The sequence below is a fragment of the Sarcophilus harrisii genome, chromosome 2, assembly GCF_902635505.1.
Source record: "Sarcophilus harrisii chromosome 2, mSarHar1.11, whole genome shotgun sequence".
In the NCBI taxonomy this organism is placed as follows: Eukaryota; Metazoa; Chordata; class Mammalia; order Dasyuromorphia; family Dasyuridae; genus Sarcophilus; species Sarcophilus harrisii.
In genome coordinates, this window is record NC_045427.1 from 275,703,728 (window position 1) to 276,280,443 (window position 576,716).

Here is a 576,716-nt window from a genome sequence, read left to right on the forward strand (position 1 = left end):
AGGTGGGTCAGACCAAATTGCCACCCTCATTCAGTATTTTTTCCAGGATTCAATATGTACCACTCAATTTGGCACTTAAAACATTTTCATAATGTGGTCCTTTCCCACATTTCTTGTTTTCTTAAATTCTATTCTTTGTAAACTGTATCTTCTTTTGTTTACACTCTAATTTCTAACTATATTAACCTATTTGTATTTTCTGGAATTTGAACATTCTGTCTCTCATCTCTGTGACTTTGAACAGGTCGTATTGCATGCTTGGAGTATTTTGAAATATCACCCTATACTTATTCACATATCAGGTGAAGTTCTATATTTTATAAGAAACCTTTCCTACTTTTCCTATTTGCTAATGTCCTCCCATCTCAGACTAATTTCCATCTCTTCTGAATTTAACCTTTATCTATCTTTTTCTTTACTTGCTTTCACTTAGAGTAGAAGCGATGCTCTTGCGTTTATTTGCCTTTCTTAGTACCTCCGGACATAGCAAAGTACTTAAGTACCTGATAGGATGTGCTTAACAAATACGTGTTCAGTGAAGCAATAATATGATGAATTTTGCAGTGTCTGTCTTATGATCTCTATGATCCCTTCTTACAATGATCAGAAAACTATGATTGGTTTTAAGGACTCTATCTCTAAAACATCTTTTCTCATTCTGAAACAATGAATTACTATAAAGTTATACATGCATAGATATTAGTATGATCATATTGATGTGTGGTAATTTCTATATAATATGGTCTAGTTTCTTTCCCGTAAAAAATATTGAAACTGTCCCTAAGGCTTGACTAACTCAGACTATTAAAGTTTAATCTGTGGATATTAGTTCCTAGTTCCTCCTAGAGGATGAAGAACTTGCTTTCCCACAGGTTTAACCACAGCAACAACACACTTAAAATAGAGGCAGGAAAATTTTATTCAATGGAATCAATGTCATATTCTTGCTGAGTAAACTGTTAGATGTTATACAAGTGTTTCATTTGTTTTCAATTTCAAACATAAAGCATCAGACCAGCTTGAATTACCTACTTATCAGACTGAGCCTATATCAATAAGGAAGGGCCTTTCCCTGTCATTTAATGTATCTTTTTGCAAAAGAAGATTATTCCTCTGTTCCAAAGCTAATTTTAGTATTTTACATTTGGAATATCAAGGAAGAAAGACATTGATTTCTCCATTTATAAAAATAATTATATTAATTACATTCCTGTCTATGTGAATGCTTAATAAAGGCAAATAAATACAATTGGATAATTTTCTTTACCAAAGACTTTTCTAGTGTCCATTTATATATTACATAATATGTGAGTGTATGTTTATACATAAAGATCTATATCGATGAGAGGACTAAAGATAAATATCATGTTGCAGGCACAGAACTAGGAAGAGAAAAGCAAGGGGGATAGTACCATATGAAGATTAATTGAAGGAATTAAGAAGAGAAGACAAAAATACCATGAGGAATGGAGACAGATTAATAACTATTTACAATTATTGTTTCAGAATAAAGTTTAGATTTTTTGTGTCCTTGGCTTTCAGAGGGTTGCATTAGGAAACAACTAGAATAAGATAATTTGACACTGCACACAAGATCCTCTAAGAATGAAACTTCCAAAAAGATCTAACTAAAAGTGTACAAGCAGAATCTGCATGATAACTTGTTATAGATATTATACAATGAATTATTTTTGCATGTCTTTTTAAATAGTAAATACAACAATAACAATAGTTATACAATATTATATAATATTTTATAAAATAATAACCATATGCAAAGAGTTTTCAACATTCACCCTTGCAAAGACTAGAGTTATAAATTTTTCTTTCCCTTCTCCCCACTCCTTCCCCTACAGAGCAAGAAATGCAGTATACGTTAAAAATGTACAATTCTTCAATACCTATTTCCACATTTATAATGCTGTACAAGAAAAATCAGATCTAAAAGGGGGGGGAGTATGAGAAAAAATAAAAAAGCAAGCAAACAATAACAACAAAGTGAATATGCTATGTTGTTATCCACTTTCAGTCCCCACAAACCTCTCTCTGCATGCACATGGCTCTCTCTCCATCATAAGTTTATTGGAATTGGCCCGGATCACCTCATTGTTGAAAAGAGCCAAGTCCATCAGAATTCATCATCATATAAAGTTTTTGTTGCTGTGTACAATGTTCTCTTGCTTCTACTCATGTCACTTAGCATCAGTTCATATAATTCTCTCTAGGCCTTTCTAAAATCATCCTGCTGATCATTTTTATACAAAAATAATATTGCACAACATTCATATATCATAGCTTATTCAGCCATTCTCCAACTGACAAGCATCCCACTGAGTTTCTAGTTCCTTACCACTTCAAAAAGGGCTGCTACAAACATTTTTGCACATGTGGGTCCTTTTCCCTTTTTGATGATCTCTTTGAGATATAGTCCCAGTGGAGACATTGCTGGATCAAAAGTGTACAAGGGATTTTTATTTAAGGTGACTCATTTTAATTTGCTTCTTAAGTACCTGTTAATTATCAAATGGCATGTTTTCTAGAACCTCTTGGTTCTAGTTTGTGGGCTAAACACAGTGGGCACAAGGACAAAAATGAAAAAGAAAAGACTTTGCCCTAAGGAGATTACTCTCTCTCTCTCGGAGAGACAACATATATGCATACAGATCAATAATGCAGCTACAAAATGAATACAAGGTATTTGGGGAAAGCAAGAACTAGAAGAGTAGGCATCAAGAAAAGTCTCATGTAGGATATTGAATCTGAGTTTAATTTTCAAGAAAACTAAGGATTCTGAGAAATGGATGAAGAAAGGAAATCTATTCTAAGCATGGGTTCAGCTTACAGAAAACTGTAAATGTAGATTCTGGGCAAATAGAGCTGAAAAATAAAAGGGACAAGTCCTTGGTAAGGGAAATGACTCAGTTTTGTTCATTTGCTTTTGTTAAACATTTATATAACCAGCAATGTCATCAACATCATATATTTTTAAATGATTTGAAATATAAAAGTATATTTGAATATAGTTATGAAAAAACACACTTATTCAATCAAAACTATCATATAAGTTTTTCTGACAAGTAAAAGAAGTACTAACATTTGGATAGAGAATCCTAAGGAAATTCTGAATTTCAGAAAATATTTATTGTTTCATATATGTAAACCATTTTAATCAGCTTTCTTCCTTCTGTTTGAATATAGAATGGGCTCCTTTGGGAAGCAATGGAAACATTTTCATTGTAATCACTTAAAAATGCTTGAGAAATAGCAAGAGACTTTGTCAGTGGAATCCAGCTCCCTGGTGCAAGAGGATGGACCCCATGGTCTGTTAAGTCTTTTGCATCTCTTGTTGCTTTGAGTCTATGATTAATGAATACCTGGTATTGTTTTGCTTACAGAGAGCATCTGCTGCTTCAACAGGCTTGATTTTAATTTATTGCTCTGTGGTACATTTACTTTTCTTTTCCTGAATTTTAATGCCATATTTTGGCACTTTTAAATAAGTGTCCCAAGTTTATACATTCCTTGCTTCATGGGAAAAAAATCATTAAAAAAAATCTGTTTTACCAACAAATGATGTGCCTGTGTAATTTCCAACTTTTATAGTATGTTTCAAATGATTGCTACTGAAACCTTCTTTCCCTAGGACAGCTGTTCTACTATCAGTAAGAGAGAATGATTGGCACAGCCATGATTTCAATTCACTATTTACCATTTTATCTGGATGGAATGAACATTTTACTCGAATGGTTGGCAAACCTTATGCCCATTAATTTACTACAATGCAGTAAAGGACATCAGAGGGCAGTAGGAAAAGGTCTGTCAGGCCTGCTGTTTTCTTCTCCTCTACCTCCCACATGCTGAAAAAATAAAATAAAATAAAGTAAAATAAAATCTAGTTTCTGTTATGAGGCAGAAATTTTTTTTTTCTCCAAAGATGGTCTTCACACATGGATGGAACATAAAGTTTAGCACATTGTTTTAGTAGTATGAACAGCCAGACTGTGTGTCCAATCCAGAACACCTTCATTAACCTTTAATATTCTTTCTCTAGGAATGGCTGGTCTTGCTATTAAATATTACATAAACCTAACCACCAGACAATCACCTTACCTGACAGAACGCTGAGGATTGGAGAGGTTTAGTCTGTTTTTTCCTCTGATACATTTCACTGTGAAATTCATAGAAATGTGAAAGATACATATTAGAAATTCTTGGAAGTGTTTAAATTGGGCGTAAACAGATAAAGTGGAATCAGAATAAGTTTTCCCATGTTTTCTTGGATTTATGTTGCTCAAGTATCAGTCCAATGGTAAATGTCAATGTATAAATTTAGGATGAATCACTAAAGAAACTGATATTCTATGTGTAGCTGGAAGCCCACTCTGAAGAATTATAATGAGGTGGTAAACCTAAAACTCATCAACAGAATGATTTGGATTTTGAGACTACACATTCATATCTACCAAATTTCAGGAATGCCAATGAAATCATGAAGTCAAAGATTATATGGGTCTTTCCCACCCCCAACTATTGTATGTAATTCTATCCAATCACCCATCCTTTTTTGTTTTCTTTAGCCTCCTAATGGGATTAGTATGGATGATACTGTTTCTCTGACAAGATAGATAAATGCAGGAACTAAAGTAGTAACTTCAAGGAAAACAAGGTTTGAATAGCTAGAAAATTAGAAAACGGGACTTGGAAAAACACATGAAATTATACTACCCAGGTTGGTGCTTAAAGGAGAAGGACAAATAAAGACTCAAAGAGAGTGAAAAGCCAGTGTGGAATTTGATAGTTCTTAATTATTTGAATAATTTTTGTGGGAATGATCACTTGTTTCCTGAGGGAAGAGGCATATCCTTTTGAAGAGTAGGTATTAGACATAATCTAAAAGTTTATAAGCATATAAAATATGTTACTGTCATACATAAAAATAACAAATACAAAAATGCAAATACAAATAAATAATTGTTGTCAGAATATTTTAACTAAATAAAATGTAATATGTCACAAAAATTTTTAAAAAATCATGAGAATATAAAGCATTTTTAAAAGAGGACCAAATAGTGCATGGCTTTGAGACCTGGTAGTCCAAAATCATCAAGGCAATTTATCTTTTGTCAGTATTTAAATATAATTCTATATGAAATTCAGCATAAATAAGGGAGTGAGGAATGAAGGACTAAAATTTTTGAAATTCCTTTATGCTCTACGTGATGATTTTGATCAACTAACATACAAATCTTCCCTATTTTTAAATCAAATATAAATTTTTCTGCCCACTTATTTACCCTTAACACCATCACTATGAACTTTAATTTTAAAAAAATAATAATTATTTATTTTATTAAAACTTTTTGATTTTCGAAAGATAGACATAATGTTTCAACACACCCTTGCAAAACCCTGTGTTCCAATTCCCCCCTTTCTCCCCATCCCTTTCCCTAGAAAGCAAGTAATTCTATATATGTTATACATGGTAAAATATGTTGTCCAATATATGCATACATATTTATACAATTATCTTGCTGCACAAGAAAAATTAAATCAAAAAATGAAAATAAATGAGAAAAAAACAAAAGCAAACAAAGAATAACAAAAAAAGTAAGAATACTATGTTTTAGGGACACTAATACACTGTTGGTGGAATTGTGAATACATCCAACCATTCTGGAGAGCAATTTGGAACTATGCTCAAAACGTTATCAAACTGTGCATACCCTTTGATCCAGCAGTGTTACTACTAGACTTATATCCCAAAGAGATTATAAAGAAGGGAAAGGGACCTGTATGTGCAAGAATGTTTGTGGCATCCCTCTTTGTAGTGGCCAGAAACTAGAAACTGAGTAGATGCCCATCAGTTGGAAAATGGCTGAATAAATTGTGGCATATGAAGGTTATAGAATAGTATTGTTCAGTAAGAAATGACCAACAGGATGATTTCAGAAAGACCTGGAGAGACTTACATGAACTGATGCTGAGTGAAACGAGCAGGGCCAGGAGATCATTATATACTTCAACAACAATACTATATGATGATCAATTCTGATGGACCTGGCCATCTTCAGCAATGAGGTGAACCAAATCAGTTCCAATGGAGCAGTAATGAACTGAACCAGCTACACCCAGCAAAAGAACTCTGGTAGATGACTAAGAATCATTACATAGAATTCCCAATTTCTATATTTTTGTCCGCCTGCATTTTTTATTTCTTTCACAGGCTAATTGTATAATATTTCAGAGTCCAATTCTTTTTGTACAGCAAAATAATGGTTTGGACATGTATACTTATTTTATATTCAATTTATACTTTAACATATTTAACATGTATCGGTTATCCTGCCATCTGGGAGACAGGGTGGAGGGAAGGAGGGGAAAAATTGGAACGAAAGGTTTGGCAATTGTCACTGCTGTAAAATTACCCATGCATATAACTTGTAAATAAAAAGCTATTAAAGTTAAAAAAAATACTGTTTTGATTCATACTCAATTCCCACAGTCCTCTCTCTGGGTGTAGTTCGCTCTCTTCATCACAAAGTCATTGGAACTGCTTTGAATGGAGTCATTGTTGAAAGTGCCACATCCATCAGAATTGATCACTGAATAATGTTGTTGTTGCCATGTACCATGATGTCCTGGTTCTGCTCATTTCATTTAGCATCAGTTCATGTAAGTCTCTCCAAGCCTCTTTTAGAATCATCCTGCTGATCATTTCTCATAAAATAATAATATTCCATAACATTCATATACCATAACTTATTCAGTCATTCTCTAATTGATAGGCAGCCACTCAGTTTCCAGTTTCTTTCTACTATAAAAAGGCTTATACACATATTTTTGCACTTGTACCATATTATGGTTTCTTAATTATAAGTATACTAACTCTGAACCTCTATGTACATCATCTCACATTCTAAACTTTTTTTTTAATAAGTAAAAAAGGAAAAAGAACTCTGACTATAGTTTTTATGGTGAAGGAGAAAAAAAATTTTCAAAATCTGAGGAAGCTATAATCAGATCATCTCCAGATGAAGTCGCAAAGGATGATATAAATTGGTCCCCATCACACAAGGCTCTCCTAGAAGAAATTAAAAAGGATCTTAAAAGAGAGCTAGAAAATGGCAAAAGGAAATGAAAACTTTGCAAGAGGGTTTGAAAAAGGAAGCACACAATTTATCTGAAGAAAATGCAGTACAAAATTGACTTAAGGAAATGGAAAAAAAAAACATAAAACCCCTTAAAATAGATTTTACAAAATGGAAAAAGAAAACAACTCCCTGAAAAACAAAATTTGTGAAATGGAAAAAAATAACACCTTAAAAAACAGAATTTGTAAAAAAAAAAAAAAAAAAGAAAAAAGAAAAAAGAAGAAAGGAAAAACAGAATTTGTGAAATGGAAAAAAAATCATAGAACAAAATAACTATTTAAAAATTTAATTGGGCAAATACAAAAATGACTAGCAAAGTAAATGAAGAAAATAATTCACTAAAAATCAGAACTGAACAAGTGGAAATGAATGACTCAATAAGACATCATGAATCAGTCAGGCAAAATAAAAAAAAAAAAAGTAAAAAAATAAAAGAAAATGTAAAATACCAACTTGGGAAAACAACTGACCTGGAAAATAGATCTAGGAGAGACAATCTAAGGATTATTAGACTTCCTGAAAACCATAATAAAAAAATAGTTTAGGAAATCATCAAAAATAACTGCCCTGAACTCCTTGAATCGGAAGGTAAAATAGCCATTGAAAGAATTCACAAAACACGCCTTAAAAGAGACCCTAAAATTAAACCTACAAAAAACATTGTGGCTAAATTTTAGAAATATTGGAAAAAGGAAAAATATTGCAAGCAGCCAGAAAAGAAGTAATTCCAATATTGTGAAGGCATAGTTAGGATAACACAAGATTCAGCAGCTTCTGACTTTAAGGATCAGAGAGCTTGGAATACGATATTCCAGAGGACAATGGTGCTAGGGTTATAATCAAGAGTCACCTATGCAACAAAACTGAGCATAATCCTTCAAGGGAAAATGTAAATTCAATTAAATAAATGAATTTCAAGCATTCTTGATGAAAAGATCATAATTGAATGAAACATTTGACTTCCAAATACAAAACTATAATGAAGCTTAAAAAGGTAAACAAGAAAGGAAAATCAAAAAAGTACTTAATAAGCTCAAAGGATTGACATTCCTACATGGCACGATGAATGTGTAACTCATAAGAAGTTTTTTTTTTTCATTATGAAATTTTCAGATGAATTAATCATTGTTATATATAGCCACATGACAAAAATACTCCCACTATTGATTGGAGAAATGCAAATTAAGATAATTCTGAACTTCTTTCCTTCACCTATTAGATTGGCTAACAGGGCAGAAAAAGAAAATGACAAATATTGGAGTATATATCAGAAAAATGCATACCCATTGATCAAGCAATACCACTACTAGGTCTATATCTCAAAAGAGATTTTTTTTTAAAGGAAAAAAAAAAGACATATGTGTACAAAAATGTTTATAGCAGCTTTTTTTGGTAAGGAATTGGAAATTGAGGGAATTTTCATCAGTTGGAAAATATCTGAACAACTTGTGGCATGTTATAATAAAACACTGTTCTACTATAAGAAATGAGCAGAATTCTCTCAGGAAAAAACAAAACAAAACAAAAAAAACTTATAAATACTTCCATGAGGTGAAGCAAAATAATATGTTTTGTGTACAAAGTAACAGTGATAGGATTCTGATAATTGACCCTTGTCCAGCCCAGAATAGATCAAATCTTCCACCCAGACCAGAGTCCCAAAGAAATCATTAATCATATATCTCACTAAAACAATGATCAGACAGCGTATGATGTAAATGTATCACCAAGTTACTACAAAACATAACACAGAAATAAGCCCATAAGAAAGTAACACAAACAGGATGCAGGATAGGACATTGGACTTTAAAGCTCAACAAATCTTTCCCCTGACATGATACCTGCATAGTTCTTTGCTATCTATGCTAGTTCTATAACTATAACTATATCTATGCTAGTTATAGTATCATTACCGTATGTTAATATACCCCCAAATAGGTCTTTTTGTATGCATTCTAGATAACCTTATACATGATTCTATCAAGACTTTAGGACCTCTCCATGTTAGCAAACTCCCCTATAATATCAAAATTGGCATATTTTGTGAAGTAATCTGCACCATTTACTCTATTTAAATCCTTGTCTTTCTTTGCTAGACTGTGTTGATTCCTTCAGGACTGCCCACTGGGTGCATAAATCTCATTAAAATGCCTTTCCTTTGGATAGAGATTATCTGAACCTGAATTCTTTCAGAGGCAACACAGCACATATTTGATCCCTCAACAACACCAATATTGTTACAATGATCAACTGTGAATTACATAACTATTCTCAGCAATACAATGATCCATAACAATTCTACAGGAGATGTTATGAAAAATGTTATTCTTATAAAAGAAAGACCTGATAGTGTCTAAATGCGGATTGAATTATACTTTTTAAAATGTCCTTTATTTATCTAGATTTTTTTTTGGCTTTTTTTTGCCTATGTTTTCTTTTACTATATGACTGTTATGTAAATATTTGGATGACCACACATGTATAACTTATATTGAATCGAATGCTAAGGTTAGGGGAGGAAGAGAGAGAGTCTGGAAATCAAAACTTCAGAAATGAATGTTAATTTATTTTATTTTTAGAGTATCTAGATGACAGGATAGATAGAGCACTGGCCCTGAATTTAGGAAGAGCTGAGTTCAAATGTGGCCTCAGACACTTAGGACTCCCTAATTGTGTGATCCTGAACAAGTCAGTTAACTCCAATTGCCTTTTTACATGTAACTGGGGAAAAACAAAATATTAAATTAAAAGAAACAAAGAATGCTTAACAGTCCTATATTTCATTGAATGACCATTCCCCCCATCCCTGAAAGATTATGCTCAATTTTGCTGTGATTCTTAATTGTTATCAAAGCTTTTTACCTTCTGGAATATTGTACCTCAAGCTCTCTTATCTTTTAATGTAAAAGCTGCTAAGTTCTGTCTGTAACATTTAATATTTGAATTGTTATTTTCTGGAGGCTTAGTGTATTTTTATCTTAATCTGATTATTCTGAATTTTGTTTAATATCCCTGGGAGTGTTTATTTTGGGATCTAATTCAGGTGGTAATCAATGAATTCTTTCAATGCCTATTTTACCTTCTTGTTCTAAGTCATTAGATGTTCTTGATAATTTCTAGAAATATGCTATCCAGCTGATAATGGTTTCCATTGAGTTCAATAATTTTTTAATTATCTCTCCTGGGTCTATTTTCTAGAAGAGGTATTTCAAATAAAATATCTTAAATTTTTCTCTATTTTTTTCATTCTTTTGATTTTATTGGACTTATTTTTGATGTCTTAAATAGGCCCATTAGCTTCTACTTGCTTAATTCTAACTTTTAAGGATTTCCCTCAGTTAGCTTTTGTGCTTCTTTTTCCATTTGATTCATCTTACTTCTTAAAAAGTTGTTTTCTTCAATGGATTTTCTCCCTATGTCACCAATTTTATATTTTAGGAATTGTTTTCTTCAATTATTTTTTATTGGTCTTTTTCTAAGATGTAGATTCTGTCTTGCATAGCTCTCATTTCTTTTCCCAATGTTTCTTTTATCTCTCTTATTTGACTTTTGGAATCCTTCTTGAGTTTTTCCAAGAAATATTTTTAATTTGAGACCAATTCATCTTCCCTTTTGAAGCTTCGCATGTAGGTATTTTGCCATTGTTTCCCTCTTCTGAGTTTCTATTTTGATCTTCCCTGTTACCATAGTAGTTTTCTATGCTCAGGGTTCTTTTCTGTTTTTGTAGTCATTTTTTAGCTTAATTCATGACTTCTGCTTTTGTAGTCATTTTTTAAACCTATGTCATGACACTTAAAGTTAAGCTCTGCTCTCAGGGTTCTTAAAGCACTGTCCCAAGCTTCTCATATTAGGCACTAGAGACTTAGTAATTGGCTTCTGTGGTGGGACTTTAGGTGCTGACAGTTGACCCCTTGCACTAGGGTGGTTAGGATTAGTGCACCAGTTGTGTTGGGCTTCCAGGATTAGCAGTTTGCTTTCTATGCTGGTGCTGGATGCCTCACAGCTGGCTTGCTCTGCAACTAGCTTGTTGAGCCAGAACTGAATAATTTCCTTTGCTGTTGTCTGCTATGACTAAGAGCCTGCAGATTCGCCATCTGCATTGGGTTGTGCTACCCTTTAATTCAAGTAAGACAAATCTTTCCTGAATTTTTTTGAAGTTATTCTTAACTGGAAAAATATTTTACTCTATCTTTTTGTGGGTTCTGTCACTTCAGAATGCATTTAGGGTCTTGATTTAAGTTATTTCTGAGGAAAACTGGGGAGCCCAGTCAGAACTCAGGCAGCTATTTGGCTAATTTTTGCCATCTTGTTTCCACCACTGCATTAGATTTCTTGCAGTAAACTTGGAATCTCAGATATCCCCTTTGTAACCCTTTGTAGGAAAGTCAATATGCATCATAAAGAAACAGTTTCACATTTTTTTTAAATGAAGGGGATCATTTAGATGATTACTAAGGAAACTTTCTTTTACAAATTTATTTTATCTATGTCTATTAGGCAAAGCCTGGCACTCACAAATTTAATATCTTAAGCAAGACTTTTCCTTGTTCAGGCTGTTCTGTGGAACTTCATTTACTCTAAATCATAGCTCCCATTGCTGTGTTTCCCATTAATGGAAAGAAACTATTAATTAAAGTGAAGGATTTTAACTAAACAGCCTAACCACTACCCCTTTTCTACTCTCCACTGCCCCCAAAAAGTAGTACACTTTTTTCTGCTTCTTAAGGCTTGGGCATACTATCCTTAAATATGTATGTCCTTTGGGGAAAGTTATGTCTGTATCTCCCATTTGATTAGAATGAATGGTTTTTTTTTTTTTTTTTTTATCTTCATCATTGATAATAAACTTGTTGAAACATAAGTGCCTTCCCCCACCCTACTCTCAGTCTTTAACATTTACTTCTTGCTGACAAATGACACTTTTGAGTTGGAAATTCTTAATGGCTCCCTGCCATGATGAATTGTTGGAAGTACTTCCCAGTCAGCATATCTATTTACAAGCCACCTTTCCTTGTGAATAACTAAAGGATTTCTAGGTTCTATCTTCCTCAAGTTTCAAACCTAAAATTCTTTTGCACTCACATGAAAATGAATTGAAAGGACAAAAGGCTCAAGAATACAATTGCTAATTTCAAGCCATTAACTACCTTCCTTGGGTACATCTGTGCCTTTATTTTGTATTTGCAATTAACCAAATACTTCCCAGCTTGGAGCTAATGAGTTAGGCATTTTTTTTTCTTTTAAAAACATACTATGTTTCAAGCACTGTGCTAAAAACTGGAACAACTAGAAAAAAAGGTAGAAGATGATAACTGTCCTCAAGGAGCTAAAATACAGCAATCAAATAACTATAAACAAACTATTTTGGGGGCATACATTGAAAATCATCATCAGAGGGGTGACATGAGTACCTAAGGATGCAAAATTTTTTGTTCAGCCATTTTAAAGTCATGTTTGATTTTTCTGACCCAATTTCATAGTTTTGTTGGCAAAAATACTGGAGTGGTTTGCCATTTCTTTCTCTGGTTTATTGATATAATGAGGAAATAAGGTAAACATAATTATTACTTTCTCAGGATCATACACCTACCTAGTAAGCATCTGAGGCAGGAGTTGAATTCAGTAAACTGATTTTTCCTTGACTTCTGGTTCCAGACTTACTGTGCCACCTAATTATCTGATATAAAATGTACCCCCACATGAGGGGAACTACACAGTTCATTAGATGCCCAAATTAGAAGCAAGAAGAACTATATTCAAATTCAGCCTCAGAAGCTATGTGACTGGGAAAAATAGTTAATCATTTTTTTCATCAGTTTCCTTATTTGTGAAATGAACTGGAGAAGGAAATGGAAAACGATTCAAGTACATTTTCCAAGAAAACTCCATATGAGATGATCAAAATTTTGGCATTGTTGAAATGATAGAACAACATCATTCTCACATTAAAATCATTGTCTTTGGTTCTCCCTCACCTCTCCCTTCCCCCCCCCCCCCCAGATTTCATGATATGCTGTATAGGAAATTGTAGCTTTTCAAAGTTGTTGCTGTTTTCTTTTTCCCCTTCATCTTTGGAGCACACAGCTCGTACATTCCATATAACAAACTTCCTGCATGGGGAAAATAAAAGAAGCTTTTATTTTACTTTCTTTTCACAGTTCTATTTCTGAACTACTCTCAGCAGCTTTGAAGAGACAAGGGAGCAGAAGTCAGGTATCCTAGAGAGCAAGTCATACACATTTCCCCACCCACACACATAGCCTTTAAGCTACTATACAAATGTTCAAAATCATCTTTAAGTTGGAACACTGTATTGTAGTCAGGTACATTGAATCAATTTTGTAGGCTCATTTCCCCTAACCCTCCCCACCTTCTCATTTCTGGCAGGACTCCCAAGAAGAAAACTCTAAACAAAGTCCTTGAAAAACTCATTTCCCAAAGGCCTTAGAAAATCTACAATACTTCCAATACTCAGTTATTCACTCAATATTTTGTTTGCCTTTACAACCAAGTCAGAGCTAGGCGACAAATTGTAAAATCAAGAGGGAAGTGGGGCAAAGATAAATGTGAATAGTACTATACTATGTCAGCTTTCTTTATTTTTATGATAGTTCCTGAGTTCTAATGTTAAACAGGAATGTTTTCTGTGTTGATGGTTATTTGGTTTAGATGATCAAGGACATTTGAAATGAGAGGATCGTAGTTCTAGAGTCAGAAATGTTCTTAGAAGCCATGTAGTTCAATTGCCCTCTTTTATAATCAAGAAAACTGATGTGAAGATTAATGTCATACAGATAATAAGGGACAAAAACTAGGCTTTGAACACAAATCTTCTCATTCCAGGGCCTTCCATTGTATTGCATTACATTTGAAAAATATAAATGAAATGTAAATATGCAATCAAATTGTTAGAAAGCTAGAAAAAAAGATTCTACATCAGGAAATCTCTTGCTAACAAGAAAACACCCAGAAACTTGTGGAGCTCTGTTTTGTAAATTCAGCAATGATAATTATATTTATAACAGAATATTTGGCAGTCATATTCAACCCAAAAGAATCCCATATCACAAGCTGATAATATCACTTTATGGAAACAATTCCCTTAAGGTTTTACTTCTGAATCCCTTAATTGACATTTTCTATCCTGACAGAGAAACTTCCTAACCCTGGAAGTTCATTCTATCCCTGAATTTCACACACAGAAAATATTATGTACCCTACTGATTCCTTCTTCTGACTGTTTTATCCCAGAACGTTTATTTGAAAGAAAATGAAGGCAGTCCTGTCTTTATTTCTCTCTAGGTTTCCATCTTCACTTTCCTAGTTTTCTTTCCCATGCCTCTGCCTAAATATTTTCTCATTACCTCAGTTGCCTGCCTCCTACTTTTTAGCTTCCTTCTATAAGATTAGATCTCACATGAAAAAAAAAAAGGTTCCCATATGGAGAGGACATTTCCCTCTTATGGATAGACAGAACTAGTTTCTGATTTGGGGGTCTTGTGCTTTAGTCAAACATTACTTTGATACTTCTGGATAATTTGGAAAGCCTTGCTTTGTCCGGGAATGATGGCTGACTAAACTCCATCTTCTGCACAAGATTTTGTCTTACTTTCTGTTAATGTTCAGACCCAATTTTTCTAGATGCTGGGATTGGGAAAAACTCCTAGACACTTATTCTGATACTGGTTGCCAAAATGCTGCTTCAGATATCACTCATGCCTCAACTTTATGTTTGTATTATTTGGAGTTATGTTTGAGATTTCTCTTACTTGGGTCTTGAGGACAATTTTCAGAATTGTCTCCTATTATGTTTTTCACTGTATCTCCTACCATCTCTTTTATTTCTAGGGCTTCAAAAGTCTTTTTGTACTCATTTTGTGCAGTTCTGGACTAGACTGAGGAATTTCTCTCTCTCTTTCTCTTTGTTTCTCTGTCTGTCTCTTTCTGGCTCTTTATTGCTTTGTCTCTCTCTTTGTCTCTCTCCCTCTCCTGCCTCTTCTCTGATCCATTTTTGGAATTTACTGGCATATTTGTGAGGGAATTTGATCCCATCAAAGTCTAAACACATTCTCATTATTTTCAAATCTTCAACTAAATTTTATTTATATAAGATAGTGTTCATTGTGTATCATAAATATCCATATTTTTGTCTAAGAAAAATGCTGAGACATTTGTGAACAAGATCATAGGATAATTAGACAATTGGCTATAATGATTAAATTGAAAGAATTTTCATGAATAGCTCAATTTCAAGTAGGAAAATATTTCTTAAAGCAGAACCTTAAGAATCTGTATTAATCTTTTAATATTTAGCTTCTTTTTGTTAAGGTAGTGGATACAGGCATAGATTACATTTACACAAGGTATTTTTGATAAATTACTGAACACAATTAGTAAGACATGATTTCAAATTCTGCCTGAGACACTAGCTATGTGACCCTGGTCAAGTCATTTGCCCTCTCTCAGCCTCAGTTACATTATTTGTAAAATAGAGAAAATAATATCCTCTACCTCACAGAGTTGTGGAGATCAAATAATACAGTGTGTGTGTGTATATGTGTGTATAATATTTTTTAAGCAATAAAGCAAGATATAAATTATAACTATTATTTTATTTATTATCACATAACATGAAGTTGAAGCTACTGGAAAAGAATCTGATTTATATATATATATGACTATATATAGCAATAATTATTAATATTTCTGTAATTATATGCATAAATATTGTTATTATATTGGATTGAATAAAATAGCATGAAATATAATAGGGATAAATGTAAAATTGTACACTTTGCTTAAAAAGTATGCTAGTAAAAAGACAGAATGGTAGGCATGGTCAATTAGCAGTTTCTCTAGAGTAAAACTGGTCTTTTTTGTTGACTGAAAATTCAATTTGAGTTGATGATGTGGTTCAGCAATAAAAAAAAAGCTAATGTGAATTTAAACTCTATAAAGCAAGACATTTCAGGAATAAGAAGGTGATTATTTCATTGTTTCCTAAGGTAGTTGTATTAAATTTGAAATAATGAGGTTCAATTTTTGGCATGGCATTTTAGGGCATATATTAATAAATTGGAGAGCATCCAGAGATAGGTAATTAAGATTAGTTCAGACTTTGAGTTCATGCCAAGATCTGACCATATTTAGCCTAATAAAATGACTCGGGGGTTTAAAGTATGAGGGTAGTAGTGACTTTCTCTATTTGAAGAACTGTCAGGTTAAAGGTGGATTATAGTTATTCAATTTGAATCAATATAAGAGTATTAAAAGCAATAGAGAAAGCTGCAGAGAAGGTAATTTAGATTGCAGTTTGGAAAACATAATTGTGAATATAGCTCTCCCAAAGTAGAATAAGCTTCTTTAGAATATGTTCACTTCTCTTCAATTTTAAGTTGAATGACTACTCCCTGAATATATTTGGAAGGAATTTGTATTTCCTGATATTGCTTGAAGTAGATTAAAATAGTTAAAATTTGCAATTTGGTAATTCCTGGAAACATTAATTGGGAACTAGATGCCCATAGCAGACAATTCAAGATAGCTGATACTAGGTATACCTAGATTTAGACTTCACATATCAAATAGCTATTGAGCAATGAGTCGCTTGGGATATTAGGAGAGATTAGAACTAGGTTTTAGTATTCTGGAAATATTCATGAGTCCCCAATTCAGCTTTACACTACTCATGTTACTATGATGGGTAAAGACACTGAGTTTTTATGAGTAACCACTCCTTGCTGCATCTAGTGGCTGTTCAAAGGGAAATTGAGTGGGATTACCAACTAAGAACAATGTCAACATTTTAGGCATCAATTTGGATGTCACACTCAGTGAGTATGTTTCTGGACAGTTGATTGCTATCAGGTTTAAGATTCACCTCTCTAGTTTAACATTCATACAAATGGATATAGGCTGACATCACATGCACAAGAATGTTATGCTAGAGTAAATTCTGAGAGTAAATCATGATGTTGCAAAGATGCATGATAATGTGCTCATTTGGAAATTCTATTCGGGTTATATTTTATAAGCCAAAGAGCATCAACTGTTTAAAAATTAAATCACAGGATATCTATAATTATCAGAAATGAACATATTGCATTGGAATACAGTCATTCACTTTTTATTTTCTGAGTTTACTCAGGTGGTATAATACTCAGAGTTCCAGTTTGACATAAACTAGAGCATTCCTAGATTCCAGGATATCTTTCTTTTGATATATAGCTTTTATATTTTTATTTATTTTTATTTTTTTAATATAATAACTTTTTATTGACAGAACCCATGCCAGGAAAATTTTTACAACATTATCCCTTGCACTCACTTCTGTTCCGATTTTCCCCTCTCTCCCTCCACCCCCTCCCCTAGATGGCAAGCAGATGTTGGAATATGTCACAGTATATCCTAGATATAATATATGTGTGCAAAACCAAACAGTTCTCTTGTTGCACAGGGAGATAGGATTCAGAAGGTAAAAATAACTGGGAAGAAAAACAAAAATGCAAACAATTTACATTCATTTCCCAGTGTTCTTTCTTTGGGTGTAGTTGCTTCTGTCCATCATTGATCAACTGAAACAGAATTAGGTCTCCTTGTAAAAGAAATCCACTTCCATCAGAATACATGTTCATACAGTATCATTGTTGAAGTATATAATGATCTCCTGGTTCTGCTCATTTCACTCAGCATCAGTTCATGTAAATCTCTCTAAGCCTTTCTGTATTCATCCTGCTGGTCATTTGTTACATAACAATAATATTCCATAACACTCATATACCACAATTTACACAACAATTCTCCAATTGAAGAGCATCTATTCATTTTCCAGTTTCTAGCCACTACAGACAGGGCTGCCACAAACATTTTTTGCACATACACATCCCTTTCCCTTCTTTAGTATCTCCTTGGGGTATAAACCCAGTAGAAGGACTGCTGGGTTAAAGGGTATGCACAGTTTGATAACTTTTTGGGCATAATTCTAGATTGCTCTCCAGAATAGTTGGATTCGTTCACAACTCCACCAACGATGCATCAGTGTCCCAGTTTTCCCACATCCCCTCCAACATTCGTCATTATTTTTTCCTGTCATCTTAGCCAATCTGACAGGTATGTAGTAGTATCTCAGAGTTGTCTTAATTTGCATTTCTCTGATTAATAGTGACTTGGAACACTCTTTCATATGAGTGGTAATAGTTTCAATTTCATCATCTGAAAATTGTCTGTTCATATCCTTTGACCATTTATCAATTGGAGAATGGCTTGGTTTCTTATAAATTAGAGTCAATTCTCTATATATTTTGGAAATGAGGCCTTTATCAGAACCTTTAACTGTGAAGATGTTTCAGGATATCTTTCTTTCTTTCTTTCTTTTTTTAATAGCCTTTTATTTACAGGTTATATGCATGGGTAACTTTACAGCATTAACAATTGCCAAACCTCTTGTTCCAATTTTTCACCTCTTACCCCTCCATCCCCTCCCCCAGATGGCAGGATGACCAGTAGATGTTAAATATATTAAAATATAAATTAGATACACAATAAGTATACATGACCAAACCGTTATTTTGCTGTACAAAAAGAATCAGACTCTGAAATATTGTACAATTAGCTTGTGAAGGAAATCAAAAATGCAGGTGGGCATAAATATAGGGATTGGGAATTCAATGTAATGGTTTTTAGTCATCACCCAGAGTTCTTTCTCTGGGTGTAGCCGGTTCAGTTCATTACTGCTCCATTGGAAATGATTTGGTTGATCTCGTTGCTGAGGATGGCCAGGTCCATCAGAACTGGTCATCATATAATATTGTTGTTGAAGTATATAATGATCTCCTGGTCCTGCTCATTTCACTCAGCATCAGTTTGTGTGTAAGTCTCTCCAGGCCTTTCTGAAATCATCCTGTTGTTCTTTTCTTACAGAACAGTAATATTCCATAATATTCATATACCACAATTTATTCAGCCATTCTCCAACTGATGGGCATCCATTCAGTTTCCAGTTTCTAGACACTACAAAAAGGGCTGCCACAAACATTCGTGAACATACAGGTCCCTTTCCCTTCTTTATAGCAGGATATCTTTCTTAGTGGTGATTTTATAGAAGCTTAAATAACATCTCTTCCTATTCACTCTGAGAGATTTTTTTATATAAAATGATTAGATAACTTTTTGGAGAAAATAAAGCAAAATAATAGTCACAGAGTACTTTAGTGGTTGCAAAAATATCTTCTAAAATATTATTTCATTTTATCTTCACAATAACTCTATGATATGTGGTGTTATTAACCCAATTTTATACATGAGAAAACTAAATCAGGAAGAGATTAATTGACGTTACCAGGGATACTAAGCTTGTAAGTGCCTGAGAAGAGATTTGAACTCATCTTCCTGACTATATGGAGTCTATCTATCCACTGAATATATATCCATTCTATCCACTGAATGACTTACATTGATGAATTCTTAGCACTTAGCACATAGGTTTGGCACTTAGCAGTTTATTGATTGATTAATTGATGCGTTGACTGCAGCAAGCAGAAGCAGTATGTGCTGGAGAGATTATATTTTATCTTTTTGCCTATGTGTGTATGCATGTATATGTATACTCTATATCTATATTTATAATTTTGTGGAGAACTCACACAGGCAAACACTCACAAGATGGTCAGAAAAACTAATACAATACTCTCATTATTACTTTTAAAAACTTTAAAATCAATTATATGATATGGAAAAAATGCACAGAACTGCCTAGCATAGCGTGCCCTCATCAGAGAGTGCTCTCTGGATAAAATCTAACTGAATTAATCCAAAGGAAACAAGATACATGAAATTAGAGTTGTTGGTGATGTATAAAAATGCTGAGGATTTCTGTGGATTTATTTTGTATCCTGCAATTTTGCTAAATTTATGAATTATTTCTAATAGCTTTTTAGTAGAATCTCTGGGGTTCCCCAAGTATACCATCATACCATCTGCAAAGAGTGATAGTTTGGTTTCCTCATTACCTATTATAATTCCTTTAATCTCTTTCTCAACTTTTATTGCCCAGGCTAGCATTCCTATTACAATATCGAATAATAACGGTGATAATGGGCAATCTTGCTTCACTCCAGATCTTACTGGGAAAGGTTAAAATTTTTCCCCATTGCATAGGATGCTTACTGACAGTTTTAAATATATGCTCCTGACTATTTCCGGGAAAAGTCCATTTATTGCTATCCTCTCAAGTGTTTTTATTAGGAATGGATGTTGGATTTTATCAAATGCTTTTTCTGCATCTATTGAGATGATGATATGGTTTTTGTTACTTTGGTCACTGATATAGTCAATTGTGCTAATGGTTTTCCTAATACTGAACCAGGCTTTCATTCCTGGTATAAATCCTAGTTGGTCATAGTGTATTATTCTGAAGATGATTTTTTGTAAACTTTTTGCTAATATTTAAGCATTTTAAGATTTTATTTAAGATTTTAGCATCAATATTCATTAGGGAGATGGGTCTAAATTTTCTTTCTCTGTTTTCAATCTACCTGGTTTAGGTATCAATACTATGTCTGTGTCATAAAAAGAATTTGGTAGGACTTCTTCAAACCCTATTATTTCAAATAATTTATATAGCATTGGAGTTAATTTTTCTTTAAATGTTTGCTAGAATTTACATGTAAATCCATCTGGTCCTGGGGATTGTTTATTAGGGAGTTGGTTAATAGTTTGTTCTATTTCTTTTTCTTATTGGCATACAGTTGGGAAAAGTAACTCCTCATTATTGCTCTAATTTATTCTTCACTTGCCACTTGTTCTTATCACTAAGTTCTCTTTGTTCATTTTTAAGACTAACGATTTGATTTTCCTCTTTCCTTTTTTAAATCAGATTTACTAAGGGTTTGTCTATTTTGTTGGTTTTTGCATATAACCAACTCTTAGTTTTATTAATTAATTCAATAATTTATTTTTTACTTTCAATTTTATTGAGCTGTCCTTTTATTTTTAGAATTTCAAGTTTAGTGTTTGACTAGGGGTTTTTAATTTGTTCCTTTTCTAGCATTTTTAGTTGCAAGCCCAATTCAATGACCTTCTCTTTCTCTGTTTTATGCAAGTAGGCCTCTTGAGATATGAAATTTCCCCTTATTACCACTTTGGCTGCATCCCACACATTTTGGTATAAGTGTCATTATTGTCATTTTCTTGGTTTGAAGTTATTAATTATGTCTATGATTTGCTGTTTCACCCAATCATTCTTTAGTATGAGATTATTTAGCTTCCAATTATTTTTGGTCTATTTTCCCCTGGCTTTTTGTTGAATGTAATTTTCATTGCATCATGGTCTGAAAAGTATGCATTTACTATTTCTGCCTTACTGCATTGGAGTTTGAGGTTTTTATGTCCTAATATATAGGTTCCATGAACTGCTGAGAAGAAAGTGTTCTCCTTTCTGTCTCCATTTAGTTTTCTCCAGAGATTTATCATATCTAATTTTTCTATTATTCTATTTACCTCTCTGACTTCTTCCTTATTTATTTTGTGGTTTGATTTATCTAATTCTGAGAGTGCAAGGTTGAAATCTCCCACTATTATAGTTTTGCTGTCTATTTCTTCTTGCAACTCTTTTAATTTCTATTTTAAGAATTTAGATGCTGCACCACTTGGTGCATATATGTTTACTATTAATAATGCTTCATTATCTATGCTACCGTTTAGGAAGTTATAGTACCCTTCCTTTTCTCTTTTAATTGGATCAATTTTTGGTTTTGCTTGATCTGAGATCAGGATGGCTACCCCTGCTTTTTTGACTTCACCTGAAGCATAGTAGATTTTGCTCCACCCTTGTATCTTTACTCTGTATGTATCTCCCTGCTTCAGGTGTCTTTCCTGTAAACAACATATTGTAGGATTCTGGCTTTTAATCCATTTAGCTAACTGCTTCCTCTTTATGGGGGAGTTTATCCCATTCACATTTATGGTTAAAATTACCTATTCTGTATTACTTGCCATCTTGTTAACTCCTGTTTATGCTTTTCTCCCTTCTTTCCCCCTTACTCCCCTCCCCAGTATTAAATTTGTGAGCACCACTTGCTTCTCACATCCCTCTCTTTTTAGTATCCCTCCCCCCACCTTCAAGTTCCTCCCCCTGTCTCAGTCCTTTTCTTCACAGTTTCTATATTCCCTTCTTTGGTCTCAGAGCTCCTCCAAACTACTGATATGGCTGACTTTAACTGACTCTTCACATGTACTTTAGGCTAATCCTCATCTCAGTATCATAGATATCTCTTACGGACCTCCTAAATTATTTTAGGCTGGGAAAATTGTCCTGCCCTGACCTTTTGTTGTCTCCTCCACTCTGAAATTTGACTTGACGCATTATTTTAAAGGTTTTTGGAGGATAATATTGGGAGAGTTTCACTGGGTTGCTGCTTCTACCCTGTCATCTTAGTTCCACTAGAAATGTGTATTGAACATGGTCAATGGTGTACATAGTCCATTGACACTGTTGTAGATTTATTTTACTATAAATTTTTGTTGCAAGGTGGAAGGGGGTGGAGTTAAGGATCTCAGCAGAGAGGCATGAAGGGGAATGCTATGGTGAGAAGAAAATGCATAGAAAATCAGTCACATGGACCATAAGAGAGGAATCAACTTTATAGGAGTAGTAGAATTATGTTAACTTAGTGAAGGCACATTTGAGATTTTTGAGGATAAAATTCTAATAAGTATATTTAATACAATTTAGTGTTACCTTCCATTTTCATTCAATAATGCCAAGTAGGAACAAAGGAGATATGTTGTATGAAAAAACTCATGGTTAAGATTCAGTAAGTCATAATGTGAGATAGAAAAAGTGAACAAAAGATTAAAGATTAAAAAGCAATGTTTAGTTGATTTGTTTTGTCAACTCATCAAAATCGGCAAAGAAAGTCAGAGTAGATAGAGCATGTTGGAAGAGTTGGGAGAATAAAAGGGACAGAGAAATAGAAATTTATAATATTGACATAAAGTAGATTAGGAGGAGTGTGACAATGGGAGAGAGAGAGAGATTTTTAAATGTTGTATAATTTTTTCTTCTTGTTTGTAGTACTTAACTTTTTGTGTTTAGAGTTGAGGCATAGGAATGTATGGGTTAAAGAGTACAGATATTTTAGACATTTTATTTACATAATTGGAAATTGTATTCCAGAATAGTTGGGTTCTTAATGAGCTGATTCATGTTAAAGTCAGCAAGGAGTTTCCCTGGAGCTTTGATATAGATAAAAGATATGAAACATATTTTTAAAAGAAGAAAACATGAATTAATTATATATATATATATATATATGTATGTATGTATTATGTATGTATGTATGCATATATACACAACTTACTTAAATGAACTGAGAAGAGAGAGTATGTCAGAGAAGGCCAATATACAAAAATTCTTGTCAACAAACACTACATCTGCCTCACTTGTTTTTTATTACAGATCTCCTTGAGCATTCCTTCTCCCTCACTCAGTCCTGCATGTCCCTGACATAAGTGGGTGTTCAGTTTTATTGATTCCAGTAGTTTTTGTTTTGCCTAGAGGCTACATCAATGTTTTTCATCATTCAGGTAGTATCAAAACTTAGCACAGCTGACAAATTAGAATTTGTATGCTAGTTACAGAAGGAACAAAAGATAGTTGCTAAAATCTTGTTCTGCTACTGAATGTTGCCTCTGAATAATATAATCTTATAAACAAATAATTTTCCTCTAGAACTTTTAGGATCTTTTAATATAAACTGCCTCTCTATTTGCAATCCTGTTGAGTCAGCTCTGCCCAATCCAAAGACCCATTAGAGAATATTTGAGAAATATTTCAAGACATGTCTAACATTCTAGTTAATAGTGATGAAAAAAGTGAATCTAGAAAAACCAAATGCAGTTTTAATTTATACAAAGCTATTACCACCAGGGACAATGGCATATGTTTGTAATCCCTGCTTCTAGGGAAACAGGCAGATTTTTTGAGTTTGGTAGTTCTGAAATACAATAGACTCAGCCAATTAAGTGTCCACACTAAGTTTAGCATTAATTTCTTGACCTCTAATGAGTGGAGAGGGCATCAAGTACCCTAAGTATGATCAAATCTGGTCTAAATTTAAAAAAATAAATAAACAAGATCCAAATTCCAGGAATAATTAAAATAAAACTGGGCACATGAGTAGTTTTTCCTAGCATCAGAAAGAAAGGGAGACCCAGTTGTAAAAAAAAAAAAAAAGTTGATTTGTGAAAAAAAAAAATATTTTCAGATAGATCATGTTCTTCAGAATCCATATAGATATTTGAAGGTAGATCATTCACAAAGAAGATTTTTGAATACACCATACATTCCTCACATTTACAGTTACATAGTATTTCCCAGTTACAAAGAACTTTATAGGCATTATTTAATTTTCTTCTAACTTCCGGCCAAGATGGCAGAGAGGAGGCACACAGCTGTGTAAGCTCCGTGTTTTCTCTCGGAATTTATTTTATGACAAGCCTCTGAATCAATGCTTGACTGAAAAAAAAACACAAATAATTACCAAGAGAAGACATCCTTGAAATTTGCCAGGAAAGGTGGGGACAGTTTTAGATCAGGCACAGGCTAAGGGCAGGCAGCGGCAGTGGGAGCTTGCCTGGCAGCTCACAGCCCAGCAGACCTGAAGGGGTTGGGGTGTGATCTCAACTGTCTCTGTGGGAGAGCTTTGCTACAAGATTGGATACTTTGTCCTGGCAGCAAGTCAGTAGCCCAGCAGAGAAGCTAAAAACTGGGGGTGAAGAATTCAACCCCAAAAAGCTGGAGTCTCTCAGGACCTGGCCACCTCTCCCCCACAGTGTCTCAGCACACTCTCAGAGTCTCAGAGCACAGGCGCATCACAGCCATCACTGTCCTGTTAGGGCCTCACTGCTGCCCGCCCCCACCCCCCCCCCCACCCCCCCCGCAGTCGGTAGAGGAAGCTCGGTCAGGGCCAAAAGATCATTATATACTTCAACAACAATACTATATGGTATCCAATTCTGATGGACCTGGCCATTCTCAGCAATGAGATGAACCAAATCAGTTCCAATGGAGCAGTAATGAACTGAACCAGCTATGCCCAGCGAAAGAACTCTGGGAGATGACTAAGAACCATTACATTGAATTCCCAATCCCTATATTTTTTCCTGCCTGAATTTTTGATTTTCTTCACAGGCTAATTGTAAAATATTCCAGAGTCCGATTCTTTTTATACAGCAAAATAATGCTTTGGTCATGTATACTTATTGTGTATCTAATTTATATTTTCATATATTTAACATCTACTGGTCATCTACTGGTCATCTTGCTATCTGGGGGAGGGGGTGGGAGGGAGGAGGGGAAAAATTGGAACAAGACATTTGGCAATTGTCAATGCTGTAAAGTTACCCATACCTATAATCTGTAAATAAAAGGCTATTAAAATTTATTTTTTTAAAAAATCTTAAAGATCTTTTTTTTTTAATTTTTTTTATTTAATAGCCTTTTATTTACAGGTTATATGCATGGGTAACTTTACAAGGCTATTAAAATTAAAAAAAAAAAAAAAAAGGAAGCTCAGTAACACCACCCAGCCCCTCCCCCAAACAAAGCAAACTCCATTTGTTTTTGTTTTTGTTTTTTTTTTCCTTTGCTAGTTTGTCTTCTTATCTCAGATCAAGCAAATGCAAAAATTGATCTAATCAAAAGAGATAAGGAAGGAAACTATATCTTGCTAAAGGGTAACATAGACAATGAAGCAATATCAATATTAAACATATATGTACTAAGTGGTACAGCATCTGACTTCCTAAAGGAGAAATTAAGAGAGTTCCAAGAAGAAATAGACAGCAAAACTGTAATAGTGGGAGATCTCAAACTTGCACTCTCAGAATTAGACAATTCAAAACACAAAACAAATACGAATGAAATTAAAGAGGTCAATATAATATTAGAAAAATTAGGTATGATAGATCTTTGGAGAAAACTGAATGGAGACAGAAAGGAATATACTTTCTTCTCAGCAGTTCATGAAATCTATTCAAAAATTGACCATATTTAGAACATAAAGACCTCAAAATTAAATGCAAGAAGGCAGAAAGAGTAAATGCTTTCTTTTCAGACCACAATGCAATAAAAACTATTCAACAAAAAGTTAATGGTAAATAGACCAAAAAGTAATTGGAAACTAAACAATCTCATCTTAAAGAATGATTGGGTGAAACAGCAAATTATAGACATAAGTAAGAATTTCACTCAAGATAATCACAACTGTGAGATATCATACCAAAATTTGTGGAATACAGTCAAAGTGGCAATAAGAGGAAATTTTATATCCTTAGAGCCTGACATGAATAAAATAGAGAAAGAGAACATCAATGAATTGGGCATGCAACTAAAAAAGCCAGAAAAAGACCAAATTAAAAACCCCCAATAAAACACTAAATTTGAAATTCTAAAATTATTATTATTATTTTTTTTATTTAATAGCCTTTTATTTACAGGATATATACATGGTAACTTTACATCATTAACAATTGCCAAACCTCTTGTTCCAATTTTTCACCTCTTCCCCCCAACCCCTCCCTAAATGGCAGGATGACCAGTGATTTAAATATATTAAAATATAACTTAGATACACAATAAAGTATACATGACCAAAACATTATTTTGCTGTACAAAAGTCAGACTCTAATTATTGTACGTTAAACTTGGAAGGAAATCAAAAATGCAGGTGAGCATAAATAAGGGTTGGGAAATTCAATTAATGGTTTTTATCATCTCCCAGAGTTCTTTTTCTGGGTATGCTAGTTCATTCATTCTGCTCCATTAAAATGTTTGGTTGATCTCGTTGCTGAGGATGGCCTGATCCATCAGAACTGGTCATCATCTGATTTTATTAAAGTATAATGATCTCCTGGTCCACTCTTTCCTCACATCAGTTGGTAAGTCTCTCCAGGCCTTTCTGAAATCATCCTGTTGGTCTTTTTAAGCAGTAAATTTCATAATTTTCATATACCACAATTTTTCAGCCATTCTGGGAAATGATGGACATCATTCAGTTTCCAGTTTCTAGCCCTACAAAAGGGCTGCCACAAACACTCTCACAAGTCCCCTTCTTTATAATCTTTTGGGAATTAATCCCAGTAGTAACACTCTGGATCAAAGGTATCACAGTTTGTCTTTTGACATAGTCAAACTACTCTCCAAAATGGGGATTCGTTCACAACTCCAAACAATGAATCAATGTCCCGTTTTCCCACATCCTCAACAATCATCATTATTTTTCCCTGTTTTAAATCGCAGGTGTTATTTCTTAGATTTCTTAATTTGCATTTCTCTGATTAATAATGACGGGCATCTTTTCCCAAATTGACTAGAAATAGTTTCAGTTTCTTCATCGAAATTTCTGTTCATATCCTTTGACCATTTTTTCAATTGGAGAATGGCGATTTTTATAAATTAAGGTTAATTCTCTATATATTTTGGAAATGAGTTTATCAGAACCTTTATTGTAAAAATATTTTCCCATTTTTCCCTTCTAATCTTGTCTGCATTGTTTTGTTTGAAAACTTTCAGTTTGGTATAATCGAAATTTTCTTTTTTGATCAGTAATACTCTGGTGCTTTTCTAAAGACCCCCCTTCCACAGGTCTGAGGTAAACTATCCTATTTCCCTCTAATTTATTAATAATTTCATTCTTTATCCTAGGTAAAGCCCATTTTGACCTTATCTTGGTTACGGCTTAAGTATGGATCAATCTAGTTTCTGCCATATTAGTTTCAATTTTTAGGAATTTTATCAAGTAAGTTCTTTCCCAAAAGCTGGGATCTTTGGGTTTTCAAAGACTAGGTTGCTATATTTGTTGTGTTTTTCTTTGAACCTAATCTATTCCACTGATCAACAATCTATTCCCTTGTTCCCAAATAGTTTTGGTAATGCTGCTCTTTATAATTTTTAGATCTTACTAAGCCACCATCTTTGATTTTTTTCATTAATTCCCCTTGAAATTCTTGACCTTTTGTTTTCCAATGAACTTTGTTTTTTTTTCTAGGTCATTAAAATAGTTTTTAAGTCTGATTGGTATAGGCTAAATATATAGTTAGTTTTGGGTAATATTGTCATCTTTATTTTACTCGCTATAAGGCATTTAATATTTTTCCAAAGTTAGATCGACTTAATTTGTGTGAAAATTCTTAATTTTTTTATAAATTTTGATTTTCCCTTGAATGTTCCTAAATATTTTTATAATAGTAGTTACTTTAAATGGAATTTCTCAAACTCGACTGTTGGATTTTTGTTTGATATATAAGAATGCTATGACTTATTTGGGTTTATTTATTGCCTTTTAAAGTTGTGGATTATTTCTAATAACTTTTTTAAAAGAATCTTTGGGGTTCTCTAAGTTTATCATGTCATCGGCAAAGGTATAATTTGGCTTCCCATTGCCTATTCTTATTCCTTTAATCTTTTCTCAGCTCTTATTCTATAGCTGTGTTTCTAATACAATATTAAATAGTAACGGTGATAGTGGGGCCCTTGTTTCCTCCAGTTCTTATTGGGAATGGTTTGGGTTTGTCCCATTACATATGATGTTTACGTGGTTTAAATAATGCCTGTTATTTTAAGGAAAAGTCCATTTTATTCCTATACTCTCAAGTGTTTTTAATGGAATGGATGTTGGATTTTATCAAATGCTTTTCTGCATCTATTGGTATCTTGGTTTTTGTTAATTTGGTTATTAACATGGCCAATTATATTGATAGTTTTTTTTAATAAACCACCCTGCTTCCGGTATACATCCTACTTGATCATAATGTATTATCTTGGAATGTTTCTTAGTCTTTTTGCTAATATCTTTTAAAAGATTTTATAATTCATTAGAGATTGGCTATAATTTTTCTTTCTCTGTTTTCATCCCCTGGTTTGGTATAATCCATGTCTGTGTATAAAGAGGAATTTGGTAGGACTGTTCATTCCCTATTTTATCAAATTTTTATACATTGGCCAATTGTTCTTTAAATGTTTGGTAAATTCAATATATCCATCTGGTCCTGGGATTTTTTTAGGGGTTTTAACCTGTTCTATTTCTTTTTTCTGAAATGGGACTATTCAAGCAATTTACTTCTTCCTCTTAGTCTGGGAAGTCTGTATTTTAGGTGTCATCCATTTCAAAGGTTATCAAATTTATTGGCATAAGTTGAACAAAATAATTTATTATTTTCTAATTTCCTCTTCATTGGTGGGAAAGTTCCCCATTTTTTGTCTAATTTCTTTCCTCCCCTTTTTTTCGTTTACCAAAGGCATATCTATTTTATAGGCTTTTATAGAACGAACTCTTAGTTTTATTAATTAGTTGAATATTTTTATTTAATATTTTTAATTTCTCCTTTTAATTTTAAATTTCCAATTTGTATTTGGGGGTTTTAATTTGGTCTTTTTTTTAGTTTTTTATTGAAGCCCAATTCATTAATCTTTTCTTTCTCTTTTTATTCAAGTAAGCCTCAAGGATATAAAAATTCCCCTCTTATTACCGCTTTGGCTGCCCCACAAAATTTTGGTTGATGTCTCATCATTGTCATTATCTTGGTGTTTTTGTATCTATAATTTCCTTCAAATCATTTTTAAGATGGATTGTTTTGTTTCTAATTAATTTTTGGTCTATTTCCCCTAACTTTTGTTGAATTAGTTTTATTGCATCATGATCTGAAAAAAAGATTTACTATTTCTGCTTTCTTGCATTTAATTTTAGGGTCTTTTGTCCCAATATAGGTAATTTTTGAATAGGTTCCATGAACTCTGGGAAAATTTCCCTTTCCATTCAATTTTTCCAAAAGATCCCAAATACCTAATTTTCTAATATTCTATTTCTTCTTTAATTTCTTTCTTATTTGTTTGTGGTTTGTTTTCAATTCTGAGGTGCAGGTTGGATTCTACTATTACAGTTTTGTTGTCTATTTCTTCTTGCCTCCCCCTCCTTTGGGAAGTTGGGTGCCAAACCCTGAAAGTATTGCCGTTGTTTTATCTACCTTTAGCAGGATGCAGATACCTTCCTTATTCTTTAATTGATAATTTTTACTTTTGCGATCGAGATAAGGATGGCTACCCTACTTTTGACTTCACCTGAAGCATAATGTTTTCTCCAGCCTTTTACTTTTTACTCATACATCCCCTCTTTAAATTGTTTCTTGTAACCATTTAGTGTTCTGACTTTTTGATCCAGTCTCTATCTGCCTCCTCTTTATGGGAGTTCATCCCATTTACATTTACGGTTAGAATTTAAATCTGTTTTCCATCCTTAACCCCAGTTTGTTTTTTTCCCCAACCCCTTTCCCCTTCCCTTGTATCTTGTTCAAACTTTCCCTTTTTCCCCTCCCTCCCCCCCCTTTGATCTTTCCCCCCTTCCCTTATTACTTTTTTTTTTTTCCTCCCCCTTTTAATGAGGCGGGAGAATTTTCTCTAAAAAAGTCAATTATTTTTTTCTTTGGGAACTCTGGGGTAAGATTCACCAATGTTCCTCCCCTCTCAAATTCCTCAGAATTATTATTTCCTTGCCTCTTTGTGGGATTGGTTTCCCTTTTTTCCCTCCTTCCACCTTATTCTGATCATCCCTTTTATATCTCTTCCTTTTTATGTTATATCAGTACAATCAAATTATACATGTGTTCTTTTGTATATCCCAACAAAAAATTCTCAAAGGTTATTTTTTATTTTTGTCTCTTCAGTTCTATCGAGTCAAATTTTTGTTTAGTTCTGGTATTTTCTTCAAAACAAATGGAATTCATTTGTTTCATTAAATTCCATCTTCTTCCTGGAAAATGCTCAACAGCTGGGTCGTTTATTCTTGGTGCATCTCCAAGTTCTTGTGCCTTTCGGAATATCATATTCAGGCCCTTCTTTCCTTTAATGTGAGGCAGCCAGATCTTGGGTGATCCTTATTTGGCCCTGGTTTTAAATGTTTTTTTTTTTTGCTCTTTTAAAATTTTTCCTTAATCTTATAGTTCTGAAATTTTTACAATATTCCTTGGGGTTTTTTTTTAGGGTTTCTTTAGAAGGTGTTCATGAATTCTTTCAATGCCTATTTTACCTTCTGATTTAACATCTGGGCAGTTCTCTTTTGATTTCTTTAGTATCTAGGCTCTTTTTTCATCATAGTTTTTCAGAAAGGTCAATAATCCTCAGATTATCTCTCCTAATCTATTTTATTTTCATTTTTAATAGAAAATTCGTGGTTTTTCAGTTTGTCATTTTTTTGTTTTTTTGTTTGACTGATTCTTGCTTCTAAGATTTGTTTAATTTGTTCAGTTCTAATTTTAAAATTATTTTTTCTTCAATAGCTTTTTTACTTTTTCTGTATATGTCCAATTGAGTTTTTGATTATTGTTTTGGTCTTTTGAATTTTTTTCCATTTCACTAATTTTTTTTTAGTGAATTATTTTCTTTTTCAATTCACAGATCCTACTTTCTTGCGTTTCTTTGTCTTTTCCTTGGATCCTACTTTCTTGCCAGTTCTTTGTCTTTTCAATTCACAAATTCTTTGATGAATTCTTTATTTTTTCCCAATTCGTATTTCAGGAAGTTGTTGCTCTCCTGTAAAGGCTTCCCCTTTCCCCCATTTTTTCTTCTCTTTTGGACTTTTAATGTTTTCTATGGGACATTATTAAAGGAGGACAGTCTGATGCATTTTGCTGTTTGGGCTCTTGGTTTGCTATTCTTTTTTCTGCATGAAGCTGTGGATTTTCTTTCTTTTTTTCATGTTTTAAAGCCTTTTTAAGGGTCTCCTAGGCAGGGGTTTCCACTTCCTCTGGGCAGGAAGATGTAAACCGATTTCGCTCCAAGGATGGGATTCCTGGGTGAGGTTTTTCCCTTCCCCAACAGGAAGTGGATTCAGTCGGCAGATATTGAAGTGCCCAGTGGGGGCTGGTGGGTTAGCAGCCCTGGGCTGAGTTAATGGTGACAGTGTCACTGCCCCAGGCCAGGGCCTTGTGGGACTGGAGTATTGGCGCCGGACCCCAGACCACAAACTCTGCCCAGTGTCTCTGCCTGATGCAAATCGGCCTCGGAAAAGCTCTATGGCCCCAAGCCAAGCTCCCCACTGTGCAGATTGGAGGCTAACCCGGGCTTCGTCCTCCTGCTGTGCAGGATCACAACTGCCCCAAGGAAAAGCCCCTACTGCGGGTTGGGGCTGCGCGCTTCTTGCTGAGATCTGTGCATTCACCCTCGGTTTGAGAGTCTCCTCGGAACCTAATTTCTCTCCCAGTCTGCGCCAATCTCCCCCCTGGCCCCGGAACCCACCTTTTTTGGTGAGACTGCAGATTTTCTTCGGCCGGTGAGTTGTTCATTCTTATCTTTACAATTTTGATCAAGACTATTTTTGAGGCTCGATATAATATTGATAAAGAGGGTAAGAGAAGAGCTTAGAAAGCCGCATGTGTCTTCTCCGCCATCTTGGCTCCGCCCCCAAAATTCTAAAATTAAAAGGAGAAATTAATAATATTGAAAGTAAAAAAAAACTATTGAACTAATAAATAAAACTAAGATTTAGTTGTATGAAAAAAACAATAAAATCAATAAGCCTTTAGTAAATCTGATTAGAAAAAGAAGGGAGGAAAATCAAATTAGTTGTCTTAAAAATGAAAAGGGAGAACTTTCTACCAAATGAAGAGGAAATTAGAGAAATAATAAAGAGTTACTTTGCCCAATTTTATGCCAACAAATTTGATAACCTACGTGAAATGGATGACTACCTCGAAAAATATTGGCTTCCCAGATTAACAGAGGAGGGAGTAAATTGCTTGAACAGTCCCATTTCAGAAAAAGAAATAGAACAAGATATTAATCAACACGCTAAGAAAAAATCCCCAGGACCAGATGGATTTACATGTGAATTTTACCAAACATTTAAAGAACAATTGGCCCCAATGCTATATAAATTATTTGATAAAATAGGGAATGAAGGAGTCCTACCAAATTCCTTCTATGACACAGACATGGTACTGATACCTAAACCAGGTAGGCTGAAACGAGAAAGAAAATTATAGACCAATCTCCCTAATGAATATTGATGCTAAAATCTTAAATAAGATATTAGCAAAAAGACTACAGAAAATCATCTCCAAGATAATACACTATGATCAAGTAGGATGTATACCAGGAATGCAGGGCTGGTTCAATATTAGAAAAAACTATCAATATAATTGGCCATGTTAATAACCAAATTAACAAAAACCATATGATCATCTCAATAGATGCAGAAAAAGCATTGATAAAATCCAACATCCATTCCTATTAAAAATACTTGAGAGTATAGGAATAAATGGATTTTTCCTTAAAATAACCAGCAGCATCTATTTAAAACCATCAGTAAGATCATATGTAATGAGACAAACCAAACCATTCCAATAAGATCTAGGAAACAAGGTTCCCACTATCACCATTACTATTTAATATTGTATTAGAAATGCTAGCTATAGCAATAAGAGCTGAAGAAAGAGATTAAAGGAATAAGAATAGGCAATGGAAGCCAAATTATCACTCTTTGCCGATGACATGATGTATCTTAGAGAACCCCAGAATTCTGCAAAAAGTTATTAGAAATAATCCACAACTTTAGAAAGTTGCTGGTTATAAAATAAACCCACAAAAGTCATCAGAATTCTTATATATCACTAACAAAATCCAACAAATAGAGTTACAAAGAGAAATTCTATTTAAAGTAACTACTGGATAATAAAAATATTTAGGAATCTATCTGCCAAGGGAAAATCAGAAACTTTATGAGCAAAAATTACAGACCACTTTTCACACAAAATTAAGTCTGATCTAACCAATTGGAAAATATTAAATGCTCTTGGATAGGGCAATTATAATAAAGATGACAATATTACCTAAACTAATCTATTTATTTAGCCTAAACCAATCAGACTCCAAAAACTATTTTAATGACCTAGAAAAATAACAACAAAGTTCATATGGAAAAACAAAAGGTCCAAGAATTTCAAGGAAATAATGAAAAAAAATCAAATGATGGTAGCTTAGCTGTACCAGATCTAAAATTATATTATAGAGCAGCAGTTACCAAAACTATTTGGTATTGGCTAAGGAATAGATTAGTTGATCAGTGGAATAGATTAGGTTCAAGGGATAAAACAGTCAACAAATATAGCAACCTAGTCTTTGACAAACCCAAAGATCCCAGCTTTTGGGATAAGAACATACTGTTTGATAAAAATTGCTGGGAAAAATGAAACTAATATGGCAGAACAGGCATTGATCCATACTTAACGCCGTACCAAGATAAGGTCAAATGGTTCATGACTAGGCATAAAGAATGAAATTATTAATAAATTAAAATAGGATAGTTACCCTCAGACCTGTGGAAGAGGAAGTCTTTATGACCAAAGAAGAACTAGAGATAATTCCTGATCACAAAATAGAAAATTTCGATTAACCAAACTGAATAGTTTTGACAAACAAAACTAATGCAGACAAGATTAGAAGGAAGCAATAAACTGGAAAATATTTTCGTCAGAGGTTCTGATAAAGGCCTCATTTCCAAAATATATAGAAATTAACTCTAATTTATAAAAAAATCACATTCTCCAATTGAAAAATGGTCAAAGGATATGAACAGACAATTCCTCAGATGAAGAAATTGAAACTATTTCTAGTCTATGAAAAGATGCTGCAAGTCATTATTAATCAGAGAAATGCAAATTAAGACAACTCTAAGATACCACTACACACCTGCAGATTGGCTAAGATGACAGGAAAAAATAATGATGATTGTTGGAGGGATGGGAAAACTGGAACATTGATGTATTGTTGATGGGGGAAGGTCCAACCATTTTGGAAGTAGTTTGGAAGTATGTCAAAAGTTATCAAACTGTGCATACCCTTGATCCACAGTGTTACTACTGGGATTATATCCCAAAGAGATTATAAAAGAAGGGAAAGGGACCTGTATGTGCACGAATGTTTGTGGCAGCCCTTTTTGTAGTGGCTAAAAACTGGAAACTGAATGGATGTCCATCAGTTGGAGAATCGTTGAATAAATTGTGGTATATGAAAATTATGGAATATTACTGTTCTGTAAGAAATGACCAACAGGATGATTTCAGAAAGGCCTGGAGAGACTTACACGAACTGATGCTGAGTGAAATGAGCAGGACCAGGAGATCATTATATACTTCAACAACAATACTAGATGATGACCAGTTCTGATGGATCAGGCCATCCTCAGCAACGAGATCAACCAAATCATTTCTAATGGAGCAGTAATGAACTGAACTAGCTATGCCCAGAAAAAGAACTCTGGGAGATGACTAAAAACCATTACATTGAATTCCCAATCCCTATATTTTATGCACACCTGCATTTTTGATTTCCTTCATAATCTAATTGTACAATAATTCAGAGTCTGATTCTTTTCCTCCAGCAAAATAACGTTTTGGTCAGGTATACTTATTGTGTATCTAATTTATATTTTAATATATTTAACATCTACTGGTCATCCTGCCATCTAGGGGAAGTGGTGGGGGGGTAAGAGGTGAAAAATTGGAACAAGAGCTTTGGCAAGTGTTAATGCTGTAAAGTTACCCATGTATATATCCTGTAAATAAAAGGCTATTAAATAAAAAAAAATAAATAATTAAATAAAAAATAAATGTACTGAGGACAAAAAAAAAGAAAAAAAAATAGAAAATAATAGACCAATCTCCCTAATGAATACCGATGCTAAAATCTTAAATAACATATTAGCAAAAAGACTACAGAAAGTCATCCCCAGGATAATACATTATGATCAAGTAGGATTAATACCAGGAATGCAGGGCTGATTCAATATTAGGAAAACTATCAATATAATTGGCCATATTAATAACCAAATTACCAAAAACATATGATCATCTCAATAGATGCAGAAAAAGCATTTGATAAAATCCAACATCCATTCCTAATAAAAACACTTGAGACTATAGGAATAAATGGACTTTTCTTTAAAATAATCATCAGCATGTATTTAAAACTATCAGTAAGCATCATATGTAATGGGGCAAAATTTCAACCATTCCCAATAAGATCAGGAGTGAAACAAGGTTGCCCAGTATCACTGTTACTATTCAATATGGTATTAGAAATGCTACCTTTGGCAAAAAGAGTTGAGAAAGAGATTAAAAGAATTAGAGTAGCCAATGAAGAAAACAAATTATCACTCTTAGCTGATGATAAGAGGGTATACTTAGCAAACCCCAGAGATTCTACCAAAAAGTTATTAGAAATAATCCAAAATTTTAGCAAAGTTGCACGATACAAAATAAAACTACATAATTCATCAGCATTCTTATATATCAGTAATAAAATCCAACAGTCAGAGTTACAAAGAGACATTCCATTTAATGTGATTATTAATAGTATAAAATTCTTAGGAATCTATCTGCTAAGGGAAAATCAAAAACTTTATGAGCAAAACTACAAAACACTTTCCACACAAATGAAGTCTGATCTAATCAACTGGAAAAATATTAAATGTTCTTGGATTGGACTAGCAAATATACTAAAGATGACAATACTACCTAAAGTAATTTATTTGTTTAGCTCTATACCAATCAGACTCCCAAAAACTATTTTAATGACCTGGAAAAAATAACAACAAAGTTCGTATGGAAAAACAAAAGGTCAAGAATTTCAAGGGAATTAATGGAAAAAAAATCAAGTTTAGGTGGCTTAGCATTACCAGATCTAAAATTATATTATAAAGCAGCAGTTACCAAAACCATTTTGATATTGGCTAAGAAATAGATTAGTTGATCAGTGGAATAAGTTAGGTTCAAAGGACAAAACAGTCAATGACTATAGCAATCTAGTGTTTGACAAACCAGAGACCCCAGGATTTGATAAAAATTGCTGGGAAAATTGGAAACTAATATAGCAGAAACTAGGCATTGACCCACACTTAACACCGTACACCATATAAATAAATTAGAGGAACACAGGATACTTTAACCTCTTAGACCTGTGGAAGAGGAAGGAATTTATGACCAAAGAAGAACTAGAGATCATTACTGATCACAAAATAGAAAATTTTTATTACATCAAATTGAAAAGTTTTAGAACATAAAAAAACAATTCAGACAAGATAAGAAGGGAAATAAGATAACAAGATAAGAAACTGGGAAAATATTTTTACAGTTAAAGGTTCTGATAAAGGCCTCATTTTCAAAATATATAGAGAATTGGCTCTAATTTATAGGAAATCAAGCCAATTCTCCAACTGATAAATTGTCAAAGGATATGAACAGACAATTCTCAGACGACGAAATTGAAACTATTTCTAGCCATGTGAAAAGATGCTCCAAGTCATTATTAATCAGAGAAATGCAAATTAAGACAACTCTGAGGTATCAATACCCACCTGTCAGACTGGCTAGAAAGACAATGAAAGATAATGCAGAATGTTGGAAGGGATGTGGGAAAACAGGGACAGTAGCACATTGTTGGTGGAATTGTGAGTACATCCAACCATTCTGGAGAGTAATTTGGAACTATGTCGAAAAGTTATGAAACTGTGCATATCCTTTGATCCAGCAGTATTACTACTGGGCTTATATCCCAAAGAGATCATAAATAAGGTAAAGGGATCTGTATGTTCACGAATGTTTGTGGCAGCCCTCTTTGTAGTGGCCAGAAACTGGAAATTGAATAGATAGATGCCCATCAATTGGAGAATGGCTGAATAAATTGTGGTATATGAACATTATGGAACATTATTGTTCGGTAAGAAATGACCAACTGGATGATTTCAGTAAGGCCTGGAGAGACTTACAAGAACTGATGGTGAGAGAAATGAGCAGGGCCAGGAGATCCTTATATACTTCAACAACAACACTATATGATGATTAATTCTGATGGACTTGGCCATCTTCAGCAATGAGATGAACCAAATCAGTTCCAATGGAGCAGTAATGAACTAAACCAGCTACACCCAGTGAAATAACTCTGGGAAATGACTAAGAACCATTACATTGAATACCCAATCCCTATATTTTTGCCTGCCTGCATTTTGGATTTCCTTCACAGGCTAATTATACAATATTTCAGAGTCCGATTCTTTTTGTACAGCAACATAACGGTTTGGTCATGTATACTTATTGTGTATCTAATTTATACTTTAATATATTTAACATCTATCCTGCCATCTAGGGGAGGGTGTGGGGAGAAAGAGGGTAAAAATTGGAACAAAACGTTTGGCAATTGTCAATGCTGTAATATTGCCCTTATATATAACTTGTAAATAAAAAGCTTTAGAAAAAAAAGAGAGAGAGAAAACTCCCTACAAATAACTATCACATTACTCAATCTTAGAGAGCTGAATAAATTTCTAAGTTATTAAGTGACTTACTTAGGGTCATACCATTTATGCCAGAGGTAGGGTTTTATCAGGGACAAATATGTGTCTATTGCACAGTTTCACTTTTTCTTCTTACCTTGTTTTTTTTCTTTGCAAACAATAGTTTATCTGAAAATAAGTCTGTGTGATGACTGTGTTAGTGCCCTGGATACTTTAGAATCAGATGGAGTCAGAATAAGCAATCTTTTTCTTTTTCAAAGCCAGAGGAGTGAGCATGGACACAGGAATCTCTTCTTTTTTCTGGGGCTCCTAACTACCTCCTCATCCTACTCCACCTTCTAAATCCTTCCTCAGTCTCTCTATAAGCCAAACAGATCAAATCAGCACAGAGAAATGGGCAGGGCCATTCTTTCTCCAAGCATATGCTAATAGAGTGTTGTCCAATAGGTAATTAGCCTTAAGTGCTCAGACCTCAGTGCATCAACTCAGTTTCAGCCCATTACAAGTGTGTGTGTGGGGGGGTAATTTGTGGACCATGAGTTTATTGTAGTTTTATTGTAGTTAGGGTTATCAAACTGAAGGAGTTGCTTTGAAAGACAGTGGGTTTCTTATGATTGGAAGTCCTAAAGAAAAAAAAAAAAAACATTTGGTGAAAATTTCATGTGTGTTTCAGAGAAAGAATGTAGAATTCTTCAATCATAATTTATTTAATATAAATGCTGAGGTCACTTCTGATTCTAAAATTATGTGATTATAGGCCTTGAAGAAAAGTATCTCTCTTGTACATAACAAATCAGAAATTTGAGCCCATGTTTTCTAACATCAAGACCAAGAATCTTTATTTTATTCCACATTTCTTTTATAGCTTATACTATATAGTTATATATAACAGTTTGGCCTTTCTTGACATTTTCTTTTCATGTTTTATCTATTATTCTTATCTTCTCTTATTGATTATGGACTACTTGAGGGGAGATGAAATGTTTTAGATCTATATTTCCCCACAGTATTTAAGACAGCACTATATTAGGAAGCTTTCAACAACAGATCCATCCATCATCCATCCATCCACCCATTCATTTGATTGAACTTCCTAGTCTTATATAGTTTCAATAAGGATCCTTCTGTTTTATTTTTCTCCACAGTGAATCCAATTGACTTAGTAAAAAGTTATAGGCATTCTTTTACACATAATTCCCTTGATGGGACTTTCTGGAGACATGAAATATTAGAACAGTCATTAGAATAGTCACTTGAACATTTTGTCCTAACAAACTACAGATACCCACTAACTACATTTCTACATTTTCATTCTGAAAAAGTTGGCAGGTGGATAAGGATTAGAGAAAAAATTACTTAAAAGAGAAATTAAAATTCATCTAGTGAATACTATTTTCTTTTGAGTGACTCATCTCTCGTCCATGAGTAAATGCCTGAAGATTTGCTTAGAGAAGTGGGAAAATGGTAAGTTAGAGGAATATTTGTCTATTGCATAGCATTATTTTTTCCCTTTTTGAATTTATTTTTCTTTGCTCCTCTCAAGTATTTATCCCCATCCCCTCTGCAATGCCAATTATTCATCAAATCTCATTAAAGCTGAACTGTGAAACTTCAGTCAATCACCAGTAAGTGACAGGTTTTGTTTGGATTTTGAAATGAAGCAAATTACATGGAAGATATAGATTTACATAAGAAATATCTTATCCATGTTATCTTTAAATCATATCATGAGTTTTTAGGTGGCATGGAACTGGTTCATTCTAAGAGTAGGTCTAAAATGTACTATGATGTCTATTATGTTTTAGTTAAAAACTCCCTTATTACTTTAAATAATTATTCAGTTGTCTAGACTCCTTTGTCTGTTCTGGATTGAGATCTGTCCTCAGGCAAAGGACAAAATCATTCTCAATAAAGGGAGAGATTGTGGAACATTTCTGCCCATCTCCATTTTACCCTAACATTGCAATCATGAGAGATTTTGAGATGGCTCCTCTATTCTTTTGTGGAAAGCTCTAAGCTATGTGATATGCTATCCAAGAAGGCAATAATCATTGAAAGGGTAGCCTGAGAAGTTTCTTAGCCTTTTGCTCAACAGCAGGGAAAAGATCACCATTCCATTTGGAAGACTTCCAGTCACCAAAAAACAAAAAACAAGCAAAATAAAACAAAACAAAAACAAAAACAAAAAACACTGGAATATGTATTTATATGTACTGAGATGAGGAATAAGAGGGTTAGCTTAGCTTGGGATCCATATGGAGAATTATATGTTGATTGAGTGAAAACAAATATCTTCTAAATATTTCACTCTCTGAAATTAAGGGCTTGCTATCACTCTTTCTTCCATGTCATGCCCTTTGTTCTTTTTGTTTTCACTTTTCAAGTTTATGCCTGGTTCTGGGATCTAGAAATCAGCAATGATTCCCCTAATTTCCTTTCCATAACTTACATCTTCAAGAAGATGTTCAATGATATGAGGAGGTAAAGAATCCATGGAAACCTACTGACACCTTATTTTGTAATGTTTAATATGTTTAATAATTTGTATGGCTATTGAATGATATTTGTGAATATAGGGGATGGTCAATAAATAGGAGACAAATTCTCAGAGAGAGGATGGGTTCTACTGCCATAGATTCTAAATGATGACAATGAAGATTATGATATTAGTGCAACATATAGTGTTCATCTTTCAGCATAAATTCTGAATCTAATAGGCCAAGGTTTCTCATTATTCAGTTTTTTGTAGTTAGTTATTACATAGGCTTGAAACACCTTGAATGCACACAGACACAATTACATAGTAATGTGTGAAAGCTACTCAAGGACAGAATTATAAAACACACTATTTCTAATTGATAAAGTGACTTCCTGTCTTTAATCTAATCTAATGGGATTCAGGAAAAAAGCTAGTACAGCTTGTTATTACTACTGTTTCTACTATATCATATCAAGTATCACTTGAATAACTCCATTTATAAAGAAGGACACAACATCCTTTTGATAAAGATGATATGAACATATCAAAGTTAGAAAAACTTCATCAGTGCAACTTCTTTTTTAGGGACTGTCATGAAAGAATTGAAGAGAGCCTCTTTTTCAGATTGAGCAGACCCATGTTTACTATTGTTTATTTTGAAGAGTTTTGCCACTCCTCCATTTAAGTCATACTCTGATGATTCAGCAAAGAAGATATTGCATTCTTAAAAATCTATGTATATCATTAGAATACAAATCTTGACAGGTTGGAACAGGCAAGAAGAGCCTTGAATTTTCACAATCAAATAATTGTTTTCCATGCTTACATTAGATCAGTAAAAGTAAAGAGATATTCCAGACCAATAAAATCATAAGTCCTAGAATAATATATGTGTGTGCTTGTATATATATGTATAAATACATATACACAAATATAAACTAATCACTCCACTATATATATATATATATATATATATATATATATATATGTACATACACACATACACACACATGCTTGCACACATATATACTTACATATGTGTGTATGTGTTGGCACAGGGGAGAGATGAGCAGTTGTATAATTAGGAGAACTGGGTCCTAATTCTGTTTCAGACCTCAGACAAATCACTTAACTCCTCATCTGTAAAGTGGAGATAAAAGCACAAACTTTTTAGTTTTATTGTAAATACTAAAGGAAAACAATGTATGTGAAACACTTTTTCAAAACTTTAAAGGATTATATAGATGTTACTTATTATTACGGTTTAATGTCATTTTGGTCCACTTTGAGAATGAAAGATAACAGTCAACAACATAATCATCATCATTTTAGTATTCCAAAAATAATGAATTCATGTTTTTTTTGTTCTGTATCAATTATTATTAGTCCCATGTTTTTCAGCTTTTATTCAATTACACAAAGCAAAAAAAAAAAGTACATGAATTTTATGTGTGTATGTGCTTGATAACTTTTGTTTAACTTTCTTGCCATAATTTTTTTTCTTTAAGAATAACAAAATTTTGATTGTTTTCTGCCTCCTCCTGGTATGGAAGTAAAGGAAACTCTGTAATATTGTACACAAAGTGTTTTGTACATTTTAAATATTTTAAGCAATAATACCAGTTCCAAACATCATTTAAATATTCTGGTATTTCATATATACAAATCTTCTGTTTAAGGGGAAACTGGAAAAGCTTCTCTTGCCTCACACTAACTTACAGTAAATCATGCAAATCTTCAGGCATTTATTCATGGACCAGAGATGAGTCACTCAAAAGAAAATAGTATTCACTAGATGAATTTTAATTTCTCTTTTAAGTAACTTTTTCTCTAATCCTTATGTAACAAACAGTAAATCAATACAGTAGAAAATTGGTAATAATCTTCTTGACATTATAAACAAGAGAGGAAGGGGAAAACCACCCAAGAGGACTATTTTTTGGCAATGTAATTATATAAACTGGCAGACACAGAACAATGTAACCATAAACCTGCCCCGTTATAATCATCCTTCTTCATCACTAATCAGCCTGCATTGCAGTTTGTTTACAAGAAAGAGAATTATCATAGTCCTTGGTCCAAACATCTTGCCTAGAGAACAGAATCTGTTTCATCAATTATTTTTTAAGGGTAGGTGGGGAGAAGGGCATTCTAGAAAAACTTATTAGAGATAGTTAAGTTTATTTTTTGGGGGGAGGGTTACTTTGTTCTCTGGATTCACTATTCTATCATGAACTTAGAATAAATTTCTTATCTACATTAGGTCTTTTGTTTTGCGAAGTAAAAAAAAAACAATTCTAGTTTTGTATTTAATTTTATAAATGTCTAATCCTACATAATTGACAGATGTTTAACAAACAGATAAAACACAAAAAGATATATAACATGACAATTTAAAACTAAGTCAATATGTAAATCACAGGGATATTTATGTTGTGATTACTAGTGGGTGGAGCCAAGATGGTGGAGAGGACACACTTCTTTCTGAGCTCTCCAACTACTCACATTAATTATGAAAGTCAGCCTCTGAAATAGGGCTTGACTGGTAGAATCCAAGAATATTGGTAGTGCATCAAATTACCAGCAGAAGATAATTTCGAAGATCACCAGAAAAGGTTTGTTTTGATCAGAAATGAGCTTGGGAGGAGGCCAGTACAGGCTGGGAGGCAGAGCATACAGGCCAGCACATAGTGAGGAGAGCAGGGGTAGGGTGCGGTCTCCACTGGACAGAGTATCTACGGGGAAAACTATCACATTATTGGCTACTCTGCCCTGGTTGCAAGACAGTAGATCAGCGAGAAGCTATAAAACAACAAAAATGCAAAAGTAAAGAGTGTACCCCAAAGTGTTAGAGTCTCATGGGACCTGGCCACACCCACCCAGCACCACCAGTGATTCAATCTGAGCCCAACACAGCCTCTGTCACTTCCTAGTCTAGAGAAGAAGCTTGGAACTTCCTTACCATAAAAGCAGATCCCAATTTTTTTTTTAATGAGTAAAAAGGCAAAGTGAGTTCTATCAATAGACAGTTTCTATAGTGAAAGAGAACAGATTTCAAACCCTGAGGAGACTAAAAGCAGATTGTTTCTGGATGAAGCCCTAAAGGGAGATATGACCTAGGCGTCACCACACAAGGCTCTCTAAGAAAAAAAATTAAAAAAAGGATATTTAAAGAGAGCTAGAAGAAAAATGGGGAAAGGAAAGAAAAACTCTGCAAAAGGGTATGGAAAGGCATATAACTCATTAAAAGAAAGATTTGATAAAGTGGAAAAATAAAAAAATCCTGAAATGTGAAATGGGAAAGGTAAAGAACTCCCAGGAAAACAGAATTTGTGAAACTGAAAAAAAAAATGTCATTTTAAAAATATTGTGAAATGGAAAAAAAAAAATCCATAGAACAAAACAACCCATTTAAAAACTCAATTGGACAAATATCAAAAGAAGTAAAAAAAAGTAAATGAAGTAAATAATTCATTAAAAATAATAACTAAACAAAAGGAAATGAATAACTTAGTGAGATATCAACAATTAGTCAACCAAAACCAAAAAATTAAAAACAAAAAGAAAAAAAAAACTTAAATACCTACTTGGGAAAACAACAGACCTGGAAAACAGATCTAGGAGACTTAATCTTTGGATTATTGGACTCCCTGAAAATCATGATGAAAAAAGAGCCCAGACACTATTTTTCAAGAAATCATCAAAGAGAACTGTCCAGTTGACTTTTCATGTCATACATAGAATCAGAAGGTAAAATAGCCTTTGAAAAAATTCATCAGAATTTCATCTCCTGAAAGAGACTCCAAAATTAAAATTGCAAGGCGTTTTAGGTAAATTTCAGAACTATTTGCCCAAGGAAAAATACTACAAGGAGCCAGAAAAAAAATCAAATACCGATGAGCCACAATAAGGATTACTTAAGACCTAGCAGCTTCCTCCTTAAAGACTGAAGGGCCTAGAAGCTGATGTACTGAAAGGCAAAGGAACTTGGAATGTAGCCAAAAACAAACCACCCAGCTAAACTGAGCATTTTCTTCCTGAGAAGAAGATGGACAATCAATGAAATAGGTGAATTCCATTTATTTCTGATGAAAAAAAAAAAAGAGCTAAACAAAAAATTTAACCTCCAAATATAGGACTCAAGAGAAGCATAAAAAGGTAAATAGAAGGCTTAAGAACAGTATTTCTGTTATGGGCATACATAGAGAGTGCATGTATAATTTGATTTTACTGTTATAACATAAAAAGGTAGTGGTGGGAAGGAACTTATACAAGAAAAATGGAAAAGTGGAGATAAAAAGAGGGAAATTGCATCTCACAATGAGACAAAGGAAACCTATTGTATCTGAGGGAAAGAAAGGGAGGGGGATAAAAATTGTGTGAATCTTACTCTCATCAGATTTGGTTCAAAGAGAAAAATATTAGACATATTTGGTTTACTGAGAAACTTCTCTCACCTCATTGAAAAGTAAGAGGGAAAAGATGATGAAGAAGGCACACGCAACTTTCTAAGCTCCTCTCATGGCCTCATGACCAGCTATTAAATTCAGCCTCAAAAATAGTGCTTGACTGCTAAAATTCATGAAGATTAGAAGTATAACAACTTACCAGTCAAAAATATTCTGGAAGATCATCAGAGCAGGTTTGTCCTGTGAGGGGTGGGAACTTACCATCATGGGAGTTAGGGCAGGGAGTTAGGAAATACTAGCGTTCAGCGAAGACCAGGGGTGGGGGAGACCTCTGTGGCTAGAGAAGACTCTCCCTTAGGCTAACTGTTCTACCTTAATTATAAAGCAGTAAACCAGCAGAGAAATTAAAGCCAAAGACAGAGGGTACTCTCTAAAAAATGCCAGAACCTAACAAGATCTGGCTACAACCACACAAAACTGGAAGTGATTCAATGCAGACCATAACACAGCCCTGTAGCCACATTCTGCAGTACAGGGTTTTTGTGTGGGGGAGTTACAAATCTGCATGGCAGGGGGGCACAGCCCAGGGCAGCCTCTAATCTGCACAGTGGGGGGCTTGGACTGGGGCAATAGAGCATTTGCAGCATGACCGTGCTTCCCTGGGCAGGGACAATTCTGGTCTATGCAAGACTATGCACTGGTCAGCTGCTAATACCCACAGCCCCACGGTGGGCTTTGGCCTTAGGTAGGGACACTTTCACTGCTCAGCTTCTAGCCCCAGGACAGCTATTAACCCACACAGCAGTGTTCTTTGCTGGGCACTTGAGCCTGAGTGACTTCTGATGGGGAACTCTTTCCCAGAGCACTCCAGTATTTCACTGCTCTTTGTAGCCAGTTGGCAGGACAGCTACCATCCATACACCTGAAGAGGAAACTGGTAACCTCCTGGCCCTGAAGACAGAACCTACAGGCTTTAAAAATATGAGTAAAAAAAATTAAAAGGATAATCCATAGCATTTATACAGAAAGAGAACAGGTTTCCAACCTCAAGGAGACAAATAGCAGACAGTATTCAGAAAATTGTTGGTCCCCAAAACAAAAGGCTCTCTTAGAAGAGAGAATTAAAAACCTTAAAAGAGAACTAGAAGAAGAATGGTGAGAGGAAAGTGAAGCTATGCAAGAGAGCAACAAACTTCCTGAAATGTGAATTGGAAAAGGTAAAAATAAACTCCCAAGAAGTACAGGGAAACAAGTTTTTATGAATTGGAAAAAGGAAAAACTCACTTAAAAAAAAAACAAAACTTTGAGAAATGGAAAAAAAAATCCATAGAGCAAAACAACTCATTTAAAAACTCAATAGGACATATACAAAAAGAAGTAAAAAAAAAAAGCTAATGAAGAAAATTACTCACTAAAAATCAGAACTGAACAAATAGACATGACTGTTTCATTGAGACAATAAGAATCAGTCAAGCAAAACCAAAATAAATAAATAAATAAATAAAAGTCAAATATTTCCTTGGAAAAACAAAAAACCTGGAAAATAGATCTAAGAGAGAGAACCTAAGGATCATTGGACTTCCTGGAAATTATGATGAAAAAAGAGCCTAGATACTATTTTTCAGGAAATCATCAAAGAGAACTGCCCAGCTGTAATAAAATCAAAGTTAAAATAGGCATTAGAAGAATTCATTGAACATCTTCTGAAAAAAGACGCTAAAATAAGAGCTCCAAGGAATATTGTGGCCAAATTTCAGAACTATAAGACTAAGGAAAAAATATTACAAGCAACCAGGGAAAAACAATTCACATACCAAGGTGCCATAATAAGGGTCACTCAAGATCTAGTTGCCTCAACATTAAAGGATTGAAGGGCCTGAAATCTGATATTCTGAAAAGAATTTGGGGGGGGCGGAGCCAAGATGGCAGAGAAGACACACGCGAATTTCTAAGCTCTTCTCTTACCCTCTTTATCAATATTATATCGCCTCAAAAATAGTCTTGACTGCTACAATTCGTAAAGATAAGAAGTAGAACAACTCACTGGCCGAAGAAAATCTGCAGTCTCGCCAAAAAAGGTTGGTTCCGGGGCCAGGGGGGAGATCGGCACAGACAGGGAGAGAAATTAGGTTCCGAGGAGAGTCTCAAACCGAGGGTGAAGGCACAGATCTCAGCACAACCGTGCAGCCCCAACCCGCAGTACGGGCTTTTCCTTGGGGCAGTTGTGATCCTGCACAGCAGGAGGACGCAGCCTGGGTTAGCCTCCAATCTGAGCAGTGGGGAGCTTGGCTTGGGGCCATAGAGCTTTTCCAGGGCCGATTTGCATCAGGTAGAGACACTGGGCAGAGTTTGTGGCTCTCTGTATTCTGTGGTCAGCTGCTAATACTCACAGTCCCACAAGAGGCTCCGGCCTGGGGCAGTGACACTTTCACCACTTAGTCTCTAGCCAAGGGCAATTGATAATCCACTCAGCCCTACTAAGCAGTTTGATAGCTCAGCCAGTGCTGAATCCACTTCCTGTTGGGGTAAGGGAAAACTCTCACCCTGAGCACTCCCATACCTCAGAGCCAGAAATCGGTTTACATCTTTCCCTGCTCTGCAGAGGAAGCTGGTAACCCCCTTGCCTAGGAGACCTACCCTAAAGGCTTTAAAACATGAATAAAAAGATGAAAAGAACAATCCACAGCTCTATGCAGAAAAGAGCAGGTCAGCAAACCTGAAGAGACCTCAAACAACAAAAATGCATCAGACTGTCCTCCTTTACATAATGCTCTCATGAAGAGACCATTAAAAGTCTCAAAAGAGAGTTAGAAGATAAATGGGAAAGGAAAGAGAAGCCTTACAAGAGAGCAACAACTTCCTGAAATATGAATTGGAAAAGTTAAAAAATTCCCAGGAAGTGCAGGGAAACAAAATTGGTGAATTGGAAAAAATAAAAAAATCTCAGGAAAGTAAGAATTGTGAATTGGAAAAAATAAAGAATTCACTAGAAAGTAGGATTTGTGAATTGGAAAAGACAAAGAACTCGCAAGAAAGTAGGATCTGTGAATTGGAAAAAGAAAATAATTCACTAAAAAAAAAATTAGTGAAATGGAAAAAAATTCCACAGACCAAAACAATACATTCAAAAACTCAATTGACATTATACAGAAAGAAGTAAAAAAGCTATTGAAGAAAATAATTCTTTAAAAATTAGAACTGAACAAATTGAAACTAATGATTCATTGAGACAGCAAGAATCAGTCAAGCAAAAACAAAAAAATGACAAACTGGAAAAAACCACGAATTTTCTACTTGCAAAAACGACAGACTTGGAAAATAGATCTAGGAGAGATAATCTGAGGATTATTGGACTTTCTGAAAGCTATGATGAAAAAAAGAGCCTAGATACTATTTTACAAGAAATCATCAAAGAGAACTGCCCAGATGTAATAGAATCTGAACGTAAAATAGGCATTGAAAGAATTCATCGAACACCTTCTGAAAGAAACCCTAAAATAAAAACCCCAAGGAATATTGTGGCAAAATTTCAGAACTATCAGATTAAGGAAAAAATTTTACAAGCAGCAAAAAAAAAACATTTAAATACCGAGGTGCCACAATAAGGATCACCCAAGATCTGGCTGCCTCTACATTAAAGGAAAGAAGGGCCTGGAATATGATATTCCGAAAGGCACAAGAACTTGAGATGCAGCCAAGAATAAACTACCAGCTAAGCTGAGCATTTTCTTCAGGGAAGAAGATGGACATTTAATGAAACAAATGAATTCCATTTGTTTCTGAAGAAAAAACCAGAACTAAACAAAAAATTTGATCTCCAAGAATAGAACTCAAGAGATGCAGAAAAGGTAAAAATAACTCTTGAGAATTGTATTTCTGTTGTGGATATACAAAAAGAATACATGTATAATTTGATTGTACTGATATAACATAAAAAGGGAAGTAGATATGGAAAAGGGATGATGGCAGAACAAGGTGGGAAGGAGGGATAAAAAGAGGGAAACCACATCCCACAAAGAGGCAAAGGAAACTTATCATATCTGAGGGAATTTAGAGAGGGGGAGGAACATTGTGTGAATCTTACTCTCATCAGAGTTGGCTCAAAGAAAAAATAATTGACATTTGTTTTAGAGAAAATTCTCTCTCGCCTCATTAAAACGGGGAGAGGAAAGGAAAGAAAGAGGTAATAAGGGAAGGAAGGGGAAAAGAATCAAAGGGGAGGGAGGGATTATAAAGAGGATAAGTATCGTGATACAGGAGGGGTACATAAGTTTAAAAGGGGAAGAGGGTTGGGGAGGCAAGAATAAGTAAAGCACAATCTGGGGTTATTAGGATGGCAGGAAATACAGATTTAGTAATTCTAACCGTAAATGTAAATGGGATGAACTCCCCCATAAAGAGGAGGCAGATAGCAGACTGGATCAAAAGTCAGAACCCTACAATATGTTGTTTACAAGAAACACATTTAAATCAGGGGGATGCATATAGAGTAAAAGTAAAAGGCTGGAGCAAAATCTATTATGCTTCAGGTGAAGTCAAAAAAGCAGGGGTAGCCATCCTTATCTCAGATCAAGCAAAAGTAAAAATTGATCTAATTAAGAGATAGGAAGGTAACTACATCCTGCTAAAGGGTAGCATAAACGAAGCAATATCAATATTAAACATATATGCACCAAGTGGTATGGCACTCAACTTCCTAAAGGAGAAGGTAAGAGAGTTGCAAGAAGAAATAGACAACAAAACTGTAATAGTAGGAGATCTCAACCTTGCACTCTCAGAATTAGACAAATCAAACCACAAAACAAATAAGAAAGAAATTAAAGAAGTAAATAGAATATTAGAAAAATTAGGTATGTTGGATCTTTGGAGAAATTGAATGGAGATAGAAGGAATATACTTACTTCTCAGCAGTTCATGGAACCTATTCAAAATTGACCATATATAGGACATAAAGACCTCAAAATTAAATGCAAGAAAGCAGAAATAGTAAATGCTTTCTTTTCAGATCATGATGCAATCAAAACTACATTCAACAAAAGTTAGGAAATAGACCAAAAAGTAATTGAAACTAAACAATCTCATCTTCAAAATGATTGGGTGAAGCAGCAAATTATAGATACAATTAATAATTTCACTCAAGATAATGACAATGAGACATCATCTACCAAAATTTGTGGGATGCAGCCAAAGCGGTAATAGAGGAATTTTATATCCTTAGAGGCTTACTTGAATAAAACAGAGAAAGAAAAGATTAATGAATTGGGCTTGCAACTAAAAACATAAAAGACCAAATTAAAGCCCCAATCAAATACTAAATTGGAAATTCTAAAATAAAAGGAGAAATTAAAAATATTGAAAGTAAAAACTATTGAACTAATTAATAAAACTAAGAGTTGGTTCTATGAAAAGCCAATAAAATAGATAAGCCTTTGGTAAATCTGATTAGAAAAGGAGGAGGAAAATGAAATTAGATCTTAAAAATGAAAGGGAGAACTTTCCACCAATGAAGAGTTGTAAATAATAAGGAGTTATTTTGCTCAACTTTATGCCAATAAATTTGATAACCTAAGTGAAATGGATGACTACCCCAAAAATACAGATTCCCAGACTAACAAGGAAGAAGTAAATTGCTTGAATATCCCATTTCAGAAAAAGAAATAGAACAGGCAATTAAACAACTCCCAAGAAAAAATCCCAGGACCAGATGGATTTACATGTGAATTTTACCAAACATTTAAGACAATTGGCCCAATGCTATTAAATTATTGATAAAAGGGAATGAAGGAGTCCTACCAAATTCCTTCTATGACACAGACATGGTACTGATACCTAAACCAGGTAGCTGAAACAGAGAAAGAAAATTATGACCAATCTCCTAATGAATATTATGCTAAAATCTAAATAAGATATTAGCAAAAGACTACAGAAAATCATCCCAAGATAATACCTATGATCGTAGGATTTATACCAGGAATGCAGGGCTGGTTCAATATTAGGAAAACTATCAATATAATTGGTATTAATAACTAAATTAACAAAAACCATATGATCATCTCAATAGATGCAGAAAAGCATTTGATAAAATCCAACATCCATTCCTATTAAAACACTTGAGATTATAGAATAAATGGACTTTTCCTTAAAATAATCAGCAGCATCTATTTAAACCATCAGTAAGCATCATGTAATGGAGACAAACTGCAACCATTCCCAATAGATCTGAGTGAAACAAGGTTGCCACTACACTTTACTATTTAATATGTATTAGAAAGCATAGCTATAGCAATAAGAGCTGAGAAAGAGATTAAAGGAATAAGAATAGGCAATGAGAAGCCAAATTATCACTCTTGCGATGACATGATGGTATACTTAGAGAATCCCAGAGTTCTGCTAAAAGTTATTAGAAATAATCCACAACTTTGGCAAAGTTGCTGTTATAAAATAAACCCACATAAGTCATCAACAGCATTCTTATATATCACTAACAAAATCAACAGTCAGAATTACAGAAAATTCATTTAAAGTAACTACTGATAATATAAAATATTTGGAATCTATCTGCAAGGAAAATGAAACTTTATGAGCAAAATTACAGACCGCTTTTCACACAAATTAAGTCTGATCTAACAATTGGAAAAATATTAAATCTCTTGGATAGGGCGAGCAAATATAGTAACGATGACAATATTACTAAACTAATCTATTTATTTAGCGCTATACCAATCAGACTCCCAAAAACTATTTAATGACCTAGAAAAATAACAACAAAGTTCATATGGAAAACAAAAGGTCAAGAATTTCAAGGGAATTAATGAAAAAAATCAAATGATGGTGGCTTAGCTGTACAGATCTAAAATTATATTACAGAGCAGCAGTTACCAAAACTATTTGGTATTGGCTAAGGAATAGATTAGTTGATCAGTGAATAGATTGGGTTCAAGGGATAAAACAGTCAACAAAATAGCAACCTAGTCTTTGACAAACCAAAGATCCAGCTTTTGGGATAAGAACTTACTGTTTGATAAAATGCTGGGAAAATTGGAAACTAATATGGCAGAAACTAGGCATTGATCCATACTTACACGCCGTACACCAAAGATAAGGTCAAAATGGGTTCATGACCCTAGGCATAAAGAATGAAATTATTAATAAATTAGAGGAACATAGGATGTTTACCTCTCAGACCTGTGGAAGGGAAGGTCTTTATGACCAAAGCAGAACTAGAGATCATTACTGATCACAAAATAGAAAATTTCGATTATACCAAACTGAAAAGTTTTGTACAAACAAAACTAATGCAGACAAGATTAGAAGGAAGCAATAAACTGGGAAAATATTTTACAGTCAAGGTTCTGATAAGGCCTCATTTCCAAAATATATAGAGAATTAACTCTAATTTATAAAAATCAAGCCATTCTCCAATTGAAAATGGTCAAAGGATATGAACAGACAATTCTCAGATGAAGAAATTGAACTATTTCTAGTCATATGAAAAGATGCTCCAAGTCATTTAATCAGAGAAATGTAAATTAAGACAACTCTAAGATACCACTACACACCTGCCAGATTGGCTAAGATGACAGGAAAAATAATGATGATTGTTGGAGGGATGCGGAAAACTGGGACATTGATTCATTGTTGGTGGAGTTGTGAACGAATCCAACCATTTTGAGAGTAGTTTGGAACTATGCTCAAAAGTTATCAAACTGTATCCTTTGATCCAGCAGTGTTACTACTGATTATATCCCAAAGAGATTATAAAGAAGGAAAGGGACCTGTATGTGCACGAATGTTTGTGGCAGCCCTTTTTGTAGTGGCTAGAAACTGGAAACTGAATGGATGTCCATCAGTTGGAGAATGGCTGAATAAATTGTGGTATATGAAAATTATGGAATATTACTGTTTTGTAAGAAATGGCCAACAGGATGATTTCAGAAGGCCTGGAGAGACTTACACGAACTGATGCTGAGTGAAATGAGCAGGACCAGGAGATCATTATATACTTCACAACAATACTAGATGATGACCAGTTCTGATGGGTCAGGCCATCCTCAACAACGAGATCAACCAAATCATTTCTAATGGAGCAGTAATGAAATGAACGTATACCCAGAAAAGAACTCTGGAGATGACTAAAAACCATTACATTGAATTCCCAATCCCTATATTTATGCACACCTGCATTTTGATTTCCTTCACAAGCTAATTGTACAATAATTCAGAGTCTGATTCTTTTGTACAACAAATAATTTGGTCATGTATACTTATTGTGTATCTAAGCTATATTTTAATATATTTAACATCTACTAATCATCCTGCCATTTAGGGGAGGGTGGGGGTAAGAGGTGAAAAATTGGAACAAGAGGTTTGGCAATTGTTAATGCTGTAAAGTTACCCATGTATATATTCTGTAAATAAAAGGCTATTAAATAAAAAAAAAAAAAAGAAAAGAATTTGGAATGCAGCCAAGAATAAACTACCAAGTTAAGCTGAGCATTTTCTTCCATGGAAGAAGGTGGAAATTTATTGAAATAGAGGAATTCCATTTGTTTCTAAGGAAAAAAGCCGATCTAAACAAAAAATTTGATCTCCAACCATAGGACTCAAGACAAGCAGAAAAAAGGTAAAAGGAACTCTTGAGAACTGTATTTCTGTTGTGGATATACATAAAGACTACATGTATAATTTGATTTTACTAATATAACATAAAAAAGGGAAGTAGAAATGGAAAGGGGTTAGTGTCAAAAAAAAAAAAAAGGGAAAAGGGGAGATAAAAAAAGGGAAACTACACCCTATGATGAGGCAAAGGAAACCTACCATATCTGAGGGAATGTAGAGAGGGGGAGGTACATTGTGTGAATCTTACTCTCATCAGAGTTGACTCCAAGAGAAAATAATTGACATATTTGTTTTACAGAGACTCTTCTCTTACTTCATTAAAAAGTGGGAGAGGACAAGGGAAAAGAAAATAGAGTAATAAGGGAAGGGTACAAGAAAAGGGAAGGGATTCAAAGGGAGGAGGGAGGAATCCTAAAGAGGAAGAGCTTTGGGACACAAAAGGGGCCTATAAGTTTAATACTAGGGAAGGGGGTTGGGGGGGGAAAGAAAGGCATAATCCGGGGATATTATGATGGCAGGAAATGCAGTATTAGTAATTTTAACTATAAATGTGAATGGGATGAACTCTCCCATAAAGCAGAGGCAGATAGCAAACTGGATCAAAAGTCAGAACCCTACAATAAGTTGTTTACAGGAAACACATTTAAAACAGGGATAAACATACAGAGTAAAGGTAAAAGGCTAGAGCAGAATCTATTATACTTCAGGTTAAGTCAAAAAAGCAGAGGTAGCCATCCTTATCTCAGATCAAGCAAAAGCAAAATTTGATCTAATTAAAAGAGATAGGGAAGGAAACTATGTCTTGCTAAAGGGTACTATAGACAATGAAGCAATATCAATATTAAACATGTATGCACCAAGTCATATACCAACTACCTTCCTAAAGGAGAAGTTAAGAGAGTTGCAAGAAGAAATAGACAGCAAAACTATAATACTGAGAGATCTCAATATTGCACACTCAGAATTAGATAAATCAAATCACAAAACAAATAAGAAAAAAATTAAAGAGGTAAATGAAATATTAGAAAAATTATATATGATAGATGTTTGGAGAAAACTGAATGGTGACAGAAGAGAGTGTACTTTCTTCTCAGCAGTTCATGGGACCTATATAAAAATTGACCATATATTAGGACATAAAGACCTCAAAATTAAATGCAGGAAGGCTGAAATAGGAAATTTTTTTTTCAGATCATGAGTCAATAAAAATTACATTCAACAAAAAGTTAGGGGTAAATATACTAAAAAGTAATTAGAAACTAAATAATCTCATCTAAAAGAATGATTACATAAAACAGCAAATTGTAGATACAATTAATAATTTCCCTCACAATAATTACAATGAAGAGACATTATACCAAAATTTGTGAGATGCAGCCAAAGCAGTAATAAGGGGAAATTTTATATCTTTAGAGGCTTACTAGAATAAAATAGAGAAAGAGAAGATCAATGGACTTGCAAAAAAAAAAAAAAACAAATAAAAACCCCCAATCAAATACTAAAGTTGAAATTCCATACTAAAAAGGAGAAATTAATTTAATATCAAAAGTAAAAAACCTTTTGAATTAATAAAATAAAACTAAGAGTTGGTTTTGTGATAAAAACAATAAAATAGATAAACATCTGCTAAATCGGATTGGGAAAAAAGGGAGCAAAATCATATTGTTAGTCTTTAAAATGTAAAGGGGACCTCTCCACTAATGAAGAGGAATCTAGAGCAATAAGATTGAGTTACTCTGCCCAATATCATGCCAATAAATTTGGTAACTTAAGTGAAATCGATCACTACCTCACAAAATATAGGATTCCCAGATTAACAGAGGAGGAAATAAATTGTTTAAATCGCCCCATCTCAGAAAAAGAATTGGAACAAGCTATTAATCAACTCCCTAAGAAAAAATCCCCAGGAGTAAATGAATTTACATGTGAATTCTACCAGACATTTAAAGAATAATTAGCCCCAATACTATATAAACTATTCAAAAAAATAGGGAATGAAAGAGTCCTACCAAATTCATTTTACGATACAGACATGGTACTGATACCTAAACCAGGTAGATTGAAAACAGAAAAAGAAAATTATAGACCAATCTCCCTAATGAATATTAATGCATAAATATTAAACAAGATATTAGCAAAAAACCCAGAAAATCATCCTCAGCATAATACACTATGATTAAGTACGATTTATAGTACAAATGCAAGGCTGGTTCAATATTAGTAAAACTATTAGTATAATTGACCATATTAATAACCAACTTAACCAAAAAAAATGATCATCTCAATAGATGCAGAAAAAGCATTTGATAAAATCCAACATCCATTCCTATTAAAAACTCTTGGGAGTATAGGAATAAGTGGACTTTTCCTTAAAATAATCAGTAACATCTATTTATAAACATCATTAAGCATCATATGTAATGGGGACAAACTGCAACCATTCCCAATCAGGAGTGAAACAAGGTTGCCCACTATCACCATTACTATTCAATATTGTATTAGAAATGCTAGCTTTGGCAATAAGAACTGAGAAAGAAATTAAAGGAATTAAAATTCATAAGGAAACCAAATTATCACTCTTTGCTGATGATATGATGGTATACTTAGAGAACCCTGGAGATTCTACTAAAGAGCTATTAGAAATAATCCACACCTTTAACAAAGTTGCAGGATACAAAATATACCCACATAAGCCATCAGCATCCTTATATATCACTAACAAAACCCAATAGTTGAATTACAAATAGATAAATTTCATTTAAGGTAACTACTGACAGTATAAAATATTTAGGAATCTATCTGCCAAGGGAAAAACAGAAACTATATGAGTAAAACTACAAAACTCTTTCCAGAGAAATAAAGTCAGATCTAAGCAATTGGAAAAATATATTAAATGCTCTTGGATTGGGAGGAGCAAATATAATAAAGATGACAATACCATCTAAACTGATCTATTTATTTAGCACTATACAAATCAGATTCCCCCCAAAAACCATTTTAATGACCTAAAAAAATAACAACAAAGTTCATATTGAAAAACAAAAGGTCAATAATTTCAAGGGAATTAATGAAAATTAATGAAGTTTTTGGTGTGTTTCTGCTTTTCCAATGGTGACTAAGGAAAAAAAATATATATATATATATGCATATGCCATATACCAAACTACCAACCATCTTCCAAAAGCACAGGAGAGGTAAGATAGTGCGAAAAATTTGAACTCAAAATTTTGTAAAAATGAAAACTAAATCTTTTCTTAACATATAGTTCAGAAAAATCTATCTAAAATAATGGAGTTATAATTATTATAATCAGATTTACATAATGTTTCAAGGTTTTCAAAATAATTTATATCTATTATCTCATTTATTCTTCATGACATCCTTCACTTGTTGAACATAACTCCTTTTTGAGAGTTCCATACAATATCAAAAAAGACACTTTTTCAACTAATCTAACTGATGAATCTATGATTAGAATGAATAACTGCTTTTCTTCAAATATTTTTTTTCTCATCATTGTGGAAGGAAATATATTTTTTTCTTTTCAACACCTCAGTTCCTACTGATTTTCAGGGTGCATGCTTAAACAAAACAAGGAGAAAAGGGGGAAAAAAGCCAACAGAATTAAATAGCAAAATTGTTTTGCTTGTCTATTTCCAGTCTTACACTTTTAATGAAGGTTAATAATTTACTATGGACCATCTGCTAACAGGAGAGTTGACTAAATTATTATTCAATACCATGATCCTATAATATGCATGGGCTTGAGAATGATAAGACTACTTCATGACAACCAACAGAGGAAAAGGAATTCCTACAGAAGTTGATGATAATAACAAAAATAATATAAATAACAATAATAATATTCATGATTAATTTTCACTTTCTTCAAATTAAATTTGTATTTTTCATCAGCATCATCAATAACATCATCATCAATGACTCTGATTTTACTGGTATGAAGAATACCTGGTAAGATTTCTTATTATAAATACAACTTTTATATTTATTTAGAGACTTAATAGTATTACCCGGAACACTTAGAGGAGAAGTGATTTAGTATAGCTTATCACAGTTAGAATTTGAATCCAGGTTTTTCTGGCTTCATTTCTTATCACATACACACACACAAACACCCATGCGCACCCCCCCCACACACACACAAATTCCACTTTAATAGTTCTGTTGTAATGCTTACTTGGGGTATGCTCATCAGGCTCATGGAAATTCATGGAAGTCTGAGTTAAATCTACTTCTAAGAACAAGTGATGGAAAAATACACCCCTTTCCCTCTTTAATTTGAGAACATGCCCATATATATTCTCAATTCGTCCTTTAGATCATGATGATTCAGGGGTTCATAATGGGAGGTAATAAAAAGATTTTTAACTTCAAGTTGAACCAGAATTCAGTTGTTACACTCAGAAAATTATTTCTAACCCAAATACACTTGTGTGTATTGAGGGATGGATGCTATTCTACATCTTATTTTTTTAATTTGGTACTTCCTAAGTGTATTTTAATCTAAAATTGGTTATATTTCTCAGACATTCAACATGAATTGGGGTGCTGAGGCACCTATTTTTCTTCTTGGGAAAATAGACAATGCTGAGCAAAAATTCTAGGTCAAATGACAGGTGTAAGTTGGATGAAGTGAACCTGGCTTAGGCCAATCCCCTAATACTTTAGGTGCCAAACTAAAATAAAATAAAATATTCATAATCCATCTAACAACAAATAGAATGAGGTATATTTCAGCATACTGAAAGGAGAGTATTAGAATAATGAAGATGAACATAAAAAAGTGGGGATAAAAAATTGATCCCCCTGAGAACATCTTCCTAATGTTGTTTATGACAGTGATCATATCTACAATTTCAAGACAAGAGCTCCAGCTTTTTTTCTGGTTTTCCTTTCCAGAAGGCAATGCCAATAGTCAACCTTAGTGCCCTGCACCAATAAAATCTCAAGGACAATTTCAAAACCTTTCAAGGAAAAGTTGATCAACTTTAAAAATTCAACATTGACTTAGGGTACTTTTTCTTCCACTGCTGGTAAAGGATAGGGATGAATACAAACTTTTAGTCCCTGTGGCCTCAACATAAATATGTTTGGTTACTTACTGTACTAGCTTACCACATTACATCTTTTTATCCTCCTAACATACTTAGGAATATATAGGGAAAGTTGATCTCTATTGCAGAAATGTAAGCACAGAATATTGATATTTTCTTGGATTGTTTTTTGTTCCTCTTTTGGTAAGATGATCATTCATCTCTTTCAAAACTTGGCTATAGGATACTAAAGGGAATGGAATTTGGTTAATCCTATGAGCCACAATAAAATAAGTTGAATCTTTATAACACCACTTCTGTCCCCCCCAAAAAGCAAACTCAAAATGTTTTCACATTTTTCATCTTGTTGACCCTCCAAAATTTAAATTAAAAAAAATCTGAAGTAGCACATAGGTACTATATATTTTTAAATTTTTGAAATATATGCAAGCTCAATTCCTTGTATTAGCAGTTTGAACACATTATATTTCTGACTAGTTATCCTGTATTTTATCTTCTAAACCTCAAATTTCAGAACTGTAGTATAAAAATTTCCTCTAAAATTAAGTTACCCCCTTTTCAATTTCTCTGGCACCTATCCTTCTTCCATTTCCCATTGGTAAGTGTTACCTTGTTTATATCCTTAATAGTCATTTTATATTTATTTGGTTCTTTGTGGCAAATCATACACAGTATCAATTTGGTTTCTAAATATTCCCACTTGCAGCAATCTCTCAGTGTCAGCCTTATTCTATCTATCCTCTTCTTTACGTAACCCTTCTCTGTTATTTTATCTCCCAGTCTTTTTGTATCCCACTTAGGTTTAAAAAGAAAACACTTTTTAAAATAAATTATTTGATTGTTTTCGAGAATTTTATTTTTTTTAATTTGAAACCACTGGATGTTTTAGATTTTAATATCTCAGTGTATCCCAGTCCCTTCAGTGTTCTGTTAGGCAAAACCATTACAAGAGCATTCCATGAAATTAAAATATTTCAATATTTCTTTTATTTCAATGCTCCCACATTCATATTTGCACAAAAAACCAGTTTAAAGGTCCTATTGGTATTCAATTATTCAGCTTTTGTTCCTTTGTCATCAAACTTGATTATCATTTATTTTACATATTTTACCCTCTCTAACTTATTTTTCTTTGCAAGAACAGTGTCAATTTCATAAACCCAAGAAGTAATTTGTTTTCCAAAATTGTAGCAGGCAAAATTAATTTAATGGTAATCTCAGAATTTATTGATTTTTATATTGCTTTTTAAAGGACAGTGTCCTTATTGCTGTTGCTAAGTGTTTGAAATACCTTAATCTGAAGGACTTCCATCTTATTTCTGAATGGTATTTTTCTCTTATCTCAAATCCCTTAATGGAGAAATTTGGGAATATATATTTATTTGTAAGACCAATAGGCCAGGAATAGTTCCCCAATTTTAAGTCAAATAGCCAAAAATACATCAGAAATGAGTTTTATTAAATAAACAATGAAATCAATAACTTTTTATTATAATAAGGAAAGTAGTACAAATTAAAATTTCCCCTAAAATTCCCACCTCTCCATTTCTTACTATGTACATTCCCCTGTGCTATTATAGTCCTTGACTGAAGAATGTTTTCATTTTGATATTTTTCAACATCTTCTACTGAATAACACTAGTGACAGTTTAACACATTAGTGAATAGAAATTCAGTCCTCAAATTAGAAAAAAAATTAGATTAAATCCTGTCTTTTTTGTTCTATGACTTTGGACAAGTTCCTTAATCTCTTTTAAGATTCAATTTCCTTATGTATAAAATACAGATAGTGTTATTACTGTTTTTCAAAGGGTTGTTGTGATATTCATATGAAATAAATAGCATGTATTACTTTGAAAGCTTTAATGTGCTGTGTAAGTGTTGGCCAATATATTATATTCATAGTATAATAAAATTAATATTAATAATATAACTATTAATTAGGTAACATTTATATAGTGCTTACTGTATTACAGGCACTATGCTAAACACTTTAGAGATATCTCATTTGATCTTCTCAACAGCCCAGGGGGTCAGTGCTTTCATTGTCTCTATTACTGAGTTGGGGATTAAGTGCTTTGCTCAGGGTCACACAAATATTTAAAAAAAAGAATGTGATTTGAATTTAGCACCTTCTGACCCTGGGATTTAGGCATCTAGATGTCTCAGTGAATATAGGGCTAGGTCTGGTATAAGGAAAAGTTCAAATCAATCATCAGACACTTACTTTTATTATTTAGTCCCCTAGATCATTCTCTGTTGACATGACCTGTTCACCACTATTAGCTTTTATTGCCATTGTATTGGAATAATCATTTGGTCTTATCAAGTCTTGTTTTTTAAACTAACTAAGCTCTTTCTTAATATCTAGAATGCACACAATTTTCCTTTAATAATCTGTATATAAGAAGATGAAGAATAAATGACTGCAGTGCTTTTAATGGAATTTATTGCTCTAGCACTGAGATAACAAGATGCTGAATCAGAGATGCTTTCTTTCTCCAGACTTAGTTCTTCTTTCTAACTGGACTGACACCATGTGCAGAGAAACTCCAATTCACTTTTTTTGAAATTCAACTCCTCTTTCTTTAAAATAGAGATAATAATAATTTGACTACCTATTATAAAGAGTTGTAAGGAAAGTATTTTTAAAACTTATGGATCTATATAAAAGTGAAATATAATTAGAGCCTCTGTGACTCTCTGTATCAAGTAACACATCTAAGTTTTTAAAACAGTATTACATTAGCACAAATAGCACTTCCTTTCAACTCCCTCTGACCCTGCTGACTGCCCTTTACATCAATGAACAAATAAGTCTGTTTTAAGTTCCTGTTATATACTGGGCTCTGTGTTAGGTGCTGATGATACAAGATAAACATGAAACAATTTCTTCTTTCAGAGAACAGAGATTATATGGAGGACAATATGCACACACATAAGAATATACACAATAAATATAAAGTATTAGTAAATAGCTTAGGAAGGAAAGAATTAGCAATTGGTGGGGAATGGAATTTGGAAAGGACTCAGGTCAAAGGTAGTGTTTCTAAGCTTACTGAAATAACAAAGCTTCAGAAATCCCTTTTTACTTTTCTCCTTTTGAAGTAGCAATTAATCACCTAAAGTTCTTAGTTACTAGGTACAAGCTAGTAATAGCTCTAATTTACTTGGAAATGTTTTCAAAGTATGATTTTTCCTTTGTTGACCAAATATATTGAAAATATTTTCTGCAGCACGTTTTAATCTCCTTACAATTTATTTGTGTATTAGGTATATATTTTTTAGCTTTCTACTACAATATTTAGATTATTCTGTCAAATCATTTTCCTAATTGTAAAATTCAATCTCCTTTCTCCAGTTCTCTTTTAAATCTTTGTAGTCACTGTTAAGTCTTCTTTTATTTTTATTTCAAGCTGTATTAGTTCATACATCTTCCAATATTATCTGAATTTTTATTTCCTATAGCACAATAATATTTCATTACATAGACTACAATTTGTTCTATTCCTCTAAGTAAGCATACATTTTTCTTCAAGGTCTTTGGTACTACAAAAAGTATTGCTTATAAAACATATGTAAATATGAGGCCTTTGGATTTCCTAAAACTATATTTAAAATAAACTGCTTTCCAATTTTCTCAATGGATTTTTTGTTGTTGTTGCTTTTTGTTTGTTTGTTTGTTGTTGTCGTTAGTAATGTATCTTGGGATAGGGACAATTAAGTTGCACAGGAATACATCTTCCTGAATTCAAATCTAGCCCTCAGATATTTACTAGTTGCTTGACTCCAGGCAAGTCAGCTGGAGAAAAAAAAATGCAAACAACTCCAGTTTTTTTTTTTTGTGTTTGTTTGTTTGTTTTTCTTTTTCTTTTTGTTTTTGTTTTTTGCCAGGGAAACCTCAGATACAGTCATGAACAACATCATATCATATATATATCATATATAATAGCAGAAGTTTTACAATTTAAAGATTATTTTTGTTTATTTTATGAATCTTTTTGGTAGCTTTTTCTATTCTCACAAGACATTTTAAGAATAATAGTTTAGATATATGAGATAAAATGGATAGAACTATAAAGCAAATCATTTATATTAAAATTTATTTTTCAAAATATATTGGGGATGGTGGAGCCAAGATGGCAGAGAAGGAAGACGAGACTTTCTAAACTCCTCTCATTCCCTTCATAACCAACTATTAAATTCAGCCTCAAAAAGAGCTCTTCACTGCTTAAATTCATGAAGATTAGAAGCACTACAATTTACCAGCCCAAGATAATCTTGAAGATCGCCAGGAAAGGTTTGTCCTGAGGGGCCAGGAACAGACTAGCACAGGCACCAAAAGACTAGCATCCTAAGCAGACCAGGGGTGGGGTGATCTCTGTGTCTAGAGAAGTTATAGAGATGACTCTGCTATAGGCTAACTGCTCTGCCTTGATTACAAAACAGTAAACTGGCAGAGAAATTAAAACCTAAAACAGAGGGTACTCTAAAAAAACCCAAGAACCTAACAAGATCTGGCTGTAACCACCCAAACATGGAAGTGACTCAAGCAGACCGTAATACATCCCTGCAGCCATATCCTACAATTCAGGGCTTTTGCTGGGGCAGTTAAAAATCTGCATGGTTAGGGGGCACAGCCTAGGCAGCCTCTAATCTGCACAGTGGTGGGCTCGGCCTGGGGGAATAGAAGTTCCCCAGCAGACTGTGCTTCCTGGGGCAGAGACACTTCCGGTCCATGCAGGGCCATTCATTGTTCAGCTGCTAATACCCACAACCCCAGGGCAGGCTTTGGCTTGGGGTAGTGAAACTCTCACTGCTCAGCATCAGGGCAGTTGTTATCCCACACAGCTGGGGTTCTTTGAAGGGCACTTTTCCAGCTCGGCCCTGAAGGCCTGAGTTACTTCCAGGTGGGGAACTTTTTCCCAGAGCAGTCCAGTACCTGACTGCTTTTTGCAGCCAGCTGGCAAGACAGCTACCTGTCCATACACCTATCTCTGCTCTGCAGAGGAAGCTAGTAATCTCCTGGCTCTGAAGGCAGACCCTACGGGCTTTAACAAAATGAGTAAAAAAATCAAAAGGATGATTGATACTTTCTATACAGAAAGAGAGCAGCTTTTCAACCCTGAATAGACCAATAGCAGACAGTCTCCAGACAATTGTTGGTCCCTAATATAAAAGGTTCTCCTAGAAGAGACTATTAAAAACCTTAAAAGAGAACTAGAAGAAAAATGGGGAAGGGAAAGAGAAGCTATGCAAGAGAGCAACAACTTCTTGAAATGTGAATTGGAAAAGGTAAAAAACTCCCAAGAAGTGCAGGGAAACAGAATTTATGAAATGGAAAAGGTTAAGAATTCCCAAGAAAGTATGTTTTGTGAATTGGAAAAAAAATATCTCACTTAAAAAAAATTAGTGAAATTGGACAAAAAAATTCCATAGTGCAAAAAAAACTCATTTAAAAACTCAATGGGACATACACATAAAGAAGCAAAAAAAGCTAATTAAGAAAATAACTCATTAAAAATCAGAAAGGAACAAATAGAAATAGCTGATTCATTGAGACATCAAGAATCAGTCAAGCAAAACCAAAAAAATGAAAGATTGGGAAAAAAATGTCAAATATATACTTGGAAAAGCAACAGACCTAGAAAATAGATGCAGGAGAGATAACCTAAGGATCATTGGACTACCCAAAAATTATGAGGAAAAAAGCCTAGATACTATTTGCAGGAAATCACCAAAGAGAACTGCCCAGAAGTAATAAAACTGGAAGGTAAAATAGCCATTGAAAAAATTCATTGAACACCTTCTGAAAAAGATCATAAAATAAAGACTCTGAGGAATATTGTGGCCGAATTTCAGAATTTTCAGACTAAAGAAAAAATATTACAAGCAGTCAGGATAAAACAATTCAAATACTAAAGTGCCACAATAAGGGTCACACAAGATCTGGCAGCCTCAACATCAAAGGATCAAAGGGCCTGGAATCTGATATTCCAAAAGGCAAAAGAACTTGGAATTCAGCCAAGAATAAACTACCCAGGTAAGCTGAGCATTTTTTTTTCCATGGAAGAAGATGGGCATTTAATGAAACAGAGGAATTCCATTTGTTTCTAATGAAAAAACCATGTTAACAAAAAAAATTGATCTCCAATAACAGGACTCAAGAGAAGTACAAAAAGGTAAAAGGAATTCTTGAGAACTGTATTGCTGTTGTGGATATAAATAAAACCACATGTATAATTTTATTTTACTGGTAGAACATAAAAAAAGGGAAGTAGAAATGGAAAGGGGATAGGGTCAGAAAAAGGGAAAAGGAGAGATAAAAAGAGAGAAACTACATGCAACGTTGAGGCAAAGGAAACCTATCACATCTAAGGGAACTTAGAGAAGGGGATGAACATTGTGTGAGTTCTGCTCTCATCAGACTTGGCTTAAAAAGGAAATAATTGACATCTTTGTTGTACAAAGAATCTTCTCTCACCTCATTAAAAAGTGGGAGAGGAAAGGAAAAAGAATAAGGAAGGGCACAAAGAAGAAAAGGGAAGGGATTCAAAGGGAGGAGGGAGGGATCCTAAAGAGGGAGAGCTTCCTGAAACACGTGGGACCAATAAGTTTAATACTAGGGAAGGGGGGAAGGGGGCAAGGGGGAAAAAAAGCATAACCTGGGGATATTACAGTGGAAAGAAATACAGAATTAGTAACTTTTTTTTTATTTAATAGCCTTTTATTTACAGGATATATACATGGGTAACTTTACAGCATTAACAATTGCCAAACCTCTTGTTCCAATTTTTCACCTCTTACCCCCCCACCCCCACCCTAGATGGCAGGATGACCAGTAGATGTTAAAATATATTAAAATATAAATTAGATACACAATAAGTCATACATGACTAAAATGTTATTTTGCTGTGACAAAAAGAATCAGACTCTGAAATATTGGTACAATTAAGCTTTTTTTTTTTTTTTTTTTTAATAGCCTCTTTATTTACAGGATATATACATGTGGTAACTTTACAGCATTAACAATTGCCAAACCTCTTGTTCAAATTTTCACCTCTGTTACCCCCCCACCCTCCCTTAAAATGGCAAGATGACCAGTAGATGTTAAATATATTAAATATAACTTAGATAAACAAAGTATACTGACCAAAACGTTATTTTGTGGAGGAAAAGAATCAGACTCTGAATTATTGTGACAATTAGATTATGAAGGAAATCAAAAATGCAGGTACGTATATAAAATATAGATTGAATTAATGTAATGTTTTAGTCATCTCCCGTTCTTTTCTACAGGCATTAATAGTTCAGTTCATTACTGCTCCATTAGAAATGATTTGCAATTATCTCGTTGCTGAGGATGGCCTGATCCATCAGAGACTGTCATCATCATAGTATTATTGTTAAGTATATAATAGATCTCCTGGTCCTACTCATTTCACTCAGCATCAGTTCGTGATAAGTCTCTCAGGCCTTTCTGAAATCATCCTGTTGGTCATTTCTTACAGAACAGTAATATTCCATAATTTTCATATACCACAATTTATTCAGCCATTTCTCCAACTAATGGACATCCATTCAGTTTCCAGTTTCTAGACACTACAAAAAGGGCTGCCACAAAACATTCAGTGCACATACAGGTCCCTTTCCTCTTTATAATCTCTTTGGGATATAATCCCAGTAGTAACACTAGTTGGATCAAAAGGTATGCACAGTTTGATAACTTTTGAGCATAGGTTCAAACTACTCTCCAAAATGGTTGGATTCGTCTCACAACTCCACAACAATGAATCAATGTCCCAGTTTCTCCACATCCCTCAACAATCATTTTTTTTCCTGTCATCTAGCCAATCTGAACAGGTGTGTAGTGGTATCTTAGAGTTGTCTAATTTGCATTTCTCTGATTAATAATGACTTGGAGCATCTTTTCATATGACTAGAAATAGTTTTAATTTCTTCATCTGAGAATTGTCTGTTCATATCCTTTGACCATTTTTCCAATTGGAGATATAAGCGATTTTTTCATAAATTAGAGTTAATTTCAATATATTTTGGAAATAAAGGAGGCCTTTATCAGAACCTTTGACTGTAAAACTATTTTCCCAGTTTATTGCTTCCCTTCTAATCTTGTCTGCATTAGTTTTGTTTTGTACAAAAACTTTTCAGTTTGGTGTTAATCAAAAATTTTCTATTTTGTGATCCAGTAACTGATCTCTAGTTCTGCTTTGGTCTAAAGACCTCCCTTCCAAAGGTACTGAGAGTGTAACACTATCCTATGTTCCTCTAATTTATTAATAATTTCATTCTTTATGACTAGAAGTCAATTGAACCATTTTCACCTTTATCTTGGTGAATGAGCGTTATATTGGATCAAATCCTAGTTATCTGCATTATTTGATTGCAACTTTTCCAGCAATTTTATCAAAAATCAAGTCTTATCTCCCAAAAGCTGAGATCTTTTGAGGTTTGTCAAAGACTGAGTTGCTATATTTGTTACAAATGTTTTATCCCTTGAACCCTAATCTATTCCATCTGATTGTACAATTAGCTTGCAAGGAAATCAAAATGTCAACGTATGCATAAGATATAGGGATTAGAATTAATTATTGGTTATTAGTCATCTCCCAGAGTTCTTTTCTAGGGCATAGCTAGTTCAGTTCATCATCCATTACTACAATGATTTGGTTCAACTTGCAAAAGTTTTATACAACAGAATCTAATGCAAACAGATCTATGAAGGAAGCAATAAACTAGGAAAAATATTTTTACGTCAATTAGGTTCTGATAAAGGCCTCATTTCCAAAATATATGAGAATTAACTTCGTAATGGAATAAAAATCAAGCCATAATCTCCAATTAGAATAAAATGGTCAAAGTTGATACTTGAGCATACATCTCATGATGATTAGAAATGAAACTATTTCTAGTCATATGAAAAATGCTCCAAGTCATTATTAATCAGAGAAATGCAAATTAAACACTCTAAGATCACTACAAGCACCTGTCAGATTAGGCTAAGAATACAGGAAAAAATAATGATGATTGTTGGGGATGTGGAAAACTGGGACATTGATTCATTGTTGGTGAGTGAACGAATCCAACCATTTTGGAGAAGTAAGTTTGAAGTATCTAAAGAGATATGCAAATTAGGCATACCCTATGATCCACACAGTGTGTACTACGTGGATTATCCCAAGAGATTAAAGAAGTGGAAAAGGACCATGTATGCACGAATGTTTGAAATGGCACCTTTTGTAAGTGAAGTAGAAACTCGGAAACTGAATGTGATGTCCATCAGTTGGAGATATGGCCTGAATAAATTGTGGTATATAAAATTATGGAATATTACGTTCTGTAATAAATGGCCAACAGGATGAGTTTCCAGTAAAGGCCTGGAGAGACTTATACGAACTGATGCTGAGTGAAATGAGCAGGACAGGAAGATCATTATACTTTCAACAAAATACTAGATGATGACAGTTTTGAGGATAAGGCCAATCCTCAGCAACGTAGATCAACCAAATCATTTCTAATGGAGCAGTAATGAACTGAACTAGCTATACCCAGAAAAAAGTAACTCTGGGAGATGACTAAGAACCATTACATTGAATCTCAATCCCTATATTTATGCACACTGCATTTTTGATTTCCTTCACAAAGCTAATTGTACAATAATTCAAAGTCTGATTCTTTTTGTAGCAAAAATAATGTTTTGGTCATGTATACTATTGCTGTATCTAAGTTATATTTTAATATATTTAACATCTACTGTCATCCTGCCATTTAGGGAGGAGGATGGAGGTAATAGGAAAAATTGGAACAAGAGGTTTGGCAATTGTTAATGCTGTAAAGTTACCCATGTATATATCCTGTAAATAAAAGGCTATTAAATAAAAAAAAAAAAAAAAAAAGAAATGATTTGGTTGATCTCGTTGCTGAGGATGGCCTGGTCCATCAGAACTGGTCATCATACAGTATTGTTGTTGAAGTATATAATGATCTCCTGGTCCTGCTCATTTCACTCAGCATCAGTTCATGTAAGTCTCTCCAGGCCTTTCTGAAATTATCCTGTTGGTCATTTCTTACAGAACAGTAATATTCCATAATATTCATATACCACAATTTATTCAGCCATTCTCCAACTGATGGACATCCATTCAGTTTCCAGTTTTTACCCACTACGAAAAGGGCTGACACAAACATTCGTGCACATACAGGTCCCTTTCCCTTCTTTATAATCTCTTTGGGATATAATCCCAGTAGTAACACTGCTGGATCAAAGGGTATGCACAGTTTGATAACTTTTTGAGCATACTTCCAAACTACTCTCCAAAATGGTTGGATTCGTTCACACTCCATCAACAATGCATCAATGTTCCAGTTTTCCCGCATCCCCTCCAACAATCATCATTATTTTTTCCTGTCATCTTAGCCAATCTGACAGGTGTGTAGTGGTATCTTAGAGTTGTCTTAATTTGCATTTCTCTGATTAATAATGACTTGCAGCATCTTTTCATATGACTAGAAATAGTTTCAATTTCTTCATCTGAGAATTGTCTGTTCATATCCTTTGACCATTTTTCAATTGGAGAATGGCTCGATTTTTTATAAATTAGAGTTAATTCTCTATATATTTTGGAAATGAGGCCTTTATCAGAACCTTTGACTGTAAAAATATTTTCCCAGTTTATTGCTTCCCTTCTAATCTTGTCTGCATTAGTTTTGTTTGTACAAAAACTTTTCAGTTTGGTATAATCAAAATTTTCTATTTTGTGATCAGTAATGATCTCTAGTTCTGCTTTGGTCATAAAGACCTTCCCCTTCCACAGGTCTGAGAGGTAAACTATCCTGTGTTCCTCTAATTTATTAATAATTTCATTCTTTATGCCTAGGTCATGAACCCATTTTGACCTTATCTTGGTGTACAGTGTTAAGTATGGATCAATGCCTAGTTTCTGCCATATTAGTTTCCAATTTTCCCAGCAATTTTTATCAAACAGTAAGTTCTTATCCCAAAAGCTGGGATCGTTGGGTTTGTCAAAGACTAGGTTGCTATATTTGTTAACTGTTTTATCCCTTGAACCTAATCTATTCCACTGATCAACTAATCTATTCCTTAGCCAATACCAAATGGTTTTGGTAACTGCTGCTCTATAATATAATTTTAGGTCTGGTACAGCTAAGCCACCTTCATTTGATTTTTTTTTCATTAATGCCCTTGAAATTCTTGACCTTTTGTTTTTCCATATGAACTTTGTTGTTATTTTTTCTAGGTCATTAAAATAGTTTTTTGGGACTCTGATTGGTATAGCGCTAAATAGATAGATTAGTTTAGGTAATATTGTCATCGTTATTATATTTGCTCGCCCTATCCAAGAGCATTTAATATTTTTCCAATTGGTTAGATCAGACTTAATTTTTGTGAAAAGTGGTCTGTAATTTTGCTCATAAAGTTTCTGATTTTCCCTTGGCAGATAGATTCCTAAATATTTTATATTATCAGTAGTTACTTTAAATGGAATTTCTCTTTGTAATTCTGACTGTTGGATTTTGTTAGTGATATATAAGAATGCTGATGACTTATGTGGGTTTATTTTATAACCAGCAACTTTGCTAAAGTTGTGGATTATTTCTATTAATTTTTTAGCAGAATCTCTGGGATTCTCTAAGTATACCATCATGTCATCAGCAAAGAGTGATAATTTGGTTTCCTCATTGCCTATTCTTATTCCTTTAATCCCTTTCTCAGCTCTTATTGCTATAGCTACTATTTCTAATACAATATTAAATAGTAACGGTGATAGTGGGCAACCTTGTTTCACTCCAGATCTTATTGGGAATGGTTGCAGTTTGTCTCCATTACATATGATGCTTACTGATGGTTTTAAATAGATGCTGCTCATTATTTTAAGGAAAAGTCCATTTATTCCTATACTCTCAAGTGTTTTTAATAGGAATGGATGTTGGATTTTATCAAATGCTTTTTCTGCATCTATTGAGATGATCATATGGTTTTTGTTAATTTGTTATTAACATGTGCCAATTATCTTGATAGTTTTCCTAATATTGAACCAGCCCTGCATTCCTGGTATAAATCCTACTTGATCATAGTGTATTATCTTGGAGATGATTTTCTGTAGTCTTTTTGCTAATATCTTATTTAAGATTTTAGCATCAATATTCATTAGGGAGATTGGTCTATAATTTTCTTTCTCTTGTTTTCAGCCTACCTGGTTTAGGTATCAGTACCATGTCTGTGTCATAGAAGGAATTTGGTAGGACTCCTTCATTCCCTATTTTATCAAATAATTTATATAGCATTGGGGCCAATTGTTCTTTAAATGTTTGGTAAAATTCACATGTAAATCCATCTGGTCCTAGGGATTTTTCTTAGGGAGTTGTTTAATTGCCTGTTCTATTTCTTTTTTTTCTGAAATGGGACTATTCAAGCAATTACTTCCTCCTCTATTAGTCTGGGAAGTCTATTTTTGGAGGTAGTCATCCATTTCACTTAGGTTATCAAATTTATTGGCATAAAGTTGAGCAAAATAACTCCTTATTATTTCTCAATTTCCTCTTCATTGGTGGAAAGTTCTCCCTTTTCATTTTTAAGACTACTAATTTCATTTTCCTCCTCCTTTTTCTAATCAGATTTACCAAAGGCTTATCTATTTTATTGGCTTTTCATAGAACCAACTCTTAGTTTTATTAATTAGTTCAATAGTTTTTTTACTTTCAATATTTTTAATTTCTCCTTTTAATTTTTAGAATTTCCAATTTAGTATTTGATTGGGGGTTTTAATTTGGTCTTTTTAGTTTTTTTAGTTGCAAGCCCAATTCATTAATCTTTTCTTTCTCTGTTTTATTCAAGTAAGCTTCCAAGGATATAAAATTCCCCCTTATTGCCGCTTTGGCTGCATCCCACAAATTTTGGTATGATGTCTCATCATTGTCATTATCTTGAGTGAAATTATTAATTGTATCTATAATTTGCTGCTTCACCCAATCATTCTTTAAGATGAGATTGTTTAGTTTCCAATTACTTTTTGGTCTATTTCCCCCTAATTTTTTGTTGAATGTAGTTTTTATTGCATCATGATCTGAAAAGAAAACATTTACTATTTCTACTTTCTTGCATTTAATTTTAAGGTCTTTATGTCCTAATATATGGTCAATTTTTGAATAGGTTCCATGAACTGCTGAGAAGAAAGCATATTCCTTTCTATCTCCATTCAATTTTCTCCAAAGATCCAACATACCTATTTTTTCTAATATTCTATTTACTTCTTTAATTTCTTTCTTATTTGTTTTGTGGTTTGATTTGTCTAATTCTGAGAGTGTAAGGATGAGATCTCCTACTATTACAGTTTTGTTGTCTATTTCTTCTTGCAATTCTATTAACTTCTCCTTTAGGAAGTTGGATGCCATACTACTTGGTGCATATATGTTTAATATTGATATTGCTTCGTTGTTTATGCTACCCTTTAGCAGGATGTACTTTCCTTCCTTATCTCTTTTAATTAGATCAATTTTTACTTTTGCTTGATCTGAGATAAGGATGGCTACCCCTGCTTTTTTGACTTCACCTGAAGCATTATAGATATTGCTCCAGCCTTTTACCTTTACTCTATATGTATCTCCCTGCTTTAAATGTGTTTCTTGTAAACAACATATTGTAGGGTTCTGACTTTTGATCTAGTCTGCTATCTGCCTCCTCTTTATGGGGGAATTCATCCCATTCACATTTACGGTTAGAATTACTAAATCTGTATTTCCTACCATCCTAATAACCCCAGATTGTGCTTTACTTATTCTTGCCTCCCCAACCCTCTTTCCCCTTTTAAACTTATGTACCCCTCTTGTAACACGATGCTTACGTCTTTATAATCCCTCCCTCCCCTTTGAGTCTTTTCCGCTTCCTTCCTTATTCTCTTTTCTTTTCCTTTTCCTCTCCCTGTTTTTTAATGAGGCGAGAGAGAATTTTCTCTAAAACAAATGTCAATTATTTTTTCTTTGAGCCAACTCTGATGAGAGTAAGATTCACACAATGTTCCTCCCCCTCTCTAAATTCCCTCAGATATTATAAGTTTCCTTTGTCTCTTTGTGGGATGTGGTTTCCCTCTTTTTATCCCTCCTTCCCACCTTATTCTGCCATCATCCCTTTTCCATATCTACTTCCCTTTTTTATGTTATATCAGTACAATCAAATTATACATGTATTCTTTTTGTATATCCATTACAGAAATACAATTCTCAAGAGTTATTTTTTACCTTTTCTGCAACTCTTGAGTTTTATGGTTAGAGATCCAATTTTTTGTTTAGTTCTGGTTTTTTCTTCAGAAACAAATGGAATCCATTTGTTTCATTAAATGTCCATCTTCTTCCCTGGAAGAAAATGCTCAGCTTAGCTGGATAGTTTATTCTTGGCTGCATCCCAAGTTCTTGTGCCTTTCGGAATATCATATTCCAGGCCCTTCTTTTCCTTTAATGTAGAGGCGGCCAGATCTTGGGTGATCCTTATTGTGGCACCTCGGTATTTAAATGTTTTTTTTTTGCTGCTTGTAAAATTTTTTCCTTAATCTGATAGTTCTGAAATTTTGCCACAATATTCCTTGGGGTTTTTATTTTAGGGTTTCTTTCAGAAGGTGTTCGATGAATTCTTTCAATGCCTATTTTACCTTCTGATTCTATTACATATGGGCAGTTCTCTTTGATGATTTCTTGTAAAATAGTATCTAGGCTCTTTTTTTTCATCATAGTTTTCAGAAAGTCCAATAATCCTCAGATTATCTCTCCTAGATCTATTTTCCAAGTCTGTCGTTTTTGCAAGTAGATAATTCATGTTTTTTTCCAGTTTGTCAATTTTTTGGTTTTGCTTGACTGATTCTTGTTGTCTCAATGAATCATTAGTTTCTATTTGTTCCGTTCTAATTTTTAAAGAATTATTTTCTTCATTAGCTTTTTTTACTTCTTTCTGTATATGTGCAATTGAGTTTTTAAATGTATTGTTTTGGTCTGTGGAATTTTTTTCCATTTCACTATTTTTTTTTTTTTAGTGAATTATTTTCTTTTTCCAATTCACAGATCCTACTTTCTTGCGTGTTCTTTGTCTTTTCCAATTCACAGATCCTACTTTCTAGAGTGTTCTTTGTCTTTTCCAATTCACAGATCCTACTTTCTAGTGAATTCTTTATTTTTTCCAATTCACAATTCTTACTTTCCTGAGATTTTTTTTTACTTTTTCCAATTCTTATTTCAGGAAGTTGTTGCTCTCTTGTAAGGCTTCTCTTTCCTTTCCCCATTTATCTTCTAACTCTCTTTTGAGACTTTTAATGGTCTCTTCTATGAGAGCATCATGTAAAGGAGGACAGTCTGATGCATTTTTGCTGTTTGAGGTCTCTTCAGGTGTGCTGACCTGCTCTTTTTCTGCATAGAAGCTGTCCATCATTCTTTTCATCTTTTTATTCATGTTTTAAAGCCTTTAGGGTAGGTCTCCTAGGCAAGGGGGTTACCAGCTTCCTCTGCAGAGCAGGGAGAGATGTAAACCGATTTCCGGCTCTGAGGTATGGGAGTGCTCTGAGTGAGAGTTTTCCCTTCCCCCAACAGGAAGTGGATTCAGCACTGGCTGAGCTATCAAACTGCTTAGTAGGGCTGAGTGGGTTAGCAATTGCCCTCGGCTAGAGACTAAGGGGTGAAAGTGTCACTGCCCCAGGCCGGAGTCTCTTGTGGGACTGTGAGTATTAGCAGCTGACTGCAGACTACAGACCGCAGACCACAGACCGCCACAAACTCTGCCCAGCGTCTCTGCCTGATGCAAATCGGCCCTGGAAAAGCTCTATGACCCCAAGCCGAGCTCCCCACTGGGCAGATTGGAGGCTAACCTGGGCTGTGTCCTCATGCGGTGCAGGATCACAACTGCTCCAAGGAAAAGCCCCGTACTGCGGGTTGGGGCTGGGCGCTTGTGCTGAGATCTGTGCTTTCACTTTCGGTTTGAGACTCTCCTGGGAACCTAATTTCTCTCCCAGTCTGAGCTGATCTCCCCCCTGGCCCCGGAACCAACCTTTTTTGGCGAGACTGCAGGTTTTCTTCGGCCGGTGAGTTGTTCTACTTCTTATCTTTACGAATTGTAGCAGTCAAGACTATTTTTGAGGCTCGATATAATATTGATAAAGAGGGTAAGAGAAGAGCTTAGAAAGTCGCGTGTGTCTTCTCCGCAATCTTGGCTCTGCCTCCAGAATTAGTAATTTTAACAGTAAATGTGAATGGGATGAAATCTCCCAAAAAAAAAGAGGCAGATAACAGACTGGATCAAAAGTCAGAACCCTATAATACGTTGTTTACAGGAAACACATTTAAAACAGGGAGATACATACAGAGTAAAGGTAAAAGGCTGGAGCAGAATCTATTATGCTTCAGGTGAAGTAAAAAAATCAGGAGTAGCCATCTTTATCTCAGAACAAGCAAAAGCAAAAATTGATCTAATTAAAATAGATAAAGAAGGAAACTATATCTTGCTAAAGGGTACTATAGACAATGAATCAATATCAGTATTAAACATATATGCACCAAGTGGTAGAGCATCTATCTTCCTAAAGTAGAAGTTAAGTGAGTTGCAAGAAGAAATAGATAGCAAAACTATAATAGTGGGAGATCTCAAACTTGCACTCTCAGATTTAGATAAATCAAATCACAAAACAAATAAGAAAGAAATTAAAGAGGTAAATAGAATATTAGAAAAAATAGGTATAATAGATCTCTGGAGAAAACTGAATAGTGACAGAAAGGAGAATACTTTCTTCTCATCAATTCAGGGAACCTACACAAAAATTGATGATCTATTAGGACATAACGACCTCAAAATTAAATGCAGGAAGGCAGAAATAGTAAATGCTTTCTTTTCAGATCACCATGCAATAAAAACTACATTTAACAAAAAGTTAGATGTAAATAGACCAAAAAAGTAATTAGAAACTAAATAATCTCATCTTAAGGAATGATTGGGTGAAACAGCAAATTATAGACACAATTAACAATTTCACTCAAGATAATGACAACGATGAGACATAATACCAAAATTTGTGGGATGCAGCCAAAGCGGTAATAAGGGGAAATTTTATGTCCTTAAAGGCTTAGTTGAATAAAATAGAGAAAGAGAATATCAATGAATTGGATTTGCAACATAAAAAACTTGAAAAAGACCAAATTAAAACCCCCAATCAATCACAAAACTTGAAATTCTAAAATTAAAAAGAGAAATTAATAATATTTAAAGTAAAAAAAAAACTAGTGAACTAATAAATAAAATTAAGAGTTGATAAACCATTGGTAAATCTGATTAGAAAAAGGAGAGAGGAAAATCGAATTAATAGTCTTAAAAATGAAAAGGGAGAACTTTCCACCAATGAAGAGGAAATTAGAGCAATAATAAGGAGTTACTTTCCCCAACTTTATGCCAATAAATTTGATAACCTAAGTGAAATGGATGACTACTTCCAAAAATATAGGCTTCCCAGATTAACAGAGGAGGAAGTAAATTTCTTAAATAGTCCCATTTCGGAAAAAGAAATAGAACATAATATTGATCAACTCCCTAAAAAAAAAATCTCCAGGACCAGATGGATTTACATGTGAATTCTACCAAACATTCAAAGAACAATTAGCCCCAATGCTTTATAAACTATTTCAAAAAATAGGTAATGAAGGAGTCCTAGCAAATTCCTTTTATGACACAGACATGATACTGATACCTAAACCAGGTAGGTTGAAAACAGAGAAAGAAAATTATAGACCAATCTCCCTAATGAATATTGATGCTAAAATCTTAAATAAGATATTAGCAAAAAGACTACAGAAAATCATCCCCAGGATAATACACCACAATCAAGTAGGATTTATACCAGAAAGGCAGGGCTGGTTCAATATTATCGGTATAATTTGCCATATTAATAATGAAATTAGCAAAAACCATATGATCATTTCAATAGGTCCTGAAAGTGTTTGATAAAAGCCAACATCCATTCCTATTAAAAACACTTGAAAGTAAAGGAATAAATGGACTTTTCCTTAAAATAATCAGTAGCATCTATTTAAAACCAGCAGTAAGCATCATATGTAATGGGGACAAACTGCAACCATTCCCAATAAGATCAGGAGTGAAACAAAGTTGCCCACTATCACCGTTAGTGTTTAATATTGTATTAGAAATGCTAGTTTTGGCAATAAGTGTTGAGAAAGAGATTAAAGGAATAAGAATAGGTAATGAGGAAACCAAATTATTACTCTTTGCTGATGATATGATGGTATACTTGGATGGATAGGAACAGGTGGAGTTTTGGCAGACCTTCAACAGCAGCCACATGTAAAAAACAGAGGTACTCATTTTTAATCCTAATTGTTGTAAAATGTCTATTCCCCACAGATTGATGGGGATTTTTTCAATTATAATAGGAATAAAAAACCCCTGTTTCACCTTCAAATATCTATCTCAAACGGGTATCACTAACTTTAGCTGCTATTGAATCCCCTATGCAAGACACATAGGTGTCTGCCTTAATCTTTGGCCAGTGACTGGGCCAGTTGGCACCTCTAATGACTACAATCTGCACCTGTGTCTACCAATCCTTCTAATTTTATGCCATTCATATAGATAGTGAGCATAGGTCGGTCAGCTGTCACAGCTGCTGTCCAGTATATTCCTGGATTTTGTTGCCTGGAGTCAGAATCTGGGCAACTATTGCCAGATTGCTTATTAGGAGTCTGTATCAGTAAACTTGATGCTACTACTTCTCCTGGGTGATTAGTCACACATTGTCTACCTTATTATTAGTGACTGGGATATTATCTACACATTCCCCAGTTTCCCACATCAGTGTATGGATAGATACTGTTTTGTATGTGCTCTCATGAGGTGAAATGGTCAAGCCTACTGTGCCTGGAGGCAAGGGATACATAGGCTAGAGAGGAGCAGATTTCACCTCTCCAGGGGGTATCTTAATTGTCCCAGCTGAATACAACTTTATTCTCCCCAATTCTAAACCCTTTCTTCCATTAGATTGCTTTCTGGCTAGCTGATTGTGGATTGAATGGGATTCCTTTCTCTCATCATATGGCTTCCTGGCTGATTGGCAATGTCTGTGTGTAGGCACTCTCTGGGTATAGCATCGGCTGCCATCATGCCCCAAGTGTTTTTTGTCTTGGGCCCTAGGGCTAGCCTCCTCATCCTGTTTCCCTAAATCAGTCTACATTCTGATGCCCAGTGGAAGCCTCTGTGGCATTTTGGACATGGGGTATTGGGTCTTGTTCTCCCACCCTGTTTTCTCTTTCTGTCTCTTGCCAACACTGAGCTTTGAGATGTCCTACTTTACCACATTGAAAGCATTGACGAGAACCCTTGGAAGTCCCTTGCCAAAAATGACCCTGCTTTCCCATATTTGGATTTTGGGAAGTCTGCATCATAGCCTGGCTATAAAAGGCTTTTGTGCCCACTGTGGCACAGAGTCTTATGATCTCCTCTAAAGGAGCATCCTTGTGCAGCCCCATTACAATTCTTCTACAAGCCTCATTATCATTTTTTACCAAGTTGCCTTATCATAATGTCTGTTAGTGCATTTTCATCATTAGTTTGTACAATAGCAGTCTGCAGATGTCCCACAAAATCAGCAAAGGGTTCATTTGGCCTTTGTGTTATTTTTGTGAAGGCTTCACCTTTATCGTTTTTATTGGGGAGCAAAGTCCATGCTTTGATAGCAGCAGCAGAAATTTGCTCATATGCTGCTAAGGGGTAATTAATCTGTACTGAAATTTCTGCATAAGAACCTACACCTGTTAGTTGGTCACAGGTGATTGGAGGATTAACTCCACTATGACTATTTTGTTGGGTTTGTATCCTATAGAGTTCACTATATTCAGAAAGCCACAACAAGTTTTGTCCAGGTTCTAAGCATGTCCTTGCTATAGATTTTCAGTCCCTAGGGGTTAAGACTTCATAAGCCAAATTCTTAACATAAGCTGATGTAGCCCCATACAGAGTCCAAGCCTTTTTTCAGGTCTTTGAGTATTTCTGTATCAAAAGGAGAATATCTTCTACTTTCTTGACCTGAAGAGTCAAACTGTTGAATCACTGGATGTATTTCCAGTTGCAAATCACTTAAATTTTGGCCTTCTTCGGTGGATTTAAGTACTTCCTTTTGCAAACTAGTCATAGGAGGGGGTGATTTTGGGGGGAGAAGTTCTGGTGGTGTCACTATCCCTCCCATTACCCCTCCCCCCTCTATCCCAAAAGGTGAAGTAGATAGGGGCTTGTCAAGAACCAGTTCTGGTTTAGGCGGGGTTAAAGCTGCTTTGTGAGAGCAAGAATCATCAGGCCCTTCACCATGCCCTTCATCTTCACTTAACTCCCCATGCCCTCTGGTGATATCACTTTTAATCCCTCCTTTGTCCTCTTCATTTTCCCCACATTTCCTCATCTGGCCTTTCTTAGAATTTTTCTTTTTTCTATAACTTGCAGGATTAGTTAAGGCCAATTATATTATGTTGTATGTATAGAATGTCTCCTTGGAAATTGAACAAGGACTTTTATCATTGTAGTATTTGCATAATTGCTCTCCTACCAGCTTCTAATTATCTAGTCCTATCTCCTCTTCCTTTAAGAACCAAGAGGACAGGTGTTCTAAAGTACCCAGCAGTCTAGCAATCTGCAACCAAGTTACGATTAAGCCTTGTCCCTTAATCAAGTTAAGCATGCTTTCTATAGCGCCCGCTCAGGGCTAGGGTGAGCATGGGGCTGGGGCTGAGGGAGAAACTTTTACCAATATCTGCCCCACTGCAGCTAGAAAAGGTTTAGCCCTTAAGAAAGTAAGTTCCCTATTTGTCTATTTAAATACTCATCCTTATTTCCTTGTCACCAGAGACGTCTTCAATGAAGTTAGGTTCCTTGGGTTTCACTCTCAAGCACCAAATGAGATGACCCAAATCAGCCAGAGTCAGGATAAGCAAAAGTCCTCTGTCTTATTCTTGGTCTTTAGATGCAGAATTGAACAGGATGGAAGCAGAATCTCTGCAACCCATTTCTCTCTTGTCTACCACCAAAGAGTGACCCTGGCTCACCTTATTCCACCCCCTAGTTGCTCTTACAATCCTCTGTATACACCAATCATTGAGCCATCACAGGATAGGGGGAAGGACAATTTTCCAAGCATATTCCCATAGAATATTGTCCAATTGGTAGTTAGCCTCAAGTGCTCGGCAGTCATGACCTCAGTGCATCAACTCAATAGTTTCAGCCCTCTACAACTCATGATCTGAAACAAAAGCTTTTTCTATTTCTGCCTTCCTGCATTTAATTTTGAGGTCTTTATGTCCTAATACATGGTCAATTTTTGTCTAGGTTCCATGAACTGCTAAGAAGAAAGACCGCCCCTGGTCTGCTCCAGAAGCTAGTCTATCCTTTCTCCCTGCCTGTGCTGGTCTGTTCCCACCCCTCAGGACAAACCTACTCTGATGATCTTCCAGACTATCTTTCTTCTTAGCAGTTCATGCTAAGAAGGCATGGTGACTTTCTGTCACCATTCAGTTTTCTCCAAAGATCTATCATATTTATTTTTTCTAATATTCTATTTACCTCTTTAATTTCTTTCTTATTTGTTTGTGGTTTGATTTATTTAATTCTGAGAGTGCAAGAATGAGATCTCCCACTATTATAGTTTTGCTGTCTATTTCTTCTTGCAACTCTCTTAACTTCTCCTTTACGAAGTTAGATGCTCTACCACTTGGTGCATATATATTTAATACTGATATTGCTTCATTGTCTATAGTACACTTTAGCAAGATAGAATTTCCTTCCTTATCTCTTTTAATTAGATCAGTCTTTGCTTTTGTTGGATCTGAGATAAGGATGGCTACCCCTGCTTTTTGACATCACCTGAAACATAATAGATTCTGCTCCAGCCTTTTACCTTTACTCTGTATGTATCTTCCTGCTTTAAATGTGTTTCCTGTAAATAACAAATTGTAGGGTTCTGACTTTTGATCCAGTCTGCTATCTGCCTCCACTTTATGGGAGAGTTCATCCCATTCACCTTTGTGGTTGAAATTACTAATTCTGTATTTCCTGCCATCATAATATCACTAGATTATGTTTTTCTTTTTCTTGCCTCCTCTTACCCCCTTCCCTAGTATTAAACTCATGGGACCCACTTGCATGACACAACTCTCCCTCTTTAGGATCCTTTCCTCCTCCCTTTGAATCCCTTCCCCTTTCTTTTACCCTTCCCTGATTACTCTTTTTCCTTTTCCTCTCCCACTTTTTAATGAGGTGAGAGAAGATTCTATGTAAAACAAATATGTCAATTATTTTCTCTTTGAATCAACTCCGATGAGAGTAAGATTCACACAATATACCTCCCCCTCTCTAAGTTCCCTCAGATATGATAGGTTTCCTTTGCCTCTCTGTGGGTAGTAATTTCCCTTTTTATCTCCCCTTTTCACTTTTTCTGACACTAGCCTCTTTCCATTTCTACTTACTTTTTTATGTTATATTAGCAAAATCAAATTATACATGTGGTCTTATGTATATCCATAACAGAAATGCAGTTCTCAAGAGTTCCTTTTAACTCTTTCTGCTTCTCTTGAGTCCTATGGTTGGAGATCAAATTTTTTGTTTAGATCTGTTTTTTTTTTTTTTTTCTTTAGAAACAAATGGAATTCCTCTATTTCATTAATTATCCATCTTCTTCCATGGAAGAAAATACTCACCTTAAGCTGGGTAGCTTATTTTTGGCTGCATTCCAAGTTCTTTTGCCTTTCAGAATATCAGATTCAAGCCCTTCGAGCCTTTAATGATGAGGCAGCCAGATCCTGAATGACCCTTATCTTGCCACCTCAGTATTTGAATTGATTTTTTCCTGGCTTCTCGTAATATTTTTTTTTTTAGTCTGATAGTTCTGAAATTTGGTGTCGATATTCCTTGGAGTTTTTTATTTTAGGGTCTTTTTTAGAAGGTGTTCAATGAATTCTTTCAATGCCTATTTTACCTTCCAGTTCTATTACTTCTGGGCAGTTCTCTTTGATGATTTCCTGGAAAATAGTATTTAGCCTCTTTTTTTCATCATAATTTTAAGGAAGTCCAATGATCCTCAGGTTATCTCTCCTAGATCTATTTTCCAGGTCTGTTGTTTTTCCAAGTAAGTATTTAATTTTTTTTCTAATCTTTCATTTTTTTTTTTTTTTGGTTTTACTTGACTGATTTTTCATGTCTTAAGGAATCATTCATTTCTATTTGTTTAGGTCTGATTTTTTGCGAGTTATGTTCTTCATTAGCTTTTTTTGTTGTTGTTGTTTTTACTTCTTTTTGTATATGTCCAATTGAATTTTTAAAATAGTTGTTTTACTCTATGGAGATTTTTTCCATTTCACTATTTTTTAGTGAGTTATTTTCTTTTTCCAATTCACAAATCCTACTTTCTTTGGAATTCTTTACCTTTTCCAATTCATAAATTCTGTTTTGCTGGACTTCTGGGGAGGTTTTTACCTTTTCTAATTCACATTTCACAAGTTGTTGCTCTCTTGAATAGCCTCTCTTTCCTTTCCCCATTTTTCTTCTAGTTCTCTTTAAAGATTGTCAATAGTCTCTTCCAGGAGAGCCTTTTGTGTTGGGGACCAACAATTGCCTGGAGACTTTCTGATGTTAGTCTCCTTGGCATTGAAAAGCTGTTCTCTTTCTGTATAGAAGCTATTGATTGTCCTTTTGATTTTTTTCTTCATTTTTTTTAAAGCCTGTAGGATCTGCTTTCAGGGCTAGGAGTTTACCACCTTCCTTTGTAGACCAGAAATAGGTATATGGATGGGTAGCTGTCCTGCCATCTGACTACAAAGAGCAGCGAGGTACTGGAGTGCTCTGGGAACAAATTCCCCACCATATGTAACTCAGGCTCAAGTGTCCTGCAAGGAACCCTGCTGTGTGGGTTAACAACTTTCCGGGGGCTAGAAGCCAAGTAGTGAAAGTGTCACTACCCCAGGTCAAAGCCCACTGTGGGGCTGTGGATATTAGCAGCTGACCAGTCAATAGTCCTGCATGGACTGGAATTATCCCTGCCCAGGAAAGTACAATTGGCTGCAAAAGTTCTATTGCCCCAGGCCAAGCCCCATACTGGGCAGATTAGAGGCTGCCCTGGACTGTTCCCCTCTGCCCTGCAGATTTGTAACTGCCTCCACAAAAGCCCTATACTGCAGAATGTGGCTGCAGGGCTGTCTCATGGTCTATGCTGAGTCACTTCTGGTTTTGGATGGTTATAGCTAGATCTTCTTTGGTTCTGGCATTTTTTAGAGAGTACTCTCTGTCTTTGGCTTTAATTTCTCTGCCGGTTTACTGCTTTATAATTAAGGCAGATCAGTTAGCCTATGGGAGAGGGATCTCTAGCCACAGAGGTCACCACCGCCCCTGTTCTGCTCCAGAAGCTGGTCTCTCCTTACTCCCTGCCTGTGCTGGTCTGTTCCCGACCTCAGGACAAACCGACTCTGATGATCTTCCAGACTATCTTTGGCTGTTAAATTGTTATGCTTCTAATATTTGTGAATTTTAGCAGTCATCCACTATTTTTGAGGTTGAATTTAATAGTTGGTCCTGAGGGCATGAGAGGAGCTTAGAAAATCACCTGTGCCTTATCCTCCATCTTGGCTCCACCCCTGTCTCGTGGATGCAAATATCTTAAATAAAATATTAGCAATGAGATTACAGAAAGTCATGCCTAGGATAATACACCATGATATGAACAGACAATTCTCAGATGAAGAAATTAAAACTTTTTGTAGCCATATGAAAAGATGCTCCAAGTCATTATTAATCAGAGAAATGCAAATTAAGACAACTCTAAGATACCACTACACACCTGTCAGATTGGCTAAGATGACAGGAAAAAATAATGATGATTGTTGGAGGGGATGTGGGAAAACTGGGACATTGATGCATTGTTGGTGGAGTTGTGAACGAATCCAACCATTTTGGAGAGTAGTTTGGAACTATGCTCAAAAAGTTATCAAACTGTGCATACCCTTTGATCCAGCAGTGTTACTACTGGGCTTATATCCCAAGGAGATTAAAGAAGGGAAAGGGACCTGTATGTGCACGAATGTTTGTGGCAGCCCTTTTTGTAGTGGCTAGAAACTGGAAACTGAATGGATGTCCATCAGTTGGAGAATGGCTGAATAAATTGTGGTATATGAAAATTATGGAATATTACTGTTCTGTAAGAAATGACCAACAGGATGATTTCAGAAAGGCCTGGAGAGACTTACACGAACTGATGCTAAATGAAATGAGCAGAACCAGGAGATCATTATATATTTCAACAACAATACTATATGATGACCAATTCTGATGGACCTGGCCATCCTCAGCAATGAGATGAACCAAATCAGTTCCAATGGAGCAGTAATGAACTGAACCAGCTATGCCCAGAGAAAGAACTCTGGGAAATGACTAAAAACCATTACATTGAATTCCCACCTGTATTTTTGATTTCCTTCACAAGCTAATTGTACAATATTTCAGAGTCTGATTCTTTTTGTACAGCAAAATAATGGTTTGGTCATGTATACTTATTGTGTATCTAATTTATAATTTAATATATTTACCATCTACTGGTCATCCTGCCATCTGGGGTAGGGGGTAGGGGGAAAGAGGAGAAAAATTGGAACAAGAGGTTTGGCAATTGTCAATGCTGTAAAGTTACCCATACATATAACCTTTAAATAAAAGGTTATTAAGTTAAAAAAAGGATAATACACTATGATCAAGTAGGATTTTTACCAGGAATGGAGGGCTAGTTCAATATTAGGAAAAAAATATTAGCTTAATTGACTACAACTACAACCAAACTAACAAAAAATATATGATTTTCTAAGTATATGCAGAAAAAGCATTTGATAAAATCAGACATCCATTCCTATTAAAAACACTACAAATTATAAGAATAAATGTAGTTTCTCTTAAAATGATTAGTAGCATCTATTTAAAACAATCATCAAACATCATATTGTAAGGGGGAGAGACTAGAATCATTCCCAATAAGAGCAGGAGTGAAACACACCTGCCCACTATCACCATTTCTATTAAATATTGTATTAGAAATGTTAGCTTTGGCAATAAGAGAAGAAAAGGAGATTGAAGGAATTAGAGCAGGTCATGAGAAAACCAAATTATCACTCTTTGCAGATGATGTGATGGTATACTTAGAGAAACCTAAAGAATCAACTAAAACACTAGTAGAAACAATTTACAATTTCAGGAAAGTTGCAGCATACAAATTCACATAAATCATCATAATTTTTATATATTATCCACAAAGTCCATCAGCAAGAGACAGAAAAAGAAATTCCATTTAAAATAACTGTCAATAGTATAAAATACTTGGGAATCTCTCTGCCATGAGAAAGTCTGAAATTATATGAGCAAAACTACAAAACACTTTCTACACAAATAAATCGGATCTAATCAGTTAGAAAAATATCAAGTGTTCATGGATAGGCTGAGTGAATATAATAAAAATGACAATATTACCTAAATTAATCTTATTTAGTGCCATACCAATCAAACACCCAAGAGATTATTTTACAGATCTAGAAAAATTAGTACTAAAGTTCATCTGGAAGAAAAAAAAAGGTCAAGAATTTGAAAGGAATTAATGAAAAAACCTGCTAATGAAGGTGGCCTAGCTGTACCATAATACAATTTTAGATAAATAAAATTGTATAATAACACAATGGTCATCAAAACCATTCAGTATTGGAATCTAGTGTTTGACAAACCAAATACCCCAGGTTTTAAGATAAGAACTCACCATTTGACAAAAACTAATGGGAAAATTGGAAACTAGAATGAAAAAAAAAATTAGGGCTCAACCAATATCTAACATTACAAACCAAGATAAGATCTAAACGGGTTCATGATTTGGACATAAATAATGATATTATATCCAAATTAGAAGAATATAGCATAGTTTACATCTCAGATCTGTGGAGAAGAAAATAATTAGTGTTTAAAGAAGAACTGGAACTCATAATTGAACACCAGAAAGATAATTTTGATTATATTAAGTTATAAAGTTTTTGTATAAAGAAAACTAATGCAGACAACATCAGAGGGGAAGCAATAAGTTGGGAAATGGTGATGACTGCCTTAGCATCCTGGATACCTTAGAGTCAGCTGGAATCAGGATAAGCAAAAATCCTTGGTTTTTATTCTTGGTCTTTAGAGGTAGGATTGAATTGGATGGAAGCAGAATCTCCACAACCTTCCTTCTTTTTCTCTTGCCCAGAAATGACTCTCACTAATCTTACTCCATCCCCTAGTCCCTCCTACAATTCTCTGTATACACTAATTATCGAGACAGCACAGGATAGTAGGAAGGACATATATATATATGTGTGTGTATATATATATATATATACATTTAAGGGTTTTGATAAAGGCCTTATTTCTAAAATATATAGAGAATGGACTCAAGTTTATAAGAATTCAAGCCATTCTTCAATTCATAAATGCTCAAAGAATATGAACAATTTTCAGATGAAGAAATTAAAACTATTCCTAATCATATGAAAAAGTGCTCTAAATAACTATTCATTAGAGAAATGCAAATTAAGTCAAGTCTGACATATCACTATACACCTCTCAGATTGTCTAGGATGACATGAAAGACAGGGACAAATGTTGGAGGTATATGGGAAAATTGGATACTTATCCATTGTCAGTGGAACTGTGAATGGATCCAACCATTTTGGAGAGCAATTTGGGACTATGCTCAAACAGTTATCAAACTATGCATACCCTTTGATCCAGTAGTATTTTTACTGGGTTTGTATCCCAAAGAGTTCTTAAAGGAGAGGAATTGACACACATGTGCAAAACATGTTTGTGGCAGCCTTTTTCATAGTGACAAGAAACTGTAAACTTAGTGGATGCCCATCAGTTAGAAAATAGCTGAATAAATTATGATATAAGAATGCTATGGAATATTATTGTTCTGTAAGAAACTATAAAAGATGATTTTAGAGATGCCTGGAGAGACTTACATGAACTGATGGTAAGTGAAATGAACAACCAGGAGATCATTGATCCTGGAAACATCATTATTATGGTATTATCAATTTCAACAAATGTGACTCTTTCCAATAATGAGATGATTGATGCCAATTCCAATGATCTTCTGATGAAGAGAGCCATCTGCACTTAGAGGACTGTGGGAACTGAATTTGAATCATAACATAACATTTTCACCTTTTTTGTTGTTGGCTTGCATTTTGTTTTCTTACCCATTTACTTCCTTTTTTGATTGATTTTTCTTGTGCAGCAAGAAAATTATATAAACATGTTTATATATATTGCATGTCACATATTTTAACATGTTTAACATATATTGGTTTGCTTACCACTTAGAGAAGGTTGTGGGGCAAGGAGGAGAAAATTTAAAACACAAGACTTTGCAAGGGTCCTTGCTGACAAATTATCCTTGCATATGTTTTGAAAATAAAAGGCTTTATTTGAAAAGGAAATTATCTTATTGTACATTTGGAAAAATAAAATATTATTGAGAAAAATTGATTTCATAAAAATTTAGTTATGTTATTTTCCTCTCTGCCTCCCCTCCTATCTGTTTAAGAAGATAAGCAATTTGAAATAGGTTATACATATATGTATACATGTATAATGCAAAATTTCCATATTAATCATTTTGCAAAACGAAACAGACAAAAACACAAAATAAAATTTTAAAAGCATGCTTTGATCCTTATTCAAGACATCAATTCTCTCTCTGGAAGTGGATATCTTTTATTTTCTTCCATAAGAGTGTTTCATAATGATCTTGGATTTTTGCTTTGGTGAGAATAGATAATTCATTCACCATTTTTTTCTGATGTATTAACACAATTATTCTCTTTATTGCTTTCCTGATTCTCCTCAATTCACTTTGCATCAATTAAGTCTTTACAGGTTTTTATTCTGAAAGGATTCTACTCATCATTTTTTACAGTACAGTAGTGGTATTCCATCACAACTTTACAGCATAACCTGTTTAATTGTTCCCTAACTGATGAACATCACCCTAGATTTCTAATTCTTTGCCATCATGAAAAGAGTTGTTATAAATAATTTTATACAGATTGCCCCTTTTCCTTTTTTTCTAAATCTCTTTTTGATATACTCCTAGTAGAAGCTTGCTTGATCAATGTTCGAGGCAAAATTTTAATGCCTTTTGGATATAGTTTCAAATTTTTTTCTAGAATGGTTGAATGAGTTTACAACTCCACCAAAAGTACATGAGTATCTCAGTTTTCCTACATCCCCTTCAAGATTTGTCATTTTCCTTTTTTGTCATGGCAACCAAAGTTATAAGTGTGTAATTCATATAGTCTAAGAGTATAATTCCTTAACTGTCCCAAAAACACCTCACAGAGGGCTTTGCAAAGCAATACTAATTCAGATTTCATCTGAGGTAGTCCTAAAGATTGACGTGCACTTGGACAATTAGGAACAAGAGAAATTTGTGGGGCACAGATGTTTTGACAACTTGGTATGAGTAATATTAATCACCTGAAGATCCTCCATAATTAATTTGACTTTAGCCACAAATAATGTCTACTGAATATTTTTTTTAATTCAATATGAGCAGATAACCTACTTTAGCACAATCTGTGTGACAAGGAAATAAGAATCTGTCACAGACTTCTCTGGATAATGAATGCAATTCATTTTTAGAATTTCTAAAGCAATATGTGTGTGTATGTGTGTGTGTGTGTGTGTCCTTAAATCTTAATGATAATATATTGAGGCAGGATAGGTAGAAACTATAATTTTTATTTGTATAGGAATCACACAGATAAGGAAATTATCTCCATCAATATAGATTAGTAGTATGATGAAATTAGTGTTTGTCAGTATCTAAATATGAACCAAATTCTTCTTGGTTTTGAGACTACATCTCTCTCTACTATAACCCACTATCCCTGATAATAAAGAAAGGGAAGAAAATACATAAAATACTACACAGGAAACTCATCAGTTCAAATTTTACAAGAAAAGGATAAAAAATAAAAGCCAGGAGAGGTATAACTAGTAATTTTTCAATGGAGGCAAACTGATTAAAAGATATTTTCAATAAATCATATGCAGCTTATGTCAGCCTACTGCCATTTTCTTTTTGAAATGTGCAAAAGAATGAATTATAAATTCATGGTAATAACATATGAAAATTTAAATCTAATTCTACACCTACATCTTAATGTCTTTGCTCTGAATAGCATGCTTTATCAGTCTTTTGAAGTAGGAATTAGACATTACATTAATCAATACCTTTAAATCTTTCAAAGTTATTGTCAATTATAGTAGGATAGTCCATGGCTTTCTGTTTAACATACTCTTTATAGTCTCCCTAGGTTGTTTTTTTTAAATTCATCCTTTTTATGTTGCAGATTATGGACACAAATTATGAATACAGTACAGTGGAATATTATATTAGTATTTTATAACTTCAGCCATTTACTAATTGATGGGCACTGTTTTTGTTTCTTCATTCAATTAAATATAATTGCTGCTAAAAATCTTTTTTGTACATATTTATCCCTTTCCTTCTTTGAAATATAAGCCTAGTAGCAGTTTGATTAAGTTTGATTAAGTCAAAAGGATGGAAATGTTTTAAAGTCATTGTATACATCCTGTTTTTTCCAAAAGAATTGGGCCAGATACCATCTCTACTGATGGCATATCATTGTGCGTTTTTAAACAGTCTGTAACAATCATAATTTTCTTTTTCTTTTGGGTCAGCTTTGCCAACATGATATATGTGGTGTACAACTTATGAGTTACTTCATTTTGTATCTCCTATTATTAGTTATTTGGACCATTTATTTGCATATGGTTATGGATATCTTGTTTGTATTTTCATGTAAACTACCTGTGGATATCTTTTGAGCAAATAATCCTTTAGGGGAAATGACTCTTGTTTTTTATATATTTGAAATCATTATGCATGTGTCTCAGATATTATAACTCATAAGAGAAATGTTTTACAAAGATTTTCCTTTCCTAGAAACTTTTACTCCTAAATTTAGTTACAATTAATTTATACAAAATCTTTTCAGTTTCTTTCAATCAATAGTGTTCATTTTTTCATTTATTATTATCTTTATTCTTTTCTTGGTAATAAACTTGCTCCTACTCACATATTGTTTTTTTCTTTTTGTTTATTTATTATATGATCTTTTGTATTTTAAACTATTTTTTTAATTTGGAAATTTGTGAAATGTTTCTTTAATAATTTCACTCAGATTGCTTTCAAATGTACTCAAAACTGATTCAATAATGTCTTTGAATATTTTCCTAGCATTTTCCAAACATAGTATTATGATGTTCATTTGCCTTTGTTTCTTGTGCATCTAAAATGTAGTTATTAGTTTAAAAAGATGAGTAGCATAAAACAATTTTGATTCTTTTTTCCCTCACCAACCTTCTCTCTCTGCAGAGAAGGTAAGGAATAAAATAGCAATCATACCTGTGAAATCATACAAAACATATTTAAATATTAGACATTTTATAATAAACAAGGAAAGTTTTGAAAGTGAGACAATTATACTTCAATTTGCAATCAGAGTTCATCTGTTCTCTCCATGGAGGTGGATAGCATTTTACATCATGAATGCTTTGAAAATGTCTTGATAATTATTGATCAGAACATGCAAGTCTTTCATAATTATCAACATTACAACATTGCTATTAAGTACATAATAATCTCCCACTACTTCTCACTTCATTTTGCATCAGTTCATATGTCTTCTCATATAATTTTTTTTCTGAAATCATCTTCCTTGTCATTTCTTAAATATGTTTACCCATTCCGTATTTCATGAGAATCCTAAAAAGCTGTTACAAATATTTTTGTACATATAGGTCCTTTATCTTTATTGGGTTACTGACTTAATAGTGGCATAGTTTTTTTGAACAAATTTCACTAATAATATGATTCAAACAGTATTCACAATATCACCTTCCCTTCCTTTATTGTAAAAGTTCTTCCCTGTATTGCTCTCTTATATGAGAAAAATATTCCCCATTCTGTCTCTTCCTTTGCCATTCTATCCACCCCTTTCCTGTTCTTTCAGTGTATTCCTCTTTGTCACTCTATGCTTACATCTCTGTCCTCTATGTAATCTACTTTTAACCACACCAATAATGCTAAAGTTTTTGTGGTTTACATGAATCATTTTCCTATATAGGAATGCAAAGAGTTCAACTTTATTGAGATCTTTGTGATTACTGTTTCATTTTTACTTTTTTATGTTTCTCTTAAATCTTGCCTTTGAATGTCAAATTTTCTGTTTGATTCTAGTGTTTTTCATCATGCTATAATGTTCTGGCATTCAAAAAATGTTTAATTCTCTGTCTCTGACTATGTCTCTGTCTCGGTTTCTCTGCCTCTGTCTCTCTGTCTCTCTGTCTCTCTCTATCTCTCTTTCCTTCTCTCTCAGTCACACACACACACACACACCCACACACACACACACACACACACACACATACACGCACATCCTTATACACATCATCATCATCATGATCAATCTAATGCTGTTACTGGAGTTTAATAATTAGCAGTTGCAATCATAATAATTGTTTTTCTAGTTTTACACCATTGTTATCAATTCTTACAGGGTGCTTTAAGAAGGTTAACTAACTCATATAATGATTGCATTCTCAATGGCTGAATAAATTGTGGTGTATGAATATTATGAAATATTATCGTTCTCTAAGAAATGACCAACAGGATGATTTCAGAAAGGGCTGGAGAGACTTACATGAACCGATGCTGAGTGAAATGAGCAGGGCCAAGAGATCATTATATACTTCAACAACAATACTATATGATGACCAGTTCTGATGGACCTGGCCATCCTCAGCAATGAGATGAACCAAATCAGTTCCAATGGAGCAGTAATGAACTGAACCAGCTATGCCCAGTGAAAGAATTCTGGGAGATGACTGAAAACCATTATATTGAATTCCCAATCCCTATATTTTTGCCCACCTGTATTTTGGTTTTCCTTCACAGGCTAATTGTACAATATTTCAGAGTCTGATTCTTTTTGTACAGCAAAATAATGGTTTGGTCATGTATACTTATTGTGTATCTAATTTATATTTTAATATATTTAACATCTACTGGTCATCCTGCCATCTGGGGGAGAGAGTGGGGGGAAGGAGGGGAAAAATTAGAACAAGAGGTTTGGCAAATGTCAATGCTGTAAAGTTACCCATACATATAACCTATAAATAAAAGGCTATTAAAAAAATAATTGCCTTCTCAGTCTGGTTCTTTTTGCATACCCTTGCCCTAAGAATTCTATTTTCCAATTCAGAAAGTTTTGGGGACTCAAAAATAAATCATTAATTCCTCTTTTTAATAAGAAGTTTTCAATCTTTTTTAAAGCACAGATCCCACTTTTCTTAAGTCCTAATCTTTTATTTTCTTCTCTAAACATCTCCAGTATTTAATGAAGTTTTATCTGATATGACCCGTATTTATTTATTAGTTTATTTTGATGAATGTGTAAGTTTATTGGGATCATGAATCTTAAGGCTTAAGATGCAATGTAATATATTGGCTAAAACATTTATTTATTTATTGGAGTCTGTATTTGCTAGTAGAATCTTGGACCTTCAACATTATTTAGGTATGAGAAAATAATTCTCCATTCATCACCCACTGATTTTATAGTCTGTATTCTCTCCTAAACTTTCTTCCCCTCTAATATCAACCATGTAATGTTGAAAACTTTTTGCTCTTCCCAAAGAGATTTAGTTTCAATTGTTCTTATTTTTTTCGATATTTAAAATGTTATTTTAGGATCAGAAAGTGTCTGGTACTTTCTATACAGAATTCCTTCAGAACAGAAAAATGAATTCTGTTGTACAAAAGAAAGCCTGAAACATTTCTTTCTATATAGATAAGACATCAGTGAAGGAGGACCCTGGTAAATTTTTCTTTAGGTAATTAAAAGTGCAGTGAAGAGGAAAGGTAGGAATTTGGTGGAAAAATTAAAGGGATTGAGTCCTATAGCATCATTTCTCCTTCCTTCTCAATATGTTGCAAATAATGTTCTTTTATATTGATTACCATCTCTACTATACTTTATTATTATTTTTATTATAGCTTTTTATTTATAAGGTATATGCATGGGTAATTTTTCAGCATTGACAATTCAAAACCTTTTGTTCCAATTTTCCCCTCTGTCCTCCCACCCCTTTCCCCAGATAGCAGGTAGACCAATACATGTTAAATACGTTATCTACTTACTTTCCAGAACCTCTTTATTACACACTCCAACTTGACAATGGCTTTCTTAAAATATGATTTTCAGAAGTGGACTCCATTTGTGTAATGACCAAAGTAGAATATAGTGTTTATCACTGCTATTATTCTGACACCATGTTCTTTTAATGCAGTAAAAGATCCCTAGACAGCTAAAGAGCACAGTGGACAGAATGTTGGATCTAGAGTTAGAAAAACTTACCTTCCCAAGTTAAAATCTCACTTTTCAATACTTACTAGCTTGTATAACTCTGACCAAGTCATTTAACCCTGTTTTTCTCATTGTTCTTATCTGTAAAATAAGTTGGAAGGAAACACAAATTGCTTGAGTATCTGCCAAAAATACTCCAAACTGGATCATGAAGAGTTGAATCTGATTGAAAAATAACAAGATCATTGTGATATAATAGATTAAAAAGATCACCTCAGAGTATCTTCATAGTGCTTTAAATCCTATCTACAACATTTCCTGACTAGATTATTTTTAGTAAACTTTCAGTACCTTTGATAAATTACTAAGATTATAAATTTAATAATAGTTCCCAACCTTCATTGGCCAGAGGAAATTTCCTCATCATAAGTTCTCAGCACCAAATGTATTACAGACCCACATTTTGAGAAAATAAATCTAAAACATTATTGTTATGAATAAAAATAAGGAAACGAGGTTCACTTTATCATGGCTTGTTCTTAGGGAACCCATGTTGTTTCATAGTAATCATCATTTCACTATATAACATTTTAAATATTCACAAAACACCTTTTTAATAATGCAGCATATAATTTTATCAAGACAATGTCATTTTCATTTGTTCTATAGTTTGAGACCTCTATCATTTATAAATCCCCATTCACTTTTTCTTTTTGGAGTACACTGAGTACAAAACAAATTGATTGATAGATTGGATTTAATATTTTGGTCTTATTCATTATTTTTCTCAACCAGGGAAATAGAGAGCTCTTTTAAACTCTGAAACTGCCTTACTTATTAAGTCTTTGGGAATTATTTTTTTGTCCAATAAGAGAGTAATCGTAAAGCACACAGTGTCTGACTCATATAAGTAAGCAATGTGTAAATATTGCTATTGTTGGCTCATAGGTTTTGGTTCAAAGTATAATTAGGTTTTAGATAGACTTCATTTGTCCTTGGAGTATATGACTTAGAGGTACCCATACATGTTCTTTAAAAGTAGCAATATGGAAAGCAGTAGAAGGATTTTTGGAGGAGCAAGGGGAAGCAGGGTAATCTGTAAAAATATAGGTAGGGCCAATGTTAATCTAGGTAAATCAAATACTTTTCAGCTTCATCAGTTTTGATCACTGTTACCACTATACAATGACCCCTACTCATATAAAACTTTCAAAACTGGATTCAGCCTGAAATCTGAACTTGTTTAAGAAATAATTGCTTTCTATTTCATATCAAAGCTGCATAATGCCATGTTAACACAATGTATTAATGACAAAATATCTACCAATGCATGTTGATTAGCTCCGATATCTGCTGTCTATTCAAATGTGTTAGTTCTGAAGGGACATTGCTGTACCTAATTTGATTTTCCCCTGAGCACTACATGATGTGTTATTTGATGCCCTTCAAAGGACACTATTAGCCAAGCTATAAAGTGTCTGATTTTATTAGCTTTGCTGGATTTTATCAGTTTGTAAATGTGTTATTTTCTCCATTTATTGTGCCTATGGGATGCAGAGATAGAGTGAGCTTCAAGTTAATATGTTTTGGGAAGGCAGCAATGGTCATACTTTAACACTTATGCTCTGTTGTGATGACATTGAAGGTGGAGTCGTGCAAACTCTAATGTCAAGGCCATTTATCAAAGCAATTCCTCGATGCTATAAAACTTGGTTGTGACATCGAATTCAATACTAGGCAAAAGCCTTAAATATAACCAAGTGTTTCTGGGCTAGAGTGATAACAATCCTCAGTAACTGAATAACAAGTAGTCAATAAGAACAAAATAGGTCAGGCAATGATCAGAAAAGAAGGGAAGGCCTTGACTTGGGCTTCAATGTTTGATGGATCTGCTATGAAAGAAGGAGTTTTATTTTAAGCATTTACATCCAAAACGGTTATTCCATATGAATATAAAAATAATACAAGTCATTTGCTTTTAAATGACAAAGTGAACACTAGCTGAGTTGGATGATATTGAATGGGACAAGTTCAATGTCATGTATTCAAATAGTGACAAGACTAAGGGCATAATTAGTTTCCGAGATACTTGTGGTAGTCATCAGTTGCTTATGGCTTAAAGTTCTTTTGCTTCTGTTCAGGTTTTCTTCTTGTTAACACAAAGAGTACTTAGTCAAAGACACTTGTCAAGGGTCTAAATTTGAGGAAGCTTAGTTTCCATATTGAATGGATTCATTCCTTATATTTAAACAATTACTTCATCAAAATAATCGTTGTCCACATTTTTCTTATTTTCCCCACATCTCTAATTAAGAAAATTTTTGTGGTTTTTATTTTTAATTAAAGCTTTTTATTTACAAAACATATGCATCAGTAATTTTTCAGCACTGACCCTTGAATAACCTTCTGTTCCAAATTATTCCCTTCTTACCCCACCCCCTTGCCTAGATGTCAAGTAGTGCAATACAAGTTAAATATGTTAAAATATATGTTAAATCCAATATTTGTATACACATTTATACAGTTATCTTGCTGCACACACAAAAATATCAGATCCAGAAAGAAAAAAAACTGGAAAAGAAAACAAAATACAAGCAAATAACAACAGAAAAAGTGAGAATGCTATGTTGTGGTCCACACTTAGCTCCCATGGTATAGATGGGTGTAGATGGCTCTCTTCATCACTGAACAGTTGGAATTGGTTTGAATCATATCATTGTTGAAAAGAGCCACATACATCAGAATTGATCATTATATAGTCTTGTTGTTGCATTAAATAAGGAACTCTTGGTTCTGCTCATTTCACTTAAAATCAGTTGATGGAAGTCTCTCCAAGACTCTCTGACACCATCCTGCTGGTTGTTTCTTGCAAAACAATAATATTCCATAACATTCATATACTATAACTTATTGAGCCATTCTCCAGTTGATGGGCATCCATTCAGTTTCCAGTTTCTTGTCAATACAAAAAGAGCTGCCACAAACATTTTTGCACATGTGGACACCTTTTACTACTTTAAGAACTCTTTGGGATATAGGCCCAGGAGAAACACTGCTGAGTCAAAGAGTATGCACAGTTTGACAGTTTTTTGATCATAGTTTCACATTGCTCTCCAAAATGATTGGATCCATTCACAGATACACCAGCAATGTATCAGTGTACCAATTGTTCCACATTCCCTCCAACATTCATCATTATCTTTTCCTGACATTTTAACCAATCTGAGAGGTGTATAGTGATATCTCAGTTATCTTAATTTGCATTTATCTGATAAATAGAAATGCAGAGCACCTGCTCATAGGACTTGAAATAGTTTCAATATTTTTTCATCTGAAAATTGTTCATATCCTTTGACAATTTATCAACTGAAGAATGCTTTGAATTCTTATAAAGTTGAGTCAATTCATTATATATTTTGGAAATGAGACCTTTATAAAAACCTTTGAAGGCAAAAACGTTTTCCTAGTTTATTGCTTCCCTTTTAATGTTGTCTGCATTAGTTTTGTTTGTACTAAAACTTTTTAACTTAATATAATAAAAATTATCTATTTTGTGATCAATAATGATCTCTAGTTCTTCTGTGGTCACAAACTCCTTCTTCTTCCATAAATCTGACAGGTAAAGTATCTCATGTTCTTCTAATTTGTTTATAATATAATTTTTAATGTCTAGATCATGACCCCTTTTCAGTCTTATCTTGGTATAAGGTGTTATGTGTGAGTCAATGCCTAGTATCTGCTATACTAGTTTCCAAGTTTTCCAGTACTTTTTGTCAAATATGAATTCATTTTTTTTATTGAAGCTTTTTATTTACAAGGCATATATGCATGGGTGATTTTTCCAACATTGACCCTTGCATAACCTTTTGTTGGAAATTTTCCCTGACTTCCCCCACCACCTCCCTGAGCTGGAAGGTAGTGCAATATACATTAAATATGTTGAAATACATGTTGGATCTAATATATGTATACATATTTATACAGATATTCTATTACAAAGAAAAAATAAGATCAAGAAGGAAGAAAAAGAAAAACTGAAAAAGAAAACATATTGCAAGCAAATAACAATAGAGAGAGTAAGAATGCTATGTTGTATTCTATACTTTGTTCCCACAGTTCTTTCTTTGGGTGTAGCTGGTTCTCTTTGTCACTGCACAAGTGGAACTGGTTTGAGTCATCTCAATATTGAAGAGAGTCACTTCCATCAGAATTTAACTACGTATAGTCTTGTTGCTGTGTATAATGATGTCCTGGTTCTGTTCATTTCACTTAGCATCAGTTCATGTAGGTCTCTCCAGGCCTCTCTAAAAAACATTCTGCTGGTTGTTTCTTACAAAACAATAATATTCCAAAGCATTCTTATACCACAATTTATTCAGCCATCCTCCAATTGATGGACGTCCAATCAGTTTCTAGTTCCTTGCCACTACAAAGAGGGCTACTACAAACATTTTTACACATGTTAATCCCTTTTCCTTATTTAGGAGGATCTCTTTGAGATATAATCCCAAGAGTAACATTGCTGGATCAAAGGGTATGCATAGTTTGATAATTTTTTTGACCATAGTTCCAAATTGTTCTCCAGAAGGGTTGGCTCTGTTGACAGTTCCACCAATAATTCAGTGTCACAGTTTTCTCACATCCCCTTCAACATTCATCATTACTTTTTCTTGTCATCTTAGCCAATCTGACAGGTATGTAGTGGTATCTCAGAATTGTCTTAATTTGCATTTCTCTGATCAATAGTGATATGGAGCACCTTTTCATATGACTTGAAATAATTTCAATTTCTTCATCTGAAAATTGTCTGTTCATATCCTTTGACCATTTATCAACTGGAAAATGGCTTGAACTATTATAAATTTGAGTCAATTCTCTATATATTTCAGAAATGAGGCCTTTATCAGATCCTTTGGATATAAAAATGTTTTTCCAGTTTATTGCTTCCCTTGTAATCTTGTCTGCATTAGTTTTGTTTGTACAAAAACTTTTTAACATGATATAATCAAAATTATCTCTTTTATGATCAATAATGATTTCTAGTTCTTTGTTCACAAATTCCTTCCTCCTCCACAAATCTGAGAGGTAAACTATCCTATGTTCTTCTAATTTGTTTATAGTATCATTCTTTATGTCTACATCATGAACCCATTTCAACCTTATCTTAGTATGTGTTGTTAGGTGTGAGTCTATGACTACTTTCTACCATACTAGTTTCCAATTTTTCCTGCATTTTTTGTTAAATAGTGAATTCTTATCTTAAAAGGTGGGGCTTGGGGTTTGTCAAGTACTAGATTGTTATAGTTACTGGATATTTTCTTCTGTGAACCTAACCTATTCCACTGATCAACTTCTCTATAATGTCCAGACTAGCTTTCTGGAGGATCTCTTAACAGGCCTTTGTCTTGGTAGAGAAATGTTGAAGGCAGAAGATCCATCATGAGGATGGTCCAAGATAGAGTCTGGAGTCTGGAGTCTGTGAATCTGAGTTCAAGCTCAAGCATACACTCACTCCTCTCCAGTCCTCTCAGCTCTTAAATACCTTCGTACAATTACATCACTACAGCACACTGAGCATGTGCCAACTGTAGAACCATTACATCACCATATCACACTAAATACTTAGTATATGCAAACTAGAGAACCATTATCTCATCAATCACACTGAGTAAACACCCTGCTGTAAGTATCTTTGTTTTAAGTATACTTTTCTCAGAGTTCTTAAATATCAGTAGAGTTCGACACTTCACATGGTTTTGATGACTGCTGCTTTATAATGTAGTTTTAGATCTAGTGCAGCTAGGCCACCTTCATTTGCTTTTGTCTTCATTAATTCCTTAGAAATTCTTGACCTTTTGCTCTTCCAGATGAATTTTGTTGTTATTTTTTTCTAGTTCAGTAAGATAGTTTCTTGGGAGGCTGATTGGTATAGCACTAAATAAATAGATTAGTTTAGGGAGTAATATCTTTATTATATTTACTCAACCTATCCAGAAGAAGTTGATATTTTTTTTCCAATTGCTTAGATCTGGCTTTATTTGTGTGGAAAGTGTTTTGTAGTTTTGCTTATATAGTTATATAATTCAATTATATAGTTGAATTTCACTTGGCAGATAAATATACAAATATTTTATATTATCAACATTTATTTTTCCACTTTTCTTTTTTATTATACCACTTTATTTTTCCAATTCCATGAAGATAGAGTTTTCAATATTAAGTTTTGTAAAACCTTGTGTTCCATTTTTTTCCCCTTTCTCTCACTTTCCTCGCCTCTTGCACCAAGACAGTAAGCAATGCAGTAAAGGTTAAACATGTGCAATTATTCTAAATATATTTTGATATTTATCATGCTGCGCAAGAATAATCACATCAAAAGAATGGAAAAACAAGAGAAAGAAAAAATAATAATAACCAAGAAAAGATAAAAGTACTATGCTGCTTAGTTCTATCTCTAGATGTGGATGGCTCTTTCCATCATGTCTATTGGAATTGCCAGGAATCATCTTATTGTTAAAAAAAAAAAAAGCCATGTCATAACCGTTGATCATTGCATGATCTTCTTGTTACTGTTACATATCTTTCTATATGTTAAATACAGTATATGTATACATATCCATACAGTTATTTTGCTGCACAAGAAAAACTGGATTTAGAAATAAGGTACAAAGACTTCCAGCCAAGATGACGGAGAGGACACACATATCTACTTAAGCTCTGTCTTTTCTCAGAATAATTTATATCATGACAAGTGCTTGACTTGTCAAGCTTGCAATTAGTGCTTGACTGAAAAAAAAAAGCACAAATAATTACCAAGAGAAGATATCCTCAAAATTTGCCAGAAAAAGTCTGTTTTTGCTCATGGGTAGGGATGGTTAGATTGGGCACAATCTGAAGGCAGGTAGCGGCAGCACAGCAGATAGAGTAAGGCAGACAGCTCACAGCTGAGCAGACTTGAGGGGGGTGGGGTGTGATCTCAGCCATTTCTGTGGGGAGAGCTTTAGCAGTGTTGGCTACTTTGCCCTGGCAGCAAGCCGATAGACAAGCAGAGAAGCTGTAAACACAGGAGGTAAAGAGTATAATCCCACAAAGCTAGGGTCTCAGCATTTATTAAGACTACATAGGACGAGGGTGGAGCCAAGATGGTGCAGAAGGCATACCCAACTTCCTAAACTCCTCTCATGCCCTAATGACCAATTATGAAATCCAGCCTCAAAAATAATGCTTGACATTAATTTATACTTTAACATATTTAACATGTATTGGTCAACCTACCATCTGGGGGAGGGAGTTGGGGGAAGGAGGGAAAAAATTGGAACAAAAGTTTTAGCAATTGTCAGTACTGTAAAATTACCCAAGCATATAACTTGTAAATAAAAAAGCTATAATAAAAAAAATCAAATCAAAAATAGTGCTTGACTGCTAAAATTCATGAAGATTAGAAGCATAACAATTTACCAGCAGAAGATAATCTGGAAGCTCACCAGAGCAGGTTTTTCTTGAGGGGTGGGAACAGACCAGAGCAGGCAGGGAGATAGGAGAGACGCATCTGGTGCAGACCAGGGGTGGAGGAGACCTCTGTAGCTAGAAAAATTATAGAAACAACTCTGCCATAAACTGACTGCTCTGCCTTGATTACAAATCATTAAAATGGCAGAGAAATTAAAGCCAAAAGCAGAGGGTATTAAAAAAAACACTAGAACCTAACAAGATCTGACTATAACCCCCCAAAACGGGGAAGTGACTCAGCACAGACCACAGCACAACTGTGTAGCTGCATTCTGAAAGCATTACAAATCTGCACAAGGGAGCATAGCCCAGGGCAGCCTCTAATCTGCACAGTGGAAGCTCAGCCTAGGACAATAGAACTTTCTCAGTGGGACTATGCTTCCTTGGGATGGGACACTTCTGGTCCCTGTGGGGCTATTCCCTGGTCAGCTGCTAAAACCCATGGCAGGCTTTGGCCTGGGATAGTGACACTTTCACATCTCAGCCTCTAGCCCCAGGGAAGTCATTAAACTTCACAGCAGAGTTTTTTGAAGGGTACTTCCTCAGCTCAGCAGTGAAGGCCTGAATTACTTCCAGTGGGAAAGAGTTTCCCAGAGCACTCCTGTAACTCACTGCTCTTTGTAGCTGGTTTGGCAGGACAGGTATCCCTCCATACACCTATCCCTGTTCTGTAGAGGAAGCTGGTAACCTCTTGGCCCTGAAGGCAGACACTACGGATTTTTAAAAAATGAATAAAAAAAGTCAAAAGGAATATCAATAGTTTCTATATAGAAAGAGAGCAGGTTTTCAACCCCTAAGAGACTAATAGCAGACAGTCACCAAACAATTGTTGGTCTGCAAAACAAAAGGCTCTCCTAGAAGAGACTAAAAATCTTAAAAGAGAACTAGAAGAAAATGGAGAAAGGAAAGAGAAGCTATGCAAGAGAGTAACAACTTCCTGATATGTGAACTAGAAAAGGTAAAAAATAAACTCCCAAGAAGTGCATGGAAAAAGAATTTGTCGATTGGAAAAGGTAAAGAATTTAATTAGCACTCTATAAATGGAAATTTTAAATACAAAGAATTTATGTAAAGCATCATAAAAGCAAAAAGTTTTGTTTTGATCATAATAGAAGTGCATTGTGACAGTGCTGCTTTCTCAGGTCTCAACTAGTCAGCCCATTAGTATGTACACTTTATCTGATTTAATTAGAATTTTTTTTAAAATAATTATACCTTTTTATTAACAGAACCCATGCCAGGGTGATTTTTTGCAACATTATCCCTTGCACTCACTTCTGTTTCGGCTTTTCCCCTCCCTCCGTCTACTCCTTCCCCAGATGGTAAGCAGTCCTATACATGTTAAATATGTCACAGTATATCTTAGATAAAATATATGTGAGTGGAACCAAACACTTCTCTTGTTGCACAGGAAGAATTGCATAAAAAAGGTAAAAATAACCCAGGAAGAAAAACAAAAATGCAAACAGTTTACATGCATTTCCCAGTGTTCTTTCTTTGGGTGTAGCTGCTTCTGTCCACCATTGATCAACTGGAAATGAAATACATCTCTTTGTTGAAGAAATCCACTTCCATCAGAACACATCCTCATACAGTATGATTGTTGAAGTATATAATGATCTCTTGGTTCTGCTCATTTAATTTAGCATCAGTTCATGTATGTCTTTGCAAGCTTCTCTGTATTCATCCTGCTGGTCATTTCTTACAGAACAATAATATTCCATGACATTCATATACGACAATTTACGCACCCATTCTCCATTTGATGGGGATCCATTCATTTTCCAGTTTCTAGCCACTACAAAAAAGGGCTGCTACAAATATTTTGGCACATATTGGTCCCTTTCCCTTCTTTAGTATTTCTTTGGGATATAAGTCCAGGAATAACACTGCTGGATCAAAGAGTGTGAACAGTTTGAAAACTTTTTGGGCATAATACCAGTTTGCTCTCCAGAATGATTAGATCAATTCACAACTCTACCAACAATGCATCAATGTCCCAGTTTTCCAGCATCCACTCCAACATCCATCATTATTTTTTCCTGTCATTTTATCCAATCTGAAGGTGTGTAGTGGTATCTCAAAGTTGTTTTAATTTGCATTTCTCTGATCAATAGTGATTTGGAACACTTTCATATGAGAAGAAATAGTTTCAGTTTTATCATCTGAAAATTGTCTGTTCATTTCCTTTAAACATTTATCAATTGGAGAATGGCTTGATTTCTCATAAATTCCAGTCAAATTCTCTCTGTATTTTGGAAATGAGATAATTATCAGAACCTTTAACTGGGAAACTGTCTTCCCAGTTTGTTGCTTTCCTTTTAATCTTGTTTGAATTAGTTTTGTTTGTACAAAGGCTTTTTAATTTGATATAATCAAAATTTTCTATTTTGTGATCAATAATGATTTCATGTTCATCTTTGGTCACAAATTTCTTCCTCCTCCACAAGTCTCAGAGGTAAACTATCTTATGTTCCTCTAATTTATTTATAATCTCATTCTTTATGACTAAATCATGGACCCATTTTGATCTTATCTTGGAATATGATGTTAAATATGGGTCCATGACTAATTTCTGCCATACTTATTTCCAGTATCTCTGTAGTTTTTGTCACATAATGAATTCTTATCCTAAAAGTTAGGATCTTTGGGTTTGTTAAACACTAGATTGATATAATTGACTATTTTGTCTTGTGAACCTAACCTATTCCACAAACAAACCGACAAACTCATCTATGTCTTAGCCAATATAAATGGTTTCGGTGACTGCTGCTTTATAATATACTTTTAGATCAGGTAGAGCTATGCCACCTTCATTTGATTTTTTTCATTATTTCTCTTGAGACTCTCTACCATTTATTCTTCCATTTGAATTTTGTTGTATTTTTTCTAGATCATGAAAATATTTTCTTGGGAGTCTGATTGGTGTAACACTAAATAAATAGATTAGTTTAGGGAGTATTGTCAACTTTATTATATTCACTTGGCCTATCCAAGAGCACTTACTATTTTTCCAATTATTTAAATCTGATTTTATTTGTGTGGAAAGTTTTTTTTTTGTAATTTTGCTCATGTAATTCTTCACTTTCCTTTGGTAAATATATTCATAAATAATTTACGCTATCAACAGTTATTTTGAATGGCATTTCTCTTTGTATCTTTTGCTGTTGGATTTTGTTGGTGATTTATAAAAATGCAAAGGATTTCTGTGGATTTATTTTGTATCCTGCAACTTTGCTAAAATTATGAATTATTTCTAATAGCTTTTTGGTAGAATCTCTGGGGTTCTCTAAGTATAACATCATATCATCTGCAAAGAGTGATTGTTTGGTTTCCTCATTATCTACTTTAATTCCTTTAATCTCTTTCTCCACTCTTATTGCCAAGGCTAGCGTCTCTAATACAATCTAGAATAATAAGGGCGATACAGGGCAACGTTGTTTCACTCCTGATCTTATTGGAAAAGGTTCCAATTTTTCCCCATTGCATATTATGCTTACTAATGGTTTTAAATAGATACTTCTGACTATTTTTGTAAAAAGTCCATTTGTTTCTATCCTCTCAAGTGTTTTTATTAGGAATTGATGTTTGATTTTATCAAATGCTTTTTCTGCATCTATTGAGATGATCATATGGTTTTTGTTAATTTGGTTATTGATATAGTCAATTATGCTAATAGTTTTCCTAATATTGAACCAGCCCTGCATTCCTGGCATAAATTCTACTTGGTGATAGTGTATTATTCTGAGGATGCTTTTCTGTAATTTTTTGCTAATTTTTTATTTAAGATTTTAACATCAATATTCATTAGGGAGATTGGCCTATAATTTTCTTTCTCTGTTTTCGACCTATCTGGCTTAGGTATCATGACTATGTCAGTATCATAAAAGGAATTTGGTAGCACTCCTTCAATCCCTATTTTTTCAAATAGTTTATATAGCATTGGAGTTAATTGTTCTTTAAATGTTTGGTAGAATTCACATGTAAATCCATCTGGTCCTGGGGAATTTTTCTTAGGGAATTGGTTAATAGCTTGTTCCATTTCTTTTTCTAAAATAGGACTGTTTAGTCTATTTACGTTTTCTTCTGATAATCTGGGCAAGCTATATTTTTGAAGGTTTTCTTTCATTTCATTTGTCGATATTGGCATAAAGTTGGGCAAAGTAACTCCTCATCATTGTTCTAATTTCCTCTTCATTAGTGGCAAGTTCTCCCTTTTCATTTTTAAGAGTAACAATTTGATTTTCCTCTTTCCTTTTTTTAATCAGATTTACTAAGGATTTGTCTATTTTGTTGCTTTTTTCATAGAACCAACTCTTAGTTTTATTAATTAATTCAATAGGTTTTTTTTTACTTTCAATTTTATTGATTTCTCCTTTTATTTTTATACTTTCAAGTTTAGTGTTTGACTGGGGGGTTATTAATTTGTTCACCTTCTAGCATCTTTAGCTGCAAGCCCAAATCATTGACCTTATCTTTCTCTATTTTATGCAAGTAGGCTTCTAGAGATGTGGAATTTGTAGGCCTCTAGAGATATGGAATTTCTCCTTATTACTGCTTTGGCTGGATCCCACACATTTTGGTATGACATCTTATTATTGTAATTTTCTTGGGTGAAGTTATTAATTATGTTTATGATTTGCTGTTTCACCCAATCATTCTTTAGTATGAGATTATTTAGTTTCCCATTATTTTTTGCTCTATTTTCCCCTTCCTTTTTATTGAATGTAATTTTCAATGCATCATGTTCTGAAAAGGATGCATTAATATTTCTGCCTTGGGGGGAGCCAAGATGGCAGAGAAGGCATATGAGACTCTCTAAGCCCCTCTCCTACCCTCACTATCAATATTATATCCAGCATCAAAAATAGATCTGACTGCTACTACTCATAAAAATTAGAAGCAAATCAATTCAGCAGCGGAAGATAATTTGGAGTCTTGCCAGAAAAGGTATGTCTTTGGGACAGGGAGAAGATCAGAAGGGGCAGGGAGAGAACTAGAAGCTCTGAGTGGAGCCCCAAACCAGAAGTAAGAGCACAGATCGCAGCACAAGCTCGCAGCCCCAACCCACAATACCGGGCTTTTCCTTGGGGTAGTTGCAAACCTGCATGGCAGGGGGGCACAGTCCAGGGTAGCCTCTAATGTGCACAGTGCGGGGACTTGGCTTGGGGCAATAGAACTTTGGCAGGGCTAATTGCTCCAGGCAGAGACTTCCAGGCAGAGAATTCCGGTCCCAAAATGACAAGGATGATAGATAGTTTCTACACAGAAAAATAACAGGTCTGCAATCCAGAAGAGACTCATAGAAAACAGCCACCAGACAATAACCCTAAGGGAAATGTTATCTGTTCCCTCTTACATAAAGTTCTTATAGAAGAGACCATTAAAGGTCTCAAAAGAGAGTTAGAAGAAAAACGAGGAAAGGAAAGAGAAGTGATGCAAGAAAGTAACAACTTGCTGAAATATGAATTTTAAAAGGTAAAAAAATTCCCAGGAAGTACAGGAAACAAAATTTGTGAATTGGAAAAAGTAAAAAAATCTCTGGAAAGTAAGATTTGTGAATTGGAAAAGACAAAGAATTCGCAAGAAAGTATTGTCTGTGAATTGGAAAAAGAAAATAATTCACTAAAAAAAATTAGTGAAATGGAAAAAAAGTTCCATAGAGCAAAAAAAATTCATTTAAAAACTCAATTGGACATATACAGAAAGAAGTAAAAAAAGCTAATGGAGAAAATAATTCATTAAAAATCAGAACTGAACAAATAGTAACTAATGATTCATTGAGACAACAAAAATCAGTCAAGCAAAACCAAAAAAGAAAGTGATAAATTGGGAAAAAAACATGAAATATCTACTTGGGAAAATGACAAACCAGGAAAATAGATCTAGGAGAGATAACTTAAGGATTATTGGACTTTCCAAAAATTATGATGGAAAAAAAAAAGAGTCTAGATACTATTTTACAAGAAATCATCAAGGGAGAACTGTCCAGAGGTATTAGAATCAGAGGGTATAATAGGCATTGAAAGAATTCATCGAAAACCTTCTGAAAAAGACCCTAAAATAAAAACTCCAAGAAATATAATGGCCAAATTTCAGAACTATCAGATTAAGGAAAAAAAAATTACAAGCAGCTAGGAAAAAAACAAACAAACAAACAAACAAACAAAAAAAACAATTCAAATACCAAGGTGCCAAATAAGGGTCACACAAGATCTGGCTGTCTCCACATTAAAGGATCGAAGGGCCTGAAATTTGATATTCCAAAAGGCAAAAGAACTTGGAATGCAGCCAAGAATAAACTACCCAGCTAAGCTGAGCATTTTCTTCCAGGGAAGAAGATGGACATTTAATGAAACAAAGGAATTCCATTTGTTTCTAAGGAAAAAACTAGAACTAAACAAAAAATTTGATCTCCATCCATAGGACTCAAGAGATGCAGAAAAGGTAAAAGGGACTCTTGAGAATTGTGTTTCAGTTGTGAATATACAAAAAGAATATATGTATAATTTGATTTTACTGATATAACCTAAAAAAAAGGAAAGTAGAAATGGAAAAGGGATAATTTCAGAAAAGGGGAAAAGGAGGAATAAAAAGAGGGAAACTACATCCCACAAAGAGGCAAAGGAAACTTATCATATCTAAGGGAACTGAGAGAGGGAGAGGAACATTATTTGAATCTTACTCTCATCAGAGTTGGCTCAAAGAGAAAATAAATAACATACTTGCTTTACAGAAAAATCTCTCGTCTCATTAAAATGGGGAGAGGAAAAGGGAAAAGAAAAAGAATAATAAGGCAAGGGTAAAAGGAAGGAGACGAGATTCAAAGGGGAGAGGGGTGATTTTAAAGAGGGTGAGCGTTGTGATACATGTGGAGCACATAAGTTTAAAACTGGGAAAGAAGGTTAGGGGGACAAGAAAAAATAAAAGCATAATCTGGGGATATTAGGATGGCAGAAAATACAGAATTAGAAATTTTAGTTATAAATGTGAAAGGGATGAACTCTTCCATAAAGAGGAGGCAGATAGAAGACTGGATCAAAAGTCAGAACTCTACAATATGTTGTTTACAGGAAACACATTTAAAGCAGGGAGATATATACAGAGTAAAGATAAAAGGCTGGAGCAGAATCTATTATGCTTCAGGTGAAGTCAAAACAGCAGGGGTAGCCATCCTTATCTAAGATCAAGCAAATGAAAAAATTGATCTAATCAAAAGAGATAAGGAAGGAAACTACATCCTGCTAAAGGGTAGCATAAACAACGAAGCAATATCAATACTAAACATATATGCACCAAGTGGTATAGCATATAACTTCCTAAAGGAGAAGCTAAGAGAGTTGCATGAAGAAATGGCTGGCAAAACAGTAATAGTGGGAGATCGCAACCTTGTGCTCTCAGAATTAGACAAATTAAACCACAAAACAAATAAGAAAGAAATTAAAGAGGTAAATAGAATATTAGAAAAAATAGGTATGTTAGATCTTTTGAGAAAACTGGAGACAGAAAGGAATATACTTTTTTCTCAGCAGTTCATGGAACCTATTCAAAAATTGACCGCATAACTGGACTTTAAGACCTCAAAATTAAATGCAAGAAGGCAGAAATTGTAAATGCTTTCTTTTCAGATGACAATGCAATAAAAACTACATTCAACAAAAAGTTAGGGATAAATAGACCAAAAAGTAATTGGAAACTAAAGAATCTCATCTAAAAAATGATTGGGTGAAACAGCAAATCATAGACACAATAATTTCCCTCAAGATAATGACAATGATGAGACATTATACCAAAATTTGTGGGATGCAGCCAAAGCAGTAATAAGAGGAAATTTTATATCCTTAGAGGCTTACTTGAATAAAATAGAGAAAGAGAAGATCAATGAATTGGGATTGCAACTAAAAAAACTAGAAAAAGACCAAATTAAAAACCCCTAATCGAACACTAAATTTGAAATTCTAAAATTAAAAGGAGAAATTAATAATATTAAAAGTAAAAAAAACTATTGAATTAATTAATAATACTAAGAGTTGGTTCTATGAAAAAAAACAATAAAATAGATAAGCTTTTGGTAAATCTGTTTAGAAAAAGGAGGGAGGAAAATCAAATTAGTAATCTTTAAAATTAAAAGAGAGAACTTTCCACCAATGAAGAGGAAACTAGAGCAATAATAAGGAGTAACTTTGGCCAACTTTATGCCAATAAATTTGATACCCTAAGTGAAATGGATGATGACCTCCAAAAATATAGACTTCTCAGATTAACAGAGGAGGAAGTAAATTTCTTGAATAGTCCCATTTCAGAAAAAGACATAGAACAAGCTATTAATTCACTCCCTAAGAAACAATCCCCAGGACTAGATGGATTTACAGGTGAATCCTTCCAAACATTTAAAGAACAATTGGGCACAATGCTCTATAAATTATTTGATAAAATAGGTAATGAAGGAGTCCTACCAAATTCCTTTTATGACACAGACATGGTACTGATACCTAAACCAGGTAGGTTGAAAACAGAGAAAGAAAATTATAGATCAATCTCCCTAATGAATATTGATGCTAAAATCTTAAATAAAATATTAGCAAAAAGACTACAGAAAATCATCCCCAGGATAATACACTATGATCAAGTAGGATTTATACCAGGAATGCAGGGCTGGTTCAATATTAAGAAAACTATCAATATAATTGGCCATATTAATAACCAAATTAACAAGACACCATATGATCACTTCAACAGTTGCAGAAAAGGCATTTGATAAAATTCAATATCCATTCCTATTAAAAACACTTGAGAGTATAGGAATAAAGGGACTTTTCCTTTAAATAACCAGCAGCATCTATTTAAAACCATCAGTAAGCATCATGTGTAATGGGGAAAAACTGCAACCATTCCCAATAAGATCAGGAGTGAAATGAGGTTGTCCACTATCCCTGTTATTATTCAATATTGTATTAGAAATGGTAGCTTTGGCAATAAGAGTTGAGAAAGAGATTAAAGATATTAAAGTAGGCAATGAGCAAACCAAATTATCACTTGTTGCTGATGATATGATGGTATACTTAGAGGACCTCAGACATTCTACTAAAAAGTTATTAGAAATAATCCCCAATTTTAACAAAGTTGCACGATACAAAATAAACCCATATAAATCATCAGCATTCTTATATATCACTAACAAAATCCAACAGTCAGAGTTACAAAGAGAAATTCCATTTAAAGTAACTACTGATAGTATAAAAAAATCTGCCAAGGGAAAATCAGAAACTTTATGAGCAAAACTACAAAACACTTTCCACACAAATTAAGTCTGTTCTAACCAATGGGAAAAATATTAAATGCTCTTGGATAGGGCAAGCTAATATAATAAACATGACAATACTACCTAAACTAATCTATTTGTTTTTCACTATACCAATCAGAGTCCCAAAAAAGTATTTCAATTATCTAGAAATAATAACAACAAAGTTCATATGGAAAAATAAAAGGTCAAGAATTTCAAGGGAATTAATGAAAAAAAATCAAATGAAGGTGGCTTAGCTGTAGTAGATCTAAAATTATATTATAGAGTAGCAGTTACCAAAATCATTTGGTATTGGCTAAGGAATAGATTAGTTGATCAGTGGAAAAGATTATGTTCAAAGGACAATATAGTGTATAACTATAGCAACCTAGAGTTTGCCAAACCCAAAGACCCCAGCTTTTGGGATAAGAACTTATTGTTTGACAAAAATTGGTGGGAAAATTGGAAACTAATATGGTAGAAACTAGGCATCTACCCACACTTAACACCGTACACCAAGATAAGGTCAAAATGGGTTCATGACCTAGGCATAAATAATGAAATTATAAATAAATTAGAGGAACACAGGATACTTTAGCCTCTCAGACCTGTGGAAGAGGAAGGAATTTATGACCAAAGAAGAACTAGAGATCATTACTGATCACAAAATACAAAATTTTTATTACATCAAATTGAAAAGTTTTAAAACATAAAAAACCAATTCAGACAAGATTAGAAGGGAAGTAATAAACTGGGAAAATATTTTTACAGTCAGAGGTTCTGATAAAGGCCTCATTTTCAAAATATATAGAGAATTGGCTCTAATTTATAGGAAATCAAGCGAATTCTTCAATTGATAAGTGGTCAAAGGATATGAACAGACAATTCTCAGATGAAGAAATTGAAGCTAATTCTAGCCATATGAAAAGATGCTCCAAGTCATTATCAATCAGAAAAATGCAAATTAACACAATTCTGACATACACACCTGTCAGGTTGGCCAGAATGACAGGGAAAGGTCATGCAGAATGTTGGAGTGGGAAAACAGGGACACTAATACTTTCTTGGTGGAATTGTGAATACATCAAACCATTCTGGAGAGCAATCTGGAACTATGCTCAAAAAGTTATCAAACTGTGCATACCCTTTGATCCAACAGTGTTAGTACTGGGCTTATATCCCAACGAGATCATAAAGAAGTTTAAGGGATCTTATTGTGCACGAATATTTGTGGCAGCCCTCTTTGTAGTGGCCAGAAACTGGAAACTGAGTAGATGCCCATCAATTGAAGAATAGCTGAATAAATTGTGATATATGAATATTATTGAATATTATTGTTCAGTAAGAAATGACCAACAGGATGATTTCAGAAAGGCCTAGAGACACTTACACAAAGTGATTTTGAGTGAAATGAGCAGGGCCAGGAGATCATTATATACTTCATCAACAATAATATATGATGACCAATTCTGATAGACCTGGCCATCCTCAGCAATGAGATGAACCAAACCAGTTCCAATGGAGCAATAATGAACTGAACCAGCTATGCCCAGTGAAAGAACTCTGGGAGATGACTAAGAACCATTACATTTAATTCCCAATCCCTATATTTTTGCCTGCCAGCATTTTGGATTTCCTTCACAGGGTAATTGTACAATATTTCAGAATTAGATTCTTTTTGTACAGCAAAATAATGGTTTGATCATATATATTTATTGTGTATCTAATATATATGTTAATATGTTTAACATCAACTGATCATCCTGTCATCTAGGGGAGGGGCTTGGGGGAAGGAGGGGAAAAATTGGAACAAAAGGTTTGGCAATTGTCAATGCTGTAAAATTACCCATATGTATATCTTGTAAATAAAAGGCTATTAAAAATAAAATTAAAAAAAAATATCCCTTATTGCATTTGAGTTTGAGGTTTTTATGTCCTAATATATCATCAGTTTTTGTATAGGTTCCATGAACTGCTGAGAAGAAGGTGTTATCCTTTCTGTCTCCATTTAGTTTTCTCAACAGATCTATCATATCTAACTTTTCTAGTATTCTATTTAACTCTGACTTCTTTCTTTTTTATTTTGTGGTTTGATTTATCTAATTCTGAGAGTGCAAGGTTGGGATCTCCCACTATTATAGTTTTGCTGTCTATTTGTTCTTTCAGCTCTCTTAATTCTCTTTTAAGAATTTAGATGCTACACCACTTGGTGCATATATGTTTAATTATTGATACTATTTCATTATCTATGCTACCCTTTATCAAGTTATAATGCCCTTCTTTGTCTCTTTTATTTAGATCAATTTTTGCTTTTGCTTGATCTGAGATAAGGATGGCAACCCTGCTTTTTTGACTTCATCTGAAGCATAGTGAATTCTGCTCCAACTTTTTACCTTTACTCTGTATGATTCTCCCTGCTTCAGGTGTTTTTCCTGTAAACAACGTATTGTAGAATTCTGTCTTTTAATCCATTCTGCTAACTACTTCGTGTTTATGGGGGAGTTTACCCCATTCACATTTATGGTTAAAATTCCTAATTCTGTATTACTTGCCCTCTCATTAACCCCTGTTTATGCTTTTTTCCCTTACTTCCCTCTTACCCCTCTCCCCAGTATTAAACTTGTGAGCACCACTTGCTTCTCACAGCCTTCCCTTTTTAGTATTTCTCCCTCCACCATAGAGTTTTTCCCCCATCTTACTCCTTTTACTCACGATTTCTGTATTCCCTTTCATTTAGCTTATTCCTTCCCTTTTCATGTTCCCCTTCCCATTTTTCAATGAGGTTGGTGAAGTTTCACTATAAATCGAATATGTCTAAATTTATTCTCCTTAATCCAACTCTGATGGCAGTAAGATACACACTATATCCATCCCCTTCCATTCTTTCTCTCAGATATATCCTTTTCCCCTTCGTGAGATGTAGTACCCCCACTTTACCCTTTTTCTGGTACAATTTCCTTTCCACCTCTAGTTTCCAGAACAAGGTATAGATGTATTCTTTATATAACTTTGTAGCAGAAATATAGTTCCCAAGATTTATTTTTACCTTTTTAGGTTTCTCTTAAGTTCTATATTTGTAGATCAAACTTTTTGTTACATTTTGGATTTTTCAGTAAAAATAGGTCAAATTCACTTATTTTGTTGAATGTCCATTTTCTTCTCTGGAAAAAGATGGTCATTTTGGCTGGGTCACTTAGTTTTGGTTGCATACCAAGTTCCTTAGACTTTCAGAATATCATATTATAGGCCCTTCGATCCTTTAATATGGATGCTGCTAGATCCTGGATAATTCTTATTGTGGCTCCTCTATATTTCAATTGGATTTTTTCTAGCTGCTTGCAGTATTTTTTTCCTTTGTCTGATCCTTCTGGCATTTGGCCACTATATTTCTTAGTGTTTTGATTTTAGGATCCCTTTCAGTAGGTGACTGATGAACTCTTTCAATGCCTATTTTACCCTCTGTTTCTATGACTTCTGGGCAGTTCTCTTTGATAATGTCCTAGAAAATAGTGTCCATGCCCTTTTTTCCCTCATATTTTTCAGGGAATCCATTAATTCTCATATTGTCTATCCTGGATCTATTTTCCAGGTCTGTTGTTTTCCCAAGAAGGTATTTGACATTTTTTTCCATTGTTTCATTTTTTGGGGTTTTGCTTGACTGCCGAATAATTTCATTCCATTTGTTTGATTCTGATTTTCAATGAAGTATTTTCTTCATCCACTTTTTTATTTCTTTTTCTAATTGTCCAATTTAGCTTTTTAGCGAGTTGTTTTGTTCTATGGATTTTTTTTTCCATTTCGCCAATTTTATTTTTTATACAGCTATTTTTTTCCAGTACACTACTTGTGTTTTTCAAGGATTTGATTTCTTTATCCACTCTGTCTTCAGATGAGTGAGATGACTTATCAAGACTCTCTTGCCAAGCTTCTGTTTCCTTTTCTCATTTTTCTTCTACCTCTCTTGTGAGGGCCTTTTGAATTTCTTCTATGAGTTTCATCTGTGTTGAGGACCAGATGATATCTTCCTTTTGGGATTCATCTGGAGACAGTCTGATTTTTACTCTCCTCAGCGTTTAGAGTCTGCTCTCTATCCATATAGAAGCTATCAATGGTTAAAGTCCGTTTAAATGTTTTCCTCATTTTGTCAGAGAAGAATCAAAGAAGACAAACTAGAAAAAATAAAAAACAAAAACAAAAAAAAATGGAATCTGCTTTTTTTTGGGGGGTGGGCCATTGGGTGATGTTACCAAGCTTCTTCTACAGACTGTGCGGGGCAACTGCGGGGGTGTGGGAGAAGCAGTGATGCACTTGCAGGACAGCAATGGTGTGCTGTGCATGTGCTCTGAGACTCTGAGAGTGTGCTGAGACACTATGAGAGGGTGGCCAGGTCCTGACAGACCATAACTGTTGGGGTTGTATTCTTCACCCCCTGTGATTTTAGCTTCTCTGCTTGTCTACTGGCTTGCTGATGAAGCAAAATATCCAATATTGTAATAAAGTTTTCCCTGCAGAGACAACTGATATCACATCCCTCCTTTTCAGGTCTGCTCAGCTGTAAGCTGCCTGCTGTGCTCTCAATGCTGCTGTCTGCCCTCAGCCTGTGACAGATCTAAAACCACCCCTGCCCTCGAGCAAAACCTTTTTTGGTGAATTTCAAAAATGTCTTCTCTTGGTAATTATTTGTGGTTTTTTTTTCAGTCAAGCACTAATTCTGAGGCTTGTCATGAATTAAATTCTGAGAAAAAATGTGGAGCTTAAGCAGATGTGTGCCTCCTCTCAGCCATCTTGGCAGGAAGTCTATTTGAAATTATTAATACACAAAAATTTTCTTTTGAAAAGTCAAACTTTCAAAGCACTGTTTGAACATTAATGATTCTATCATTTTTTTTTGAGTGAATGAATACCAGTCTTTTAACTACCAAGAGTTATTAAATAAAGATTAGTATCCTTTTTAAAAAAAATGAGGGAAAAATTTCTGTTTTCAAGCTTTTTGGTCTAATGGGGTGAAAACGTGAAAACACATATATTTAGATGAATTATACACAGGATAACTTGGGGATAATCAAAAGACAGAAAGCACTATCATTGAAAGGAAAGATTTATTCTCTTTTTTTTTATGTAATAGCCTTTTGTTTACATGATATATACATGGGTAATTTTACACCATTAACAATTGCCAAACCTCTTGTTCCAATTTTTCACCACTTACCCCCCCACCCCCTTCCCTAGATGGCAGGAAGACCAGTAGATGTTAAATATATTAAAATATAAATTAGATACACAATAAGTATACCCGACCAAAACGTTATTTTGCTGTAGAAAAAGAATCAGACTCTGAAATATTGTACAATTAGCTTGTGAAGGAAATCAAAAATGCAGGTGTGCATAAATATAGGTATTGGGAATTCAATGTAATGGTTTTTAGTCATCTCCCAGAGTTCTTTTTCTGGGCATAGCTAGTTCAGTTCATTACTGCTCCATTAGAAATGATTTGGTTGATCTCGTTGCTGAAGATGGCCTGATCCATCAGAACTGGTCATCATATAGTATTGTTGTTGAAGTATATAATGATCTCCTGGTCCTGCTCATTTCACTCAGCATCAGTTCATGTAAGTCTCTCCAGGCCTTTCTGAAATTATCCTGTTGGTCATTTCTTACAGAACAGTAATATTCCATAATTTTCCTATACCACAATTTATTCAACCATTCTCAAACTGATGGACATCCATTCAGTTTCAGTTTACCACTACAAAAAGGGCTGCCACAAACATTCGTGCACATCCAGGCCCTTTCCCTTCTTTATAATCTCTTTGGGATATAATCCCAGTAGTAACACTGCTGGATCAAAGGGTATGCACAGTTTGATAACTTTTTGAGCATAGTTCCAAACTACTCTCCAAAATGGTTGGATTCATTCACAACTCCACCAACAATGCATCAATGTCCCAGTTTTCCCGCATCCCCTCAAAAAATCATCATTATTTTTTCCTGTCATCTTAGCCAATCTGACAGGTGTGTAGTGGTATCTTAGAGTTGTCTTAATTTGCATTTCTCTGATTAATAATGACTTGCAGCATCTTTTCATATGACTAGAAAGAGTTTCAATTTCTTCATCTGAGAATTGTCTGTTCATATCCTTTGACCATTTTTCAATTGGAGAGTGGCTTGATTTTTTATAAATTAGAGTTAATTCTCTATATATTTTGGAAATGAGGCCTTTATCAGAACCTTTGACTGTAAAAATATTTTCCCAGTTTATTGCTTCCCTTCTAATCTTGTCTGCATTAGTTTTGTTTGTACAAAAACTTTTCAGTTTGGTATAATCGAAATTTTCTATTTTGTGATCAGTAATGATCTCTAGTTCTGCTTTGGTCATAAGACCTTCCCCTTCCACAGGTCTGAGAGGTAAACTATCCTGTGTTCCTCTAATTTATTAATAATTTCATTCTTTATGCCTAGGTCATGAACCCATTTTGACCTTATCTTGGTGTACGGCGTTAAGTATGGATCAATGCCTAGTTTCTGCCATATTAGTTTCCAATTTTCCCAGCAATTTTTATCAAACAGTAAGTTCTTATCCCAAAAGGTGGGATCTTTGGGTTTTTTTTTATTTTTTTATTTTTTTATTTAATAGCCTTTTATTTACAGGATATATACATGGGTAACTTTACAGCATTAACAATTGCCAAACCTCTTGTTCACATTTTTCACCTCTTACCCCCCTCACCCCTTCCCTAAATGGCAGGATGACCAGTAGGTGTTAAATATATTAAAATATAACTTAGATACAATAAGTATACATGACTCAAAACATTATTTTGCTGTACAAAAAGAATCAGACTCTGAATTATTGTACAATTAGCTTGTGAAGGAAATCAAAAATGCAGGTGTGCATAAATATAGGGATTAGGGAATTCAATGTAATGGTTTTAGTCATCTCCCAGAGTTCTTTTTTGGGTATAGCTAGTTCAGTTCATTCTGCTCCATTAGAAATGATTTGGTTGATCTCGTTGCTGAGGATGGCCTGATCCATCAGAACTGGTCATCATCTAGTATATTATTGAAGTATATAATGATCTCCTGGTCCTGCTCATTTCACTCAGCATCAGTTCATGTAAGTCTCTCAGGCCTTTCTGAAATCATCCTGTTGGTCATTTCTTACAGAACAGTAATATTCCATAATTTTCATATACCACAATTTATTCAGCCATTCTCCAACTGATGGACATCCATTCAGTTTCCAGTTTCTAGCCACTACAAAAGGGATGCCACAAACATTCGTACACATACAGGTCCCTTTCCTTCTTTATAATCTCTTTGGGATATAATCCCAGTAGTAACACTCTGGATCAAAGGGTATGCACAGTTTGATAACTTTTTGAGCATAGTTCAAACTACTCTCCAAAATGGTTGGATTCGTTCACAACTCCACCAACAATGAATCAATGTCCCAGTTTTCCCACATCCCCTCCAACAATCATCATTATTTTTCCTGTCATCTTAGCCAATCTGACAGGTGTGTGAGTAGGTATCTTAGAGTTGTCTTAATTTGCATTTTCTCTGATTAATAATGACTTGGAGCATCTTTTCATATGACTAGAAATAGTTTCAATTTCTTCATCTGAGAATTGTCTGTTCATATCCTTTGACCATTTTCAATTGGAGAATCAGCTGATTTTTATAAATTAGAGTTAATTATCTATATATTTTGGAAATGAGGCCTTTATCAGAACCTTTGACTGTAAAAATATTTTTCCCAGTTTATTGCTTCCCTTCTAATCTTGTCTGCATTAGTTTTGTTTGTACAAAAACTTTTCAGTTTGGTATAATCGAAATTTTCTATTTTGTGATCAGTAATGATCTCTAGTTCTGCTTTGGTCATAAAGACCTTCCCCTTCCACAGGTCTGAGAGGTAAACTATCCTAAGTTCCCCTAATTTATTAATAATTTCATTCTTTATGCCTAGGTCATGAACCCATTTTGACCTTATCTTGGTGTATGGCGTTAAGTATGGATCAATGCCTAGTTTCTGCCATATTAGTTTCCAATTTTCCCAGCAATTTTTATCAAACAGTAAGTTCTTATCCCAAAAGCTGGGATCTTTGGGTTTGTCAAAGACTAGGTTGCTATATTTGTTGACTGTTTTATCCCTTGAACCTAATCTATTCCACTGATCAACTAATCTATTCCTTAGCCAATACCAAATAGTTTTGGTAACTGCTGCTCTATAATATAATATTAGATCTGGTACAGCTAAGCCACTATCATTTGATTTTTTTTTCATTAATTCCCTTGAAATTCTTGACCTTTTGTTTTTCCATATGAACTTTGTTGTTATTTTTTCTAGGTCATTAAAATAGTTTTTTGGGAAGTCTGATTGGTATAGCGCTAAATAAATAGATTAGTTTAGGTAATATTGTCATCTTTATTATATTTGCTCGCCCTATCCAAGAGCATTTAATATTTTTGCAATTGGTTAGATCAGACTTAATTTGTGTGAAAAGTGGTCTGTAATTTTGCTCATAAAGTTTCTGATTTTCCCTTGGCAAATAGATTCCTAAATATTTTATATTATCAGTAGTTACTTTAAATGGAATTTCTCTTTGTAACTCTGACTGTTGGATTTTGTGAGTGATATATAAGAATGCTGATGACTTATGTGGGTTTATTTTATAACCAGCAACTTTGCTAAATTTGTGGATTATTTCTTATAACTTTTTAGTAGAATCTCTGGGGTTCTCTAAGTATACCATCATGTCATCAGCAAAGAGTGATAATTTGGCTTCCTCATTGCCTATTCTTATTCCTTTAATCTCTTTCTCAGCTCTTATTGCTATAGCTAGCCTTTCTAATACAATATTAAATAGTAACGGTGATAGTGGGCAACCTTGTTTCACTCCAGATCTTATTGGGAATGGTTGCAGTTTTTCTCCATTACATATGATGCTTACTGATAGTTTTAAATAGATGCTGCTGATTATTTTAAGGAAAAGTCCATTTATTCCTATACTCTCAAGTGTTTTTAATAGGAATGGATGTTGGATTTTATCAAATGCTTTTTCTGCATCTATTGAGATGATCATATGGTTTTTGTTAATTTGGTTATTTACATGGCCAATTATATTGATAGTTTTCCTAATATTGAACCAGCCCTGCATTCCTGGTATAAATCCTACTTGATCATAGTGTATTATCTTGGAGATGATTTTCTGTAGTCTTTTTGCTAATATCTTATTTAATATTTTAGCATCAATATTCATTAGGGAGATTGGTCTATAATTTCCTTTCTCTGTTTAAATCTGTATTTCCTGCCATCCTAATAACCCCAGATTGTGCTTTACTTATTCTTGCCTCCCCCAACCCTCTTTCCCCCTTTTAAACTTATGTATCCCTCTTGTATCACGATACTTATCCTCTTTATAATCCCTCCCTCCCCCCCTTTGAGTCTTTCCCCCTTCCTTCCCTTATTACTCTTTTTCTTTTCCTTTTCCTCTCCCCGTTTTTAATGAGGCGAGAGAGAAATTTTCTCTAAAACAAATGTCAATTATTTTTCTTTTGAGCCAACTCTGATGAGAGTAAGATTCACACAATGTTCCTCCCCTCTCTAAATTCCCTCAGATATGATAAGTTTCCTTAGCCTCTTTGTGGGATGTGGTTTCCCTCTTTTATCCCTCCTTCCCACCTTATTCTGCCATCATCCCTTTTCCATATCTACTTCCCTTTTTTATGTTATATCAGTACAATCAAATTTTACATGTATTCTTTTTGTATATCCACAACAGAAATACAATTCTCAAGAGTTATTTTTACCTTTTCTGCATCTCTTGAGTTCTATGCTTGGAGATCAAATTTTTTGTTTAGTTCTGGTTTTTTCTTCAGAAACAAATGGAATTCATTTGTTTCATTAAATGTCCATCTTCTTCCCTGGAAGAAAATGCTCAGCTTAGCTGGGTAATTTATTCTTGGCTGCATCTCAAGTTCTTGTGCCTTTCGGAATATCATATTCCAGGCCCTTCTTTCCTTTAATGTAGAGGCAGCCAGATCTTGGGTGATCCTTATTGTGGCACCTCGGTATTTAAATGTTTTTTTTTTTGGCTGCTTGTAAAATTTTTTCCTTAATCTGATAGTTTTGAAATTTTGCCACAATATTCCTTGGGGTTTTTATTTTAGGGTTTCTTTCAGAAGGTATTCGATGAATTCTGTCAATGCGTATTTTACCTTCTCATTCTATTACATCTGGGCAGTTCTCTTTGATGATTTCTTGTAAAATAGTATCTAGGCTCTTTTTTTCATCATAGTTTTCAGAAAGTCCAATAATCCTCAGATTATCTCTCCTAGATCTATTTTCCAAGTCTGTCGTTTTTGCAAGTAGATAATTCATGGTTTTTCAGTTTGTCATTTTTTGTTTTTGCTTGACTGATTCTTGCTGTCTCAATGAATCATTAGTTTCTATTTGTTTTAGTTCTAATTTTTAAAAATTATTTTCTTCATTAGCTTTTTTTACTTCTTTCTGTATATGTCAATTGAGTTTTTGAATGTATTGTTTTGGTCTGTGGAATTTTTTTCCATTTCACTAATTTTTTTTTTAGTGAATTATTTTCTTTTCAATTCACAGATCCTCTTTCTTGCGTGTTCTTTGTCTTTTCAATTCACGGATCCTACTTTCTTGCGAGTTCTTGGTCTTTTCCAATTCACAAATCCTACTTTCTAGTGAATTCTTTATTTTTTCAAATTCACAATTCTTACTTTCCTGAGATTTCTTTATTTTTTCCAATTCACCAATTTTGTTTCCCTGCACTTCCTGGGAATTTTTTAACTTTTCCAATTCATATTTCAGGAAGTTGTTGCTCTCTTGTAAGGCTTCTCTTTCCTTTCCCCATTTATCTTCTAACTCTCTTTTGAGACTTTTAATGGTCTCTTCTATGAGAGCATCATGTAAAGGAGGACAACCTGATGCATTTTTGCTGTTTGAGGTCTCTTCAGGTTTGCTGACCTGCTCTTTTTCTGCATAGAAGCTGTAGATCGTTCTTTTCATCTTTTTATTCATGTTTTAAAGCCTTTAGGGTAGGTCTCTTAGGCAAGGGGGTTACCAGCTTCCTCAGCAGAGCAGGGAAAGATGTAAACCAATTTCCGGCTCCGAGGTATGGGAGTGCTCTGAGTGAGAGTTTTCCCTTCCCCCAACAGGAAGTGGATTCAGCACTGGCCGAGCTATCAAACTGCTTAGTAGGGCTGAGTGGGTTAGCGATTGCCCTGGGCTAGAGACTAAGGGGTGAAAGTGTCATTGCCCCAGGAAGGAGCCTCTTGTGGGACTGTGAGTATTAGCAGCTGACTGCAGACCTCCGCAAACTCTGCCCAGCATCTCTGCCTGATGCAAATCGGCCCTGGAAAAGCTCTATGGCCCCAAGCCGAGCTCCCCACTGCGCAGATTGGAGGCTAACCTGGGCTGCGTCCTCCTGCCGTGCAGGATCACAGCTGCCCCAAGGAAAAGCCCGTACTGAGTGTTTGGGCTGCGCGCTTGTGCTGAGATCTGTGCCTTCACCCTCGGTTTGAGACTCTCCTCGGAACCTAATTTCTCTCCCCGTCTGCACTGATCTCCCCCCTGGCCCCGGAACCAACCTTTTTTGGCAAGACTGCAGATTTTCTTTGGCTGGTGAGTTGTTCTACTTCTTATCTTTACGAATTGTAGCAGTCAAGACTATTTTTGAGGCTCGATATAATATTGATAAAAAGGGTAAGAGAAGAGCTTAGAAAGTCGTGTGTGTCTTCTCCGCCATCTTGGCTCCGCCCCCCTCCATCACCTTTTCTACTCCACTATGTTGCCTCTACATGTGGTTATTGAAAAAAATATATAAAAATATAATAATCACTTGAGTTAACAAGACAAAAATTGCATATCTCCTATTAAACATCATTCTTAATGGTATTTGTAAAATAAAAACATGAGGTTTTTTTTTTGGTTTCATTTATCTAATTTTATACACACATATTTATTTATTATTTGGTATTTATTTATCTGTTTCTGTATATATCTATTCATTAATTTGCATACTGATTCATTTAGTAATCATTGTGTTTTATTCATTTGTGTATTTGTTCATTTATTAATTATCTCACCATTTATTCATTTATCGATCTATTCATTTATGTGCTTCATTTATTCATTTATCTATCCATTCATTGACTTATTCATTTGTTTGTCTACATATTATTTATCTATACATCTATTAATTTATTTATTTTTTATTTGCCTTGACATTGCTATAGAGTTCCTTTTATAGAAGTCTTAAATGTAGCTTTTCTTTTTCTTTTTTTCTTTTTGATACAAGATTTCATTTTCTAGCATTTCTGAACTGCAAAAATCTTTCAGCATATCTGAACTCCTTTTGAATTAAATGGCAAAGAACTTGTAGGTTTAAACCTTAAGCCAAGTCACAAAAATGAAAAGTAACAAATTTCAATTCTTTAAGGAGTTTTCAAAGAACATATGCTTGGAACTTTACAATGGCCTTACAATTTCCATCAAAAAAAAAAAAAAAAAAAAAAAAACAATGAGAAGAATATAGATTTACAGAATGTACATTATTAAATTTCTTATTTAGTTCCCTCAATGACTGGTTCCTATTCATTTCTGTTATTTTCTATAAGACTCAGAATAATTATAAAGTGATATTTTGTTTTGTAACTGAAATAATGGTTGTGAGTTTATCTTTATGGTTACAACTGTGTCATGGTATTGCAGATAAATGGCTTGACACTAAATCTATTTTTTTTCTCTTTTTTTCTTTTTTCTTTTTTTATATTTCTTTTTTTTAATAGCCTTTTATTTACAGGTTATATGCATGGGTAACTTTACAGCATTAACAATTGCCAAACCTCTTGTTTCAATTTTTCACCTCTTACCCCCCACCCCCCCCCCCAGATGGCAGGATGACCAGTAGATGTTAAGTACATTAAAATATAAATTAGATATACAATAGACACTAAATCTAAAAGATATGTGTTTGAATTGTGTTTCAGATCATTCTATGAACTTCAGTCTTTCTAACATGAAGTTAGTGATCAAATATACTTCACATGATAATTATCATACTAAAATCAGAGACCACATGTGAACTGCTCTATACTCATTAAAATGCTATGTAAAAGTTAACTACTATTATTTAATTATATATATATATATATATATATATATATATATATATATATATATATATAAACTTTACCTTATTCTTTAAACTTCATTTGTTTTTAATGGAATTGTAATTTTTCCCCAACTACATGTCAAGACAATTTTTAGCACTTCACTTTTACAAAATTTTGAGTTCCAAATTTTTCTCCACTCACTTCTCCCCTCATCTGTCCTGAAAATGGAGGGCAATTTGATATAGATTATATACGTGCAATTATATGAAACTTATTCTCATATGATTCCCAGTTGTAGATGAAAAAACACATCAAAGGGGGGGAAACAATAAAAAAAGAATAAAATAAGTGGAAAACGGTTTCCTTTTTGGCTGCTTACAGCATTTTCTCCTTGACCTGATAATACTGGAATTCAGCTACATTATTCCTCAGAGTTTTAATTTGAGGATGTCTTTCAGGAGATGACCAGTGATTTGAATGACTCTCTTATCCTTTCATTCTTGGATATCAGGATACTTTTACTTGATGATTTCCTTAATGATGCTGCCTGAGCTTTTTTTGAGTATTGTTTTCAGGTATTCCAATAATTCTTAAATTATTTTTTGTAAATTAATTTTTCATGTAGGTTGTTTTTCCAATGAGTTATTTTATATTCTTCTGTTTTTTTTCATTCCTTTCAATTTTTGAAGTCATTCTTGATGTTTTGTAGAGTCATTAGCTTCCACTTGCTCAATTCTAATTTTTAAGATATGATTTTCTTTAGTTACCTTTTGATTTATTCTATTTCTGATTTCTATTTTCTATTTGAGTAATTACATTTGATTAATTCTATTTTTAAATTTGTTTTCTTCAGTGGATTTTTTTTTTAATTTGGACAACTCCCCTCCTTTAAAATTGCTTTCTTCCATCAATTTTTATCCTTCCTTTTACAAGATTTTGACTCTTTCTTGAATATCTCCCATTTCTTTTTCAGTTTTTCTTCAACCTCTCTTATTTGATTTTAAAATACCTTTTGACATTCTCCATTTGATAAACAGTCAAAGGATATAAACAGACAATTTTAGATGAAGAAACAAATTAATTCTAGTCATATGAAAAGGTGCTCCAAATCATTATTGATCAGAGAAATGCAAATTAAGACAACTCTGAGATCCCACTACACACCTCACAGATCGATTAAGACGACCAAAAAAGATAATGATGAATGTTAGAGGGGATTTGAGAGAACTGGGACACTGATACATTCTTGGTGGAACTGTGAACAAAATCCAACCATTCTGGAGAGTGATTTGGAACTATGCTCAAAAACTTATCAAGATATGCATAATCTTTTTTAAAATAACATTTTATTGACAGTACATATGCATGGGTAATTTTTTACAACATTATCCCTTGCACTCACTTCTGTTTCGACTTTTCCCTTCCCTTTCTCCACCCCTTCCTCTAGATGGCAGGTAGTCTTTTACATACTAAATATGTTATAGTTTATCCTAGACACAATATATGTGTGTAGAACGTAACAGTTCTCTTGTTGCACAGGAAGAATTGGATTCAGAAGGTAAAAATAACCTGAGAAGAAAAACAGAAATGCAAATAGTTTACACTCATTTTCCAGTGTTCCTTCTCTGGGTATAGCTGATTTTGTCCTTCACTGATCAATTGGAACTGAATTAGATCTCTTTGTCCAAGACATCCACTTCCATCAGAATACATCCTCATATAGTATTGTTGTTGAAATGTATAATGATCTGGTTCTGCTCATGTCATTCAGCATTAGTTCATGTAAGTCTTTCCAAGTCTCTCTGTATTCATCCTGCAGGCCATTTCTTACAGAACAACAATATTCCTTAACATTCATATACCACAATTTACCCAGTCATTTTCCAATTGATGAGCATTCATTAATTTTCCAGTTTCTAGCCACTACAAACAGGGTCTGTTCCTGCTACTCAGGACAAACCTTTTTCTGGCGATCTTCCAGATTATCTTCAGCTGGTAAATTGTTGCACTTCCAATCTTCATGAATTTTACTAGTCAAGCACAATTTTTGAGGCTGAAGTTAATAATTGGTAGTGAGGGTATAAGAGAGACTCAGAAAGTTGTGAGTGCCTTCTCTGCCATCTTGGCCCTGCCTCCCCCTGTGTTCTTTTAAAGTTGCAGTTGCTATGTCCTGTGAAATCCTTTTTTCAGCTCCCTGATATTTGAAGTGCTTCTTTTTGGCTACTTGCAGTATTTTTTCCTTAACCTAATACTTTTGAATTTGGGTTATAATGTTCCTTGGAGTTTTCATTTGGGATCTCTTCCCTGAGATTGTATTCTTCCAATGCTTATTTTTCCTCTAGTTGCAGGATCTTAAGGAAATTTTCCTTGATAATTTCTTGAAAGATGTTTTCCAGATACTCTTTTTGATTATGGTATTCAGGTAGTCCAATCTTTCTGTCATTGTTTCTTCTGGGTCTATTCTCCAGGTGACTAGTTTTTTTCCAATGAGATATTTCACATTTTCTTCTTCTTCTCCCCCCCCCATATTTTTGAATTGGTTTAAATGATTCTTGATATCTTAGAGAGTCGTTAGTTTCTACTTGCACAATTATAACTTTAAGGAGTGATTTCTTTAGGTAGGTTTTGTACTTTCTTTTCTACTAGTCTCATCATAGTTTTGAAGTGTTGTTTTCTTCAGTGAATTTTTGTATCTCCTTTTCCATTTTGCCAATTCTAGTTTCTAACCAGTTGTTTTTTTGCAGTTTTTCCCAAAATTTTCTTCTACATCTCTTGAGTTTGAAAGTTTACAGAGAGAGAAAAAGTTTATTTCCAGTGAATTGCTCTCTGCATTGAATTATTTCCTTACTTTGTTTTGTGGGCATTCACCACATAAAAGTACATTGATCTTATTCATTTAAAAAACATACTTGTTTTTCACCTTTAATCCAAGCGGTGATGAATGCAGGATTAGGCAACTTTGAAGGTGTAGTACCATAGGGAGGCATGGGCATTTAAAGGAACTCATATATTTCAGACAAATGTCACATTAAAAAAAAAATCAGTGCCACATTTTTAAGTCTTCAAAACATTCAGTTGACTTGGGAAGGGAGAACCCTAGGCATATGCAAAATTAAATAGCTTTGAAAGACTCTGATAAAGGATATCATTGTTGCAATTCCCACAGAGAGATTAGCAGCCAAGACCTCAAATTGTCATTTAGTAGACTTTCACTACGTTTAGACTAAATGGTAGGATCACAGTATTAGTACCACTTACTATATTCCTTTTTGAGAAAGGAATTTTTGAAAAGAGAAAATTTAAACTAGAAGAGTGATTCTCAAAGGAGGGTCATCACCCTGGAGAGATGGTTAGGAACTGCAAAACTATGGGCCTTTGAGCATCTATTTGATATTGAACTTCTGAACACCAGTTTGATGGAAACAAAACCTCCTTTTTTTGTATTAACTACTATGCCACTTACCAAACTTACCTCCTTTTAGAAGTCATACAACTACATTTATTTAACACTCACTATGGTTCTATTGTCATTTTCAACATGATTCTTACCTTTCTTTTAACTTCCCCACTATTTGGCTAATCAAAGCAAGGTTGTAACCACGGATGCAGAAATTTAACACTGTATGGAACCTTGCAGATGATTCAAATTTCCAATTTAAATAATTTATCTAAGTTTATAAAATTTGTAGCAGAGCCTGACCTCAAGATTCTTTTCCTTTTGGAAGTGAAATGACTAAATTATTCATGAACATATTTTGAACAAGTAACTTTTCTTTCTTTTGTTTAGCTTTTTCTTTTCAAAATATATGCTTAGTTTTCAACATTCACCCCTGAAAAACCTTTAATTGCAATTTTACTCCCTTCCTTCTCTCCATCCCCTCCCCTAGACAGGAAGCAATCGAATATATATTAAACATGTACAATTTTCTGCACATATTTCCACATTTATCATGCTACATAAAAAAGCATATCAAAAGGGAAAGGAAATGAGAAGAAAAACAAAAGCAAGAAAAGAATAACAAAAAAGATGAAAATATTATGTCTTGATCTATATTCAGTCTCCATTGTCCTTTTTCTGTATGCAGATGGATCTTCAGAATGCTTGCATCAATTCATATCACCAGGCGCAATGTATTTGTGTCTATTTTTCCACATTCCAACATATATCATTATCTTCTTCTATTATATTAGTTAATTTGAGACATGTGTAGTGGTATATCAGATTTGTCTTCATTGTTAAAATTCATTTTATAATACTTATAGAAAATTTTATTGCAGTTATTTTTGTGGTTTGAAAGAATATAAAAAAAGGATATTTTACATATATCTTCCACCTATTAAAACCCCTAGCAAGTCTACAACTAGACCAACACATTGCTACCATACTCATTGATCTAGGATGATATGAAAAAACAGGGCCAAAAGGCCAAGCTAACTTACATAGTTCTGTATCTTCTGCCACTACTTCTGCCCAAAAGGGACTTATTAAATCTTACTTCCTCTTCTTCATAATTTCCATAACATTAATTCTCCTAACCATATAATTAAAGACCTCGAGTAACTTCCAAAACTACTAAGATGGTAATAAATAAAATCCAACCTAACAATACCATTGCCCAACCCCTACAACCATACAATAAAGATACCCCATTTCAATACTGACCTACACAATAATTACCCAACAAATCAAATAACTCTATAGCTGTGATTACCTCTACCTCACCTCTATAGTGGTGACACTATAAATCAAATGATTTCCATCAACAAAGTAAGCAACAACATACTAAAAGCCACCATATTACCCACCCAACTCTCAGGGTACTCCTCAGTAGCCATAGCAGCAGTATAACCAAACACTACTAATATTCCCCCCAAATAGATCAAAAACACAATTAACCCCAAAAATGTACTATTTAAACTCACAACAATAGCACAACCCAGACCCCCACTGACTACAAGACTTAGACCCCCATATACAGGAGAAGGCTTAGAAGCAAAAGCAACAAACCCAAAAATCAATAACAAAGACAATATAAAAACAAACATCATTTCCATATTAGTTTTAGTATGGACTCTAACCATAGCCTATGGCATGAAAAACCATTGTTGTAATTCAACTACAAAAACTAATGACCAATCTATGTAAAACCCATCCCCTTTTAAAAATTATTAAGCACTCATTCATCGACCTCCCTGCACCATCTAACATCTCAGCCTGATGGAACTTTGGATCTCTATTAGGCCCCATCATTTGGGGAATGGTTATACAAATCATGATATATGAGTGTAGTATTAAGGTAAAAGAAGTGATGAACAGGGTGATTTTGGAAAATTCTGGAAAGCCTTACATGAACAGATATGAAGTGAGAAGAAATAAGAGAACATTGAATATAACAGCAATATTGTAAAAATAAAAAATAAAACAAAACAAACAACAAGTAACAAAAAATGTGAATAATTTATCTATTCTCATAAATAACAATGATCCAAGGCAGTTTCAAAGGACTCATGATGAACAAACAATTCCACATCCAAAGAAACAACTGATGGAATCTGAATGCAAATTTAAGTATAATATTTTTCAATTTGTGTTTCCCTCCTCCTTTGGATTGTGTCTTTATTCACAACAAAACTGATATAATAGAAATATGTTTTGCATGATAGCACATGTATAATATATCAAATTTCTTACAGTGTTGGTGGAGAGGGAAAAGAGAGAGGGGGGCAGGGAAAAATTGGTACTCAAAGTTTATTTGTTTTTAATAAATGTTAGACAATGAGGTGATTTAGGGCAGTTCCAAAGATCTTGTGAGAACAGAGTCATCTACCTTCAGAGAGAGGACTGTGGGAACTGAGTGTGGATCACAACATAGCATTTTCACTCTTTTAGTTGTTGTTTGCATACATGCTATTTTCTTTTCTCATTTTGTTCTTTTTTGATTTGCTTTTTCCTGTGCATAAATATAATTGTATAAATATGGATGCATATATTGAATTTAACATACAATTTACATGCTTAACATATATTGAATTACTTGCCATCTAGAAGAAGGAATATGGAAGATGCGTGAAATTAGAATTCAAAGTTTTGCAAGGGTTAATACTGAAAAATTATGCATGCATACGTTTTGAAAATTAAACATTTTAATAAAAATAAATGTTAGAAAATTTTAATATATAATTGAGAAAAAATAAAAAAAAATTTAAAATTTCCTAATGCAGGTTAGCATCTGTGATCCAATTTAGTTTTAAAGACCTGTCTGTAGACTTATCCAGAATCATTTCGTCCATATGCATCAATGGCAATACTGATTCAAGGAGTTCAAACATTGACACTGAAGCATATGCATAATTTGGAGCTATGTCAAAAGTGTGCATACTTTTTGACCATGTAATACTGCTACTAATAGTGTAATATATATTACACTGTATACCAAGTATATAGTGTATATATACCAAGTCTATATAACATGGTCTATATACCAAGAAAACCAAGGAAAAATGGGAAATCACATAATATATACAAACATAAAGATAACATACTAGTTCTGACTATTGGGGGGAAAAAAAGGCTGTGCATTAATTGAGAATTTTGGAAAAAGTTATGGTCTATAATTGTGATAGAATTGTACTCTAAAAATTATGAAGGGACTCTTTCAGAAACACCTGGAAAGATATATGTGAAGTGAAGAAAAATGAGGTAAACAGAATCATTTTTTTTAGATAATTATAAATTTTTATTGAACGAACCCATGCCTGGGTAATTTTTTACAAAATTATCCTTTGCACTCACTTCTCTTCCAACTTTTCTCCTCCCTCCCTCCAGCCCTCCCCCAGATGGCAAGCTGTCCTATACGTGGTAAATATGTCACAGTATATACTAGATACAATATATGTGTGCAGAACCGAATAGTTCTCTTGTTGCACAGGAAGAATTGAATTCAGAAGGTAAAAATAACCCAGGAAGAAAATCCAAAATGCAAACAGTTTACATTCATTTCCCATGTTCTTTCTTTGGGTGTAGCTGCTTCTGTCCATCATTGATCAATTTAAACTGAATTAGATCTTCTCTTTGTCAAAGAAATCCTTTTCCATCAGAATACATCCTCATATAGTATTGTTGTTGAAGTATATAATGATCTCCTGGTTCTGCTCATTTCACTTAGCATCAGTTCATGTAAATCTCTCCAAGCCTCTCTGTATTCATCCTGCTGGCCATTTCTTACAGAAAAATAATATTCCATAGCATTCATATACCACAATTTACCCAACCGTTCTCCAATTGATGGGCATCCATTCATTTTCCAGTTTCAAGCCACTACAAACAGGGCTGCCACAAACATTTTGCACATACAGGTCCCTTTCCCTTCTTTAGTATGTCGTTGGGGTATAAGCCCAGTAGTAGCACTGCTGGATCAGAGGATATGCACACTTCGATAACTTTTTGGGAATAATTCCAGATTGCTTTCCAGAATGGTTGGATTCATCACAACTCCACAAACAAAGCATCAGTGTCCCAGTTTTCCTGCATATCCTCTAATATTCATCATTATTTATTCCTGTCATCTTAGTTTTGTTTATCCAAACATTTTTAATTTGATATAATCAACATTTTTTATTTTTTGATGAATAATGATCTCTAGTTCATATTTGGTTACAAATTTCTTCCTCCTCCACAAGTCTGAGAGGTAAACTATGCTATGTTCCTCTAATTTAATTATAATCTCATTCTAAGGGAGAGAAGAAAATCAAATTACTAGTTTTAAAAATGAAAAGGGAGAACTTTCCATCAATGTGGAGGAAATTAAAGAAAGAATAAGGGGTTACTTTGCCCAACTTTATGCCAACAAATTTGATAACCTAAGTGAAATGGATAACTACGTCCAAAAAATATAGGCCTCCCGGAATAACAGAGGAGGAAGTAAATTGGTTAAATAGTCCCATTTCAGAAAAAGAAATAGAACAAGCTATTAATCAACTTCCTAAAAAAATCCCCAGTACCAGATGGATTTACATGTGAATTCTACCAAACTTAAAAAATAATTAGCCCCAATGCTATACAAACTATTTGAAAAAAATAGGGAATGAAGGAATCCTACCAAATTCCTTTTATGACACAGACATGATACAGATACCTAAACCAGGTAGGTTGAAAACAGAGAAAGAAAATTATAGACCAATCTTCCTAATGAATATTGATGCTAAAATCTTAAATGAGATATTAGCAAAAAGACTACAGAAAATCATCCCCTGGATAATACACCATGATCAAGTAGGATGCAGGACTAGTTCAATATTAGGAAAAGTCTAAGTATATTTGATCATATTAATAACCAAATTAACAAAAAAATGATCATCTCAATAGATGCAGAAAAAGCATTTAAGAAAATCCAACATCCATTCCTATTGAAAACACTTGAGAGTATTTGAATACATGGACTTTTCCTTAAAATAATCAGTAGCATCTATTTAACACCATCAGTAAGCATCACATGTAATGGGGAAAAAATGCAACCATTCCCAATAAGATCAGGAGTGAAACAAGGTTGCCCACTATCACCATTACTATTCATTATTGTATTAGAAATGCTACCTTTGGCAATAAGAGTTGAGAAAGAGATTAAAGAAATTAGAGTAGGGAATGAGGAAACTAAATTATTACTCTCTGCTGATGAGATGATGGTATACTTAGAGAACCCCAAAGATTCTACTCAAAAGTTATTAGAAATAATCCATACCTTTGGCAAAGTTGCAGGATTCAAAATAAACCCACCTAAGTCATCAGGATTCTTATATATCACTAACAAAATCCAACAGTTATAGCTATAAAGAGAAATTGCATTTAAAGTAACTACTGATAGTATAAAATATTTAGCAATGTATCTGCCAAGGGAAAATCAGAAACTTTATGAACAAAATTACAAAACGCTTTCCACACAAATTAAGTCTCATCTAACCAACTGGAAAAATATTAAATGCTCTTTGATAGGGTGAGCAAATATTATACAGATAATAATATTACCCAAACTAATCTATTTATTTAGCACTATACCAATCAGACTCCCAAAAAACTATTTTAATGACATAGAAAAAATAACAACAAAGTTCATATGAAAAAATAAAAGGGCAAGAATTTCAAGGGCTTTAATGAAAAAAAAATCAAATTTATGTGGCCTAGCTGTACCAGATATAAATTATATTATAAAGCAGTGGTTACCAAAACCATTTGGTGTTGGTTAAGAAATAGATTAGTTGATCAATGGAATTATGTTCAAATTATGTTCAAAGGCTGAAACAGCCAATAACTTTAATAATCTAGTCTTTGACAAACCCAACGGCCCCAGTTTTTGGGATAAGAACTCACTATTTGACAAAAATTTCTGGGAAAATTGGAAATTAGTATGGCAGAAACTAGAAACTGACCCACACTTAACAGTGTACACCAAGATGAGGTCAAAATGTGTTCATGATGTAGGCATAAATAATGAGATTATAAATAAATTCGAAGAGCATAGTAGAGTTTACCTCTCAGATCAGTGGAAGAGGAAGGAATTTATGACTAAAGAAGAAGTAGAGATTATTATTGATCACAAAATATAAAATTTCGATTATATCAATTTGAAAAGTTTTTGTACAAACAAAACTAATGCAGACAAGATTAAAAGTGAAGCAATAAACTGGGAATATATTTTTACAATCAAAGGTTCTGAAAAAGGCTTCATTTATGAAATATATAGAGAATTGACTCTAATTTATAAGAAATCAAGCCATTCTCCAATTGATAAATAGTCAAAGAATATGAACAAACAATTCTTAGACAAAGAAATTGAAACAATTTCCAGCCATATGAAAAGATGCTCCAAGTCATTACTAATCAGAGAAATGCAAATTAAGACAACTGAGATACCACTACATACCTTTCAAATTGCCTAGAATGACAGGGAAAGATAATGCGGAATGTTGCAGAGGATGTGGGATAACAGAGACATTGATACATTGTTGGTGGAATTGTGAATACATCTAGTCATTCTGGAGAGCAATTTGGAACTATGCTCAAAGAGTTATCAATCTGCGCATATCATTTGATCCAGCAGTATTTCTACTGGTATATCCCTAAGAAATCTTTTTTTTTTTTTTTAGTTTTTTTTTTTTTTAATACCCTTTTATTTACAGGATATATACATGGGTAACTTTACAGCATTAACAATTGCCAAACCTCTTGTTCCAATTTTTCACCTCTTACCCCCCCACCCCCTCCCCTAGATGGCAGGATGACCAGTAGATGTTAAATATATTAAAATATAACTTAGATACACAATAAGTATACATGACCAAAACATTATTTTGCTGTACAAAAAGAATCAGACTCTGAATTATTGTACAATTAGCTTGTGAAGGAAATCAAAAATGCAGGTGTGCATAAATATAGGGATTGGGAATTCAATGTAATGGTTTTTAGTCATCTCCCAGAGTTCTTTTTCTGGGCATAGCTAGTTCAGTTCATTACTGCTCCATTAGAAATGATTTGGTTGACCTCATTGCTGAGGATGGCCTGGTCCATCAGAACTGGTCATCATATAGTATTGTTGTTGAAGTATATAATGATCTCCTGGTCCTGCTCATTTCACTCAGCATCAGTTCGTGTAAGTCTCTCCAGGCCTTTCTGAAATCATCCTGTTGGTCATTTCTTACAGAACAGTAATATTCCATAATATTCATATACCACAATTTATTCAGCCATTCTCCAACTGATGGACATCCATTCAGTTTCCAGTTTCTAGCCACTACAAAAAGGGCTGCCACAAACATTCGTGCACATACAGGTCCCTTTCCCTTCTTTATAATATCTTTGGGATATAATCCCAGTACTAACACTGGTGGATCAAAGGGTATGCACAGTTTGATAACTTTTTGAGCATAGTTCCAAACTACTCTCCAAAATGGTTGGATTCGTTCACATCTAACACTGGTGGATCAAAGGGTATGCAGAGTTTGATAACTTTTTGAGCATAGTTCCAAACTACTCTCCAAAATGGTTGGATTCGTTCACAACTCCACCAACAATGCATCAATGTCCCAGTTTTCCCGCATCCCCTCCAACAATCATCATTATTTTTTCCTGTCATCTTAGCCAATCTGACAGGTGTGTAGTGGTATCTTAGAGTTGTCTTAATTTGCATTTCTCTGATTAATAATGACTTGGAGCATCTTTTCATATGACTAGACATAGTTTCAATTTCTTCATCTGAGAATTGTCTGTTCATATCCTTTGAAGATTTTTCAATTGGAAAATGGCTTGATGTTTTATAAATTAGATTTAATTCTCTATATATTTTGGAAATGAGGCATTTATCAGAACCTTTGACTGTAAAAATATTTTCCCAGTTTATTGTTTCCCTTCTAATCTTGTCTGCATTAGTTTTGTTTGTACAAAAACTTTTCAGTTTGGTATAATCGAAATTTTCTATTTTGTGATCAGTAATGATCTCTAGTTCTGCTTTGGTCATAAAGACCTTCCCCTTCCACAGGTCTGAGAGGTAAACTATCCTATGTTCCTCTAATTTATTAATAATTTCATTCTTTATGCCTAGGTCATGAACCCATTTTGACCTTATCTTGGTGTACGGCGTTAAGTATGGATCAATGCCTAGTTTCTGCCATATTAGTTTCCAATTTTCCCAGCAATTTTTATCAAACAGTAAGTTCTTATCCCAAAAGCTGGGATCTTTGGGTTTGTCAAAGACTAGGTTGCTATATTTGTTGACTGTTTTATCCCTTGAACCTAATCTATTCCACTGATCAACTAATCTATTCCTTAGCCAATACCAAATAGTTTTGGTAACTGCTGCTCTATAATATAATTTTAGATCTGGTACAGCTAAGCCACCATCATTTGATTTTTTTTTCATTAATTCCCTTGAAATTCTTGACCTTTTGTTTTTCCATATGAACTTTGTTGTTATTTTTTCTAGGTCATTAAAATAGTTTTTTGGGAGTCTGATTGGTATAGCGCTAAATAAATAGATTAGTTTAGGTAATATTGTCATCTTTATTATATTTGCTCGCCCTATCCAAGAGCATTTAATATTTTTCCAATTGGTTAGATCAGACTTAATTTGTGTGAAAAGTGGTCTGTAATTTTGCTCATAAAGTTTCTGATTTTCCCTTGGCAGATAGATTCCTAAATATTTTATATTATCAGTAGTTACTTTAAATGGAATTTCTCTTTGTAACTCTGACTGTTGGATTTTGTTAGTGATATATAAGAATGCTGATGACTTATGTGGGTTTATTTTATAACCAGCAACTTTGCTAAAGTTGTGGATTATTTCTAATAACTTTTTAGCAGAATCTCTGGGGTTCTCTAAGTATACCATCATGTCATCGGCAAAGAGTGATAATTTGGCTTCCTCATTGCCTATTCTTATTCCTTTAATCTCTTTCTCAGCTCTTATTGCTATAGCTAGCGTTTCTAATACAATATTAAATAGTAACGGTGATAGTGGGCAACCTTGTTTCACTCCAGATCTTATTGGGAATGGTTGCAGTTTGTCTCCATTACATATGATGCTTACTGATGGTTTTAAATAGATGCTGCTGATTATTTTAAGGAAAAGTCCATTTATTCCTATACTCTCAAGTGTTTTTAATAGGAATGGATGTTGGATTTTATCAAATGCTTTTTCTGCATCTATTGAGATGATCATATGGTTTTTGTTAATTTGGTTATTAACATGGCCAATTATATTGATAGTTTTCCTAATATTGAACCAGCCCTGCATTCCTGGTATAAATCCTACTTGATCATAGTGTATTATCTTGGAGATGATTTTCTGTAGTCTTTTTGCTAATATCTTATTTAAGATTTTAGCATCAATATTCATTAGGGAGATTGGTCTATAATTTTCTTTCTCTGTTTTCAGCCTACCTGGTTTAGGTATCAGTACCATGTCTGTGTCATAGAAGGAATTTGGTAGGACTCCTTCATTCCCTATTTTATCAAATAATTTATATAGCATTGGGGCCAATTGTTCTTTAAATGTTTGGTAAAATTCACATGTAAATCCATCTGGTCCTGGGGATTTTTTCTTAGGGAGTTGTTTAATTGCCTGTTCTATTTCTTTTTCTGAAATGGGACTATTCAAGCAATTTACTTCCTCCTCTGTTAGTCTGGGAAGTCTATATTTTTGGAGGTAGTCATCCATTTCAATTAGGCTATCAAATTTATTTGCATAAAGTTGAGCAAAATAACTCCTTATTATTTCTCTAATTTCTTCTTCATTGGTGGAAACTACTCCCTTTTCGTTTTTAAGACTACTAATTTCATTTTCCTCCCTCCTTTTTCTACTCAGATTTACCAAAGGCTTATCTATTTTATTGGCTTTTTCATAGAACCAACTCTTAGTTTTATTAATTAGTTCAATAGTTTTTTTACTTTCAATATTTTTAATTTCTCCTTTTAATTTTAGAATTTCCAATTTAGTATTTGATTGGGGGTTTTTAATTTGGTCTTTTTTTAGTTTTTTTAGTTGCAAGCCCAATTCATTAATCTTTTCTTTCTCTGTTTTATTCAAGTAAGCCTCTAAGGATATAAAATTCCCTCTTATTACCGCTTTGGCTGCATCCCACAAATTTTGGTATGATGTCTCATCATTGTCATTATCTTGAGTGAAATTATTAATTGTATCTATAATTTGCTGCTTCACCCAATCATTCTTTAAGATGAGATTGTTTAGTTTCCAATTACTTTTTGGTCTATTTCCCCCTAACTTTTTGTTGAATGTAGTTTTTATTGCATCATGATCTGAAAAGAAAGCATTTACTATTTCTGCTTTCTTGCATTTAATTTTGAGGTCTTTATGTCCTAATATATGGTCAATTTTTGAATAGGTTCCATGAACTGCTGAGAAGAAAGTATATTCCCTTCTATCTCCATTCAATTTTCTCCAAAGATCCAACATACCTAATTTTTCTAATATTCTATTTACTTCTTTAATTTCTTTCTTATTTGTTTTGTGGTTTGATTTGTCTAATTCTGAGAGTGCAAGGTTGAGATCTCCTACTATTACAGTTTTGTTGTCTATTTCTTCTTGCAACTCTCTTAACTTCTCCTTTAGGAAGTTGAGTGCCATACCACTTGGTGCATATATGTTTAATATTGATATTGCTTCGTTGTTTATGCTACCCTTTAGCAGGATGTAGTTTCCTTCCTTATCTCTTTTAATTAGATCAATTTTTACTTTTGCTTGATCTGAGATAAGGATGGCTACCCCTGCTTTTTTGACTTCACCTGAAGCATAATAGATTTTGCTCCAGCCTTTTACCTTTACTCTATATGTATCCCCCTGCTTTAAATGTGTTTCTTGTAAACAACATATTGTAGGGTTCTGACTTTTGATCCAGTCTGCTATCTGCCTCCTCTTTATGGGGGAGTTCATCCCATTCACATTTACGGTTAGAATTACTAAATCTGTATTTCCTGCCATCCTAATAACCCCAGATTGTGCTTTACTTATTCTTGCCTCCCCCAACCCTCTTTCCCCCTTTTAAACTTATGTACCCCTCTTGTATCACGATACTTATCCTCTTTATAATCCCTCCCTCCCCCCCTTTGAGTCTTTCCCCCTTCCTTCCCTTATTACTCTTTTTCTTTTCCCTTTTCCTCTCCCCCGTTTTTAATGAGGCGAGAGAGAATTTTCTCTAAAACAAATGTCAATTATTTTTTCTTTGAGCCAACTCTGATGAGAGTAAGATTCACACAATGTTCCTCCCCCTCTCTAAATTCTGTCAGATGTGATAAGTTTCCTTAGCCTCTTTGTGGGATGTGGTTTCCCTGTTTTTATCCCTCCTTCCCACCTTATTCTGCCATCATCCCTTTTCCATATCTACTTCCCTTTTTTATGTTATATCAGTACAATCAAATTATACATGTATTCTTTTTGTATATCCACAACAGAAATACAATTCTCAAGAGTTATTTTTACCTTTTCTGCATCTCTTGAGTTCTAAGGTTGGAGATCAAATTTTTTGTTTAGTTCTGGTTTTTTCTTCAGAAACAAATGGAATTCATTTGTTTCATTAAATGTCCATCTTCTTCCCTGGAAGAAAATGCTCAGCTTAGCTGGGTAGTTTATTCTTGGCTGCATCTCAAGTTCTTGTGCCTTTCGGAATATCATATTCCAGGCCCTTCTTTCCTTTAATGTAGAGGCAGCCAGATCTTGGGTGATCCTTATTGTGGCATCTCGGTATTTAAATGTTTTTTTTTTGCTGCTTGTAAAAATTTTTCCTTAATCTGATAGATCTGAAATTTGGCCACAATATTCCTTGGGGTTTTTATTTTAGGGTTTCTTTCAGAAGGTGTTCGATGAATTCTTTCAATGCCTATTTTACCTTCTGATTCTATTACATCTGGGCAGTTCTCTTTGATGATTTCTTGTAAAATAGTATCTAGGCTCTTTTTTTCATCATAGTTTTCGGCAAGTCCAATAATCCTCTGATTATCTCTCCTAGATCTATTTTCCAAGTCTGTCGTTTTTGCAAATAGATAATTTATAATTTTTTTCCAGTTTGTCATTTTTTTTGTTTTTGCTTGACTGATTCTTGCTGTCTCAATGAATCATTAGTTTCTATTTGTTCAGTTCTAATTTTTAAAGAATTATTTTCTTCATTAGCTTTTTTTACTTCTTTCTGTATATGTCCAATTGAGTTTTTGAATGTATTGTTTTGGTCTGTGGAATTTTTTTCCATTTCACTAATTTTTTTTTTTAGTGAATTATTTTCTTTTTCCAATTCACAGATCCTACTTTCTTGAGAGTTCTTTGTCTTTTCCAATTCACAAATCCTACTTTCTAGTGAATTCTTTATTTTTTCCAATTCACAATTCTTACTTTCCTGAGATTTTTTTATTTTTTCCAATTCACCAATTTTGTTTCCCTGCACTTCCTGGGAATTTTTTAACTTTTCCAATTCGTATTTCAGGAAGTTGTTGCTCTCTTGTAAGGCTTCTCTTTCCTTTCCCCATTTATCTTCTAACTCTCTTTTGAGACTTTTAATGGTCTCTTCTATGAGAGCATTATGTAAAGGAGGACAGTCTGATTCATGTTTGCTGTTTGAGGTCTCTTCAGGTTTGCTGACCTGCTCTTTTTCTGCATAGAAGCTGTGGATCGTTCTTTTCCTCTTTTTATTCATGTTTTAAAGCCTTTAGGGTATGTCTCCTAGGCAAGTGGGTTACCAGCTTCCTCTGCAGAGCAGGGAGAAATGTAAACCGATTTCCTGCTTGGAAGTTTAGGAGTGCTCTGAGTGAGAGTTTTCCCTTCCCCAAACAGGAAGTGGATTCAGCACTGGCTGAGCTATAGAAGTGCCCAGTTGGGCTGTGTGGCTTAGCGATTGCCCTGGGCTAGAGACTAAGGGGTGAAAGTGTCACTGCCCCAGGAAGGAGCCTCTTGTGGGACTGTGAGTATTAGCAGCTGACCACAGACCGCTGCAAACTCTGCCCAGTGGCTCTGCCTGATGCAAATAGGCCCTGGAAAAGCTCTATGGCCCCAAGCCGAGCTCCCCACTGCGCAGATTGGAGGCCAACCCGGGCTGTGTCCTCCTGCCGTGCAGGATCCCAACTGCCCCAAGGAAAAGCCCTGTACTGCGGGTTGGGGCTGCAAGCTTGTGCTGAGATCTGTGCTTTCACTTTCGGTTTGAGGCTCTCCTCAGAACCTAATTTCTCTCCCTGTCTGGCCTGATCTCCTCCCTGGCCCCGGAACCAACCTTTTTTTGGCGAGACTGCAGATTTTCTTCCGCCGTGAGTTGTTCTACTTCTTATCTTTACGAATTGTAGCAGTCAAGACTATTTTTGAGACTCGATATAATATTGATAAAGAAGGTAAGAGAAGAGCTTAGAAAGTTGCGTGTGTCTTCTCCATCATCTTGGCTCCGCCCCCCAATGAATGTTATTTTTAAAAGTTGCTTGAGAAGAAAGTAAAATAAGATATCAATATACATTTTTAAATGAATTTAGTCATTTAAACTTTATTTAAAAGTTCATATTTTCTTTAAAGATATTTAATTTTCCACTGTCCTTTGGCTGAAACAGGAAATGAGCAGAGGAATGGGAGAGCGAGAAATAATTAAAATAAGTGACAGAAACAAAGAATAAAAAGAAAAACAAAATCTATATGGCAATTAGGGGCCATTTAGTGCAGGAACAGACATATATTGAGAGAATAATCACTTGATATCCTAGCAATAAAACTGATATTCATAATTATTGTGCTGAGTAAGGAAGAAGGCTACTTAAATATACTCAGTCTCTAGTTTTCTGAAAAGCAGCTTACTAAATAAAGCCTATTAAATACATTTCCAAAAAAAAAGATTACTTAAAAATTCAAAATAAATGGAATATTTTCCAGGTATCTGAAAAAAAAATTCACTTTAACAGAAAATCTTATTTCCCATGAGGGGAGGGTAATAGGCATTATTAATTTATCTGGAAAATGTCAGGACACAGAGGTTAATGTTAACTTACTGTTCCAACTAAAGCTATTTCAATTCCAATGACTGTACACACTGATTTTGAAATTGCTATACAGTTAAAATTTTATTGGGGAGGAAAGAAATTCATACACATAAATGTACACATATGGAAACTGATAAAAAGGGATAAAAGAGTGAATACATGAAGAAAGGTATAGGAATTATATATTTCTTAACATATTCTTAACTTAATGTATCAGTTCAAAGAAACATCAACCTGGAAAGTCAAAAGTTATGAACATAGCAATATACAACAACTCTGAAAACATTCTAAAATATTATGGTATTAAAATGAATTTAAATACCTTTTGAACATGTGTTATCAAGAAGCACACATCTGCATAGTAGAAAAGGGACTGGTCTTGGAGTCAGAAGATATGAGTTTATATCTTGGATCTTATATATCCTGGCTATGTGGTTAAAGACAAATAAATCATATAACCTCTTAATGTTTCTCTCCAAAGCAGCTCTCCATTATTATAAGTTATAGGTGAGTTGCTTATCTACATTAATAACTAGTACTTTCATACATGAACTTCACTATAAAAAAGAAAAGTGAGCCCCAAATATAAAGAAAAAATAAAGGCTCCATCTTTCCCTGATCCGTCAACATCTTAAATCTGAAATTTTGAAAATAACATGGACCCAAAATTAAAACATATTCCTGTGATACTAACACAGAGTAATGGTGAAAATTTTATTTTACATTATATGATTTTCTTTAATTTTAAGTATAGAATTAAAATCATTTATTCAAAAAATAACAAAAAGAAGTAGTCTTTATAGAATGTTAAATATTTGTTTGATAAACAGGCCCTACATGTTCTTTCCTTGGCTTATGGAATCCAAAGAGTCTCTTAGTTTAAAATATTTGACCTGAAAAAAAAATCAACAACTTAAAATAATAATTTATTATTTTTATGTACTGAAGAGGGAAATATTGAGATCTCTTTGCAGGCTTGACTTATAATTTCTGAGAATAAGAACTATCCACCACAACTTGTATTCAGTGAATAAGCTGTTTGAGCTATTCCAGTCAAGTCATGATGTTGAAGTTTGTGTGTATTTCAAATTTTAAAATGAGAGCCATCACCAGGAACTATTTGCATTTGATATATGAACATTAACCATTTTTAATGAAACTACAGTGTACTACAATTTTTATTAACTGCATAAAATGCCAAATGCTTATAAATATCATTTATATTGCTCTGGTAATCTTAATAAAACATGATTTGCATTAAAGTATCAGCACTTTTGGAGAATATAAGGAATCTGCAGAGCTCTTCATCTTTTTAGAAAAATATTGCAAAATTATATAGGCATTTAAAAAAATATATATGAAACCTTGATTTGAAGACACATGGCAGGGGAAGAGGGAAAGTAGTTAGGTGGCACAGTGAAAAGAGCACCAACTCTGGAGTCAGGGGGACCTGTGTTTAAATCTGGCATTTGCTTGATGTATGACCCTAAGCAAGTCATGTAACTCTGATTACCTCACAAAAACAAGTAAATAATAATAATAATAATAAACAATGCAAAAACAAAATAAAACAAAAAAATAACTTGTAAAAAACAGTATTTGAATAGGTATTAGTGACTTCTTTTTTCATTCAGAATTCTCATGTCCTAAAAGTTAGCTTCAAAGTAATTAGGAACTTTACAAGAGGTAAGCATCATAGAACAATAAAGCTATGGGACAATACAAACAAAATTAATAGAAAATAGAATAAAACCAAAAAGAAGACCATCGTTCCTCTTCACATTAGTCACTTTTAAGTTTATACTTCCTTGAAGTTCTAGATACATATTTAAATGTACCCAAGCAAGAGTTGAAAGTGTTTACCTTTATATTTTTCTAATTTGCATATTCAATTAATATCTCTATTTTCTACCTGTCTATCTTTCCACTCTCACCTCCTTCTCTCTTTCTTTCTTCCATAGAGCCCAATCTCCAGGAAATAATTCTGAACTTTTAAAATAAAATACACTTTTTTTCTGGGTAAGAGTCATATAACATGATAGTGAAAATTTGAATTTATAGACCATTTATTATAACTTTGAATTATAATTTGAATGTTGTTTACTCTAGACCATTAATTTCACATCACATTAGTATTAGTTTATCAGGTAGTCAGCATAAATTAAAGACTGGCAAGATACTTATTAAATTCGGTTATTTTGTTCATGGTGATGTAGTGGATAGGTGTTAGATCTGGTGTTAGGTAAACGTGGGTACTAATTTCAATCTATATTTCCTAGCTGAGTGGCTCTGGAGAAATCAATTAAACATTTGACTACTTAGGTCTAGGATTTAACTATTTAGAGTCAGATACAATTATTTAATCTCTATGACTGGAAACAACACCCACACTTGAAACTCCCCCATTGATAAAATCAGAATTCTTTCATTAAAATTGTTAACATAGTTTTACTATTTTTATGTATAAAAGTGAACAACAAAAGATAGTAGTTGATCACATTTTTTTACATCACATATTAGAACTGGAACAGTTTTTAGAATTCATGTCATCTAACCACATCTTTTCAGTTTTAGTTCAATCAACCAACTTTTATTAAGCACTTAATATGTGACAATCATTCTGTTAAGCATGGGAGATACCAAAAAAAAAAAAAAAAAAGAAAGAAAAGAAAAAAGAAAAGAAAAGAAAAAGAATTAGTCCCAGACCTTAAGGAACTTTCAGTCTGCTTTTGGAATCAACAGCTACAGAAATAAATAAATATGAAATATTTACAAAGTTATACAGAATTTTCTCAGGAGATTTTCTCAGGAGACTGATCAATAGGATCAGTCAAAGACATCAGCAAGAGGTGGTATTAAAACTACACATAAAAAGTAGGTACAGACTACATATAGCCAGATCTAAACTAGTATAGCATTGTTTGTTATAAAATAAGGAAATATTGATCACGTTTCCAAGTTTGTTGACTATTTCTAAGGCATTAAATTATTGTTGTCTCTTAAAATAAAGAAGAATGAATTTATTCAAAATATACAGAGAACTATTTAAAACACAATGTCAAAAAGGTCTCCCAGCAGATTTAAATCATTAAAGCTTAAATCTATTGAAAGATCTTTGGGAAACTGTAAGCCAAACCAATTGTCATTCCTAGTGGATAAATGATCAAAGTATATAAATGCACATTTCTTGTAAAAAAAAAATGACAAATCACATAACTATATAAAAATATGCTTCAAATTACTAAGAAAAATATAAATTAAAATAACTGTTTAAACAGCTTTACAGTTTGTACTTTACACTTAACAGCTAGTCAATTGGAAAAGATGACAAACAATGGGAATGAACAGTGAATGTTGAAAGAATTGTGGAAAGATTATATTTGTTGACACTTTGAATGAAGTCCAAACATTCTGGAAAACAACTAGGACTTGTATGAAGATTCTTAAATTTAGATATCACACTTTTAGACAGGGAGGATTCATATATGTACAGAATTTACCATAGTAATTTTTTCATCATAGCAAAGAATTACAAACATAGCAATTGTATAATGATTGAGGACTGGCTAATAGACTTTGGTACACAAATGTAATGAAATATGATTATTCCTTCAGTAACTTTGAATATGAAGAATGCAAAGAATATGAGAAAATATAGGAACTGAAGTCAATTGAAGCAGATAACAATTGACTATAATAATGTAAACGGATAATATAGTCACCAAAATAAGCAAACCAAATGAAGTGAAAACTGTATAATCATAGCTATCAAGAATTATTTTGGTGAAGAGAATGTATACCTCCCTCCTTTCTTTGCAAAGAAATGTTTTGAGTATGAAATAGTGTATATGTTCTCAGACATATCTGGTGTGCCATTTTTGTTGACTGCTTTAATTTTTATTTGTATTAGGGATTTAACTAATTCCTAGATGACCTAAATTGAAGGCCATTATGTGGGAGATAACAGAGACCAGTTTCTGAGAAACAAGAGAATTGCAAAGCAAAGATATTTGTCCTATACATTTAAGTAGGAGTAGAAAGAGTCCTTTTTATTTTAATGTGTAATTTGAATTGTCTTCTACTGACTAAGGCGACTATTTGAAGTGGGTCAAGGTAAAAGACTCTTCCACTTCCATTTACTGAGTGATATTAAGAACTATGTGGGAATGACCTGAGGGCCACTACTTGCTCAGGCCATATTACTTGGGGGAAAATGTTTTCCCAGTTTATTGCTTCCTTTCTAATCTTGTCTGTATTCATTTTGTTTGTACAAAAACTCTTTTAGGCTAATATAATGTTAATTTTGCATTCCACTATGTACTCTAGTTCTTCTTTGGATACAAATTCCTACCTTCTCCACAGTTCTGAGAGGTAGACTCTCCTTTGTATTTCTCATTTGCTTGTAACATCATCCTTTATGTCTAAATCATAAACACATTTTGATTTAATCTTGGAATAGTGTGTTAGGTGTGGATCAATGCCTAGCTTCTGTCATACAAATTTTCAATTTTTCCCAACAATTTTTGTCAAAAAGTAAGTTCTTATCACATAACCTGGAATCTTTGGGTTTATCAAACAGATAACAATAGTCATTGACCATTGTGTCTTGTGAATCTAACCTATTCCACTAATCAAATATTCTATTTTATAATCAGATTGAAATGGTTTTGGTGACTGATGTTTTATAATATAGTTTTAGGACTGCTACAGCTCAACCAGTTTCATTAGCATTTTTTTTCATCAATTCTCTTGAAATTTTTGACCTTTTGTTCTTCCATATGAACTTTGTTATTAATATTTTTGGTGGAGTTTAATTGGTAAGGCACTGAAAAAGTAGATTAATTTAGGTAGTATTGTTATTTTTATTATATTAGCTCAGCCTACCTATGAGCATTTGATATTTTTTCAATTAATTAGATTGAAATTTATTTGTATGGAAAGTGTTTTGTAATTGTGTTCATATAGTTCCTGACTTTGCCTTGGCAGTTAGACTCCCAAATTTTAATATTATCTACAGTTATTTAAATGGAATTTCCCTTTTATCTTTTTGTTCTGGATGATTTATGTAGATTTATTTTGAATCCTACAACTTTCTAAAGTTGTGAATTTTGAATTTTGAAAAGTAATGGTGAGAGTAGGAAACCTTATTTCACTCCTGATCTGATTGGGAAAGATTCTAGTTTATCCCTGAATTTGATTCTTGCTGACAGTTTTAAATGAATGCTACTGATCATTTTAAGAAGAAATTCCATTTATTCTTATACTTTCCAGGGTTTTCAAAAGGAATAGAAGTTGAATTTTGCCTAATGATTTTCTGAACCTATTGAGATAATTATGCTTTTTGTTAGCTTGATTATAGATACAATCAATTATGTTAATAGATTTCCTGAAATTGAACCAGCCCTGCATTACTGATATAACTCCTTCTTGGTTATGGTATATGATCCTGAGGAGAAACCATTATAATCTCTTTCATAGTATATTATTTAAGATTTCTGAATCAATACTTACCAGGGAATGTGTTCTATATTTTTTGTTCTATGTTTAGATCCTACTTGGTTTAGGTATCAGCACCATAGTTGTGTCATAAAAGGAATTTAGGAGGAAATCTTCATTATCCATTTTTCTAAATAGTTTTGAGTAGTATTAGAATTAATTGTTCTTTAAATGTTTGGTAAAATTCACATGTAGATTGATCTTGGCCTGGAGAAATTTTCTTAGGGACTTGGTTAATTGCTTGTTCAATTTCTTTTTCTAACATGGGACTATTTAAGTAATTTATTTCCTCTTCTGTTAATTGGGGTAATCTATATTTTTGTAAATATTCATCTACTTCACTTAGACTATCAGATATCTTGGCATGCAATTGGACAAAATAGCTCCTATTAATTGTCTCATTTCCTCTTCATTGTTGAAAAGTTCACCTTTGTTTTTTATTTTTTTATACTAGCAACTTCATTTTCTTCTTTCCTTTTTCTAATCAAATCACCTAAATCTGTATCTATTTTGTTGTTTTTTCATTAGTTTTGTTTATTAGTGCAATAGTTTTCTTACTTCAGTTTTATTAATTTCCCCTTTTATTTTCAGAATTTCAAATACAGTATTTAATTGGGAGTTTTTAATTTGCTCTTTTTCTAGATGTTTTAATTGTATGTCCAATTCATTAATCTTTTTTCTATTTTATGCAAGTGAGCATCTAGAGATATAAAACTTCCCATAAAAACTGCTTTTACTGCATTCCATAAATGTTGGTATGTTTTCTTGGTTTGTCATTCTCTTGGATTAAATTATCAATCATATTTTTGATTTTTTTATTTCATCCACTCATTATTTAAGATCAGATTATTTACATATTACATATCATCTTTGTTTACAGTGATGTGAAATTTTTAACTTTTAAAAGAAAGTATTTTTTCTTTCTTTTTTTATCTTTCAATGCTTCTCTTGAATTAGATATTTGAAGATCAAATTTTCTGTTCAACTCTGGTCTTTTCATCAGAAATATGTAAGATTTACTTGTTTCTTTGAATGTCCATCTTTTCCCTGAAAGAAAGTGCTTAATTTTGTAGCATAGATGATTTTTGGCTATAATCCAAATTCCATTACCCTTTGAAATATAACATCCTAGTTCCTTTGATCCTTTAAAGTAAAAGCTGCTAGGTTCTGGATAATCCTTATTGTGGGTTCTCAAAATTTGATTTTTTCTTCTGACTGCTTTCAATATCTTTTCCTTGATTTGATGCTTCTGAAATTTAGCTATATTATTGCTTGGAGGTTTCATTTTGGTATCTCTTTTTTGGAGGTAATCTGTGAATTCTTTCAATGACTAATTTACCCTCTGGTTCTAAGATATCAGGGCAGTTTTCCTTGATGACTTCCTGAAAGATGTTTGTAATGGGCTGAGGTTTGAGTTGATGCACTGAGGTCCCAAGTATGTGAGGCTAAATAGTAATTGAGCTATTCTCTATTAATATACATGATTGGATAAAGAATGGTCCCTGCCCACTCTCTGTGCAAGTCCTGATGTGTTGTATAGGAAATGACGATTTTGGTGGGTGGAGGCAAAGAGAGAGGGAGGAAGAGAAGCTGGGAGAGATTGGGCCTGTGGCTGCTGGTCAAGCTAGCTTCTTGACTCAGCTGCACACATTGCTATTGCCGATTCTCTTCCACCTCCGATCCTTCTTCACTGAGAATAAAGACTGACGGTTTTCCCCTAACCTGAATTCCTGACTCCTGTTGATTTAAAAATACACGATCTTCACAGATGTTGTACAGGTTCTTTCATCTTGGTTTTCAGGTAGTGTGATAATTCTTAGACTGTCTCTCTAAGATCTGTTTTCTGGATCAATTGTTTTTCCAATTAGATATTTTACATTTTCGTCTTTGTTTTTCATTTTTTCTGGTTTTGTTGGACTGATTATCAAATTCTCATTGAATCATTCACTTCCATTTGTTCAATTCTAATTTTTGTGAATTATTTTCTTCAGTTAACATTTTTTTTCTTCTTTTGCATTTCGTCAAATGAACTTTTAAATTAATTGTTTTGTTCATTTTTTTTTTTTTTCATTTCACAAAATGTTTCTCAACAAGTTGATTTCCTTTTCTATTTCATCATACCTATTTTTCAAGGAGCATTTTCATTTTCTATTTTGTCAACTCTATTGTGTAAGGAGTTATATGATTTTTCCATTTCTTTCTATATATTTATTTTTAAATGAGTTTTTGTCAGATAATTCCTGTTTTTTCCCAAACTTTCCTTTAAAGTTCTCATTTCCTTTCCCCATTTTCTTCCAATTCTTTTTTTAAGATCCTTTTTGAATTCATCCAAGAGAGCCTTGTGAGTTGGAGATCAACTCATATTACTCTTTGAGGCTTCATCTGGAGATGATTTGCCTTTAGCATCCTCAGGGTTTTAGGTGTGTTCTTCCTTAACTCCATAAAAGCTATCTATGATCACCTCTTTTTTGTTTGTTTGTTTTTTGCTTAATTTTCAAGATTGAGTTCTGCTCTTATAGCAAAGAGAAGTTTGTCCCAAAATTCCTCTATGGACAGCAGCAGCTTGATGCTGCCTTAGGGCTGGTACTGCTTACTTCCTTCCCATAATGGGTGAGTTTGGACAATCCTCATGCTGTTCTGGGGTCCTGGGACTCACTATTTTTATTTTGTAGCTGTGTGAACCTGTGAACCAGGACAGAGTAGCTAATGCTGCTGTATTTTGGGGTGTGTGTGTGTGTGTGTGTGTGTGTATTCATCTAGGTAAATTCATCCAGTGCATGAAGCCCCACTACCCTGGGTCCTTGCATTGTACCTGCAGTAGACCACTTCTGTGCCTAAATGAAAAAGACCTTTCCTAAAGTTCTTCCAAAATATCTTCTGCTTGAAATGTGATACAAACCAAATATTTGTGTGTACTGTCACTTCAAAACCTGTTCAGAGGCTTGATTTGGTGTTGATCTGAGAAAGTTAGGAAGAGATCAGACAAAGAACTGTCTACTCTCCATCATCTTGACTCTGCCCTACAATTAGGTAGATTTTAAAGACTCAGGCAATTCAAGATATACAGATCAGGAAAAGAGTTTGCCTACCTAAGTTTGCCTAGGCAAGTGCTGAATATTCATATCTTAAGTAGTCCTCTGGTCCTGGAGAATTAGGTCCCTGGTGATTTTTGTTCCTCCCTCCCTCTTCTTTACCTCTCATACATGTTTCTCATAAAGAATGCATCTGTTGGGAATGCAGTGAGAAAGAATATATTTGAAAATGAATGTGATTCAAAAGCAAATAAATCAATAAAATTTTAAAATGAAAAACAATGGATTAATCATGCTTTCCATATAGCCATCTATACTGATAGAATGAATTCCCAAGCTGGGAATTCTGTAATAAATAGAATTACAGATGTAGACCTTACCTTCATTCCCAGAGTAAAATATTAAAATCTGCATAACATTTCTATTATTACCATCAATATCACTGGATATTTTGCCAACAAATTAAATAATATTCTTTTAGAGATTTAAGATACTGGTATTTTCAAAAAATACAAAAAAATTAAGTATCATAGCAGAGAAATACTTCAAGTTTCAAATTTGAGTCTGATGTTTTAATATATGGAATAAAATGCTATTACAAAATCTCATGTGGTGGGTAGAAATTATTACTAACTTTTGTGTTGATGCATAAGCACACAGATTACTGAGGCCAAACCACATGGCAGATTCTTGGATTGTTTGTTTATTCTGAAAAGACCTGGGATGGGAAGATGCTAATAATGTTTGTACACACACACACACACACACACACACACACACACATATATGTATACATGTCCATGCTATAAGCAAATAAATAAGTATGCTTTTTCTGGTAGGAGTAGAGTGGCAAAAGAATGTATATACATATATCTAAAAGCATAAACTACATATACATGCACACAGTTATGTGTGTATATTTGTTTTTTCTTTTGTTATTTTATTTACAAAAGAAAATTTAACATATAGATTGTGTTCATATTTATCTTTGTATCTCCAGAACATGGTAAATGATTAATAAAATATAGAATTAAACTGAGCTGATTTTGAAAGGCTCCCTCACTGGTTTCCATGACTAAAGTGATGCATGGAATCTACTAACATATTCTTATTTAATTAGACTTAAAAATAAGCTTTGATTTAGTTACATAAAGTAAAATTTAAATAAGAAAAATTATTTGTTTTAATTTTTAGAAAATTGGTCAAATCACTGTCTACTGTGCTTATCTCAAATCAACACTGATGTTGGTGGTGGAATAAAATAAACTACAATATGAATGAGACTCAAAAAAGAAAGTGTACCATGGAAACAAATCAGTGAAAGAAAAGAAGTGGCATCAGTAGCAGTAATAAATAACACTATTATTACCTTTTGTTATTTAAGTTTGTCAAAGCTTATTTTTGTTCCTGATATCAGACTGGTCTTGAAATCTCCAAAATATTTATTAGGGAAAAAATACTGTATTGTAGTGACACCAGTTGGGCCAAGATTGGTTACTTTTTATTTTCATATATAGAATTAATAAAAATAGCCAACCTCTTTTCTTTCTCCTCTTTCTCCAACAGAATCTGCAAAATGCAATTATCCCTTTATAGATCAGAGATTCAAAACAAACCGCTTCTCTAAAAAGTGTATTTTAATCTGAATTATTTTTTCCTCTTCAATAGCTTTTAATGTATGTCATTTTACTCACCCAAAGTAAATTTATAGATATTTTTAACTAGGGAGAGTAGAACAGAACAATTAAATCATAATTAGTAAGGAACTCATAGACCTTGATCCAGGGCAATGACTTGGGAAAGAAGCCTATTTCAAAGTATAAAGGCATGTGTTGGGTCAGAGGTGGGGGGGATACCTATTTCTTCCTCAGAATAAATTTTTCCATAGAGAATAATAATTTCTCTATTTATTTTGAGGCTTCACTGGTCAGATCTGCTTCAATGAAATCCTTCTTGGTGCCTACTATCTAAGTGTTTCAGGAAGAAAATTTGAGTGACACAACGGCATGAAAAAATTCAAATTTTCTGTGCAATGAAATCCATTTTCTCTAGGAATTTGATTCCTTTTTCTATTTTGTTTTGTTACTGTTTTGTTCAAATGTTTATAATTTTTAAAAAATCTATTATCTATTTATCTTTCTGTCTATCTAAAAGGAATCTGAGTTTTCTGTCTAGAATAATAGACTCTGAAACCTAATTCATTTCTGGTTGACTAAAACATGTTTGACATATTCATTTTTTTCTTCAGCAACATATTTGCCTTAACAAATGCATGTATAGATGTATGGAATAAGTGCTTTTAAGTATAAATGTTAAGACTGATAGATTTTTCTCAATTACTTCTGTAAAAACCAAATCAATAATCTGCCAATTCAGATAACTCATAACTTTAAAACTTGCTTTTTCATTAACTAAAGTGTTTAGAGTCTAAACTATATAAACCCTATATTTCCCTGGGCAAGTCACTTACCCCAGTTGCCTCAGCAAATAAAAAAAAAATTATGTAAACCATTGCTTCCATTCTCCACTTCATTTTGCTTTTCAGAACTTTTTTCTCATACTTCCCAGAGTTTTCTTCCCACTCTTGCATCTTTGTTAAAATATTATCATCTAAGGGAGAGGAATCCATACTATTGTCCAACTCCATTTACTCCAAAATTGCCTAAATCCTTAATATTGTTGAGTAGAAATAATGAAACTTATATGTGAGCCCCATCAGCATCACTGAAAAAAAATGATAGAATCTATTTGGAGTAAAAGGGAAAAAAAAAGCTTAACCAATTTGAGGTAGCTTTCCTAGGAGATAGTAAAGCACTGGCAAGTCCATTTTAGTGTTTTGCCCATACTCCCAAAATCCAGCCACTGGCTGACTGCCTTAAAGTCTGTCTTCTGTCTTCTGGTTTTGATCTCTTCTCCATTATTGTACAAAATAGATCAAAACCAGGCAACATGCCATTTGGAGTCACCAGGGTCAGCATTATTCTATATGGAAAAGAGAATAAAAGACACTTGCCAATAAATTGGGGAAAATGTGCAAGGTTTTACATCCTTGATTGGATTCTAGCCATAGCAGCATACCACTTCCACCACAGTGTTATAAAATTTGGAAACAGATATCTAACAGAAGGCAAACTGAGATTATGAAGAGACAACTGTTTGGCTCATTACAAAGTCAGATGTGTTCTTTGGCATTTGAGTGGACAGCGGAGACGTTGACATTAACACATGGCTCATTAGGAGTGAATTTGAGCTTGGCCTTTTGATGCACTTAAAACAAAATACCTAATATACAAAAGCATCTCCTTGAAAATGCCGATAAGATCTCTTAAACATACAGACTAGTGATTGAAAATGAAATCACTATACCTTTAGGCCATTAAAAGCTTAGTGCCTGTCTTAAAACTTATAGAGGAAACAATGAAATAGCGAAAGAGAATGTTGATTTTGTCTTTTTTGTTCCTGGAAACAAATATGCTGACTTTTCTGGTCTCAGCTCGTTCTAGGGCAGGCAGCCTTATAATATTCTTTTTGCGTCATATTTAGAGTCTTCTATAGAAGTGAAGGTTTAGTTACCATTTCTATTGTAAATCTAGATTGTAAAACTCAGTTGTTTCCATTTTCATCGCAATGAAAGGAGACATTAGGCAGTCACTATATTGAGCATGTGCAATAGAACCATCTTTGATATTTAAAGCAGCTTGTCAATGTCTACTGAAAGACACAGTAAGCAATGACCAACTATTAGGAAAATGGCTTATATCACTTTGAGTTTAAATCTCCTTTTCATTAAACCTAGAAGTGGCCATAGAGGTCACTTAGGGCATTTTGTTTATTTATGGGGAAAGTGTAATTTTTGGCATCCTGATTGATAACTAATTGGATATGTATATGTCATTTCAGCTTCAACAGGAAATTGAGGCTCACAAAATTTAAATGATTTCAACAAAATCACAGAAGTGTTTAGTTGTCAAAGCAAAATTTGAACCCAATCCTCCTGATTCTACATTGCATATTCAATATTTTTCTGCTATGCCAAGATGAATTATTTTCATTAGCTTTAAATATTTTCTATTTAGCACAACTGAAATCAAAGCATTTAATTGCAAAAAGTCAAGACATTATGGACAATTCATTTGATTGTTATTTAACTCTACCTTATTTTGGGGCTACTGTGCAGTGGAAATGCATAAACAAGGACTGGTTCATAATTTGTTATATCACAAAGACATAACTTTTTACAAAGTCAACATACAGAAATTTTTTTTAGCGGTCTTGACATTTTCAATAAAATTATTTATTCTATATGTTTGGAAGTTTATTTGTTAAGGCAGATAGATTTTGAAGCAATCAAGGCATTTCACAGTCAACTAGAAACTAAATAAATCTCAGTAATCCCTGAATGATTATCCCAGAGTCACCTTTTAAAATCTTATTTTTTTTTAACTTTAGGATAATTACAAAAAAAAAAAAACTTGCCAAACTAACCATTTGAACAAAGCAACAACAGAATAACAGAGAAAATAAATTTCTAGAAGCCAGGGGAATTAGTGTTAAATTTGAAATGACATCCTTAATTCCCTTAATTCTCAACACACTAGGTGTTTCTGAACAAGGAGTGATATTACATACTGTGTATAATGCAGCACTAGGTCAAAGGAAGGTTATCCAAGTTCAGGATGACCTTTTTACTTCTTAAGTCACACAGTTAATAGAGAACAATTTAAAACTTAGGCTAAATTTTCTTATTATTTTATTATATTTCAGTATCTACAGCTAAGAGCTTTTTTAAAATTGTTTTATATATAAAAATTGTTTTATATATATAATTATTATTATTTACATATATTATATATACAATATATATAATAATTCCAAATTCCAAATTTATATGTGTATATATACTAATAATGTTGAATTCCAAATTTCAAATTCCAAAGCAAAAACAGTCCCCAATTTATTCAGAAGAGATTTGCATATATATATATATATATATATATATATATATATATATATTAATAATGTGGAATTCCAAATTTGTTTTCCACTATAAATAACATTAGAGATTGTGGTTACAGTACCAGGTCAGCACATAAAACTAATAGTGTACTTCTACTTAAGATCCATTCTTTTGCCTCAGTATGGCAAGATGTCCTTCTTTTCAATGACTGCAAGAAAATGCAAGATCTGCCAGGTCTTACCCATGCTGGAAAGGGTTCAAGCATTGGCCTAGCAACCAACTGTGTATCTGTTATAGGAGGAATAGTCTAGCAGAGTTCCAAGGGGATTATCACCAAAAGGTTGGCTACCAGGTCACAATTTATTTCTGCCACAACTCATGAGGATTGTAGAAGTGTTGTAATCTATGTCTAGGGAAGAAATATCCAGATGGTGTTTCAGTTTGTCAATGTTTATTTTGGTTCCTAGAATCAAAAGGCATAAACACACTTGTCTTAAAATTCTCAAAACATTTATTAGAGATAATGCAGACATGCATATGTGTATAATATCACTAATACAAGTTGGCATGTAATATTTAAACACATGATATATATTATATATAAAATCAATATAATTTATTAGAAGTATATTAATATATACACATATTTATAAATAAATGTATATATAATATACCAAATGTTTTCTGTATCAGATGTATATAAGTATATGCATACATGCACACATTTCCCTATAAATGCATTCATGCATGTTCATAAAAATATGGCACATAGAGAAGTATTCAGTTTCTATGTATTCTGAGTTTTGTAATATGACTTTATTGGATCAATAAAGAAATTGCATATTGACTTTTTGTTTTTGTTTTTGTTTTTTTAAAGGACTCAGCTCTACTGCTGAAAATTCAGTGCATCAACTGATTTTGCCCTCAGGTATAAAAACTGTCAGAATTTGTTATTTATTTATAACAATAAAAATTGCTACTTTCTTTGCAATTACAGAGTTAAAGAGCTCCACAGAGTGCTAAGAATTAAAATAATTTATATACATTCGCAGAGTCACTGTATGTATCATCTTGGACCTAAGTCATTTTAGCTCCAAAGATAGCTCTGTACCCATCACAACACATAACTTCTCCACAGTAAAGTATGAATTTTGTCAACAAAGGTTTATGGATAAAACACAAGGTTTTAAAAGAATAATTCAGTATTACCAATGACCTCCAGGAAGATTACTGGAATTTAGTTTCACAATTGTCTGGCAAAAGTGGGGAAATAGATTCTTTAGATTTACTGATATTAAACTAAATATGCCACTAGAGACAAAAATGAAAATACGAGGAATTTGCAAAAGATTTTTGCTGAGCAATACCTGAGGGACCCCTTACTATAGATGGAAGATGCAAGAACATCACTTTTACCATATCATATAAGCAGAATAATTTGAATGCCATGAAAGCTTCTTTATGCTGAGTGAAAAATCTGAGACTTTTTATTTAATCAATTAAAGATTTTATTAAGAGCCTATTATATGTTAGTCATTGTGCCAGGCTTTGGGTTTAAAAATATTTAAAAAAAAAATAAAACAATCCATAAACTCCTTAATATAATAGATCCCATTATCAATTATCAATTTAAGGCAGCAGTCCCCTCACCCCCCCCCCCATTAATGGTCTTAATATCTAGACTACAAAGAAGTTAAATTACTTAGTTAGGATCACATGGACAGTATAAATGAGACAGAACTTGAACCTAAGTCATCTTTATTTTTATGTTTCTACTTAACAAATATGTGCATACATATATAAACATAAATGTATATATACATGCAGAAAATAAGTTTGTGTGTAGACAGATAGATAGAGACACACATAGAAATAGTGAAATAGAAAGACACAGGGAGTATAAACATAAATAAAAATAAACACAAAGAAGTTAAAGATAAAACAGTTTGTAAGATAGGGTAACAGATGTTGGAACATCAGGGATATCTTTACATAGAAAATGGTTCTGGGAGGAAGAAAAGAGTTATCTATGACTGACTCAGGTGGGCAGTGAATAAATTCCAAGAATGAGGGAAATAGCATTTACATTGATAAAGATAAAAGGAGATAGAGTATGCAGTGTAACACTATGTGCAAAGAAAAACAACCTGGCTTGTCCTACATGGAGAATAGGTAAATAATGTACAATAATACTAGAAACATATGTTAAGACTATATTGTAAAGAACTTTAAAACCAAAACAGAAGAATAAATATTTTATCTTAAAAGGAAGACACCAGAGTAATTCGGTGGTGAAATGGAAAGGTCAGGTTTTTGCTTAAGGAAAATCAACATAGCAATAGCGTGACGTTGTTCTTGAGTAGGCGAAAGAAGAGATATGGAAAATAATTTTGAAGCCTGATGCAATAACTTAATTTTGAGATGATAAAGACATGAATTTTGGAAGTGGCTGTAGCAGAAGAGTAAAATGATTATATGTAAGAGATGGTGTGGATGAAAAATTGGCAACTAATTTGATATGTGGGATGAGAGGAAATTAGGAGTTAATGTAAGAACAAAAGTTTAACATGAAGGATTGGAAGGAAGCTGGTGTTCGCCCAAAATAAGGAAGTTTGAGGATGCATATTCAGGGAAAAAATATTTTTCTTTTTCTTTTGAACATCTAAACTTTGAGAAATTACTCTTGGTTATCCAGTTTTACACAGTTGATAGAGCACTGGATCTGGAGTCAGGAAGAAGGGAGTTGAAATCCAACTTAACTTACTCACTGAGTGACCCTAAGCAAGTCACTTTTTTTTTAATCTCTTTTTCCTAATCTGTAAAATGAGCTGGAAAAAGAAATGGCAAAGCAGTTTAGTGTCTTTGCAAAAAAAAAAAATAATAATAATGCAATATTCAGACATAACTAAAACAATTAAATAAGAGCAAACTTAAATAATTGATAAGATAGGATTCAAACTCAGAGAAAAGTCTTGGACTAGATTTATAGATCTATGAATAGAGATAGTAATTAGAATAAAATCCAAAAGAGTTACCAAGATAGTAACCATCAAGAGAGAAACAGATAAATGTTGATAACTTTTTTTGATATTATAGTCCTACATTTGTGTTTGGATTGATGCATGAAAATATTATCAACAAGGGATTTAATGTTTCATATTTGTCCCCCACATGTGATAATGGGGTGTCATTTGATCAGAGGGAAGTAGAACAGAAATCCTTATTTTTCTCCCATCTTTCTTCAAATGAGATTATTTCCTAGCAGGAGAGGGAGCAAGAAATAGGGGCCAGAAGTTTGATCCCTTTTGTTCTCCCAAGAAAAAAAAGGGGGCACTGGGATAGAATTATATCTATCAGTTTCCTTGAATATTGTTAATTTGTGCTAAATCTCTGATTATTAGTTATTAGTAGGGCAAAAAGGGTCCCTGGGTTTTATATTCAAGTATTTATATTCAGGTATTGACTCTCTTTCCACTGAATACTCGTTCCACATTGAATACTCATAGGAATAGTAAAAAAAGACATTTATCCATTTCACTAATAAAACAGAAATCAGAGGAAGTCTACATAGGATAATATATAACAGCAACACAGAGAATTCTCTCAGGGGAAGGAAAGTTACTCAACTTAATCAAGGGAAAGGGTTCTAGATCCCACATAAAGTACAATTCCCCAAGTTTTCTAATATTTAAATTGGGGATAGAGACTTGATAGAGCCTGCAAGTTCTTTTCATAGTGGTTTCTTTCAAAAAAGAACATCCATCTTCTGTCTGGATTTGTAAATTAGAAGCTCCCAAAGAGATCACAGATCCCAAAGAGACTGAAGACTTGAAGAAACTGAAGATCTTAAAGAAACCAGAACAGTCCTCTTTCCATTTCCTGCAAACTCTGCCCCAGTTCTCATGAAGGCACAGGGAAGTAATCTCTATCAGTGGAAATAGAATCACATTGCAAAAAAGATTTTTCAGACTTGGGTTGAGAGTATATATGTGTATATGTGTGTGTGTATGTGTGTGTGTGTGTGTATACATATATATATATACATACCTAAATATTTATATATGTGTATATTATAAATATATATATGTGTGTATACGTATATATATACACACATAAATATTTATATATGTGTATATTATATATATGTGTGTGTGTGTGTGTGTGTGTGTGTGAATGTGTATGAATGTATGTGTTCATATATGTTAGTAGGAGTGTCTTGGAAAAGTCTTCCAAAACTGGTAAATCATTTGGTATATAAGTCCTATAGATTTATCTGAGTCAAACTAAGGTTGTATATTATCTAATATCCCACTATTAAAATACATTAGAAAAAAATATTTGAATCAAATTCTTCTTGGACAAAAACTCCAGGTTACACTGCTTCCCTAAAAAATAACAGATATAAAAAATTCATATATTCATTTTCATCTTGGCTTCCTATAAATATTTTTAAATTTTAAGTCAAAACCATTATAGAAATGAGAGATAATCTATTTATTTCATTTATATAACATTGTCAAAATGAAAACATTCTAATAATCACTAAATTTGTTTTCAGTCATTTCATATGTCACAGATTTTTATGTTTACTAAAATCACAACATTATTTAAGATTATGTAATATTTCATGACAATGGACATTATTACTTGAATACATATGAAATCATTTCCCTGTGTCACATTTCATTTTACAGTCAGTTCAATGATTCACAGATTTCAGATTTTTAAAAGGGAAGATGGGGGGGGGGGCAGGATAATACAGGCATGCCCCATATGTGTCTGGCTTATTTATATTTTTCAGCCTTTAGTCTTATGATTTAACCACATGCTTTTCTTTGTACAATGGCATTATATGATTATCATTTTGTAAAATAAAAAAAAATTGAGCTGATATTCATTGGTAAAAATGTACACTCTGCCATTTTTACTCAATAAACAAACAGGATTTTTTTAAAATTGTATTAACTTCTCTCTGTATCTCTGTCTCTGTTTTTCTCTCTTTCTTTGCATGCACTAATTATCACACACTTTGCTGAAGAAATGGAAAACAAAAACTCTTTAAGAACTTTGCAGTTTAATGGGCAAGCCAACATGTTAATAATCAAATAGATACATATTACTTAACAGAGTTGATGGAAATTCATAAAGTCAGTCAGCTAAAAAGTATTTTAAGGAAGCCAAATATTCTGAAAGGTATAAAGAAAGAGAGAGAACATTTAACTATGAAATGCAGACAGTGTAAAGGTAATGCACTATGAGACAGAGTATGGTACATAATCAATAATCAGTAAGGGGTTATGGAGAGATTATACAGGGCATATACAGGAATCAGATTATAAAGGACTTTATAAAAGTGCAACAAAGATTCTTTATTTAACTTTGGGGGATATAGCAATTGCTGTTAATGAATAAGGAGATAACAGAATCAGACCTATGTGTTAGGAGATTCACTTTGGCAGTTGTGTGAAAAATTGATTTGAGGTTGTGAGAGCTTTTCGGCAAGGAGACCAATTAAAAGACAAATGATGGCCTAGATGAGAGGAAATGGCCTAAAATAAGGAGGTCTTATTAGGATAGAAACAAATTTGCTTACTGGTTATATATGAAGGGAATGTGTTAATGAAGACTTGAAGTTTACCAAAATACCAACCTAAGTGACTAACAGAATACTTGACACTAAAAGGGAAAGTTAGATGCTAGAAAAACATATGAGCATTCTTTTCTTTTGAGTCAAAGGGATTTCAGCATTATAAAATTCACATTCAATTTCTGTACTTCATAGATGTATACAGTAATTCTCCTAACTATTTTTAGACTTCAATTCAAACATTTGTTAATAATTATCTGCTATGTTCAAGGTCCTCTATTGTTGATAGTAAAGACAAAAAAAAAAAAAAAAAAAAAAAGCATAGGCCTTTGTTTCAAAGAAGGTGCATTCCTGTAGGAGGAATAAAATAGACAAATATATTTATAAAGACTTTATTGTAATTTAAAAAAGGGATTTGAAGTCATACCTATGAAAATTGTCATCTTTCGAAATTGAAATCCCCCCTATTGACTTGAGTGTGTTGACAAGAGTTCATTTTATGTTTTTTTAAACAATAGAAAGCATTAAAACTTCATAGTTCAATAAACTTTGTTTTCCTTTATCTCGATTAAATAAAAATGGGTTTAGACTAAGAGAATGTATAAACATTTTTAAAATTTTTAATCAGAACAAACCATCAAATTTTCCTAGGTTATTATTTTCTATTTCTATAAATAATGTAGTAACTAATAGTAGAAAGACATTGAAATATGTACATTTGAGTGCTTTTGTTTATGTTATTCACTCACATTAATCTATTCTCTAAACATTTTAGATGAAATCTACTTAGAAGGAGGCTTTAAGTTTCACAAAATCAATGTTATAAGTGTGAGATTAATATTGTCTATAGATCAATCAACAAGTATTAATTAATTTCACAATATATGACAGGTATTTTGATAGTGCTGGAGATGCAAGAAAAACAATGAAAAAATCAGTTAATTCACTCAAGATAACAACAATGATGAGACATCATACCAAAATTTGTAGAATGCAGCCAAAGCAGTAAGAAGAGGACATTTTATATCCTTAGAGGCTTACTTGAATAAAATAAAGAGAAGACCAGTTAATAGGGCTTGCAACTTAAAAAGCTTGACAAAAACTAAATTAAAGACCTCCAAAAAACTTGAAATTCTAAAATTAAAAGGAAAAATTAATAATATTGAAAGTAAAAAATCTATTGAAGTGAAAAATAAAATTAAGATTTGGTTTTATGAAAAAAAAATAAAATACATAAGTCTTTGGTAAATCTGATTAGAAAAAGGAAAGAGGAAAATCAAATTAGTAGTCTTAAGAATTAAAAGGGAGAACTTTCCGCCAATGAAGAAAAATTAGAGCAATAATAAGGACTTGCTTTGCACAACTTTATGCCAATAAATTTGATAACCTAAGTGAAATGGATGACTACCTCCAAAAATACAGGCTTTCCAGATTAACAGAGGAGGAAATAAATTGCTTAAATAGTCCCATCTAAGAAAAAAAAAAAGAACAAGCTATTAAACAACTCCCTAAGAAAAAATCCCCAGATAGATTTACATATGAATTATACCAAACATTTAAAGAACAATTAGCCCCAATGCTATATAAATTATTTGAAAAAATAGGGATGAAGAAGTTTTACCAAATTTCTTTTATGACACAGACATAATACTGATACATAAATCAAGTAGGTTGAAAACAGAGAAAGAAAATTGCAAAGCAATCTGCCTAATGAATATTGATGCTAAAATCTTAAATATTAGCAAAAAGACTACAAAAAATCACCCCCAGGATAATACACCATGAACAAGTAGGATTTATAACAGGAATGCAAGGTTGGTTCAATATTAGGAAAACTATGAGTATAATTGGCCATATTAATAACCAAATTAACAAAAACTATATGATCATCTCAATGGATGCAGAAAAAGCATTTGATAAAATCCAACATCCACTCCTATTAAAAACACTTGAGAGTATAGGAATAAATTAACTTTTCCTTAAAATAATCAGTAGCATCTATTTAAAACCAACACTACGTATCTTATGCAATGGGGACAAATCGGAAGCATTCCCAATAAGATCAGGAGTGAAACAAGGTTGCCCACTATCACCATTACTATTCAATATTGTATTAGAAAAGCTAGTTTGGCAATAAGAGTTGAGAAAGAGATTAAAGGAATTAGAGTAGGTAATGAAGAAACCAAATTATCCCTCTTTGCTGATGATATGTTGGTATGCTTAGAGAACCCCAGAGATTCTATTAAAAAGTTATTAGAAATAATCCACACCTTTAGCAAAGTTGCAGGATACAAAATGAACCCACATAAGTCATCAGCATTCCTATATATCCCTAATAAAGTCCAACAATTTGAGTTACAGAGACAAATTCCATTTAAAATAACTACTGATAGTATAAAATACTTAGGAGTCTCTCTGCCAAGGGAAAATCAGAAACTTTATGAGCAAAATTACAAAACACTTTCAACACAAATTAAGTCTGACCTAACCAATTGGAAAAATATTAAATGCTTTTGGATAGGGTGAGCAAATATAATAAAGATGGCAATACTTCCTAAACTAATCTATTTAATGCTATACCAATCAGACTCCCAAAAGACTATAATAATTACCTAGAAAAAATAACAACAGAGTTCATATGGAAAAATAGAAGGTCAAGAATTTCAAGGGAATTAATGAAAAAAAAATCAAATGAAGGTGGCCTAGCTGTACCAGATCTAAAATTATATTACAAAGCAACAGTTACCAAAACTATTTGGTATTGGCTAAAAAATAGACTAGTTGATCAGTGGAATACGTTAGTTCAAAGGACAAAACAATCAATAACCTTAATACTCTAGTGTTTTACAAACACAAAGACCACAGATTTTGTGATAAGCACTCAATGTTTGATAAAATTGCTGGGACAATTGGAAATTAGTGTGGCAGAAACTAGGCATTCACCCACACTTAACACCATAACAAAGATAAGGTCAAAATGGGTTCATGACCTAAGCATAAAGAATGAGATTATAAATAAATTAGAGGAAAATATGATAGTTTACCTCTCAGACCTATGGAAGAGGAAGGAATTTATGACTAAAGACAAACTAGAGATCATTACTGAACACTATTTTGAAAATTTTGATTATATCAAATTGAAAGGTTTTTGTACAAAAAAAAAAAAAAAAAAACTAATGCAGACAAGATTAGAAGGGAAGCAATAAACTGGGAAAATATTTTTATAGTCACAGGTTCTAATAAAGGCCCCATTTCCAAAATATATAGAGAATTGATTCTAACTTATAAGAAATCAAGCCATTCTCCAATTGATAAATGGTCAAAAGATATGAATAGACAATTCTCAGATGAAGAAATTGAAACTATTACTAAACATATGAAAAGATACTCTAAGTCATAATTAATCAGAGAAATGCAAATTAAGACAACTCTGAGAACCACTCCACACCTATCAGATTAGCTAGGATGACAGGGAAAGATAACATGGAATGTTGGAGGAGATGAGGGAAAACAGGGACACTGATACATTGTTGGTGGAATTATGAATATATCCAGCCATTCTGGAGAACAATTTGGTAGTATGCTCAAAAAGTTATCAAACTATGCATACCTTTTGAACCAGCGGTATTACTACTGAGCTTATATCCCAAGGTTGACAGTGGGCAACCTTGTTTCTTTCCTGATCTTACTGGGAATGGTTCCAGTTTATCCCCATTACATATGGGGCTTACTGATTGTTTTGAAATAGATGCTAGTGATTATTTTAAGGAAAACTACATTTATTCCTATACTCTCAAGTGTTTTTAATAGGCATGATTGTTGCTTTTTATCAAAATTTTTTTTTTGTTTCTATTGAGATGATCATAGGGATTTTAAAGGAGGGAAAGGGTCCTGCATGTGGAAGAATGTTTGTGGCAGCCCTCCTTGTAGTGGTCATAAACTGGAAACTGAGTGAATGTCTATCAATTGGAGAATGACTGAATAAATTGTGGTATATGAATATTATGGAATATTATTTTTTGGTCAGAAATGATCAACAGGATGATTTCAGAAAGGCCTGGAGAGACTTACATGAACTGATGCTGAGTGAAATGAGCAGGACCAGGTGATCATTATATACTTCAACAACAATGCTATATGATGATCAATTCTGATGGACTTGGCCATCTTCAGCAATGAGATGAACTAAATCAGTTGCAAGGGAGCAGGAATGAATTCAACCAGCTGTACCCAGTGAAACAACTCTGGGAGATGACTAAGAACAATTACATAGACTTCCAAATCCCTCCATTTTTTAAACCTACATTTTTGATTTCTTTCACAGGCTAATTGTCCACTATCAGGGGATCATTGTATACCTCAACAACGATACTGTATGAGGATATATGCATCTCTAGTCCTTCTTTAATCATAAATTCCTTCCTCCTCCACAGTACTGAGAGGTAAACTACTCTATGTTCCTCTAATTTATTTATAATCTCATTTTTTATAACTACGTCCTGAACCCATTTTGATCTCATCTTGGTGTACAGTGTTAGGTGTGGTTCAATGCCTAGTTTCTGCCATACTAAATTCCAATTTTCGAAGCAGTTTTTGTAAAACGGTAAATTCTTATTCCAAAAGCTGGTGTCTTTGGGTTTGCCATGCACAAGATTACTAAAATTATTGACTATTTTGTCCTTTGAATCTAATCGCTGCTTTATAATATAATTTTAGATCTGGCACAGCAAAGCCACCTTTATTTATTTATTTTTTCATTAGTCCTATTGAAATTCTTGATGTTTTTTTTTCTTTCAGATGAATTTTGTTGTTAGTTTTTCTAGGTCATTAAAATATTTTTTGAGAGTCTGATTGGTATAGCACTGAAAAAGTAGATTAGTTTAGATAGTATTGTCAAATTTATTATATTTGCTTTCCCTATCGAAGAGTATTTAATATTTTTCCAGTTGGTTAGATCTGACTTTATTTGTGTGGAAAGTGGTTTATAATTTTAGTTATATAGTTCCCCATTTTCTCTTGTCAGATAGATTCCCAAATATTTTGTACTATCAGTAGTTACTTTAAATGGAATTTCTCTTTGTAACTCTGTTGGATTTTGTTAGTGATATATAAGGATGCTGATGACTTATGTGGGTTTATTTTTTTATCCTGTAACTTTTCTAAAGGTGTGGATTATTTCTAATACCTTTTTAGTAGAATCTCTAGGGTTCTCTAAGTATATCATCATATCATCAGCAAAGAGTGATAATTTGGTTTCCTCATTACCTACTCCAATTCCTTTAATCTGTTTTTCAACTCTTATTGCCAAAGCTAGCATTTCTAATACATTATAGAATGGTAATTGAGACAGTGGGCAACCTTGTTTCATTCTTGATCTTACTGGGAATGGTTCCTGTTTATCCCCATTACATATGGTGTTTACTGATTGTTTTGAAATAGATGCTAGTGATTATTTTAAGGAAAAGTGCATTTATTCCTATATTCTCAAGTGCTTTTAATAGGCATGGATGTTGCTTTTTATCAAATACATTTTTTGGTACCTATTGAGATGATCATAGGTTTTTTGTCAATTTGGTTATTAATATACTCAATTACATTAATAGTCTTTCCAATATTGAATCAGCCCTGCATCCCTGGTATAAACCCTACTTGTTCATAGTGTATTATCCTGAGGATGATTTTCTGTAGTCTTTTTAATAATATTTTATTTAAGATCTTAGCATAAATATCCATTACGGAGATTGGTCTGTAATTTTCCTTCTCTGTTTTCAACCTATGTGGTTTAGATATCAGTGTTATGTCTGTGTCACAAAAGGGATTTGGTAGGACTCCTTCACTCCCTATTTTTCAAATAATTTATATAGCATTGGGGTTAATTGTTCTTTAAATGTTTGGTAAAATTCACATGTAAATCCATCTGGTCTCGGAGATTTTTTCTAAGGGAGCTGATTAATAGCTTGTTTTATTTCTTTTTTCTGAAATGGGACTACTGAAACAATTTACTTCCACCTCTGTTAATCTGGAAAGCCTATATTTTTGGAGGTAGTAATCCATTTTACTTATGTTATCAAACTTATTGGCATAAAGTAAAGCAAAGAAACTACTTATATTTTTTTTTAATTTTTATTTTTTTATTATAATTTTTTATTGACAGAACCCATGCAAGGGTAATTTTTTACAACATTATTCCTTGCACTCACTTCTATTCCGATTTTTCTCCTCTCTCCCTCCACCCCCTACCCTAGATGGCAAGCAGTCCTATATATGTTGAATATGTCGCAGTATATGCTATATACAATGTATGAGTGCAGATCTAAACAGTTCTCTTCATGCACAGGGGGAACTGGATTCAGAAGGTAAAAATAACCTGGGAAGAAAAACAAAAATGCAAACAGTTTACATTAATTTCCAAGTGTTTTTTCTTTGGGTGTAGCTGCTTCTGTCCATCATTAATAAATTGAAACTGAATTAGGTCTCTTTGTCAAAGAAATCCACTTCCATCAGAATACATCTTCATATAGTATTGGTGTTGAAGTGTATAACGATCTCCTGGATCTCATTTCACTTAGCATCAGTTCATGTAAGTCTCTCAAAGCCTCTCTGTATTCATCCAGCTGGTCATTTCTTACAAAACAATTATATTCCTTAACGTTCATATACCACAATTTACCCAACCATTCTCCAATTGATGGGCATCCATTCATTTTCCAGTTTCTAGCCACTACAAACAGGGCTGCTACAAACATTTTGACACATGCAAGTCCCTTTCCCTTCTTTTGTTATTCCTTCAGGTATAAGCCCAGTAGTAGCACTGCTAGGTTGAAGGGTATGCACAGTTTGATAACTTTTTGGGCATAATTCCGGATGCCTCTTCAGAATGATTGGATTCATTCACAACTCCACCAACAATGCACCAGTGTCCCAGTTTTCCCTCATCCCCTTCAACATTCATTGTTATTTTTTCTTGTCATCTTAGCCAATCTGACAGGTATGTAGGGGTATTTCAGAGTTGTCTTAATTTGCATTTCTCTGATCAATAGCTATTTGGAACACTCTTTCATATGAGTGGTAATGGTTTCAATTTCCTCATCTGAAAATTGTCTGTTCATAACCTTTGACCATTTATTAATTGCAGAATGGCTTGGTTTCTTATAAATTAGTCAATTCTCTATATATTTTGTAAATGAGGTTTTTATCAGAACCTTTAACTGTGAAGATATTTTCCCAGTTTATTGCTTCCCTTCCAATCTTGTTTGCATTAGTTTTGTTTGTACAAAAGCTTTTTAATTTGATGTAATCAAAATATTCTATTTTGTGATCAATAATGGTCTCTAGTTCATCTTTTGTGACAAATTTCTTCCTTCTCCACAGGTCTGACAGATAAATTATCCTATGTTCCTCTAATATATTTATAATCTTGTCCTTTATGCCTAAATCATGGACCCATTATGATCTTGTCTTGGTATATGGTGTTAAGTGTGGGTCCATGCCTAATTTCTGCCATACTAATTTCCAGTTATCCCAGCAGTTTGGTCAAATAATGAATTCTTATCCCAAAAGTTAGGATCTTTAGGTTTGTCAAACACTAGATTGCTATAGTTGACTATTCTGTCTTGTGAGCCAAACATATTCCACTGATCAACTAATCTATTTCTTAACCAGTATCAAATGGTTTTGGTGACTGCTGCTTTATAATATAGTTTTAGATCAGGTACAGCTAGGTCACCTTCATTTGAATTTTTTTTCATTAATTCCCTTGAGATTGTCGACCATTTATTATTCCATATGAATTTTGTTGTTATTTTTTCTAGATCATTAAAGTATTTTCTTGGAAGACTGATTAGCATAGCACTAAATAAATAGATTAGTTTAGGGAGTATTGTCATCTTTATTATATTTGCTCGGCCTATCCAAGAGCACGTAATATTTTTCCAATTATTTAAATCTGATTTTATTTGAGTGAAAGTTTTTGTAATTTTGCTCATATAATTCCTGACTTTCCTTTGGTAGACAGATTCCCAAGTATTTTATGCTGTCGACAGTTATTTTGAATGGAATTTCTCTTTCTATCTCTTGCTGTTGGATTTTGTTGCTGATGGATAAAAATGCTGAGGATTTATGGGGATTTAGTTTATAATCCGCAACTTTGCTAAAGTTATGAATTATTTCTAATAGCTTTTTAGTAGAATCTTTGGGGTTCTCTAAGTATACCATCCTATCACCTGCAAAGAATGATAATTTGGTTTCCTCATTGCCTATTCTGATTCCTTTAATCTCTTTCTCTACTCTTATTGCTCAGGCTAGTGTATCTAATACAATATGGAATAATAGTGATAGTGGGCAACCTTGCTTCACTACAGATCTTACTGGGAAAGGTTCCAGTTTTTGCCCATTGCATATGATGTTTACTGACAGTTTGAAATATGTGCTCCTGACTATTTTAAGAAAAAGTCCATTTATTCCTATACTCTCAAGTGTTTTTAATAGGAATGGATGTTGGATTTTATCAAATGCTTTTTCTGCATCTATTGAGATGATCATATGGTTTTTGTTAGTTTGGTTATTGATATAGTTGATTATGCTAATAGTTTTCCTAATATTGAACCAGCCGTGCATTCCTGGTATAAATCCTACTTGGCATAGTGTATTTTCCTGGGGATGATTTTAGGTAATCTTTTTGATAATATTTTGTTTAAGATTTTAGCATCAATATTCATTAGGTAGATTGGTCTATAATTTTCTTTCTCTGTTTTCAGCCAACATGGTTTAGGTATCAGTACGATGTCTGTGTCGTAAAAGGAGTTTGGTAGGACTCCTTCAATCCCTATTTTTTCAAATAGTTTATATAGCATTGGGGTTAATTGTTCTTTAAATGTTTGGTAGAATTCACATGTAAATCTGTCTGGTACTGGGCATTTTTTCTTAGGGAGTTGGTTAATAGTTTGATCTATTTCTTTTTCTAAGATGGGACTGTTTAGGATTTTATTTATTCCTCTGTTAATCTGGGCAAGCTATATTTTTGAAGGTATTCTTCCATTTCATTTAAGTTGTCGAATGTATTGGCATAAAGTTGGGCAAAGTAATTCCTAATTATTGCTCTAATTTCCTCTTCATTAGTCGTGAGTGTTCCCTTTTCATTTTTAAGACTAACAATTTGATTTTCCTCTTTCCTTTTTTTAATCAGATTTACTAAGGGTTTGTCTATTTTGTTGATATTTTCATGGAACCAACTCTTAGTTTTATTAATTAATTCAATAGTTTTTTTTTTTACTTTTAATTTTATTGATCTCTCCTTTTATTTTTACAATTTCAAGTTTAGTGTTTGACTCGGGGGGGTTAATTTGTTCCTTTTCTAGCATTTTTAGTTGCAAGACCAATTCATTGACCTTCTCTTTCTCTATTTTATGTAGGCCTCCAGAAATATGAAATTTCCCCTTATTACTGCTTTGGCTTGATCCCACACATTTTGGTATGATGTCTCATTATTGTCATTTTCTTGGATGAAGTTACTAAGTATGTCTATGATTTGCCATTTCACCCAATCATTCTTTAGTATGAGATTATTTAGTTTCCAATTATTTTTTGGTCTACTTCCCTTGGCTTTTTGTTGAATGTAATTTTATTGCATCGTGGTCTGAAAAGGATGTATTTACTATTTCTGCCTTACTGCATTTGAGTTTGAGGTTTTTATTTCCTAATATATGATCTATATTTGTATCGGTTCCATAAACTGCTGAGAAGAAAGTGTACTCTTTTCTGTCTCCTTTTCATTTTCTCCAGAGATCTATCATATTGAACTTTTCTAGTATTCTATTTACCTCTTTGACTTCTTTCTTATTTATTTTGTCATTTGATTTTTAATTTGGATAAAAGTTGGATCTCTCACTAATATCTTTTTTGCTGTCCTTTTTTTCTTGAGCTCTTTAATTTCTCTTTTAAGAATTTAGATGCTATTCCACTTGGTATATATGTTTAATATTGATAATGCTTCATTGTCTATGCTACCCTTTAGCAAGATATAGTCCTTCCTTATCTCTTTATTTATTTATTTATTTTTTCAAGCTTTCTTACTTCACTTTTTTTTTTTATTTAATAGCCTTTTATTTACAGGATATATGCATGGGTAACGTTACAGCATTAACAACTGCCAAACCTCTTGTTCAATTTTTCACCTCTTACCCCCCCCCTAGATGGCAGGATGAAAGTAGATGTTAAGTATATTAAAATATAAATTAGATACAATATTACAGCCAAAACGTTTTTTGTGTACAAAAAAGAATCAGACTCTGAAATATTGTACAATTAGCTTGTGAAGGAAATCAAAAATGCAGGTGTGCATAAATTAGGTTGGGAATTCAATGTAATGGTTTTTAGTCATCTCCCAGGTTCTTTCTTCGTGCTGGTTCAGTTATTCTTCCCATTGGAAAATATTTGGTTGATCTTTTGTGAGGGGGCCTCGTCCTAGAACTGGTATCAATAGTATTGTTGTTGGAAGTAAAATGATCTCCTGGTCCCCATTTCACTCAGCTGTTCGTAAGTCTCTCAGGCCTTTCTGAAATCATCCTGATGGTCATTTCTTACAGAAAGTAATTTCCATAATTTTAAACAATTTATTCAATTTCCAACTGTGGATATCCATTCAGTTTAGTTTTACCACTAAAAAGGGCTGACAATATTCGTGCAATCAGGTCCCTTTCCTTCTTATTATCTCTTTGGATATGCCAGTAGTAATACTGCTGGATCAAAAGGGTATGCACAGTTTGATAACTTTTTGACATATTCCAAAGTACTCTCAAAATGGTTGGTTTTTCACAACTCCACCAACAACATCAAGTCCCAGGTTTCCACATCCCCTCCAATCATCATTGTTTTTCCGTCATCTTAGTCAACTAAGGTGTGTAGTATCTTAGAGTTGTCTTAATTTGATTTCTCATTAATAATGACTTGCAGCATCTTTTCATATGACTAGAAATAGTTTCAATTTCTTCATCTGAGAATTGTCTTTATATCCTTTGACCATTTTCAATTGGAGAATGGCTTGATTTTTTTATAAATTAGAGTTAATTCTCTATATTTTTGGAAAAGGGGCCTTTATCAGAACCTTTGATTGAAAAAATATTTTCCCAGTTTTTGCTTCCCTTCTAATCTTTTCTGCATTAGTTTTGTTTTACAAAAACTTTTCAATTTGGATTCAAATTTTCTATTTTGTGATCAGTAAGATCTCTAGTTCTTCTTTGGTCATAAAGACCATCCCCTTCCACAGGTCTGACAGGTAAACTATCCTGTGTTCCTCTTTTATTAATAATTTCATTCTTTTGCCTAGGTCATGAACCCATTTTGAACTTATCTTGGTGTACGTGTTAAGTATGGATCAATTTTCGCCATAAAAGTTTCCAATTTTCCCAAAATTTTATCAAACAGTAAGTTCTTATCCCACAAGCTGGGATCTTTGGGTTTAACAAAGCTAGGTTGCTATATTTGTTATTTGTTTTATCCGAACCTAATCTACCCTGAACAAAATCTATTCTTAGCCAATACCAAATAGTTTTGGTCATGGCCTATAATAATTTTAGATCTAGTACAGTAACCCACCTTCATTTGAATTTTTTCATTAATTCCCTTGAAATTCATGACCTTTTTTTTCCATATGAACTTTGTTTTATTTTTTCTAGGTCATTAAAATAGTTTTTTGGGACTCTGATTGGTATAGCGCTAAATAAATAATTAGTTTAAGTAATATTGTCATCTTTATTATATTTGTGCCCTATCCCAGAGAATTTAATATTTTTCCAATTGGTTAGATCAGACTTAATTTGTGTGAAAAGTGGTCTGTAATTTTCTCATAAAGTTTATTTTCCCTTGGCAGATAGATTCTAAATATTTTATATTATAGTAATTCCTTTAAATGGAATTTCTTTTGTAACTCTGACTTTGGATTTTGAATGATATATAAGAATCTGATGACTTATGTGGGTTTATTTTATAACCAGCAACTTTGCTAAAGTTGTGGATTATTCTAATAACTTTTAGTAAAATCCAGGGTTCTCTAAGAATATAGTCATCGGCAAGAGTGATAATTTTTTCCTCATTGCCATTCTTACCTTTAATCTTTTCTCAGCTCTTTTGCTAAAGCTAGCGTTTTAATACAAATTTAAATAGTAACGGTATAGTGGCAACCTTGTTTCACTCCAGTCTTTTGGGAATGGGTTGGTTTGTCTCCATTACATAGATGTGATTGATGGTGTTAAAAGATGCTGCTGATTATTTTGGGAAAAGTCCATTTATTCCTATACCTCAAGTGTTTTTTAGGAATGGATGTTGGATTTTTTCAAATGCTTTTTCTGCATCTATTGAGATGATCTATAGTTTTTTGTTAATTTGGTTTTCCCTTTGTTGATAGTTTCCCAATATTAACCAGCCCTGCATTCTGGTATAAATCCTACTTGATCTAGTGTATTTCTTGGGATATTTTCTGTAGTCTTTTTTGCTAATATCTTATTTAAGATTTTACTCAATTTCATTAGGGAGATTTCACAATTTTCATTCTCTGTTTTCAGCCTACCTGGTTTAGGTATCAGTATCATTTTGCAAAGAAGGAATTTGGTAGGCTCCTTATTCCCATTTTATCAAATAATTTATGCACAAGGGCAATTGTTCTTTAAATGTTTGGTAAAATTCAATTAAATCCCCTCTGGTCCTGGGGTTTTTTTCTTAGGGAGTTGTTTACTTGCCGTTCTATTTTTTTTCTGAAATGGGACTAATCAAGCCCTTTACTTCCTCTGTTAGTCTGGGAAGTCTATATTTTTGGGTAGTCATCCATTTCATTAGGTTATCAAATTTATTGGCATAAAGTTGAGCAAAATAACCCTTATTATTTTTAATTTCCTTTCATTGGTGGAAAGTTCTCCCATTTTGAAGACTATAATTTCTTTTCCTCCGTCCTTTTTTCTAATCAGATTTACCAAAGGCTTATCTGTTTTTTGGCTTTTTCATAAACCAACTCTTAGTTTTATTAATTAGTTCAATGTTTTTTCTTTAATTTTTAATTTCTCCTTTTAATTTTAAATTTCCAATTTAGTATTTGATTGGGGTTTTAATTTGATCTTTTTTTTAGTTTTTTAGTTAAGACATTAATCTTTTTCTTTCTTGTTTTATTAAGTAAGCCTAAAGGATAAAAATTCCCTCTTATTATCTTTGGCTGCATCCCCACAAATTTTGGTATGACGTCCATCATTGTCATTATCTTGATGAAATTATTAATTGTATCTATAATTTGTCTTCACCCAATCATTCTTTAAGATGAGATTTTTAGTTTAATAATTTTTGGTCTATTTCCCCTAACTTTTTTGTTGAATATAGTTTTATTGCATCATGATTGAAAAGAAAGCATTTTCTTTCTTTTCTTGTTTTAATTTTGGGTTTTTTATGTCCTAATATTGGCAATTTTTGAATAGGTTCCATGAACTGCTGAGAAGAAAGTATATTCCTTTCTATCTCCATTCAATTTTCTCCAAAGTCCAACATACCTAATTTTTCTAATATTCTATTTACTTTTTAATTTCTTTCTTATTTGTTTTTGGGTTCAATTTGTCTAATTCGAGTGCTGGTTGAGACTCCCACTATTACAGTTTTTTGTCTTTTCTTCTTAACCTCTTTAACTTCTCCTTTAAAGTTGGAGCCATACCACTTGGTCATATATGTTTTAATATTGATATTGCTTCGTTGTTTATACTACCCCTTTAAAGATTTTGTTTCCTTCCTTATCTATTTTAATTAGATCAATTTTTGTTTTCTTGATCTAGATAAGGATGGCTACCCCTTTTTGACTTCACCTTGAAGCATAATAGATTTTTGCTCCAGCCTTTTACCTTTACCTTGGTATCTCCAGTTTAAATGTGTTTCTTGTAAACAAATTTGTAGGGTTCTCCTTTTGATCCAGTTCATCTGCCTCCTTTTTGGGGGGTTCATCCCATTCAATTTAGGTTGATTACTAAATCTGTTTTCCTGCCATCCTAATAACCAGTTATGCTTTCTTATTTTGCCTCCCAATCTTCTTTCCCCTTTTAAACTTTATTTGTTCACGTGTTTACCCTCTCTAAATCCTCCCCCCTTTGGTCTTTTCCCTTCCTTCCCTTTATTTTTTTTCCTTTTCCTCTCCCCGTTTTTAAAGGCGAGGAGAGAATTTTCTCTAAAACAAATGTCAATTATTTTTTTTCGAGCCAACGCTGATGGGTGATTCACCAAATGTTCCTCCCCTCTCTAAATTCCCCAAATATGATGTTTCCTTTTCTCTTTTGGGAGTGGTTTTTCTTTTTATCCCTCCTTCCCACCTTATTCTGCCATCATCCTTTTCCTATCTCTTCCCTTTTTTATGTTATATCAAATTTCAATCAAATTATACATGTATTCTTTTTTTTATCCACAACAGAAATACAATTCTTTTTTTTTTTAATAGCCTTTTTATTTAAGGATATATACATGGGTAACTTTAAAGGTTAATTCCAAACCTCTTGTTCCAATTTTTTCACCTTTACCCCCCGCACCCCTCCCTAGATGGCAGGATGACCAGTAGATGTTAAATAATTAAAAAATAACTTAGAAACAAATAAGATACATGTCAAAACATTTTTTGCTGTACAAAAAAGAATGACTCTGAATTATTGTACAATTAGCTTGTGAAGGAAACTGCGGGTGCTAAATATAGGGATTGGGAATTCAAGTAATGGTTTTTAGTCATCTCCAAGTTCTTTTTCTGATATATTCAGTTCATTACTGCTCCATTAGAAATTTTTGGTTGATCGTTGCTGGGATGGCCTGATCCATCGAACTGGTCATCAAAGTATTGTTGTTGAAATATAATTGATCTCCGGTCCTGCTCATTTCCTCAGCTAGTTTTGTGCCTCCAGGCCTTTAAAACCTGTTGGTCATTTCTTTAAGAACAGTAATATTCCATAATTTTCAATACCACAATTTATTCAGCCATTCTCCAAATGTGGACATCCATTCAGTTCCCAGTTTTCTAGCCACTACAAAAGGCTCCACAAACTTCGTGCACATGGTCCCTTTCCCTTCTTTATAATCTCGGGAATAATCCCAGTAGTAACACTGCTGGATCAAAGGGTACACAGTTTGATAACTTTTTTGAGCATAGTTAAAGTCCTCAAAATGGTTGGATTCGTTCCCCTCCACCAACAATCATCATCCGACCTTTTTCAATTGGAAGGCGATTTTTATAAATTGAGTTAATTTTTATATTTTTTGGAAATAGGCCTTTATCAGAACCTTTGAATGTAAAATATTTTCCCCAGTTTATTGCTTCCCTTCTAATCTTGTTGTCTGCATTAGTTTTGTTTGTGCAAAAACTTTTCAGTTTGGTATAATCGAAATTTTCTCTTTTGTGATCAGTAATGATCTCTATCATATTCCAGGCCCTTCATTCCTTTAATTCCTTTAATGTAGAGGCAGCCAAATCTTGGGTGATCCTTATTTTGGCACCTCGGTATTTAAATGTTTTTTTTTTTTTTTGGCTGCTTGTAAAATTTTTCCTTTCTGATAGGTCTGAAATTTGGACAATATTCCCTTGGGGTTTTATTTTGGGTTTCTTTCGAATGTTCAATGAATTCTTTCAATGCCTATTTTACCTTCTGATTCTATTACATCGGTTGTTCTCTTTGATGATTTCTTGTAAAATCGTATCGGGCTCTTTTTTCATCATAGTTTTCGGAAAGTCAATAACCTCAGATTATCTCTCCTAGATCTATTTTTCCAAGTCTGTCGTTTTTCAAGTAGATAATTCATTGTTTTTCCCGTTTTTTTTTTTTGTTTTTACTTGACTGATTCTTGCTGTCTCAATGAATCATTAGTTTCTATTTGTTCAGTTCTAATTTTTAAAGAATCATTTTCTTCATTAGCTTTTTTTACTTCTTTCTGTATATATATATATATATATATATATATATATATATGTCCAATTGAGTTTTTAAATGTATTGTTTTGGTCTGTGGGATTTTTTTCCATTTCACTAATTTTCTTTTTAGTGAATTATTTTCTTTTTCCAATTCACAGATGCTACTTTCTTCAAGTTCTTTGTCTTTTTTCAATTCCAAATCCTACTTTCTAGTGAATTCTTTTTTTTTTCCAATTCACCAGTTTGTTTCCTTCCTTCCTGGGACTTTTTAACTTTTAATTGTATTTAAAGTTTTTCTCTTGTAAGGCTTCTCTTTCCTTTCCCATTTATCTTCTAATTCTTTTGGATTTTTAATGGTTCTTCTTGAGGCATCATGTAAGGAGGACAGTTGATGCATTTTGCTGTTTGAGGTCTCTTCAGGTTTGCTGACCGTTTTTCGATAAAGCTGTTGATCGTTCTTTTCATCTTTTTATTCATGTTTTAATGCCTTTGGGGTAGGTCTCCAGGCAAGGGGTTACCAGCTTCCTCTGCAGAGCAGGGAGTGTAAACTGATTTCCAGTCGGGGTAGGGGTGCCTGGTGAGGTTTTTCCTTCCCCAACAGGGGTGGATTCCAGCACGGCAGAGCTATCAAGTGCCCAGTAGGGCTGTGTGGAGTTAGTGATTGTCCGGGCTGAAACCAAAGGGGGGAACTGTCACTGCCCCAGGCCGGAGCTTCTTGTGGGATTGATTTAACAGCTGACCACGACTGCAGACCACAGACCCCAGACCGCAGACCGCCCAGAACCTTCCCAGTTCTGCCTGTCAAATCGGCCCTGGGAAGCTCTTGGCCCCAACCGAGCTCCCCACTGTCAGATTGGAGGCTGGGCCTCCCTGGTGGGATCCCGGGCAAAACCCCTCGGGGTTGGGGCTCCTCCTTTCAGACCTTTCATTTCTTTCTCCCCAGCCTTTTCCTATCTCCCCCCCTGGCCCCAGAAGCAAACTTTTTGGCGAGACTGCAGATTTTCTTCGGCTGGTGGTTGTTCACTTCTTATCTTTCAAATTTAGTCAAGACTATTTTTGAGGCTCAATATAATATTATAAAGAGGGTAAGAGAAGGTTAGAAAGGGGTGTCTTCTCCGCCATATTGGCTTTCCCCCCTTATCTCTTTTAATTAGACAATTTTTGCTTTTGCTGGATCTGGATCAGAATGGCTACCCTGTTTTTTGCTTACCTGAAGCATAGGAGATTTTGTCAACCTTTTACCTTTACTCTGCGGGTTTCTCCCTCGTCAGGTGTTTTCCTATAAACAATATATTGTAGGATTCTGGCTTTTTAATCTTTCTCACCACTTCCTCTTTTGGGGAATCTACCCCATTACATTTATTTTAAAATTACCAGTTCATTTCGCCCATCTTGTTAACCCTGTTATGTTTTCCCTTTTCTTTCTCCTTCCCCCCCCCCAATTTAAACTTTTGGCCTTTCTTCTCACAGCCCTCCTTTTTAGTTCCCTCCCCCTCTGCCTTAGGCCTCCCTTCTTATTCCTTTCCCTCCACTTTCCATTCCTTCTCTTGTTATTCCCCTTTTCACTTTTCCCTTCTCACTTTTCAATGAAGTGGGGAAAATTTCACCATAAATTGAATAAATTTTTTTTCTCTTAAAGCCAGTTCTGATGCCAATAAGATACCCATTATATTCATCCCCCTCCATTCTTTCTCTCAGATATAATACATTTCCTTTGGTTCTTTGTGAGATATACTACCCCCACTTTACATTTTTTCTGGTACAATGTCCTTTCCACCTCTAGTTTCTAGAACAAGGTATACATGTATTCTGTATACATCTTTATAGCAGAAATATAGTTCTCAAGATTTATTTTTACCTTTTTAGGTTTCTCTTGCGTTCTATATTTGTAGATCAAACTTTTTGTTAAGTTCTGGTTTTTTCATCAAAAATAGGTGAAATCCACTTATTTCATTGAATGACCATCTTCTTCCCTGAAAAAATATGGTCAATCCAGATGGGTAAGTTATTCTTGATTGCATACCAAGTTCCTTAGCCTTTTGGAATATCATATTCCAGGCCCTTTGATCTTTTTTTTTTCAAGGTAACTTCTTTTTTTATTATAATAACTTTTTTATTGATAGAACCCATGCTAGGGTCGTTTTTACAACATTATCCCTTGCACTCACTTCTGTTCCAGTTTTTCCCCTCTCTCCCTCCACCCCCTCCCCTAGATGGCAAGCAGTCCTATATATGTTGAATATGTCCTAGATACAATATATGTGTGCAGAACCAAACAGTTCTCTTGTTGCACAGGGAGAATTGGACTTAGAAGGTAAAAATAACCTGGGAAGAAAAACAAAAATGCAAACAGTTTACATTCATTTCCCAGCATTCTTTCTTTGGGTGTAGCTACTTCTGTCCATCATTGATCAATTGAAACGAATTAGGTCCCTTTGTCAAATAAATCCACTTCCATCCTTCAGTCTTCTAATGTGGATGCTGCTAGATCCTGGGTGATCCTTATTGTGGCTCCTCTATATTTGAATTGGGTTTTTGTAGCCACTTGGAGTATTTTTTTCCTTCATTTGAAGGTCCTGGCATTTGGCCTCTATATTTCTTGGTGTTTTGATTTTAGGATCCCTTTCAGTAGGTGATCAATGAATTCTTTCAATGTCTATTTTGCCCTCTTTTTCTATGACTTCTGGTCAGTTGTCTTTGATAATTTCCTGGAAAATAGTGTCCAGGCTCTTTTTTTCATCATATTTTTCTGGGAGTCCAATAATTCTCAGGTTGTCTCTCCTGGACCTGTTTTTCAGGTCTGTTGTTTTCCCAAGAAGGTATTTCACATTTTTCTCCATTGTTTGAGTTTTTTGGTTTTGCTTGACTGATTCTTGTTGTCTCCTCGAGTCTTTCAATTCCCTTTCTTCGATTGTGATTTCCAATAAAGCATTTTCTTCATTCACTTTTTTAATATCTTTTTCTAATTGTCCAATTGAGTTGTTTTATTGTATGGAATTTTTTTTCCATTTTGCCAATTTTAGTTTTTAGAGAGCTATTTTCTGTTTCCAGTTCACTAATCCTATTTTTCAAGGATTTGATTGCTTTATCCACTCTGTCTTTAAATGAGTGGTTGACTTCTCCAGACTCTCTTGTCAAGCCTCCCTCTCCTTTTCCCATTTTTCTTCTAGGTCTCTTGTGAGAGCCTTTTTAATTTCTTCTATGAGATTCATCTGTGCTGAGGAACAGATGATCTCCTCCTTTGGGGATTCACCTGGAGACAGTCTGTTTTTAGTCTCCTCAGGGTTTAGAATCTACTCTCTATCCATATAGAAGCTGTCAGTGTTAACGTCCTTTTCAATTTTTTGCTTATTTTGTGAGAGAAGAATCAGAGACAAACTAGCAATTCAAAAAAGAAAAAAAACCCAAATGTAATCTCCTTTTTTGGGGGAGGGGCTGGGTGGTGTTACCGAGCTTCCTCTATTGATGTGGGGGGCAGCAGTGAGGCACTAGTAGTACTGTGCTTTGCCTGCACTCTGAGACTCTGAGAGCATGTTGAGATGCTGTGGGGGAGGGGCCCGGTCCCAAGAAATTCCAGCTGTTTGGGGTTGTATTCTTCACCCCTGGTGTTTTTAGCTTCTATGCTGGGCTACTGACTTGCTGACAGGGCAAAGTTTCCAATTCTGTAACAAATCTTTGAGTGAGATCACACCCCATCCCTCTGATCTGATTGGCTGTGAGCTGCCTCCCATGCTCTTGCTGCTGCTGCCCTCAGCCTGAACCTGATCTAAAACCATCCCGCCCTTGAGCAAAAACAGACCTTTTCTGAGGAATCTCAAGGATGTCTTCTCTTGGTAACTATTTGTGGGTTTTTTTTTTCAGTCAAGGATTAATTCAGAGGCTTGTAATGAAGTGAATTCTGAGAGAAAACACGGAGCTTACACAGCTGTGTGCCTCCTTTCCGCCATCTTGGCCAGAAGTCCCAAAGTAACTCCTTATTATTGCTCTAATTTCCTCTTCATTGCTGGAAGGTTCTCCCTTTTCATTTTTAAGACTAACAATTTGCTTTTCCTCTTTCCTTTTTCTAATCATATTTACCAAAGGTTTATCTATCTTATTGTTTTTTTCCTAAAGTCAACTCTTAGTTTTGTTTATTAATTCACATTTTTTTTACTTTTAATATTGTTAATATCTCCTTTTAATTTTAGAATTTCAAGTTTAGTATTTGATTGGGGTTTTTTAATTTGGTCTTTTTCTACCTTTTTCAGTTGCAAGCCCAATTTATTGATCTTCTCTTTCTCTATTTTATTCAAGGAAGCCTCTAAAAATATAAAATTTCCCTTTATTACCACTTTGACTGCATCCCACAAATTTTGGTATGATGTCTCATTGTTGTCATTATCTTGAGTGAAGCTTGGTCTATGATTTCCTGTTTTACCCATTCATTCTTTAGGATGAGATTATTTAGTTTCTAAGTCCTTTCATTCTATTTACCCCTAACTTTTTGTTGAATGTAGTTTTTATTGCATCATGATCTGAAAAAATTCATTTATTATTTCTGCCTTCCTACATTTAATTTTGAGGTCTTTATATCCTAATATATGATCAATTTTTGCATAGGTTCCATGAACTGCTGAGAAGAAAGTATACTCCTTTCTGTCTCCATTCAATTTTCTACAAATATCTATCATACCTAATTTTTTCTAATACCTTATTTACCTCTTTTATTTCTTTCTTATTTGTTTTGTGGTTTAATTTATCTAAATCTCAGAGTGCAAAGTTGAGATCTCCCACTATTATAGTTTTGCTGTCTATTTCTTCTTGCAACTCTCATTGATAATATCTTTTTAGCCAGGAAAGATTCCCCCACCAAGAGTGGGCAAATGATTAAGCCTATTTACTTAATGATTTTGCATTATTTTAAAGGTTGAAGCAACATGTCTTTCATAAATAGGGACACCGGGAGGACTTCTCCAGATAAATTTGTGTTGGAATTCATAAAGAACTTAACAGAATTGAATTTTTATTGTCTTATAGAAAAGAAGATAATCCTAATCCTCCAGAACTTTTTAATCACCACTGATGATATAGGAAATATAAATAATTCAGAGGGGCTAGGTGTGATTTTGTTTTATTTAGATGAAAATGGGTTGGTAGAGGGGAGAAGAGAGAAGAAGTGTGGAGCCAATCTCACATAAATGGAGTGCAGAATGAGGAATTTATAGAACAAGGAGGAGTCAGTAGAGGAACCTGACTATGCTTAAACATTACTCTCATATGAACTGATTAATAGTCCAAATACTACACATATACACAATTGTGTTTGGGAATAAATCTTATGGCTGGGATGGAGCCAAGATTGCAGAGAGCAGACAGCACATTCTCTGACTTCCTCTTATCTTTCTCTGAAACCAAGAGCAGATTAAGCCTCAAAATTGGTTTTGAAGAGACAGAACCTACAGTTATTTGGAGTATACCACATTTCTAGAAGAAGCTACTTTGGAAGAACTTCTGAGCAGGTCTGTTTCAATCAAGGAGGGGGACAATGATGATCCCAGAAAACAGTCCAGGGAGCCCAGGGAAAGGTGCTAGGGCAGGGAGCTAGAGCATTGCTACATCATTTGACCAGGGAAACTTTTGTGAGTTTCTTAGGCTACTCTGTCCTACTTGAAGGTGGGAGGCTTATTAGATTTGCTGCAAGGCACCCAAAAGCTATTACAAAAGGCAAATTGTAAGCCACAGAGACCCAAAACAACTCAGCACCTGAACACAATTACTCAGCATCAGAAGTCAGTCAGAAACACCAACCCCAGGACAAACTAAAGCAGCTGTCAGGTTTTTGTACTAAGAGTAGATTTTAAAACTTAAAAATGACCAAAAAAGTGAAAAGAACTCTGACCATAGACACCTTTTATGGAAAGAAAGAGATCAGACCTCAAACTCCGAGGTTTCCAAAGGCAAATCAACTCTAAAAGAAGGGCCAAATGAAGATATAACCTGGTCCCCATTTCACAAGGCTTTTTTTCAATGTCTCAAAAAGAATATTTAAAAAGAGTTAGAAGGAAAATGAGGAAAAGAAATAAGATGTTTGCAAGAGGGTATGGAAAAGGAAAAAAAAACAGAAATTATCTGAAGGAAACTCTTTATAATATAGATTCAATGAAATGGGAAAAGCATATATCTCCCAAGCAAATAGATCACATGAAATAGAAAAAGCATGTAACTCCTTACACAAAAAATAGATAAAATACAAAAATTCATTTAAAAATAGAATTTGTTAAATGGGAAAAAATGCAATGAATAAAACCACTCAATTGGCCAAAATCAAAAGGAGCTAAAAAAAGTTAACTGAAAAAAACAATTTACCAAAATTAAAATTGAACAAATGGAAGTGAAAGACTGAATAAGACTTCAAGAATCTGTCAAAGAAAAACAAAAAATGAAAAAAATAGAAGAAAATATGAAATACCTCTTAGGAAAAACAACTGACCTGAAAATAAATCTAAGAGAGACAATTAAGGATTATTGGACTTCCTGAAAGACATAATGAATAAAAGTTCTAAACATTATCCTTTGGGAAATCATAAAACAAAACTGTCCTGATGTCCTAGAATCAGAAGGCAAAACAGTCATTGAAAAACTTCACTGACCACCTCCTGAAAGAGACCCAAAATTAAAAACTCAAAAAAATATTGTGCCTGAATTTCACAATTATTGGACCAAGGAAAAATACTGTAGGCATCAAAAAAAATTCAAATACCAAAATGCCACAATCAAGATTGCCAAGGACCTTGCAACTTCAATTTTAAAAGATCAAAAGTGCTGGTATCAGATATTCTGAAAGGTAAAGCAACTCAAATTACAGCAAGAATGAGCCATATAGCTTAAAAGAGTGTTATTTTTTCGGGGGAAAAAAAGATGAACATTCAATGATACAGGTGAATTTCATCTATTTCTGATGAAAAGACCTGAGCTGAACAAAAAAATCCATTTCCAAAAACAGAAGTGAAGCATAAAAATGTAAAAAGGAAAGAACTCTTGAGAACTATATTTCTGTTATATTTAGGGAGTACAGTATAATTTGACTTTATTGTGATAATATGAAAAGGAACTAGAGGTGGAAAAGTGATTACTGGAAAAAGAGGAAAAAAGAGGTAAAATGAGGGAAATTATATCTCACAAATAGGCAAAGAAGACCTATTATAATTGAGGGAAAGAATGGAAGTGGGTAAGCATTGTGTGAAATTTACTCTCATCAGATTTAGCTCAAAGAGAGAATATCAGACACATTTGGTTTCACAGGGAAATTCATCTCACTATATATGGAAGTGGGAGAGAAAAGGGGAAAGGAATGAGAAAGGTAATAGAAGGGGAAAACCAAAATAGAAGTGTAAAGGCATAAGAAAGGGGAAGGGATTCTAAAAGAGGAGGGCTGTATAGTGGTCAGAATCAAAATACTGAGGAAGAGAGAACGGGAAAGAGAAAGAGAAATGCATAACTTGGAGTGAATAAGATGACAGTAAATACATAATTTATCATTTTAACTGTGAATGTGAATGGGATGAATTCTCTCATAAAGTGGAAAGAGATAACGGATTGGATTAAAAAGAGAGAATCCCACAATATGTTGCTTACAGGAAACACATTTAAAGCAGACTGATGCATAGACATTGAAAGTAAAAGGCTGGAGCAGAATTTATTATGCTTCAGGTGATTAAAAAAAAGCAGGGATAGTGATCCTAATCTCAAATCAAGCAAAAGCAAAAATAGATATACTTAAAGGAGATAAGGACAGAAATTATATTTTGATAAAAAGTACCATAAATAATGAGGCAATATCAATACTAAACATATGCACCAAATGGAATAGCATCCAAATTCCTAGATGAGAAATTAAAAGAACTTAAAGAAGAAATAGACAGCAAAACTATAGTAGTGTGGATCTTAACCTTGCTCTCTTAAAACCAGATAAATTGAGTCACAAAAATAAATAGAAAGATGTTAAGGGGGGTAAACAGAATTTCAGAAAATTTAGATATGATAGATCTTTGGAGAAAATTGAATGGAGACAGAAAAGAGTACACTTGCTTCCCGGCATATTAACACATAAAGATCTCAAAATCAAATATAGACAGGCAAAAAAGTAAATACATTTTTTCAGATAATGATGAATTAAAACCACATACAATAAAGGGTCAAGGGGAAATAGACCAAAAATTAATTGGAAACTAAATAACCTAATTCTGAAAAAAATGAATGGGGTGTAACAGAAAATCATAGACACAATCAAGAACTTCATCAAAGAGAATGATATTAATGAGAAAACATACCAGAATTTGGGGGGTGCAACCAAAGTGATAATAAGGGGAAATTGTATATATCTAAATGATTGCTTGCATAAAATAGAGAAAGAAAGGATGAATGAATCGGGCTTACAACTGAAAAAGCTAGAAAAAGAACAACCTAAAAACTCTCAATTAAATATCAAATTTGAAATGCTGAAAATAAAAGGGGAAATTAATAAAATTGAAAATAAGAAGACTATTGAATTAATAAATAAAATTGAGTTGATTTTATGGAAAAAAACAAAATAGATAAGCTTTAGTTAATTTGATTAGAAAAAGGAAAGAAAAAAGATCAAGTTGTTAGACTCAAAAACAAAAAGGGAGAATTTTCCACCAATGAAGAGGAAATTAGAGCAATAGTTAGGAGATATTTTGCTCAATTATATGTCAATAAATTTGATAACCTAAGTGAAATGAAGGAATATCTACAAAAATATAGATTGCCCAGGTTAACAGTAGAGGAAATAAATTATTTATATTGACTCATTTTAGAAAAAAGTAATAGAACAAGCTATTAATTAATGCCCTAAGAAAACAGCTCCAGGATCAGGTGGGATTTTACATGGGGGATTACATGGGGATTTTGCCAAATATTTAAAGAACAATTAATTCCAATAATAAATAAACTACTTGAAAAATAGCAAAAGAAGGACTCCTACCAAATCCTTTTTATGACACAGATATGTTGCCGATACCTAAACCAAGTAGAATGAAAACAGAGAAAGAAGATTATAGGCCAATCTCCCCAATGAATATTGTTGCAAAAATCTTAAATAAAATAAATAGGAATGAGATTACAGAAAGTCATTCACAGCATAATATACTATGATCAAGTAGTATTTATACAAGGAATGTAGGGCTGGTTCAATATTTGGAAAATAATTAGCATAAATAAGGAGTGACTTATATGAATTGATGTTAAGTGAAATGAGGAGAACCAGATCATTTTACACGACATAAATATCATACAACGATCAGTTCTGAGGAACATGACTCTTTCTAATAATGAGATTATTGATACTATTTCCAATGGTCTTGTGATGAAGCATAAACTATATCAATAACCAAACTGACAAAAATCATGATTATCTCAAAAGATTCAGGAAAAAAGCTCTGTAAAATCCAACAACTATTCTTATTAAAAACACTAGAGAGTATAAGAATAAATGGACTTTTCCTTAAAATGATCAATAATATCTCTTTAAAACCATCAGCAAACATCATATGTATTGGGGACACACTAGACCATTTCCAATAAGACCAGGAATGAAACAAGGTTGCCCACTATCACCATTACTATTCAATATAGTATTAGAAATGTTGGATTTGGCAATAAGAGAAGAAAAAAGACATTAAACTAACTAGAGTAGATCATGAGAAAACTAAATTATTACTTTTTGCAGATGATATGATGGTATTCTTAGATAACCCTAGAGAATCAACTAAAAAAACTACTAGAAAAAATTCACAACTTTAGCAAAGTTGCAGGATACAAAATAAATCCACAGAAATCATCAGCATTTTTGTATATTACCAACAAAGTCTAACAGCAAGAGATACAAAAAGAAATACCATTCAAAACAGCTGTTGATAATACGAAATATTTGGGAATTTATCTGCCAAGGGAAAGTCAAGAAGTAAATGATCACAACTACAAAACATGTTCCACACAAATAAAGTCAGATCTAATTACTTGGAAATATTATCAAGTGCTTGTGTGTAGGCAGAGCAAATATAATAATTAATCTAAATTAATCTTCTTATTTAGTACCATAACAATCAAACTCTCAAGAGATTATTTTACAAATCTAGAAAAAAATAATAACAAAGTTCATCTGAAAGAAGAAAAAGTCAAGAATTTAAAGGGAATTGATTTTAAAAATGCTAATGAAGGCAGTCTAGCTGTGCCAGACCCAAAACTATATTATAAAGCAGCAGTCATCAAAACCATTTGGTACTGGCTAATAAATAGTCAAACAGTGGGAAAGGTTAGGATCACAGGACAAAATAGTCAACAACTATAGCAATCTACTGTTTGACAAATGCTTTTGGGATAAGAACTCACTATTTGACAAAAAATGCTGTGAAAATTAGAAACTAGTATGGAAGAAATTAGAGCTTGACCCACACCTAACACCATATAAGATATAAGATATAAGATAAGATATAAATGAGTTCATGATTTAGACATAAAGAATGATATTATAAGCAAATTAGAGGAACATAGGATAGATTACTTCTCAAATCTCCAGAAAAGGAAGGAATTTGTGTCCAAAGAAGAACCAAAACTCATAATTGAGCATCAGAAAATTTTTTATTATATTGTTAAAAAGTTTTTGTAAAACTAATGCAGAAAAAGAATAAATTGTGAAATCATTTTTTTACATTTAAAAGTTATGATAAAGGCTTTATTTCTAAAATATATAGAGAATTCACTCAAATTTATAAGAATTCAAGCCATTCTCCAATTGATAAATGTTCAAAGGATATGAACAATTTTCAGATTAAGAAATTGAAACTTTTTCTAATCATATGGGAAGGTGCTCTAAATCACTATTGATCAGAAAAATGCAAATTAAGACAACTCTGGGATACCACTATATACCTCTCATATTGCCCAAGATGACAAGAAAAGTCTAGCATGAATGTTGGAGGGGATATGAGAAAACTGGAACACTAAAACATGGTTGATGCAGTTGTGAATGGATCCAATCATTCTGGAGAGCAATTTGGAACTATTTTGAAAAAATTATTAAAGTGTGTATACCTTTTGGCTCAGCAATGTTTCTATTGGGTCTATATCCCAAAGAGATCTTAAGCAATGGAAAGGGACTCATATGTGAAAAAATGTTTATGACAGCCCTTTTCATACTGTCAAGAAATTGGAAACTGAATGAATGCCCATCAGTTGGAGAATGGCTGAATAAGTTATGGTATATGAAAGTTATGGAATATTATTGTTCTATAAGAAATGATCAGGAGGATGACTTTAGAGAGGCCTGGAGTGACTTATATGAATTGATGTTAAGTGAAATGAGCAGAACCAGAAGATCATTTTACACGACAACATCTATATCATACAGTGATCAATTCTGATGAACATGACTCTTTCTAATAATGAGATTATTGATACTATTTCCAATGGTCTTGTGATGAAGAGAGGCATCTACACCCAGAGACAGGATTGTAGAGACTGAATGTGTATCACTACATAGCATTCTCACTCTTTTCATTGTTATTCACTTGCATTTTGTTTTCTTACTCATTTACTTGATTTTTTTTAATCTTATTTTTCTTGTGCAGGAAGAGAATTGTATAAATATGTTTAGATAGATAGATAGATAGATAGATATGTATGTGTGTGTGTGTGTGATTTAACATATATTTTAACATTTTTAACATAATGGATGATTTACCATATAGGGGAGGCAGTGGGGGGAAGGAGGAGAAAATCTGAAACACAAGCTATGTAAGGGTCAATGTTGTCGAATTATCCTTGTATATGTTTTGAAAATAAAAAGCTTTATTTAAAAAAATAAAAAAAAATAAAGCAGTGGTCATCAAAACAATTTGGTACTGTTTAAGAAACAGTGTATGTAGTCAATCAGTGAAATATGCTAATTTCACAAGACACAATAGTCAATGACTGTGGTAATCACCAGTTTCTGAGATAAGAATTCTATTTGGTAAAAATTGCAGAAAGAATTGGAAAACAGTATGACAGAAATTAGCCACTGACCAACACCTAACACCCTACATCAAGATAAACTCAAAATATGCTCATGATTTAGGCATAAAAGTGATACTCTTAAGTAAATTAGAAGAACAAAGGGTAGTATACTTTTTGGAGAAGGAAGAAATTTGTGGCCAAAGAACTAGAGTACATTATGAAATGCAAAGTGGAAAATTTTGATTATATTAAGTTTAAAAAATTATGTAAACAAAGCCAAGGCAAACAAGATTAAGGGAGACAAAAAACTGGGGGGAAATTATATCCAAGGTCTTGATAAAGACCTTATTTTTAAAATATTTAGAGAATTGACTCCAGTTAATAAGAATTCAAGTCATTATTCAATTAAATGGTCAAAGGATATGAACAATTTTCAGTTGAAGAAATTAAATTCATTTCTAGTCATCTGGAAAGTCATTATTGATTAGAGAAATGCAAATTAAGACAACTCTGAGTTATCATGAGACATGTCACAGTTTGGCTGAGATGAGTGGAAAAGATATTGATGAATGTTGGAGAGGTTGTGAGAATACTCCCACATTAATGCATTGTTGATGGCATTGTGAACTGATGCAACCATTATACAGTGTTATTTGGAAATATACCCAGTGGGCTATTAAACTGTGCCTACCTTTTTATCTAGTAGTGTCTCTACTGGAGCTGTACCTCAAAGGGATCATGAAAAATGGAAAAGACATTTTTGGCAGCCCTTTTTGTAGTGGCAAGAAATTGGAAACTGAGTGGATGCCCATCAGTTGGAAAATGACTGAATAAGATGTGGTATATGAATATTATGGAATATTATTGTTCTATAAGAAATAATCAGCAGGATGATTTCAGAAAGACTTGGAGAGACTTAAATGAACTGGTGCTTAATGAAGTGAGTAGAACCAAGTGAACATTGTACACAGTAACACCTGAACTTCCAAGTTGTGGTGTCTCAGAGATGAGAAATCTAGAATAGGCAAAAAACAATCATTTAGTAAATTTCTTTAAGAAAGATGTCATGATGGTAAAACCCATGGAGACTAGAAGCACAACTCACCAGCCAAAGATAATCTGGAAGATTGCCAGGAAAGGTTTGTCCTGAGGGGCTAGGAGCAGACTAGCACAGGCAGACCAGAGGCGGGGGTGACCTCTGCCGCTAGAGGCAACTCTCCCATAGGCTAACTGCTCTGCCTTAATTATAAAGCAGTAAACAGGCATAGAAATTAAAGGCAAAAACAGAGGATACTCTCTGAAAAACACCAGAACCTAACAAGATCTGGCTATAACCACCCAAAACTGGAAGTGGCTCAGGCAGACCTGTAGCACAGCCCTACAGCCACATTCTACAGTTAGGGGCATTTGTGGGGGCAGTTACAAAACTGCACAGCAGGGAGGCACAGCCCAGGGCAGCCTCTAATCTTCACGGGGGGGGGGGGGGGGGGGGGGGGGAAGCTCAGCCTGGGGCAATAGAACTTCCCCAGCATGACTGTGCTTCCTGGGGCAGAGGCACTTCCAGTCTCTGCAGGTCTATTCACTGGTCAGCCACTAATACCCGCAGTCTCAGGGCGGGCTTTGGCTTGGGTTAGTGAAACTTTCAATGCACAGCGTCTATCCCCAGGGCAGTTCTTAACTAGCACAGCAGGATTCTTTAAAGGGCACTTCCCCAGCTCCTAAGTGCAAGCCTGAGTTATTTCTGGGAGGAACCCTTTCCCAGAGCACTCCTGTACCTCCCTGCTCTTTGTAGCCAGTTGGCAGGACAGCTAACCGGTCCATACACCTATCACTTCTCTGTAGAGGAAGCTGGTAACTTTCTGGCCCTGAAGGCAGACCCTACAGGCTTTAACGAAATGAGAACAAAAAAATCAAAAGGACAATGAATAGCTTCTATACAGAAAAAAAGCAGGTTTTCAACCCCGAGGAGACTAATAGCAGACAGAATCCAGAGGATTGTTGGTCCCCAACACCAAAAGCACTCCTAGAAAAGAGTATTAAAAACCTTAAAAGAGAACTACAAGAAAAATGGGGAAAAGAAAGAGAAGCGATGCAAGAGAGCAACAACGTCCTGAAATGTGAATTGAAAAAGGTAAAAATCTCCCAAGAAGTGCAGGGAAACAGAATTTATGAATCGGAAAAGGTAAAGAATTCCCAAGAAAGTAGGATTTGTGAATTGGAAAAAGAAAATAGCTCACTAAAAAAAATAGTGAAATGGAAAAAAATCCCATAGAGCAAAACAACTCATTTAAAAACTCAATTGGACATATACAAAAAGAAGTAAAAAAAAAAAAGCTAATGAACAAAATAACTCACTAAAAATCAGAATTGAACAAATAGAAATGATTGATTCATTGAGATATCAAGAATCAGTCAAGCAAAACCAGAAAAATGAGAGATTAGAAAAAATATCAATTTTTTTTTTTTTTTGGAAAAACAACAGACCTGGAAAATAGATCTAGGAGAGATAACCTGAGGATTATTGGACTACCCAAAAATTATGATGAAAAAAGAGCCTAGATACTATTTTACAAGAAATCATCAAAGAGAACAGCCCAGAAGTAATAGAACCAGAAGGTAAAATAGGTGTTGAAAGAATTCATCGAACATCTTCTGAAAAAGACTCTAAAATAAAAACTTCAAGGAATATTGTGGCCAAATTTCAGAACTACCAGACTGAAGAAAAAATATTACAAGCAGCCAGGAAAAAAAAATTCAAAAACCGAGGTCCCACAGTAAGGGTCACTGAAGTTCTGGCTGCCTCAACATTAAAGCACTGAAGGATCTGGAATCTGAAAGGCAAAAGAACTTGAAATGCAGCCAAGAATAAACTATCCAGCTAAGCTGACCATGTTTTTTCCCATGGAAGAAGATGAACATTTAATGAAACAGAGGAATTCATTTGTTTCTGAGGAAAAAGCCAGAGTTAAACAAAAAATCTCCAGCCATAGGACTCAAGAGAAGCAGAAAAAGGTAAAAGGAACGCTTGAGAACTGTATTTCTGTTGTGGATATACATAAAAACCACATGGATAATTTGATTTTACTGATATAACATAAAAAAGGGAAGTAGAAATGGAAAGGGGATAGTTTCAGAAAAAGTGAAAAGGAGAGATAAAAAGAGGGAAATTATATCCCACGATGAGGCAAAGGAAACCTATCATATCTGAGGGAACTTAGAGAGGTGGAGGAACATTGCGTGAATCTCACTCTCATCAGAGTTGGCTCAAAGAGAAAATAATTGACATATTTTTACAGAAAATCTTTTCTAACCTATTAAAAAGTGAGAGAATAAAAGGGAAAAAGAAAAAGAGTAATAAGGGAAGGGTATAAGAAAGGGGAAGGGATTCAAAGGGAGGAGGGAGGGATCCTAAAGAGGGAAAGCTGCATGATGCAAGTGGGGCCCATAAGTTTAATACTAGGGAAGGAGTATGGGAGGAAAAAAAGAAAAGCACAATCCTGGGATATTATGATGGCAGGAAATACAGAATTAGTAATTTAACCCTAAATGTGAATAGGATGAATTGTCCCATAAAGCGAAGGCAGATAGCAGACTGGATCAAAAGTGGGAACCCTACAATATGTTGTTTACAAGAAACACATTTAAAGCAGGGAGACACATACAGAATAAAGGTAAAAGGCTGGAGCAGAATCTATTATGCTTCAGGTGAAGTCAAAAAAGCAGGGGTAGCCATCCTTATCTCAGATCAAGCAAAAGCAAAAATCGATCTAATTAAAAGAGATAAAGAAGGAAACTATATCTTGCTAAAGGATACTATAGACAATGAAGCAATATCAATACTAAACATATATGCACCAAGTGGTATAGCATCTAACTTCCTAAAGAAGAAGTTAAGAGAATTGCAAGAAGAAATATATGGCAAAACTATAATAATGGGAGACCTCAATCTTGCACTGTCAGAATTAGATAAATCAAGCCACAAAATAAATAAGAAAGAAATTAAAGAGGTAAATAGAATATTAGAAAAATTAGGTATGATAGATCTTTGGAGAAAACTGAATGGTGTCAGAAAGGATTATACTTTCTACTCAACAGTTCATGGAACTTACACAAAAAATTGACCATATATTAGGACATAAAGACCTAAGAATTAAATACAGGAAGGCAGAAATAGTAAATGGTTTCTTTTCAGATCATGATGTAATAAAAACTACACTTAACAAAAAGTTAGGGGTAAATAGACCAAAAAGTAATTGGAAACTAAATAATCTCATCTTAAAGAATGATTGGGTGAAACAACAAATTATACACACAATTAATGATTTCACTCAAGATAATGACAATGATGACACATCATACCAAAATTTGTGGTTTGCAGCCAAAGTGGTAATAAGGAGAAATTTTATATCCTTAGAGGCTTCCTTGAATAAAATAGAGAAAGAGAAGATCACTAAATCCGGCTTGCAGTTTAAAAAGACCACATTAAAAAATCCCAATCAATTACTAAACTTGAAATTCTAAAATTAAAAGGAGAAATTAATAATATTGAAAGTAAAAAACTATTGAACTCATAAATAAAACTAAGAGTTGGTTTTATGAAAAAAAACAATAAAAATTGATAAGCCTTTGGCAAATCTGATTAGAAAAAGGAGAGAGGAAAATCAAATTATTAGTCTTTAAAATGAAAAGGGAGAACTTTCCACCAATGAAGAGGAAATTAAAGAAATAATAAGGGGTTACTTCGCCCAACTTTATGTCAATAAATTTGATAACCTAAGTGAGATGAATGACTATCTCCAATAATATAGGCTTCCCAGGTTAACAGAGGAGTAAGTAAATTGCTTAAATAGTCCCGTTCCAGAAAAAGAAATAGAACAAGCTATTAATCAACTCCCTAAAAAAAAATCCCCAGGACCAGATGGATTTACATATGAATTATTTCTATATCATTAATAATTTGAGAACTCAAATTTTAAATAAGTTTAATGAACCATGTCACATCCATCAGATTACTAACTTGACAAAACAAAAAGGAAAATTATAAATACTATTATTGAACTAGCCCAACCATTTAGCTCTAGCTAAAACAAGCTAGAACTACGACACAAAAGCAATTATCATGTCCATACCTTTTGATTAAGGGGCCTTACAACCATGTATAAACTACTCAAAATATAAAAAAGATGAAATATACATACATATGTACAATGATGTATGTGTTTTTGTGTGTGAATGTTAACAAAGTATAGAACATGTAAAAGAAGGCCATCAAATGGGGAATAATTGAGCAACTTATGGTAAATGAGTGTGATGGAATACAGTAGTGCTACCAAAATTAACAAAAAGAATTGTTGGAATAAAAAATAGAAAGATTTGTATGAAATGATTTAGAGTTAAGTGCCAACAATAGCAGGAACATTTCAAACATAATTAGTTCTAAAGGATTTATGAACTCTAATAAACATAATGATGAACCAAAATTTCAAATGTTCATGATGAAACATGTTGTCCAATTCTACATTGAGAGAATGTACTTAGAATGCAAATTGAAGAATATTTTTAATCTTTCTTTTTTGTGTGTACTTTCAGGGTTGCTAGGTGGTACAGTGGATTATGTAAGACATGTAGTCAGGAAGACTTGAGTAGACATGTGGCATAATTCGTTTACTAATTGTGTTTCTTTAGGCAAGTCATTTAACCTATGTTTACCTCACTTTCTTCATCTGAAAAATCGGGATACAACAAAACCTACCTTTCAGGGTAGATCAATGAGATTATGAAATGCTTAATACAGCATTTGTCTTATTACATTTTGTTATATATATATAGTTATCTATTAATAATATATATATTAATGTTATATTACATATAACATTAATATATATATTATGTAATATCATAAATGTTATATATAAATGTTAGTTATTAATAATAGTAGTATTAATTTTGTAGACAGGGATAAGGCAAGAATTTGTTTTGTATAATTATGATACATGTACATAATAGATTTTTATGTTTTTGACTGCTCAAGGGAAAGGAGAAAGAATGTGGAAATGAAAAATAAAACAAAATTGAATTTGCGTTAAATTAAGAAAAGAGTCCTTCTATCCATAATATGTATATTTGGGTTAATGAAAAGCTGGACTGCTATTGTCTCTTTCTGTTCTCTAGACTTTGTTCCAGTAATTTATTCTTCTGTTAGACCAATAAAAATATTTCTGATGATTACTGCAATAACTTTCTTTTTGGCAGCTAATTACCATCGATAGAGTATTGTACTTGTAATCTAGAAGAACAATGCTTAAATCCTGACTCCCATTACACTAGTTATATAATCCTATGAGCCTGAATAAATCACTTAATCTGTTCCAGTTTCAGTTTTCCCATCTGTAAAATTTGGATCTTAATAGCATTTACATCCCCAGAATTTTGTGTGGAATAAAAAGCCTAGAAATATAAAGTATTGTACAATTGTAGAGACCTAGCTATTTTTTACTGATTAGTTACGACATATTTTGATTTTTTCCTCATTAATCATATTTTTACCTCTATGTAGCATTAAATGTTATTGATCAACCACTTCTCTTAGATTTCCTTTTCTCTCTGAATGTTAGTCATATTCCTACTTAGATTCAAAATAATGTCATTATTATTGTTATCATTGTCACTGTCATGATGATTACATAATCACTCCCAAATTTGTCTGCCACATGAATGACCCTTTATTCTCATTCTGTGGATCATTGTTCTTGCTTTTTTCTTCATAATTAGTATCCTTTCAACCTCTCTTATTTCTCTTTGTCTTTCTATAATCCAATATAAATCACAGTTAGTCCAATTTACAACTAACTGTGTGTGATTCCCAGATGTTTATTTCTAACCCTACTCTTTCTTCGGAACCCCAATCAAACATTATCAATTCTCTGCCAGGCATATTAGATTTCCTATCGCCTACCAAATTTTAGTATCTAAAACAGGACTTAGTGTCTTCCCTGAGAAACTCATTTTTCTCATCTAAATTTCTCTGTTTTTGTTAAGGACATTCTTAAAATCACCTTGGATGGAACTCCAATCTTCCATCTTCTCCATCTCTTATATTTTATCAGTCACTATGTTTTTTTTTTCATTCTATTTCTATGATATTTAGTAGTATCATATAGTTTTATATATAGTTTTGTATATTTAGATATTTAATACTAATATATATATATATATGTATATATGTAGTTTTGTATATTTATATTATTTAAGCCACAGGCTCAATGAGATTAATCAATAGAATAGATTGAGCCAATGGAGTTATACCTTCTGAAGGTGATTTCATAGTAGCTTCTAATCAGGTCATATCTTTCTAACGTATGAGTAATAATTGACATTGCCATAAATTTGGGAAACATAGTATTAAATGTGTCATGTCATCAGTTATATTTTTTTTAATTAGAGTTTTGTGGATATAAGTTCTATTTTTTTTTTTTTTTGCAATTTTTATTTTCAGCTGAGAAGAATGGAGAACGATTTAATCTTTTTTATTTGTTTTCCTTAGTTGTTTACATATAAATAGGGTAATTAATTAAATCATGCCTGCTAAGAACTTTGAGATTCTAGAATGAAAGGAGATATTTAAGGCAGTCTAAGTACTAGATATTATTTTGATTATACTTTTAAAAGTGTTACTTTGTTCTCCATTTTTTTTTCTATAGAACCAATAGTTTGCATGATCTACATTACTTTCTCCACAAAATTACTGGAATTGCCGTTCTTCATGGTAGCTATGCTATTACCTTTATCCACTTCAAACACTCTCATGTTTCATGTATCCAAACTTGAGAAAAATCTCTCTTAAATCTTATAGCTATTTTACAACCTTTTCTCCCCTAAAGTTGGCATAATTAGAACCCAAAAATTTAGGATTCCATTATTTGAAACACATATATGAGTTGAATGCTTTAGTTTTTTTTTTTTAAGTCTACCCCCAATATTAAGATATTTCTTGTCCATTTTTGTTAACATATTGTCAGAAGTTTAATTCGGATTAAATTTTAAATTCCATTGTCTTGATTTTATGAAATTTGTAAGTGATTTCACAGCTTTTAGATAATTAATTCTAGCATTGTTCTTTGATCTTTAATCAACATCTCACATTTTGCTGTTTGTTTTTAATAATACCCTGCTGCTTTTGAATTTATTATGTTCCCACCTTATTTTCAAGGCACAGAAACAAAGCCAGTAGTATCCTAGGCTAAACAACAGGAGAAAACACATTTTTAAAAATTTTATCAACAAAAATTTTCCTAATTCTTGGGAAATGAAGAAACAGTGTAGTATTTCATTTATTTTTCAAACTAGAGAATACATATGTACATATTGAAAGTATGACAATAAAACTAGAAAGTAATCAAATATTTTTTCAAATAATAGTTTGAAATGCATTTAAACAACACAAAATAACAAGTAATTTGTAAGTACTAATAAACATTAAGTGACTACAAACTTGGCTCTATCTCTGACCAGTAAACTCTGAAAAAAGGAACTAAATTCAATGGATAGAGAACTTAACCAGAACGTTCATGGTTCAAATCCTACCTCAGATACACTATCTCTCTTAGAATATATAAATTAATCAGTCAGTTAATTACTCAGTGTTTGCCCCTCTTTTTTCATTTGCAAAATTAAGGTGGTTAACTAGAAGATTTCTAAAGGCATTTTTTAGACATCAAAAATTTATTAATTGAATTTGTATGAATTCTATCCAATGTAAAATTTTATTTCTTCTCTTTTTACATGGAATTTTTGTATAAAGATACCAAAGTTTCTAAATATTAATTAAATTAATTTCATTTCCAATTTAGTTATCAAAATATATCATTACCTTTCATTTTAAAATAAAGAAAACCTGAAAGTGATAGATCTTGTACAAAAAGTAGTTTCAGAGTTGTTAAATCACTAATTTATAAAATCTAGGTCAATCTATATTTTTATGGTGCATTTCATCATCATAGGTTAAAAAATATCAAGAAATGAAAGAAATGTAATTTCAAGATCACAAAGACCAAGTGAAATATATTACAAAAATAAAAATTGACTAGTTAGGTACATGGATATGATTTAAAGACTCTAATGGTAAGAGAAATAAGTTGTAGCTTATTTCAACTACTGTGTTATACATAAATTCAAGTGACAATGATGGAAGGGAAATATCAAAGAGAAACCGCTGAGCTGATAAGCATGACACATAAGAAGAAAGAATGGGACTTTTTGTCTAAAATTACAGCTGCTTTGACATAGCATAATATTTAATATAAACTTGAAGGTGGAAAAGGAAATGGTTGATACAATATATTATGCATGTTCAAGACTTGGCCTTCTTTTTCACCACCCCCCCCTCCTAGTAAGCTCTATCAAAAGATAACCTCATTTGGTTGATAGTATTAGACTTTTGGTCTAGTAGACCTTGCAGCAAAACTTTTCTCTAACACATATTAGTTGCATGACTCTAGGCAAGTAAATTTAGCATTTACATTCCTCTACAAACTTGACAAGTCTTCTGCCAACACATGAACTAAATGAGTCTAGGTTGATGGAGGCCATTTACAAACTAGGTGTTTTCCACACAGACAAAAATGCATACACCTTAGGAAGTCACATGTAGACTCTTCCTAGGAAAGTTCCAGTGCTTCTTTTAAGATTCCATTGACATCTAAAGCATGAAATATGCACTGTGATAGTTAAATACATAGTTAGCTCCACCATTAAGCCTGACCCAAAAAGAGGGAAATAGAATTGATTGAATTAAACAAAAGACAATGTAATGGTTTAGCAATTGCCATGCAAACATCTTAACACTACTGCATGAATATGTGATTGCCTCTTTCTTACCAATGGAAAATGCAGTTTATATGGTATGTATTTTGGAAATTATTGAGTGTAATTATAAGATATCCTTCAGGAGGATGGAAATGCAATGAAATTTGATTTTGAGGGTATTTGTGCCCTTAAAATCAGCAGTTACTTTCCAAAATTCATTCACTGAAGTGAAAAATTTGCATTTGAAATCTTGACAATTATACCAGATACAGATTTTAAGAAGATTAAATGACATTTTTTTACCACATACCACATACAACAAAATTTAAAGATCTTCATTATATGTATTAATAAACACTATTAAAAAGTCCTTTTTAATGAACTACAATAATTGAAAAATTTTTATAACCAAATATTTCCATGAATTGTGACTCATTGTACCAATATATTATATGAATTCACCTGTTGTTTATTATATAACAGCAATAATACATGAAAAAATAGACGATTGGCTTAAAATTCAACTAATTTCTGGTACAATGCCTACCTCTGATATATGCTATAATAACTATGGAACAAATGATGTAAGTTTTCATTGTTCCCAGGCAATTCTATAAGATTACAAGTAACAGGGGGCGGAGCCAAGATGTCAGAGAAGACACACACGACTTTCTAAGCTCTTCTCTTTACCCTCTTTATCAATATTATATCGAGCCTCAAAAATAGTCTTGACTGCTACAGTTCAGAAAGATAAGAAGTAGAACAACTCAACAGCCTAAGAAAATCTGCAGTCTCGCCAAAAAAACGTTGGTTCCAGGGCCAGGGGGCGAGATCAGCGCAGACTAGGAGAGAAATTAGGTTCTGAGGAGAGACTCAAACCGAAAGTGAAAGCACAGATCTCAGCACAAGAGTGCAGCCCCAACCCGAAGTACAGGGCTTTTCCTTGGGGCAGCTGTGATCCTGCAATGCAGGAGGACACAGCCCTGGTTAGCCTCCAATCTGTGCAGTGGGGGCCTCGGCTTGGGGCCACAGAGCTTTTCCAAGGCCGATTTGCATCAGGCAGAGACACTGGGGCAGAGTTCGCTAAAATCGGCAGTCTGTGGTCAGCTGCTATCCAAGCCCACAAGAGGCCCGGCCTGGGGGCAGTGAACTTTCACCCCTTAGATCTGCCTAGGGCAAATCACTAACCCACACAGCCCTACTACCAAACTCCAGTACTGAATCCACTTCCTGTTGGGGAAGGGAAAAACTCACCAGAGCACCCCATACCCCGAGCCGAAATCGTTTACATCTCCCCTGCTCTGGAGGAAGCTGGTAACCCCCTTGCCAGGAGACATACCCCAAAGGCTTTAAAACATGAATAAAAAAGATGAAAAGAACGATCGATGGACAGTTTATGGAAAAAGAGCAGGTCACAAACCTGAAGAGACCTCAAACAGCAAAATGCATCAGACTGTCCTCCTTTACATGATGCTCCCAAGAAGAGACCATTAAAAGTCCAAAAGAGAGTTGAAGATAAATGGGGAAAAGGAAAGAGAAGCTTTCAAGAGACAACAACTTCCTGAAATATGAATTGGAAAAGTTAAAAAAATTTCCAGGAAGTAGGGAAACAAAATTTGGGAATTGGAAAAATAAAGAATTCCTAGAAAGTAGGATTTATAATTGGAAAAGACAAAAGAACAAAGAAAGAGGATCTTGAATTGAAAAAGAAAAATAATTCATAGAAAAAAATTAGTGAAATGGAAAAAATCCCGACCAAAACAATACATTTAAAAACCAATTGGACATATAAGAAAGAAGAAAAAAAGCTAATAGAAAAATAATTTTAAAAAAATTGAACTGAACAAAGAAACTAATGATTCATTGAGACAACAAGAATCATCACAAAACAAAAAAATGACAAACTGAAAAACCAGAATTATCTATTGCAAAACGAAGACTTGAAAATAGATCTAGGAAGAAATCTGGGTTATTGGACTTGAAAACTATGATGAAAAAAAAGAGCCTAGATACTATTTTTACAAGAAATCAAAAGAGAATTGCCCAGATGTAATAGAATCAGAAGGAAAATAGGCATGAAAGAATTCATCAACACCTTCTGAAAGAAACCCTAAAATAAAACCCCAAGGAATAATTTGTGGCCAAATTTAAACATCAGATTAAGGAAAAATTTTTAAACAGCCAAAAAACATCATTTAAATACCGAGGTGCCAAAAGGACCCAAACATCCGCGCTCCACATTAAAGGAACGAAGGGCCTGGAAGATGATATCCCGAAAGGCACAAGAACTTGGGATGCAGCCAAGAATAAACTACCCAGCTAAGTGAGGTTTTCTTCCAGGGAAGAAGATGGAATTTAATGAAACAAATGAATTCCATTTGTTTCAAAGAAAACCAGAACTAAACAAAAAATTTACTAAGAATAGAACCAAAGATGCAGAAAAGGTAAAAAAACCTTTGAGAATTGATTTGTTGTGGATATACAAAAAAGAAACATGAAATTTGATTGTTTGATATGACATAAAAAGGGAAATAGATATGGAAAAAAAGGATGATGGCAGAATTTAAAGGGAAAGGAGGGGGGAATTTAAAGAGGGGAAAAATAAACATTTTTTTCCTTTAAAAAAAAGGGAAGGAAAAGGGAAAAAAAAGGAATGGAAGGAAGGGGAAAAGTTAAGGGGGAAGGGAGGGAAAGAAAAGGGAAACATAAAAAGGGGAAAAGGGAAAAAGGAAAGGGGGGGGAGGGAAAAGGTTTGGGGAAGGAAAGGAAATGATTTTTTTGAAATGGAATGGATGAAAAATAAAGAGGGGAAAGAGACTGGATCAAAAGTCAGAACCCTACAATATGTTGTTTACAAGAAAACATTTAAAGCAGGGAGATACCTATAGAGTAAAGGTAAAAGGTGGAGCAAAATCTATTATGCTTCAGGGAAGTCAAAAGGGTAGCCATCCATCTCAGACAAGAAAGCAAAATTGATCTAATAAAAGAGATAAGGAAGGAAACACATCCTGCTACAGGGAGATAAACAAAAGCAATGTCAATATTACACATATTGCACCAAGTGATATGGCATCCAACTCCAAAGGAGAAGTTAAGAGAAAAGAAGAAATAAAACAAAACTGTAATGGTGGGAATCTCAACCTTGACCTCAATTAGAAAATCAAACCAAAAACAAATAAGAAAGAAATTAAAGAAGAAAAGAATATTAGAAAAATTAGCATGTTGGATCTTTGGAGAAAATTGAATGAAGATAGAAAGGAATATATTTTCTTCTCAGGTTCATGGAACCTATTTAAAAAATTGACCATATTTAGGACATAAAGACCCTAAAATTAAATGCAAGAAAGCAGAAATAAATGCTTTTCAGATAGATGCAATAAAACTACATTCAACAAAAAGTTAGGGGTATAAAAAAGTAATTGGAAACTAAAAATCTCATCTTAAAGAATGATTGGGGTGAAGCAGAAATTATAGACACAATTAATTTTCACTCAAGATAATGACAATGATGACGTCATACCAAAATTTGTGGGATGGACAAAGCGGTAATAAGAGGGTTTTTATATCCTTAGAGGCTTACTTGAATAAAAACAGAGAAAGAAAAAGATTAATGAATTGGGCTTGAACTAAAAAAAACAAAAAGACCAAATTAAAACCCCAATCAAATACAAATTGGAAATTTAAAATTAAAAGGAGAAATTAAAAATATTGAAAGTGGGAAAACTATTGAACAATAAAAAAACTAAGAGTTGGTTTTATGAAAACCAATAAAATAGAAAGCCTTTAGTAAATCTAATTAGAAAAGGACGGAGGAAAATGAAATTTGTAGTCCAAAAATGAAAAGGAGAACTTTCCACCAATGAAGAGGAAATTAGAGAAATAATAAGGAGTTATTTTGCTAACTTTATGCCAATAAATTTGATAACCTAAGGAAATGGATGACTACCTCCAAAAAGACTTCCCAGACTAACAGAGGAGGAAGTAATTGTTTGAAACCCATTTCAGAAAAAAAAAAGAACAGGCAATTAAACAACTCCCAAGAAAAAATCCCCAGGACCAGATGGAACATTGAATTCTACCAAACATTTAAAGAAAATTGGCCCCAATGCTATATAAATTATTTGATAAAAATAGGGGAATGAAGGAGTCCCAAATTCCTTCTATGGCAAGAATTAATAGACCAAACCAGGTAGGTGGAAAACAGAGAAAGAAAATTAAGAACAATTCCCTATAATATTGATTAAAACTAAATAAGATATTAGCAAAAAGACACAGAAAATCATCCCAAGATAATACACTATGGTCAAGAGGTTTATACCAGGAATGGGGTTTCAATATTAGAAAACTATCAATATAATTGGCCATGTTAATAACCAAATTAAAAAACCAAATGATCATCCCAATATTGCAGAAAAGCATTTGATAAAATCCAAATCCTTAAAAAACGCGTGAGAGTATAGGAATAAATGGACTTTTCCTTAAAAATAATCCAGCATCTATTTAAAACCATCATAAGATCATATGTAAGGAGACAAACCAACCATTCCCAATAAGATCTGGAGGAAACAAGGTTGCCCACATCCCGTTACTATTTAATATTGTATTAGAAATGCTAGCTTTGCAATAAGAGCTGAGAAAAGATTAAAGGAATAAGAATAGGCAATGAGGAAACCAAATTATATTTTGCGATGACATGATGGTAACTTAGAGAACCCCGAGATTTATAAAAGTTATGAGAAATAACCACAACTTTAAAAGTTGCTGGTTATAAAAAAACCCACATTATCAGCATTCTTTATATCACTAAAAACCAAAGTCAGAGTTACAAAGAGAAATTACATTTAAAGTAACTACTGATAATATAAAATATTTAGGAACACTGCCAAGGGAAAAAAATTTAAGAACAAAATTACAGACCACTTTTCACACAAATTAAGTCTGATCAACCAATTAGAAAATATTAAATGCTTTTGATAGGGTGAGCAAAATAAAAAGATGAAAAACCTAAACAATCTATTTATTTACCTATACCAATAGAGTCCCAAAAATGACCTAGAAAAAAAAAAAAAAATTCATATGGAAAACAAAAGGTCAAGGATTTAAGGAATTAATGAAAAATCAAATGATAGTTTTAGCAAGATCTAAAAATTATATTATAGAGCAGCAGTTACTAAAACATTTGGTATTTAAGATATAGATTAGTTGGATCAGTGGAATAGATTAGGTTAAGGGATAAAACAGTCAACAAATATAGCAACTTAGTTTTGACAAAACCCAAAGACCCCAGCTTTGGGATAAGAACTTATGTTTGATAAAATTTCCGGAAAATTGAAACTAATATGGAGAAACTAGGTTATCCATACTTAATATTGCACCAAATAAGGTCAAAATGGGTTCAGACCAGCAAAGAATAAAATTATTAATAAATTAGAGGAACACAGATATTTACCCCTCAGACCTGTGGAAGGGGAAGGTCTTTATGACCAAAAAGAACTAGACATCATTATGATCACAAAAAGAAAATTCGATTATACAAACAAAAAGTTTTTGAAACAAAACTAATGCAGACAAGATTAGAAGGGAAGCAATATACTGGGAAAATATTTTTACAGTCAAAGGTTCTGATAAATCATTTCCAAAATATATAGAGAATTAACTTAATTTATAAAAATCGCCATTCTCCAATTGAAAATGGTCAAAGGATATGAACAGACAATTTCAGATGAAGAAATTGAAACTATTTCTAGTCATATGAAAAGATGCCCAAGTCTTATTAATCAAGAAACAAATTAAGACAACCTAAGATACCCACTACACACCCGTCGATTGGCTGATGACAGGAAAATAATGTGATTGTTGAGGGGATGGGGAAAACTGGGAAGATTCATTGTTGGTGGAGTTGTGAACGAATCCAACCATTTTGGAGAGTTTGAACTATGCTCAAAAGTTATCAAACTGTAACCCCTTTGATCCAGCAGTGTTATACTGGCTTATATCCCAAAGAGATACTAAAAGGAAAGGGACCTTATGTACGAATGTTTGTGGCAGCCCTTTTGTAGTGGTAGAAACTGAAACTGAATGGATGTCCACAGTTGGAGAATGGCTGAAAAATTGTGGTATATAAATTATGGAATATTACTGTTCTGTAAGAAATGCCCAACAGGATGATTTCAAAAGGACTGGAGAGATTTCAGAACTGATGCTGAGGAAAAGAGGACCAGGAGATCATTTATAATTACCAACAATTATATGATGACCATTTGATGGACCAGGCCATCCCTCACTAACGAGATCAACCAAATCATTTCTAATGGAGCAGAATGAATGATAGCTATGCCCAGAAAAATAACCTGGGAGATGAGTAAAACCATTACATTAAATTCTAATCCCATATTTATAAATCTTTTTGATTTCCAGCATTGAATAATAGAGCTGATTCTTTTTGTAACAAAAATGTTTTGGTCATGTATACTTATTGTGTATCTAATTTATATTTTAATATATTTAACATCTACTGGTCATCCTGCCATCTAGGGGAGGGGGTGGGGGGGTAAGAGGTGAAAAATTGGAACAAGAGGTTTGGCAGTTGTTAATGCTGTAAAGTTACCCATGTATAAATCCTGTAAATAAAAGGCTGTTAAAAAAAATTTTTTGTACAGCAAAATAACGTTTTGGTCATGTATACTTATTGTGTATCTAATTTATATTTTAATGTATTTAACATCTACTGGTCATCCTGCCATCTAGGGGAGGGGTGGGGGGGTAAGAGGTGAAAAATTGGAACAAGAGGTTTGGCAATTGTTAATGCTGTAACGTTACCCATGCATATATCCTGTAAATAAAAGGCTATTAAAAATGTTTACAAGTAACAGACTTTTGACTTATATAGGCAAGTGAATAGGCAGTTTCTTCATGGAGGGATTCTTTGTAGAGGAAGCTTGATGGCAAAGTGAATAGAGCAGTAAACATCGAGTCAGGAACATGAGTTCAAATCATACTTCAAACACATTAGTTGAGTGACCCTGGCCAAGTCATTTAATCCCTGTTGGCCTCATGTTGCTCAATTATGCTTGCCTCCCAAGGCTGCTATGAAAATCAAATAAAATATCTGTAAAGATCTTAGAGTAACATATAGTAGGTGTTCAAAAACTGTTTTTTTCCCTTCTTTCTTTTCTATAATATAGAATAATGTCTCTTTCCAACCAAAAATATATATATAATCATTAGAAGAAAGGTCCCCATTATAGGGACCTAAGGTTTAAACTGCAATTCTTATAGTGTCAGTATGACCAAATATGAATATTTGAGATTCTTTCCAATAAAAAATAGAAGTAGCATATATAGTCGATACTATCATGAAGTTTGTCAAATTGCATGGAGTTATAATTTGACTTTGCAGATTCATGTCCAAATACATATACTTTATTTGTTGTAAGTCTCATGTTTCTATGATGTCTAAAGATTCAAGACCAAGGGCAAGGTTATGATTTACCTTAAGGGAATTGGATCCCATCACTCAACTTTGTTGTTGATTGAATGAATGATCAATACTTTGACAGTCTGATTACTGGCCATTTTGCTTTCAATATAACAGGTAAACCATTTAGTCCATCCATACTACTTTTGAGGTTTCCCACTTCTTATGTTCAGCATGTTTCCAGTACTCGGTTTCCTTCCTTGAGTTAGTCAGTCATAGAAATAAGGAAGTGTGCTTCTCAGAAGATGACCTTATTGGTCCCCTTTAACCATCTAGCCAGTCACAATGACAGTCTATGGTAGAATCCATTCCTCTAATGAATGTACCAGGGATTGTTACTATTTTACAGTAAATGGTTCCAAATTCTAAAACTTTGTCTAGGCAGTGGTCAGAAGGGAAGGATTCTAGTAAAATTAATAGCCTATTTTTCCTTTTTTTTTCCCAATGTATTATTGAAATGGTGTTCTTTCAAGGTTACACAGCTGGTTTAATGCTGATTATGTTTTAAGCCAGGCTGGATAATTAAATGGGATAGAAACTACTATAGGGTTATTCATGACAGCAAAGTTGCCAAGAACAGTATAACAAAGGCCACTTACTGATAACAGGAAAGTAGTAAAGATAAATGTAATGGAAAACTATTAGTTGTAGACTTTACTCATTTGGCATTGGAAATTAGTTTTGCTATATCTCATTCTTCCTTTTTCTGTTTTACATATTAAAATAAATATTGATTCACATTCTGATGCTATGGTTGTCATATTGGGTATACAGTAAGTAAGGAGGAAAAGCCTAACTATTATTTTTGTTTTAGTTTTATGAGCTTCTTCCCATATGTGTTAATTGGGATAATATCTTTCTAGATATCCCTTAACCCAGATTGGACCACATTCAAGAAAATGTCCTTCCCCCACTCAAGAAACTTTTGTGTTTCTATATTCCAATTCCTCCTTATGATATTAAATTTCCTTTATATATTAGTTTCATCCTTTTGTCCAAATTGTTTGTTGTTGCTACCATCCATGCATTCTTTTCTCCCCCCAGTAAATCTGGTCTACTTGTTTGCAGACATGACATTCATCTCTTGACTACAAAATTTTGCACAGAATCTAACTCATGATAAGAATGCACTTTGTCACTTTCTTTACCTTTTAGAGTCTCTAGCTTTCAAAGCTTCATTTAAACCTTGTGTCGAGTACAACTAAATCCTATAGTCTTTCCTGATCATCCCACTTTTCAGCTTTCTTATTTCTATTTCCTGTATTATTTTATAAATACTTTTTAAATGATTAATTACATATCTCTCCTCTTCAGAATATAAGTTCCTTCTTGGTAAAGACTGTTGCTATTTTTTCATCCTTAAACACAACACAAATAATAAAATAGCAGGTGCTTAATAAGATACTTGAATTAATGAACAAATGAAATAAAAAATCTTTGAGATCACAAATAAATAAGAAAATAACAAAAGACTAAGGGAAAATCCAAGTACAATAATATTAGTGGATATTTCCTTAAAATATATTGAACCATTACTTCTTTGAATAGCTTTGAATTTACTTTTTAGAATGTTTTCGAATTTTATTAGCATTTGATTACTTTATCATGCTTTGCTGTCGATGCTATTGTAATATTAATCAATTAAATATTATTTATTTAAATATGTAAAATTATAAAAATTTACTATATTCTCCAAAAATTCTTCTTCAGAAAATAATAATAAATGAATTTTATGTTTTTCTTTGGCCTTTCTTTCTTAATTTACATGACTATTTATTTATTTATATTATTATAGCTTTTTATTTACAAGATATATGCATAGGTAATTTTTCATCATTGACAGTTGCAAATCCTTTTGTTCCAACTTTTTTCCTCCTTCCTCATACCCTTCCCCCAGATGGCAGGTTGACCAATACATATTAAACATGTTAAAGTTAAATACAATATATGTATACATGTCCAAACAGTTATTTTGCTGTATAAAAAGAGTCGAACTTTGAAATAGAGTACAATTAGCATGTGAAGGAAATCAAAAATGGAAAAAAATAGAGGGATTGGGAAATCTATGTAGTGGTTCATAATCATCTCCCAGAGAATTTCACTGGGTGTAGCTGCTTCAATTCATTATTGCTTTATTGGAAATGATTTAGTTCATCTCATTGTTGAAGAGGGCCATGTCCATCAGAATTGATTATCATATGGTACTGTTGTTGAAGTATGTAATGATCATCTGATCATTTCCCTCAGCATCAGTTCATATAAGTCTCTCCAGACTTTTCTGAAATCATCCTGCTGGTCATTCTTACAAAACAATAATAGTCCATAATATTCATATACCACAATTTATTCAGCCATTCTCCAATTGGTGGGCCTCCACTCAGTTTCTAGTTTCTGGCCACTACAAAGAGGGCTAACACAAACATTCTTGCACAGAAAAGTCCCTTTCCCTTCTTTAAAATCTCTTTGGGATATAAGCCCAATAGTAACATTGCTAGGTCAAAGGATATGCACACTTTGATAGCTTTTTGAGCATAGTTCCAAATTGCTCTCCAGAATGGCTGGATGTATTCACAATTTCACAAACAATGTATCAATGTCCCAGTTTTCCTACATCCCCTCCAGCATTACACATTATCTTACCCTGTCATTCTAGCCAATCTGACAGTTACGTAATGGTATCTCAGAGTAATATCTCAGAGTTGTCTTAATTTGCATTTCTCTGATTAATAATGACTTGGAGCATCTTTTCATATGGCTAGAAATAGTTTCAATTTCTTCATCTGAGAATTGGCTGTTCATATCCTTTGACCATTTATCAGTTGGAGAATGGCTTGATTCCTTATAAATTAGAGTCAATTCTCTATATTTTGGAAATGAGGCCTTTATCAGAACCTTTGAGTATAAAAATGTTTCCCCAGTTTATTGCTTCCCTTCTAATCTTGTCTGCATTAGTTTTGTTTGTACAAAAACTTTTCAATTTGACATAATCAAAATTTTCTATTTTGTGATCAATAATGATCTCTAGTTCTTCTTTGGTCATAAATTCCTATCTTTTCCACAGGTCTGAGAGGTAAAATATCCTATGCACTTCCAATTTATTTATAATCTCATTGTAGGTCATGAACCCATTTTGACCTTATCTTGGTGTACTAAATAAATAGATTAGTTTAGGTAGTATTGTCAAATTTTTATATTTGCTGCCCAATCCAAGAACACTTAATATTTTTCAAATTGATTAGATCTGACTTTGTTTGTGTGGAAACAGTTTTGGAGTTTTGTTCATATAGTTTCTGATTTTCCCTTGGCATATAGATTCCTAAATATTTTATACTGTTAGTAGTTTCTTTAAATGGAATTTCTCTTTGTAACTCTAATTGTTGGATTTTGTTGGTGATATATAAGAATGCTGATGACTTATGTGGGTTTATTTTGTATCTTGCAACTTTGCTAAAGGTGTGGATTATTTCTAATAACTTTTTAGTAGAATCTCTGGGGTTCTCTAAGTATACCATCATATTTTCAGCAAAGAGTAATAATTTTATTTCCTCATTACCTACTCTAATTCCTTTAATTTCTTTCTCGGCTCTTATTGCCAAAGCTAGTATTTCTAATACAATATTGAATAGTAATGGTAATAGAGGACAACCTTGTATCGCTCTTTGTGATGGCCATGCTTGCACCCAGGACATCCCAGAATCAATCGGAGTCAGGATAAGCAAAAGTCCTTAGTCTTCATTTTGGGTCTTCAGGGATAGAAGTGAACAGGATGGAAGCAGAATCTCTGTAACCACCTTCTTCCTCATTTACCACTAACATGACCTTGGCTCATCTTACTCCACACCCTAGTCCCTCCTACAATCCTCTGTATACACCAGTCATTGAGCCAGAACAGGATAGTGGGAAGGACCATTTTCCAAGCATATGCTCATAGAGTATTGTCCAATCAGTAATTAGCCCTAAGTGTTTGAACTGACCTCAGTGCAACAACTCAAAAGTCTCAGCCCTCTACAGATCCTGATCTTATTGGGAATGGTTCCAGTTTATCTCCATTACATATGATGCTTACTGATGGTTTTAAATAGATGCTACTGATTATTTTAAGGAAAAGATCATTTATTCCTATACTCTCAAGTGTTTTTAATATGAATGGATGTTGGATTTTATCAAACACTTTTTTCTGCATTTATTGAGATGATCGTATGTTTTTTGTTAATTTAGTTATTAAGATGGCCAATTGCATTAATAGTTTTCCTAATATTGAACCAGCCCTACATTCCTGCTATAAATCCTACTTCATCATGGTGATGAATCATCCTGGGGATGATTTTCTGTAGTCTTTTTGCTAATATCTTCTTTAAGATTTTAGCATCAATATTCATTAGAGAGATTGGTCTATGATTTTCTTTCTCTGTTTTCCCACCTCCCTGGTTTAGGTATCAGGACCATGTCTGTGTCATAAAAGGGATTTGGTAGGACTCCTTCATTCCTTATTTTTTTCAAATAGCTTACGTAGTACTGGGGCTAATTGTTCTTTAAATAGTTGGTAGAATTCACATGTGGATCCATCTGGTCCTGGGGATTTGTTCTTAGGGAGTTGATTAATAGCTTGTTCAATTTCTTTTTTCTGAGATGGGACAATTTAAGCAATTTATTTCCTCCTCTGTTAAACTGGGAGGCTTATATTTTTGGAGATAGTCATCCATTTCACTTATGTTATCAAATTTATTGGCATAAAGTTGGGCAAAGTAGCTCCTTATTATTGTTCTAATTTCCTCTTCATTGGTGGAAAGTTCCCCCTTTTCATTTTTAAGACTAACAAATTGATTTTCCTCTCTCCTTTTTCTACTCAGATTTACCAAAGGTTTATCTATTTTATGTTTTCATAAAACCAACCCTTAGTTTTATTTATTAGTTTAATAGTTTTATTTTTACTTTCCATATTATTAATTTCTCCTTTTAATTTGGGAATTTCAAGTTTGATAATTGATTGGGGGTTTTTCATATGGTCTTTTTCTAGCTTTTTAAGTTGCAAGCCCAATTCATTGATCTTCTCTTTCTCTATTTTATTCAAATTAGCCTTTAAGGATATAAAATTTTCCCTTATTACCACTTTGGCTGCATCCCACAAATTTTGGTATAATGTATCATAGTTGTCATTATCTTAAGTGAAATTAGTAATTGTATCTATAACTTGTTTCACCCAATCATTCCTTAAGATGAGATTATTTCATTTCAAATTACTTTTTGGTCTATTTACACTTAACTTTTTGTGGAATATAGTTTTTATTGCATCATGATCTGAAAAGAATGCATTTACTATTTCTGCTTTCCTGCATTTAATTTTGACGTCTTTATATCCTAATATATGGACAATTTTTGTATAGGTTCCATGAATTCCTGAGAAGAAATTGTACTCCTTTCTGTTACCATTCAGTTTTCTGCAAAGATCTATCATATCTAATTTTTATAATATTCTATTTACCTCTTTAATTTCTTTATTATTTATTTATGGTTTGATTTATCTAATTCTGAGAGTGCAAGGTTGAGGTCTCCCACTATTATCATTTTGCTGTCTATTTCTTCTTGTAACTTTCTTAACTTCTCCTTTAGGACGTTAGATGCTATACCACTTCATGCAAATATGTTTAGTATTGATATTGCTTCATTGTCTATATAAGATACAGTTTCCTTCCTTATCTCTTTTAATTAGATCAATTTTTGCTTTTCCTTGATCTGAGATAAGGATGGCTACCCCTGTTTTTTTGACTTCACCTGAAGCATAATAGATTCCGCTCCAGCCTTTTACCTTTACTCTGTATGTATCTCCCCACTTTAAATGTGTTTCCTGTACACAACTTTTGATCCATTCTGCTATCCACCTTTGCTTTATGGGAGAGTTCATCCCATTCACATTTATGGTTACAATTACTAATTCTGTGTTTCCTGACAACATAATATTCCCAGATTATGTTTTTCTTTTTCTTGCCCTTCCTTCCCCTATTCCCTATTTTTAAACTTATGGGCCCCACTTGTTTCATGTTGCTCTCCATCTTTAATGTTCCCCTCTCCTCGCTTTAAATGCTTTCCCCTTTCTTGTACCTTTCCCTTATTACTCTTTTTCCTTTTCTCTTTTTGCTTCCCACTTTTTAATGAGGTAAGAGAAGATTCTCTGTAAAAAAATATGTCAATTATTTTCTCTGATGTAAGTAAAATTCACACAATGTTCCTCCCCCTCTAAGTTCCCTCAGTTATGATAGATTTCCTTTGCCTCATAGTGGGATGTAGTTTCCCTCTTTTTATATCCCCTTTTTCCTTTTTCTGACACTATTCCCTTTCCATTTCTACTTCCCTTTTTATGTTATATCAGTAAAATCAGTTATACATGTGGTTTGTACATATATTCACAACAGAATTACAGTACTCAAGAGTTCATTTTCTTCTTTCTGTTTCTCTTGTGTCCTTTGGTTGGAGATCAGATTTTTTGTTTATATCTGAGTTTTTCTTAGAAACAAATGGAATCCCTCTGTTTCATTAAGTGTCCATCTTCTTCCATGGAAGAAAATGCTCAGCTTAGCTGGGTAGTTTATTCTTGGCTGTATTCCAAATTCTTTACTCTCTCAGAATATCAGATTCCAGGCCCCTTCATCCTTTAAAGTTGAGGCAGCCAGATCTTGAGTGACCCTTATTGTGGCACATCAGTATTTGAATTGTTTTATCCTTGCTGCTTGTAATATTTTTTTCTTTAGTCTGATAGTTCTGAAATTGGGTTACAATATTCCTTGGAGTTTTTATTTTAGGGTCTTCTTCGGAAAGTGTCTGATAAATTTTTTCAATGCCTATGTCATCTTCTAGTTCTATTACTTCTTAGCAGTTCTCTTTGACGATTTCCTGTAAAATAGTATCTAGGCTCTTTTTTCATCATAATTTTCGGGAAGTCCAATGATCCTCAGATTATCTCTCTTAGATCTATTTTCCAGGTCTGTTGTTTTTCTAAGTAAATGTTTGATTTTTTTCCCCTAATCTTTCATTTTTTTGGTTTTGCTTGACTGATTTTTGATGTTTCAATGAATCAGTCATCTCTATTTTTTCAGTTCTGATTTTTAGTGAGTTATTTTCTTCATTAGCATTTTTTACTTCTTTTTGAAGTAAAATGAATTTTTTTTTCCATTTCACTTTTCTTTAGTGAGTAATTTTCTTTTTCCAATTCACAAATCCTACTTTCTTGGGAATTCTTTACCTTTTCCAATTCATAAATTCTGTTTCCGTGCTTGGGAGTTTTTTGCCTTTTCCAATTCACATTTCAGGAAGTTGTTGCCTTCTTGCATAACTTCTCTTTCCTTTCCCCATCTTTCTTCTAATTCTCTTTTAAGCTTTTCAATAGTCTCCTCTAGGAGAGCCTTTTGTGTTGGTGATCAACAATTGCCTGGAGTCTTTCTGCTATTAGTGTCCTCAGGGTTGAAAACCTGCTCTTTTTCTGTATAGAAGTTATAGATAGTCCTTTTGATTTTTTTTTACTCATTTAAAAAAAAAAAAAACCTGTAGGTCTGCCTTCAGTGTCAGGAGATTACCAGCTTCCTCTGCAGAACAGGGATAGGTTATGGACAAGATAGCTGTCCTAACAATCAACTACAAAGAGCAGGGAGGTACAGGATTGCTCTGGGAAAGAGTTCCCCACCAGAAGTAACTCAGGCTCAAGTGCCCTGCAAAAAACCCTGCTGTGGGGGTTATTGACTGCCCTGGGGCTAGAATCTGAGGAGTGAAAGTGTCACTCCTCCAAACCAAAGATTGCCATGGGGCTGTGGGTATTAGTTGCTGACCAGGGAATATTACCCTAGGGAATTGAAATGTCCTTGCCCAGGATAGCACATTCCTGTTGGGAAATTTCTATTGCCTTACGCAGAGCCCTACACTGTGCAGATTAGAGGCTGCCCTGAGTTGTGCCCTCCTGCCATGCAGATTTGTAACTGCTTATAGGATGCAGCTGCACAGCTGTGCTGTGGTCTGTGCTGAGTCACTTCTGGTTTTTGGTGGTTATAACCAGATCTTGTTAGGTTCTGTCCTTTTTTAGGCCTCTGTCTTTGGTTTTAATTTCTCTGCTGGTTTACTGCTTTATAATTAAGGCAGTGCAGTTGGGAGAATTGTCTCTATAACTTTTCTAGCCACAGAGGTCACTCCTGCCCCTGCTCTGCTCTGGATGCTAGTCTCTCCTGTCTCTCTCCCCGCACTGGTCTGTTCCCATCCCTCAAGACAAACCTGCTCTGGCGATCTTCCATATTTTCTTAGGCTGGTAAATTGTTGTGCTTCAAATCTTTATGAATTTTGGCAGTCAAATGCTATTTTTGAGGCTGAATTTAATAGTTGGTAGTGAGGGCATGAGAGGAGCTTAGAAAATTGTGTATGCCTTCTTTGCCACCTTGGCCCCACTTCTACATGACTATTTATGAATAATTTTTAAATGTCTTCATTTTATATTATTTTAGAGCTTGAAAAGATCACCAAATCATTTAGTAGAATCTCTTCATCTTAGAGATCAGCAAACTGAATCCCAGTGGGGGAAAAAAACGACTTCTTCAATCAATTTTGAGTGGGACTTATTCAATCTTACATGCAAAATAGAGCTATGACTTAAATACCGGTCCTCTAATCTAGATACAGGGCCTTTACACCTACATCATGCTAAAATGTACTTCAGTAATGTATTTTTTCCAGAAATTTAATAGATTTGTTGTTTTATGGTGAATCAAATCATTTTGGAGAGCAAATTGACAGAGAAAAGCTGAGTGAGAAAAAGTTGAAAGTCCCAACTTTGAACCTTGTTAAATGTATGGTCAAGAGCCGTCACTTAACATTTCCAAGCATCAGGCAACTAATATTAAAAAAAAATCAATTTTTTTTCAATGTTTGATCAATTGGCCATACCAAAAAAATCACAGACCATTGATACATTTGACTTTTTTGCATGCAGGGTGGATATATTTGAACACTTTAATGCAATGTTGTATTCAAATGACTTTAGTGTCTTTTTAGAAAATGAATCCTTATTCACTTACATGCACATTCAGAAAGGCACTCACCAGAAAATAACATGATAGTATTTGTCTCTAGAGAAATGACTGGAACTGAAAAATTAAAACCCTGATAGCTCTAATAGGTATATTTAAAAACATTAATTTCTCCATCTGAATGGCTGCATACATAAACTTGGAATCATAAGCATAACTATCTGCCACCCTCTGTTAAGTGAATGTAAAACTGGGTAACCAATGATGCATTTCAGTGAGCAGGTTCAGAATGCACATTACATCAGATTAGGTGAGAGTTACTAGGAATAGGACATAAAATACTTTTTTACTACAGGAAGGAGACAGAGGATTGGGATGAGAATTGCTCTTTTAAGGAAAGAATTATTTCTATAGCTTTTGTAATGGTTCAGAAACAAAATTGCTTCTACAATGTTTTGCTCAGCATCCTGCTGGTTGTTCAGTCTGTCACAATATATAAAATATCATGGCTTTGATATTACTGCACAAGCTTTTCCAAGCTAATGCACACCAGACATAATTAAGAATAAACTAGCATTTTCAGACATGCTATGGTAGTATTTTTTATTTCAAAAATCTCTGTAGAGAAGAATATTATGTATATATATATATATATATATATATACATGCAGGTATAAACACATGCATATGTACATTTTTCAAAAGTTTGATTTACCAAACATCTCTAGAAACATATTTTCTTTTTTTCCAATAAGGAAACTGATTTAAATGAAAAAAAAATGTTTTCAATTATATCTTATCGGTTCACATTTCCCCCTACTCCAGCCTTCACTTTATGGAAAAGCATTTAGGAACTTACCTATGATGCTTAAAGACATTTGTAATGATAACATTATAGAAAATCAAAAAGGATTAGCACAATATAGCTGACCTTCAATCTTCTTACTGAGAGGTCTATTACTAGAGTCTTGTATTTGTATCTGAAGTATTTGAAACTGAGAATTTCTCAGAGACAGTATTTCATAGATCAGCTAAGAGATGAAATGAATGTCAAAATAGAATCCCAGAGAAGTATCCTTCAAAAAATATATTTTCTTCACCTTGGTAAACTAATTATGAATAAAAGATTCCATTCTCTGTTACTGGTGAAATGGGTGCAACTGAAGCCCATTGAGAACAGGAAAACTTTCTTGTGCTGCTCTTTTTGGGACTTCAAGGGTGCAAGAAGCAGGTGCCCCAGAAAACTGCTTAATTACTAGAACAGCTGAGCCCCTATGAGACACCTGAGGAAAGATTCATTTAGTCATTCACAATCAAGGTATAGAAAACAAAATGAAATAAACAACACCTGATAGGATGAGGTATGTAGAAAACTCATAAATATGTCTGATATATGTCTGTATGCACCAGATCTGGGCACAGATGTGTCCTTTTTACCCTTCCTTAAAACATACATTTTGTATATCACATTTGAGACAGTGTGGGGGGTACAGCAGAATAATCAACAGTGTTATACACGAAGTCAGAAAGTACCAAAATTAAAATCCTGTCTCAGATATTAATTAGCCATGTGACCCTGGATTAGTCATTCAGCCTCATTTTACTCATCTGTTCAGTACAAACAGAATATAGTATCTATATCCCACTATTGTTATGAAACTCAAATGAGATAACAGAGTAAAAGCACATTCTAAACTCTTAACCTATTATTACTGAGGCAAATATATAAATTACCACCTCATTTGATGCTAAAGTATATGTAGATAAGTAATTTTTTTCATTTTACTCTTCTATACTAATGCTATTAAAATTATTTCCACTGTCCCATAATACAAATACTTATAAATATATAAAAGTTATATATTCTCCTGCCCAAAGGTATATAAATAAAATTGCCAAAGAATATGTGTATTTTTGTTGGTGTGTCTCTTTCAATTTGCTAAGGCATAAAATAAAAGGCATAAATAAAGAAGTGGTAGGGCTCATTAGCTGTGATTTAGAGAGGCTTTTTTAATCTTAGTGCAACTACAAACAGGGATGACTTTCTGGAATGTACACCAAGGGTGGGATGGGAATAGAGAAGTATTTTCTAGGCAGACACATATAAACTATTAATTGTAAAATAAGGTTAAGTGTATATTGTTTTGGCCATTTCAATGACAAACTGTGAGTTTATCTGGAAAAAACATCTAGCATGGAAAAACAATTGAGTTGAATAATTTGAAAAACAAAAAGATAAAATGAAAATAAATTATAGGAGTGATCTCCAGTTGTTTATTTGACATAACTTTTTTTAATGGCCAATCTAGCATATATTTAGGTATAAATATAGAGAAAGTAAAATCTGCAATTTTTCATCTGAACCAGATATGAATTACATATCTGTTCATTTTTAGTAATTAAATAATAACCTGGCTTAGCCCCTTAGTAATCACTCTGGCTATGTCTACATGACAACAAACAAGCAGTTTGGCAGTAAACAAGTTGACATACAGTACACACGATTGTGTAAATGGCAGTTTTTTGGAGTATGTATTTTTTTCCAGCTTGATTAAATTTCAATACATTTTTTTTTCTGGTGTCATCTGGAGAGATTTTTTTTTTATTGTGGAAAAGCTCCTTCATTGTCTTTTAATGAGTCAAAGTATCTTCAAATTAAATTGATAGATGATGTAATATTTCAGAATAAGTCAAGTACGGCAACTCAGGAAGAGTTAGGTTCTAATTATATTACAGGTATTTAAAAAATAACTGAGGTTATGTCTGAATCATGTGATCTCTTTGATCTACAGTTTCCTCATCTGTAATATGGGAACAATATTACCTATTATTTAGTTCTTAGGCTTCAAACTTAAAGCTTATGTTAATATCCACACAATTTTTATGGTTTTATAAACTGAATCATTTAATGATGATTGCAATTCATTTTATTATACTTATAACAGTAATCATGTAGATCTGAATTTAAAAGAAAATCTTTGGTGTCATGGTCCTAAATGATTTATGCTTGATTCCAAACAGGTTTTCTTTCTTTCCTGGCTATTAAGTCATAATTTCCATTTTTCTCCATCTGCTCAGATTACTCTCCAAACAAAAATTGAACAATTGTAATCTGTTCCCAAAAGATAGAATAAATTAGTAAAGATGTTATAGAATAGTTCCATTGAAAAAAAAATCCACTCCCTTCCCATAACTTCCTGAAACCTTCTCAACATAGATCCACTCTTGGAGAATTAGGGGGAAATGACAGAGTAGTAAAGAAAAGACTCCTCCCACAAAAAAGACAAAATAATGCCTCAGAGTGAATATAAAGCTATAAAAATAAACAGGAATTGAGACAGAAGAGTAATCCTCCTGAGACAACAGAAGAATATTTGAAGAAAGATACTAGAAACAGAGGTTTGGCTGCTGTGAAATGTGAACACTTCCAGATTATTCCACTGATAACAGCAAGCAATGGGCTTTGAGCTTAGCTGGTTTAGGATGTAGCCTTGGTACAGCCACAGGAATTTTCATCTCCCAGACAGATTAGGGAGTATGGCTGAGGAAGATTGAGGAAACCTCTGTTGATAAGGGCAGCCAAGCCCAGTTTTGATGCTGAGACATATCCTAGAGCAAGAAGAAAGCAGCACATGCCAGGTGAGTGCAGAAATAGTGTGACAGGGAAGCTTCTGGCTATGAATATTTATAGGAGAACAGAGTTTTGTTTTGAATTCTAGGCCAGAGAAGGAGGACCTAAAAGCAGAGTTATCATCCCCTATACCACAGAACTAGATGTGATTACATTAACAATTTGCTATTTAACAAATATATAATTGATTAAATAATCGAATGAATGAATAAATAAACAAATAAGAAATGAGCAGGAAATAAAAATGAGCAAGGAAAAAAACATAGGAAACACCAGAGAGTATAGGAATAAATAGAATTTTCTTTAAATTATCAGTATCATCTATTTAAAACTGTCAGCAAGCATCATATGTAATAGGAATAAATTAGAACCATTACCAATAACATCAAGGTGAAACAAGGTTGCCCACTATCACAATTAATATTTAATATTGTATTAAAATTTATATTTAGCAATAAAAGAAGAAAAATAAATTAAAGGAATTAGAGTAGGTAATCAGGAAACAAAATTATTACTCTTTGTAGATAATATGATGGTATAGTTAATCTAGAGAATCAAATAAAAATTAGTAGAAAAATAACAACTTTAGTAAAGTTTCAGAATACAAAATAAATTCATATAAATCATCAGCATTTCTATATATTGCAACAAAGTTAAGCAGCAAGAGATAGAAAAATAAATTCAATTTAAAATAACTGTAGATAATATAAATTACTTGGGGATCAATCTGTCAAGACAAAGCCAGGAACTCTATGAACACAATTATAAAATGTGGCCTACGGAAGACCCACTCCCTGGTACCTCTCTTGGGGCTTCTCCGGGATCGGTTGCGTTACCGCACTGGAAGCCTAGCAGCGCCCGTCTCTGCCACTCTGGATTCGGGGATCTGAACCCAACTCCCTTTCGATCGTTCCAACATGCCAGAGGCTGTTCACCTTGGAGACCTGCTGCGGATATGGGTACGGCCCGGCGCGAGATTTACACCCTCTCCCCCGGATTTTCAAGGGCCAGCGAGAGCTCACCGGACGCCGCCGGAACCGCGACGCTTTCCAAGGCGCGGGCCCCTCTCTCGGGGCGAACCCATTCCAGGGCGGCCCTGCCCTTCACAAAGAAAAGAGAACTTTGGTATAGAGAACTTGAAAGAAGGTGCCACTAAGGGCCTCACACCGTCCACGGGCCTTGAACTTTCTCTTCAAAGTTCTTTTCAACTTTCCGTTACGGTACTTGTTGACTATCGGTCTCCTGCCGATATTTAGCCTTAGATTGAGTTTACCACGCACTTTGGGCTGCATTCCCAAGCAACCCAACTCCGAGAAGACCCGGTCCCGGTGCACTGGGGGCTGCTACCGGCCTTCCAAATTAGCCTGGTTAGTTCAGAGACCTATCTTTCTGCTTGAGCTCTTGCAGCTTTGTCCTTGGCTTCTGCCTCTGCTTTCTTCAGCCTCCAGCCAGCACCAAGGTAGAAGATATGATGAATCTCTCTTGCCTCGAAGATAGGGCTTGTAGGCTTTCTTCTGGAGTGCTCTGTCTCTGACCCCAGTCAATGTTCACAAGAAAACTCTCCAAGAAACTCCCTCAAGTAACTAACTCAAGTCAGTCCCACAAGAAGAACTAAACTCAAGCTCCAAGAGGTAGCTATATATGTGATCTCCCAAAGGTTAACTCTGCCTTCTGGAGGGAGAGGGATTCTGGGTTATCTCCCAGAGTGCTCTTTGGCCCTAAGGGAGGTGTGAATTCGGACTAAGCCCTACTAAGCCCTGCATTCTCACAAACCTGTGAACTCCATTAAGTACTTAGATACTTATGAGCTCTCTAAAGGTGTGAACACAAGCATTGTTTCTATCAGTTCCACTTAGTACCTTGTTTCAAGTTATGGCCCAAAATATCTCTTTCTAAGATCAAATCAACTCCAATGGCTTAACACTTTGTAAAGATTTTATTTGTATGGAAAGTGTTTAAAGATTGTAAAGATGTGTTCATGATTTAGACCTAGAGATAGTATAAGTGAGTTAGAAGAACAAAGGATAACTTACCTCTTAGATCTGTGGAGAAAGAAGGAATTTGTAGTCAAAGAAGAACTAGGGTGCATTGTGGAATGCAAAATGGATATCTTTTATTAGATTCCCACTTTCCATACAAATAAAATCAGAGCTAAACAATAGAAGAACATCAAGAGCTCATGGGTAGACTGAGCTAATACAATAAAAATGACAATTTCACCCAAATTAATCTATTTATTCAGTGCCATACCAATCAAACTGCCAGGAAAATTACTTTACAGAGCTAGAAAAGAAAATAATAACAAAGTTCATCTAAAAAAAGAAAGGTCAATAATTTCAAGGAAATTCATGAAAAATGCAAATGAAAGTCTCCTACCTATACCAGACCTAAAACTCTATTATAAAGTGGCAGTCATCAAAATCATTTAGTATTGATTTAGAAACAGAGTAGTTGGTCAGTGGAATAGATTAGGTTCACAAGACAAAATAGCCAATGACTATGGTAATATTGTTTTTGAAAAACCCAAAGACCTCAGCTTCTGGGATAAGAACTCACTATTTGACTAAAATTGCAAATAAAATTGGAAATCAGTATGGCAGAAACCAAGCATTCATATCTGACACCCTATACTAAGAAAATGGGTTCATGATTTAGACCTAGAGATAGTATAAGTGAGTTAGAAGAACAAAGGATAACTTACCTCTTAGATCTGTGGAGAAAGAAGGAATTTGTAGTCAAAGAAGAACTAGGGTGCATTGTGGAATGCAAAATGGATATCTTTTATTATATTAAGTTAAAAATATTTTGTACAAAGAAAACCAATGCAGACAAGATCAGAATGGAAGTAGAAAACTGGGATTTTTTTTCAACCAAGAGTCCTGAGTAAAGCTCCATTTCTAAAATATACAGAGAACTGACTCAAATTTTTAAGTATACAAGTCATTCTCCAGTTGATAAATGGTCAAAGGATATGAACAGATAATTTTCAGGCTGAGAAAAACCATTTGTAGTCATTTGAAAAAATGTTCTAAATCACAATGATCAGAGAAATATAAATTGTGATTAACTCCGAGGTATTACTATACACCTCTCAGATTGTCTAAGATGAGAGGAAAATATAATGATAAATGTTAGAGGGGTTGTGGGAAAATTGTGACATTAATGCAATGTTGGTGGAGTTGAGAACTGATTTAACCATTCTAGAGGATAATTTGGAACTATGCCCAGAGGTCTATCAAACTATGCATCTCTTTGATTCATCAGATCTCTACTGGATCTGTATCCCAAAGACATCACAAAAAATGGAAGAGGAACCATACATGGAAAAATGTAGCAGCTGTTTTTGTAGTGGCTAGGAGTTGTAAGCTGAGTATATGTGAATTAATTGAGGAATGGCTGAATAAATTATGGCATATGAGTGTTATGGTATATTATTGTTCTATAAGAAATAATAAGTAGAGTAATTTCAGAAGGGATTGGAGAGACTTAGTTGAACTGATGCTAAGTGAAGTGAGTATTATGCACAGCAACAACAAGATTATACAATAATGAATTTTGATGGATGTGGCTCTTTTCAACAATGATGAGATTCAGGCCTGTTCCAGTGACTTCTTATGGAAAGATCCTTCTGCATCCAGAAAGAGGACTATGGGGACTGAATCTGGATTCCAACATAGTATTTTCATCTTTTTGTTGTTGATTGCTTTTTGTTTTTTCATTATCTTTTTTTTTTGCCCTTTTTAATCTGATTTTTTTTTTATGCAGCATGATAATTATGGAGTGAGGAGAAGGGAGGGAGAAAAAATTTGGAACACAAAGTTTTGCAAGGGTGAATGTTGAAAACTATGTATATATTTTGAAAATGAAAAAGCTATTTAAAAAAAGAGAATGGAAGACAGACATCTCATGAGAAAAACAGCTGAACTGGCAAACAAATCAAGAAACCACAGACTATGATACAAAGGCATCTTGATACAATAACACAAGAAATAATTTTTTAAAATTGTCCTGAATTGTTAGAATAAGAAGGAAAAAAGTAAAAAAAAAAAGGAAGAAAAAGAATCTACTGATCAACACCTGAAAGAAATTCTATACAGAACATCTGAAGAAATCTCATACCAAAATTCTAAAACCCCCAGCTAAAGGGGAAAATATTATGAGCAACAGAAGGAAACAAAAACAATTTAAATGTGCTGGAAATACAGTTAAAGCCACACAAAACCTAAGATCACAGGTCCTATTACACTATATGTTGAAGAGCAAAAGAACTGGGATTACAGCTAAAAATGTCATACCCAGCAAATTTAAACATAACCTAGAACAAGAGTAGAAAATATATACATTGAATTACCAGACATTTAGGATTTTGTTGTCAAAACAAACAAACAAACAAAAAACATAGACTTGGACTTAGTAGAAAGTTTGACACATAAGATTCAAGAGAAATATAAAGAAAAATAAAAGACTAATTACAAGGGACTCATTTTCCTAAGTTCAATTTTGAACTTGAAGAACTAGCTATATTACAGTGGGCAAGTCACTTAGCCTTATTTGCTTCATTTTCCTCATCTATAAAATCATGGCAAAGGAAATGGCAAACCACCCCAATGTCTTTATCAAGAAAATCACAAATTGGATGATGAAGAGTGGAACATAGCTAAAAAAGAAGTTGACCAACAAAAATTAGAATATTATTTCCTTTAAAGAAGGAATTTTTTATTGTATTTGTATGTATATATATATATATATATATATATATATATATATATATATATATTTAGTATAATTACAGGAATGCTTTTCTCACTATTTGTCTCTATTTCTGTCTCTGTCTCTCTATCTCTGTCTCTTTCTCTTTTTTTCCTTACTCTTTTCCTCCTGTCCTTCCTTATCAAATTTTACCACAAAAGTACTGTTTAATATATCAAAGCATCCAAAAGAATGACATAGTTTGCTAAGTGGTAAATTATACTCAAAAAGAGGCAGTTCCTTTCCTCTGATAAATGAAATTCTAAGAAAACAAACAGGTACGAAATATCTTGTCTGTAAATTTTTTTTCCCAGTGCACAAGATGACCTAATGTACTCAGGTTGAACAGACTGTTCACAATGAAGTTTATTTTTACCTCTTGTTATTATTTTGTAAAGGGAATATAAAGCCAGCTTGTGGTAGGAAGAGATGTGCGGAAAACACAGACACTGATGAATAGGAAATACAATAATGAAAATGAATTAAACTGACAAATAAAAAAAAAGAAAAGGAACAGAATGGCCTCTTTATAGACACTGCTCCCTAGAAATTGTTTTCCTAATTGAAGTTATATACATATATAGACAATGATTTCAGTTATTATGAGAAAATTTAATAGATCTCAAAGAACAATAAGCTTTTTACAAAGTCAAGGTAGGTGAGACAAAAAGAAGAAACATCTATTCTTTTTCCTTCTGTAATGTTCTTAAATAACAAATATAATTTTCCAAATTTAATACTCATTTAAAAATGGTTGGTTAATTGTTCTCCCCCCAACCCAAGAATAAATGCTATATTATTATAGCTAGTTAGAAAATTAATATGTTATCCTGTTACTCAAGAATATTATGAAAAGAACCCTAGCATGAGTCTGAAACATCAATGTATTGCAGCAGGGATGCTAATCATCATCCTTACCATTTATTCCTTTTTTAGATAACTCACTGAGTTCTGTCTCAGTAAATTACATAAATGCCACAAGACAATAGAATAGCTATACTATAACACACCATGTTCAGCAGAGAACTCTACAGATAATGCCTACTCAATCACCTTCTGTATGGGTTTAATAATGTTTCTGCTTATAGAAAAAAAGATGAAAAAATAGAGTATTTTGGAAAATAATTATTTTTACCCCACCAAAATCATATCTGGATATTTTAATTCAGGTCAAACAAAGAATCATTTAGTGCCTACTATGTTAAAAGCAGTAACGACTAGTGGACAGCCAAAGTTAAGCTTTGAGACATATTTTTTTTTAATTTAACAGAAATTTGAAAGTATGTACTAAGTTCCAGTTCTATGTTAAGTTCTCTACAAATGTCTCATTTTATTATCACAACAGTTGTAAAAGGAAACTGATAGAAAAACCTAAGATCTGGATTCACTATGTGAATCCCTTTCTCTTCTTTAAAATCTCTTTGGGATATAAGCCCAGTAGTAACACTGCTGGATCAAAGGGTATGCAGAGTTTGATAACTTTTTGAGCATAGTTCCAAACTACTCTCCAGAAAGGTTGGATTCGTTCACAACTCCACCAACAATGCATCAGTGTCCCAGTTTTCCCACATCCCCTCCAACATTCAGCATTATCTTACCCTGTCATTCTACCAATCTGGCAGGTGTGTAGTGGTATCTCAGAGTTGTCTTAATTTGCATTTCTCTGATTAATAATAACTTGGAGCATCTTTTCATATGGCCAGAAATAGTTTCAATTTCTTCATCTGAGAATTGTCTATTCATATCCTTTGACCATTTATCAAAGAGAGAATGGCTTGATTCCTTATATATTAGAGTCAATTCTCTCTATATTTTGGAAATGAGGTCTTTATCAGAACCTGTGACTATAAAAATGTTTTCCCAGTTTATTGCTTCCCTTCTAATCTTGTCTGCATTAGTTTTGTTTGTACAAAAACTTTTCAATTTGATATAATCATTTTTTTTTACTTTGTGATAAATAATGATCTATAGTTCTTTTTTGGTCATAAATTCCATCATCTTCCACAGGTATGAGAGGTAAAGTATTCTATGCTCTTGCAATTTGTTTATATTCTCATTCTTTATGCCTATGTCATGAACTCATTTTGACCTTATCTTGGTATATGGTGTTACGTGTGGGTCAATGCCTAGTTTCTGCCATACTGATTTCCAATTTTCCCACTAATTTTTGTCAAACAGTGAGTTCTTATCCCAAAAACTGGTATCGTTGCGTTTGTCAAAGACTAGATTATTAAAGTTATTAGCTGTTTTGTCTTTTGAACCCAGCCTATTCCATTGACCAATTAGTCTATTTCTTAGCCAACACCAAATGGTTTTGGTAACCACTGCTTTATAATACAATTTTAGATCTGCTACAGCTAGGCCACCTTCATTTGATTTTTTTCATTAATTCCCTTAAAATTCTTGAACTTTTATTTTTCCATATAAACTTTATTTTTTCTAGGTCACTGAAATAGTTTTTTGGGCATCTGATTGATATAGCGCTAAATAAATAGATTAGTTTAGGTAGTACTGTCATCTTTATTGTATTTGATCGCCCTATCCAAGAGCATTTAATATTTTTCCAGTTGGTTAGATCAGACTTAATTTGTGTGGAAAGTGTTTTGTAATTTTGCTCAAAAAGTTTCTGATTTTCCCTTGTCAGATAGATTCCTAAATATTTTATATCATCAGTAGTTACTTTAAATGGAATTTCTGTTTGTAACTCTGTTGGATTTTGTTAGCAAGATATAAGAATGTTGATGACTTATGTGGGTTTCTTTTTATCCTGCAACTTTGCTGAAGATATGGATTATTTCTATTAACCTTTTAGTACAATCTCTGGGGTTCTCTAAATATACCATCATATCATCAGCAAAGAGTGATAATTTGGTTTCCTCATTGCCTACTCTAATTCCTTTAATCTCTTGCTCAATTCTTATTGCCAAAGCTAACTTTTCTAATACAATATTGAATAGTAATGGTGATAGAGGGCAAACTTGTTTCACTCCTGATCTCATTGAGAATGGTTGCAGCTTGTCCCCATAACATATGGGTTCTGGGGATTTTTTTTTTAGGGAGTTGATTAGTAGTTTGTTCTAATTCTTTTTCTGAAATGGGACTATTTAAGCAATTTATTCCTCATGTGTTAATCTGGGAAGCCTATATTTTTGGACGTTGTCATCCATTTCACTTAGGTTATCAAATTTATTGGCATGAAGTTGGGCAAAGTAACTCCTTATTATTTCTTTAATTTCCTCTTCATTGATGGAAAATTCTCCCTTTTCATTTTTAAGACTACTAATTTGATTTTCCTCTCTCCTTTTTCTAATCAGATTTACCAAAGGTTTATCAATTTTATTGTTTTTTTCATAAAACCAACTCTTAGTTTTATTTATGAGTTCAATAGTTTTTTTTTTCCTTTCAATATTATTAATTTTTCCTTTTAATTCAAAAATTTCAAGTTTAGTATTTGATTGGTGGGGTTTTTATTTTTTTTTCTTTTTCTAGCTTTTTATTTTGCTTGCCTGATTCATTGATGTTCTCTTTCTCTATTTTATTCAAGTAAACCAATCTTCTCTATCTCTATTTTGTTCAAGTAAGGCTCTGAAGATATAAAATTTCCCCTTATTACTGCATTCGCTGCATCCCACAAATTTTGGTATGGTGCCTCATTATTGTCATTATCTTGATTGAAATTATTAATTGTGTCTATAATTCGCTGTTTCACCCAATCATTCTTTAAGATTAGAGTATTTAGTTTCCAATTACTTTTTGGTCTATTTACCCCTAACTTTTTGTTCAATGTAGTTTTATTTTTTTATTTTTTTGCATCATAATCTGAAAATAAAGCACTTACTATTTCTGCCTTACTGCATTTAAATTTGAGAGGTTTATGTCCTAATATATGGTCATTTTTTGTATAGGTTCCATGGACTTCTGAGAAGCAAATATATTCCTGTCTCCATTCAGTTTTCTCCAAAGATCTATCATATCTAATTTTTCTAATATTCTATTTATCTCTTTCATTTCTTTCTTGTTTGTTTTGTGGTTTGATTTATCTAATTCTGAGAGGGCAAGGTTGAGATATCCCATTATTATAATTTTGCTGTCTATTTCTTCTCACAACTCTCTTAACTTCTCCTTTAGGAAGTAAGCTGATATACCACTTGGTGCATATATGTTTAGTATTGATATTGCTTCATAGTCTAGGCTATCCTTAACAAGATATAGTTTTCTTCCTTATCTCTTTTAATTAGATCAATTTTTGCTTTTGCTTGATTTGAGATAAGGATGGCTGTGAAGACCGTGTATTTTTAAATCAGCAGGAGTCAGGAATTCAGGTTAGGGGAAAATCTTCAGTCTTTATTCTCAGTGAAGAAGGATCGGAGGTGGAAGAGAATCGGCGATAGCAATGTGTGCAGCTGAGTCAAGAAGCTAGATAGATCAGCAGCAACATGACCAGCAGCTAGGAGTATAGAATCCAGGCCCAATCTCTCCCAGCTTCTCTTCCTGTCTCTCTCTCTGCCTCCACCCACCAAAATCGTCATTTCCTATACAACACATCAGGACTTGCATGGAGAGTGGGCAGGGACCATTCTTTATCCAATCATTTATATTAATAGAATATAGCCCAATTACTATTTAGCCTCACGTACTTGGGACGTCAGTGCATCAACTCAAACCTCAGCCCATTACAGATGGCTACCCCTGCTTTTTTGGCTTCACTTGAAGCAATATATTCTGCTCCAGCCTTTTACCTTTACTTGATGTATCTCCCTCCTTTACATGTGTTTCCTGTAAACAACATATTGTAGGGTTCTGACTTTTGATCCAGTCTGCTATCCATCTCCACTTAATGGAGGAGTTCATCCCATTCACATTTACAGTTAAAATTCCTAATTCTATATTTTCTGCCATCTTATTATCCCCAGACTATGGTTTTATTTTTCTTATCCCCCCAACCCACTTTCCCAGTTTTAAACTTATGTGCCCCACTTGTATCACACCACTCACCCTCTTTAGGATCCCTCCCTCCTTTCTTTGAATCTCTTCTCCTTTATTGTCCCCTTCTCTTATTACTCTTTTCCTTTTCCATTTTCCTCTCTCCATTTTTAATAAGGTGAGAGAAGATTCACTGTAGAACAAATATATCAATTATTTTCTCTTTGAGCCAACTCTGATGAGAGTGAGATTCACACAATGTTCCTCCCCGACTCTAAATTCCCTCAGATATGATAGATGTCCTTTCCCTCTTCGAGGGATGTTGTTTCCCTCTTTTTATCCCCCCTTTGCCTTTTTCTGACACTATCCCCTTACCACTTTTACTTCCCTTCTTTATATTATATCAGTAAAATCAAATTATACATGTGGTTTTTATGTATATCCACAACAGAAATACATTTCTCAAGAGTTCCTTTTACCTTTTCTGCTTCTCTTGAGTCCTATGTTTGGAGAGCAAATATTTTGTTTAGTTCTGTTTTTTTTTCCTTAGAAACAAATGGAATTCATCTGTTTCATTAAATGTCCATGTTCTTCCCTGGAAGAAAATGCTCAGCTTGGCTGGGTAGTTTATTCTTGGCTACATTCCAAGTTCTTTTGCCTTTCAGAATATCAGATTCCAGGCCTTTCAGTCCTTTAATGTGAAGGCAACCAGATCTTTGCTGATCCTTATTCTGGCACATCAGTATTTGAATTTTTTTTTCTGGCTGCTTGTAATGTTTTTCTTTTTTTTTTTCCTTAATGTGATAGTTCTGAAATTTGGCCATAATATTCCTTGGAGTTTTTATTTTAGGGTTTTTTCCAGAAGGTGTTCGATGAATTCTTCCAATGCCTATTTTACCTCTTGATGCGATTACATCTAGAGAGAGTTCTCTTTGATGATTTCTTGTAAAATAGTATCTAGGCTCTTTTTTTCATCATAATTTTCAGGTAGTTCAGTGATCCTCAGATTGTCTTTCCTATGTGTTGACCATGTATTTTAAAATCAGTTGGAGTCAGGAATTCAGGTTAAGGGAAATTCCTTGATCTTTATTCTTTGGGGAGGTGAAGGGGAAATGGTGATAGGAAGTGAGAGCAGTTCCAACATGAGCCTGGCCAGCAGCGCTTCCACCTCTCATGCTCCACCCACCAAATTGTCTATGCAGTCTCCTATACAGCACATCCAACTTGCACTGAGAGTGGGTGGGGCCATTCTTTCTCTGAGTATATATTAATAGAATATTGTGCAATTACTAATTAACCTCAAGTGCTAAGAGGGACCTCAGTGCAATGAGAGCTTCAACAACTTCAGCCCATTATATCTCCTGCTTTCTTTTGTATTATAACACAGGTGGTCACACCATCTGTGACCTCTCACAGAGATGAGAGCCCCCAAGAAGAGGTGATCACATCCTCCTGACTTCTCAGGAGAGGAGGTGAAATCACAAAAAGGAGGTGATCACGACCCCCTCCCCCGACTTCTCAGGAAGGGAAATGAAATCACTAAAAAGGAGATGGTCATGTCCTCCCTGACATCTCAGGAAAGGAGGTAAAAAGTACCAAAAGGAAGGGGGGATTGTTAGTGGGTTTCTGGGCTGAAGGGTCTTATTAGAAACAGGTATGCACAAACTCATCAGCATGGGAGGTATTACACAATCACATAGCAATAACACAGAGGCCATTAGTGATGACTCTCCCCCCAGTCAGTGCAGGCTCGATGTGGTGTAACAAACATGTATTGCACATGCAAGTAGTGGCATAACAAACAATATAAATTAACATGGTGTTGTAAAAGATTTCTAGAAGTCCTAGAATGAGGGTATGTAAACAACAGTCACACATATGTCTTCTTTAGCAGCCAAGGGATAGTCCAAAACCAATCTATTGGCCATAGCTTCATTTGTCAGGGAATCCAATGATCCTCCCAAGTTTTTGAAGTTCTACAACAGTCTTTTTATGTATTAGGGAATTCAATGATTCCAGCAGATTTTGAAGTTCTGCAACAGTTTTATCATTTCTTAGAAAATCCAATGATTCCTGAGGGCTTGAAAGTCCTACAACAGTCTTATGTCTCAGAGAATCCAATGATTCCTGAGGATTTTCAAGTCCTACAACAATCTTATGTTTCAGAGAATCCAATGATTCCTGAGGGTTTTCAAGTCCTACAGCAATCTTATGTTTCAAAGAATCCAATGATTCCTGAGGGTTTTCAAGTACAACAATTTTCGATGTCTGTAAGTCAAACACCATAACTATCATGCTTTTCAGCGGTGGGCACAATCAGCAATGGAACCACCCGATGTTTCTTGGGTCTTCTCCTTCATTTCAAGGCTCTGCTCCGCCTCTCTGCAATGGACAAGACGAGTACGGCTCATTGGCACTCATGTGATTCCTTCTGCACCTGTAGAGATACAAGCAAACCCTTTCCCCCCAAGCAGTTAACCTAGCTGGTCCCTTCCATTCACCATTCTCTGGGTCTCTCCACATGACCTGGTGATTATCTAATGATAGTGGAGCTGCTCGCACTGGACACTGACCTTTCAGTAGGTTATAAAATCTGTCTGCCAGAGCCAGTGCATCTTTGTCAAAAATAAAGAAGTTGATAGTACAAAGGGCTAAATTTAGAAGTTCTCTAGGGTTACCTGTGGCTCCCCCTTTCTTTTGTTTTTGGAGGAGAGTCTTCATGTGTCTGTTTCTCCTCTCTACTATTTCCTGTCCTTGAGGATTAAAACGTATGCCAGTGGTGTGTAAAATCTTATACTGTACACAAAAGTGTGCAAAATGTTTAGAAATTATCTGTTTTCAATCCTTGTGGCACACCCATAATTGCAAATGCTTGAATAAGGAACTCAGTGACCACTAGGGCTATCTCTTTTGCTACTGGTATTGCAAAAGCGAATCCTGAAAAGGTGTCTACCCCAACGTGGATAAAATACAGACGACCAAAAGATTTATAATGGGTCACATCCATTTGCCAAATTTCATTGGGTCTCAAAACACAAGGCTTCTTCCCTGGAGGCAGTGTAGGAACATGGAAAGGAAGGCAAGCTGTACAGGCTTTTACTATGCTCCTAGCTTGCTCTCTTGTTATTCCAAATTGCAAACGTAAAACTCAAGCAGCTTGATGATATTTAGAATGAGATTCTTTGGCTTCCTGAAATAAAGGAGTACTGGCTAACATAGAAGACTATCTGCCTTTGAATTACCTGTCAAAAATAGGACCTGGAAGTCCACTGTGAGAGTGGATATGCAAAATATAAATCTTACCTGGATACTTTCTCACTTGCTCTTGAAGTTTGTTAAAGAGCTGATATATATTAGAGGCTACAAATTTTATTTGGTCTGTGGCTATAGGCCGAATCAGATATTATATTTATACCTCCTGGATAATAAGTAAGAGCTAGAATGATTGCATAAAATTCATTCTGCTGAGTGGACTGAAAAGGAGTTCTGACTACTCTCTTTATAGTTAAGTCACAAGAGTATACAGAGCAAGTATTATATTTGGATCCATCTGTAAAGGTAGTTAGTCCTTTAAGAGGAACTTTAGAAAACTTTTCTTCAAGAATCCATTGCCAGTTATATAATAGTCTGGTTATCTTTAATGGAGATCCGTGTGTAAAATTTAGAGTCATGGCTAATAAAATTTGCCACTCTGGGATGGTCTCACAATACACATTAATTGTGTATTAGTATAAAAGGTATATATCTTGTCAGGTCTTGTCCCAGATATTTGTACTGCTCACTTAATGGCCTTTAATAAAATTATAGCCACAAGCACTGGGTAAGGAGTAAGGTTTGGTTCTGGTTGTGCCAGGAGGTTCACCCACTCTATCACACTGTGTCCTTGATGAAAGACTGCTGTGGGTGCTCTTATGCAGCAAAAACTCATATTTCCAAGGGTTTTTGAGTGACTCTTTTAACCACATTGGATAAAGCCAGTTTAACTTCTCTCAAAGCCTCTTGAGTTTCTTTTGTAAGCTGACATGGTGAATTTAAAGCACTGTTTCCCCTTAAAATATCATATAACAGTTGCAATTGATAGGTAGTCAAGCCTAACACTGGTCTCATCCATTGGATATCTCCTATCAATTTCTGAAAATCATTTAATTATTTAGCTTCTTTATTTTTAAGGACAGTTTTTGAATTGTAAGCACCTTAGTGTGTACTTCATATCCTAAATATTGAAAAGGAGCATGTCTTTGTATTTTTTCTGGAGCTATGTGCAATTTGTAGTACCTTGGTGTTTCCATGGTCCTTTGTAGACATGCTTCTAACATTTGTTCCTCAGGTGCACATCCCACTATATCATCCATATAATGTAATAACATTACTTTTGGAAATGCTTTTCTTACTGCAGTATGAGCAGCAGCAACATACATTTGACACATAGTTGAGCTGTTTTTCATTCCCTGTGACAAAACTGTCCATTCATATCTTTTATAAGGCTCAGCTAAGTTAATGCTGGGCACTGAAAAGGCAAATTTTTTTTTTTGTATTCTCTATCTAGGGATAGAATAGAAATAATCCTTAATGTCTATAATCCAAAGAGGCCATTCTCTGGGCAGTTGAGTAGGAGATGGAAGTCCAGGCTGAAGAGTTCTCATAGTTTCCAGTTGTTCATCTACCTTTCTTAAATCAGTCAACATCCTCCATTTTCCAGATTTCTTTTTTACAACAAATACTGGGGAATTCCAAGGACTTAGAGAAGGTTTTAAGTGTCCTTGGTCAAGCTGCTCCTGTACTATATCTAATAAGGCCTGAATTTTATTGCTACCTAAGGGCCACTGTTCTATCCACACTGGTGTATCAGTTTTTCATTGGAGATAAAATGAGGGAAATTACATCTCAGAAAGAGGCAAAGAAAACCTATTATAATTGATGGAAATAAGGAAGGGGGATGAACATTGTGTAAATCTTAATCTCATCAAATGTGATTCAAAGAGACCAAATTAGATATATTTGCTTACATTAAGAAACATCTCTCTCCTTATAGGAAAGTAGGAGGGGAAAGAGGAAAAGGGAAAGGGTAGGCTAATAGAAGGGTAAACAGGAATAGTAGGGAAAAGTTACAAGAAAGGAGGAGGGTTCTAAAGAGCGAGGTCTGCTTGAGGCAAGTGATGCTCATAAGTAAAAAACTGGAGAGAAGGAAAAGAGGGAAAGGAAAAACAAGTATAATTTGGGTTAAATAAAATGGCAGGAATTACTGAATTAGCACTTCTAATTGTAATTGTGAATGGGGTGAAATGTTCCAGAAAGGGTAAGCAGATAGCAGAATGAATAAATAGCCAGAATCCTATAATATCTTATTTACAAGAAATATATTTAAAGCAGAGGGACTTAAAGATTAATGGTAAAAGGCTGGAATGGAAACTATTATGCTTTAGATGAAGTTAAAAAAAAAATCAAGGATAGCTATCCTGATCTCAGATCAAGCAAAAACAAACATTGACCTAATTAAAATAGATAAGGAAGGAAAGTATATCTTGCTAAAGTGTACCATAGATAATGAAGCAATATCAATACTAAATATATTTGCACCAAGTAGTATAGCATGGGAATTACTAAAGGAGAATTTAAGGGAGCTAGAAGAAGAAATAGAAAGCAGAACTATAATAGAGGAAGATCTCAACTTTATTCTTTCAGAACTAGATAAATCAAACCACAAAACAAATAAGAAAAAAAAGTTTAAAAGGTAAATAGAATACTAGAAAAAGTTAGGTATGATAGATCATTAGATAACATTGAATGGAGATAGAAAAGAGTGAACTTTTTTCTAGCCAGTTCATGGAACCTAAAAAAAAAATTGACCATATATTAGGACATAAAGCCCTCAAAATCAAATATAGAAAGGCAGAAATAGTAAATGCATTTTTTCAGATCAAGATGCAATAAAAATTACATTCAATAAAAAGCCAGGAGAAAATACACCATAAAGTAATTCAAAGAAGATATCATATAAGTTTGAAATTAGAAGTAAGTCCAAGACTAACCATCCTCTATTAAGACATGAATGATGGGTAGCTAGATGGTGTGGTAGCTAGAGGGAAAACCCTGGATTCAGGAGAACCTGAGTTCAAATCTGGCTTCAGAAACTTAACACTTATTAACCACATGGCCCTAAACAAATCAATTGACTGTAATTGCCTTGTAAGAGATTTGTAAAAATGTTGCCACTACTCATAAAAAAAACTTCTTATTCCATAATACATATTTATCTTAACATGTAAATAATTTATTGTGTGATTTTTAAATTCATTAACATATTTAAAATCCTCAGGTTTAATTCCTAATATGACAAGTATAATAGATTTAATTTCTACAAAGAAAAGCTTTTTAAAAAAGTGTAAATGTATCCTGACACTAAGAAGCTTGTACCCTGCTGCCCTGTAATTATAAAATGATATTTCCATTTTTTTAAAGCAAGAATTAAAAGGCTAATGATTTCACAAATACAGAGTGGGTATATCATAGATTAATAAAATAATAGTTACTGCAGATATATTACAATTAACTTTTGAGATATAATATGCTATTTTGGGGAAAAAAAAACATCACCTTAGTGCTTAATTTTAAATAAAAATATTGCTTCTTCCATGGCAGAGTACTTGAGGTTTCCCAACATTCATCTCCAAATAACTTTATAATAATACCTCAAATCAAATTCTAGAGTGGCAGGGCCAAAAACAATAATATTTCACAGTGAAACTTTTTTTCAGCCCAGTGGCAACATATGAAATAGGAAAGAGAAATCTGTAACACAGGGGAAGAGGATGGCCTTTTCCTGAAGAGAAAATAGAATATTTAAATAACCATATCAACTCCCAGGACTAGATGATTTAAAAGTGAATTCCACCAAACACTGAAGGATCAACTCATCCCAATAGTATATAAAATATATATATTTTTAAATAGGTAAAGAAAGAGTCACACCAAGTTCCTTTTATGAAAAAAATATGCTTTTGATACATAAACCAGGGAGAGCAAAGAGAAAGAAAAATATTGTCCCATTTCTTAATGAATATTGATGCAAAAGATTAAATAAAATAATGTCAAGGACACAACAACAATGTATCACAAATATCACATGCTATAGCCAGATAAGATTTATAGCAGATTTATATTAGTAAAACTATCAGCATAATTACCCAAATCCTTAATAACAACAATCACATAAAAACATCAAAAGATAAAGGAAAAAAAAAACTTTTGGCCTAATGCAATATCCATTCCTATAAATAAACAAGCACAACAATAATATTCAAAAGCATGAGAATAAATGAAGCCTTTCTTAAAATGATAAGTATTATATATCTAAAACTAAGAACAAGGATTATTTGTATTAATGGTAAATTTGAGGTATTCACATAAAGACTAGGAATAAAGTGAAGAATGTCAATTGTCACTAATATTCAAAATTATACCAGAAATGCTAGACAAAGAAATGAAGAAAGAAAAAAATACATTATCAACCAAATACTGTAGTAAGATATAGGAAGATAAATTTTATTTCAAATACATATAGACAATAGATAATATTTAGAAGGGTGCCTGCCAAAACAAACCCAGGAATTATTTTCACACAAATAAATAGAACTAATAGATATAACTAATAAATATATCTAAACAATTTGAGAAATATTAATTGCTCATGGATAGGCAGAGCCAAAACAATGAAAATGACAATCCTATCTAAATTAATGTTCCTATTCTGTGTTATATAAATCAAACAACTGATGACATGTTTTATATAGTTAGAAAAAAATAGTAATAATATTGATCTGGAAGAAGAAAAGTTTAATAACATAAAGGGAATGAATAAAAATGGGAAAAAATGGAAAAATAAAATAAAAAGAGGAAAAAATGTTTTAGATTTCAACTATATTATGAAGCAATAATCACCAAAACTGATACTGGATAAGAAGCTCATTGGCAAGTCAGTGGAAGAGATTAAAAAGACAATACACAGCAATAAATGACCAGAAATAGTATTCCTTAATCTGAAGCTTTTGAGTGAAAAGCTCAATATCTGACAAAAAAATTCTGAGAAAAATGGAAAGCAATTTTCAGGAGATTGGGCATAATTATCAAAATTACCAGCAACTATTTGATTGAATTTAAAAATAATAATAAAACTACTCTGAAAGAACAAAAAATTAAGAATATCAAAAATGTCAAAGAATATCAATAAATAACTATGTAAAGAAAGCATTATATTATAAAGCATTAACTATCAAAACTTTCTGATGCTGGTTATGAAATAAAAAAGTAGATCAATGGAACAAAGTAGTTATTCACATTAACAAATAAATATAATAACTTTGCATTTGACAAATGTAAATACTTAAAATCAAAATGGGAATATATTTTCCAGATATAAAGAGACATATTAAAAGAAAAATTCAAAAACATGAAATAAAATACTTATCAGACTTATAGATAAGTAAATAGTTTATGAATAAACAAAAGATAAAGAGCAAAATGAAAAGTAAAATGGATAATTTTGCTTATATTCAAATAGCATATATTTGTACAAATAAAACAAATATAGCCATGTTCAGAAGGAAAGCAGATAAATTTTGGGAAAATATAAATTGTTTCTCAGATAAAGTTCTTAAAACTCAAACATATAAAGAACTTTGTCAAATTTATAAGAATTCAAGTATTCCTCAATTGATAGTCAAAGAATATGAAAATGCAATTTTCAATTAAGTAATCAAAACAACTTTGTCATATTATAAATCATTGTTAATTAGAGAAATATAAATTAAAACAACTTTGAGATATCATTTTATATCTGTCAGATTGCCTAAAATGATTGAAAGAGAAACAATGAGACAATAATTTATTGTTGGTGGAATTATGAACTGATCTAACTATTTTGGGGAGCTATATGAAATTATGTCCAAGGAGTCATTTTGACTATTATGAATGCCTGAACTAACTACAATGTTCAAATGAATGAAAATGCTATCTGTGACCAACAAAATAAACTTAGAATGATTTTACACATACACACACACAAACACACACACACACACACACACACATGCATGCACATATACAATATACCCATAAAAATATATATGTGTAGATATGATCAGCATCTTTAGGATAGAGGAAATAAAAATGGGAATAAATTCATTTGATACCTTTATTCTGTATTTAAAAGGAACAGAACTTGTACATACTTGATTTTTAGTTTCATGAGCAATCATGTTTCTTGCTCAGTTTACTCATTTGTGAATGTCAGGCTTATGTTGCATTATCTCTATGGTCCTTTCCACATCTAGGAATATCCCAATTTCTAATAATATTCCCTCCATAAATTTAAATAAATTAGAAATAACATATTATTTACTATACTCATTTTAAAAATGTCATCTACATTATTGTAGTAAGGAATGATATCTAAAGAAATTCTAATTTCAAATGACTACAGTAAGTCATGATCTACCAGAAATATAGACAGGTAAACATTTTTGAAATGTATGGGTGAAAGTTAATCAAATTTATTATACATATAAGATCTTCTGTACTGAGGGAATGTGGCTAGTATCTCCCTTGGGACGTTTATGAACTGTGAATTGATGTAAGGGCCATTATAAAGCATATACAAAAGAAAATTAACAGGTAATTTTGACCTTAATTACTCACATCTAACAAGGATCAATTCCTCTTGCTGCTTCCAAATGCCCATAGTTTCACATCTCTCCCTTGAAGACTATATGTTATGTCTTGTTCTTATATAAATATCAAAGTAATAAATCAGTTGTACTTTTAAAAAAAGTCATCTTGCTTAGAGAAATAGGTCCTCAATTTTAACAGCAGTGAATGGGGATAAGAGGACAAAAATACATTGAAGAACACTTTAAAAAAGGTGAAGTTTACAAATCCTGCTTAAAAAAAACAGTAAGCACAGTACCTATTATTCCCATAGATATTAAGAAAAGTGATATCATAAATCTTTTTTTTTCATTTGCCAAAAAAATTTGATTAGGGAAATTGATATGGACTGCCCTAATTGGAGGGCACATACTTTCCACTAATACCAAAAAGGAAATTAAATTAAGAATAACATATTAAGGTCCCTAGCTATAATATTTACATGATTGTCCAGAAATCCAGGCACAATGAACAGGAAAAACTCCAGCAAGATGACATTCATTTACATCACGATTGAAAAAAGAAAGAAAAATTAAGGACCAATATTGAAGGCCAAATTCCCCATAATGAGGCATCAAATGGAAGGAACATGCCATACTGATGGCTGCTGTACTTGACCTGGCATGGTTGATATCAGATTAGTATTGTAATATATTCATTTTTGTGCTTGTGGATACAGTAATGGCAGCATTTTGGAAAATTTAAATGAAATGAATGCTATGCAAAATGAAAAGAAAGTATTATTTGAATGACTTTCCAAAATAGTCATTGAGGAAGAAAAGATTTAAAAAAAAAACTATCCTTTTTTAATGTCAATTTATCCATGCAAGCTTTAGTCACAAAATATGATTCTTCCTTAATAAAACTAACTAATGCTCCAAACTTAATTGGATTGATTTCAGATAAATCTGGAAATTGGAGCTGGAAATGATTATTCATATATAATGTAAATATCTGGTAAATCTTTCTGTGCCAATACCCTCTTCTTCCTAAAAAAAAAAAAAAATTCTTCTTAGACTTTTAAGAAGGTTTGAATGATAGGGTGATATGGAAGGAATGGAAAGAAAATTAAAGACTATCTTTCATCCATTCCTTTGATTCTTCAAGGAATGAAATCTAAAGGGATAAAATAACTTTTCCAAGGTTAAACAGGTAATAAGTATCAAGGGCAGATTTTAGATTAGACTTTTGAATCAGTTGCTCTTGGCAGAATTATTATTATAAAAGAAAAAAGGAATTAGATGATCTGACTTTTTGGGGGTTTGGCTTACAAATGAGTAATCTTTCACCTTTTACTTATGATCATCAGTTTAGAGCTGAATTGTACCTCTGAGACAATTATGTTGAGGATAGAGTGGAAAGAAACTCAAGACAGAGATAATAATTAGGAGACCAATGTAATAATTCATGTGACAAATGATGAGGAGCTGAATCATGTTAAGGGCCACATGAAATGGTGGAATTTGTGAAGTAGGTATTTTTAATTTTACAGGTGAGGAAACAGTATGTGAAATATTCAAGGTCAGATAAGCAATATGGAAGAAAAACAAGATTTATACCCAAGTCTTTTCATTTCAGTCATTTTTTCCCCTACTCTACTTGCTCTTGCCACTAAATAGTTTGATATTGATTATATAAAGACAATAGTTGAAAATACTAGTCATCCTATTACATTTTAATTTACTTTGTTGGATTTCTGGCTTTCTACAATACCCCATTTTGGGTACTGCTTGAAGCAGGTATACTGCCACAAATGCACAATGGATTTATTAAAAACTTGGATTGTGATAAGAGTCCACTCTTACAGAGTAAATATCTCATTTCAATTCAACAGGCTTCTATTAAATGCTTACTATATGCAGAATACAGCTAAGCCCTTAAAACATACAAATTAAAATATTGCTCATTTTTATAAGGATTATATAGTTGAGCAAATATTGAACTATTGATACAGGTTTTGACCTCTCTAAAATTTAGAATTCAAAAGTAGCTTCCACTTTGGAGAAGTTTTTTTTTTTTTTTTTTTAGCACCCAGGATGCCTTAGAATCAGCCAGAGTCGCAATAAGCAAAAGTTCTTGGTCTTTATTCTTGGTCTTTAAGAGTAGAAGTGAAGGGAATGGATGCAAGCTCTTTACAACTTCCTTTCTGCCAAAGTGACTCTGCCTTGTCTTACTCCACCCCCTAATCTCTCCCATAATTCTCTGTATAAACCAAAAGATCCAGCCAGAGCAGAATAGTGGGAAGGGCCATTTTCCAAGCATATGCTAATAGAGTATTGACCAATAAGTAATTAGCTTTAAGTGCTCAGTGATCTGATTCCAGTACATTTACTCAGAGTTTCAGCCCTTTACAATCTGGCTATGGGAAAAGATAACATGGCAAAGCACATGAGGTTGAAGAGGAGGAAGAGTACAAAAAAGTTGATAGATGCATAGAGAAAGTTGATGCATAGAGAAAAATAGAAAATGTTGGTAATAGACTACTTATATTATGTTATCTTGGCCAGTCATTTAATCATACTAAGAAAACTTTTCAAGACTTTAAATTATGGATTACGTTCATGTAGTGATGGAGTGAGTTCCTATAAGAATTGAATCATTATAATTTTCAAATGTAGCCATTACCCTGATCAAAAATAAAATCTTCCTTGTAGACTATAATTCCCTTAACTTATCATTTTACATCACTTTTGTCTCAACAAAACTGAAAGGAAAAAAACAATTCTGCATCCAGTGCCCCAACCCCACATACACACTTCCCTTCCTCTAATACACTCCTTAGTCATCTGCAATCCAGTAAATCTCAACATTTAATTAACATTCCTCATTTCAATATTATTATCAATGGTCTCAATCTTCAAAATCTCATGGTCCTACTTTTTTCCCTCCCAGTCTTCATTCTTCTTGATCTATCTGATTCATTTGACAGTGATGTCTAATTTTCCTTATATTTATTCTATTCTCTTTGGATTTGTATAACACTAGTAAATGTTATTTTTATGACATCTCTTTTTCACAAGTGTTTTTTTTCCCTTAATCTTCATCAATGTCATATTCCTAAGCATCCGTGTTCTTCAAGACTGTCTTGGACTCCTTTTTTTGCTTTTCATACTTTACAAACTGGTGATATCATAAATTACTATGATATAAATTGTTATTTATAACAATAGGATTTATAGTTCCATAAGCTTAAAAAAAAGTTAGAATGGAATTTACAGGGTGAGTACTTTTTTATTTATTTTTTGTTTGTTTGTTTTTTAAAAATTATACATTTTTATTGATAGAACCCATGCTTGGGTAATGTTTTTACAACATTATCCCTTGGACTCACTTCTGTTCCTACTTTTCCCCTCCCTCCCTCCACCCACTTCCCAGATGACAAGCAGTTTATTACTTATTATTTAATTATTAATTAATTATTTAAATCTGACTTTGTGTGGAAAGTTTTTTTGTAATTTTGCTCTAATTCCTGACTTTCCTTTTGTAGATAGATTCCCAAATATTTTATGCTATTAGCAGCTATTTTGAATGGAATTTCTCTTTGTATCTCTTGCTGTTGGATTTTGTTGGTGATGTATAAAAATGCTGAGGATTTATGGGGATTTATTTTGTATCCTGCAACTTTGCTAAAGTTATGAATTATTTCTAATAGCTTTTTACTAGAATGTCTGGCATTCTCTAAGTATACCATCCTATCATCTGCAAAGAGTGATAGTTTGGTTTCCTCATTACCTACTCTAATTCCTCTAATCTTGTTCTCAACTCTTATTGCCAAGGCTAGTGTTTCTAATACAATATTGAATAATAATGGTGATAGTGGGCAACCTTGCTTCACTTTTGATCTTACTGGGAAAGGTTCCAGTTTTTCTCCATGGCATATGATGCTTAATGACAGTTTTAAATATGTGCTCCTGACTATTTTAAGGAAAAGTCCATTTGTTCCTATCCTCTCAAGTATTTTTATTAGGAATGGATGTTTGATTTTATCAAATGCTTTTTCTGCATCTATTGAGATGATCATATGGTTTTTGTTACTTTGGTCACTGATATTGTCAATTATGCTAATAGTTTTCCTAACATTGAAGCACCCCTGCATTCCTGGTATAATCCTACTTGGTTAAAGCGTATTATCCTGGGGATGATTTTCTGTAATCTTATTGCTAAGATTTTATTTAAGATTTTACCATCAATATTCATTAGGGAAATTGGTCTATAATTTTCTTTCTCTGTTATCAACTACCTGGTTTAGGTATCAGTACTATGTCTGTGTCATAAAAGGAAGTTGGTAGGACTCGTTCATTCCCTATTTTTTCAAATAGTTTATATAGCATTGGGGCCAATTGTTCTTTAAATGTTTGGTAGAATTCACATGTAAATCTATCTGGTCCTGGGGACGTTTTCTTAAGGAGTTGACTAATAGTTTGTTCTATTTATGTTTAATGAAATGTGACTATTTAAGCAATTTACTTCCTCCTCTGTCAATCTGGGAAGTCTATATTTTTGGAGGTCGTCATCCATTTCACTTAGGTTATCAAATTTATTGGCATAAAGCTGGGCTAAGTAACTGCTTATAATTGCTCTAATTTCCTCTTCATTGGTGGAAAGTTCTCCCTTTTCATTTTTAAGACTAACAATTTGATTTTCCTCTTTCCTTTTTCTAATCAGATTTACCAAAGGTTTATCTATTTATTGTTTTTTCATAAAACCAACTCTTATGTTTTGTTTATTAATTTAATCGTTTTTAATTACTTTCAATATTATTAATTTCTCCTTTTAATTTTAGAATTTCAAGCTTAGTATTTGATTGGGAATTTTAATTTGGTCTTTTTCTAGCTTTTTTAGTTGCAAGCACAGTTCATTGATCTTCTCTTTCTCTATTTTATTCAAGTAAGCCTAAAAAGATATAAAATTTCCCCTTATTACTGCTTTGGCTGCATCCCACAAATTTTGGTATGATATCTCATTGTTGTCATTATCTTGAGTGAAATTATTAATTGTGTCTATGATTTGCTGTTTCACCTAATCATTAAGATGAGATTAATTAGTTTCCAATTACTTTTTGGTCCATTTACCCGTAACTTTTTGTTGAATGTAATTTTTATTGCATTGTGATCTGAAAAGAAAGCATTTACTATTTCTGCCTTCCTGCATTTAATTTTGAGGTCTTTTGTCGTAATATATGGTCACTTTTTGTATAGGTGCCATGAACTGCTGTCACCATTCAATTTTCTCCAATGATCTATCATATTTAATTTTTCTAATATTCTATTTACCTCTTTAAAATCTTTCTTATTTGTTTTGTGATTTGGTTTATCTAATTCTGAGAGTGCAAGGTTGAGCTCTCCCACTATTATAGATTTCCTGTCTATTTCTTCTCACAGCTCTCTTAACTTCTCCTTTAGGAAGTTAGATGCTATACTACTTGGTGCATATATGTTAAATATTCATATTGCTTCATTGTCTATAGTACCATTTAGCAAGGTATAGTTTCCTTCCTTATCTCTTTTGATTAGATCAATTTTTGCTTTTGCTTGATCTGAGACAAGGATTGCTACATCTGTTTTTTTGAATTCATCTGAAGCATAATAGATTCTGCTCCAGCCTTTCATCTTTACTCTGTATGTATCTCCCTGCTTTAAATGTGTTTCTTGTAAACAACATATTGTAGGGTTCTGACTTTTGATCCAGTCTGCTACCTGCCTCCGCTTTATGGGATAGTTCATCCCATTCACATTTACAGTTAAAATTACTAATCCTGTATTTCCTACCATCCTAATATCCCCAGATTATGCTTTTCTTTTTCTTACCCCACCCCCACCCCTTCCCTAGTATTAAACTTATGGGTCCTATTTGCATCACGCAGTTCTCCCTCTTTAGTATCTCTCCCTCCTCCCTTTGAATCCCTTCCCCTTTCTTGTACCCTTCTCTTATTATTTTTTTCCTTTTCCCTTTTCCTCTCCCACTTTTTAATGAGGTGAGAGAAGATTCTCTGTAAAACAAATATGTCAATTATTTCCTCTTTGAGCCAACTCTGATGAGAGTAAGATTCGCACAATGGTCCTCCCCCTCTCTGCATTCCCTCAAATATCGTAGATTTCCTTTGCCTCATCATGGGATGTAGTTTCCCTCTTTTTATCTCCCCTTTTCCCTTTTTCTGACCCTATCTCTTTCTATTTCTACTTCCCTTTTTATATTAGTAAAATCAAATTATACATGTGGTTTTAATGTATATCCACAACAGAAATACAGTTCTCAAGAGTTCCTTTTACCTTTTTCTACTTCTCTTGAGTGCTATGGTTGGAGATAAATTTTTTGTTTAAATCTGTTTTTTTTTTCATTTGAAATAAATGGAATTCCTCTGTTTCATTAAGTGTCCATCTTCTGCCATGGAAAAAAATGCTCAGCTTAGCTGGGTAGTTTATTCTTTCCTGTAATGCAAGTTCTTTTACCTTTCAGAATATCAGATTCCAGACCCTATGATCCATTAATGTTGAGGAAGCCAGATCTTAAGTGACCCTTATTGCGGTACTTCAGTATGTAAATTGTTTTTTTCCTAGCTAATTGTAATATTTTTTCTTTAATCTAAAAATTCTGAAATTTGGCCACAATATTCCTTGCAGTTTTTATTTTAGGGTCTTTTTCATAAGGTGGTCGATGAATTCTTTCAATGCCTATTTTACCTTCCTGTTCTATTACTTCTGGGCAGTTCTATTTGATTATTTCCTGTAAAATAGTATCGAGGCTCTTTTTTTCTTCAAAATTTTTGGGTAGTCCAATTATCCTCAGGTTATCTTTCCTAGATCTATTTTCCAGGTCTGTTGTTTTTCCAAGTAAATATTTGACATTTTTTTCCCCAATCTTTCATTTTTGTTTGTTTGTTTTTGCTTGACTGATTCTTGATGTCTTAATTAATCAGTCATTTCTTTTTGTTCAGTTCTGATTTTTAGTGAGTTATTTTCTTCAATAACTTTTTTTTTATTTCTTTTTATATATGTTCAATTGAGTTTTTAAATGAGTTCTTTTGCTCTATGGAATTTTTTTCCAATTCACTATTTTTTTAGTGAGTTATTTTCTTTTTCCAATTCACAAGTTGTTTCCCTGCACTTCTGTGGAGTTTTTTACTTTTCCAATTCACATTTCAGGAAGTTGTTGCTCTCTTGCATAACTTCTCTTTCCTTTCCCCATTTTTCTTCTAGTTCTCCTACAAGGTTTTTAATAGTCTCTTCTAGGAGAGGCTTTTGTGTTGGGGAGCAACAATTGTCTGGAGACTGTCTGTTATTAGTCTCCTTGGGATTGAAAAGCTGCTTTCTTTCTGTATAGAAGCTATCGATTATCCTTTTTATTTTTTTACTCATTTTTTAAATCTTGTAGGGTTTGCCTTCAGAGCCAGAAGGTTACCAGCTTCCTCTTCAGAGCAGTGATAGGTGTGTGGATGGGTAGCTGTCCTGCCAGCCAGCCACAAAAAGCAGTGAGGTACAGGAGTGCTCTGGGAGAGAGTTCCCCAATGGGAAGTAACTCAGGCCTGCAGGGCTGAACTGGGAAAGTGCCCTGCAAAGAACCTTGCTGTGCAAGTTAAGTACTGCCTCAAGCTAGACGCTGAGCAGTGAAAGCTTCACTACCCCAAGCCAAATCCCACCCTAGGGCTGTGGGTATAAGCTGCTAAGTAGTGAATAGCCCTGCAGGGACAGGAAGTGTCTCTGCCCCAAAGCACAGTCCTGCTGGGGAAGTTTGATTGCCCCAGGCCGAGCCCTCCCAATATGCAGATTAGAGGCTATCCTTGGGTGTGCCCCCCTACTGTGCAGATTTGTAACTGCCTCTGCAAAAGCCCCATATTGCAGGATGTGGCTGCAGAGCTGTGTTATGGATCTGCCTGAGTCACTTCCGGTTTTAAGTGGTTATAGCCAGATCTTGTTAGGTTCTGGTGTTTTTTAGAATACCCTCTGTTTTAGGCTTTAATTTCTCTACAGGTTTACTGTTTTGTAATCAAGGCAGAGTAGTTAGCCCATAACAGTCATCTCTATAACATCTCTAGACACAGAGATAACCCCAACCCTGGTCTGCTCAGGACACTAATCGCTCCCTGCCTGAACTGGTCTGTTCCTGGTCCCTCAAGACAAACCTTTCATGGAGATCTTCCAGATTATTTTTGGCTGGTAAATTATGTGCTTCTAATATTCATGAATTTTAGCAGTTAAGCGCAATTTTTGAGGCTGAATTTAATAGTTGTTTGTGACAGGATGAGAGGAGCTTAGAAAGTCATGTTTGCCTTCTCCGCCATCTTGACTCCACCCTGAGTAAGTTTTTTTTAAATAAGCTAAACATTTTCCTGGGGATTGACATCATAACTTGGCTTTTAGATTAAATATAGTAACTATGGGATTATGATGATTTTGTCAATACAAGAATTTAGCTAAGAATTCTACTAGAGACCTACACCTATGGTGGGGTTATGATAAAGTTCATTTGCAAAAGGCCTAATCAAAAGGTGCACTTGTGTAGACAGCATAGATAGTGTAGAGCTCTCAGTGAGGTGTAAGACCCTCCAGCAGAGAGGGAACCTGCCGACAATGTGTGGTTCAGCTCTCATCTTCTCTTGTGGAATCTCACTCTTCCTAAGAAGTCGGGGGGAGGGGGGATGTTTGTGTGGTGTGTGTAGAAGGGTAGAAACAGTAACTACATCCTATTCAGATCTTGAATCATAAAAATTACATTCATTAAAAAGCCAGGGGAAAATAGACTAAAAATAATTGGAAACTAAATAATCTCATCCTAAAGAATGATTGGGTGAAACAGCAAATCATAGACACAATTAATAATTTCACCTGAGAGAATGAAAATAAGAATACATGATATCAAAATGTGTGGAATGCAGCCAAAATGGTAATAATGGGAAAATTTATATTTCTAGAGGCCTACTTGCATAAAATAGAGAAAGAGAAATCAAAGAATTAAGGGTGCACTAAAAAAAACAGCAAATTAAAAACCCCTAGTCAAACACTAAACTTGAAATTTTAAAAATAAAAGAAGAGATTAATAAAATTGAAAGTAAAAAAAAAACAACAAAAAACAAAACAAACAAAAAAAAACTATTGAGTTAATAAATAAAACTAAGAGTTTGGTTCTATGAGAAAACCAACAAAATAGATAAACCCTTGGTAAATTTGATTAGAAAAAAGAAAAGGGGAAAATTAAATTGTTACTCTTAAAAATGAAAAAGAACTTGCCACTAATGAAGAAGAAATTAAAGTAATAATTAGGAGTTACTTTGCCCCACTTTATGACAATCAATTCGATAACTTAAGTTAAATGGATGAATATCTTCAAAAATATACCTTTCCCCAGATTAACAGAGAAAGAAGTAAATTGGTTAAACTGTCCCATTTTAGAAAAAAAAATAAATATAACAAGCTATTAATATACTCCCTAGGAAAAAATCCTCAGGAACAGATGGATTTACATGTGAATTCTACCCAACATTTAAAGAACAATTAACTCCAATGCTATATAAACTATTTGAAAAAATAAGGATTGAAGGAGTTCTACTAAATTCCTTTTATGACACAGACATGGTATCAATACCTAAACCAGGTAGGTTGAAAATAGAGAAAGAACATTATAGACCAATCTCCCTAATGAATATTGATGCAAATATTTTAAATAAAATATTACCAAAAAGATTACAGAAAATAATTTACAAGATAATACGGCCATGACCAAGTAGAATTTATATCAGTAATGTAGGGCCAGTTCAATATTAGGAAAATTTTTAGCATAATTAACTATATCATAACCAAATTAACAAAAGACATATTATCATATCAATAAATGCAGAAAAGGCATTTGATAAACTCCAACATCCATTCCTATTAAAAACACTAGAGAGTACAGGAATACATGGAAACAATTTTCCTTACAATAGTCAGGAGCATATATTTAAAACCATCAGTAAACATAAGATATGTAATGGGGACAAACTGCAACCATTCCCAATAAGATTAGGAGTGAAACAAGGTGCCCACTATCACCTTTATTATTCAATATTATATTAAAATGCTACAACAATTATATTAAAATGCATTAAGAATTGAAGATAGATTAAAGCAATTAAAGCAAATTAAAGAGGAAACCATATTATTACTCTTTGCAGATGATGTAATGGTATACATAAAGAACCCCAGAAATTCTACTAAAAAGTTATTAGAAATAATCCACAACTTTAACAAAGTTGCAGGATACAAAATAAATCCACCTACATTCTCAGTATTTTTATATATCACCAATACAATCCAACAGCAAGAGATACAAAGAGAAGTTGTATTTAAAATATCTGTTGATAGTATAAAATATTTGGGAATCTATCTGCCAAAAGAAAGTCAGGAACTATATGAGAAAAAGTACACAGCACTTTCCACAAAAATAAAGTCACATCTAAATAACTGGAAAAGTATTAAGGGCTCTTGGATAGGCCAAGTGAATATAATAAAGATGACAATACTACTTGAACTAATCCATTTATTTAGTGCTATACCAATCACACTCCCAGGAAACTAAAACAACAATATTCATTTGGAAGAATAAAAGACAAAGAATTTCAAGGGAACTAATGAAAAAAAAAAATCAAATGAAGGTGGCTTAGCTGTACTTGATCTAAAACTATATTATAAAGCTGTGGTCACCAAAACCATTTTGTATTGGCTAAGAAACAGACTGGTTGATCGGTGGAATAGGTTAGGTTCACAGAACAACAAAGTCATTAACTGTAGCAGTCTGGTGTTTGACAAACCAAAGAACACAAATTTTGGGATAAGAATTTACTATTTTACAAAAACTTCTGGGAAAACTGGAAATTAGTATGGCAGACACTAGGCATAGATCGACCCTTAAAACCATACACCAACTTAAGATCAAAAATGTGTTCATGATTTAGGCATAAAGAATGAGATTATTAATAAATTAGAACAACATAGGATAGTTTACTTCTCAGATGTATGGAGGAGGAAGGGATTTGTGAACAAATAAGAACTAGGAATCATTATTGATCACAAAATAGAAAATTTTTATTATGTCAAGTTAAAAAGCATTTGTATAAATAAAACTAATGCAGACAAGATTAGAAGGGAAGCAATAAATTGAGAAAATATTTTTTTACATTTAAAGTTTCAGATGAAGTCCTCATTTCTAAAATATATAGAGAATTGACTCAAAATTTTTAAGAAATCAAAGTATTCTCCAATTGATAAATGGTCAAAGGATATGAAGAGACAATTTTCAGATCATGAAATTGAAACCATTTCTACTCATATGAAAGGGTGTTCCACATCACTATTGATGAGAGAAATTCAAATTAAGACAACTCTGAGATACCACTACATACTTGTCAGATTGGCTAAGATGACAGGAAAAAATAATGATGAATGTTGAAGGGATGTGGGAAAACTGGAACACTGACACATTGTTGTTGGATCTATGAATGGATCCAGTTATTCTGGAAAACAGTTTGGAAATATGTTAAAAAATTCATCAAACTGTGCCTACCCTTTGATCTAGCAGTGTTACTACTGGGCATATATCCTAAATATATATTAAAGAAGGGAAAGGGACCTGTATGTGCAAAAATGTTTGTGGCAGCTCTTTTCATAGTGGCTAGAAACTGAAATTGTTTGGATGCCCATCAATTGGAAAATTGCTTGATAATTGTGGCATATGAATGTTATGGAATATTATTGTTCTGTAAGAAATGACCAGCAGAATGAATGCAGATAAGCTTGGAGAGACTTACATGAACTGATGCTATGTGAAATGAGCAGAACCAGGAGATTATTATACACTTTAACAACAATACTATATGAGGATCAATTCTGATGAAAGTGGATATCTTCGGCAATGAGTACCTCCAATTCAGTTCCAATTGAACAGTGATGAACAGAACCAGCTACATCCAAAGAAAGAACACTGGGAAATGAATGTGGACTGCTTACATTTTTTTTCTGCCCAATTTATTTTTACCTTTCTAAATCTTTTTTTTCCTTGGGCCACAAGAGACCTGTGTAAATATTTATACATATATCATATTTAAGATATACTTTAACATGTTTAACATGCAGGAGACTGCCTGCCATCCAGGGAAAGGGGTGGCAAGAAAGAATGAAAAAGTTGGAACAGAAGTGATTGCAAGGGACAATGCTGAAAAAGTACCCATACATATGTTCTGTCAATAAAAAGCTATTTTTAAAAACAAAAGTAATTGGAGGCAAAAGGGAAGAGAATAGAGGTCAGAGAATGTGCCTGCCTTTCATTCTCCTTGTATTGTTGTCAACCTCTTACATGAAGGGATCTATTTTGCTGGTCAGAATTAGGTCCTCAGCAACCACTAGGAGATTGCTCCAGTAACACACTTGTCCACTTATAATCCTATCAGTGCTCCCTGTTTTCCTCTGGAGTAGCTAGATTTCCAGATAGTTTATTTTAATTCAGCCTCTCTCATGATGTCACTCCTTACTATCAAAGACCTGGAGGTCTTAATCAGTATCTGCCGTTTACCCCCTGAAAACAAATGGGAACCAAAATCTTTTCAATAGAGGGATGGTAGGTCTCATCTTTTGAAACTTCTTCCTGAAGAGTTTGAACCTAGAGTTGTCCCTGTTTTAGGGGTCTCATTTGAAAAGGTGATTTTAATAAATTATGTAAACCTTAAGAATACCATTAATGAAAATGTGAGATACAAATGGAAAATATTTTCAGGCAATTTTCTTTTATAAAGACATCACGATAAACTCTTTTATTGTTTTCTCTGTCAACCTCCAGTCTCCTAATTCTTCATTAAATATGCAGTAGTGGTATGAGTGCTGGAGTTGAAGACAATATTTGATTATTTAATGTTTTTAATTTAAATTTAATATTTTGATTATTTAATACCATATGTCCCCAGTTATATGTAATTTTTAACATTTTCTTTTAAAGCATTCACTTCCAAATTCTCTCCTTTCCTTTCTCCATACCTCCAATATTGAAAAGGCATATATGAATTTATGCAAAATATTCTCATAAAAATGATATGGGAGGAATTTTAGGAAGATATGAGTAGATCAGAAAATTCCAAACTCTCCAGAATTCTTCCACAAACAAAACAAAAATTCATTGTCAAGGTAAGCATAGACCAATAAAAAAAAATAAGGCTTGGGGCAAGACAGGGCTCATCCTGCCATAACTAAGAAGACATGAAGCAAGATGGCAGAACCTGATCAATCTAAAGTGCAAACATCTCCAGGTTAGCTCCATAGAAACAGCAACCCTGGGGCTATCTGGGTTTAGAGGTAATCACAATTTGAACAACATGAATTTTCAGCTCCTAGACAACATCAGAAGTTGGAAGTCTGAGTCCAAGAAGATCAAGGAATCTTCACTGATTAAAAATGTCAGTCTCTTGAATTAATGAAAAAAAAAATCAAATGAAGGTGGCATAGCTGTACCTGATCTAAAACTATATTATGAAGCAGCAGTCACCAAAACCATTTGATATTGGCTAAAAAATAGATTAGTTGATCAGTGGAATAGGTTAGGTTCACAAGACAAAATAGTTAACAATTATAGCAATCTAGTATTTGACAAGCCCAAAGATCCCAACTTTTGGGATAAGAGTTCATTATTTGACAAAAACTTTTGGAAAAACTGGAAATTAGTATGGCAGAAATTAGGCATGGAGCCAAACTTAACACCATTTACCAAGATAAGATCAAAATGGGTCCATGATTTAGGCATATAGAATGAGATCATAAATAAATTAGAGGAACATAGGTTAGTTTACCTCTCAGACTTGTGGAGTAGGAAGGAATTTGTGACCAAAGAAGAACTAGAGGTCATTATTGATCACAAAATAGAAAATTTTGATTACATCAAATTAAAAAGCCTTTATACAAACAAAACTAATGCAAACAAAATTAGAAGGGAAGTAACAAACTGGGAAAACATTTTTACTGTTAAAAGTTCTAACAAAGGCCTCATTTCCAAAATATATAGAGAATTGACTAAAGAAGGGAAAGTGACCTGTATGGTCAGAAATATTTGTGGCAGCCCTTTTTGTAGTGGCTAGAAACTGGAAAATGAATCGATGCCCATCAATTGGAGAATGGTTGGGTAAATTGTGGTATATGAAGGTTATGGAATATTATTTTTCTGTAAGAAATGACCAGCAGGATGAATGCAGAGAGGCTTGGAGAGGCTTACATGAACTGATGCTAAGTGAAATTAGATCATTATATACTTCAATAACAATACAGTATGAGGATGTATTCTGATGGAAGTGGATATCTCCACCAAAGAGAACATCTAACTCAGTTCCAATTGATCAATGATGAACAGAAACAACTACACCCAGAGAAGAACACTGGGAAATCAGTGTAAACTGTTTACATTTTTTTTTCTTCCCAGGTTATTTTTACCTTCTGAATCCAATTCTCCCTGTGCAACAAGAGAACTCTTCGGTTCACACACATTTATTGTATCTGGGATATGCTATAATATATTTCATATGTATAACACTGTTTGACATCTAGGGGAGAGGGTAGAGGGAAGGAAGGGAAAAATTGGAACAGAAGTGTAATGCTGTAAAAAATTATCCATGTATATATTATGTCAATAAAAAGTTATAATTAAAAAAAACTTTAAAAATATCAGGCCCATCTATGCTGAAGAGGTGCAGCTCTGGACAAAAATGAACTAGTGCACCCTCTGAGTGCAGAAGCAATGAGGCAGGGACTGTGTTGTTTGCACATATTTTCAGGAGGGTAGAACTTTTGGGTTGGGCCTCCAGGTCAAAGGGGAAGAATTAAGTGAAACCAGAGGAACCATGGTATCAACCTCAATATTACAGTTGGTTGTAATAATTGTTCTTATTGTAAAAAAAAAAAAAGGAAACAGCAAAATAAGTATAAAATACTTACTATGGGAATAGGGAAGATGGAGGTTCATCTTCAGAGGAAAAGAGAAAATTTTTCAAAAAGCCTCAACTACCAAAACTAGCATTAAATAGCTACCTGGTTAAAAAAAAAGAATTTGCATAAAAACTCAAAAAAAGTCTTTAAAAATAAAAGGAGAGATATTTAGGAAAAAAACAAAAAAACAAAAAAAAATCATCCAAGAAAAAGATTATTTTTTAAAAAAAGCAACCAACTAAAAAGAATACAAAGTCTTAAAGAAGAAAATCAAAATTGGGCAAGGGGAAGCTAGTGAAGCTGTACAAAACAAATAATAATGAAACAAAATATAAAGAATGAAAAAATATAAGACAATGTGAAGCATCTTATTAAAAAAGTCATGTCACTAAAAAAACAACAATAATAAAGGAAAAAATTTTCCCCAACAAAAGCTTAATAAAAAATAAAGTAAAAAACATAAAAATATGTGCCCTTCTATATTCAGACACAATCATTTTTTTTTTCTCCTCTGAGCATGGATAGCATTTTTAATTTTAAATTCTTCAGAGTTGTCTTGGATAAGTGTATTGCTGAGAATAGCAAAATCATTCACAGCTGATCATTTTACAATATTGCTGTTACTATATGTACACTATACATATTACCTTGTACCAGCTAATGGAAAGCTTTCCAGGTTTGTTTGATAGCATCCTACTCATTTATTATAACACAAGAGTATTCCATCCTAATTAAATACCATTGTTTATTCAGCATTACCAAATGATGAGCACCTCCTCAATTTCCAATCCTTTATCTTGAATAATCCTTTACCATTCCCCAATTAATGGACATCCCTTAATTTCTAATATTTGGTTATCACAATAGGGGCATATATATATATATATATATATATATTCACAATTTTTCCATATTTTCTCCAACATTCATCACTTCCTTTTTTTAATCACATAGGCCAATCTGACAAATGTAAGATGGTAAGGCAGAATTGCTTTAATTTGCACTTATCTACTCAAAAGTGATTTAGAACATTCCTTTATTCGCCTGTAGATAAATCTAATCTAATCATCTGACAACTGCCTATTCTTATCCATTGACCTTTTGTCAATTGTGGAATGACTTGTATTTTTGTGAATTTGACTCAGTTCTCTGTATGTTGGAGTAATGAGGCCTTTAATAGCAGATAGTTTTGATGATGACTGATTTATATCATAATTTGAGATTGGGTATTGCTATGTGGTTTTCCTTTGTATTTTTTTCTCTGTTAATTTCCTTGATATTCTTGAACTTTTGTTTGTCCAGATAAATTTTGTTTTTATTTTTCTAGATCTAGCAAATACCTTTTAATAGTTTGTTAAGCCACTGAAAAAGCAAATTAGTTTAGGTATCATTTTCATTTTTATTATGTTGGTTTGGCTTACCCCTGAGTAAATGATATTTTTTCAGTTGTTTAGATCTGACTTTCTTTTTCTGAAAAACATTTTGTAGTTATGTTCATATACTTCCTGGGCCTTGGAACATAAATTGCCAAGTATTTTATATCATTTATATTTATTGTAAAATAAATCTCTTTTTCTGTCTCTTGCTGCTGGTCTTGATGTTATTGGTATATTATTAATAATATAAAAATGCCTATAATTTATGTGGGTTTCTCTTATATCCTGAAGTTCTGCTAATTTTAGCTGATTTTTTTAGAGTTCCTCAGGTAAGCCATCATACAAAGGGTAAAGTGTTATTAATAGTTTTGTTTTCTCATTACCTACTCAAATTCCTTTGATTGTTTTCTTCCTATCACTTTAGCTAAAATTTCTAGTAGTATATGGAATAATAGTAGTGATAATAGATGTATGCTTCACCCCAATCTTATTAAGAATTCCTCTTATTTTGCCTTATTGCAAATAATGCTTGCATTTGGTTTTAGATAGATAGTACTTATCATTTTAAAGAATGCTTCCTTTAATCCCATGCTCTCTAGTGTTGAATGGGTGGTATAATTTCTCAAAAGCTTTTCCAGCATCTAATGAAATAATTACATGATTTGTTTTGTTTTGCTGTTAATATTGTCAATTGTGTTTATAGTTTTCTTAAAATTTTTCTAACCATGCATTCCTTATGTAAAATCCATCCAGTCATAGTGTATAATATTCATGATATATTGCTGTAATGACCTTGTTAGAATTTTCATCAAAAATTTTTTGCATTGATATTCATTAGTGAAATTTACAAATATGCATATATATAATATTTTTAATTTAACTATTCCTGTTATTATTACCACTGTATTTGTATTATAAAATGGGTTTAGTAGGAGTGCTTCATTGAATATTTTCCCAAAAATTCATATAGTGTTGGAATTAATTGCTCTTTAAATGCTTGGAAGAATTCATCTACAAACCCATCTGACTCTGGGAATTTTTTTTCCTAGGGAATTCTTTGGTGTTATGTCTAATTTCTATTTTTCTATATATTTTTAATACAAATTGTTTATGAATCTGTTTGGGAGAAAAAATCAAAACAAAGGGGAAAAACTTTAGGAGAAAAAACAAAGCACACAAAAAAAGAAGTGAACATAGCATGTGTTTACTTACATTCTATTTCCATAGTTCTTTTTCTGAATGCAGCATTTTCTGTCCAATGTTTATTGCGATTGCTTTGGTTCACTGAACCACTTGGAAGCACTGAAGCATTTGGAAGAACCAAGTCTTTCATAGCTAATCTCTGCACATTTTTGCTATTATTGTATAAAATGTATTTTGGTTTTGCTTGTTCCGCTCAACATTAGTTCATACAAAATCTTTCCAGGCTTTTCTAAAATCAGCTTGCTCATCATTTGAAAATAACTTTTAGAACATCAGAATTGGATAAGCAGAACCTAATGACTGAATGAGACATCAACAATCAAACAAAAGAACAAAAATGAAAAAATAGAAGAAAATACAAATATTTTAATGGAACACAACTGACTTGGAAAATAGATACAGGACTACCTAGATTTACTGAATTATTCTACTTCCTGAACATCTTGATAAAAAAAAAAGCCTATACAACATCTTTCAAGAAATCATCAAGGAAAAGTTCCTTGACTTCCCAGAAACACAGTGTAAAATAATCATTAAAACAATTCACCATTTACTTGCTGAAAGATACCCCAAATGAAAAGCCTGATGAATATTGTATCAAGGAGAAAATACTTCAAGCACACAGAAACAATTCAATATTTAGAAGCCATAATAAAGATTTCCTAGAACTTAGAAGTTTGTATATTCAGTGATCAGAGGATCTTGACTATGATATTCTTAAAGGCAAAAGAGCTTGAACTACAACCAAAAATCAGCTACTCAACAAAATTAACCATAATTTTGCAAAATAAAATATGAATATGTAATGAAATTCGGGGCTTTCAATCATTTATGATGAAAAGATCAGAAGAGAACAAATACAGTACTCAAGAGAAGCATAAAAAAGTAAAAATGAAAACAAAGAAGTGCTACTTACAAGTTAAGCAATTTACATTGCTACAGGGAAGATGATATTTATAACTCTTGAGACCTGAATCTTTATTAGGCTAGTTAGGAGGGGATATACAATGACAGACAGTGTGGGTATACGTTGACTTTGATATGATGGTATTAAAAGTAAGTTTAGGTATGGAAGAAGAAAAAGGGGGAGCTACAATAATGAAAATTATATCACAAAATACCTTTTATAATGGAAGGAAATAAGGGAGAGTAATGGGCATATTTTGGACCTTAATCTCATTAGTTTTAGCTTGAGGAAGGAGTAATAAACATATTCAGTTAGGTATATAAATTTATCTTACCTTATAGGGAAGTAAGAAGGAAAAGAGGAAAGAACAATAGAAGAGAGATCAGAAGAAGAGAGATGGGGACAAGAAGCAAAACACTGGTGAAGAGGGAAAGATTAAAAGAAGAGAGAAAAGTATAAATGGGAGTAAATATTGATTTTGTTCTAATCTTCTTATGAAAGCTAGAAATCCTATTTCATTGAATGCCCACTTTGTCCCTTTGATGTATTGTGCTTAATTTTGCTGAGTAAATGATTCTTGTTTCTTTGCCTTTGTGAAATATCATGATACAAGACCTCTGATCTTTTAATATTTCATCTGTCAAGAATTGTGAAATCCTGATTGTGACTTCCCAATATTTGGATTGTTCTTTTCTAGTTATTTTTAATATTGTTTCTTGACCGTTCTGAAATTTGGTTATGGCAGTCATTAGAGTTTTTTTTTTGTTGTTTGTTTTTTGTTTTTAATTTTGGAATGTCTCTTCTAAGGTGATAGGTGGCAGGCAATAGGTCTTCCCATTGATCATGCCTTTCAGATAGTCCACTGATTCTGATATTGTCACTCATACCTATTTTCCAAATCAGTTGCTTTTCCCCTAAGGAATTTTACATTTTCTTTCACTTCCCTCCATTCTTTTGCATTTATTTGATTGATTATTGATATGTTCTAGAATCATTCATTTCCACTTTCCCAATTTTATTTTTAAGGAATTAATTCCTTTAGCAAGCTTCTGTACTTTCTTTTCTACTTTGTCAATTGCACTGTTTTGTTCAGTGATTTTTTTCCCATATTCATTTGATTTGGTCAGTTCTGTTTTTAAAGCAGTTTTCCAAGTTGTTAATTCTTTTATCATAATTCACTTATGTGACTCATTCCTTTTTCTAATTTTCTTCAACCTCTCACATAATTTTTAAGTTCATTTTTGAGTTTTCTATGAGTTCTTTCTGGGCTTGAAACCATTTCCCATTGCGGGGGGGTTCTTATATAGGTGTTTTGACATTATTGTCCTCTTCTGAGTTTGTATCTTGATCTTCTCTGTCACTATAACTTTGAATGTTCAAATAATTTTGTTGTTCATCTCTAGTGGTTTTTTTTTTTTTTTAACATTTTTTTCTTTCTTTTCAATTTAAGCTCTGCTTCCAGAGTGGAAATAATATTGTTTCAGGCTTCTTGTGCCTGTGACTATATGCCCTAGCTGTTTACCTGGTGGTGCACTTATGTTATGCTGAGGTTCATAAAAGATCTTTATGTCTTGTTCTGCTCTAAGCAATCGGAATGTGAGATGATTAGTGCTTCTGGAGACTCTAGGTTTCTGGCTGCTTACTTGGTGTTGATCTGGGGTGCCAGCAGTTTGTCTGTAATGTGCTGAGACTGGTGGGATGTTTCTGCATTGAATCACATGATGTTCAAGCTTCTGAAGACAGTCTTTCCAGGACGATGTTGATGCCTGTTTGCCATGCTAGTGGCTTTGATTTCCTATTTACTTAGGGAAGTATAGGACTGGTGTCTGTTTTCCCAAGATTGTGCTAAAATAGCTAGTGTTCTGGACAGTGGAGGATTCCTGTTTATCTGGAGGTTTGTCAAAGCACCAGGAGGTCTGTTCAATGCCAGTGCATGTTTTCCTAGAAGAACACTGAAATATTTGATGATTCCCAAACTTAGAGTCTAATAACTCCCCGGACTATGCTAATCTCTTGAGATGTTGAGGTGTTTATCCTTTTCATTATCCACCTCTGGAACTTAGGACCTCCTGCTGCTTTGATAGGGCTTGCTGCTAACTCTCTGAGAAGTTTTCTGTTCTGGACTGTGCCCCACCTTTTACTCAAGTGGTTGGCCAGAGATGAGTATGGGATAGTTACAGTGAATTACAGCTTACTTCACCACCTTAAATCCTGGAATGTGTGTGTGTGTGTGTGTGTGTGTGTGTGTGTAGATATCTTTGTGTCTATTTTTTTCTACACAAACTCAAGGTTATGTAAGGTGGAAAATGTTGTCTCTACCTAAGTCACACCACACCTGAATATTAATGTGTTTATTTTGACATGAGCAATGGCAAACTGAAACATGTTTAAATGAGAGCAATCAGAAAATGAAACATTGGAAACCATAGCATAGAAGAATTGTTTGTAACAGTAAATGATGATTAATGTGTAAAAGAAAGCACTTAAGAGATATATCATTTCAGAGTCTGATTCTTTTTGTACAGCAAAATAACAGTTTGGTCATGAATACTTATTGTGTATCTAATTTATATTTTAATATATTTAACATCTACTGGTCATCCTGCCATCTGGGGGAGGGGGTGAGGGGTAAGAGGTGAAAAATTGGAACAAGAGCAAAGTTTGGCAATTGTAAATGCTGTAAAATTACCCATATATGTAACCTGTAAATAAAAGGCTATTAAATAAAAATAAAATAAAATAAAATAAAAAAGAGGTATATCAAAAGTATTCATATTTCTGAAGAGATTTCATAGAAAAATTAATTTGATTTGCTCTGTTTAGTCCAAATGGAAGAACATGGCACACCAATTGCTGAATGCTCAACAGCTGATCAAGTGGAATCAACTGACTCTATGAGACATCAAGAATCAAGCAAATATACTCAAAAGAATGGGGAAAATGGAAGAAAATTTAAAAATCTCATGGGAAAAACATGTTAAAAGCCAGATTAAAACCCTATAGGTAGAGGAGGAAGGGTTTCTTAAAAAAATGAACCATACAATAGATATAGGCATATATTTGAAGACAACAATCAACATTCTCCTGTCTTCTGTGGTTTTATGATTCTAAGATTATGCTGTGGATCAGAATTACACACACACACACACACACACACACACACACAATATGAGAGTAAGAATCCTTTAAGATTATCTTACATTCTAATTTTAAAAAGATCTTAATAGTTTTGGATCAATGCCAATATACTATAAATTTTAATATGGCATTTCTTCTAATTGCCTCTCAGTTCTTATTTGCTCTCCAATAGACAATGAAAGGACAGTTACAATTTTCCAAAATATTTTTTGTAGTATTTTTGCTTAGGAATTTTGTTTCTCCCCCATATCCCAACACTGAACTAGATAATTATCAGATAAATTCTGAGAAAAAATGACATTACATGATTTGATTAAAAGGATAGAAAATTAAAGTCAACTCTATTCAGTAATTGTTTGTTACGTGATGGTCTTTGTGATGGACTCTGTGTTAGGCACTGGGATTCTGAATACCCCAGAAATATAGATAGATAGGTAGATATAGATATATAGATATAAATAATGAAGATGATAGGATCACAAATCAAGAGATAAGGTAATCTATTCCCAGCCTTTCATTTTACATTTGAGCAAGATGTAAACAACAGACTCAAAGTGTGATTTCTCCAGTGCCTCATAGTAAGTAACAGAGATAGCATTAGAATCTTGCTGAAATAATTAATTAAAATATTCATCTAAATGTAGGTCTATTAGTAGGTATTTGACATTAGCTGCATAATCTATTAGTAGGTATTTGACATTAACTGCATAATTTTTAACACTAGAGAAAAATGGACTCTTGCTCACTATACAAAGAGAAAATCAGTCATTGAGTAGTTATGAGTAGGTGAATTTATTTTGGATTTCAACCCTTTCAGCTTCTTCTTATTCCTTTTTTGCTTCATTCTCCCACTCCTTTGGGGACCCAAATATCCCTTCTATAATTTCTCAGTTATATGGTAATATTCCAAGCACTTGGCTTTCTTAAAGTTAACTTCTCCCACAACAATGCCCTTTTAGCTTGAGAATAAAACTAATACAGTATAAACACTAGTCCCTATTAAAGTCATTTTTCATTTATACTCATTTTGGCTTTCCTTACATAGCATATGTCTCAGTATTCTCAAAAGAAACAAGAAATTGTTTAATAAATTAGTACTTTAACATTTGAAATGGTGGCTTCTATAACTCTGTCTATTCAAAGACATGAACAAATTTTGAGGGATGACAACAGTGATGTTGGTTCTTTCAATAATTCTAAAAGTAACCCCTCTTTTTCACAAGGCAAGTACCATTTAAGAGGAAGCACATTTATGTCTTTTGTAAGTGGAGGAAGTCAGGCTTTAATTTATGAAAATTTTTGTTTCAAATTAACAAGCATCAAAGCATTAATACTGTAGATTTTGAAACCTGTGTTTGAAGACGTTTAACTGAACTGAAGTCAGGTACTCTAAATAGTATCTCCTTTTTTAGTATTCCAAGAAATGAATGGTTTGCAGTTGGATTAAATTCATCAAGTGTATCTTTAGAAAAACTCATTCAGGAAGAATGCTACCTTTTAATTTAATTTAATTTCAGAAGTTTTATTTTTTTTCCTTTTTTCATAGAATCTTTTGAACTAATAGTGAGGGAGAAGAACGAAAAATGGAATTGTTTCCCAAACAAAGCCATATATATATATATATATATATATATATATATATATATATATATATATATATAAATTTATTATATTTTACTTTCTTTGAAATCCTAATTTTTCTTTGTCATAGAGAAAAAAAAGATTTAATTTAACAAAAAACCAAAAACAAAGCAAAAACCCCTACCTTTTCCTCTTTTCTTCATTCACTTGGCATCTGTTTTGAATTTCTTATTGTTTAGGATTGTTTACATCAAACATTTTGAAATAAAAATTCTTTTGGCATTTTGCAGGGTCTTTTTCCTCTATGGTTTGAAGTTTTTCTCCCCTTTTTAATTAAATTGACCTTTTGGTTCACTTGACTGCCCTTACCTTGATAGAGAATGACTGTTCTCTTGGAAAACAACTAGAAATGAACAAAGAAAAGACTGAAAACATTGGAATAAAATGAAAAATTTTGATGCTTCAATCTGGATAATATAATTGCATAATCGTTACTTTTCATAGCCTATAACACAGAGGAATATTAAGCTCGGCACATTTCTTGGAGCTTTAATGATGACAGGTTGCTTCTCATCTTCCTGAATGAACACTTTTATGGTGCATTTTATAACTAATGCCTTTAAAGTTTTTTTCTTTTTAACTGTCCAGTAACAACTCGCCCTTTTCACCTTTCTAAACCACAAAGAGTAATTGAAAATCAGAGTGCCCTTTACTGCCATCAGTTATGCACTGTATATCTTTTAGATTTGCAAAAGTTAATTAAGGGCTATATATTCTGTTGCTGGAATTAAGGTTAGCTCTCCAGTGCCCAAATGAACTGTCTGGTTGTCTAAATTCTAATTTCTATATTTACTTCAGAACACTCAAATCATAAATGTGTACAGGTAGTAGACAATCCAAATTGGCTACTGTAAGTTGAGACATAACTTATAGTATAGTAAGTATAAATAATTGAATGTAAATAAAATACCAATAACAGACAAAACAATCTATCCTTCAACTCCTCTCTAAAAAAAGAAATATGAATTGGAGAGTAGAAATCTTGGGATTTACATTTTGGTATAGATTATAAGCCTCTGTCAATATGGTTTATTTGAACAACCAAGGTAAGCATAGTTATTTCTGTCATATCACTTAATTTTTTTAAATGGTTAATCTGGAGTGGGGAGTGAACCAAGATGACAGAGAGTAAACATGAATTTGTCTGAGTTCCTCCAGACATCCCTCAGATTAACACCAGATAAAGTATTTATACTGGTTTTGGAATGACACAAGCCACAAATATTTGGAATGTGATAAATTCCCAGCAGAAGATATTTTGGAAGAACTTCAGGAAAAGTCTCTCTCAATCAGGTAGGGTAGGTTGAATAGTTGATAATACAGGGGGAGGAGAAGCAGTGCAACATAGTTGCAGGAGAGAAAGTAAGAGTGGAGAGACTCTGCACACTGGAGGCATCTATGGGAAGCCTCTTAACAAAAATACAGCAGTGTTGGATAATTTGTCCTTGTTAAGAAACCAGTGGATCATTAGACAAGTCATGAGACCTCCAACACAACTATAGAAAGCAAATAATGAGCCCCTGGATCCCAAGATAATGTCTATGCCCAAAACTGGAAGGAAACCAGCAGCACTTGAATCGTGGCAGCATGAAGCTAGTATCATCTGTAGAGGAAGTTTGGGAAAATCTGATTTTTGCCCTAAAAACAAACATCAACTTTTTAAAATAAACAGAGAAGAAAAAAGAGCTCTGACCATAGATAGCTTTTATGGAGACAAGAAAGACATATCTCAAACCGTGAGGACACTAAAGGCAAAATATCTCCAGATGAAGCCTTACATGGTAACATGAGTTGGTGCCCACCTCACAATGCTCTCTTAGAAGAATTCAAAAACGACCTTTAAAAGAGTTAGAAGAAAAATAGGAAAATTATATAAGAGCTTTGCAGAAGAATTTGGAAAATGAAACACAGGAATTATCTGAAGAAAATTCCTTGAAATAGATTTAGTGAAATTGAAAAAAAGAAAACAACCCTAGATAAACACAATTTGTGAAATGGGAAAAATCCAATTAACCAAACTACTCATTTAAAAGTTTAACTGGCCAAATTGAAAAAGAGAAAAAAAAACTAACTGAAGAAAATAATTCACTAAAAATTGAAATTGAACAAATGCAACTGAATGACTCAATGAGACATCAAGAACAGTCAAGCATAATCAAAAAAAAAATGAAAAAAATAGAAGAAAGTGTAAAATGCTTCACTGGAAAAGCAAATAATAGGAGAGAAAAAATAAGAATTATTGGACTACCTGAAAACCATGATGAAAATTACAAAAACAAACAAACAAACAAAAAAACATAGAACACATCTTTCAACAAATCATCAAAGAAAACTGACCTGAAGTCCTAGAAGCAGAAAGTAAAATAGCCATTGAAGAAATTATTGATCTCCTCCTGAAAGAGAACCCAAAGTGAAAGCTACAAGAAATATTGTAGATAAATTTCAGAATTATCAGATCAGGGAGAAAACACTGCAAGAAGACAGAAAGAAACAATTCAAATATTGAGGAGCCACAACCAAGATTACACAGGACCTAGCTGCTTCCAATTTAAAGCACCAAAGGGTCTGGAATTTGATATATTGGAGACAGAAAGAGGCTTCAGGCAAAAATCAACTGTCTAGCAAAATTAAGAATTACCTTTCAGGAAAAAAAGATGGACTTCAATGAAACAGGTGAATTTCATTTATTTCTGATGAAAAGAACAGAGCTGAACAGAAAATCTGATTTTCAAATACAGAAGTCAAGGGACGCATAAAAAGGTAATAAGAAAAGAAAATTATTTAAAGTTAAAAAGTTTACATCCTTATAAGCAAAGATGATATGTGTAACTCTGGAAAACTGTATCTTTTGCTAATTAAAATGAGCAGAACCAGGAGTTCATTCTATATAACAATTTCGATATTATATGACAATCAATCAATTCTAATGAACGTGACAACAACAATGAAATGATTGATGCCAATTCCAATTATCTTATGATGAAGAGATCCATTTACATCCAGGGAGAGGGCTAAGGGAACTGAATGTGGATCACAACATAGCACTCTCACTCTTTTGTTGTTGTTCACTTGCATTTTGTTCTGTTACTCATTTATTTTCCTTTTTAATCTGATTTTTCTTTTGCAGCAGAATAGTATAAATGCTTACACATATAGGATTTAACATATATTTAACATGTAAACATATATTGGATTGCTTACCATCTAGAGGAGAAGATTGAGGATAGGAGGGGAAAAAGTGATACACAAGCCTAGGCAAGGGCTAATGTTGTCAAATTATTCATGTATATGTTTTGAAAACAAAAGCCTTTCCTATATCACCATTACTATTCAATATTGTATTAGAAATGCTAGCTTTGGAAATGAGAGCTGAGAAAGAAATTAAAGGAATTACAATATGTAATGAGGAAACCAGCTTATCACTCTTTGCAGATGATATGATGGTATACTTAGAGAACCCCAGAGATTCTACTAAAAAGCTATTAGAAATAATCCACACCTTTAGCAAAGTTGCAGAATACAAAATAAACCAACATAAGTCATCAGCATTCTTAAAGATCACTAAAAAAATCCAACAGTTACAGTTACAAAGAGAAATTCCATTTAAAGTAACTACTGACAGTATAAAATATTTAGGAATCTATTTGCCAAGGGATAATCAGAAACTATATGAGCAAAACTACAAAACACTTTCCACACAAATAAAGTAGAGGTAACCAACTGGAAAAATATGAAATGCTCTTGGATTGGGTGAGCAAATAAAATAAAGATGACAATAATACCTAAATAATCTATTTATTTAGTGCTATACCAATCAGACTTCCAAGAAAATATTTTAATGATCTAAAAAAGTAACAACAAAATTCATAAGGAATAATAAAAGGTCGAGAATCTTAAAAGAATTAATGAAAAAAAAACCCTCAAATGAAGGTGGCCTAGGTATGGCAGATCTAAAATTATATTACACAGCAGAAGTTACCAAAACCATTTGGTATTGGCTAAGAAATAGACTAGTTGATTAGTGGAATAAGTTAGGTTCAAAGGACAAAACAGTCAATAACTTTAATAATCTAGTGTTTGACAAACCCAAAGAACTCAGCTTTTGGGATAAAAACTCATTGTTTGACAAAATTCCTGGGAAAATTGGAAATTAGTATGGCAGAAAGTGGGCATTGACCCACACTTAATACCATACAGACATGTGGAACAGGAATGAATTTATGACCAAAGAAGAATTAGAGATGATTACTGATCACAAAATAGAAAAATTTGATTATATCAAATTTAAAAGTTTTTATACAAACAAAACTAATGCAGACAAGATTAGAAGGCAAGCAATAAATGGGGAAAACATTTTTACAGTCAAAGGTTCAAAGGTTCTGATAAAGACTCATATCCAAAATATATAGAGAATTGACTCTAATTCATAAGGAATCAAGCCATTCTCTGTTTGATAAATGGTCAAAGGATATGAATAGCAAATTCTCAGAGGAAGAGATTGAAAGTATTTCTGGCCATATTGAAAAATGCTCAAAGTCATTGTTACACAGAGAAATGAAAATTAAGACAACTCTGAGATATTACTACATACTTGTCAGATTGTCTAGAATGACAGGGAAAGATAATGTGGAATGTTGGAGGGGATGTGGGAAAACTGGAACACTGATACATTGTTGGTGGAATTGTGAATACATCCAGCCATTCTGGAGAGCAATTTGGAACTATGCTAAAAAAGTTATCAAACTGTGCACACTCTTTGATCCAGCACTATATGATGATCAATTCTGATGGATGTGCCTCTCTTCAACAAATGAAATGAACCAAATCAGTTCCAATAGAGAAGTAATGAACTGAACTAGCTACATCCAGTGAAAGAACTATGACTATGAACCACTAGATAGAATTCCCAATTACTCTATGTTTGTCTGCCTGCATTTTTGATTTCCTTCACAAGCTAATTGTCCACTATTTCAAAGTCCGACTCTTTTTATACAGCAAAATAAGTGTTTGGACATGTATATATATAATTATATATATATATATATATATATATATATATATATATATATTGTATCTAATATATATTTTAACATATTTAACATGTATTGGTCTACCTGCCATCTTCAGGAGAGGTTAGGAGGAGGGAGGAGAAAAGTTGGAACAAAAGGATTTGCAACTGTCAAGGCTGCATGTATCTTGTAAATAAAAAAGCTATAATAAAAAAAGAAAATAAAAAGCTTTAAAATAATAAAGTGCTGAATTGTAAAGAGTTGGAAAAAAAGAGAATTGTATTTTTGTTGAGTATATTTAGAAGTTATAACTATAATTTGCCTTTGTTGTAATGACAAAAAAGAAAGAACAGGTGGAAAGGAGATTGTACTGGAAGAAGAAGAAACACATTTAAAGCAGGGTGATACAAAAAGAATAAAAGTAAAAGGCTGGAGCAGAATCTAAAATGCTTCAAGTGAAGTAAAAAAAAATAGCAGGGATAGCAATCCTGATGTTAGATCAAGCAGAAATAAAATTGATCTAATTGAAAGAGATGAGAAAAAAAAAACATATCTTGCTAAAGGGTAGCATAGATAATGAAACAATATCAATACTGAACATATATGCACCAAATGTTATACATCTAAATTCATAAAGGAGAAGTGAAGACAGCTGCAAGAAGAAATAGATAACAAAACTAAATGGGAGATCTCAAACTTCCTCTCTCAGAACTAGATAAATCAACCACAAAATCAATAAGAAAGTAATTAAAAAGATAAATAGAATATTAGAAAATTTAGATATGATAGATCTATGGAGAAAATTGAATGGAGAAAAGATCCGAACTTTTTGATAAGAATTCACTATTTGAGAAAGTCACTATTTTTCTCAATTTCCAGGAAAATTGGAAATTAGTATGGCAGAAATTAGGCATTGATACATACACAAAGATAAGATCAAAATGGGTTCATGATTTAGTTATAAAGGTTGAGATTATAAACAAATTAGAAGAACATGAGATAAATTACCTCTCGGACCTGTGGAGGAGGAAGAAATTTGTGACCAAAGAAGAACTAGGGATCATCATTGATCACAAAATAGAAAATTTTGATTCTATCAAGTTAAAGAGCTTTTATACAAACAAAACTAATGCAGACAAGATTAAAAGGGAAAAAATAAACTGGAAAAACATTTTTATAGTTAAAAGGCCTAAAAAAGGCCTCATTTCCAAAATATGTGCAGAATTGACTGTAATTCATAAGAAATCAAACCATTCTCCAGTTGATAAATGGTCAAAGGAGATGAACAGACTGTTTTCTGATGATGAAATTGAAAATATTTCTACTCATATGAAAGGGGTTGCAAATCATTGATAAGAAAAATGCAAATTAAAATAACTCTGAGATACCACTAAAATGTGTCAGATTGGCTAAGATTACAGGAAAAGATAATGACGATTGTTGGAAGGGATGTAGGAAAACTGGGATACTGATGCATTGTTGATGGAGTTGTGAAGAGATCCATCCATTTTGGAAAGCAATTTGAAACTATACTTAAAAAGGTGTCAGACTGTGCATACCTTTGAACCAGCAGTTACTACTGGACTTATATTCCAAAGAGATATTAAAGAAGGAAAAGTGACCTGTATGGGCAAAAATGTTTGTGGAAGCCCTTTTTGTAGTACCTAGAAACTGGAAATTGAATAAATACCCATCAATTGGAAAATGGCTGAATAAATTGTGGTATATGAATGTTATAGAATAGTATTGTTCTGTAAGACATGACCAGCAGGGTGAATACAGGATAAGTGAAATGAGTAGAAGCAGAAGAACATTATACACTTCAAAAACCATACTATATGAGGATCAGTTCTGAAGAAAGTGGCTATCTTCAACATTGAGAGCATGCAAATCAGTTTATTCTTCTTTTTTTTAATTATAATATTTTTTATTGACAGAACCCATGCCAGCGTAATTTTTTACAACATTATCCCTTGCACTCACTTCTATTCCGATTTTCCCCTCTTTCCCTCCACCCCCTCCCCGAGATGGCAAGCAGTCCTATACATGTTAAATATGTAGCAATATATCCTAGATACAATATATGTGTGCAAAACCAAACAGTTCTCTTGTTGCACAGGGAGAATTGGATTCAGAAGGTAAAAATAACCCAGGAAGAAAAACAAAAATGCAAACAATTTGCATTCATTTCCCAGTGTTCTTTCTTTGGGTGTAGCTGTTTCTGTTCATCATTGATCAATTGAAACTGAGTTATGTCTCTTTGTCAAAGACATCCATTTCCATCATCATACATCTTCATACAGTATTGTTGTTGAGGTATATAATGATCTCCTGGTTCTGCTCATTTCACTTAGCAACAGTTCATGTAAGTCTTTCCAAGCCTCTCTGTATTCATCCTGCTGATCATTTCTTACAGAACAATAATATGCCATAACATTCATATACCAAAGTTTACCCAACCATTCTCCAATTGATGGGCATCTATTCATTTTCCAGTTTCTAGCCACTACAAACAGGGCTGCCACCAACATTTTGGCACATACAGGTCCCTTTCCCTTCTTTAGTATCTCTTTGGGGTATAAGCCCAGTAATAGCACTGCTGGACCAAAGACTATGCACAGTTTGATAACTTATTGGGCATAATTTCAGATTGCTCTCCAGAATGGTTGAATTCATTCACAATTCCACCAACAATGCATCAATGTCCCAGTTATCCCTCATCCCCTCTAACAGTCATCATTTTTTCCTATCATCTTAGCCAATCTGACAGGTGTGGAGTGGTATCTCAGAGTTGTCTTAATTTGCATTTCTCTGATCAATAATTATTTGGAACACTTTCATATGAGTGGTAACAGTTTCAATTTCATCATCTGAAAATTGTCTGTTCATATTAATTGGAGAATCGCTTGATTTCTTATAAATTAGAGTCAATTCTCTATATATTTTAGAAATGAGGCCTTTATCAGAACCTTTAATGGTGAAGATGTTTTCCCAGTTTGTTACTTGTCTTAGAATCTTGTTTGCATTAGTTTTGTTTGTAAACAGGCTTTTTAATTTGATGTAATCAAAATTTTCTATTTTGTGATCAATAATGCTCTCTAGTTCATCTTTGGTCACAAATTTCTTCCTCCTCCACAAGTCTGAGAGATAAGCTATCCTTTGTTCCTCTAATTTATTTATAATCTCGTTCTTTATGACTATATCATACACCCATTTTGATCTTATCTTGGTACATGGTGTTAAGTGTGGGTCCATGCCTAATTTCTGCCATACTAATTTCCAGTTATCCCAACAGTTTTTGTCAAATAATGAATTCTTATCACAGAAGTTAGGATCTTGGGTTTTTCAAACACTAGATTGCTATAGTTGACTATTCTGTCTTGTGAACCTAACCTATTCCACTGATCAACTAATCTATTTCTTAATCAATACCAAATGGTTTTGGTGACTGCTGCTTTATAATATAGTTTTAGATCAGGTGCAGCTAGGCCACCTTCATTTGATTTTTTTTTTATTAATTCCCTTGAGATTCTCGAACTTTTATAATTCCATATGAATTTTGTTGTTATTTTTTCTAGATCATTAAAATATTTTCTTGGAAGTCTGATTGGTATAGCACTAAATAGATAGATTAGTTTAGGGAGTATTGTCATCTTTATTATATTCGCTCAAGTTATCCAAGAGCACTTATTATTTTTTCAATTATTTAAATCTGACTTTCTTTGTGAGGAAAGTTTTTTTTTTTGTAATTTTGCTCATATAATTCCTCACTTTCCTTTGATAGATAGATTCCCAAATATTTTATGCTGTCCACAGTTATTTTGAATGGATTTTCTCTATTTATCTCTTGCTGTTGGATTGCGTTGTTGATGTATAAAAATGCTGAGGATTTCTGGGGATTTATTTTGTATCCTCCAACTTTACTAAAGTTATGAATTATTTCTAATATTTTAGTAGAATCTCTGGGGTTCTCTAATTATATAATCCTATCATCTGCAAAGAGTGATAGTTTGGTTTACTCATTACCTACTCTAATTCCTTTAATCTCTTTCTCAACTCTTATTGCCGAGACTAGTGTTTCTAATACAATATTGAATAATAATGGTGATAGTTAAAAACTTTGCTTCACTCCAGATTTTACTGGAAAAGGTTCCAGTTTTTCCCCATTGCATATGATGCTTACTGATGGTTTTAAATATATGCATCTGCCTATTTTAAGGAAAAGTCCATTTATTCCTATACTATATACTATATACTATAGAGTTGTTATTAGGAATGGATGTTGGATTTTGTCAAATGCTTTTTCTGCATCTATTGAGATGATCATATTGTTTTTGTTAGCTTGGACACTGATATAGACAATTTTGCTAATAGTTTTCCTAATATTGAACCAGCCCTGCATTCCTGGTATAAATCCTACTTGGTCATAGAGTATTATCCTGGAGATGATTTTCTGTAATCTTTTTTGCTAATATTTTATTTAAGATTTTAACATCAATGTTCATTAGGAAAATTGGTCTATAATTTTCTTTCTCTGTTTTCAGCCTACCTGGTTTAGTTATCAGTACCATGTCTGTGTTGTATCAAGAATTTGGTAGTATTCCTTCAGTCCCTATTTTTTCAAATAGTTTATATAACATTGGAGTTAATTGTTCTTTAAATGTTTGGTAGAATTCACATGTAAATCTATCTGGTCGGGGGGATTTTTTCTTAGGGAGTTGGTTAATAGCTTGTTCTATTTCTTTTTCTAAAATTGGACTGTTTAGGATATTTACTTCTTCCTCCGTTAATTTGGGACAGCTATATTTTTGAAGGTATTCTTCCATTTCATTTAAGTTGTCAAATTTATTTGCATAAAGGTGTGCAAAGTAACTCCTAATTATTGCTCTAATTTCCTCTTTATTAGTGGTGAGTTTTCCCTTTTCATTTTTAAGACTAACAATTTGATTTTCCTCTTTCCTTTTTTAAATCAGATTTACTAATGGTTTGTCTATTTTATTGTCTATTTTCATAGCGCCAAGTCTTAGTTTAACAATTAATTCAATATTTTTTTTTACTTTCAATTTTATTGATCTCTCCTTTTATTTTTAATATTTCAAGTTTAGTGTTTGACTGGGGGTTTTTAATTTGTTCCTTTTCTAGCGTTTTTAGTTGCAAGCCGAATTCATTGACCTTCTTTTTCTCTATTTTACGCAAGTAGGCCTCTAGAGATATGAAATTTCCCCTTATTACCACTTTGGCTGCATCCCACACATTTTGGTATGATGTCTTATTATTGTCGTTTTCTTGGATGAAGTTATTAATTATTTTTATGATTTGCTGTTTCACCCAATCATTCTTTAGTATGAGATTATTTAGTTTCTAATTATTTTTTGGTCTACTTTTCCCTGCTTTTTTGTTGAATGTAATTTTCATTGCATCATGGTCTGAAAAAGATTCATTTACTATTTCTGCCTTACTGCACTTAAGTTTGAGGTTTTTATGTCCTAATATATGGTAATTTTTGTATAGGTTCCATGACCTGCTGAAAAGAAAGTGTACTCCTTTCTGTCTGCATTTTATTTTCTCCAGGGATCCATCATATCTAACTTTTCTAGTATTCTATTTACCTCTTTGTTTTTTTTTCTTATTTATTTTGGTTTGATTTATCTAATTCTGAGAGTGCAAAGTTGAGATCTCCCACTATTGTAGTTTTGTTGTCTATTTCTTCTTGCAGCTCTCTTAATTTTTCTTTTAAGAATTTAGATGTTACACCACTTGGTGCATATATGTTTAGTATTGATGTTGCTTCATTATCTATGCTACCCTTTAGCAAGATATAGTGCCCTTCCTTATCTCTTTTAATTAGATCAATTTTTGCTTTTGCTTGATCTGAGGTCAGGATGGCTACCTGTGCTTTTTTGACTTCAACTGAAGCGTAGTAGATTCTGCTCCAACCTTTTACCTTTACTCTGCATGTATCTCTCTGCTTCAGGTGTGTTTCCTATAAATAATATATTGTAATATTAAGGCTTGTTAATCCATTCTGCTAACCGCTTCCTCTTTATGGGGGAGTTTACCAAATTCACATTTATGGTTAAAATTACCAATTCTGTATTACTTCCCATCTTGTTAACCCCTGTTTATGCTTTTCTCCCTTCTTTTCCCTTTACCCCCCTTCCCAGTATTAAACTTGTGAGCACCACTTGCTTCTCACAGCCCTCCCTTTTTAGTATTCCTCCCCCACCTTAGAGTTCCTCCCCCTATCTTACTCCTTTCCCTCACAATTTCCATATTCTCTTCTGCTTAGCTTATTCCTTCCCTTTTCACTTTTCCCTTCTCACTTTTCAATGAGGTGGGAGAAGTTTCAACATAAATTAAACATGTCTAACATTTTTCTCTTATATCCAATTCTGATGGCAGTAGGATACCAACTATATTCACCCCCCTCCATTCTTTCTCTCAGATATAATAGGTTCATTTGCCTCTTCATGAGATGTAGTATCCCTACTTTACCCCTTTTCTGATACAATGTCCTTTTCACCTCTAGTTTCTAGAATAAGGTATACATATATTCTTTATACATCTTTATAGCAGAAATATAGTTCCCAAGATTTCTTTTTACCTTTGTAGGGTTCTCTTGAGTTCTATATTGGTAGATCAAACTTTTTGTTAAGGTCTGGTTTTTTCATGAGAAATAGATGAAATTCCATCTTCTTCCCTGGAAAAAGATACTCATTCTGGCTGGGTAAGTTATTTTTGGTTCCATACCCAGTTCTTTAGCCTTTCGGAATACCATATTCCAGGCCTTTCAGTCTTTTAATGTGGATGTTGCTAGATCCTAGGTAATCCTTATTGTGGCCTCTCTCTATTTGAATTGGGTTTTTCTAGCAGCTTGTAGTATTTTTTTTTCCTTTGTCTGAGGGTTCTAGCATTTGGCCACTATATTTCTCGGAGTTTTGATTTTAGGATCCCTTTTAGTAGGTGATCAATGAATTCTTTCAATGTCTATTTTACCCTCTGTTTCTATGATTTCTGGGTAGTTCTCTTTGATAATTTCCTGGAAAAATAGTGTCCAGGCTCTTTTATTCATCATATTTTTCTGGGAGTCCAATAATTCTCAGCTTGTCTCTCCTGGACCTATTTTCCAGGTCTGTTGTTTTCCCAAGAAGGTATTGCACGTTTTTTCCATTGTTTGATTTTTTTGGTTTTGCTTGACTGATTCTTGTTCATTCAATTCCATTTGTTCGATTCTGATTTTCAATTAACTGTTTTCTTCACTCACTTTTTTATATCTCTTTCTAATTGTCCAATTGAGTTGTTTTGTTCTATGGAATTTTTTTTTTCCATTTCACCAATTTTATTTTTTAGAGAGCTATTTTCTGTTTCCAGTTCACTAATCTGATTTTTTAAGGATTAGATTTCTTTATCCACTCTGTCTTTCAATGAGTGGGATGACTTCTCCAGACTCTCTTGCCACGCCTCCATTTTCCTTTCCCATTTTTCTTCTAGCTCTCTTGTGTGAGCCTTTTTTACATTTCTTCTATGAGATTCATCTGTGCTGCGGAACAAATGATATCCTCCTTTGGGGATTCACCTGGAAACAGTCTGTTTTTAGTCCACTCAGGGTTTAGAGTCTGCTCTCTATCAGTGTAGAAGCTATCAGTGGTTAAAGTTCATTTACATTTTTTGCTCATTTTATCAGAGAAGAATCATACACAAACCATCAAAGAAAAATAGAAAAACAAAAAACAAAAAAAAAAAATGAAGTTTGCTTTTTTGGGGGAAGGGCTGGTGGTGTTACCGAGCTTCCTCTACAAACTGTGGCAGGCAGCAGCAAGGCACTAGCAGGATAGAGATTGCTGTGCTGGGCCAGCACTCTTAGATTCTGAGAGTGTGCCGAGACACTGGGGGGGACGGGTGGCCAGGTCAAGAGAAACTCTAGCTGTTTGTGCTTGTATTTTTCACCCCCTGTGTTTTTAGCTTCTCTGCTTGTCTACTGGCTTGCTGCCAGGGCAAAGTATCCAATTCTGTAGAAAAGCTCTCCTCACAAAGACAGCTCCCCCTATGGTCTGCTCAGCTGTGAGCTGCCTACTGGGCTCTTGCTGCCGATGTCTGCTCTCAGTCTGCACCCAATCTAAAACAGTTCCTGCCCTTGAGCAAAAACAAACCTTTCCTGGTGAATTTCAAGGATGTCTTCTCTTGGTAATTATTTGTGGGTTTTTTTTCAGTCAAGCATTAATTCAGAGGCTTGTCATGAAATGAATTCTGAGAGAAAACATGGGAGCTTAGGCAGCTGTGTGCCTCCTGTCTGCCATCTTGGCCAGAAGTCATCACTTACAAAATCTAACAGCAAGATATACAAAGAGAAATTCCATTTAAAATAACTGTTTATAGTATAAATTATTTGGGAATCTATTTGTCAAAAGAATGTCAGGATCTATATGAGCAAAACTACAAAACACTTTTCACACAAATAAAGTCATTTCTAAACAAGTGGAAAAATATTAAGTGCTCTTGGATAGGTCATGCAAATATAATAAAGATGACAATATTACCTAAAGTAATCTATTTATTTATTGCTCTACCAATTAAACTCACAAGAAACTATTTAACTGGCCTTGAAAAAAATAACAACAAAATTCATTTGAAAGAACAACAGGTCAAGAATTTCAAAGGAACAAATGAAAAAAAAATCAAATGGTGGTGGTCTAGGTATACTAGATCTAAAACCATATTTTAAAGCAGCAGTCACCAAAACCATTTGGCATTGACTAAAAAATAGACTAGTTGAATAGATAGTTGAATAGGTTAGGTTGAAAAGACAAAATAGGCAAAAACTATAGCAATCTAGTGTTTTACAAACCCACAGACACCAAATTTTGGGATAAAAATTCACTATTTGGCAAAAACTGTGGGAGAAATGGGAAACTAGTATGGCAGAAACTAGGCACTGACCCACACAACATCATACATTAAGATAAGGTCAAAATGGGTTTATGATTTAAGGATAAAGAATGAGATTATAAATAATTTAGAAGAACATAGGATAGTTTATCGCTCAGACCTGTGGAGGAGGAAGGAATTTGTGAGCAAATAAAGACTAGAGATCATTATTGATCACAAAATACATAATTTTGATTATATTAAGTTAAAAAGATTTTTGTACAAATAAAACTAATGAAGACAAGATTAGAAAGGAAGCAATAAACTGGGAAAATAATTTTCCAGTCAAAGATTCTGATAAAGGCTTCATTTCCAAAATATAGAGAGAATTGACTCAAATTTATAAAAAAAAGCCATTTTCCATTGATAAATGACCAAAGGATATGAACAATTTTCAGATGATGAAATGGAAACAATTTCATTCATATGAAAGGTTGTTGCACATCACTATTGATCAGAGAAATGCATATTAGGACAACACTGAGATAGCACTACTCACCTCTCAGACTGGCTAAGAGGCCATAAAATGATAATGATGAATGTTGGAGAGGATGTGGGAAAGCTAAGACATTGATACTATTGGTGGAATTGTGAATTAATCCAACCATTTTGAAGAGCAATTTGGAACTATGCTCAAAAAGTTATCAAACTGTGCATATACTTTGACCTAGCAGGGTTTCTATAGGGCTTATATCCCAAAGCAATCTTAACGAAGGGAAAGGACCCACTTGTGCAAAAATGTTTGTGGCAGCCCTTTTTGTAGTGGCTAGAAACTGGAAGTTGTATGAATACCCAACAATTGGAGAATGGCTGAATAAATTGTGGTATATGAATGTTATGTAATATTATTGTTCTGTAAGAAATGACCAGCAATATGAATATAGAGAGGCTTGGAGAGACTTACATGAATTGATGGTAAATGAAATGAGCAGAATTAGAAGATCATTATACATGACAACAACAAAACCATATGATGATCAGTTCTGATGGAAGATGACTCTCTTCAACAGTGAGATGATTCAAACCAGTTCCAATTGTCAAATGATGATGAGAGCTATATACACCCAGAGAAAGGCCTATAGGAACTGAGTGTGGACCACAATATAGCATTTTCACTTTTTCTGTTGTTGCTTGCTTGCATTTTTGTTTCTTTTTTTGTTTTTTTTTCTTCCTTTCTAAATCTGATGTTTCTTGTGCAGCAAGATAACTATATCAATATATATACATATATTGGATTTATCATATACTTTAACATATTTAACATGTATTGGACTACCTGCCATTTAGGGAATGCAGTGGGGTGAAGGAGGAGAAATTTGGACAGAAGGTTTTGTAAGGGTCAGTGTTGAAAAATTACCCATGCATATGTTTTGTAAATAAAAAGTTATAATAAAAAAGTTTGCAAAAAAGATATATTTTATTTAGAATAAAGTAATAACCCCACTATAATCTATATTAATTGATCAACTAAAAGAGTATGAGAAGTTTTAAGTACCATTATTTTAGGAATAATAGTGATAGACTGGAAGTGATCTAAAAAATTAGGAAATTTGAATTTATATGAGAAGACTAAGAGACAGAACTGAGAATGTTTATTAGAAAGAAGAAAAATTTAAAGGGACTATTGCTTTTGTATTTGATTTTTTTATTACTGGTTTGATTTGCTTTTTCTTGTGCAGCACAATAATTGTATAAATATGTATGCATACATTAGATTTAACATATATTTCTACCATGTTTAACATATATTGGTTACTTGCCATCTAGGGGTGGGTGTGGGGAAAGGGAGGGAATATTAATATTGGAACACAAGGTTTCTCAAGGGTTAATGCTGAAGAATTTTCCATGCATATGTTTTGAAAAATAAAAAGCTTTAATAAAAAAATGCTTTAAAATTTTATATACCTATATGTGAAGATGATATGTTTAACTCTTGAGATCTGTATCTCTTATGGATGCACTTAGAGCATGCAAGTATAATTTGATTTTATTGTGATGATACATAAAGAAAATAGAGAAAAGAGGTTTCTCCTGGAAAGAAGTGGAAAATAAAGTTAAATGCGATAAATTGTATATCATGTAGAGGCAAAAATTTACAGTTGAGAGAAAGAAGGCAGGGAAAATGAGCATTGTGAGAATGTTACTCTCATCAGATTTGGCTCAATTTTTTATTTATTTATTATATTTATATATGTACACACACAAACTATATATATATATACATATATATATATATACAGAGAGAGAGAGAGAGAGAGAGAGAGAGAGAGAGAGAGAGAGAGAGAGAGAGAGAAAGTAGGGATGTAATAGTCACAAGCAAAATGCTGGGGAAGACGGAAAATGTAGGAGGAGAAAGAAAAATATAACCTTGGAAAAAGAAAGAATATGGTGGGAAATAGAAATTTTACCTGTGAACATGAATGGGATGAACTTTCCCATAAAACAGAAGCAGATAGCAGACTAGATTACAGCCAGAATCCTGCAATATGTCGTTTATAAGAAACATTTAAATCAGAATAATATATATAAAATAAAGGTAAAAGATTGGAGCAGAATCTATTCTGCTTCAGCTGAAGTAACAAAAGCTAAGGTAATTATCCTGATTTCAAATCAAGCAAAAGCAAAACTAGATCTAATTAAGAGAAATAAGAAAAAAAAAAACTATATCTTTCTGAAGAGTAGCAAAGATAATGAAGCAATATCAATATTAAACATATGTTCCAAGTGATATAGCGTCTAAATTTCTAGAGAAGTTAATAGAGCTACAAGAAGAATTAAACAACAAAAGTATTCTAGTGGGGGGAATCTCAACCTTGCTCTCTTAGGACTAAATAAATTGAACCACAAATGATTAGGAAAGAAGTTAAGGAGGTAAATAGAATTCTAGAAAAATTAGGTATGATAAATGTTTAAATAAAATTGAATGGAGACAGAGAGGTATATATGTTTTTCTCAGCAGTTCATAGAATTTATAAAAAATTTAATGATATTATTAGGACATAACCTCAAAATCAAATGAAGAAAAGCAGTAATTACATTTTTTTTCAGATCGTGATGCAATAAAAAATTACATGGAATAAAAAGTCAGAGGAAAATAGACCAAAAAGTAATTGGAAACTAACTAATCTAATCCTAAAGAATGACTGGGTGAAACAAGAAATCATAGACACAATCTATAATTTCATCCAAGAAAATGACAATAATAACACAACATACCAAGACTGATGGGTTGCAGTCAAAGCAAGATTTTAGGGAAGTTTTATATTTCTAGATGCCCACTTGAATAAAATAAAGAAAAAGAATATCAATGAATTATTCATGCAGATAAAAAAGCTAGAAGAACAAGTTAAAAACATCCAATCAAATACCCTGAAATTCTAATAATAAAAGGAGAGATTAATGGAAATAAAAGTAAATAAACTATTGAATTAATTAAAAAATAAAAATAGCATTATTAAAAAAAACAACAAAAAAGAAAAAAAAACTTTAGTTAATTTGATTTTAAAAAGGAAAGAAAAAAATCAAATTGTTAGTCTCAAAAATGAAAAGGGAAAACTTTTCACCAATGAAGAGGAAATTAGAGTAATAATTAGAAATTATTTGCCCAATTATATGTCAATAAATCTGATAATCTAAGTGAAATAGATTAATATTCACAAAAGTATCGATTTCAGATTAACAGAAGGGGAAATACATTATTTTAACAATACCATTTTAGAAAAAGCCTGTTCAATTTCTTTCCTAAACTTTCTAATTCCTAAATTTCTTTCCCAACTCCCTAAGAAAAAATCTCCAAGGTCAGGTGGATTTGCATAGAAATTCTATCAAACATTTAAATAAAAATTAAATAATAATAAATAATAATTAAATAAACATTAAATAATAACTATACAAATTATTTGGGAAAATATGAAAAGAAGGACTCCTACCAAAATCCTTTTACAATTCAGATATAGTGCTGATACCTAAATTAGGTAGGGTCAAAACAGAGAAAAAAAATATTGAACAATTCCTCTAGTGAATATTGATGTGAAAATCTTAAATAAAATATTAGCAAAGAAATTGCAGCAAATTATCACCCGGCTAATTCAATGTGACAAAATAGGATTTTTACCAGGAATGCACTGGTGGTTCAATACTAGGAAAATTATTTCTTTTTATTAAAGCTTTTATTTTCAAAACATGTACATAGATAATTTTCTTTTCTTTTCTTTTTTTTATTTTCTTTTTTTTTTATTATAGTAACTTTTTATTGACAGAATCCATGCCTGGGTAATTTTTTTTTTACAACATTATCCCTTGCACTCACTTCTGTTCCGATTTTTCCCTCCCACCCTCCACCCCCTCCCCTAGATGGCAAGCAGTCCTATATATGTTGAATATGTCCTAGTATATCCTAGATACAATATGTGCAGATCCAAACAGTTTTCTTGTTGCACAGGGAGAATTGGATTCAGAAGGTAGAAGTAACCCGGGAAGAAAAACAAAAATGCAAACAGTTTACATTCATTTCCCAGTGTTTTTTTTTCCTTTGGGTGTAGCTGCTTCTGTCCATCATTGATCAATTGAAACTGAATTAGGTCTCTTTGTCAAAGAAATCTGCTTCCATCAAATTACATCTTCATACAGTATCGTTGTTGATGTATATAATGATCTCTTGGTTCTGCTCATGTCACTTAGCATCAGTTCATGTAATTCTCTCCAAGCTTCTCTGTATTCTTCTTGCTAGTCATTTCTTACAGAACAATAATATTCCATAACATTCATATACCACAATTTACCCAACCATTCTCCAATTGATGGGTAGCCACTCAGTTTCCAGCTTCTAGCCACTACAAACAGGGCTGCCACAAACATTTTGGCACATACAGGTCCCTTTCCCTTCTTTAGTATCTCCTTGGGGTAAAAGCCAAGTAGAAACACTGCTGGGTCAAAGGGTATGCACAGTTTGATAACTTTTTGGGCATAATTCCATATTGCTCTCCAGAATGGTTGGATTCGTTCACAGCTCCACCAACAATGTATCAGTGTCCCAGTTTTCCCACATCCCCTCCAACACTCATCATTATTTTTTCCTGTCATCTTAGCCAATCTGACAGGTGGGTAGTGGTATCTCAGAGTTGTCTTAATTTGCATTTCTCTGATTAATAATGATTTGGAACACTCTTTCATATGAGTGGTAATGATTTTAATTTCATCATCTGAAAATTGTCTGTTCATATCCTTTGACCATTTATCAATTGGGGAATGGCTTGGTTTCTTATAAATTAGAGTCAGTTCTCTATATATTTTGGAAATGAGGCCTTTATCAGAACCTTTAACTGTGAAGATGTTTTCCCAGTTTGTTGCTTCCCTTCTAATCTTGTTTACATTAGTTTTGTTTTTTCAGAAGCTTTTAATTTGATGTAATCAAAAATTTCTATTTTGTGATCAATAATGGTCTCTAGTTCGTCTTTAGTCACAAATTTCTTACTCTTGCACAAATCTGAGAGATAAACTATCCTTTGTTCCTCCAATTTGTTTATAATCTCGTTCTTTATGTCTAAATCAGGGACCCATTTTGATCTTATCTTGGTATACGGTGTTAAGTGTGGGTCCACGCCTAATTTCTGCCATAATAATTTCCAGTTATCCCAGCAGTTTTTGTCAAATAATGAATTCTTATCCCAAAAGTGAGGATCTTTGGGTTTGTCAAACACTAAATTGCTATAGTTGACTATTCTGTCTTGTGAACCTAACCTGTTCCACTGATCAACTAATCTATTTCTTAGCCAATACCAAATGGTTTTGGTGACTGCTGCTTTATAATATAGTTTTAGGTCAGGTACAGCTAGGCCACCTTCATTTGATTTTTTTTCATTAATTCTTTTGAGATTCTTGACCTTTTATTATTCCATATGAATTTTGTTGTTATTTTTTATAGATCATTAAAATATTTTCTTGGAAGTCTGATTGGTATAGCACTAAATAAATAGATTAGTTTAGGGAGTATTGTCATCTTTATTATATTTGCTCGACCTATCCAGGAGCACTTGAAATTTTTCCAATTGTTTAAGTCTGACTTTATTTGTGAGGAAAGTTTTTTGTAATTTAGCTCATATAATTCCTGACTTTCCTTTGTAGATAGATTCCCAAATATTTTATGCTGTCGACAGTTATTCTGAATGGAATTTCTCTTTGTATCTCTTGCTGTTGGATTTTGTTGGTGATGTATAAAAATGCTGAGGATTTATGGGGAGAACTTTTCAGACTAGTCTTGGTCTCAATGGGGAAAGTGCAGGAGGCCAGCTATCATGGTGGTGTGAGATGAAGTGAATGAATCTGGCTCTTCCTCCCACCCTGGCTGGCTGTCCCAGGTTATATGCTCTATTACATTAAATTCATTCATCATACTGAGTATCAACCAATCATTATTCCACTAGGGAACCATTATTTTTTGTAAGATTAAATCAGTCATACTGAACTGGAGAACTATTAATCACCATGCTAATCTAGAAAAAAACCAAAAAAATCATATGGAATAATAAAAGGTCAAAAATCTCAAGGGAATTAGTGAAAAAAAAAATCAAATGAAGGTGGCCTAGTTGTACCTGATCTAAAACTATATTATAAAGCAGCAGTCACCAAAACCATTTGGTATTGGCTAAGAAATAGATTAGTTGATCAGTGGAACAATTTAGGTTTGTAGTTGATCAGGGGAAGAGATTAGGTTCACAAGACAGAATAGTCAACTATAGCAATTTAGTGTTTGAAAAACCCCAAAATCCTAACTTTTGGAATAAGAATTCATTATTTGTCAAAAAGTGCTTGGATAACTGGAAATTAGTATGCCAGAAATTAGACATGGGCCCACACTTAACACCGTATACTAAGATAAGATCAAAATGTGTCCATGATTTAGGCATAAAGAACGAGATTATAAATAAATTAGAGGAATATAGCATAGTTTATCTCTCAGACTTGTGGAGGAGGAAGATATTTGTGACCAAAGATGAACTAGAGACGATTATTGATCACAAAATAGAAAATTTTGACTACATCAAATTAAAAAGCCTTTGCACAAACAAAACTAATGCAAACAAGATTAGAAGAGAAGCAACAAACTGAGAAAACATCTTCACTGTTAAAGGTTCTGATAAAGGCCTCATTTCCAAAATATATAGACAATTGACTCTAATTTATAAGAAATCAAGCCATTCTCCAATTGATAAATGGTCAAAGGATGTGAACAGACAATTTTCAGATGATGAAATTGAAACTATTACCACTCATATTGTAATGGGCTGAGGTTTGAGCTGATGCACTGAGGTCCCAAGTACGTGAGGCTAAATAGTAATTGGGCTATACTCTATTAATATACATGATTGGATAAAGAATGGTCCCTGCCCACTCTCCGTGCAAGTCCTGATGTGTTGTATAGGAAATGACGATTTTGGGGGGTGGAGGCAGAGAGGGAGAGAGGAAGAGAAGCTGGGAGACATGGGGCCTGGGTTCGAGACTCCGAGCTGCTGGTTGTGTGGCTGCTGGTCGAGCTAGCTTCTTGACTCAGCTGCACACATTGCTATGGCCGATTCTCTTCCACCTCCGATCCTTCTTCACTGAGAATAAAGACTGACGGTTTTCCCCTAACCTGAATTCCTGACTCCTGTCGATTTAAAAATACACGATCTTCACATCTGGCGCCCAACGGTGGGAACCAAGGACTGAAGAAGTCTCCAGTGACCAGGAACTTGGGTGAGTATTGTTAATAGACAAATAAGGAACTTATTTTCTTAAAATCTAAACCAGTAATCTTTTTTTTTTTTGGCTAAAATGGGACAAATGCTAGCTAAAGATTCTCCATCCCTGTCCCCAACCCCACCCAAGAGTGGTGCTATAGAAAGCATGATTAAACTGATAGAAATACATGGGTTACTTATAACTTGGGAACAGATAGCGAGATTTGTGGGTATATTAAACTGCATCTCCCCTTGGTTTGTAGAGGAGGAGCAGATCTCTCGAGATAACTGGACTCGGGTTGGACAAGAGATGTCCATGCATTTCAGAGAATGTGGTCCTCATTCAATTTCCATGGAGGCATTTTATTTATACAATATATTTCAGTTAGTACTAAGAATCCCTAGAAGAAAGAAAAAAACCATGGCTCCTTCTACTTCTCAAATTAGCCATGATATTAAGGAGAAAGACAATGGAGAGATTAATGACCATATCCCCACAGGGCATGGAGACTTAAGTGAGCAAGGGTGTGGTGACCCCCCTCAGGGGCAGCTTCAGCCCCACCCCAGACAAGGGTTGACTCTCCTCCACCAGCCCACCCCCTCCAGGATGGAGGGAGGGAGGGCATAGGGGGGCAGTGACACACCAGCACCCCCCCAGCATCAATCTTGGAGAGACTCAAAAGGGCTTTAACCAAAAAAATTTGGGACATCCAGGGCTTCAGCCATTATTTTCCTTAATTTCCCATCTAATCCTCTGGTAAACAAAGTCGAAATACCCTTTTAACAGAAATCATTACAGATCTTAAAAAAGGCCTGCACTTTTTGGGGCTTCAGCTTATGTTAAGATGCTATTACAAATTTGGTTTTAAATCTTGACTCCGATAACTGAAATCTATAGAAAGTGTATTCCAGAACCTGGACAAAATTACTGGGCCTGAATATAGTGAGTTCTTAGGATACAAGCCCCAAAATAGTCAAAAACTGTTCATGCGATCCCTATGACCTATTACAAGGTATAAGGTCCCCAGACATCACACAAGTTAATTATTCAGTAGCATATGGGCAAATTTTAATGCTATCAAAGTGTGGGCTTCGATTCACAATAAAAATGACAAAGGTGAGGCCTTCAAAAAATAATGCAAGGGCCAGATGAGCCCTTTCTGACCTTTTGGACGTTTGCAGACTCTATCACAAGAACTAATGGGGAAAATCCAACAACAGATGTTTTAATAAAACTTGCTAAAAAACTAATGAGGTGTCAGAAGGATTATACTAGGACTGCCAAGGATGCTCCTTTGGGAGTTCATAAGACCTTCCACAGTGGGCACAAATCCTTTATAGCCAGACTATGATGCAGCTTAAGATCCCAACATGGGTGCAGGTCCCTTCAGGCAAGGGACTTCTAGAGAAAAACGTCAATGCTTTCAGTTTAAAAGTAGGGCACGCTCAATTTGATAGAGGCAAGTAGAAAACAGTTTGGGGAGTACAAGACCCGTATCCCATTCCAAAAATGCAACAGAGGCTTCCAGGGCCTAAATGAACAAATTCAGGGAAACGGAAGGGCCCAAGCGGCAAAAAAACACGGGCATATGCAAATGGTCACCAAGACCCAGACCCAAAACCCCAATTGACCAATCAGCCATATGATGGAAAAAGGGTTAAATTAAAGGAAAAATTTATCACTGAGACAACTAGATACCTCCCTGAAGGTAAATCTTTTCCTCTCCACCTATGGATCCCCCTTCCTCCAGGCACAGTAAACTTGACCATTTTACCTCCAAGACAAAAACAGTTCCCATCCACATACATGTGGGAAACTGGGAATTTTTTAAAATATCCCATCACCAAACAGGAAGACAATTGTGACTACACCCAGGAAAAAAATAGCATCAGGTTTACCATACAGAATCTAAAGCACCTTTTATAGTCACCCAGTTTTATTCCAATCACAAATCCACAATTACTGAGCCCAATGAAAACTACCACCTATCTCACAATCTTATAAACCTTCCATTGGAAATTGGAAAACTGCAATCACATTAGAAATCCAACTGGCCCATCCTAAAAATTAAAACAACACCACATTCGGTGAGGAATCTAAACCTAATTAGTCCCCTAAATACTTTTAAGGCAAAACAATTTTACTCCATATTAAAAAATCCCCATCAATCTTAGAAAACTTTTACAACATTTAAAAAAGCCAATTTTTAAAAGGACCTGTTGAAACCCCGCCTTTCACCTTTCCTATCCAAGGAAAAACCAACCCCAGTGGGATAACAGGGCCCAAGAAAGAAAAAACAAAACCAAATAGAAAAGCATTTTAAAAAACAAAACCCTCAAATCCCAATTCCCCATTTTTTTGAAAAAAAAAATCGGAAAAGGGAATTTAACATTTAAAAAAGTAAAACAATGGAAACCAGGGAACCCGCTGTTCCATCTCCCATCGTTCCCGAAAATGCCTCTTTGGGCAAAATTAAGTTTTTCATTCTATCCCCTGGAATAAAAGGATTAAAAATTTTCCTTTTCAAACCCAATTAACACTACCTTATAAAAAAATAAACATTTTCCAAACCAAAAAAACCCTACATTTCCAAAATTATTTCTCTCTCTTCCCGTAAACATTTCCAAAAAACCAAACATTTTGGGATTACCTGAGGAACAAATGTTAACCCAAAAAGAATAGAAACACTAAGGTTTACAAATTATACATAGCACCAGAAAAATTCAAAAGACATTTTTTCAATATTTAGGATATGAAGATACCCTAAGGGCTTACAGTTCAAAAACTCTCCTTAAGAACAGAAAAGCTAAACACATTGAATGTTTTCGAAATTGATGGAGATATCCAATGGATGGAAACCAGTGTTAGGTTTGACTACCTATCATTACAATTTTGACATTTTAAGGGGAGACGTGTTTCCCAGACACAAAAGAAGCTCAAAGGCTTTGAGAGAAGTTGAACGGCTTTATCCAATGTGGTTGAAAAAGTCACTAAAACCCTTGGAGATATCGTTTTGCCAAAAAGGCACCCACAGCAGTCCTTCATCAAGGACACAGTGTGAAGTGGGAACCTCCCGGCACAATGAGAACAAAGCCTTACTCCCCTACCCAGTGCTTGTGGCTGAATTTTATTAAAATAAGCGGCATACAATTATCTGGGAAAAGCCCACAAGATGTACACCTTTTATACCAATACACAAAATTTGGTTTGTGAACATCCCAAGTGGCAAATTTTATAATGGCTCCAAATTTTTACATGGGTCTCCATTAAAGATAACTGACATTACATAATTGGCATGGATTCTTGGAAAAAGTTTCTAAAGTTCCTCTTAAAGGACCAACTTCTTCACGGGATGCATCCAAACATAATATTTGTGCTGTGTACTCTCATGATCTAACTATAAAAAGTAGTCGAACTCCTTTTTTCAGCAAAGAATGTTGCCAATATTCTAATCATATCCAGGAGACATAAATATAATATCTGATTCGGCTTATTCAGTAGGTGTGGTACAAAGAATTTCCACAGCCCAAATAAAATTTGCAGCCTCTAATATATATCAGCTCTTTAAGAAACTTTTTTGACAAAGATGCACTGGCGCCGGCAGACAGGTTTTATAACCCACCAGAAGGTCAGTGTCCAGTGCGAGCAGCTCCACTATCTTTAGATAATCACCAGGTATGTGGGGAGACCCAGAAAGTGGTGAATGGAAAGGACCAGATAGGCTAACTGCTTTGGGGAGAGGGTTTGCTTGTATCTCTACAGGTGGAGAAGGTATCAGATGGGTGCCAAAACCATATTCCCCTTGCCATCCAGAACGGAGCAGACCCTTGAAACAAAAGGAGAAGACAAGAAATATCTGGTTCTTTCGTTGTTTACCTTTTGAAAAATTGGCAGTTATGGCGTTTGACTCATGGCCATCAAAGATTGTTGGACTTCAAAACCCTCAGGAATCATTGGATTCTCTGAGCCATAGGACTCGAAAACCCTCAGGAATCATTGGATTCTCTGAGACATAGGACTTGAAAATCTTCAGGAATCATTGGATTCTCTGAGACATAGGACTTGAAAACTCTCAGGAATCATTGGATTCTCTGAGAAATCATAAGACTGTTACAGGACTTCAAAATCTGCTGGAATCATTGGATTCCCTAACACATAAAAAGACTTTTGCAGGACTTCAAAAACTCAGGGGGATCATTGGATTCCCTGACATGTGAAACAATGGACAGTAGATTGGTTTTGGACTATCTCTTGGTTGCTGAAGAAGGTGTATGTGTGACTGTTGTTTACATAACCTCTTTCTAGGACTTCTGGTGATCTTTTCCAATACCATGTTGATTTATATTGTTTGCTATTCTGCTACTTGTGTGTACAATTCAGGTTTGTTACACCACATTGAGCCTGCACTGACTGAGGGGACGGTCATCCCTAATAGCCTCTGCTTATTGCATAGCTTGTTAATACCTCCCATGCTGATGGGTTTGTGCATAATAAGACCCTTCAGCCCAGAAACCCGCTAGCAACCCCCATGTCCCTTTGGTGCTTTTCATCTCCCTTCCTGAGATGTCAGGTAGGGCGTGATCATCTCCTTTTTAGTGCTTTCCTGAGAAGTCAGGGAGGCTGTGATCACCTCCTTTTTGGTGCTTTCACCTCCTTCCATGAGAAGTTGGGGAGGCTGTGATCACCTCCCCTTGGGGGCTCTGACCTCCCTGAGGAGTCAGGGATGGCATGACCACCTGTGTTCTAAAATAAAAGAAAGCGGGAGATGTAATGGGCTGAGGTTTGAGCTGATGCACTGAGGTCCCAAGTATGTGAGGCTAAATAGTAATTGGGCTATACTCTATTAATATACATGATTGGATAAAGAATGGTCCCTGCCCACTCTCTGTGCAAGTCCTGATGTGTTGTATAGGAAATGACGATTTTGGGGGGTGGAGGCAGAGAGGGAGAGAGGAAGAGAAGCTGGGAGAGATGGGGCCTGGGTTCGAGACTCTAAGCTGCTGGTTGTGTGGCTGCTGGTCGAGCTAGCTTCTTGACTCAGCTGCACACATTGCTATCACCGATTCTCTTCCATCTCTGATCCTTCTTCACTGAGAATAAAGACTGACGGTTTTCCCCTAACCTGAATTCCTGACTCCTGTCGATTTAAAAATACACGATCTTCACACATATGAAAGTGTTCCAAATCACTATTGATCAGAGAAATGCAAATTAAGACAACTTTGAGATACCACTAGACACCTGTCAGATTGGCTAAGATGACAGGAAAAAATAATGATGAATGTTGGAGGGGATGCAGGAAAACTGGGACACTGATGTATCGTTGGTGGAGTTGTGAATGAATCCAACCATTCTGGAGAGCAATCTGGAATTATGCCTAAAAAGTTATCAAACTGTGCATAGCCTTTGATCCAGCAGTGCTACTACTGGGATTATACCCCAAAGAGATACTAAAGAAGGGAAAGAGAATGTGCCAAAATGTTTGTGGCAACCCTGTTTTTCATTGTTGAAAAGGGCCAATCCATCAGAGTTGATTATCACATAACCTTGTTGTGACTGTGTTCAATTTTTTCTTGGTCCTGCTCACCTCATTTATCATCATTTCATATAAGTCTCTCTGGGCCTTTATGAACTAATAATACTGATCAGAAATGAGGTAATTCAGGCCAATTCCAAAGAACTTGAGATAGAGACAGCCATCTCCATCCAGAAAGAAGTGTGGGTACTTAATATGGATCACAACATAGTATTTGCACTTTTTCTGTTGTTTGCTTGCATGCTTTTTCTTTCCTTTTCATTTTTTTTCTTTTTGATCTCATGAAGCATGATAAATGTGGAAATATGTATAGAAAAATTGCACATATTTAACATATATTACTTGCTGTCTAAGGGAGGGAGTGTGGGGAAGGAAGGGGAAAAAACATAGAACACAGGATTTTGCAAAGGTGTATTTTGAAAACTATCTTTGAATGTATTTTGAAAATAAGCAGCTATTATATAAAATAAAATATTAACCTGTATTTTCAGTTCCTGTTTAATTCCCACCATTTCCCTGAAGCTGCTATGAAGCTAGTCATATTTTTATATATTTTCTATAATGCAGTTTCCTCTCTTCCCCAAACAGAAACCCAATGTCATTCCTGCCTCTGATTTTCTGCTGGAAATGTTGTCTTTCCCTAGGGAGATGATGAAATCATTAAATAAGATAATATAGCAGGAAACAAAAACAGGACCCAGAAAAGAATTTGTATGTTTAGGATTATAAAATCTGCCTATCTTTCCCCCACTTCTCAGCTGAAGTCTAAATTTGATATTTTCAACTATATTTACACATCTTGAATTTGGATTACCGTGGACATCTCAAACTAAAAATGTACAAAACAAAATTATTATCCTTGCCCCTAAACCTTCCTACCTTTTATTACTGTAGAGGAACAATACTATGCTCATAGTGCCTCAGACTCACAAGCTAAGAGTCATTCTGGATTCCTCATTATCTCTCATCCTTCTAATCACATATTCAATCTTTTGACAAAGCCTGTCAATTTCCCTTTCGCATCATCTTGAAAATACATACATTTAATTCTTTTCTCTCACACTACCTTCATTCTGGCACAGGCCCTTATCATCCCATTCCGAGGCAATTGAATCAGACTGTTGATAGGTTTGCTTGCCCCAGGTCTCTTTTCATTTAAATTCATCTTCCATTCAGTTACAAAAGTTGTTTCTCTAAGGTACATATCTGAACATGTCATCCAGCTACTCTATGAACTCCAATAAGCTTCTATCACCACCAAGGTCAAATAAAAATGCTTCTGTTTGACATTCAAAGTTATACCTATCCCCCTCCTACATTTAACTATTCTTATGCCTATACTCTGATTAAGTGATATTAGCATCCATTACATGAACAACATATTATATCTCCTAGCTCCAGATATTTTCCTTGCTACTCACCTCAATATGCCTTGATTTTTTTTCCTTTAATTCTTTTTTAATTTCTTTCTTTTTTTTTTAATTTCAGTTATAATTCCATCTATGCCTTGAAGCCTTTTCCAGTCCCAGTTTGTTTCCTCTGTTAATCATTTCCTATTTATCTTGAACATAGTCTGGTTGTATATATTTGTTTGAATGTTATCTAACTCATAAAACTGTGAGACAGAGAACTGTCTTTAGCCTTCTTTTGCAAACATAGCACTTAACACAGTAATACTGGCACATAGTAAGCACTTAATAAATTTTTTATTCATTAACCATTTTCTCTTATTGTAATATGAGCTCATTGTCTTTCTACTTCACATTTGTATTCCCAGCACTTATCACAGTCACAGTGCCTGGCACATAGTAATTGCTTAATAAATGCTTGTTGACTCATTGACAAAAGTCATTTAAGATAGAATTTGTCTTCGTTTCCTCTGGCAATGATTGTTTATGCTAATTGACACTTATATTCTCTCCAACATAACATGCCTCCACCATTACCCCAACACATATCTGTTTCTATAACCCTTTGTTCCATTTCCCAGTAAAATTGTGAATTCCATGACAGATGAGACTATGACTTGCATTTTTTAAGAAAATAAGCCTAATTATGATTTTCATGTAGGACCTATTCAATTAATATTTGATTGTGAGAATGAAGAATAAGTTGAAAATAAAGCACCTATCCTCACAAAAACTCTGTTACCCCTATTTTATGGATAAGGAAATGGAATGAAACTGATATAGGTAAAATGACTTGTCAAGGGTAATCTAATTAGCATCTGCAACAGGATGTGAAATCAGGTTGAAATCCATCATTCTATTCACTGTGCCTTCTATCATGTCCATACCAAAGTAGCATGGAAGAAGCATGACCTAAGATAAATAAAACTGACTAGGGGAAAATTTTTGAGTTGAATCTTAGAGAACAAGCTGAAAAAGGTACTATTTTGAATGTGACTGTTACTCACCATTGCTGTAGTTATTCTTGCTTTATCAACTCTTGTTGACTTTGAGAAAATAATTACAGACTGAACAGAGGGTACGAAGATTAGAAGACTTAGAAAACAACTACCATAATATTGCAAACAGAGAAAGGAGACATGTAGCCAAAATTATGTGACCCTGAATTCATCTATTATACTTCTTAGATGCTATGACTATTGTGAGAATTTCTTCTTTTTTTTTTTTTTCGTGAGAGGAGTGGCATTATTTTATTTATTTTCGCAGATTACTTTAATCTCTGGCTTAATTGAAAATATCTAGATTTTTTTATTACTTTTACATTGCTTCTGTTGTGATGTGTTATTTTAGATTTAAGCATATTTTTTTTTATTTAATAGCCTTTTATTTACAGGATATATGCATGGGTAACTTTACAGCATTAACAATTGCCAAACCTCTTGTTCCAATTTTTCACCTCTTACCCCCCCACCCCTCCCCTAGATGGCAGGATGACCAGTAGATGTTAAATACATTAAAATATAAATTAGATACACAATAAGTATACATGACCAAAACGTTATTTTGCTGTACAAAAAGAATCAGACTCTGAAATATTGTACAATTAGCTTGTGAATGAAATCAAAAATGCATGTGTGCATAAATATAGGGATTGGGAATTCAATGTAATGGTTTTTAGTCATCTCCCAGAGTTCTTTTTCTGGGCATAGCTGGTTCAGTTCATTACTGCTCCATTGGAAATGATTTGGTTGATCTCGTTGCTGAGGATGGCCTGGTCCATCAGAACTGGTCATCATATAGTATTGTTGTTGAAGTATATAAGGATCTCCTGGTCCTGCTCATTTCACTCAGCATCAGTTCGTGAAGACCTCAGTCCGTGTAATCATACATCTCTTTTAACTCTATTAAGTAATGACAATAATCATCATAATAGCTACAATTTCTATCATTCTTAAATATTTACACAATCTTATCTTCATAATGATCTTACATACCAAATTTCATTTAAGAATGTCACAAATGCTCAAAGATTTTTTAGCTGATTTTTCTTTTAACAATTTGTATTCTTTTCCAAAAAGCCAAACCCAAATTTGAAATATATTTTGATCCCCTTAACTATTATGATAAATTTAATGAAAAGCAGTCAGAACTTTATAAAGGGAACATGACACAAAGAAGGAGGAAAAAAAAATACAAAATGCTGAATGCTCAGCTTGAAATAAAGTTGTCCCTTTGGTGATTTGTGATATTTTGCAATATGGATAATGTTTTTTTCTAAATATTAATTTATAGTTGAAGGAGAATAGAAAAACTTGATAAACTTAACATTTTGAAGATGCAATGAACTTTTGCATAATAAGATCTTATCCTTTTTTTGATAGAGCTAACTTTGGCTGAAAGGGCTGAAGCCAATAATGCTACTTTCCTAAAAAAATTAAATTCAATCTAAATATAAACATTAATTCTAGTGTAAAATATTGTGTTTAATTAAAAATTGAATGTAAGACAATGAGGAAGACTAGGATTCCAATTCACCCTAGTCATTCATGAGCTGTGTAATGCTGGGCAATTCATTTAACTTCCCCTAGTCTTGCTTTACTCATTTTTAAAATGGGTGAAATAATAGTTCCTATGTTACAGGAACATTTGTTGTGAAGGTACAGGAATAGTTGTGAAGATAAAATTAGAAAATGTGTGTAAACAACTTTGTAAAACCTAGAATACTATATGAATATTAGCTATTAATACCACAGTTCATACCATAGCATCTTTAGTAGTATGTAATTATTGATTAGTTATTGAATTAGAGTTAAATTTATTGGTTGGACAATCCTTTAAGTAGGTCACAAGTGTGAGTCTAAAAATTATTCCTTTAAACAAAGATTTCTGCTGCAAACCTCACGTACTGTAGGGGAATTTGATCTGTTTCTCAAGTAAACATCAAAATTAAAAGAAAAAGAAAAAAAAAGAAAATTAAATACCCCAAGAACATTGTGAATGTGAACTAAAAATTAAACCATATAAAACTGCAAAAAGTTCATTAAATGTTTCTGCAATTTAATGTTCCCCAACAGAAAAATCAATTGATATTATTTCATTGAATTATTCATTGAATTCATAAATTCATTGAATTAATGAAACAGATTCTGAGCCTGCTCAGTGCTTCCAGCATTTGCTTCAATGGAATAAATGTTCAAGTAGGCAATTGTATCTGAATGTGCAGTACAAAAGAAATAAACTATGCATTCAGAATATTCAAACTAATCCTTTTAGAGGATGATCCAGAATAATTTTCATGCCTTTATCTATTAATTGTTTAGCTGGTAAATATTTTCAACTAAAATCATATTTTACACAGAAAAAAATGCAAATCTGTAAAGAATTTTTTAAAAGAGCTATGATAATTATTTTTCTAAAATGATCAGGTATTTTATTGAATTGGCCCGTAAATTTTTGTCAAAATGATCAACCTGGTGATGTGTGCTGCAAGCCTTGGACACTGTATCACAGTGAATTTCTAATTGCTCTTTAAAACATAAGGCATCCAAAAGATTTTTATAACTGACAATTAACATAATTGGCAAGTTCCATTTTTTTTCTTGTTTGCAAACAAGCAGCTTGTATTTTGCATTAGTGGTGGTGATAGAAAAAGAACCATTTGACAGTGAAAACCTGCTAATGAAAGCTGCTACTTCATACTGAATGCATATAGATTACATAAATATGACACTGAATAGATATTTTCATCTCATGGAACTTATAAAAGAAAGTAGAGAAAATAATTCATCATGTGACAAATCTACCTAAACATCTGTCACATTAAAAAAAGAAAAACAGCAGACAATAGATAAACAATGACTTGATCAATAAAACCAAAGGAACTTCATATATAATAATGTGTTTGACTTAGATATGAGTGCATATATACATAAATATACCTGTTTATGTATATACATATTTCTTCCTCTTTCTGTCTCATCTGTACAGATGGACACTAAAGTAGAATTCCTCAGTGAACAACACAATGCAAAACTACAATTTTCTTGGGCTCTGATAATTTGTTACAAATATCTCACACCCAATATGCATTAAAAGGAAGATATGAACTAAGACATTTTTGTTGTTTTTTTCTTCTAAGTTAAATGTTTATTAAAAGCATTTTTTGTTCCTTCCGACTCACTGCTATGGATATTCCTTTCATTGATATGAAGTTTAACTCAGTGTTACCTTCTCATCATACATTTGTCCTGGAATTTTTTTTCTAAATATTTAAAGTGTTGTACACAAGTGCAACATTTAGCTATCCATAAGTTTTCCCACATTTTTGCTATTAGACTCTTTTACCTTTATTTTTTAACATAAATACATAGATGGTGATTTCTTTTGGTAACACTTTTTGAATGTAACAACATAAATGGTATGCTAGAGCCTACTAAATTCTCTGTGGATGACGTGGTTGATCTCTTTTGAGTAATCATGGATTATATTAAGAAGACTTTATGTTGGAATTAAAATGTACAATGTTCTACACAATCAGAAACATCTGGTAAATCTCAGCATCAAAACAGAATGTCTTATCCATTTGAATAATGGGATATTAGAATGAAAAGTAAAGATGGAATAATACTATGAAAATTTTGATGCCAATAGTCAAGATTTTATATGGCTCATGTCAATAAGAAAACACTGTTTCACATTTCTAACCTCAACTTCATCCCTTTTTGTTTATTTGTTTTGTGTTAAGCAGGAAAATAATATTGAGTTGTGCTTTAGGAAATTCTAACTTTAACAACAAAGAGCTTTGTAAAAAGTAACTTTTGTAAATCAATAGGATCTTGTGAAGATAGTAGGTGGTCAATAATTAGTTTTGATAAAGAAAATAATGTTGTTGGTAAAGTTATATGTGTAAAGCAGGGGAGAAACGGGCATCTCTGGAAAAATGGAAAAGAATGATTTGATTTAATTATCAAACATTCTTCTTATAATTTTATTTCATCTACTCTTCATTAAAAATGAGTTTCTTTCTTAAAATAGATTTAAATAATAAATTTACTAATGAAATTTCTTTAAAAAAATAAAACTTGATGAGATGATTCAAGCCAGTTTCAATGGTCTTGTGATGAAGAGAGGCATCTGCATCCAGAGAGAGAATGATGGCGACTGAGTGTTCATTCCAACATAATATTTTTTCCTTTTGTGTTATAGTTTATTGCATTTTATTTTTCTTTCTCATTGTTTTACCTTTTTGATCTAATTTTTCCTGTACAACATGAGAATAGAAGAATTGCATACGTTTAACCTATATTGGATTACTTACCATCTAGAGGAAGGGGTAGGGGGCAGAAAAGAAGAAAAATATTGGAATACAAGGTTTTACAAGGGTGAATATTAAAAAATTATCTCTGTATATATTTATTTTGAAAAATAAAAAAGCTTTAGTTAAAGAAAAAGAAATGGCATGGAAAATTAATCTTTATACACACACACACAAAATATATATTCATAAGCTGAAAACTATAATTTGATTAAAGAGATGTACCAGAATGATTAAGACTGCACTATTGAATGAAAATCTTTCATAACTGGGTTTTGCTTATAAGATCTTTTAATCAAGGTGAATTCTGGATGTGTGGGTTGGTAAATTTTCTGTCTAGGAAAAATTCCATGTGGAAACTTCTTTACTTGATATAGACAAGACACTTATTTGCCACTTGTAGTCCTAGATTGTTATCAGGGACATTGAAATGTAAAGTGATTTGCCCAAGATAACTTAACTGGCTAGTATGTTTAAGAGTAGATATTGTGCCCAGATATTCTTGACATCAAGATCAACTCTATGCAGTACAGCTACATTGACAATCAGCCCAAACACTACAATTTTAAAATTATGTGAAGTGTCATTTCATATTGTATCTATAAGGGCAACAATAAAAACAGACTGACAAGAAAACAGAACTTACATTGAATAAGAAAAGAATAAAATTTCTCAAGGCTAAAATCTGTTTCTCAGCTTGATTGCATTGAAAGCATAACAATAGTCTTTTCAAATTTAAAATATTTTTTAGAAGAAAATAGAGTCAAGAAATAACTGTGGGATGTCAAGGGTACTGACATCATCAAGCATATTTTGTTATGTAATTATATTTCCAATGATTTTATTAAATTACTTTGAAGTAGAAACTGTGTTTATTGCAGAAGTAATTCCATACCTTATCTCAACCCATTATATTTCCATTATGCTGCACAATGTAGCAGAAGTCAGATGTAATGTATATGGTGCCATGAAATTAGACATTATTACCATTACTCGTAAAGCCAACTGTTTTCTGCTTCATTGGTGCAGTGAATTAATTGAAATTAAGTGTATCTCAACATAAATTTTGAAAGGCCTTTGCTATGTGTAATGGGCTGAGGCTTGAGTTGATGCACTGAGGTCCCAAGCACATGAGGCTAAATTGTAACTGGACTATACTCTATTAATATACATCGGAGGATAAAGAATGGCCCCCACCCACTCTCTGTGCAAGTCCTGATGTGTTGTATAGAAATGACCATTTTGTTGGGTGGAGGCAGAGAGACAGGAAGAGAGGCTGAGAGAGTTTGCTATCTGGGTTCGGTTCTGGGCTGCTGGTCTCGTGGCTTCTGGTCTGGCTAGCTTCTTGACTCAGCTGCTGACATTGCTATTGATGATTCCCTTCTACCTCCGATCTTTCTTCATCTCTGCTAAGAATAAAGATTGACGATTTTCCCCTAACCTGAATTCCTGACTCTGGGTGATTTTAAAATACGCAGTCCTCACAGCTATGTTGTATCTTCTAATACTTGAATGAATTAAGAATTCATAAGGTACCAAATGAGTTACTATAAACTTTTTTAAATCTCTCATTTACTTGGTATAGTTTCTGATAATTCACCTTGATTCAAATAAATTATTGATATGTGAGGATTAATGTTGCATCCCATCTTATATAGATACCTTTCTCCCTTTAATCAATTATTACTTTGTGATTAAAACATTCTATTTCTGAAATAACGGAAAATGTTATTGATGGTTTCAGATCCATTGAGTATATCTTATTAAGAAATGAACATGTCTAAGGAGATCATTCTGGTACAGAGATAGCAAAGGGTGAGAAAAAGGCATATGTTAGAAAATAGCAAATTAATAGGGGGAAAAGCAATGTATATTAAACTTATTAACTTGGTAATTTTAAAAAATTCAATTTCACCTTGAATCAACACCAATTAGCCCTAAAAACTTGACTTTAACATCATTCATTTCCAGGTGCTATTTTTTTGGGAGGGAATAGGAAATGTATTACTGTTCTGTGAAGACCACATATTTTAAAATCAGCCGGAGTCAGGAATTCAGGTTAGGGGAAAATCATCAATCTTTATTCTCAGTGAAGAAAGATCGGAGGTGGAAGAGAATGGGCAATAGCAATGTGTGCCAGCTGAGTCAAGAAGCTAGCTAGATCAGCAGCCACACGACCAGCAGCTAAGAGCAGAGAACCCAGGCCAATCTCTCCCAGCCTCTCTTCCTGTCTCTCTCTGCTTCCACCCACCAAAAACCTCATTTCCTATACAACACATCAGGACTTGCACAGAGAGTGGGCAGGGGCCATTCTTTATCCAATCATGTATATTAATAGAGTATAGTCCAATTACTATTTAGTCTCACGGGCTTGGGACCTCAGTGCATCAACTCAAGCCTCAGCCCATTACACTGTTCATATAAAATAGATGGAATTTGGATTTCGTTTCTAAAAGCTTCATGATAACTTTTTCATTAGACTTAAAAAGAAATATATTTTAAGTCCTTAGACCCTAAACAAACACTTACTACTTGGTTATATATTTCTGAATACTGCATTAGTTTCTTTTTTTTTTTTCAAAAAAATCTTTTCCAGTGTAAAACTTGTTTCCCTGAGATATTCTGGAAAAATAAATAAAATGCTTTTGGAAATTTTATTTTTCTCATGGTAAAGTGACAAAATCAGAAAATCTTTGTACCTGAATCTTCTCTTTTTTAGTGTCTTATCACAAATTTTAGCCTTTTAAATTATTACACCAAGGAGATACTAAAGAAAGGAAAGGGACCTGTATGTGCCAAAATATTTGTGGCAACCCTGTTTGTTAGTGACTAGAAACTGGAAAATGAATGGATGCCCTTCAATTGGAGAATGGTTCGGTAAAATGTGGTATATGAATGTTATGGAATAGTTTGTTCTGTAAGAAATGACCAGCAGGATGAATATAGAGAGGCTTGGAGAGACTTACATGAACTGATGCTAAGTGAAATGAGCAGAACCAGGAGATCATTATATACTTCGACAATGATACTGTATGAAGATGTATTCTGATGGAAGTGGATTTCTTTGACAAAGAGACCTAATTCAGTTTCAATTGATCAATGATGGACCAAAGCAGCTACACCCAAAGAAAGAACACTGGGAAATGAATGTAAACTGTTTGCATTTTTGTTTTTCTTCCCAGGTTATTTTTACCTTCTGAATCCAATTCTTCCTGTGCAACAAGAGAACTGTTTGGTTCTGCACACATATATTGTATCTAGGATATACTGCGACATATTCAACATATATAGGACTGCTTGCCATCTAGGGGAAGGGGTGGAGGGGGAGAGGGGGAAAAATCGGAATAGAAGTGGGTGCAAGGGATAATGTTGTAAAAAATTATCCTGGCATGGGTTCTGTCAATAAAAAGTTATTATAATAAAAAAAAGTGAAAAAAAGAAAAATTATTTTAAAACATTCACAATATTTATGATTTTAATGAGACTAACAATAAAGGTTCACAATTTGCTTGTTTGTGCTTCTATTTACCTCTCTCTCTCTCTTTTTCCATAACTCCATTACTAGTATGCTTTCTAGAGTCCCAAAATTGGGGTGCCAAAATATACTATGCTTTCTAGAGCCCCCACACTGGGGATGTCAAAAGATACCAGCCAGACTAGCTCTCTGGAGGATCTTGGGACCAGTCCAAGTCCTTGGTCTTAGCAGAGGAGTGAAGAAGGCTAGAGACCCACAAGGATGGTCAAAGGTGGAATCCATTTATTTCAAGTCTTCTCAGCCCCTAAATACCTTAGTACAATTACATCACTACAGCACACTGAGCATGTACCAACTGTAGAACCATTACCTCACCACAACACACTGTCTAAGTGCTAACTATTGATATGTAAATGCCTCTTGCTGTAAGTATTCCTTGCTTCAAGTAGACCACAGGTGGTCACCCCATCTTTGACTTCTCAAGAAGGGTGAGAGCACCAAAGGAAGATAGGGAGCCAAGCAAGACATTCTCAACATGTTCTTTCTGGGCTGAAGGGTCTTATATCTTACCCAGAGTACCTCCACTATCTGTGGCCCTCTACATCCGTAAATCTGTCCATCCATCTATCCATTCATCTATCCATCCATCTGTATAACTCTTATTCACTTCACCATTCTGCCCCTGCTTTGTGATCTATAAAGTGGACATAAAGTACTTCTAATACCTACTGAAGTAGTTTTGGGATTAAGGAGAATTGTGTCAACTCCTGTTTTTGATATATAATAGCTGTTTCACTTTGGAAAAGTGCCTCTTAATACCCCAGGCATCTCTCCTGTTTTTATTCCTAAAATGCATCATTGGAGGGAATTGGCATGATTTCAGTTCTCTACTTTGAGAAAATTATAAGACCACCTTTAATATTGCACACCTAAATGATCTTTTGTTACCTCACAGCATTAGTAAGAAGATTGTTTGAGAGAAGCATTTTGAAAATTGTGTAGTTATATGTGACAGTTGTTATTATCATTCAATATTTTTTTTAATTCTTCCATACGATTCTATTTATTTTTTTACCTATTCGTCTATGAATTTAAATCTATTCTCTGTAACTATCTAAATAATTATCTACTATTTTTGGTTCACAGATAATGAAATATCTAGAAGGATGGCTATAGAAAACATGCAACTACTATATTTGTCATGAAGTTAAAAGTTTTATGTTGATTAACAAAACTTTTTTATTTATGACATCATCTGAAGAGTTCTGAGAAAACAAAATTCAAAACTGTGCTTGTGCATTATGGTGTTATAACTATTAAAATTCAATAAATTGAATATATATTTGAAATTTATACATCTAAATAAATTATAGTTTACAATGTATATATGCATTTAATCAAATATATAGCATTTAGAATATAGAATTATATGCATATTATACATAATATATTGTTGAAGATATTCAGATATCTTCAAAAAATCTTTTTAAAGTCTCAAAATCACATAGGATATTCAATTCATGCAGAACTGTCAAAAAAGGGAACAACCTTAGGGTTAAAAAATGTCTTTGATTATTACTCAAATTATATTTATACACTGGTAATAAGGCCCCTAAAAAAAAAAAAAAAAAAAGGAATCTCAATAGTGCTGAAAATATGTAAGTATAGCAACTATGGATATTGCATAGAGTTTCTTTTCAAAATAAAAATAACAATAATGTACAATATGAATATTAAAGTACTCTCTAATCTAAACTCTAATCTGAAGCACAAGAAATTGGAATGGAAGGGAAAAGATTGTACCTGACAATTAATCAAAAATCCTCAAAGATTCAGACTTTGCCTATGGCTTGCCAAGTACTGCTTATTTAAAATATGTAGTGAAATTCCTTTATAATTTAGAAGTACAGTGTAAAGGAATAGATAGAAAGCTTATCTTGAAATCATGAAGACCTGGATTCAATTTTGCTTCTCAAAGCTACTGACTGCAATTCTTAGTGAGGCACTCAACCTCTCAGGAGTCTAACCCTCAGGCAAATCTCTTAAGAATACCAGTTACAGAAAAGGTATCAATCTCCCTTGATAGAAGAAGATTCCTTATCTAGGATTTCTTAATATCAGTGAATTCATACTTCTTATCACTATTCCTATTTCAATTCCCACTTTGAAGGAAATGTAGTGGTCAGAGCACTCACTGCCTTTCAAAAATGCAAAAGGTGACTTTGTGGACATAAGTAGATGGCAAAGAAACATGTACGGTTATCTTACATGCAAATCATGCAGCAGAAAGTGTTTTATGTTATTTAAACATCAAGGTTATGATTACCTATATGTGATATTTGGCATTTAGGTAACTGTTTAGAGTATAATAAATCTTTTATAAATATTATCTCATTTTATTCTCACAACAATCCTAGGAGGTAAGTGATATTATCTCCCCATTTTACAGATGAGGAAATTAAGACTTAAGGAGTTTAAGATCAAGCTTACACTACTAGAAAATGAGGCTGGATATGACTGATTCCTTTCCCATTACTTTATGCTCCATGCCATCTAACTGTCTATATCCAAGTAAATAGACAAGTTGAATGAAAACTCATGGCTTATTAAAGGAATCCAAAGAAGAATTTCAGCTTATGAAATAAATAAAATATGATGTATTTATTAGGGAAGACAAACATTAATAATTAACACATAGGATAATAGTACATGAAGGAGTTTTGAGCTTCATTTGAAGCAGGAGTGTCATGCATTAGAGATAATAGTGCCATCATGATTTAAATCTGTTCATATACTTATTTCAGTACTTCAAGGATTTGTTACTATATCGATATCAACATTCTTTCCACTTACACAAAGACTAGGATGGTAGATAAGTCTTTTTTTTTAAAATTGTACTAAATACAAAATAAGAAAAAAATTAAAAAAAAAGAAAGACAAAACAAACCAAAACATGTTATGTTATGTGCCCAGCAGAAAATCAAGGAAGATTCAAAATTATATAACAAAAAATTTCCATTTCAAGAAAGCATATATAATAACAGAAGAAATTATTTTTTAATTGTAACTTTTTATTGACAGAATATATACCTGGGTGATTTTTTACAACATTATCACTTGCACTCACTTCTGTTCCGACTTTTCCCTTCCCTCCCTCTGCCCCTTACCCTAGATGGCAAGAAGTCTTATACATGTTAAATATGTTATAGTATATACTAGAGACAATATATGTGTGCAGAACCAAACAGTTCTCTTGTTGCACAGGAAGAATTGGATTCAGAAGGTAAAAATAACCTGATAAGAAAAACAAAAATGCAAACAATTTACATTCATTTCCCAGTGTTCTTTCTTTGGGTGTAGCTGCTTCTGTCTATCATTAATCAACCGGAACTGAATTAGATCTTCTCTTTGTCAAACATAGCCATTTCCATCAGAATACATCCTCATACATTATTGTTGTTGAAGAATATAATGATCTCCTGGTTCTGCTCATTTCACTTAGCATCAGTTCATGTAAGTTTCTCCAAGCCTCTCTGTATTCATCTTGCTGGTCATTTCTTACAGAACAATAATATTCCATAACATTCATATACCACAATTTACTCAACCATTCTCCAATTGATGGGCATCCATTGATTTTCCAGTTTCTAGTCACTACAAACAGGGCTGCCACAAACATTTTGGCACATACAGGACCCTTTTCCTTCTTTATTATTTCTTTGGGATATAAGCCCAATAGTAGCACTGCTGGATCAAAGGGTATGCACAGTTTGATAACTTTTGGGGAATAATTCCAGATTGTTCTCCAGAATGGTTGAATTCCTTCACAACTACACCAACAATGCATCAATGTCCCAGTTTTCCCACATCCCTTAGAACATTCATCATTATTTCTTCCTGTCATCTTAGCCAATCTGAAAGGTGTGTAGTGCTCTCAGAGTTTTCTTAATTTTCATTTCTCTGATCATAAGTGAATTTGAACACTCTTTCATATGAGTGGAAATAGTTTCAATTTCAACATCTGTCGCTTCATATGCTTTCCCCATTTATTGATTGCAGAATGGCTTGATTTCTTATAAAATGGTGTCATTTCTCTATATCTTTTGGAAATGAGGTCTTTATCAGAAGTTTTAACTGTAAAAATGTTTTCCCAGTTTGTCGCTTCCCTTCTAACCTTGTTTGCCTTAGTTTTGTTTGTACAAAGGCTTTTTTAATTTGATGTAATCAAAATTTTCTATTTTGTGATCAATAATGATTTCTAGTTCATCTTTGGTCACACATTCCTTCCTCCTCCACAAGTCTGAGAGGTAAACTATCTTATGTTCCTCTAATTTATTTATGATTTCATTCTTTATGCCTAAATCATGGACCCATTTTGATCTTATCTTGGTATATGGTGTTAAGTGTGGGTTCATGCCTAATTTCTGCCATATTAACTTCCAGTTTTCCCATTAGTCTTTGTCAAATAATGAATTCTTATCCCAAAAGTTGGGATCTTTGGGTTTGTCAAACAATAGATTGCTATAGTTACTGACTATTTTTTCTTGTGAATCTAACTTATTCAACTGATCAACTAATCTATTTCTTAGCCAATACCAAATGGTTTTGGTGATTGCTGCTTTATAATATAGTTTCAGACTGGGACATTGATGCATTGTTGGTGGAGTTGTGAACGAATCCAACCGTTTTGGAGAGTAGTTTGGAACTATGCTCAAAAAGTTATCAAACTGTGCATACCCTTTGATCCAGCAGTGTTACTACTGGGATTATATACCAAAGAGATTATAAAGAAGGGAAAAGGGACTTGTATGTGCACGAATGTTTGTGGCAGTCCTTTTTGTAGTGGCTAAAAACTGGAAACTGAATGGATGTCCATCAGTTGGAGAATGCTGAATAAATTGTGGTATATGAATATTATGGAATGTTACTGTTCTGTGAAATGACCAACAGGATGATTTCAGAAAGGCCTGGAGACTTATACGAACTGATGCTGAGTGAAATAGAGCAGGACCAGGAGATCATTATATACTTCAACAACAATACTATTGATGACCAGTTCTGATGGACCTGGCCATCCTCAGCAATAAGGATCAACCAAATCATTTCCAATGGAGCAGTAATAGAACTGAACCAGCTATGCCCAGAAAAAGAACTCTGGGAGATGACTAAAAACCATTACATTGAATTCCCAATCCCTATATTTATGCACACCTGCATTTTTGATTTCCTTCACAAGCTAATTGTACAATATTTCAGAGTCTGATTCTTTTTGTACAGCAAAATAACGTTTTGGTCATGTATACTTATTGTGTATCTAATTTATATTTTAATATATTTAACATCTACTGGTCATCCTGCCATCTAGGGGAGGGGGTGGGGGGGTAAGAGGTAAAAAACTGGAACAAGAGGTTTGGCAATTGTTAATGCTGTAAAGTTACCCATGCATATATCCTGTAAATAAAAGGCTATTAAATAAAAAAAAAATAATATAGTTTCAGATCAGGCACAGCTAGGTCACCTTCATTTGATTTTTTTTTCATTAATTCCCTTGAAATTCTTGACCTTTTGTTCTTCCATATAAACTTTGTTGTTATTTTTTTCTAGGTAATTAAAATAGTTTCTTGGGAGTCTGATTGGTATAGCACTAAATAAATAGATTAGTTTAGGGAGTATTGCCATCTTTATTATATTCACTCGGCCTATCTAAGAACACTTAATATTGTTTTTTCCTATTATTTAAATCTGACTTTATTTGTGGAGAAAGTGTTTTGTAATTTTGCACATATAATTCCTGGTTTTCCTTTGGTAAAAAGATTCCCAGATATTTTGTGCTATCGACAGTTATTTTGAATGGAATTTTTCTTTGTATCTCTTGCTGTTGGATTTTGTTGGTGATGTATAAAAATGCTGAGGATTTATGAGGATTTATTTCGCATCCTGCAACTTTGCTAAGGTTATGAATTATTTCTAATGGTTTTTTAGTAGAATCTCTGGGGTTCTCTAAGTATACCATCATATCATCTGCAAAGAGTGACAGTTTGGTTTCCTCATTATCTACTCTAATTCCTTTATTCTCTTTCTTGACTCTTATTGTTAAGGTTAGTGTTTCTAATACAATACTGAATAATAGTGATAGTGGGCAACTTTGTTTCACTCCTGATCTTCCTGGCAAAGGTTTCAGTTTTTTCCCTATTGCATATGATACTTACTGACAGTTTTAAATATATTCTCCTGACTATTTTAAGGAAAAGTCCATTTATTCCTATCCTCTCAAGTGTTTTTATTAGGAATGGATGTTGGATTTTATCAAATGCTTTTTTCTGCATTTATTGAGATGATCATATGGTTTTTGTTAATTTGATTATTGATATAGTCAATTATGCTAATAGTTTTGCTAATATTGAACCAGTCCTGCATTCCTGGTATAAGTCCTACTTGGTAATAGTGTATTCTCCCGGCCAGATCCTGAGAGACCCTAGCTTTTTGTGGTTATAGTCTTCACTCCCTGTGTTTTTAGCTTCTCCACTTGTCTACTGGCTTAGTGGCAGGGCAAAGGAATTAATACTGTAGTAAAGCTCTCCCCTCAGAGACAGCTGAGATCACACCCCACCCTATTCCAGTCTCCTCAGTATGAGCTGTCTTCTGTGCTCTTATTGCCACTGCTTGCCCTCAGCCTGTGCCTGATTTAACTGTCCCCACTCTCAAGCAAAAACAGACCTTTTCTGGGGATTTCAAAGATGTCTTCTGTTGATAATTATTTATGTTTTTTTTTTTTTTCAGTCAAGAACTAATTCCAAGGCTTGTCATGAAATAAATTCTGAGAGAAAATGCAGAGCTTAACTAGATATGTGCTTCCTCTCCAGAAACTTGGCAGGAAGTATCTAGAAGAAATTATATTCATGAATTGTTCATCTATTCTTTGTTCCCTTGGAGGTTATTCTTTTGTTCTCTGCTGAACACTTTTTACTTTATTTTTTTTTCCTCTTTCATTCCCCCCCCCACAAGCAAGTTACAGTGAAGCACAGATATATTTATATTTACAATCACATTGACACTCGTTTACACCCACATACATATGTTTATATTCATACTTACATGTATACATATACATATAGATGAATATACATTTACCCATATATAAACATGCATCTAAAAATAACAATATGGATGAAATATAATGCAAATTTCTCTCTTGATTGAATTGATTTTGTTTAAGACCAAAGATAACTAGCCCTACTTTTTTTTCTAGTAAATTCTATTCCTGATCCTTTTTGTAGTATTTCTGTATATCTCTTATTTGCTATTCCTGATAACTTTTGTACTTTAATTCTGCTCCTTAACTTGTCTTGCTGTACTGAAGCTCCCCATACCCATGGATCTCTTCCTTATTTTCTTCTCCTAACTTTTCCTTTACTCTTTATCTTATTCCCATTCATCTACACACCTAATCCCATTCTGGTTAGTCTAAACATCCTTTTATATGCCCACTTTATCTTATGATACCCTCCCCCCTCTTTATTACCTCTTCCTCATTAATCTACACACCTTATTCCACTACAATTACTATACATATCCTTAGGAACCCTACCTTATAATCTCCTTTAAAAAGTGGACTAAATACAAAATAAGAAAAAAAGAATTATTAAAAAAGAAAGAAAAACAAAACAAAATAAAACATGTCATGCCATGGGCCCAGCAGAACATCAATGAGGATTCAAAATATATAACAAGAAATTTCCATTTTAAGAATCTATATATAATAACAATTTACAGATTAATTTTGTCCAATAATTTATACATCTTGTTTCACTACCTCAAATTTACATATACTTCTATATCCTACCTTATCTTGTTCCCTTCCCCCATCTCTGCCTCAGTATTAATTGATTTTGGAGGGTATTATATCCTTCATGTTTATAAGAAATGTTGACTATTTAAAGCATTCCCACTTTGAGTAGGTTTTCAGATTATAAGCCCTCCTCTCCTTCCCAAAGCCTCTGTGTTTTTCTGTCCTCTGTACCACCTTTGCATTCTGAAATTAGTATTTTTACCTTTTTCTAGAATGCCTTGCTTTTTGAAGCTCACTCATACTCAACTGTGACCCAATCTTTCTTTTGAGCTACCAAAATGCTGATGCCAATCTTAAATGTATGTTTTGCATTTTCTTTTAGAAAACATAGGATTTGTGCATGTTAAATTCTTTGAAATTAATCTTTGATAGTGTCTCTTATATGTCAAATTTTCTATTGTTTGGGTTTAGGTGAAAGTCCTGAAAGTCTTCAAGTTTGTTTAATTTCCATTTTTCTTTCATTCAATATTATGGAAAAATTTTCTGGATATGATATTTTTCACCATAGGCCTAGTTCTTTTCATTGCCAATATATATGATTCTAGGACCTATGATCCTTAATTGTGGCTGCTAAGAAGTCTTGTACAATTTTAATTGTGACTCTGGCATAATTAAATTCGTTTTTTTTTTTCTGGTTTCTTGAAAAAAAATTCTCTTTTATTTGGGGTTTTTGAAATTTGGCAAAAATATCCTTATGGGTTTTCTACAAAGGATGTCTTTGAGGTAGTAGTCATTGAATTTTTTTCTGTTTTCCTTTCATATTCTATCACTCCAGAACAATTTTATTGAATTATTTCTTGCATTATGGTGTTGAGGTTATTTTTTTTTTGGTCACAAAGATCTGATTTTTTTTTATATTTTCTCTTCTTCATCTGTTCTTCAGATGTGTTTTTTAAATAAAACTTTTCACATTCTGTTTTATTTTTCCATTCTTTGTTTTGCTTTGTTATTTTATATTTTATTTTATTTTTGAGGTAAATGGGTTAAGTGACTTTTCTTTTCTTTTTTGGTTTATTATAGCTCTTTATTGACAAAACTTATGCATGGGTAATTTTTCAACATTCTCCCTTGCAATCACTTCTATTTCAAATTTTTTTTTCTTCTCTCCATGCTCTCCCCTAAATGGCAGGCAGTCTCATACATGTTAAACATGTTAAAGTATATCTTAAATACAGTATATTTGTACAACTCTCGTGTTGCACAAGAAAAATTAAATTCAGAAAGGTAAAAATAACCTGGGAAGAAAAACAAAAATGCAAGTAGTCCACTTTAAAATATCATTTTATTACTTAACCCTGGGCAGTCACTTCATCTGTGGAAGTCCTAGTGTTACCTGATATTTCACATTGCCAGTCTCTCCTAATTCCCAGGGCATCAGGGTATCTCTGGCCACTGACCTTTGCAGTGTCAACTAATTCTACCTGGCTCGCCTGCTCTCAGGCCTTCAGAGATCTCTCATTATGATTTCTTGAATAGTAGTTTAATAACTGATAGCACACTCAAGAACAGCCATGTGCAAACTTAAAGCCTTTATTATACTTGCTCACATATTGCCCTGACTTGTTAACTCCCTAATGAACACATGGTATGGAAACCCATGTATTCACTATCAAGCTCCTTACCTCTCTTGGCTATACATCCACTCAACTAAGCTATCCCAGGATAAAGAGATCCACCCCCTGCTAGAAGTGTGCTTAAAAAGGGTCTGTGAGGTCACACACACAGGCAATTAGAGAGGTATGTTATGAAGCTCTCTGGATATGACAAGAGCCCGGCCCATGGGGCAGTCCCTAGGCACAGAAAATTACTTCTGGGCCGCTCAAACCTCCTGTTGCACTGTGTTGGCACATTTAAAGAACCTTCATAGTCCACAGCCATTTCCCAGTGTCCTCTCATTGGGTGTAGCTTTTTCTGTTCACCATTGATCAACTGAAACTGAATTGGATCTTCTCATTGCCAAAAATATCCACTTCCATCAGAATATATCCTCATATAGTATTGTTGTTGAAGTGTATAATGATCTCCTAGTTCTGCTCATTTCACTTAGCATTCACTTCACTTCATTTAAGTTTTTCCAAGCCTCTTTGTATTCATCCTGCTGGTCATTTCTTAAAGAACAATAATATTCCATAATATTCATATACCACAATTTACCCAGACATACACTAATTGATGGGCATCCATTCAATTCCCAGTTTCTATTCTACAAATAGGGCAGCCACAAACATTTTAGCACATATTGGCCCCTTTCTCTTCTTCAATATCTCTTGGGGATATAAACCCAATAGTAACACTGCTGGATCAAAGGATATACACAGTTTGATAACTTTTTGAGCAAAATTTCAAATTGTTCTTTTTTTTTTTTTTTATTATTTAATAGCCTTTAATTTACAGGATATATATACATGGGTAACTTTACAGCATTAACAATTGCCAAACCTCTTGTTCCGATTTTTCACCTCTTACCCCCCCCCCTCCCCTAAATGGCAGGATGACCAGTAGATGTTAAATATATTAAAATATAACTTAGATACACAATAAGTATACATGACCACAAATTATTTTGCTACAAAAGAATCAGACTCTGAATTATTGTTACAATTAGCTTGTGAAGGAAATCAAAGATGCAGGTGTGCATAAATATAGGGACTGGAATTCAATGTAATGGTTTTAGTCATCTCCCAGAGTTCTTTTCTGGGTATAGCTAGTTCAGTTCATTACTGCTCCATTAGAAATGATTTGGTTGATCTCGTTGCTGAGGATGGCCTGATCCATCAGGACTGGTCATCATCTAGTATGTTGTTGAAGTATATAATGATCTCCTGGTCCTGCTCATTTCATAGCATCAGTTCGTGTAAAGTCTCTCCAGGCCTTCTGAAATCATCTGTTGGTCATTTCTTACAGAACAGTAATATTCCATAATTTTCATATACCACAATTTATTCAGCCATTCTCCAACTGATGGACATCCATTCAGTTTCCAGTTTCTAGCCACTACAAAAAGGGCTGCCACAAACATTCGTGCACATACAGGTCCCTTTCCTTCTTTAAATCTCTTTGGGATATAATCCCAGTAGTAACACTGCTGGATCAAGGGTATCACAGTTTGATAACTTTTTGAGCATGTTCAACTACTCTCCAAAATGGTTGGATTCGTTCACAACTCCACCAACAATGAATCAATGTCCCAGTTTTTTCCCACATCCCCCAACAATCATCATTATTTTTCCTGTCATCTTAGCCAAACTGACAAGGGTGTATGGTATCTTAGAGTTGTCTTAATTTGCATTTCTCTGATTAATAATGACTTGGAGCATCTTTTCATATGACTAGAAATAGTTTCAATTTCTTCATCTGAAATTGTCTGTTCATATCCTGACATTTTTCAATTGGAGAATGGCTTGATTTTTATAAATTAGAGTTAATTCTCTATATTTTGGAAATAGGCCTTTATCAGAACCTTGACTGTAAAATATTTTCCCAGTTTATTGCTTCCCTTCTAATCTTGTCTGCATTAGTTTTGTTTGTACAAAACTTTTCAGTTTGGTATAATCGAAATTTTCTATTTTGTGATCAGTAATGATCTCTAGTTCTGCTTTGGTCATAAAACCTTCCCTTCCACAGGTCTGTGAGGTAAACTATCCTATGTTCCTCTAATTTATTAATAATTTCATTCTTTATGCCTGGTCTGAACCCATTTTAACCTTTATCTTGGTGTACGGCGTTAAGTATGGATCAATGCCTAGTTTCTGCCATTTAGTTTCCAATTTTCCCAGCAATTTTTTATCAAACAGTAAGTTCTTATCCCAAAAGCTGGGATCTTTGGGTTTGTCAAAGACTAGGTTGCTATATTGGTTGACTGTTTTATCCCTTGAACTATCTATTCCACTGATCAACTAATCTATTCCTTAGCCAATACAAATAGTTTTGGTAACTGCTGCTCATAGTATAGTTTTAGATCTGGTACAGCTAAGCCACCATCATTTGATTTTTCATTAATTCCTTGAAATTCTTGACCTTTTGTTTTCCATATGAACTTTGTTGTTATTTTTCTAGGTCATTAAAATAGTTTTTGGGGTCTGATTGGTATGGCCTAAATAAATAGATTAGTTTAGGTAATATTGTCATCTTTTTATATTTGCTCGCCCTATCCAAGAGCATTTAATATTTTCCAGTTGGTTAGATCAGACTTAATTTGTGTTAAAAGTGGTCTGTAATTTTGCTCATAAAGTTTCTGATTTTCCTTGGCAGATGATTCCTAAATATTTTTATATTATCAGTAGTTACTTTAAATGGAATTTCTCTTTGTAACTCTGACTGTTGGATTTTGTTAGTGATATATAAGAATGCGATGACTTATGGGTTTATTTAACCAGCAACTTTGCTAAAGCTGTGATTATTTCTAATAACTTTTAGCAGAATCTCTGGGGTTCTCTAAGTATACCATCATGTCATCGGCAAAGAGTGATAATTGGCTTCCTCATTGCCTATTCTTATTCCTTTAATCTCTTTCTCAGCTCTTATTCTATAGCTAGTGTTTCCTAATACAATATTAAATAAACGGTGATAGTGGGCAACCTTGTTTCACTCCAGATCTTACTGGGAATGGTTGCAGTTTGTCTCCATTACATATGATGCTTACTGATGGTTTTAAATAGATGCTGCTGATTATTTTAAGGAAAAGTCCATTTATTCCTATACTCTCAAGTGTTTTTAATAGAATGGATGTTGGATTTTATCAAATGCTTTTTCTGCATCTATTGAGATGATCATATGGTTTTGTTAATTTGGTTATTGACATGGCCAATTATATGATAGTTTTCCTAATATTAACCAGCCCTGCATTCCTGGTATAAATCCTACTTGATCATAGTGTATTATCTTGGAGATGATTTTCTGTAGTCTTTTGCTAATATCTTATTTAAGATTTGGCATCAATATTCATTAGGAGATTGGTCTATAATTTTCTTCTTGTTTTCAGCTACCTGGTTTAGGTATCAGTACCATGTCTGTGTCATAGAAGGAATTTGGTAGGACTCCTTCTTCCCTATTTTATCAAATAATTTATATAGCATTAGGGGCAATTGTTCTTTAAATGTTTGGTAAAATTCACTTAATCCATCTGGTCCTGGGGATTTTTCTTAGGGAGTTGTTTAATTGCCTGTTCTATTTCCTTTTTCAAATGGGACTATTCAAGCAATTTACTTCTTCTCTGTTAGTCTGGGAAGTCTTTATTTTTTGAGGTAGTCATCCATTTCACTTAGGTTATCAAATTTATTGGCATAAAGTTGAGCAAAATAACTCCTTATTATTTCTCTAATTTCCTCTTCATTGGTGGAAAGTTCTCCCTTTTCATTTTAAGACTAAATTTCATTTTCCTCCCTCCTTTTTCTAATCAGATTTACCAAGCCTTATATATTTTATTGGCTTTTCATAGAACCAACTCTTAGTTTTATTAATTAGCTCAATGGTTTTTTACTTTCAATATTTTAATTTCTCCTTTTAATTTTAGAATTTCCAATTTAGTATTTGATTGGGGTTTTAATTTGGTCTTTTTAGTTTTTAGTTGCAAGCCCAATTCATTAATTTTCTTTCTCTGTTTTATTCAACTAAGCCTCTAAGGATATAAATTCCCTCTTATTACCGCTTTGGCTGCATCCCACAAATTTTGGTATGATGTCTCATCATTGTCATTATCTTAGTGAAATTAATTATCTATAATTTGCTACTTCACCCAATCATTCTTTAAGATGAGATTGTTTAGTTTCCAATTACTTTTTGGTCCTATTTCCCTAACTTTTTGTTGAATGTAGTTTTTATTGCATCATGATCTGAAAGAAAGCATTTACTATTTCTCTTTCTTGCATTTTAATTTTAGGTCTTTATGTCCTAATAATATGGTCAATTTTGAATAGGTTCCATGAACTGCTAGGAAGAAAGTATATTCTCTTCTATCTCCATTCAATTTTCTCCAAAGATCCAACATACCTAATTTTCTAATATTATATTACTTCTTTAATTTCTTTCTTATTTGTTTTGTGGTTTGATTTGTCTAATTCTGAGAGTCAGGTTGAGATCTCCTACTATTACGTTTTGTTGTCTATTTCTTCTTGCAACTCTCTTAACTTCTCCTTTAGGAAGTTGAGTGCCATACCACTTGGTGCATATATGTTTAATATTGATATTGCTTCGTTGTTTTATGCTCCCTTTAGCAGGATGTAGTTTCCTTCCTTATCTCTTTTAATTAGATCAATTTTTACTTTTGCTTGATCTGAGATAAGGAATGGCTCCCCTCTTTTGACTTCAACTGAAGCATAATAGATTTTGCTCAGCCTTTTACTTTTACTCTATATCTCCCCTGCTTTAAATTGTTTCTTGTAAACAACATATTGTAGTTCTGACTTTTGATCCAGTCTGCATCTGCCTCCCTCTTTTGAGTTCATCCCATTTACATTTACGGTTAGAATTACTAAATCTGTATTTCCTGCCATCCTAATAACCCCAGATTGTGCTTTACTTATTCTTGCCTCCCCAACCCTCTTTCCCCTTTAAACTTATGTACCCCTCTTGTATCGATACTTATCCTCTTTATAATCCCTCCCTCCCCCTTTGGTCTTTTCCCCCTTCCTTCCCTTATTACCTTTTTTTTTCCCTTTTCCTCTCCCCTTTTTAATGAGGTGGAGAGAATTTTCTCTAAAACAAATGTCAATTATTTTTCTTTGAGGCCAACTCTGATGGGTAAGATTCACACAATGTTCCTCCCCTCTCAATTCCCTCAGATATGATAAGTTTCCTGCCTCTTTGTGGGATTGGTTCCCTCTTTTATCCCTCCTTCCACCTTATTCTGCCATCATCCCTTTTCATATTCTTCCCTTTTCATGTTATATCAATCAATCAAATTATAATGTATTCTTTTTGTATATCCACAACAGAAATACAATTCTCAAGAGTTATTTTACCTTTTCTGCATCTCTTGGTTCTTTCTTGGAGATCAAATTTTTTGTTTAGTTCTGGTTTTTTCAGAAACAAATGGAATTTTTTGTTTCATTAAATGTCCATCTTCTTCCCTGGAAGAAATGCTCAACTTAGCTCGGTAGTTTTTTCTTGGCTGCATCTCAAAGTTCTTGTGCCTTTCGATATCATATTCCAGGCCCTTTTCCTTGTAGAGGGCCAGCCGGATCTTGGAGTGGATCCTTATTGTGGCACCTCTATTTAAATGTTTTTTTTTTGGCTGCTTGTAAATTTTTTCCTTAATCTGATAGTTCTGAAATTTTGCCATAATATTCCTTAGGGTTTTATTTTTAATTTCTTTTCAGAAGGTGTTCGATGAATTCTTTCAATGCCTATTTTACCTTCGATTCTATTACATCGGCAGTTCTCTTTTGATGATTTCTTGTAAAAATAGTATCTAGGCTCTTTTTTCATCATAGTTTTCGGAAGTCAATAATCCTCAGATTATCTCTCTAATCTATTTTCCAAGTCTGTCGTTTAGCAATAGATAATTCTGGTTTTTCCAGTTTGTCATTTTTTGTTTTTGCTTGACTGATTCTTGCTGTCTCAATGCATCATTAGTTTCAATTTTTCAGTTCTAATTTTTAAATTATTTTCTTCTTAGCTTTTTACTTACTTTTTGTATATGTCCAATTGAGTTTTGAATGTATTGTTTTGGTCTGTGGATTTTTCCATTTCACTAATTTTTTTTAGTGATTTTTCTTTCAATTCACTAATTTTGTTCCTGCACTTCCTGAGAATTTTTAACTTTTCAATTCGTATTTCAGGTTGTTGCTCCTCTTATGAAGCTTTCTTCCTTTCCCATTTATCTTCTAACTCTCTTTTTGAGACTTTTAATGGCCTCTTCTATGAGACATTATGTAAGGGGACAGTCTGATCATTTTGCTGTTTGGGGTCTCTTCAGGTTTGCTGACCTGCTTTTCTGCATAAAGTGTCAATTGTTCTTTTCATCTTTATTCATGTTTTAAAGCCTTTAGGGTGGTCTCCTAGGCAAGGGGTTACCACTTCCTCTGCAGAATAGGGAGATGTAAACCGATTTCCGGCTCAGAGGTATGGGGTGCTCTGTGTGAGGTTTTCCCCCCAGCAGGAGGTGGATTCAGCACTGGCCGAGCTATCAAACTGCTAGTGGGCTGAGTGGTTATCCTTGCCTCGGCTAGAAGCTAAGTGGTGAAATGTCACCGCCCAGGCCAGGCCTCTTGTGGGACTGTGGTATTAGCAGGCTGAGCCAGACTGCAGACGCAGACAGCCACAAACTCGCTCAGTGTCTCTGCCTATGCAAATCGGCCCCTGGAAAACTCTATGGCCCAAGCCAGGCTCCCCCTGCCAGATTGGGCTAACCTGGGCTGCGTCTTCCTGCCATGCAGGATCACAATGCCCAAGGAAAAGCCCTTATGCAGGTGGGGCTGCGCGTGCTGAGATCTGTGCCTTCACCCTCGTTTGAACTCTCCTCCGGAACCTAATTTCTCTCCAGTCTGCTTGATCTCCCCTGCCGGAACCAACCTTTTTGGGAGACTCAGATTTTCTTCGCCGTGGTTGTTCTACTTGATCTTTACAATTGTAGCAGTCAAGACTATTTTTGACTCGATATATTTGATAAAGAGGGTAGAGAAGAGCTTAGAAAAGGCGTGTGTTCTCTCATCATCTTAGCTCCTTTAATTTCAAATTGTTCTTTAGAAGGATTGAATCTGTTCACAGCTCCACCAACAATGCACTTGTGTCCCAGTTTTCAGGCATGCCCTCCAACAATTCATCATTATCTTTTCCTGTCATCTTAGCCAATCTGACAGATATGTAGTGTTATCTTAGAGTTGTTTTAATTTGCATTTCTCTGATCAATAGTGATTTGGAACACCCTTTCATATGATTAGAAATAGTTTCAATTACATCGTCTGAAAATTGTCTGTTCATATACTTTGACCATATATCAATTGGAGAGTGGCTTGATTTGTTATAAATTAGAGTCAATTCTCTATATATTTTGGAAATGCAGCCTTTATCAACACCATTAACTGTAAAAATGTTTCTCCAGTTTATTTCTTCCATTCTAATCATGTCTGCATTAGTTTTGTTTGTACAAAAGCTTTTCAATTTGATATAATCAAAATTTTCTATTTTGTGATTAATAATGATCTCTAGTTCTTTGATCACAATTTTTTTTCCTCCTCCACAAATCTGAGATGGAAACTATCTTGTGTTCTTCTAATTTCTTTGTAATCTTGTTCTTTATGCATAGATCATGAAGTGATTTTGATCTTATCTTGTTGTACAATGTTAAATGTGGGTCCATGCCTAGTTTCTGGCATACTAATTTCCGTTTTCCCAGCAGTTTTGTCAAAGAGTGAATTCTTATCCCAAAAGCTGGTATCTTTGGATTTGTCAAACACTAGATTGCTATAGTTATTAACTATTTTGTCTTGCCAACTAACCTTTTCCACTAATCAACTAGTCGATTTCTTAGTCAATATCAAATGATTTTAGTGACCATTGCTTTGTAATATAATTTTAGATCAGGTACAGTAGGCTGCCTTCATTTGATTTTTTTTTTCATTAGTTCCCTTGAAATTCTTAATCTTTTGCTCTTCCATATGAATTTTGTTGTTATTTTTTTAGGTCATTAAAATAGTTTCTTGGGAGTCTGATTAGTATAGCACTAAATAAATAGATGAGTCTAGATACTATCATCATCTTTATTATATTTGCTTGGCCTATCTAAGAGCACTTAATATTTTTCCAATTATTCAGATCTGACTTTATTTGTGTGGAAAGTGTTTTGTAGTTTTGCTCATATAGTCCCTGACTTTCCTTTGGCAGATAGATTCTCAAATATTTTATGCTCTCAGCAGTTACTTTAAATGGAATTTCTCTTTGTATTTCTTGCTGTTTGATTTTGTTGGTGATATATAAAAATACTGAGGATTTATGTATATTTATTTTGTATCCTCCAACTTTGTTAAAGTTGTGCATTATTTCTAATAACTTTTTAGTAGACTCTCTGGGGTTCTCTAAATATACCATCATATCATCAGCAAAGAGTGATAATTTGGTTTCCTTATTACCTAACTCTAATTCCTTTAATCTCTTTCTCAATTCTTATTGCCAGAATTGCCAATTCTTATAGCATTTCTAATACAATATTGAATACTAATGGTGAGAGTGGGTAACCTTGTTTCACTATTGATCTTATTGGGAACAGTTCCAGTTTATCCCCATTAAATATGATGCTTACTGATGATTTTAAATAGATGCTCCTGGCTATTTTAAGGCAAAGTTCTTTTATTCCTATACTCTCAAGTGTTTTTAAAAGGAACGGATGTTGGATTTTATCAAATGTTTTTTCTGCATCTATTGAGATAATCATATGACTTTTGTTAATTTGATAATTGATATAGTCAATTATGTTAATAGTTTTCCTATTATTGAACCAGCCCTGCATTCCTGGTATAAATCCTACTCGGTCATAGTGTACTATCCTGGGGATGATTTTCTGTAGTCTTTTTGTTAATATCTTTTTTAAGATTTTAGCATCAATATACATTAGGGAGATTGGTCTATAATTTTCTCTGTTTTCAATCTACCTGGTTTGGGTATCTTTAACATGTCTGTGTCATAAAAGGAATTTGGTATCCTTCAATCCCTATTTTTTTTCAATCAGTTTACATAGCATTGGAGTTAATTGTTCTTTAAATGGTTAGTAGAATTCACATGTAAATTCATCTGGTTCTGGGAATTTTTTCTTAGGAAGTTGATTAATAGCTTGTTCTATTTCTTTTTCTAAAATGGGACTGTTTAACCAATTTACTTCTTCCTCTGTTAAACTGGGAAAGCTATATTTTTTAAGGTATTACTCCATTTTATTTAAATTATTAAATTTATTGGCATAAAATTGGACAACTTAACTCCTAATTATTGCTTTAATTTTCTCTTCATTAGTGGCAAGTTCTCCCTTTTCATTTTTGAAACTAACAATTTGATTTATCTCTTTCCTTTTTCTAATCAAATGTACAAATGTTTTATTTATTTTGTTGTTGTTGTTTTATAGAACCAACTTTTATTTTTGTTTATTAATTCAATAGTTTTTTTTTCCTTTTAATTTTATTAGTTTTCCTTTTATTTTAGAATTTCAAGTTTCATGTTTGACTGGGGGTTTTTAATTTGTTCCTTTTCTTGCATTTTTTATTTGCGAGCCCAAATTCATTGATCTTCTCTTTCTCTATTTTATGCAAGTAGGCCTATAGAGATATAAAATTTCCCCTTACTACTGCTCTGGCTACTTCCATCACATTTTGGTATGACTGATTATTGTGAATTTCTTGGGTGAAATTATTAATTGTTTCTATGATTTGCTGTTTCACCCAATCATTGTTTAGGATGAGATTATTTAGTTTCCAATTATTTTTTAATCTATTTCCCCCTGGCTTTTTATTGAATGTAATTTTCCTTGCATCATGATCTGAAAAAGATGTATTTACTATTTCTGCCTTTTGTCATTTGAATTTGTGGGTTTTATGTCCTAAAATATGGTCAATTTTTGTATAGGTTCCATGAACTACTGAAAAGAAAGTGTACTCCATTCTGTCTTCATTTAGTTTTCTCTAAAGATTTATCATACCTAGCTTTTCTAGTATTCTATTTACCTCTTGGACTTTTTTCTTATTTATTTTGTGGTTTGATTTATCTAATTCTGAGACTGCAAGGTTGAGATCTCTCATCATTAAAGCTTTGCTGTCTATTTCTTCTTGTTGCTCTCTTAACTCCTTTAAGAATTTAGATGCTATATTACTTCATGCATATATGTTTAATATTGATATTGCCTCATTATTTATGCTACTCTTTAGCAAGATATAGTGCCCTTCTTTATCTCTTCTAATTAGATCAATTTTTGCCTTTGCTTGATCTGAGATCAGAATGATTACCCCTGCTTATTTGACTTCACCTGAAGCATCGTAAATTCTTTTCCAGCCTGTTACTTTTATTCTGTATGTAGTGCCTTTCTTTAAATGTGTTTCTTGTAAAAAAAACATATTGAAAGATTCTGGCTTTTAATCAAGTTTGCTATCTACTTCCACTTTATGGGGGCATTTACTCAATTCACATTTATGGTTAAAATTACTAATTCTGTATTTTCTGTCATGTTGTTAACCCCAGTTTGTGCTTTTCTCTTTTCTTTGCCCCTTATTCTCTTCCCCAGTATTAAACTTGTGAGCACCATTTGCCTCATGCAGCACTCCCTCTTTAGGATATTTCCTCCCATCTTATAGTTCCTCCCCTTTTCTTATTCTTTTTCTTCACAATTTCTGTATTGCCTTTTATTTAGCTTACTCCTTCCCTTTTCACTTAAGTATGGGTTAATGCCTAGTTTCTGTCATACTAGTTACCAATTTTCCCAGCAATTTTTGTCAACCAGTGAGTTCTTATCCCAAAAGTGGGGTCTTTGGCTTTGTCAAAAACTAGAGTATTAAAGTTATTGACTGTTGTGTTCTTTGAACCTAACCTATTCCACTGATTAACTACCCTATTTCTTAGCCAATACCAAATGGTTTTGTTGACTGCTGCATTATAATATAGTTTTAGATCAGGTACAGCTAAGCCACCTTCATTTGATTTTTTTTTTATTTGTTCCCTTGAAATTCTTGACCTTTTGTTTTTCCATATTAACTTTGTTGTTATTTTTTCTAGGTCATTAAAATAGTTTTTTGGAAGTCTGATTGGTATAGCACTAAATAAATAGATTAGTTAAGGTAGTACTGTCAACTTTATCATATTTGTTTGCCCTATCCAAGAGCATTTAATATTTTTTCCAATTGGTCAGATCTGACTTTATTTGTATGGAAAGTGTTTTGTAGTTTTGCTTATATAGTTCCTGATTTTCCTTTGGAAGACAGATTCCCAAATATTTTATTCTATGAGTAGTTATTTTAAATGGAATTTCTCTTTGTAACTCTGTTGGATTTTTTTTTTTGGTGATATATAAGAATGCTGATGACTTATGTTGGTTTATTTTGTGTCCTGCAACTTTCCTAAAGGTGTGGATTATTTCTAACAGCTTTTTAGTAGAATCTCTGGGGTTCTCTAAGTATACTATCATATCATCAGCAAAAAATGATAATTTGGTTTCCTCCTTACCTACTCCTACATCCTTTAATCTCTTTTTCTTCTCATATTGCCAAGGTAGATTCCTAATATAATATTTAATAGCACTGGTGACAGTGGGCAACCTTGTTTCACCCCTCATCTTATTGGGAATAGTTCTAGTTTTTCTCCATTACATATGATGGTTGCTGATAGTTTTAAATAGATGCTACTGACTATTTTAAGTAAAAGTCCATTTATTTCTATACTTTCAAGTGTTTTAATAGGAATGGGTGTTAAATTTTATTAAATGCTTTTTCTGCATCTATTGAGAGAATCATATATTTTTTAATTTGGTTATTGATATAGTCAATTATATAAATAATTTTCCTAATATTGAACTACCCCTGAATTCTTGGTGTAAATCCTATTTGGTCATGGTTTGGTATTCTGGGGATGATTATCTATGATTTCTTTGCTAATATTTTGTTTAAGATTTTTGCATCAATATTCAATAGGGAGATTTGTCTATAATTTTATTTTTCTGTTTTCATCCTATGTAGTTTAGCTATCAGTACCATGTCAGTATTATAAAAGGAGAAGGATAGGAGTTCTTCATTCCTTCTTCTTTCAAATAGTTTATATAGTATTGGAGTTAATTATTCTTCAAATGTTTGGTAGTGTTCAAATGTAAATCCATCTGGTCCTGGGTATTTTTTCTTAGGGAATTGATTGGTAGCTCGTTTTATTCTTTTCTAAAATGAGACTATTCAGGTAATTTATTTCCTCTTTTGTTAATCTGGGCAATCTATATTTTTGTAAGTATTCCTCCATTTTACTTAGGTTGTCAAAATTATTAGCATAATGCTGAGTAAAGTAATTCCTGATAATTGCTCTAGGTTTCTATTCATTGATGGATATTTCTCCCTTTTCATTTTTGAGACTAACAATTTTATTTTCCTCTTTCTTTTTTCTTATCACATTAACTAAAGTTTTATCTATTTTGTTTTATTTTTCATAAAACCAACTCTTTGTTTTATTTATTAAATCAATTGTTTTTTTTTTTCAGTTTTGATTTTATTGATCTCTTTTTATTTTTAGAATTTCAAGTTTGGTATTTGAATGGAGGTTTTTAATATGTTCTTTTTCTACCTTTTTTAGTTGCAAGCTCAATTTATTGATCTTCTCTTCCTCTATTTTATGTAAGTAAGCCTTTAGAGATCTAAAATTTACCCTTATTACCGCTTTGGCTTCATCCCACAGATTTTGCTATGTTGCTCATTATTGTCATTTTCTTCGATGAAATTATTGATTGTGTGTATGATTTGCTGTTTCACCCATTCATTCTTTAGGATGAGATTATTTAGTTTCCAATTTATTTTTGGTCTATTTTTCCCTGGCTTTTTATTGAACGTAATTTTTATTGCATTGTGATCTGAAAAAAAATGCATTTACTATATTTGCTTTTCTGCATTTGATTTTGAGGTCTTGATGTCATAATAAATGGTCAGTTTTTGTATAGATTCCATGAACTTCCAAGAAAAAAGCATACTTCTTTTTGTCTTTTTTCAATTTTCTCCAAAGATCTATCATATCTATTTTTTCTACTATCCTATTTGCCTCTTTAACTTCTTTTTTATTTATTTGTGATTTGATTTATCTAGTTCTGAGACAGCAAGTTTGAGATCTCCCACTATTATAGTTTTGCTGTCTATTTCTTTTTTACAACTCTCTTAACTTCTTGTTTAGGAATTTAGATGGAACATTGCAGCTTGGCGCATATATAGTTAACATTGATATTGCTTCATTATCTATGGTCCCTTTTAGCAAAATATACTTTCCTTCCTTATCACTTTTAATGAGATCAATTTTTGCTTTTGCTTAATCTGAGATGAGGATGGTTGCACAAAATTGAAAAAAGACAAAAAGATTTTTCTGCTTTAAATTGGTTTCATGTAAACAACATATTGTAAGATTCTGGCTTTTAAGACAGTCTGCTATCCACATGCGTTTTATGGGAGAGTTCACCCATTCATATTTACTGTGAAAACTACAAATTCTGTATTTTCTGCCACCTTATTATCCCCAAATTATACTTTTCTTTTTCCTTTTCCCCTTTCCCTCCTTTCTAGTATTTTACTTATGAGCACTACTTTCCACAAGCAGTCCCCCCACTTTAGAGCCTCACCCCCTTTGTTATACCTTTCCTCTACTAAAATTCTTTTCACTTCTATTTAGTCTACCTCTTCCCTTTTCCCCTCCCACTTTTCTGTAAGACGAGAGATGTTTCTCAGTGAAACAAAATATATCTAACAATCTTTCTTTGGGCTAAATCTGATGAGAGTAAGATTCACACAATATTCATTACTCTCTTCTATCCCTCAGTTATAATCTTTTCTTATCCTCTTCCTGAGATGTAATTCCCTCATTTTACTTTCACCTTCCCCCCTTTGTTTCTGTTACAATCCTCTTTTCATCTCTAGTGTTTTTTATATGTTATAATGTAAAATCAGATTATACATGTATTCTCAATGTATACCCATAATAGAAATACATTTCTCAAGAGGTTTTTTTTTTTTTTTTTTTTTTTTTGGTCTTTTTACATTTTTCTTTTTCTCTTGATTGTGGCTCCTTAGTATTTGAATTATTTCTTTCTGGTGATTTGTAATATTTTTCCCTTGGTTTGATAGTTCTCAAATTTAGCTACAACATTCCTTGGGTTTTGATTTTGGAGTCTTTTTGAGGAGATGTTTGGTGAATTCTTTCAGTGATCATTTTACCTTCTGTTTCTATGATATCCGGGAAGTTCTCTTTGGTGATTTCCTGAAAGAGAGTGGCTGGCTCTTTTTTCACCATGTATTTCAGGGAGTCCAATAATCCTTAGATTTTCTCTCATAGATCTAATTTTTTAGATCAGTTGTTTTCCCCATTAGGCATTTTACATTTTTTCTATTTTTTTCATTTTTTTCAGTTTTGTTTTTCTGATTCTTTTTGCCTTATTGAATCACTCATTTCCATTTGTTCAATTCTGAATCGTAGTGTGTTATTTTCTTCATTTACTTTTTTAAATTCTTTTTTGCATTTGTGCAATTGAATTTTTGAATGAGTTGTTTTGTTCTTTGGATTTTTTTTTCCATTTCACAAATTCTGTTTTTTAAGGAGTTATTTTCTTTTTCTGTTTTACAAATTCTGTTTTTCTGGGAATTGTTTCTTTTCCCAATTTATCAAATCTATCTTTTAATGAGTTTTATGATTTTTCCATTTCATTATGTCTATTTTGTGTTGCCTTTTCCAAACTCTCCTGCAATGCTTTCATTTCATTTCCCCACTTTTCTCCTACCTCTCTTTTAAGATCCTTTGTAAGTTCTTCTAGAAGAGCCTTGTATGATGGGGAAGCAGTCTATATTACTTTTTGGAGCTTAATCTGGAGAACATCTGCCTTTAGTCTCCTCAGGGTTTCAAATCTGTTTTTCTCTTTCACCATAAAAACTGTCAATTCTTAGAGTTCTCTCAACTTTTTTGCTTAATTTTTTTAAGTTTAGTTAAGGTCTGCCTGTAGGGTGGGGGAGTTTTTCCCAGAAGCTGTAGCAACACTGAGTGAGTGCTGATTCACTCCTGCTATGTCTGCCATATGGAGTTTTCAGCAATGCCCCAAGGCTCTCTGCTGTCTGACCTGCTGTTTATGATCAGAGTTTTTTCAGGCACCCTGAGACTGCACTGCTCTGGGACTCTGAGCTGTCTGTGCTGGTGTTTGTGGTCAGCTGTACAGGACTCACTGTCTCTCTCCAACTTTCTATTGAAACAGATCTTTTTTGGTCTGCTTCCTCTTGTAAATTCTCTGCCCCAGGACACTGAGCTGTCTGCATGAGTGTTTGTATTTAACTGGTTGCCCTGGCTGCCTCCCTCCATTATCCTTTTTTTCTTTTTTTACTTTAACATTTTTTTTAAATAACTTTTATTGACAGAACCCATGCCAGGGTAATTTTTTACAACATTATCACTTGCACTCAGTTCTGTTCTGATTTTTCCCCTTTCTCCCTCCACCCTGTCCCCCAGATGGCAAGCAGTCCTATACATGTTAAATAGGTTACAGGAGCTCTTGGATACAAAATATGTGTGCAGAACCCAACAGTTCTCTTGTTGCTCAGGGAGAATTGGATTTAGAAGGTATAAATAACCTGGGAAGAAGAACAAAAATGCAAGCAGTTTACATTCATTTCCTAGTGTTCTTTCTTTGGGTGTAGCTGCTTCTGTCCATCCTTGAACAAATGAAACTAAGTTAGATCTTCTCTTTATCGAAGAAATCCACTTCCATCAGAATATATCATCATACAGTATCGTTGTTGAGGTATATAATGATATCCTGGTTCTGCACATTTCACTCAGCATGAGTTCATGTAAGTCTCGCCAATGCTCTCTGTATCCATCCTGCTGATCATTTCTTACAGAACAATAACATTCCATAACATTCATATACCAAAATTTACTCAACCATTCTCCAATTGATGGGCATCCATTCATTTTCCAGCTTCTAGATACTACAAACAGGACTGCCACAAACATTTTGGCATATACAGGTCCCTTTCCCTTCTTTAGTATCTCTTTGGGGTATAAGCCCAGTAGAAACCCACTGCTGGATCAAAGGGTATGCACAGTTTGATAACTTTTTGAGCATAGTTCCAACTTGCTCTCCAGAATGGCTGGATGTGTTCACAATTCCACCAACAATGTATCAGTGTCCCTGTTTTCCCACATCCTCTCCAACATTTCAATTATCTTTCCCTGTCATTGTAGCCAATCTGACAGGTATGTAGTGGTATCTCAGAGTTGTCTTAATTTGCATTTCTCTGATCAAGAGAGACTTGGAACACTCTTTCATGAGTGGTAATAGTTTCAATTTCATCATCTGAAAACTGTCTGTCCATATCCTTTGACTATTTATAAATTGGAGAATGGCTTGATTTCTTATAAATTAGAGTCAATTCTCTATATATTTTGGAAATGAGTCCTTTATCAGAATCTTTGACTGTAAAAATGTTTTCCCAGTTTATTGTTTTCCTTCTAATCTTGCTTGCATTAGGTTTGTTTGTACAAAAACTTTTCAATTTGATATAATCAATAATTTTCTATTTTGTAGTCAATAGTGATCTCTTTGGTCATAAATTCCTACCTCTTCAACAGGTCTGAAAGGTAAAGTATCCTATGCTCTTCCAATTTATTTATAGTCTCATTCTTTATGCCTAGATCATGGACCCATTTGGACCTTATCTTGGTGTATGGTGTTATTGTGGGTCAATGCCTAGTTTCTGCCATACTAATTTCCAATTTTCCCAGCAATTTTTGTCAAATAATGCATTCTTATCCCCAAAACTTGGGTCTTTGGGTTTGTCAAACACTAGATAATTAAAGTTATTAACTGTTTTGTCCTTTGAACCTAAACTATTCCATTGATCAACTAGTATATTTCTTAGCCAATACGATGGTTTTAGTAACCACTGCTCTATAATATAATTTTATATCTGGTACAGCTAGGCCACCTTCATTTGATTTTTTTTTTTCAATAATTCCCGTGAAATTCTTGACCTTTTGTTTTTCCCTATGAACTCTGTTATTATTTTTTCTAGGTCATCAAAATAGTTTTTTGGGAAGTCTAATTGGTATAGTGCTAAATAAATAGATTAGTTTAGGGAGTATTATCATCTTTATTATATTTGCTTGCCCAATCTAAGAGCATTTAATATTTTTTCCAGTTGGTTGGATCAGACTTAATTTGTGTGGAAATTGTTTTGTAGTTTTGCTCATAAAGTTTCTGATTTTTCATTGGCAGATAGATTCCTAAATATTTTATACTATTAGTAGTTACTTTAAATAGATTTTCTCTTTGTAACTCTGACTGTTGGATTTTGTTAGTGATATATAAGAATGCTAATGAATTATGTGGGTTTATTTTATAACCAGCAACTTTGCTAAAGATGTGGATTATTTCTAATAACTTTTTAGTAGAATCTCTGGGGTTCTTTAAGTATACCATCATATCATCTGCAAAGAGTGATAATTTGTTTTCCTCATTGCCAATTCTTATTCCTTTAATCTCTTTCTCAGCTCTTATTGCCAAAGCTAGCATTTCTAATACAATATTAAATAGTAACGGTGATAATGGGCAACCTTGTTTCACTCCTATTCGTATTGGGAATAGTTGCAGTTTGTCCCCATTACATATGATGCTTACTGCTGGTTTTCAATAGATGCTACTGATTATTTTAAGGAAAAGTCAATTTATTCCAATACTCTCAAGTCTTTTTAATAGTATGGATGTTGGATTTTATGAAATGCTTTTTCTGCATCTATTGAGATATAGTTTTTGTTAATTTGGTTATTAAAATGGCCAATTATACTGATAGTTTTCCTAATATTGAACCAGCCCTGCATTCCTGGTATAAATCCTACTTGATCGTGGTGTATTATCCTGGGGATGAATTTCTGTAGTCTTTTTGCTAATATTTTATTTAAGATTTTAGCATCAATATTCATTAGGGAGATTGGTCTATAATTTCCTTTCTCTGTTTTCAATCTACCTGATTTAGGTATCAGTACCATGTCTGTGTCATAAAAGGAATTTGGTAGGACTCTTTCATTCCCTATTTTTTCAAATAGTTTATAAAGCATTGGGACTAATTGTTCTTTGAATGTTTGGTAGAATTCACATGTAAATCTATCTGGTCCTGGGGATTTTTTTTTTAGGGAGCTGATTAATAGCCTGTTCTATTTCTTTTTCTGAAATGGGAGTATTTAAGCAATTTACTTCCTCCTCTGATAATCTGGGAGGCTTATATTTTTGGAGGTAGTCATCCATTTCACTTAGGTTATCAAATTTATTGGCATAAAGTTGGGCAAAGTAACCCCTTTTTATTTCTTTAATTTCCTCTTCATTGGTGGAAAGTTCTCCCTTTTCATTTTTAAGAATACTAATTTGATTTTCCTCTCTCCTTTTTCTAATCAGATTTACCAAAGGTTGATCAATTTTATTTTTTTTCATAAAACCAACTCTTAGTTTTATTTATTTATTAGTTCAATAGTTTCTTTTTTACTTTCAATATTATTAATTTCTCCTTTTAATTTTAGAATTTCAAGTTTAATAATTGATTGGGGGTTTTTAATTTGGTCTTTTTCTAGCTTTTTAAGTTGCAAGCCCAATTCACTGACCTTCTCTTTCTGTATTTTGTTCAAGTAAGCCTCTAAGGGTATAAAGTTTCCCTTTATTATTTCTTTGGCTGCATCCCACAAATTTTGGTATGATGTCTCCCCCTTGTCATTGTATTGAGTGAAGTGATTTATTGTGTCTATAATTTGCTGTTTCACTCAATCATTCTTTAAGATGAGATGATTTAGTTTCCAATTACTTTTTGATTTATTTACACTTAACTTTTTGTTGAATATAGTTTTTATTGCATTGTGATCTGAAAAGAAAGCATTTACTATTTCTGTCTTCCTGCATTTAATTTTGAGATCTTTATGTCCTAATAAAGGACATTTATTATGTCCTTTGGTCAATTTTTTGTGTAGGTTCCATGAACTGCTGAGAGGAATGTATACTCCTTTCTGTCATCATTCAGTTTTCTCCAAAGATCTATCATACCTAATATTTCTAGTATTCTTTTTACCTCTTTAATTTCTTTCTTATTTGTTTTGTGATTTGATTTATCTAAATCTGAGAGTGCAAGATTGAGATCTGCTGCTATTATAGTTTTGCTTTCTATTTCTTCTCATAACTCTCTTAACTTCTCCTTTAGGAAGTTAGATACTATACCACTTGGTGCATATATGTTTAATATTGATATCGCTTCGTTGTTTATGCTGCCCTTTAGCAGGATGCAGTTACCTTCCTTATCTGTTTTAATTAGATCAATTTTTGCTTTTACTTGATCTGAGATAAGGATGGCTACCCCTGCTTTTTTGACTTCACCTGAAGCATAATAGATTCTGCTCCATTCTTTTATCTTTACTCTGTATGTATCTCCCTGTTTTAAATGTGCTTCCTGTAAACAACATATTGTAGGTTTCTGACTGTGGATCTAGTCTGCTATCGGCCTCCTCTTTATGGGGGTGTTCATCCCATTCACATTTATGGTTAAAATTACTAATTCTGTATTTCCTGCCATCCTAATATCCCCAGATTATGCTTTTCTTTTTCTTGTCCTCCTTCCCCCCTTCCTTACTATTAAACTTATTGGACCCACTTGCATCACTCAACTCTCTTTAGTATCCTTCCCTCCTCCCTTTGAATCCCTTTCCCTTTCTTGTACCCTTCCCTTATTACTCTTTTTCCTTTTCCTTTTTTCTCTCCCACTTTTTAATGAGGTGAGAGAAAATTCTCTGAAAAACAAACGTGTCAATTATTTCCTCTTTGAGCCATGTCTGATGAGTGTAAGATTTGCACAATGTTCCTCCCCCTCTGTAAGTTCCCTAAGACATGATCGTTTTCCTTTGCCTCATCACCGCATGTAGTTTCCCTCTTTTTATCTCCCCTTTTTCCTTTTTCTGACACTATCCCCTTTCCATTTCTACTTTCCTTTTTTATGCTATCTCAATAAAATCAAATTATACATGTGGTTTTTATGTATATCCACAACAGAAATACAGTTCTCAAGAGTTCCTTTTACCTTTTTCTACTTGTTTTTAGTCCTGTTGTTGGAGATCAAATTTTTGTTTAAGTCTGGTTTTTTCCTTAGAAATAGATGGAATTCCTCTGATTCATTAAATGTCCATCTTCTTCCATGGGAAAAAATGCTCACCTTAGCTGGGTAGTTTATTGTTGGCTGCATTCCAAGTTCTTTTGCCTTTTGAAATATCAAATTCCAGGCCCTTTGATCCTTTAATGTCGAGGCAGCCAGATCTTGTGTGACTCTTATTGTTGCACCGTGGTATTTGAACTTTTTTTTCCTGGCTGCTTGTAGAATTTTTTCTTTAATCTGAAAAGTCTGAAGTTTGGCGATATTCTTCGGAGTCTTTATTTTAGGGTTTTTTCAGAAGGTGTTCGATGGATTCTTTCAACCATTTTTCAATTGAAACAACTTTTTTGGCAATCTTTGAAATTATCTTCTGCTGATAATTTGTTGCACTCCCAATATTTGTTGGTTCTGTTTGCCCAGAGCTAATTCAGAGGCTGGATTTTGTAATTATTGTGAGGGTTGTAAAGAAAGTCAGAAAGAAAGGTGTGTCATCTCCACCATCTTGGCTCCACCCAGCCCTTCAAAATTGTGTAGATACATGTTGTTCTTCCTCATGCCATATTTTCTCTGAATGAAACCACTCATGTTCTTTCATCCAATTTTTGTCTCTTTTATTCAGTGCTTGAAGTTTTTGCCCTTTTGGTTGTTCTCTACTCGTACTGCAACACCTATGATTTATTCAAATTATTTTTGTTGGGAATATGCTACATTTTAGGGCTCTCTGCTAAATCCTTTTTTTATACTTTATCTTAAATCAATCTAGAAAACTCTTAGAATGAAATAACTATGAAGATTCTCTTCAAAAAATTATGTTTTATCATAAAATTTTTCTGATACCATTTTGACACTGATCGGTTCCTTTTAAGAAGAAGAAAAAAAAAAACCTGTACAATGTTTGAATCATAACCAGTGATATATGATTGTAATCCAAGTTGTAAACCACTGTCAGAACAAGTCACTGTAAATGTTGAGATTCAGTGCAAATTAAAGAATGATGTGGGTCAAGAGAACACATGAAACCGGGAAGTCAAAATTGCTTTTTCATATCATATCTTTTTCTGACTCTTAGTTGTCCTTTGGCATTTAATTCTTGAGTTCTTAACTCTTGTTTATTACATGTGGTCTAACTTTGGCTCATGTATCTATTTTATACTTTGATACTTGATCTGCCCTCCAGCTCTTGAAGTGTTCTACAGTTCTGCACAAGCTCTTTATTGGTTCTGAAACAGTACACTATGGGACTAATCTGTTGTCATGCATAACTAATTGAAATAATATTATAATCCAGTTCACATCCTTGAAAATGTACAATAGCTGTCTGGTCTCATAACAATCTATATCACTTTAAGAAGATGACAAAAGATAAAATTTTGTCCCAGTGAAAATATAGACAGCCTCTGATATTTGTGAGTACAACAACTGAACTGGACATAAAATGAAAAAAAAAAGCTGCTGTATTCCAATCTAAGGTAGATATTAATAAACACAAATATGTAAAACTAAGGAGTCATTCTTTAATGGAAAATTCGTCAAGGAAAATGAACAATTTTCAAAAATGGAATTGCAAATTTGACTAACCAAATGAAAAATATTCAGTATCATCTGACACTCATGAAATTAAAAAAGATAATAGAAATTCATTAGAGGTGCTATATGAATACAATTGTACTAACATCGTATAGGTAAACTTATGAAATGGTCAAATCATTCTGAAAACAAATTAATAACAATTTTAAGTTATAAAAAAGAGTAACTTTTTACTTCCTGTCCAGAGATCCTATAGCTGGACATATCCCCTTACAAAGTAAAAATCAAAATAAAACTTAAAATTTCTAAAATATTCATACCAATATTGAAAATAAGTTGGACCTTAGTGATAAAAATAACAACTAGCCCATAACATTTTGAACAATCTATGGTACAATTTACTGAATATGCTATATATGTAATGGTATGCTACTAAATTTTAACATTATCAGTGTTAATACTTTTTTCTCCTTTTCTGAAGAAAGAGACAGAGAGAAACAGAGAGATAGAGACAGAGAAAGATGGGCAGACAGACAGATGGACAGAGGAAGAGAGGAGAGAGAGAAGGGAAAAGAGGAAGGGAAAGTAAGAGGGAGGGAGAGATGAAAAGAAAGGAACAGAAGAAAAAAAGTTGTCATGCTTATGGCAATGTAAATAAAAATACTAAAAAGAAGCTAAATTAATGTTTGGAGTAAATGTGAGGTATAAAAGATTCACTTCTGTCCTCTCAATGGGTACAAGTTGGTAGGGGTGGATTGCAGAGTGGTTCTATAATTATGAAAATTTCAGGCGATACTTGTAACCATTGATGGTGAATTTTGATTAACTATTTCTTTATGATCATGAAATGTTCTGTGGGATAGGGCAGGGTAAAGAGTGTTAGACTGATAAAATACAAAAAGGAATCAATTACATTTGAATACATAAATGCAGATGTCTAAATTCTGTTTGGGAAAAATCTGTTTCCTAGAGATTTGAAAGAACAAATAATGTATGTTCTATTTTTATTATTTGTTTGTCTCTCCTATCTCTTCTACTAAATTATTAGCTCCTAGAGAGCAAAGATTTTCTGTGCATTTCCCTCAGCATCTAGTCTGATGGCTTGTATGGGTACATTTTTAATAAATGTTTGTTGAATTAATTCCTGATTATCTAGAATGATATCACGGGAGAGTGATGACAAAGGAAGAGAGTGAATCAATTTCATGGATTTTAACTTTTAACTTATAGTGACTGTGATTATGATCTTTAATCCCGAAGATCTAGTGGGCAGGATATGCTATTATTATAACACTCCATCTGAGTTCCAATAAAATAATTGCTCATATTTATACAGTATATTAGGCTTTACAAAATACTTTCCTTACAACAACCCTTTGTGCTAAGTAATACAAATATTATGTTCCTATTTTACAAATGAAGAAACCAGTTTTCACACAAATTGTTGTTATTTCAAGGTCACAGAACTAGCAAGAAATAGGACTGTGTGTCTAATACAGTTCCTCTGATTCTATCCGTGTCTCTTTTTTTTAGTACTGTATTAAAGATATTAAATAGTTTTTAGAAGTAAAAAGAAGCACATCTGTCTAATGTTCTGTGCTGTCCATCAGGAGCCAAAATACAGTATGATATATAAAAGTATTTCATAATTTTTTTTTATTTTGATGGTATACACATGCTGATAAAAAGGAAAGAGCACTGAATTAAGAATCAAAATCTCTGGGTTCTCATCCCAGTGCTGCTGTTACTTACTGATGTGATGTTAATTATATCATTTCCTTTATTTGGACCACAGTTTTGCCAAATACAAAATTAGAAATTGTATTAAAGCATGTGTATACACACACATATATATGACTTTTCTAATACATATTTTTTTTTGTATTTGAAATATAGAAAGGAAAAATCTACACTCTTATTTGGTTCTATATATTATGTCTGTTTTCCCAAATCACTTTTCCCACAATTACAATTTGTTGAAATTACTCTCCTAAGCGCATTTATTTAGCAAAACAATAGTAAGAGCAATGATAATAATGATGATAAAGACCTATATGCATAGCTTTCATTCTCAATTTATACACACATATACACAAACACTCATGCTCTCTGTTTCTGCTCACTTGTCTCTATCTGTCTGTCTTTTTGTCTTTCTGTCTCTGTTTTTGACTCACATATAGACACAGAAACATCTCACACACATGTGCATGGATACATACCAAGAACTTGAAATGGTATCTGAAAAAAAAGTAAACTGCTTCTTGCTAAGACCAGTTTTCATATCAGTAACAACATATTAGGAAGATCTTCACTCAACAATCTTACAATGTTTAGAATCAGAGGAACTCTGCATATTGGATAGCTGCGAGATCTTTTCCCTACTATTTAGTCTGTGAATAAACATTTGTTAAGAATTTAGCATGCAGAAGACACTGGGATAAATATTGGGAAAGGCAAAAACATGATTCATATCCTCAGAATTCTAACAGAATACCCTCACATTCTAATAGAAGAAACAAAATACAAAGAAATATGTCCATTCAAAATATAAACAATGTAATTAGAAGGTAATGTTAAAACACCAGTTTTTGCATCTGCATAATGGAAGGAACAGAGGAGTTGAGGTAGGTGATCTCTGATTTCCTTCTTCTGTGACTTTAAACAAGTAACTTTATTTTCTCATTTGAAATTTTGAGGCTAGATGACTATTGAAGTGACTTTCAGCTATAACTCTATTATACAATATGTTCTAAATCACTGATTGTCCTGGATAAACCTTTGGCTGCTGAAACAATAATCATCTTTAATTTGCCTAGCTACTGTGATCATCTCTATGCTTTTTTTCCCCACAGTTAGGCTTCACTCAATTGTTCCTCAACTAAAAGATACTAAATAAAGGAACAACTTAAAAAGTACCTAAGTTTTCTCATCTGTCACAATAAGACACATTGTCTAGTGCACCACATGTTTCCTTCCATGTGCTTCACTTGCATAGACTTGACCATCTGTTCACCCTGTGGCTCGTGTGCCTCTGTGCATTGTGCATCACTTAGTCAGGGCTTGAAGGGGTTGGTTCAGATTTCACAGTATTATAGATTGACTTCTAAAAATAGCCAAGACATAAGTATACAAAGAAGAAAATTCAAATTGAAATAACAGCTAGTTCAAAAACATGGTCTCCAAGACTGAGTCCTTGTTTCAGTATAGATATAAAGCAGCCATGACCAGGTGCAACTGCTTATATGAATCCTCACAGACTTCCATTTATCATTCCATGCCATAAGGAAATGGAAATAATCATTCATTTATTCTTATTAGATTCTGAACTCTGAGTGAAAAGGTATATATTGAAAGGCACTAATAAATATTTGTCAAGTTTTAAATGAATGTTTCATTTTATGGTTCTATATAGCACTGAGCATATTTTTTTCTGCTGATATACGTAACCTCTCAGAATTGTAAAGCATCTCAATGCTCATCTATAATACAAAATAATAGAATCACTGGGTTCAAAGATATAGTCATCCATTCAAAGGCAGTCATCCAACTGCCTTAGATGAGGTGATTGAGGCACTCAAATTTTCAGTGTTATCTAAGGACGTATAAGAGATGTGTCAAATGAACTATTTGAACTCAGGTTATCTAGTCTCTAGAATCAGGGATCTTTACCCTAAAAAGGACAAAATACCTTTGGTGACCAACTAGAAAAGCCTATACATTAAAAAAAAACTTTGTTATGATAAATCTGACAAAATATCATATTACTCCCTGTTTGAAGATATCAATAGAGATGGAAATCAAACTCAACACTTCCTACAGTGGTTTTCTGGAGGACTTTTGGGTTAATCCACTTTTGGATAACCTCTGTTATTGGAAATCTATTTCTCTGCATGTATCCATGGATGAAATCTCAGAACATTCAATGTCTATGCCATAGAAAGAAGAAGAGTTCTCATGTTTTTTTTTCCCTTTTGCTCTGATTTTTCTTTCCCAATATGATTTATATGGAAATATTTAAAAAGTGAATGTACATGTATAACTAAAAATGTTTTATATGTAATTGGGAGAGGAGGGAAGAGTAGCATTCACAGCTAGAGCCAAAACATATCTGGAGATAAAAGACAGACATTAATGGAAAATTTTAAAAACAATAAATGTTGCTTCAATAAAGACAAACACTAGCATGCTGAGCTATGCAAAACTGGAGTGTAAAGCATTGAGAGTAATTAAGTCCTTTAACATTAAATATCTTCAAATTAAGGTTTTCTGGACTTTCTGGGCACAGCATAAGCAGATTCTTATAAAGATAGATATCAGAAAAGATGACCTCAAAGATCCCTTCCAACTTACATATTTCATACTTTGTTGACATATGATGAAGTGATTCACAATGAAACATGAAATTGGATATTGACTTGACAAAAACAATGTGACCTATTAAGTTTATTTGTTTTTCTGATTTTATGTAAAAAATATATCAGTGAGTGAAGCAGTATCCATATTTCATAGCAAAATAGTAGGTAATTCAGAACTTTGGTACTGATTTTTTCATTCATTAAAATATATCTAGAACTTATTCTATATAGTGCATTTTATAAAATGCTATGAAGAATTTAAAGAATAAAATATGTGCTTTCTCATATTAAGCTTGTAGCAAATTGACTCCTATAATATAGACTATGTATGTAAAGGATGGGGTGGGGATATTATTGTCCTGAGAAATATGCAAGCAGAAATTAGAGTTAATTTAACTGGACACACACAAAAGATATCTATTGAACACCATTTATGTTAAATGTAAGAATCAGCCATAGTATAAATATAGTGATTAAATGATGGAATTTTATAATAAGAAGGTAAAGATTCAAGTTGTGTGTCTGAAAACTATAAAGCAATTGTTTACTACTATACAATACAAATGATTGGCTTATCCAGTAGTAGATTCACTCAGATATACCCATACACAAACAAAATATGCACAAACATATCCATACATGTATATATGCCTGTGTATACACTTTTTTGTTCATATGTATAGAGTTGTGATATGCATTCATGTATGTGCATTGGTTATATAAGGTATAGATTTATATGCATGCACATGTGCAATCTATATATATATATGTGTGTAAATATGTATATATAAATACCTATCTATATAAGAGGAAACTAATAAATTAGGAAAACACACACATAAGCACACACACATGCATAGACAAACACAATTTCACTATGCCTAAATATATGCTATTGATTCTTCCAATTTCCCAGTTTGAGAATATTTTATATTAATTGATTATTTTAATCACTGGGGAGAAAATTAAATCTCAGAATTTAAGAGGTGTAATATATCACAGCAGATATCTAGTCCAGTATGCTCACTCTAAGACATCAGGGCAGTTTTACTTTGTGATTTCCTGAAAGATTATGTCTAGGTTCTTTTTTCATCATGGCTTTCAGGAAATCCACTAACCCTTAGACTGTCTCTCCTAGATCTACTTTCCAGGTAAGTTGTTTTTCCTAGGAGTTATTTCATATATTCTTCTATTTTTTCCAACTTTATTTTTTGATTTTGTTTGACTGATACTTGAAGTCCTTTTGAGTCCTTCACTTCTATTTGTTCAATTCTAATTTTTAGTGTATTATTTTTCTTCACTTAACTTTTTTAGTTCCTTTTGTATTTGGCCAATTGAATTATTTTGTTACTGGCATTTTTTGCCTTTTCACAAATTCTGTTTTTCAAAGAATTGGTATATTTTTCATATCTATTTTTGTAATGGATTATATGCTTTTTCTATTTCATCAAATCTATTTTATAGGGAGTTATATGATTTTCCCACCCCTCCTTGCCAAGATCTCATTTCCTTTCCCCATTTTTCTTATTCTCTTTTAATATTCTCTATGCATTCTTCCAAAAAAGCTTGTGAAATGGGAATCAGCTCATATTTCCCTTTGAGGCTTTATCTGGAGTTGTTTTTTTTTTTTTTTTTTTTTTTCTTTAGGAGATACAGGATTTGAGGTCTGTTCACTCTCTACATAAAAGTTGTCTATGGTGAGAGTTTTTTTGTTTGTGTGTTTTCTACTAATTTTTTAAGACTTTAGTTCTGCTCTTATTGCAAAGAAGTTACAACTGCTTGAGTTTGCCCTAGGGAATTTCTGCTGATTGATTTCTGTTAATTGCAGCTAGGCCCCACATTCTTCTGCCTCTCAGTGGTTTAGAATTTGCCTTTTTTAGCAAATTTCCCAAACCACCTTCTTGCAACCAGGACAGAATAGACTAAGAGGCTCACAGAAGATTCCCAGATGTATGGAAGATGCAACTTTCTGACTCTCCACCCCAGTTCCTTGCCCAGGTCTCCCTGTGTTGCAGTCTGGGCTAGACAGACTGTCCCCCTGCCCATTTGAAACAGACCTGTTCTGAAGTTCTTTCAAGGCATCTTTTTTTCTGGAAATGTGTTGTGCCCCAAATATTTGTGGGATCTGTAACTCCAAAACCAGTTTAGAGGCTTAATCTAAGTTGGTTTAAAGAAGGTCAGAGGAGGTCACCAAAAGTTGTGTCTGCTCTGCACCACCTTGGTTCTTCCTCCTCCTTGTCTAATACTCAAAATCTATTTACATTGAAAAATATTTAATATAGTTGAAACCGAGGAGAATTGAAAGGCATAATTTTACATCATGGAATATTTTTATAAAATTTTTCAAATCGGGGCGGAGCCAAGATGGCGGAGAAGACACACCCACTTTTCTAAGCTTTTCTTACCCCTTTATAATATGAGCCTCAAAATCGCTGATTCACTTAAAGATAAAGTAGAACAACCCACCGGCCGAAGAAAATCTGCAGTCTCACCAAAAAAGGTTCGTTCCCCAAAGGGGAGATAGTGGATGAAGAGAGAAATTAGGCTGAGGAGAGCCTCAAACTGAAAGTGAAAGAAGACCAGCAAACCCGGCAGCCCCAACCCGGATGGGGCCCCGGCCCAGCTGGATCCGCACGGCGGGAGGACGCAGCCCGGGAGCCTCCAATCTGCGCAGTGGGGAGCCTGGCTTGGGGCCATAGAGCTTTTCCAGGGCCGATTTGCATCAGGCAGAGACGCTCAGAGTTTGGGAGGTTCGGTCGCAGGGGTCAGCTGCTAATACCACAGTCCCACAAGAGGCCCGGCCTGGGGCAGTGACACTTTACCCCTTATTCCCAGCCGAGGGGCAATTAAACCCACACAACCCAACCTGGCAAAGTTTGGCCAGTGCTGAACCACTTCCTGTTGGGGAAGGAAAACTCCTTTCCCAGAGCACTCCTATACCCGGAGAAGAAATGGACATTCTCCCTGCTCTGCAGAGGAAGCTGTTAACCCCTTGCCAGGGAGACGGCCAAAGGCTTTAAACTAAAAAAAGCTGAAAAGAACAATCGAAAGCTTTATGCAGAAAAAAGAGCAGGTCAGCAAACCTGAAGAGACCTCAAACAGCAAAAAATGCATCAGACTGTCCTCCTTACATGACGCCCAAGAAGAGACCATTAAAACTCAAAAAAGAGTTAAAGTAAATGGGGAAAGGAAAAGAAGTTTTACAAGAGAGCCAACTTCCTGAAATGAAATGGAAAAGTTAAAAATTCCCAGGAAGTGAGGGAAACAAAATTGGTGAATTGGAAAAAAAAAAAAAATCTCAGGAAAGTAAGAAGGAATTGCAAAATAAAGAATTACAGGAAAGTAGGACCGGAATTGGAAAGACAAAGAACTCGCAAGAAAGTAGGATCTTGAATTGAAAAGACAAAGAACCGAAGAAAGTAGGATCGGAATTGGCAAAAAGAAATAATTTACTAAAAAAAAAAAAAAAAAAGGAAATGGAAAAAAAAAAAACCAAAACAATACATTTAAAAACTAATTGGACAATACATAAAGAAAAAAAAAAGCTAATGAAGAAAATAATTTTTAAAAAAACTGAACAAAAGAAATAATGATTCATTGAGACAGCAAGAACGTCAACAAAAGCAAAAAAATGAAAACTGGAAAAACCATGAATTATTACTTGCAAAAAACGACAGACTTGGAAAATAGATCTAGGAGAGATAATCTGAGGATTTTGGACTTTTGAAAAACTATGATGAAAAAAGAGCCTAGATACTATTTTCAAGAAATCAACAAAGAGAAGCCAGGTGTAATAGGAACAGAAGGTAAAATAGGATGGAAAGAATTCATGAACACCTTCTGAAAGAAAACCCTAAAATAAAACCCCAAGGAATATTGTCCAAATTTGTTCAGATTAAGGAAAAAATTTTACAAGCAGCCAAAAAAAACCATTTAAAAGAGGTTTAAAAAAGGATCACCCGATCTGGCTGCCTCTACATTAAAGGAAAGAAGGGCCTATTGAATTGAAAGGCACAAGAACTTGGGACAAAGAATAAACTACCCAGGTAAGGAGATTTTCCCAGTGAAGAAGATGGATTTAATGAAAAAATGAATTCCATTTGTTTCAAGAAAAAAACCAAAAGAAACTGTAAAACAAAAAAAAAATTTTGAAATTTTTCCAAACCATTAAGAAAATTTTCAAAAAAGGGAAGAGATTGGGGGGCAGAAAAGGGGGAAGGGAAAAAAAAAAATAAAAACCTTTCTTCGAAAATTTGGGGGGTTTTAATTTCCCTTTGGTTTTGTTTGGAAAATTTTTATTAAAAAAAGGGAAAAAAAAAAATAAAAAAAAAAAAAGGGGGGGGGGGGGGTTATAAATTTGGATGGGGGTACTAAAAAAATTAAAAAAAGGTAAATGGAAGGATGTGGAAAAAGATTTAAAAAGGGAAAAATTTTGGGTAAAAGAGGGGAAAAGAACTACAAAAAGGAATTAAAGGGAAAGAAAAATTTTAAAGAAGGGGGGTAAAGGGAAAAAATAAAGGGGGAAAATTATTCAGAGAAAAAAAAAAAAAGATTAATTAAAAGGAAGGGGGAAACTCAGGGGAAAGGGAATAAAGAAGAAGTATCTATTTAAAAATAATAAAATGGATGGAAAAAAGGGAAAGTAAGGGTTGCAAGGAAATAACAAAAAAACGTAAAGTAAGAGACTCCCTTTGCACTTCAAATTAAAAATAATCAAAACAAATAAGAAAGAAATTAAGAAGAAATAGAATATTGAAAAATTAGGTAGACATCTTTCAAGAAAATTGAATGAGATAGAAAGGAAATACTTTCCCAGCAGAGGAACCATTCAAAAATTACATATTGACATAAAGACCAATTAAATGAAGAAAGCAGAAAAGAAATGCTTTTTTTAGATCATGATAATAAAACTACTTCAAAAAAAAGGGGAAATGAAAAAAGTAATTGAAATAAAAAAATTCATCTTAAGAAAGATTTGAAGAGCAAAATAAACCCAATTAAAATTTCAATTAAGATAAAACTGAAAAATCAACCAAAATTTGTATGCCCAAAGGGTAATAAAAATTTTATATTAGGGGATTGAATAAAAAGAGAAAAAAAATTAATGAATTGGGTTTGGGAACTAAAAAATAAAAACAAATTAAAACCCCAACAAATACAAAGAAATTTAAAATTAAAAAGGGAAATAAAAATATTGAAAAAAAAAAAAAAATTAATAATTTTTAATAAAAAACTAAAAAGCCAATAAAAAAAACCTTTATAAATTGATTAAAAAAAGGAGGAAAAAATAAATTGAGTTTAAAAAAAAAAGGAGAACTTTCCACCAATAAGAGGGGAAAAGAAAATAATAAAGTTATTTTGGTAACTTTATGCCAAAAATTTATAACCTAAGGAAATGGATGATACCCCAAAAATATAGACTTCCCAGACTAACAGAGGAGGAAAAATTGCTTAATAGTCCCATTTCAGAAAAAAGGAACAGGCAATAAACAATCCCCAAGAAAAAATCGGACCAGATGGATTTAAGTGAATTTTCCAAACATTTAAAGAACAATTGGCCCCAATGTATAAAAATTTATTTGATAAAAAGGGAATGAAGGAGTCCACCAAATTCTTTTATGACACAAAACATGGTACTGATACCTAAACCAGGATGAAAAAACAGAGAAAGAAAAATTATAGACCAATCTCCCAAGAATATTGAGCAAAACTTAAATAAGATATTAGCAAAAGACTACAGAAAATCATCTCCAAGATAATACAATTGATCAACAGGGATTTAAGGTGAGGGTGGTTCAATATTAGGAAAACTATCAATAAATTGGCCATGTTAATAACCAAATTAACAAAAACCATATGATCATCTCAATAGATGCAGAAAAGCATTTGATAAAAACCAACATCCATTCCCTTAAAACACTTGAGAGTATAGGAAAAAATGGACTTTTCCTTAAAAAATCAGCAGCATCTATTTAACACCATGTGATCATGTAAGGTGAAAAGAAACCATTCCCAAAAGATCTGGAGTGAAACAAGGTTGCCCACTATCACCGTTATATTTTATTGTATTAGAACCTAGTTTAGCAATAAGGATGAGAAAGAGATTAAAAGGGAAAAGAATAGCAATGAGGAAAACCAAATTATCACTTTGCCGATGACATGATGGTTACTTAGAGAACCCCAGAGATTCGTAAAAAAGTTATTAGAAATAATCCAAACTTAGAAAGTTGGGTTTGGTTAAAAATAAAACCCCAAAGTCATCAGATTCTTATAACACAAAAAAATCCAACAGTGAGTTACAAAGAGAAATTCTTTAAAGTAACTACTGAAATAAAAATATTTAGGAATCTATCGCCAAGGAAAATCAGAAACTTTATGAGCAAAATTACAGAATTTTTTCAAAAATTAAGTCCGATCTAACCAATTGAAAATATTAAATGCCTTGGATAGGGCGGAAAAAAAAGATGACAATATTACCAAACAATCTTTTATTTAGTGCAACCAATCAGACCCCAAAAACTATTTTAATGACCTAGAAAAATAACAACAAAGTTCAGAGGAAAACAAAAAGGTCAAGAATTTCAAGGGAATTAATGAAAAAAAACAAATGAAGGGGCTTAGCTGACCAGATCTAAAATTAATTTAAGAAAGTTACCAAAAACTATTTGGTATTGGCAAGGAAAGATTAGTTGATCGGGAAAGATTATTCAAGGAAAAACAGTCAACAAATATAGCAACCTAGTCTTTTGAAACCCAAAGATCCCAGCGGGGATAACAACTTACTGTTTGATAAAATTGTGGGAAAATTGGAAACCAATATGGCAGAAACTAGGCAATCCACTTAACACTGTACACCAAGATAAGGTCAAATGGGTTCATGACCTAGGTAAAGAATGAAATTATTAATAAATTAAGGAACACAGGATAGTTTACCTCGACCTGTTTAAGGGGAAGGTCTTATGACCCAAAAGAACTAGAGATCATTACTGATCACAAAATAGAAAATTTTGATTATACCAAACTGAAAAGTTTTTGAAAAAAAAACAATGCAGACAAGATTAGAAGGGAAGAAAAAACTGGGAAAATATTTTACAGTCAAAGGTTCTGATAAAGGCCCTCATTTCCAAAAATTAAGAAAACTCTAATTTATAAAAATCGCCATTCTCCAATTAAATCAAAGGATATGAACAGACAATTTAGATGAAGAAATTGAAACATTTCTAGTCATATAAAAGATGCTAAGTCATTATTAATCAGAGAAATGCAAATTAAAAACTTAAGATACTACTAACACCTGCGATTGGCTAAGATGACAGGAAAAATAATGATGATTGTTGAGGATTAAAAACTGGGACATTGATGATTGTTGGTGGAGTTTGAACGAATCCAACCTTTCTGAGAGAGTTTGAACTATGTCAAAAAGTTATCAAAGTGTGATACCTTTGATCCAGCAGTGTTACTACTGAGATTATATCCCAAAGAGATTTATAAAGAAGGGAAAAGGGACCTGTTTGCAGAATTTTGGCAGCCTTTTGTAGTGGCAAAACTGAAACTGAATGGATGCCACGTGGAGAATGGCTGAAAAAATGGTATATGAATATTATGGAATATTACGTTCAAGAAATGACCAACAGGGAAAATTTCCCCAGAAACCCCTGGGAGAGACTTACGAACTGATGCTGAGAAATGAGAGGACCAGGAGATTATTATATACCAACAAAACATATGATGACCTGTTCTGATGGACCAGGCCATCCCTAGTAAAGATCAACTAAATCATTTCCAATGGAGGTAATGAACTGAACAGCTAGGAACTCTGGGAGATGATAAACCATTAATTGAATTCAACCCTATATTTATGCACACCGATTTTTTGATTTCCTTCAGAAGTAATTGTACAATATTTGAGTCTATCTTTGTACAGCAAAATAACTTTGGCAGTATACTTGTGTATCTAATTTATATTTTAATATATTTAACACTACTGGTCATCCCCATCTAGGGAGGGGTGGGGTAAGAGGTGAAAAATTGGAACAAGAGGTTTTGCAATTGTTAATGTTGTAAAGTTACCCATGCATATATCCTGTAAATAAAAGGCTATTAAATATAAAATTAAATTAAAAAAAATTTCAAATCATTTTTCCTGAAATCCAAATGTAAGATTACACCTGGATTCATTTATTCTATCATAAACTTGAAGGATCATATTTTAAATCTCATCATCTGTTAGGATTTCAGTATGAAAGAGTTTATTTATTTTTTTCTCCTGGTAATGAAGAAAGATGAAAATCTTTTATGCTTGGAGACAATAAGGAAAGAATGCAACAATGAGTGTTGAAGAAGGGAAAGGTCTAGAGAAGAAATATTTGAGTGAGTCTTTGATGAGGAAGTACATTTTCTTGATAATCTGGCTATGGATGTGAACTAAATAGATTTATTCAGAAAAAAAAAAGAAATTAATGGGTAATGGTCAGTTCATTCTTAATTGTTGTTCCTTGTGTTCATTTGGTGTGTGCTACCTTCAGCTTTAGAAAGTAAATTTCTGGGGGACAGAACCAAAATGGCAGTGAGTAAACAAATCTTTATCTGAGCCCCTGCTTTTGTCATCATATCAACACCACATTAAGCCTCTGAACTGATTTTGGAGTGACAGGAACAAATATTTGGAGAATAATAAATTTCTAGCAGAAGATGCTTTGCAAAAACTGCAGAAAAAAAATCTGTTTCAATCAGGCCAGGAGAAGCTGGCCAAGTGTGGATTCAGCACAGAGAATCTACAAAGAGGCTTTTAGATTATAGCTGCATTGGCTACTCTGCCCCAGTTACAAGCCAGTGGATTAGCAGATTAGCTGTGAGACATCGAATACAATAACAAAAGGCAAATAGTCGCCCTTTATCCCAGAATAATGCAGCATCTGGCCACATCCACCTAGCACCTGAAGTCAGAGAATACAGCACTGTCCTCAGAGCAAAATATAGAATTGATAAAATGGAAAAATATTGAATTGATAAAAGGAAAAAGTATATAACTCCTTAGAAAATACATATGAAAAAGAAATCAATTTCTGAAGAAGAGAATTTGTGAAATAGAAAAAAAATTCAATAACCAAAACATCTCATTTAAAACTTTAATTGGACAAATGTAAAAGTACATAAAAACTAAGTGAAAAAATAATTAATACAATTAGAATAGAATAAATGAAAGTCAATGAAACATTAAGAATCAATAAAAAAATAAAACAAATAGAAGAAAATGTAAAATACCTCATTGGAAAAACAAGTAACCCAGAAAATAGATCTAGTAGAGACAATCTAAGACTTATTGGACTTCCTAAAAAGCATGATAAAAAAAAGAGCCTAGACATCATCTTTCAAGAAATCATCAAGGAAAACTGCTCTGATGTCCTAGAACCAGAAAGTAAAATAGCCTTGAATAAGTTCACTGATCACCTCCTGAAAAAAGATCTCAAAATGAAAAAACAAACAAACAAATAAACAAACAAACAAAAAAACCAAGGAACATCGTAGTCACATTTCTAAATTATTGCATCAACCAAAAAATATTGCAAGCAGCCAGAAAAAAAATATTGATGACCCATAGAATTGGAATTACTCAGGACCTAGCATCTTCCACTTTAAAGAATTGAAGGGCCTGGAATTTGGAATCTGATATTCTGAAAGATAAAGGAATTTGGATTTCAGCCAAAAATCAACTATGCAGCAAAATTGAACATTATCTTTCACGAGAAAAGATGGACATTCAATGAAACAAGTAAATTTCATTTATTTCTGATGAAAAAAAATAGAACCAAATGGAAAATTTGATCTTCAAATACATAACTAAAGAGAACATAAAAAGGAAAAAAGGAAAGGGTAAAATATAATTTTCTTCTAAAAGTTAAAATCTTTGTAGCCCTATATGTCAAGGTGATATGTTTAACTCTTCAGATCTGTATCTCTATTATGTATGTATTTAAAGGGGAGAGGCATAATTTGATTTTATTGTGATGATATAAATAAAGTAGAGGTGGAAAAGTGATTCTACTGGTAGAAAAGGAAAATGGAGTTAAAATGGGGTAAATTACATTTCGTGGAGACAAAAAAGACCTATTACAATTGAGGGGAAAAAGGAAGGGGAGTTATAAGAGTAACACTCACACAGTGCTCAATGTGTCAATCTTATTCTCATCAGATTTGGCTCAAAGAGAAAACATAAGAAACATTTAGCTTCACAGAGAAGCTTGTCTCACCTTATAGTGAAATAACAGAGGAAAAAGGAAAGGAAAGGAAGAGGCAAATAGAAGGGAGAGCAGAAGTAGAAGGAGAAAGATATAAGAAGGGGGAGGGAATGTAAAAGAGTAAGGTTGTTTGAGGGATGGAATGGCAAGAAGGGAAGGAGGAAGGAAAGAGGGAAAGGAAAGAGCAAAGTATAACAGAAGGGGAAACAAGATGGCAGGAAATACAGAAATAGTAATTTTAATTGTAAGTGTGAATAGAATGAAATCTCTCATAAAAAGGAAGCAGAAAGCAGATTGAATAAAAGCAGAATCCTATAACTTGTTGTTTGCAAGAAACATATTAAAAACAGAGTGACACATTCAGAATAAAGGTAAAAGTCTGGATCAGAATCTGCCATGCTTCATCTGAAGTAAAAAAAAAAAAAAATGTAGAGCTAGCTATCCTGATCTCAGATCAAGCAAAAGCAAAAATAGATTTAATTAAAAGAGATAAGGAAGGAAACCACACCTTACTAAAAGGTACCATAGATAACAAAATAATATCAATAATAAACATTTATGCAACAAGTGATATCACATTCAAATTCCTGGAAAAGTTTAGTGAGCTTCAAGAAGAATTAGACAGCAAAATGATAGAAGTTGCTCTCTCAGACATAGATAAATTGAACCACAAAATAAATTTAAAAAAGAAGTTAGAGCTAAATACAATTCTAGAAAAGTTAGGTGTGATAGAGCTTTGGAAAAAATTTAATGGGGAATATGCTTTTTTTCAGCATAACATAGAACCCATACAAAAATTGACCAGGTATTATGGCATAAAATCCTCAAAATCAAATACAGATAGGAAGAAATAGAGATAATGATCCAATAAAGAGTACATGCAATAAAAAGCCTAAAAAATATAGACCAAAATTAATTGGAAACTAAATAATGTAACCCGAAAGAATAACTGGGGGAAATAACAAATCATCGACACAATCGATAATTTCATCGAAGAGAATGATAATAATGGGACATCATACCCAGATTTATGGGATGCAGGTAAAGCAGATCTTAGGGCAAAGTTTATATCTGTAGATGCTTACTTGCATAATATAGAGAAAGAGAAGATCAAAGAATTGGTCTTGCAACTAAAAAGGCTAGGAAAAAGAACAAATTAAAAACATCCAATTTGAAAGTCTGAAAATAAAAGAGGAGATAGATAAAATTGAAAGAAAGAAAACTATTGAATTAATAAACAAAGCAAAGAGTTGGTTTTATGGGAAAAAAACAAAATAGATAAGTCTTTAGTTAATTTGATTTAAAAAAGGAAAGAAGAAAAGTAAATTGTTACTATCAAAAATGAAAAGGAAGAACTTTCCACCAATGAAGAGGAAATTAGAGCAATAATTAGGAGTGATTTTGCCCAATTATATATTAATAAAACTGATAATCTAGATGAAATGGAAGAATACTTACAAAGATAAAGATTTCCCAGATAAACAGAAGAGGAAATAGATTCATTGAATAGTCCCACTTTAGAAAAAAAATTCAACATCTATGAATCAACTCCTTAAGTAAAATCCCCAAGGCCACATCGATTTACATGTGATTTCTACCAAACTTTTAAAGAAACATTAATTTCAATACTCTGCAAACTATTTGAAAAAATATGGAAAGAAGGAATCCTACAAAAAAATTTTTAGACGCAGATATGGTGCTGATACTGAAACCAGATAAGGTCAAAACAGAGAAAGAAAAGTATATATTTATATCCCTAATGCATATTGAGGCAAAAATCTTTTATTTTCCTGGAGGCAATTGAGATTGTGACTTGCTCAGGGTCATACAGCTAGTAGGTATTAGGTGTCTGAGACCAGATTTAATATCAGGTCTTCCTGATTTCAGGGCTGGTGTACTATCCATTGTGCTATCTAACTGCTCTGATGTAAAAATCTTAAATAAAATATTAGCGAAGAGATTAATGCAATTAATACCCAGGATGATATACCATAATCAATTAGGATTTATGCCAGGAATGCAGGGCTGGTATAATATGAGGAAAACTATTATCATAATTGACTATATCAACAATCAAATTAATAAAAACCAGATGATTATGTTGAGATAAAAAAATGATAAAATCCAATACCCATTCCAATTAAAATACTAGAGAGTATAGGAATACATGGAGTTTTTCTTAAAATAATCAATAGCATCTATTTAAACCATCAGCAAGCATCATATGTAATGGGGACAAACTAAAATCATTCTCAATAAGATCAAGGGTATAACAAGATTGCCCAATCTCACCATTACTATTCAATATTCAATACTATTATTCAATACTATTCAATATTCAATGACAGAAGAAAAGGAGATTAAATGAATTAGAACAGGTAATGAGGTAACCAAATCTTCACTCTTTGCAGATGATATGATGGCATACTGATAGAATCCTAGCTAATCAACTAAAAACTATTAGAAACAATTCATAACTTTAGCAAAGTTGCAGGACACAAAATAAATCCACACAAATCATCAGCTCTTTTCTATATTATTAATATATTCCAGTAGCAACAGATACAAAGAGAGATTCCATTTTAAATAACAGTAGATAATATAAAATATTTGGGAGTTTACCTGCCAAAGCAAAATCAGGAGTTATATGTGCAAAATTACAAAACACTTTCACAAAAATAAAATCAGATCTAAACAACTGAGAAAATATCATGTGCTTATCGGTAAGCCAATGGAATATAATAAAAATGTCAATACTAACTAAATTAATCTGCTTATTCTGTGTTATACTAATCAAACTCCAAAGAAATTATTTAAGAGATCAAGAAAAATAATAACAAAATTCAGCTGAAAGAAGAAAAGTTCAAGATTTCAAGGAAATTAAGGGGGAAATACAAATGAGGTTGGCATAGCAGTGAGAGATCTAAAACTCTTTTATAAAGTAGCAGTCATCAAAACCATCTGGTACTGGATAAGAAATGGAATAATGGATGAGTGGAATAGGTTAGGATCACAGGACAAAATAGTCAATAACTATAGTAATCTAGTATTTGGCAAACTCAAAGACCCAAGCGTTTGGGATAAGAACTCACTATGTGACAAAAACTGTTGAGATATTGGAAATTAATATGGCATAAACTAGGCATTGACCCACACCTAACCCTGTATACCAAGATAAGATGAAGATTTAGACATAAGAGTGATCTCATAAGCAAAGTAGAAGAGCAAAGGATAGGTTAGCTCTCAGATCTGTGGAGAAGAAAACAGTTTGTGACCAAAGAAGAACTGGCATACATTATTAAATACAAAATTGATAATTTTTATTATATTAAGTTAAAAAGGTTTTCTGCAAACAAAAACAATGCAGACAACTTTAGAAGGAAAGCAATAAACTGGGGAAATTTTAAGATTCAAGGCTTCTGATAAAGGCCTCATTTCAAAATATTAAGAGAATTGACTCAGATTTATAAAAATTCAAGCCATTTTCTAATTGATATGTGATCAAAGGATACAAACGGACTGTTTTCAGATGAAGAAATTGAAAACAATTCTAGTCATAAAAAGGTGCTCTAAATCACTATTGATCAGAGAAATGCAAAATAAGACAGCTCTGAAGTACCAACACATACCTCTCAGATTGGCTAAGATGGCAGCATAGATAATGTTGAATGTTGGAGGGCATGTGGGAAATCTGGGACATTAATGCATTGTTGATGGAATTCTGAACTCATTCAGTCATTCTGGAGAGCAATTTGAATAGTGCCCAGAAGGCTATCAAACTGTGCCTACCCTTTGATCCACCACCCAACGAGATCAAAAAGGAGGGAAAGGCTCCCACATGTGCAAAAATGTTTGTGACAGCCCTTTTTTTGTAGAGACTTACATGAACTGATGCTTAGTGAATTGGGCAGAACCAAGAGATTACTGTACAAGGTAGCAATAAGATTATATGACAATCAATTCTGATGGACATGGCTCTTCTCAAAAATGAGATGATTCAGACCAGTTTCAATGGTTTTGTGATGAAGAGAGCTATCTACACCCAGAGAGAGAATTGTGGAAATTGAATATGTATCACTCTTTTTGTTATTGCTTGCTTTCATTTTGTTTTCTTTTTTATTCTTTTCCTTTTTGATCTGATTTTTCTTGTGCAGCATGTTAATTATAGAACTATTCATAGAGGAGTTGCACATGTTTAACATGTATTGGATTGCTTGCTGTCTGTTGAAGAGATTGGTAGGAAGGGAAGAAAATTTGAAACACAAGCTTTTGCAGGAGTAAATTTTGAATAATTATCCATGCATGTGTTTGGAAAATAAAGCTTTTTAATTCCTTCTCCAGTTACTATCCATACTTCTGTTTGACATTCTATTTTTTTTCAATATTTTAAAAGGAACAGAAGAATGCCACACTATTACTCTTGGCCAGACCAAAAGTGTTATGCAAAGATGGAAAGGGATGCCATTTTAAATAATTGCTGACAATATAAAATACTTGGGAGTCTATCTTCCAAGAATAACCCTGTAATTATACAAACAGAATTATTTAAAAAAAAAAAACTTTTCACAAAACTGAATTAAGATCTTAACAACTGAAGAAATATTAACTATTTATGCAGAGCCAAGCCAATATAATAAAATGATAATTCTAACTGATTTACTTGTTAAATACCATACTAATCAAAATACCAAAATGTATAAATAAATAATAACAAAATTTATCTGGAATATTAAAAGGTCAAGAACATCCAAAGAATCAATGTTGTTCTTTGGGGGAAAGGGATTATATATTTTTTTTTTATGTGAAGGAAGGTGACTTAGCAATACCATATCTCAAACACTATTACATTAGTCATGAAAATAAATTTCTATTGACTATAAAGTACGGAGGATCAGTGGAATATTTAAGTACACAAGGATAATGGTAATCTGATGTTTGATAAATCCAAAGATCTAAACTTTTGGGACCAAAAACTCACTATTTGACAAAAAAAAATGCTGAGGAAATGGAAAGCAGTTTGGCATAAATCAGGCATAGACCAATATTTTACATTTTATACCAAGATGAAATGAAAGTGGATACATAAAGTATATTGCCATAAGATAATTAATTTGTCATATCTATTACAAAGGGCTGAATTTATGACCAAACACAATAGAAAGCATTATAGGTGTAAAATAGATATTTTTATTACAATAAAGTTAAAAAAATGTTTAGCGCAAACAATACTAATGCAGACAAGATTAGAAGGGAAGCTGGAAACTGGGGGAAATATTTTACTGTAAATCTCAGGCTCCTTTCTCAAACAGATAGAAAACTGAATCAAATTTAAAAGATTATGAGTCACTTCTGATTGATAAATGGTAAAAAAAAAAAAGATATGAACAATCAGATCTCAGGAAAAAAACACACAAATTTAAATCTATTGTCTTAATAAATATTTGTAGAAATAATACAAACTAAAACAACCCTGAAACATAACATCAAATCATTCAGACTGGTTAATATGATAGAAAAATAAAATAACTATTCAAGGGAATGTGGGGAAAATAAGGCTACTAACACATTGTTTTGGTTTTATGAACTAATTTGACTATTCAGAAGGCAATTTGAAACTATGTCCAAAGGGCTTTATAGCTTTATAACTGCTTACTACCTTGACAAGGTAATATCACTTTTAGATTTATATCACAAAGAGGTTTTTTTTAAACAAAAAAGGATATGTATGTAAAAAATATAGCAGCTTGTTTTGTGGTAGGAGAATTTTTTAAAATGAGGGGATGCCCATCAACTGGGGAATGGCAGAATAAATTGTGGTATATGATTGTTATGGAACATTATTGTATTATAAGAAGTGACAGGAAAGATGGTTTCAGAAAAATCTGAAAGGAATCATATAGACAGATGCAAAGTGAAGTAAGCTTAATCAGAAGAACATCTTACAGCTTTGTTCTAAGATACCAATTTGATATTAGTGATTTAGTGATTCTCAGTAATGCAGTGATCCTGTCCAAGACAATTCCAAAGAACTTATGATGAAAAATGCTATCCACCTCTTTTTTATTTCTTTCTATTGATTTTGTCTTTTGTTTCCAACATGGTTAATATGGAAATGTGTTTTGGAAGACTGAACATAAACAATCTGTATCAAATTGCTTGCCTTCTTCAAAAGGGGTGGTTTCAGGAGAATTGGAGAGAGATAATTTGAAACTCAACTTTTTTAAATGAATGTCAGAAATTATTTTTACATGTAATTGATAAAAAATAAAAAAAAATTAAGGCAGAAAGGATTGGATAGACAGAGTAAATACTTAACAAATAAGTGTTTAATGTTTAAATGGATTGTTTGCCTATTTAAGAATAGTTTTGCTTACCATTCCATGATTAATTACATTCCTTTGAATAATACTTCACTGATTCCTGAAAGTACTGTCTTCTATCCCTTGCTCCACCAATCTTTCCTACAATATTTCTCTGATACTACAGATCCTTGACTAGTCCTTCAGAAGAATATTATGTCCAGATGCCTCTTTGGACAGCTAAACTACTGAAACAATTCTATCTGGAGATTCAAAGATGTTGAATCCTTATCCAGTTGGAACTTCCAACCAATAACAAGAAACTAGTTACTAACCAGCATAAATTGTGATAGAAAGATTTAACATATCTTCTTTTTCAGTGAACTTCCTCTATCAGAAATTTCATATGTGATCAAAAATATTATAACCACTAAAAACTCAAATGTATTAAAATTTCATATAACAACAAGTTTCTACTCCATTGATAAAATGATTTACCACAAACACTTATTTCCTCATCACTCACTCATAATATTTTGTGCAGAAATGGAATTGAATTATGATTATTACCATTATTTTAATCTTACAAAGGTACAGGAGTTGACATCAAGGATATGAATGAAGACAGGTAAGATATGTACAAAGGAATTAGAGATGTCCAATATGGCGTTTTCATGTGGTGAGTGCTTAAGCCTTTGCACTCTTCAAATAGGAGAAAAATATAAATTCATCATGTTAGATCATATTCATTTGATTTTTTTCTTCTTAAGAAACTTTTCTCTTAAAAACTTTCACAATTCCTGTGTGAGGAAGTCAAGTGATTAAAAGAGCCTAATGAGGAAAAGAATCAATGGCCCAGAAGATATGAAATTAAAATTAAGAATTAATTGATTTTGAAAAATCAGATTCAAAGGGAATATTAAATATAACTCCTCTAGAACCATTAAGCTCATAGTAATGAACTGAGTGGGCATTGCTTCTAAAGTGAAAATTTTTTATTAGATAACTTTCAAATTTGAAGAGGTAAGTTTTAAAGAAGAGTTTTATAGATTTTTTTTTGAAAGTTTCTTTCAAAAATGATCACTGACATGAATAATATTAGGCTGGATTCAGTTGGAGTAAGAATACTTCATGAGAAGAAAAGTAATTATTCTGCTATATTAGAGCTCAGTTTTTCTAATAAACTCTCCCCTCCCAATAGATTTTTTTTTCTAGGGACTGCTTATTGTATATAGGGCCTTCTATCATTATGGATGGCAGTTCATTTGTAGCAGTTCATATTCTAAAATAATCTCAAGAAATATTGAAAAGGTTCTTTAATTATACAACTATATATACATGAGGGGCAAGCCTTCAACTCAAGCCCTCCTAATGCTAAAACTGCATTTCTATATATTACAACATATTGCTTCTTTTAGCTGTGGATATCCATACCTGCCTCTATCAAAGTGTAAATAAATAATCCATTAATTATCAAATGATTACTACATTTCAGATCCTGGGTTATCTATTAGAAATTTTGTAACATAAAATTAAATAAGCCCTAATCACAGTTAACTTACATTCTTTTGGGGAAATAACACATGTCTACAATTTATATATAACAATGTATAGCATGTATTATATAGTATAAAATAATATAAAGAAATATAGTTTATCAATATAAAAATATACAACTTATTTAAATAGAACATTTGGAGTTTCAATGGACATAGAGTGTAGATAGATAGATCATAGAGAGATAGCCGGTAAATAAACATTAGATAGTATGTAAATAATAGATACAGACAGATGGAGACATAGATAGATGATAGATAGAAAGAATAGTACAATGAAAAAGTTAAAAATGCATATGTAATAGTGGATTGGTATATAAGATCTCAGACCTTATGAGTGAATGCAGTGTGTTTACCTGCCAATGTGGATTAGAGGCATGTGAAGATATTCTGATTGTTTGCTGGATTTTTTGAAGCTCACAAGTTCACCTGTCATCTGCAGTTTTTCTTCACCAGAAAGCAGCAAAGAACAAATATAAAAGGCAAAGAATAGAATATGTCACGCATCACCCAACACATAGAGACTGAAATGGTGCCAGCAGGCTGCTATGGAATGGCCTATTGCATTACTGAATTATGGCAATTCTTACCTCAGTCACCTTCAGTAAAGACAGAGATTCAGTTGTCCAATTAGTAATATTTGCATGAACTCCCATTCAAAGCTCATCAGCCAATTAAAAAATATTATTTATATAGTAAGCAGTCAGGAAACATTCAAATAATAGAACTTTTGATCTAAACTCATGGTCTGAAGTAAGTCAGAACATGTTGCACATTTTTCTTCATGACTGAGCTCTTACTGAAAGTTCCCATTACAAAAACATATTTTTTTCATTTTCTATTTATTTATTTTAAATTTAGTATTTTATTTTTCCTAGATACAATTTTTTTAAATTAACATTTATTTTGAAAACTTTTTGGTTTTTTATTTGATTATACCTGTGATAATCATATGAAAAAAATGCTCTAAATCACTATTAATTAAAGAAATGCAAATTAAAACAACTCTGAGGTACCACCTCATACCTCTCAGATTGGCTAAGATGACAAGAAAAAATGAAAAATGTTGGAGGGGATGTAGGAAAACTGGGACACTAATGTATTGTTAGTGGAGTTGTGAAATGATCCAACCATTCTGAAGAACAATTTGGAACTATACCCAAAGGGCTATAAAATTGTGCTTAGCCTCTGGATTAGCAGTGCCACTATTGAATCTATATCCCAATTAAATCATAAAGGAGGGGAAAAGGATCCATATATGTAAAAATGATTATAGCAGCTGTTTTTGTGGTGGCAAAGAACTGGGAAATAAATAGATGCCCATCAAGTAGGGAATAGCTGAATAAGTTACGATATATGAAAATCATAGAATGTTATTGTTCTATTAAAAAAAATGATGAATAAGCTGATTTTAGAATGGCCTGGAAAGGTTTACACAAACTGATGCTGAGTGAAACGAAAAGAAGAGGGAATACATTATACACTGTAACATCAAGATTGTGTGATGATCAATTCTGAAAGATTTGGTCCTTCTCAATGGTTCAGTGAGCCAAGGTAATCTCAATAAATTTTGGATAGAAAATGCCATGTACATCCAGAAAGAGAACTATGGAGACTCAATGTGGTCAACACATGCTATGCTAACTTTTTTCTTATTTTTTTCTATTATGGCTTTTCCCTTTTGCTTTGATTTTTCTCTCTCAATATGATCCATAAGAAAATGTGTATTTAAAAGTTAATAAACATGTATAACCAGAAAAATAAAACAATTCACAAAAATATTACACCTGTGTAGCCATGCAAATCATTTCCATAATATTCATGTTCTGAAAGAAAATATAGACTGAAGGGGGAAGACCCTCACAAATTATGTAAAAATAAGTTTACTTCAATCTATATTAAGGTACCATCAGTTCTTTCTCTGAATCTGGAGAACATTTTTCATAAAACCTTCAGGCTTATATTAGATGTTTATATTTTTGATAAAATGTTATTCACAGCTGATCATATTACAATATTGTTGTTATACAGTACTTCACTTTGCATCAACTCATAGAATTCTTTTGAGATTTTTCTGAGAGCATCCAGCTCATCACTTCTATAGTCTAATAGTATTTCATCATAATAACATGCCAGTTTATTCAGCCATTCCCCACTTGATGGGCATTCCCTAATTTTCAATTCTTTTTCTGCAGAAACAACTCCTGTGAATGTTTTGTATAAATAAGTCATTTTTAAAAATCTCTTTACACACATGTAATATTGCTATGTTAATATACCTATCTACACACATATCTAAGAGGCAGAATAGTTAGAGCTCTAGACTTGAAGTTAAAAAGACTTTTTTTTTCTTCATCTCTCTTTCTCCTACATCTGTCTCTCAGACATGTGTGTATGTAGGTGTATTATGTAAATCCTGATATTTACTAGTTATAATCATAAAGAAATTGCTAAGCCTTTGGCAGATCTCTAATACTGTGCATTTTATACCGTCTTTTTTTGGTAATAATGAAAGGAGTCCTCATAAATTGGCCATCCTTAACCAAATGACAAATCCATGTATTTATACATTCACACATGCACACACCTGTGTATATATGTGTATAGTTAGAATAAATTCAGAAATTTTAAATATTTAATGTTGGCATGTATGCACATGTACACACACACACATACATATATGTTTCTGTGTAGAAGTGTGTGTGTATATACATGTTTATATACACATCAATTGTTTACAAATTGCAAACAAAAAGTAAAGACTTGGCCCTTGAAATTTCTTTCTTCTTCATTCTATTATTTTTATATGCAAATTAGAATATTTTGTTTTATTTATGGATTTAAAAACTTCTCATATTCTAATGTAATGTAATCATAATACATTGCAACCAGCCTAAGCTGTTCTGAGAATATTTCAAAGTTTTTTTCCAAGTGGAGATGACTAATCTGGCTATTGTGCTGGGAAAAAAAAAAAAAAAACAAAAACATTAAAGAACTTAAACCATTAACACTGTCAGGAAATTAGCCATCATATTGTAGACTTCCTTCATTGTTGTTTCTCAAGCAATTTAGATGAGCAGATGTGTTTATATAATTTTGAGTGATATTTTACGGAAAATACAAAACTCTACATATGTGCCAAAAAATAATAGGTGCAGTATAGAGCAGCTCTGGGGATGCTTTATTGAATTTCATAGATTTATCTTTTAAAGGCCAAGTGTGTATGGTAGGATAAATTGCATGCCTTAATAAATTCCCTGAAAGCTTGATAAGAATGCATTCAAAAGGGAAAGAAGAAATTATTTAGATAACAGGGTCTTCTGTGAGAATAGCTGGCATTCAGAGTCATTACAAGCACACACACAAACACATATACACACACACACCTCTCTGAACAAGAAGATGGCTGCTTGCACAGTTGAAGAAATTTTGCAAAAAACCTTAATGGTATATGTTAAAGTAAATATGAGGACAGTTCATGAAAGTGAAACTCTTGTATATACATAAAGTTAATATTATCTCCCTAAATTACAAGAACTTATATGAAAACTGGCAGGCAGCCAGACTTCAAATAGAGTATTACATTTTTTTTTATTTGTTAAAGCTTTTTATTTTAAAAACATGTGCATAAATAGTTTTTCATTATTGACCCATGCATAGCTTTGTCTTTCAGAATTCCCCCTCTACCCCCACACCCTCTCCTAGATGGCAAATAATCCAACATATGTTATACATGTTAAAATATATGTTAAATCCAGTATGTGTAAACATATATATGTATATATAATTATCTTGCTACACAAGAAAAATCAGATCAGAAAGGAAATTAAATGACTAAGAAAACAAAATGCAAGCAAACAACAACAAAAAGAGTGTGACTGTTAGGTGTGATCTACATTTAGTTCCCCACAGTCCTCTCTCTCTGGGTGTAGATGGCTCTCTTCAACACAAGATCATTGAAACTGGCATTAGTCATCTCATGGTTAGAGTCACTTCTTTCTTGCTTATTTTCTGGTTTGATTTATCTAGTTCTGAGAGAGCAAAGTTGAGATCCCCCACTAGTAAAGTTTTGCTGTCTACTTCTTCTTGCATCTCTCTTAAGTCTCCAGAAATTTGGATGCTCTCCCACTTTGTACATATATGTTAATATTGCTACTGCTTCATTATCTGTGATACCCTTTAGTAAAATATCATTTCTTCCTTATCTCTTTTAATTACATCTATCTTTGTTTTACTTGATCTAAAATCAGGCTTACTACCCCTGCTTTTTTTTTTAACTTCTAAAGCATAACAGATTCTGTTCAAGCCCTTTACCTTCACTCAGTATATATCACTCGGCTTTAAATGTGTTTCTTATAAAAACACATTGTAAGATTCTGGCTTTTAATTCTGTCTGCTAGCCACTTTTGTTTTATGGAAGCACAAAATATTTGGGCTATGTTTCTGGAGGTCCTTCGGATAGGCCTTGGTCTCAGCAGAATAAACACGACAAGAATGGTCAGGAATATAATCTAGAGTCTTTATTCTGGCCCAGTCTTGATCTTCGCGGAGGAATGCAGGAGGCAGGAGAGCCACCAGGAGGATGATCAAAAATGGCATGTCTCATTTCCAGTCCTTATTAGCCCTTATATACGTTTTTTGGTAATTATATCATTACAGCATAATGATTATGTGTGAACTAGAGAACCACTGCATCACCATACTATGTACTAAGCATATATGTGAACTAGAGAACCATCATCTCATCAATTCCACTGGGTTTATAACCTGTTTCAAGAATAGTTCTCCATCAACAAAGACAAGATCTAACTTAGTTTCAATTGATCAAGGATGGACAGAAGCAGCTACACCCAAAGAAAGAACACTAGGAAATGAATGTAAACTGCTTGCATTTTTGTTCTTCTTCCCAGATTATTTATACCTTCTAAATCCAATTTTCCCTGAGCAACAAGAAAACTGTTCAGTTCTGCACCCATATATTGTATCCAAGATCTACTGTAATCTATTTAACATGTATAGGACTGCTTGCCATCTGGGGGAGAGGGTGGAGGGAGGGAGGGGAAAAATTGGAACAGAAGTGAGTGCAAGGGATAATGTTGTAAAAAAATTACCCTGGCAGCATGGGTTCTGTCAATAAAAAGTTATTAAAAAAAAAAAAAAAAGAATACTTCTCCAGAGTTTGGCCTTCTATAGGAGAGTTCATTCCATTCACATTCACAATTAAAATAACCAATTCTGATGATATTATTTCCTTCATTTACATTTTTTAGATCCCTTTTAGTTTTGGCCAATTGAATTGTTTAGTTTATTGCATTGTTTTTCCATTTTACAAATTTCAATGAATTAGTATCTTTTTTCATATTTATTTTGTAAGGCATTATATGTTTTTTTTTTCCATATCACCAAATACATTTTTAATTAAAGCTTTTTATTTACAAAATACATGCATGGATAATTTTTTTCAACATTGACCCTTGTAGAATCTTTTGTTCCTAATTTTCCCCTCTTCCTTACCCCCTCTCCTAGCTGTCAGGTAGTCCAATACATGTTAAATCCAATAAAAGTAAATGTATTTATAGAGTTATTTTGGTGCACAAGAAAAATCAGATCAAGAAGGAAAAAAAAAAGAAAAACTGAGAAAGAAAACAAAATAAAAGCAAATAACAACAGAGAGAGTGAGAATGACAGGTTGTGTTTCACACTCTGTTCCCCCTGTATTCTCTCTGGGTGTAGATGGCTCTCTTCATCACTAAATAAGTGGAACTAGTTTGAATCACCTTATTGTTGAAGAGAACCACGTCCATCAGAATTGATCATCATGTAGTCTTCTTGTTGCCATGCATAGTGATCTCCTGGTTCTGCTCATTTCACTTAACATCATTTCATGTAGCTCTTTACAGGCCTTTTTGAAATCATCCTGTTGGTTGTTTCTTACAGAACAGTAATATTCCATAACTTTCAGTCATTCTCCAATCGATGGACATCCATTCAGTTTCCAGTTTCTTGCCTCTACAAAAAGGGCTGCCACAAACATTTTTTGCACATGTGGGTCCCTGTCCCTCCTTTAAGATCTCTTTAGGATATAATCCCAGTAGAAACACTGTTGGATCAAAGGGTACACACAGTGTGATAACTTTTTGAGCATAGTTCCATAGTGCTTTCCATAATGACTGGATCCATTCACAGTTCCACCAACAAAGTATCAGTGTCCCAGTTTTTCCACATCCCCTCCAATATTCATCAGTATTGTTTCCTGTCATCTTAGCTAATCTGACAGGTGTGTAGTGGTATCTCAGAGTTGCCTTAATTTGCATTTCTCTGATCAATAGTGATTTGGAGCACCTTTTCATTTGACTACAAATAGTTGCAATTTCTTTATCTGAAAATTGTCTGTTTATATCCTTTGACCACTTATCATTCATCAAATCTATTTGTAGGGAGTTATATGCTTTTCCCATCCATTCTTGCAAAGATCTCATTCCCATTTCTCATTTTTCTTCTAACTCTCTTTTAAGATGCTGTATGTAATCTTCCAAGAAAGCCTTGTGAAATGGGGACCAGCTCATATCTGTCTTTGGGGTTTCATCTGGAGTTTATTTGCTTTTAGCAACTTCAGGATTTGAAATCTATTCTTCGCTCTACATAGAAGTTGTCTATAGTGAGAGTTCTTTTTGTATTTTTTGTTCATTTTTTAAGACTTGAGGTGTGCTCAAATAAAGGAGCAATAGTTGTTTTAGTTTGCCCTGAGGCAGTTTTGCTGATTGAATTTCAGTGCTGGGTAGTTGCAACTAAGTCCCATGTTCTGGGACTCAGTAGTTAACAATTTGCCTTCTCCAGCAAATCTGACAAACCACCTCTTTGCAACCAGGACAAAGTAGTCAAAGAGGTTCACAGAAGATTCCCAGGTACATGGAAGGTGCAACATTCTGACTCTTTACTCCAGCTCCTTGCCCAAGTCTTCCTGTGCTGCAGTCTGCACTCCGCAAACTATCCCAATACCTGTTCAAAACAGACCTGTTCTGAAGTTCTTCCAATGTATCTTATTCTTGAAGTGTGTTGTACTTCAAATATTTTTGAGATCTTTGACTCCAAAACAAGCTTATAGTGTTAATTTACTGTTGCTTTGAGAGGAGGTCAGAGGAGGTCACAAAAAGTCATGTCTGCTCTCTGCCATCTTGGCTCCACCCCCCCTTAATAGTATTATGTTTGTTTTTTGCTTATTTGTTTGTTTTAACTTTGTAAAAGTATCTAAGGGTTATCAACCTTCTTAAAAATCCAAACATGAATCACTGGTAAACTATGACAAATCATAACCCCATATGGGCTTGGAATATGTGGGGAAATCATTGTAATCATTTTAATTTCTATGCACTTTTAATAAACATCTCTTGTGTTGATTTAAATGTACTCTAAGCAAGATTTTAATTCAAAAAGAATGCCTGTTACATATCAAGCACTGAAATAAGTCATGGATATACAAAGATAGAAATGAAAACAGTGCCTGCTCTCAAAAGGCTTATTTTCTCTTTTGAGATTCAAAATATTTGAAGAAAGTAATTATTATAATAAGGATATTGATACACAAATAATAAAGTATTTTGTGTTCACTGATTTTTATTTTTTTGATTTACATGTAAAGCATTTTTTCACTTATTTTTAAAATTTTTAGTTCCAGTTCCCCCCCCCTTCTTTCCCAAATATTTCCAATGAAAGGACACATGTGAAGTTGTGCAAACAATTTCCATAAAAGACATGCTGCAAAAGAAAATATATGTCTCCTTATCCCCCTCCTAAATAAAACTTCGATAAAAAAGGAAAGTTTAAAAAAGTCTGTTTCCAGCCATACTCAAACATAATCAAAACACTGTTTTTTCTCTGGATAAACATAGTATTTTTCATATGAAGTCCTTCAGAGTAGGCTTGGATCATTGTATTACTTAAAAGAAAATTCTTTCACATCGGATCATCCCACAACTTTTCTGTACCTATGTATACAGTACATTTCACTTGGATTGAAGTCATGGAGGACTTTCCAAGTTTTACTGAGAGCACTCTACTCATAATTTCTTATAGAACTATAGTATTCTTTCATATTTACATATGACAATTTTTTCAGCCATTCCCCAAATGATGGTCATCCCCTAAATTTCCAATTCTTTGCCTTGAGAATAGAGCTTCATATAAAAACCCCCAATCAAATACTAAATTGGAAATTCTAAAATTAAAAGGAGAAATTAAAAATATTGAAAGTAAAAAAACTATTGAACTAATTAATAAAACTAAGAGTTGGTTCTATGAAAAAGCCAATAAAATAGATAAGCCTTTGGTAAATCTGATTAGAAAAAGGAGGGAGGAAAATGAAATTAGTAGTCTTAAAAATGAAAAGGGAGAACTTTCCACCAATGAAGAGGAAATTAGAGAAATAATAAGGAGTTATTTTGCTCAACTTTATGCCAATAAATTTGATAACCTAAGTGAAATGGATGACTACCTCCAAAAATACAGACTTCCCAGACTAACAGAGGAAGAAGTAAATTGCTTGAATAGTCCCATTTCAGAAAAAGAAATAGAACAGGCAATTAAACAACTCCCTAAGAAAAAATCCCCAGGACCAGATGGATTTACATGTGAATTTTACCAAACATTTAAAGAACAATTGGCCCCAATGCTATATAAATTATTTGATAAAATAGGGAATGAAGGAGTCCTACCAAATTCCTTCTATGACACAGACATGGTACTGATACCTAAACCAGGTAGGCTGAAAACAGAGAAAGAAAATTATAGACCAATCTCCCTAATGAATATTGATGCTAAAATCTTAAATAAGATATTAGCAAAAAGACTACAGAAAATCATCTCCAAGATAATACACTATGATCAAGTAGGATTTATACCAGGAATGCAGGGCTGGTTCAATATTAGGAAAACTATCAATATAATTGGCCATGTTAATAACCAAATTAACAAAAACCATATGATCATCTCAATAGATGCAGAAAAAGCATTTGATAAAATCCAACATCCATTCCTATTAAAAACACTTGAGAGTATAGGAATAAATGGACTTTTCCTTAAAATAATCAGCAGCATCTATTTAAAACCATCAGTAAGCATCATATGTAATGGAGACAAACTGCAACCATTCCCAATAAGATCTGGAGTGAAACAAGGTTGCCCACTATCACCGTTACTATTTAATATTGTATTAGAAACGCTAGCTATAGCAATAAGAGCTGAGAAAGAGATTAAAGGAATAAGAATAGGCAATGAGGAAGCCAAATTATCACTCTTTGCCGATGACATGATGGTATACTTAGAGAACCCCAGAGATTCTGCTAAAAAGTTATTAGAAATAATCCACAACTTTAGCAAAGTTGCTGGTTATAAAATAAACCCACATAAGTCATCAGCATTCTTATATATCACTAACAAAATCCAACAGTCAGAGTTACAAAGAGAAATTCCATTTAAAGTAACTACTGATAATATAAAATATTTAGGAATCTATCTGCCAAGGGAAAATCAGAAACTTTATGAGCAAAATTACAGACCACTTTTCACACAAATTAAGTCTGATCTAACCAATTGGAAAAATATTAAATGCTCTTGGATAGGGCGAGCAAATATAATAAAGATGACAATATTACCTAAACTAATCTATTTATTTAGCGCCATACCAATCAGACTCCCAAAAAACTATTTTAATGACCTAGAAAAAACAACAAAGTTCATATGGAAAACAAAAGGTCAAGAATTTCAAGGGAATTAATGAAAAAAAAATCAAATGATGGTGGCTTAGCTGTACCAGATCTAAAACTATACTATAGAGCAGCAGTTACCAAAACTATTTGGTATTGGCTAAAGGAATAGATTAGTTGATCAGTGGAATAGATTAGGTTCAAGGGATAAAACAGTCAACAAATATAGCAACCTAGTCTTTGACAAACCCAAAGATCCCAGCTTTTGGGATAAGAACTTACTGTTTGATAAAATTGCTGGGAAAATTGGAAACTAATATGGCAGAAACTAGGCATTGATCCATACTTAACGCCATATACCAAGATAAGGTCAAAAGGGTTCATGACCTAGGCATAAAGAATGAAATTATTAATAAATTAGAGGAACATAGGATAGTTTACCTCTCAGACCTGTGGAAGGGGAAGGTTTTTATGACCAAACAGAACTAGAGATCATTACTGATCACAAAATAAAAAATTTCGACTATACCAAACTGAAAAGTTTTTGTACAAACAAAACTAATGCAGACAAGATTAGAAGGGAAGCAATAAACTGGGAAAATATTTTTACAGTCAAAGGTTCTGATAAAAGGCCTCATTTCCAAAATATATAGAGAATTAACTCTAATTTATAAAAATCAAGCCATTCTCCAATTGAAAATGGTCAAAGGATATGAACAGACAATTCTCAGATGAAGAAATTGAAACTATTTCTAGTCATATGAAAAGATGCTCCAAGTCATTATTAATCAGAGAAATGCAAATTAAGACAACTCTAAGATACACTACACACCTGTCAGTTTGGCTAAAGATGACAGGAAAAATAATGATGATTGTTGGAGGGATGTGGGAAAACTGGGACATTGATTCATTGTTGGTGGAGTTGTGAACGAATCCAACCATTTTGGAGAGTAGTTTGGAACTATAGCCAAAAGTTATCAAACTGTGCATACCCCTTTGATCCAGCAGTGTTACTACTGGGATTATATCCCAAAAGAGATTATAAAGAAGGGAAAGGGACCTGTATGTGCACGAATGTTTGTGGCAGCCCTTTTGTAGTGGCTTAGAAACTGGAAAACTGAATGGATGTCCATCAGTTGGAGAATGGCTGAATGAATGTGTGGTATATGAATATTATGGAATATTATTGTTCTGTAAGAAATGACCAACAGGATGATTTCAGAAAGGCCTGGAGAGACTTACACGAACTGATGCTGAGTGAAATGAGCAGGACCAGGAGATCATTATATACTTCAACAACAACTAGATGATGACTAGTCCTGATGGATCAGGCCATCCTCAGCAACAAGATCAACCAAATCATTTCTAATGGAGCAGTAATGAACTGAACTAACTATACCCAGAAAAAGAACTCTGGGAGATGACTAAAAACCATTACATTGAATTCCCAGTCCCTATATTTATGCCCACCTGCATCTTTGATTTCCTTCACAAGCTAATTGTACAATAATTCAGAGTCTGATTCTTTTTGTACAGCAAAATAATGTTTTGGTCATGTATACTTATTGTGTATCTAAGTTATATTTTAATATATTTAACATCTACTGGTCATCCTGCCATTTAGGGGAGGGGGGGGGTAAGAGGTGAAAAATTGGAACAAGAGGTTCGGCAATTGTTAATGCTGTAAAGTTACCCATGTATATATCCTGTAAATTAAAGGCTATTAAATAAAGAAAAAAAAAAAAAAAGAAAAAAAAAAAGAGAATAGAGCTTCATAAATATTTTTATACATATAGATTCATTTCCTTTAAAAAAAATTTTTGGGATCTCATGCCTAGTACTAGTATTATTAGGTCAAGGGATATACATGATTTTATAACCCTTTAAGCATAGGTCATATCTTTTGATCATTTATCATTTGAAGAATGACATTTAAAAAAAATAAATTTGATCCAGTCTTTTATATATTTGAGAAATGAAGCCTTCATCAGAGAAAGTTTCTTCAAAATTCTTTTCATATTTCCTATTGTGAACTGTATATTCCCCTGTTTATCTATTCTCTCTTTACTTCCTCACTGTTGCTCTTTGAAAATATTTTATTTCTGACCAGCTCCTCCCCCAATATGCTCTCTCTTCTACCACCCTTCCCCCTTCTCATATCCCTTTCCCCTCCTACTTTCCTGCAGGGTAAGATTTATATATCTGTATTCAGTATGTATGTTATTTCCTCTTTGAGCCACTTCTGATGATAGAAAGCTTCACTTCCTCCCTCTACCTTCCTCTTTCTCCCCCTATTGAAATTCTTGTCTTTTTTAATGGCAGATAATTTACACCATTCCACTTCTCCATTTCCCTTTTTTCTAGTACATTCATTTCTTCTTGATTTTCTTTTCTTTTTAAAAATATTATCCCTTCAAGTTCAACAGACACTTATATTTTCTGTCTATATATAGTTGTTCTAACTGACATAACAATGAGAAAGTTCTTATGAGTTACAAGTATCATTCTCCCAAAGTAGGAGTGTAAACAGATAAGCATTATTAAATCCCTTATGGTATCCTTTCTCTGATTATTTTCCTATGCTTCTTCTGAGTCCGATATTTGTATTTCAAATTTTATAGCTCTTGTCTTTTTATTATAAATGTTTGTGACTTCCAGCCAAGATGGCGGAGAGCACGCACACATTTACTTAAGCTCCATGTTTTCTCTCAGAATTTATTCCATGACAAGCCTCAGAATTAGTGCTTGATTGAAAAAAAAACACAAATAATTAGCAAGAGAAGACATCCTTGAAATTCCCCAGAAAAGGTCTATTTTTGCTCAAGTGCAAGGAGAGTTTTAGATCAGTCACAGGCTGAGGGCAGGAAGAGGCAGCAAAAACATGGCAGGCAGCTCACAGCTGAGGAGACCAGAGTGGGGTAGGGTGTGATTTCAGCCATCTCTATGGAGAGAGCTTTAATACAGTATTGGATAGTTTGCCCTGGCAGCAAGCCAGTAAACAAGCAGAGAAGCTAAAAACACAGGGGGTAAAGATTATAACCCCGAAAATCTAGGGTCTCTCAGGACCTGGTGACACTCACCCACAGTGTCTCAGAACACTCTCAGAGCCTCAGAATCTGAGAGTCTCAGAGTGCACATGCAGTGGAACCACTGCTGTCCTGCTAGTGCCTCCCTGCTGCCCCACAGTCTGTAGAGGAAGCTTGGTAACATCATCCATCCCCCTCTCCCCCCGAAAAAAAAAAAAGCAGGCTGCATTTGTTTTTTGTTTGTTTTTGTTTTTGTTATTTTTTGTTTGTCTTCTTTGATTATTCTCTGAAAAAATGAGCAAAGAATGTAAATGGACCCTAATCACTGATACCTTCTATATGGATAGAGAGAAGACTTTAAACCCTGAGGAGACTAAAAACAGACTGGCTCCAGATGAATTCCCAAAGGGGGATATGATCTGTTCCTCAACACAGAAGACTCTCATAGAAGAAATTAAAAAGACTCTCACAAGAGAGCTAGAAGAAAAATGGGAAAAGGAAAGGGAAGCTTGGCAAGAGAGTTTGGATAAGCCATCTCACTCATTTAAAGATAAGAGTGGATAAAGAAACAAAATCCTTGAAAAACAGAATTAGTGAACTGGAAAAAGAAAATAGCTCCCTAAAAAATAAAATTGGTGAAATGGAAAAAAGTTCCATAGAACAAAACAGCTCACTTAAAAACTCAGTTGGACAATTAGAAAAAGATTTTAAAAAAGTAAGTGAAGAAAATGCTTCATTGAAAATCAGAATCAACCAAATGGAAATGAATGACTCGAGGAGACACCAAGAATCAGTCAAGCAAAACCAAAAAAAAAAAAAAATGAAACAATTGGAAAAAATATAAAATACCTTCCTGGGAAAAAAATAGACCTGGAAAATAGATCTAGGAGAAACAATCTGAGAATTATTGGACTCCCTGAAAAATGTGATGAACAAAAGAGCCTGGACATTATTTTCCAAAAAGTTATTAGGGAGAACTGCCCAGAAGGTATAGAAATGGAAGGTAAAATAGAAATTGAATGAATTCATTTATCACCTTCTGAAAGGGACCCTAAAATCAAAACACCAAGAAATATAGTGGCCAAAGTCCAGAACTATCAGATGAAGGAAACAATACTGCAAGCTGCTAGAAAAAATTAATTCAAATATAGAGGAGCCAAAATAAGGATTACTCAAGACCTAGCAGCATCCACATTAAAGGATCGAAGGGCCTGGAATATGATATTCTGAAAGGCTAAGGAACTTGGTATGCAACCAAAAATGACTTACCAAGCCAAAATGAGCATCTTTTTCCAGGGAAGAAGATGGTCATTCAATGAAATAAGTGAATTTCATCTATTTTTGATGAAAAAATCGAACTAAACAAAAAGTTTGATCAACAAATAAAGAATTTAAGAGAACCTAAAAAGGTAAAAAGAAATGTTGGGAACTATATTTCTGCTACAAAGATATATAAATAATGCATGTCTACCTTATTCTAGAAAACAGAGGTAGAAAGGAAATTGTACCCAGAAAAGGGTAAAGTGGGGGGGGGTACGACATCTCATGAAGAGGCAAAGGAAATCTATTATATCTGAGAGAAAGAATAGAGGGGGATGAACATAGTGTGTATCTTACTTCCATCAGAATTTGGCTTAAAGAGAAAAAATTAGAAATACTCGATTTATGGTGCAATTTCTCCCATTTCATTGAAAAGTGGGAAGGGAAAAATGAAAAGGGAAGGGATAAGCTAAGCAGAAGGGAATACAGAAATTGTGAGGAAAAAGAGTAAGATGGGGGGAAGAACTCTAAGGTGAGGAGATGCATACTAAAAAGGGAGGGCTGTGAGAAGCAAGTGGTTCTCACAAGTTTAATGCGGAGGAGGGGAGTAAGGGAAGGAAAGGAGAAAAGCATAAACAGGGGTTAACAAGATGGCAAATAATACAGAACTGGTCATTTTAACCATAAATGTGAATGGGGTAAGCTCCCTCATAAAGAGGAAGCAGTTAGCAGAATGGATTAAAAGCCAGAATCATACAATATGTTGTTTACAAGAAACACACTTAAAGCAGGGAGATACATACAGAGTAAAGATAAAATGTTGGAGCAGAATCTTCTATGCTTCAGATGAAGTAAAAAAAAAAGCAGGGGTAGCCACCCTGATCTCAGATTAAGTAAAAGCAAAAATTGATCTAATTAAAAGAGATAAGGAAGGGCACTATATCTTGCTAAAGGGTAGCATAGCTAATGAAGAAATATCTATATTAAACATATATGCACCAAATGGTGTAGCATTGAAATTCTTAAAAGATAAATTAAGAGAGCTGCAAGAAGAAATAGACAACAAAATTATAATAGTGAGATATCTAAACCTTGCACTCTCAGAATTAGATAAATCAAACCACAAAATAAATAAGAAAGAAGTCAAAGAGGTAAATAGAATACTAGAAAAGTTAGATCTGATAGATCTCTGGAGAAAACAAAATGGAGACAGAAAGGAGTACACTTTCTTTTCAGCAGTTCATGGAACCTATACAAAAACTGACTATATATTAGGACATAACAACCTCAAACTCTAATGCAGTAAGGCAAAAATTGTAAATGCTTTTCAGACCATGATGCAATGAAAATTACATTCAATAAAAAGCCAGAGGAAAATAGACCACAACATAATTGGAAACTAAATAATATCATACTAAAAATGACTGGGGGAAACAGCAAATTATAGACATAATTAATAACTTCATACAAGAAAGTGACAATAATGAGATGTCATACCAAAATGTGTGGAATGCAACACATAATAAGAGGAAATTTCATATCTCTAGTTGCCTACTTGCATAAAATAGAGAAAGAGAAGGTCAATGAATTGGGCTTGCAACTAAAAATGCTAGAAAAGGAAGAAATTAAAAACCCCCAGTCAAACACTAAACCTGAAATTCTAAAAATAAAAAGAGAGATTAATAAAACTGAAAGTTAAAAAAAACTTTTGAATTACTTGATAAAACTAAGACTTGGTTCTATGAAAAAAAAAACAATAAAATAGAGAAGGCCTTAGTAAAAGGGATTAAAAAAGGAAACAGGGAAAGCAATTTTTTAATTTTAAAAATGAAAAGGGAGAACTTGCCACTAATGAAGAGGAAATTAGTGCAGTAATTAGAGTTACTTTGCCCAACTTTATGCCAATAAATTCGATGACTTAAATGAAATTGAAGATTACCTTCAAAAATATGGTTTGCCCAGATTAACAGAAGAAGTAAATAGATTAAACAGTCCCATTTTAGAAAAAAAAAAAATAGAACAAGCTATTAACCAACTCCCTAAGGAAAAATCCCCAGGACCAGATGGATTTGCATGTGAATTCTACCAAATACTTAAAGAACAATTAACTCCAATGTTATAATAATTATTTGAAAAAATAGGGATTGAAGGAGTCCTACCAATTTTTTTTAATGACACAGATATTTTACTTATACCTAAACCAGTTAGGTTGAAAACAGAGAAAGAAAATTATAGATCAATCTCCCTAATGAATATTGATGTTAAAATCTGAAATTAAATATTAGCAAAAAGATTATAGAAAATCATCCCCACGATAATACACTGTGACCAAGTACGTTTTGTACTAGAAATTCAGGGCTTGTTCAATATTAAGAAAACCATTAGCATAATTGACTATATCAATAACCAAATTAACAAAAACCATATGATCATCTCCATAGATGCAGAAAAAGCATTTGATAAAATCAAACATCATTCCTAATAAAAACACTTGAGAGGATAGGAATAAATGGATTTTTCCTTAAAATAGTCAGGAGCATATATTTAAAAGCATCAGTAAGCATCATATGCACTGGGGAAAAACTGGAAAGTTTTCCAGTAAGGTCAGAAATGCAAAAAGATTGTCCACTATCACCATTATTACTTAATATTGTATTAGAAATGCTAGCCTCAGCATGGAGTCAAGAAAGAGATTAAAGTAATTGGAGTAGTTAATGAGGAAGCCAAACTATCACTCTTAGAGAACCCCAGAGATTCTACTAAAAAGGTATTAGAAATAATTCATAACTTTAGCAAAGTTGCAGGATACAAAATAAATCCACATAAATCCTCAGTATGTTTTATACATCACCAACAAAATCCAACAGCAAGTGATACAAAGAGAAATTCCATTCAAAATAACCATCAATAGCATAAAATATTTGGGACTCTATCTACCAAAGGAAAGTCAGGAATTATATGAGCAAAATTACAAAACACTTTCCACGTAATTAAAGTCAGATTTAAATAATTGGAAAAATATTAAGTAATCTTAGATAGATCAAGCGAATATAATAAAGATGACAGCACTCCCTAAACTAATCTATCTATTTAGTGCTATACCAATCAGACTCCCAATAAACTATTTTAATAATCTAGAAAAAATAACAACAAAATTCCTATGGAAGAAGAAAAGGTCAAGAATTTCAAGGGAATTAAGGGAAAAAAAATCAAATGAAGGTACACTAGCTGTACCTGATCTAAAACTATTATGAAGCAGCAGTCACCAAAACCATTTGGTATTGACTAAGAAATAGATTAGTTGATCAGTAGAATAGGTTAGGTTCACAAGACAAAATAGTCAATAATTATAGCAATCTAGTGTTTGGCAAACCCAAAGATCCTAACTTTTGGGATAAGAATTCATTATTTGACAAAAAACTGCTGGGATAACTGCAAATTAGTATGTCAGAAATTAGGCATGGACCCACACTTAACACCATATACCAAGATAAGATCAAAATGGCTCCATGATTTAGGCATAAAGAACGATATTATAAATAAATTAAAGAAACATACGATAGTTTATCTCTCAGACTTGTGGAGGAGGAAGAAATTTGTGATCAAAGATGTACTAGAGACTATTACTGAGCACAAAATAGAAAATTTTGATTATATCAAATTAAAAGGCCTTTGTACAAACAAAACTAATGCAAACAAGATTAGAAGGGAAGCAACAAACTGGGAAAACATTTTCATAGTTAAAGGTTCTGATAAAGACCTCATTTCCAAAAAATATAGAGAATTGATTCTAAATTATAAGAAATCAAGCCATTCTCCAATTGATAAATGATCAAAGGATATGAACAGACAATTTTCAGATCATGAAATTTAAACTATTACCACTCATATGAAAGAGTGTTCCAAATCACTATTGATCACAGAAATTCAAATTAAGACAACTCTAAGATACCGCTATACACCTGTCAGATTGGCTAAGATGACAGGAAAAAATAATGATGAATGTTGGAGGGAATGCAGGAAAACTGGAATGGATTCCCATCAATTGGAGAATGGTTGGGTAAATTGTGGTATATGAATGTTATGGAATATTATTTTTCTGTAAGAAATGACCAGCAGGATGAATACAGAGAGGCTTGGAGAGACTTACATGAACTGATGCTAAGTGAAATGAATAGAACCAGGAGATCATTATATACTTCAACAATGATTCTGTATGAAGATGTATTCTGATGAAAGTGGATTTCTTTGAGAAAGAGACCTAACTCAGTTTCAATTGATCAATGATGGACAGAAGCAGCTACACTCAAAGAAAAAACACTGGGAAATTATTGTTAACTGTTTGTATTTTTGTTTTTCTTCCTGGGTTATTTACACCTTCTGAATCCAATTCTCCCTGTGCAACAAGAGAACTGTTCAGTTCTGCACACATATATTGTATCTAGGATATACTACAACATATTTAACATATATAGGACTGCTTGCCATCTAGGGGAGGGGATGGAAGGAGAGAGGGGAAAAATCAAAACAGAAGTGCATGCATGTGATAATGTAAAAAATTACCTTGGCATGGGTTCTGTCAATAAAAAAATATATTATTTAAAAAAAGAGTTCCAAATCACTATTGATCAGAGAAATGCAAATTAAGACAACTTTGAGATACCCTTACACAGATCGGATAAGATGACCGGAAAAAATAATGATTAATTTTGGAGGAGATGCAGGAAAATTGGGACACCGATGTATTGTTGGTGGAGTTATGTATGAATCCAGCCATTCTGGAGAGCAATCTGGAATTATGCCCAAAAAGTTATCCAACTGTACATACCCTTTGATCCAGCAGTGCTCCTATTGGGCTTATAGCCCAAAGAGATACTAAAGAAGGGAATGGGACCAGTGTTTGCCAAAATGTTTATGGCAGTCCTGTTTGTAATGCCTAGAAACTGGGAAGTGAATAGATGACCATTAATTGGAGAATGGTTGGCTAAATTGTGAGATATGAATGTTATGGAATATTCTTATTCTGTAAGAAATGACAAGCAGGATGAACACAGAGAGGCTTGGAGAGACTTACATGAACTGATGCTAATTGATGAGTACAACCAGGAGATCATTATATACTTCAACATGGATACTGTAAGAGGATGTGTTCTAATAGAACTGTATATCTTTGACAAAGAGAAGATCTAACTTAGTTTCAATTGATCAATGATGGGCAGAAGAAAGAACATTGGGAAATGAATGTAAACTCTTTGCATTTTTGTTTTTCTTCCCAGGTTATTTTTTACCTTCTGAATCCAATTCTTCATGTGCAACAAGAGAACTGTTCAGTTCTGCACACATATATTGTATCTAGAATATATTGTGACATATTTAACATGTATAGGACTGCTTGCCATCTGGGGGAGGGGGTGGAGAGAGGGAGTGAAAAGTCAGAAGAGAAGTGAGTGCAAGGTTTAATGTTGTAAAAAAACATTACTGAGGCATGGGTTCCATCAATAAAAAGTTATAATTGTTTAAAAAAATAATAAAAAATATTAGGGAAAAAATAAATGTTTGCAAATCCTCTTTTTTGAATATTCACTTTTTCATTTGAAATATTATAATCATTTTTCTGGTAGATAATTTTTGGTTGTAATCCTAGCTCCATTGCTCTCTGAGATATCATATTTAAACCCCCTGATCATCTAATGTAGTAACTGCTCAATCTTATATTATCATGACAATGACTCCATTCTATTTCAATTATTTTTGATTGCTTGCGATATTTTCTGCTTGACTTGAGAGTTTCAGAATTTGGCTATAATTATTTCCTGAAATTTTAATCTTGGGATCATTTTCATGGGGAAATCAGTAGATTCTTTCAGTTTCCTTTTCTCTCTCTCTCTCTCTCTCTCTCTCTCTCTCTCTCTCTCTTTCTCTCTTTTTTTTTTTTTTTTTACAATATAAGGGCAGTTTTCCTTGATAACTTTCTTGAATATAGGGTCTTTTTAAAAAAAAATCATAGCTTTTAAATAGTACAAAAATTATTAAATTCTTTCTTGGATCTATTTTCAAGTTTTATTTTCTCAAATAGATATTTGACATTATTTTCTTTTTCATTCTTAGTTGTTGTTTTTTTGTATATGTGTGTATGTGTGTTTATTTCTATTAAAATCATTAGCTTCTATTTGCTCAATTTTAATTTTTCAGGAATTATTTTCCTCAATGTGTTCTTGCACCTCCTTTTCCATTTGGCCTATTTTGCTTTGTATCTCCTTATTAGCTTTATAAAGTCCTTTTTGTATCACTCTCATTTCTGTTCCCATTTTTTCCTCTAACATTCTAATGATTTTCAAAATCCCTTTTGAGGTCTTTAATTACCTGAGACCAATTCTTATTTTTCTTGCAGGCTTTGAGTATAGGAGCATTGACTTTGTTATCATCTGAGTGTGTATTTTGATCTTCTTTTCACCATAGTAACATATTATGGTCAGAATTCTTTTCTGCTGCCTGCTTATTTCCCCATGCTATTATTTGACATTTAACTCTTTGCTAAAGTAGTGCTCTGCTTATACCTTAAAGGGTGCAATGTCCCAAGTTTTAGGAGTTTTGTACAGCTGTTTGTAGAGACTCTTCTGAAGTCCTGAACTGTAAGCCAGAACTGCTATCCAGATCTGAGTATGAACAAAGTGATAGAACTCTGTCTCAGTTCTACCAAAGAGGCTCCTGCAATCTACCTCTGACCAGTTATCCCAGCCCCACATCTTGTAATCTACAGAAACCATTGCTAATGCTTCTTCAGTTACTGTGGCTGCTTATTTCATTTCCTTAGTTGTTGATGCTACTGCTGCCACTGTTGGTAACTCAGTGACTCCCAAAGCTCAATCCTAAACTGGGGCTTTCCTCATATCTTAGTATGCAAAACCGTTCCTTTCGAGTTTTACTTGGTCTCTGCAGGCTAAGACTTCTGAAGATAACTTCCCCTACTACCAAATTATAGGCTCCATGGCCAATTTACAGTTACTGGCCAGAACAGTGCCACACTTGTGATTCTGACCCTTTTTTTTCCTGAAGTAGTTGGGATTAAGTGACTTGCCCAGGGTCACACAGCTAGAAAGTTTTAAGTACCTGAGACCAGATTTAAACTCAAGTCTTTCTGATTTCAAGGCTGGTGCTTCATCCACTGCATCACCTAGCTGCCCCATTCAGACCCATCTTGATGCAACAGACCCCTCCTCCCAATTTTTCAAGCCACCTTCAGCTGAAAAATTATTTCATTCTATCTTTTTATGAGTTCTGACACTTTAAAATTTATTTAGTCATTATTTTAAATATTTGAAAAAAATTTGGGGAAAACACAGGCAAGTCCCTACTTTCATTCTGCTATCTTGGCTCTGCCTCCAAAATATTTAAAGTTTTAAAAACTCTTTCCTTGGAGAAGAAAAAAGTAAACATCTCTCTGTTATATGCTAATAGAATTAAAATTATATCACTAAAAAGAGGTCTTCCAAAATCAAATAAACTTTTGAAGTTTATTATTTCATTAGTGGTATATTATTGTAAATTAATTTGTTGCTTTTAGAGAGTTGCATCAGTCTCAGTAAGGCTAAGTGACTTGGCCAGGGATCAAAGCCTAGTGTCAAAGGTAAGATCTGAATCTGGATATTCCTGACTCTAGTACATCCATATTCTGTGCCATGTAAAACAAAGTAAATATTAATGTACAGTACATCCTCTCTTCCAGCATATTTTGAATGGTGCGATCAATTTAACCACATTACCTTAATTTCTATACACTTTGAATAAATATCTGTTGTCTTGGTATAGGTTTTCATTTTAACAAGAATGCACTAAAATAGGCTATATCACTGTTTCAGTTCAACATGAATAGGGGAAAGAAAACAAAATTTAAATTAAGATACTCTTCTCATGAAATTAACAGTTTAGAAGATAAAAATAAAATATAAATAATTTGAAATATTATTGCGTATAATAAGTTTGTGAAGAGATTTTGAAAACCTCTTTAATAAAATAAAATTACATAGTGAACTCCTTTAGGAAAGGAATTTCCTTTGCCTCTTTTTTTTTTTAAACCAGAATTAAAGCATTCCCCCAGTGGGCTTATCACAGTTCTTCATCACATAGTAAGCATGTAATAGATTTATTGGATTGCTTCTTTTTAAGCAAAAGCATCATGCATCCTTATGTTGCGTCTATGTTGTTTCCTCTTCCAAACTTCCTGATTTCTTAAAGATATCACCATAATTTTAGTGCTTGGGTTTGTAATTTCAATATTATCCTGGACTCTACCTCATCACACAAATCTAATTAGTTGCCAAATCTTGCCCTTTCTACTTTTATAACATCTCCCAGTTCTGAGGCCTTTAATCCACACAAATAACCCCTACATTAGTTAAAACCCTTCAGTTATGGAGCGACACCCATAGTTTAGAGATTCACCCCCTTTCCTAGATTATCACCATAGTCTGCTGATTAGTCTTCCTCCCTCAAGTCTTGATTACTTCTGCACTGCAAAGTAATGTTCCTCAAGAGAAGAAATGATCATATGATTTCCCTATTTGGTCAATTCCACTGGATTTATATTGGCTTCAGTATAATATATACCTCTGTCTATTATCTATCTATCATCTATTCATCTAAAGACATACATCTACATATCTACACACACATATGCACACACTGATTTGAAGATGCAGTTCAGCACTATCACTGGATGAAACCTTTTCTAATATCTCCAACCCTTTCTTTCCTCTTTTACAATTAACTACTTCGTATAAATTCATATTTATTGTATGCAAAATTTCTATCACATAGCATTATGTATATTTCTATTAATTTATATTTCTAATATATAGGTTTGTATGTGTGTGTGCCTCTGTGGGTATATACATATTATGTGTGTGTGGGAATGCTCCTGTTTGCTCATGAATTCAAATATATGTTTATAATGAGAGAGGGAAGGGAAAGTGAGTAAACATTTATATACTGCCAATACATTCCAGGAATTTTGTGTTTCATTTGATTATCACAAAACTCATAGATGCCAATGCTTTTGTTATATCCGTGTTACAGCTGAGGAAATAGAGACAAAGGTTAAGAAAGGTTGCATAAGCTAGTTAAGTGTCTTAGGCAGGATGTGAACTCAGGTTTTTCTGACTGCAAGTCTATTCATTGTTCCACCTAGTTGCTTAGAGAATAGAGGATATTTCATTATTTAGCCACATCCCTAGTAACTAATAAGGTGCCTAGAAAATATTCGGGGTTTAAATAATTTTTTTAAAACAGATTCATTGATTCACTAAAAAGATGACTAGAAATTCAACTGATAAACAAAAACATTAAGTGACTGAAATGAAAGACTAAGATAAATGTGAAAGGTAAATGGGCCAATATAGTTAAAAGGGGGAAACAATAGATTGGCAAAACTTGATAGAACATGGAAAAATAATAGAATTAGAGAGGCATTTTATTATAGTACAACAATAGCAATTTTTGAAATCAGGAAAACCTAAGTTCAATTACTGCCTCTGGCCTACCCTTTATCAAATGATAGGTCCAGCAACAAAATCAAATCCTGATAATTAAAATCTGTAAGGAACTATATAAAAGTTAAAGTGCTAGGGGTAAAATGAAGATGTTAGAAAGAAGCCAGGAAGTTGCTTGAGGTTTCCCCAGTTTCCCTTGGAAACAGTGTTAAATCAAATATTTAAAAGAATCCTGACATAAAAAGACATAAAATTTTTCAAGTCTAAGATAACTTAAAAGGAGTTTGAGAAAGATCTGTTTCAAATAAATAAATAAATAAAGGTGCAGTTAGTGTCCAAGAAAGCCAGTAGGAATCTCCTAACCATGTCCTAGACTAACTAATGGTCTGGCTCAACAGGCCAGTGGCACAACATATTAGTTTTGAGAATTACATCACAAATTGACAACTCCAGAACCCAAGTCACAACAGGAATGACTATGCTTTGCCACCATAGCATAGTGGGCAAATCACAAGCCCCAGAGGTCCTGGTGCAGAAAACCAGTTAGCAAACCCCCTGACTCTCAGTGTGAGAACCTTGGGACAATACCCTTTAACCTCCAAGAGTAAAGCTCAAGTTTTTTAAAAATTTAGGGGAAAAAAGGCCTGACCATAGAAAGTTACTGTGCCAATGGAAAGGATGAAAACAAAAATTCAGAAAAGAATAAAAATGTCAGATTTCCTATATATGAAGTTTCAAAGGGGAATATGAATTGGTCCCAAGACCCAAATTTTTTTGGAAGATTTCAAAAATCAAGTAAGAGAATTAGAAGAAAAATCAGGCAAAGAAATGATAGTTATCTTTTCCTTTTCACCAGATCTACAATATTCCAGCAAGTTGCCAAAATGACAAAGACAAAAGAAAAAAATGAGGACATGATACATGTTTTTTAGACCCTTTCAAAAACATGGTGTTGCCCCTTTGGCTATGCACATGTAAATATACAAGAAGAGTGATATTGGAAATGTCAAGAGTATAGACAGACTTCACACAATTTTTGCCACAATTTACCACAAATATCACCATGGCAAGCCTGAATGGATCTATAGTATTACTCAACATGTTATGGGGATTCTTGTAAATAAACAGGCTGAGGGTAAGGTTCTAACTATAAGGTCTGGACTAGCTCCCTGGAGGTCTCAGGAAAAGCCAGAGTCTTTAGTCTTTAGGGAAAGAAGTGAAGAAGACAAACAAACAGCAAGGAGGCTTGCCACCAACTTCCCTTCTCCTCATCCTGTCCCAAAGTGATGTTCTCTTGCCTCTCTCACCCCGCCCTCTAATCCTTACCTGCAATTCTCTTAACTCCAAACTCTGAGCCAGCATTGACTGTGAGAAGAGCAATTCCAAACATATGCTAATAGTCATTGTCAAATAAATAATTAGCCTTAAGTGCTCACTTGTCTGATTCAAGTGCACCTATTCAAAGTTTTAGCCCTTTACATCTGCCAAGAGAATTAATGTATATATTGAGTATATTAAGCTTTCTGAAGAGCAAATATAAATTCCTGAACCATATAAAGGAAAATGATCAGAGAAGAAGGAAGCAAAAGAAAAAGGCACCGGTTCAACTGAAATATCAGCCTGCTGCACCCAGATAAGCCCATTTTGTGAGAATCAATGACAAAGAAACTAAAGTGTTGTAATCGATCTCCTATGAATTCATAGCATAAATGATTGATCAAAAAACTACTACTACAATAACAAAAACATAAAAATTAAATATTCTTGGATTATGAAACAATGATGGTTATACAAGAGAATTATGAAAGGAAAATATGAACATTGACTGAAGAAAACATGTCCATGTGGGGGAAAATCCACTGAAGAAAACAACTGCTTTAATAGAGCTGCAAATACTAAGATAAAATAATTCCTTAAAAATAGAATTGAATGGGGCAGCTAGGTGGTGCAGTGGGTAGACCACTAGCCCTGAAGTTAAGAGGATCTGAGTTCAAATCTGGTCTCAGACACTTAACACTTCCTAGCTGTGTGATTGGCAAGTAACTTAACCCTAATTGCTTCATCAAAAAAAAAATCAATTCAGCAAATGGAAGTTAATGAGTCAATGAGACATCAAGAATTATCGAACAAAATAAAAAAAAAATGAAAACAAAATAGAAGAAAATGTAAAATACCTCGCTACAAAGATAACTGACAAGGAAAATTGATCTGGGGACAATAAATGAAAAATTATAAGACAAGCTGAGAGCCATGATCATAAAAAGAGCTTGCACAGCATCTTTCAAGAAATCACTATGAAAAATTTAGTATTCTAATTATTGAAAGAATCTACCAATCATCTTCTGGGAGGTCTTGGTTAGCTATTCAATTTTTTCTGTATATTTAAGAAAAGAGGCACTTATGAGAAACAATGATGTCAAAATTGTTTCCAGATTTCTGTTTAATTTCTATTCTTGGTTGCATTGGTTTTATTTTTTGCAAAAAAAAAAATTATAGCTTTTTAATTACATGATATATAAATGGGTAATGTTTCAGCATTGATAAATGCAAAAAACTTTTGTTCCAATTTTTCCCCTCCTTCCTCCCACCCTCTCCCCCAGATGGCAGTTTGACCAATACATGTAAAATATGTTAAACTGTAAGTTAAATACAAGATATGTATACATGTCCATACACTTATTTTACTGTACAAAAAGAATCAGACTTTGAAACAGTGTACAATAAAGCTGTGAAGAAAATCAAAAATGGAGGTGGGCAAAAATAGAAGGATTGGGAATACTACATAGTGGTTCATATTCATCTCTCAGAGTTCTTTCACTGACTGTAGCTGGTTCAATTCATTACTATTCTTTTGGAACTGATTTGGTTCATCTCATTGTTGAAGAGAGCCACATCCATCAAAACTGATCATCATATATTATTGTGGTTGAAGTATAAGATGATCCCTGGTCCTGCTCATTTCACTCAGCATCAGTTCATGCATTTCTTTCCAGGGCTTTATGAAATCAGCCTGTTGGTCATTTCTTACTGAACAATAATATTCCATAATATTCATATACCACAATTTATTCAGCCATTCTCCAATTGATGGGCATCCACTCTGTTTCCAGTTTCTGGCCACTACAAAGAGAGCTGTCACACACATTCTGCACAAGGGAAATGGACCCTTTCCCTTCTTTAAAATCTCATTGGGATCTAAGCCCAGTAGTAACGTAGACAATCTGACAGGTAGGTAGTGGTATCTCAGAGCTGTCTTAATTTGCATTTCTTTGATTAATAATAACTTGGAGCACCTTTCATATGGCTAGAAAAAGTTTCAGTTTCTTCATCTGAGAATTGTCTGTTCATATCCTTTAACCACGTATCAAGTGGAAAATGGCTTGATTTCTTGGAAATTAGAGTCAATTCTCTATATATTTAGGAGATGAGGCCTTAATCTGAAGCTTTAATCATAAAAATGTTTTCCCAGTTTGCTTCCCTTCTAATCTTGTCTGCATTAATTTTGTTTGTACAAAACTTTTTAATTTGATATAATCAATTTTTTCTATTTTGTGATCAATAATGATCTCTAGTTCCTCTTTGATCATAAATTCATTCCTCTTCCACAGGTCTGAGAGGTAAAGTATCTTATGTTCTTCCAATTTACTTATAATCTCATTCTTTATGCCTTGGTCATGAATCCATTTTGATCTTATCTTGGTGTACGGGGTTAAGTGTGAGTCAATGCCTAGTTTTTGCCATACTAATTTCGACTTTTCCCAGCAGTTTTTGTCAAACAGTGAGTTATTATCCCAAAAGGTGGGGTCTTTGGGTTTGTCAAACACTAGATTATTGAAGTTATTGACTGTTTTATATTTTGAACCTAACCTATTCCACTGATCAACTAGTTTATTTCTTAGCCAATACCAAATGGTTTTGGTGACCACTACTTTATAATATAATTTTAGATTTGGTAAAGCTAAGCCACCTTAATTTGATTTTTTTTTCATTAATTCCCTGGGAATCCTTGACCTTTTGTTGTTTCATATGAACTTTGTTATTGTTTTTTCTAGGTCATTAAAATAGTTTTTTGGGAGTCTGATTGCTATAGCACTAAATAAATAGATTAGTTTAGGTAGTTATTGTCATCTTTATTATATTAGCTCAGCCTATCCAAGAGTATTTAATATTTTTCAGTTGGTTAGATCATATTTAATTTGTGTGGAAAGTGTTTTGTAGTTTTGCTCATAAAGTTTCTGATTTTCCCTTGGCAGATATATTCCTAAATATTTTACACTGTATTTACTTTAAATGGAATTTCTCTTTGTAACTCTAACTGTTGGATTTTGTTACTGATATATAAAAATGCTGATGACTTATGTGGATTTATTTTGTATCCTCCAACTTCCCTAAAGGTGTAAATTATTTCTCATAACTTTTTAGTAGAATCTCTGGGGTTCTCTAAGTACACCATCATATGATCAGCAAAGAGTAATAATTTGGTTTTCTCATTACCTACTCTGATTCCTTTAATCTCTTTGTCAACTCTTATTTCCAAAGTTAGCATTTCTAATACAATATTGAATAATAATGATGATAGTGGGCAACCTTGGTTCACTCCTGATCTTACTGGGAATGGTTACAGTTTATCTCTATTATAGATGATGCTTACTGATGATTTTAAATAGATGCTACTGATTATTTTAAGGAAAAGTCCATTTATTCCTGTACTCTCAAGTGTTTTTAATAGGAATGGATGTTGGATTTTATCAAATGCTTTTTCTGCATCTATTGAGATGATCATATGTTTTTTTGTTAATTTGGTTATTAACATGGCCAATTATATTGATAGTTTTCCTAATATTGAACCAGCCCTGCATTCCTGGTATAAATCCTACTTGATCATAGTGTATTATCTTGGAGATGATTTTCTTATGCTAATATCTTATTTAAAATTTTAGCATTAATATTCTTTAGGGAGATTGGTCTATAATTTTTTTTCTCTGTTTTCAGCGTGCCTGGTTAAATATCAGTACCATGTCTGTGTCATAAAAGGAATCTGGTAGCAATCCTTCATTCTCTATTTTTTCAAATAGTTTATATAGAATTGGGACTAATTGTTCTTTAAATTATTGGTAGAATTCACATGTAAATCCATCTGGTCCTGGGGATTTTGTCTTAGGGAGTTCCTTAATAGCTTGTTCTACTTCGTTTTCTGAAATAGGACTTCTTAAGCAATTTATTTCCTCTTCTGTTAATCTGAGAAACCTATTTTTTGGAAGTAGTCATCCATTTCACTTAGGTTATCAAATTTATTGGCATAAAGTTGGGCAAAGTAACTCCTTATTATTACTCTAATTTCCTCTTCATTGTTGGAAAGTTCTCCCTTTTCACTTTTTAAGACTACTAATTTGATTTTCCTCTATCTTTTTTTTAATCAAATTATCAAAGGTTTATCTATTTTGTTTTTTTTATAAAACCAACTCAGTTTTATTTATTAGTTAAATAGTTTTTTTTAATTTCAATATTATTCATTTTTCCTTTTAATGTTAGAATTTCAAGTTTAGTATTTGATTGGGGATTTTAAATTTGGTCTTTTTCTAGTTTTTTAAGTTGCAAGCCCAATTCAATCATCTTCTCTTTCTCTATTTTATTCAAGTAAGCCTCTAAATATATAAAAGTTCCCTTTATTACTTCTTTGGCTGCGTCCCACAAATTTTGGTATGATGTCTCATCATTGTCATTTTCTTGAGTGAAATTATTAATTGATCTATAATTTGCTGTTTCACCCAATCATTCTTTAAAATTCTAATTTCCAATTACTTTTTGGTCTATTTGTCCCTAACTTTTTGTTGAATTCCATTTTTATTGCATTGTGGTCTGAAAATAAAGCATTTACTATTTCTGCTTTCCTGCATTTAATTTTTAGGTCTTTATGTCCTAATATATGGTCAATTTTTATATAGGTTCCATGAACTGCTGAGAATAAAGTATCCTCCTTTCTGTCACCATTCAGTTTTCTCCAAAGATCTATCACACCTAATTTTTCTAATATTCTATTCCCCTCTTTAATTTTTTTCTTATTTTTTTTTTTTGTGGTTTGATTTATCTAATTCTGAGAGCGCAAGTTTAAGCTCTCCCACTATTATAGTTTTGCTGTCTATTTCTTCTTGCAATTTTCTTAATTTCTCCTTTAGGAAGTTAGATCCTATGAATGCTTTTAATTAGATCAATTTTTGATTTTGCTTGATGTGAGATAAGGATTGCTACCCCTGCTTTTTTGACTTCTTCTGAAGTATAATAGATTCTGCTCCAGCCTTTTACCTTTACTCTGTATGTATCTCTCTACTTTAAATGTTTCCTGTAAACAACATATTGTAGGGTTCTGCCTTTTGATCTAGTCTGCTTTCAGCCTCTCCTTTATGGGTGAGTTCATCACATTCACATTTATAATTAAAATTACTAATTCGGTATTTCCTGCCATCTTATTATCCCAAAATTATACTTTTCTTTTTCTTGCCCCACCTTATCCACTTTCCCAGTATTAAATTTATGGCCATCACTTGCCTCACACAGCAATCCCTCCTTAGGATCCATCCCACCCCCTTTGAATCCCTTCCCTATTTTTGTACCATTCCCTTATTACTTTTTTTTCTTCCTTTTCCCTTTTCCTCTCCCACTTTTTAATGAGGTGAGCGAAGTTTCTCTGTAAACCAAATATGTCAATTATTTTCTCTTTGAGCCAACTCTCATGAGAGTAAGATTCACACAATGTTCCTTCCCCTCTCTAAATTCTCTCAGATATGATAGATTTCCTTTGCCTCTTCATGGGATGAAGTTTCACTCTTTTTATCTCCCCTTTTCCTTTTTTCTGACATTATCCCCTTTCCATTTATAATTCCTTTTTAGTTTTATATGAGTAAAATCTAATTATACATGTACTCTTTATGTATATCCATGACAGAAATACAGTTTTCAAGACATTTTACCTTTTTCTGCTTCTCTTGAGTTCTATGGTTGGAGATAAAATTTTTTGTTTAGTTCTGGTTTTTTTCCTTAGAAACAAATGGAATTAATCTTTTCCTTAAATGTCCATCTTCTTCTATGGAGGAAAATGCTCATCTTAGCTGTGTAGTTTATTCTTGGCTGTATCCCAAGTTTATTTGCTTTTCAGAATATCAGATTCCAGGCCCTTGGATCTTTTAATGTGAAAGTAGCTTGATCTTGAGTTATCCTTATTGTGGCATCTTGGTATTTGAATTGTTTTTTTCCTGGCTGCTTATAATATTTTTTCCTTAGTCTGATAGTTCTGAAATTTAGCCACAATATTCCTTGGAATTTTTATTTTAGAGTCTTTTTCAGAAGGTGTTCCAATTCACATTTCGGGAAGTTGTTACTCTCTTGTATAGCTTCTTTTTCCTTTCCCCATTTTTCTTTTGGCTCTTTGTTAAGATTTTTTATAGTTTCTTCCAGGAGAGCCTTGTGTGATAGGGACCATGTTACATCTCCCTTTGGGGTCTTGTCTGCAGACTGTCTGCTATTAGTTTCTCTGGGGTTAAAAACCTGCTCTTTTTCTGTATAGAACCTATCAATCATCCTTTTGATTTTTTTACTCATTTTTTAAAAAATCCTGTTGGGTCTGCCTTCAGGGCAAGGAGCTTCCTTTGCAGAGGAGGCATAGGTGTATGTACAGTAGCTATTTTGCCAATGGGCTGCAAAGGGTGGCCAAACTGCGGGGGTGCTCTGGAAAAAGCTCCACATCAGAAGTGACTTAGGCCTGGGTCCCACAAGCCAAGCTGCCGAAGTGTCCTGTGAGGAGCCCCACTGTGAGGATTAAGGACTGCCTTGGGGCTAGAGGCTGAGCAGCAAAAGTGTGACTGTCCCCACTCCCTCCAAAAAAAGTCTGCTTTGGGTATTAGCAGTTGCCCTATCCCTAATGGCACTGGAAGTGTCTCTGCCTAGAGAGCACAGTTGTGCTGCAGAAATTGTATTACTCCAAGCCAAACCCCCCACTGTGCAGATTAGAGGATGCCCCAGGCTGTGCCTTCCTGCCCTGCGGATATTTGACTGCCTTCAAGAAATCCCTGCTGCATAATGCTGCTGCACAGCTGTGTTGTGGCCCATGCTAGTTCATTCACTTCCAGTTTTGGGTGAGTATAGCCAGATCCTGTTAGGTTCTAGTGTTTTTTAGAGTGCCCTCTACCTTTTACTTCAGTTTCTCTGCTGGTCTACTGCTTTGCAATCAAAACAGAACAGCCCAATCTATGGTAGAGTCCTTTCTATAAATTTTCCAACCACGGAGATCCCCCCCCATCCCCCACCTTCAGTCCACTCCAGATGCTAGCCTCTTGTTTTTTCCCAACTTGGGCTGGTCTACTCCTGCCTCTCAGGACAAATCTTTTCTGGTGATCTTCCAGATTATCTTTGACTGGTAAATTGTATTTCCAATCTTCATGAATTTACCAGTCAAGTGCTATTTTTGAGGCTGATTTTAATAATTAGTAATGAGGGTATGAGAGAAGCTTAGAAAGTCTAAGCCATCTTGCCTTCTTGGCTCCGGCTCCCCATTTTTTTTAATGTAGTAAACTTATCAATTTTGCATTTTTTTAATGTTCTCTATCTCTTGCTTATTGTAAACACTTCCTTGTCCCTCCCAGAGAACTGATAGGCAAACTCTTGCACTCCTAATTTGCTTATGGTATTACCTTTTATGTCTAAATCATACACCAATTTTGACCTTAAAAAAAAAATCATAATACCAAAGTCACCTCACACCTATATCCTCTTGCAATAGCAAGATTAATCTTGCTAAAAAACTCTATAGATAACACAGATATTCAATAATATAAAATCCATGATTCATTAAATATAACAAAATACTTTGGTATAAATAAGATAAACATTATACATTAGAAATCAAGAAAAACCTTCATGCCTACACTGTAAAAAGCATAATCATAAAACTGAAAGTTCACAGTAGCTATTATCAAAAATAGACAAGCAAATGACAATGACTGATTAAAGAATCCCAATGAGGAATCTTAATCTTATGTAATGATGGCAATTATTGTTGTGGTACTTACCAAACAAAATATATATATATATATATATATATATATATATATATATATATATATACACACACACATATATATGTAAAACTCATATACAAGAGGCAGCAAGGTGGTGCAGTGCATAGAGCACCAGCCCTAAAGTCAGGAGGACCTGAGTTGAAATCTGGCCTCAGACACTTAACAATCCCTAGCTGTGTGACCCAAGGCAAGTCACTTAACCCCAATTGCCTCAGGAAAAAAAAAGTGGAGCCCAGATGGCAGAGAGGACACATGTTTCTTTCTGACTTCCTCTCACAACCCTCAGATTAATTCACAAATCTAGCCTTGGAATTAGTTCTGGATGGCAGAATCCACAAATATTGGGAGTGTAAGAAATTACCATCAGAAGATAATTTCAAAGACCAATAGAAAAGATCTGTTTCAATCCGGCATGGAAGGATGCTGGCCAAGTGCAAGCAAGCCAAGCACAGATGCTTGTGTGGCATTGCAGACCTGGGGCTGTGGGAGCTCCACATGATGGAGAATCTATGGAGTAATTTACAACAGTGTTGGCTACTCTGCCCTGGCTGCAAGCCAGTAGATCAGCAGAGAAGTTATAAAACATCCAATACAAACACAAAAGGTAAATAGTAAACCTCAAAGCATGGGAATCTCATGGGACCTGGCCATACTCACTCAGGATTGGGAGTGAGTCAGCACTGACCAAGCACAGCCACTTGCACAGGAAGCTGAGAAAAGCTCCACTGCCCTAAAAACAGACCTTAACATTAAAAAAATGAGTAAAAAAAGCAAAGAAAACTTTGACTATAGACAGTTTTATGGTGAAAAGGTTTTCAAACTCTGAGGAGACTAAAAGCATACCCTCTCCAAATAAAACCCCAATGGGTGATATAAATTAGTGCCCCCACAAGGCTCTCCTAGAAGAAATTTTAAAATGATCTTTAAAAAGAGCTAGAAGAAAAATGGGGAAAGAAAATGAAAAGTTTGCAAGAAGGTTTGGAAAAGGCATATATCTCATTAAAAAGAAAACAACTCCCAGAAAAACAGAATTTGTGAAACAGAAAGGAAAATAACTCTTTAAAAAACAGAATTTGCAAAATGGAAAAAAATTCTATAGAACAAAATAAGTGATTTAAACTCAATTGGACAAATATAAAAATAAGTAAAAAAAGCAGATGAAGAAAATAATTCACTAAAAATCAAAACAGAACAAATGAAAATGAGTGACTCAATGAGACATCATGAATCAGTGAAGCAAAACCAAAGAAAAAGAAAAAAGAAAATTAAAAAATAGAACAAAATGTGAAATATCTAATTGGGAAAACATCTTACTTAGAAAATAGATCTAGGAATGACAATCTGATGAATATTGGACTTCCATAAAACCATGATGACAAAAAGAGCCTAGACACTATTTTTTCAGGAAATCACCAAAGAGAACTGCCCTGCTACCATAGAATCAGAAGGTAAAATAGCCTTTCAAAGAATTCACCAATTACCTCCTGAAAAAGAACCCAAAATTAAAACTCCAAGGAATATTGTGGCTAAACTATCAGAACAAGGAAAAAAATAATACAACCGATCAGAAAAAAATCAAATATCAAGGAGCCACAATAAAGATTACCTAGTGCCCAGAAACTTCCACCTTAAAAGATTGAAGGACCTGGGATATGATAGTCCAAAGGGCAAAGTGACTTGAATGCAGGCAAGAATAAATAACCCCACCAAACTGAGCATTTTCTTTCAGGGAAGAAGATGGGTATTCAATGAAACAGGAGAATTCATTTTATTTCTGATGAAAAGACCAGAGCTGAACAGAAAATTTGACCTCAAATATAGAACTCAAGAGAAACAAAAAAGTAAAAAGAAAATAACTCTTGAGAACTGTATCTCTGTTGTGGGTGTAGATAAAGACTACATGTATAACTTGATTTTACTATTATTACATAAAAAACAAACTAAGGGTGAAAAGGTATTGCCTTGAAAAAAGGGGGAAATGAAGGTAAAATGAGGGAAATTACATCTCATGAAGAGATAAAGAAAACTTATGACTGAAAGAAAGAAAAAAGAGGGATGAACATGTGTAAAACTTACTTTCATCAGTTCTGGCTCAAAGAGAAAATATTAGACATATTTGGTTACACTGATACATTTCTCTCACCTTATAGAAAAGTGGGAGGAGAAAGGGGAGACGGGAAGGGGAAAGCTTAGTAGAAGGGAAAACAGAACTAGAAGGGAAAAATTATGAAAAAAAGGGAAGGGCTCTAAAGGGTAGGAGCTGTTTAAGGCAAGTAGTGCTCATATGTAAAATACTGAGAAGAAGGGAAAAAGGAAAAGGAAAGTGGAAAACATAAGTTGGGATTAATAAGATGACAGGAAATACAGAATTACTAGTTTATTTATTTTATTAAAGTTGTTTATTTACAAAACATATGCATGGGTAGTTTTTCAATATTGACCCTTGTAAAACCTTTTGTTCCAAATTTTCCTCTTCTTCCCTGAACCACTCTCCTAACTGGCAAGTAGCCCAATACTTATTTAATATATAAAAATATCTGTTAAATCTAAAATATGTTATATACATTTATATAGTTATCTTGCTGACCAAGAAAAAAATCAGATCAGGAAGGAAGAAGAAAAAAAAAAAAAACTAAGAAAGAAAACAAAATGCAGGCAAACAATAGAGAGTGAAAATGCAATGTTGTGGTCCACACTCAGTTCCCATGGTTCTCTATCTGGGTATAGATGGCTCTCTTCATCAGGAAATAAGTGGAACTAGTTTGAAACATTTCATTGTTGAAGAGAGCTACAGATTCATCCATCGGAAGTGATCATCATATAGTCTTTTTGTTGCCGGGTATAATGATCTTCTGGTTCTGCTCATTTCACTTAGCATCAAGTCATGTAAGCCTTTCCAAACCTCTCTGAAATCATCTGGCTAGTCATTTCTTATAAAACAATAATAGAATTAGTACTTTTAACCATAAATATGAATGTAGTGAATTTTGGATTAAAAGCAGGAATCCTGCAATATATCGTTTATGAGTGATACATACAGAGTAAAGACAAAAGGCCAGAGTAAAATCTATTATGCTTCAGGTGAAGCACACACACACACAAAAAAAAAAAAAAAAAAAGGGAGGGGTAGCAAACCTAATTTGGGATCAAGCAAAAGCAAAAATTGACCTAATTAAAAGAGATAAAGAAGGAAACTATATCTTTCTAAGGAGTACCATAGATAATGAATTAATATCTATACTAAACATATATGCACCAAGTGGTATAGCATCTAAGTTCCTAAAGAAGGATTTATGAGAGCTGCAAGAAGAAACAGACAGCACAACTGTACTAGTTGATGATCTCAACGTTGCTCTCTCAGAACTAGATAAATCAAATAACAATATAAATAAGAAAGAAGTTAAGAAATTAAATAGAATATACAATTATTAGGTATGATAGATCTTTGGAGAAAACAGAATGGTGACAGAAAGGAGGGCACTTTTTTCTCTGCAGTTCATGGAACCTATACAAAAATTGACTATGTATTAGGACATAAAAAGTTCAAAATCAAATGCAAAAAGGCAGAAATAGTAAATGATTTTTTTTCAGATCACAATGCAATAAAAATTACATTCAAAAAACCAGGGGAAAACAGCCCAAAAAGTAATTGGAAACTAAACAATCTAATCCTAAAAAAATGAATGGGGAAAAGAGCAAATCATAGACACAATCAACAATTTTATCCAAGAGAATGACAATTATGAGATAACATGCCAAAATTTCTGGCATGCAGCCAAAGCAGTAATAAGGAGAAATTTTAACTCTCTAGATGCTTACTTGCATAAAATAAAGAACGAGAAGATCAATGAAATTGGCTTGCAACTAAAAAAGCTAGTAAAAGAACAAAGTAAAAGTCCTCCATCAAATACCAAACTTGAAATTGTAAAAATAAAAAGAGAGATTAATAAAATAGAAAGTAAAAAATAAACTTGAATTATTCAATAAAACTAAGAGTTGGTTTTATGAAAAAAAATAGATAAACCTTTAGTTAATTTGATTAGAAAAAAGAAAGAGGAAAATGAAAGTATTAGTCTTAAAAATGAATAGAGAGAACTATCCACCAATGAAGAGGAATAGAGCAATAATTGGGAGTTACTTTGCCAATTTTATGCCAATAAATTTGACAACCTAAGTGAAATGGAGGGATATCTACAAAAATATAAGTTGCTCATATTAACTGAAGAAGAAGTAAGTTATTTAAATGGTCCCATTTTAGAAAAAGAAATAGAACATGCTATTAATTAGCTCCCTAAGAAAAAAAAAACCCAGGACCAGATGGATTTTCATGTGAATTCTACCAAACCTTTAAAGAACAACTAGCTCCAATACTATATAAACTACTTGAAAAAAATAGGGAATGAAAGACTCCTACCAAATTACTTTTATGACACAGATATGTTGCTGATACCTAAACCAGGTAGGATGAAAACAGAGAAAGAAAATTATAGACCAATCTCCCTAATAAATACTGATGCAAAAATCTTAAATAAAATATTAGCACAGAGATTACAGAAAATCATACCTTGGATAATACTCCATAACCAAGTAGAATTTATACCAAGAACGCAGGGCTGGTTCAATTTTAGGAAAACTATTAGCATAATTGACTATATTAATAACCAACTTAACAAAAACTATGTGATTATCTCAATAAATGTAGCAAAAGCATTTGATAAAATCCAACTCCCATTTCTATTAAAAACACTAGTGAGCACAGGAATAAATGGACTTTTTCTTAAAATAGTAACATCTATTTAAAACCATCAGCATATGTAATGGGGATAAATTGGAACCATTTCCAATAAGATCAGGGGTGTAACACGGTTGTCCACTATCACCATTACTATTCAATATTGTATTAGAAATGCTAGCTTTGGCAATAAGAGAAAAAAGTGGTTAGAGAATTAGAGCAGATAATGAGGAAACCAAATTATTACTCTTTGCAGATGATATGATGATATTTAAAGAACCCTAGAGGATCAACAAAAATTATTGGAAATAATCCACAACTTTAGCAAAGTTGCAAGATATAAAATAAGTCCACATCAATGATCTGCATTGTTATATATATTACCAACAAAGTCCTATAGCAAGAGATACAAAAACAAATTCCATTTAAAATTAGTATTGATAATATAAAATATTTGGGATTCTATCTGCCAAGCCAAAGTTGGGAACTACATGACCATGACTACAGAACACTTTCCACGCAAATAAAGTTGTTTCTAAACAATTGGAAAAATATCAAGTGCTTTTGGATAGGTGAAGTGATTATAATAAAGATGGCAATACTACTTAAACTAATCTATTTCTTTAGTGATATACCTATCAAACTCCCAAGAAAGTATTTTACTAACCTTGAAAAAATAACAACAAAATTAATCTGGAAGAACAAAAGCTCAAGAATTTCAAGGGAATTAATTAAAAGCAAAAGAAAGTGGCCTAGCTGTACCAGGTGTAAAACTATTTTATAAACCAAGTAGAATTTATATCAAGAATGCAGGGCTGGTTCAATTTTAGGAAAACTATTAGCATAAAAGACTATATTAATAACCAACTTAACAAAACCTATATGATTATCTCAATAGATGTAGCAAAAGCATTTGATAAAATCCAACTCCCGTTCATATTAAAAACAGTAGTGAGCATCAAATCATTTGGTACTGGCTAAGAAATAGACTAGTTGATCAGTGGAATAGGTTAAATTCACAGAACAAAATATTCAAGACTATATAGCAATCCAGTGTTTGACCAACCCAAAGACCCCAGCTTATGGTATAAGAATTCACTATTTGACATAAACTGCTGGGAAAAATTGAAACTATTATGGTGAAACAGGAAATTTACCCACCCTAACCATATACCAATATGAAAATGTGTTCGGTGAGACATAAAGAATGACATTATAAACAAATTAGAAGAACATAGGATAGTTTACCTCTCAGATCTATGGAGGAGGAAGTAATTTGGACCAAAAAGAACAGAATTTAATGGGCGGGTTTAGTTGATGCATAGGTCAAGACAGACTAAAAGTAATTGGGCTTCTTTAAAATGGATTAAAAGAATTCCCTGCCACTCTCTGTGCAAGTCCTGAGTCTTGTATGGGAAGATGATTTTGGTGGGTGGAGGCAGAAGAAACAGGAAGAAAGCTGGGAGAATTGGGCCTGGGCGGGAACTGAGCCAGGTGTGTGGCGCTGGTCCGAACAGCTTTTGACTCAGCTGACACATTTTATCCCACTCTTCCACCTCCGATCCTTCCTCACTGAGAATAAAACTGACGTTTTCCCCTAACCAATTCCTGGTCCCGTTTAAAATACCGATCTTCAATTTGGCGCCCAATGGGAACCGGACTGAAGAAGTTCCGGTGACCGGAACTTGGGTGGTATTTTAATAGACAAACAAGGAACTTATTTTCTTAAAACTAAAACAGTAATCTTTTTTGGCTAAAATGGGACAAATTAGTAAAGACTCTCCTCCCCCCAACCCCCCAAAGTGGGTATAAAAAAGGCGATAGAAAATACATGGGTTACTTATAACGGGAACGATAGGAGATTTTTTGGGTATATTAAACTGCATCTCCCCTTGGTTTGGAGGGAGGAGCAGATTTCTGAGATAACTGGTCCAGGTTGGACAAGACATGTCCATGCATTTCAGAAATGGGTCTTCATTCAATTTCCATGAGGCATTTTATTTATACAATATTTTCATAGCACTAAAAACCCTATTCCTGAAAAAAGAAAAAACCTTTCCCCTTTACTCCCAAATTAGCCAAATTGGAGGAAGACAATGAAGAGATTAATACCATATCCCCACAGGCATGGAAACTTAATGAGCAAGGGTGGTGACCCTTCCCCCAGGGGCAGCTTCAGCCAGCCCAGGTCTTTCTCCCCCCTCCACCTCAGGATGGAGGGAGGACAGGGGGGGGCAATGAACCACCAGCACCTCCCCAGCATCCCCAGTATCAATTTTGAGTAGGCTGGGAGGCTTTAAAAGGCCCAAAACTTCAGCCATATGCCTGTAATTTCCCATCTAATCCTCTGGTCAAAAAGTCGAACAACCCCTTTCGAAATATTAAAGATCTTAAAAACTTGCACCCCTTTATGGGGCTAAACTTAGGTTGAAATGCTAAAATGGCAAATCTTGACTTGATGATGGAAATCTATACAAGGGTATGCCAAAACCTGGACAAAATTACATGTGGCTTTCTGAATAAGTGAGTTCTGTAGGATACAAGCCCAACAAAATAGTCAAAAATGCTGTTATGCGGCCACCTATGACCTACCGGGAGGGTCCAATGTGAACGTCCGCACAGGTTTTATTCAGAGCACGAGCAAATTCGCTAATGCTATCAAACGTGGGCCAATTCAAATAAAAACAAAATTGGCCCTTTCAAAAAAAACAAAAGGGACAGATACCCTTTCTGACTTTGTGGGACGTTTGCAGACTACTATCAAAAACTAATGGGGAAAACCAACAACAGATGTTTTAATAAGGCCCTAAGAAAAATCAAAGAGGTGTGCAGAAGGTTATATAGGACCCCAAGGATGCTCCTTAAGGAGTTCATAAGGCTGGCCCAAGGGGCCCAAATGCCTTTTTAAGCCAGACTATGATGCAAACTTCCCAAGATCCCAACATGGGTAGCAGGGTCCCCTTCCCGGCAAGGGACTTCTAGAGAAAACGTCAATGCTTTCATGGAAAAAGTAGGGCATCTGAAACTCAATGTTGGTATAGAGGCAGAGTGAAAAACAGGGTGGGGTAAAGACCCAATTCCCATGTCCAAAATGCAACAGAAAGGGCTTCCATTGGGCCTCGGAATGTGACGGTTCAGGGCGGATGAGGGGCCCAACCCCAGGGCCCCAGGAAAAAACACGGGGCATGATGGCGAATGGTAAAAGGTTTGGGCCCCCTATGCCAATCAGCCGGAAGCCAATGATGGCAGAAAGGATTAAATCATACGAAAGAACCTGATGGAAGAAAGGGTTCAATTGGGAGAAAAGGGTTTGTTGCAGCTGAGACAACTGGGAATCCCCCCTGGAGGGTGAAATCTGTTCCTCCAGCCTATGGATCCTTGCCTCCAGGCACAGTAGGTTGACCATTTCCTCCTGAGGTAATACAAAACGTGTCCATCCCCAAATCGGTTGGGAAACTGGGAATTTGAAAATATCCCAGTCACCAATACAGGCAGACAATGTGACTTATCACCCAGGAGTATGCATCAGGTTTTCATACAGAATCCAATAACAGCCTGGTGATAGTCACCCCAATTCTGTTCCAGATCAAAAATCGAATTTCTGGACAGCAGCTAAAACTGAGACCTATGCTCACAATCTATAAAATTTCCATTGGAAAACTGGTAACACTGGTGCAGATCGGACCTCTTGGGGGCCACTGGCCCAGTCACTGGGGTAAAGCAGACATCATTCCGGTGTGGGAGGATCAATAGTGATTAGTGCTCCCATATGAATGGACTTTGAAAAACAGGAGTTTTATCCATAGTTGAAAAAATCCCCATCAATCTGTGGGGAAGGAAACATTATGGTTAAAATGGTCTTCGGTTTTTCGGGCTTGTGTTGAAGGCCTGCCAACCCACCTGTTTATCCTGGAAAACTATACACCAGGTGGATAGGCAGTGGTTGTAACGATAAAATTCAGGCCTTATTAGATATGTAAGGACAGCTTGACCAAGGACACGTAAAACCTTCTCTAATCCTTGAAATTCCCCATGTTTGTTGTGAAAAAAATCTGGAAAATGGGGATGTGAACGGATTTAAGAGAAGTGAATGAACAGATGGAAACTATGAACTCTTCAGCCTGGACTTCCATCTACTCAGTTGCCTAGAGAATGGCCTCTTTGGGTCATAGATATTGGTTGTTTCTATTCTATCCCTCTGGATAAGAAGGATATGAAAAAGATTTGTTTTATGCCCAGCGTTAACAGCTGAGCCTTATAAAAATATGAATGGACAGTTTTGCCACCGGGAATGAAAAAACCCTACTATTTTCAAATGTATGTTCTCTTTTTGCTCCAGTAAGAAAAGCATTTCCAAAAGTAATGTTATTAATTACATGGATGACATTTTGGGATGTGCATGAGGAACAAATTTAGAAGCATTCTCAAAAGACCATGAAACACTAAGGAATTACAAATTATACATAGACCAGAAAAAATTTAAAGACAAGCCCTTTTCAATATTTGGGATAGAAGTATACCTAAGGTGCTTACAGTTCAAAAAACTTCCTTAAGAAAGAAAAGCTAAAAATTTTGAATGATTTTCAGAAATTGATAGGAGATAAATGGACACATGTTGGGTTTGACTACCTATCAGTTACAACCGTTATATGACATTTAAGGAGCAGTGCTTTAAATTCACCAAAGCTTAAAAAAAAGCTCAAGGTTTGAGAAAGTTGAACTGGCTTTATCCAATGTGGTTGAAGAGCCACTCAAAAACCCTTTGAGATATCAGTTCGCCACACAAGAGGCACCCACAGCAGTCCTTCATCAAGGACACATTGTGATAGAGTTTGGAACCCTCCTGGCGATCCAGAACAAAAGCCTTACTCCTACCCAGTTCTTGTGTAGAATTTTATTAAGGCCACTAAGCGAGGTACAATTATCTGGGAAAAGACCTGACAAGATGTACACCTTTATACCAATACACAAATTATGTGTGTTGTGAGACCATCCAGAGTGGCAAATTTTATTAGCCATGGCTCCAAATTTTTTACATGGGTCTCCATTAAGATAACTAGACTACTACATAATTGGCGATGGATTCTTGAAGAAAAAGTTTCTAAAGTTCCCTTAAAGGACCAACTATCTTCACGGATGCATCCAAACATAATATTTGTGTGTGTACTCCAGATCTAACTATAAAGAGAGTAGTAAGAACTCCTTTTCGTCCACTCAGCAAATGAATTGTACGCCATCATTCTAACCCTTACTTATTATCCAGGAGACATAAATATAATATCTGATTCGGCCTATTCAGTAGGGTGTGGTACAAAGAATTGCCACAGCCCAAATAAAATTTGCAGCTCTATTATATATCAGCTCTTTAAGAAACTTCAAGAGCAAGTGAGAAAGCATCCAGGTAAGATCTATATATTACATGTCCATTCTCATAGTGACTTCAGGTCCATATTTGATGGCAATGCAAAGGCAGATAGCCTTCTAACTATGTTGGTCGATACCTTTCTTCCAAGAAGCTCAGGCATCTCATTCTAAATATCATCAGGCTGCTCAAGCTTTACGTTTACAATTTGAATAACAAGAGAGGAAGTAGGAGTATAGTAAAAGTTATACGCTTGCCTTCCTCCACGCTCCTACACCGCCTCCAGGAAGAACCCTCGTGGTTTGAGACCCAATGAAATCTGGCAAATGGATGTGACCCATTATAAATCTTTTGGTCGTCTTTCTTTCATCCATGTTTTTGTAGACACCTTTTCGGGATTCACTTTTGCAATACCAGCAGCAAAAGAGACAGCCCGAGTGGTCACTGAATTCCTCACACAAGCATTTGCCATTATGGGTGTGCCACAAGCAATAAGAACAGACAATGGTCCTGCTTATACTTCAAAACATTTTGCACACTTTTGTGCACAGTATAAGATTTTACACACCACAGGCATACCTTTTAATCCTCAAGGACAGGCAATAGTGGAGAGGAGAAACAGAGGTATTAAGACGCTCCTCCAAAACAAAAAGAAAGGGGAGCCACAGGTAACCCCTAGAGAACTTCTAAATCAGCCTTTATACTATTAACTTCTTGATTTTTGACAAAGATGACTGGCTCTGGCAGACAGGTTTTATAACCCACTGGAAGGTCAGTGTCCAGTGCGAGCAGCTCCACTATCTTTAGATAATCACCAGGTGATGTGGAGAGACCCAGAAAGTGGTGAATGGAAAGGACCAGATAGGCTAACTGCTTTGGGGAGAGGGTTTGCTTGTATCTCTACAGGTGGAGAAGGAATCAGATGGGTACTAACGAGTCATATTTGCCTTGTCCATCACAGAGAGGCGGAGCAGACACTTGAAACAAAGGAGAAGACCCAAGAAATATCGGGTGGTTCTGTTGCTGATTGTGCTCACCATTGAAAGAGCGTGGCAGTTATGGTGTTTGACTCATGGACATCAAAGATTGTTGGATTCAAAGCCCTCAGAATCATTGATTTCTGAGCCATAGGATTGAAAACTCTCAGGAATCATTGGATTCTCTGAGAAATCATAAGACTGATACAACACTTCAAAATCTGCTGGAATCATTGGATTCCCTAACACATAAAAAGACTTTTGCAGGACTTCAAAAACTAGGGGATCATTGGATTCTGACATGTGAAACAATGGACAATAGATTGGTTTTGGACTATCTCTTGGCTGCTGAAGAAGGTGTATGTGTGACTGTTGTTTACATACCCATCTTCTAGGACTTCTGGTGATCTTTTCCAACACCATGTTGATTTATATTGTTTGCTATTCCGCTACTTGTGTGTAAAATACATGTTTGTTACACCACATCGAGCCTGCACTGACTGAGAGGAGGTCATCCTAATAGCCTCTGCGTTATTGCTATGTGTTTGTAATACCTCCCATGCTGATGGGTTTTGTGCATAATAGACCCTTCAGCCCAGAAACCCGCTAGCAACCCCCATTTCCCTTTGGTGCTTTCACTCCCTTCCTGAGAGTCAGGTGGGCGTGATCATCTCCTTTTAGTGCTTTCACCGCCTTTTCTGAGAAGTCAGGAGGCTGTGATCACCTCCTTTCGGTGCTTTCATTCCTTCTGAGAAGTTAGGAAGGCTGTGATCACTCCTCCCTTGGGGCTCTGACCTCCCTGAGGAGTCAGGGATGGCATGACCACCGGTGTTCTAAAATAAAAGAAAGCGGGAAATGTAATGGGCTGAAGTTTGAGCTGATGCACTGAGGTCCCAAGTACATGAGGCTAGATAGTAATTGGGCTATGCTCTATTAATATACATGATTGGATAAAGAATGGTCCCTGCCCACTCTCCGTGCAAGTCCTGATGTGTTGTATAGGAAATGACGATTTTGGTGGGTGGAGGCAGAGAGAGAGACAGGAAGAGAAGCTGGGAGAGATTGGGCCTGGGTTCGAGACTCTGAGCTGCTGGTTGTTTGGCTGTTGGTCGAGCTAGCTTCTTGACTCAGCTGCACACATTGCTATCCATTGCTATCGCCGATTCTCTTCCACCTCCGATCCTTCTTCACTGAGAATAAAGACTGACAGTTTTCCCCTAACTTGAATTCCTGACTCCTGCTGATTTAAAAATACACGATCTTCACAAGAGATCATTACTGATCATAAAATAGATAATTTTAATTATATTAAGTTAAAAAGTTTTTGTACAGAAAAAAATAATGTAGACAAGATTAGAAGCGAAGCAATAAAACGGAAAAACATTTTTACATCAAAAATTCTGATAAAGGCCTTATTTCTAAAATATTTAAAGAATTGACTCAAATTTATAATAGTTCAATCCATTCTCCAATTGATAGTAAAAAAAAAAAAAAAGCCAAACAATTTTCAGATGAAGAAATTGAAACTATTTGTAGTCATATGTTAAGTCGCTCCAAATCACTTTTGATAAGTGAAATGCAAATTAAGACAACTGAGATACCACAACATACCAGGCAGATTAGCTAAAATGACAGGAAATGATAATGACCAATTTTGAAGGGGTTGTAAAAAAAAAACTGGTTCACTGATACATTATTGGTAGAACTGTGAATGGATCCATCCATTTTTTTTTTTATTTAATAGCCTTTTATTTACAGGATATATACATGGGTAACTTTACAGCATTAACAATTGCCAAACCTCTTTTTCCAATTTTTTACCTCTTACCCCACCCCCCCCTCCCCTAGATGGCAGGATGACCAGTAGATGTTAAATATATTAAAATATAACTTAGATACACAATAAGTATACATGACCAAAACATTATTTTGCTGTACAAAAAGAATCAGACTCTGAATTATTGTACAATTAGCTTGTGAAGGAAATCAAAATGCATGTGTGCATAAATATAGGGATTGGGAATTCAATGTAATGGTTTTAGTCATCTCCCAGAGTTCTTTTCTGGGCATAGCTAGTTCAGTTCATTACTGCTCCATTAGAAATGATTTGGTTGATCTCGTTGCTGAGGATGGCCTGATCCATGAGAACTGGTCATCATATAGTACTGTTGTTGAAGTACATAATGATCTCCTGGTCCTGCTCATTTCACTCAGGATCAGTTCATATAAGTCTCTCCAGGCCTTTCTGAAATTATCCTGTTGGTCATTTCTTACAGAACAGTAATATTCCTAATTTCTATACACAATTTATTCAACCATTCTCCAACTGATGGACATCCATTCAATTTCAGTTTTAGCCACTACAAAAGGGCTGCCACAAACATTGTGCACATACAGGTCCCTTTCCCTTTATAATCTCTTTGGGATATAATCCCAGTAGTAACACTGCTGGATCAAAGGGATGCAATTTTGATAACTTTTTGAACATAGTTCCAAACTACTCTCCAAAATGGTTGGATTCGTTCACAACTCCACCAACAATGCATCAATGTCCCAGTTTTCCCGCATCCCCTCCAACAATCATAAGCTGAGCATTTTCTTCCAGGGAAGAAGATGGACATTTAATGAAACAAATGAATTCCATTTGTTTGAAGAAAAAACCAGAACTAAACAAAAATTTGATTCCAAGAATAGAACTCAAGAGTGCAGAAAAGGTAAAATAACTCTTGAGAATTGTATTTCTGTTGATATACAAAAAGAATACATGTATAATTTGATTGTACTGGATAAATAAAAAAAGAAGTAGATATGGAAAAGGGATGACGCAGAATAAGTGGGAAGGAGGGATAAAAGAGGGAAACCACATCCCACAAAAGGGCTAAGGAAACTTATCATATCTAGGGAATTTAGAGAGGGGGAACATTGTGTGAATCTTACTTCCTCATCAGAGTTGGCTCAAAAGAAAAATAATTACATTTGTTTTAGAGAAAATTTCTCTCGCCTCATTAAAACGGGAGAGGAAAAGGAAAAGAAAAAGAGTATAAGGGAAGGAAGGGGAAAGACCTCAAGGGGGAGGGAGGGATTATAAAGAGGATAAATCGTGATACAAGAGGGTACATAAGTTTAAAAGGGAAGAGTTGGGAAAAATAAGAAAGCACAATCTGGGTTATTAGGATGGCAGGAAATACAAGATTTAGTAATTCTAACTGTAAATGTAATGGGATGAACTCCCAAAAAGAGGAGGCAGATAGCAGACTGGATCAAAGTCAGAACCCTACAAATATGTTGTTTACAAGAAACACATTTAAAGCAGGGCATAAGTAAAGGTAAAAGGCTGGAGTAAAATCTATTATGCTTCAGGTGAAGTAAAAAGTAGGTAGCCATCCTATCTCAGATCAAGCAAAAGTAAAAATTGATCTAATTAAAAGAGATAAGAAGGAAACTCATCCTCAAAGGGTACATAAACAACGAAGCAATATCAATATTAAACATATATGCACCAATGTATGGCACTCAACTCCTAAAGAGAATTAAGAGAGTTAAGAAGAAATAGACAAAAACTGTAATAGTAGGAATCTCAACTTGCATTCTCAGAATTAGACATATCAAACCACAAAACAAATAAGAAAGAAATTAAAGAAGTAAATAGAATATTAGAAAATTAGGTAATTTGATCTTTGGAGAAAATTGAAATGAATAGAAGGAATATACTTTCTTCTCAGCAGTTCATGGAACCTATTCAAAATTGACCATATATTAGGACATAAAGACCTCAAAATTAATTGCAAGAAAGCAGAAATAGTAAATGCTTTCTTTTCAGATCATGATGCAATAAAACTACATTCAACAAAAAGTTAGGGGAAATAGACCAAAAGTAATTGGAAACTAAAACAATCTCATCTTAAGAATGATTGGGTGAAAGCAAATTATAGATACAATTAATAATTTCACTCAAGATAATGACAATGATGAGACATCATACCAAAATTTGTGGGATGCAGCCAAAGCGGTAATAAGAGGGAATTTTAGATCCAACCATTTTTGAGAGCAATTTGGAACTATGCTCAAAAAGTTATCAAACTATGCATACCCTTTTATTCAACAGCTTATATCCCAGAGAGATCTTAAAGGAGGGAAAGGAACTCACAGGTACAAAAATGTTTCTGGCAGCCTTTTTTATGGTGGCAAGAAACTAGAAACTGAATGGATGCCCATCAACTGGGGAATGACTGAATAAGTTATGGTATATGAATGTAAGAAACAACCAGCAGTATGATTTCAGAGAGGCTTGGAGAGACCTACATAAACTGATGCTAAGTGAAATGAACATAATTAGGACATCATTATATATGGCATCAAGAAGTCTATATGATGATCACTTTGGATGGACAATGGATTCAACAATGAGATGATTCTAACAAGTTCCACTTGTTCAGTGATGAAGAGAGCCATCTACACCCAGAGAGAGAACTGTGTGAACTGAGTGTAGACCACAACATAGCATTCTTACTCTCTCTATTGTTGTTTGCTTGCATTTTGTTTTCTTTCTCAGTTTTTTTTCCTTCTTGATCTGATTTTTCTTGCTCACGAAGATAAAGGTATAAATATGGATACATATGTTGGATTTAACATATATTTTAATATATTTAATGTATTGGACTAACTGACATCTAGGGAAGGTTTTTGAGGAAATGAGGGGAAAATTTGGAACACATGGTTTTGCAAGGGTCGATGTTGAAAAATTGCCCATGCATAGGTTTTGTAAATAATTAGCTTTAATAAAAAAATTATATACAAAGTAGATTGAACACAATCTCCGAGTTGTCACTAACACTTTGTAGAATGTGTACTTACGTGGAGGGAAGGGCAAGTCTCTTAGGGAAGACTGATTTTGAGCAGATCTTTGAATGAGGTCAAGGAAGATGCAAGGGAGAAGTGAATCAGAAGTAAAAAATACAAGACACAGCTGAAAGTTGGTGAAAAGGTACAGAAAGTGAAAATAGTGTTATATGCAATAAATAGCAAGAAAGCTATTCTTCTTCAGTATGTGGATTAAAATAAAATATGTGAAGATTAAAAATGAAGGAAGGAACTATATTAGAAAAAATATTTAGTACCAAAAAGAATTTTTTTAAATGTTAAGGCATAGAGAACTACTGGAATTTATTTCATAATGTTGTCATAGTGGTAGGATGAGGTGGTTAGGTTTGTGATTTATGAAAATCACTTTAGCAGCTAAATGAAGGGTGGATTGATTTTGAAAGGGATTTAAGGAAGGGTGACAAACCAGAAGACTCTAAGTATAATCTATTTGTGCTTAGGGACTGTGTTGGGATGTAATGAAGAGAAAGGAGCATAAACCAAAAATGTTGTAGAGGTAAAAACTACCTAATTTGACTATTGATAATGGTCCCAGTAATACAGTAATAAAGAATTTTAAAAATGAGAATTTGGGGAAATAGATAATGAATTTCATTTTTGATATATTGAGTTTAAATGTCTATGGGATCTCTAGTTTGAAATGTCTAAAAAGCACTTGGTCATTTAGGACTAGAGATAGCAAGAACTGAAACTTGATAAAAAGATTTAAAATCATCTATGTAAAGATTGGTGTTGGAATGTATTCAGAATGAAAAGAAATTATATAGGAAAGACCTGTGAAGGACATTCATGTTTAGTGGGTGTGTTCTATGTGAAAATTGAGCAATGAAGTACCAAGAAATATATGTCATGAAAACCTAGAAAGGAGAAAATATGCTGGAAAAAACAGTGATCTACAGCATCAAAGATTGCAGACTGATCAAGAAGGACAAGCATTGATTCAAGATCATTCAGTTTACAAATTATCAGCTCATTCATAATTTTGGAGAAAGCAATCTTATGTGAATAGCAAAGTCGATAAAAATATTAGAGCAGGTTTCGTATCAAATGAGTAAAATGCAGTTGAGATTTTACATGACTTTCTCAAATTAAATCAAGAACAAGCATAAACATTCAATATAGTAGCTAGCAAGGATGATCAGGTCAAATGATTTTTTTTGTTTATCTTCTTTTGTTTTGCTTTCACAGGTCACAGTGAAAGAGTCAAGACAGGAAAAGATAATTAGGAAGAAAGACACTTGGGATAGTAGAGGGAGCAAAGGGTTAGTATAACATAGTATAACTGTTTATTTCTTGTTGATTGAAAGGACACTTCAGAAGTGAACAGTTCCTTAATCATCCTGAAATTTAATTATTATTGTACTAAAGCAGAAGTGCAAATTAATAAAGAAGTTTCCTGGTTAACGTATGATCTGGAGGAATCAGCTTTCATTGTATTGAAGAACTACATGATATAAGTCATCTTTCTTGTCACAAACTATTAATACAATATTAGAAAGGTGGAAGCATATTTAATATTTGAGAAAATTGTCAAAAAGGTCAAATTTATCATTTTTCATTTCCTTTAAAGTAAAATCTAAACTCTTTAGCTTACCACTCAAGGATCACTATGGTCTAATTTCACTCTCTCTAAACTTTACTTCTCACATCAAATTGCCCTTCTTTTCTCTCATTTTATAAACCTAATCAAAGCCTTCTCATTCTCATATGAGAATAACAATCTCATTCCTGACTTAGAGATATTATTAGTTGCCCATAATGATCCCTTTGTTTGAAATATGCTTTATCTTATATCTATCAGAACAAAATTTACTTCCCTCATAAGGCATTCACCAATCTTCAAAGTTGTATTCAACTTCCACTCCCAATTTCTAACATCCAAAGCACTTATTGTTTGTATATTTATTTATTTTCCTCATTTGCTAGTAAACTACACTTAAATAGAAGATGTTGATCGCTAATAGCAGTTATAATTATCTTTGTGGAAATAGATGGGGCACTTGGATGGCAGTACATGGAGTGCTGAGTCTGAAGTAAAAAGACTCACCTTCCTGAGTTCAAATACTCATGAACTCAGGAAGGTGAGTCTTTTTTACTTCAGACATATAACTACATATACATATGTATATATCTATAACAATACATATATCTAGATAGATAGCTTATATTCCTGAGTCCCTGGAGGGCAAGCACTATATCATCTATTTCTTAATAAATATTAATAAGAAGAGGTACTGATGACAAGATCAAGGGTATTATCAATTTTTTGAGTATTTGAAGTGGGGTGATGGGGTAGAATTGTGTATTTAATATATTTAAGGCAGAGTCAATATTTATATTGAAATCTTTCAGTATGAGGGAAGAAGTCGAAGAAAAGAAAAAAATACTGTGTCATGGACTTAATTAATTGAGGAAGGATGAGGAGTAGCTTGGGAACATGAAATCTATACAATATGGATACCATAATTTTGATGGAGGGGTGCATAGCATTCACCTCCAAGGAGAGTTCCCTGAGTGATAAAGTTAGAGGAAGAAAACATAAGTACAAATGGAAAGCAAAGAGTATTCCAACTCCTTTACTTTTGCCAGGAAATTAAGAAGAATGAGTGAAAGTATTGTCAGGGTGGTCAGGGTGGCTGTGATATGTGGGATGAACTATATTTTAGTATTGGAGGAATGGGAAAGTTAGAGATTTAACATAAAGGGAAGTTTACCACCTATGAAGTACACAGGGTTGGATAGGGTTTAGTTGAAATTTGGGTGTGGATCATTGAGAAGAAAAAAAGTAAAAATGAGACATGGGAAATGAAGGCTGCTTAATTTATAGGGATTCAGAATCATTGTAATGCAAAAGGTACTGTTGGGGTTCAGGCAGATAATCTTTATTTACACCTTTGAAAGAATTCAGGACTAAGGGTTCCAAATCAAGTAAAGGCATTTATTAAGATTTATTGAGAATTCTGCACTGAGAGGGAACTCTTCTCTTTTTTGGAGTTTTGCAGGAGTTATCCTCCAAGCAAAGCAAGATAGAGATATTTATGGAATCTGATTACATCACAAGATATATAGATTTTGAGATTCAGAAAGAGATTGCTAACATGGTGAGGTCCTAAAGCTTTTGATTTAACGTTGCATGTAGTTACCCAGAATGCATATAGAAAAGATCCTGGACTGGGGTAAGAATTAATGTTTGACAGTGATATTATGATTAGCCTGATTTTATCATAAATTCAACCAAAAAACAGCAAAAAAGGATAATGTGCAGACACCATGCTGAGGCAAAGATTTATTGAAGTTTAATGGGTCAATGTCTTGGTTCACATCATTTTGGTGCTACTTTCTTATTGACCGATTCATAAGGTTTAATCAGGATGTCTAATTATGAAGGCTGATGGAATTATGGACTGGGTAAACTTGTGCCTGTCATCAAGTGTTTGAGGATTTCTCTGAGGTTTGGGCTGAAGTAAGGGGCAGGTTTTGCCTGGGGGATTAGAACCCTATAAAAATGAGCAGATATGAGAATATTCATCATTGAATTGAAGTGTTTTTTTTCTTCCCAAAAGAGATCAGGCTGAAAGTACTGTATGAGATGACAGAAATCTGATCATGGACATGGTCCTTCACCACTCCTCTTACCTCCAATGGGTAGATATTAAGCAGTAAAAGTGTGCAACAGGAGAACTTATATAGAAGGAGAAAAAAGTTGCATTCCTCCACTAATTTCCCTCTTTTTCTTCCCTCAGGGGACAAACACAGCAGGAAGTGAAAGACCTGAGGTCAAAGGGAAGGTTTTCTCTTTGCACTGGAGATACTCCAAATTCTGTCTGGAAAAGCAGGCTGGAAGCAGGATATGAAAATTGCCTTGGGCTGACACAGATGGAATTCTTGCTTTGGGACACATTAAACACAATCCAGCCTAGCTCTTTGTCAACCTACTTAGGGAACCCAGTTGGAGATTGAAGCAAAAGGCTTGTTTACAGAAGGATGCTTCATTTCTGTTCTTATCTGTCAATGAGCTGGATTTTTTCATTTCTTCTTTTAAACACACTATGGGAGCAGATTGCTTCAGTGGGAGCACATCAGTCCTGTTACCTGACATAGTTTTTTTTTTTAATTAAAGATTTTTATTTACAAAACATATGCATGGGTAGGTAATTTTTCAACACTGACCCTTGCAAAACTTTCTGTTCCAAATTTTTCCCATCTTCCCCCCACTCCCTCCCCTAGATGGCAGGTAGTCCAATACATGTTAAATATGTTAAAATATTTGTTAAATCCAATATATGTATACATATTATACAGTTATCTTGCTGCACAAGAAAAATCAGATCAAGAAGGAAGAAAAAAAACTGTGAAAGAAAACAAATTGCAAGCAACAACAGAGAGTGAGAATGCTATGTTGCAGTACACACTCAGTTCCCATAGTCCTCTTTCTGACTCTCTTCATCACAGAGCAAGTAGAACTAGTTTGAATCATCTCATTGTTGAAGAGAGCCATGTCCATCAGAACTGATCATCCTATAGTCTCGTTGCCCTGTACAGTGATCTCCTGGTTTTGCTCATTTCACTCAGCATCAGTTCATGTAAGTATCCCCAGATCTCTCTGAAATCATCCTACTGGTCATTTCTTTTTTCTTTTTCTTTTTTTTTTATTTAATAGCCTTTTATTTACAGGTTATATGTATGGGTAACTTTACAGCATTGACAATTGCCAAACCTTTTGTTCCAATTTTTCCTCTCTTACTGCCTCCCCCCTTCCCCAGATGGCAGGATGACGAGTAGATGTTAAATATATTAAAATATTACTTAGATACACAATAAGTATACATGACCAAACCGATATTTTACTGTACAAATAGAATCAGACTTTGAAATATTGTACAATTAGCTTGTGAAGGAAATCAAAAATGCAGGTGGACAAAAATATAGGGATTGGGAATTCAATGTAATGGTTTTTAGTCATCTCCCAGAGTTCTTTCTCTGGGCGTAGCTGGTTCAGTTCATTACTGCTCCATTGGAAATGATTTAGTTGATCTCATTGCTGAGGATGGCCAGGTCCATCAGAACTGGTCATCATCTAGTATTGTTGTTGAAGTATATAATGATCTGCCGCCCTGCTCGTTTCACTCAGCATCAGTTCGTGTAAGTCTCTCCAGGCCTTTCTGAAATCATCCTGTTGGTCATTTCATACAGAACAATAATATTCCATAACATTCATATACCACAATTTATTCAGCCATTCTCCAATTGGTGGGCATCCACTCAGTTTCCCTACTGGTCATTTCTTACAGAACAATAATATTCCATAATATTTGTATACCATAATTTATTCAGCCATTCAGTTACCAATTTCTAGCCATCCAAAAAGGGCTGCCATAAACATTTTTGCACATGCCTGCATTTAGTTTTTAAGAGAGAAATATAATATTTAATCTTCTAGAATCAGGGATCTAATAGCTATATCTGGGTGTGCTCTATTTAATACTAGTGTATTTTTTTTCTGTATGCATTTTCTGCTAAAATGGAGTAATGAGGGATAAAAGAATTAAAAGTATTGTATTTTTTTCCATAGTTGTGGAGCCTGACAACAAGGTAGTAGCAGCCTACAAAAAAAAAACAAAAAAAAAAAACAAACCTGAAATAGTAGCCTTCTGTGGATATTAGCAGCAGTAGCTTGCCTTAGAATGGAGCCTTTAAAATCTAAAAGAAAAAAAGTGAATAGCTAGATGCAGTAGTTAAATAAGGTTTAATTAAGCTCAATTTACAAATTTTTATATATCTTAGAACAGAAAAAAATGTGATGTTCTTCCCAAAAATGGGTGGAGCAACAAATAATAAAGTATATATCTATCCATATATAAATATAAATATAAATAGTGAAATAGATAATTCCATAAAATACTATTAGAGATGTCCTTCTTCAAGAACAAATCTACATATCACATGATATGGAATCATAGAATACATAGCTATTTTTGTACAGAAAAATTAAGGTATACTTTCTCTAAATCATCTTCCAGCTATGATTTTCCTTATTAGAAAAGAGGTAATGAGGAGATAGTGCTGAGAGTGAATGGGCTTAGACATTACTATAATATTCCATACTTTTACTTACCTTGAGGTTTTGCCTGTCACTGAAACAACTCTCAGGCTTTTAAAATATCAATAGATAAAAAAAAAATTCTTTCCAATTTAGCATTTTCCCAACTTATTTTTCAAATATATTGTAGTTTTCTTTTTATGTTGGTTTTTTTATTTTTATTTTTTCTATACAAAAATATTCACACATTCTCTGAGGAGCAAGCTCAGTCTTTCTTACAGGGGCTTTGATATATTTTAACCCTCAATTTGGAACAGCTTGTTATAATATCTATTTACACTGAAGGTCACATTTTTATTTTAATTTGGTGATTACTAAGGGAATAGCCCCCCCTTTTTTTCTTTCTTTTTTTTATTTAATAGCCTTTTATTTACAGGTTATATGCATGGGTAACTTTACAGCATTAACAATTGCCAAACCTCTTGTTCCAATTTTTCACCTCTTACCCCCCACCCCCTCCCATAGATGGCAGGATGACCAGTAGATGTTAAATATATTAAAATAAAAATTAGATACACAATAAGTATACATGACCAAAACGTTATTTTGCTGTACAAAAAGAATCAGACTCTGAAATATTGTACAATTAGCTTGTGAAGGAAATCAAAGATGCAGGTGGGCATAAACATAGGTATTGGGAATTCAATGTAATGGTTTTTAGTCATCTCCCAGAGTTCTTTCTCTGGGCGTAGCTGGTTCAGTTCATTACTGCTCCATTGGAAATGATTTGGTTGATCTCGTTGCTGAGGATGGCCTGGTCCATCAGAACTGGTCATCATATAGTATTGTTGTTGAAGTATATAATGATCTCCTGGTCCTGCTCATTTCACTCAGCATCAGTTCGTGTAAGTCTCTCCAGGCCTTTCTGAAATCATCCTGTTGGTCATTTCTTACAGAACAGTAATATTCCATAATATTCATATACCACAATTTATTCAGCCATTCTCCAACTGATGGACATCCATTCAGTTTCCAGTTTCTAGCCACTACAAAAAGGGCTGCCACAAACATTCGTGCACATACAGGTCCCTTTCCCTTCTTTATAATCTCTTTGGGATATAATCCCAGTAGTAACACTGCTGGATCAAAGGGTATGCACAGTTTGATAACTTTTTGAGCATAGTTCCAAACTACTCTCCAAAATGGTTGGATTCGTTCACAACTCCACCAACAATGCATCAATGTCCCAGTTTTCCCGCATCCCCTCCAACAATCATCATTATTTTTTCCTGTCATCTTAGCCAATCTGACAGGTGTGTAGTGGTATCTTAGAGTTGTCTTAATTTGCATTTCTCTGATTAATAATGACTTGGAGCATCTTTTCATATGACTAGAAATAGTTTCAATTTCTTCATCTGAGAATTGTCTGTTCATATCCTTTGACCATTTTTCAATTGGAGAATGGCTTGATTTTTTATAAATTAGAGTTAATTCTCTATATATTTTGGAAATGAGGCCTTTATCAGAACCTTTGACTGTAAAAATATTTTCCCAGTTTATTGTCCCTTCTAATCTTGTCTGCATTAGTTTTGTTTGTACAAAAACTTTTCAGTTTGGTATAATCGAAATTTTCTATTTTGTGATCAGTAATGATCTCTAGTTCTTCTTTGGTCATAAAGTCCTTTCCCTTCCAGGTCTGAGAGGTAAACTATCCTGTGTTCCTCTAATTTATTAATAATTTCATTCTTTATGCCTAGGTCATGAACCCATTTTGACCTTATATTGGTGTATGGTATTAAGTATGGATCAATGCCTAGTTTCTGCCATATTAGTTTCCAATTTTCCCAGCAATTTTTATCAAACAGTAAGTTCTTATCCCAAAAGCTGGGGTCTTTGAGTTTGTCAAAGACTAGGTTGCTATAGTTGTTGACTGTTTTATCGCTTGATCCTAACCTATTCCACTGATCAACTAATCTATTCCTTAGCCAATACCAAATGGTTTTGGTAACTGCTGCTCTATAATATAATTTTAGATCTGGTACAGCTAAGCCACCTTCATTTGATTTTTTTTCATTAAGGGAATAGTCCTTGATGAACTGACAGATTAAACCCCTCATTTCAATTCACAGCAAACTTATTTCTATTGATTGTTCTCTACAAAGACCTTCAGTTCTACTGCAGACTTTGGCAACATGGCCATTTTTATAGTATGCTTAAGAAAGAAGTCCTTACCAAGGGATCAGTTGTTCTAAATGGATTGAGATTAGTTTCCCAAAAGTCATGCAAGACTGACTTACAAGTGTTAGTAGTGTATAAAAGCACACTGACACCCATCAAATCACCCCAGTGACCTTGACAAAACTATGTTATTGCATGAAGAAATGTGAGCAGGATGAAAGAGAAAGTGTAGAACCAAAATTTCATTACATCATACAGATATTCATTTGTAAAAACATATAATTGTCATCCTAAAAACATTCTGCAACATAAAGTTTAGATTCCTTTCTTTGGTAGGGAAATTTCACTTAGTCTGAGATTTTAAATTCCAAATAGAGCTTTATGCTGGATTCCTGGAAATTCTTGATGAAAGTGATATTTTTGGAGGCACTTAATTATCAGCTCAGATGTACTCATAGGTGACAAATGCTTTCATCTGTGTTTTGGCACTATCCTTACCAGCTACTCCCATTAATAAATTTAATGGATTTCAGAGGATTAGGATATGGGACAATATGGAAATATAGCAAACCTTCATTAAGTAAGCCTAATGAGAATCCTTGCACAAGTATGATTTTGTGAAAAGTCAAAATCTCGGAATAATTTTTAAAACAAACTTTGTCTCATTACTTTCAAGCTGTGTAATAAAGCTAAGTTTAAAAACCAACTAACTATAACATAGCAGAAGCCCTTAGGATATATATTTTAAATGATAGAGGATAATGGCTAGTAGTTACCACATTAATTGTGATGTAAAATTTTCCAAAGTGCTAGAAAGTAGTATTTTTTCCTATATAGGACTGTTTGTTCTGTATGTGGATTTGATTTTTTTTTCCTTAGTAGACTTTTACTTTATATAAAATCAATGATATTCTTCAGCAGGGATTCTAATCAAAATTATATAAAAGTACTTGCATAAGTATCATCTCAAATAATGAAGTTTTTATTGATAATCTTTATCTTTTACATTAAATTCATTTCCCAATTTACCTTTTTTCTTCTCTCTTCCCAAAATACCATCAGATAACAGAGCAATAAAAAAGAAGAAGAAAAATAGTAAGTAAGCAAAATTAAGCAATACATCAAACATATCTCTCACATGAAATATTCTATATCTATGATGCATCAGCTCTTCAGAAAAAAAGAGATTCAATCTCATATATCTTCTGTAGGGCAAAATTTATAAATTAATATGGTACCATGAAAAAATGAAATGTGAATCAATAAAGTTTTGTCATATATATTATAGAATCATCACACTATGTTAGGTAATAGAATGTTGGGCATGGATTAGATAGATATGGGCTGAAATTTCACTTTTGATACTCCATAGCAAACATTGGGCAAATCATTTAACCTCCATGTGCTTCAAATAATTTCTTCATCACTTACCTGCTATCTCATAGACATTTCTGATCTGCTGTTTTGGAAGAACTACATAAACAATATAATATCATGAGATTTCATTATTCATGTAGGTATCTCAGAATTACTCTTTTTTGTGATTTTCAACCATTCACCTTAGATATCTCCATAAAATGAACAACAATTAGTATAGTTGATAAGATAGTGGAATACTATAGAACTGCTTAAAGCTTTATAATGAGTAGTTTTATAATAATAATAATAATAGCTTAAGAAACTGGATTCTAGTCAACCTATATTATTATTATTTATGATTCTCTCATTGTCTTAGTGCTTTATGACTTTTATGTGCAGAAGTACAGAGGTTTTCACTACAAAGTGAGCTACTATGGAAACACTAGGGGATCAGCAAGACACTTGTCTTTCTAGATATTATCAATAATTATTTGTTGCAGAATGTGTCACTGATTTAAAAATAAGAGTTTTTTCCTGGTTTGTGGAATTCATGGAAAGACCAGTCACATCTGGTAATTTGCCAACTGGTAAAATTTTATTTGTTCAGATTTTTCATTTTGTTGTAAATGAAGGAGTAGATCAAAAGTTAGTTGGGAATTAAAGAAGATAAAGGGACACATTCAAGCACTTGTATGATCAGTGTCAGCTCCAAAGTTATACATTAGCTAATCCAAATAAGGTGCTGCTTCTTTTGCAAACAAATAAAGTGAAAAGAAGCAGCAGCAGCAGAATAAGAAAAACAAGAAGAGGTAGAACAAGAACAAGAACAGAAAGAAAAAAAAGGACAAGGAAAAGAAGATTCATTATAAGCATTCTTTATATAAAACTTGCCAGAAATTGCAGTTCAGTGAAAGATTAATGGAGTAAATTAAATCCAAAAAAGGGAGAGAAAACAAGAAGAAAAAAAATTTTACCATAAAGCAGGAATTGGACTTATAAGAGTAGGGTCTCAATTAGAAGACCAAGTCTAATCTCATACTCCAATATACTTCAATTACCAGAGTATCTGTGAAGCAGAAATTTCCAAAGGGTTGAAATGAAACAAGTAAACCACAGGTCAATTAAAGAATTCAGAACTAAGATTAGGAATGTACAATGAAGGAAATTATAAAGAGTTGTGACTTTGTCTAATTCCACAAAAATTACTTAAAGATTAAATATTTCCATTGTTTCTGGCCCCAGACATTGTAAACATTGACATGCCATTATGGTCATAGGAACATTTTGTTATGCTTTTTCACTTCCACTGAATTAGGAAACTATATCATGTCCTTTCTCCCAGGATTTCCCATTACCCAGACTTCTCATGTTGTATTTTAATGAAATCACATTGGTAGAAAATCTTCAGCTCAGTTTGGAAGTAAAAATATTTTACTCTATCTCCAATGTCCTCTTCTTAGGAAAATATTTTTGTTATTCTTATAAGTGCTTAAATCATTACGTGAATTATGAAATATGATGTAGAGCAAAAGTTGTGAATAATGATTTGAGAGAAGACCACAAAATTAGAAAATTTCCTTCAAGAATGAACCATTTGTCTTCATTTCAGTTGGAAGTCCAGGAAGTATGCATTGGTTATAATGGTTGCAACACCAAGTCTGCTGGGTTGGAGATAAGACCTTGATGAGATTTAATATCACAACTTTTCAGATCATATATTATGGGAGATAGTAATAGTTGCAACAAGTATCCTGAGTCAACCCATTAGATTATTTATGCAAATACATATTTAAAGTGATAGACCTAAATATACCTTTGTATCTTATATCTAGTGCTGAGAAAACATATAGGATTCTGTGGCTCATTGCTTAGTCATCACAGAAAAAGCCTAAATAGTAACCAGTGAGACTTTTCAGTAAGCAGTCAGAGGAAGCAATAGAAGTTCATCTAAAACTGACCATTTATTATTACTTAGGATATTTGCAAATGGAATATGGGATTAGTATGTTATTAACAGGAGATAAAATTGAGTTTCAGGATAAGAGAATCTACCATCAATGAATAAGACAAATTCAGTCAGTGTCAAGTAGGATATGATAGAGTGGTACAAGACAGTGTCGGGATGGTACAACATCATGCTTCCAATGGAACTTTGCTTTCTTCTTTGTAAGAGACCCAGTATTTTCTTATTATGATATGTATTGGTCAGATTGCAAAAGTATTCAAACAAATGGATGGAATTAAGTAGGATGGTATAGTCTATAATAGAAGACCTCCATCACACTCTTTTTCTGTTATTACACTGAATTATGTTGGGAAAATATGACTATATCCAGATAGGGGCAATCATAAACTGGCTCCTTTGGTTACTAAAATAAATTTTTTTCTTAGATTTTCACTGAAAAAATTTCAGGGTGCTTTGTTGCATTTTGAGGGGCAATGTCAAAAGAGATAATTGAATGAAAACATTATTGGATAAATGCAGGGAAATCAGTAGGCACATCTACGGTGACTGCAGCCATACCCTAGAGGGGGGAAAAATCTACTAAAAAGGGGCATTATGTGTTTTTAGTCTTAGAATATATTTGTTCTTTCAAAGCTCTCCAAGCTAGTACATTTGCTAATTAGAATCTTGATTCTCAGAGGTTGATGTTGTAATTCATCTAATCCAAAAATAAGGTTTCTTTACCCTTGGAAAAAAATCTCCTATATGTTATTGCTTGTAAATGAAGGTTTCTTGATTACTTTCAATCCTTTTTATACTACAGCATATGTATATTAAATTTATCAAACTGAGACCTGTTGAAGACCAAAACTAATCTGATTCTAATTGGTCACCAATAGTTCCTAGGCTAAGCCCCTTTGGTCATTGTTTGGGTCCTGACTGACTCACATTGAAGATAAATAGTAGGTATTTATGCTTTGGCCAGAAACCCTACCAAGATCCATTCATTTATTCAGGTTTTTGTTTTGTTTTGTTTTTGGGGGGGAGACTAAATGAAAACAAAGATTCTTAGCTTTAATTGCTACCTAACCTTAATCACTGAATGCATGAAACCTCAAACTTAGACCTATTGAAGACCTTACCATAAAAAGGCCAAGGTCTCCCATTTCATCCAGAGCCATCTTGATCTTCATCTTACCACTGGACTTAAATGGCTCTGGAGGGGTAAGTGAGGCAAATGATCTTGCACAGACCTCCCTCATTTATTCATTTGCATGTCATGGCATTACCTCCCTGATGTCATAGTCCTCTTCAAGAACAAAGAACAAATGTGTGTGTGCATGTATGTGAGTGCATGTGTATGTATATATTAATTTATATAAATGTGCACATGTTGATGTTATTGTTGTTCTTTGTTCTTTCTTAAAGGCAATCATGACATCAATAAGATGATTCTGTGACTTGAAAGTGTATTGATTTAAAATGAGGGAGGATTATGAAAACTCATTTTCTCCTCCAGAGTCATTTGGATCCAATAGCAAGATGTAAATTAGGATGACTAAAGATGGGCCTAGACATACTGGGAGTCCTTGGTCTTTTTAAGCTAAAGTCTTTAACAGGTCTCAGTTTGACTGAGGCAACACTCATTCAATAATTAAAGCTAGATAAGAAATGAGATAGAGAATTGCTTCTTTTACCTACTCAAAAAAATCAATCTAGTTAATGATGAATGTTGTAGGAGCTGTGGGAAAACTGAGACACTAATATATAGTTGGTGGAGTTATGAATTGGTCCAACCATTCTGGAGAGCAATATGAAACTATACCCAAAGGGCTATTAAACTGTCCATACTCTTTGATGCAGTAGTGTTTCAATAGAGCCTGTATTCCAAAGGATCATAAAAAGGGAAAAGAATGCAAATGTGTAAAAATGTTTGTAGCTGCCTTTTTGAAGTGTCAAGGAACTGGAAACTGAATGGATGCCCCAAGAATGGCTGAATAATTTATGGTGTATGAATGCTACGGAATATTATTCTTCTATAAGAATTGATCATCAGGACCAGTTCTGATGGACCTGGCCATCCTCAGCAACGAGACCAACCAAATCATTTCCAGTGGAGCAGTAATGAACTGAACCAGCTATGCCCAGAGAAAGAACTCTGGGAGATGACTAAAAATCATTACATTGAATTCCCAATCCCTATATTTATGCCCACCTGCATTTTTTATTTCCTTCACAAGCTAATTGTACAATATTTCAGAGTCTGATTCTTTTTGTATAGCAAAATAACGGTTTGGTCATGTATACTTATTATGTATCTAATTTATATTTTAATATACTTAACATCTACTGGTCATCCTGCCATCTGGGGGACGGGGTGGTGGGGTAAGAGGTAAAAAATTGGAACAAGAGGTTTGGCAATTGTTAATGTTGTAAAGTTACCCATGCATATATCCTGTAAATAAAAGGCTATTAAATTAAAAAAAAAAAAAGAAATGATCATCAAAATGATTTCAGAAAGGCCTGGAGAGACTTAAATGAACTGATGCTAAGTGAAATGAGTAGAACCAAGAGAACATTGTATACAGCAACAATAAGATTATATAATTAATTTGGATTGATGTGACTCTTCAACAATGAGGTGATTCAGGCCAGTTTCAATGGTCTTGCAATAGAGAGAGCCATGTACACCCAGAGAGAGGACTGTAGGAACTGAGAGTGAATCACAACATAGTATTTTCATTTTTTTGTTGTTTGCTTGCATTTTATTTTCTTTCTCATTTTTTTTCCTTTTTAATCTGATTTTTCTTGCATAATTGATAACTGTGGAAAAGGGGGGGAGGGAGGGAGAAAAATATTTGGAACACAAGATTTTACAATGGTGAATGTTGAAAACTATCTATGCATGTTTTGAAAATAAAAAGCTTTAAAAGTTCAGTCTGGAAGGGGAGGACCCTCTGGCTTAAACAGAAATAATTACTACATACATCCACTCTGAGTCAGTTGAGGTCCAAACAATGACCAAGAGAGGATTGACCCAAAACCTACTGTTGATCAATCAGGGATAATCAGAGTGATTTAAGTTTAAGGTATGGTTCTAGACTGTATACTCCAAGATATCTTGCAAGGTTTCTGTTATGAGCCAGAACTCTGATACAAGGATCTTCCAAGATGTTAAGTCAGTGGAATTGATGAGACAATACTTATCTAGTTTAGCATGGTGATTACTGGTTCTCTAAGTTCAGTATGATTGATTTAATCTTACAAAAAATAATTGTTTCCTAGTGATGTAATGAGAGAGATCCAGTTCCATCTTTGGTCAGGCTCCTGGTGGCTGGCCTCCTGCACTTCCCCCACTGAGACCAAGGCTGGTCTGAAAGGTTTTCCAGAAAGCTGCCCAGCCTCAGGCAAAGAAAATAGCTTGTGAAGGTGATAACAAAGGATTTGGAGGTTAACACCTGGCTATTCTCACAGTGGTTACTGAAAAGAAGGCTGCTCCAAGACCTCCAGAAAACCAATGAGAACAATAAAGGTTTAAGTGATCAAAATTTATGTTTCTTTGGGCAGAGCATCCATAGATATGATACCCAACATGGACAAAGGAAAAAGAAGTGGAGGAAGAGAAGAGGAGTGGAGAGAAGAAACAAGAGAGAAGGGGAAAGAGGAAAAGAGAGGGAAAGGGAAAAGAGGGACAGGGGACAGTGATAGTTGTGTTATCTAAATGGCCATTTCCAATTGGGCCCAATGGGATAGCTCTTATATACAGCCAGAGTAGATCCAGGCTCCTCCTCATAGTTCCAGGGCAGAAAAAATGTGCTTGTGGTCATTTACAGACAAAAGCATGGGTCAGAAGGGTAAACATACTTCTTTTTGGATCATACCACCTTTGAAGAACGGAAAACTTACAGGTTCCTATAATAATCTCTGAAAACAGCTGTATCAAACTCCTTGAAGCCTGAGACAATGTACTCTCCACCCTGGAAAAAAGTGTTAACAAAGAGTTAAAAGCCAAGTAAGAGACTAGGAAAATTAGCAAACAACAAAAAGGGTTTCTAACCATTTAAAGTTATTTTGGTGAAGAGAAAGATCAAAACACATATTCAGAATAAGATAAAACCAAAGCTCCTACATCCAAAGACCCCAAGAGTAAGCCCATGGAAAAGCCCAGTAGAAATACAATAAAGCAAGACCAAAAGGATGAGAAAAAATAGAAAATATTTGAAATATCTCTAGGAAAAACAATTGACCTGGTAAATAGATCCAGGAAAGATACTTTAGAAATTATTGAAAGTCATGATCAAAAAAGAGCCTGGATACCATCTTTCAAGAAATTATCAAAGAAAACTGTCCTGATATTCTAGAATAAGTAAAGAGGGTAAAATAGAAATTGAAAGAATCTACAGATAATTTCCTGAAAGAGATCCCAAAATGAAAATTCCCAGGAATATTATAGCCAAATTCCAGAAATCCCAGGTCAAGGAGATAATATTGCAAAAATCCCAAAAGAAACAATTCAAGTATCATGGAACTACAGTCAGGATAACGTAAAATTTAGCAGTTTCTATATCAGAAGATCAGCATGCTTGTGATATGATATTCTGGAGGGCAAAAGAGATAGCATTAAAAATAAGAATCACCTATCTAACAAAACTGAGTATAATACTTTAGGAATAAAAATAGATATTAAATGAAATAGAAGACTTTCAAGCATTCTTAATGGAAAGGCCAAAACTTAATAGAAAATTCATCTTCTAAATACAAGATGCAAAAGAAGTATAAAAAGGTAAGCAAGAAAGAGAAATCATAAAAATTATATAGTCAAATTATTTATATTTCTATATGAGAAAATGATATTTATAATTCTAAAAGCATTCTCCTTAATAAGGCAGTTAGAACAAATATAAATTGCCAGAATGCAAAGGTGTAAGTTGAACATGATAGTATAATTATCTAAAAATAAATAATATTAAGGATTCAGAAAAAAGAATGCATTGGGAGGAGGAGAAAGGGAGATTTAGAAACACACATAATAGAGGCCTGAAAAAAATTTTATAGCACAGGGGAAAATGGTAAAGGGAGCACATGAACCTTGGCTCAAAGAAGGAATAATCTACACATTCATTTGGAAGTAGAAATCTCTTTTTATCATATAGAAAAGTAGAAAGGAAAGAGAATAAAGAAAGGAAAAGTTTGTAGAAGAAAGAGTAGTTTTGGGGAGGTAAAATTCAGAAGCAAAACACTATTTGAAAATAGAGTAAAAGAAGAGATAAAGTGTGTGTAGAATATATTGGGGAGGAGTAGAATTGAGGGAAACACATACTTGGTAACTATTACTGTGAAAAATTACAATTAGTTTCCTAGAAAAAGACTTTATTTCTCAAACATATAGAAAATTGAGCCAAATTTACAGAAATCAGAAAACCCATCCTACATAAATAAATGATCAAAAAATATGAAATTGCAGTTTTTAGACAATCACAGCTCTCTATAGTCATATAAAAATTTTATAAAACCCTATTGATGAAAGAAATGCAAGTGAAAACATATCCAAACTATTATTTCACACCTTTCAGATTGGTAATATAACAAAAAAGGAAAGTTAAAAATGTTGAAAAAGCTATGGAAAATTAAATTAGTGATACATTACTGATGAAGGTGTTTACTGATTAAACCATTCTGTAGAGCTATTTGGAACTATGCCCAAAGTGCTATAATCCTAAAAACTTATATCAAATATAATGTAAATGTCATTAAAGGTTTTTGTTTTCATATACACGTAGCAAAGAAACTAGAGAATAATGGTTGTTTAATAAATGCTTGTCAAATTTAATCCATTGAAATACTGAAGTATTTAATATGATGCAAAACATAAAGTACTACCTTACTTACAGAGGCAACTACAGAATTTTAATAGTAAAAGGACATCAGAAATAATTTAGTCCTCCTCTCTCTTCCAATCCCATGTGTGAATTTTATTAATATTAACTCCAAGATGTAGTCTTCTATTATGGAGAATACACAGTATTTTGCAAGACCGCCCATTCCAGTTATGGACAACTGTATGGTAGAAATTTGTTCTTTTCACTGAATTACAATATGAATTTGAAACTTTATATAAATAGTGCTCAAGTTCTCTATTATTAAAAGGAGGATTTTGAACTAAACCATTTATTTCTGACGTCCTTTCTTAACCTAATGATAAATGGCTCTAAGAATGGTATGAATTAGAGAAAAGAGAACTTCAAAATATATTTGATATAACCCAAATAAAGTGCAAAAACAATTACCAATAAATAGGGAGTCAGTCCTTCCAATTTCTTTGTGATGGGATTGGACTTGTAATGCATGTCCCCTTTGTAGATAGTAGACACCTCAATTGAAGTGTAGATTGCTTAATCCATTCTCAATAATATTCTTCAATATTAAGTGACACTCTCATAATTCATTCAATAAAATGAATTTGACTTTATCCTATTTTTATCTATCTTTTACATTCTACAAATGCTTTACATATATTCTATGATATATATATATATATATATATATATATATATATATAATGATTTTCTTAGATTTTCTAAAAGTTATAAGCCAATATAAATTTACTACTATCTCCATCCCAGGTATTCTTCCATCCTATTCTAATTGTTTTCATTGCTGAAATAGAAATACATACTTACTTTTTTTTTTTAACACTTCCAGATCACCTCAGTCTCTAGAATGTTCCATTTGCTCCTCAGCAGTTTTGTTCACTTTGAGAAACTTCCAGTCAGGGCTTCTTTATCTGAATTATGAGTCTAACTATAACTGCAGTTTCATAAGGGAATCAAATTATGATCACTTCACTCCCACTTGATTCACTATCTCCATTGCTCCTCCTTCTCACTAGGTGATTTGCTTCCACTTGTGTACCCTTCTTTCCCTCTTACATTCGTAGAACCTATTTATGTTTCTTCTCTTCCTACTAGTATGTGAGCATCTTAATAGTTGCTCTGAGTTGATTTCTTTTATGTATCTCTAGTACTTAGTATATTTCCTAGTACAGTGTTCAATAAATATTTTATCTATCCTTTAATAAATCTACATTATTTCATTTAGATAAATTACAACCCTTTAAAGAAATAGGTCACAACCTTATAATGAGAATTGCTGCAACCAATTTTTTTTTCACATGGTGGCCAACATTCTGATGTTAAGTTTTGTCAAGCAGATCTTTAGAAGATGTCATTAGGTCAATATGTGAAGCCTGTTCATTCAATGTTACTTTTAAGACTCTGGATCACCTTTAAACATAATGAGACTTTGAGCTAGGATTTTACCAGAACAAGAGCACAAAATCAAAACAAATAAAGCAATATGAAATTCTCAAGGATGCCAGAGTTAATAAAGAATATTATAGTGAATAACATTGAATTTAGTATCAGATTGACTTCACACAGCATATTTTCTGACTGAGGTATCTTAGAATCTTTTTCTATACTAGGCCAACACTGACTATTGATTTATATTTTAATGGAAGCTCTTGAGGTTAATATGGTTTCTCTGATGTAGGTAATACTAGGAGATTTTTAGGTTAGAGAAGCTGAGTTCAAATTCAAGCTTTACTACTAATTTTCATACAAGGGACAAAAGATTATCCAATCATTTAGCTTATAAAGTGAAGGGGTTACATCATCTGATTTAAACCCTTTCATTTTATAAGCTAAATGATTTAACCTTTAATAAATTGAAGAGGAAACACTTGAAGATATGCCAGCAGAGTATATGAACTTTACTAGATTCTCCTTATATAAAACTATTTTGATGTGAACTTGTGTAGTATTCATGACATACAAGAACCTGGTTAAACAGAATTTGATATCAGAGGGATCACTTTTTGGTCACAGCAACTCATGCATACATCTACTGTGCGAATAAACTGATTTGCATGAGTTAAGCAAAAGAATACTTATATTGATTAAAATATAAACATATCAAACTATCACAGAATAGGATTGCAGAATTACAATTCTGAAACTGGAAATTCAGAGACAATTTAGTCAAATTCCAAATTTCATACAGGAATAATCTGGGACTGAAGTTGGTTTAAGTGAAACAATAAAGACAAAATTTGAATCCAATTCTTACGATCTAGAGAAAACTTTTATTTTTCTGTACCATATTGTCTTCAATATCAGAATAAAATGGAATTCATTGATAAATAACTACATGATCTTCAACAGTTTAGGTTTTCTTAACTTTAGTTTCTTTACTTGCAAATCTAGCCAAGGATAGAGGTAGGAATAGGAAATTAATCTCATCCAACCCTATATTCATCCTGAGTCTGACTTAGCTATTGGTTTTGTATCAATTGTCCCCAATTTTAGTGCTCTATTGAGATTACAAAACTCATTTTTCAGATATATAGGCTCAGGCAAGATATGCTATTAAGTGTTCAAAACTGGAAACTCTTACACATGTCAGTTTCAGTTATTATTATAAATTAAATTCTCACTCCTTTTCACTATACCAAAGGTGTAGTGATAAATGTATGAATGAATGAGTGGGTGATCACATTGTCTCCAATATGTACCATTTTGCATTTTACAAAGCACATTTGTGTTATGTTGACATTTTATCTAATCTTAACAACAAATTAGGGAAAGTGGAGATAGCAGGAATAGATATTGCTGGAATTAGTATTTCCCCATTATACAATAGAGGAAATATGCTACATATATAGATATATACATATATACACATACTTTCACACACACACACATACCACATATATGGTGTCTTTCCTATCCCTGCTAACTCTTTCATTAAACTGTGATCCATAACTTGGCTTACTATTGTTTAACCCTCCCCCACCCAATGATCCCTCTCTTGTCTTCTTCCCTCACCCTTTGTTCCCCAACTGCCTATCCATCCTTGCTTATTTCTTTATAGATTTTAGAGGGTGATATACCCTGCATGGTATATATGTAGTATTGCCTATTGAACCTATTGTTGATGTGAGTAGGTTCTCAGAACTATCAGTCTCTTACCCCCTCTAAAGCCTCTATGTCTATTTATCCTTTGCACCTCATTTGTGTAATATGAGTACTATTTTTACAATTATCCTGCTAATCTTTATTTTGATCTTACCCTACTATTGGTGTAAATCTTAAATATGAAGTATGTGTTCCTATGTAAAAAAAAACATAAACAGTTTGGCCATGTTTAAACAGTTTGTCCATGTTGAGTTCGTTAAAACTGCTCTTTGATCTTGGCTCTTATATGTTAAATTTTTCTGTTAAGTTTCAGTTTAGTTGATAGAAAGTCCTGAAAATCTGCAAGTTGCTTGACAACCCGTTTTTTTCTTATTCAAAATTATAGATAATTTTGCTGGATATGGTATATTTGGCAGCAGGGCTAGTTCTTTTCATTGTTGGTAGATACGATTCCAGGACTTGTGTACATTTATTGGGGCTGCTATCAAATCCTGTACAATTCTAATTATAGCTCTAGCAAGTTTTTTATCGTTTTTTTCCCCTTATTTCTTGAAAAATGTTCTCTTTGAACTGGAGGATTTGAAATTTGGCAATAATATGCCTATCAGTTTTACACAAATGATGTAATTGAAGTGATTGGTGGATTATTTTTTTCTATTTTGACTTTCCTCTCATGTTCTATCACTCTGGGACAATTTTCTTGGATTATTTCTTGCATTATTATGTCAAGGTTCTCTTTTTGGTCACAGCATTCACATTTTCTTTTCTTGATCTGTTCTCCAGCTCTGTGGTATTTCTCCTGAAATGTTTCACATTATGTTATTTTTTCACATTCTTTTTACTCTGTTTTGTTATTTCTTGGTCTCTCATAGGTACACTGGCTTCCCCTTGCCAAATTTTAATTTTAAAATAATTATTTTCATTTTTGAGACTCTGGATCTCCTTTTTCTAGCTGATTTTTTAAAATAATCTTCTTATTTTTCTTGGAGATTTAAAATGTTTTTTCTTTAGTTTTTCCTCAACCTTTCTAATTTGATATTTGAATTCTTTTTTTTTTGAGTTCTCCTATACTATTTCATATTACTCTTTGGAGTAGATTTTTTAATTATTTTTTATTAAAACATTTTTATTTTTCAAAAGAATTGCATGAGTAATTCTTTGACATTAACTCTTGTAAAATCTTGTCTTCCAATGCTCCCCTTCCTCTCTGTTCCTTAGATGGTAAGTAGTTCAAAATATATTAAACATGGTTGAAATGCATGTTAAATACAATATGCATACCTATTTATAAAATTATTTTGCTGCATAAGAAAAATCAAACCAACCAGAAAAAATGAAAAAAGAAAATAAAATGCAATCAAAAACACAAAAAGAGTGAAAATGTTATATTGTGAACCACACTCAGTTCCCACAATCCTCTCTCTGGGTATAAATGGTTCTCTTCATCACAAGATCCTTGGAACTGGTCTGAATCATCTCATTTTTGAACAGAGCTATATCCATCAGAAGTGATCATTATATAATCTTGTTGCTATGTAAAATGAATTCATTTCACTTAGCATCAGTTCATGTAAGTCTCTCCAGATCTGTGAGAATCCCTGAAATTATCCTGCTTATAGTTTCTTACAGAACGATAATATTCCATAATATTCATATACTATAACTTACTCAACCACTCTCCAACTGATGGGCATCCACTCAGTTTCCAGTTTCTTGCTACTACAAAAAAAGATTGCCATAAACATTTTTGCACATGTGGGTTCCTTTCACTCCTTTAAGATCTCTTTGGCAAGAGGGGGCTGAGCCAAGATGGCAGAGAAGGCACACACCATTTTCTAAACTCCTCTCATGCCCTTACAACCAACTATTAAATGCAGCCTCAAAAATAGCCCTTGTCTGGTAAAACCCATGAAGATTCGAAGCATAACAACTCACCAGATGAATATAATCTGGAAGATCACCAGGAAAGGTTTGTCCTGAGGGGCCAGGAACAGACCAGTGCAAAGGGAGAGACTAGTCTCCTGAGCAGACCAGGGACAGAGAAGTTATCAGATGACTCTGCTATAGGCTAATTGTTCTGCCTTGATTACAAAGCAGTAAACTGGCAGAGAAATTAAAGCCTAAAACAGAGGTAACTCTAAAAAATGCCAGAACCTAAGAAGATCTGACTCTAACCACCCAAAACTGGAAGTGGCTCAAACAGACCCATAACACATCCCTGCAGTGGGGCAGTTACAAATCTGCACAGCAGTGAGGCACAGCTCAGGGCAGCCTCTAATCTGCACCATGGAGGACTCAGCTTGAGGCAAAAGAACTTCCCCAGCAAGACTGTGCTTCTCGGGGCAGAGACACTTCCAGTCCCTACAGGTCTATTCACAGCTCAGCCACTAATACTCACAGCCCCAGGGTGGGCATTGGCTTGGGATAGTGAAACTTTCACTGCTCAGTATCTAGCCCCAGGGCAGTCTTAACTGGAACAGCAGGATTCTTTGCAGGGCACATTCCCAGCTCAGCCCTGCAGGCCTGAGTTACTTCCCATTGAGGAACTCTTTCCCAGAGCACTCCAGTACCTCACTGCTCTTTGTAGCTGGTTGGGAGGACATCTACTCCCATATACCTATCACTACTTTGCAGAGGAAGTTGGTAACTTCCTGGCCCTGAAGGTAGACCCTACAGGCTTTAAAAAATGAGTAAAAAAATCAAAAGGACAATCGATAGCTTCTATACAGAAAGAGAGCAGCATTTCAGCCCCCAGGAGACTATTAGCAGACAGTCTCCAGACAATTGTTGGTCCCCAACACAAAAGGCTCTCCAAGAAGAGATTATTTAAAAACTTTAAAAGACAACTAGAAAAAAAGTGGAGAAAGGAAAGAGAAGCTATGCAAGAGAGCAACAACTTCCTGAAATAGGAATTGCAAAAGGTAAAAAATAAAATTAAAAAAAAAAACTCCCAAAAAGTGCAGGGAAACAGAACTTGTGAACTGGAAAAAGAAAATAACTCACTAAAAAACAAAAATAGTGAAATGGAAAAAAAATTCCATAGAGCAAAACAACTCATTTAAAAACTCAATTGGACATATACAAAAAAAAGTAAAAAAAGCTATTGAAGAAAATAACTCACTAAAGATCAGAACTGAACAAATAGAGATGACTGATTCATTGAGACATGAAGAATCAGTCAAGCAAAACAAAACAAAAAAAATGAAAGATTGGAAAAAATGTCAAATATTTACTTGGAAAAACAAAAGATATGGAAAATAGATCTAGAGAGAGAACCTGAGAATGATTGGACTACCCAAAAATGTTGATGAAAAAAAGAGCCTAGATACTATTTTATAAGAAATCATCAAAGAGAACTATCTAGAGGTAATAGAACCAGAAGGTAAAATAGGCATTGAAAGAATTCATTCAAAACCTCCTGAAAAAGACCCTAAAATAAAAACTCCAAGGAATATTGTATCCAAATTTCAGAATTTTCAGACTAAAGAAAAAATATTACAAGCAGCCAGGAAAAAAAAGTAAAATACCACGGTGCCACAATAAGGGTCACTCAAGATCTGGCTGCCTCAACATTAAAGGATCGGAGGGCCTGGGATCTGATATTCCAAAAGGCAAAAGAACTTGGATTGCAGCCAAGAATAAATTATCCAGCTAAGCTGAGCATTTTTTTCCCATGGAAAAAGATGGACATTTGATAAAACAGAGGAATTCCATTTGTTTCTAAGGAAAAAAACCAGATGAAAAATAAAAAAAGATGTAATCTCCAACCATAGGACTCAAGAGAAGTAGAAAAAGGTAAAAGGAACTCTTCAAACCTGTATTTCTATTGTGGATATACATAAAAACCACATGTATAATTTGATTTTACTGTTATAACATAAAAAAGAGAAGTAGAAACGGAAAGGCGATAGTGACAGAAAAAGAGAAAAGGGGAGATTAAATGAGGGAAACTACATTTCACGATGAGGCAAAGGAAACCAATCATATCTGAAGGAACTTAGAGAGGAGGAGGAACATTGTGTGAATCTTACACTCATCAGAGTTGGCTCAAAGAGGAAATAATTGACATTTATTTTACAGAGAATCTTCTCTCACCTCATTAAAAAGTGGGAGAGGAAAAGGGAAAAAGAAAAAGAGTAATAAGGGAAGGGTACAAGAAAGGGGAAGGGATTCAAAGGGAGGAAGGAGGGATCCCAAAGAGGGAGTGCTGCATGACACAACTGGGACCCATAGTTTTAATACTATGAAAGGGGGTAAGGAGGGGCAAGAAAAAACAAGCATCATCTAGGGATATTAGGATGGCAGGAAATACAGAATTAGTAATTTTGACCATGAATGTGAATAGGATAAACTCTCCCATAAAGTGGAGGCAGATAAAGACTGAATCAAAAGCCAGAACCCTATAATATGGTGTTTACAGGAAACACTTTTAAAGCAGGGAGCTGCATACAGAGTAAAGGTAAAAGGCTGGAGTAGAATCTATTTTGCTTCAAGGGAAGTAAAAAAAAAAAAAAAAAAAAAAAAAAAAAAAAAAACCAGTGCCACTCATCCTTATCTCAGATCAAGCAAAAGCAAAAATTGATCTAATCAAAAGAGATAAGGAAGGAAAATATATCTTCTTAAAGGGCACTATAGACAATGAAGCTATATAAATATTTAACATATATGCACCAAGTGATATAGCATCTAACCTCCTAAAGGAGAAGTTAAGAGAGTTACAAGAAGAAATAGAAATTGTAATAGTGTGAGATCTCAATCTTACACTCTCAGACTTAGATAAATCAAACCACTAAACATATAAGAAAGAAATTTAGACGGTATATAGAATATTAGAAAAATTATATTAGAAAAATTAAATATGATAGATCTTTAGAAGAAAACTGAATGGTGACAGAAAGGAGTATACTTTCTTCTCAGCACTTCATGGAACATACACAAAAATTGACTATATATTAGGACAAAAAGACCTCAAAAATAAATGCAGGAAAGCAGAAATAGCAAATGATTTCTTTTCAGAACACATTGCAATAAAAACTACATTCAACAAAATGTTAGGTGTAAATCGAAAAGTAATTGGAGACTAAATAATCTCATCTTAAAGAATGATTGGTTGAAACAGTAAATTATAGGCATAATTAATAATTTCCTTTAAGATAATGACAATGATGAGACATCATACCAAAATTTGTGGGATGCAGCCAAAGCAGTAATAAGGGGAAATTTTATATCTTTAGAGGCTTACTTGAATAAAATAGAGAAAGAGAAGGTCAATGAACTGTGCTTGCAACTTAAAAAGCTAGAAAAAGACCAAATTAAAAATCCGGACTCAAATACTAAGCTTGAAATGCTAAAATTAAAAGGAGAAATTAATAATATTGAAAATTTAAAAAAAAATTATTGAATTAATAAATAAAACTAAAAGTTGGTTTTAGGAAAAAACAATAAAATAGATAAACCTTTGGTAAACATGATTAGAAAAAGGAAAGGGTAAAATCAAATTGTTAGTTTTAAAAATGAAAAGGGGGAACTTTCCACCAATGAAGAAGAAATTAGAGCAATAATAAGGAGTTACTTTGCCTAACCTTATGCCAATAAATTTGATAACATAAGTGAAATGAATGACTACCTCCAAAAATATAGGGTTCCCAGATTAACAGAGGAGGAAGTAAATTGCTTAAACAGTCCCATTTCAGAAAAAGAAATAGTACAAGTTATTAATCAACACCTTAAGAAAAAATCCCCAGGACCAGATGAATTTACATGTGAATTCTACCAAACATTTAAAGAACAATTAGCCCCAATGTTATATAAGCTATTTGAAAAAATAGGGAATGAAGGAGTCCTATCAAATTCCTTTTATGACACAGACATGGTACTGATACCTAAACCACGTAGGTTGAAAACAGAGAAAGAAAATTACAGACCGATCTCCCTAATGAACATTGATACTAAAAATATTAAATAAAATATTAGCAAAAAGATTACAGAAAATCATTCCCAGGATAATACATTATTACCAACTAGGATTTATACCAGGAATCCAGGGCTGGTTCAATATTAGGAAAACATTTAGCATAATTAGTCAATTATATTGTCAATATATATCAATAACCAAACTAACAAAAATCATATAATCATCTCAATAGATGCAGAAAACTCATGTGATAAAATCCAAAATCCATTCCTAATAAAAACAGCTGAGAGATAGGAATAAATGGACTTTTCCTTAAAATAGTCAGGAACATATATTTAAAGCCTTCAGTAAGCATCATATGCAACAGGAAAAAACTGGAACCTTTCACAGTAAGATCTGAAGTGAAGCAAGGTTGCCCACTGTCACCGTCACCATTATTATTCAATATTGTATTAGAAGTTCTAGTTTCAGCAATAAGAGTCGAGAAAGATACTAAAGGAGTTAGAGTAGGTAATGTAGAAACCAAACTATCAATCTTTGCAGATGATAGGATGGTATAATTAGAGAACCCCAGAGATTCTACTAAAAAGCTATTAGAAATAATTCACAACTTTAGCACAGTTGCAGGATGCATAATAAATCCACATAAATCCTTAGTATTTTTATACATGACCAACAAAATCCAACAGCAAGAGATACAAAGAGAAATTCCATTTGAAATAACTGAAAATAGAGTAAAATATTTTACCAAAGGAAAGTCAGGAAATATATTATCAAAATTACAAAAACCTTTCCACACAAATAAAACCAGATTTAAGTAATTGGACATATTATTAAGTGCTCTTGGATAGGCTGAGTGAATATAATAAAGATGACAATACAGCCTAAACTAATCAATTAATTTAGTGCTATACCAGACTCCCAAGAAAATATTTTAATGATCTATAAAAAATCACAACAAAATTCATATGGAAGAATAAAAGGTTAAGAATCTCAATGGAATTAATGAAAAAAAAAATCAAATGAAGGTGGCCTAGTTCTACCTCATCTAAAACTACATTATAAAGCAGCAGCCACCAAAACCATTTGGTATTGGCTAAGAAATAGACTAATTGATCATTGGAATAGGTTAGGTTCACAGGACAAAATAATCAACTATAGCAATCTAGTATTTTACAAACCCAAAGATCCTAACTTTTGGGATAAGAATTTATTATTTGACAAAAACTGCTGGGAAAACTGGAAATTAGTATGGCAGAAATTAGGCATGGACCCACAACTAACACCGTATACCAAGATGAGATCAAAATGGTACCATGATTTAGGCATAAAGAACGAGATTATAAATAAATTAGAGAAACATAGGAGAGTTTATATCTCAGGACTGTGGAGGAGGAAGAAATTTGTGACCAAAGATGAACTAGAGGTCATTATTGATCTCAAAATAGAAAATTTTGATTACATCAAATTAAAAAGACTTTGTACAAACAAATGTAATGCAAACAAGATTAGAAGGGAAGCAACAAACTGGGAAAATATTTTCACAGTTAAAGGTTCTGATAAAGGTCTCATTTCCAAAATATATAGAGAATTGACTCTAATTTATAAGAAATCAAGCCATTCTCCAATTGATAAATAGTCAAAGTATATGAACAGACAATTTTCAGATGATGAAATTGAAATTATTTCCACTCATATGAAAGAGTGTTCCAAATCACTATTGAACAGAGAAATGCAAATTAAGACACTTCTGAGATACCCCTACACACCTGTCAGATTGGCTAAAATGACAAGAAAAAAAATGATGAATGTTGGAGGGGATGCGGGGAAACTAGGACACTGATGCATTATTGGTGAAGTTGTGAACAAATCCAACCATTCTGGAGAGCAATCTGGAATTATGCCCAAAAAGTTATCAAAGTGTAAATACCCTTTGATCCAGCAGTGCTACTACTGGGCTTATATCCCAAAGACATACTAAAGAAGGGAAAGGGACCTGTATGTGCCAAAATGTTTGTGGCAGCCTTGTTTGTAGTGGCTAGAAACTGGAAAATGAATGGGTGCCCATCAATTGGAGAATGGTTGGGTAAATTATGGCCTATGAATGTTTTGGAATATTATTGTTCTGTAAGAAATGAACAGCAGGATGAATCCAGAGAAGCTTGGAGAAACTTACATGAACTGATGCTAAGTGAAATGAGCAGAACCAGGAGATCATTATATACTTTAACAATGATACTGTATGAAGATGTATTCTGATGGAAGTGGATTTCTTTAACAAAGAGAAGATCTAAGTCAGTAACGATGGACAGAAGCAACTACACCCAAAGAAAGAACACTGGGAAAGGCATGTAAATTGTTTGCATTTTTGTTTTTCTTGCCAGGTTATTTTTACCTTCTGAATCCAGTTCTTCTTGTTCAATGAGAGAACTATTCAGTTCTGCACACATATATTGTATCTAGGCTATATTATGACATATTTAACATATATTGGACTGCTTGCCATCTGGGGGAAGGGGTGGAGGGAGGGAGGGGAGAAGTCGGAACAGAAATGAATGCAAGGGATAATGTAAAAAATTATCCTGGCATGGGCTCTGTCAATAAAAAGTTATAATTATTATAAATAAATAACTAAATAAATAAAATAAAATAATTTGCATTTCTTTAATTATGATGTAGAGCATGTTTTCATATGACTATAAATGGCTTTAATTTTGTCACCTGAAATTGTTTGTTCATATCCTTTAACCACTTATATGTTGGGGAATGATTTTTATTCTTATAAATTTGACACAGTTTTTACATATTTTAGAAGTGATGTCTATATCAGAAATATTGGCTATCAAGATTTTTCCCCAGCTTTGTACTTCCCTTTTTAAAATTTATTTTATTATTATTTTTTTGATAATTATAACTTTTTATTGACAGAACCCATACCACGGTAATTTTTTACAACATTATCCCTTGTACTCACTTCTGTTCCAATTTTTCCCCTCTCTCCTTCCATCCCCTCCCCCAGATGGCAAGCAGTCCTATACATGTCCCAGTTTTCCCTCATCCCCTCCAACAGTCATCATTATTTTTTCCTATCATCTTAGCCAAACTGACAAGTATGTAGTGGTATCTCAGAATGTCTTAATTTGCATTTCTCTGATCAATAGTGATTTGGAACACTCTTTCATATCAGTGGAAATAGTTTCAATTTCATCATCTGAAAATTGTCTGTTCATATCCTTTGACCATTTATCAATTGGAGAATGGCTTGATTTCTTATAAATTAGAGTCAATTCTCTATGAAATGTGGTCTGTATTAAAAACTTTAATTGAAAATGTTTTCCCAGTTTGTTGCTTCCCTTCTAATCTTGTTTGTATTGCATTTGTTTGTACAAAGGCTTTTTAATTTGATATAATCAAAATTTTCTATTGTGTGATCAATAATGATCTCTCGTTCATCTTTGGTCACAAATTTCTTCCTCCTCCAGAAGTCTGAGAGATAAACTCTCCTGTGTTTCTCTTATTTATAATCTTGTTCTTTATGCCTATATCATGGACCCATTTTGATCTTTTCTTGGTATATGGTGTTAAGTGTGGGTCCATGCCTAATTTCTACCATCCTAATTTCCAGTTATCCCAGCAGTTTTTGTCAAATAATGAATTCTTATCCCAAAAGTTAGGATCTTTGGGTTTGTAAAATACTAGATTGCTATAGTTGACTATTTTGTCCTGTGAACCTAACCTATTCCACTGATCAATTAATCTATTTCTTAGCCAATACCAAATGGATTTTGGTGACTGCTGCTTTATAATGTAGTTTTAGATGAGTTAGAGCTAGACCACCTTCATTTGATTTTTTTTCATTAATTCCCTTGAGATTCTCAACCTTTTGTTCTTCCATATGAATTTTGTTGTTATTTTTTCTAGATCATTAAAATATTTTCCTAGGAGTCTGATTGGTATAGAACTAAATAAATAGATTAGTTTAGGGAGTATTATCTTCTTTATTATTTTCGCTCATTCTATCCAAGAGCACAATATTTTTCCAATTATATAAATCTGCCTTTATTTGGGTGGAAAGGTTTTTGTAATTTTGCTAATATAGTTCCTGACTTTCCTTTGGTAGATAGATTCCCAAATATTTTATGCTATTGACAGTTATTTTGAATGGGATTTCTCTTTGTATCTCTTGCTGTTGGATTTTGTTGGTGATGTATAAAAATGCTGAGGATTTATGTGGATTTTGTTTTTGTATCCTGAAACTGTGCTAAAGTTGTGAATTATTTCAAATAACTTTTTAGTAGAATCTCTGGGGTTCTCTAAGTGTACCATCCTATCATCTGCAAAGATTGATAGTTTGGTTTCTGCATTACATACTCTAACTCCTTTAATATATTTCTTGACTCTTATTGCTGAGGCTAGCATTTCTAATACAATATTGAATAATAATGGTGACAGTGGGCAATCTTGCTTCACTTCAGATCTTAGTGGGAAAGGTTCCAGTTTTTCCCCATTGCATATGATGCTTACTGACAGTTTTAAATATATGCTCCTGACTATTTTAAGAAAAAGTTCATTTATTCCTATCCTCCCAAGTGTTTTTATTAGGAATGGATGTTGGATTTTATCAAATGCTTTTTCTGCATTTATTGAGATGATCATATGATTTTTATTAGTTTGGTTATTGATATGATCAATTGTGTTAAAAGTTTTCCTAATATTGCACCAGCCCTGCATTCCTCATATAAATCCTACTTGGTCATAGTGTATTATCCTGAGGATGATTTTCTGTAATTTTTTTGCTAATATTTTATTTAAGATTTTTGCATCAATATTCATTGGGGAGATTGGTCTCTAATTTTCTTTCTGTGTTTTCAATCTACCTTGTTTAGCTATCAGTACCATGTCTGTGTCATAAAAGGAATTTGGTAGGACTCCTTCAATCCCTATTTTTTCAAATAATTTATATAGCATTGTAGTTAATTGTTCTTTAATTTGGTAGAATCCACATGTAAATCCATCTGGTCCTGTGGATTTTTTCTTAGGGAGTTGGTTAATAGTTTGTTCTATTTTTTTTTTCTAAATTGGAACTGGTTAGTCTATTTACTTCTTCTCCCAGTTAATCTGGGCAAGCTATATTTTCTTCCAAAGAAATGCAAAGTAAAAACAAAACAAAACAAAACAAAACTCCGAGGTTTTATCTCATATTCTCAGAGTGCTAAAATGACAGGAAAAAAATAGTGATAAATGTCGGAAGGGATGTGGAAAAACTGGGACACTAATGCATTCTTAATGGAGTTGTGATATTATCCAACCATTCTGGAAAACAATTTGGAACTGTGCTCAGAGGACTATAAAATTTGCATATTTTTGACCCAGTGGTGCCATCACTGGGTCTGAATCCCAAGGGAATCATAAAGGAGAGAAAAAGACCTATATGTGCAAAAAATGTTTGTAGCAGGTCTTTTTGTGTTAGCAAAGAACTGGAAAATGAGAGTAGAAGTCCATTGATTGGGGAATGGCTAAACAAATTGTAGTATATGTAGATAATTGAATATTATTGTTCTGTAGAAATGATGAACTAGGTGATTTTAGAAAGGCCTGGAAATATTTATACTAACTAATGCTGAACAAACAAACAGAACCTGTAATACATAATATGTAATAACACAAGATCATCAACTTTTAAAGATTAGAAATCAAATATGAAAGAGGAGAGGAGAGGAGAAAAAAGAAAGGAGAGGAGAGGAAAAGAGAGAAGAGGAGAAGAGAACAAAGGAGAGGAGAGAAGAAAAAACAGAGAAGAATGAGTAAGATTTGCTCAGCAAAACTAACCAACACATCCCTTGAACCTTACAGCTTCACACCTACAATTCCCCACTTCTCCCATGAAGAAATATTACAATTTAGAAAAGCTCTTTTGATATATTTGGAGGAGTGTTTTAAAGACAAATAAAGAGACATACAGAGAGAAGGGGAGAGACAGGCAAAAACACAGGCAGAGATTTAAAGCTGAGAAAAATTTAGGTGTTTCCAAAGCTCCTTTACATATAGCATTTCCTTTAAATCCCAACAACCAGCTTGTGGAGTAGATAATAAAATTCAGCTGATTTTGTAAGTGAGGAAACAACCTGAAAGACCTTCATTGACTTTCCTAGATTCACACATCAGTAAATAACAGAGCTAGGATGGAAATCTAGACATTTTCCATTGTGCAATAGTGCCCCCCACTTTAATAAGGCAGACAGCCAAAATGTTCAGTTTACTAATCAGCCAATGCCCCAGAATTCATGGTGACTTTGAACCATGGATCATGATCATATGGTCAAGAATGGTGGTGAATCTTAGTCATTGTGTTTTACCAGTTTCGCCAAATAATCATGACTTCCCTACTCTCTCACAACAGCATATGCCTACGCATCAAAAAGGAAGCGAAAATTTCGAAGGGCTGAAATTACTATATCTCCAGACCTCTTAGAGAATGATAGCTTTTGACACCTTCAAATAAGAACCACAAAGGAAATTTCATTGTATCATTTCCTTTTTCCTTGTAGTGTATCACTAAAGAAGTAATCAAGATCCATTAAAAAAATCACTCACTACCTTTCAGAATGAAGGGATGCTTTTCATTTTGCTATCAGCTCTCCAAAGAGGAATCTTTCTTTTTTAAAAGCATTTCAAAGGCTTCTCCACCCCACACTCCACCATTGTATTGAATAAAATATACAATATTCTCTCTAAAATTATAAATGCAGATGGATCATTACCATGACTTGTGGTAGAGTTTCCACATCAGAAGCTCCTCATACAGTTGTTGATGTTTTTTTAAAGATTCAGATCATATTGTAATCTAAAGGGTACTTGGTAATAATGGAAAGTACAGGCTTAGAGTAAAGGAGACATGGATTCAAATCATATCTCTAACAAATATTAGTTTCGTGAGTTTTAATGAGTTGCCAATGGGGAAAAACAGTTTATTTGACCACAGAATATATAGCTCTTTCATTTAAAATAATCTAGTAGTCATGCCCTTGTTATTATTTTACCTTCCTTTTTACTCTTATTCTCAGTTATACTTTAAATATTGAAGACAATATTTAGCAGAATCCTGTGTACAATCTAATATAGGTGGTTTTAAAGAAACCTTTGCTACACAATAAATTGAGAGCTATAAAACTTAATAAATAAAATGTATATTCTTGGAAGATCTGTGCATAAAGTAAAGATGATTGCATTTGCCTACTCAGCACTAATCCCTCACCTTTTGTTTCTTTTTCAGTGTTCCTTTGATAATATTAATCACAAGAAATCTATTGGTATTTTAGGAGAATCATGACAGTTTGTCCCGTTATCTAGCCGAGTACTATTTAAAACAGACATCTATCAGTACTCACTATCTAATACTGTATTGTGGCATTCACCCAAAGCCCAGCATTCATTGACTTTACATTTACTTTGATCTATTTCAAGATGACAAATAGGATTCTTGTTGCAAAATCACATTTCTGATTAACAGGAGGAGATGAGCTTTCAATAAAGCAATTGTTCTCTACAAGGATTTCTGTAGCATATTATATTAGGTCTTGGGTTCATTGATTTGTATTTGACCAAAAGGTAAAAATTGGAAGGGGGCATTTCTTCAGAAGAACCTATGACTGGTAGGAGGTTTTATAATTCCCTAATCAGGGGTTTGAAACCACAGTAGAAAAATTAGTTCAGAGAGTAAATCTTCTTTGGTTTTTTAAAACAGAAGTTCAATATCTCAAACGTTTATGGACATTTTATCTATTCAGGGACATTTTTTTTTAATTGAGCATATATTATCTGATTATGTAATTGAAGGGAAGGGTAATAATAATTAAAAAAAAACTCCCAACTCTAAGTCATCAGTTTGATAAATACATCCCAGATGAGAAGTGAGAATACCACCACCCCCCCTCAATTGTTCTGCACTTTGATGGCCTAAGAAATAGCTATATGGGATCTATCCAGTTAAGAATATTGTAATTGTCTAGTGGGAGGAAACCCAAGGTCCATTTTGTCTGCTTTTAAAGTTCTGACAAGGAGCAATGCTGTATTGTTTAGAGAGAGTGGTTTAAGCTTTTCTAATGCCAGAGAAGACCCAGAGAGGAAATATTTTCCCAAGCTTAGCTGGTTATCTTCTAATTTTTATTACTGAAGCATGGGAACTTATAGCCTTTATCTTTTTTTATCCTCTGCTAGTGTAACTACAGATACTCTTCTCATTCATTAATTCTAATCCTTTTTTAATCATACTAAACTATTTGCCTCAGTAATATCCTGTGGTAATGAGTTGTCTTTAAAAAAAAAAAAGTATTTCCTTTAATCCTTTTATAATGTGTTGTCTTTTAATGTCATTGAGTGTTATTTTTGTGTGCTGAAAAAGGAAAATGCACATACCAAAATAAGATTCTCTCCCTCATTAAGAATTTTATACTTTATTTTCCCTACTTTCTACTTAATCAAATATTCCTAACAAATTCTGAATTTTTTTTGTTTTTGTATTAGAAGAATTCTAATGAGACATAATCTCACCTCAGCAATGCCAATCTGATCCTGATCCCCAGTTTAAAATACTCTAAAATATTTAGAAGAAAATTTGTTGATTTTGGAGTAATTGAATATTAGAACCCACTCATCTAGAATAGACACTAGCATTGGAGATAGAGGCATGAACTTAGCGTCCAGAAAACTTTGGTTTAAAGTTTAAAACCTATATCTAATATTTACTAGCTATATAACCATAGATAAATCACTTAATCTTTCATCATATCTCAGTAATCTCTCTAAAACTATAAATGCAGATGGATCATTACCATGACTTGTGGTAGAGTTTCCACATCAGAAGATCCTCATACAGTTGTTGTTGTTGTTGTTTTAAAGATTCAGATTGTAATTGCAATCTAAAGGGTACTTGGTAATAATGGAAAGTACAGGCTTAGAGTAAAGGAGACATGGGTTCAAATCATATCTCTAACAAATATTAGTTTCATGAGCATGAATAATTCAGTAGTACTTATAAACCAAGATATTGATGTGTGGTGATCAGCATTGCTAAAGATAATTCATATACTGAGTTTTTCCTCCATCAGTGAAATTTTAGATCCTTCTGGCATTCTAATTTTTTCATCTACAGCAACAAATGTGACCACATAGAGTGATCTCATTGATGATTTCAAAGATAGTATCATAGCATAGTTTGCCACAGAAATTAAATCAACAGATTTTCAGGACATGATAGTAATAGAAATAGAATGCAAGAAACACTTGCAACACTCTTCTTGAGCATAAGCCCAGAATCATCTTGGGGATTCAAGTTTTCTCAGTTTACAAACTTTCTTTTTTTCTGATTTTTTTGCCAAAAGGTATTTAAAATAGTTAATCTCAAAATGAAAAATCAATGAATATTGTTTGTTGTTGAGCTTGCAAATAATCCATTCAGCAGCTTATATTAAAATGGCATGGAAGTTTCAAGCAATTCCAAAAGAGTCTAGAGGGGCTTGTTAACTAGAGTTTTATCTCCAAGCTGTTATTTAGATGGTTTGCCATGGAAACTGATGTAATGATATATTCAAATGGGTTTAAATCTCTCACTTGTTTAGAATTTAATACTCAGTCCATGTGTCTCTCTCTCTTCTATGCCCAAAAAGGATTTTGAAGTGATCTCCTTCTGAACTTTGCCTTCTGCTTTCAGCACTTTAGAGAAAGCTAGCTGGCAGTTTACTGATGGATGAAAATGGGCTTTGAATACAGGCAACCACAAGGGATTTTATGCTATAACAGAATATAGCCCCCTAGACTAGTACTAGGCACTAAATGGATACTCAATAAAGTTTAATTGATGGTGCTGAATTTCATTTCTAGCACTGGGATTGTTTTCCTTAAGCTGGTTAAATCTACTGAAGTGATGGGTAAATGCACTTAGCAATATCACTATTTGTAGAAATATCCAGTTCTTTTTATGTTCTATCACAAGGTGTTATAGTTGCATGAAAGGTATACTGGAGGAGAATGAGATTTTTGTGTAGCAGAAAATATGTATTTTCACATGTGCACATTTATTTTTAAATCATGAAATTTCTAGCAAAGAGCAATTAGCAACTCTTTTGATAAAATTTGAATTATTATAATAAAGCATAAATTTCTTCCCTTTAAGATACATGAAAAATAAGATAGTCTGATTAGACCTTTCTAATTTTAGAACACATAATAGATTAAATAGAGATTGGGTAGATGTAGGTAGGTTTCCCTTAGCTATGAATCCAATCTAATCAATTAGTTTATGGAATCCTAGAAATCAGTAGTTCCAATATGCTCTATTCCATGCCCCCCCCACTTTATAAAGAAGTTCATGTGGCAATAGAGGACAATTTTTTAATAAACTTTCTATTGGGTATTCATATTAGAAATGCTGCTGCTGCCACTCCTGCTGCTGTTGCTGCTGCTGCTGCTACTACTACTACTACAGTTAGCTAGCTAACTAACTAACTAACATTATATAGCATTAATGTTTACAAAATGCTTAGATTTATATTATTATATTCCAATAATCCTGAAAAAAAAGTTTTATTATATCAACTTTACAGATGAAGAAACTGAGACAGAGAATAAATGACTTATAGATTCACACACCTATTACGTGTCCAAGTCAAAATCTGAATCTTTTCCCCCATAACTATTTCGGAGATCAATGAAATTGTATATTGTAACACTATACCAAATTTTAACATCTCTTCCATAGTAGGGTTGATATGGCTGATAGATGAAATAAGGAAACAGCTCTTTTTTATTTGAAAAAAAAAATGTAACAAAGCAGAGTCAAGAGAATAATAAAGTCAAGAACTTACTAAACTTTCCAAATATTCCCCTCCAAAAATTTTAAAATATTGTTTCACTTAACTTAAATGAGTCCTATATTGGAAATAAGCACATTGTTACCATGATTCATATACCAGTACTGGAGTGACTTAAGATTTAGAAAATATATAATATATATACAAACACTTGCATCAAACCAGCCAGTGATTTTTAAAATCAACTGACGTTAATGTTCAAATACTCTTTGTATCTTGTTGCTAATTCTTTTTTGCATTTCAGCAAATCAAGGTATAATAGTTATTACTTGTTAAAAAAAAGAATGCTTCAAATTTAGTTGCAAAGAGGCAGAAACAAAGAGAGAGAGAGAGAGAGGGAATTTTCTAACCTGACAATTTAGAATGCCTTTAAGAAAGGTCTATCACAACTGAATGGTGGTCAGGCTTGGAGAATAACACAGGCTTGTTATTTAATTGCCAATAGATGGCCTTAGAGGTGGTTGAAATGGCAGATGCTACAACAACTTTGGGAGCTTTAAAGAGTCATACAAGTGATCAGAAAATGATGACATAAGGACATTTGCTGACATGGGGTCGAAAACACAATTGCATTGCCCAAGCTCTGTTCTGGAACAGTTTCAGAGAAAATAAAAACACTAGTCCTAGTAGTCACAAGGAAATAGAGGCCCTGATGACAGTTTCTTTTTATTTTTGTATTAAAGCTTTATATTTTCAAAACATATGCAAAGATAATTTTCAACATTAATCCTTGAAAAACCTTGTCTTCCAACTTTTTCTCCCTCCTTTTCCCTCCCCCTTCCCCTAGACAGTGAGTAATTCAATATATGTTAAACAGGTGCAATTGTTCTATACATATTATGCTGTACAAGAAGTCAGATCAAAAAGGGAAAAAATGAGAAAGTAAACAAAATGCAAGGCAGCAACAACAAAAAAGTGAAAATATTATATTGTGATTCACACTCAGTCCCTACAGTCCTTTCTCTGGGTGCAGATGACTCTTTTCTTCACAAAACCATTAACACTGGCTTGAATCACTTTGCTGTTGAAGAGAGCCACATCCATCAGAATTGATCTTCATATAATCTTGCTATTGTTTTATACAATATTCTCCTGGTTCTATTCATTTCACTTAGCATCAATTCATATAAGTGTCACCAGGTTTCTCTGAAATCATGTTGCTGATCATTTTTATAAAATAATAATGTTCCATAATATTCATACACCATAATTTAGTCAATCATTCTCCAATTGATGGGAATACACTCAGTTTCCAGTTTCTTGCCACTAGGCTGCAACAAATATTTTTGCACATGTGTATCCTTTTCCCTTTTTTATCTAATCACACTTTTAAGGCAGAAAGAATGCTATGAATTACAGGCCAAGGAATATAAACCCTTATCACATTTCCAAGGCAAGAAAAAAAATAATATTTATGGCTACAGGAGAACAGCAAATCTAATCATAATTACAAGGAAAAGTGGAGCATTAACACTGGCAGCTGTAGAGGAATGAAGTCCCAATGAAGTCCCTCCTTAGGTAAAAACCAAAGCTCAGGCCAAGAGAGATGTTACTTCATATTTGTTTCACTCATATCACATTAAGTAAAAACTTAAAAAAACATAATTTAACTCTGAAACAACACTTATAATAGTGCCCCCTTGAAAGAGCCAAAATTTAACATAAAATTCAAAGTCAAGAAATAGCTTGGGAAAATGAGCAAAAAAACTTCCAACAGTAAAGGAACCTGACAAAAAAAATCATTGTGGTGACACTGAAGATATCTCGCTGCTTTAAAAGTGTTTCCTATAAATAGCATATTGTAGGGTTTTGACTTTTGATCCACTCTGCTATCTGCCTCCACTTTATTGGAGACTTCAGCCCATTCATATTTATGGCTAAAATTACTAATTCTGTATTTCCTGCTATCTTATTATCCCCAGATGATGCTTTTCTTTTTCTTGCCCCACCTTACTCCCTTTCCTAGTATTAAACTTATGGGCACCACTTGCCTCACATAGTTCTCCCTCTTTAGAATCTCTCCCCCCCACACTTTGAATCTCTTCCCCTTTCTTGTACCTTTCTATTATTACTCTTTTGCTTTTTTCTTTTCCTCTCCACTTTTTAATGAGGTGAGAGAAAGTTCTCTTTAAACCAAATATGTCAATTATTTTCTCCTTGAACCAACTCTGATGAGAGTAAGATTCACACAATACTCCTCCCCCTCTCTAAATTCCCTCAGATATGATAGGTTTTCTTTGCCTCTTCATGGGATGTAGTTTCCCTCTTTTTATCTCCCCTTTTTCCTTTTTTCTGATACTATCCCCTTTCCATTTCTACTTCCCTTTTTTGTTATATCAGTGAAATCAATTTATACATGTACTCTTTATGTATATCCATAACAGAAATACAGTTCTCAAAAGTTCTTTTTAACTTTTTTCGGCTTCTGTTGAGTCCTATGGTTGGAGATCAATTTTTTGTTTAGTTCTGGTGTTTTCCTTAGAAACAAATGGAATTCATCTGTTTCATTGAATGTCCATCTTTTTCCATGGAAAAAAATGCTCAGCTTAGGTGAATAGTTTATTCTTGGCTGCATTCCAATTTTTTATTTTTTTTTATTTTATTTTATTTTATTTTATTTTTTTTTTGGTTTTCAGAACATCAGATTCTGTGCCCTTCGATCTTTTAATGTGGAAGCAGCTATATCTTGAGTGATTCTTATTGTGCTCCTCGGTATTTGAATTGGTTTTTTTTCCTGGCTGCCTATAATATTTTTTCCTTAATCTGATAGTTCTGGAATTTAGCCACGATAGTGCTTGGGTTTTTTTTTTTAGGGTCTTTTTCAGAAGGTGTTTGATGAATTCTTTCAATGATTATTTTACCTTTTAATTGTATTACATCCGGGCAGTTCTCTTTGATGATTTCCCAAAAAATAGTATCTAGGCTTTTTTTTCATCTTCATTTTCAGGAAGTCCAACAATCCTCAGATTCTTTCTCCTAGATCCATTTTCCAGATCTGCTCTTTCTCTCTGAAAATACATATCTTCTCTTTTTATTTTAGGGTTTCTTTCAGAAGGTGTTCAATGAATTCTTTCAATGCCTATTTTACCTTCTGATTCTATTACATCTGGGCAGTTCTCTTTGATGATTTCTTGTAAAATATTATCTAGGCTCTTTTTTTCATCATAGTTTTCTGAAAGTCCAATAATCCTCAGATTATCTCTCCTAGATCTATTTTCCAAGTATGTCGTTTTTGCAAGTAGACAATTCATGGTTTTTTCCAGTTTGTTTTTTTGTTGGTTTTGCTTGACTGATTCTTGCGGTCTCAATGAATCATTAATTTCTATTTGTTCAGTTCTAATTTTTAAAGAATTATTTTCTTCATTAGCTTTTTATATTTCTTTCTGTATATGTCCAATTGAGTTTTTAAGTGAATTGTTTTTATCTATGGAATTTTTTTCCATTTCACTAATTTTTTTAGTGTATTATTTTCTTTTTCCAATTCACAGATCCTACTTTCTTGCGAGTTCTTTGTCTTTTCCAATTCACAAATCCTACTTTATAGTGAATTCTTTATTTTTTCCAATTCACCATTCTTACTTTCCTGAGATTTTTTTACTTTTTCCAATTCGTATTTCAGGAAGTTGTGGCTCTCTTGTAAGGCTTCTCTTTCCTTTCCCCATTTGTCTTGTAGCTCTCTTTTGAGACTTTTAATGGTCTCTTCTATGAGAGCATCATGTAAAAGAGGACAGGTGACATTCCCTTTTGGGGCATTGTCTGGTGCATATTTGCTATTAGTCTCTTCAGGTTTGCTGACCTGCTCTTTTTCTGCATAGAAGCTGTTGATCGTTCTTTTCATCTTTTTATTCATGTTTTAAAGCCTTTAGGGTATGCCTCCTAGGTAAGGGGGTTACCAGCTTCCTCTTCAGAACAGGAGAGATGTAAACCTGTTTCCGGCTCCAAGGTATGGGAGTGCTCTGAGTGAGAGTTTTCCCTTCCCCCAACAGGAAGTGGATTCAGCACTGGCCGAGCTATCTAAGTGCCCAGTAGGGCTGTGTGGGTTAGCGATTGCCCTAGGCTAGAGACTAAGGGATGAAACTGTCACTGCCCCAGGCCAGAGCCTCTTTTGGGGCTGTGAGTATTAGCTGCTGACCGCAAACCACAGATTCTACCGGAATTCTGCCCAGCAGTCTCTGCCACAGTCTCTGCCCGATTGCAAATCGACCCTGTGAAAGCTCTATGGCCCCAAGCCGAGCCCCCCACTGGGCAGATTAGAGGCTAACCCAGGCTGTGCCCTCCTGCCGTGCAGGTTAGCAACTGCCCCAAGGAAAAGCCCCATACTGCGGTTTGGGGCTGAGAACTTGTGCTGAGATCTGTGCTTTCACTTTCGGTTTGAGACTCTCCTCGGAAGCTAATTTCTCTCCCAGTTTACGCTGATCTTCCCCTGGCCCCGGAACCAACCTTTTTTGTCGAGACTGCAGATTTTCTTCGGCTGGTGAGTTGTTCTACTTCTTATCTTTACGAATTGTAGCAGTCAAGACTATTTTTATGGCTGGATATAATATTGATAAAGAGGGTAAGAGAAGAGCTTAGAAAGTCATGTGTGCCTTCTCCGCCATCTTGGCTCCACCCCCTGCCCCCCTTTTTAATGAGTTGAGAAAAGAAAAGATTCTCTGTAAAACAAATATGTCAATTTTCTCTTTGAGCCACTCTGATGAATTGAGATTCTTACAATGTTCCTCCCCCTCACTAAAATCCCTCAGATATAATGTTTCCTTTGCCTCTTCATGGGATGTAGTTTCCCTCTTTTTATCCCTCCTTTCCCCTTTTTCTGACACTACCCCCTTTCCATTTCTACTTCTATTTTGTATGTTATGTCAGTAAAATCAAATTATACCAATAGTCTTTATGTTTATCCACAACAGAAATACAGTTTCCAAGAGTTCCTTTTACCTTTTCTGCTTCTCTTGAGTCCTTTGGTTGGAGATCAAATGTTTTCATTAGTTCTGTTTTTTTCCTTAGAAATGAATGGAATTCATCTGTTTCATTTCCCAAATGCTCAGCTTGGCTGGGTAGTTTATTCTTGGCTGCATTTCAAATTCTTTTGCCTTTCAGAATATCAGATTCCAGGCCCTTCCATGCTTTAATGCGGAGGCAGCCAGATTTTGGGTGATCCTTATTGTGGCACCTCAGTATTTAAATTGTTTTTTCCTGGATGCTTGCAATATTTTTTCTCTAATCTGATACTTCTGAAATTTGGCCACAATATTCCTTGGAGTTTTTATTTTAGGGTCTTTTTCAGAAGGTGTTTGATGAATTCTTTCAATGTCTATTTTACCTTCTGATTCTATTACATCTGGACAGTTCTCTTGGATGATTTCCTGTAAAATAGTATCTAGTCTTGTTTTTTTTTTTTTTTTTTTTAATCGTAATTTTTGCGAAGTCCAATAATCCTCAGATTATCTCTCCTAGATCTATTTTCCAGGTCTGTTGTTTTTCCAAGAAGATATTTGATGTTTTTTTCTAATTCATCATTTTTTGTTTTTTTTTTTTGGTTTTGCTTGACTGATTCTTGATGTTTCAATGAATCATTGGTTTCTATTTGTTCAGTTCTGATTTTTAATGATTTATTTTCTTCATTAGCTTTTTTTTTTACTTCTTTTTGTATATATCCAACTGGGTTTTCAAATAAGTTGTTTTGTTCTATGGAATTTTTTTTTTCCACTTCAGTAATTTTTTTTAGTGAATTATTTTCTTTTTCCAATAGACAAATCCTACTTTCTTGGGAATTCTTTATCTTTTCCAATTCACAAATCCTACTTTCCTGGTATTTTTTTTACCTTTTCCAATTCACAAAGTCTGTTTTCCTGCACACCCTAGGAATTCTTTACCTTTTCCAATTCACATTTCAGGAAGTTGCTACTTTCTTCCATAGTTTCTCTTTCCTTTCCTCATTTTTTTTCTAGCTATCTTTTAAGACTTTTAATGGCCTCTTCTAGGAGAGCATTATGTGATGGGGGTCAGGTAACATTCCCCTTTGGGGTATTGTCTGGAGACTGTTTGCTATTAGTCTCCTCAAAGTTGCAAACCTGCTCTCTTTCTGAATAGAAGCTATTGATCATCCTTTTAATTTCTTTTTACTCATTTTTTAAAGCCTTTAGGTTCTGCCTTCAGGGCAAGGAGGTTACCAGCTTCCTCTGCAAAGGGATAAATGGGTTTCAAAGAGCAGTGAGGTAAGGGAGTACTCTGGGAAAATGTTCCCCACCAGAATTGATTCATACCTGATTAGCACTGGCCCAAACTTCAGACATGCCTAGTAAAGAACCCAGGCTATGAGGATTAATGAATGCCCTGAGGGTAGATGCTGAGCAGTGAAAGTGTCACTACCCCAGGCCGAAGCCCACGGGGAGCTGTGGGTTTTAGCAGCTGACCAGTAAGTAGTCCCAAACAGACAGGAAGTGTCTCTGCCCAGGGAAGCACAGTCACACTATGGAAGTTCTATTGCCCCAGGCCATGCCCCACACTGTGCAGATTAGAGGCTGCCCCAGGCTGTGTCCACCTGCAGTGCAAATTTGTAACTGCCCCAAGGAAGCCCTGTACTGTGATATGTGGTTGCAGAACTGTATTAACGTATGTGCTGAGTTTCTCACTTCTGGTTTTGGGTGGGTGTTGTCAGATCCTGTTAGGTTCTGGCATTTTTTAGGGTACTTTCTGCCTTTGGATTTAATTTCTCTGCTGATCTGCTGTTTTGCAACCAAGGCAGAGTAATCAGCCTATGCCACAGTCACTTCTGTAATTTTCTAAGTACAGAGGCCACCCCCATTCCCATCAGATCTGTTTGCTAGCCTTTCCTACTTTGCATGTGCTGGTCTGTTCCCACCCCTCAGGACAAACCTTTCCTGGTGATCTTCCAGATTATCTTTGGCTGGTGAGTTGTTGTACTTCTAATCCTCATAGGTTTTACCAGAACTATTTTTGAGGCTGAATTTAATAATTGGTTGTGAGGTTATGAGAGAAACTTATAAAGTCGCATATGCCTTCTCTCCCATCTTGGCTCCATCCCAAAGTATTTACTTTTACTAATTTCTCTTGAACATCATTATTAAGATGGTAAGATCAAAAGGGCAGACCATATAGTGAGATTTGTCACTAATCTATACCATGTAAGAAGGATTTTGCATTTTCCTGAGGTCCTTGAGGAATACATTGTTAAAAGTTTAAAAAAAAAAAAGAAAAAGAAAAAGAAAAACATTTGATGATAAGAAAGGAAAATGTTCATGCAGAAAGAATAAGGTGGACCCCATATACTATGTCTCTTAATGTTTTAACTGACAGAAGTTATCTCATCCAGGATATTACCAGCCTAATATTAATATGACATTTGTAACAAGAAGATAATTAGAAATTATTAAATAATGCTTTAGTAATCAAGAAGAGTTCATGGTTGCACATTATTTTAATTAATGAAGTTTTTATTATTTTGTAGTCTAGTGACTTTCACATTATGCTGCTATACTATGTTCTAAGAGAACATGCTCTACATTTTTTGTGAAAGAGATTAGGATTAAAAGCAGAAACTACATATTTACTATGAATAAAGAAATAAAAATGGGTTGTAGAATTTTTCACCCTCTCACACTTAACATAACCAAAGGGATCTCTCCTGACACAAAAATTAGACATTTCTTCAAGTAGGATAATAATCTATCAAGTCCTCATTTCCCTGTCTTTTTAATGATATCATTATCCATAGGGTGTAACATATTTCATTATTACGAAGAGCTTTTATAGTGCTTCTACATGTCATTTCATTTATTGTAGTTGAAAAGAATGTACACTTTTGACAAAGATGATGATATGAAATATTCATATTAATAGGTTAATCTCCCTCTTGTAAACATCTCAGAAATAATGTAAAACAATGACTAGCTAAATGAAATAATAATAACCAATTTTATTATCATTTAAAATAATATTTTATTTTTAATTTATGAAATAAAACAAACATTTATATAACATCAGAATTTCTTTTTAAATATTGCACATGAAACCACTAGTATATTATATGCAGCTTGATATTCCTTTTAAATATATAATAAAATGTTTAATTTTTCTCTTTATTTTTCTTTTTCCCCTCCCCTGCCTAATGATAGTTACCATTAGATGCAGATATGTATATGTATGTAAAATCAGTCTATATATGCTATAATTAATCCTTTTTTTCATTCAGATTGCATCTTTCTTCATAGTTCTTTGGTGGTTAATTTAGCTATTTATAATAGTCAAAATGATTTCTTCCCTCAAAGTTTTTCTTAAAATAATATTACTGTAAATGTATGTAACTGTAATGTGTTTCAGTTCATTTCACTCTTCAAGTTTTTGTGCCCTATATGTTTGTGGAAGAAATTTAGAGAGACTGAAATTTTCTGAATTTCTCTCCCATCTTCCCCAAATGATTTTTTATTGTTATTATTAATGAAAAAAGAGAATATGTAGCAAAAGTGGACCACACTGTAAGTACTGAATCTGGTTTATTACTGAGTCCAGTTGAATTTTCCTGTATGATTTATTATGTTAAAATAGTGGTAATTTTTGGAGATGGAAAAGCTTATAGATAATCTCTGAAGATGCCTACCTCAGATCATTCATTCACTAAATCCCCAATGTTTTTAATATTTCTATTATTCTATCCCCTACAAGTTTATGGCATCCCTAACTAAATTATCAGTTATGTTCCCAGCAGGCAGTAGTTGGAAAGGCAGATAAAGCATCAGGGCTGGAGTCAGAAAAATTCATCTTACTGAATTTAAATTTTATTTCAGGCAGTTAATAATTGTGTGACTTTGGTCAAGTTATTTAAATATATTTGTCTCAGTTTTCTCATCTATAACATGAGTTAGAGATTGAAATGGTAAGCTTTTCTATGGTCTTTGCCAAGAAAGCCCCAAACGGTCTCATGAAGAATTCAGTACAATTAAAATGATGTTCATAGAAACAAGTATTCAAAACTATCTTTGTTTTTAACCTCCAATGAGCCCCTCTTTCACCTAACTTCTTATTCTGTCATCCATCTTGAGTTCTGCCATAATCTTTACTCCATATCTAAAATCCATTCATCTAATCTCTCTTCCTCCACCTTTGTTATTGAGGACTTGGATTGTAAAGTCCTTGAAAGAAGGGAATTTCTTGCCTTTCTTTGTAAACCTAGAGTTTATCACAATGTTTGGCATGTAGGGATGCTTCAAAAATATTTGCTGACTACCTAAGTAATTAAAAAATTCTCAGGAGAATGTCTTCTACCCATAACTTCATTACCTTTCTATTTTGCTGTCATTTGACACTATCTATCCTGATTACTATCTACACCCCTCTTGTCATTAAAAGTATAGCCTTAAGTGGCAATTTTCATATTTCACTATACTTTTAGAATGACTCTACTCACAAAATACATAGCATGAGTCACTTAAGGTGTGTTCTTCCAGGTAATGATATGAAGGATGGCCTTAGAAATAAGATTAGAAAATGGAAACATGTAAAATATCCCAACATTTCCTATCATTATTTCTAATCATCCTCCTTCAGGTTTAAGTGAAAAGAAATTAGATTTCTTACAGCTATTTCCATATAGGAAGTAAAATGACCAGCTTCCCTTACCTCCATGAAATCCAGCCTACCAAAAGAAAACATAATGTATAATCCTGGTGTATAGTGTATAATAATATGGTGTATTATGCATTATGGAAATAATGTAAAGCCTCTCTTACATAGAAGAGGCTTTTGACAATGTCATTGATTTCTAGATATCCACTCTGCTTTGTTTGGGTCAGAACAGTGGCTCATTGAAGCCTCTATTCTAATTGCTGAATTAGAGAATCAGAATCAGAATTATTTTCATTGTCTACCACGAACAAAGTTTAATGCTGTATTCTAATCCAAATACAAATTTGATAGAGAAAATACATAGCAATATAGTGTGGTGGAAATAGATTTGACTGGGATTCAGAAAATCTGGGTTTATCTAATCAAGTATCTGTCATCTTGTGATTCTTCCCCCATAACTCTTCTTTTGTAATTGAAAAATAAAGGTATAAAATATTATGACCTCTTAGTTTACTTTGAGTTCTAATATCTTTAAATTTTTGTTTATATCATCTATTTACTCTTGTTCACAAATTCTTTTTTTAAAGCCAATGCAACTTTTCATTTCCATCTAAATGCATTGAATCTAAAAGTAATATTCTTCCTCTACATTAAGAAACAGAATGGTTCAGTGGACACATATCTGATCTTGAAAATCTATTTATATATAATGGTCAGGTAAATCACTAAACTTCTTAGTATTCTAGGTACCTCTAAATTGCAGTAAAACATCATTGGGTGTGGGAGTTTCCACACCTAAGAGTTACTTATACTGCAAATCCATTTTTTTACTCCTTTTAAATATTATTTAGGTTGACATTGAAATTAAATCTATAATTAGTTTCACTTAAAAGTAATGCCACTACCCAGTTCATTTCACTCTTCAAGTTTTTTTTTTTTTTGCCCTACTTTATCTGTATCACAAGAAAATCACAAAGAAGGGGAAATGACCCCCAAGTGCAAAAATATTTGTAGAAACTCTTTTTGTGGCAGCAAAAAGAGAAAATGATAGATGTCCATATTGTGGAATAGCTGAATAAGTTGTGGTATGTGAAAATAATGAAATATTATTGTTATATAAAAATGATGGGCAGGCTGATCTTAGAAAGACCTGGAAAGATTTATGTGAATTTACATTGAGTAAAACAGGAATATATTGTACATTAGCAGCAAGTGTATGCAATGATCAATATGAAAGACTTGGATCTTCTCAATGGTTCAGTGATCCAAGAGAATTTCAATAAACTTTGAATAGAAAATGGTATTTGTATCCAAAAAACAACTATGGAGATTGAATATAAATCAACACATGCTAAGTTCGCTTATTTTTTTGTGTGTTTTTTTTTCTCCTATAGTTTTTTCCCTTTTGTTCCATTTTTTGCTCTCCCAAAATGATTCATAAAGAAATGGATATCTTTAAAAAAATGATCTTAAAAAAGATAAAGTAATATCATTATATGGACAGCTTTCATTGATTAAAAACAACAGCAACATGTTTGCCCAAGTCAATAACATTGTTATTCTTTTTTTTTTTTTTTTTTTTTTTGCCCAGCAAATATATTCTGATAAAGGATTATTTGTAATTTTTTCTCTTCCAATACTTGGGAAATGAAGGAAACTTCATTTCAATATATTTTATGGATTTAAAAAAATAAACCACTAGTATGGGGACTGTACTCTGGGGTTTTGAACAATCAGTCTTGGGCTTAGAAAATATATTACAGCAACACTTCTGGCTTAAAGATGTTTCAGTGTTTTGGTAGTAAACAGTTCCTCTTACTGAATGTGGTTTTATTGCTTCTGGCATGATATATTTGGGGATGTATGTGGCTTTCAAGCCAGAAAAGATGGAATCACTCAGAATAATACAGACTAAGATATATGGACCAAATGAAAGCTTCATCAGCATTTTTCTTCTTTCTAAATGTAAATATCATGGTGCACTGTCTTATCAATGATACTCTTTATCATACAATGTCAGAAGATGCTGCAAAAATGAATTTCTATTTGTTTCTTTGCTTGAATTTGATCAAGAAAATCAGATTTAAACAATGGAAACACTGGCACAAAATTTCAATAAATGAGCAAGACCATAAGAATATTAACCAACTGAGCAGGACCAAGTTTAAAATATTGCTAATTCTTAAGATCTATTCCATGAGGTGAAAAAAAAATTAAGCAGACAATCAACAAATGACTTCAATACGTCAACTGATATGTTACATACTGGTAATATAAATATAAAAATTAACCTGTCTTTGTAAATGGGAGTGAAGAAATTAGCACATTTAAGTATATTTAAATAAGTGTAAGATAATTTAATGGGAAGAGGAGAGAGTCAGAAATGACCTCATGTAAGAGCAAATGATTATAAAAAATTTTAAAGAAAATGAAGGCACAACGAATAGATCACTTAGCCTGAAATCATACTCATCTTTCTGGGTTCAAATCCAGCCCCAGATACTTAACACCTGTATGACCCTGAGCAAATCACTTAGCTCTGTTTGCCTCAATTTATCATCTATAAAAATTGCTGGAGAAGAAAATGGAAAATGACTCCAGTATCTTTGCCAAGAAAATTCAAAATGAGGTCACAAAAAGTTAGACAAGACTGGACAACAGCAAAGGATTTTATGAGAGAGAGCTGAGGGGAGATTTTACTCTTACCTTGGAGGATAGTCTCCAAATGCATGGGAATGGGGAAAGGATTGTCTTATTGGATGATAGCAACAAAATCTGTTTAACTATAATAATGTAGAGTAGATAAGAGTAATATGTTACAAGCCTGGAAAGGTAGGCTGAAACCAGGTAATAAAAATCTTTAAATGAAAAATAGAGGGTTTTACATTTGCTTTTAGAAGCAATTGTGACTAATTCAAGCACCAGGCAGAGAAGTGACAAGACTCACCCTGTATTTCAGAAAAAAAATTACATTGACAACTAAATAGAGGAAGAATTTGAGACAGAAAGTTTTGATATGGAGAAAACATCAAGGAAGGTATGGCCACAATAGCTGTGCCATAAAGTCATAAAGAAGTCATGAAGACCTGAATAGACAGAGCAAGGAGTTTATATAAGTGAATAGAAGGAAGAGATAAAATGTGTATTTCAGATGTAGAATTTATGAGACAATGTAACTGGATGAATACATGGGGTGAAGGAGATTGAGTAGTGTAAGAATTTCACTGAGTTTGCAAATGCCTTTATAACTCACACTTTAGAAGTACATGATAAATATCTGTCTAGTTGAATTAAATTCTTATTAATTCATTCTAATAACAAAACACTATTTTATGCTTAAATAAACCCTTTAAGATCTGGACTCTGGAGGGTGCTGCATGATTTCAAGAAAGTTAGTATGACGATTTTCTTTAGGTAACATCTGTCTTTCCAATTAATGATTTAAAATTTATAATTAATAATAATAAATAATTCTGTGAAGTGTTATCTAAATATTAAAAGCAATGTTTATATACTGCTTTAGCTTAATTTTGTAATCTTTTATTGGATATATGCAAATAGAATATAAACTCTTTGAGAGAATTAGAGATTTTATTTTAGCCTTTATGTTTCCAGCACCTAGCACTCTGCCAGGTGTGTATGTGTGACAGGTGAGTTGTATATATATATATATATAAAATCTTAATAAAATCCTATTAAACTGACCTTATTTTCTTATTTGTAAATATTTTACTTTTTCCAATTGTATATAAAAATTTGTTAGTTTTTTTGTTTTTATTTTTATATTTTCATTGTTATCATTTTTTATATTTTATTTAAAAAATCAAACGTTCTTTCTTCCCTCTTCTCTCCCCACCCAATTAAGAAGGCAAGAAATTGATCTGAATTTTACTTATGCAGTCATAGAAAACATATTTCCATATTAATCATGTAGTGAAAGAAAACATTTTTAAAAATGAAGAAAAAAATTTAAAGTATGTTTTGATTCGCATTCAGTCTTCATACCTTTTTTATCTGGATATTGACCACATGTTTCATTATGGATCCTTTGAAATTGTCTTGGACCATTGTTACTTCTAAGAAAAGGTAACTCATTCACAGTTAATAAACCTATAATAGTGCTTTTACTGTGTATAGTGCTTTCCTTATTCTGTTCACTTCACTTTGAATCAATTCATGTAAATCTTTCCAAGTTTTTCTGAAAGCATCCTGCTCATCATTTCTTACAGCATAATAGTACTGAATTGTTTAAGAAAGAGAACAAAACAATAAACCAATATAAATATTTTGAATCCAAGTACCAAAAAAAGCTAAAGCCAATCAAGTATATCATGCATGCTATCAATTGATTGATTATATTCCAAATGAAATCAGTGTAAAACATATTATCCAAAGACCTTGAACTTGGCAGTACAAAACTGGATGATCCACAATAACTATTATTTTTGTATATAAATTAGTTTAAGACTTCTGATTTAAGGAAAGGAGCCAACAATGTGGCTCTCATAGACTCAAAGTAATAACAAAAGACAACATGCAACAACAATAGTGCATACTTTGCACTGAGGAAACATTGTCCCAATTACATGAAGAATTGTACAGTGGCACTTGGAAACAAATAAAAATTTAAATTCATACCATTTTACTCTGAAAATTTAACTTATTCAACAATTCACTAAAATATAATTTGTTCTCTAATACCTAAAACTTGGCCCATGAAAAACATACAGTTACTGTAACAGATTTTATTTTCAGTTTCTGAATTCAAAAATTCTTAGTAAGATTCTGAATTTTAGATTTCTAAAATATTTAGCAAATACACTTGCTCTTCCAATGGAATTTTTATTTTAACCTCCTATAAAGCTAGTGGAGGCAAAAGGAAGGAAATAAGCATTTATATAGTGCCTGGTATGTGCCCAGCACTTTACTAAGAATTATTTTAAAAATGATAATATCGTATTTGATCCTCACAACAATCCAGTGGGGCAGATATCATTATCCATATTTTACAATTAAGAAAAGCTAGACAGACAATAGTTAAATGACTTTTGTAGGATCAAACATGTAGCAGTTGTCTGAGACTGGATTTGAACTCAGGTCTTCCTGATAGCAGGCTCAAGGCTCCATCCAGTGTTCCATCAGCTATTTTTTTCTATCACCTTTTAAAAATAGTTTTAATTTTAATAATGTCTTTCTTTTTAAGTTTTGAGTTCCAAATTTTCTTCCTTTCTTCCAGTCTTCCTTTACCTTCTGAGAAAGCAAGCAAGATTATATTAATTATACATATGAAATCATGTAAAACATTTCCATATTAACCATGTAGCTAAAAAAAACGCCAGGAGACAGTGAGAAAAATTTTCTTCATTTTGTACTCAGAATTCATTAGTTCTATTTCTAGAGATATGTAGCACTTTTTAAAATTATGATTTCTTTAGAATTATCTTGGATTATTGTTTTGATCAGACAGAGTAGACAAATCTTTCCCAGTTGGTCATCATTACAATATTGCTGCTATTGTCACAGTAATCTCCTGTTTCCTTTTTTTTTCACTTTGAATTAGTTTTAAAAACTGTTCCACCCTCCCTCAAAAAATATACTCCTCATCATTTCTTATAGCACAATAGTACTCCATCACAATCATGTATCACAACTTGTTCACATATTACTCATTTCATGGCCCCTCTAGGAAGATTTTTAAAGAAAACGGGGAGTAAAGATTGTGAGTGGATGAAAAGCCCGAAGAGAGGATTGAGTTAAAATTTTGGCTTAATTTTTCCAGTTATGTTCCTAGGTACCTAATTTCAATTGTTTGTAAAAAAATAAATAAATAAATAAAATACAGAAAGAAGTTTTTGTTGTAAATTTTATTTAAATGATGGGGTGAAAAAAGAAAATTATACCTAAATTGTATTTTAATTAAAAGCAATGGAAAAGAATATAAGAAAAGTACTGAAATAAAAAAATTTCACACAAAGAAAACAATGGGAGGTTGAATGATACAGGTTTTGGGGCAAGGTGGGTTGGGGAAAGATCTTCCTAATGGTTTAAGTCCTTTCACTAAGGGTTTTTTGGGGAAAAAAGAAGGACAATTTTTTTTGATATTCCCGAGAAGAAAACAGTCCTCCTATTGAGGGAATTTTTATCAAGGGTTTCTTAAGATGGGAGGATTTTTTAGGTATGGAAGGTTCTAGGGAAAACAAGTCTTTCAGGATGTTCTTGGCTATGAAAAAGGGTTTTACTCCCAATGCCTTAATTTATTAGATGAAAGTAATGATTCCGTTTCAAAAATAAATTTGAAATTCAATGTTGGGTTCCTACTAGGATTTAATTTCTTTTTTTTTTCTTTTCATTACCATTTCTTTTTTCTGTAATATTATATTCCAATCCTTCTATTGCTTTAAGAAGGAAGTTTTGTGGTCTTCAATGTTGTTTGAAAATATTTGAATGGTTTCTTTCTGGCTGCTTGCAATATTTTCCTTTTCACCTGGAAATGCTTGAATTTGTCTACTAATTTTTTGGGAGTTTTAATTTGGAATATCTTTTAGTAGGTGATTGGTGGATTATTTTAATTTTCTTTTACACACTACATCCAAGATAACATGGCAGCTTTCCTTAAAAATTTGCTGAAATGTTATGCCTAGGCTTTTTTAAATTGTGGAATTCAGATAGTTCAATAAATTTTAAATTATTTCTTCTTAATCAATTTATCAGACCAATGATTTTTCAAATAATGTTTTATAGTTTCTTCTATTTTGTAATTTTTATTGTTTCTTAATTTCTCATAGGCATTACCTTTCACTTAATTCAAATTCTGTTTTCTATATGTTATTTTTAAAATATATGCATAATTTTCAACATTCATTATTGCAAAATCTTGTGTTCCAAATTTTTTTCTCCCTCCCTTTCTTCAACCCCAGCCTTAGACAACAAGTAATATAATATATGGTAAACATGCAATTCTTCTATACAGATTTCCACATTTATCATGCTGCACAAGAAAACTCAAATCAAAAAGTAAAACAAAAACAAACAAAAAACGCCATTTTTATGATCTCTTTGGGATACCAGCCCAGTAGAGACACTGCTGGATCAAAAAGTAGGCAAAGTTTCATAAACCTTTGGGCATAATTCCATATTCATTTCCAGAATTGTTGGATCAGTTCACAGCACTACCAATAATGCATTAGTGTTCCAGTCTTCCCATATCACCTCCAACATTTATCATTACTATTTTCCTGTCATTTTAGCCAATCTGAGAGGTGTGTAGTAATACCTCAGAGTAGTCCTAATTTGTTCTTCTGTGATCAATAATGATTTAAAGCATTTTTACATGACTAGAAATTGTTTTAATTGCTTTACCTGAAAATTGTTCATATCCTTTCATTATTTATCAACTGGAGAATGGCTTGTATTCTTATAAATTTGAGTCAATTTCAAAACTTTTAAAAATGAGAATTATAGATGTTGTTTTTGGGTTTCTGTTTTTTAATTTTTTGCTTGGTTTTTTTATAAAAAATTTTTTACTTAATATTCTTTTTTTTGGGATTTTTGTTTTGTTTCGGGAAAATTTTCCTTTTTCAAGATTTGTGTAGATTTTTTTGTTTTTTTGATTTTTTGTGATTTTATGTTTTTATTGAATTTTAAAATTTTGGTATAAGGTTTTGCAATGCCCAGTTTTGTTTTTTTTCTTTTTTTTGATTTTTTGTCAAATTGTTTTTTGTAAAACCTGGAGTTCTTGGGTTATGAAATGCTAGATTTATAATCAATTTTGGTTTTGTGAAATTAATTTTTTTCTTCCAATTTTTTTTTTTTTTTTTTTTTTTTTTTTTTTTTTTTTTTTTTTTTTTTTTTTTAAGGTTTTTTATAATTTGGGTAATTTTAGGATTAACAAGCAAAATCTTGTTCCATTTTTCCTTTCCCCACTTTGATGAGGTGAAGTGAGTTAAAATATTAAAATTTTAGATAAAAATGATATGACCAAAAATTTTTTTAATAAAAGAATGCTTGTTTTTAAAATTAGTTGAAGGAAATAAAATGTGTGGAAAATATAGGGATTGGGGTTAATGTTGGTTTTTGTTCTTGGGTTTTTTTTTTGGGTAATGTTGTTTTTACTGTTTTTAGAAATGATTTGGTTGATTTGTTGTGAGGATGGCCTGATATGAATGGTTTCATTGATTGTTGTTGAAGTATATAATATTCCGGTCCTGCTTTTTTCCTGCATGTTTTGTGTTTCCAGGTTTTGAAATCATCCGTTGGTCTTTCAAGAAATAATATTTTAAATTAAAACCAAATTTTTAGATTTCCAATGATGGAATCCATTAGTTTGTTTTTAGCCATTGGGTGCAAAAATTGTGACATAAGGTTTTCCTTTTTTTTTTTGGGAATTAACCCAGTAGTAAACTGTGGATAAAGGGTTGAAGTTTATAATTTTGAGATAGTTAAATATTTAAAATGGTTGGATTTGTTTAAACTACCAACAATGATCAATGTCCCAGTTTTCCCAATCCCTCCAACTTTTTTTTTTTTTCTTTGAAGGAAGGTGTGTGTGGTTTTTGAGTTGTTTTAATTTTGGCTTTTTTATTAATAAGATTTGGAGATTTTTTTATGACTAGAAATGTTTTCTTTTTATTTGGGTTTGTTTCCCGGAATTTTCAATTGAATGGTTTGATTTTTTTTAAAATTGAGTTAAATTTTTTTTTGGAAATGGGTTTTTAAACTTTTGATTGTAAAAATTTTTTTGTTTTTGCTTTTCCTTTTAACTTGTTTTTTTTTGGTAAAAAATTTTTTTGGTATAATGAAATTTTTTTTTGTGACGTAATTTTGTTTGTTTTGGTTAAAGACCTTTTCCTTTCCCAAGGTTGGGGTAAATTTCTTGTTCTTTCTTTTTTTACTTTTTTTTATGTTTAGGTTGAATCTTTTTGATTTTATTTTTGGTGTCAGTTGATATGGACAATGCCCTGTTTCTGCCTTTTTTCTTTTGCTTTTTCCAGTGTTTTTCCCAAAAGGGATTTGGGTTTGCAAAGCTAGGTTGCATATTTGTGATGTTTTATTTTTGAATTAATTTTCCACTGATAACAACTTTCCTTAAAACCAAAAGTTTTGGAACTGTTTTATAATTTTAGATTGGGGAAGGTTTATTTTTGTTTTTTTTTTTCATTAATTTTGAAATTTTTTTTGTTTTTCCATATGAATTTGTTTTTTTTTTGGTTAAAATGTTTTTTTGGGAGTTGATTGGTATGGCCAAATAAATAGGTTTGGAAAGCTTTTTTAAGCTTTGCCCTTCCAAGAGTTTTTTTTTCAATTGTTGATGGGGATTTTTGTGTGGTGGTTTGTTTTTGGGTTTTGTTTTTTGGGGATATTTTTTCGTGTTATTTAAAGGTTTTTGTCTTGATGTTGGATTGGAGGTAAAAGTGATACTTTGGGTTTTTTTCCGCAATTTTGGGTGGGATTTTTTTACTTTTTAGGTTCTGGGTTTTTTTCAATTTATGTTGGCCAAAGGTGAAAGGTTTCCTTTGTTTTTTTTTTTATTTTTGTTTTAGTGTTTTCTCTTTAAGGGGTGTAGTGGGGAAATTTTGGGCCGATTTTTTGGGGGGGTTTGTTTTTTTATGTCGATGGTTAAAGAAAGTGTTTTTTGGGTTTTTTTTTTGTATTTTGGGTGGGGGAAAAATGTTTTTTGCCGGTGACGGGTGGAATGGTACCATGGCCCCCTTTTGTTAATTTCTGTGGTTTTGGTAAATTTTGGGACTTTGTGTTTTTTGGATGATTTTTTTTTGGGTTATTTTTTTGGGTTTGTTTTTTTCTAGGGGGTTTTGGTATTTTTTTTTTTTTCCTGGGGGGGGGTGGCTATGTTTGGGGAATTTGTGGTTTCTCCTTCTTCTTTTCATTTTGGGCTGGGGCCTTGTTTTTAAATGTTTTAGGGCTGGGGTTTTTTTTGGGGCCTTTTATTTTTTTCCTGGGATTGTTTAAGCTTTTTTTTCTTTTTTTTTTTTTGGGGGGGAATTTTTTCTTTTCTTTAAAGTTTAATTTTTTTCCTTGGTGGGTTTTCCCTTTTCTTTTGGCATTTCCATTTTTTTGGGTTGGTTCTTTTTTTTTCTTTTCTTTTGGTGGAAAGTTTTTTCTTTTTCATTGCTACTTTTTTTTTTCTCTTTTTTAAAGATCCAGGTTTTTTTTTTTTTTTTTATAGAAACTAATTTTTGTTTTTAAATTAAAGTTTTTTTTTTTCTATTTTTTCTTTTTTTTACTTTTTTTGTTTTGATGGGGTTTTTATTGGGTTTTTTTTTGTTTTTTTTTTGTTTCCCTTTAATTTTTTCTGTTTTGTTTGAAGTTTTAAAGATTAAAACAGGGCGTATTTTCTGGGGTTTTTTATTGCTGTTGTTTTTTGGAGTGGAGGTTTGGCTTTGGGCGCAATGCTTTTGATGATGTTTGGGGCCCTTTTGGGTTTGCTTTTTTTTTGTTGAAATGGGGTGATTATTTTGAAAAGTTGGCTTGCTTTTTTTTTGATTTTTGAGGTTTTTGGTGTTTTTAATGGTTCAATAGGTTTCTATGAATGGAGGGGGTGGGTTTCTTTTTTTTTTTTTTTTCTGCAGGGGCTTTTTTTTTTTGTTGGTTTTTTTTTTTTTTTTTTGTGTTGAGTTTTTGGGGTGTGTTGGAAATTTTGCTGTTGTGGTTTTGTTTGCTTTTTCGAATTTTTTGGAGTGCCGGTGGGGGGGGGGGTTTTTGGGTTTTTTTTTGGGATGGGGTTTTTTTGTTTTTTTTGTAATTTTTTGTTTTGGGGAGTAATGGTGGGGAGTTTTTTTTTTAAAGGGTTTTGGGGGTTGTTTTTTTTTTTGGGATTTGGTTTTTTTTTTTGGGGTTATTTTTGGTTTTGTTTTTTTTTTGTTTTTTTTTTTTGGGGGTTTTTTTGGTTTTAGGTGGTTTTTTTTTTTTTTTTTTTTTTTAGGGGTTTTTTTTGTTTTCTTTTTTTTTTTTTTAAAATTTTGGGGGTTTTTATTTTTTTAATTTTTTTTGGGAGTTTTTTTCTTTTTTTATTTTTTTTTTTTTTTCTTTTTTTGGGGGGGTGTTTTTTTTAAATAAATGTTTTTTTTTTTTTTTTTTTAATTTTGGGATTTTTTTTTTTGGGTTTTTTTTGGGTTTGGGGGGTTTTTTTTTGGGGGGGTTTTTTTTTTTTTCTTGGGTTTTAAATTTTTTTTTTTTTTTTTTTGGGGGTTTTTTTTTTTTGGAAATTTGAGGGGTTTTTTGTTTTTTTTTGTTTTGGTTTTTTTTGGGGGGGTTTTTTTTTTTTTTTTTTTTTTTTAAATTTTTTTGGTTTTTTTTGTTTTTTTTTTTTTTTGGGTTTTTTGGGGTGGGGGTTTTTTTTTTGGGGGTTTTTTTTTTTTTGGGTTGGGTGGGGTGGTGGGGTTTTTTTTTTTTTTTTTAAATTTTTTTTGGGTTTTTTTGGGTGGGTTTTTTGGTGGGGGGTTTTTGGCGGTTTTGTTTTTTTTTTTTTTTGTTTTTTTTTTTTGTTTTTTTTTGGGGTTTTTTTTTTTTGTTTTTTTTTGTGGGTTTTTTTTTTTGGGCCTTTTTTTTTGTTTTTTGTTTTTTTTTTTTTTTTTTTTTTGGTTTTTTTTTTTTTTTTGGGGGTTTTTTTTTTTTTTTTTTTTTTTTTTTTTCCTTTTTTGGGGTTTTTTTTAATTTGTTTGGGGGGGTTGTTTTTTTTTTTTGGGGGTTTTTTTTTTTTGTTTTTTTTTTTTTGGGTTTTGGGGTTTTGGGGTTTTTGGGTTTTTTGTTTTTTTTTGGGTAATTTTTTTGGTTTTTTTATTTTGTTTTGGGGGGTTTTTTGTGGGGTTTTTTTTTTTTTTGTTAAATTTTTTTTTTTTTTTTTATGGGGGTTTTGTTTTGGGGTTTTTTTTTTTTTTGGTTTTTTCTTTTTTTTTTCTTCGAAGCTTGCGGTTTTTTTTTTTTTTTTTGGTTAAAATTTTTTGGGTTTGGGTTTTCATTTTTTTAAAGGGTTTTGAACCTTTCCTTTTTCCCTTTTGGAATTTTTTGGGGTTTTTTCGGGAAAGGGGCTTATTTATTTGGGGTTTGGCTTTTGGGGTACCCTGGTTTTTGGGGGGTTTGGTGTTTTTTCCTTTTTTTTGCCCGGCCGGGGAAAAGGGTTTCCTGTGGGGTTTTTGGGAGGGAAAAATTTAAACTTTGGGTGGATTTGGCCCCGGGGCAACTTTGGCCCCCTTTTCTTCCTGACCCAAAAATTTTCGGCCCTTTAAATTTAAACCCCCCTTTTCCCTTGGGTAACTTTGGTTTCCTGCCTGAGGTAATCCCAAGGAAAATTGGGGTTGGGGTTTTATTTTAAAATCTTTCCACCCCGGGAGACTTTTTTCCCATTTTTACCCTTTATTTTTGGGGGGAAAATTTTTTGGACTGAATTTTCTTGGCCGGATTGCTTTTTTTTTGAATTTAAAAGACTTTTTGAGGCCGATAAAAAAAAGGGGAAAAGGCTTTAAAATTTTTTCCCCCCTTTTTGGGGCCCCCAAATTTTAGACCTGGGCCCAAACTTTTTTCCAAAATTTTATCCAAAAAATTTTGTTGTCAAAGATTTAGGGTTTTAAGAAGAATGATAATTAAAAAAAACTAAATTTGTTTGGCCAAAGGTTTCGAGATTCAGGAGTTGGCCAATTTTTTAAACCCTTTTTTTATCAGTTTTTATACCATTAAAAATTTTAAGGTAAGAAGACCAATTTCATTAAATTTTAAATTAAATTTAAATTTGTTTTTTTTCCTTCCAGAGAACTTTGTTTATTTTTTTATTTTTTAAATAACTTACTTTATTTTGGACTGAATAAATAGTTTTTGAAAGAAAAGGTTTGGGAAAATGAAGAAAGAATTTTTCCAGGTTTTAAAGCCAGTGTAAATTTATAATTAGTTCAAAATAAATTTAAAGGTAGAAAATATTTAATTATTAGTTTTTAAAAATTTTTTTAAAATAAAATAGAAAAATTTTTTTTTAATTTTCAAAATAAAAAAAACCAGCCTAAAACAGTTTTTGGGTGAAGGAAAAAATCTTAAAACAATTTAAGGAAATAAAGAAAATTCCAAAAAGGTTTTCAATGGCAAAAAAAAGAAAAGGAACTTTAAAAAAAACCTTTGGGTTGGGAAGAGGAATTACAGGAGACCACAGATTCATTGGAAAAAGAGAAAAAAAAAAAAGAATTTAAAAAAAAATTAAAAAGTAAAAGTAAAAATGAAATTTCGGACCCCCCTCCAAAAATTATTTTACTCCTGATCCAGAAACTTTTTTGGAAGGTTTGGGCAACCTTTGGAAATAAGATTTAACTTTTAAAATTAAAAAAAAACTCGCCTAATTTTGAAAAAAAAGAATAGATTTAAACTTAGAAACAAAAATTTTTCAATAAACCCCAGAAGGTATAAAATTTCCCACCATAAGGCTCTCTTGGAAGAATTAAACAAAGGATGTTAAAAGAGAGCTAGAAGAAAAATAGGTAAAGTAAATGAGAACATTGAAGACAGTTCTTAAAACTTCTTACAAAATAGATTTAGTGAAATGAAAAAAAACACATAACTACTTACAAAATAGATTTGACAAAATAGAAAAATAAGGCAAGTACCTGAAAAACAGAATTTGTGAAATGGAAAAAAGGAAACAACTCCTTAAAAAGCAGAATTTGTGAAATGGAATAAATCAACCCATAGAGCAAAACAAGTCATGTAAAAATTCAATTGGCCAAATACAAAAAGAAAGGAAAAGGTAACTGAAGAAAATAATTCACTAAAAATTAGAACTGAAAAAATGTAAATGAATGACTCAATGAGACATCAAGAATCAGTTGAGCAAAAAAAAAGAGAAGAAAGAAAGAAAGAAAAGAAAAGAAAACCTAGAAGAAAATGTAAAATACCTGTAGTGTCCTGTTAGATATTACTGTTCAGGCACCAAAACATAGAGTGATTTCTAGAGACCCAAATTGGCATGCCAAAATATACCATCCAAACTAACTTTCTGGAGGATCTCAGGACCAACCTTGGTCTTATTGGAGGAGTGAAGGAGGCAGGAGAACCACAAGGATGGTCAAAGATGAAGTCTATTTATTTCAAGTCCTCTCAGCCTTTAAATATCTTAGAACAATTATATCACTATAGCACAGTGAGCATGTGCCAACTATAGAATCATTATATTATCACATCACACTGAGCAAGTGATAACTATAGTAACATTACATCACCACAGAACAGTGGGCAAGTGCTCACTATAAGCATCCTGCTATTGATATGTGAATGTCTCTCTTTACTGTAAGTATCCCTTGCTTCAAGTAGAACACAGGTGATTACACCCTCCTTGACTTCTCAAAAAGGATAAGAACACCAAAGGGAGCTGAGTAGCCAAACTAGATACTATCAGCAGGTTCCTTCTGGGCTAAAGGGTCTTATATCTTAAACAGAGTTCTCCCACTATCTGCAGCCCCCTACATCTCCCACTTTCTTTTGTTTTAGTTAAAACAGATATACATAAATCCATCAACATGGGAGGTATTACATAAGCAAGTAGTAATGTAACAAACAAATATGAATCAACATATTATAAAAGATTTCCATGAGTCATAGAAGGAGGATATATAAATAACAATTACATATATACCTCCTTCAGAAGCCAAGCAGCAGCAGCAGCAGCAGCAGCAGCAGCAGCAGCAGGTAGTCCAAAACCTATCCATTGTCCATTACTTCATGTCAGGAAATCCAATAATTTCTGCAAGTTTTGAAGTCCTGTATCAGTCTCATTAACAATTGTGGATGTTCATGAGTCAGTTGTCATACACATAGGGTTAACTGCCATGCTCTTTCAGTGGTACAAGATGGACCCATCAGATGTTACTTGGGTCTTCTCCTTTGTTTCTATTTCTATTTTTCTTCAATAGACAAGATGAATACAGCTCATTGGCATCCATCTGATACCTTCTTTATCTATAGAGATACAAGCAAGCCCTCTCCCCCAAGCAGTTAACCTATCTGGTCCCTTCAATTCACTACTTTCTGGATCTCTCCATATCACCTAGTGATTATCTAATGATATTGGAGCTGCTCACACTGGACACTGCTCTTCCTCTGGATTATAAAACCTGTCTGCCAGACCCAGTGCATTTCCATCAAAAATTTTAAAAAATAGTATAAAAGGCCAAGTTTAGAAGTTCTCTAGGGCTACCTGTAATCCTGCTTTCTTTTGTTTTTGGAAGAGCATTTTGATGTCTCTGTTTCTCCTCTCTATAATTGCCTGTCCTTGAGGATTAAAGGGTATGCCAGTGGTGTGTAAAATCTGATACCGTGCACAAAAGTGTGTAAAATGTTCAGAAGTATATGCAAATCCATTATCTATTGTTTTGCATGTGGCACATCCATAATTGCAATAGCTTATATAAGGAATTCAGTGACTACTTGGGCAATCTATTTTCCTGCTGGTATTGCAAAAGGAAATACTGAAAAGGTGTCTACTACAAGATGGATAAAAGACAGATGACTAAAAGATTTTTAATGGGTCACATCCCTTTGTCAAACTTCATTGAATATCAAACCACAGGGATTTTTTTTCCTGGAAGAAGCATAGGAGTGTGGAAAGGAAGGCAAACTGCGCAGACTAATGATATTTACAATGATTCTTGGACTTCCTGAAATAAAGGAGTATTGGCTAACATGCTTAGAAAGCTACAAATGATCTTCCTTTATAATAAGCCAAGCTTGTTAATCTTTTAAAAATGTTTTTTCCCCTTATTATCTTTTTATGCTTCTTTTGAGTTCTGTATTTGAAGATCATACTTTTTGTTCAGCTCTTGTCTTTTTTTTCTTCTTTTTTTTATTTTTATTTTTATTTAATAGCCTTTTATTTACAGGTTATATGCATGAGTAACTTTACAGCATTAACAATTGCCAAACCGCTTGTTCCAATTTTTCACTTCTTACCCCCCATCACCTCCCCCAGATGGCAGGATAACCAGTAGATGTTAAATATATTAAAATATAAATTAGATACACAATAAGTATACATGACCAAACCGTTATTTTGCTGTACAAAAAGAATCAGACTCTGAATTATTGTACAATTAGCTTGTGAAGGAAATAAAAAATGCATGTGTGCATAAATATAGGGATTGGGAATTCAATGTAATGGTTTTTAGTCATCTCCCAGAGTTCTTTTTCAGGGCATAGCTAGTTCAGTTCATTACTGCTCCATTAGAAATGATTTGGTTGATCTCGTTGCTGAGGATGGCCTGATCCATCAGAACTGGTCATCATCTAGTATTGTTGTTGAAGTATATAATGATCTCCTGGTCCTGCTCATTTCACTCAGCATCAGTTCGTGTAAGTCTCTCCAGGCCTTTCTGAAATCATCCTGTTGGTCATTTCTTACAGAACAGTAATATTCCATAATTTTCATATACCACAATTTATTCAGCCATTCTCCAACTGATGGACATCCATTCAGTTTCCAGTTTCTAGCCACTACAAAAAGGGCTGCCACAAACATTCGTGCACATACAGGTCCCTTTCCCTTCTTTATAATCTCTTTGGGATATAATCCCAGTAGTAACACTGCTGGATCAAAGGGTATGCACAGTTTGATAACTTTTTGAGCATAGTTCCAAACTACTCTCCAAAATGGTTGGATTCGTTCACAACTCCACCAACAATGCATCAATGTCCCAGTTTTCCCGCATCCCCTCCAACAATCATCATTATTTTTTCCTGTCATCTTAGCCAATCTGACAGGTGTGTAGTGGTATCTTAGAGTTGTCTTAATTTGCATTTCTCTGATTAATAATGACTTGGAGCATCTTTTCATATGACTAGAAATAGTTTCAATTTCTTCATCTGAGAATTGTCTGTTCACATCCTTTGACCATTTTTCAATTGGAGAATGGCTTGATTTTTTTATAACTTAGAGTTAATTCTCTATATATTTTGGAAATGAGGTCTTTATCAGAACCTTTTGACTGTAAAACTTTTCCCAGTTTATTGCTTCCCTTCTAATCTTGTCTGCATTAGTTTTGTTTGTACAAAAACTTTTCAGTTTGGTATAATCGAAATTTTCTATTTTGTGATCAGTAATGATCTCTAGTTCTGCTTTGGTCATAAAGACCTTCCCCTTCCACAGGTCTGAGAGGTAAACTATCCTGTGATCCTCTAATTTATTAATAATTTCATTCTTTATGCCTAGGTCATGAACCCATTTTGACCTTATCTTGGTATACAGTGTTTAGTGATCAATGCCTAGTTTCTGCCTTATTAGTTTCCAATTTTCCCAGCAATTTTTATCAAACAGTAAGTTCTTATCCCAAAAGCTGAGGTTTTTGGGTTTGTCAAAGACTAGGTTGCTATAGTTGTTGACTGTTTTATCCCTTGAACCTAACCTATGCCACTAATCAACTAATCTATTCCTTAGCCAATACCAAATGGTTTTGGTAACTGCTGCTCTATAATATAATTTTAGATCTGGTACAGCTAAGCCACCTTCATTTGATTTTTTTTTTCATTAATCCCCTTGAAATTCTTGACCTTTTGTTTTTCCATATGAATGTTGTTGTTATTTTTTCTAGGTCATTAAAATAGTTTTTTGGGAGTCTGATTGGTACAGCACTAGATTAGTTTAGATAATACTGTCATCTTTATTATATTTGCTCGCCCTATCCAAGAGCATTTAACATTTTTCCAATTGGTTAGATCAGACTTAATTTGTGTGAAAAGTGGTCTGTAATTTTCCTCATAAAATTTCTGATTTTCCCTTGGCAGATAGATTCCTAAATATTTTATATTATCAGTAGTTACTTTAAATAGAATTTCTCTTTGTAACACTGACTGTTGGATTTTATTAGTGATATATAAGAATGCTGATGACTTATGTGGGTTTATTTTATAACCAGCAACTTTGGTAAAGTTGTGGATTATTTCTTTTTTTTTTTTTTTTTTTTTAATGGGTAAATAACTTCTTTTTTTTTTTTTAATTTAATAGCCTTTTATTTACAGGATATATACATGGGTAACTTCACAGCATTAACAATTGCCAAACCTCCTGCTCCAATTTTTCACCTCTTACCCCCCCACCCCCTCCCCTAAATGGCAGGATGACCAGTAGATGTTAAATACATTAAAACACAACTTAGATACATAATAAGTATACATGACCAAAACATTATTTTGCTCTACAAAAAGAATCAGACTCTGAATTATTGTACAATTAGCTTGTGAAGGAAATCAAAAATGCAGGTGTGCATAAATATAGGGATTGGGAATTCAATGTAATAGGTTTTAGTCATCTCCCAGAGTTCTTTTCTAGGGTATAGCTGGTTCAGTTCATTACTGCTCCATTAGAATGATTTGGTTGATCTTGTTGCTGGGATGGCCTGATCCATCAGAACTGGTCATCATCTAGTATTGTTGTTGAAGTATATAATGATCTCCTGGTCCTGCTCATTTCCACTCAGCATCAGTTCGTGTAGAAGTCTCTCCAGGCCTTTCTGAAATCATCCTGTTGGTCATTTCTTACAGAACAGTAATATTCCATAATTTTCATATACCACAATTTATTCAGCCATTCTCCAACTGATGGACATCCATTCAGTTTCCAGTTTCTAGCCTGTGGATTATTTCTAATAACTTTTTAGTAGAATCTCTGGGGTTCTCTAAGTATACCATCATGTCATCGGCAAAGAGTGATAATTTGGCTTCCTTATTGCCTATTCTTATTCCTTTAATCTCTTTCTCAGCTCTTATTGCCAAAGCTAGCATTTCTAATACAATATTAAATAGTAACGGTGATAGTGGGCAACCTTGTTTCACTCCAGATCTTATTGGGAATGGTTGAAGTTTGTCTCCATTACATATGATGCTTACTGATGGTTTTAAATAGATGCTGCTGATTATTTTAAGGAAAAGTCCATTTATTCCTATAGTCTCAAGTGTTTTTAATAGGAATGGATGTTGGATTTTGTCAAATGCTTTTTCTGCATCTATTGAGATGATCATATGGTTTTTGTTAATTTGGTTATTAACATGGCCAATTATATTGATAGTTTTCCTAATATTGAACCAGCACTGCATTCCTGGTATAAACCCTACTTTATCATAGTGTATTATCATGGAGATGATTTTCTGTAGTCTTTTTGCTAATATCTTATTTAAGATTTTAGCATCAATATTCATTAGGGAGATTGGTCTATACTTTTCTTTCTCTGTTTTCAACCTACCTGGTTTAGGTAGACCAATCCAAATCCCAATGTCACAAATATCTATTGTCAACTTCCTAAGTCATCTTAGTCTGGACAATAAGAGTCTGGACAACTCTTATTTTTTGTTGGTTCTGCTATTCCAAAATATTATTTAAAAAGCTATTTTAAAGTTATTTGAAGGTGAATATTGGAAGAGTTTTGTTGGTTTCCTACCTGTATACTGCCATCTTGACTCTGGTCACCCACCAGCTGTTTTAAATTTAGACTGAAGAAAGTGAGATGAAACAGTCAAAAGTAGGATTTCAGAAGGCAAAATAGCAAATTATATATTTGAGTTTGAAATATCCAACAAAGAATTTTTTCCATTGTAGTTTTAATTTGAGATATAGCTTTTAGTAAACAATTTTAAGGTAACATGAAGAAAATAATAAAATTGTTCCTTTCTATACCTTTTAAATATGCATGTAGGCTAGGAGTGAAGTTTCCTAGCAAGAGAATAAATTTAGGGTTTAAGAAAAAATAAGTAAGAGGAACAGGGATGAAACCTTATTCTACTTTGTAGTCTTTTTTATTTTTTTCTTTGTTTTGATGAGTGAAGCTGACTATTCATAAGCATGGATTTTGTTAAGTGTTAATGAGAATTTATGTGCACACCTCCCACATACTGCTTCAAAGTATACAATAATGTTAGTGGTAAAGAGATTGTAGGAGAAATACACAACAAGTTGATACCACATTGTTTTGGCTTCTGGGCAGTGCAGGGGTGAGCTCAGTTATGAGACTGACACTTTTGTTACATGTTGTTCTGCACTAATGAAAATCTTTTGGTTTTAAAAGAAAGTGAATAAACTGCCAGCTATTTTCTTACTTTAACTCCTTCCAAGATTGCCTTGGAAAACTGTTAAGTATGACTATGGGAAAATATTCCTGATGTCATTATAGAAACTACATAATAACACATAGTATAGAGCCTCCTTTTAGCCAAATAATATATTTATAAACATTCTATATATTTTACTGCTACCATTTTGAATTTTTCCTTTTAATTTTATTAACTGCAATTTGTTTTCCTCAAAATATTTAAATGTAACATTTGGTGAAAAAATGGGTTTAAAAAGTGTATATGTATTGTGTGTGTGTGTGTGTGTGTGTGTGTGTGTGTGTATGTGAAAGAGAGAGAAAGAGAGAGAGACAGACAGACAGACAGAGAGAAAGGGGAAGGGAAGGAGGGAGGGAGGTAGATAGAGGGAGAGGGAAAGGGAGAGAGAGAATTCTCCTATCAGGAATGATACCAAGAAGAATGATATAGGTGAAACAGTTCTGGAGTAGGAATTAGGAGACCTGAGTCCTAGCCCTACCTCTGCTACTAATGAGGCAAATCACTTAACCTATCCAGGCCACAATTATCTATACCTACTAAATGAAAGAATTGAAATAGATGATAAATGTTATCTATGGTTACATGACAAAAAAGACAATTTTTTGACATATAGTATGTTCTGTATACTTATTGTGTATCTAATTTATATTTTAATGTATTTAACATCTACTGGTCATCCTGCCATCTGGGGGAGGGGGTGGGGGGAAGGAGGGGAAAAATTGGAACAAGGGGTTTGGTGATTGTCAATGCTGTAAAGTTCCCCATACATATAACCTGTAAATAAAAGGCTATTAAGCTAAAAAAAAAAAAAAAAAAAAAAAAGACATATAGTGTGTTCAAGAAAAAGCTAGACTTCTTTGAATAGCAGAAAGTAAAAGGAATATGAGAAGATAATCAGAATCACAAATGGAATTAGAAGAAATCATGAAGAATATCTTGAGCAATCCTTTCATTGTACAGGTGAAGAGACTAAGGAGCAAACAACTGAAATTATTTTGCTTTAGTTCATAGGAACACTAAGTAATAGAGCCAGAACTGAAATTCACATCCACTAGACTGTAATTGTGTAATTACAGAAGGTAGTTTCAGGATGCACTTTAAAATGAGAAAGAAGAGAAATATATAGCAACTAGTAGAAAAATAGGCTGAGCTTCCTACAGGAAAAGGGAAGTGATATATAAAATGGCATCTAATCCTGACTTCTTTTCCCATTAACCAAGGAGTATGAGGGATAGGGGGAGGAGGGGGTTGGGCAGGGTGTGAGACACAGGATTATAGGGCAGAACAAGAATCTTTTCCTTTGAGGAGGCCATGCCCCTTGCAAAATCTGCATTTGAAAATAGCCTATCTCTTTGTCTCCTTGACAAAACAAGTTCTATCTATAGGAATTTTCCTCCTCCTTCTCATCTTCTTTAATTTCCTTTTTTAACTATGACATTAATAAATAACAATATGCATATAAGAACAGGAAAGAAATTATATAGTTTTTAATATGTTTTTTAAAAGAAATTATCTATAGAGTATATTTTAAATTTAGAGAGAGAATTATAAAACTATTACATTGCATGCTTCTCTAGTTTTCTTTTGTGCATTTTTAAAGTACTTTTTTAATTGATGCTTTTTCTGTGTATATACATCTTAAGTGATTTTCTAGATAGCTCTACATATTCAACAATCTATCTCAACATATTGGGCTCAATTTATTCCTTCAATCTATGTATTTATCTATATATTTATATATGTATTTATGTATCTATATATTTATATGTATATACATATTTACGGAAATACACATGCTCATATGACATAATGTATAAATTATATCATTAACGTATATACATTTTATCTATTACTATATTATACATTGTTACAATATAATGTAAATACAGAATAGAAATTATGTATTAGCATATTATATATAATAGAGCTGATAAATATTGTATTTATATGCATAATATAGTATATAAATATTTATGTGTTTGTGTTTATATATTATATTCCTATTTATTACATATTTTATGTACCAAAAATGTTATATATTTATTGTGTCCTGTTTTAGGCTTTAATCTCTTTTTTTCTATTTTTTATTTTTAATTTAATAACCTTTTATTTACAGGTTATATGCATGGGTAACTTTACAGCATTAACAATTGCCAAAACTCTTGTTCCAATTTTTCACCTCTTACCCCCCACCCCCTCCCCTAGATGGCAGGATGACCAGTAGATGTTAAATACATTAAAATATAAATTAGATACACAATAAGTATACATGACCAAAACGTTATTTTGCTGTACAAAAAGAATCAGACTCTGGAATATTGTACAATTAGCTTGTGAAGGAAATCAAAAATGCAGGTGGGCATAAATATAGGGATTGGGAATTCAATGTAATGGTTTTTAGTAATCTCCCAGAGTTCTTTCTCTGGGCGTAGCTGGTTCAGTTCATTACTGCTCCATTGGAAATGATTTGGTTGATCTCATTGCTGAGGATGGCCAGGTCCATCAGAACTGGTCATCATGTAGTATTGTTGTTGAAGTATATAATGATCTCCTGGTCCTGCTCATTTCACTCAGCATCAGTTCATGTAGGTCTCTCCAGGCCTTTCTGAAATCATCCTGTTGGTCATTTCTTACAGAACAGTAATATTCCATAATATTCATATATCACAATTTATTCAGCCATTCTCCAACTGATGGACATCCATTCAGTTTCCAGTTTCTAGCCACTACAAAAAGGGCTTAGGCTTTAATCTCTTAAAGAAGAGGATTATGTCTTTTTTCCCTCTCTTAATCCTAACCATTTAGCACAGTGTTTTGAATTCTGGAATATTTTATAAATACATGATGAATGATTTTGTGATAGATTTTAAGCCAACCTATCGAGACTCTTCAAAATATAATATGTAGGATGACAAAAACCTTAAAGTTTGAGCTAGATACTGGTAGCTGGTCTTCCTTGTACAAGATACTCCATTTTTTGACGTGATAAATTTACTCTGATTAGCTCCAATGTCTACAATACTCCCATTTCTCATCTCTCCTTTGTAGCTTAACTAGATCCAATCAATTCCCAGCAAAAAATGTAGTTCCTACTAAAAGTTTTTCCTTGTTCTCTTAATTCTAGAAACTTCCCTTTGAGATTACCACCAGTCTTTCTTGTATATATCTTCTTTGTACATAGGTCTTTGTATGTAATCTCTCTCATTTTCATATAAGCCTTTCCAGAGCAATATTTTTTCTTTTTTTTCTATTTGTTTTGTTATTCCTCTCTTTTCTTTGTTTTATTTTCTTTTTTCCTTTCTTTTCCTTTCCACAATGTCAGGCATTCAATAAATACTTAATAAATATTTGTTAACTAGTCATTGATTAGAAGGTATTTTTGTTTTTCTCTGTCCTAGACTTACTCTTTTTATAGTAAGAAAACTGAAGACCAAAGATAAAATTACATTCAATAAAAAGCCAGGGGAAAATAGACCAAAAGATAACTGGAAGCTAAATAATCTCATACTAAAGAATAATTGGGTGAAACAGCAAATCATACACATAATTAATAACTTCACCCAGGAAAATGACAATAATGAGATGTACCAAAATGTGTGGGATGCAGCCAAAGCGGTAATAAGGAAAAATTCCATATCTCTAGAGGACTACTTGCATAAAATAGAGAAAGAGAAGGTCAATGAATTGGGCTTGTAACTAAAAGTGCTAGAAAAGGAACAAATTAAAAACCCCCGATCAAACACTGAACTTGAAATTCTAAAAATAAAAAGAACAGATCAATTAAATTGAAAGTAAAAAAAAAACTATTGAATTAGTTAATAAAACTAAGAGTTGGTTCTATGAAAAAAACTACAAAATAGACAAACCCTTAGTAAATATGATTATAAAAAGGAAAGAGAAAAATCAAATTATTAGTCTTAAAAATGAAAAGGGAGAACTCGCCACTAATGAAGAGGAAATTAGAGCAATAATCAGGAGTTACTTTGCCCAACGTTATGCCAAAAAATCTGATAACTTAATGAAATGGAAGAATACTTTCAAAAATATAGCTTACCCAGATTAACAGAGGAGGAAGTAAATAGACTAAACAGTCCCATTTTAGAAGAAGAAATAGAACAAGCAATTAACCAACTCTCTGTGAAAAAATTCCCAGGACCGGAAGGATTTACATGTGAATTCTATAAAACATTTAAAGAACAATTAACTCTAATGTTATATGAAATATTTGAAAAAAATAAGGATTGAAGGAGTGCTACCAAATTCCTTTTATGACAAAGACATGGTACTGATACCTAAACCAGGTAGGATGAAAACAGAGAAAGAAGATTATAGACCAATCTTCCTAATGAATATTGATGCTAAAATCTTAAGTGAAATATTAGCAAAAAGATAACAGAATATCATCCCCAGGATAATACACTATGACCAAGTAGGTTTTATACCAGAAATGCAGGGCTGGTTCAATATTAGGAAAACTATTAGCACAATTGATTATATCAATAACCAAATTAACAAAAATCATATGATCATCTCAATAAATGCAGGAAAAGCATTTGATAAAGTCCAGCACTCATTACTAATAAAAACACTTAAGAGGATAGAAATAAATAGATTTTTCTTTAAAATAATCAGGAGCATATATTTAAAACCATCTGTAAGCATCGTATGAACTGGAGAAAAACTGGAACCTTTCCCAGTAAGATCAGTAGTGCAACAAGGTTGCCCACTATCACCATTATTATTCAATATCGTATTAGAGACACTAGCCTCGGCAGAGTCCAGAAAGAGATTAAAGGAATTAGAGTAGGTAATGAAGAAACCAAACTATAACTCTTTGCAGATGATATGATTGTATATGTAAAGAACCCCAGAGATTCTACTACAAAGCTATTAGAAATAATTCATAACTTTAGCAAAGTTGAAGGATACAAAATAAATCCATATAAATCCTCAGCATTTTTATATATCACCAACAAATTCCAACAGCAAGTGATACAAAGAGAAATTCCATTCAAAATAATTGTCGATAGCATAAAATATTTGGGAATCTATCTACCAAAGGAAAGTCAGGAATGATATGAGCAAAATTATAAAACACTTTCTACACAAATAAAGTCAGATTTAAATAATTGGAAAAAATATTAAGTGCTCTTGGATAGGCTGAGTGAATATTATAATAAACAAGACAACACTCCCTAAACTAATCTATCTATTTAATGCTATACCAATCAGACTCACAAGAAATTATTTTAATGATCTAGAAAAAATAACAACAAAATTCATAATGGAAAAACAAAAGGTTGAGAATCTCAAGGGAATTAATGAAAAAAAATCAAATGAAGGCCTAGCTGTACCTGATCTAAAGCCATATTATAAAGCAGCAGTCACCAAAACCATTTGCTATTGGCTAAGAAATAGATTAGTTGATCAGTGGAACAAGTTAGGTTCACAAGACAAAATAGTCAATAACTATAGCAATCTAGTGTTTGACAAACCCAAAGATCCCAACTTTTGGGATAAGAATTCATTATTTGACAAAAACTACTGGGAAAACGGGAAATTAGTATGGCAGAAACTAGGCATGTACCCACACTTAACACCATACATCAAGATAAGATCAAAATGGGTCCATGATTTAGGTACAAAGAACAAGATTATAAATAAATTAGAGGAACATAGGATAGTTTACTTCTCAGACTTGTGGAGGAGGAAGAAATTTGTGGAGGAGGAAGAAGTTCACCCAAAGATGAACTAGAGGTCATTATTGATCACAAAATAGAAAATTTGATTATATCAAATTAAAAAAGCCTTTGTACAAACAGAACTAATGCAGACATGATTAAAAGGGAAGCACCAAACTAGGGAAACATTTTCAAAGTTAAAGGTTCTGACAAAGGCCTCATTTCCAAAACATATAGAGAATTGACTCCAATTTATAAGAAATCAAGCCATTCTCTAATCGATAACAAAGAATATGAACAGACAATTTTCAGATGATGAAATTGAAACTATTTCTACTCATATGAAAGAGTGTTCCAAATCACTATTGATCAGAGAAATGCAAATTAAGACAACTCTGAGATACCACTACACACTTGTCAGATTGGCTAAGATGACAGGAAAAATAATGATGAATGTTGGAGGGGATGCAGGAAAACTGGGACACTGATGCATTGTTGGTGAAGTTGTGAACAAATCCAACCATTCTGGAGAGCAATCTGGAATTATGCCCAAAAGTTATCAAACTGTAAATACCCTTTGATCCAGCAGTGCTACTGTTGGACTTATATTCCAAAGAGATACTAAAGAAGGGAAAGGGACCTGTATGTGCCAAAATGTTTGTGGCAGCCTTGTTTGTAGTGGCTAGAAACTGGAAAATGAATGGGTGCCCATCAATTGGAGAATGGTTGGGTAAATTGTGGTATATGAATGTTACGGAATATTATTGTTCTGTAAGAAACGACCAGCAGGATGAATACAGAGAGACTTGGAAAGACTTACATGAACTTATGCTAAGTGAAATGAGCAGAACCAGGAGACCATTATATACTTCAACAATGATACTGTATGAGGATGCATTCTCATGGAAGTGGATTGCTTGAACAAAGAGAATATCTAACTCAGTTCTAATTGATCAATGATGGACAGAAGCACTTACATTCAAAGAAAGGCCACTGGGAAATGAGTGTAAACTGTTTGCATTTTTATTTTTCTTACCATGTTATTTTTACCTTCTGAATCCAATTCTTCCTGTGCAACAAGAGAACTATTCAGTTCTGCACACATATATTGTATCTAGGATATACTGTAACATATTTAACATGTATAAGACTGCTTGCCATCTAGGAGAGGAGGTGGAAGGAGTGAAGGGAAAAGTCGGAACAGAAGTGAGTGCAAGGGATAATGTTGTAAAAAATTACCCAGGCTTTATGTTCTGTCAATAAAAAGTTATAATTCTTTAAAAAAAGACTAATGATGGGCCAAATTTCAAATAAAAAAATTCATAAAGAAACATCATGAAACCTGAAGGATATGTATGGAAGAGAGATGGTAACATCCTTTGACTAATTCATTGAATCATAGGGTTTGGTGGTGGTGGTGGTGGTAGTGGTGATAGTGGTAGTGGTTTGGGGTTCCTTTTTTGTTTTTTGTTCTTTGTTTTAGCTAAAAGTGACACTACAAATAATTTGCACTAATCCAAAATGAGAATAGCATTCAGAAAGGAAAAATGGTGATACTAAATTAGATAACTAGGAGCATCTAGGTACAGTGGGTAGAGCACTAGCCTTGAAGTCAGGAGGACCTGAGTTCAAATCTGGTCTCAGACACTTAAAACTTCCTAGCTGTGTGAACCTAGGCAAGTCAATCCTAATCCCAATTGTCTCAGCAAAAAAAAAAAAATACAATTAAATCAGATAACTAGTATGTATCAAGTCTGGATCAGAACACAGATCTCTACACTTGCAATTCAATAATTTTTCAAACTTGTGCCACATTATATAGGGGGAAATGGTGTCATTATAGGTTGCTTAGCTACTGAACTTGGGATGTTACTTAACCTGATTGCATAAAGGATTGCATAAAATCTCCAGATTTTTCTTATTTTTCACATAAATGGCAGACATATCTTTTCCATTTTTAAATGCCTTGCTGAATAACTGCATAGCTGCCGGTCACCAGGAGAGAATAGTCCTCCCTCAAAGCCCAGAATTGACCAAAGTGACTCCAGATCATTATGTACCAGGGATCATTACTGTTGTGTGGGATATTTAAGGTATTGGCTTTATGTATCTGGAAATATATCAACTTGAGGGATGGTATGTGAACTTGAACTCTGGGCCTGAAGTCAGGAATACCTGAGTTCAAAACTAGCTTCTGGCATTTACTATTTGTGTGATTCTGGGATCCTCACTTAATCTCTGCTTGCTTTATTTTATTGGAGAAAGAAATGAAAAGCCACTCCAGAATCTTTGCCAAGAAAACTCCTTGGACAGTAGTGACACGCTATGATTTATAGGGTCATGAAAAGCTAAATGTGATTTAATGACCAAACAACAATAACAAATTATTACACTGAGAGTTCATACATTCTGAAACACCATGAATGAAACACCTGAGTGACTATACTATACTCCAAAGCATTATACTATGGTGGAGAGAATATTGGACTGGAAAACAGGACATCTGAATTTTATTCCTGGCTTACATCTTATTAAATTTGTGAAATATGGAATTATTCTCTTTAATTAAATTTAAAATGAGTACCTTATAATGTCCCCTCAAATGCTAAAAAAAATAAGTATTATTGTTTGAAGAATACTATCTAAGATACAACTCTATAGCACATATGAGTAAGCATAGATATACTACCACCAGAGAGATGATGCTTATTTTGGGACAGATGGGTTTATAGCCACATATCTATCCAAATATTGTTCATATGTTCAAAGTTCTGTTGGCAGATGCTAACATTCTGATGACAAATTACCAATATCAAGGACAAAGTGATAACTAATACTTCTGATATTTCAAGCAGAGAAACATAGAAACAGTGGACCAGAAGATTAAAAGACCATTAGTTGAAGAAAGGCTTTTCTCTATTTTCACCATGGAGTAAAACCTCAGTCACTCTGTTCTAGTTTCAGCTCTGCCAGAAGTGAGTCAAAGACAAAGAACAAAGTTTACTTTTAGGAAATGAGAATCTTTCCAGTAGTAATCAAACTTCATGCCCTGGATATGAAGGAACAGAGGCAGAAGCAAAAGAGAATAATGGATTATTATGGCTACTCCAGAGTGATGTCTCCATGGACTCAGTTCTTCCTAAGTGAGAGCCAGACATTTTGCTGACACAAAGTTCAGACCTTCATTACCCTGCCAACTCCAATATGTCACTTCTATTCTCTACTGAAGAATTGTAAACAATAGTTTCTCATTTCTCAGGGAAGACTAAGGTGGAAGTTAAAAGGAAGTCAAAAGAGAGGCCTTGCCAACTCAATAAATTTTGCTAAATTAAAGAAAAAAAGAAAGGCCTTAACATAGAAAGATGTCAGATATCCCCAGATTACCAAAATTATAAGAGGAGGGTGGGAAAAGAGCTTATTAAAGTACCTTTTTCATGAGGTGCTATGGGTAGTGGCTGTTTCTAATTTCCACTCAGTTAAATATGTTTCCATCTTGCTGTCTGTACACATCAATGATTTGTATTGCTGTCACTGTTGGCATAGCAGGAGGTGTAAATATGTTTTTCAAATCCTCCAGGGGGCTGCTGATGTCTCCCCCTCTTCCATTTGAAGATTAGTTCAAACTGCAGTCTCTCCCTCCTTGGCATGTTTCCATCCATGAGTTAAAACCAGTCACTCTCCATCTGGCATTTATACTGATGAAACCTAGACAAGCCCTGGAAAAGGGGAGGAGGAAGAAGAAGAAGAAAAAATGATGTTTTACTACTTGTATTTTTAAACACCATGCTGGGCTTATATGGAGAATGTTATTGGACCTGCTTTTTACAATTGTACAAGCAGTGAAGGCTCTGTTCTGATATATATGCCCATGTAGGAAGGAAAGGAAGGAAGGAAGGAAGGAAGGAAGGAAGGAAGGAAGGAAAGAAGGAAGGAAGGAAAAGGAAGGAAAGAAGGAAGGAAGGAAAAGGAAGGAAGGAAGGAAGGAAGGACGGAAGGAAAAGGAAGGAAGGAAGGAAGGAAGGAAGGAAGGAAAAGGAAGGAAGGAAAAGGAAGGAAGGATGGAAGGAAAAGGAAGGAAGGAAGGAAGGAAGGAAGGAAGGAAGGAAGGAAGGAAGAAAGGAAGGAAGGAAGGAAGGAAGGAAGGAAGGAAGGAAGGAAGGAAGGAAGGAAAACGGAAAAGATTTGTGTACAAGATGAAGAAAGAAAAGTAACTAAAAGCTCACTCTGTGTGACTGCATTTTTCTAAGTATGGTCTCCATGGTTCTGAGCAGCCACCTGAAGATTTACTTTTACTTTCTGGTAACTCCTAAACTTAGAAAGGAAAATCTTTGCAAATTAATAATATTTTATTATTGGATCATTGGACATAATAATATGGGGATCTTTAAATCTGGTTAATCTGAAGAATTTTCTGCTCTCACTGTCTTGCTGTCAAAAACAGACAACAGTGATATAGGCAGACAGAGAAAGGATTTACTTACTGGAAAGACACACCTGGAAACAAAACCTAAAGGAAATATAGGAGAATATCCCCTTGAATAGTTGATATTGAATATTGAATTTGATTTACTGAAGACCTTTATTTATATCTTTCTTCCCTTTTGTTCTTTTTGGTACTCCTGTGAAACTAAGAAAGAAAAAGAAACTCACTGAAAAGAAGATTAAAAATTATATCCTTATTCTTAACTTTACTCTGTGAAGTTATAATAATTGAGGAAAATGGGATTCTTGGGAATATTATTATTCTGCTTTAAAACATGATTCATGATTTTATGAGATGTAAGTGCCCTCTCTACTTTAACAAATTATAGTTTTTTTCATTTATTAATACAAAAATTCTCAACATTTTGTTATTGTTGTTATTATTCCATATACTTTCTTGGCAGTCTAGTCAAGTCTGTGAACTCCTTCTCCAAATGTTTTTAAATGCAAAAAATAAAACATATAGAAATACCATGATTATAAGCTATGTTCTTTTTCTTAAGTTCACATACCTCAATGATAATGTCAAAAACAAATGAAGGAATGAATGAATGAGTAAATTAATAGGTCACTATCCATTAATCCAACTTTTGGTAATAAGACGTTTGAACTTAGATTTAGGCAGCCAAGTAATACAGTGAATAGAAGACCAGTCCTGGAATCAGGACAGCTCATCTGGCCACAGGTCAAATCTGGCCACAGACACTTACTAGCTGGGCAACTTAACCCTGTTTATTTCAGTTTCCTCTTCTGTAAAGTGAGATAGAGAAGGAAATGGAAAGTCACTCTATTATCTTTATCAAGGAAACCCTAAATGTAGTCACAAAGAATCAGATATGATTGACTGAACAATAACAAATTTAACAAACCTGATAAGAAAAGAAAAGAAGATTATTGCCAGACCTGTACTGGAGGGCTCCATTATTTAATAATCACCAGAAAAGTTTACTTTTCTCCCGTATAGTCTTTGACAGTACAGCATCTTCTTCATGCCATTATGAGGCCCTGAATCAGGGATTTATTGGGGATTAGGGAATGTTGCATTATTAATAATAGCATTTTGTTTTTATATGTGATAGCTTAGTTCTGCCAAATAGTCCAGAATACCTGGGCATTATTTTACCTGTCCTTACTTGCTGATAAAGTATATAGAAAATCATATGGTTATTCTGATTGCCTACATAATAAAATGAGAAAGATATACAGGCAAATACCATGACTCTTTTTTTTTTAAATAGCATTTTATTTTTCAGATATAAAGATAGTTTTCAGCATTCACCTATGCAAAACCTTATGTTTGAAATTTTTCTCACTTTCTCTCTTACTCCTCCTAAAATAGCAAATAATCCAATATAGATGAAACATGTACAATTCTTCTAAAAATATATTTCCATATTCATCATGTTGCACAAGATAAATTACATCAAAAGGGGAAAAATGAAAAAGAAAAAAAGCAAACAAACAACAAGTGAAAATATAATGCTTTAATCTACACTCAGTCTCCATTGTTCTTTCTCTGGATGCAGATGGCATTTTCCATCATAAATACATTGGAAGACAGGGAGCCAAGATGGCTGAGAGCAGACACATCTTTCTGTGACTTAATTTGACTTTCTCTTAAACCAACAGTAGAATAAGCCTTTAAACAAATTTTTGAGTGAAAGAAACCACAAATATCTGGAGTACAACACATTCCTAGGAGAAGATACCTTGGAAGAACTCAGAACAGGTGAGATTCAAACGGGCAGGGAGACAGTCTATAAGTCCAGACTGCAGCACAGGAAGCTTAGGGCAAGAAACTGGGACAGGGAGCCAGAGGGTTGAAGAGACCACTGGGGAATCTTCTGTGAGGCTCTTAGGCTATTGTGTCTTAGTTGCAAGATGGCCTTAGCAGATTTGCTGTTAAAAATACCCAAAAGCAAATAAAGAAGGCAAATTGTAAGCCTCTGGGCCCTAGAAGAACTTGGCACCTGACTGTGCCCAGCACCAGAAGTCAGTCAGAAACACTGGCTCCAGGACAAACTAAAGAAACTGCTGCTCCTTTTCCTTAAAAGGAGATCTCAACCATTTAAAAACTTGAACAGAAAAAATTACTCTGACCATAGACAATTTTTATGGAAAGAAAGAATAGACCTCAAACCCTGAGATTCCTCAAGGCCAATCAACTCCCTAAAAGAGATATGAACTGGTCCCTATTTCACGAGGTTTTCTTGGAAGATTTCAAAAATTATCTTAAAAGAGAGTTAGAGGAAAAATGAGGAAAGGAAATGAGATTTTGCAAGTGGGTATGGAAAAGGAAAAACAAATTATCTGAAGAAACTTATTTAAAAAGATTTGATTAAATGGGGAAATCATGTAACTCCCTACAAAATAGATATGAAAAAGATAACTCATTGAAAAACAGAATTTGTGAAATGAAAAAAAAATGCAAAGAACAAAACAATTCAATTGGCCAAATACTGAAACAGCTTAAAAAGGTAACTGAATAAAATAATGCAATAAAAAATTAGTATTGAACAAATGGATTTCAAGTATCAGTCAAACAAAACAAAACAAAAAAATAAAAAATAGAAGAAAATATGAAATAACTCATTGGAAAAATAACTGACCTAGAAAATAGATCTAGGAGAGACAAGCTAAGAATTATTGGACTTCCTGAAAGCCATGATGATAAAAAGAACCTAGACATTATCTTACAGAAAGTCATAAAGGAAAATTGCACTGCTGTCCTAGAATCTGAAGATAAAATAGCCATTGAAAGAATTCATGAATCACTTCTTTAAAAAAGCCCCAAAATGAAAATATCAAGGAATATTATGGCTAAGTTTCAGAACTATTAGACCATGGAAAAAATATTACAAGTAGCCAAAAAGAAACAATTTAAATATTGAGAAGTCATAATTAAGATTACCCAATTCCCAGCAGCTTCCACTTAAAAGAATTGAAGGCCCTGAAATCTGAAATTCCAAAAGGCAAAGGAACATGGATTACTGCCAAGAATAATCTATCCAACCATAAAGAACATTATCTTTCAGGGAAGATGATTGACATTGAATGATACAGATGAATTTCATCTATTTCTGATGAAAAGACCTGAGCTGAACAACAACAAAAAATTATCTCTAAATACAGAACTCAAGAGAAACATAAAAAGGTAAAAAGGAAAGAAATCATGAGAACTATATTTATGCTATGGATATACTTAGAAAATGTGAGTATAATTTAAGATAAAGGGGATTGTGCTGTAAAAAGAGGAAAATGGAGGTAAAATAAGGTAAATTATATCTCACAAAAAGACAAAGACCTATTATTATTGAAGAAAAGAAGGGTGGGGGATGAGCATTGTGTGAATCTTATTCTCATCAGATTTGGTTCAAGGAGAGAATATCAGATATATTTGGTATCACAGAGAAACTTTTCTCACTATATAGGAAAGTAGGAGGGGAAACAGGGTAAAGAAATGGAAAGGCTAATAGAAGGTAAAACAGGAATAGTAGGGGAAGGGGGGAGGGACTCTAATGGGGGACTAATGGGAGACAGCTGTTTGAGGGAGGTGGTAATCAGAAGCAAAATACTGGGGCAGAGGGAAGGGGAAAAAGAAAGAAAAAATCACAACTTAAGATAAATAAGATGGCAGGAAATACAGAATAAATTATTTTAACTGTGAATTTGAATGAGATGAACTCTCCCATAAAACAGAAGTAGTTAACAGACTGAATTAAAAGCCAGAATCCTACAAAATATTACTTACAAGAAACACATTTAAAGCAGAATGGTACATACACAGGTCAGATAAAGGGCTGGAACAGAATTTATTATGCTGCAGGTGAAGTCAAAACAACAACAAAAAAGCAGAGGTAGCAATCCTGATTTCAGATCAAGTAAAAGCAAAAAAAGATCTAATTAAAAGAGATGAAGAAGGAAACTACATCTTGCTAATGGGTCCCACAGATAATGAAGCAATATCAATACTAAATATATATGCACCAAGTAGTATAGCTAGCATCTAAATTCCTAAAGGAAAAATTAAGAGAGATGCAAAAAGAAATAAACAGTAAAACTATAATAGTGGAGAATCTCAACCTTTCTCTCTTAGAACTAGATAAATTCAACAACAAAATAAATAATAAAGACTTTAAGAGGTAAACATAATGTTAGCAAAGTTAGGCATGATAGGCATGATAGATCTTAGGAGAAAATTGAATGGATACCGAAGGACGTTTACTTTTTTCTAGGCAGTTCATGGGATCTATACAAAAATTGACCATAAGTCACAAAAGCCTCAAAGGCAGAAACAGTAAATGCATTTTAGATCATGATGCGAAAAAGATTGCATGCTATATGACAGGGGGAAATAGACCTAAAATTAATTGGAATCTAAGTAATTTAATCCTAAAGAATGAATGGATAAAACAACAAAATCATAGACATAATCAATACTTCATCCAAGAGAGTGACAATAATGAGACGTCACACCAAAATGTGTGGGATGCAGCCAAAGCAGTTATTAGGGGAAATTTCATGTCTCTAGATGCTTACTTGTAAAAAGTAGGAAAAAAAAGATCAATAAATTGAGCTTACAACTAAAAAGTCTAGAAAAAGAACAAATTAAAAACCTTCAATTAAATATCACATTTGAAATTCTGAAAATAAAAGTGGAGATCAATAAAACTGAAAATAAGAAAAACATTGAATTGATAAATAAAACTGAGTTGGTTTTATGAAAAAAAAAGAACAAAATAAATAAACCTTTAGTTAATTTGATTAGAAAAGGGAAAGAAGAAAATCAAATTGATAGTCTCCAAAATGCAAAGGAAGAACTTTCCACCAATGAAGAGGAAATAAGATAAATAATTAGGAGTTATTTTGCTCAACTATATGTCAATAAATTTGATAATCTAAGTGAAATGGAGTTATATCAAAAAAATATATACATTGCCCAGGTTAACAAAAGAGTAAATAAATTATTTAAATAGTCCTATTTTAGAAAAAAGAAATAGAACAAGCTATTAATCAACTCCCTAAGAAAAAATCTCCAGAGCTGGATGGATTTACATGTGAATTCTACCAAACATTTAAAGAACAATTAATTCCAATATTAGATAAACTGTTTGAAACAATAGGGAAAGAAGGAGTCCTATCAAATTCTCTTTTATGACACAGATATGGTGCTAATACCTAAACCAGGTTTAGGACAAAAACAGAGAAGGGAATTATAGACCAATTTCCCTAATGAATATTGATGCAAAAATCTTGAATAAAATATTAACAATGAGATTACAGAAAGTCATCCCTAGGCTAATACACTATGATAGCATAGGATTTATACTATGAATTCAAGGCTGGTTTCCAATTGTAGGAAAACTGTTAATATAATTGACTATATAGATAACCAAACTAACAAAATCTTTATGATTACCTCAACAGATGTAGAAAAAAAATTGACAAAATCCAACACCCATTCCTATTAAAAAACCCTAGAGAGTATAGGAATAAATAAGAGTTTTCCTTAAAATGATCTCTAGCATCTATTTTAAACCATCAGCAGCATCATATATAATGGGAACAAACTAGAACCATTCCCAGTAAGATTTGTAGTGGAACAAGGTTGTCCAGTATCACCATTGCTATTCAATATCGTATTGGGAATGTTACTTTTGACAATAAGAGAAGAAAAAGAGACTAAAGGAATTAGAGTAGGTCATGGGGAAACTAAATTATCAGTCTTTGCAGATCATATCATGATATTCTTAGAAAATCTTAAAGAATCAATTTAAAAGTTATTGGAAACAATTCACAACTTGAGCAAAGTTGCAGGATAGAAAATAAACCCTCAAAAATCATCAACATTTTTATGAATTGCCGACAAAGTCCAGCAGCAAGAAATCCAAAGAGAAATTCCATTCACAATAACTGTCAATAGTAGAAAATACCTGGGAATCTATCAGCCAAGGGAAGGTCAAGAAATATATGAACACAACTATAGAACATTTTGCACAAAAATAGTCAGATCTAATAAGCTGAAAAAATATCAAGTGCTCATGGATAGGCCGAATGAATATAATAAAAATGATAATACTGCCCAAATTAATCTACTTATTTAACATCATACCAATCAAACTTCCAAGAAATTATTTTAGAGATCTAGAAAAAATAATAATAAAGTTCGTCTGGAAGAACAAAAGGTCAAGAATTTCAAGGGAATTAATGAAAAAAAATGCCAAGTTAGGTGGCCAGCTCTGTCAAACCTAAAACTATATTATAAAGAAGCTGTCAGGTAAGAAATATTGTTATTGATCAGTGGAATAGGTTAGGTTCACAGGATAAAATAATCAATAACTATAGCAATCTAGCAGTTGCAAACCCAAAGACTCCAGTTTTGGGGATAAGAACTCACTATTTGACAAAAACTTCTGGGAAAATAGGAAACTAGTATGGCAGAAATTAGAGCTCGACCCATACCTAATACCATATGCCAAGATAAGGTCGAAATGGATTCATGATTTAGACATAAAGAGTTATATTATAAAAAAAGAGTTATATTATAAGCAAATTAGAAGAACATAGGATAGTTAGTTTACCTCTCAGATCTCTGAGGAAGGAAGAAATTTTTGACCAAAGAAGAACTGGAGCTCATTATTGAACTCAAAACAAATATTTTTATTATATTAAGTTAAAACATTTTTGTACAAACAAAACTAATGCAAACATGATTAGAAGGGAAGCATTAAATTGGGAAAACATTTTTATATTCAAAGGTTCAGATAAAGGCATCATTTCTAAAATATATAGATAACTGACTCAAATTTATAAGAATTCAAAGTATGCCCCAATTAATAAATGATCAAAGTATATGAACTGACAATTTTCAGATGAAGCAATTGAAACTATTTCTAATCATATGAAAAGGTGCTCTAAATTAGTATTGATCAGAGAAGTGCAAATTTAGACAACTGTGAGATACCACTACACACCTCTCAGATTGGCTAAGATGACAGGAAAAAATAATGAAGAATGTTAGAAAGGATGTGAGAAAACTAGGAGACTAATACATTATTGGTGGAATTGTGAACAGATCCAATCATTCTGAGGAGCATTTGGAACTATGCCCAAAGAGCTCCCTTAGATGCAGCAATGTTTTTACTGGGCCTAAATCCCAAAGAAATCTTAAAGGAGGAAAAGGAACTCATATGTACAAAAATGTTTATGACAGCCCTTCTTATAGTGGCAAGAAACTAGAAACTGAGTCAATGCTTATCAGTTGGAGAATGGCTGAATAAGTTATGATAATGAATGTTATGGAATGTTATTGTTCTATAAGAAACAATAACCAGGTTGGTTTTAGAGAGGCCTGGAGAGATTTACATGAACTTATGCTAAATGAAATGCCAGAACCAGGAGGTAATTGCACATGGTAATAGCAATATTATACAATCATTAATTTTGATGAATGTTAGTTATCTTTCCAACAATGAAATGATTGAGGGCAGTTCCAATGATCTTGTGATGAAGAGAACCATATAGAGAGTACTGTGGGAATTGAATGTCAATCACAACATAACATTCTCATTTTTTGTTTGTTTGTTGTTGGCTTGCATTTTGTTTTCTTACTCATTTTCTTTCCTTTCTGACCTGATTTTTCTTATGTAACAAGATAATTGTATAAATATATTTACATTCAAAAAGAAATACATCAAAAACAAATTGGATCATGGATGTATTATTATTGGTCATAATAGTTCAAGCTGCTCATCTCTAATGTTTCTTTTTTTTTTTCTTTTTTTCTTTTCTTTTTTTTTTGGAAAAGAAGAGTGATCTCTGGAATGAGAAGGAAAAAACAGACAAAAAAAGTTTAACAGAGAATTAAAATTGAAAACAAGCAAAGAGATAACAACAGAATCTTTCTGCCCTAAAGGAGCTCAAGTCAGTCAGCCCAGGTAAACCATTGTCCATAGTATTAGAAGAGCTTTAAAAGACAACAGTAAATCACTGATGATCTTGGAAAATCTTGGAAAATGGAAGTTCTCCAGGACTGCAGGAGTTGAGAATTGAGTTGAGAATATCCTAGCATTCAGAAAAAGGAAGAGGATGACAAACTTGTAGCAAAATTATATGATCTCTCATAAAAAGAATGAGCTATGAACATTTAGAAAGGAAATAGTGATTATGAGTGAGCAAAACTTCCTTTGTTGTAACTTGTACATTACTTTAAAATTATAAAATGTTGCATGTTATTCATCAAAAACAATTTTCCACCATACTAATCTAATTTCTTTTTTGGCAGTTTTTAAACTAGTAGATCAGGCAAATATTGCAGGAATGGCATACCTATGTATCAACTACAATTTAATAATGTTTCTCATATAATTTTGATGGACCAGATGAAGTGATATAGAGTAGATAATAGAAGGGCTCAAAAACTGACTGCATGACCAGACTCAGGGTGTAGTCACTTAAGTCAATGTCAGCTAAGAAGGAAGTCTTAGGTATTTTTCAGTTCTTTATTTTTTTTATTATTATTTCTAATACAATATTGAATAGTAATGGTGATAGTGGGTAACTGTGTTTTCATCCCTGATTTTATTGGGAATGCTTCTAGTTTATCCCCATTAGATATGATGCTTGCTAATGGTTTTAAATAGAAGCTACTGATCATTTTAAAGAAAACTTCATTTATTCCTATGCTTTCTAGTGTTTTAAGCAGAAGAGGTGTTTGATTTTGTTAATTTTTCCCTGCATCTATTTAGATAATTGTATGGTTTCTCTTAGTTTGGTTATAGATATAATCAATTATATTAATAGTTTTCCTACTATTGAAGCAGTCCTGCATTCCTGCCATAAATCCTACTTGGTTATGATAAGTTATCCTAATGTTAATTTGCTGTAATTTCTTTTCAGATATTTCTTTTACTATTTTTGCATCAATATTTGTTAGGAGAATTGGTATATGATTTTCTTTCTTTGTTTTGATTCCACCTGCTTTTAGGTATCAAAATAATATCTATATCATGAAAAGAATTTGGTAAGATTCCTTTCCATATTTTTCCAAATAGTTTGCATTGTGTTGTAATTGATTTTTCTTTTTAAGAAAATGTGGGTAAGCCCACTTTTTATTTTGCCTGTCACTTATGGGAGAATTATCATTTTTTTTTATTTTTTAAAGCTCTTTATTTTCAAAACGTGTACAGTTTTCAACATTCATCCTTGAAATACTTCATGTGCTGATTTTTTTCTCCTTCCCTTACTTTCACCCACTCTCCTGGAAAGCAAGTAATCCAATATAGGATAACATGTGTAATTCTTGTATACACATTTTCACAATTCATGATGAACAAGAAAAATCAGATCAAGAAGGAAAAGATGAGAAAAAAACAAAATGCAAAAAGACAATAAAAATGAAAACACTGGGTTGTGATCCACACTCAGTTCCCACAGTTCTCTCTCTGGGTACAGATGACTCTCTCCATCCATTGGACCTAACCATTAGACCATTGGAACTAACTTCTCTGTTGAAAAGAGCCACATCCCCTCTTCAAGAATGAGATGAACCAAATTAGTTCTGATAGAGCAGTAATGAACTGAATCAGCTATACCCAGCGAAAGAACTCTGGGAGATGACTATGAACCATTACATAGACTTCCCAATCCCTATATTTTTGTCCACTTGCATTTTTTATTTCCTTCATAGGCTAATGATACACTATTTCAAAGTCTAAATCTTTCTGTATAGCAAAATAACTGTTAAGACATGTATACTTATATTGTATTTAATTTATACTTTAACATATTTAACATGTATTGGTCAATCTGCCATAGGAGGGAGGAAATGGGTAGAAGGAGGGGAAAAAGTAGAACAAAAGGTTTGGCAGTTGTCAGTGCTGTAAAATTACCCATGCATATAACTTGTAAATAAAAAGCTATATAAAAAGAGCCACATCCATCAGAACTGATCGTTGTCCAAAATTGCTGTTGTTGCTATGAACTATGTATTCTTGCATAGTACTAGAAATATTATGTACTCACTTCACTTAGTATCAGTTGATGTAAGTCTCTCTAGGCCTTTCTGAAATAATCTTCTGATTGTTTCTTATACAACAATAATATTCTATAACATGGATATCCCATAACTTATAAAGTCATTCTTCAACTGATGGACATCCACTGAGTTTTCAGTTCCTTGCTGCTACAAAAAGGACTGTGACAAATATTTTTGCACATGTGGATTATTTATCCTTTTTTATCTCTTTGGGATACAGGTCTAGTAGAGACATTGCTGGATCAAAGGATATGAACAGTTAGATAGCCCTTTGGGCATAGTTCCACATTGCTTAGCAGAATGATTGGGTTAGTTCATAACCTCACCAACAATGTATTAGCATCCCAGTTTTCCCAAATGTCCTCCAACATTTATCATTGTCTTTTCCTATCATCTTAGCCAATATGAGAGATGGGTAATGGTATCTCAAAATTGTCTTCATTTGCATTCCTCTTATCACTAGTGATTTAGAGCATTTTATATTACTATAAATGGTTTTAATTTCTTCATCTGAAAATTGTTTATATTCTTTGACCATTTATCAGTTGGAAAATGGCTTGTATTCTTATAAATATCAATCAGTTCTCCATATATTTCAGAAATAAGGTCATTATCAGAACCCTTGGATGTAAAAATTTTCTCCAGGTTACTGCTTTCTTTCTGCATTGGTTTTGTTTATAGAAAACCTTTTTTTTTTTCCATTAAAGCTTTTTATTTACAAAACATATGCATGGGTAATTTTTTAACACTGACCCTTGCAAAACCTTGTGTTCCAAATTGTCCCCTTTTTCCCCCCATCCCCTTCCTTAGATGGCAAGTAATCCAATACATGTTAAGTTTGTTAAAAAAAAATGTGAAATACAATATATATATATATATATATATATATATATATATATATAATTATCTTGCTGCACAAGAAAAGTCAGATCAAAAAGAAAAAACAAAAAAAAACGCAAGCAATCAGCAATAGAAAGAGTGAAAATGTTATATTGTGGTCCACACTCAATTCCCACAGTCCTCTCTGGGAATGGATTGCTCTCTTCATCACAAGATTGTTGGAACTGATCTGAATCATCTCATTGTTTGAAAAAAAAAAAAGCACACCCATCAGAAATGATCATTATTTAATCTTGTTGTTTCCATGTGCAATCATCTCCTAGTTCTGCTCATTTCACTTAACAACAAAAACTTTTTAACTTAGTATAATCAAACTTATCCATTTTTGCATATTCTAATGTACCCTGGTTCTTCTTTGGTCACAAAGAAGAACTTTTCTTCTCCACAGATCTAAGAGGTAGATGATATTTTGTTCTTCTAATTTCCTTATAGAATCACTTTTTAGTGATGAACCTATTACAATATCATGTTCATATAATGTATTTGCTGTGGACTAGTGTCTATTTGTGCCATACTGAAAATTCCCTGGAACTTCTATGGCTTCCAATAATTAGTCGACCTGACATAATTTTACTACTTATTTGATATTTTGCTCATTTTATTTTTGGTTGGTAATTAGGGGAAAATTCACTAGGATAGTATATCCTAGCCAGAAGATGTATCTCACTATCTGTCACTATTCCCCCCCCCCACTAATAGTTTTCATAAAAAAAAAAGATGAACAGGCAAAAAAGAAAAAGAAACCCAATCATAGAAAGTTACTATGAGGATAGGGAAGGTCTTTAGATTTTTAGAGGAGGACATTGAAGTAACAAAAAGCATCTTTTTTCCCAAAAAGTAATATTAAATACATACCTTTGCAGAAAGAATTTATAGAACTTAAAAGAAGACCTTTAAAAATCAAATGAGAGAAATTGAGAAAAAAATTAAAATAAATAAACAAGATAGAAAGATAGATAGATAGATGGATGGATGGATAGATAGATATGAGCCATCCAAGAAAAACAATATTATGAAAAGAAAGACAACCAATTAGAAAATATAGATCCAGAATTTTAAAGAAGAAAATGGATCCATTCAAAGAAATGAAGTTTGACCTATCTAGGAAAACTTTCTGCTTACTATGCTAATTAGAGGACTTCCCTTAGAAAAACATAGTTGCAGTTTTGTCACATATGCATCTTGATTTAAATAAGTGACTGGGGTGATGAAAGAGTGACCAACTTATTGGGCAGACTGATCTAGTTCCTGTAGGAGGCCTGGGACAAGGAGCCCATACTGACTGTGTCCTTCACCATCAGCACCATGGTTTTGTTTTTAGCTCCTTTATGCTCTATACTAACTATATTGGTATGATCAAACCAAGCTACACCTTACAACTACTCCATTAGTGTTTGATATGATGGCAACATTCCTGAAATCCACAGCCATCCTCAGTATTCTCAAGGGTCCTTCACTCCAGTTGTGAAAGAATCTGTGAATCCTCCATATGTTCCCCTTTCTCCACAATCCCCTTCTCCCTCTAAAAAAATAAAACATGTTTCTGTAAAGTAGGCCTGGAAAGGCAGGCTACTGGGTGAGTTTCTGGATCATGTAACAGAGCACAGGTGTAGCCAGGTGCTCAAAAGGGGATTTAATAATATCATCTCAAAGACAATTTTCTTATGGCTAGATTAGGGCTTGTGCTCACCTCTGAATAGTTCTTATAAAGCTTATATGATTCAATCTCATGAAGTGGGGCAAGCTGTGCAGAAGTTGTGGTCACAGTTTTTATGTCTCTATGTAAGAAAGAGCATACTGAGAGATAGACAAGATTTTGCTAATAGATTGAGAGGACCAAAGCATTTTCACATTCCCTCCTTTTTTATCTCCTGAGGGAATCCATCTCCTGGAAGGTGTCCTTGTGACTCCTATATTAATTTAAACAACTGGCACTAAAATTTCTGATCATAAAACATCATTTTTATGCATCCCCTTCATTCACTAAATCATTTCTGGACTTGGATATAGAATCTTATTTATCTATCTCTAAAAGTTTAGAAATATATGCAGTTTTCAGAAATTGAAATAATATGTTATATAATCAACCTAGAACCGCCAAAGTTTGCTGTATATTCTTCCCTTCCTCCACCTCTATGGCATGTAACAGAGTGTTTGGTATTTGGTTGATATTCAAGAAATGAATAATCTATGAAATATATTAAACTGAACATCATCTATTAAAATCAATTTATATTCTAAAAATACTTGGAGGAAAGCAGATCCTTAGTTTGAGATTTAAATTCTCTCTCCTTAATAGTCCTCATATATGCCACTTTATATAAAACACATGAGGCCTTTCTCATGTCCCCCAGATTCCTGAGCCTTCTCCTCAATTTTTACCTTTATATACTTGAATATATTTATATTTTACATTTACTGATATGAAGACATGATGTTTCCTGACAGAGGAAAACTTCTTGAGGTTAGGAATTGTTTTAATTTTTTATCTCCATCACTTAGCATACTATGTGGAAATTAGCAGGTTCTTAATAAATATATATATATATTGTATGACTGTTTGATACTATGATCTTCCTGGCCATTTATCCAAATATAACTTGCCTGAAAAGGTTGAGAGAAGTTATTATTTTGCTATTTTATTAACAAGTCAGAATTAAGGTTTTCTTTATTCTCTCATTCAGGGACCAGCTCCTGTAGTTCAGACACTCAATCTCTGAAGGATATATTTGATAGATGGGATTGCCCTAATCCTTGGAGATTATGCTCCTAATGTTGGAAGGGACCCCACCTATATAGGAGAATTCACTTCTTCTTGAAGAAAGGTGGGAAAAATCAGGATCAGTGACTGTATAAGGCCCATGGAATCATTTTGGTCTGTTCCTGCCAAGGTAACCACAGATGACAATGACCTCCCACTGGCAGAGCTCTTTAAATTGATAATTTTCTATGGCCTACAAATGGTTTTATAAATATTCAAATGGCTCTTGACACTCAAAAAAAGTTTTCCATCCCTTGGTTGGAGGATAAACAGATTTCTGGAAGCAAATGAAAAATTTTGGCCCCTCACTTCATCTAAATGTCCACAATCCGGGTTTATTTCTCCTGTCATAAGGCATTAAATTTTTAAAAAAGAGGCATTTAGTGTCTCAGTTGGCATCTTTAGTTACTGAAAGAAACCCATCAATTTAGTGATTATTAGCTAATCTCTCTCTGTGTCTCTCTATCTCTCTCCTTCTCTCTGTCTCTCTGTCTCTGTCTCTCTCTCTCTCTCTCTCTCTCTCTCTCTCTCTTTCAGTTTTTCATTTCTCACAAAGTAAAACTCCATATACACAGACAGACTTGATTTTGAGGACATCCATCTTCCCTTGGGCATTGTTCCTGTTCTGTTCAGTACCCGATGGTTTTTGTTTGTTCTTTGAATTCCTAGTGCCTACAACAGTGTCTTGCACAGAATAAGCTATGCAATAGGCTTAATAAATGTTCTACGAATTTAACTGAATCATAAGAACCTGGTGTGGTTGATATCCAATGCAGTTTTTGTTCTCAGTAAAAAGCAGTGTTAATATTTTCTCAAGATCTCAAATTCTTGCTCACCCTCCAAGCTATATGATGCTGTGTAAATTCATTGACAAGGTTATTATTTACTGCATTAAATAGAAAATGATTACTCAAATGATTGAGCATTTTGCCAGTAGTGGTTAATGGTGCCAATGCAGGAAGGTGAGAGTTGTTACAAAATGGGCCATACCATTTCAGTAGATTCAAACCCAATATTATATGTTTTATTAACATATCAGAATTAGAACTTTCAAGAGTTTGTGAGCAAATGAATATAAATTTTCTGCAACAAAACACTGACAATTTGATGTTTTGAAAAGTTTCTAGATTCATTAACGTCTTAATGCATTGAAAATGGAAATATAATTATGTCCAGAATAATGTTCAGAAAAGCAATTCGAGCATGTGCTATCATCCCAAGCAGTACAGTGAAAAGATCACTGAACCAGGATCCAGTAGACCATTAGTCCCACCTCAATCATTAATTAGCAGAGGCACCTTGAGCAAGTCATTACAGAAAATAGATATTGATTAAGTATAAGAAGCAACTTGGTAATAATTAAAGTTGCTAAAAAAAAAGCAAAATAAACTGCCAGTTGTTCTGATAGGAAGGATACTGTAGGGATGCTGAAGCAGGTCATCTTTATAGTAATTTCTAGGTGGTCCAGTAGAAAGTGCAGGCTTTGGATTCAGAAAGCCTTATCTTTTTTTATAATGACAACAATAAGTGCCCAGATACTATAATTCTCTCCAGATTTTAAATTCCTCATCTATAAGATGGACAAGGAGGACCAGATTGGTGTATAGGGAGAAACTGGACTGTGTGATCTTTAAGGTCACTCCTTGCAATAATAATTCAGTGAATGAGTAAAACATCCACACCAAAGAACCAAACTTCCATATAAATTAGTCAGGGAAATTTTAGCCTTGTTATTGAACTTTAACAATATACTTTTTTGTATTATATTATACTTTCTTAGTAATACTTTTTCACCCTATATTTTTATTATTGTAAAATATCGGAAGGAAAATCAGAGAATTCAGCATAAGAGGATAATTGATCCTCATTTTTTAGCAAATATTATATACAGTACAGAGATGCATGAATAGTACTGAGATACCTGGTAATGGAATGCTCAGTAGTAAAGAACTATGGATGAGAAATAAATGGGACTATTGTTCCAAGCTGGAATCACTCATCAGATGACTGTGTCATTTAATTAAATCAGATTACTATGAAACTAAACTTTCCTTAGCATAAACATTCCTTCAAAATGAGGAAAAGTAATATTGTAATATTGTTCATTTTTAGAGCCTAATACACAAAGCAGAGTTTCTACTGAAAAATGTCCTATCCATAAGGAAAATTTTCAGAACATACCAGTTATATAATCTCATTAAAAATTGTGCAGAAAACCTAGAATTACATGCGGAAAGGGGAGGAGGAAGTGAAATGTCAATTTTTTTTTTTATTTAATAGCCTTTTATTTACAGGATATATACATGGGTAACTTTACAGCATTAACAATTGCCAAACCTCTTGTTCCAATTTTTCACCTCTTACCTCCCCACCCTCTCCCCTAGATGGCAGGATGACCAGTAGATGTTACATATATTAAAATATAAATTAGATACACAATAAGTATACATGACCAAAACGTTATTTTGCTGTACAAAAAGAATCAGACTCTGAAATATTGTACAATTAGCTTGTGAAGGAAATCAAAAATGCAGGTGTGCATAAATATAGGGATTGGGAATTCAATGTAATGGTTTTTAGTCATCTCCCAGAGTTCTTTTTCTGGGCATAGCTAGTTCAGTTCATTACTGCTCCATTAGAAATGATTTGGTTGATCTCGTTGCTGAGGATGGCCTGGTCCATCAGAACTGGTCATCATATAGTATTGTTGTTGAAGTATATAATGATCTCCTGGTCCTGCTCATTTCACTCAGCATCAGTTCGTGTAAGTCTCTCCAGGCCTGTGAAATGTCAATTTAAAAAAAAAGGAAAAAAAACGTAATTTATATAACCATTTCATGTTAAGTATATTATCTTTATGCAAATACTTTTTAAAAGGGAACTATAATTTCTCCAGGGCATGCACCTTTTTCCACCAATGTAAACCATAACCTATGAATAAGTTACTTAATCTTATGGTATTGCTTGAGGCAAAGAAAGGACAATTTACTAGGCTATAGTCACAAAACTAATATATGTCAGAAGGAGGATTAAAATTCAAGTCTTCCTGATATTATACCATCTACTCATGCCTCATATTGTCACTACTGTTATTCATAGATTTAGAACTGGAAGGGCTTTCAGATATTTTCTAATCCATTCCTTTCATTTTTCATATGAGAAAATTCAATTTCAGAGAAACCAAATGACTTGCCTAAAAAACAGAATTGATATTCGAACTCAAGTCTGCCAATTCCAAATGCAAATCCTTTTCTATACTACAAGTTATAACATCAAAATAGACCTTGTTCCTTGTGTCTGAGGGAGCTAATGGATACAGTGATTACATATCAGGATTTGCTGAGTTCAGATACAACCTCAGACACTTATTACTCTATGATCCTATATAAATCACTTAAACTTGTCTGCCTCGATTTTCCAGTCTGTTAAAATGTGCATAGTCTTATCTACTAGGGCTATTATGTGGATAAAATGTAAAGTAGTCTGAAAATCCTAAAGTGCTATATAAATACTATTGTTGTATAATAGGAAATCAAAATATCAAAAGCTCATCAACCCCATTATTTTAGTATCAAATAAGATTTGTCTATTTTGAAAAATCAAGTGAATTTATATTTCTTTAAAATAAAAACCAAATTTTCATGCATTCAGCCTCCACTGCAACTTTTCTAGGAAAGAAAACTTCAGGAACTGGAATGTCAATATATTCCTATAAAGCTCAATTGGCATTTTTTTTCCTTTTTCCTATCAATTTATTTTTTATCTTTTATGCACATCAGAATTTTTATTGGTCACAGTGGAAAAGTTATGTTGCTGGGATATAGCACTAATAAGAAATAGGAATACACCATGAAGACAAGAGATGCTTACCCTGAATTAGGGGAATTATAAGTTGGCTTGGAAAAGGAAGGGAATAGTATAGCCAGTCTCTAAATCCTACTGTATAGGTAAGATAATCAAGAGACATATGTAAGAAATCAAGAAAAATCAAGAAAAAAATCAAGAGAAATGTGTAAGTTAACTCTGTAGCACTTTCTCATTTTTTTCCAGGTTGTCATTTTTACAAAGGGAGATGCCTTAAAATATTTGCTTTGGATTCACATTCTTCTGAATATCCTTTAGTGGCTTATTTCACGAAATAACATGAATTGCTCCCCAACAACTGTAACTTGGATAGAGACAATCAGAGGTCTATCATTGCTCATTAAAAAACAATAATGTTTACATTTTCAAATTTTACTATGATGCTCCACTTTGGTTAAAAGCCATTATGTAGATTGTAGAGGCATGGAGAACCTAAAATTTTAGTTAGTTTGATTCAATTTAATAAGTAGTGATTAAATATCTAATATATTGAAGGCATTGAAGTAAATGCAAGAGAAACAGAGAATTGTCCCTGCCTTCCAGAAGCTTCCATTCTACCAAAGGGAATGAAACATATCAACACATACACACACACACACACACACACACATACATACATACACACATACCCATACACACCCACACCCCTGTGTGTGGGGGGGGGTGGGGGGTGTAAAAACAAATAGAAAGTTCAAAGTAATATAAAAATGATTTTAGGGAGGAGAGAAATAGTAAGGAAAATCAGGAAAGGATTAGATAGATAAATATAAAAGATGGCACCTGATTGTGCTTTGAAGGGACCTAAGATTCTATGAGATGGAAGTAGCATAGAGATTTCACTTAGTTCAAATTCTTTTATATTTTTATTATTTCAAATGGATTCTGCCCTGATTTGGAGGCTAGAAATGAGCACTGCTGTTACCAAACTTGATGAAACCCCAAATTGTGTCAAAGACAGTCTTTGAATTCACATGAAACAGTTTTATGTGACTGTTCACCAATTTCCCTTCACTGCTCATGATCTGCCTATGGCAAACTGTTTCTCCCTGGGACTAAAGAAGATTACTCCTGCCGATACTCTTCTGACGGTGTGAATATTGACTTGCACTTATAAACGTCAGGCAGTTCTACTAGCTAATGGGAGTGAGAACAGAAGCTCCAACAAGTCTCTTTGAAAGGAATTTAACCTTCAAATTGCAAAGTATGCTGCTCTGGGGAGCCAATTTTTTGGCAACTAACGAAACACTTGCTTTTCATTTTTCCAAAAATACCAACAGGGGTCAGAATATTAACATTACCAAAGAAAACAGACTCACCATGAAGCAGACAGTTTGTCTATGAGAACATCATCCAGAAAAGGCCTTGTTATTTTTATTATTTAAAGAGAGTTGGTTACAGAGTAGTTCCCTCTCTAGGCCTTTAACTTTCCCAAATGTATAATAGTCCTTTCTGCTTTTAAGAACCATGTGCTGTAAGATGATAAGCCACTTCATATATTTTTCTCAGCATCATTCTGACATAAGATCAAGAAAAAGGTTCATTCCCACTGGAGCACAGCATCTTTGCACCTATCCTTTGAAAAGCCCTTCGCCTTCTGTTATTGTCTTGTGACTGAATTCAGGGCAGACTGACATAATTTAAGGTCTCTGGGAATGTGGCCTATCTGTTAATAGCAGTGTCCTGAAGTACAATGAAAGAAGGATGAGAGTGAGAAAAACAGGACTGAAAATCAGAATGAGCCTTCACTTTTCATCCTGATGGAAAGTAAAACCAATATTTTTAATTTTTAATAAAACACATTTATATCATAGCACCAGCAGCTGAATGATTGTGCTGCATATAAATGAAGACGATTCCCTGGTTTGTCTTGTGCTGCAGAAGACGGGAGACATAATGATGAAGAGTGCCTTTTACAAGTAATAAGTAGGAAGAAGAATAAGTCCTGGGTGTCTTGGAAAGCAAAGCTTTCTTGATTCTGGAACATATTTTAGAAACGGCATTATGGCTTTCACCACTGTAAGTTTGACATCAGCTAGATTTTAGATTGTGCTAAAATCATCCTTAATGTCCTTTCTGCCTCATCAGTGAGGGACCATTCAAGTAACAAAGTGCCAATCAGGGGCTCTTGTTCCTCTTTAGCTTGAAGATATTACTATAGAGCTTTTTCTGAAAGCATGATCTCTCTACTTGAGATGTCCTTTATTATAACTATAGTTAAAGGTCTGCTGGCTTAGCCATTATAAACCCCTAATGTTCTTGACTGCAAAAATTTGATTTTGGATAAAGCTTAGCATACTAAGTTTGAGCCCAAGGGGATTCGGATACTGATCAATCTAAAAGGGGAAAAATAGTCATTTTAAGTTAAAAGAGAATAAGAAAATATAAATATCAAACCTATTCTGAGCTACTATTTGCTGCTGCTTTGTTATCAATGAGTTCCATTGTTCATTAAAACAATTGGCAAATAACTATTTCATAACATGAACTTGTTATTTTGTTATTTTAAAAGGGAAAAAAAGATAATTCCAAGAAACAAATAAGGAAGATGGGCTGTAGAAGCAATCGTTTTCTTGGTAGAGAAGGTATCCTAGGAGATTTTATACTCACAAAGCATTCTGAAAGCACATAAGGAACCTTACTGGCTTACTTACAAGATAGAGCCTTTACAGTAGATTTTTCAATGAGGCAGATGCCCCCTATATCTCCATTACTCTCTGGATATTCTATCAGCAACTTTTGAGCCATCTATGCCTCCTTCATATTCAGATGTGATTGATTATTATATGGCAATTTTAATATAAATCTGTTTTCAGATGTGGCTTATCTTTTAATAGCAATGACTCTGGCAGGGTAAAGTCCTCTTAGGAGCTTAATGTTACTAAAGTTGGGATCAGATGGAAGGATTAATGAACGCAATATATTAGATAGTCTCTGCCCTTCCTGAAAGAGTAAAAGGATTCTTTAATGGTAATTCTTTCAAAAGAAAAAAAAAAACACATTGAGACAATTTTACTCTTGCTATCTTTTACATAAAATTTCAACACAGAATATGAAAGGGAAGCATTTAATGAAGTCACTGCTATATTACATTACATGAAAAATTACTGACTCAATACAAGTCCCAGATCTGTCACTTATTAGCCATGTGTTCACGAGCAAGTTACCTCACTTCCCTGGTTGTCAGTTTATTCTCATACAAAATTAGGTGTTGGAATATATGATTTATATGTTCCCTTCCAGAACTAAAATTTAAAAGAAAAGGTCTAAAGGAAATATTGGATTTTCGAGAAAAAAATAATAATAACTAGCTAACCTTTATAGAGCTTTTTAAGGTTTACAAAGCACATTAAAAATATTTCATCATTTGATCCTCTAAACAATCCTATCAGGGGAGGAGGAAGGGAAGAAGGAAGTGAGGGAAGGAAAAAAGGAAGGAGGAAAGTGAAAAAAGGGAGGAGGAGAAGAAACAAAGGAGGAAGGAAAGAAGGGAGAGAGGGAAGAAGGAAGGAAGGAAGGAAGGAAGGAAGGAAGGAAGGAAGGAAGGAAGGAAGGAAGGAAGGAAGGAAGGAAAGAAGGAAGGAAGGAAGGAGGGAAGGGAAGGAAAGGAAGGAGGGAGGGAAGGAAGGAGGGAAGGGAGGAAAGGAAGGAGGGAGGGAAGAAAGGAGGGAAGGAGGGAAGGAAGGAAGGAAAAAAGGAAGGAGGGAAGGAGGGAAGGAATGAAGGAAAAAAGGAAGGAGGGAAGGAAGGAAGGAAGGACAAAAGGAAGGAAGGAAGGAAGGAAGGAAGGAAGGAAAAAAGGAAGGAGGGAAGGAAGGAAGGAAGCTGCTTGTTAGATGTTTATTATGTTCCAAGAGCACTGCCAAGTTGTAGTCATAAAAGTACAAATATCTGCCCTTAAAGAGATCACATTCTAATATGGTGAAACCACATACAAGGAAGTAGTGGTCTGGAAAGGGTATTTTTGTCTGGCAAATCACAGGGATGATAATTGAGCCCATTGGGAATTCATTGAGTGTTTTTCATAAACACCATTAGTATGGAATTGATATTAGCTTTCAGAGCAAGAGGTTAGGCAGAAGGCTAGGAGTTTTCCATTATAGGGCATGTACTAAGAAGATAATATGAAGAGGAGTGTTAGACATACAATTTTATTGTGTGAGGCTAAGCATATTGGGAAATATAAGTTTAGTGTCACTGACTCAACAATCTTCATGGCCTGGCCTAGAGCTAGTTTCCCAAAGAGAATTGGAATATTTCCCCAGGATATATTTTCTGTACATGTGGTGAGATGAAGGATGCAGGGAAAGAGCAGATAGAAGATATGGCCAGAGTAGAAGGTTTGAAGCATAATCTGATAGTCTGAATCTGGGTAGAGACAATGGGCTGTACTTATTTAATTTATAAGTTTGAATGAGCTATTGAAATCAAAGTTGCTTGGAATGGGTTATGCATGACTTTTTAGTTTCAACCAAACTATATGTGTTGGAGAGACTGCCTTTTCATTGCTTCATGAATGATTTTGCAATCAGAAAGAAAACTTTAAATAAAACTATTTTTTGCTTTGCTAATCCATCAACCTCACATCAGAAAGAGCTTTCCAGAAAGAAAAAGCAGCTATGTTTTTAAGAACCAGGAGGAATTAGGTTAAATCCAAAAAGGATCAGATATTGAGGCACAGAAAAATATAATGTATTGTTTTATTATCATGGCAGTTTATGTTTGTTGGAGACTTTTGAATAATTTTCTCTGGAAAGTTTTTCAGAATTGTTTTTATTTGTTTTTTTTTTTTAATTTTCCTAGCCTAGTGATAGAGTAACAATGCAGAAAAATGATATTTCTTTATAACAAATACATAGAGGCTCAAAGGAGACTGTGTAAGATCTACTAGATCAATGGTAGATAGATAGATAGATAGAAGCTTATAATCTAAATCACAGAAAAATATATATTAAACATTTAAAAATATCCAGACTAATAAAAAATTAAGTCCTATAAATGTTGGAGCAATTCATAGGATTTATTTTCCCAACTAATAGTTGAGAACCATAGTATTGAACCAGATTATTCCTTAATTTGGGGCTGAATGAGTCATGTAGAATCAGAAAAAGTCATAGATGTGCACTCAGAAGGTCTTATTTTATTTGAGACATGCAGTTATAATCCATATAACACTTTTCAAATAAATTAATCTCTCTCTGCCTCATTTTCTACATCGGTAAAATGTTAATTTTTCATCATATACTACAAAATAAAGGTAATTATTATTTCTCTTTATTTTATTATGATCCTAACAGAGAATGACAATCATGACATATATAGAGAAAATACAGCTTATTTTTATAAAGTTAATTATCAATTTCTCACATATCTTTGTTCTCTCTTGAAATTCTTTCCATTTTTATTTTCATTTGTAAACAAACAAAAATCATTTCTCATTCTTTTCTTTTCTTTTTTTTTTTGTATCATTACTAATTTTTTTTCCTCCACAATACCCCCTCCACACTTAAATATACCCACACACGCATCCATAAATTCTTTTATAATATAGTCAAACAAAATAGATTGAAATGTCAGCTATGTCTGAAAACATACATCTCAATAAATGTCTACATAATCGTCTATCTTCCAAAGTATGAGAAGCATGTTTTATAGTGATTCTCCTGGAGTGTTGATTGACCCTTACAATGATCAGAATTTTTTAACTTTTTCAAATTGTGTTCTTTTATATTGCTATATAAAATTATTTTGATCCTATTTTCATTACTATGTACTGTATTCATAAATGTCCTTCCAGATTTATTTGAATCCTTTCCTTTCATCATGTCTTGTATCACAAAGATATTCCTTCCTTTAGGTATTTTTTATACTATTGATACTCATTCATATATCATAATTGGTTCAATTCTTGCCCAATTGATGGACACCCACTTTTCCTAAGTTTTTTGCTAAAATAACTATATGAGTGAAGGTAATGTTCTCCTCTAAAATGAAATGTTCTCTGGGATCAGGTTTCTTGGGGGGCTTCTGGAGACAGACTTAGTTTCATTTCAATAAATACCCCAAATGCAGCCAGGAGTTAAAGTCCAATCCTTGATTGTCTCCTTTTAAGTCTTATCTGTTTTCCTGGGGCCCGATTTTGCTTTAGAGGCCTTCTGTAGTCTTGGTTCTGAGAACTTGAGCTCTGGATTCTAAATCTCCTGGACTCCAAAGATTTCTGCTTCAGTCTCCAGCCAGAACAAAGGTGGAAGATGGAATGACTCTGTCTCCTCCTCTAAGACCTTCTAGTGGGCTTTTATTCTAGTGGGCTTGTCCTTTAGTGGGCTTCTCTCTCCTGGCCCTGAGACTTCCTTCTTATATATCCCACACTGAGTATATACCAATCATTATAACTCAGAAATCATTATTTGTAGGATTAAATCAATGCTAAACCAGATTTAACCATTGTCTTCTTAATTCCACTTAGTATCTTGTTTCAAGTTCTGGCCCATACATCTCCTTGTAGGATCAGATCAATCAAACTGAGCCATACTAAATTAGATAATTATTGTCTCTATGAATTCCACTCTCTTAGAACCTTGTAAGAATCCTAACAGGTAAATATGTGTACATTACATATATACATACATATAGAGATACATATCTATTTCTGTATGTGTATTTTGTGTGTATATGCACATATGCCATATATCCCTTATCTGATCTATTCGAAGTATGTAGGTAGAACTGACTATTTATTACTGTTTATTGACTTTTGTAGACATAGTTCCAAATTGTTTTCCAGACAGACTTGACTATTTCAAAGATCAAAAATTTGTGTATTAGTGTCACTATCTGCATGTTTCCCCTCCAGCAACTACCCCCCCTTGTCATTTTTATTACCTTTGCCAATCTGGTAGATATGACATGAAACCAGGATATTTTTAAAGTTTGCATTCCTCTTATTATTGTTAATTGGAACTTTTTTTCTCCCGCACATTTTGTTAGTAGTTTGCTTTATCTCTTTTTAAGCCTGTTCATAAGTTCTAAACAGTTGTATAATGAGGTGTGGCTCTTGTTCTAATATACTTATATCATCTCCTTATATGATGTATGTAGTGGACTTTTGGCAATAAAAATATTTTTGCAAAAGATTTACCAGTTAATGATTACCCTTCTCATTCTAACTGTATTGATTTGCAATGTGAAAACACACACACACACACACACACACACACACACACACAAAGCTTTTTTTTTTGTAATTTTAATTTCTGATACTACACTACTAATTTTTTTTTTGATTTCACCATTTTTTTTATTATAGTAACTTTTTATTGACAGAATCCATGCCAGGGTAATTTTTTTACAACATTATCCCTTGCACTCACTTCTGTTCCGATTTTTCCCTCCCACCCTCCACCCTCTCCCCTAGATGGCAAGCAGTCCTATATATGTTGAATATGTCCTAGTATATCCTAGATACAATGTATGTGTGCAGATCCAAACAGTTTTCTTGTTGCACAGGGAGAATTGGATTCAGAAGGTAAAAATAACCCAGGAAGAAAAACAAAGATGCAAACAGTTTACATTCATTTCCCAGTGTTTTTTCTTTGGGTGTAGCTGCTTCTGTCCATCATTGATCAATTGAAACTGAATTAGGTCTCTTTGTCAAAGAAATCCACTTCCATCAGATTACATCTTCATACAGTATCGTTGTTGACGTATATAATGATCTCTTCGTTCTGCTCATTTCACTTAGCATCAGTTCATGTAATTCTCTCCAAGCCTCTCTGTATTCATCCTGCTGGTCATTTCTTACAGAACAATAATATTCCATAACATTCATATACCACAATTTACCCAACCATTCTCCGATTGATGGGCATCCACTCAGTTTCCAGCTTCTAGCCACTACAAACAGGGCTGTCACAAACATTTTGGCACATACTGGTCCCTTTCCCTTCTTTAGTATCACCTTGGGGGGGGGGGTATAACACTACTAATTTTATAGGACTAACTTCATCTCATTCACACTTTCATTATGATTTTTTTCTTCATCAAATCCCGGTACTTTTTTGTCTATTTCTTTCCTCTAGTTCCTCCTTATTTGCAAAAAAGGAAGTGACTAAAGAAAAGCATTTCAATTTAACTTCAGTATGCTATTATTTTAAATGTGCTGAAACCAGTCTTTTGTCCTTCTTCCTTTTCCTAAACCAAGACACTTATCACAGATTATTACAATTTTTCTCTCTTTTTAATGCAATTCTATAGAATCTATTTTCTGAATTTGGGGTTTCTTTTGCTTAAGACTACTCTGTCTTCAACAATCCTTTTAACTATTTATAATCTAGGTCTATTCTCCCCCCTTTTTTTCTCTTTTGAACATAATATTTTAACATCAAATTTTCTGAATATGTGTATGTTCAATCCTCCTTTTGAAAGTTCAGATAAGAATGAAATTCATGTCTTGTTTGTTCTTCCCTTCCCTTTCTCAGTGTTTGTGTACTCTTCTTCTGTTGTACAACTTTTATGATGAATAGCCAGTAACTACCATTTGATCGTCTTTTCTTTACTAGTGTACATTTTACCCTTTCTTTTCTTGCTGTAGAATCAATATAACAGAACAGAACCATACTCAGGTGCTGTATTTGTAAGTGACCCTTGAAGACAGGGAGTTTTGAAGCAAAAATTGCCTTCTGTTCCTATTAGAATGCTAAGTACTTCTTGACCATTTATGTTCTTTTTATTTGCTCAAATTTATTTACCTTTCTATGCTTCTTTTGTATCTCATGACTGTATTTTAGAAATTCCATTCAACTTGTTTCTTTACATGAAGAATGCTTAAAACTTCCTCATTCTATGAAATGTTCATTCCCATTACTTCCAATTCATATATTCAATTTTCAGATCTTCAGACTTTTTATGCTTTTCTTTTAAACTCTCATTTCCCAATATTTCTATTCTTTATCAAGTTTCTTTATAGGATTGTGTGATGTTGACTGAATCCTTGGAAGTTTAAAGTGATTTTTGGTTGCTTGCATCCTTTGTTGTTCAACATCAAAGCTCTGCATTTTGACTATGATTCATGGGTATTTTTAATTGGAGTTTTCTGCTGGTAGGAATTGATGGAATATTTATATGTACATTTCCCCTTCTCTTTCTAATAGATCTGAGCAAACTTCTTTTATGATATCTTAAAATATGATATTGAGATGTTTGTTTAGTTATGATTTTTAGATAGTTTGATGATTTTAAAATCATTTCTTTTACTGTTGATAACAGACAACTTAAGTGTTCTAATTGTTTCAGTCTTTTCTTTTAAGATAATATCTACTGATCTCATTAAACAGTTGTTTTGTTACATCATAGTTTTAAAGGATTTCTTAAGTGAGATTTTAAAAATATTTTTTCTAAACTATTTCTTTTTCTTCCAACTATTTACTCAAAAACTCTAATTTCATGTTTGTTTTCACATCATCTGCTTTATTTTTTCTTACATTCTTGTTCAATGTTTATTTTTTCTTATATTCTTGTTCAACTCATTTTCCTCTGAGAAATTCTCAACTTTTCATTGTATCTTCAAAAAGTCACCCAAAATTTGTTTATTCTGCTTTCACATCATTTTTTTTTTACATTTTTCCTTATTTTTCTATTAACATGCTTTATACTATAATTCCGTTTCTTATAATCTCTCATTTGGAATATTGAAATGACCTTCTAAGTGCTTTCTGTTCTTCAGGATTTTTTCTCTGTAATCTAAATTTCACATCACTGCCAAACTGATATCCCTTGGACAGCTAGTGGTGCTGTGGACAGAGTTTGGGATTTGGAGTCAGCAAGAATTGAGTTCAAATTTATCACTAGATATTCACTAGTGTGATCCTGGGTAAATCACTTAATCTTTGCTCCTCTGAGTTTCCACGATGGTAAAATAGAAATAAAAATAGTACTATTCCTCAAAGGTGTAGTGATGATAAAATGAGATATTTATAAAAGTGCCTAATTCAGTGCCTAGTATACTATAGGCACGAACTATATTACCTTCTTAATCCCTTAATTTTTCTTATCTTCTACTTCCCTAAATTCTTAAATCTTATGTATCTTTCATCTACTAAAGAAATTCACATGGCCTTTTATTATCTCCACAATCAAATACCAAATCCTCTCTGGAGTAGTCAAAGTTCTTCACAAGGTGACCTTAATCTACCTTTCATTTACTCTCTGATTCAGTCATGGCAGCACTCTTGAATTTTTTTGAGGCACTAAATTACATCTCCCATTCAGGAACCTTTGCTCACATGGTTCTTCATGCCTAGAACACCTCTCCATTACTCCCCTATATAATTCCTATGCATTCTTTAAAGTTCAACTTAGACACATTACATTCTCTCCCTCCACCTTGATATCTTGGTTCTTATCTTCTCCCATCCCAGCTGTTTTATAGATTTGTGGTATATATTTGTATATGCATATATTGTTTCTCAAATGAGATGTAAATTCCTCGAGAGCAGGTACTAATTACTTTTTGCCTCCCTAGGCTAGAACTTACCAATGTGTCTGGAATATAACAGATGCTTAATAAAAGTTTATTGACATAGGAGTATATAATATTTTTTTGCTCCTTTTTTGTAATGTGTATATACCTCATTTCCCTAAAGAGATGGGAAGCTTTTAGGATACAGGGGACCTGCATCATACCTCCTTTTATTTCTTCCCCAAAGTAATTATTTGGGTAAAAAACAGAGTATTCTACATTCAATTTCACATATGTTTATTAAAGATCCAGGGTCAGAACTGGATGAGAGAAGAGAGGTTGCACTAGGATGTCAAATTTTGAGAACACTTAATGAACTTTTTTTTTAATTCAGCAACTTATAAAATATACATTAGTATGTAATTATCAAGAAGAGTAGTATCAGACTCAAATAGAAATGAATCCCTATAGAACTGGGATGGAATGTATATAGACTTAGAAAACCAAAATTTAACATTATCTAAATTGTGTTATATTTGTATTATTTTGTCAAATTAGATTTACCACTTCTGAATTACATTTTTACTTGCTTCTAACCATTCTTCTGGCCAAGGTTTATGAGTTAATGATAATACCTCTTATTTACATCAATTAATTCAAATAGGAAATTACAAAGGTGATTTGTTTCTTCTTAGAGATAACCATATTCAGGGTCCATTCCTTACTCTGTTCCCTCATGCCTTTATTATGGTCAAGTAGAGGCTTGAAAAATCAGTTTGAATGTAAATTTCAAGGAGTTGGTCTAAGAGTATTTTCTGCTGCCTGATAGAAAAAACCTGAGTTATGACTATAATTAGCAATTCTTTTGTAAGTCATTATGTTGTACTATGGATCCAAATATGACAGTCCCATTTTTAAAGTTCCATAGGAATGAAACCTTGAATAGTTATAAAAATAATCCAAATTAAGATTTAAAAAGATATAAAGGAGTAAATGAAAAGCATGGGATTTGGGAGAATCAAGATCTCCTATATAAATCAGAGAGGGCTGCATACAGAAAGTAGCACCTTAGCCAAATCTTGTTATTGTTTTGTTTGTTTTAAATCATCAGTTGGTAATATGGAAGCCATTTATTCCAAATAGAAGGGATAGCTTTCAGAAGCAAATGTCAGAAAAAGAATATAGGATGAAATCAAGCAAAAGCGAGTAATCTATTTAAACTTAATTGTATAATACAACATGAAGAATAGAAGAAATTTAAAAACACAACAGTCAATTGAATTCCACAGAGAGGACAATTTTGTTTTATATTGTATTTTGAACAGGGTAAGCAATATCAGACATAAGTCTATAAGTATAAATTTAACAACAATATTCAGGATGGATATGGGAAATATTGGATGCAAAGGAAGTAATTTGTTGATTTTTACAATAATCTAGGCAAAAGTTTATAGAGGCATGCATTTGAAAATAAGAGGGCAAAAGAGATATTATGAAAACAAAATCTTAAGGCCTTGGTTTATAATTGCATATGGAAGGATGAGTCAAATTATTTTGAAAATAATTATTTATTAATGTACAACATGAATTGCCAAACAAATGATATGAAATGAAACCAATGGGGGAAAAAATCTACTGAGAAGACACGTCCAGAAAATTGAGTTAAGCAGTCCACTAGTTATTTAAATAAGAAAGATATGTGGTATAGTCAGGCTAATAATCTGACACCCTACAATGGTCTGAAATTCTTCTGTCTCAAAGAACTCTTTGTTTTATGATTATCAGAAAAGCACTTAATATTCCCTCAAATAATTCTAGCTAAATATTTTTATTTGAAATAAAATTGATTTGAAAAAAGCATTACTTTAAACACTTTTTTTGGAAAATGTGTATTTAGACTGTCATGACAAACTCATAATTTCTTTCAAATATGAATTAATTTCTCTCAAAAGAATGAGAGAATGATTCATATAGAAACGCAGTTTCTGTCAAAAATGTCATCATAATCTAAGAATTCACAGTTATTTTTTGTCAAATTACAATGTTTTAATGTGGGGTGAGGCTTCAAGTTTCCTTAATGGTAATATTATTTGGTGAGGCATTATTGTTAATAACACAAGAAGAAAACGTAGTAAATTACAGTAATCCATGACATATTCTGAACAACAAAGAAGCAGGTTGAATGAACTATTAATATTATCATATTTTTTGAAGTTGGTTTTGCATTCATAAGACATGATTTGGGGGCAACTAGGAGGTACAATGGATAGAGCATCTTCTCTAGAGTCAGGAGAACCTGTTTAAATCTAGCCTCAGATACTTAGTTGTGTGACTCTGAGTAAGTCACTTAACCCTGATTGTCTTCTCTCAACTCCCCACAAATAAAGAGGTGATTGGCATGGCAATATAGTTATTAGAAACTTTTTCTATTAATTCATATCACAATTGCTTTTAAACATTAAGTCTTTGAAAGTATGGAGAGTCACTGAAATTTAACTGATTTGCTCAGCTTCACACAGCTGGCATGAATTTCAAGTAGAACTTGAGTCTCTATCTTACTTACTCTAAGAGCTATTCTCTAGTCACAGTATCATGCTGCTTCTCAATTTGAGGGTACAGGCTCAGTCATTCAGCTTTTATGTCTATTAAATATTGATATCATATTTTATATGTGAAAGGATATCATTTGTTAAATACATCCTTTTGTTTTGATAGATATGTATGTTCTATCAAATATTATTAAGTGCTTATCATGTGTCATACAATCCATATCCTCAAGGAAATGACATTTGAACATGTGATAATGTATAAATAATAATATACATATAAAAGATGTACAGGATATCTGAAAGACAATCTCAAAGGGCTACAGAGACAATGAAAAGTAAAGGTTACGCTATGAGACAAGTGTTGAATGAAGATAGGATTCTAAGAGGTAGAGATGATAAAAGAGCTTTGCAGGCATTTAGGTTAGCTAGTGTATAGACTTGGAGAAAATATGTGAGAGAAACAGCAAGACAACCATGAAGTTAGACCACATGGAAGAAAAAAAGTGAAGAATAACATGAGACTTATTTTTTTTATTTTAATAGCTTTTTATTTATAAGTTATAGACATGAGTAATTTTACAGCATTGACAATTGCCAAACCTTTTGTTCCAATTTTTTCCCTCCTTCCCCCCACCCTCTCCCCTAGATGGCAGGATGACCAATATATGTTAAATATATTAAAGTATAAATTAAATACAAAATAAGTATACATGACCAAACCATTATTTTGCTGTACAGAAAGAATCAGACTCTGAAATATTGTACAATTAGCCTATGAAGGAAATCAAAAATGCAGGCAGGCAAAAATATAGGGGTTGGGAATTCGATGTAATGGTTCTTAGTCATCTCACAGAGTTCTTTCGCTGGGTGTTAGTTCATTACTGCTCCATTGAAATGGATTTGGTTCATCTTATTGTTGAAGATGTCCATCAGAATTGATCATCATATAGTATTGTTGTTGAAATATATAATGATCTCCTGGCCCTGCTTTTTCACTCAGCATCAGTTCATGTAAGTCTCTCCAGGCCTTTCTGAAATCATCCTGTTGGTCATCTCTTACCGAACAATAATATTCCATAATATTCATATACCACAATTTATTCAGCCATTCTCCAATTGATGCGTATCTACTCAGTTTCCAGTTTCTGGCCACTACAAAGAGGGTTTCCACAAACATTTTAGCACATACAGGTCCCTTTCCCTTTCCCAAGATTTCTTTGGGGTATAAGCCCAGTATTAATACAGCTGGATAAAAGGGTATGCACTGTTTGATAACTTTTTGAGCATAGCTCCAAATTGCTCTCCAGAATGGCTGGATGTATTCAAACTTCCACCAACAATGTATTAATGTCTCTGTTTTCCCACATCGCCTCCAACATTCCGCATTACCTTTCCCTGTCATTTTAGCCAATATGACAGATGTATAGAGGGAATATTAAGTGCTTTTCTGATAATCATAAAACAAAGAGTTCTTTGAGACAGAAGAATTTCAGACCATTGTAGGGTGTCAGATTATTAGCCTGACTATACCACATATCTTTCTTATTTAAATCAATAGTTGTCTTAATTTGCATTTCTCTGATTAATAATGACTTGGAATATCTTTTCATATGGCTAGAAATAGTTTCAATTTCTTCATCTAAGAATTGTCTGTTCATATCCTTTGACCATTTATCAATTGGAGAATGGCTTGATTTCTTATAAATTAGAGTCAATTCTCTATATATTTTGGAAATGAGACCTTTATCAGAATCTTTGACTGAAAAAAATGTTTTCCCATTTTATTGCTTCCCTTCTAATCTTGTCGCATTAGTTTTGCTTGTACAAAAACTTTTCAATTTAATATAATCAAAATTTTCTATTTTGTTATCAGTAATGATATCTAGTTCTTCTTTGGTCATAAATTCATTCCTCTTCCACAGGTCTGAGAGGTAAACTATCCTGTGTTCCTCTAATTTATTTATAATCTCATTCTTTATGCCTAGGTCATGAACCCATTCTGACCTTATCTTGTTGTATGGTTTTAAGTATGGGTCAATGCCTAGTTTCTGCCATACTGGTTTCCAATTTTCCCAGCAATTTTTGTCAAACAGTGAGTTCTTATCTCAAAAGCTGGGGTCTTTGGGTTTGTCAAACACTAGACACAGGGGTCCTCGAACTACGGTCTATGGGCCAGATTCAGAACTGAGGACATTTATCCCTCCCACCCAGGGCTATGAAGTTTCTTTATTTAAAGGCCCACAAAACAAAGTTTTTGTTTTAACTATAGTCTGGCCCTACAACCGTTTGGCAGACAGTGAACTGGCCCCCTATTTAAAAAGTTTGAGGACCACTGCAACTAGAGTATTAAGGTTATTGACTGTTTTGTCCTTTGAACCTAACCTATTCCACTGATCAACTATTTTAGATCTGGTACAGCTATGCCACCTTCATTTGATTTTTTTTTTCATTAATTCCCTTGAAATTCTTGACCTTTTGTTTTTCCATATGAACTTTGTTGTAATTTTTTCTAGGTCATTAAGATAGTTTTTTGGGAGTCTGACTGGTATAGCGCTAGTTTAGGTAGTATTGTCATCTTTATTATATTTGCTCATGCTATCCAAGAGCATTTAATGTTTTTCCAATTGGTTTAACACTATCAAAACAGTCATTTTGATGAGGAAAAAGAGGCAAAGCTAAGTTGAGTGATTTGTCCAGTTCACATAATTAGTTAATGACAGACTTACAACTAGAATTCAGTTCTTCTAGTTGAGATCAGTAGTCTTACTAGAACGTGAAACTCTTACTTTTAGCTCTTCTGGACAAATGTTATTAAAGAAAAGCGTATTTTCTAAGAAAAAAATTAGATCAGGAATGAAGTGATAGGGATACATATTTTGTTGGGATATGTTTTCAAACTGTGCCCCATGGAAGATTTTTTAGTATAAAGTTACTCAGTTTCTGAAGGTGCATTAACTTTTATAATTCAAAGACTTGAGAATAATAATGTATGAAATTATATTGCCAATCACCCTTAAACAAAGCTTATTGTGGTGAAATAGAAACCATATCCTAATAACCTAATATTAGGATTTTTGGAAGGCAGGTAATTAGAATGGCCACAGTCTGTGTGTAAATAACAGAAAACATGTGAGTCATACACAATGATACCAAAGGTAGGCAGAAGAGCTTTCCCAGAGATGTCTCCTTATAATGCCACATACTTATCTAGTTTTTTTTTATTTTTTGAAATCTGGGTTTAGAGTGAAATTTAAGAGTGAGTGAGTATAATTGTCTCTGTCTTAATGCCCTGAAATATCATCATTCTTAGTGATCAATCAACAGGAAAAAAATTAAATATACTCCATGGAAAAGTGTTATGCTATTAGAATAAAAGGAAATTTCCAATAGACTTTCAATACAAAGAATCATCTGCATCAAGAAAAAAGAATTATGGGGACTAAATGTATATTACAACATAGTATTTTTGCCTTTTTTGTTGATGTTTGCGTACTTTTATTTCTTTCTCATTTTTTTCTTTTTTAATCTGAGTTCTTGTGCTGCATGATAAATGTGGAAATAGGTTTAAAACAATTGCACATATAAATGTTTGTGGCAGCCCTCTTTGTAGTGGTCAGAAACTGGAAACTGAGTGGATGTCCACCAATTAGAGAATGGCTGAATAAATTGTGGTATATGAATATTATGGAATATTACTGTTTGGTAAGAAATGACCAACAGGATGCTTTCATTAAGGCCTGGAGAGACTTACACAAACTGATGCTGAGTGAAAGAGCAGGGCCAGGAGATCATTATATACTTCAACAACAATACTATATGATGACCAATTCTGATGGACCTGGCCATCTTCAGCAATGAGATGAATCAAATCAGTTCCAGTGAAGCAGTAATGAACTGAACCAGCTATGCCCAGTGAAAGAACTCTGGGAGATGACTATGAACCACTACATAGAATTCCCAATCCCTATATTTTTGCCCACCTGCATTTTTGATTTCCTTCACAGGCTAATTGTACAATATTTCAGAGTCCGATTATTTTTGTACAGCAAAATAACGATTTGGTCATGTATACTTATTATGTATCTAATTTATATTTTAATATGTTTAACATCTACTGGTTATCCTGCCATCTGGGGTAGGGGGTGGGGGAAAGGAGGGCAAAAATTGGAACAAAAGATTTGGCAATTGTTAATGCTGTAAAGTTACCCATACATATAACCTATAAATAAAATGCTATTAAAATTAAAAATAAATAAAAAAGATATAGTGGGGAGAGTCAAAAAAACAAAACAATTGCACATACCTAATCTATATTTCATTACTTGTTGCCTAAGAGAGGAGGTTGGAGGGAAAGGAGAGAGAAAAATTTGGAACAAAAGTTTGTAACAGTGAATGTTGAAAACTATCTTTCTATGTATTTTGAAAATAAAATGCTATTATTAATATGTTTAAAAAGAATACAAAGGAATGTGATTGGGGAAAAAACTATTTAGATCACAGATTCAGAGGACCTCAAGGTAAAAAGAATATCAGAAGCTTTTATAAACTGAAGCCAAGTTAGGTCTAGTTTCAAGAATGAATAACTTCCTCAAGAACAAAAGGTGTTTTTTTTTAAGAGCAGCAGGATTTGCATTCAGGTTCTCTGACAATGAAATTAATCATCTTGATTGTTGGAGGGGATGTGGGAAAACTGGGACATTGATGCATTGTTGGTGGAGTTGTGAACGAATCCAACCATTTTGGAGAGTAGTTTGGAACTATGCTCAAAAAGTTATCAAACTGTGCATACCCTTTGATCCAGCAGTGTTACTACTGGGATTATATCCCAAAGAGATTATAAAGAAGGGAAAGGGACCTGTATGTGCACGAATGTTTGTGGCAGCCCTTTTTGTAGTGGCTAGAAACTGGAAACTGAATGGATGTCCATCAGTTGGAGAATGGCTGAATAAATTGTGGTATATGAATATTATGGAATATTACTGTTCTGTAAGAAATGACCAACAGGATGATTTCAGAAAGGCCTGGAGAGACTTACACGAACTGATGCTGAGTGAAATGAGCAGGACCAGGAGATCATTATATACTTCAACAACAATACTATATGATGACCAGTTCTGATGGACCAGGCCATCCTCAGCAACGAGATCAACCAAATCATTTCTAATGGAGCAGTAATGAACTGAACTAGCTATACCCAGAAAAAGAACTCTGGGAGATGACTAAAAACCATTACATTGAATTCCCAATCCCTATATTTATGCACACCTGCATTTTTGATTTCCTTCACAAGCTAATTGTACAATATTTCAGAGTCTGATTCTTTTTGTACAGCAAAATAACGTTTTGGTCATGTATACTTATTGTGTATCTAAGTTATATTTTAATATATTTAACATCTACTGGTCATCCTGCCATCTAGGGGAGGGGGTGGGGGGGTAAGAGGTGAAAAATTGGAACAAGAGGTTTGGCAATTGTTAATGCTGTAAAGTTACCCATGTATATATCCTGTAAATAAAAGGCTATTAAATAAAAAAAAGAAATTAATCATCTTGCTATTAAATAATTATATACTGATGAATCACAACCCCAAGTAGCAGGATATATTCACTGTTGAATGAGCAATACCAATAGTAATACTAAAAGAGCAGAAGCACACATAAAAGTAGTTCTTGGTTTTTTATCTTTGCTCCAAAGTAAGAATCCAAAAAAGTTCAAAACAAATTAAATGACATTTGAGGATCATTAAGGCCACTGTTACAAGAAATGTGTCACTATCAATAGATGTAGGAGAGTGATTTTGCTAATTAGGTGTCATTGGGATGAGCTGGAAACAGCATTCTGATAAAGACTTGGAATTATTAGGACTTGAACAGGTTGGCAACTGATGACAAACATCAGCAAAACCGAGTTGAAATGGTAAAGACAAACAAAGGACATAGTAAGCAATGGGGACAAGTTGAACATTTGGATACAGAACATTAGACTATTCCAAAACACACCTACAAATCGTAGCTTAACACTTCACTCCTTCGTTTTATTGTATGTCTGAAAACAGGGACTCAGGAACTGAGAGTGACAAAGGTATCATATCCATTGTAGAGGATGAGGCAATTAGATTTTGAGAGTGATGTTAATGAAGGTGATTTTTCTCCCTATAAGGGCCCTGGGTCAATTTTAGGTTATTGCAGTTCTTTTCAGTAAATAGTCTTCTTTGGATGTTGAACCAGTATTCAAATTAGGATAATTAATTTCCTTCAGAGGAGCTTAGCTTGTTGTATTCTAATTTACAGCCAGGGCACCAAGGTAATAGAAAATTTGGTAGATAAATGAGATATTGCAAGAAGCGAGAGGAAAAGAAAAAAAAGCAGAAGAAGCCACTGAAGATGGTGATGATGGTCAGGATGGTAGTAGTTGTCTTGCTGGTGAAGATGATGATGACGGTGATGGAAATTATCAGAAGAATAGTACTGACCATTTGAATATAGGAAGTAGTAATAATCATAGAATCAGTTTTTTTTTCAAAGTTATCTTCCACTTTTCTGAAACATGAGCTCTCTATTATGGTAAAATTAATTTATTCAGTAACTCCAAGAACATGTTTTCTTCATAGCACATACTGTTTTTACTCCGGTATGACTCTGATGTCAAATATATATATATATATATATATATATATATATATATATATATATATATATTATGCAAGCAGGTGTATAATCTAGTAGTCTAGAAGCATTTAAGTGCCTATAGTGAATCAGGCACTGTATTAAGCACTGAAAATACAAAGGAAAGCAAAATAGTCTCTTTTCCTCAAGAACCTCACATTCTACTTTGACTGAGAGATGTGAGAAGGAACAAGAATTAATTATTTGTGAAACACTCTCCTCAGTGCATGACAAATATTCCATTTGATACGTTTGTAAAGATAATTAGAGAGACAACTTGAAAATCACTCTGTAACAATATGTTATATACAGAATATGTTAGAGATAAGAAGTAAATAACTAGAATAAAGGAGAACCAAAGGAGGTTCGTCATAATGGATAGGTTTTTATTTTTGATCTGAAAAATAGGGAAGAAGCCAGGAGGTATAAATCAGAAAGGAGGATAATCCAAGCACAGGAATTATCTTTTTTTTATCCTTATTATAATTTTTATTGACAGAACATTTGCATGGGTAATTTCTTACAATACTATCCCTTACACTTACTTCTGTTCTGACTTTTTCCTTCCCTCCCTCCACCCCCACCCCTAGATGGCAAGCAGTCCTATATATGTTAAATAGGTCACAGTATATCCTAGATACAATATGCAGAACCGAATAGTTCTCTTGTTGCACAGGGAGAATTGGATTCAGGAGGTAGAAATAACCCAGGAAGAAAAAAAAATACAAAGAGCTTACATTCATTTCCCAGTGTTCTTTCTTTGGGTGTAGCTGCTTCTGTCTATCATTGATCTGCATTAGGTCTCTTTGTCAAAGAAATCCACGTCCATCAGAATACATCTTCATACAGTATCGTTGTTGAAGTATATAATGATCTCATGGTTCTGCTCATTTCACTTAGCATCAGTTCATGTAAGCCTCTCCAAGTCTCTCTGTATTCATCCTGCTGGCATTTCTGTAAGAAATGACAGAACAATAACATTCCACAACATTCATATACCATAATTTACTCAACCATTCTCCAATTGATGGGCATCCATTCATTTTGAAGTTTCTAGCCACTACAAACAGGGCTGCCACAAACATTTTAGGACATACAAGTCCCTTTCCCATCTTTAACATCTCTTTGGGATATAAGCCCAGTAGTAACACTGCTGGATCAAAGGGTATGCACAGTTTGATAACTTTTGGGGCATAATTCCAAATTGCTCTCCAGAATAGATGGATTCATTGATAGCTCCACCAATAATATATCAATTCCCCAGTTTTCCTGCATCCCTTCCAACATTCGTCATTATTTTTCCTGTCATCTTAGCCAATCTGAGAGGTGTGCAGTGGTATCTCAGAGTAGTCTTAATTTGCATTTCTCTGTTTTACATAAGGGAAAGGGACCTGTATGTGTAAGAATATTTGCGGCAACCCTCTTTGTAGTGGCCAGAAACTGGAAACTGAGTGGATGCCCATCAATTGGAGAATGGATGAATAAATTGTTGTATATGAATATTATGGAATATTATTGTTCTGTAAAAAAAAGACCAGCTGGATGATTTCAGAAAGGCTTGGAAAGACTTACATGAACTGACGCTGAGTGAAATGAGCAGGACCAAGAGATCATTCTGTAATTCAACAACAATGCTACATGATGATCAATTCTGATGGACATGGTCCTCTTCAATAATGAAATGGACCGAATCAGTTCCAATAGAACAGTAATGAATTGAACCAGCTACACTCACAGAAAGAACTCTGGGAGATGACTATGAACCACTACATAGAATTCCCAATCTCTCTATTTTTGTCCACCTCTGTTTTTGATTTCCTTCACAGGCTAATTGTACAGAATTTCAAATTCTGATTCTTTTTGTACAACAAAATAACTGTATGGGCATGTATACATATATTGTATTTAACTTATACTTTAGCATATTTAATATGTATTGGTCAACTGGCCATCTGAGGGAAGAGGTGGGGGGAAGGAAGAGAAAAGTTGGAACAAAAGGTTTTGCAATTATTAATGCTGAATTTTTGATTTCCTTCACAAGCTAATTGTACAATATTTCAGAGCCTGATTCTTTTTGTACAGCGAAATAACGTTTTGGTCATGTATACTTATTGGGTATCTAATTTATATTTTAATATATTTAACATCTACTGGTCATCCTGCCATCTAGGGGAGGGGGTGGGGGGGGGTAAGAGGTGAAAAATTGGAACAAGAGGTTTGGCAATTGTCAATGCTGTAAAGTTACCCATGCATATATCCTGTAAATAAAAGGCTATTAAATAAAAAAAAATATATCAATGCTGAAAAATTATCCATGCATATATCTTGTAAATCAAAAGCTATAATAATTTTTTAGAAAAGAATACTCTTTAAGTTTGTATATTTTTCTAGCCAATAACTTTAATAATCTGTCTTTGACAAACCCAAAGACTCCAGTTTTGGGGATAAGAACTCATTATTTGACAAAAATATTTGGGAAATTGGAAATTAGTATGGCAGAAACTAGGCATTGACCCACATTTAACACCGTACAACAAGATAAGGTCAAAATGGGTTCATGACCTGGGCATAAAGAATGAGATTATAAATAAATTGTAAGAGCCATAGGATAGTTTACCTCTCAGACCTGTGGAAGAGGAAGGAATTTATGGCCAAAGAAGAACTAGAGATCACTATTGATTACAAAATAGAAAATTATTGATTATATAAAATTGAAAAGTTTTTGTACAAACAAAACTAATGCATACAAAATTAGAAGGGAAACAATAAATTGGGAACACATTTTTACAGTCAAAGATTCTGATAAAGGTGTCATTTACAAAATATATAGAGAATTGACTCTAATTCATAAGAAATCAAGCCATTCTCCAATTGATAAATGGTCAAAGGATATGAACAGACAATTCTCAGATGAAGAAATTGAAACTATTTCTAGCCATATGAAAAGATGCTGCAAGTCATTATTAATCAGAGAAATGCAAATTAAGACAACTCTGAGATACAACTACAAAGCTGTTAGATTGGCTAGAATGATAGGGAAAGGTAATGTGGAATGTTGGAGGGAATGTGGGAAAGCAGGGACACTGATACATTGTTGGCGGAATTGTGAATACATCCAGCCATTCTGGAGAGCAATTTGGAACTATATTCAAAAAGTTATAAAACTGTGCATACCCTTTGATCCAACAGTGCTACTATTGGGCTTATATCCCAAAGACATACTAAAGAAGGGAAAGGGACCTGTATGTGCTAAAATATTTGTGGCAGCCCTGTTTGTAGTAGCTAGAAACTGGAAAATGAATGGATGCCCATCAATTGAAGAATGGTTGGGTAAACTGTGGTATATGAATGTTATGGAATATAATTGTTCTGTAAGAAATGACCGGCAGGATGAATACAGAGAGACTTGGAGAGACTTCTATGAATTAATGCTAAGTGAAATGAGCAGAATCAGTAGATCGTTATATATCTCAACAACTATACTGTATGACAATGTATTCTGATGGAAGTGGATTTCTTCAACAAAGAGATCTAACTCAGTTTTAATTGATCAAGGATGGATGGAAGAAGCTACAACCAAAGAAAGAACACGGGGAAATGAATGTAAACTGTTTGCATTTTTGTTTTTCTTCCCAGGTTATTTTTTACCTTCTGAAATTCTTCTTGTGCAACAAGAGAACTGTTCGGTTCTGAACACATATATTGTATCTAGGCTATACGATAACATATTCAATATGTATAGGACTGCTTGCCATCTGGGGGAGGGAGTGAAGAGAGGAGGGGAAAAGTTGGAACAGAAGTGGGTGCAAGGGATAATGTTGTAAAAAAATACCCAGGCATGGGTTCTGTCAATAAAAAATATATAATTAAAAAATAAATTAAAAAAAAAGTTCGTATATTTTTCTCCTGAGATTTGTGGAGATGTGAAATTTAGGCAAATGTCATTGTCACCTTTTAACAAATGGGTTAGTAATTATATATATTTTTGGACATATTTTATTCATTAACAAAGTCAGTGATTTTTATTTAAAACATTGTATTTCTCTGATAAATAGTGATTTAGAACATTCTTTCATATGAGTACAAATACTTTCAATTTGATCATCTGAAAATTTTCTGTTCATATCCTTTGACCATTTATCAACTGGAGAATGGCTTCATTTCTTATAAGTTAGGGTCCATTTTCTATATATTTTGGAAATGAGGCATTTATCAGAAACTTTAACTGTAAAAATGTTTTCCAGGTTGTTGCTTCCCTTCTAAACTTGTTTGCATTAGTTTTGTTTGTACAAAGGCTTTTTAATTTGATGTAAACAAAATTTTCTATTTTGCGATCAATAATGATCTCTAGTTCTTTTTTGGTCATAAATTCCTTCCTCCTCCACATGCCTGAGAGGTAAACTTTCCTATGTTCCTCTAATTTATTTATAATCTCATTGATTATGCCTAAATCATGGACCCATTTTGATCTTATTTTGGTGTACGGTGTTAAGTGTGGGTCCATGCCTAATTTTTGCCATACTAATTTCCAGTTTTCCCAGCAGTTTTTGTCAAATAGTGAATTCTTATCCCAAAAGTTGGGATCTTTGGGTTTATCAAACACTTGATTGCTATAGTTATTGACTATTTAGTCCTGTGAACCTAACCGATTCCACTGGTCAACTAATCTATTTCTTAGCCAATATGAAACAGTTTTTGTGAGCTTTATAACATAATTTTAGATCAGGTACAGTTAGGCCACCTTCATTTGATTTTTTTTTCATTAATTCCCTTGAAATTCTTGACTTTTTCTTCTTCCATATGAATTTTGTTGTTATTTTTTCTATGTCATTAAAATAGTTTCTTGGGAGTTTGATTGGTATAGCACTAAATAAATAGATTAGTTTAGGGAGTATTGTCATAGTTATTATATTCGCTCAGCCTATCCAAGAGCATTTAATATTTTCCAATTATTTCAATCTGATTTGATTTGTGTGAAAAGTGTTTTGTAATTTTGCTCATATAATTCCTGACTTCCCTTTGGTAGATAGATTCCCAAATATTTTATGCTGTCAACAGTTATTTTGAATGGAATTTCTCTTTGTATCTCTTGCTGTTGGATATTGTTGGTGTTGTATAAAAATGCTGAGAATTAATGGGGGTTTATTTTATATTCTGCAACTTTGCTAAAGTTGTGAATTATTTCTAATAGTTTTTTAATAGAATCTATGGGGTTATCTAAATATAACATCATATCATCTGCAAAGACTTTGGACATGTATGCTTATTTTGTCTTTAATTTATACTTTAACATATTTAAAATGTATTGGTCATCCTGCCCTCTAGAGGAGGGGATGGGGGGAAGGTGGGGAAAAATTGGAACAAAAGGTTTGGCAATTGTCAATGCTGTAAAATTACCCATGCATATAACTTGTAAATAAAAAGCTATTAATAAATAAATAAATTAGAAGAACCTAGGATAATTTACCTCTCAGACCTGTGGAAGAGGAAGGAATTTACGACCAAAGAAGAACTAGAAATCATTATTGATCACAAAAATACAAAAACATTATTATATCAATTTGTACAAACAAAACTAATGTAAACAAGATTAGAAGGGAAGCAATAAACTGGGAAAACATTTTTGATCAAGAAATCAAGACATTCTCCAATTGATAAATGATCAAAGGATATGAAGAGACAATTCTCAGATGAAGAAATTAAAACTATTTCTAGCCATAAGAAAAGATGCTCCAAGTCATTATTAATTAGAGAAATGCAAATCTGAGATACCACTACACACCTATCAGATTGCCTAGAATGACAAGGAAAGGTAATGTATAAAGTTGGAAGTGTTGTGGGAAAACTGGGACACTGATATATTGTTGGTGAAATTGTGAATACATCCAGCCATTCTGGAGAGCAATTTGTAACTATGCTCAAAAAGTTATCAAACTGTGCATACCCTTTGATCCATCAGTGTTACTACTAGGCTTATATCCCAAAGAGATTTTAAAGAAGGGAAAGGGACCTGTATGTGCAAGAATGTTTGTGGCAGCCCTCTTTCTAGTGGCCAGAAACTGGAAACTGAGTGAATGCCCATCAATTGAAGAATGGATGAATAAATTGTGGCATATGAACATTATGGAATATTATTGTTCTTTAAGAAATGACCAGCAAGATGATTTCAGAAAGGCCTGGAGAGATTTACTTGAAATGATGCTGAGTCCTGCTCATAGCAGGACTAGGCAATCATTATATATCTTTAGAAGCTTACTTGAATAAAATAGAGAAAGAGAAGATCAATGAATTGGGCTTGCAATTTAAAAAGCTAGAAAAAGAACAAATTAAAAAACCCCAATCAAATACTAAACTTGAATTTCTAAAATTAAAAGGAGAAATTGATAAACTTTAAAGGAAAAAATTATTGAATTAATAAATAAAACTAGAAGTTGATTTTATGAAAAAACCAATAAAATAGATAACTCTTTGGTAAATCTCATTAGAAAAAGGAAACAGGAAAATCAAAATTTTAGCCTTAAAAATAAAAAGGGAGAACTTTCCACCAATGAAGAGGAAATTAAAGAAATAATAAGGAGTTACTTTGTTCAACTTTATGCCAATAAATTTGATAACCTAACTACCTCTAAAAATATAGGCTTCCCAGATTAACAGAGGAGGAGGAAATTGCTTAAATAGTCCCATCTTAGAAAAAGAAATAGAATAAGCTAATAATCAACTCCCTAAGAAAAAATCCCCAGGACCATATGGATTTACATGTGAATTCTACCAAACATTTAAAAAACAATTAACTCCAATTCTATATAAACTATTTGAAAAAAATAGGGAATGAAGGAGTCCTACAAAATTCCTTTTATAACAAAGACATGGGACTGACACCTAAATCAGGTAGGTTGAAAACAGAGAAAGAAAATTATACACCAATATATTGATGCTAAACTCTTAAATAAAATAATAGGAAAAAGATTACAGAAAATCATCCCCAGGATAATACAGTATGACTAAGTTGGATTTCTATCAGGAATGCAGGGCTGGTTCAATATTAGGAAACCTATTAGCATAATTGAGTATATCAATAACCAAATTATCAAAAACCATAAGATCATCTCAACTGATGCAGAAAAAGCATTTGATAAAATCCAGCATCCATTCCTATTAAAAACACTTGAGAGTATAGGAATAAATAGACTTTTCCTTAAAAAATCAGTAGCATCTATTTAAAACCATCAGTAAGCATCATATGTCATGGGGATAAACTGGAATTATTTCCAATAAGATCAGGAGTGAAACAAGGTAGCCCACTATCACCATTACTATTCAATATTGTATTAGAAATCCTAGTTTCAGCATTAAGAGTTGACAAAGAGATGAAAGGAATTAGAGTAGGTAATGAGGAAACCAAACTATGACTTTTTGCAGATGATATGATGGTATACTTAGAGAACCCCAGAGATTCTACTAAAAAGCTATTAGAAATAATCCACACTTTTATCAAAGTTGCAGGATGCAAAATAAACCCACATAATTCATAAGCATTCTTATTTATCGCTAACCAAATCCAACAGTTAGAGTTACAAAGAGAAATTCCGTTTAAAGTAATTGCTGATACTATAAAATATTTGGGAATCTATCTGCCAAGAGAAAGTCAGGAATCATATGACCAAAACGACAAAATACTTTCCAGACAAATAAAATCAGATCTAACCAACAGGAAAAAATATTAAATGCTCTTGGATAGGTTGAGCAAATATAATAAAGGTGACATTAGTCCCTAAACTACTCTATTTATGTAGTGTTATACCAATCAGATGCCCAAAAACTATTTTAATGACCTACAAAAAAAAAGCAACAAAATGCATCTGGAAGAACAAAATGTCAAGTCATTCAAGGGAACTAATGAAAAAAAAAGTCACATAAAGGTGGCCTAGTTGTACCAGATCTAAAACTATATTATAAAGCAGCAGTTACCAAAACCATTTGGCTAAGATATAGACTAGTTGATCAGTAGAATAGATAAGATTCAAAGAACAAAATAGTCAATAACTCTAACAACCTAATGTTTGACAAACTCAAAGACCCCAGCTTTTGGGATAAGAATTCATTGTTTGACAAAAACTGCTGGGAAAATTGGAAATTATTATGGCAAAATTTAGCCTTTGACCCACACTTAACACCATACACAAAGATAAGATCAAGATGGGTTCCTGATCTAGGCATAAAGAATGAGATTACAAAAAAATGAGAAGAACATAGGATAATTTATCTCTCAGAACTGTGAAAAAGGAAGGAATTTATGGCCAAAGAATAACTAGAGATCATTATTGATCACAAAATAAAAAATTTTGATTATATCAAATTAAAAAGCCTTTGTACAAACAAAACTAATGCAGAAAAGATTAGAAGGGAAACAAACTGGGAAAACATTTTTACAGTCAAAGGTTCTGATAAAGGCCTTGTTTCCAAAATATATAGAGAATTGACTCTAATTTATAAGAAATCAAGCCTCTCTCTAATTGGTAAATGATCAAAGGATATGAACAGACAATTTTCAGATGAAGAAATTGAAACTATTTCTAGCCATATGAAAAGATTTTCCAAGTCATTATTAATCAGAGAAATGCAAATTAAATAGCTCTTAGATACCACAGCACACCTGTCAGACTGGCCAGGATGACAGGAAAAGATAATGCACAATGTTGGAGGCGATGTGGGAAAACCAGGACACTGATACATTGTTGGTGGAATTATGAATACATCCAACCATTCTGGAGAACTATTTGGAATTACGCTCAAAAAGTTATCAAACAATGCATACCCTTTTATCTGGCTGTATTATTATTGGGCTTATACCCCCAAAGAGATCTTGGAAAAGGGAAAAGGACTTGGATGTGCCAAAATGTTTGTGGCAGCTCTCTTCATATTGGCTAGAAACTGGAAACTGAGTAGATGCCCACCAATTGGAGAATGGCTGAATAAATTGTGGTATATGAATGTTATGGAATATTATTGTTCTGTAAGAAATGACCAGCAGGATGATTTCTGAAACGCCTGGAGAGACTGACATGAGCTGGTGCTGAGTGAAATGAGCAGGACCAAGAGATCATTATATACTTCAACAACAATACTATATGATGATCAATTCTGATGGATATGGCCATCTTCAACAATGAGATGAACCAAATAAGTTCCAATAGAGCAGTAATGAATTGAACTAGCTACACCCAGTGAAAGAACTCTGGGAGATGACTATGAACCACTACATAGAATTCCCATACCCTCTATTTTTGTCCACCAGCATTTTTTATTTCCTTCACAAGCTAATTGTTTAATATTTCAAAGTCCGATTCTTTTTATACAGCCAAATAGCTGTTTGGACATGTATACCTATATTGTATTTAATTTATACTTTAACATATTTAACATGTATTGGTCAACCTGCCATCTGGGGGAAGGGATGGGGGAAAAAGGGGAAAAGTTGGTACAAAAGGTTTTGCAATGGTCAATGCTGAAAAATTACCCATGAATATATCTTGTAAATAAAAAGCTATAATAATAATAATAACAAAGAATGAGATGAACCAAGCTAGTTCCATTTTTTCAATAATGAATAGAGCCAGCTACACTCAATGAAAGAACTCTGGGAATTGAGTGTGAACTATTACAAAGTATTTCCAATCTCTCTGTTTATGTCTGCTTGCATTTTGTTATTTTCTTCACAAGTTAATTGTACATTATTTTAAAGGTCAGTGCTTTGTGTGCAGCAAAGTAACTATATGTATATGTATACAAATATTTTAGTTAATTTATACTTTAACATATTTAACATGTATTGGTCTACCTGACAACTGGGGGAGGCAAGGGGGAAGGGGGGCAAAACTGGAATAAAAGGTTTTGCAATTGTCAGTGTATTATTCTTATGAATAAAAACCTATAATAAACAACTATCCCTACTTAAAAGGAGCTTTTGTATGCATTTATATAGATATAGATATAAATACATATATATACATACATACAAATAACTACAAAGTAAAAATTAGAAGTATGCACTAGAAATTGAGTGTATCAGGAAAGACTTCAGATAGAACAAGGATTATTGTTGTTCAATCATTTTTCAGTTATGTCTGATTTCCATAATCCCATTTGGAGTTTACTTGGTAAAGATACTGGATCAGTTTGCCATTTTCTTCTTAAGTTCATTATTAGATGAGGAACTATATCAAACAAAGGAGAGTCATGTGACTTAACCAAGGTTATACAGTTGATAAGTGTCTCAGTCCATATTTGAACTCAATAAAGTGAATCATGCTGACTTCAGACTCAGCGCTCTATCCACTGGTTCATCTAGTTGCCTGGTAACATAAGGATATTTAATTTTTGTTTATGTGTCGGACCCCTTGGTAGTCTGATAAGCCTATGCATCCCTTCTGTAAATAATGGTTTTAAATTCAAAAAATACACTACATAGGATTACAAAGGAAATCAAAGTTAATGGAAATTAAAGTATTTTATACATGAATGTAAATATATATATATATATATATATATATATATATAATTTCATCCAAGTCCATATGGCCTTTGAAATCTCTCCACATAACTCTTGAGAGTGTTCCATTGACCCCAAATTAAGAATCTTTAGTGTAGAATGTGGTGCCTGAGTTACATCTTGAAAGATGAAAGTGATTCAATGCAATCAAGAGAGGAGATAATATATTTTTGATATGAAACATGAATAATATAAAAGCAGAGTCCATATTGTGGGATGTGAGGAACAGTTAAAAGGCCACTTTTTGCTGGATCACAGTTTGGGGAAGAGAATAATACAAAATGAATTGCTCTGGGAGGATTGCATGGGGCAAGACTTCAAAGGACTTTACATTCAAGCAGAGAAAATTCTATTTAACCAAGAGACACAGAAAAATAATCAGAGTTTACTGAGCAATATTAACACAGTAGGACCTTTTTAAACTGAATAAAGGCACACCCAAGACTAAAAGTAAAGAAAAAATATAAATTGCTTCAGGATATAGAAAACAAACACAGAGAGGAAGAATCAGACATGATGAGTAGGAAACTCACTCACTAAAACATAGGAGTTTCTTCTCTTTCCTTATGCTATCTGATCCTTTTTGCTAGTTACTAACTTTCTTACCTAGTTCAAAAACTTACCTTACTGCATTGCAGGATCTTTTTGAAGACCAAATTTTTGCACCAAGTACTCACTGTAAAGAAATATTATCACTGGATATATTGCAATATCTGTTACCAAGAGAATGATCTTTTGTGATTACCCCCTCTTCATTCTTGTCTTCTGTGTCTTACCTTCCCAATAACACAAACTGAGATTTCTGTCTGTCAGACTAACTACCAAGAAACACATTAAACTCAACAAAACAACCAGGAAGGCAACAGTAAAAAGTTGACTCAGAAGATCATGTTCACAGTTTTATATAAAGATGCCACTTTTTTATAGACCATTAGAAACAATAATCACCTTCTCCCTGAAGAGAACAGTTTCCTGCTTTGATGCATGTCTTAAATAAGTAAATGGGCTCTTATCCATTATTTTGACTTTATCCTTTATTTTTTGACATGATATTCAGCTTTTTGTCCTACTATCATCCTTTGCCAAGAAACTTCCATTAGTGTCACTCAATACTTTAAATTAGAATAGTTTGCATTAATTTTTCACCTGGTACCTAACCACCTCTTCTTTTATCCCTGTGGTGTCATTAACATTTTTTTTGCCCCAAAATGGTGACAGAGTACAGGTTGTCATAGCAGTTTTCACTTTTACCTAGTAATTTTTTATGACATCACTGAGATTTATTTTAGTTCAACTAATAATGTTAAGTAGTTCAACAAATATGTATTTATTTGTTAATTAATTAATTTAATATTTTCCCAGTTACATTCAAAATTATTTTTAACACTTGTTTTTAAGATTCTTGAATTCCAGGTTCTCTCTCTTATCTTCACCTACAAACAACAAACTACATGTGAAACCATGCAAAATGTCTCCATAAAATTCAAGTTGTGAAAGAAATCATAGATCTCCCATTTTAATGAAAATAAAAGTTGTAAGAAAAATTAAGTTAAAAATAAAGAGAAAGATAGAGACAGTAATAGAGAATCCTTTGATCTATATACAGACTTGTTACTAAGAGTACCAAAGTAACTTACAGCTGGTCATCCAGGAAAATTGCTATTACTTTGTTCATGGAGGGCTTTCCAGGACGTTTTTTCCTGAGAGCATCCTGCTCATTATTTTTCCAGAAAATAATATTCTATAAGAGAAAGTTAGTTCGAAAATAGTTTTAAAATTACTATTGCTAACTGTATTTCCCCTCATTTATTCCCTCTTCTTTCTCCTTGTCCCACCTCAAAAATGTTTTGCTACTGACCACTCATTCCCCCAATATGTCCTCTCATTTCTCACCCTTTCATCCCTTTCCCAAAACTTATTCTCCTTCTATTTTCCTGTAGATAGATCTCGATGCCCCTATTGAAATGTTGGGCCAGGTTGGGGCTGGGTCCAGAGTCATTGCCAGAATGATCTGTCTTGGGATTCTCACCCTGATGTCACAGACATTTTCTGCTGAGCTTCTAAATTACCTTTGGCTGGAAAATGTTCTACTTCATCTTTTTGGGTGTTGTAATGCTCTAAAATTTGTTTAGAGTCGTTATTTAAAGGAATTTGAAGCAGTTTGGGGAACAGATTGAGCAAGTTTGTACCTTTATTCTGCCATCTTGGCTCCATCCTAAGTACTTATTTCATACACACAAACAGGGGAAGTTCCTAGAATGGGAGAGCTATGAAAAAGAGACAAGTGAGTATTTGATTCCAAAAAAAAAAGCTTCAATCTTACTGTCTAGAAACCTACAATAATCAAAGAAAATATGTGATAAATAAGTTTTGTAAGAAAGTACAAAAAATAGTAAGATGTTCACTTCTAGCTAGGGTGTTATAGAAAGAGTTTTATGAAAAAAGTTGGGTGGCATAATATAAAGACCATTGGACTCCCATCTAAGAAGATACAAATTCAAATCTTGTTTCAGATATTTACTAGCTGTGAGACCCTGGTCATGGGTCTAACCTCTGTTAGTATCAGTTTCTTTATTTGTAGAGATAATGATAGCTTCTATCACATGGAATTATTATGAGGATCAGATGAGATAATGTATGTAATGTGCCTTTTTTAAATCTTAAAGCTGATATAAATACTATATATGATGGTAATGATGATGATGATGTTGTGGTTGTGGGTGGTGATGACAATACTTGTATTAAACTGTGAAAGTAGAACAGGTAGTTCTTTCACCAACACAACTAGACAAAAGTGATATGTGAGGAAGAGGCACTTTATGTGAAGGAAAGTATATGAATAAATTACAAAAACTGGAACTAAAGTGTGGAATAAAAAAGCAGTAGGAGATAAAGTTGTAAAGATTCCTTGAAGTCAGATCTTAAAGAACAGATAATGCTTAAAGTTTGAATTTCCTGCCTAGGAGTTCAGATTTTATTATTTAGATAATGGGGAGATATTAAACGTTTCTGAACAAAACAATGACATGACCAGTGTTGTTATTTAGAAACATTACAGAATTATAGAATCTGTATTCCAGCAAGAATAATCAGAACTCATTCTGAAAATAATGCAAAGGTACAATGCTGGCAAGAATCGATGGGTCTGTGACTAGAGTATTAGCAAGGAGAAAAGAGACATAAATGTGAAAGAGATTGATACAGTAGAGTGAACAAAGCTTGACAACTGCTTGAATGTGGAAAATGAGGGAGAATCATGGAAAGCTCTGTAGATTTAAGAAGAATGGTATCTAGATGTAGCTCTTTTTGTTCTCTTTCTTAGACACTGTTATTCATATTCTGGTAATATTTGTTATTTTTTTTTAAAAATTACCAATAGTTATTTAAATGACCAAGTGAATAAAAGAATGAAAAGACTATGCAGTGTCCAGCCCTCTATCTTCTCCAAGGCTGCCATTCAATAGCTTCCAGTAGGAAGCTTAACACTTCACACACACACACACACACACACATTTATTCACTAGTAAGTTTTTCTGTGATGTTACCTTATCCGTTTATGGAGCTCTGATTTAATCTCCAGCTCTAAGTTTGAAGCAAAGGTTGCATTCCCTCCCCCCTTTTTTAAAAATAATCTACATAGAATTAAAATGGCTCTGATACAAATTAAATGTGAGCAAATCAAATCATCCCTCAATGCAAGACTTAACCATTCATCCTAGAAGAAATATGAATGGTTTATGATATATACTTAAAACTCTTAAAGAGGATCTAATGGGAATATTCATAAAGGGAGATGCAATCAATTCCAAAAGCTCACTTACCTGTAACTTCAGTTTAACACATGTCCTAGTATAGCATTGTATGAAAGAAACTCATGAATAAGAAGGTGCTTGAAAAAAATTTGTTAAATGGTACAATCTGCTTTCATGTTGAGATATTCATTGCTGACAGGTTGACTGTTATTATAAATAACAATAAATGCCTTCCTCATGTCTCTTTTTTAACACCACCTTAAACTTGTTTTGTACAAATATAGTAAAAATAGATTTAAACCAAAGAGAAATTTTTATCTCAAGTTTTAGTCATTGACAGGTAGGGGAATGTGGGGAAATAGAAACAAACAAAAGTAAAAAAAATATTTTGTACCCTTTATTAACTTCAAAAATAAGTTGATTTCCAAAGAAAAATTGTTTTTCCCCCTTGATTATGAAAGAGTAAGGATTACCAAACACTATGATCTTAGAATCACATTCCACTGAGACTTTTAATTTCCCTGTTTGAATAATTCTGTGCTTTGAAAAAGTAACATCATATCAGTTATGTTATGTCTACATAATTCTACATAATGTAATACATAATCTACAAAAAAAAAACAATACGTCTACACAAATTCAATCTTAGACAATTTTAATGAGAAATAGTATCCACTTACTACATTACGGAATTGTGAGTACAACAAGGAATATTTGTACACATATTTCTATGAGATCCTAGTCTCCTTCCCATCTATGCGGGGTCATGTCCTATTACTATAAATAACAAGAGATAACTTGGTTTCTAGTTATGGTTCTCTCATTGTGTGACGCAAATTATTTAATGCCCCCAAATCTCAGTTTCCTTTTCTGTAAAATGAAAGTGTTAAACTACAGTCTTTCTCATTCTTGCCAGATCTCAAATCATATCATTTTACATCCCTTTGTTACTGTGTTACTGCTGAAATTCTGATGTTTTACCCAGAAGAATCACATTAACACAAATCCTATCAGTCAAATGATGTTGGTTATCACATGGGCAATAATTTGACAGTCAAATGCATACACCTCATCTACTCTCAATTCACTTTTATGTTTCTATATAATAAGGTTTTAAGGCCGATTTGATAACTAGAGGAATAGATACAGACATGGAAATACCAGCAGATTATATCTCCACTTGCAGCAAGAGTGAATTATATTTGTGCTCTGTTGTTCAGTTTTTATAAAAAGAAAAAAAAATTGCTTGTTCTGCTTCTGGAAAAACTTGCCAACAAAATGTTGTTAGACATTCTATTCTGCACCACCACTGCAGTTTAGCTGTTTTGGACCTTTTTTAACTTCTTAAATTACTAGTTCATAGAATATATCATATGATTCCCTGAATTGGGAGAACTTTGTAGTGCTGTTTATTAGGCAATGTAGTCTGATAGCAAGAGTACTCTGAGCTGCTTGTCAAATGATCTGGAGTATGATTTCATTTCTACTGCTAACAAAGAGAGGCAGGACCATGTCAACCCTAACTTCTACTCAAAAATATTGTGTACTAACCCACTGCTTTTGGGACACATTTGCCTGGAACTTGAAGGCTTCCATAATTTGTTTCCCTTATCCATTATCCATATTATTTCCTATTTTTCCCTTTGATTCACCCTGTCCCTGCCACACTGCACTGTTAGTGCAAGGAATCCCCCTGTTCATGATATTCTACTTTTTGCCACCATACCTGTGCACACATGGTTCCCCATTATTAGAATGCATTATCTCTTCACCTGTATTGAAGGCAATTAATTAGCATAATGGATAAGTGCCAGACTGGGAGTCAGATTTCTAAAAGTCTAAAATATAAATTCTAAAATTCTAAAAAATAAAATTGATTACTATTACCAAAATATAACTTATATAACCCTTTCAAAAGAAGGCCTTTTTCAATGCTCTTAGTTATTATAACTCTTTCTCCTCCCTTCATATATGTGTGATATATATGATATAGATTCACATGCATATATGCATGTGTATAAGTATTTTTGTGTATATGTATTTTATGTATGTGTATACACACACAAGTTCAAATATGTTCTCAGACACTTAATAGTTTTATGACACTGATCAAATCACTTAGCTAGTTTACTTCAGACCTTCATCTACAAAATGAATTGGAAAACCACTTTAATATCTTTGCCAAGAAAATCCCAAATGCCATCATAAAGAGTCAATTACAACTAAAACAATTAAACAACAACAAAATGTATGTGTGTGTGTGTATAAATATATATATATATATATACAGATATGCACACAAACACATATGTATATATACATATATTTCTAATAATAAACATATATATGTGTGTGTATGTGTATATATATGAGGGGGTATGTATGTGCCTTAAGAGCAGATACTGTTTCATTTTTGTCTTTGTATTATCCATATACAATGTGGTATTATGGTAGGAGATTCAAACCTTTTTGTGAATTGAATTTAATAATGCCTTTTTGGTGCCACTGTTTGCCTCTCTTGTATCAAAGAGGGAATGTTCCATTTCTAACCTCAGAGGTATGTTGTAAAGATAAATAAGATTATAGATGTGAAGACTTCAAATGAAAGGCACCCTATCATTAATAAAATACTACTGCACTGATATGGGGAGCAAAAGGAGGAGGTAATCATGGTCCATTCCCCCCATCACTGTTTTCTCTCTGTTATTCATTTCTGCGCATCAGCTTATGAGCTTGAAGATATAAAAGAAAATATGTGCTATCCTTGTTTGTCCTTTGCTTTCAGGGAGACAAACTGTTTCTCTCAATTGCAGTAATACATCTTGTAAAGAAGTGTGTACGTGTGTATGGAAGGAAAGGGGGTGGGGTGGGGGTGGGGACCTTATACCAAAGCTGTTTTTGAAATTGTTTAGTAGGAGTGTAATGGCTTGAAATGCATCACTAGTGTTGTTATCTTGTGAATCTTATACCCCTGAGAGAAAGTGCTGATCAACTTCAGACGCTGCCAGCTGGAAGCCATGTCATTTATAGCACTTAGGCAGCTGTGGTGTTGGGAAAAAGAGTTCTTGATCTGGTTTCAGAGGGTTGGGATTTGAATCATGAGTATTCCATCAATGGCTGTGTGACCTTGAGGTAAGTCATTTAATGTCCTTTTCTAGATAATAAAGAGCAAGTAAGAGCTATAGTGAGTAAGAGAACTGGGTCTGGAGTCAGGCAGACCTGAGTTCAAAACCCACCTCAGGCACTTACTAGCTGTGTGACCACTGTTCACCTCAGTTTCCTCATAAGTGAAATGTAAATAACAGCACTTACCACCCAGGGTTGTTGTGAGGATCAAATGAGATAGTAATTGTAAAGTGCTTAGCACAGTATGTGGTGCATAGTAAGCACTATGTAAATATTATTTATCATGAACTAAACCCATCATTTAATGAACTGCAATGACCCAGCTGCCAATGTGATTATAAAGATTAGCATGGTGAGAGAGAGAGGCAATGCATGGTATTAGAAGGAATGCTGAACCTGGAGTTAAAAAAAAAAAAAAAAAAAAAAAAAAACAGTTTCAAATCCTGCCTCTGATACTGATTAGTTGTATAACTCTGAGTCTTTTCTCCTTTGTAAAAGAAAAGAGATTAGCCTTTATCCTTTAAGGTGGCTTCCAATTGGAAACCTAGGGTCTTATATTTGCAGTGTTTTTTGACCTATAAAATATTATAGTCTCAAAATACTGTGTAACTAACAGTTATTGTTGTTGTTATTATTATTAACTAATGTTCTTTTTGTTTTGTTTTATTTTATTATTTTAAAAGGTTTTTATTTTTCCAAATAAATGTAAATATAATTTTCAACATACCCCTTTGCAAAACCTTGTGTTTTAAATTTCTCTCCCTCCCCTTCCCATAGACAGCAAGCAATTCGATATAGGTTAAACATCAATTTTTTCTAAACATACTTCCATATTTGTCATTCTGTACAAGATAAATCAGTTCAAAACAGAAAAAGCAGAAAGAAGAAAGACAAAACAGGCAATCAAACAACAACAAAAAAAAAAAGTTAAAAAAATTATGTTTTGAGACACATTCAGTCTTCATGGTTCTCTTTCTAAATGCAGACAGGTCTTTTTATCACATTTCTATTGGAATTGTCTTGAGCAACCTCACTAATTAACTAAAGTTTTAAATCAGGAGATAGAGTTAATGGGGAATTTTTATTTCATAAAGAAACTTCGTCCAAAAAATATCCTAAATCATTTTATTGTTTTGGCATTGTTTAACACAGTGCCTATAACATACATGGTAGTGGCTTCATAAATGTTTATTGCTTAGTTAATAGGATTCTTAGGCATCTTTCAGATATAACCACACCTGTAAAGGAGAAGACAACATTAACCATCAATCTTAGACCTCATGGATTTCAGAAGCAGAACTTCAAATGGGGGTGCTATTTAGAACCACAAATCCCAAGGACTAATCCTTTATTTCAATAATATTGTAGGGTATATATTACATGTGCAGATGTGGAAACTGAGGTTCCCGAAGGTCAAGTCAAATTTGACTATGTTCACATGACTATTGTCAGAGGGAGAATTTGTACACCCCACCTTCCTGACTCCAAGGCAGATATAGCCACACTGCCTATAACAGATGTGATTTACTATAACCAGATATTACCTATAGTAATTGTACCAAAAGCTGAAACAAAATAATGCTAATGAAAGTGTGGGCCTCTTGCTACAGAGGAGAGCGATAGATGACATTGGAGTAATTAAATCATCTCTTTTCTATCATACAATTTGATCAGTACTTTATGCTTTCTGACTGGCTCTTTCTGCCTCATACTCTTTTCCACAGTAAATTACATAAAGCATAAAACAAACTCCTTTTTATTCCCAAAAGGCTGACATTTTAGAATCACTGTTTAGAGTTTTAGAAGTTCTATTTAGAACCAAGCCAGTTACTTAAATATATTTACTTTCCCATTTTTGTCTCAACTTTCAAAAAATCAGAAAGTACTGCTGTTATATTAAGATAACAGATTTAAAGTACCATTATTTTATATATATTTTTTATTTTTATGTGAAGAACTAAACTTCAGTATTGATGTACTCTGTAAGCTAATTATGAATAAATTATAGTCCATAAATTGTGGCCAGTTCCCAAATTCCAAGAGCATAATAAATAGTTCATGCTTTTCCTGTAGAATTCCTTTACCGTTACCAGCCTGAGGATCCCCTAAATCCTAAACTAGTTTAGTGTTTCATTCTGTCTATCTGTCCCAAATTGGATTCATAGTCATGAATTGGGCACCCAAAGGGCAACTATTGATTCAAGATTCTAAAAGAATTTTCTATGACTATCCACTCTCACCCCTAGAGCTCATAAGCCTCTCTCTGTATGCTTCCCTTTAAAAACCAGTCAGTAGATATAATTAGGTCATAGTAAAAACTTTTGTGGATCTTTTTTTCCACCAATCCCAGTTGTCAAGGCTTAGTTTCATTTTAGTCCATAGGCTTATTCTTTTGTACTTCCAGGGATCAAACTCCTTAAATGTGTTTTATTCCAGGAATGACTATCACAATGTATCTATCTATTTGTAATGGTGGAATAAAACCCATCTCAAGATGTTTTATCCTGGATACTTTACTTAGGTGGATATATTTCCATCAATCATTGAGAAACCTTAGTCATAGAGAAGAAATGAGTTGTATTCACATGGGAGAATGTCAATGGAATTATCTATAAATTATTGAATTAAGAACATATTGTTTAAGAAATTACAGTGAATATGGTATCATTAGTTAGATAACCTGAGAAGAAACCACTTGTTGGTATGGGGAAGATGCATCTCCTCTGTTTCCTTCCTCCTACTACCATACAAACATAATACAAACTAACCAGAGAAGAGCCTTGTGAGTTCCAAAAGTCTAGTTGCTTTTCAAATTTTCCTATCATTTCCTATCATTCCTATCATTCTTCTAAAATTATTCCCAAATTTGCTGGTGGCAGAGACAGTTTCAGAAGTCAAGGAAAGATAGCGAAAGAGTCAACATAGTTAATATTTTTGAGCACCCTGTGGATGGAAAACAACAGAATCTTTATGTTACAGTGCTCTCTTTATTCATACAGTGCTTTCCAAATGTAAGTCTACTTTCACCTAGATTCAATATATACTTTTCATAAAATAGGTCACAAAATTTTGTGGGAAAGATATTTTATCCCAAATGTTATTATTATACCACATTAAATAAATAGCCTGTTTCTCAAAGCTTCTTAAAGCTTGCTGACTAGCACTATGGTGAAAGGTACGTTGGTGGTGATTCTAATGGATGACAGAAAACAATTATGACTATCCTAAACCTTAGAAATAATCCAACTATCTAAAAGGGAAAATGTAGCCAAATTCTGGCAATCTGACTTGCCACTGAAAGAGGAATAAGGATACGCAGGAGCTACAACTTTGTTGGAAGTCTATATCTTTATTCCATCTATAACCTTAAACTCCCAACCTGACATTCTAAAATAAATAATCTTCAGAGGAGAATTCTTTGCATAACTTAGAAGCTCAGTCTTTTAATGGCTCTCAGAGACTTGACCAGTTTTCTTCTCTGTCAAGTAGGTTGCCCCTTCTGACTTAATTAGAGAAAAGAGTTTATAAAACACACATACAGTTACACACACACACACACACACACACACACACATACACACACACAGAGTTTATCATAACAGTAATATTCCATTACAATCATATACCAGAGCTTTTTAGCCACTCCCCAGCTGATGGCAATCCCTTTGATTTCCGATTCTTAGCCACCACAAAAAAGAGATGATATAAATATTTTTGAATAAATAAAGAGTCTTTTCCTTTTTTTTTTCATTATCTTTGGTATATAGAGCTAGCAGGGTAATTGCTAAATCAAAGGATATGCACAGTTTTACAACCTGTTGGGCATAGTTTCAAATTGCTCTCCAGAATGGTTGGGATCAGTTCTCACCGACAATGCTTTAGTGTCTCAGTTGTCCCACATATATCTATACATACATACACATACATATATACATATATGCATATATATACATATATGATTCTAATGCCTAGTTAATAGATCAAATCTCATTTGGAAGTGATTCTGAGACAATTAAGTAGAGGAAAGGGCATGGAGAATACTAAACACACACACACATATACACAATCTAAATTGTCAGTATATTTATTTCTAAATAAATCTAAATTTATTTTTAAATGTTACGGAATTTTATTTTGTTCTGTTTTTTGAAAAGTCCATAAATTCACAAGAAAAATAAGACATGTCTCAATAGAATTTATCCAATTCCAAGAGAATCCCTATGTTTAGGATCTTTGACCATGTTGGCTAGCCTGCCTGTAAAAGCCACACAGTATGAGAAAAGATAGATCATCTTCTGAATTATTGGAGGAGTATCAACATCTATGAAATCATAGGTGGAGTATCTAAGTACCTACTTTAATATTAATAGCTAAATGTTAGAGAATACTTTAACATTTGCATACCACTTTACCAGTGAGTGTTATCCATTTGATACTCACAAAGACACTGTTAGATAAGTGATAGCATGTTTTATGGATAAGAAGAATAAGGCCAAAAGTGGTTAAATCATTTGTCCAGGGTTACAGAGCCAATTCTCATTCAAGGAAGGCTTTGAATTGAGCTCTTTGTGACTTAAAAGTTTTTCAAAGCTTTGCAGTTACCTTTGTGCTATGTACTCCTGCCCCAATGACTTTCCACCCAAGTCTTTGTAATGAATCAATACAATAAAAACCATTAGCCATCTCTAGTTGCCTCCTTTGATGCACATTTTTGAACTTGTCTTTCTCCCCATTTTTAAACATTTTTATTAAAGTTTTGAATTCCAAATTCTATTATTCCCTTTTTTTCTTCTCCCCCACCCTTGAGTTAATAAGAAATACATTATACTTATGCAATTATGTAGAACATTTTCATATTAGTCAATATGTACAATAAAACTCAAATAAAAGGGGGGAATGAAAGAAAGTGGGAAAAAAAACAAAATACTTTAATCTGTATTCGGTCAATATCCGTTTTCTCTGGAGACAGATGATATGCTTCATCATTAGTCTTCTAGGACTGCCTTGGATCATTGTATTGCTGAGAATCACTGTCATTCATAATTCTTCAAACAATATTGTTGTTTTTGTGTACTACATTCTGCTGGTTTTGTTCACTTCACTATTCAGCAGCTCATATAAGTTTTTTCTGGATTTTTTTTCTTTCTTTGTGAAATTATCCTCCTTGCCATTTCTTATAGGACATTACATTTCATTACAATCATATGCCACAACTTGTTTAGCCATTCTCCAATTGATAAGCATCACTTAGATTTTCAATTCTTAGCTACCATAAAAAGTGCTGCTATAAATATTTTTGAATAAATATTTTCTTGTGATATATATTCAGTAGTGGTTCTACTAGATCAAAGAATATTCATAGTTTTATAGTCCTTTGGGCATAGTTGCACATTGCTCTCCAGAATGATTGGATCAATTCACAACTTCATCAACAATGCGTTATTACTGTGCCAGTTTTCCCACATCCCCTGTAACATTTTTTCTTTTTCTGTCATATTAGCCAACCTGGTGGTATGAAGTGGTACTTTATAATTATTTTAATTTGCATTTTTCTGATCAATAGTAATTTAGAGCATTTTTTTTCATATGACTAGAGATAGCTTTGATTTCTTTGAGTGAAAAGAAAACTGCTTGTTCATATCCTTTGACAATTTATCAATTTGGGAATTATTTTTTCATGTATATATACATATACATCTATATGACTAAATTACCAATGTATTTTAAAAGTGAGAATTTTATCAGAGATACTTGATGCAATTTTTTCACAGATTTCTGCTTCCCTTAAAATTTTAGTTTCATTGGTTAAGTTTGTGTAAAAGCTTTTCAATTTTATGTAATCAAAACTATTTTAAATTGTGTAATTCTGTATCTAAATCCTTCACTTACTCATAAATGTGATAGATAAACCATTTCATATTCTCCTAATTTCTTTACTGCATCACTGTTTATGTGTAAATCATGTGCCCATTTTGACATTTTCTTGGCCTATGTTGTGTCTAATTTCTGTCATATTCTTGTTATCCCAGCAGATTTTGTCACATAATGAATTTTTGTTCCTAAAGCTTAGATCTTTGGATTTATCATATACTAGATTACTGTGGCCATTTACTATAATGCAATTTGTACCTAATCTATTCCACTCATCCACTATTTTATTTCTTAGCCAGTACTAGATAATTGCCATTTTATAATATAGTTTGAGATCAAGTACAACTAGACTATCTCCTTAACATTCCCCCCCTCCCACTGATTCTCTTTATATCCTTGAGTTTTTATTTCTCCAGATGAATTTTGTTGCTATCTTTTGTAGCTCTGTTATGTAATTTTTGGTAGTTTGATTGGTATGACATTGAATAAGTAAATCAATTAAGGTAGAAATTTTTATTATGTTGACCAAACCTAGCCATAAGTAATTAATTTTTCTCCAGTTATTTAGATCTGCCTTTATTTGATTTTAGATAAATGCTACTTGTCATTTTAAGGTACGCAGTATTTACTCCTATGTCCTTTAATGTTTTTAATAGGAATTAGAGTTGTATTTTGTTAAAAGTTTTTAGATTATTATATATTAGAATTGGCTTTGTTATTGATATGGTCAATTATGTTGATAGTTTTCCTAATATGATATCAATCCTGCATTCCCAGTGTAAATCCTACCTGGTAATAGTGTATGATCCTTGTGATATATTGCTGTGATTTCTTTGCTACTGTTTGATTTAAACTTTTGTGTTGTTGTTTTTTTTCCATCAGTATTCATTATTGAAACTGGTCTGGGATTTTTTTCCCTGTTTTGACTCTTCCTGGTTTTGGTATCAGCATCATACATGTGTTGTAAAAGGAATTTCATAGGAATCCTTTTTTACCTATTTTTTCCAAATACTTTATACAATATTGTGATAAGTTATTGTTTAAATATTTGGTAGAATTCTGGTCCTAAGAATTTTTTTCTTAGAAATTTAACTAATAGCTTGTTCAATTTCTTTTCATAAGAATAGATTATTTAAACATCTTTTTTTCCTCTATTAATTTGCATCACTTTTTAATTTTTGTAGATACTTATCCATTTCATTTAGATTATCAAATTTTATTAGCTTATAATTGGGCAAAAGAGTTCGCAATTATCTTCCATTGGCCATGCCTTTACCCCTTTCATTTATTGATACTAGTAATTTGGGTTTCTGTTTTATTTTTTAAATCAAATAAATCAATTGCTTATCTATTTTATTCATTTTAAAAAATAAAACTTTAATTTAGTCTTATTTATTAGATCAATATTTTCTTACTTTCAATTTAATTATCTCTCATATGGTTTTTTTTTTGTTTTGTTTTGTTTTTTTTTAGGATTTTTGTTTTAGTGCTTAATTGTAAATTTTTAAAATGTTCATTTTTCTATTTTTTACGTGAAGGTCTAATTCATTAATCTGCTTTTTCTTTATTTAATTGAAGTAAACCATTACAGAAATTTCCCTTTGAATACCATTTTGACTGCATTTCATAAATTTCAGTATGTTGTTCACTGTTGTCATTTTTTAAATGAAATTATCAATTTTTCTATGATTTGTTCTTTGACCCACTTTTTTGGAGGCATTAGATTTTTTTCTGGTCAAATAAGGATAAGGGATGCTGCCAAATTCTGTGTAATCCTAACTGTACCTCTACAATATTTGAATTTTTTCTTTTTAGTTGTTTGCAATACACTCTCTTTTATCTGTGATTTCTGGAATTTGGCTGTTATTTTCCTATGAAATTTCATTTCATTTTTTTTTCAGGCAGGAATCAGTGAATTCTTTAAATTTCCATTTTGCCCTCTGGTTCTAATATTTCAGGACATTTTCTTTGATATTTGCTTCAAAGATGTAGTCCAGACTTTTTTTTTAAATTTTCATTCATTCATTCATTCATTTGATCATGGCTTTCAGATAATCTAATAATTTTTATACTATCTCCCCTGAATTGATTTTCTAGTTAAGTTGTTTTTCCAATGAAAAATTTCACATTTCTTCTCTATTCTAAACTGTTTTATTTTTTTAATCATATAATGATGTTTATTTATAGAGTCATTAGTTTCCATTTGATTGATTCTCATTTTTAGGAAATTACTTTTTTCAGTGAGCTTTTGTACTTTTATTCCATTTGACTAATTCTATTTTTTAGAGAATTTTTTTCTTGGTGAATTTCTTTTTATATCTTTCCTCATGCTGCTGATTTTTTTTCATGATTTTCTTTCATTACTTTTATTTATTTTTCAAAATTTTTATTTTTAATTGGCTTTTAAAACCCTTTTTAAGCTCTTCCAAGAAGTCTCTTTGGGCCTGAGACCAAATTACAATTTTCTTTGAGGCTTTCTTATGTAGCCTTTTTAACATTATCATTCTCTTCTAAATTGTTACCTTGATCCTCCCTATCACCATAATAACTTTCTTTATTCCAACTCTTTTTTTTTTTGCCCATTTGTGTGTGTCTGTGTGTATCTCTGTGTGTGTGTACGTGTGTGACTTGGTGTTTTTTATGTGAGAGTTGGACTCTCTTTTTCCAGTGTCCTAAGATTTTTGCACTGGAACTCTGGGCATCAGCATTTAACTTCTTGATTTCTCTGGTGGATAGGCTTCTCCTCTGGCTTGTGCTGGGTTGAGGGGAGGCCCTTTATGCTGGCATCCTCTGGATATGAGTGTTAACTATTAGCTACCTCCCAAGCTGGGGCCTTATTAAGGTAACCAAGTTTTTCTAGTGACTGACTCTGTAGGAGGAATCTTGTTGCTGATCTGCCCCACAAATGGGGCCCTGCTATTAGTTTGGTATGTAAATTAGGTCTCTCTGCTGTTAGGCTCCAGGGGCTGGTTCTCACTAATGACCAGCCTTGTGGCAAATTTTCAATACTGGTCAGCAATATGGTCTAAGCCTTGTTGGTCTCTTGTTTCAGAGTGGGCTGCCTGGGTGGAGCCTTGTTTATGTGGACAAACTGCTTACTTGCCTAGGAGGCTGCTGGTATATAGGAGAGTGGGGGCTACAGGATCTCTGCTGTGAAACTGGCTGCTGCTGTTGCTTTTATACCTACCTCCCACTCCAGTAATACAAACATTTCCTGCTGTAGTGATAAATTGCTTCCTTATTCTTAGAACAATTCTGAGGAGGTTTTCTACTTGCTTAGATATATATTTTTGGAGGGCTTCAGAGTGTTCATCCTTCATTCTGCCATTTTGACATCTGTCTATATTGTTCTTCAATTGTCAGGCATAGTTTTTCACTAGATCTCATCTCAAAACCTTTCCATGGTTAAAAATTCCTAGGATTCATTCTTTCCTTCAATAGTCTTCAGGAACCATATCAACAATGGAAAGTAATTTGCAATCTGGAAGGGAGGTTAGTAGAAGAAAGTACCTACTCAGTAACAAATAAACACATTGTAGTCTATCTTCTGAAACATATAATTGTGGAATTATGGATGTAGAGCTAGAAGGGGCCTTTGAGTACATTTTATCCAATTCTTCCCTTTTGTTGTTTTTTCCTTCATTCATGAAGAGAACTATGACATCAGGGAGATGATACAAGTGCTAAATTTAAGTGAGAGAGAGTTGTACAAGGTCACCTGTCTCATTTTCTGCTTGAGCGCCATCTGCATTGAAGGGCCAGATTCTAGATCAGGATGACTGGAGATAGCCCTTAATGCAAGGGGAGATCTTGGCCTTTTGAGGATAAGGTCTTCAACAGGTTTCAGTCTAACTGAAGTTATATCCATTCAGTGTAAAGATAGGTAGAAACTGAAGCAAATAATGTTCTCTTTCACTTAGTAAGAAACTAAAAATATAGATAAGTAGAGAGAGATCTATAAAAAATAAGTGCCTCATCCAAAATCACACAGATAATCAGCATTTGAGGCATCTCTAAAATATGAAAGGAGGATAGCTGAATATCCTAGAGAGCTAGGTATTGAAGTGAATAGAATAGATTTGAAATCTAGAAGAATTGAGTTTAAGTCTAGCCTCAGGCACTTAATTGCAGTGTAAGCCTAAAAAAGATAAGTAAATTGTTTATCTCAATTGTAAAATAAGTATAACAACAATACCTACCTTACCTATTGTTGTGAGAATTAAAAGAGGTACTATTTGTAAAATACTTTGCAAACTTTAAAACTCTACATAAATGTTACTATTATTATTTACCTTGGCTGGTTAATAATTTGCATTCATACAATGTTAATTTTCAGAATATTATATTTATAGCCTATGTTTTGAACCTTAAAATGACTCATCAATTTAGATGTTATAAATTTTATCTCCATTTTACAGATAAGGAATGCAAGGATAAGTGACCTTGTTCAGCATTCAGCTACTGAGGTAGGATTCACACCTATCTTTAACAGTGAGTCTAGTGCATTGTACTCTATACCACCAGTGAATTCTTGAGCTAAGGCTTCTTAAAATGATTAAAGTGACTAAGAAGTGGTGTCTTGGGTACTCTATAAACTGAATTGGTAAAATTGTAGATGTTTGGGAGTAAGCTACAGATTAAAAGATAGATCTTCTTTACTTTTTATATAATTAGCCCATAATCATCCTAATAACTTTGTCTTAGGCTACAAGGCTAGAATCCCACTTGAGCAAGTAATTAGGATTTGAAAGGGAATATTCATAGTTCATACAACAGAATTTCTAGGCTCTCATTGGTGGGCCAAATAAGAGGACTTATCTCATATAAATAGCTAGAGCATAAAATTTCTTTCTTTTTTTCTTTGGCAACATATCTGGCAGCTCCTTATATGTATATGATCATCCATACCATGGTGCATAGTGCTTGCTTAGACATGGCACTTCCCTCATTTAGTACAAGACTGTAGATGACAACAGCATCACTGTGAGCAACACCTCCCTGAAGAAAAGAAAGACAAATAAGGGTTTTAATGCTCAACTAAGCCAGAGACAGAAAATGGATTACAATCACGTAATTTTGTTGTAACCAAAAGTTGCATCTCATAAAACTCAGAAAAGCTATTATATTATAATCCTTGGGCCTATACTTACTCAGTTATTTGAACTACCTAGACACCTGGACTTAGGAAGACTTTCTATGTATCTTAGCTTAAATGTTTGGAAATCATTGTTGCAATGGCATAAAAAATATGTTTAGAATAGTATTAAGGATAAGACCTCTTATGTAATCATAAAATATCACCAAATGTATCATGATTTGACATTAAAAACAGAATTTTATTTTCTTGGCAAATAATAAAGCTTCTTAGGGAAAATATCCATTCAAATAAAAAAACTTAAAAAAAAACTAAACATGAATGCTGAAAGTTTGGATCAGAGAAAAGTAATGTTCATTAATAAACTACAAGTGAGTATAAATTATTTCTCTTATCAAAGTAATACATAAGTGGTTTTAAGAGAAAATGAAGATGTTTGATTATAAATTCTTTATCTGCTCTGTGAAGGATTGACTATGTGACCTGGGGCTGGTGATAGGTGGATAGTTCAAAAAAAAATTAATTTCAGGCTTATTGGGTAGTCTGAAGTCATTAGTGCATTTAACAGTACCAGGTAAGCACACAAGTGAAATGAGGAGTGATAGCAGTGTTGGATGACAAGCAGATAATATAAATTCTCAGGATTCAAGTGTTTTAGATGAAACTTTCCCATCAGAGGCAGGCCACTCCTGGTCTCTTCAGAGTCTGTATCATGGTTAATACAAGTAAATGCTGACTCCTAAGGCAGAAACCCTGTGTTAAAAAATAGTGTCTTCTAGTGAGTCTTTGTGTGACATTAGGCAAGCCTTCTAACTTCCCTGAGTCTTAATCCTTCATCTGTAAATTGAGTGGTTTGGACTAAATAAAAAGTCACCTTCCTGTTCAAAATTGCTGATCCAATCAAACTGACTAAAAGTACAAGTTATACTATAGCTCACTAGCAATCAAATGTCAAAACTCTCTTGAGGGTAAAAGTTCTTAATCTTTTTGTTTGTGTGTAATTGGCTGTTTGTTGAAACCCAAGGATTCCTTCTCAGAATAATATTTTATTAATAAAAATCTATAGGTTTTCAAAGGAAAACATTTGTATTAAAATAAAGAGAAGTTTGTTTCCCACCCCCGTCTCTAGCCATGTTCATGGATTCCCTAAAATCTAACCATGGAAACCTTATGAATCCAGAGAAAGAAAAGGAAGAGAGCATTATTTAGGATCAAGAGTTTACTACCAGGGACAGCTAGGTGGCTCAGTGGACAGAGAGCCCTGGAGTCAGGAGAACCTGAGTTCAAATATGGCCTCAGACTCTTAACACTTCCTAGCTGTGTGACCCTGGGCAAATCACTTAACCCTGATTACTTCAGAGGAAAAAAAAAAAGTTAATTTTACTAACAGTAAATAGATGCCTTGTAAAATGGACAATGTGCTAAATCTAGACTTAGGAAGGTTTATTTTCAATCTCAGCTTAGACTTTTACTAGTTGTAACTCTATTTGCCTCAGTTTTCTCATTTGTCACTTTAGTGTGTCTGCCAAAAGAATCCAAAATAGGGCCATGAAGCCTCAGATCTAACTGAAAAAAGACTGAACAAGAACAAAGGTGATCAACTAACAATCCAACCCAATCATGTTTAAAGGAGACCTGCTAGGTATGGACTGAAGAGGATCCTAAAATCATAGTTTGGAAGATGGAAAGGAATTCTGGAGTAATCTAATCTAACTCATTCATTTTATAATTATGAGTCTAATATGAATGGGTCAAATGATTGGCCCAAAACTATTCAGGGAGTAAGCATCCAGAGGCTAGATCTAAATTCAGATCCTTTGACTCCAGAAGCAGCATTCTTTTTGCTATGCCATGCTGTCTCCTCCCTTGTGATTTTTAAGGCAAACATAAGGCACAATTATTGTCTTCAAAGACAAAACAATGTCCTAGAGTGAAGAGGATATTAGGTTGGAACTTGCCTGATCTACTTTAGTACCTTAGCTCTACTATTAACTTTATAAGTTTGGGCAAGATATGACCTTTCTGTGCATCTATCTTTGGAAGAGGGGAGATAACTCTAGTTTCTGGGTATATTGCAGAAGTGTAAGTAGGAAAAATGAGATAACACTTATGAACATACTCTTTATTCTTTGAAAGGTTCTATATATAATTCAGTATTTTTTAAGTGCCTTAAATTCATTTGCCTGAGGGTACAGTAGAAAGTATGCCAAAATACCTGACTTAACCCAAGTAACTGATTTATATTAAGAAAGCAAAAAAACTCAAAATCATTACTCCTGACCCAAACCCCTCTTCCTGGCCCTCTAAGAGAATTGTCTAAAATTGTGCAGGAAGAAACAATTTTTTTTTACAATTTGCTGTTCTAAAATAGTGGGGAGCGGTATCAAAAAGAACCGTATGCAACTTGATAACCCCTGATGTCACTATTGGACAACTCTTGGTAACTTCCCACCCCAACTTCTGAAGGTGCCCTGGAGACCCAGGAAAGTCTGAAGAATTTTGTTTACTCATTCATGTGTGTTATTACATTAACTTAGTTTGGGATGATTGTTCTATTGTGAAATAGAGGCTTTTCAAACTAAGACTGTTCAGCTGCATGATGGTGAGTCTATCCTACTGTCTTATTGGGATAACTTCATTCCTTTAGCCCTTGGTTACTTCACTGATTAGTTTTCCATCCAACTATTGCACTATCCAGATTGTTCACTCTTGTTATGCCTCATACTATAAATCAAAATTTGTCTTCTTGAGAAACTATATATTTAAAAACTTCACTTTATTTACCTGCTTTTTCTGTACTTCAACATAGAGAATGTTGAACTCTGTGGTATTTTTAATCAAAGAATATCTTTTGTCTATGATTCTCACTTTTATCTATTCATTTCTGATCTCTGCCTAACTGTTGGTATTAGTTGACATTTTCAAAAGAAAAACCTATTCTTAAGGACTTTTCCTTATTATATCACTATTATAATTAATGGATTGCTTGAGACTAAGATTCAGATGAAAACAAGACAATAAGCTATATAAAATGGGTCTGATTGTCCCATTATATATAATATACATGTGTCCATCATTAGCATTGTCTGAGGGCTTCATAACTTAGAAACTATGAGATGTTAATTGGACATCAGATGTCCTTAAACTGATGGGAATTCAGGATTTTCTCTGTGTTTTGAACATCCAAAGAACAAAGTATGAAGTCAGAACAATCATGGGGAATGTCAACAGAAGTACAAAATGGTTATAATTCTTAGGGCTCTAGGAATAACAAGCGGATATTTTTCTCATATCCACAATATCAACATGCTTTCCTAATTCCTCTGGCGAGAAACATATAGTCAGAGTAAACTTTTGAGTGACCTAATATAAGTTTTCAGACTTATGAAATTGATTTGTAAAGTTCATAGCTGACACATCAGTGACCCTAATGCAGAGGTCAGAAAGCAAAATGAATATGCTTTTGAATGAATTGGTGACCTTCAGAAACTTTGCTGAGGAAGATGTTTGAAGCAAAAAGTAAAAACTTAAGAGATAACCTGAATGTTTGTTTATGATATTGGAGAGGATTTGAAAGAATGGTGAAAATCTGATTATCCAAAAATATATTCTTGTTATATTCCACAGGTTTTTGACAGGATGAACTCAAAGAAATTCAAGGTTCAGAATGTTCCTATAGAGTAATTTTAGTGGATATTTGTATTAGAGACAGATTTTTTGGGAAAAAGTATAATAAGTTACTCAAAACATACATTAATTAAAGAGACAGAACAGAATGAAGGAGTACTGTTATTTTTTTTCTTGTTATTGTTTGATACACCCATATGTATATTGCATTTTCTCCTCAATATGTCATAGAAAGTCAATTAAGCTGGAAGATATTTCTTTGGCAAGTGCAATTCATATGAGTTGCTATGGTGTTTGTTGCCAAGACAATGAATTGTATTGGAAAGAGGCTCTTCTGTAGTCCTAAGACCTGAGGTCCAATACTATGTTTTCTTTTTTATAAATATAATTTTATGTTTTTCTTTAAGTATTTTCCAATTACATATAGAAATTAACATCCAGTTTTGAAAATCACAAGTTCCAGATTCTCTCCCTCCCTTCTTGAGTAGACAATCGACATGAAATTGATTATACTTGTGAAGTCATAGCAAACAAATTATCTACATTGAAAAAAATAAAAAAGAAAGTTTAAAAGAAAGTATGCTTTGATCTGCACTCAAACTTTATTAGTACTTTTATTGAAGGTAGATAACATTTTTCACCTTGACTGCTTCAAAATTGTCTTGGATCATAGTCAATCCGAGTAGCTAAATTATCTTCCTTACAATATTGCTGCTGCTTAGCAGAATGTTCTCTTGATTTTACTTTGCATAAATTCTTATAAATCTCCCCAGGATTTTTTGAAACCATCTTGCTTATCATTTATATTATATATTATATTATATATATCATTATATATATTAACAGATTAGAAGGAAAGATTTGTGACTGCTAGCACTAGACACTGGACCAGATGCAGTTTTCTTAACATCATTGCCATACATATTTCTAGTTCACAGTTCAAAAGCTGTATATATGTATACTAATAAATACAACTCCATAATATTTCATCAGAATCATATACCACAACTAACTAATCCATTCCCCAAATGACAGGCATCCCTTCAATTTCCAATTGTTTACTTTTGATAATAGTTCTAAATTATTTTCCTGAATGGTTGGCCTAGTTCACAATTCACCAGTATTCTATTATGGTGTTGCGATTTTTTACATCACTTGTAGCATTTATTATTTTCTATTTCTATCATGTTACCCAATCATACAAATATGACGTGATATCTCAGAGTTGTTTTAATTTAGTTTTCTCTAATTAGTAGTGAATTGGACCATTTTTATGTAGTCTTAGGATTGTTTCTTATATGTTTGGTAGAATTCACTAATTACTTCATCTTCTTTCAAAATAATCAATGATATCTATTTTTTTAAATAAAATCAACTCCTAGTTGTATTTATTAGTTCATTATTTTTATCCTTTTCAACTTTGAATCTTTTCCTTGGTTTTTAAGATTTCAATTTTTTCTATGTTGTTTTTTTAGTTTCATATCCAATTCATTGATCTACTTCATTTCATTCTTACATCAATTTCATCCTATTAATTCATTAATTAGTCCACAACTAATTTATAGATTGTGAATATTACTCTTCAGGGTCCTCTGCTGCCTCTTAATGAAAGTGCTCCTCTCTGCTTTTGAATTGTGAACTAGAAATACGTATGGCAATGATGTTAAGAAAACTGCATCTGGTCCAGTGTCTAGTGCTAGCAGTCACAGATCTTTCCTTCCAACCTGTTAAGTTCTCTTGGACTTGAAGAATATCTTACTTTGATTTTATGTTGGCTCTACCACTTAAGAATTTGACTTGAAGTGTTATTGTAAAGTTGTTTAGAGGAGAATATTAAAAGATATTGGCTGAGTTCTTCTACTCTATCATCTTGGCTCTGCCTACATGGAGTCCTATATTTTCTGTTACCTGTAAAATCCCCCTACATACTATTCTCAGTTCAACATTCCTTAAATCTCGACATCTATGGGCCTTTAAATCAAACAATTAATAAATCAATACACATTTATAATCTCATTATGCACCAGGCACTGTGGTAAGTGGTGGGTATATAAGGATGAAAAATGAAATTATACTTATTCAGAAGGAGCTATACACAATCTACTTCAGGAAACACCACATACACATATATAATACATATATACAGAATAAATATAAATAGGGCATAGGTAAAATAATTGGGAAAGATTGCAATTTTTAAGTTTGACTGAGTTTTCTTTCAGAATATTTCTCAAAGTCATCTCTATTTCCACTGTTAACCATTTTCTTCTAGAGGAAAATCAGTTCAATTCTAGATTACTGGGGAAAAATACTTATATATTATCCTTGATTTAAGTCTTTCTGCCTTCAGTTACTTCTATATATCATTACTTGCCTAATTTGTCTAAAACATAACTTTCAGCAGCTCCTTCTATCAAATATTGATCAAATCAAATACAAGATCCTGATCTTTGCATTAAAGTTCCCCATTAATTGATTGTTATCTTATCTTTCCACACTTGCCTCACTACTCTGTAACACAAACTGTTCTATCTGGTATAGTATCCTAATACCATATATTCCATGGAAATCATTAGTTTACATATCCTTGTTGTTGATCTTATTAAACCCTTCTCTCATTTATCCCAAATTCTATACTCATTTAATATTAATTTAAAGCTCCAGATAAATCCTTTTTTTATATTTTCCCAAACTGACTTCACACCTACAATGATTACATTCATACTTTGAATATATATGGCACTTATACCACTATGATGAGCTATAGAGAGACTTTATATGTTGACCATATCTTATCCATCCCAACTTGAATATGGGCTTCTAAGTGGTAGAAGAAACCTTTTTCCCCCCTAAAAAAAGTTCTTCACAAAATCTATTTAATTGATCTGTATATTGCATAATAAATGTTTGTGAATGAGCAAATGGATGAGCTAATGAACAGTGAATTTAAAAATAGAAGCATAATTATATTAACAGAAATCTGGATGTTATTGTTTGCCTAGTTATCTAGAATATACCCAAATATTCTTCTTCTTAGTGAACTCATGCAAAGTATCTTTAACTGTGTCATTGGATAGATATTCTACATTTTTCAGGGCATCTCAAGTGCAACAATGATTTAATACTCTATAAGCTATGTGTCCAAAGAGGTGATACTTTTTGTTAGTCAACATTGTTTAATTCTGTGTACTTAGAATTTTCATTATCAATAAGTTTAATGCAGTTTGATAGAATTAAATTAGGTTGCATGATTTCTACAAGGTAAGTTGAGGCAAATTCAAATAATGTCAAAATATTGGATAGAATTTCAGTGAGTATCAGGAACCATTTCTCCTTGTGTGGTTTACTAGAAAAATGAAATTTTCAGCTTCCACAAAAGCCACCAGGTATCAATTTGACTTCTGTGTAATGTAACCCACACTCAATGAACTGATAACAGCAGAATCATTTGAAAAATCCATACATATTAAATATTCAATTAGAAATCTATGTAGCAAGCATGTTTTTAAAAGTAAGGATTGTGTCTTAACTATTTCAAAATCTAAAAGTCAATCATTTATGATTAAATCAATCTCTCTGTACAGAAACACATATTTTCTTCTTTATTCCCTTGAATCAGGAATTAATAAGCCTCTAAACTTAGCTAAATGGTCTTTTATGCAACTGACACTGTGGGGCCTATATTTGAAGACTTTCCAGTTTGGTCAGACTGTAAGACAAATCATATCCTATGCTTAGGAAAACTTTATGGAACTAAGAAATTTCTATACCATAAATGCACCTGAATTTTAATAGAGATATGATTTCTGTTAGTATAATGTACACCTGATGAGGAAATTCCCTATACTAATGGAGACAGGTGATTTTTCTGAAGTTGATAGCCTCAGAGAATTGCTTTGAGCAGTAAGAGAGAGCTCTTGAATATCCAGGACAGATTGGGGCAGCTAGGTGATGCAGTGGATAGAGCACCAGTCCTGAAGTCAGGAAGGACCTGAGTTCAAATTTGGCCTCAGTCACTTAACACTTCCCAGCTGTGTGACCCTAGGCAAGTCACTTAATCCCAATTGCCTCAACAAAAAAAGAAAAGAAAAAAAAATATCCAGGACAAAGTTCTGTGATTTGACACAATGAATATATACATATATATATATATATATATATATATATATATATATATATATATATTTTATTCATAAGGCAAAGAAAAGTAGAGATAACAGTATGACAATATCTATTTTGACTTAAAATTATAATACATGTTTGGGATTATTTGTATTTAAAGTAAATTTGCACAGGTGGGACAAATTATAGTAAAAATAATAATAAATTGCACTAAGTGATCCTTTTTCCAGCATATAAAAGACAGTAGTATCAGGAGAAGAACTTAAATTGCAATTTTCCTGACCTCAAAGACAGTTCTTTGTTCATTGTGCCATGTTGTATTGCTTACTCAGTATAAGTTCAATATTTCAAATAGGTATTTATGATGAAGAAAAAAGAAATAGCTGCCATAATTGGGGTTAAGTGGCTTGCCCAAGGTCAAACAGCCAGGAAACACCTGGCTGCATCACCTAGGTACCAATAAGAATATATATTTCTCAAAGCTTATGGTGCTCTTCCACTTTGGTCTCCTTTTCCACCCATACTTGTTCTCAAAATTTAAGTTCAAGTATTTAAATTTTATTTTAAAAATCTTCATTTATATCTTTCAATGAAATTACACAAGGTCCTTCTTGTCAAACAAATCGAAAAATGTAGTGTGGGTGGACATATCTTTGCAGTGGGATTTCTCTCTCTTTGAGAATCATTAATTCAATTATAATATCCAGCTTATAGTTATTACTTCTTTTCAGGGGCTAGGAAACATTAAGGATACAGAAAATTCTGCTCTGGCGATACTAAGTCTTAATCTCTTCAAACTCTGCTTCATTAAATAATATGGTTTAAGGACTTGTAATTAAGAGATATATTTTCCTCAGGGCTATTATTTGCAACTCCAATTTCTGTGATAGTGGAGAAGGTTATTCCACATCTATACATGTAGCCCTAGTCTTACTCCTGAGCTCTAGCTCTACATAAATAACTTTCTTTCTGACATCCCAACCAGATGTTCCATTGGCATAACAAAATTGATTAATCTAAAAAAGGACAAATTATATATCTACTTATAATAAAATTTCCCTGTTTTAGTTTTATCTATTTCTACTGTGGAATCATCATCCTGGTTACAATCTTGACAACATCATTAGTTTCAATGACATATCCAATCAGCTGCCAAATTTAATAATTTTTGCCTCCCTTATATTTCTCATACTCACATGACCACCAATGTAGTTTAGGCCCTCATTACCTTTCATCTGAACTATTATTGTAGCTTCTTAATTGGTCTTTCTGCAACAAGTTGTTTCTTTATTCCAATTCATTTTCCATACAACCAACGAAAGATTTTTTTTTCCAAAGCTGTCACACCATGTAACCTCCTCCTCCTTCCCCTTCCTTGCAATGGGCCAGAATTCTGGAGAAATATACTTGAAGCAAGAATTCTTGCCACAAGGTGTTAACTCAGTGGAATTGATAATAGATATGTAGTTCAGCATGATTGATTTAATCTTACAACAAATAATGGGTTCCTAGTGATATTGATTTATACTCAGTATGATGAATTGATTGAATTGTAATAGAGTATATAAAGTAGGGACAAACAGCCACAGAGAGAAGACTTGACCAGTCTCATAGTGACTCTCCTGCTTTTATCACTTTTCCACTAAGATCAAGGACTCGGGCTGGTCCCAAGATCCTCCAGAGAGCTAGTCTGGACATTATATTTTAATCCACCATGGTGTGGGGGCTATAGAAAGCAATGGTACATTTTGTCATCCCAACTTGGGGGCTCTAGAAAGTGGGACATTACATTGAGATGTGCAGACTGCTGACTGGCTGACTGACTGAGACTACTGATGCAAACTGGGAGACTGAAGGAGACACTAAAGACTTTGAACTTTTTTTCCTGACTATTCTCATGGTGATTATTCTGCTGAAATCAAAGCTGGTCCTGAGACCTACAGAAAACTAACCAGAACATTACATCCCCATATACATATCCATAGTCAGTCAACCGCAGCGATTCTAATTTACCTCTGGGATCATATAGAACCTCTTGTTTGACACTTAAAACACTTCAAACTTCTAAACCCACACTATCCCATATTTTCAGTCTTATTATCATTTACCATTCACCCATATTTTTTTTTTGCTTTTTCTTTTTTTTTATTGCTATATCTCATTCAGGATATTTCATTAATTATCTATATGGCTTTACTATACTTTCTTCTCACCTGCTTTCCTTCAATATTTAGTTCAAGGAACTCCTTCAGCATGAGACTTTTTCTAATTCTACTAGCTATTAGTGGAGCAATCTAATAGTATGCACTCTAAATACTCTCTCAGGTTACTTTGTGCTTATTTTCCCTATATGCTTTCTATAAAAGTATGCATATGGATGTTCTCTCCCTGATTAGAATGTAAGGTCTTTGAGGGAAGGATTTTTTTTTTGCTTTTGTCTTTGTATCTACAATACTTAGTCTAAGGTCCAAAAAATAAGTTCTTCATAAACGTTTGTTAATTGTTTGAAGTTTTTTCCCCATATGAATTTTACTTCTGATTATTTAATATATGCTATTGGAAAAGAGGTATTAACTTAATAAAAACATTGCTCTATACAAAATTATGCTTAGATATATGTTATTTAACAAAATGTATAGGTTCTGTATAATTAATCATTTTATTAATAATGCTAATATTTTATTAATAAAAATAAGCAGTGGCACTGTCATATGCCAAAGACCCTTCATGGGGATGGGTTCACATTTTATATGTCCTTGGAAGAGTATATGCTCCTAATAGTGTCAATCCACTCTGATTAGTCAACAATTAATGAAAGAATGAATATTATACTCCAATGAGGGGCTGAGAGTGACATCATGTCTTAGAAAAAGAAATTATCTTTACACTCAAAGCATCCCAACATTGAGTACTTTAGGGAAATGATTTACCTTCATCTAAACTTGTTTGAGTGGAACTCACTTTAGGTAAGATGGTCTAAGTGAGATAAATTTTTGGAAGAGGTAAATAATATCCTTCTAAGGCTGGGTTTTGAACAAGAAAATAGAAAAAGAGAAAAAATCTAGATCATCCCTCATAATTGGTTGTTAATGACCATTTCTGTCATATTAGTTATGGTGTTTCCTCAATCAAAACTTTCTTTTATTAATGAAATCACAGGTACAATCCTTACACCTATCTCTTTAAGTACCAGCAGTACCAGAGTCCTGAGTAACTTTACAGAAGATAATTAGGGTTACTTTTAGGCTCAATATTTGATAATATATTGTTTCCCCAGAAATAGACATCTTCAAGCAAAAACTATGAAGACCATTTATCAAAGTTGTCAGAGAGACTTCTATTTGTATATGTGTATCAAAGAATCCAACTCTGAGACCTTTTGTTGCTGTGACTCTATGATGAATATGTACTTATGGCCTAGTGAATGAATTATGATTCTAGGATCGATGTCTTAGGTTTTGTGCCAGCCTTATGCTTACTGCCTATTTTATTTTTAATAAATCATTTAATCTTCTTCAACCTCACTTTACATGCTTAAAATGAGAGGGTGAAACTAGGTATTTGTGGACCCTTACAACTCCAGGTTTCTGATCGTATGCTCCTAGGAAACTTGAAAGAATGAATAAAGTTTCTTTTTTTTTAATTATAGTTTTTTATTTACAAGATATATTAATGGGTAATTTTTCAGCATTAACAATTGCAAAACCTTTTGTTCCAATTTTTCCTCTCCTTCCTCCCACCCCCTCCCCCAGATGGCAGGTTGACTAATACATGTTAAACATGTTAAAGTATATGTTAAATACAATATATGTATACATGTCCATATAGTTATTTTGCTGTCCAAAAAGAATCAGACTTTAAAATAGTGTGCAATTAACCTGTGAAGGAAATCAAAAACACAAGTGGACAAAAATAGAGCGATTAGGAATTCTATGTAGTAGTTCATACTCATTTCCCAGAGTTCTTTCGCTGGGTGTAGCTGATGAACAAAGTTTCTTAGGAAAGTAAAGCATATCCCATTTCTGATAAGTGAAGAAAAAGACAGAACAACTTTTAAATCTGATTTTTTCAGAAGTATGGAATCAACCAAATATGCTAAGAAAATACTATTATTTAAATGTTTACTAATCATCTTATTACTTTAAGCATTAAGAGGGAGTGGTAGGCCACATTACAATTTATATTAATAATTTTCCGTCAAGAGTGAATGGGAAATCAAAGATATTTATGAAGTTATGAATATGGGAATTTGTAAGAATGATAGTTTTTGATTGAAATAAGGAAGGTTCAAAGAGGGATGGCATCTGGGGGAAATATTATGAGTTCTATTTTGAACATGTTTTTTCTTCTATTTTTTTTCTATTTTGTCCAGTTTGGGACATGTTGAGTTTAAGATGTCTCCAAGTTGTCTAGGAAAATATAAATGGAATGTCTCCTCAGTATCTATTCAGGGATAATAGTATTGATGTTGGGTAGGGGGACCCTAAAAGTTTGGGGTCATAGACCAATGCCACAAAGTATCTCAAAAGAATTTGCAGGCTTCAATCCATCTCTTTAATCAAGGAGCAACATTTTATTGTAACTCTATTACAAGCAGCCTGTAAAAGAATTCAGCAGAGAAACAGACCCAAGGAAATGTATTTATCCACCTTTTTAGCATTGATATGATAACTCTATATTCATTGGTAGGAGGAAATTTGGTTTTTCTTAATCAGATTATCAATCAGCAATGGATTGAGGAGTAGTCTATCCACTATAATCTCAGAAGTTTGATCTGTAGGACTATCCTTAAACCAGAAGCAACCTGAAAGTCAGCAGTAATTGAGAGTGGCTTATTTACTATCTTCTCAGGAGTCTGATCTGTGGGAGTTTCCTGAGGCCAGACACTATCTGACTAAGCTGTGGTCAGAATCAGATAGCTTTGGTGCCAAAGCCAGAAGATTTAGGACTATTGACTTATTGTTAGAACAGAAGCTCCTGAAAGGTCAGGGGACCCGAAAGCCACTGTTATATTTCCCTAGAAGCTATACCATATAAAAAGAAATATAGAATGTGAGATAATAGGTTTTTTTTCAATGAGTAACTTACTAAAAATACAACAAGATTTTACTACAAGGTATTTTAGCCCTATTTAATATATCTCCAAACTTGTTTTTCCCTATATAGTCCAGTTCTGAGTTTGAGTTGTATAACCATTTACCTTCTATTGTTCTCCTAAGACAATCTATCAGAGTCTGAACACAGATTTATGAGGAATACTTCTTTTTCTCACATTGCCTTTCTTCTCTTCCCTATTCAATAAATCACTACACCAGAGTCATTAGTACAGAGGAAAGAACATGATTCTTAGAACCAGAGGAAATAGATTTAAATAGTTTTTCCTTGTTCTATGTGTGAGTTTGGACAAGTCACTTAAATTCTCTAGGTCTCAGTTTGTTTACCTGTAAAAGATGGGATTGACTTAGATGTACCATTAAGTTCATTTTGATGAGGTTCTAGAGGAAGTCAGAGAGTTGTGGGAATTCCCTTTTCAGTTGGTGCAGGTTCTTCATGAAAGAATTCACAAATTCAAAGGGTTTTAGATGGCAAAAAGGGAAGTTTATTGTTGGATGAGAAGCCAGCTTTGCTAGAGAGACAGACTTTTTCAGTGGAAAATCCTGGCAGAGAAATAACAAATGAAGAGGGTCTTACCAGAGCAGACAGGGTCCTGGAAGCTATACCAAAGAGGCAAAGCATACTACATTAGACATTCTGCAAAGAAGTGAGTTTAGAAATATCCTTTACAGAAAATCTGAGGCTCAGGTTTTAGATTGAAAAGAAAGTCAAAATCCCCAGGCCTAGATATCCAATTGAATAGAAATCACTTTTTGAAGGCTTCTGGAATTTGGAATTTCCTGAAAAGGGTCTGTATCAATGGGGTGATTTGCCTTAGAAAAGCCCAGTCAGGAGAATATGCTCTCATAAACTCTTTGGAGTATGGGAGACCAGGAATCAAAGCGGACAGAATTTCAGAGCATTAAATTTACAGATCAAAAGGGAACACAGTTTCACACCCCCATCAGCAGTAAGTCCATAGCACTTTCATTCATTCAGTAAAGATATATTAATCACCTAGAATATGCACAACAATGGACTTAGTACTCTAGAATAGACAAAGAATATGTATTTATTTATTTTGTTAAAGCTTTTTATTTGCAATATATGCATGGGCAATTTTTCTACATTGACCCTTGCTAAACTTTCTGTTCCAAATTTTCCCCTCCTTACCCCCACCTCCTCCCCTAGATAGCAGGTAGTCCAATAATGTTAACTAATATGTGTATACATATTTATACACTTATCTTGCTGCACAAGAAAAATGAGATCAGGAAGGAAGAAAAAGAAAACCTGAGAAAGAAAACAAAATGCAAGCAAATACAACAGAGGAAGTGATAATGCTATTTTGTGTTCTACATATGTTCCCCTGGTTCTTTCTCTGGGTGTAGATGAATCTTTTCATCAGTGAAGAAGTGGAATTGGTTTGAATCATCTCATTGTTGAAGAGAGCCACGTCCATCAGAATTGATCGTCATATAGTCTTGTTGTTGCAGTGAATAATGAACTATTGGTTCTGCTCATTTCACTTAGCATCAGTTGATGTAAGTCTTTCCGGGCCTCTCTGAAACCATCCTGCTAATTGGTTCTTACAATCAATTTTGTTTCTTACAAACCAATAATACTCCATTGCATTCATATACCACAATTTATTTAGCAATTCTCCAATTGATGGGCATCCATTCAGTGTCCAGTTTCTAGTCTCTACATAAAGGGCTGCCACAAATATTTTTGCACATGTGGACCCCTTTCCCTCCTCTAAGATCTCTAAGGTGGACAATGGAATGAATCTGTCTCTGAGTCCCCCTTGCCTGGCTCTGACCCTGGCTGAGTCTGTCCCAGTTTATATGCTCACACTGAGTATAAATCAATCATTATATCACTAGGAAACCATTATTTGTTGTAAGATTAAATCAATCATACTGAACTTAGATTATTATTAATCACCATGCTAAACTAGATAACCATTGTCTCATCAATTCCACTGACTTAACACCTTGTAAGAATCCTTGTTTTAGAGTTCTGGCGCATAAAAACTTCCTTAACTTCTTTCTTATTTATTTTGTGGTTTGATATATCTAGTTCTGAGAGTGCAAGGTTGAGATCTCCCACCAGTATAGTTTCGCTTTCTATTTCTTCCTTCATCTCTCTTAACTTCTCCTCCAGTAATTTCCATGCTATACCACTTGGTGCATATATATTTAGCATTGATATTGCTTCATTATCTGTGATTCCTTTTAGTAAGATATAGTATCCTTTCTTATCTATTTTAATTATATCTATCTTTGTTTTTACTTGAACTGAGATCAGGATTGTTGCCCCTTGTGAGGGCCAGAACTCTGGAAAGGTATACTTGAATCAAGAACAACAGGGTGCTTATAGTTAAGAATCTACTCATTGTGAAAGATGGGTAATAGTTCTCTAGTTAAACAGACTTAATGTGATGTAATGATGTAATCACTCTAGTTGGCATAAACGTAGTGTGATATGATGATGTAATGGTTTTACTTGGCACATGCCTGTAGTTATGTAATCATACTGAGATATTTAAGGACTGAGAGGACTAGGATCTGGGAGTCTTAGCAACAGACACAGAGAAGAATTCAGATGCCAGAAATCCATCTTTGACCATCCTTCTGGTGGCTCTCCTGCCTTCATCACTTCTCCATTTAAGACCAAGGCTGATCCAGAGATCCTTCAGAAAGCTAGTCTGGACATTATATATATATATATATATATATATATATATATATATATATATACCTAAACTTGGGACCCTAGAAACACAGGGCCTTGCAAAGCAGGGTACAAATCAGCTCAACTGACTCGATCACACAAGTTGAGTAGAGAAGTCCCCATGACCCAGAATAGGGTATGTATAAATATAGGCAAGCAGGAAGATTTGGTAGGGGCTAAACTAATCACTTTCATTTTTCAGCTGAAATGGGACAAATACTTAAAAAAAGACCCTCCCCCACCCCAAGGGAAATATTATCATGCATAGTTAGGTTAATAGAGAAGCAAGGTTTGTTGGTAAATCAGAAGCAGATCACTGGGCTCTTAAATATATTAGAATGCACGTCTCCTTGACTATCTAAGGAAGAAAAATTAGAGCCAGATATGTGGGAAAGAGTGGGAAAGCAACTAATTGAATATTATGAAGCTATGAGTCCTAATTCAATTCCTGAGGAAACATTCCTTATGTACAATATAATAAAATTGACTTTAAGAATCCCACAAGTTTTAAAACAACAAAAAAATTTAATGTAGACAGCTAGACAAGGAATTGTGAGGAGAAAAGCAGTAGGGGGATGGTACTGACAATATAGATGGAGGGCATAGCAAGTAAGACCAAGTTATGCACCTTAAATACTGTGTGCCCTTAGGGTATTCCCCATCTCCTGACCCTCCTTTCAGCTTCAATTCTGCCTTCATAGGTGGAGGGAGAAGGAGGAGGCAATGACACCATCACCACCATCCTTGCAGTAGCTTTGTCCACCCCATATGACACAATTACAAAAGGCACTTCTTAAAGCTAAAGAGGAAGGACAGGATATATCTGATTTGAGAATAGAAGCATACCCTGTGATTGAAGAATTTGACTCTTAAGGTCTAGAAAGAAGAAGATACACTCCTTTTAATCTGGAAATTATCAAATATCTCAAAAGGGATTGCACCATTTATCAGTCTACGTAGTCTTATGTTAAGACAATATTAGAGAATTTGGCTTTTGAAATTTTAACCCCTATCAATTGGAAATCTATAGCAAGGACATGTTTAGAATTAGGACAAAACTTGTGGCTTTCTGAGTATAGTGAACTCTGTAGAATACAAGCACAATGAAATAGGCAACCTGGAGTTAATATACCAGTCACCTTTGACCAAATAACAGTTTTAGGTCCTTATGCAGACACTTTAGTGCAGATTAATTACCCTTTGACAGCATATGAACAAATGTCTTCTGCTGCTATAAAAGCATGGGGCACCCTCCCAGAAAGACAAGATAGAGGGGAAGCTTTCACAAAAATACCACAAGGTCCAAATGAACCTTTTGCTGATTTTCTGAAATGTCTGCAGATAGCTGTCATATGAACTATTGGGGAAAATCTAGTAACAGAAATTATCATAAGACAACTTGCTAAGGAAAATGTCAATGAGGTTTGTAGAAGAATTATACTAGGACTATACAAAGATACTCCTTTAGAGGAGATCATAAGACGCTGTGCCACAGTGGGCACAAATACCTTTTATATTCAGGCTATGATGCAGACTATTCAAGAGATGAACATGGGAAGACAGGGTTCCTTTTGGTTAGAGACTTCCAGAGAGACTTGTCAATGCTTTCAGTATGGTAAAGTAGTGCATTAGAAAGCTCAGTGTTGGCATAAAGATAAAGTGAAAAACAAAGGGTGAGAGAGCGAGACCCAAAACCCCATGTCCAAAATGCAACAAAGGCTTCCATTGGGCATCAGAATGTAGATTGATTCAGGGAAATGAAAAGCAGGGCTCAGCTCCAGGACCTCAGGCAAAAAATACTTGGGGCATGATGGCAGCTAATGTTTCACCCAGAGAGTCATTAGAAGTTCAGTATTGTAACATGATCAATCAGACAAGAAATAACCTGATGGGAGAAAGCAATTACAACTGGGGAGAATAGAGTTGTATGCAGTTGAGACTACTGAGATATCCAATGGAGAGGTGAAACCTATCTCTGTCCACCTATGGATCCTTTGCCTCCTTTCACAGTAGGTTTGGCCATTTTACCTCCTAAGAGTGCTTACAAAACAGTGTCTATCCATACACTGATTTGGGAAAATGGGGAATGTGTAGCTAATATCCCAGTCACTAATACAAGTAGACAATATGTGATCTATTACCCAGGAGAAATAGTAGCATCAGTTTTATTGATAACATACCTGATAGGCAATTTGGTGATATTTACCCAATTTTGACTACCAACAACAAAATCCAGGAATATTCTGAACTGCAGCTATTATAGCTGACAGTCCTATGCTCACTGTGTAAATGGCATACCATTGAAAGGATTGGTAGACACAGGTGCAGATCATACAGTCATTAGAGGTGACAATTAGCCCAGTCATTGGCCAAAGATTAAAACAGACATCTGTATGTCTGGCATAGGAGGATCAATAGCAGCTGAAGTTAGTGCTACCTCTTTGAGATGGATATTTGAAGGTGAATCAGGAGCTTTTATTACTTTTATATTTGAAAAATTCCCTTTAAATCTATGGGGAAGAGACATCTTACAACAGTTAGGATTACAATTGAGTACTGCGGCTTTTTAGGCAGGGTTGCTGTTGAAGATCTATCTGCACTCTCACCTGTTCCCATTCAATGGAAAATGGATACACCAGTGTGGGTAGAACAATGGCCCTCACAAAGTGAAAAAATTCAGGCCTTATTAGATATAGTATAGGAGCAACTTTAATTCCCCTGTATTTGTGGTAAAAATGAAATCTGGAAAATGGAGGATGCTGATTGATTTAAGAAAAGTAAATAAACAGATGGAAACTATGGGAACTCTTCAACCTGGACTTCCATTTCCCACTCAATTATCTAGAGAATAGCTTCTTTGGGTTATAGACATTAAGTATTGTTTCTATTCTATCTCTCTGGATAAGGAGGATGTGAAAAGATTTGCCTTTTCAGTGCCCAGTATTAATTTAGCTGAGCCTTATAAAATATATGAACGGACAGTTTTGCCACAGTGAATGAAAAATAGCCCTACCATGTGTCAAATGTAAGTGACTGCTGCTCTTACTTCAATAAGGAAAGCATTTACAAAAGTCATATTATAGCATTACATGGATGATATCTTGGGGTGTGCACCTGAGGAACAAATGTTAGAAGCATATCTACAAAAGACCATAGAAACACTAAGGAACTACCAATTGAACATAGCTCCAGAAAAAAAAAAATTAAAGGCACACTCCATTTCAGTATTTAGGATATGAAGTATATCCTAAGGTGCTTAAAGTACAAAAACTTGCTTTAAGAACATAGAAGTTGGACTTCCGGCCAAAATGGAAGAGAGGACACACATATCTACTTAAGCCCTGCATTTTCTCTCAGAATTTATTTCATGACAAGCCTCAGAATTAGTGCTTGACTGAAAAAAAAAACAAAAAACAACAACAAAAAAACCCACAACTAATTACCAAAAGAAGACATCCTTGAAATTCGCCAGAAAAGGTCTGTTTTTGCTTGAGGGTGGGAAGATTTTAGATCAGGCACAGGCTGAGGGCAGGTAGTGGCAGCAAGAGCACAGCAGGCAGCTCACAGATGAGCAGATTGTAGGGAAGTGGGGTGTGATCTCAGCTGTCTCAAAAGAGAGAGCTTTACTACAATATTGGCTACTTTGCCCTGGCAGCAAGCCAGTAGACAAGCAGAGAATCTGAAAACACAGGGGGTAAAGACTATAACCCAAAAAAAGCTAGCATCTCTATGGACCGGGGCACACCCACTCACAGTGTCTCAGTACAGTCTCAGAGTCTCAGAGCACAGACACAGCACAGCCATTGCTGTTCTGCTAGTGTATCGCTGCTGCTCCCCACAGTCTGCAGAAGAAGCTCAGTTAATACCATCCAACCTCCCCGAAAAAAAAAAAAAAAGCATTCTGAATTTGTTTTTTTTTTTTGCTAGTTTGTGTTCTTTGATTCTTCTCTGACAAAATGAGCAAAAAATGTAAATGGACGGTAAGCATTGATAGCTTCTATATGGATAGAGAGCAGACTTTGAACCCTGAGGATACAAAAAACAGACTGTCTCCAGATGAATCCCCAAAGAGGCATATGATCTGGTCCTCAACACAGAAAACTCTCATAGGAGAAATTTAAAAGCCTCTCACAAGAGAGCTAGTGAAAAAATGGGGAAAAGAAAGGAATGCTAGGCAAAAGAGTCTGGATAAGCCATCCCAATCAAGATAGAGTGGATAAAGAAAGCAAATCATTGAAAAACAGAATTAGAGAACTGGGAAAAGAAAATAGCTTTCTAAAAAATAAAATTGGCAAAATGGAAAAAATTCCATAGAACAAAACAACTCACTTAAAAACTCAATTGGACAATTAGAAAAAGATTAAAAAAATGAGTGAAGAAAATACTTCACTGAAAATTAGACTCGAACAAATGGAATTGAATGACTCAAGGAGACATCAAGAATCAGTCATGCAAAACCAAAAAACAAACAAAAAATGAAACAATGAGAAAAAAATGTCAAATACCTTCTTGGGAAAACAATAGACCTGGAAAATAGATCAAGGAAAGACAATTTGAGAATTACTGGACTCCATGAAAAGTATAATGGAAAAAAGAGCTTGGACTCTATTTTCCAGGAAATTATCAAAGAGAACTGGCCAGAAGTCATAGAAACAGAGAGTAAAATAGAAATTGAAAGAATTCATCAATAACCTATTAAAAGGGACCCTAAAATCAAAACACCAAGAAATGAAGTGGCCAAATGCCAGAACCCTCAGATGAAGGGAAAAATACTGCAAGTGACTAGAAAAAACCAATTCAAATGTAGAGTCACAATAAGGATTACTCATGACCTAGCAGCGTCCACATTAAAGGATCGAAGGGCCTGGAATATGATATTCCGAAAAGCTAAGGAATTTGTCAAATTCCTTAATTTACCAAATTTGCCAAAAATAATTTACCCTGCCAAAATGAGCATCTTTTTCCAGGGAAGAAGATGGACATTCAACAAAATAAGTGAATTTCACCTATTTTTGATGAAAAAACTGGAACAAAATAAAAAGTTTGATATACAAATATAGAACTCAAGAGAAACCTAAGAAGATAAAAAGAAATTTTGGGAACTATATTTCTGCTACAAAGATATATATAGAATACATGTATATCTTGTTCTAGAAACTAGAGGGGGAAAGGAAATTGTACCCAGAAAAGGGTAAAGTGGGGGTATTACATCTCACGAAGAGGCAAAGGAAATCCATTATATCTGAGAGAAAGAATGGAGGAGGGTGAACATAGTGTATAGCTTACTGCCATCAGAATTGATTTAAAGAAAAATATTAGACATATTTGATTTATGGTGAAACTTCTCCCACCTCATTGAAAAGTGGGAGGGGAAATGTGAAAAGGGAAGGAATAAGCTAAATGGAAGGGAATACAGAAATTGTGAGGAAAAGGAGTAAGATGGGGAAGGAACTCTAAGGTAGGGGGAGGGATACTAAAAAGGGAGGGCTGTAAGAAGTAAGTGGTGCTTACAAGTTTAATATTGGAGAGGGGATTAAGGGTGAAGGAAGGGAGAAAAGCATAAACAGGGGTTAACAAAAGGCAAGAAATACAAAATTGATCATTTTAACCATAAATGTGAATGGGGTAAACTCTCCCATAAAGAGGAAGCAGTTAGCAGAATAGAATAAAAGCCAGAATCCTACAATATGTTGTTTACAGGAAATACAACTGAAGCAGTGTGATAGATACAGGATTAAGGTAAATAGCTGGAGCAGAATCTACTATGCTTCAGGTGTAATAAAAAAAGCCAGGGTAGGCATCCTCATCTCAGATCAAGCAAAAGCAAAATTCAATCTAATTAAAAGAGATAAGGAAAGGCACTATATCAGACTAAAGGGTAGCATAGAAAATGAAGCAATATCAATATTAAGCATATATGAACCAAGTGGTGCAGCATTTAAATTCTTAAAAGAGAAATTAAAAGAGCTGCAAGAAGAAATAGACAGCAAAACTATAATAGTGGGAGATCTCAACTTTGCACTCTCAGAATTAGATAAATCAAACCACAAAATAAATAAGTAAGAAGTCAAAGAGGTAAATAGAATACTAGAAAAGTTAGATATGATAGATCTTTGGAGAAAATGAAATGGAGACAGAAAGGAGTACACTTCCTTTGCAGCAGTTCATGGAACCTATACAAAAATTGACCATATAATAGGACATTAAAAACCTCAAACTCAAACTAAGGCAGAAATAGTAAATGGATTCTTTTCAGACCAAGATGTAGTGAAAATTATATTCAAAAAAAAAAGAAAACCAGGAGAAAATAGACTAAAAAATAATTGGAAACTAAATAATCTCATATTAAAGAATGATTGGGTGAAATAGCAAATCATATACATAATTAATAACTTCACCCAAGAAAATTACAATAATGAGATGTCATACCAAAATGAGTGGGATGCAGACAAAGCAGTAATAAGGAGACATTTCATATCTCTATAGGCCTACTTGCATAAAATAGAGAAAGAGAAAGTCAGTGAATTGGGCTTTCAATTAAAAATGCTAGAAAAGGAACAAATTAACCCCCCCACCCAGTCAAACACTAAATTCGAAATTCTAAAAATAAAAGGAGAGATTAATAAAATTGAAAGTAAAAAAATATTGAATTAATTAATAAAACTAAAAGTTGGTTCTATGAAAAAACCAACAAAATAGAAAAATGTTTAGTAAATCTGATTAAGAAAAAGAAAGAGGAAAATCAAATTATTAGTCTTAAAAATGAAAAGGGAGAACTCACCACTAATGAAGAGGAAATTGGTGCAATAATCAGGAGTTACTTTGCCCAACTTTATGGCAATAAATTAAATAAGTTAAATGAAATGGAAGAATATTTTCAAAAATATACCTTGCCTAAATTAACAGAGGAATAAATAAATAGACTAAACAGTCTCATTTTAGAAAAAAGAAATAGAACAAGATATTAACCAACTCCATATGACAAAATCCTCAGGACGAGATGGATTTACAAGTGAATTCTACCAAACATTTAAAGAACAATTAACTCCAATGCTATATAAACTATTTGAAAAAAATAGGGATTGAAAGAGTTATACCAAATTCCTTTTATGACACAGACATGGTAATGATATCTAAACCAGGTAGATTAAAAACAGAGATAGAAAATTACAGACCAATATCCCTAATGAATATTGATGCTAAAATCTGAAATAAAATATTAGCAAAAAGATTACAGGAAATTATCCCAAGGATAATATACTATGACCAAGTAGATTTTATACCAGGAATGCAAGACTGGTTCAATATCAGGAAAACTATTAACATAATTCACTATATCAATAACCAAATTAACAAAAACCATATGATCATCTCAATAGATGAAGAAAAAGCATTTGCAAAATCCAACATCCATTCCCAATAAAAACACTTGAAAGGATAAGAATAAATGAACTTTTCCTTAAAATAGTCAGGAGCATATATTTAAAACTATCATTAAGCATCATATGCCATGGTGAAAAATTGGAACCTTTCCTAGTAAGATCAGGAGTGAAACAAGTTTGCCCACTATCATCATTATTATTCAATATTGTATTAGAAATGCTAGCCTTGGAAGTAAGAGTCAAGAAAGAGATTAAAGGAATTAGAGTAGATAATGAGGAAACCAATCACTCTTTCAGATGATATGATGATATACTTAGAGTATCCCAGAGATTCTACTAAAAAACTATTAGAAATAATTCACAACTTTAGCACAATTGCAGAACACAAAATAAATCCACATAAATCCTCAGCATTTTTATACATCACCAACAAAATCCAACAGCAAGAGACACAAAGAGAAATTCCATTCAAAATAACCATCAATAGCATAAAATATTTGGGAATCTATCTACCAAAGGAAAATCAGGAATTATATAAGCAAAATTACCAAACCCTTTCCATATAAATAAAGTCAGATCTACAAAATTGAAAAATATTAAGTGCTCTTAGATAGGCCAAGTGAATATAATAAAGAGGACAGTACTCCCTATACTAATCTGTTTATTTAGTGCTATACCAATCAGAATCCCAAGAAACTATTTTAATGATGTAGAAAAAATAACGACAAAATTCATACCAAAGAACTAAAGGTCGAGAATTTCAAAAGAATTAATGAAAAAAAATCAAATGAAGGTGGCTTAGCTGTACCGTATCTAAATAGTCAATAACTATAGCAATATATCCCAACTTTGGGAATAAGAATTCATTATTTGACAAAAACTACTGGGAAAACTGGAAATTAATATGATAGAAATTAGGCATGGACCCACACTTATCACCATACACTAAGATAAGACCAAAATGGGTCTATGATTGAAGCATAAAGAATGAGATTATAAATAAATTAGAGGAACATAGGAAAGTTTACCTCTCAGACTTGTGGAAGAGGAAGGAACTTTTGACCAAAGATGAACTAGAGATCATTATTGATCACAAAATAGAAAATTTTGACTATATCAAATTAAAAAGTCTTTGTACAAACAAAACTAATGCAAACAAAATTAGAAGGGAAGCAATAAACTGGGAAAACATGTTCACAATTCAAGATTCTTTTTTTTTTTATTATAGTAACTTTTTATTCACAGAATCCATGCCTAGGTAATTTTTTTTACAACATTATCCCTTGCACTCACTTCTGTTCCGATTTTTCCCTCCCACTCTCCACCCCCTCCCCTAGATGGCAAGCAGTCCTATATATGTTGAATATGTCCTAGTATATCCTAGATACAATGTATGTGTGCAGATCCAAACAGTTTTCTTGTTGCACAGGGAAAATTGGATTCAGAAGGTAGAAGTAACCCAGGAAGAAAAACAAAAATTCAAACAGTTTACATTCATTTCCCAGTGTTTTTTTTTTTTTCCTTTGGGTGTAGCTGCTTCTGCCCATAATTGATCAATTGAAACTGATTAGGTCTCTTTGTCAAAGAAATCCTTACATCAAATTTCTTCATACAATATCATTGTTGACGTATATAATGATCTCTTGGTTCTGCTCATTTCCCTTAGCATCCAGTTAATGTTCTCTCCAAGCTTTCTTATTCATCTTGCTGGTCATTTCTTCAGAACAATAATATTCCATAACATTCTATACCAAATTTCCCAACCATTCAACAATTGATGGGCAGCCCTCAGTTTCAGCTTTACACACAAACAGGGCTTCCACAAACATTTACAACAGGTCCCTTTCCTTTTATATCTCCTTGGGGTATAAGCCCAGTAGAAACACTGCTGTTCAAAGGGTATCACAGTTTGAAAACTTTTGGGCAAATTATATTGCTCTCCAAAATGGTTGGATTCATTCACCTCCACCAACAATGTATCAGTGTCCCAGTTTTCCCAAACCCCTCCAACCTCATCATTATTTTTCCTGTCATCTTGAATCGCGGTGTGCATGGGTATCTCAGGTACTTAATTTAATTCTCGTTTAATGATTTGGAACATTCTTTCCTTATGGTGGTAAGTTTTATTTCATCATCTGAAAATTGTCTGTTCATTCCTTTGACCATTTATCAATTGGAGAATGGCTTGGTTTCTTATAAATTAGAGTCAGCTCTTATATTTTGAAATGGGGGCCATCAGAACCTTTAACTGTGAAGATGTTTTCCCGTTTTTTGCTTCCTTCTAATCTTGTTTACTTAGTTTTGTTTGTACAGAACTTTTAATTTGATGTAATCAAAATTTTTCTATTTGGATCAAAATGGCTCTAGTTCGTCTTTAGTCACAAATTTCTTCCTCTTCCACAAGTCTGAGAGATAAACTATCCTTTGTTCCTCCAATTTGTTTATAATCTCGTTCCTTATTTAAATTGGACCCATTTTGATCTTATCTTGGTATTGGTGTTGGGTTTTGGGTCCATGCCTAATTCTAATACTAATTTCCAGTTATCCCAGCAGTTTTGTCAAATAATGAATTCTTATCCCAAAAGTGAGGATTTTTGGGTTTGTAAACACTAAATTCTTAGTTGACATTCTGTCTTGGAACCCTCCTGTTCCACTGATCAACTAATCATTTCTTAGCCAATACCAAATGGTTTGGTGACGCTGTTTATCATATAGTTTTAGGTCAGGTATAGGCCACCTTCATTTGATTTTTCATTAATTCTTTTTGGATTCTTGACCTTTTATTATTCCATATGAATTTTTTTGTTATTTTTTCTAGATCATTAAAAATTTTTCTTGGAAGTCATTGGTTAAACTAAATAAATGATTAATTTGGGGTATTGTCATCTTTATTATTTTTCATATCCAGGAGCCGATATTTTCAATTGTTTAAATCTGACTTTTTTTTTTGGAAAAGTTTTTTAATTTAGCTCATATAATTTCCGCTTTCCTTTGGTAGATAGATTCCCAAATATTTTATGCTGTCGAATTATTCTGAATAATTTCTTTTGTATCTCTTGCTGTTATTTTGTTGGTGATTTATAAAAATGCTGAGGATTTATAGGTTTTTTTATAACCTGCAACTTTCTAAAGTTATGGATTTTTCTTAGCTTTTTGTAAATCTTAGGGTTCTCTAAGTATACCTTATTCTCAACGGTAGTTTGGTTTCCTCACTGCCTATTCTGATTGCTTTAATCTCTTTCTTGACTCTTATTGCCAGGCTAGTGTTTCTAATACAATATTGAATGTAATGGTGACAGTGGGCAAACCTTGTTCCTCCAGATCTTACTGGGAAAGATTCTGTTTTTGCCACTGCATATGATGCTTACTGATGGTTTAAATATATTCCGACTATTTTATGAAAAAGTCCATTTATTCCTATACTCTCAAGTGTTTTATTAGGAATGGATTTGGTTTTATCAAATGCTTTTTCTGCATCTTTGAGATGATCATTGGTTTTGTTCGTTTGCTTATTGATATAGTCAATTATGCTAATAGTTTTCCCTAATATTGAACCAGCCCTGCATTTGGTATAAATCCTACTTGATCATAGTGTAATCCTTGGATGATTTTCTTAATCTTTTTGCTAATATTTTATTTGATTTTAGCATCGATGTTCATTAGAGAATTGGTCTATAATTTTCTTTCTCTGTTTTCATACCTGGTTTAGGTATGGTACCATTCTTTCGTAAAGGAGTTTGGTAGGACTCCTTCATCCCTATTTTCAAATAGTTTTATAGCATTGGGGTTAATTGTTCTTTAAATGTTTGGTAGAATTCCATTAAAATCCATCTTGTCCTGGGGATTTTTTCTTAGGGATTGGTTAATAGCTTGTTCTATTTCTTTTTTCTAAAATGGACTTTTGGGATATTTACTTCTTCCTCTGTTAATCTGGGCAAGCTTATTTTTGAAGGTATTCTTCCATTTTCTTTAAGTTGTCCAATTATTGCCATAAAGTTGGGAAAGTAATTCCTAATTATTCTCTAATTTCCTCTTCATTGGGAGTTCTCCTTTTCATTTTTAAGTAACAATTTGATTTTCCTCTTTCCTTTTTTAATCAGTTTACTAAGGGTTTTGTCTATTTTTTTGGTTTTTCATAGACCCCAAATCTTAGTTTTTATTAATTAATTCAATAGTTTTTTTTACTTTCAATTTTATTGATCTCTCCTTTTGTTTTAAATTTCAAGCTTAGTGTTTGACTGGGGTTTTTTTGTTCCTTTTCTAGCATTTTTGTTTAAGCCCAATTTTTGAACTTCTCTTTCTCTGCTTTATGCAAGTAAGCCTCTAGAGATTAAATTTCCCTTATTACCGCTATTGAATCCACAATTTGAATGATATCTCAATTGTCATTTTCTTGGGTGAAGTTATTAATTAATTCTATGATTTGCTGTTTCACCCAATCATTCTTTAGTATGAGATTATTTTGTTTCCAATTATTTTTTGGTCTACTTTCCCTGGCTTTTTTGTTGAGTGTAATTTTATTGCATCGTGGTCTGAAAAGGATCTTCACTATTTCTGCCTTACTGCATTTGAGTTTGGGTTTTATGTCCCTAATATATGGTTATTTTGTTGGTTCCATGAACTGCTGAAAAGAAAGTTAACTCCTTTCTGTCTCCATTTCTTTTCTCAAGGTCATCATATTCTTTTCAGTATTCTTTTTACCTCTTTGACTTCTTTCTTATTTATTTTGTGATTTGATTTATCTAATTCTGGGGTCGGGTTGAATCTCCCACTATTATAGTTTTCCTATCTATTTCTTCTTACTCTTAATTTTCTTTTAAAATTTAGATGCTAACCACTTGGTTGCAAATATTTTAATATTGATATTGCTTCATTATTTATGCTACCCTTTAGCAAGATATAGTGTCCTTCCTTATCTCTTTTAATTAAATCAATTTTTGTTTTTGCTTGATCTGAGATCAAGATGGCTATCCCTGCTTTTTTGACTTCACCTAAAGCATAGTAGATTTTGCTCCGTCCTTTTACCTTTATTCTGCATGTGTCTCCCTGCTTCAGGTGTGTTTCCTATAAACAACATATTGTAGGATTCTGGCTTTTAATCCATTCCTAATCACTTCCTCTTTAGGGGGTTTACCCCTTAATTTATGGTTAAAATTCCAATTCTGTTTATTGCCATCTTTTCCCCTATTTATCTTTTTCTCCCTTCTTTCCCCTTACTCCCCTTATGTTAAACTTGTGGGCCCCTTGCTTCTCACAGCCCTCCCTTTTTAGTATCCCTCCTCCCCATCTTAGAGTTTCTCCCCTATCACTCCTTTCCCTCTCGTTTCTGTTTCCCTTCTGTTAGCTTATTCCTTCCCTTTTACTTTTCCCTTCTCACTTTTCAATGGTGGGAGGTTTCCCTACATTGAAATGTCTAACATTTTTTTCTCTTAAAAGTCAATTCTTATGGCAGTAAAATACCCACTTATTCTCCCCCTCCATTCTTTTCTCAGAATTAATAGGTTTCCTTTGCCTTTTGAGATATATGCCCCACCCTTTTCTGATACAATGTCCTTTCCACCTCTGATTTCAGAACAAGGTATCATGTATTTTTAATACATCTTTACACATAAATATAGTTCCCAATTTCTTTTTACCTTTTAGGTTTTTCTTGAGTTCTATATTTGCAGATCCAACCTTTTGTTAAGTTCTGGTTTTTAACCAAAAAATAGGCGAAATTCCCTTATTTTGTTGAATGATCATCTTCTTCCCTGGAAAAACATGGTCATTCTGGCTGGGTAAGTTATTTTTTGGTTGCATATCGAGTTCCTTAGCCTTTCGGAATATCATATTCCAGGCCCTTTGATCTTTTAATGTGGATGCTGCTAGATCTTGGGTGATCCTTATTGTGGCTCCTCTATATTTGAATTGGGTTTTTCTAGCCACTTGGAGTATTTTTTCCTTTGTTTGAGTGTTCTGGCATTTGGCCACTATATTTCTTGGTGTTTTGATGTTAGGAACCCTTTCAGTGGGTGATCGGTGAATCCTTTCAATGTCTATTTTACCCTCTGTTTCTATGACTTCTGGGCAGTTCTCTTTGATAATTTCCTGGAAAATAGTGTCCAGGCTCTTTTTTCATCGTATTTTTCTGGGAGTCCAATGATTCTCAGATTGTCTCTCCTAGACCTGTTTTCCAGGTCTGTTGTTTTCCCCAGAAGGTATTTCACATTTTTCTCCATTGTTTGGTTTTTTTGGTCTTGCTTGACTGATTCTTCTTGTCTCCTCGAGTCATTCAATTCCATTTGTTCTATTCTTATTTTCAGTGAAGTGTTTTCTTCACTCACTTTTTTTATATCTTTTTCTAATTGTCCAATTTGTTCTATGGAATGTTTTTCCATTTCGCCAATTTTATTCTTTAGAGAGCTCTTTTCTGTTTCCAGTTCACTAATCCTATTTTTCAAGGATTTTATTTCTTTATCCATTCTGTCTTTAAGTGAGTGGGATGACTTCTCTAGACTCTCTTGCCAAGCCTCCCTCTCCTTTTCCCATTTTTCTTCTAGCTCTCTTGTGAGAGCCTTTTTAATTTCTTCTATGAGATTCATCTGTGCTGAGGAACAGATGATCTCCTCCTGTGGGGATTCACCTGAAGATAATCTGTTTTTAGTCTCCTCAGGCTTTAGAGTCTGTTCTCTGTCTGTATAAAAGCTGTCAATCATTAAAGTCCTTTTTAACTTTTTGCTCATTTTGTCAGAGAAGAATCAGAGACAAACTAGCAAAGAAAAAAAAGGGAAAAAAAAAAACCACAAATGCAATCTGCTTTTTTGGGGGGAGGGGCTGGGTGGCGTAACCACCTTGGTAACTGTTAGTGGGTTTTTTTTTTCAGTCAGACATTAATTCAGAGGCTTGTAATGAGATGAATTCTGAGAGAAAACGCGGAGCTTACACAGCTGTGTGCCTCCTCGCCGCCATCTTGGCTGGAAGACAACAATTCAAGATTCTGATAAAGGCCTCATCTCCAAAATATATAGAGAATTGACTCTAATTTATAAAAAATCAAGCCATTCTCCAATTGATAAATGGTCAAATGATATGAACAGAAAATTTTCAGATGATGAAATTGAAACTATTTCTACTCATATGAAAGAGTGTTCCAAGTCACTATTGATCAGAGAAATGCAAATTAAGACAACTCTGAGATACCACTACACACCTGTCAGATTGGCTAAGATGACAGGAAAAAATTACGATGAATGTTGGAGGGGTTGTGGGAAAACTGGGACATTGATGCATTGTTGGTGGAGTTTTGAACAAATCTAACCATTCAGGAAATCAATCTGGAATTATGCTCAAAACGTTATCAAACTATGCATACCTTTTTTATCTAGCAGTGCTACTACTGGGCTTATACCCCAAAGAGATACTAAAGAAGGGAAAGGAACCTGTATGTGTCAAAATGTTTGTGGCAGCCCTGTTTATAGTGGCTAGAAACTGAAAAATGAATAGATGCCCTGATGGGCATCTATTGTGGTATATGAATGTTATGGAATATTATTGTTTTGTAAGAAGTGACCAGCAGGATGAATACAGAGAGGCTTGGAGAGACTTACATCAACTGGTGCTAAGAGAAATGAGCAGAACCAGGAGATCATTATACATTTCAACAACGATACTGTATGAGGATGTATTCTGATGGAAGTGGATTTCTTTGACAAAGAGAAGATCTAACTCAGTTCCAACTGATCAATGATGGACAAAAGCAGCTACACCCAAAGAAAGAACACTGGGAAGTGAATGTAAACTGTTTGCATTTTTTTTTCTTTCCAGGTTATTTTTACCTTCTGAATCCAATTCTTCCTGTGCAACAAGAGAACTGTTTGGTTCTGCACATATATATTGTATCTAGCATATACTGTGACATATTTAACATGTATAAAACTGCTTGCTAGCTGGGGGAAGGAGTGGAGGGAGGGAATGAAAAGTCAGAACAGAAGTGAGTGCAAGGGATAATGTTGTAAAAAATTACCCAGGCATAGGTTCTGTCAATAAAAAGTTATAATTTTATATATTAAAAAAAAGAACAGAGAAGTTGAACACCTTAAATTACTTGAGAAATTGGTAAGAGATATCCATAGATGTGTCCAGTGTTAGGCTTAACTACCTATCAATTACAACCATTATATGACATTTTAAGGGGAGACACAGCTTTAAACTCACCATGCCAGCTTACAAAAGAAGTTCAAAAGGCTTTGACAAAGTTGACCTGGCTTTATCCAATATGATTGAAGGAGTTACTCAAAAACTCTTGGAAATACCAGTTTTTGCTACAAAAGAGGCACCCACAACAGTCCTTCATCAAGGAGACAGTGTTATAGAGTGGGTGAACCTCCCAACATAACCAGACCAAAGCCAAATTCTTTACCCAGTGTTGTGGCTTAGAATTTTATTAAAAGCCATTAAGCAAGGAGTACAATTAACTGGGATAAGACCTGACAAGATATACAGCTTTTATAGCAATGCATAAATTAATATATCCTGTGAAAACATCCCAGAGTGGCAAATTTTATTGGCCACAGCTGCAAATTTTACACATGGGCCTCCATTAAAATAACCTGACTATTACATAATTGCCCATGGATTCTTGAAGAAAAGGTTTCTGAAGTCCCTCTTAAAGGACCAACTATCTTTACAGATGCATCCAAATGTAACATTTGTGCTGTATACTCTCATGACTTAATTGTAAAAAGAGTAGTCAGAACTCTTTTCAGTTCACTTACCAGAATGAATTGTATGCAATCATGCTAATTCTTACTTATTATCCAGGAAATGCAAATATAATATCTGATTCAACCTGTTGAGTAGCTGTGTACAAAGAATTGTCACAGCTCAAATAAAATTTGTAGCTTTTAATATATATCAACTCTTCAAGGAACTTTAAGAGCGAATGAGAGAACATCCAGGGAAGATTTATATCTTGCATGTCCACTCTCATAGTGGATTTCTAGGTCCTATTTTTTATGCAAATTCAAAGACAGATAGCCTTCTAACCATGTTAGGAAATATTCTTTTATTTCAGGAAGCCCATGAATCTCATTCTAAATATCATCAGGCTACTCGAGCTTTACATTTGCAGTTTGGGATAACAAAAGAGGAATCTAGGAGCATAGCAAAAGCCTGTACAGCTTGCCTTCTTTTCCACACTCCTATGCTCCCTCCAGGGAAAAACCCTCATGGTATGATACCCAATGAAATTTGGCAAATGGATGGGACCAATTAAAATTTTTTTGGTCATCTGTCTTTTATCCATGTTGTAGTAGATACCTTTTCAGGATATATTTTTGCAATATCAGCAGCAAAAGAGACAGCCTGAATAGACACTGAATTCTTTATACAAGCTTTTGTAACTATGGGTGTGCCACAAGCAATAAAAGCAGATAATGGACTTGCATATACTTCTAAACATTTTGCATACTTTTGTGCATAGTATCAGATTTTAAACACCACTGGCATACCTTTTAATCCTCAAGAATAGGCAATAGTAGAGAGGAGAAACAGACATCAAGATGCTCTTCCAAAAGCAAAAGAAAGTGGGAGCCACAAGTAAACCTAGAGAACTTTTAAATTAGCTCTTTATACTATTAATGTTTTGAGTTTTGATAATGATGCACTAGCTCTGGCAGACAGGTTTTATAACCTGCTAGAAGGGCAGCTTCCAGTACGCGCAGCTCCACTATCTTTAAATAATTGCCAGGTGATGTGGAGAGATCCAGAAAGTGGTGAATGGAAGGAAACAGATTGCTTAACTGCTTGGGGGAGAGGGTTTGCTTGTATATCTACAGATGAAGAAGGAATCAGATGGGTGCCAAAGACACCTGTATTAACCTTGCCCATCATAGAGAGAAGGAGAAGAAACAAAGGAAAAGACCCCCACAAAAATTGAGTGGTTCCATTGCTGACTGTGTCCACCACTAAAAGAGAATGGCAGTTGTGGCAATTGACTCATAAACATCAAAGATTGTCAATAAGACTGCTGCAGAACGTTAAAACCTGCAGGAATCATTGGATTCCCTGATACATGAAGTAATGGACAATAGATTGCTTTTGGACTATCTTTTGATTGCTGAAGGAGTTTGTATGTATAATTATTATTTATATACCCTTCTTCTAGGACTTATGGACATGTATAATTCCTCATATTGATTCATAGTTTTATTATATCACTACTAGCCTGTGTTATATTATTATATGCTTGTGTAATATCTCCCATGCTGATGGATTTATGTATACCATTTCAATTACCTTTCAGCCCAACCTGCTAACAATATCTGGTTTCCCCATAACCCTTTGGTGTTTTCACTTCTCTTCCTGAGAAATCAGGAAGGACATGACCATCTCTATTCTAAAACAAAAGAAAGTGGGAGATGTAGAGTGGTAGAACTCTGGAAAGGTATACTCGAATCAAAGACAGCAGGGTGCTTATAGTTAAACACTTACTCAGTGTGATTAATGGGATAATAGTTCTCTAGTTAAACATATAGTTAATGTGATGTAATGAGTAATCGCTCTAGTTGACACATACTTAGTGTGATATGGTGATGTAATGGTTCTGCTTGGCACATGCTCAGTTGCTGTAGTGATGTAATCATACTGAAGTATTTAAGGTTTGAGATCTGGGAGTCTTAGCCATAGACAAAGAGTAGACAGACTCCAGACTTCATCTTAGACCAGCCTTGTGGTGCTCTCCTTCCTTCATCACTTCTCCACCTAAAGACTACGGGTCATCCAGAGATCCTCCAGAAAACTGGTCTGTACATAACCCTCCCTTCCTTTTTTGTTTTCCTCACCTGAAGCATGATATATTCTGCTCCAGCCCTTTATCTTCACTCTATATGTATCATTATTCTTTAAATTTGTTTCTTGTAAACAACATATTGTAGGATTCTGGCTTTTAATCTAGTCTGCTATCTGCTTCTGTTTTATGGGGTAGTTCATCCCATTTACATTCACAGTTAAACTATCTAATTCTGTTTTTCCCTGCCATCTTATTTATCCTAGTTA